The 544,950-nt window shown below is 40.7% G+C and overlaps 3 protein-coding genes, 1 long non-coding RNA gene and 1 pseudogene across 7 annotated transcripts; 2 read left to right on the forward strand and 3 right to left on the reverse strand.

Annotated features, from left to right (window-relative positions):
* Positions 1–81,575: 81,575 nt before the first annotated feature.
* Positions 81,576–88,904, reverse strand: LOC144340853 (uncharacterized). The gene is made up of 2 exons (XR_013417327.1): positions 87,286–88,904; positions 81,576–81,773 (listed from the first exon to the last, which is right to left on the reverse strand). It is a non-coding gene; the product is annotated as an uncharacterized LOC144340853 (long non-coding RNA).
* A 96-nt stretch (positions 88,905–89,000) lies between these two features.
* Positions 89,001–354,000, forward strand: FHIP1A (FHF complex subunit HOOK interacting protein 1A). Of its 3 annotated transcripts, XM_078002365.1 has the most exons (14): positions 89,001–89,403; positions 171,037–171,161; positions 255,322–255,374; positions 255,465–255,547; positions 266,638–267,264; positions 276,048–276,206; positions 278,040–278,126; positions 318,133–318,300; positions 328,311–328,390; positions 335,822–336,012; positions 338,714–339,850; positions 345,492–345,670; positions 345,987–346,125; positions 351,717–354,000. In XM_078002365.1, exons 3-14 carry the CDS (start codon positions 255,338–255,340, stop codon positions 351,968–351,970), a joined length of 3,141 nt encoding a protein of 1,046 aa, XP_077858491.1. In that variant the 5' UTR covers positions 89,001–89,403; positions 171,037–171,161; positions 255,322–255,337; the 3' UTR covers positions 351,971–354,000. The 3 variants fall into 3 exon arrangements, with proteins under 3 accessions (XP_077858491.1, XP_014994829.3, XP_014994833.3); XM_015139343.3 differs by having other exon boundaries at positions 255,322–255,547; XM_015139347.3 differs by lacking the exons at positions 89,001–89,403; positions 171,037–171,161; positions 255,322–255,374; positions 255,465–255,547 and adding an exon at positions 262,521–262,929.
* On the forward strand, positions 238,342–239,463 carry LOC703571 (small ribosomal subunit protein mS22 pseudogene; annotated as a pseudogene).
* LOC144341010 (coatomer subunit beta'-like) lies at positions 240,006–254,030 on the reverse strand. Its single transcript, XM_078002718.1, has 6 exons — positions 253,392–254,030; positions 252,226–252,304; positions 251,068–251,170; positions 240,850–240,922; positions 240,620–240,691; positions 240,006–240,378 (listed from the first exon to the last, which is right to left on the reverse strand). Exons 4-6 carry the CDS (start codon positions 240,916–240,918, stop codon positions 240,283–240,285), a joined length of 237 nt encoding a protein of 78 aa, XP_077858844.1. The 5' UTR covers positions 240,919–240,922; positions 251,068–251,170; positions 252,226–252,304; positions 253,392–254,030; the 3' UTR covers positions 240,006–240,282.
* A 6,117-nt stretch (positions 354,001–360,117) lies between the features above and the next one.
* GATB (glutamyl-tRNA amidotransferase subunit B) lies at positions 360,118–445,100 on the reverse strand. 2 transcript variants are annotated; one of them, XM_001083960.5, is made up of 13 exons: positions 444,900–445,100; positions 442,818–442,968; positions 407,418–407,531; positions 404,884–405,082; positions 404,019–404,141; positions 396,018–396,131; positions 393,221–393,305; positions 392,850–392,894; positions 390,307–390,496; positions 377,777–377,910; positions 369,042–369,120; positions 362,022–362,156; positions 360,118–360,557 (listed from the first exon to the last, which is right to left on the reverse strand). In XM_001083960.5, the coding sequence occupies exons 1-13, from the start codon at positions 445,073–445,075 to the stop codon at positions 360,429–360,431; spliced, it is 1,674 nt and encodes a 557-aa protein (XP_001083960.2). In that variant the 5' UTR covers positions 445,076–445,100; the 3' UTR covers positions 360,118–360,428. The 2 variants fall into 2 exon arrangements, with proteins under 2 accessions (XP_001083960.2, XP_001083846.2); XM_001083846.5 differs by lacking the exon at positions 404,019–404,141.
* Between the last annotated feature and the right edge of the window lie 99,850 nt (positions 445,101–544,950).

The following is a 544,950-nucleotide window of genomic DNA, read 5'->3' on the forward strand; positions in this document are numbered from 1 at the left end:
TGTGGCATTCTGGTGGGGGTGTTGATAATGGGGAAGGCTATGCATGTGTGGGAGCAGGGAGGGTACATGGGAAATCTCCGTACCTTTAGCTCAGCTTTGCTGTGAACCTAAAACTGTTCTTAAAAATAGTCTAATAAGACCGGCGCGGTGGCTCACGCCTGTAATCCCAGCACTTTGGGAGGCCGAGGCGGGCAGATCACGAGGTAAGGAGATAGAGACCATCCTGGCTAACACGGTGAAACCCCGTCTTTACTAAAAATACAAAAAAAAAAATTAGCCAGGCGTGGTGGCGGGTGCCTGTAGTGCCAGCTACTTTGGAGGCTGAGGCAGGAGACTGAAGCTTGCGGTGAGCTGAGATAGTGCCACTGCACTCCAGCCTGGGAGACAGAGCGAGACTCCGTCTCAAAAAAAAAAAAAAAAAAAAAGTCTAATAAAAATGTTTAATAATAAATCAAGCCTCACTGTATTCCAGTTCGTTTAGGGCTAGGATATGGCTACAATTCTCAGAAGAACAGGAAGAAAATGTGTTAAGGAGACCCATATGTGATTATTTGTAGACAGGCAATTAGGAGAAGTGGAGAGAGCACTGGCTCTGGAGTAAGAAACTGTCATTTGAAGCACTTAGCTGTGTGAGCTGCCCCTAAGAAAGTTTTTCAAAGCTGGAAAGAACCGTGTAACAAAAATTGTGTGTACCTGTATAATACACATCTTAGGTTCAGTAGGTACACGTACCTCCTTTCACACAGAGAGGAACAGATTCTGAAATTTCACCAGAAGATACCCAAGTAGCAGGCAGAAATATTACCTGGACATGAAACCTTAGGAAACTCCTGAGTGCGATGAACAGGCCTTTATCTTTGGCGTCTTGCTCTATTTCTGAGACAGTATGACAGCTCCTAATGTTCAGCAGGTAGGAGAGAAAAAGAAAGAGAGAAAAGGGTCACTGAAAATAGAATTGCCTGCCACACCTGAGTGCCGTTTCTTTGCCTTTTCAGTAGTGGCTGTTGCCGCCTGAGAAAATCTTTCCGCTTTTAAGAAGATAAGAACCACAATCGATTCTGTGGAATTGAGGTCAAATCCACAAGTTAAAACTTTATTACTGCATAAGCGATTAAATAAGTAGACACTTAGAGAACTGGAAATTAAGCCAACAACAACAAAACAAAGGTTCTGGACCTTTAGGGTTGTTTTAAGTGTTTGGTAAGTGAAACCTTATTTGTCACTTCCCTTCAGGGATGAATAATTTAGAAGCCCCTACCTTAACCAACGGTACCATTTCATTAAGCCATTGGAGTCAGTTTCTACTATCATTGAGTCTTTTTTTTTTTTGAGACTAGAGCCTCACTCTATTGCCAAGGCTGGAGTGCAGTGGCGGGATCTCGGCTCACTGCAACCTACGTCTCCCGGGTTCAAGGGATTCTTCCGCCTCAGGCTCCTGAGTAGTTGGGTTTACAGGCATGCACCACCATGCCCAGCTAATTTTTCTATTTTTAGTAGAGATGGGGTTTTATCATGTTGGCCAGGCTGTTCTCAAACTCCTGACCTCAAGTGATCCACCCACCTCAGCCTCCCAAAGGGCTGGGATTACAGGCATAAGCCACTGCGCCCGGCCATTGAGTCTTAATTTGGAAAGGCCTGAAAGTTGTTCTGGGTTTCCCAGCCAATTAGAGCTTTGGGAATCCACATTTTTGTGGTGGGTGGGTGGTGCATGCCCAAGCCCACTCTACAATTAACAAACATTTATGGTAACTGTTGTGTGCCAAGCACCATGCTAGGTGCTGTTGGGAGACTCAAAAGAAGGAAAGAAATATCCATTATCAGATCCTACGGTAGGTGCTTTTCACATATGTCTTCTCATTACAAAAGAACAAAACAGATTCCCTGTCCTCCAATGAGAGAGGAAGGTCTATCCAGTTTACCACAAAATGAGACAAAACTTGGTAAGCCCTTCAATAAAGATATAACTTTGGACAGGGTGCCAACATAATTCAACAGGGAAGGAATTGTCTTTACAACTGGATATCCACATGCATACGAATGAATTTGAGCCCCTATCTCATCCCATGTGCAAAAATTAACTCAAAATGGATCATAGACCTAAACATAAGAACTAGAACTATAAAACTCTTCAAAGAAAACATAGGATTAGATCTCTGTGACCATGGTTTAAAAAATAATTTTTTAGATATGATACCAAAATACAAAAATATCAGAGGAAAAAATAAATTGGACTTAGCAAAATTTAAAACTTTCGTGTTTCAAAGGACACGATTAATAAAGTGAAAAGACAGAAGGGGAGAACATATTTTCAAATCATATATCTAATAAGGACCTTATATTCAGAACATATAAAAAACAACTCAACAATAGTTGTTTAAAAACCCAATTAGGCCAGGTGCAGTGGCTCACATCTGTAATTCTAGCACTTTGGGAGGATGAGGTGGGTGGATCACCTGAGGTCAGGAGTTCCAGACCAGCCTGGCCAACCATGGCCAACATGGTGAAATCCCATCTCTATAGTGAAAATACAAAAATTAACCAGGCACGGTGACACATGCCTGTAATCCCAGCTACTCGAGAGACTGAGGTACGAGAATCACTTGAACCCAGGAGGCGGAGGTTGCAATGAGCTGAGATCCCACCATTGCACTCCAGCCTGGGCAACAAGAGTGAAACTCTGTCTCAAAAAAAAAAAAAAAAAAAAAAAAAAAAGGATGAACTTTGAAAACATTATGCCAAGTTAAAGAAGCCAGAGACAAAAGATTCCTATGATCTTGTTTATGTGAAATGTCCAGAATAGGCTAATCCATAGAGACAAAATGTAGGTTGGTGGTTGCAGGGGAGGGGAGAATGGGGAGTGATGGCCAATGGGTATAAGGTTTCTTTTTGAGGTGATCAGAATATCCTAAAATCAGAAGTGGTGGTGGTTGCACAATTTTGTAAATATACTAAGGGATACATTTTGGGTGCATGAATTATATCTAAATAAAGCTGTTTTTTAAAAAGATATAACTAGTTCCCTGCAAAAGCACAGAAAACAAACCAGGGAGAGGACTGCACTCTGAAGTCATCATACTGAGGAAGAGAAACCAGATAGAAGTTACAAGCCAGAACAATGTAATCATATGAAATCAAACTAAAGGTGTGGCCAACTAGTAACTAAATAAACATGCTCAAACATCCTACCCACCCAACTGACACAACAAGAGCCAAACCCATAGAAGGAAAGTGATAAGAAACTTGGAAAGAAAATTTACATCCTAAGAGTAAAACAAGATTCACCCTCAAAGCTTGAAGGTATAAGAATTTTTTTGTAAGAGATATTGAAAAAGGGCCCCCATTTTAAAGGGCAATGTTCTTGGTTTCTCACTTTAGATATATAATCTTACCTGAAGCAAAATGGTCTGCAAATAGAACACTATAAAAAATAAGAATATACTATATAAATATATGTGTGGTACAGTGTTTAGCATATAGAAGCACAATAAATATTTGTTTAATGACTGAATGAACATAATTCCAATTTTTTCTTGCTGAATCACCAGAAAGCATGAGTCTCAAGGCTTTTAACTTAAAAAGTAACTATCTGGAGTTAAAAGTTTACAGTTGCAGACTTCAATGGAGAAAAAAGAAGGAAGGCCAGGGATATACAATGGATTTTAAAACTACAGCATGTCCAAAGTTTTAGCTCTTCACGTGACAGAATTTTAAGATTAAAGTAGGAGAGTGAGTCCATGAGTGGTTATTATATTATTCTCCATATTTTCTATTTGCCTTTAATTTTTCATTAAAAAAAATAAAAGCAGGTTGGGTTCCATGGCTCACACCTGTAATCCCGATGCTTTGGGAGGACAAGGTGGAAGGATTGCTTAAGGGCAGGAGTTCAAGGCCAGACTGGGCAATATAGTGAGATGCCATCTCTATTTAAAAAAGAAAAAATTAGTTGGGCCTGATGACATGTGCTTGTAGTCCCAACTACTCAGGAGGCTGAGTTGGGAGACTGACTGACTGAGCCCAGAAGTTGGAGGCTGCAGTGAGCTATAATTTTGCCACTGCACTCCAGCCTGAGTGACACAGGGAGAACCCATATTAAAAATAAAAATAAAAATAAATGAAAAGCTAAAAGTACAGTATAATAGATTGAGATAGCTATAGTTTGTTTGTCCAGTGCTGTTTGTCCATAATTTCTGTTTGTCCACTATAATTCTGTTTGTCCACTTTAGCAAATTCTCCCTGTGGCAGATTATTGCAAAACTGTTCCAAAATCTTTATGCCCCCCTTTATTCATACATTTCTAATGTACATTTGCATCTTCTTCATCAAGAAGTGGTTCCAAATTCCAGCTACTCAGGAGGCTGAGGCAAGAGGATCACTTGAGCCCAGGAGTTTGAGGCTGCAGTGAGCTATGATTGTACCACTGCACTCTAGCCTAGGTAGCTGAGTGAAACCCTGACTCTAAAAAGTAAACACAAAAAAAATGGGGTTCCCTGTCTCCACGAAGCTGAGCTGGCCCTTAGATTTGCTTTGGCCAAATAGAATATGGCAGAAAAGACAGTATGTGAATTCCAAGTCTAGACCTGAAGAGGCCTTGTTTGCTTCAGTTTGTTCTCTTGGATGATGTATTAGTCTGTTCTCTCACATTGCTATAAGGAACTACTGAGACTGGATAATTTATAAGAAAAGAGGTTTAATTGACTCACAGTTCTGCAGGCTGTACAGGAAGCATGGCTGGGGAGGCCCCAGGAAACTTAAAATCATGGCAGAAGGTGAAGGGGAAGTAAGTATATCTTCACATGGCCAGCAGGAGAGGGAGAGGGAGAGCGAGAGGGAGAGGGGGAGACAGAGAGAGAGAGAGAGAGAGAGAGATGGATGAAGGGGGAAGTGCTCACACTTTCAAACAACCAAATCTCATGAGAACTCACTATCATAAGAACAGCAAGGGGGAAATCTGCCCCCATGATCCAATCACCTCCCACCAGGTCCTTCCCCCAACATTGGGAATTACAATGTAACACGAGATTTGGGTGGGACACAGAGCCAAACCGTATCAGATGCCTTCCACCACCATGTGATCAAGCCAACGTGAGCCAGCTAAAGAATGCAACACTATGTGAAGGAAAGGTCAGCTGTCCCAGTTGAGGCTTTTTAGACCAGCATGTAGCCAACCAACTCCCACACATGTGAAAGAACCCAAATTTAAGTTAAGATCAACACAAATGCTTATCTAACCAACAAATGACCACAGACACCTGAGTGATCCAGCTAAGACTCAAACCACTGCCGCCTGGCCTGTAAACGCGTATGTGGTAAGAAGTGCTTACTGTTTTATGTCAGTGAGGCTTTGTGATTGTTTGCTATGCAGCATGTGCTGGTTTGGGATTCTCCAGGAACCAGTGGGCTGAAAGAGAGTTCTAGTACAAAAGTTTAGAGGGTAACACCTGTGAAAGGAGCAAGGGAGACAGAAAGATTGGTCAAGGGGAACTGTCATACCCCTATGCAGACCTGACAAAGCCTCTGCTAGTCCAACAGGAAGCTCTAGAATAAAGATCAGAATTCCACTTTTAATGTAAATAGGTGGACCCTTGAATCACCACCTTGCTCAGTCATTGATTTTGACTGCATGAAAGCTGAGGCAGACACTGTTGGAGACATAAAGAGATGTACCACTCAAATCTCCCTCCAACAAAGCCTTGCTGCCCAGGTATGCTGAATATGGTATGCTATATCAGTATGCTGACAGTTCCTAGCTTCAGTGTCTGCCTCAGCTTTCATGCAGATCTATTCCTTGTATCATGCAAATCTTCTTTCCCATACATGTTCAGGGAATAGCTCAGGTTACCCTCCATCACTGCAGTTGGTCTCAGGGCCTCCAGTATAGTCTCCCTTCTCCACCCTCCATCTAAATTCCTCTTGCTCCCAGCCACCACCTCTGCTGGTCTTGGCGGCTTATCTAGTGGTATGACTCAAACCTTCATTATTGAGTTTTCTTAGCCCCTAGTGATCATATCCTTCTCAGGTGGGAGTTGCTTCACTTACCTGTTCACAGTTATGATCTATCAAGGGAGAACCAACAACCAAGAAGCACCCAAATGGGTCATCTTGAGTTCCATGCATATGTCTCCTCTTCCCATTGTGTAAGATCAGTCTTACCTCCCACTGTTGATCAGAGTTATTATTTTTGCCAAGATGGTTAGTCTTCTTACCTGCTGGCCCCAGTCACAAGAAACTCAGTGCCCAGATGGCATCCATAGTTTGTAATCAATGGGACCTTTGCTGCGTCCTCTGGTGAGCATGCGCCCCTGCTGGCAACAGGACCTCTAACCCTATGGAGCCCCGGAAGCAAAACGTCCCCAGTAGGCCACTGGGAGTGATTGTAACTGCAGCCAATCCTGGGTCCACCCCTCAGATCCCAGATTTACAGATTCTGACTGGAGATACAGCACCATGTAAAGGTCTCTGATACAATGTGTATACTGCATTCTGGAAGATTAAACTCCATATTCTCAGGGTATTGCCTCTGATTTTGCACTTCATTTATGCCTTCAGCAGGAATACACATATATAAACTAGAGGTAAGAAGTATAACAAATAAAACATTTTTTTTTTTTTGAGATGGAATCTCGCTCTGTTGCCCAGGCTGGAGTACAGTGGCACGATCTTGGCTCACTGCAACCTCCGCTTCCCAGGTTCAAGCGATTCTCCTGCCTCAGCCTCCTGAGTAGCTGGGACTACAGGCACATGCCACCACACCCTGCTGTTTTTTGTATTTTTAGTAGAGACGGAGTTTCACCATGTTGGCCAGGCTGCTCTTGAACTCCTGACCTCATGATCCACCTGCCTTGGCTTCCCAAAGAGCTGGGATTACAGGCATGAGCCACCACACCCAGCCAAAACTTTTTAAAGTGTTATTTCACCCATCAAAAACAAATCTATAAAGCATGTGAACATAAATTCTAAACTTCTCAAAGTTACATTCATAAAACATGTTGTTATTAGTCCTTTCTCTCAAATAAAAATGAAGCCTATATTGCAAAATCAAGACCAGGGCTCTTAAGAGCTGTAGCTTCAGGTTTGAAATATAATAAAACACCTGCAAGTGTCAAAAACGAGGGAGCATTTCCTTACTCCTTCATTTCGAAGAGTTCTTCAGACTCATCTAAAAAGAAAAATGTTAGTGACACATCTGAAAAAGAAAATGTTAATGGTTTATATAGTGACCTAGAGCTTCTAATGTTCTTAGAAGGTCGTGGCAGGTCAAGTTTTAATCCTTTTCCTTCACTATTTTTCTTTCTTTCTTTCTCTTGATTCCTGTCCATCTTTTAAGTTTTTTAAGTTTTTCCCCTTTCTTCTTCCCTTCTCTCTGTCAGTTTGCCTTTATCACTGTCTCTTGATGCCTCCTTGGCACTCTTTGGTTTTCTTAACTGCTGTGTGCCTCAATTTCTTCAACTGTAAAATGAGGATAATAATAGCTATCTCACAAGAAAGCTGTAAAGATTAAAATGAGTTAATATGTTGCATTGGTTTGCTGAGGCTGCCGTAACAAAGTACCACTAATTGAGTGGCTTAAACAACTGATATTTATTTTCTCATAGTTCTGGAGACTACACGTCCAAGATCAATGTGCTGGGAGGGTCCTGTTCCCTCTGAAGGCTCTGGGGAAGGATCTGGTCCAGGCTTCTCTTCTAGCTTCTGGTAGGTCCTTTGCTTTTAACTCAAATCTTTTTAATCTTGGCTTTTTAACTCAAATCTTCACATGACATTCTCCCTGCATGCTTGTCTCTGCGTCCAAATTTCCCCTGTTTATATAGACACCAGTCATATGGGACTAGGGCCCCACCCTATTTCAGTATGACTTTATACTAAACAGTCACATTGGCAGCAACCCTATACTAAATAGGGTCACCTTCTGAGGTACTGGCACATTAACATAGGAATGTTGGGGGAACAAAATTCAACTCATGATATATACATAAAACCCTTAGAACAGCTCCTGGCATATAGAAGCACCACATATTTGCTATTTATTGAATACATCCTGTACGTGCAGCCCTGTGTGAGATACTAAAGATATGACAGTGAATAGACACAGATTTCTCCTTAAGGAGCTCATGGTGTGATACGATCCATGGTAGAGGTGATGCAGGGTGGCCAATCATCCCAGTTTGCCCAGGAGTGATGTGTGTTTGGGAGGTTTTGAGACACAAGACTTTCAGTGCTAACTCCATAAAAGCCCCAGGTAAACCAGGCCAAGTCATTCACCCCAGAGGTGAACAAGATAGGGAGGATACACACTCTTAGAGGGAACATAGAAGAGGCATTGTGGCAAAAAGTGCTCGTTTCCCCCAATATCTGTTATCTCCTTGGCATTTGGTGGGTGGTCAAGAATAGAGACGACATTCTCCAGTGTCCCATGGCGTTACGCACGGCCATGTGATTATGTTCTGGCCGTAGGAAATGGTACGAATGACTTTACAGGAATGTATTAAAGGGAAGAGGCATTTCTTCTTTAGCCCTTTCCTCTGTTGACTAGAATTTGGATGTAATAGCTGGAACTAGAACAGTTATCTTGGATCACAAGAAGGCCAAATTTTGAGAAACTGAAAAAAGACTGGACTCTTGGGAGAAGGCATATCTGCTATGGGCCTCATACTTCTAGACTTCATTTATGGGGGAAAAAAAGAAACTTCTACTTTTTAAAGATATGCTTATTTTGGGTTTTCTGTTACATACTTAATATATTTCAAACTAATACAGACATTAAATTGTGCCTTAAACAGTCATGAAGGGAGCTAAGAGGGAAAGAAAGTGTATCAAACAATAGAAACTGTGTATGTCATGCTTGCAACAAAAAGAGAATCTGGGCCGGGCAGGGTGGCTCATGCCTGTAATCCCAGTACTTTGGGAGGACAACGCGGGCAGATCACGAGGTCAGGAGATCGAGACCATCCTGGCCAACCTGGTGAAACCCCATCTCTACTAAAATACAAAAAATTAGCCAGGAATGGTGGCGTGCACCTGTAGTCCCAGCTACATGGGAGACTGAGGCAGGAGAATCGCTTGAACCTAGGAGGCGGAGGTTGCAGTGAGACGAGATCGCGCCACTGCTCTCCAGCCTGGCGACAGAGCAAGACTCCGTCTAAAAAAAGAGTCTGGAATAACTTTTGATCTTATAGAGTGGACTAAATTATTACAAAATATCTCTAATGAATTGAGGGAAATCTCCAAGGGCCAAAAATAAATAAGGAGCTAAACCAGAGTGTCAATAATAGTTGGCACACATATGATGCCATTCTAAGTGTTTTACATAGCTCAACTCACTTAATCCTAACACAAACTCCATGAGGTAGATAGTGTTTGTATCGTCATCTTACAGAAAAGGAAACTGACATAAGAGTTATAGAGATATAATGATAAGGTACAATGACTGTCCAACCAGAATTCTAGAACGGAAAAGAGAAAAGAACTGAGGAAAGGCAACATTTGAAAAGATAATGACTGAAAATTGTCCAGAAATAATAAATGTCATGAATCTGCAGATAAATGAAGTGTGATGAATCCCAATTTGGTCTCTAAAATAATACTAATACAAAACACAATAGCTAAATTTATTCAATACTTAAGAGTTAGGTAGGCCGGGCGCGGTGGCTCAAGCCTGTAATCCCAGCACTTTGGGAGGCCGAGACGGGCGGATCACGAGGTCAGGAGTTCGAGACCATCCTGGCTAACACGGTGAAACCCCGTCTCTACTAAAAAAATACGAAAAACTAGCCGGGCGAGGTGGCGGGCGCCTGTAGTCCCGGCTGCTCGGGAGGCTGAGGCAGGAGAATGGCGTAAAAACCCGGGGGGCGGAGCTTGCAGTGAGCTGAGATCCGGCCACTGCACTCCAGCCTGGGCGACACAGCGAGACTCCGTCTCAAAAAAAAAAAAAAAAAAAAAAAAGAGTTAGGTACTATTTTAAGTACATTATATAAATTATATCATTTAATCTTCACAACAACTTTAAGAGATAGTTCCTGTGATTATTCCCACTTTGCAGAAAAGGAAACTGAGGTGCAGAAAAGGAAACTGAGGCACAGATAAATAACCCTCCTAAGATCACAGAGCCTGCAAACAATAGAGTTGGATTCAAACTCAGACAATTTGATCCCAAAGAAGGCACTTTTCACATCACTTGTTTGCAAAATCTCCTCTGGGGGAGAGCAATGAGTTTAGGATATTTAAGTGGAGCAGACCAAATGGCAATTAAAGGTATAGGTCTTTTCATGGTCCAATAGAACTTCCTGTGATGATGGCAATGCTCTATATCTGTGTTTTCTAATGTGGCAGCAAGGAGCACATTGACTATTGGACACTTGAAATGTGGCTAGTGCAGCTGAAGTACTAAATTTTAAATTTTATTTATTTTTAATTAATTAAAATTTAAATTTAAATTTAAATCCCTACATGTGACTGATTGGACAGCACAGGTTCAGAGTTAATGCAGAAATCCAATGCGAAGGCAAGGTTAATTCACTACTCCTCTTGATTTCATACTGAAATAGCTGGGTGCCTCCCAATTTTAGATGAGAAAAACTGATAAAGCGAAGTTTCTTCTTACGCAAGGAATAGTCAAAAAATTACCTTTGAATAGCTTTTTATTTATTTTTTGAGATAGAGTCTTGCTCTGTTTCCCAGGCCGGAGTGCACTGGTGCTATCTTGGCTCACTGCAACCTCCACCTCCTGGGTTCAAGGGATTCTCCTGCCTCAGCCTCCTGAGTAGCTGGGATTATAGGTGTGTGCTACTACGCCTGGCTAATTTTTGGATTTTTAGTAGAGACGGGGTTTCATCATGTTGACCAGGCTGTGATCTCAAATTCTGGACCTCAAGTGGTCTGTCCGCCTCAGCCTCTCAAGGTTCTGAGATTACAGGCATGAGCCACTGAACCTGGTTCCTTGGATAGTTTTCAATTGCCTATAAAGAACTGTATATATACATTGTTTATGCCACCACGTCAGGTAATGTGTATGTGTAGTGTATGTAGGAATGTTTAGAATTAGGAAAGATAAAGAGAAATCTGCAAAGGCGTGAAAAGAAGTGTCCAGTGAGGTGGGAGGAGAACCAAAAAAGGAGGCTTTTCATTAGGCGATGTGAAGAATGTGTTACAAGAAGAGAGTGCGTTCTGTCTGATATTGCTGATAGCTTATAGAATGGGATAATTGAGGTAGGGTTATTGTTCATGTTGTTTAAATTATTGTTCTCTCCTTTCTTTTTCTCTAGTACATATAGTAGAATACAGACAAGTTAAATGCACATACCATGTGAATACATGATAAATACATATGTATACATGTGTACATATACACTGTAAGCTTCCTTGAGGTATAAAGCATTATATTAGTTTTCTATTGCCTTATACAAAATTACTACAAATTTAGCAGCTTAATACAGCATCCACTCATTAGCTCACAGTTCTGCCTAGCCTGGGTCAAATAGGTTTCTGGTTAGAGTCTCACAAAGCCAAAATCAAGGTGTGGCCTAAGGCAGGCTCTTATCTGGACTAGAATAATCTGTTTCCACGCTCATTCAAGTGGCTGGCAGAATTCACTTCCTCATGGTTGTGGGACTGAAGTTACCATTTTCTTGCTGGCTCTCGGCTCCCAGCAGCCACTCTCGGGTTCTTTCTACGTGGCACCTCCATCTTCAAGTCAGTAATGGTACACTGAATCCTTCTTGTGCTTTGAATCCCGGCTTCATCTTCTGCAACCATCTAGAGAAAATTCTCTGCTTTTAAAGGGTTCATATGTCTATGTTAGGCCCATCCCAAATAATCTTCACACAACATAGCATAATTGTAGTAGTGCTGTCTCATTATATTCTCAGGTTCCACCCACAGTCAGAAGGATGAGGATTGTTGGGGATCATTTTAGAAATCCATCTACCACAAACATTATCTCATCTACCTTCAAAATTTGTCAGTTGAGAAAGTTCTTCAACCTAACACATTTCCTAAACAGAGTGCTTTTCTGAATTCATAATGTCTTAAAAATCAGTGAAATACAATTATACAAAATCTGTATTTAAAAGCCAGCTGAGATTTGTTGAACTCCTGTTATGAATTAGGTACTATCTGAGGCATTGAGGATACGGAAGTGAATAAGGCAGACATAGCTCCTAATGGCTCCTCCTTACTACTCTATCTTTGACTCCTTGTTTGTTTTGTCCCCCATTTGAATCAGACTGCAACCTCAAATGCCTTCAAGGATCAAGATAATATAACTGAGCAAGACAATGAGGAGCTGGGAAGATCAGGTGAATGGGAGAGCCAACGCCCATTTGAGAGGGGCAGCAGCAAGTCAGTTGCTGTAGGAATGTGGAACCAGTCTTTTCTTTTCAATTTTCTTTCTTTCTTTCTCTTTCTTTCTTTCTTTCCTTTCTTTCTTTCTTTCTTTCTTTCTTTCTTTCTTTCTTTCTTTCTTTCTTTCTTTCTTTCTTTCTTTCTTTCTTTCTTTCCCTTCCTTCCTTCCTTCCTTTCTTTCTTTCTTTCTTTTTCTTTCTTTTCTTTCTTTTCTTTCTCTTCTTTCTTTCTTTCTTTCTTTCTTTCTTTCTTTCTTTCTTCTCTTTCTCTCTTTCTCTCTTTCTCTCTTTCTTTCTTGAGACAGGGTCTTGCTTTGTTGCTCAGGTTGGAGGGCAGTGGCATGATCACAGCTCACTGCAGACTTGACCTCCTGGGCTCAAGTGATCCTCCTACCTCTGTCTCCCAAGGTATTGGGATTACAGGTGTCAGCCACCACACCTGGCCTGGGACCAGTCTTGACAGGTATTCTGGTGATGACAGCAGAACTCAACAGAGTACCCAAAGCAACAGGTCACAAAAGGATTCTTGGGGCCAATGCAAATAAATCTATTTGCAGATATACTGCCCCAAAAGTGCCATGACAGAGAAAAAGAGAAAAGCGCTGTACTGGGAAATAATAGGGGCCCGCAGGTATCAGACAGTAGCCAGAGGAGCTGGAACACAGAGATGCCTGAACTGGACACCACACAGAGCACTGAGCAATAAAGCAAGGTATTGCGTGTTACGTATTCAGAGAAAATGAGGGGTCTTTGGGTCCATGCGTAGGAATGCTGAGGTTGGCCTTGCTGGGGGTTCTCTATTTTATGGCCTTATCTTTCCTGCTTCCCTGAATGGAAGAGCTGCCAAACAGGACCACTAGCTGGTCTCTATGCTGACCTACAAAAACTCCAACACCAGCGGGGCGCGGTGGCTTACGCCTGTAATCCTAGCACTTTGGGAGGCCAAGGCAGGCAGATCATGAGGTCAGGAGATCAAGACCATCCTGGCCAACATAGTGAAACCCTGTCTCTACTAAAAATACAAAAATTAACTGGGCATGGTGGCACACGCCTGTAATCCCAGCTACTCAGAAGGCTGAGGCAGGAGAATCGCTTGAACCCAGGAGGCAGAGGTTGCAGTGAGCCAAGATCTTGCCACTGCACTCTAGCCTGGTGACAGAGTGAGACTCCATCTCAAAAAGCAAAAAACAACAACAAAAAAAACCCCAAAAAATAAAAACAAACAAAACCAAAAAACACCAACACCAATGCTCAGCCCTCAGCCTGCAACACTATCCTGCTCTGCTCCACTGGTAAACATCCTCCACATCTTCCTGGCTCAACTAGAGACTCTGCCTTCCTTAGGAAGCATCTCCCGAACCCCCTCCTCTCCCCAACCTAACTCCTGTTTCTCCTCTCTTTAGCCCCTATGCCACTTTCTACCTCCCCTTGTGAACATTTCACACTTGTCTGGTGTAATTGTCCATAGATGCATGTCATTCACCAAAATATTACCAAGTGCTCTATACCTCCAGAAAAGAAAAATTACTAATCTTACTCTATGCCTTACATCTTAGTATTACTTCTTACCATCTTTCATATTAATATTGTATGCCCTTGCTACAAAATGTGGTCCATGGACCAGCAGCGTCAGCATTACCTAGCAGCTTATTTAAACACAGAATATCAGCTCCACCCCAGACCCATTGCATCAGACTCTACATTTTAATAAGATCCCCAGGTGATTCACATGCACAGTAAACTTTGAGAGGCAGTGTTCTATGCACTCACCAGTGCAAACCTATTGCAACGTAATAATAAAAACGTCTAACTTGAACCCTTTGGTATAATTTTCTGCTATTACCAGACTGTAAACTCCACCAGTGCAGGGACTGTGTTTGCCTTTATCATGACTGCATTCTTCGTGCCTGACACCAAACTAGGCACAGAGTAGGTCCTCAATAAAAACTGGTTAAGTAAGTAAATAATATTGGCAGAAAATATGTAAGTTTTTATTATGGGAACAAGAAGATATGCTATTAAAATGACCTGGGCACGGTGACTCATGCCTGTAATCCCAGCACTTTGAGAGGCCGAGGCGGGTGGATCACTTGAGGTCAGGAGTTCGAGACTAGCCTTGCCAACATGGTGAAACTCTGTCTCTACTAAAAATGCAAAAATTAGCCGGGCGTGGTGGTGTGCACCTGTATTCCCAGCTACTCAGGAGCCTGAGGCAGGAGAATGGCTTGAACCCAGGAGTCGGAGGTTGCAGTGAGCCAAGATCCTGTCACTGCAATCCAACCTGGGTGACAGAGCAAGACTCTGTCTAAAAAAAAAAAAAAAAAAGGCCTCTTTTGGTTTGCTTTAATCAAAGTTATACTTTAAAATATATCAGATTAAATAGGTATTGATAATGTTCTTGAATTGTTCTTAATTGAAACTCAATGCTAATGCATTTTCTGTTATATTAAAATCAATACCAAATGTATTATTTAAAAAGCTAGCTGGAAATAATATTCTTCTTCCCCGAGTAGAGTACAAATAGCATACTGCTCCTTCACTTTAAATCATATGATGTTTTCAAGGGTGTAATAGAGATCAAAGATAAACGTTCTATTTATTTATATTTCTCAAAATAAAGAGGCCATAGGATGATGAAAGGAAATGTCCTCATTTGTAAGCAGTCCAACAATCTGGGGGAAAAGAGTGAGTGGGTCTTCTTTAAGGACTTGTTCAATTTCAACATTATTTTCTGAACCTTCTGTTTGAATTGGTGTTTATTCACAAAACTTATTATGTATGGAATCTTGATTACTGTGCTTCCCTCTAATTTTGCTTCTGAAAGACAAACATTTTTGCTTACCTCTGCTTATGTAGTGTCTCCATAGTAATTGTCAGAACTCTTCCTCAGCAACAAACCCACCACATTGACCTTAGCAAGACCAAAAATGTCTTACACAGAACTTGTCTTATTCTGTGCATTCCAAAGGGAATGTTCAGCTTCAGCAATTCTTAGAGCTAAATATCATGAGCAAATTAGTGGGACTGACACATTTTACGAATGTTAGTACTTGCAGGCCCCTCATAGCCTGGCCATGACCAGCATCCACTGCCCACTGGTCCCCTCCCCACCCTCTGCTGGTCACTGTCCTCAACACAGCCTTCTCTTTAATGTCTCCACCTGGGCTAAGATAGCAGGAATGAAGAGAAAAGATGGACTTTGGACAAACTCAGGTTCACTTCCTCATCCTGTGATTTTTCAATAAGTTAATTAACTGCTCTGAACTGTTTATTGATCAGTAAAGTAAGAGATAGCAATATCCAGGCCAGGCGTGGTGGCTCACACCTGTAATCCCAGCACTTTGTGAGGCTGAGGTGGACAGATCACCTGAGGTCAGGAGTTTGAGACTAACCTGGCTAACATGGTGAAACCCTGTTTCTACTAAAAATACAAAAAATTAGCCAGGTGTGGTGGCGTGCGCCTGTAATCCCAGCTACTCCGGAGGCTGACGCGGAGAATCACTTGAATCCAGGAGGCAGAGGTGGCAGTGAGCTGAGATCGCGCCATTGCACTCCAGCCTGGGCAAAAAGAGAGAACCTCAGTCTCAGAAAAAAAAAAAAAAAAGATTGCAACATCTAGCATTCAGAGCTGTTGTAAGGACTAAGTGAAGTAATAATGGTTAGCATTTAATGGGCACTTACTATATTCGATGATTGTACCAAATGCCCAATATTTGGAATTCTTTTTTTTGAAATGGAGTCTGGCTCTGTTGCCCAGGCTGGAGTGCAATGGTGCCATCTTGGCTCACTGCAACCTCCACCTCCCAGGTTCAAGCCATTCTCCTGGCTTAGCCCCACAAGCAGCTGGGACTGTAGGCATACACCACCATGCCCAACTAATTTTTATATTTCAGTAGAGAAAGGGTTTCACCATGTTGGCCAGGCTGGTCTCGAACTCTTGACCTCAAGTGATCCACCCGCCTTGGCCTCCCAAGTGCTGGGATTACAGGAGCGAGCCACCACGCCCTGCTGGAAATTATCTTATTACTGATCTTTAAACCAGGCAAACACTATGCCTGACACCAAGGAGGGGCCCAATAAATGCTTATTTAATGGATTGATAGTATAACATTGCTGATAGTTTGGCCACCTCTACACTGTCACTTCCCTTCACCAAATCTCAGGTATTCCTTTAGTAAAAATACTTACCTTGCATAGTTATTTTGAAGATTTAAAATAATAGTGTGGGCCAGGCTCAGTGGCTCATGCTTGTAATCCCAACACTTTGGGAGGCCAAGGTGGGCAGATCACATGAAATCAGGAGTTCAAGACCAGCCTGGCCAACATGGCAAAACCCGCTCTCTACTAAAACTATAAATATTAGCCGGGCATCATGGGGATGCTTGTAATCCCAGCTACTCGGAAGGCGAAGGCAGGAGAATCACTTGAACCTGGGAGGTGGAGGCTGCAGTAAGTTGAGATTGTGCCACTGCACTCCAGCCTGAGTGGCAGAGCTAGACGCCATCTCTAAATAAATAAATAAATAAATAAATAAATAAAATAAAATTAAATTAAAATAAAGTAATACTGTGACACAAAGATACATGGAGAACATGTAAATGCATATTGCTAAGTGAAAGAAGTCAGTCTGATAAGGCTACATACTGTACGATTCCAACTATATGACATTCTGAAAAAGGCAAAATTAGGGGTATAGTAAAAAGATCAGTGGTTTCCAGGGGTTGGGGGTGCAGGAGGGGGAGTACAGTGGAGTTTTAGGGCACTATTCTGTGTGATACAAAGGTAACTATTTGTTAAAATCCACAGAATGTACAATACAAAAGGTGAACCCTACAGTAAACTGTGGACTTTAGCTATTAATAATATGAGTATTGGCTGATCAGTTGTAACAAATTTACTACATTAATGCATGGTGTTGGTAATAAAGGAAACTATGGGGGCAAAGTCAGCAGGTGTATGGGAACTTTGAACTTTCTGCTCACTTTTACTAAAATTGCTCTAAAAAATAAAGTCCACTTGATGTGATGGCTTATACCTGTAACTCCAGCACTTTGGGAGGCCAAGGCAGTAGGATCGCTTGAGTCCAGGAGTTTGAGGCCAGCCTGGGCAACATGGCGAGACCTTGTCTCTACAGTATAAAAGAAAATTTTTTTTGAGACAGAGTTTTGCTCTGTTGCCCAGGCTGGGGTGCAATGGTGTGATCTCGGCTCACTCCAACCTCTGCCTCCTGGTTCAAACAATTCTCCTGCTTCAGCCTCCCGAGTAGTTGGGATTATAGGCGCATGCCACCACGACCAGCTATTTTTTGTATTTTTAGTAGAGACAGGGTTTCACCATGTTGGCCAGGCTGGTCTTGAACTCCTGACCTTGTGATCCACCTGCCTCGGCCTCCCAAAGTGTTGGGATTACAGGTGTGAGCCACCATGCCTGGCTCAAAATAAAAAAATTTTACAAATTAACTGGGCACAGCATTGCATGCCTGTGATCCCAGCTAACTGGGAGGCTGAGTCAGGAGGATCACTTGAGCCCAGGAGGTCAAAGCTGCAGTGAGCCATGTTGGTGCCACTGCACTTCAGCCTGGGCAACAGAGCAAGACCCTGTCTCAGAAATATAAATAAATAAATAAATAAATAAATAAAGAATACATAAAGCCTATACATTATTTTTAAATAAAAAATTAGAATAATATAAACATAATAGCTTTAGAGTAGATGACAGGCTCTATAATAATTACATTCAGCAAATATTTATTGACTATCTGTTCTGTGCTAGGCTTGGTGCCAGGTACTGGATTCATGTAAATGGAAGACCTGGTCTTTTCAGGGGATTTAAGTCTTACGCGAAACAGAGATAAAGAGAGAATTTCCAGCACAGTGTGACAGGCTCAGGTATGCACAGAGGAAGCACATCTAATCCAGGCTGAGAAGGAGTTGTGGGTAGGGCAGGGAATTCTTGCTGGAGGAGGTTCTGCCTGAACTGAGTCTTAAAAACAAGCAGGCATTAACCAGGCAAAGAAGAGAGGAGGGTCTAAGAAGAGATTTCTAGCCATGATCAAAATAGAGAGTTATGAACACAGTATTCAGAGACTTACAAATAGTGGAATGTTGCTGTGGCCAAGAGAAAAGGATTGTATGGGCAACAGGTGAAGCTGGTGAGATAAGCAGGTGTGAAATTATGAAGATCCTGTGTGAGTACCACGCTGAGAGACCCATTGATGCAGCATAGAGATCCATGGAAGGGTTTTTCGGGGGTTTTTGTTGTTGTTGTTGTTTTGGTTTTTTTGAGACACAGTCTTGCTCTGTGGCCTAGGCTGGAGTGCCGTGGTGCAGTCTTGGCTCACTGCAACCTCTGCCTCCTGGGTTCAAGAGATTCTCCTGCTTCAGCCTCCTGAGTAGCTGAGATTATAGGTACTTGCCACGACGCCCGGCTAATTTTTGTATTTGTAGTAGAGACGAGGTTTCACCATGTTGGTCAGGCTGGTCTCAAACTTGTGACCTTGTGATCCGCCCACCTCAGCCTCCCAAAGTGCTGGGATTACAGGTGTGAGCCACCATGCCCGGCTTTCCATGGAAGGGTTTTAAGCAGCAGAGTCAACGGGTAGCCAGGAAGAGCAATGAGAAAGGCTAGTACTTTTTTGTTTGTTTTGTTTTGTTTTGTTTTCTTGAGACAGTCTCACTCTGTCACCCAGGCTGGAGTGCAGTGGTGCAATCTTAGCTCACTGCAACCTCCACCTCCCAGGTTCAAGCAATATTTGTGCCTCAGCCTCCGGAGTAGCTGGTACTACAGGCACTCGCCACCACACCTTGTTAATTTTTGCATTTTTTAGTAGAGACGGGGTTTCGCAATGGTTGGCCAGGCTGTGGACTCAAGTGACCCACCCGCCTCGGCCTCCTAAAGTGCTGGGGTTACAGGCGTGAGCCACTGCGCCTGGCCAAGGCCAGTATTTTGAATTCATCTTTCTCTCTTTATCAAACCCCCATGTCTGGCAGCATTGCTGCTATCACTTGGTCATTTATTTCCTTGGAAAATGTCTAGGAGCTGGCAGTCTATGAAAATTTGGATTGGAGATTTTGGCAGCCAAATGGGGATGGAGTTGGGCATGAAATAGAGGCAGAGAATATGGATGCTTTCTCTGGCTGCTCATGGCCCATAGAGGCTGCTTTTCTACAACACAGACTCTTTCCATGTCAATCCACGACTCATTGGCTCAACCCTGAGGATGCCATCTCCACAGTTCCAGGAGAGGACATAACTGAAATATGTAAGGAATATCACCATAAATTATTCTTTTCTTCTCAAATATTTTATCAGCCACTGTATGTGGTTATTAATATAGAAACTGAACAGCAAGCACAAAGCCAGATGCATACAAAAAAGACATGAAAGTACTATTAAGCAAGATCTTGTAGAAGATAAATGGAATAGAACTTCTGGGCCATAAACTGTCTTCAACTTCCATGAAAGTGTGTAAGAGCCACTTCTGGGGAAATCAGTGGGCAAGGTCATGGGTGAGATCTGGGAAACAGAACTTAACGAAGGTTGGAGCAATGGGAAGGCGGCCTGGGTGCAGGACATCTGGCAAGACTATGGTCAGGGAGAGGGTTGCTGTATATTTTCTGCTTCTAAGTTCACCAAAGCCCATCTCCGGTTCTGGAGTAGAGCAAAGAAGACAACTTCTGTGGGGTTTAATGAGTGTCCTCAGCTTATCCAGGCAGTAGGTCATAGTCGGGGACAGATGGGTAGGCGAACAGAAACGCCATCAAAACATGAATAAGGCAAATCAAATACAAACAGCAACCTGGATTAGGCTCATCCAGGCATTCGATCTGCAGGTTTTAAAAAGTACTAAAATGGCGGTTGACATCTTAGTAATAGCCTCTGCCGGTGCATCTTCTTTTTGGCATTGCATTGTTCTAATTTGGAGTTGTTGCTCTCTACATCTGATATACAGCTAGTAGACCATCATCCTCAGGACTGCCTTCTATTTCCTTAGCGGGATCTTCTGTTTTCCTGTAGTGCATACCTTCTTTCTTCTTTTCTCTGTCTTTTTAATTTAGCACATCCTACCTTAGCTTCTTAAGAAAGGAAAAGATTCTTGAGAATTTATGTATATTTTACCTTTATTCTTTTTTAAAAAACTTTTTTTTAGAGACAGGGTCTTTCTCTATTGTCCAGGCTGAAGCACAGTTGTGCAGTCATAGCTCAGTGCAGCCTTGAATGCCTGGACTCTGCCTTGAATTTATGTATATTTTACCTTTATTCTTTTTTAAAAACCTTTTTTTAACATACAGGGTCTTGCTCTATTGCCCACGCTGAAGCACAGTTATGCAGCCATAGCTCACTGAGCCTTGAATTCCTCCTCAGCCTCCCAAGTGGCTAGGACAGCTGCTGCGTGCCAGCATGCCTGGCTTCTACCTTTATTCTTGATGAACCATTTGGCTGGGTGTAGAATTCTATCCTGAAAATAATTTTCCTTTAGAAATTTGGAGGCGTTGCTCCACTGTCTCTAGCTTCAGGGTTGTTGTTGAGAAGCCTGATGCCATCTGAATGTCTACTTCTTTGTGCTTTTCCTTTTCAGAAGTTTTGGCTGTTTTGTCTTTGTGCCTGGCATTCTAAAGTTTCAGGATAACATGCTTTGCACGGGTCTGCTTCCCATCACTGAGCTGAGCACTTAGTGGGTCCTTTCAATCTGGCAATTTAGGTCTTTCTGTTGTCTTTCATGTTAGAGGATTTCCTAAGGTGTTTGGGAATCCTGATTGTCTGCTTGTATTCAAGGGTGAGACAGCAAAAAGCTTCATAGTAGAAGCCCTGTGCTTTGGGGAAGACCTGTTGGCCAGGAACTTTATTGTAAGATAAAATGGGTAGGCTCTTTGTTGGGGAATTCTACCCACACCCTATCCTACTTCATATTACCCCTTATCACTATCTTTGGGGATTTTTTTTTTTTTCCGTTTGGGCTGGTCATATTCCTTTAAGAAGGCTTTTCCAATTTTCCGCTTGGAAGGTAAGGCTTGACTTCCAGCATTTTAGGAAGTGGAGAGGATCTGAGCATTTAGCATGCCTGCGTTAATTAATTAATCCCAGTTTTCTCTCTAGAGTCCCTAGCCGCTTCAGCTATGGCTAAAAAGTGGACAAACCTCTGCATCTGTTAGGATGGAGGAGGGGCGATCACCCAGTAGAAAGGAGTAGAGAGCGCGAATATAAGAAGTACTGCTACTTTTAAAGTAGTTTCCAGCCTCCAACTAGTTCCCTTATTTTATTCCTTCTTCATCTTCACTCTGTATCCTGATGATTTGGCAATGCCTCTAACTTAGCATTTGGTTTTCTCAGGTCTGCTAAGTCCTTTATCACTATTCTCTGGCCTACAAAATTCAGTTGCTATTGCTTCATCTCACTCTCTTCTCGTTCTTGAGGGTTTTAGTGGGGTTCTGGAGGGAATCAAATTAGATGCAGTTGTTTAATCCATCATCTCTACCTGGAATCAACTGTCAAACATTCCAAAAAAACTGAGATTTATTTATCTACTACATACTGAGTGTCTGTGATGTTTCTGGCACTTTGATAAATGCAGGAGATGAACTATGATTTATCTTCATAGTGATAACTGATGCTCTAACATAGTGTTTTGAAAAGAAAAATATGCCTTTCCTTGCTACCACCCTGAAATTCTATTTTGTGAAGATTGGTAAATGCTGGGGTTGTTTTGGGCTAGGGCTGCTTCATAACTGATACTGATTTTAAACAACATCTAGAAGATTTGGATCATTTCTGATATCACCCACCCACTCGTCCACCCTGGATGTATTTCTGAGTGTCAGTGAGTGCACTGGCCTAATACCTAATTCCAATAGCATATGCCAACTTATCTTAAAGGCCATTCATTCTGAACACTGCATAAGCAAGATCAAACACTTCAAGCTCTGACTGAAGGGTGAGTATGCAGCTGTCTTAACAAAATTTTTATATACTCTCGATTGTGTCTCTGTTCCTGGTGACAATTTATTCTAGATCTTGTCTTCAAAGTTTGGCAATCACAATGATAACAGGAGGGAGGTTTAACATTTATTGAGTGCCAACTATGTGTCAAGCAGTGGCCTTGATACTTCATAATTAGTAACTCATTTAACACTATCCCTTAATAAATTCATAAGCATAGCAAAACTCTCCTGGAACAAAGCCAATAGTTCAAGCATTTGTCACTTTCTTTTCAATGTTCTCCTCACTCAGAATTCAAACTCCAATTCTACGTTTTTGTATTCTATTGTATAAAATCTCTTGATGCCAAACAGACATATTACCCCTTATCACTATCTTTGGGGATTTTTTTTTCCTTTTGGGTTGTATATTTATACAAATCACATGCATATGAGGGTGTGCCCTCAGACATGTTGACAACCCTACTCTACCCTGTTTTTATATTTCCAACAGATAAACCGCATACACCTAGCAGCATGGCCCAGTTGCTCTGGTGGCAGGTTTGGTGCACCCATGGAACAGAAAGATGCCAGGCAGGCTCCCATCAGGACCAACCTCCATGAGCTACAGTGGCTGCCATCTTTTGCCTGAAACACCAGTGTCCACGGTGATAAGGTTTTACTTTGAGAAAACGTTCTTTTGGCCTTCAGACTTTGTCCTGATATTGAGAGGATGCACAGTTTTGTTTTGTTTTTTAATGGATTGTGTCATTTTAAATTTCTGGCCTTGACTATTGATCAGAGTCTATGATGAATTGGCAAAGAGAAAATTATCTCTTGTTACTGGTATCTTACATTGGCAAAGAACTGAAAGATCTCTGGAGTTCTTCCTCTTTTACCTGAGTCAGGAAAATCACACATTTGGAGCAACTATCAGTAATAATGACATTAATAATTACATTTTATTTTTGTGAAGGTTACAAAGCAATATTTTCAAACTAGTCCCTATCAATATCCTTGAACTTGGTATTCTTTGATTTATAACTGTGTGAGTCAAAGATTATATGTAAAATCATTAAAGACTAACACAGTGAATATCAACTAATGATTTTCCAGTCTCAATTTAACGGTATGGTTTATGTGGGAAATTCCGCACCCCCGTAATAGAACCCCCTCAAAAATCATTAGAACAAGGAATTGTAGCAAATAAGCTGTTTGAGCCTTAGAAGCAGTACCTTAAGACAGAAACATAAAATCTCAGTGACGGAAGAAACGCTGGAGGTCAAACCTCTACCTAAATCCTGTTCTACATTCAAATATTCCTCCCCAGGGGAAGGCTCTGAACGCTCCTAAAAGCATTTTGCGTTTCCTAGATAGTGGATTGTCCCTCTAAGCCAGTGGGTTCACAGGAGTAGGAAGGAGAATTGGGGGCAGTGGATAATAAGGAATTAGAAAAGGAGAAGAGGATGGGAAAGAAATGGGAACTGCCTTAGGGAGAGAAAAGTGGAAAGTTTAGAGGCACACTTGTTTTATTGAGCTTTTCTTTATTGCACTTCGCAGATACTATATTTTTTTACAAATGGAAGGTTGGAGAAAGTCTATCCATGCCATTTCCCCAACAGCACATACTCACTTTGTGTCTCTGTGTCACGTTTTGCTATTCTCGCAATATTTCAAACTTGTTCCCGGTTTGTGTATCTGTTAGGATGATCTGTGGTCAGCAATCTTTGTTGCTACTCCATAAACCATGCCCACATAAGATGGCGAACTTAATTCATAAATATTGTGTGTGTTCTGGCTGCTCCACCGAGCAGCCATTCCCACATCTCTTTCCCTCGTCTCAGTCCTCCCTGTTCCCCAAGACACAACGATATTGAAATTAGACCAATGAATAACCCGACAATAATATAGGGCGACATAGTGAGACCCTGTCTCTAGAAAACATTTAAAAATATTAACTGGGCTAGGTCGGGCACGATGGCTCATGCCTGTAATCCCAGTACTTTGGGAGGCTGAGGTGGGCAGATCACCTGAGGTCAGGAGTTTGAGATAAGCCTGGCCAATATAGTGAAACCTTGTCTCTACTAAAAATACAAAACTTAGCTGGGCGTGGTGGTGGGTACCTGCAATTCCAGCTACTCAGAAGGCTGAGGCAAGAGAATCGCTTGAACCCAGGAGGCAAGAGAATCGCTTGCAGTGAGCTGAGATTGCACCACTGCACTCCAGTGTGGGCAACAAGAGCGAAACTCCATCTGAAAAAAAAGAAAATGGGCTGGGCTTTGTGGTGAGCAGCTGTAGTCCCAGCTACTTGGGAAGCTGAGGTGGAAGGATCACTCGAGCTGAGGAGGTCAAGGTCGCAGTGAGCCATGTTCACACCACTGCACTCCAGCCTGGCTGACAAAGTGAGACCCTGTCCCCGAAACAAACAAACAACAACAACAACAACAAACCCCTACAATGGTCTCTAAGTGTTCAAGTGAAAGGAAAAGTTGCATGTCTCTCACTTTATTTATTTATTTATTTGCTTGTTTATTTTTGTAGAGATGGGGGTCTATTATGCTGTCCCGGCTGATCTAAAACTCCTGGTCTTAAGCAACCCTCCCACCTTGACCTCCCAAAGTACAGGGATTATGTCTCTCACTTTAAATAAAAAGCTATAAATGATTATGCTTATTAAGGAAAGCATGTCAAAAGATAGGCTGGGCGCGGTTGCTCATGCCTATAATCCCAGCACTTCGGGAGGGAGCAAGGCTGGAGGATCACTTGAAGACAGGAGTTCACGACAAGACTGGGCAATATAGTGAGACCCTGTCTCTAAAAAAAAAAATGTTTTTTAATTAGCCAGGCATGGTGGTATGTGCCTGTTACCTGTGGTTCCAGCTACATGGGAGGCTGAGGTGGGAGGATTACTTGGGCCAGGGGGTTGGGGTTGCAAGGTGCTGTGACTGCGCTACTGCACTCCAGCCAGGGTGACAGAGTGAAACTCTATCTCAAAAAAAAAAAAAAAAAAAAAAGCTAAGATACGCCAAAAGCTAGGCTTCTTGCACCAGTCAAGTTGTGAATTTAAAGGAAAAGTTCTTGAAGGAAATTAAATGTGCTACTCCAGTGAACACACAAAGGATAAAGAAAGTGAAACAGCCGTATTACTGACTTGGAGAGAGTCTGATAGAAGATCAAACCAGTCACAACATTCCTTTAAGCCAAAGCCTAATCCAGAGCAAGGTCCTATCTGTCTTTAATTCTGTGAAGGCTGAGAGAGGTAAGGAAGCTGCAGGAAAAAAGTAGGAAGCTAGCAGAGGTTGGTTCATGAGATTTAAGGAAAGACGCCATCTCTGTAATATAGAAGTGCAAAGCAAACCAAGTGCTAACGGAAAAGCTGCAGCAAGTTATCCAGAAGATCCACCTAAGATAAAATGAAGCTGGCTACACTAAACAACAGATTTTCTTTCTTTCTTTCTTTCTTTCTTTCTTTCTTTCTTTCTTTCTTTCTTTCTTTCTTTCTTTCTTTCTTTCTTTCTTTCTTTCTTTCTTTCTTTCTTTCTGTCTCTCTCTCTCTCTTTCTTTCTTTCTCTTTCTTTCTTTCTTTCTTTCTTTCTTTCTTTCTTTCTTTCTTTCTTTCTTTCTTTCTGTCTCTCTCTCTCTCTCTCTCTCTCTCTCTCTCTCTCTCTCTTTCTTTCTTTCTTTCTTGAGACGGAGTCTCGTGCTCTCGCCAGGTTGGAGTGCAGTGGCAGGATTTCGGCTCATTGCAACCTCCGCCTCCCAGGTTGAAGACATTCTCCTGCTTCAGCCTCCTGAGTAGCTGGTATTACAGGCGCCCGCCACCATGCCCAGCTAATTTTTGTATTTTTAGTAGAGACGGGGTTTCACCAAGTTGGCCAGGATGGTCTCTATCTCTTGACCTTGTGATCCGCCCACCTTGGCCTCCCAAAGTGCTGGGATTACAGGCGTGAGCCACTGCGCCCAGGCAACAGATTTTCATTGTAGATAAGACAGTCTTATATTGGAAGAAGATGCCATCTAGGACTTTACTAGCTAGAAAGAAGTCAATATCTGGCTCCAAAGGACAGGCTGACTGCCTTGTAAGGGGCTAAAGCAGCTGGTAACTTTAAGTTGAAACCAATAATCATTTACCATTTCTAGAATTCTAGGCCCCTTAGGAATTATGCAGCTGAGCACAGTGGCTCACATCTGTAATCCCAGCACGTTGGGAGGCCGAGGCAAGTGGATCGCGCAACATTGCAAAACCCTGTCTTCACAAAAATAAAACTAAAAATAAATTAGCTGGGCATGGTGGCATGCACCTGTAGTCCAAGCTACTCGGGAGGCTGAGGTGGGAGAATTGATTGAGCCTGGGGCTGCGATTGCACCACTGCACTGCAGCCTGGGCAACAGAGTGAGACTCAAACAAACAAAAAAAAAAAAAAAAAAAGAAAGAAAGAAAGAAAGAATTATGCTAAATCTGCTTGGCCTGTGCTCTGTCAATGGAACAATAAAGCCTGGATGATAGCATATCTGTTTACTGTATGGTTTACTGAATATTTTAACTCTACTATTAAAATGTACTGCTCAGAAAAAAAGATTCCTTTCAAAATATTACTGCTCATTTACAATGCACCTAGTCACCCAAGAGCTCTGATGGAGACATACAAGGAGATTCATGCTGTTTTCATGCCCGCTAACACAACATCCATTCTGCAGCCCATGGATCAAAGGGTCATTTCGACTTTCAAGTCTTATTACCTGAGAAATACATTTTGTAAGGCTATTACTGCCATAGATAGTGATTCCTCTGACAAATCTGGGCAAAGTAAATGGAAAACCTTCTGGAAATGATTTGCCATTCTAGATGCCATTAAGAATATTCATGATTCAAAGGATGAGGTCACCGTATCAACACTGAGTTTGGAAGAATTTGATTCCAACCCTCATGGATGACTTTGAGGGGTTCAAGACTTCAGTGAAGTAAGTCATTGCAAATACGGTGGAAATAGTAAGAAGATTAGAATAAGTGGCATCCAAAGATGTGACTGAATTACTGGAATCTCAGGATAAAACTTGAATGGATGAGGAATTGTTTCTTCTGCATAAGCGAAGAAAGTGGTTTTTTGAGATGAAATTTACTCCTGGTAAAAATAACGTGAATATTGTTGAAATGATAACAAAGTATTGAGAATATTACATAAATTCAGTTGATAAAGCAGTGGCAGAGTTTGATAGGATGACTCCAATTCTGAAAGAAGTTCTACTGTGGGGAAGATGCTACCAAACAGCGTTGTATACTACAGAGAATTCTTTTGTGAAAGAGTCAGTCGATGTGGCAAACTTTGTGGTTATCTTAAGTAATCGCCACAGCCACCCAAACCTTCTGCAATCATCATCCTGACCTGTCAACAGCCATCAATCTAAAGGCAAGACCTTACACCTGTGAAAAGAGTATGTCTCACTGAAGTATCAGGTGATCATTAGCATATTTTAACAATAAAGTATTTTAAAATTAAGGTATGTAGATTTTTTCAGCCATAATGTTATTGCACAGTTAGTAGACTACAATGTGCTATAAACATGACTTTTTTTTTTTTTTTTTGAGACAGAGTCTCGCTCTGTTGCCCAGGCTGGAGTGCAGTGGTGCTATCTCAGCTCACTGCAAGCTCCGCCTCCTGGGTTTACGCTATTCTCCTGCCTCAGCCTCCCAAGTAGCTGGGATTACAGGCGCCTGCCACCACCCCCCGCTAGTTTTTTGTATTTTTTAGCAGAGACGGGGTTTCACCATGTTAGCCAGGATGGTCTCGATCTCCTGACCTGGTGATCCGCCCATCTCGGCCGCCCAAAGTGCTGGGATTACAGGCTTGAGCCACTGCGCCCAGCCTAAACATGACTTTTATATGTGCTGAGAAGCCCAAAAAATTGTGTGACATGCTTTATTGTGGTGATCTGGAACTAAACCCACAATCTCTGAGGTATGCTGTTTTTCAGGAGACACTGACCCCCCTCACCATGGACCAAGCAGAGTTGGTGATGTGGACATATACAGAGTAAGAAAATAGACTCAGCATTCAGGGAGTTTACAGTTTAGTGCAGAGGGAAGAACCTCTTGCATGAAGCAGTTAAACTTAGAAAGTGCCAGTGAGTCACTGGTAAACTCTGAGAACTGGACTAGTAAAATAAAGGCAAATCAGATTATACTGGATACAGATACTGTCAGATACAGGTACTTTAAAGGGACCAAACAACTCTCAGGCCAAACACTGATTTGTTCAGAGCAGAATTGGGAGATGTTAACTTATCTACATGAAGAGTTTGGGCCAGGTGCGTGACTCACACTTGTAATACCAGCATTTTGGGAGGCCAAGGCAGACAGATCCCTTGAGGCCAGGAGTTCGAGACCAGCCTGCCCAACATGGTGAAACCCCATCTCTATTAAGAACACAAAAATTAGCCACCTGTGGTGGCACCCACCTGTAGTCCCAGCTACTCGGTAGGCCGAGGCAGAATTGCTTGAACCCAGGAGGCGGAGGTCACAGTGAGCCGAGATCTCACCACTACTCCAGCCTGGTGACAGAGCAAGGGTCCGTCTCACACAGAAAAAAAGTTTGGTCACCAGTTGGGGGGGACCAACTAGTTGCAAGTTAGGACCAAAAAGCAAGTCTGAGGGTCTCTTGGATTCCTCATCCCATTCTGAGGAAAGACCTAAACACTGGCTTCAGAGAAGTTTCCCAGTTGTGGAGATGGCCTCACAGGGGCCTGCAGGTGCCACAGTCAGGACTGCCTGCCATCCTCTGCTGTGAGCCCACTCTTAGTAACAACCTTCTGCGTGATCTGGTGTTGCAGGTAACATCTCTGCGAAGTTTTCCTGGGTAGCATTTCCACCTCCTGGGTAGCATTAACCACTCCCTTCTCTGTCTCCACATTTATTGTGCACATACCTCTCTTATGGATCAACCATACTGTGTCCGGAATTGGTTCCTTCCGGTGGGTTCTTGGTCTGGCTGACTTCAAGAATGAAGCCACAGACCCTCACGGTGAGTGTTACTGTTCTTGTAGATGGTGTGTCTGGAGTTTGTTCCTTCAGATGTTCAGATGTGTCCAAAGTTTCTTCCTTCTGGTGGGTTTGTGGTCTCATTTGACTTCAGGAGTGAAGCCCCAGACCTTCCCAGTGAGTGTTACAGCTCTTAAAGGTAGTGCGTCTGGAGTTGTTTGTTCCTCCCAGTGGGTTCATGGTCTCTCTGGCTTCAGGAGTGAAGCTGCAGACCTTTGCAGTAAGTGTTACAGCTCATAAAGTTAGTGTAGACCCAAAGAGTGAGCAGCAGCAAGATTTATTGTGAAGAGCAAAAGAACAAAGCTTCCACAGCATGGAAGGGGACAACAGCTGGTTGCCACTGCTGGTTCGGGTGGCCAAGGGGTTTATTCCCTTATTTGGCTCTGCCCACATCCTGCTGATTGGTCCATTTTACGGAGTGCTGATTGGTCCGTTTTTACAGAGTGCTGATTGGTGCGTTTACAAACCTTTAGCTAGACACAGAGTGCTGATTGGTGCATTTTTACAGAGTACTGATTGGTGCATTTACAAACTTTTAGCTAGACACAGAGTGTTGATTGGTGTGTTTACAATCCTTTAGCTAGACAGAAAAGTTCTCCAAGTCCCTACCTGACCCAGAAGCCCAGCCAGCTTCACCTCTCAATGGCACACAGTATTTGTAATGCTTGGTTTACACATCTGTCTCTCCTACCATATTGGAAGACAAGGAGCAAATCCTAGACATTTTTGTGTTCTTGGTGCCCCTGCACAGTGCTTGGCACTCAGCAGATGCTCAGTCAATATTTGAATGACTGGATGAGTGAGTGAATGAGTGAATAAATGAATGAACGATAAATGATCAAATAAATAAAAGGGTACATGGAAAATTAATGTGAGCAAAGAGTTCAAGTCAACACTGTACCCAGGAACAATGCTAACAATGACCTGCACGAAGCCTGTGTGAAAAGAATCAAAAGATAGTGGATTAATAGAGTTTAGGCCAGGTAATGAAACGCCTTGAGTGCCAATAAACGTTCCTTTGTTTATTCATTCATTCTCCCAAAATATGCTGTTAACTTTTTTAGGTTGTGCCTCTATCCTTAGGGAGTACGGAACTGAGGAGGAGAGGATGCCCTCACTACAGCTACATTCAAAGGCAGATGGTGGCAAGGGTAGTCAGAGAGGCACAACTAAGGGGCCATGGAGGTTCAGGGATCAATAAGTCACTTTTGGTTGTGCTGACAGAGAAGCATTGGAGCTGGACTTCAAGGGTAAGAGGACCAGCAGAAGGCATGGCATCAGCAGGGTAGCAGAGGTGGGATTGTGCAAGGAATATAGGGAGGCTGAGAATGGCGCCCCATGGCTAAAGCAATTCAGGAATCAGAGGGGCAAGATAGAAGATAAAGAAGATAAAAATGTAAGGAGAAGTGGTTCATGCCTGTAATACCAATACGTTTTTTTTTTTTTTTACTTTAAGTTCTGGGATACATGTGCTGACTGTGCAGGTTTGTTACATAGGTATACACATGCCAAGGTGGTTTGCTGCACCTCTCAACCTGTCATCTAGGTTTTAAGCCCCGCTTGCATTAGGTATTTGTCCTAATGCTCTCCCTTCCCTTGCCCCCCATCCCCGACAGGCCCTGGTGTGTGATATTCCCCTCCCTGTGTCCATGTGTTCTTACTGTTCAGCTCCCACTTATAAGTGAGAACATGTGGTGTTTGGTTTTCTGTGCCTGTGTTAGTTTGCTGAGGATGATGGTTTCCAGCTTCATCCATGTCCCTGCGAAGGATATAAACTAATATTTTTTTCATGGCTGCATAGTATTCCACAGTGTGTATGTGCCACATTTTCTTTATCCAGTCTATCCAATCCCAATACTTTTGAGGCCAAGGCAAGAGGATTGCTTGAGCCCAGAAGTAGGAGACCAGCCTGGACAACATAGTGAGATTCTGTCTCTACAAAAATGTTTCAAAAATTAGCTGGTTATGGTGGTGCATGCCTGTAGTCCCACTACTGATGAGGCTGAGGTGGGAGGATCACTTGAGCCCAGGAATTGGAGGCTGCAGTGAGCCGTGATCATGTCACTGCATTCCAGCAGTGACAGAGCTGAGACAGAGCAAGACCCTGTCTCAAAACAAACAAATAAACAAACAAAGAAAAAAGATGTAACAGGAGGTTAGGTGAGCCTTGCAGGGTGTTTGCCAGGCTGAGCTGAGTGCACTTCTTCCAGGAGGAGCTGGGGAGCATGTGGTGACTTGCTGCAGGTTTGGGTAGGGCTAATTACTATAGGCATTGATTGCTGTCAGCCCAGCCCTGGGTACAAAGGCGAGGTAAATCTTTTTGACAGGCTTACCTAAGGTTTTGAATTTTTTTCACTGTATAATTAAGTGTCAAATGCTGAGGTAGTTTCTGAGGTTTTTATATAAAAACTCATTCTTCTCAGGTTGCCCTTTCATGGCACCAGATACTGTCATTATCATTGCATAGTGTTTGAAGGCAGACCTCAGCTGAGACAGATAACCATAGACCTAGAACATGGTAGGTTCTCCCCCGCCTAATTATGACACCCTTGATCATGGGGTCAGTGAAGCCTCTAGGAAATGTACTATGAAAACTTTCAGTTTCTCAGTACTTGGCACATATTAAACCTCTGTTACTGTTAGCCCAGATATGACTGTACTTACATATGGGAAAAACATTTCATGTCCTGTAGTCTTAGAACAGAATACAAGTGTATTTTTCAGGATTCCATTGGTTGTAAGTGACAGCCAAAACCACTTATTCCTAGAATTAGATTTATTGGAGAGATACTGAAGTAGCTCACAGAACTGAAAGAAAAGCCAGAAGTAGGCAGCTCTGGGGGCTTGGAGATGATAGCTGGGCCAAGGCTGCCCAGATTGTCTATTTACCATTCCCTCTGCTAGTGGGGAGCAGGACTTCTGGCAGCCCCAGATTCACATCCTTCCTGCATCATGACCTAAGAGGCAAGAATGAGCCTCCTCTCTATAGCTCCAGTAGACAATTCTGGATAAAGGCTTGGAATTCCTTTGTTTGATCTGTGTGCCTCCTGCCCTCACACTGAAGTGGGGTGGGTGGGGTGATGGGGACAGAGCACCACGATCGACTCAGCATGGATTATATGCCCTCCCCTGTGGTTAGGGAGTCTGGGACTCTGTCAGAGAAGTGGGGGAAGAAAGCAGGTACACAAAGACAACAATTACTATACAAAGGCAAGAAGTCCCATGTAGGTGCTCAGCTGACTTCGGCTGGAACTCCAAGGATTTCCTGATTCAAGTTCTAAAGACTTAAAAATTTATGACTGGGCTCCACTCAACCGAGTATGAATCAATGATGTCCCCATACTTCAGTGTATGTCTTAATTACTTCAGAGTCACTGACACATGGCTTAAGTCCTTCAAATTGTTTAATTTAAAAGATTTTTTTTTTTTTGAGACGGACCTTCAATCTCTATCTTGAAAGACATCTTTTAATTTTCTTAGCTTAGACATGGAATTTTCTATGTCTAAAAGCCAAGTGTATGCATTAAAAGACACTCATAGTAGCTTTTGTGAGTTGTGTCCCCTAGGGACCAGGCAGTGACCTGGTCATGATTCACCAGCTGCTAATCTGTAATAACCCTTCCAGTGTCTGAACCTGCAGTGGGAGCACTGGTGCTGTGCCTGCTGGGTCAAAGCTGAAGAGGGAAGGGAAGAGAGGGACTCAGCAAAACAGCCAAAGGAATCGCTTACTCTTTTTTATTTTATGTTTCATAGAGACAGAATCTTGCTAGGTTGCCCAGGCTGGTCTCAAACTTCTGGCCTCAAGCAATCCTCCCACCTCAGCCTCCCAAAGTGCTGAGATTACAGGAGTCAGCTATGGTACCCAGTCCTTACATTTTTTTTTTTTTTTTTTTTGTAGATGAAGTCTCACTCTGTCACCCAGGCTCGGGTGCAGTGGCGTGATCTCAGCTCACTGCAACCTCTGCCTTCCAGGTACAAGCGATTCTCCTGTCTCAGCCTCCCAAATAGCTGGGACAGGTGCACGCCACCACGCCTGGCTAATTTTTGTATTTTTAGTAGAGACGGAGTTTCACCATATTGGTCAGGCTGGTCTTGAACTCCTGACCTCAGGTGTTAAATACTCAGTTAAAGTATTAAAAATTGCCTCGGCCTGCCTTGGCCTCCCAAAGTGCTGGGATTACAGGCATGAGCCACTGTGCCCAGCCCTTAAAATAAGCATTTAGCACAGGATCTGAGAATATAGTAAACGCTTGTAGTAGGGCAGAATAGGAGAGGTGGCAATCCACAGAAACAGTTTTCTTCCTCATTCAGATGTCTTGAATAAAAGCCTGGTATACTAAATATCCTGATTAAGAAGGACAAGTTAGCCAGGCACCATGGCTCATGCCTATCATACCAGCACTTTTGAAGGCTGAGGCTGTAGAATCACTTGAGCCCAGGAGTTCAAGACAAGGCAAGGCAACATGGCAAAACCCCATTTCTACAAAAAATACAAAAATTAGCATGGTGGTGTGTGCCTGCAGTCCCACCCACTCAGGGAGCTGAGGTGGGAGAATCACTTGAGTCCAGGAGGTAGAGGCTACAGTGAGCCATGATTGCACCACCACACTCCAGCCCGGGCAGGGTGAGACTCTGTCTCAGAAAAAAAAAAAAAAAAAAAAGAAAGAAAGACAAGTTGCATCAAATCTAAGGGTATAGTCAATTTTTAATACTCTAATTACATTATATTTGATATTTCTTGAAATAAAATGACTTTCAGTTGGAAATATTTTTGTTCTAGTGAATTTTTATACAGTTGTACTTTATAGTGGATTATGCCTATGTATATATAGTCAGTCAAGACCTGAATTCAAATAATTTGCCCAAAATGACTCTATATCACTGGTTCTCAACCAGGAATGATTTCTCCCCCTTGAATACATTTGTCAACGTCTGGAGACATTTTTGCTTGTCATGATAGGACAGCCCCTTACACTCTTACAACAAAGAGTTATCCAGCCCCAAATGTTAAGAATGCTGAGGCTGAGAAAGACTGTGAAGGACTATTCTCTCTCTCTCTCTCTCTCTCTCTCTCCATATATATATGTATATGCAAAAGCATAGCCATAAAAGAAACAGACTGAAAGTGATCTACAGTAAAAACAGGACTTTTCCAAGGAAAATGTGAATGGGCAAGGGAGGTACTGAGGTGAACGGCATGTCCGAAGAGTCTGTCTGTGGAGACGAGATGATCAGGATGTCAGGTTTCTAAACAAGTCAGCCAACTTTCCATCCATCTGTCAAGAGCTCAGCCCAATTCTGCCTCAGCCAAGTGACCCATCTGTGAGCCTTGGCTACTGGAGACAAAAGTGCTGCTATCTCTTCGTAGAACTGGGCACAACTGCAGAGTAATGCACACTAGCATTCTTGTTAGGAGTTGGCAAGTTCACAATTAGCGCAATTGTTTCTGAAAGTGTGCGAGTGCACTATTGCTTCACGTTATTAATGTCTGCAGTGTGCTAGGAATAAAAGGATGGCTGGGGGGAGGGGATACATACATTTTAATTATTCAAATACATGCAGAATTTTACAGCCTTGAAGACTCTATTTCTGAGGCTCCTTCCTGCATCGACACAATGTGTTAGATTCTACCAAGAACTCAAAATACCTCCCTTGCTTTGAGTTGGGAATTTAAAAGACACCCATTAATTCTTTTGGGGTACCAGGTGAACATTTGATCATTCCTGTTGTGGGGGGAAAAAAAGAAAAAAAATCAGAAATGACACAGCCTGGACTAGTAAATGTCCCTCGGTCCACCCTACCACCTCCTTATTTATGTGGCAGCAACTCAGAGGCAGCCTTTCAACATAAGTCCCATATTTTATTCAGTTCTGTTCATCAACTGCTGTTCTTGTTGCTTTTCCATCTAATCTTGTTTTTAGCTAAAAGAAATATTTGGGGTTCTATGACGTCAGTATCAAAAGACACTTGCTCTTTGACAAGTTAAGTTCTCGTATCTCCAAAGAAAGATATGCACCATGTCAGACCACCAAGATACTATTTTATGTTGGTCTTAGAGGTCATGGAGTGATTCAAAGTAAAATGCTACTCAGTCTTATATTATATATTATATAATATATGTTTTTATATATTATATATTAATCAGCAAATATTTAATGAGTGATCACTGTTACTCAGGACCACCAGCGTTAGGTTCAATGAGACATGTAAATACATGCTATTGATCTATAAATTTAAAAGCAAATATAAATATAGAAAGAAAACATATCAAATGTTTTTACTGAGTCAGAGACAGTATTTGTGGTGAAGGAGTGTTTTGATAGGGAGTAAATCAAAAGATTACTCTATGGCAGCCGGTTAATAGAGTTTCAGGCTTCAAGGATATCACAATCTAGTTAGGAAGACAAATTACATTGATAGTAGAGAATTAATGAGTGTTAAATAGTTTGGTCTTCATTATCAGTGTAATGTTAGTTTATAAAAGGAAAAACCAGATTGGCTTGAATAAATGGTTTACTCTGTAAAGTAGTCAGAAATAAGATGGGATGAATAATTCATATCATGGAGCCAGTCAAGCTAGAAAGTCTGAAATTGATCACACACACACACACACAAACACACACACACAGAAGCAACTCTCTCAAATAAGGGAATGACAGCCATTCAAGGGCCATAATATGTGCTGGGCACTGTGCCAGTTGCTAAGGGCACCAAGATGACCAGTGTACGGTTCTTGCTCTTATGGAGCTCACAAAGAGGCATTTTAGGAAATCGATTTGGCTGAAGTCCACAGGATAGACAGGAATGGGGTGAGTTGAGAGCTAAAGAGACCAGCTATGAGGATGGCCAGTGAGAAAATGACAGCCTGGGCTAATGTAGAGGTCTTGTGAGAGCAGAGAAGAGTGAACCTGTAGGTACCGAAGTGCTTGCAGCCTGCAAAAGGAGGGTTGGAAGAGAGGGAAGCAATAAGGAGGGCAGGAAGGTGGAAACAGTAGGGCTGCCACCAACTGAAATAGGGCACTTGTAAAGGCAGCCAAACTACAGTAGCAGAGATTATGAATTTTTTAAAAGATACTGAAAGTGAGCTCATGGCAGGACATACACACTGAAATAAATACTAGGAAGATGGAACTATGGACTGATGCAGGATAGATGAGGCTGGATGAATTCTCCAGGAGCTGAATAGGGAGAGAAATCAGAGCCTTAGCGGGGGCACCCAGAGAGTTAGGAGCTGGGAGAGGAAGGGAGTCAAAAGTAGCTGAAAGGTCAAGAAGAAGGAGAATGTAGTGTTACTGAATCTAAGGGAGGAAGGAATTTCAAGGAGTGGGTTGTCAGGGTGGTTAAATGCCACAGAGAGGCTGAAGAGAATGAAAACCAAGAGAAAGCCATTCATTGTATAAAACTGCACTCTATAAGGGAGTCTGTGGGTTTTTTGTTTTAAAAATAAATAAAAAGTATATGATACTAATAGACTCTGAAATAAAACATATATATGCAAATGAACATCAAAGATTCAGTGACCTGCAGGACTGGGATTAGAGTGCCTTACAGTCATACAGCACTTTGGTTTTTAAAGTACCTTAGAATACATTATTTCAACAGATCTTTTATTACATTCCTGGGATGATTATGATCTAAAAGGAATCACATTTCTTGTTTTGATCATTTAGTTCCTCAATTACAGTTTTGCATTTGTACAACTATCAATACTAACAATAAATAACTACCTAGGAACTTTGTGACAGAAAATGAAAGGTGATGACAATTATGATGATACCCATAGTAATAATACGGAACATTTATATAGCATGAAATGATTTCACATATGTTATTTCATTTTACCTTCAACAGCTCAGGGAAGTAAGTCTCATTATCTCCATTTTATATGTGTGGGCAGCTTTTAAAAATCTATGCTCCAAACAGATACATTAAACAGGGCTAAACTAGACCAAATAAATGGGCTTTTATGTTTAATAAACTTAAAGCCCTGCTAAGAACAATGAAGGAAATTTTTATTATAGAACAAGAAACAAAATATTAGGACACATCAATTAATCTATCCCCTTTCTCTAAAAAGACAGAATATGGAGTTGCTTATCCCATTTGAAAGTCTCATAAATTTCCTCTAGTTAGAAATGTTTTGGTTGCAAATGGCAAGACCCACTTCAAACTCATTTAGGAAAAATAGTGGTGGGGGATTGATTGCTCAATAATTGAACAGACTAAGAGTGGAAGTTCAGTCTAAAGGTTCAGATGTGACTGAATTCAAGCACAATTCTAGTTGGAAAAGAGCAAATGCAGAGTTCAGATGGGCTGAGAGTGTGTGTGTGCGTGTGTGAGAGTGTGTGTGTGTTGGGGGTGGGAGCGGGGGAGATGAGACAAAGCCCTACCTCAATTTCAAGAACTTAAAGGGGGGAAGAAATGGTCTTCAGACAGAAAATTAAGGTGCTTCCAGTAGAAGAAAGAAGAATGGATGCTGGGCAGGCAAAACCCTAGATATCTAAAATTACTATCCTCAAACAGTGTTCACCAACTTACCTGAAATTCTCACTGTCAGAACTATTTCTTTAAGACTTTGGGTCTCAGGAGTTTCCTACAGTAAATTGGCTACTCTGGGGCAAATGTTCTCAATGTTGGCTGTATATTAGAGTCACGTGGGTAGCCAGAAAAGGTTTCAAAAATATACGGATGACTGAGCCTAACCTCTCAAGTGGGGTCCAGTGGACACCCCAAACTTTGTCGATGCAGTGCATTTTGAAAGGAACAACAATTTGAAAGGAACAACAAATTGTGCAAAATTAGTAGCAGAGTTATCAGTTTTTCATCCCATATCTTCTCTTTCCTCTCTTTTCACCTCCAACGCTATCAGTGAGGACTGTCACGGAGTAGGCATCCCATAAATATTGGCAGAACTGAGTATAACGGAACTGAGATGAGAGAATATACTATATTTTCCGTGTTCCTGTGTTTTCCTCCTTTGAACATACTAGATTCCTACTTTCGGTTTGGGACTTACTGTCGACAAAGTGAGAAAAGTGATGGACAAAGTGAGGAGCCATGTGCTCAAGGACCCTCCGATCCAGCGGGGGAAAAGAGGTGAGTTTCCCGGAATGACTGGAATTTGGTGAGCACATGGAAGGCACAGCTAACCCCATCTTAAAGAATCCAAAGTCGTCGAAGTCTTAAGTGAGATTTAGAAGTCAGGGCGGGGCGCGGTGGCTCACGCCTGTAATACCAGCACTTTGGGAGGTCAAAGCGGGCGGATCACGAGGTCAGGAGATCGAGACCAGCCTGTCTAACACGGTGAAACCCCGTCTCTACTAAAAAATACAAAAAACTAGCCGGGCGAAGTGGCGGGCGCCTGTAGTCCCAGCTACTCTGGAGGCTGAGGCAGGAGAATGGCCTAAACCCCGGAGGCGGAGCTTGCAGTGAGCTGAGATCCGGCCACTGCACTCCAGCCTGGGCGACAGAGCGAGACTCTGTCTCAAAAAAAAAAAAAAAAAAAAAAAAAAAAAAAAAAAAAAAAAGTCAGGCAGAGAGAGGGTGTATTGGGTGTGCTGAGCATGGTTAAAGTACAGTAAGCAAGAAAGCCGGCCCATGTGAAGACTTGCTTCAGTTATTGCTAGAGGACAGTGCCTAACGGCGAGGTGAGCAGGGCTGAAGCTGGGGAAAGAGCCCAGGACTTAAGTGGTATGTTTATCTTTATTTAAATGCTCAGGGCTTTAAAGGAGTGTTTATTCCAGACAGAAATCTCACACATTCTGTCATTTTTGAACATGTACATTTCTATTTGTGGACTGAAGAAAAATATTACAGTTTTAAGTTGGGTTTAAAAAAATCAGTAAAGAACCCAAATGGCTTCCATCAGGCCACTATGATTTGGCGTTCTTGGGCTGCACTGCCACCACTCGGCCACAGGGGAGCAGTGCAGCTCAGCCGACAGTGGGTAGCGGAAAGTAGAATAGTTGAGGGGCGGGGTTCCAGGGAATCCCTCCCCAAAGCAGCAAATACAGCTGTCCTTGAACTAGGTGGAACACATTAGCCCCATTTCTACGCCTCCACACTTCCTTCCTCTATCATCCATCCCCACATCTATCAAGTCTAACATAAATTCATGCGGAGTACAAACACATTTGTAAAACAATGAACCCTACAGGACTTGCTACATGCCCCCCCCCCATCTCAGTAAACAGTGGGCTTTCTTTGTAAAAAAAAAAAAAAAAAAAAAAAAAAAAATGGAAATAATGAAAAGCTCCAATGATCAGAGGCTGACTATGACTAAATGACTTGTGGTATGTTTATACAAAGAAATACAATGCCTCCATTAAAAAATATCTGTTCTGCAGATTATTTAAAGATAGAGAAAATGATAAAGAGAAAAAAGTGGAAAAAAAAAAGCATAATCCGAACAATATGCAGTGAGATCCCAGACTGCTTGCTTGCTTGCTTGCTTGAGACAGGGTCTCTCTATGTTGCCCAAGCTGGTCTCGAACTCCTGGGCTCAAATGATTCTCCCGTCTCAGCCTCCCAAGTATCTAGGACTAGGGGCGACCACCACCACAACTCGCTAATTATTTTTAGTTTTACTTTTATAGAGATGAGAGTCTTGCTTTGCTTCCCTGGCTGGTCTCTAATTCCTGGCCTCAAGTGGTCCTCTTGCTTCCGCAGAACAGATATTTGTAACAAAATAGAAACCTATTGTTTTCTGACTTGCTAAATTCACATAACTATATATCCTGAACTTTTCCCATGTCACTAAGTACATGACGTTTTATGACTGGGCTGAATACTTATTTTAATATAAGTGTGAACTATAACTTATTCAGCCAATCTCCTATTGTTAAATATCTCTTTTATTGCCTAGTTTTTAGCTGGTAAGAATGAGGTTAATATCCGTTTGCTTTTGCGTCTCTTTGATATTTTCTTAGTATTAATTGTTAGAACTGAATTTTTGGATCAAACACATTTCATCCATTTGCCAAGTGAAAGGGTGCTGCAATTTACACTCTCCTCAGTAGTATCTTTTGGAATATCATAGCATTATGATAAGTTTTGAAACACGGTAGGGTTAGTCATTCAACTTTGTTCTTATTTTCCAAAGTTGTTTTGGCTATTCTAGGTCTTTTATATTTCCATATGACTTTTAGAATCACCTTCAGTTTCTACAAAAAAATGTGTGAAATTTTAGCCGGGTGCCATTGTGTGCACCTGTAGTCCCAGCTACTTGGGAGGTTGAGGCAGGAGGATCTCTTGGGCTCAGGAGTTTGAGGCCAGCCTGTTTCTAAGAAAATACAAAAACAAAACTAAATTTGGACTGGGATATCAATGAAACTAGAAATCAATTTGGGGAGAATTGATTTATTCTTAAAAATTGGCCAGGCACAGTGGCTCATGCCTGTAATCTCAGCAGTTTGGGAGGCTGAGGCTGGTGGATCACTTGAGGTCAGGAGTTCAAGACCAGCCTGGCCAACATGGTGAAACTCTGTCTCTACTAAAAATATAAAAATTAGCCAGGCACGGTGGTATGCACCTGTAATCCCAGCTACTTGGGAGGCTGAGGCAGGAAAATCGCTTTAACCTGGGAGGCGGAGGTTTCAGTGAGCCGAGATTGCGCCACTATACTCCAGCCTGGGCAACAGAGTGAGACTCTGTCTCAAAAAAAAAAAAAAAAAAAAAAAATACAGGTTTTAATTTAGAGCAGTGTTAGGTTGGCAGAAAAACTGATCAGAAAGTACAGAGTTCCCACATAGGCTCGTCACCTCTCAGTTTTCCCTGTTATTTAAATCTTGAATTATTGCAGTATATTTGTTATACCAATATTCATGGCTCATCTTTGTGTTGTACATTCTGTGGGGTTTGACAAATGATGTAATGTCATATGTCCACCATTACAATATCATAGGTTAGGTTCTTATTATTTATTTTTGTATATTGATCTCATATCCTACAACCTTGCGAAACTCAGTTGTTGGAGTGGCTTTTTGCAGGTTCCATTTGATTTTCGACATAGATGGTCATATTGTCCACAAATAAGAACAGTTTTACTTCTTTCTTTCCAGAGCTTTCAGTACAAAGTTGAAAAGAAGTATTGAGAGAGGAAAGACATCCGCGACTTGCTCCTGATTTTAGGGGTAACCCATTAAATCTTTCACAATTAAGTATTAGGTGTAGGTTTTTATGGATGCCCTTTATCACATTGATGAATTCCTTAGCTTGTTGAGAAAACGGATTTGGATTTTGTCAAATGCCTTTTCTCCATCTACTGAGATGATCTTGTGCTTTTCTTTTTCAGTTTGTTAAGATGATGAATTATATTGATTTACTATATACATACACATATACATGCACACACAAAAATACACATATATTTTAATTTCAATAGCTTTTGGAGTACAAGTGGCTTTTGGTTACAAAGATGAAGTGTATAGTGTTGAAGTTTGAGATTTCAGCATACCAGTCCCAAGTAGTGTACATTGGACTCAATATGTAGCTTTTCATCACCGATCCCTTCCCACCCTCCCCCATTCTGAGTCTGCAATATTCGTTATACCACTCTGTGTGACTTTGCACATCCATAGCTTAGCTCCCACTTAGAAGTGAAAATATGCAGTATTTGATTTACTGCACTAGAACAATGGCTTCCAGGCTGGACGCGGTGGCTCATGCCTGTAATCCCAGCACTTTGGGAGGCCGAGGTGGGTGGATCACTTGAGGTCCAGAGTTTGAGACCAGCCTGGCTGAAACCCCATCTCTACTAAAAATACAAAAATGAGCTGGGCATGGTGGTGCACACCTGTAATCCCAGCTACTCAGGAGGCTGAGGTGAGAGAATCACTTGAACCCAGGAGGTGGAGGTTGAAGTGAACTGAGATTGCACCATTGCACTCCAGCCTGGGTGACAGAGAGAAACTCCATCTCAATAATAATAATAATAATAATAATTATTATTATTATTATAATGGCTTCCAGCTCCATATTGATTCGTTTTCTAATTTTAAGCCAACTTTTCATTCCTGGGATAAATTCCACTTGGTCATGATGTATTATCCTTTCTATATATGGGAGATTTTCTTTAGAATTTTGGATCTATGTTAATGGATGATAATTAGTCTATGGAATTTTGGATCTATGTTAATTGATGATAATTAGTCTATATATTAGTCCATAATTGGTTTTGATGTCAGGAAAATGCTTGCCTTGAGTGAACTGAAAAGTATTGCTCCCTTTGAATTTTTAGGAAAATTTGTTGATAATTTGTACAATTTTTTTCTCAAATGTTTGCTGGAATTCACCAGTAAAGCCATCTGGCCCTGGAGTTTTCTTTGTGGGAAGGTTTTTAACTACACATTTAATTTTGTTAATAGTAATAAGGCTCCCCTCGCTTGTGTCCTATCTTCCAGACCTCATTCTTCTACATTGCCTGATGTCTGTTGCCTTGAAAACTATGGTTTCTTATGTTTGGTCTTTTTCCTTTTTTGGCTGCTTCAGAAAGGACAATAAATCTGGTTTTTGTTATTCCATGTTGTGTGGAAACAGAAGTGCTTTACATGTTTCCATATTTTCAGAGTAAAATTTTTCTTTTTATCAGTTCAAAAATTATACATTTGGAAAATGCTACATAGCTTTGAAGAGCAAAGAATTTAGTAATTACTTTGAGAATTTCTGACAAGTCCTCATTATTTACTCTGAAAACACTAAACTGTAAAGCTCTATGCAATTATTAAATATTATTTTTGTTGTGTTTTCCATGTTGTACAAAAGCTTTATATATACTTTAGGCTTACAATGTGTTCCTACTTTCACATAATATTTAGAAGAGGCTGACTAATGAAAGTTGGAGAAACAGTATATGAAATGCTTAATTTTGGTTTATCAATTATATTCAATAAGTTAAAATGTCTAGTTTAATGAGTCGTTAAATACAAATAACCTGGATAGGGCTATTTTAAAAGTTTATATTAGAGAAGGCTTTCTCTCAACATCTTGACTTTATCTAGAACTTTAGGAAATGTTTAGGTGAAAGGAAAAGTGGCAAAAATTTAGTAATTAATGAATATTAAGGACGAAAGTTAAAATACCCACTCAAAGCTGCAAATGTTAAACTGTATCTCTTATCATGGTTTGACTTGAATATGCTCTACTGCACACTGAAATATATCAAGTTCAATGATTTTATAAATGATAAGACAATTGTAAGTTTTCAAAAAAAGATGGTGGGAATTGCAGTAAGTGCTTTTAGAGCATTGAATTCTGTTCAGATGATTTTTAAAAATAATTGGTAATAACTTAGTAAATAGTTTAGTAAGCTATGTCTTAAATATTTTTTCATCCATGATAGATATAATAATGTAGCATATAAATAGGAAGAAGAGTAAACATAAGACAGTCTGAAGGGATGGGAACAATTTCTTTTTCCAGAGATATGGATTTCCTCATTCTGCACCGTATGGCAGAGTAACAACCAACCAACCAATCAGACAAACAAAACAAAACATCCAACCATTTTTTTTTTTTTTCTTTGAGATGGAGTCTTGCTCTGTCACCCAGGCTGGATTGCAGTGGCGTGATCTTGGCTCACAGCAATCTCTGCCCCCGAGGTTCAAATGATTCTCCTGCCTCAGCCTTCTGAGTAACTGGGATTACAGGCACGTGCCACCATGCCTGGCTGACTTTTTTGTATTTTTAGTAGAGATGAGGTTTCACCATGTTGGCCAGGCTGGTCTCGAACTGCCGACCTCAAGCGATCCACCCACCTCAGCCACGCAAAGTGCTGGGATTACAGGCGTGAGCCACTTCATCCAGCCACAACCAATTCTTTCAAGACCACCTCATTAGTATTCACAGTGCTGTGTCTCCAAGGCTCTAGAGATAAATGAAATAACTGAATCCTTACTTGAGAAAATTCTATTTTCTTAATGATGAAAGAGGAAATAAAACTGGTTTTCTGATGAGTGCAAATTTAATACATATTTTAAAAGGGTAAGGTTGTCACTTGTCACAAGCAAAATCAATCAAATAGAGTAAGGGAGCTCAGATTCTGAATGAAACCCTATTCTGTAATTTGAGCCATTCCGTTTTGAATCATACAGTTACCATGTCCTATCAAATACAGAAACCAGTGAGCAGGATAAATTGGACACCCAACAGCTTTCTAGTTAAGCAATTTTTACAGCTACCTTCACTGAAACTATTAGGAAATTTCTCCTTGACTTGAACAGAACTATCAGACTGAGTTTCTTGTAAGAAAAAATGATTACTTACTATTGTATCAATTTGGATACCCTTGGTTTCAATGAAAACACGCAAGGTATATTCCCCTATGGGAAACGCATTACCTGAGATGTGGAATTCCTCTGCTTCTTTCATACAAATACATCCTACTGTAAATATGAGGCTGCAGGCCACTGTGAATTTTTTTTTTTTTAGGAGGGAAAAGTCAATTCTTTCCTTATTAAAAAACAATCATAATAGCTCTGCCACATGCTACAACATAGCATCTTCATAGGTGAACCTTGAAGACACTATGCTAAATGAAGTAAACGAGCCACAAAAGGACAAAAATTGTATATTCCATTTATACGAGGTTCCTAGAATAGTCATATTCATAGAGACAGAAAATTGCATGGTGTTTGCCAGGGCCTGAGGGGAAAGAGGAAAAGGGAGTTGGGGCTTCACTGGTATAAAATTTCCACTGGGGAAGTTGAAGAAGTTCTAGAGATGGAGGTGGTGATAGTTGTACAACAATGTGAATGTACTTAATACCACAGAACTGTACAATAAGAAATGGTTAAAATTGTAAATTTTATCTTATATATACTTTAGCACCTTAAAGAACAAAAAACAAAAACTTATTATAGCACTTATTATTCCTTTAATTATAAAATTATAAAATTTCTTATTATAAAATTATAAAGTACATGTCCATTATAGAAAATACAGTACAGATAATAAAAAAGAAATAAAAATTCTACATAGTTAGCCATTGCTAGTTTTACTTTATAATTTTCAAAGTTATTTTGTTGCATACAAATGTATGTTTGTGTGTGTGAGAGATAATTTATTTTATAACATGGCCTCTTTTTGCGACTGTGAAGCTGGAGAGAGAATGTTGGTGATTAGTTTGACATTTCTTTTTCTTTCTTTTTTTTTTTTTTGAGACAGAGTCTCACTTTGTCACCCATGCTGGAGTGCAGTGCAGTGGTGTAATCTCAGCTCACTGTAGCCTCTGCCTCCTGGGTGCAAGTGATTTTTGTGCCTCAGCCTCCCAAGTGGCTGGGATTACAAGCGTGTGCCACTACACCTGGCTAGTTTTTGTATTTTTAGTTGAAATGGGGTTTTGCTATGTTGGCGAGGCTGGTCTTGAACTCCTGGCCTCAAGTGATCCACCTGCCTTGGCCTCCCAAAGTATCGGGATTACAGGCATGAGCCACCGTGTGTGGCCTAGTTTGACATTTCTTATGCTACTTTATTTAAGAGGAGAAGGTAATTGCCCTTAGAAAGAAACTGCAGGCTATATTAGAAAAGATTATCAGAATGTATTAAGAAAGCTATATTTTTCACTTGAGCCAAGAGGGCAATGGTGCCCAAATTATCTGGTCAGAGTAGTTAGTGGCCAGTGGCTTGACCTAGAAATTTCAGAATGTTGGCTGTGGGAATTGGACAATAAGGTTTAGGCAGAAGCATACATACAAAACCAAAATAAAGACAATATTCAAGACAAAGTTCTAAAGAAAACACTTTCAACAGAAACATGAATAACATAAATAGTAATGTGGGTAGTTCCTTTACTCATTAAATATTTGTATGTGTGGTTTTTTTTACTTTGGAAAAAATACTCTGAATATGGAAAAATACAGAGGATAGTATAATAAACATCCACATACCCATCACTCAGAATTAACAAAGATTATCATGTAGTCAATGAGCCCAAATATTTAAGTAATAAAACACTACACTGAAACATGACAGATAAGAGTGCCCTGCCCCAGGCCCATTGCCCTTCTTCTTTTCCAACCTCTTTCACATTCATGATTGTGCTGTGTGTCCTTTCAGTCCACATTTTTGATAATTTTAATACATACATATTATTCATAAAAAGTACATTGTTTTGTGTGTTTCTAAAATTTACATTAACGGATGTATGCTGTCTGTATCTCTTTTTTTGTAGCTTGCTTTTTAAAAAAGCTATATTGTGTGTGTGTGTGTGTCTGTGTGTGTGTGTGTGTGTGTGTCTGTGTGTAAGATAGGGTCTTACTCTATCACCCAGGCTGGAGTGCAGTGGCACAATCACGGCTCTCTGCAGCCTTGATCTCCTGGGCTCAAGCAATCCTCCCACCTCAACCTTCCTAGTAGCTGGGACTACAGGCACACACTACTATGCCCAGCTGATTTTTAAAATGTTTACTAGAGATGATATCTTGCTATATTGCCCAGACTAGTCTAGAACTCCTGAGCTCAAGCAATCCTCCTGCCTCATCCTCCCAAATTTGGGGATTACATGCATGAGCCACTGCACCTGGCCTAAAACTATACTTTTAAAGATTGATTCATGTTACTAGTTCATTCCTCTAAGCCAGTGTCTCTTGACAGTTTTTTTCTTTTTTTTTGAAACGGAGTCTTGCTCTGTCACCCAGGCTGGAGTGCAGTGGCACAATCTTGGCTCACTGCAACCTCCACCTCCTAGGTTCAAGTGATTCTCCTGCCTCAGCCTCCTGAGTAGCTGGGATTATAGCACCTGTCACTATGCCTGGCTAATTTTGTATTTTTAGTAGAGAGAGACAGATTTCACCATGTTAGCCAGGCTTGTCTTGAACTCCTGACCTCAGGTGATCCACCTGCCTCAACCTCCCAAAGTGCTGGATTATAGGCATGAGCCACCGTGCTGGCCAACAGTTTTGCCTCCTCAGTGGACCTCTGGCAATATCTGGAGATATTTTTGGTTGTCACAATGGGTGGTGGGGAGGGAGGTGCTATTGGCATCTAGTGGGTAGAGAGGCCAGTGATAACATCCTACAATGCAGAGGATAGCTCCCTGCAACAAAGAACGGTCTGGTCCAAAATGTCAGTAACGCCAAAGTTGAGAAACCCTGATCTAAACAAGTGACTCTCAAAATGTGGTCCTGGCCAGCAGCATCAGCATCCCCTCAGAACTTGTTAGAATGCAAATTCTTTGGCTCTGTCCCTCACCCAATGAATCAGAGTTTACGGGGGAGAGCACAGAAATCTAAGGTCTACAAACCCTCCAGGTGATTCTGGTGCACACTAAAGTGAGAACCACTGAGCTAAACTATGGAATTGTTTTCAATTGTATGGAAACACTGCACTGCATTTGTCTTATTGACGATTTCACATGTATCATGTAAGAAGATGTTCTTTATACTATGACGCTCCTTTGTCCTCCTACACTACACCGTACAACATACCCCTTAAAACATTAAAATGGACGTTTTAGCAATAATAAACATCTGTTGGAATGCTTACTATTTCCCTGGCATTATTCTAGGTTTTTCATCTATTAATTACCCGTAACAACCCCAGGAAGTAGATGCCAGTACTATCCAATTTCACAGATGAGAAACTAAGTAGTAAAGTAATTTGTTCAATGTTACACAACTAATAAGTGTCTGACTGAGCCAAGATCTGAACCCAGACTGTTTGGGACTAGAGCCTGTTTCTTTAACATTACACAAACTCCCAGAAACACAGACCGTACCATATTGGCTTAATGTTCAGAACCTAGTATAATGGATTATGCATCCAAATGTCTAACAAAAAAATGATGTGGAGGCTGGGCATGGTGGCTCACGCCTGTAATCCCAGCACTTTGGGAGGCTGAGACAGGTGGATCACTTGAGGTCAGGAGTTCAAGACCAGCCTGGCCAACATGGTGAAACCCTACCTCTAAAAATACAAAAATTAGCCAGGTGTGGTGGTGTGTGCCTGTAATCCCAGCTACTCAGGAGGCTGAGGCAGGAGAATCACTTGAACCCAGGAGGCAGAGGTTGCAGCGAGCCAAGATTGCGCCACTGCACTCCAGCCTAGGTGACAGAGCCTAAGACTCTGTCTCAAAAAAAAAAAAAAAAGTGGAAATGAGAGAAAGAGAGAAAGGGTGCAGAAGTTGGAGTCCAATCTAAATTTGGCATGCTTCTACCAAGCGCAGAATTCACATTTTCTCTAAAACGCCTCAAAGCACCTGTTCCAGTCATATACACAGGCACTTATATTTATATCACCAAGACATGAAACTTTACATGAAATTTGGAGAAAGAATCTGGCTACTCAACACTATATATATTTTTAAAAAGATTAAATACAGGATTTGGAATCAGGTTAAGTTTTCATTTAAGCACATGAAAAATAGATGCTAAAACTTTAATGGTATTAAAAAAACAAAAAATAAAAAAACTTAATGGCCTTTAAACATTTACTGTGGTTTTAATTTTTCTTGAGTGTCACTTTATATTTTCATGTGGTATGAAAGCTTTAGTGACTTCCATCCAGAGATATTTTCTGATCACTTTCTAGAAATCTACAACGTTGTTAGGAGGATAAAGCATACACATGCAAAGCAGTTAAATAGCAATACAAGTCCAGGTAACCTTAAGAGGTCAAGTTAAAATGTAGCAGATACCAAGCTTAACCTTAAGGGGTTAAGCTTAAAATGTAGCAGATACAAAGAGAGCAAAGGCTATAGAAACTCAGAGGAGAGAGAAAATATCCAAATTGACTGGAAATTTTTGTGAAAGAGGTCAATTTGCATTAAGTGAGAAGAATGGATAGTACTATGAAAGAAGGAAGGTACTTTATGTAAGTTTGAATTTTTTTTTTTTTTTTTGGAGATGGAATCTCACTCTGTCGCCCAGGCTGGAGTGCAATGATGCGATCTTGGCTCACTGCCAACCTCTGCCACCTGGGTTCAAGTGATTCTCATGCCTCAGCCTCCAGAGTAAGCTGGGAATACAGGTGCGTACCACAAGCCGGGCTAATTTTTTTTTGTATTTTTAGTAAAGATGGGGTTTTGCCATGTTGGCCAGGCTGTTCTCAAACTCCTGACCTCAGGTGATCCACCCGCCTCAGCCTCCCAAATTGCTGGGATTACAGGCATGAGCCACCGCTCCTGGACAAGTAACACTGAAGTTTTAAAAACTAACAGTACTCTCAGTGATGGGCAAAACAATTGGCAGCTTCAGATTTTCATTCTTCCAACCTAGTAGTCCCAGGAGAAAGATTCATGTCTGCTTCTAGCATCCTTATGGCAATCCAGGGACGTATTCTGATTTTTCCTGTTCAGGACATGTGACTGTCCCTGGCCTAATCACTTTTACCAAAAAGATAAGCTGCTATGATAGGCCAGGTATAGATCTTGTACTTACTTCAGTGACCACATGGAATAGAGAACATGCAGTTCCTCAAGGAAAATAGGGGTCATAGACACTCAAAAATGACAGCAATCTACTTTACCTTAATATCAATGTTATTTCTGAGTTACTCCATTTTGCACTGCTATAAAGGAATACCCGAGACTGAGTAATTTATAAAGAAAAGAGGTTTATTTGGCTCACGGTTCTGTGGGCTGTACAAGTATGGCACAGCATCTGTTTGGCTTCTGGTGAGGTCTCAGGAAGCTTTCACTCATGGGGGAAGGTGAAGGGAGGGCAGGTATGTCACATGGTGAGAGAGGAAGCAAGAAATAGGGGAACAGGTGCCAGGTTCCTTTTTAACAACCACCTCTTGTGTGAACTAAGAGAGCGATAACTCACTCATTTCCACCAGGACAGCACTAAGTCATTTACAAGGGATCTGCCCATCCACCAAGACCCAAACACTTCCCACTAGGCCTAGCTCCAAACATTGGGGATCACATTTCAACATGAGATTTGGAGGGTCAAATTTCCAAACCCTATCAGTCTCCGACTTCTCCCTAATATGAAGCCCTCCATGAATATCTTGCCCAAGTCAGTCTCTTCATTGTTTCCTGATCATGCCATGTTTGTCCCAGACTTCAAGACTAAGCCTTTGCTCATGTTGTCTGTCTCCACTAGGATATTATTTCTTTTCCTTTCCTTTTTTCTAAATATTATCCATTACTCAAGTTTAAGTCAACCTCCTTCTTGAGGAATTTCCATCCAGTCCTGATACTTCCTTCTCTTGCTTCTCTACATTCCTGTAGCCCTATATTAAAAGAACCTCCATATTATCTTCACCCAGATGCTCTCTTTGCTCTATCACCCATTTTCTCCATTATATATGTATGTATGTATGTGTGTGTGTTTAGGTATACATACCCATTATCATTAGTTTATATTTTTATGAACCATTTGAGAGCAAAGCATGGACATAAAACCCCATCATTTCTAAACTCTCCAGTATATGTTTCTTTAAAACATAACCATTCTCTAATTCTCCAGGTCAGGATATCAATATTGATTTTATACTACCATCCATTCTCCAAACCGCATTCAAATTTCACCAACTATCCATAAAATATCTCATTTTACTTTCTGGTCCAGAATCTCATCCAAAAACATGCATTGCATTTAGTCATGTCTCTTTTGTCTCCTATAATCTGCAATAGTTCTTCAGTCTTTCCCTCCCTTTCATGTCCTCGACAGTTTTAAAAAGTACAGACCTCACATTCCATAGATGATCCTCAACCTGTGTCCAGTGTTTCCTCATGCATGATGAGTATCAGGTCATGTTTTCTTGGCAGAAATACCGTAAAACTGATGCTGTTCTCTTTACAGTGTATCACCTCAGGAGGCACATAATGTCAACCCATTGTGTTAACCTTGATGACCTACTCATGTTGGTGTCTGCTAGGTTTCTCACCTGTAACATCATCATTTTCTCCTTTCTAATTGATTAGTATTTTATGGGTAGATATTCTGAGATTATGTCAATACCTTATTCTTTATCAAACCTCTACCCACCAGCATTAGCATCTTTTAACAACTCTTACCTGAATCAACTACCACTGTGATGGTTGCCAAATAGTGATTTTACATCTCCACCATTCCTTGTATATTTATCATTTAGCATTCTATTGTAAGGAAGAGCTTTCCACCTATTTATTTATGATATGTATGGACTCACTTGTTTCCATTTTTAAAAATGTATTTGTTCCTTATCTTGTTTTTGTCTTTGATATTCAAACTGTACCAAATTTACTGAGTGGGAACACCTTCAAGCTGGCTCCTGTGTCTTCTTGATATATTCCAATTATTTTTTGAGCACAAGATATTCTAGGCTCATCCTGTGCCTTTCCTGCCCCAGCCTAGAATCATCCATTTCTCCAGGAAGCCCTAAGTTTCTTTCAGTGAAAGATGGTATTTAGAAACCAAGAACTGGGTCTTGGTGTGCTCATTGCCACTGGGAGATGGAGAGGGGCCTTGCTTTTAGGCCTTCTTAGTGGACAAAGCTAGTAAATATATGTATGTGTACGCACACACAAACACACATATACACACACACCTATAACTATTTCTAAATCTTTCTATATACATGTAAAAACATGAGTTTATATGATCCCTGCAGTTTTAATCTAATAGGCTTCTTTCTAGGGTTCCCTCTTTCCATGTTTTTAAGTACTTTCTCCAACTTTTTCAATGTATTTACTTATTCACTTAATTGATTTACTCATTTGCTCAATATAACCAATCACCAACACACTGGCTGTCCTCTCTGCCCGCCAACTCCGCTCTCTGCTTCTCCAGTCTCTTGTGTTCTTGCTGATGTGCCTCTGGATAGCTACTTCCTTTTTACTTCTCAGTGCCCTCACATTTTTGGATGCCACTAGGAATAATGGTAGTATCTCTTAAGAAATAAGCTATTGGTATTTTTGGGTGGTACAATTCTTCATTATGTAGAACTTTCCAGCACACTGTGGGAAGTTTAACAGCTAGGCTCTTTACCACTGGTTGCCAGGAGTGTTCCCTGACATTGTAACAATGAAAAAATCCTCCCACAAATTTTAACATGCGCTACTTTCTTTTCTTTTCTTTCTTTCTTTCTTTTTTTTTTTTTTTGTAAGATGGTCTCACTCTGTCACCCAGGCTGGAGTGCAGTGGCATGGTCTCGGCTCAGTGCAACCTCTGCCTCCTGGGTTCAAGCGATTCTCATGCTTCAGCCTCTGGAGTAGAAGGGATTACAGGTGCACACCACCACACCTAGCTAATTTTGTTATTTTTAGTAGAGACAAGGTTTCACCATGTTGGCCAACCATGTTGGCTGGTCCCAAACTTCTGGCCTCCAGTTACCCACCCCCTTTGGCCTCTCAAAGTGCTGGGATGACAGGCATGAGCCATCGCCCCCAGTCTTAAGGTGCCCTAATGTCTTGATATTCAAAATGTGGTCCTTGGACCAGCAGCATCAGTGTCACCTGGGAGCTTGTTAGAAATGTAAAAGGTAGGCTGGGTGTGGTGGCTCACACCTGGAATCCCAGCACTTAGGGAGGCTCAGGCTTGTGGGTCACTTGAGCTCAGGAGTTGGAGAGCAGCCTGGGAAACATGGCAAAACCTTATCTCTACAAAAAATGAAAAAAAAAATTAGCCAGTCATGGTGGTGACCTATAGGCCCAGCTACTGGGGGAGCTGAGGTGGGAGGATCACTTGAGCCTGGAAGGCTGAGGCTGCAGTGAGTTGTGATCGCTCCACTGCACAACAGGATGAGACCCTGTCTCAAAGGGGAAATAAAAGGAAATATAAAAGGTAGGTCCCCACCCCAGACCTAGAGAATCAGAAACTGCATTTTAACAAAATCTCAGGTGATTTGAAAACATATTAAAGTTTGAGAAGCAGGGTGGGGCCACTTGGTTGAAAACTATTTCCCTAGGGAAACTCTTCCATATATACATCATAAGGCATGCACAATAATGATCAGACTAGAGATGCTAAGCATTTTGTAATGCAGTTCCAATTGTGATTAAAATCACATTTGATTCTCCCATTTGATTCTTCATCTCATTGAATGTCAGCTTCATTTTGCAGAAATGTGCTCCATTTAAAAGACACAGACTGGTAGAATGGCTTAGAAAACATGATTGAACTATATGCTGCTTACAAAACACTCGCCTTCCCTCTAAAGACACATTTAGAATGAAAGTAAAAGAGCGGAAAAAGATATCTTATACAAATGGAAACCAAAAGCAAGCAGGAGTAGCTATACTTATATCAGATAAAACAGATGTTAAATCAAAAACAGTTAAAAAAAAAAAGGTCATTATACAAAGATAAAGGGATCAATTCAACAAGAGGATATAACAATCTTAAATATATATGCATGCAAAATCAGAGTACCCAGATTTATAAAACAAATATTACTAGATCTAAAAAAGAGACAGGCAGCAATACAATAAAAGTTGGAGACATCAACACCCCACTCACAGCAAAAGACAGATCATGAGACAGGAAATCAACAAAGAAACATTTAACTTAAATTATACTCTACACCAAATGGACCTAAGTGACATTTACAGAACATTTTATCCAACAACTACAGAATATACATTCTCGTCATCAGCACATGGGATATTCTCCAAGATAAACCATATATTAGGCCACAATACAAGTCTCAACAAATTTTAAAAAATTGAAATAATATCATGTATCTTTTCAGATCACAGGTGAATAAAACTAGAAATCCATACCAAGAGGAACTTCAGCAACTATAAAAATATGTGGAAATTAAACCACATGCTTCTGAACAATCACTGAGTCAGTGAAGAAATTAAGATGGAAAAAAAGAAATAAATTAAGACAGAAATTTTTTAAGTTTTTGAAATGAATGAAAATGAAACAACATACCAAAACCTTTGAGAAACAGCAAGAGCAGTGCTAAGAGAGTAGTTTGTAGAATTAAATACCTATATCAAACCATCCACAGATCACAAATTAACAATCTAACATTACACCTCAAGAACTAGAAAAAATAAGAACAAATCAAACCCAAAGTTAGCAGAAGAAAAGAAATAACAAAGATCAGAGTAGAACTAAGTGAAATAGAGACCCCCAAACAATACAAAGTATCAATAAAACAAAAAGTTGGCTTTTTGAAAAGATAAGCAAAATTGATAAACCACTAGCTAGACTAACCAGAAAAAGAAGAGAGAAGATTCAAATAAACAAAATCAGAAATGAAAAAGGAGATATTACGACTGACACCACAGAAATACAAAAGATCATCAGAGACTATTAAGAACCATACACTCATGCCCTAGAAAACCTAGAGGAAATTGATAAATTCCTGGAAACAACCTACCAAGATTGAACCAGGAAGAAACAGTAATCCTAACAGACTAATGATGAGTAGAAAAATTGAATCAGTAATAAAAAATCTCCCAAGAAAAAAAAATCCAGGACCAAATGAATTCATAGTCAAATTCTACCAAATGTACAAAGAAGAACTGGTACCAATCTTTCTGAAACTGTTCCAAAATCTGAGGAGGAGGGAATTATCCCCAATTCATTCTACAAAGCCAGTATCACCCTGATACCAAAACCAGACAAGGACACAACACAAAATACTACAGCTCAATTACCCTGATGTACATAGATACAAAAATCCTCAACAAAATACTAGAAAACCAAATCCAATAGCACAACAAGAAGGTAATACACCATGATCAAGTGGGTTTTATACCTGGGATGCAAGGATGGGTCAACATACACAAATAAACAATTTTGATTTATCATATAAATGGAATGAATGGCTAAACGCATATGATCACCTCAGTATATGCAGAAAAATAATTTTATAAAAGCCAACATTCCTTCATGATAAAAACAGTCAACCAACTAGGCATGGAAGAAACATACCTCAAAATAGAAAAGGCTATGTACAATGAACGCACAGCCAACAACATGCTCAACAAAGAAAAGTTGAAAGCATTATCTCTAAGACTGGAACAAGACAAGGATGCCTGCTTTTACCACTCCTACTCAACACAGTACTGGAAGTCCCAGCCACAGCAATCAGTCAAAAGAAATAAATAAGAGGTATAAAGATTGGAAAAGAGGAAGTTGAATTATCTCTGTTCACTGATGATATGATCGAGAAAACCCTGAAGACATCACCAAAAAACTGGTAGATTTGATAAATGGATTCAATAAAGTTTCAAGATACAAAATCAGTGCACCAAAATCAATAGCATTTCTATACACCAATAATGTTCAAGCCGAGAGCCAAATCCAAAAGGCAATCCCATTTACAATAACTACAAAAAGTACCTAGAAATATATTTAAGGAGGCGAAATACCTCCACAAAGAAAACTATAAAACACTGGTAAAATTGTAGGTGACACAAACAAATGAAAAAACATCCCATGCTCATGGATCAGAAGAATTAATATCATTAAAATGACCCACTGCCCAGAACAATCTACAGATTCTGTGCAGTCTCCATAAAAAACCAATGTCATTTTTTTCACAGAATTAGAAAAAAAAAAAAATCCTAAAATTCACATGGCACCAAAAAAGAGCCCAAATAACTGAAGCAATCCTAAGTAAAAAGAACAAAGCTGGAGGTAGGCCAGGCATGGTGGCTCACACCTGTAATCCTAGCACTTTGGGAGGCCAAGGCGGGTGGATCACCTGAGGTCAGGAGTTCGATATCAGCCTAGCCAACATGGTGAAACCCCATCTCTGCTAAATACACAAAAAATTATCCTGATGTGGTGGCAGGTGCCTGTAATCCCAGCTACTCGGGAGACTGAGGCAGGAGAATCGCTTGCATCCAAGAGGCGGAGGTTGCAGTGAGCAGAGATCATGCCATTGCACTCCAGCCTCGGCAAGAAGAACAAAACTCTGAAGAGCAAAAAAAAAAAAAAAAAAAAAAAGCTGGAGGTATCACATTACCTGACTTCAAATTATACTACAAGGGTATAGTAACTCAAACAGCATGGCATTGGTACAAAAATAGATCAATAGAAGAGAATAGAGAACCCAGAAATCAAGCTACATATCTACAATTGATCTTTGACAAAGTTGACAAGAAGATACACTGGCAAAAGACACCTTTTTCAATATATGATGCTGGGAAAATTGGATTGCCATATGCAGAAGAATGAAACTGGATCCCTATCTTTCACCATATACAAAAATCAACTCAAGGTAGATTAAAAACTTAAATGTAAGACCTGAAACTATAAAAATACTAGAGAAAATTCTGTATATTGGCCTAGGCAAAAAATTCATGACTAAGACCTAAAAAGCACAAGCAACAAAACAAAAAATAGATAAATGGGACTTAATTAAACTAAAAAGTTTCTGCATGGCAAAAGAAATAATCAACAGAATGAACAGAGAGCCTGTGGAATGGGAGAAAGTATTTACAAACTATCCATTTGACAGGGGTCTAATATCCAGAATTTATAAGGAACTCAAACAACTCAATGAAAATCTCAAATAACTCCATTAAAAAGTGAACAAAAGACATGAATAGACATTTTTCCAAAGAAGGCATACAAATGGTCAACAAGCATATAAAAAATGCTTAATATCACTAATCAGCAGAAAAGTGCAAATTAAAATCACAATGAGATATATCATCTTACACCAGTCAGAATGGCTGTTACTAAAAAGACAAAAAATAACAGATGTTGGCAAGGATGCAGAGAAAAGGCAGCACTTATACACTGTTGGTGGGAATGTAAGTTAGTACAGCCTCTATGGAAAACAGTATGGAGGTGTCTCAAAGAACTACAAATAGAACTACCATTTAACCCAGAAATCACACTACTGGGTATCTACCCCAAGGAAAAGAAATCATTATACAAAAAAGATACCTGTACTGATATGTTTATCGCAACACTATTCACAATAGAAAAGATATGGAATCAACCTAAGTGTCCATCAACAGATGACTGGATACAGAAAATGTGGTATGTATACACAATGGAATACTACTCAGCCACACAAAGGAAGTAGGCTGGATGCAGTGGCTCACACCTATAATCCCAGTACTTTGGGAGGCTGACACAGGAAGATTGCTTGAGTCCAGGAGTTACAGATGAGCCTGGGCAACAAACCCCATCTATACAAAAAATATTAAAAAGCTGGGCATGATGGCACCCACCTGTAGTTCTAGCTTCTTGGGAGGCCGAGGTGAGTGGATTGCTTAAGCCAGGAGGTCAAGACTGCAGTGAGCTGTGATTATGCCACTGTACTCCAGCCTGGGGGCCAGAGCAAGACCTTGCCAAAAAGAAAAAAAAAAAAAAGAAGAAAGAAAAGGAATGAAATCGTGTCTTTTGCAGCAACATGGGTAGAACTGGAGGCCATTATCTTAGGTGAAACAACTCAAACAAAAATAAATCGACATTGGAGACTCAGAAGGGTATAGGGGTTTGAGCGTTGTGGATAATGAAAAATAACTTAATGGGTACAATGTATATTATTCACCTGATGGATACACTAAAAGCCCAGATTTTAACACTATGCAAATATATCCATGTAACAAAAACTGCGCTTAAATTTATAAAAATAATAATTAAAAAACAACAACTCTTCATTCCCTCTCTCCCCAGCACTTGCCAACCACTATTCTACTTTCTGTCTCTATGAATTCGACCTCGTATACATGGAATCATATAGCATTTGTCTATTTGTGACCAGTTTATTTCACTTAGAATAATGCTTTGAAGGTTCATCCATGTCATAACATGTGTCAGAGTTTTGTTCCTTTTTAAGGCTGAATAATATTCCATTGTATGTCTGTATACATTTTGTTCATCCATTCATCTGTTGATGGACACTTGGATTCCTTTCACCTTTTGGCTACTGTGAATAATGTTGCTGTAAACATCAGCATATAAATATCTCTTTGAGGTACTGCTATTAATTTTTGGGGGTATATACCCAGAGTTAGAACTGCTGGATCATATGCTAATTCTATTTTTAATTTTTTAAGAAACCACCATATTGTTTTCCATAGTATCTACACCATTTTACATACGCCCGAACAGTGCATAAGGGTACCAATTTCTCTATATCCTTGCCAATATTTGTTATTTTCTGTTTTTTTGATAGTAGCCATCCTAATGGGTGTGAAGTGCTATCTCATTGTAGTTTTGACTTGCATTTCGCTGATATTACTGGAGTTAAGCATTTTTTCATGTGCTTATTGACCATTTATATATATTCTTTGGAGAATGCCTAATCAAGTCTTTTGCCTATTTTGTAATCAGTTTGTTGTTGTTGAGTTGTAAGAATTCTTTTTATATTTTGGGTATTAATCTCTTATCAGATATGTAGTTTATACTATTTTCATCAATAGGTTGTTTTTTCACTCTATAGATTGTGTCCTTTGATGCAGAGTTTTTAATTTTTATAGAGTCCAATTTATCTATTTTTACTTTTATTGAGTATGCTTTCAGTGTCACAGCCAAGAAATTAATACCAAATCCAGTGTTATGAAGCTTTTGTCCTATGTTTTTTTCTAAGAGTTTTATTGTTTTAGCTTTTATGGTTAAGTCTTTGATCCATTTTGAGTTCTTTTCTTTTCTTTCTTTCTTTTTTTTTTTGAGACAGAGTCTCGCTCTGTCGCCCAGGCTGGAGTGCAGTGGCGCAATCTTGGCTCACTGCAAGCTCTGCCTCCCACGTTCGTGCCATTCTCCTGCCTCAGCCTCCCGAGTAGCTGGGACTACAGGCACCCACCACCATGCCCGGCTAATTTTTTTGTATTTTTAGTGGAGACGGGGTTTCACTGTGTTAGTCAGCATTGTCTCGATCTCCTGACCTCGTGATCCGCCGGCCTCAGCCTCCCAAAGTGCTGGGATAACATGCGTGAGCCACCACGCTTGGTTCCATTTTGAGTTATTTTCTATAACCACTGACATTTTTGAGTAAATGAAGTGACATAAAATGATTGTGAGCTAAGGATGTAGTTGCCAATAATAATCATTAGATGCTTCATTCACATCCTCGGATTCTATATGTTAACTGCATTAAATATAATCCTTTCTGTGAAAGAGCTGTGATCCACTTGAGCACTGGTTCTCAACTTTGGCTGCCCTCGCATTCCTGGGGAAGCTTTAAAAGATACTGATATCTAGTTTTTGCCCCCAGAGGTTTTCATTTAATTGTTTTGGGGTACTGCCTGAGCACTGGTGCTTTTACAGGCTCTCTGGGTGATTCTAATATGCAACCAAGGATGAGATTCATTGTACTAGAGAGACTCCCACCATTACAAAATTAAGCAAGAGTTTACTGTGTAATGATCACAGATGTTGCTTTTTATTTGCTTTACTTATTGTTGTAAAGGCAGTTTGTAGATTTAAGAGCAGAAAAAGCATGCATTCCAATATGTTTCTATGTATTGCCTTCTCCAATATTTCAAAATATTAGAGGGAATCTGACTTCAAGAACTTATATATTTTTGAAGAACTCTTAAATTATATACTGCCTATGGTATGATTTTTATAACTATATCACATTCCCCTTTGATATATAATGGCAAGTGTTTGTTTGTTTTTTAATTAAAACACTTTTATTTTCAGCCAGGCACAGTGGTTCATGCCTGTAATCCCAGCACTTTGGGAGGCTGAGGCAGGTGGATCACCTCAGGTCGGGAGTGTGGGACCAGCCTGGCCAACGTGGTGAAACTCAGTCTTTACTAAAAATACAACAATTAGCTGGGTGTGGTGGTGCATGCCTGTAGTCCCAGCTACTCAGGAGGCTGAGGCAGAAGAATCGCTTGAACCCAGGAGGTGGAGGTTGCAGTGAGCCAAAATTGCACCACTGCACTCCAGCCTGGGTGACAGAGCAAGACTCTCTCTCAGAAAAACAAAACAAAACAAAACAAAACAAAAACCAACCAACAAACAAAAAACCTTTGATTTTAGATCCAGGGGGCACATGTACAGGTTTGTTACATGGATATATTGTGTGATGCTGAGGTTTGGGGTGTGAGTGATGCCATCACCCATGTACTGAGCATACTATCCAATAGTTAGTTTTTCAACCCTATGGCAAGTGTTTTATCTTAATGGTATCTTCTTCTGACTCCATGAAACATTCAAAAGTAAAATGTATTGGCAAAAGAAACATATTAAAGAAATGTAAACACATTTAGAATTTAAAAAAATGTAACTCTTTATATTTCAGAACTGATTATCCAGGCCATACATAAGTTTCCCTATTTCTTTCTTAAACTACTTAGATTTTGAAATATCACTGTTCAACAATTACAATTTCATGAATTCTGGGCAGTAAAACAATTAGAGACTGAAATTCACTGTCAAAGACTGTAGACACAGAGAAACCTGTCGAGGGGGTAAGAGGATTAAGAGAGGAATAAGAAGAGCTGCTTGTTTATGTTATAGAACTAAGCCCTGATGACTGAGATATAGAGCAGCCAACCTGATATGTTTAGTTCAGGAATTATTTTGATAACAGGACACCATGCTTGCTTTTTTGTGGCAGATCTTATAGTTTTCACTTTACAAGGTCATAGATAAGCTATGGGTAGCCAAATCCCATGGCTATTTAGATTTAGAGGAATACAGTTTGGATATGATAAAGAGGTGCCCTTTAAATATTTTTTCCCCTGGATTTTACACCAGCGGTTCCCAAACTTTACTGTGTATGAGAGTCACCTGACTTGTTAAAACATTCATTGCTGGGTCCTACCCTCGAAGTTTCTAATTGGTCGGTCTAGGACAGGGCCCAAGAACTCCCATTTCTAGCAAGTTCACAGATGATAGTATGCTGCTATGGGTAGAGAGGACAATGCACACTTTGTGAACCACTCTTTTATACTATCTTTTAAACACTGACTCCCGCCAATCACAGGTGTTTCCTATTATTCCTTACTCTTGAATTGTCAGCACACTTTCAAACTGATTTTTGATTTGATAGGACTTTTGTTTTGTTTTGTTTTCCTTTTAACATGGTTTCAATCTGGTGTCTGTTTTTATTTTTTAATTGAATAAAATGTCCTACTGAAAGATTCCCAGCATGCACATATTTGGATATGTGGATGTGTTTTTATGTGAGTTCCCATAATCCTGCATATGGATACATTTGATTTATAAACAGTATTTCCTTTTCTATCTACAACAGTGAATTTTATAATTCTCCCACATTTTTAAATTTTGGATGATCAGAGTTATGAATTTTGGTGATGGGAATGGTTGGTAGGAAATATGGGCTGGTGGCATAGAGGGAAGCAGATTTTATTAGGATAACTTATAGATTTTAATTATTCATACAGTTTTATCCTGTGAGTAATAAATGATTCACTGTGGCTATAATTTTCTGTTGAAAATCTCCTTTTTAAAAGCACATAGCAGCTTAATTATAATCTCTCACTGCCTACTCAGAGAAACCTCTTGAAACTGGCTGTAGATTTCTTAAGTATCTGAGTTTAATGTGTCATTTTGTAGCTGAGGACTGAAAATAAAGCATCCAGTACGAAATGTATGTAGTAAGGCACAGAGAGGATGCAATATGCGAGAAACCTAAAAAGATAACTGACAAGCATTCTTTAGATCAGTGGGCCCCAACCTTTTTGGCACCAGGGACTGGTTTTGTGAAAGACAATTGTTCCACGGACTGGGGTGGAGGTAGGGGATGGTTTCAGGATGATTCAAGTGCATTACATTTATTGTGCACTTTATTTCTATTATTAATACATTGTAGTACATAATGAAATAAGTATACAACTCACCATAATGTAGAATCCGTGAAAGCCCTGAGCTGGTTTTCCTGCAACTAGACTGTCCTATCTGGGAGTGATGGGAGACAGTGACACCTGAAGTGTGTTGCTTATGTCGAGTCTACTCTGCAATCTCATTTTGATTGCTGTCACGGCAGAAAACCCTGCTCCACAAAGATAGGATGTTAGAAATAGAAGCAGGCTTTCTAGTGCGTTTGTGGCAATCTCAGTATATTCTGCTTTCACTTTAATCCAGAACGTATGGAGATTTGAAGTAATCTCAAACATACTTTTGAGGCCACCAACATTTGCGATCTCAAGGAGTTGATCCTCTTCCAGCAAAGACAAAGTCGATTTACCTGGCTTATTCATAAATGGGTCATGGATCTATTCTTTCCCAGTTAGAGGGTCTTTTGTGGTTGGAAAGTAATGCTCAAACTCTTTTAAAAGTTGAGATAGGTGATCATGCACCAGCTGGAAAAAAGAAGGCCCTGGCTCACTCTCCTTCAGAATCTCTGCTAATGTTTAAAACATATTGAAAGCCCAATGTTCACTCATCGCTCTTATAATTCCAGTTTGACTTTGAATGCAGCCACTTTATCTGTCGACTTTAACAAAGTCTGCGTTCTCCCCGATATGACAGATTGAGTTAGTTGAGCAGGTTAAATATGTCTTACAAATAAGCAAGTTTTGTGACCCATTCTCTGTCGCTGGAATGTGCTGCCAGTGGTGACTGTTTTTCAAAAAGAAATCTCTGGAGTGGCTCCCAAAACTCAAAAACTCTGGGCAGTGATCTACCTTTAGAAAGCCATCTCACTTCTGTTACAAGAGAATATGTGTGTGCTCTTCGTCCATCTCCTCACAGAGCTGTGTGAATGGACATGAACTAAGGGCATATACTTTAATGTGGTTGATAATTTTAATCACAGCCTGCAAAATGTTATTAAATTCAGGTGACACTTTTCAGCTAGCCAGCATTTTTCTATGGATGACACGGTGCATAGACACATTCAGAAGCGACCTGTTTGACCTGAATAGTGAAACCAGAAAGTCATCCACCCATGGCAGTTGCTCCATCCATGCATATGTGGACATAAAATGACCAATTCAGTTTTCCTGATATGTAGTCATTCAAACATTTGAATGGTTCTGCAGTTGTGCTGTTTGTTGGCAACAAAAGTGCACATAACATATCCTCATGCACATCCTACTGAAAAATATATGGCACAAAAACAAGCATTTTTGCCTTGTCGACATTGGTAGACTCGTCAACCTGGATTGTGTGCCATGGTGACTCATTAATGCTTTCTAACAATTGTGCCTCAATATCCTCTGCCATTTAGTCAATTCATCTGGTTATGGTGCTAGCCAAAAGAGGAACACATGCCACCTTTTGAACTGAAGCCTCTCCTACAAGTTCATGACAAATATCCTTAGCAGCAGATAGGATCAACTCTTCACCAATAGTAACGGGGTTCTCAGCTTTAGCAACGTAGTCACTAAGAATGATGCTTTCAGTGCAGACACATTTGATGAAGCAGTGGCCTTCAATAATTGCTCCAGTTCTTCGTGTTCACGTTTTTTTCTTTTGAAAAACTCCAAAGGCTTGTCTTTTAATGCAGGGTGCATGATCTCCATGTGGCAAAGCAGTTTTGAAGGTTTAATGGCTTTGGTCACATATTATACAAAGTGGGCTTGGAGAATGTGAATCACCTGTTAAATGAACCTGTAATTTAAGTAGGACTCTTGATACTCTCTTTCAAATGCAGCTTTCTTTTTGTTGGTAGTCTTAGAGTCTTCTGCTGTCTTATGATTGGGTTTTTCCCCTTTTCAAAGAAGTTCTGCAATGATGTTTGTTTTTACTCATTTTTGGCTAGGGTTAGCTTGTGGGCTTACTAAAACTGTGACTGAGACAAGTGCACAGTGTGGAAGTGGTAAACAAAATAATAACAAATAAAATAATAGATGGAAGTGGTAAATAAAATGGGCAGGCCACACACAGACTAAAATAAGTGTTGGATTCTGACTTAAAGCTTGCCACCAGATGCAGCTGTACAATTGAAGCACATCAACTCAGTTGCCTCTGTAAAGCTTGCCATCAGATGCAGCTTAATTGTCACTTGCCACTCACTAACAGGGTTTTGATATGAGTCTGCAAGCAATTGATTTATTGTGATCTTTGTGCAGTCAAATCTTTCTGCCAATGTTAATCTGTATTTGCAGCCACTTCTCAGTGCTGAGATCACTGCCTCACCTCCACCTCCGATCATCAGGCATTAGATTCTCATAAGGAGTGTGCAACCTAGATCCTTTGCATGTGCAGTTCAAAACAGGGTTTACACTCCTATGAGAAACTAATGCCACCACTACCAGTCCATGGCCCATGGGTTGGGGACCATTGCTTTAGACTATAACAACAGACAAAATAAAGAACAAAAGGAAGGGTAGATGATTTGGAAAATGCTAGAGTTTTTCATGACTATTTTAAAGAAAAAGTTTATCACCAATTGGTTAGAGTAGGTGCCTTCCATGAAAAGAATAAAAAATAACCTCAGATGTCATGAAAGCTTGAATAATATGTTAAAGTAAAAACTGGACCATATCAGGAAAGGCTAAGAGCAGGGAACCTTTAAAAAATGGGACTACATGACAGCAGATCCACCAACAGCACCAATAACAATAGGATAAAAGCGTTCCTAGGGAAGAGCAAATATAACATCCATCTTTTTTAAAGGAGGGGGAGAGAATTTGCCTTGTGACTTTAGGGTAATATATTAAAAGCTTAGAAAGATAATTTAATTAGCCTGAATAATTGCTCAATCACCAAGAAATGTGCAAGGCACTGGGAAACAGTGTACTTATTGGCTTAACTTTCTACAGAGAAAATTGGGTAGGACTAACTTTTTCTATAATAATAACGGGATGATTAGAGAAAGGGAACATCTAAATATCCATTTTAGGGTATTTGAATTTTTCCATTTTAACAGAGATCATATCTTCCCAGCCAGTTGGATAAAGAGTCTTAAAGATATCATCTGGGATAATGAACCAAATACTCATGGATGTTTCAATGAGAAAGAGGTCATAGGGTTTTGTGGCTATCATGTAAGAACTGTGACCATAAAACAATGAGGTACTCTATGAATTAAACATAAAAACCAATCTTACCAATTTAGAGCTTTACATATATCCAGCCAAGGACAATAGAGACAATACCATATATGTATCCGGGTACTCCTAATTTATACTAACTCTTGCAAATCTATTTGTTTACTACTTTTTAGTCCAATTGGATTCTATTTTCCATTCCCTGAATATGCCTTTTAGCTTCATGTCACTGTTGATATTTCTATTATTATTATTATATTAAAGTCCCTTCTAAGGTACATGTGCACAATATGCAGGTTTGTTAACATATGTATACATGTGCCATTTTGGTGTGCTGCACCCATCAACTCGTCAGCACCCATCCACTCGTCCTTTACATCAGTATAACTCCCAATGCCATCCCTCCCCCCTCCCCCTTCCCCATAATAGGCCCCAGTGTGTGATGTTCCTTTTCCCATGTCCAAGTGATCTCATTGTTCAATTCCCACCCATGAGTGAGAACATGCGGTGTTTGGTTTTCTGTTCTTGCGAAAGTTTGCTGAGAATGATGGTTTCCAGCTGCACCCATGTCCCTACAAAGGACATGAACTCATCCTTTTTTATGGCTGCATAGTATTCCATGGTGTATATATGCCACATTTTCTTAATCCAGTCGGTCACTGATGGACATTTGGGTTGATTCTGAGTCTTTGCTATTGTGAATAGTGCCACAATAAACATACGTGTGCATGTGTCTTTATAGCAGCATGATTTATAATCCTTTGGGTATACACCCAGTAATGAGACGGCTGGGTCATATGGTATTTCTAGTTCTAGATCCTTGAGGAATCGCCATACTGTTTTCCACAATGGTTGAACTAGTTTACAATCCCACCAACAGTGTAAAAGTGTTCCTATTTCTCCACAGCCTCTCCAGCACCTGTTGTTTCCTGACTTTTTAATGATTGCCATTCTAACTGGTGTGAGATGGTATCTCATTGTGGTTTTGATTTGCATTTCTCTGATGGCCAGTGATGACGAGCATTTTTTCATGAGTCTGTTGGCTGTATGAATGTCTTCTTTTGAGAAATGTCTGTTCATATCCTTTGCCCACTTTTTGATGGGGTTGTTTGTTTTTTTTCTTGTAAATTTGTTTGAGTTCTTTGTAGGTTCTGGATATTAGCCTTTTGTCAGATGAGTAGATTGCAAAAATTTTCTCCCATTCTGTAGGTTGCCTGTTCACTCTGATGGTAGTTTCTTTTGCTGTGCAGAAACTCTTTAGTTCAATTAGATCCCATTTGTCAATTTTGGCTTTTGTTGTCATTGCTTTTGGTGTTTTAGACATGAAGTCCTTACCCATGCCTATGTCCTGAATGGTATTACCTAGGTTTTCTTCTAGGGTTTTTATGGTATTAGGTCTAACATTTAAGTCTCTAATCCATCTTGAATTAATTTTTGTATAAGGAGTAAGGAAAGGATCCAGTTTCGACTTTCTACATATGGCTAGCCAATTTTCCCACCACCATTTATTAAATAGGGAATCCTTTCCCCCTTTCTTGTTTTTGTCAGGTTTGTCAAAGATCAGATGGCTGTAGATGTGTGGTATTATTTCTGAGGGCTCTGTTCTGTTCCATTGGTCTATATCTCTGTTTTGGTACCAGTACCATGCTGTTTTGGTTACTGTAGCCTTGTAGTATAGTTTGAAGTCAGGTAGTGTGATGCCTCCAGTTTTGTTCTTTTGACTTAGGATTATCTTGGCAATAGGGGCTCTTTTTTGGTTCCATATGAACTTTAAAGTAGTTTTTTTCCAATTCTGTGAATAAAGTCATTGGTAGCTTGATGGGGATGGCATTGAATCTATAAATTACCTTGGGCAGTATGGCCATTTTCATGATATTGATTCTTCCTATCCATGAGAATGGTATGTTCTTCCATTTGTTTGTGTCCTCTTTTATTTCACTGAGCAGTGGTTTGTAGTTCTCCTTGAAGAGGTCCTTTACATCCCTTGTAAGTTGGATTCCTAGGTATTTTATTCTCTTTGAAGCAATTGTGAATGGAAGTTCATTCATGATTTGGCTCTCTGTTTGTCTGTTACTGGTGTATAAGAATGCTTGTGATTTTTGCACATTGATTTTGTATCCTGATACTTTGCTGAAGTTGATTATCAGCTTAAGGAGATTTTGGGCTGAGACGATGGGGTTTTCTAAATATACAATTATGTCATCTGCAAACAGGGACAATTTGACTTCTTTTCCTAACTGAATACCCTTTATTTCTTTCTCTTGCCTGATTGCCCTAGCCAGAACTTCCAACACTATGTTGAATAGGAGTGGTGAGAGAGGGCATCCCTGTCTTGTGCCAGTTTCAAAGAATATCTTTATTTCTGCCTTCATTTCATTATGTACCCAGTAGTCACTCAGGAGCAGGTTGTTCAGTTTCCATGTAGTTGAGCAGTTTTGATTGAGTTTCTTAGTCCTGAGTTCTAGTTTGATTGCACTGTGGTCTGAGAGACAGTTTGTTATAATTTCTGTTCTTGTACATTTGCTGAGGAGTGCTTTACTTCCAACTATGTGGTCAACTTTAGAATAAGTGGGATGTGGTGCTGAGAAGAATGTGTATTCTGTTGATTTGGGGTGGAGAGTTCTGTAGATGTCTATTAGGTCCACTTGGTGCAGAGTTGAGTTCAATTCCTGGATATCCTTGTTGACTTTCTGTCTCGTTGATCTGTCTAATGTTGACAGTGGGGTGTTGAAGTCTCCCATTATTATTGTATGGGAGTCTAAGTCTCTTTATAAGTCTCTGAGGACTTGCTTTATGAATCTGGGTGCTCCTGTATTGGGTGCATATATATTTAGGATAGTTAGCTCTTCCTGTTGAATTGATCCCTTTACCATTGTGTAATGGCCTTCTTTGTCTCTTTTGATCTTTGATGTTTTAAAGTCTGTTTTATCAGAGACTAGGATTGCAACCCCTGCTTTTTTTTGTTCTCCATTTGCTTGGTAGATCTTCCTCCATCCCTTTATTTTGAGCCTATGTGTGTTTCTGCACGTGAGATGGGTCTCCTGAATACAGCAAACTGATGGGTCTTGACTCTTTATCCAATGTGCCAGTCTGTCTCTTTTAATTGGACCATTTAGTCCATTTACATTTAAGGTTAATATTGTTATGTGTGAACTTGATCCTGTCATTGTGATATTAGCTGGTTATTTTGCTTGTTAGTTGATGCAGTTTTTTCCTAGCATCGATGGTCTTTACATTTTGGCATGTTTTTGCAGTGGTTGGTACCGGTTGTTCCTTTCCATGTTTAGTGCTTCCTTCAGGGTCTCTTGTAGGGCAGGCCTGGTGTTGACAAAATCTCTAAGCATTTGCTTGTCTGTAAAGGATTTTATTTCTCCTTCACTTATGAAACTTAGTTTGGCTGGATATGAAATTCTGGGTTGAAAATTCTTTTCTTTAAGAACGTTGAATATTGGCCCCCACTCTCTTCTGGCTTGGAGACTTTCTGCCATGAGATCTGCTGTTAGTCTGATGGGCTTCCCTTTGTGGGTAACCCGACCTTTCTCTCTGGCTGCCCTTAATATTTTTTTCCTTCATTTCAACTTTGATAAATCTGACAATTATGTGTCTTGGAGTTGCTCTTCTCAAGGAGTATCTTTGTGGCATTCTCTGTATTTCCTGAATTTGAATGTGGCCTGCCTTATTAGGTTGGGGAAGTTCTCTTGGATGATATCCTGCAGAGTGTTTTCCAACTTGGTTCCATTTTCCCACTCACTTTCAGGCACACCAATCAGACATAGATTTGGTCTTTTCACATAATCCCATATTTCTTGGAGGCTTTGTTCATTTCTTTTTCCTCTTTTTTATCTACATTTCTCTTCTCACTTCGTTTCATTCATTTGATCTTCAATCATTGATACTCTTTCTTCCAGTTGATCGAGTTGGTTACTGAAGCTTGTGCATTTGTCACGTATTTCTTATATCAGGATTTTTATCTCTGTCAGTTCGTTTATGGCCTTCTCTGCATTGATTATTCTAGTTATCTATTCTTCCATTCTTTTTTCAAGATTTTTAGTTTCTTTGCACTGGTTACATAGTTCCTCCTTTAGCTCTGAGAAGTTTGATTGACTGAAGCCTTTTTCTCTCAACTCGTCAAAGTCATTCTCCATCCAGCTTTGATTTGTTTCTGGTGATGAGCTGCATTCCTTTGGAGGGGGAGATGCAGTCTGATTTTTTGAATTTCCAGCTTTTCTGCCCTGCTTTTTTCCCATCTTTGTGGTTTTATCTGTCTTTGGTCTTTGATGACGGTGACAAACTGATGGGATTTTGGTGTGGGTGTCCTTTCTGTTTGTTAGTTTCCTTCTAACAGTCAGGACTCTCAGCTGTAGGTCTGTTGGAGATTGCTTGAGGTCCACTCCAGACCCTGTTTGCCTGGGTATCAGCAGCAGAGGCTGCAGAAGATAGAATATTGCTGAACAGCGAGCGTTGCTGTCTGATTCTTGCTCTGGAAGCTTCATCTCAGGGGTGTACCCCACCATGTGAGGTGTGAGGTGTTGGTTTGCACCTAGTGGGGGATGTCTCCGAGTTAGGCTACTCAGGGGTCAGGGACCCACTTGAGCAGGCAGTCTGTCCGTTCTCAGATCTCAATCTCTGTGCTGGGAGATCCACTGCTCTCTTCAAAGCTGTCAGACAGGGTCATTTACCTCTGCGGAGGTTTTTTCTGCTTTTTGTTTAGCTATGCCCTGTCCCCAGAGATGGAGTCTACAGAGACAGGCAGGCCCCCTTGAGCTGCAGTGGGCTCCACCCAGTTTGAGCTTCCCGGCAGCTTTGTTTACCTACTTAAGCTTCAGCAATGGCGGGCACCCCTCCCCCAGCCTCATTGCTGCCTTGCAGTTAGATCTCAGACTGCTGTGCTAGCAACGAGGGAGGCTCTGTGGGCATGGGGCCCTCCCATCCAGGTGTGGGATATAATCTCCTGGTGTGCCGTTTGCTAAGACCCTTGGTAAAGCACAGTATTAGGGTGGGAGTTACCTGATTTTCCAGGTGTTGTGTGTCTCAGTTTCCCTTGGCTAGGAAAAGGGATTCCCTTCCCCCTTGCACTTCCCAGGTGAGGCGATGGCTCGCCCTGCTTCAGCTCTCGCTGGTTGGGCTGTACCAGCTGACCAGTACCGATTGTCCGGCACTCCCCAGTGAGATGAACCCGGTACCTCAGTTGAAAATGCAGAAATCACCCGTCCTCTCTGTCGCTCGTGCTGGGAGCTGGAGGCTGGAGCTGCTCCTATTCGGCCATCTTGCTCTGGGATCTTGATATTTCTTTTAAACAGGAAACACTTTCTTTTCCAATCTTGACCTGTTGAAAATCTATAAAGTCCATCAGATTTTGGTCAAATACTATTCTATTAGGTCTTCCCAGTCTTAGCCCCAGACAAATTGCTCCCTTTTAAAAAATTGCTTATAACTCTAATTCATATTATTCCTTGTGTATAGTGATTAGACAGTTTATTTTCCTTACTGGATTATGATGGTAAAGATAATATTGTGTTCATTTTTATGGCTCTCTTAAGGCCTAATGCAATGTTTGGAAGAAAAGGGAGCAAAGAAGAAAGGAAGGAAGAAAATAAATAAATAAAAAAATAAATAATAAACAAATGGTTGGGCGCAATGGCTCATGCCTGTAATCCCAGCACTTTGGTAGCCAAGGCAGGTGGATCGCTTGAGCTCAGGAGCTTGAGGCCAGCCTGGGCAACATGGTGAAATCCCATCTCTACCAAAAATACAAAAAATTAGCTGGGTGTGGTGGCACGCACCTGGGGTCCCAGTTATTAGGGAGGCCGAGGTGGGAGGATTGCTCGAGTCTGGGAGGTGGAGATGAGCCAAAATTGCACCACTGTACTCCAGCCTGGGTGACAGAGTGAGACTCCATCTCAAAAAAAAAAAAAAAAAAAAAAAAAGAAAAAGAAAAAGAAAATAAATATGTATGTATACATATACATATATATATACTATATATGTATATACATACACATCACACATGCACACACAAATATATGGCATACCACTTATTCTTGAGGCATGTATTCATAATTATGTAAACGTCTTTGCATGAATGTTTTATGCATTACACCAGAGACTTCTGGTTTCAAGTAAGATGGTGAAATAAGCATGGCTCTGGCTCCTGCTCATGCACAAAAAATTTTGGAGATGTCAGAAAGGACTGGCATCTGAAACAAAAACAACCTGGAATTAGCTGATAAATGAATTCAGTAAAGATGCGGGATACCAAATCGACAAAAATCAGTAGCATTTATCTACATCAACAGTGAACAATCTAAAAAAGAAATCAAGAAAGCAATCCTATTTACAATAGCTACAAAAAAAATATGCAGGAATAAATTTAACCAAAGAAGTGAAAGATCTCTACAAGGCAAACTATAAAACACTGATGAAAAACATTAAAGAGGACACACACACACAAAGGAAAGATATCTAATGCTTATGGATTGGAAGTACTAATATTGTTAAAATGTCCATACTACCCAAAGCAACCTACAGATTCAATGAAATCCCTATCAAAATACCAATGACATTTTTCACAGAAATAGAAAGGCAATTCTAAAATTTGTATGAAACCATAAAAGACCCCGAGCAAAAAGAAACAAAGTTGTTCCTGAGCAAAAAGGAACAAAGTTGGAGGTATCACACTACCAAACTTCAAAATATACTAAAAAGCTACAGAAACAAAAAAAGCATGGTACTGGCATAAAAACAGACACATAGAGCAATGGAACAGAATAGAGAACTCAGAAATAAATCTGTGCATTAATAGCCAACTCGTTTTTGAGAAAGATGCCAAAAATACACATTGAGGAAAGGATACTCTTTTCAGTAAATTGTGCTTGGAAAACTGAACATCCATATGCAGAAGAATGAATTAGACCCCTATGTTTTAACATATACAAAAATCAAATAAAGATCGATTAAAGACTTAAATGTAAGGCCTGAAACTATGAAATTACTAGAAGAAAACATTGGAGAAATCCTTCAGGATATTGGTCTGCACAAAGATTGTTTGGGTAAGACATCAAAACTATAGGCAACAAAAGCTAAAATAGACAAATAAGATTATATCAAGTTAAAATGCTTCTGCACAACAAAGGAAATAATCAACACAGTGAAGAGACAATCTGCAGAATAAGAGAAAATACTTATAAATACATATAAAATACTATATATGTATATACATATGACAGGAGATTAAGAACCAGAATATGTAAGGAGCTATTCATCTGACAGGAGATTAAGAACCAGAATATGTAAAGAGCTCAAACAACTCAATAACAAATAATAATAACAATAACAATAATAATAATTTGATTTAAAAATAATCAAATTATATGAATAGATATTTTTACAAAAGAGGACATAAAATGGCCAACAGGTATATTAAAAAATGCTCAACATCACTAATGATCAGGGAAATGCAAATCAAAACCACAGTGAGATATTATCTCACCCCAGTTAAAATAACTATTATCAAAAAGACACAATGAAAAAAAAAAATTCATGCCAATATCCCTAATGAACACAGACACAAAAATGTTCAACAAAATACGACAAATCCAGCAGCATATGAAAAAGTTAATTCACTATGATCAAGTAGGCTTCATTCCTGGGATGCAAGGTGAGTTCAACATATGCAAATCAGTAAGTTTCACCACATGAAACAGAATTAAAAACAAAAACCATGTGATCATCTCAATAGGTGTGGGAAAAAGTCTATGATAAAATCCAACATCCCTTCATGATAAAAACCCTCAACAAACTAGGAATCAAAGAAACATACCTCAAAATGATATGACAAACCCACAGCCAACATTATACTGAATGGGCAAAAACTGGAAGCATTCCCCTTGAGACCTGGATCAAGACAAGGATGCCCATTTTCACCACTCCTATTCAACATAGGAGTAAGTCCTAGCCAGAGCAACCAGGCAAAAGAAAAAAAGAAAAAAATATTCAAATACAACAAAAAGAAATCAAACTTTTTGTCTTCAGTGATGTTATGATTCTGTACCTAGAAAACCCTAAAGACTCCACTAAAAGGCTCCTGGAATTGATTTACAAAATGACTTCAGCAAAGTTTCAGTACACAAAATCAATCTATAAAAACCAGTAGCATTTCCATACACCAATAATGTTCAAGCTGAGAGCCAAATCAAGAATGCAATCCCATTTACAATAGCCACACAAAAAATAAAGTACCTAGGAATACAATGAACAAAGGAGATGAAAGATCTCTATAAGGAGAACTACAAAACACTGTCAAAAAAAAAAATAATAGATTACACAAGCAAATGGAAAAAACATATCATTCTCATGGATTGGAAGAATCAATATTATTAAAATGGCTATGCTGCCCAAAGCAGTCTACAGATTCAACATGATCCCTACCATGTTGACATTACGAATGTCACTTTTCACAGAACTAGGAAAAACTATTCTACAATTCATATGGAACCAAAAAGGAGCCTGAATAGCAAATCAATTCTAAGCAAAAAGAACCAAGCTTGAGGCATCACATTACCCAACTTCAAACTATACTATAAGGCTACAGTAACCTAAACAGCATAGTACTCATAGTAAAACAGACACATAGGCCAATAAAATGGAACTGAGAACCCAGAAATCAAGCCACACACCTACAGCCTTCTGGTCTTTGACAATGTTGACAAAAATAAGCAATAGGGGCCAGGTGTGGTGGCTGTCATCTGTAATCTCAGTACTTTGGGACACTGAGGCAGAAGGTTGGCTTGACATCAGGAGTTCAAGACCAGCCTGGGCAATGGCAATGTAGTGAGTGAGACCTTTTCTCTACAAAAAAAAAAAAAAAAAAAAAAAAAAAAAAAAAAAAAAAAGCCAGGTGTAGTGGCACTTGCCTAGGGTCCCAGCTAGTTGAAAGGCTGAGGTTGATAGATTGCTTGAGCCCAGGAGGCTGAGGCATACTGAGCCCAGTGTGCTGTGATCATGCCACTGCATTCCTGTCTGGGTGACAGAGTGAGATCCTGTCTCAAAAGAAAAAAACAACGGAGAAAAGGCTCTCTATTCAATAAATGGTGCTGGGTTAGGTGGTAGCCATGTGCAGAAGAATGAAACTGGACCCCTAACTTTCACCACATACAAAAATTAACTCAAGATGGATTAAAGATTTAAATGTAAGATGTCAAACTATAGGCTGGGCGTGGTGGCTCACGCCTGTAATCCTAGCACTTTGGGAGGCTGAGGCCGGTGGATCCCGAGGTCAGGAGATCGAGACCATCCTGGCTAACATGGTGAAACCCCGTCTGTACTAAAAAATACAAAAAAAAAAAAAATTAGCCAGGCATGGTGGTGGGCGCCTGTAGTCCCAGTTACTCGGGTGGCTGAAGCAGGAGAATGGCAGGAACCCGGGAGGCAGAGCTTGCAGTGAGCTGAGATCGCACCACTGCACTCCAGCCTGGGCGACAGAGCGAGACTACATCTCAAAAAAAAAAAAAAAAAAAAGAAAAAAAAAGATGTCAAACTATAAGAATTCTAGAAGAAAACCTAGGAAACACCATTCTGGACAGCAACCTTGTGAAATAATTTATGACTAAGTCCCCAAAAGCAATTGCAACAAAAGCAAAAATTGACAAGTTAGAACAAAACTAAAAAGCTTCTGTTCAGCAAAATAAATTATCAATACAGTAAACAACCTCCAGAATGAGAGAAAATATTCACAAACATACATCTGACAAAGATCTAATATCTAGACTCTATAAGGAACTTAAATAATTCAACAAGAAACAACCCCATTAAAAAGTGGGCAAAAGACATGAACAGACACTTCTCAAAAGAAGACATAAAAGTGGCCAAACAACATGAAAAAATGCTCAAAGTAACTAATCATAAGAGAAATGCAAATCAAAACCACAATGAGATACCATCTCACACCAGTCATAATGGCAATTATTAAAAAGTCAAAAAACGACAGATGTTGGCAAGGCTGCAGAGAAAAGGGAATGCTTATACACTGTTGGTGGGAATGTAAATTAGTTCAGCTACCGTGGAAAGCAGTTTGGAGAGTCCTCAAAGAACTTAAAATAGAACTACCATTTGATCCAGCAATCCCATTACTGGGTATATATCCAAAAGAAAATAAACGATTTTTCCAAAAAGACACATGCACCCATATGTTCCACTACAGCACTATTCACAATAGCAAAGACATGGAATCAACCATGGTGCTCATTAGTGGTGGACTGGATAAAGGAAATGTGGCACATATACACCATGGAATACTATGCAGTCATAAAAAGAATAAAATTATGTCCTTTGTGGCAACATGGATGGAGCTGGAGGCCACATCGTAAGCAAATTAATCCAAGAACAGAAAACCAAACACAGCATGTTCTCACTTGTAAGTCGAAGCAAAACATTGGGTACTCATGGACATAAAGATGGCAACAATAGACACCGGGGACTTCTAGAGGAAGGAGGGGGAAGGGTTCAAACACTAACTATTGGTTACCATACTCGCTACCTGAGTGATGGGAACATTCACACCCCAAACCTCAACATCATACAATATACCCAAGTAACAAACCTGCACATGTGCTCCCTGAATCTAAATCTAATCTAATCCTGAATAAAAATGGAAATTATATTTATTGAAAAACCAAATGCTTCTGGGCGTGGTGGCTCATGCCTGAGCCACCAGGACCTTGGGAGGCCAAGGCAGGTGGATCCCTTGAGGTCAGGAGTTCGAGACCAGCCTGGCCAATAAGGTGAAACCTCGTTTCTAGTAAAATTACAAAAATAAGCTGGGTGTGGTGGCGCATGCCTGTAATTCCAGCTACTTGGGAGGCTGAGGCACAAGAATGGCTTGAGCCCAGGAGGCAGAGCTTGCAGTGGGCTGAGATTGTGCCACTGCACTCCAGCCTGGGCGACAGGGTGAGACTGTCTCAAAAACAAAACAACACAGAACAAACAAACAAACAAAAAAACATGCTGATGAGGTTATGGAGAAAGGGGAACACCAGTACATTGTTGGTGGGAATGTAAACTAGTATGGCCACTATGAAACACAGTATGGAGGTGCCTCAAAAAACTAAAAATCGGCCTACCATATGACCCAGCAATTCTACTTCTGGGTATATATTCCAAAGAAAGAAAATCAATATATCAAAGAGATATCTGCACTACATGGTTATTGCAACACTATTCACAATAGCCAAGATATGAAAGCAACCTAAGCACCCATCAGTAGTTGAATGAATAAGGAAAATGTGGTTTATATACACAATAGACTATGACCCAGCAATAAAAAAGAATAAATTATGTGATTTGCTTCAACATGGATAGAACCAGAGGACATTACATTAAGTGAAATAAGCCAGGCACAAAAAGAAATACTGCATGTTTTCACTTACATGTGGGAGCTAACAATGTTGATCCCATGAAGGTAGAAAGTAGAATGACCATTACCAGAGGCTATGAGGGAAATGGGGTATGGGGGATGAAGAGAGATTAGTTAATGGGTACAAAAATACAGTTAGATATAAGGAATAAGTTCTAGCGTTCAATATCGTAGTAGGGTGACTATAGCTAACAATAACTTATTATATATTTCAAAATAGCTAGAAGATTTGAAATGTTCTCAACACAAATAAATGATAAATATTTGAGGTGACAGATATCCTAATTATTCTGATTTGATCATTACGCATTGTATGCATGTATCAAAACATCACATGCATCCCACAAATATGTGTAATTATTATGTAACACTAAAAAATAAAATTGAAAAATCCCCACTGACGGTGGAAGATGAAGTATGAATAGAGAATCTAGAGAGAGGTAAGAGTTGCTAAACTTTAGACATTGATAAGGAAAAATAAGTGTAAATATGATCCTCGGTGAGTTAGGGCCAGATGTGGTGGCTCACACCTGTAATCCCAGCACTACACTTTGGGAGGCTGAGGCGAGAGGTTCACTTGAGCCCAGGAGTTTGAGATCAGCCTGGGCTACTGCCCCATCTCTACAAAAAACTTCAAAAAATTTAGCTGGGTATGGTGGCACATGTCTGTAGTCCCAGCTACTAAGGAGACTGAGGTGGGAGGATTGCTTGAGCCTGGGAGTTTGAGGCTGCAGTGAGTGATGATTGTGCCACTACACTCCAGCCTGGGTGACAGGGTGACACCTTGTCTCAAAAAAAAAAAAAAAAAAAAAAAAGTTAGGGATTGCTACCTGAAGAATAGAAACAAAACACATAAATTTTAAACAAGCAGAAGAAAATCTGATCTATCAAATGTAGGCAAAAAAGAAAGTATAGCAAAAATAAAACTTGAAAAAGATGGCAAATGGAGTGCCGATATATCAGAAATTAGAATATATAGAGTAGATTAAACTTTTGCATCATAACCTGAAAATCTCAGAATGTATTTCTAAAAATTAGATGTAGCAATATGTCATTTACAGAGGATAGACATAAAATAAACAGTTCAAGAAAGGCAAAAAATAAGTATAGAAAATGCAAACCAGCAAAATATGAACCAGAAGAGAACTGGGGTAATAATTGTAATATACAGTTTGAATTTAAGGCAAAAAACAAGTTACAAGGGATGTGATAGTTAATTTTATGTTTCAACTTGGAGGGTATTTGGATGAGATGAACATTTAGATTGGTAAACTTTGGGTGGGGCAGATTGCCCTCCATAACGTGGGTGAACGTCATCTAATCAGTTGCAGGTCTGGATAGAACAAAAAGACCAGCCTTTCCAAGCAAGAGGAAATTCTCTGCCTGCTGGACTTTATCTGCTCCCCTAGCTATAGACTTCTGGCCTATACAGTAGATTTGGACTTGACAGTGTCCATAATCGCATGAGCTAATTCCTTATAATACATCTCTTTCTATGTATACGCACATCCAGTTGGTTCTGTTTTCATGGAGAGCACTAATACAAAGAATAAAGTGGGTTACTGCATATTGGGGGAAAAAAAAAAAGGTCAGCCAGGCGCGGTGGCTCACACCTGTAATCCCAACACTTTGGAAGGCTGAGGGGGGCGGATCACGAGGTCAGAAGATCGAGACCATCCTGGCTAACACGGTGAAACCTCATCTCTACTAAAAATACAAAAAATTAGCCAGGCATGGTGGCAGGCGCCTATAGTCCCAGCTGCTTGGGAGGCTGAGGCAGGAGAATGGCGTGAACCTGGGAGGCGGAGCTTGCAGTGAGCCAAGATCGCTGCCACTACACTCCAGCCTGGGCGGCAGAGCGAGACTCCGTCTCGGGGAAAAAAAAAAAAAAGTCAATATATCATAAACACTAATGATGGAATAAATATGCACTAAACAATATTGTATTAGTCCAATTGTGTTGCTATAAAGAAATACCTGAGGCTGGGTAATTTATAAAGAAAAGAGCTTTAATTAGCTTGTGGTTCTTCAGGCTGTACATAAAGCATAGTGCTAGCATTTGCTTTTGGTGAGGGCCTCAGGAAGCTTACAATCATGGCAGAAGGTGAAGGGGAACCAGCGTGTTACATGGTGAGAGAAGGAGCAAGTGAGAGAGGGAGGAAGTGCCAGGCTGTTTTAAACAATCAGATCTCATGTGAACTCATAGAGTGAGAACTCATTCATTACTGCGAGGACAGCACCAAACCATTAATGAGGGATTTACCCCCATAACCCAAACACCTCCCACCAGGCTCCACTTCCAACATCGGGGATTACATTTCAGCATGAGATGTAGAAGGGACAAACATCCAAATTATATCAAATATACATTCAAAGTACAGGGAGCAAGGACCAGTAGACTACTGGGGAAAATTTTTAAAAATCAACAATAATACATGGTAATATCTAACAAGACACCTTTAAAATTTTTTGATAAGGCAGATACAAAATAAGCACACAAAATGTACAAGACTAATATATTTCATCTTCTATTGTTCTATGTGTTTAACTTTGCACACCCAAAAAGCTAATAATCTTTCTTTTTTTTTTTTTTTTAAAGAGAGAGTATCTTGCTCTGTGACCCAGGCTGGAGTGCAGTGGCACAGTCACAGTGTACAGCCTCAATTTCCTGGGCTCAAGCAATCCTCCCACCTCAGCCTCCTAAGTAGCTAGGACTACAGGTGTGCACCACCATGCCCAGAAAATTTTTGTATTTTTTTTTTTGTCGAAATGGGGTTTTACCATGTTGTCTAGGCTGGTCTTAAACTCCTGGGCTCAAGTGATTCAACCACCTTGGCCTCCCAAAGTGCTGAGATTACAGGTGTAATAGCACTGTGCTCACATCTGTAATCAATAAGTATAAATGCATAATCAATTAATAAAAATGCATACTATAAATCCATAATATAAATGCATAATCGATTAAAATAAATGTTCCATGGGTGCTTTAAAAAATATCAATTTTAAAAACATATAAATAAAAAATATCTATTTTTTAAATATCAATTTTTAAAAATATCTATTTTTAAAAAAATTTAAAATATCAATTTCTAAAAAATATCTATTAAAAAAAATCTATTTTTAAAGCACCCATGGAACATTTATATTAATTGATTATGGACTAGGTTACAAAAGAAGCCTCTATAAACTCCAAATAATTAGCATCACATAGAGTATGTTCTCTGACAACAAAACACTAGAATAAGTAATTAATAACAAAAAGGTAGATTTAAACAGCTCTGTCAATAAAAAATTCCTAAAACAGCCAGGATTAAACTGAAATCCAAAGGAAAAGTATAATATTCAATTTCTTTGCATACTTATCTGTGGCAACACTTTGAAGACTGGATTTAAAATGCATTCCTCAACAAGATTTGTGTTTGTTGTGCCGACTGGGCATCTAGAGGTACAACCAATCCAGGACCCATCTGATCTAAACTTTTGGAGTATTTTTGGACCACATAGATAATATTAATTTTGGCTCCAAATTAGGTGTGGGGTTAGTGATTTTCAGGGGAAACTTTTTTAAAAAAATCATTCCACCCAGAGCCAAGGCTCAAAAAAGCACATATCTTCACTGTCTTCCTCCATGGATTCCATTGCCACCCCCCTTCTCCTAGTGTCTTCCTCGAAAGGTTTGTCTCCTGTCCCTTCATTTATAACCCATTGTAACCCAGGTTGTAGGCCACCAGGGATCAGTGGATAATTTCCAGACAAGTGCCAGCTCTGGCACTCTTTTATTCTACTTTCCTTTAAAAAAAAGGGACAGATATTTCATATACTGTAAAAGTCATCTTTTTAAAAGTATGCATTGAGAGGTTTTAGTATATTTACATGTAGAACCATCAATACTATCTAATTCCAGAGCATTTTCATGACACCAGAAAGAAATCTGTATCCATTAGCAGTCATGCCCCATTCCCCTCTCTAACTCCCCAAGCCTCTTTCTGCCTGTACGAATTTGTCTATTTTGATTCTGGACGTTTCATATAAATGGAACCATACAATAATATCTTCCATACCTGGCTTCTTCTATGTAACATACTATTTTCAAGCTTCATCAATATTGCAGTGTATATCCTATTAATATTTCATTTTTTTTTTTGAAATGGAGTCTTGCTCTGTCAACCAAGATGGAGTATAGCGATGCGATCTTGGCTCACTGCAACCTTTGCTTCCCGGGTTTAAGCAATTCTCCTGCCTCAGTCTCCCAAATAGCTGGGATTACAGGGACCCACCACAACACCTGGCTAATTTTTGTATTTTTAGTAGAGATGTCATTTCACCATGTTGGCCAGGATGGTTGTGAACTCCTGACCTCAAGTGATCCACCTGCCTTGGCCTCCCAAAGTGCTAGATTACAGGTGTGAGCCACGGCACCTGGCCACTTCATTCCTTTTTATGGCCAAATAATATTCCATTATATGGATATACCACATTTTGTTTAATCATTCATCAGTTGTTGGACATCTGGATTATTTTCACCCTTTAGATATTATGGCTAATGCTGCTATGAATATTTATGTGCAAGTTTTTGTGTGGACATATGTTTTGTCTTGCATATATGCCTATGAGTGCAATTGCTGGGTCATATAGTAACTCTATGTTTAATCATTTCAGGAACTATTAGACAGTTTTCCAAAGTAGCTATACCATTTTAATTTCCCACTTCTTATTGTTTTTTAGTACTTAAGTAATTCTACTTTCTTGCCATGCATTTTAAAAGATTAAAAAAAAAACCCCTTCTCTCTGTCACCAAACAACCATCAATTACATGGGTCTATTCAGCTTATGAAAATAAGCTGAGCTGTACACTTATAAGTAGTAATGGATAACTAATTCATGGAATATTTACCCAATGAAATATTATATGCAGCAATAATAAACTAGCAATAAGCATATCAACAATATGGATGAATCTAACAAACAAGCACCAGAGAGACGGATACAAAAGAGTATCTATTCTATTATTCTAGTTATATAAAGTACTAAAATAGACAAAACAAATCTATGCAGTTAGAAGTCAGGATTAACCTTGAGGGGAAATAGTGATTGGAAGCGGACACAAGAAAGCTTCCAGATTCCATTTTCTGGGTGCTGGTTACATGAGTTTATTCAGTTTGTGGAAATAAACTGAACTATATACTTACAATATGTGTACTTGTCTTTATGTGCATTAAAAGTTTCAAACAGTTAGAAGAAAAATGTATTCAACTTTGGGTATGTAGTATCCAGAGTTTTCCCCGCATCTTATTGCTTGATGATTCCTATGATACAAATTGCTCTAGAAAAATAGAAAAAATAGGTAAAGTGTTCAACATAATTTATAAGGCCAATATAATGTTGATACCTAGTCACATAAAGAAAAAAGGCCTATTTTACTTATGAACATAGATGCAAAATAATTCCAAGTAAAATGTTAGGTAACAGAGTCTAATACCCTACTAAAAATATATTATACTTAAATAAGGTTAATACAAACAATGTAAATTTGGTTCAACGTAGGAAGATCTACAATAAAAATCATCACATCAAGGGATATAAATAGGAAAAATAATCACATGATCATCTCAGACACAGAAAAATAATTTTATAAAGTTTAATACTAGTTCATGATTTAAAAATCTCTTAGAAATTTCACAGGAAAATAAAGGAAGGTTTTCAATCTAACAGAGGACATCAACTAAAAATCTACAGCAAACATTATATTTAACAGAAACTTTAGTGTGGTGCTCTCCTGTAATCTCAGCTACCTTGGAAGCTGAGGTGGGAGGATTGCTTGAGGCCAGTTAGAGGCTGTAGTGAGCTATGATTGCACCTAAGAAGAATAGCCACTACACCTAGCCTGGGCAACACAGCCAGAATCCGTCCCTAAAAAAAAATTTAAAAACAAAACCAAAAACTTCAGATGCTGTATTATTTGAATGTGTTTGCTATACTTAAAAGAAACTGAAATAACAGTAGTATAAACACATAAGGATTTTTTTTTTTTAATCTCAGAGCAGGAAGTTTAGAGGTGGGCAGTACAGCTATGTTCTGGAGGCCCCTTCTGGCTTTCTGCACCATCATCCTGTACATTTAACTTGTGCTTTAATCATCTCAAGATGGCTTCTGCTTCTCCAGGTAACCAATGTCCAGGCAGGAAGAAGTGAATGGAAAGAAGGGCAAAGATTCATGGAACCAAGCCAGCTGGGCTTTCTGACAGTACATGCAAGAACATTCTCTTAAATTCCATTGGCTTGGACTGTGTCATATAACTACCTGCAGTTGCAAAGGTGGTTGCATTTTGCTGCTATAAAAAAGGAGGGGGGGTGGCGTTCTGGTAGAAAGATAAAAATAGAGACTTGAAATTGAATAGGTAACTAGTAGTGTCTGCCTTGTATTCCCTTTAGGTTTGATAACAACACAATGATCCCCACTGACATGGTTTGGCTCTGTGTCCTCACCCAAATCTCATCTCGAATTGTAGTCCCCATGTATCAAAGGAGGGACCTGGTGGGAGGTGACTGGATCACGGGGGTGGTTTCACCCATGCTATTTTCCTGGTAGTGAGTGAGTTCTCACATTATCTGATGGTTTAAAAATGTTTGGCAGCTCCCTGCTCACACTCTCATTCTCCTGCTGCCTTGTGAAGAAGGTGCTTGCTTCCCCTTCACCTTCTACCATGATTGTAAGTTTCCTGAAGCTTCCTCAGCCATGTGGAACTGCAAGTCAGTTAAACGTCTTTCCTTTATAAATCACCCAGTCTCAGGTAGTATCTTTATAGCAGTGTGAGAACGGACTAATACACCCACTACGACCACCACCTTGCAAAATAGTACTTGATGTCTTCGCCATTGAAAACAGACAAAAATAAATGTAACATATAGCTCTGTCAAGAGTTCTGCTACAAACTGCGGAAAACATATGCAGCTGATTCAAAAGAAAATAACTTATTATAATATTAAGTAGCTTATATAAAGTTGTTCACAGAGGTTATGTAAACTTGACGGCCCTATAACTGGGAACAACACCCAATCATATTACAGATCTACTCCAGTGGACATGCCATTATTACCACTATTTGGCAAAAACACTGCAGCATGTACTGCCAATTCCACCAGACTGAGCACTGGGTACTATTGTGGGAATCTCTGCCACTACCCTCTCTGGTAATGTATTTTTATTAATTGTACTTGTTAGAAAAAAGAATTTCTTGACAGCATGATTACTATTATAACAGAATACACACTGTTCACTTTTGAGCTCTTTTCTAAAGAGGAACAACTACAGAAGATAATTTAAATTTAGATTTAATCTGACTACAAATGATAATGTCTTCATGTACTTTTCATTTTCAATTCCAACGTATCTGGGACAACTTCCCTATGTTGCATTTTAGCTTCTGTTTTTCTTAAATACAGATGATGCACTTTGTCTACTTTCTCATAGGAGTGTTAAGATCTATAGTCCTATGAACTCTGTGAAATAAGAATTTGTGTATGTATGCATGTGTGTGTGAATGATGAAATACTTCTCTCCTTTGTTCATGTAATCCTGAATATCTAGTATTTAACATGTTTAACAATTTGAGAAATATGTAATTTCAAATATAATTACATTTTAAAGTGGAAATAAAGGTGGTAAGGAAAAGAGGGAGGAGCCTTTTCTGGCTTCTACAATAAAGAAATATAATTTCATTGCTTTAAAGTACTATAATAACAGAACTGAAGAGTATAAAAAATGAATAAAGTGGGGCCAGGTATGGTGGCTCATGCCTGTAATCCCAGCACTTTGGGAGGCTGAGGCAGGCGGATCACAAGGTCAGCAGTTTAAGACCATCCTGGTCAACGTGGTGAAACCCCATCTCAACTAAAAATACAAAAATTAGCTGGGCATGATGGCGGATGCCTGCAATCCCAGCTACTCAGGAGGCTGAGGCAGGAGAATCGCTTGAAACTGGAAGGTGGAAGTTGTGGTGAGCTGAGATCGCACCACTGCACTCTAGCCTGAGCGAAAGAGTGAAACTTCATCTCAAACAAAACAAAACAAAAGAGAAAGAATAAAATGAAATAAATTTAAAAAAAACCACGATTTAGAAAAGGTTATCATGTTGCTAATATATGCATTTACAACCAATATGCTTATTTTTAACTTTTGCTTAATTAATTATTGTAACTTCTAAAGCAGTAGGTTCAAATCAATTGCTGTTTAACTGGATGACGCTGTTAAAAAACGCATTGCTCCAAATCGGAATTCTTACATGTTGTCAGTGGGAGCATAAATTGGTATAACCACTTTGGAAAACCGTTTGGCAGTATCAACTAAATCTCATTGTATATACAACCTATCATCCAACAATTCCACTCCTAAGAGAAAGTGATACCTTCCTATGGTAGAAAACTTGGAAGTAGAGAAAAGCACAGAGAATAAAAATAAACTGTCATCCTAGTATTGAGGTAATCATCATTATTATTATTATGATTTTTTTTGAGATGGAGTTTCACTCTTATTGCCCAGGCTGGAGTACAATGGTGCGATCTTGGCTCACTGCGACCTCCGCCTCCCGGGTTCAAGTGATTCTCTTGCTTCAGACTCCCAAGTAGCTGGGATTACAGGTGCCCGCCACGAAGCCTAATTGTACTTTTAGTAGAGATGGGGTTTCACCATGTTGGTCAGGCTGGTCTCGAACTCCTGATCTCAGATGATCCACCCGCCTCAGCCTCCCAAAGTGCTGGGATTACAGGTGTGAGCTACCATGCCTGGCTGATATAATCATTATTAATGTTTGTGAAGAGAATCTTACTTTACACACTTACTTTTATACTAGGCTCACTTTATACAATAATATATTATAATTTCCATGTAATAGATATTTTTCAACTTCTTTTTTCTTTTTAGAAGAGACAGGGTCTCACTCTGTTGCTCAGGTTGGTGTGCAGTGGCACTCAAAGCTCACTGCAACCTCGACCTCCTGGGCTCAACTGATCCTTCTGCCTTGGCCTCTTAAGCAGTTGAGACTATAGGCCCGTACCAGCACGTTTGGTTATCCTTTGTTTTTATTTATTTTAATTTATAAAGAAAAGAGTTTTAATTGGCTTACAGTTCTGCAAGCTGTACAAGCATGGCTCCAGCATCTGCTTCTGGGTGAGGGTCTCGGGAAGCTTCCACGTGAGCTACCATGCCCGTCTTCACGGTGGAAGACAAAGAGAGAGCAGGCAGTGTCACATGGCAAGAGTGGGAGAAAGAGACAGCCCCTTTACCTTTAGTAAGACTTATTTCCTCAAAAGAATGAGTCTGTTTCACTCCCAGAGGACATAATGGATATGAATGAAATTCATATTTGTAGAGAGGGAACTAACATTCTTAAGTGCCTATCATGTATTAGGCATTGTGTTAGACACTTCGCTATGCTAATTTATATCATCCTATAACGACCTTAACAAAGTAGGTATTATTTTCTTCATTTTATAAGTTGAAGAAATTGAAGATCATTCAAATTATGTGCCTTTCCTTTCCTGCCTTGATTTTACTTTAACCTGCTCCTTTTGAAGTCTTCTCCAACTTTGTTATAGCAGCTCCATCCTTACACTGCCCAGGTCAAAAGCCTCAGAGTCCTCCTTATCTCCTTTCCTTCATACCCCACATTCAATTTGAGGAAACCATCAGCTTATCATCTCCACTACTATTTCTCTGGTCCACATCTCTATCTTCTTGCCCCTCGATTATTATTATCTTTTTTTGAGATGGAGTCTTGTTCTGTTGCCCTGGAGTGCAGTGGTGCGATCTTGGCTCACTGCAGCCTCCACTCACTGTAACCTCCGTCTCCCGAGTTCAAGCCATTCTCCTGCCTTAGCCTCCTGAGTAGCTGGAACTACAGGCGCGTGCCACCACACCCAGCTACTTTTTTGTATTTTTAGTAGAGACGGGGTTTCACCATGTTAGCCAGGATGATCTTGATCTCCTTACCTCATGATCTGCCCATCTCGGCCTCCCAAAGTGCTGGAATTACAGGCATGAGCGACCGCACCCTGCTGACCCTAGATTACTTTAGTAGCCTCTTAACCAGTCTCTGTGCTTCTACCCTTACATCCTACTGTGTATTCTTAACCCAGCAGTCAAAGTGATCCAATCACAATGTCAGAAAATGTCACTTTTCTACACAAAATCCTCCAATGGCTCCAACCAACTCACTCAGAGTAAAAGCCGTACCTGATCTGCATCACCCCCACCTTTCACTTCTCTGACTTCATCTTCTCCATTCTTTCATGGCACCTTCTGGCCTGCCTCAGGGCCTTTGCATTTGCTATGCTTTCTGCCTGGGAAGTTGTTTGCTCAGATATCCCTATCTTCCCTCAAGTCTTTCCTCAAATGTTACCTCCTCCAGAAGCTTTCCTTGATCACCACCCACCTCTGAACATAGCACCCCTCATACTTTTTATGTACCTTCTCTGCTTAATTTTTATCCACAGCATTTCTTTCTTTCTTTCTTTCTTTCAAGACAGGGTCTCACTCTGTCGCCCAGGCCAGAGTGCAGTGGACTCAAGCAATCCTCCCACCTCAGCCTCCTGGATAGCTAGGACTACAAGTGCATGCCACCACGCCTGGCTAATTTTTAAACTTTTTGTAGATAGGGGGTCTTGCTATGTTGCCCAGGCTGGGTCTCCAACTTCTGGCCTCAACAGATCCTCCTCCTTTGGCCTCCCAAGCTGCTGGGATTACAGGCATGAGACAACACTCCTGGCCTCTCCATAACATTTCTAGTAATACAGCAGTCCATATATTGTCCTTATACATTTACCATCTGTCTTTCCCACCTGGAAGAGGTAAGCTCCACGAGGGCTGGAATTGTTGTTTGTGCTCTCTGCAGTGTCCTTAACCCCTAAATGCGTGCCTAGCACGCAAAAGGCACTCAGTATATATTTGTTGAGTAAATGAATGCTTCCCCCACATTCCAACTGTTACAGCAGGCCAAGGGGACCTGTTGTGCAGAACCTCACAGCTTTCAACTCTGAGCTCTGTCTTCCTTGTTCTTTCCCAGCTTTTACTTAGGAGCCACTTCTTGACGGCGCTTGTCACAGGTGAAAGGCTGGTGAATCTGGAGAGATACTTGTGGCAAGTACCTGGCGTTCCTGCTGTCATCCACAAGCGCAGTAGTGGTGGTAGACAGCTAGAGAAGAAAGTGTAAAGTTTGCATCCTCCAATTATCACGGTTGCAAGACAGAACTTGAAACTAGATACACCTGATTCTGGTTATCTCTGGATGCCATTCACCGAGAATGAAGGGAAGAAGATACTTCCTCCAACGTAGAATCTCATGAGGCGCCAGCAGGCTGCTGCTGCGGTGGAAAACTGCCACATCCGCCTTTGCAAACTGGTGTGGCCCCAGCTGCTTGGACTGAGGCTCACCGCAGGTTTCAGCCACTTCAACCGCAGGGCTATGAACATGCCAAGAGACCCATTAACCAAGTTTCTCATTCCTCCTCCGGGATTTAAAGTCCTGAAAGCAGAACCTTCACTTCGCCACCCAGGCATGCAAGAGGCGTGGGAGACGGAGAAATGGGGAAGCGAGGTGGCGCTGCCCAGCTTGGCAATGGCACAGCTGTGGTCTCTGATGCAAAGGCAGGCGGCCGCGCAGGGCCAGGCCCGGGTGGGAAAACTGGGCTCTGGGAAGGATGTCGGGGCATCCGGCAGTGCCCAAAGCCACCATCTCAAGCGTGGTAGTGGAGAAATGGATGCTGCACCTGCTCTCTCATCTTGCGGGGAATCGTGATTTGGGGAAGTTTCACCTTTGTTGTAGAACTACCCACATTAGAGCCTTCACTTCTTGGGAAGGGGTTGGCGGGAGTTGCCAGTGAACGTGTGACACACACACGCACCACATACTCCCCAAATCCACAAACGACTCCAGTAACGCTATAGTTACCCTTAAAAAGCAAAACAGAACAAATCAGCAGGCCCCCTCCCTCCATCCTGGCACTTCATTAACGTCGGCCAAGGCCACATTTCCCCTGTCCACTGCAGGGGGTCTGTCAGGAGAACAACCGGCGAACGTTTGCCTCACTTCACTCAGCTCTCTTGGGACGGTGTCAGCATTTTAGAGTTCACACCTCAAGGAAGGAGTCAGCAAAGAAAAGCAGAGCTGGGCCGGGGCGCCGGTGGCCGCCGTCAAACCTTTGGGAAGCGAGGAATCGGAAACGCCCGTGACGTGCGGCGTTGTCCGACTCCTTCCACTCGGCAGAGCCGGAGAGACAAGCCTTTGGCGGGACGGTGAACAACTGTGCTGTGTACGGCGGTGTGCGTGCGCGAGTAAAGGGTGTGTAGCCCCGGCCAAACGCTAGCCCCCAAGGGCGCGAGTGCTCCACTGCGCCCAGCTCAAGTTTCGGTGGAAACTTTCTCTCAGAGGCTCCTCCTCCTTCACCTTGGAAACCGGCGAAGGCCGTGCGGCGCGGCGCTGCCTGAGTCCCCGGCGCACCTGGCGGCGGCGTGGCCCAGCGGCAGGGGCGGGGCCGGCGGCGGCGGGGGCGGGGCCGGGGCTCTCTCCCCAAGGCCTCCCGGCAGGTTGGGCCCCACCCCGGCCCCTGCACCGCCCCGGCCCCCGCCCCCGCCCCTCCCGCGCTCACTAGGGAGAGGCGTTGGGGAGCTCATGACCCACGCGGCTCAGCCAGTGGCTGACGCACCCTCGAAAAGTTGCGCTCCGACCTTCTCACGACCTACATTCTTCCCGGGCACTCTTGAGTTTGAGCTGGGCCCAGAGGACGTGGGCCAAGACTTTCCTGCGGCGGCCGCCCCCGGGGCGAGGAGCCGGCCCCGCTTTCCTCACGGGGTCCAGCGCAGGCGTCCCCGGGACCGCAGCGCAAACTTTCTGGACTGTCTGAGGACACTTGTCCAGCGAGCGCCACTGCTCGGGGAGGAGGAGCCACGGTCGGGGACAGGTAGGTGCTGTGATGGCCGGAGATTTGCGCTTGAGGGATTCTTTTATTTTAGGGGGTTAAAGGAGGAGGGAGACTCGAAATGTCCCTTCTCTGCATCCGCCAGCTGGGCAGGGGGAGCAGGCATTGGGCTGGGGGGAGGCTGGGGACGTTCCAAACGGGGTCGCTGCGTCGGGCCGGGGCGCCAGGGGGAGGAGGTGACTCCCAGGGTTTCGGGCTCCGGGACGGGGCGTTACGCGGTGACTGACCCTCGGATAGAGAGAGCCTGCTTGTTTTGACGAAGGAAGATGTCATCAGGGCCCTCCATCCCATTCATTGGTCCCTGGGTCCTCTGGGAGGTACAGGCAAAGGCAAAGAGATGTGCAGTTCAGGTTTCCCTTGTAAATCACCTTGCTTGCATAGGAGACAGAGGCGGTGCCCCTCTGAGGGTTGCAGCCCTTTCCTGGTGTAAGGACTTACTTGTTGGGTAGCTGTTGCTCAATTTCGTAAATTCTCTGATGAAACTCCGTTCAAGTCGTGGTTGTTATTGATAGTGTGTGTGTGTTTGTGTTTCCTCTGGCTCAACAAAGGTCCCTTGTTAACTCCACTTCTGCTAGGGAATGGGAGGAACTACCTGCTGTCTTATTTCAGGCCTGGTTAGAGCGAGGTGTTGGTGCAGGGGGCGGTAACCTTGTTGGCTTGGGACTTTGGGAATCATATGAGCAGGTCTGGTGAATTAGCCCAGTTCTGTCCCAGCCTCCTGGACCCACCCGTTCACAGCAGATCCAGCTTCCGCTGTTCAGCAGATGCTACAGCCCCAGCCATCCAGGGACAGGGAAACCCTCCTGAAGGGAAAGAGCCAAATATTGAGAAGGTGAGACAGCTCTCAGGAGGAGGAGGAGTAAACAGTGCCTACTAGTTGTTGCTTCCCTATAGATAGGGCTCGCTCCCTTGGCTTCTCTGGAAGGGCTGTGCTATCAGATTCATCTCATTAGGAAGTCAGCTGCTCCCTGCTAATAGCCATAGCAGCCCTGATGAAATTATATAGGTCATTGAAAAATAATTCCTGGTTAATCACCTTTATCCTGTTGATTAATGAGAGGAAAGATTTCCTCTCCTTAATGTACCATGCCTGCTTGTCAGGGTCACCTGCCTGACCTCAAGTTCACTTGTACACCTGGCACTAGGCAGGATGCTGTCCCCGAAGCTGTCCACATGTAGTGAACCACAGCTGAAGTCCACATTTGGAGAACTTCAAAGGTCTTCTTTGGACAGAAATCGAACAGGAGATTTAGTCCACAAATTCACTCTGTAATGCAGCATACTTGTTGGCTTTAGGTAACTTTTCTCATAATTAAAGGTTGATACCTTTTTAGCTTCAGTTAATCCCTTTCCGCAGAGCTCATAGAATTATGTCCTTGCCTGTCTTGAAATAAATTAAGTTTAGAGTCCTATTTATCATTTGTCCTCTAGGACAAGGAACAGGATTAAACTGTGTGGGGTGGCTGGAAAGGGTCAGAGAAACTGGACATCACTGAAGTGGATTCAGAGAGTGATTGAGAGTGGTCTAAAAATTTAGGTCCAACTGCCCAGCTACCTTTTTTCTTGGCTCTCATGTAGAGACTTTATGTAGAACTTTTAATGGAGGACTTGAAGACTAGAAATAAAAGGAGTGTTTTATTTTTACAGAGTCAGAGTAATGCATTGCTGGACAGTTCTGTACTCTGCCTCCCAAGATTGGGTCAAAATACTTTCTTTGCTAAGTTCTTTCTTTAATAGGAACTTGATAGATAATGAGTGCAAACAAGAAGCAGATGTACAAATATGTTGTGTAGAGATATGGAGGTAAAATGAGAAAAAACAAGAATTGCTTCTGAGGAGTGAAATTTTCTTTCTTTCTTTCTTTCTTTCTTTCTTTCTTTCTTTCTTTCTTTCTTTCTTTCTTTCTTTCTTTCCTTCTTTCCTTCTTTCCTTCTTTCCTTCTTTCCTTCTTTCTTTCCTTCTTTCCTTCTTTCCTTCTTTCCTTCTTTCCTTCTTTCCTTCTTTTCTTTCTTTCTTTCTTTCTTTCTTTCTTTCTTTCTTTCTTTCTTTCTTCCTTTCTTCCTTTCTTCCTTTCTTCCTTTCTTCCTTTCTTCCTTTCTTCCTTTCTTGTTAGGGTCTCTCTCTGGCCCAGGCTAGAGTTCAGTGGCATGGTCTCGGCTCCCTGCAGCCTCGATATCCTGGGCTCAAGCAATCCTCCCACCGTAGCCTCCTGAGTAGCTGGGACCACAGGTTCATGCCACCACACTCTGTTAACTTTTTGTATTTTTCATACAGACAGGGTTTACCATGTTGCCCAGGCTGCCCTTGAGCTCCTGGACTCAAGCAATCCACCTGCCTTGGTCTCCCAAAGTGCTGGGATTACAGGTGTGAGCCACCACGCCTGGCCTCTTGTATTACTTTCATAAAGAAAATTTAATAAGAAACCTCATTTCTCCCTGCAAATATAAAGCAAAATTGCCTTATTTAATCTGTTTAGACACTTGATCTTTATTCTGTGTACATTTGTCTCCTAGGATGATACATAGGCCCATTGAAGATCTGGATCAGATTCTGCCGTTGAAACACAATTTAGATCTACTTCATCCTTATTTTTAGCAACTTCCAACCCTTGATTTTTAGCCCAGGTAGGGCAACAGTGCTCAATAGTGACAAGAAACTCCGGGGACTTCATTTATAGGGATCTCTTAATGAAGACGATTACAGAAGCGAACAGTTCTGTAGTGCTTTATGTTTCACAAAGTGCTTTCATGTACCATGTTTGTGCCTTGTGATTTAACCATTTTGTAGTAGATGCCATTGTATTTAGATTACATGGTAGGAAAGCAGATGAGGCTCAGAGATAATAAGGGACTTTTTTGAGATGGAGTTTCGCTCTTGTTGCCCAGGCTGGAGTGCAATGGCGTGATCTCAGCTCATTGCAACCTCTGCCTCCCAGTTCAAGTGATTCTCCTACCTCAGTCTCCTGAGTAGCTGATATTACAGGTACCCACCACCATGCCCAGCTAATTTTTGTATTTTTTTTAGTAGAGATGGGATTTCACCATGTTGGCCAGGCTGGTCTCGAACTTCTGACTTTCGGTGATCCGCCTGCCTCGGCCTCCCAAAGTGTTGGGGTTACAGGCATGAGCCACTGCGTCTGGCCTCTATCTAGTTTTTACAGTGTTTGAACAGGTTACTGGACTATAGATTCAAAAGTATTTTTATCTAATTCCTTAAATTTCAATTTTGAAAATGTTTCAAATGGTTTTAGAGTCTGCAGAATCTGTACCTTTTTGTTGTTAATTCTGTAATTACTTTTACTTAGAAATAGAGATGTGCGGTTTGCCTGCAACTGTTTAGAAGCTGGCATACTTGCCCAGTTGACTTTGATAAATACTGGAATTTGGGCTCAAGTTTTATTCTCAGAAGACATTACTAAGAAGAGATGCTAAGGGGAGTTTTCCGGTATCTATGTGTTTTGCTTAATTTTGAAGTTCTGAGAGTGAGGATACTATTGCCTTCTAAAAGAGAGGTAGAGACAAATGGTATTTTAGGGCTGTTATCGAAAGTTAACACATTTAAGTTTATCGTTTTCTTTATAAATATGATTTTCTCCTACTTCCTTTCCAATTATATCACTAACTTAAATGAGACTTAATTTTCTTATTACATACATATTATTCAAATTCTAAACAATATGGAAATATATAATGTTAAAAGTTAAAGTACACTGTAATCTTATATTCTGGAGAAACTGCTGTAAATAGATATATTTCCCTTCATTTTTTCCTCTATTTAAAAATACATTTATTATTAACATGGTTGTTTGTAACTACTAGGGTAATCCTATGCAACTTTCAACTTGGTTTTTATTTTTAACTTGATAATATACCTTGAAAATGTTTTTATGACTATACATGCAGATCATTCTTCCTTTTTTTTTTCTTTTTTTTTTTCTTTTTTCTTTTTTTTTTTACTGGCTGTATAGTAATGCATTGAATAGATATAACATAGTTTTTTTGTGTTTTTTTTTTTTTGAGATGGAGTCTTGCTCTGTCACCCAGGCTGGAGTGCAGTGGCGCAATGTCAGCTGACTGCAACCTCTGCCTCCCAGGTTCAAGTGATTCTCCTCCCTCAGCCTCCTGAGTAGCTGGGACTACAGGTGTGCATCACCATGCTTGGTATATTTTTAGGAGAGCCAGGGTTTGGCCAGGTTGGTCTCAAACTTCTGACCTCAGGTGATCCACCTGCCTTGGCCTCCCAAAGTTCTGGGATTACAGGCGTGAGCCACCACACCTGGCCCTGTAACATGGTTTATTTAAACAATTTCCCTCTGTTGGGAATTTGGGTTGTTTTCCATTTTTCTATATTAAGAACAGTGCTTCAGAGAACATCCTTGAGAGTGTATCATTGTACGCTTGTGTTTTCTGTAGGAAAGGTTTATGAGTCACTGTTATGAAAATGTTAAATTTCTTTAATTTACACTTCCCCTAGCAGTGTCCCTTCATTTTTAGTTATATGAACACACTCTTTCTTTCTGAATGCACGAGACTGAAGAGAGAAATTATTAATAGATGACCAGCCACTGAAATAAGAGGTCATAACTGCAAAAGGTGCTGAGCTTTTAGGTAGGGTTCACCTAATTTCCTCACATTTCAGGTTCTTTTGATATTAATGTTTTCCCCAAGAGAAGATAGTAATTGGTAACAGCTATAAAAATACTCTGCAGCTGTTGGTTGAGCTGCTAATTAGTTTTTATGGAGCATAGTGTTTTTTTTTTTTTTTTTTTTTAACATTTTCCTAAGAACATTATTCTAGGACATGCCATTAAGGAGTTCAGAAAATCCACTAGGTTTTGCAGAATGCAGGGTGTATTTTAGCTCTTCTCTTTAAATTGTTAAAGTTTACCTACGTTGAAATATTGGTCATGGGTCCATTTTGGGATCTTTTGACTTGTAGAAAGTGCTAGGAACTGATTTCCCTCTGTGTGTGGAAAATGTGAAATAAGATACTTTGGCTAAATTTCATGATTCAGGCTCATTGAGGTGGGAACATTTCAGGAATTCCTGTGGCAAAGTTTTTACTGACTAAAAGAGTTGATTAATATTTTTATTTAGTCCAAGCTTTTTTTCATAACCATTTCATTAGAGGAGTGTGTCTTATTCCTCAAAATGAGTATCTTCTATTTTGTTTGTGTTCGTGGAACTTTTATTTGGATTCCATTCATTTTGGGTTGATTTTCTTTATAATGTACTAGAATGAGTATAGAAAAATATGTTTGCAAATATAATTTCTATACACACATACACACATACCCCCTATATTTATATATGTATGTATATATTCTACACATTTGTATATTTATGTCTAAGTATATAGTGATATAAGGAATGTTTTAAAAGTATGATCTTCATCAGGTCATTTAATAGAAAACTTTGTACATCCTCAAAATAAGGATGATGTCTCCATATTTATTTTTTAGAAAAAATGTTTCTTGATTTTCTTGGTATAAAAATTTTTCTTAATAAAATAAGAATTTCTTAGGACATGGGAAACTTATAGTTTGTATATATTCATATTTTGATCTTTTCTGTGGGAAAATACGTGTCTAATGTATTATCCTTTTTTTTTTTTTGAAACAGGGTCTCACTCTGTCACCCAGGCTGGAGTGCACTAGTACAGTTTGGGCTCACTGCAGCCTCAACTTCCTAGGCTCCAGCGAATCTCCCACCTCAGCCTCCTGAGTATCTGGGACTACAGGTGCATGCCACCATGCCTGGCTATTTTTTGTATTTTTTTTTTGTAGAGACAAGGTTTTGGCATGTTGCTCAGGCTGGTTTTAAACTCCCAAGCCCAAGAGATCCCCATATCTTGGCCTCCCAAAGTGCTAGTGTTACCAGCGGAGGGTGTCCAGGTTCTTGGTGCTTTGAATAAAGAATTGGACTAAATGCACAAACAAAGCAAGGAAACAATCAAGCAACAAAAGCAGAGATTTATTGAAAACGAAAGCACACTTCACAGGGTGGAGCAGGCCGGAGCAAGCAGCTCACGGGCCTGGTTTCAGAATTTTCTGGGGTTTCAGTGCCTTCTAGAGGATTCCCATTGGTTACTTGGTGTACACCCTATGTAAATGAAGTAGGGGCCCACGATCTGTCTGATTGGTTGCAGAAAGCGACCAAGCACCAAGCAGAGGCTAAAGAGAAGTCACAAAGTTACACCCTATGCAAACATCTGATTGGTTGTGGAAAGTGACCAATCAGGGGCTGAAGTTACAAAATTGTATTTCTATGCAAATGAAGACTTGGCTTGTGACGAGCCTCATTGGTTTCCAGAGGGGACCAATCGGAGGTACTTTCAGATTTTTATCTGCCATGCCGAACAAGGAGATGGGGGTTGCAAAGGGAATAGCCTCTGGTCCTTTTGTTACTTGGGTGTGGAAAGTTGGGGTTTTCCTTTTGATTTAGTTCTAGGAAGTCAGCGTGAATCAGCCTTAGGTTCCCTGCCTCCAGACCCTGTTGTTCTGCCTCAGTAGGATTACAGGTATGAACCACCACACCTGACCATGTATTAGTCTTGATTATTGCTTATTTTCTAACACTAAGTCACTATTTGGTAAGTTGAAGTTTTAAATCTTTCTAATTTGTAGATACTACAAAACACTTGTACTTTTGGCTTATTTTAAGCAAGATGTAGTAGTTTAACTGCTTGTATAAAAATCTGCCAGGCCCAATGGCTCATGCCTGTAATCCTGGGCATTTTGGGAGGCAAAGGTAGGAAGATTGCTTGAGGCCAGAAATTTGACACCAGCCTGGGCAACAAGCGAGACCGGTCTTAACAACAACAACAACAAAAAATTAGGCGGCATGGTGTTGCACCCCAGGAGTCCCAGCAACTTGGGAGGCTGAAGCGGGAGGATTGCTTCAGCTCAGGAGTTTGAGGCTGCAGTGACATAGGATGATGTCACTGCATTCCAGCCTCGGTGACAGAGTAGGAACCTGTCTCTAAAAAAAAAAAAAAAAAAAAAAAAAAAAAAAAAAAAAGAGAAAACTCTGACAACAGGATATTCGTTGACTTTGATCTGTTTCAGGAAACACCAACTGACTTGATATTTACCTAGTGATTGTATTAAAAACTTAATGGTTAATGTTCATTTCTTATCAGCTTGATTAAGTTTGACCTCTGAATTTTCTCCTTATACTTCTGCACTGTGTTTAGGACCTTGCATGTCCTATTTGAAAAACACACCCTGGAGTTGCTATAGGTAGTAACAACCAGCTTGCAACAGTTGGAGACTTTTTTTTTGTTGTTGTCATTAAAGTAATTCTACCTCTTGATTATGTCTTAGGATTGGTTTCACAGAGAAGTGGTCATTCCTTCACAGTGAATCACAAAATGAGTAGGTTTGACAGGATTTCCTGACTCAGTCTGGCTAATTCAACCTCCTGTTCTGAGTTTCTGTCAACATCGGCATGCCAGGAGCAAACTCTTGACTTGGCCGTCTTGGCTATACAGATAATTCCTAAATCCATACCCTCATTGCTGACCTTTGGATCCTAGGCTTGCTTCTAACCAATTCCTGCTAGATAGGTCTATGTTTAGATCCTGACATCAAAGTAAACTATAGGGAGATGAGAGTAACTCTGCATCTTAATCGCCTACCAGAGCACCTTATACTGAATAGAATCCTATAAATGTTTGTTATTAATGATCTGCCTCTTATTATTATATGGCCAATTATAATATTTTTCATTTTGTTTCTGTTTCCAGTTTTTCTTGCTCTAATCTATTTTCATTCCATAGCCAATTGATTTTTCAAACTATAGCTGTGCTCATGTCACCTATCATGGTCCCTGTTGCCTGCTGGGTAATGATTCAACTCAAGGCATGATGGTTAATTAATTTTATGTATCAACTTGCCTGGGCCACAGGGTGTCCAGGTATTAGTTAAACATTCTGGGTATGTCTGTGAGAGGATTTCTGAATGAGATTAGCATTAGGATTGGTAGACTCAGTAAAGCAGACTGCCGTCCCCAATGTGGATGGACCTTATTCAGTCTATTGAAGGCTTCAATAGTACAAAAAGACTGAGTAAGGGAGAATTTTCTCTCCTGTCTCTCTCTCTCTGTTTGACTGTTTTCAACCTGGGACATCAGTCTCCTTCTGCCTTCAGATTCAGACTCAAACTATAACTTATGTTATTGTCTCTCCTGGGTCTCCAGCTTGCTGGCTGCAGATCTTGAGACTTCTTGGTCTCTATAAGTGCATAAACCACTTCCTTATAATAAGTCTCTTTATAACACACACATACATCTCCTACTGGTTCTGTTTCTCTGGAGAACCCTTGACTGATTCTCAGGGCATTTATGATCTGGTGCTCAGATCCTTTGCTTTGACTGCCATGCTGGTCTGTTCCTCATTCTTGAACATACCCTACCTCTTCCTTTTCCCCCATCTTTGTTGAGACCATTCCTTCCTCTTTCCAGTTATTTTAGTGATGTACATTCTTCCAAGCCTAGTTCAGAGCTGTGACCTCCATTAAATCATTCTTGGCGGTCTTTTCCTGTATCAGTTTCCTGGCACCTGAATCTCCATACTGAAATTTTACGAATTTAGTCATTTGCTGCCATCCAGTGTTATCCTTTATACATTTGTCATTCTTCCCAATTAGATCCTAAACTCCTTTAGGACTGGAACCTAACTCTGTATTTCCACATCCCTCCACTGTTCATGGTGTTGCCTTTCTTTCACTTAGTAGGCTGCCAGTGAGTGGTTACTAATATTTTAAAGCACTAAGATCAACCTAGGGAAGGAAAGGCAGATGAGGGGCTTGCATGCCTGCAGTGCCCCATCTTGAGCCCATGGCAGAAACGTCTAATTAATTCCCCACAGGACCCAGAGCTCTCTCAATGCAGTGCTCCAGTGAGGCCTTGCCAGTTGTTTGAGGTTGTTACTAGAAATGAAACTTTTATATCATCCTTGATCTAGAGACAACTTTTCTAAGAAAAAAATTGAGTCGTATTTAAAGTCCTTTTGAATTTGTCCTTTCCTGAGGGACTGATTTGCAACGATTTTTGCTGTCATCTGTTTTGCTTTGTCCCTTGTAGTTCCCTTTGTTCTGCCTCTGGCTAAGTCATTTTATATCTTTTTATATATTCTGTATAGCACATTTGGGTCAATAATTTTGAACAATGGTGAAGGAGATCAATATGGAAAATGAGATGTATGTTCCTAGGAAATTTGGATTTGTCAAGTTTTACACAAATTTCATATAAGCACAATGTGATTCTTCTTATTTTTCCTGCAATTGAATGTAATTTTTGAGGGACACCATTTGAAATCTGACCTCATTCTCCTCTTTGACTAGTCTTCTAAGCTCAAAGGATTGCAAACCCTCTGTAGTTTTCATCCCCCTTACTCTGCTCTCCTGCACTTGTCTTTTAACATATTTTAGTTTAGTTATGTCTTTTTAAAATTAAAAAAATTTTTTTCAATGGTTCCCTGGTTGGTTAGTGTCTTTTGTTTATTAACTCGTTCCCCACACAAGAATGTAAAGCTTTGTGATATTTGATAGTCTTGGCTATATATCCCAATACATAGACCAGTGCATGACATTCAATAAATATTTGCTGAATTGAGTTGGGGTTTGCTAACCTGGAACCTTTTCCTCCCCTGAATCTCTTTGCTAATTGAGGCTTCCTGTTGCATCCTCTGGGACCTCTCTTACTTTTTTTCTTATTGTTGCTGAAGACCCCTCTATCTAGACCTAGCTAGTTCCTTCAACCCATACAGCTATCTCCTTCCTAGGTCTGTGCCTTTGTAATAGCCACCAATAACAGAAGTGGCAGTTTCCTTGGCAGTTCATGGTTTGCAAAGCACTTTCACATATATGACCTCATCTGAGGTATTCTTGAATCTTGACAGTGATGGTACACTTTAGGGCTTGCCTTTTACCAAAGTACGCAAGTTAGCAAAATCTTGTTCTACTAGGGGATGCAACCATTTTTAACAGTGTTCCAGGCCTATTTTTTTCCTTGGCTGCACTGTTGTCAAATTATGTATGAGGGGTATGCTGCTTTGACAAAGTCTTCTGGCCCACTAGGAACATTCATTATATTCCTCAAAGAGTGCCTGTATGGTAATAAGATCCTCAACTAAGGTGACAAAAATGGGAAAGAAAAAAAAAAAGAAGCAGATGACCATTAACAAATACTTATGAGACATTAAAATATATGTATATATAGAGAGAGATAGAGTCTTGCTCCGTCGTCCAGGCTGGGGTGCAGTGGTGCAATCTCAGCCCACTACAGCCTCCGTCTCCTGGGTTCACAGGATTCTTGTGCCTCAGCCTCCTGAGTGGCTGGGACTACAGGCACAAGCCACCATGCCCAGCTAATTTTAATATTTCTTTTTAGTAGAGACGGGGTTTTGCCATGTTGGCCAGGCTGGTCTCAAACTCCTGGCCTCAAGTGATTCACCTGCCTCAGCCTCCCAAAGTGTTGGGATTACAGGCGTGAGCCACTGCGCCTGGCCTGAGACACTTTTCAATGGAGGTACTTCACTAGATCCTGAAAAACCTGTTGCCCTAAAGTTAATTTGATAGCAGAAGCTCCATGTAGACCTGCCCAGCTGGAATTGGAGATACAAGCATGGAATTGAGAAGGCTGATCTGAATGATGCTAATCGTGTAGAGATCAGAGCTGGTGGCTTTTAGGTTCTCTGCCAGTGAATCGCCATCACTGTCTTTCTAGCCCCTCTCTTTCTAAGCTATTAATATGAAGAGGGAATCATTTTCTTCCTAAAGGCCTTCTGTTCTTGCCTTCTAGCCATGGGAGTGATCAATAACTATTAGTGTCTAATGATGACACAAGAATATTCCTCTGAGCAATTGGAGAGCTGTAGGCGTGTCACCCATTGACAGGTGTTCACAAATCTCTTTTTGCTGTTTTGAAATATCACTGCCAGGGGAGTTGTATACAACTTGTTCTGACAGAGTGGTCTTAAATATTCATTCCTTTTACCCATTGCTTGAAGAGAAATGCCAGCATTTAGTCTTCAGGCTGCCAGTAGTAATTTTGGAGAAATTGTATTATAACTTTGTCAAGATACTGATTTTTGTATAGCTCATTTATTTATATATTAATATATTAATTTTACCATTTTTAATTATGGAAGAACACACACTTTGAGGTTAGTGGAAATTTAGGGGTTACATGGAAGTCTTTGATCAATTATGCTCTCAAGTTAAATTAGCAAGTGTTTAACATTGTGTGAGGCTATATGTGCCTACTGGAAAGAGAATGCAATTTGGGTGCAAATATGTTTCAAATTTCTGACCACCAATTGGTAAATATGTGACCTTGCACAAATTACTTTTCTTTGATGAACCTTAGCTTCCTCATCTATAAATAGAGATAATAATACCCATACAGGAAATTTCTATGAGGGTTAAATAAGATAACACATGCAAAATACTTAACATGGAAGTATTAATCAGTACATGGTAATTGCTACCTATGCACTGAGGCTGTATTAGCACTTTCTAGGGATTGTAGTGGAGGTTCAAAAGGTGTGCAACATGTGTGTCTGCAAAGCCATAGAAGACAGTGACAAATGTGTACCTGACACACAGAAAATCAGGACAGTATATAATAAAGTGTTAATTGTACAGAAAGGAAGTTCAAGAAACTGAAAAGGTAGAAGTCACTGTGGTCAAAGTCTTCAAGAACCATTATGGGAGTTGTATTACAATTCCTTTGGTCACACATTGTATAAATCTAAACTGTATAAAAGGAGGATTTATTGGCTTACATGGCTGAAATGTGGGAGAAGTGAGGTAGTTCTCAGGGAAGCCAGAACTGGGAACTCCACACCACCTACACTTTCTGTCTTATATCTCTGTGCCTCTTTTTTTGTGTCAGTTTTCTCCACGTCTTGAGGTATGGCTGCAGCAAGGCAGAGATCACCCAGAAAGAATGTCTGACCTTCTTCCCTTCATTTAAATTCCCAAAATCCCAGGAATGGTTCTGGTTGGCCTAGCTTGTGAGATGTCCCCATTGTTTTGGCCAGGGACACAGATTACCAGGTAACTGGCAGCCCCATCTAGAGTTACATAGTTGGGCTGGAGAAGAGGAACATTTTCTTTTGAAAAGGATTCTACCATTCTTAGAGAAAAGGAGGGGTGCTGGATGGCAAGAGCAGGAGGTGTTGTTTACTCCTGAGGGGGGAAGCAGGAGGGCTTGAGCTGGCTGTAGGGAGAAAGGCAGGACCTTTGAGCACTGAACCAAAGGCGTGGAATCTAGAAGAGAAGATGGTTTGTGTTAGTGAAATAGCATAAAGTAGACTCAGAGTGTATGCTTTGAAGTAGTTGGTTTAGGAGTTTGGACCCATCTGATAGGGCATAAACCCTAAGGACTAACATCAGATCGATATAGTCATATCGGATCTTTTAAAAATAGGTTTCATATTGTATGCCAAGTATTTAAATTGGTAACTTGAGAACTAACTTGAGTGCAGTTGAGAAGTTATACTCATTGATTGTAGACGAGGTGATCTTTGTAGTCAAGAGGCAGATACCCATCCTGGTACTATCTTAAAAACTAGATGCTATCAAGCATTTGTCTTATCTTTCCTGTAACAAACAAACAAACAAACACACACCAAAAAATCTTGTATTTCAGAATAACCAAATTGATGATTTGGATAAAATCTTGCTTTTAGAAGAATTCCAGTTAATAAACGCAAAATGAATGCTACAAATAAAATACTACAATTTTGTTACCTCCAATGAAATAATAGATTCAGGGAATGGTCATCAGTAGCTGCTAAAACTATTAAGTCAAAGGTTGATGGGGAACTTTATAGCTCATGGATTGGGCTAATAACCCCTGAACCTACTGGTCAATCCTATCATTACAAAAGAGAAAGAGGTAGATGTTACATGCCTCTTAATTGGATGCAATAGGTTCTGTATAGGAAATACACAGAACCATCTGTGAGGTTTCTTGCCAGAAAGCTGAACATGATTCTGATCAAGACTTTAGATCTCACTACTCGTTTATAAGAAGCACAGGAAAAGGAGGGCTATGTCAAACCATACCATAAAGATGTAATCAGCCAAATTCAGAGTGTAGAAATTTCAGTTTTTTCAATAAATAAATGACAAGAAGAAGAGGGAAGGGGAGCTATAAACACCTCATGTTCTCACTCATAGGTGGGAACTGAACAATGAGATCACTTGGACTCGGGAAGGGGAACATCACACACTGGGGCCTATCATGGGCGGGGGGGAGGGATTGCATTGGGAGTTGTACCTGATGTAAATGACAGTTGATGGGTGCTGACGACTTGATGGGTGCAGCACACCAACATGGCACAAGTATACATATGTAACAAACCTGCACGTTATGCACATGTACCCTAGAACTTAAAGTATAAAAAAAAAAAAAAAAAGAGACATATTAACCATGTTCGGATCTTGATGTAGATAAATGAACCCTAAAGTTATATATTATAAATATACAATCATGAATAATATGAGAAATTTAAACTCTGGATGGTAGATAAATTAAGGGACTATTTTTTGTTAAGGAAATAATAATGGTATTATTTTAAAATGAGTTCTTATTTCTTAAAGATTCATATAGATTTTTTTTCAGATTATATGATACTGTATTAGTTTCTTACGCCTGCTATAACAAATCACACAAATTATGTGGATTAGAAAAAGAGTAATTTATTCTGTCATAGTTTTGGAGGCCAGAAGTCTAAAATCAAGGTATAGGCAGACCCCATTTCCTCCAAAGACTCTAGGGGAGAATCCTTGCCTTTTCCATCTTCTGGTGGTTGTCCTTGGCTTGTGGCTGCATCTCTCTGCTCTGTCTTTGCATCATTCTCCTCTACATGTGTCTCTGTCTAATTTCTTTCTGCCTTGCTCTTACAAGGATACATGTGTGCTCACTTCAGCAGCAATATACTAAAATCGGAAGGACATGTTATTGCATTTAGGCCTGCCTGGATAATCCAAGATAAACTCCTCCCCAGAATCCTTAGTTTAGTCACATCTTTTGCCATACAAGGTAATAGTCACAGGTTCTGGGGATTAGGAAGTGACTATCTCTTTGGGAGGTCATTTTTTTTTTTTCTGCCTGTCTTCAATATGATACATGAGATTTGCTTTTAAAAAAACAAGCAGTGGCAAAGAGAGGAAATGAAAGATTATAGCTGGCTGAATCAAAATTGGCAATCCATTCATTGTTAACTCTGAGCTGGGTCATGGCAGTTCATTGTATGAGTCTCTCTACTTTGTATATGTTTGAAATTTTCCATAACAAAAAAACAAACAAAAAAAGTAAACTCTCACACCAAGATTCTTTAGTAATTATTTCCTCTCAGAACCTAGCAAATACCATATTAACATTGATAAATACAACGCTTAATTTTTTTTCTGTTCCTAAAAATTAGGTATGATACTTTGGATATCCTGGCTAATCCTTCCATTTCTTACCAACATTTCAGACATACTTCTTTGTGCTTCTCACAAAAAGTAAAGGGTGAATGAAAATCTCTTCACTTGAAATTCAGAAATTATAAAATGACCCGAGGCTAAAACAGGATAATCAGTTTTTCTTCTTACTGAACTATTGGTCAATGAATGAAGTGGCGTGGTTGTATTTGAAGACTCACTGGCAAAGTAACTTATCATGATATCTTGCCAGGCAGATGAAATCAATTTTTATTATAGGGAGGGCCTCATCTTTCAGCTGTTTTAATGTGATCATAAAATGTCCAAGTGAGCTGCAACTTGGCATACAGAGAGCACTTCCTGGCATAGGTTGGTGGTAATATATTCCTGTGAATTTTCTTTAGGTAGCCTTACGGTGTTATAAGGCTTAAGATTTTAATTCCTAAACTAAATTATTGTATTTTTCTTTAAAAACCAAAAATAATGAGTTTTTGGATTTTCCCCTCCTCACCCCTGTGCTGGAAAGGTTTCAAGGTACATTTAAAATATAATCACAGAAAGCAGAGCACAGCATTTTTTAAAGAGCTATCGTGGTATATCAGAAATGTAATATTTCTTAAAACACATATGCCCCAATTCATGCTTCAGCATGTGTGTTATAAATGATGGTGACTATTAAGATCCTGTTATAGGCTATTCAAGTTACTTCACATAAACTTTAGTACCTTAATGATTTTTTTTTTAAGGAAAGAGAACAAAATTCATATGCAGGATCTCTGTTTAAATAATGCTTAGGTTGTGACTTAGATCACCAAAAGCAACATGTTTAAAAGTGCACTTACCTAGCATTTAGAAGTCAGTTTAATGACTTATTATGGTTTTATATTTTTTCATCAGTGATTTTTTTATATTGAATTTGTTTCTTTCCAAATGAAAAGCTTCATTTTGTAGGAGTGGTATAAACTGTAGTTGCGACAGCTTAAAATTAGACTGTCTTTTTTTAGCTCATGGAATTAGAATTTAGATGGTACATTTGTTGTTGATATATGAGACTAGTAAAATCCAGCTCCTTCTTTATGTTTGCACTGAGCTGTGGTACAGATTGTTCTCTATAAGTCCGACACAAAAACATGTGGGCAAGTCAGTATAAAATTAAACTTTTTGTGGTATATGTGTTCATACAGTCTGTAAGGCTGACTACATTTTGTACTTTAAAATTTTAATTTTAATTTGATTTTTTTTGCCCTCTCAACCCCATTTTCCTAATTCTGAGAAGGACCAGGAAGAGAACATTTTGAACTTATTACATTGCCATGACATTGTAATGAAGACTTATGGGTAAACTATGTTTTCTGGAGGACGTGAACTAGAGATAGCATATCATGGTAATACAGATATAAAATGACTTTTCCATGTGAGTAAAATCACTGGCGAAGGAATAGATCTAAATCATTGTAGGCCTCTTGGGCATTCTAGTTGCTACTAAATGGTTTATTATGAAACTCGATGGTGATTATTAAATTTCTGAACCATGCCATCCTTTTAGAGTTATAAAATCACCCAATTTATGTACCCTATAATAAAGGAGAAATGATGTATGGAAATAATCAAGATAGTGGTTTGTATTTCATTTGATATAGTATCATGATAATCTGTTTTGCATTTTATAGTATATGCTTTTGTGCAAAGAAGTAATGTTTATTCAGGAACACACATTTTTACATGAAATGAGATACGTCTTGAGTTTAATTTTTCTCTTTGCTGCTTTTTCTTCTTTATCTAAAATATGCTATACAAATACCATAAATATGATGCAGAAGGCTGATTGGAAAAGAACCCTAACATTTGTATGATGGTTTTCAGTTTGCAAATAATTAACGAACTCTTTGGCAAAAACAAAGCATTAGCTCTAAGTAAATAATGAAACTGATTTTATATCCTTAATATTGCTCAAATTCATTAATTTCCCTCCATCTTTACTAATACTACCTTCTCTTCTGTGTTATTACATTTGTCTCTTAACTGGTCTTCCTGCTTCTCCCCAGGCCACTCCCTTCTACCTCACCCTTAGTAATATTTAAACAATATAGATTTCATCATGTCATTCTCCCTCCACCACCCTCCTTCCCATTTTAAAATCCTTTTGGGGCTTTTGTTTTTTAATCACTCTAAGGGTAAATAAAGATCCTTAATATGTGCAAGGCTCCCCAACTATCTTTCCAGCCTCATCTCATGATACTCTCTCACTAACTCTCAGTACTTGAGGACCGCTGTCATTCTTTCAGTTCTTTTTTTTTTTTTTTTTTTTTTTTTGATAACGGAGTCTCGCTCCATCGCCCAGGCTGGAGTGCAGTGGCGCAATCTCGGCTCACAGCAAGCTCCGCCTCCTGGGTTCACACCATTCTCCTGCCTCAGCCTCCTGAGTAGCTGGGACTACAGGAGCCCGCCACTGCGCCCGGCTAATTTTTTGTATTTTTTAATAGAGACGGGTTTTCACCGTGGTCTCGATCTCCTGACCTTGTGATCCGCCCGCCTCGGCCTCCCAAAGTGCTGGGATTACAGGCGTGAGCCACCGCGCCCGGCTCTTTCAGTTCTTTTAATGCATTGTTCTCTTTTAAAAAGCCACAGAGCCTTTGCACACACTGTTTACCGTATTTGGAACACCATTCCTCGCCCTCCCACACCATCTTGATACATCTCTACCTCAGCCACCTTGGCTTAGTTAACTCCTATTTATCTTTAGCTCAGGCTCCATTTCCTTAGGGAAATCTTTACCCTAGTTGGGTCTCACTATTATAGGCATTTACATCACTATGTATCTTTTTTTTTCCATTGGACTTACTGGTTATAATTCATATGCTTACATAAATTGTTTTCCCACCTGGCTGTACACTTCATGAGGGCAGGCAGTTCGCCTGTTTTTGCTCACCATTGTATCCCCAATACTTAGCTCAGTACCTAGTACAGATTAGGTACATCATAAGTATTTGTTGAATGAATGAAAAACATGAAAGAATGGAATTAGATATGGCCATCATCTAGTTAATTAAGCACATACCCAGTACCAAAACCAAAGACATTGTAGAAAGTGAAACGTGCCCTTCAAAGAAATCATCTAGAGAGGTTACCTCCTTATTTCATAGCTGCTGTTGTTAGAAAGGAATTTTAGAGCAACTCTAAAGAATTGTCTTTAGAAGTAGTTTACAAGCCACATAAAGGATGAAAGCACTTATCCTTTTGATTAAAAATAGTATCCAGGGTGACTCATGCCGGTAATCCCGACACTTTGGGAGGCCAAGGTGGGTGGATCACTTGGGGCCAGGAGTTCGAGAGCACCCTGGCCAACATGGTGAAACCGTGTCTCTACTAAAAATACAAAAATTAGCCGGATGTAGTGGCATGTGGCTGTGGTCCCAGCTATTCAGGAGTCTGAGGCGAGAGAATTGCTTGAACACAGGAGGCGGAGGTTGCAGTGAGCTGAGATTGCACCACTGCACTCCAGCCCGGGTGACAGAGTGAGACTCCCTCTCAAAAAAAAATCCAGCTTGATGATTCTTTTCATTTTCTAAATGTACTTTTCAACTTACAGATATCAAATTCCACTTTCAAATAACCAAATTTGCCACAGTTGAAAATTTCAAAGGAATGTTATATGCATGAAGGCAGTCCTAAAAGAGTTGTTCCTAAAATGTTTTGAGCATTGGCGGGCATTTTTGTAATAAGTGTGTTGTCTTTGAATAGGCTAATGCTCCTTTGGATGTGTGGGTTTTGCTGTTCCTGTTAAAATCTTTCACAAAGCCTCACTTCATGAAGTAAGGATGTTTCAATTTTGCTTCTGGTTATGAGGTGGAGGGATGTGTTTCAGCTTTTTAAGTCATTCGCTTCATCTTTGTGCTTTTCGTCCTCCATGGTCAAAATAAATCTTGCAGAATTTGCTTTTTACTAGAAAGGAATGTAATAGGGAGTTGAGTTAACACTTACAAAGTGCCTTACATTCCCAGGTGTTGAGTTCTATGCTTAAGAACAGTCCCTGTTAGTGTGAAAGATCACAGAACTGGGACCACATTCTTTCGTTGAAAAGCATCAGGGATTCTTGCCAGATTCTACTATTCAAGATTATTTATTCAGTATTTTCATTGACTTAGCTGCCAGCACTTATCCTTTTTTGTACTAGGTACTGCCCTTTTACTTTCTGATTTTGGAAGAAATTTACTGTGTGTTATACCTTTCTCCAGTAGCTTAAATTGGCATTGATTTTAAGCAGGAGTAATTGAGTCCAAAATAACACATACATGTCTTTGCCTTTAATCTGTGTGAACACTTTTGGATATATTGAACTGATAACAGCAGCTATTGAAGATTACCTTCCAGCAGTATATTTGTTACAGCTCCATTCAGCTTACCACCAAGACTATACTTTTCACTTGCTTACCTTTGAGAAAATGCACTCAAATCAACATGATATAGATGCTTTCAGAATAGTAGATGGCTCTGTAAGCCTAACATTTTGGTAGGAAGCCTTAGTTACATGGGTAGTAACAAAAGTTCTATTGACCTTTTATTCTAGTATTCTTGTTTGCACCTGAGCAACAGAGGTTTAGCTTTCATTTGCTTTTTGTTTCATTGACTACTTGCCAATAAAAGCTTACATTTTCATACTGCTTCAGTGCAGACTGTATTTACTTATGCAAATACATTTTTTTGTGCCTAGCAATAATAACAAGATTTGTGAGAGAATGATCTTTTGAATTTGATCTTTTAAAGACTGCTTCTAGGATAAATATCTTCTTTAACAGGCCACTGCTTTTTTGGTAAATAAGCCTGGTGGAAAGGCCTTTCAGTGTTTGTGCAGGAGGCTCACTATATTCTCCACCCATCTGTGTGAATCTCAGTCAATCCTGACTGTGTTTGAGTCACAAGCTCTAACCTGAATTGGTGACATTAATCCTTGTGAGCCCTGGCCAACCACTCCCTACCTCCAAATGCAGTTGTCCCCCAGAGGGATTTGAATGATGTCAAATGCATTTTGACTGAGATGATGCGCTTACATTTGCATTAAGCCCTTCATTATTTTTTATTTTTATTGTTTTTTAAATCATTCCTAAGCTGGAGTCATGTTAGTTTGTAATATATTTAATAGGTACAGTTCGTGTTCTTATCACTTACCAGATTGTCATGCCATTTCCTGTGTCGAGTGTTAAGAGAAAGAGAATTACTTTTCTGTATGAGATAGTGCGACTTTGGGACATTATTTTGCTGTGGCTTCAGGAAGTCTTAGGCATGAGGGCAATAATGTTCTAAAGTCACTTGTGTTCACTGGATGAACACTGCAATGCTGTAAGGTCATGAAAAGTTAACGAGAATTAATACTTTCTGAGCATAGTCCCCTACTATTTTAAATAATGACCCATTCAAGTCCGAGCAAAATATATTTAAATATTCTGACATGAGTTGAACAATTTAAAACTGGTTAAAGAAAGGGTAATAAAGGATTTAGGATGGATCATTTAGCTCTGAAGGAAATTGGCTGCTTTGTATGACAGGTTTACTAATCTTTTAAGGAGGGAGCTGAAGTGAAGAGAGATTAAATAGTTGCCCAGAGTCATGTGGGTAATCAGTGACAGAGCTGGGTTCTGAATCCAGATCTCTAAAGCAAAGCTGGTGACCTTATCTATTCTGTAGTACAGCGTTTCCTCTGGGAGAGAGGCATTATGTGTCATAAGAAATAATGCAAACTTCTCTTTATTGAAAATTGAAACAAATTCAGATTTAGAAGATAAGTTAGTAAATTACTTGAGCCTTTATTGAACTAGCAATCCAATTTAATAGAAATTTATCAAGGGCCTAGTATGTGTAAAGCATTATGTTAGGTGCCAGAGAGGTTATCAAGATCACCAATTCTCAGAGCTTTTAAAATATGTGTGAAAATAACTTTCATATAATACAAGATTCATTCATCGAGCAAATATTTACTTGGCACCTATGTTGTGCCAGGACTTGGGTAGACACTGAGAATCATTCATCTAGTCATGAATTAATAAATTCATCCTGAACTTTTGATGATCTGCTGTGTGCCAGGCACTGTTATAGGTGCTGGGAATATAGTTGAGGACAAAGCAAGCAAGGTTCCTATTCTCATTGGGTGAGTGAGGAAGAGACAGACAATAAATATGTAAGCAGGAAAAGACCTGCTCTGCAGAGAATTAAAGTCAGGTGGTCTGCAGAGAGTGACTGAGTGGCTATATGAGATTGCAAAAATTAATTAAGACCTGGTCTTTACTCTGGAGGAGATGGACTTGTAACTTTAGTGTGATTTCATTTCTGCAGTGATCAATGTATGAATAAAGTGTGCTGGGTAAATCCAACTGTGGAGAGCCTTGCATATCCTCATGAGGAAACTGAGAGATGACTAGGCACTCTGCTGACAGCATCAGAGGTGTGTTTTGGGTAGTAAGGTTGAAGCAGTCAGAAGTCTAGGCTGGACAGGAGAGAGATTGATAAGATGTGATGATTACTGTCTGGAATTACAGCCCTAGTCAAGTGCAGGGGGAGGGAGAGAGGAGGAAGTGCTTACTTTTTGCTGAGAGAACTAGAAAGGGCTTCCTGGGTGAGGTACCATTTAAACCTGGTCTTTTAGCATGCAGAGATGAAGGGAAGGGTATTGTATGGTTGTATTACTCATGAGCAAAAGTGGAAAGATACAGCCTATTTTGGGAGTAGTTAGACTTATTGGCAAGTTCAAGCGTGTGTATGAGGGAGAAAGCCATTTTGGTTAGGCCTGAAATACCAGGTTGCTTCAGGTGAGCAGAGGGAATGCGTTGAAGTTTTTTGACTAAACCGATACAGTCACAGCCTTAGGAATATTATTCTTACAGCAGTGTATAAGGTAAGTTGGAATGGGGAGAGAGGTGGCTGAGAGAGAATCGAGGAGGCTATTGTGAAGGCCTGTGGGTAATGGAGGTCTGATCTAGGATGGTGACCCTGGGGCTAGAGAAAATGGGATGGGTCCCGGTGGAGGTAGGAATAGTTAGGCAGTCTACTGATTGGATGTGGGAAGTTAGGGAGAAGAAAGGGAAGAATGTGACTCAAAGAATGTAAGCCCAGATGACTGGGAAGATGGGATTTCTGTGACAAAGTTGGGATGGCAGAAGTAAGTCTGTTTAGGAGGACAGATTAGTTTGAATCTTGAGGAGTTAATGGCGCTGGTGAGACACTGAAGTATGAGTGTCAGATAAGTAAATGAAAATGGGATTTTAGCTCTGAGTTAGAAGAGGTGTTAACTAAGGGCATGGGAGTGGAGGCTGTGAGATAGATGACAGTGGCCAGGGACTTGCTCAAAGAGAGAAGGGAGGTGAGGTGGAAACTTAGAAACATCACGGTTTTGGCTATTTTTATTTTTGTTTTTGTACTTTACTGCTCATAATCTCTGAATCAAACTACACTATTAGGCTTGTAGCCCTTTAGAATCTCTTGCTCAATCTACTATGTCTCTTGAAAAATTGCACGCCTGGGCCATATTATCTTGATTCTATTGTAAAGTTGAGTTTTAATTAGGGAACAGCTCTATGTCCTCATTTGCTGTAGGGATGCTATTGGGAAATTTTTCCATCATATCTTTCAGTGTTTCCTATAGCAACTTTTTCATAGTAAGTGATAGGAAAGAACTTTGCTTCCCTGAAAAAGTGCAAATGTTTGTTCCTGATGGAAAATTATATAACTAATCATGTTTACATTTTCACCTTTGCTGCTATAAAGCACAAAATCAAATTCTCTGTTGAACTGTAGTTACTGTGTAAGAGTTCATGGTCTCCATTTTGAATTCTATTCCATTTTCTTTTATCTTGGCCACATTCTTCATTTACTACCCTATTTTATACTCCTTGGCCATAAGTTCTAGTTTTCTTCTTTAACATATGCATTTCTCATAAGCTACATCAAATTCGTTGCAGGATTAGATGGGAATTCATAAATAAGGTCACTATGCTACTTACTATATGAATGAGATATTCTTAGAATGTTATAGATCAATATATAAATATAAGGACTCAACATATTTTAAATTTTCATATTTTTTTCTTTTCTATGAAACTTTGATAGCTTTAGACAAGTAGTACATATAATCACAGACTGTAAAACTATGTGAAAAATGATATAACAGGGAGTCAAATTCAGGAGCAAATATTTGCACATTGACTCCAGTTTACTCTGCCTCTTGGTTAATTATTCATTCCCAGGTGTATGAATCATTGCAGTAAGAATTGGATTTTTTTCCCCAGTCATTCATAAATGTTACCAGTTGGCTCATTTGGAAACTTGGAGTTTATATTATTAGTGACATGTGACTAATCATTGGAATTTGAGCTAATCTGATCTGGTAATGATTTTATTTCCAATCAATTTATGCAGATCTTCCCTCAGAACACTGTGTAGTGTTAGTTGGTTGTTTACTATTGAGTAATGAGTAGGTCACTGGTTAGGTAAAAAGAATTGACCTCCTACTGCCAATCATTCCTTGGTTCTGTTGTCTAAGAAAATATCTTGTCTTTTTCACTCTATGCAAGGAAACCCTTGCTTTTGGTGGCCAGATGAGGAATTGGACTCCTTTATGACACACATCTTTTACAAAAATTAATACATAATAGTTTTACGTGTTTTGGGGTACATGTGATATTTTGATACAGGCATACAATGTGTAATGATTAAATTGAGTAATTGGGATATTTATCACCTCAAACATTTATCTTTTCTTTATATTGGGAACATTCCAATTCTTCTAGTCTTGCTATTTTGAGCTATACAATATGTTGTTGCTAACTGTAGTCACCTTATTGTGCTGTGGAACACTGGAACTTAATCCTTTTATCTGACTGTTTTCCTACTCATTAACCAACTTCTCTTCATTCTCTCCTCCCTCCACCTTTCTCAGCCTCTGGTAACTACCAATCAACTCACTATCTCATGAGATTCACTTTTTAAGCTCCCACCTGAGTGAGAACATGTGGTAAATAAATCTTATGAAAATCTTTTATAAGATTAAAATTGTCAAATAATTAAAGGGGTATCTGTGATGACTGGATTTGCCCTATTTAACCTCCAGTAAAAAATTTTTCTAAACCTGTGTTAGTATAAATCTAAATGGGTTTGGGTGGTTCATGCCTGTAATCCCAGCACTTTGGGAGGCTGAGGCAGGTGGATCACCTGAGGTCAGGAGTTCGGGACCAGCCTGGCCAACATGGGGAAACCCCATCTCTACTAAAATACAAAAATTAGCCAGGTATGGTGGCACATGCCTATAATCCCAGCTACTTGGGAGGCTGAGGCAGGAGAATCACTTGAACCCAGGAGGCTAAGGTTGCAGTGAGCCGAGATTGTGCCACTGTACTCCAGCCTGGGTGACAGACTGAAACTCTGTGTCCAAAAAACAAAACAAAACAAAAAACCACAAAAACTAAATAGTATAAAAAATCTTTGTAGAATCATATGAATATCAAATAAGATTTTTTGGAATTTTGTTTTAAAAATAGTAATTCCTAGCTGTAAGTCAGTTTTGTTTGTTTCAGACTGATGACCTATTTTCCATTTTTATGGAATATCAAAATGATGACATCACAATGTTTTGTGATTTAATTTGTATAAGAAAAAAGTGAGTTCAGTTAAGTGACACACTGATGTTTACTTATTTAGATCCTATCTGCATTTTATTCCCCCAAAAGAAATACAGCTGTCTTAAATATGGCAGTGATATTCAGTGTCTTCTCTGGAAGCTGCAGGTATGGACTTGACTGACATGGTTGAGCCAATCCCTGCTCCTCTGCCTGGTGTTCATGTTATATTTCTTGGTTTTCATTAGAGTTTCTCAGCCCCACTCAACCTTAGCACAGTTCATTGTAAAACAAACAAACAAAAACTTAAGGGTTTTTATTACATTAAACAGAATCTTTTATCAGGAACCACAGGATAAATTTCTTTCTGACTCAGTATGAAAAATAGTTCTCTGAGCAACTGGTTTATTTTTACCCTGTGGACACTGAATCTTAAAACAGATCATGTTTCTCTCTGCGTGTTGGCTGCAGCAAAGCTTAGAGTCCCTCTAAGCTGAAAAGCTACAGCTCTTCTCTTCTGGCTCTCATTCTATCTTGTGGCTACAGTTACTGGTACACATATCTTACCCTACTCGTTTAAAAGTTGCTTGAAGACAAGGATTCTACTGTGGTCATCCCTCGGTATCTGTGAGGAACTGGTTCCAGGACTTTTCCAGTTTTAAACTTGACAAAGTGTCATCTTTGTCTCAAATCACCCTCTCAGTTCTCATTAAGTGGAAGAATGTAAACCTGTGCTGGTCTAAATCTAAAAGGTGTAAGAAATCTTTGTAGAATCATATGAATATCAAATAAGATTCTTTTTGGAAGTTTGTTTTAAAAATAGTAATTCTAACATCCAGTAGAAATACCAGTATCCAACAGTAATACCAACATCCGTGGGATGTTCAAGCCCCTGATATAAAATGACATAGTATTTGCATATAACCTACACCTGTCTTCCTATATATTCTGAATCATTTCCAGATTACTTATAATACCTAATACAATGTAAATACTATGCAAATAGTTGTTATACTGTCTTGTTTAGGGAATAATGGCAAGTAAAAAAGTCTGCGTATGTTCAGTACAAACATGAATATTTTGAATATTTTCTATCTTGATTAATTGAATCCATGGATGTGGAACTCATGGATATGGATATGGAGGGCTGAGTGTAGTACTCTTTATACTCTTTACAGTGCTATAATATTGGCCTACATATGTTTTGCATGCAAAATAATGGCTGAATTGAGTATTAGGAAGCCATTCAAAACCGTGGTGATCATGTTAAGGAGAACGATATATGTGTATAGTATGCCAGTGAAGCTTTTGAAATACGCTGGGGGTTCTAGGGGTTGTGTGTTTGAAAATATAGCTTAATGAAATGAGATTCTCCCAAGGATGACCAAAAATATTGAATATAAGAGCCAACATAGGCTACTTTCCTCTGTATCATATCTGAATGTACTGTTTTATTGAAGTAGGGAACCTGCCATCTCCCACCTTTGCTCCAGGAAGAAAAATCACCTCTCCTCTTTCATAGAAAAAAGATAAAGGGCTTGTTTGGAGTTGAACAAGTTAATCCATGAGGGTTTCGAAGTTGCTTTGATGTCTGCGCATATAAATGGTATAGACCATTCCTACTGTGTAAAGCAGGTTACATTACCTCTAACATGGTAATAAAATGCCATAGTTGATGATCCATGTGTTCAACTATTATTCCATGTGATTAAATTCCAGTACAACTGGACAGACCCATGGGTGGACACACCTATAGAGTGAATTGTAATGGCATGTGACACATAGTCAAACCTTCTAATAATACTAAGAAAGGCTATTGAAATGAAGATGAACCTCGTTAACTAAAGGCAAAGATCATCAACTTTAGACACACAGTTGGTAACTTTTTATAATGCATTCTACAAAGTCTATGTTCAGTTGTATAGAAAAGGGAAACTTCATTTTTTTAGTTTAAAAATATATTATATCTTTTATCGGCATGTGTTGTATGTTATTCATGTCATGATTCTGATAGTAAAATCTTAAATATCACATGCTTAGAAAAATATTAACTGTAAAGAGAAAACCTTGGGACTGTATTGTCCCCAGCCCCCAGCCCCCCAAACTGGGAAAGTGCTGAGAGACCAAAGAATGATGCAGACAAATCCAGCTTGATTAGTAGATGAGTTTATTAAGATTTACATATGGGGTACTCCTGGGTGGCAGCAGAACAACCCTAGAGATCTGTGCTGCCTCCCATCTCTAAGGTGCTTTTAAGCTAGTTTTCTGACTTTTTGCCTACTATTTGTGTGTATTGGGACTATTTTCCTTGGTAGGTTCTTAGATACTCTCCGAGATGTTTGGGTTCTCAGGAATACCTGTTCCTGGGTTGGGCACCATGGCCTTGGCTCACTGCCTAGCCTGCGTGATTCAGGCAGTGAACATACTGGTAACCTAGTGGGGGATCTGTCACACTACACTAACCAGAAAAAGAATTTAATTCTTTTCATTGTATTTCTCTCTCCCTTTCCCTCATCTGAAAACCAAAGTATAGGATTTGTTTAACTAAAAAACAAAACAAAACAAAACAAAAAAATCTACCTTACCAGAATTATTTATTTATTTATATTAGATTGGTGCAAAAGTAATTGCGTTTTTTGCCATTTTTGTTTTTTTAAGGCAAAAATTGCAATTACTTTTCACCAACCTAATAGACAAGAATCTGGCCCTGTTGCCCAGGCTGGAGTGCAGTGGCATGATCATAGCTCATTGCAGCCTCCAATTTCTGGGCTCAAGTGATCCTCTCACCTCAGCCTTCCTAGTAGCTGTGATTACAAGTACACACCACCACACCTGGCTAGTTTTTAAAATTCTTTGTAGAGAACGGGGTCTTGCTGTATTGCTCAGGCTGGGTTGAGCTTCTGTCCTCAAGTGATACTCTCACCTTAGCCTCCGGAATTTTATTTAAAAAAGAAAGGTTACATTAGGTTCTTGAAAGTGTCTTTTGAAGTAGTATGTAGTTGAAAACATATCTTTAAGGACACTTTATTGAATTAATGAAATACCAGTGTACTCAGCATAATACTGATTATATTATATAGTTTCAAGTTTTCTTTTCTTTTAAAGCGTATTTTCTTCAAATGAAGCTTAAACGGTTGTATTTTCCATGTACAAATATGTTTCAGTTCTGGTAGACTCAAATAAAAAATCTAGAACCTAGTTTCCTAATTAACGATAAAGATTGTGCTGTATGAAGTTATGCATAAATATTTAGAAGAGGAAGGCTTGGCATTAAAAGGACTGACTCCAGAGTCTTCCTTGGGGAAGAGTTGTTGTGGGGACTAAAGGAGTTTATTATTTATGACAAGGATTTAGAATAGTGTCTGGCACAAAGTAAGTGCTGTATGTGTTTGCTGTTTTTATTATTGCTATTATGTGGCTTAAGCCATTTATTTGTATAATTTTTAAAAGTTTTTTTTTTCATTGCCTTACCCCTAAAAGGATTTGAGCCTCTTCCAAAGCAACTGAAAGGGCTTCTGCTTTTAGTAGAAGTTAATGAAAAGCTAGAGTTTTGGAACTCCCCCTTTTGCCCCTAGCCGTCTTTTGTTCTAAGATGAAGTTTCTTAAATTTGGTGGTTCTACATTTCCTCCTCTGTAACACGATGGTCTAAGATGACATCTGTAAGATGACAGTTCCACGTTCTGATATCTTTTCAAGTCACAACAATTCTGTGACTCTTTGATTTTACCTTCTGCTTCAGCAAGAATGTTAGGGTTATTCCTTTAGAATTTTAGAACCGGAAAAGCATTAACCAAACACTTCTCTCTGGGGAACTCCTCCCTTCTCCTGGCTTCATTTAGTGTTTGTTGTTGTTGTTTTCTTATAAATTACTAGCAATCTTTGTTTTTCCTTTTATATATTTTTTCTAAAGCACTTTTTACATGCTATATAATGTATTTAGTTATTATGTTTATTGTCTCTGTCTCCCTGTTGAATGTATTAGTCCGTTCGCACATTGCTATGAAGATATACCCAAGACTGGGTCACTTACAAATAAAAGAGGTTTAATTGACTCACAGTTCTGCATGGCTGGGGAGGCTTCAGGAAATTTACAGTCATGGCAGAAGGTATGTCTTCACAGGGCAGCAGGAGAGAGAATGAGTGCCAGCAGGGGAAGTGTCAGACACTTGTAAAACCATGATATCTTGTGAGAACTCACTCACTATCATGAGAACAGCACAGGGAACTGCCCCCATGATTCTATTACCTCCCACTGGGTTCCTCTCATGACACATGGGGATTATAAGTGTTACAATCCAAGATGAGATTTGGGTGAGGACACAGCCAAACCATATCAGTAAGCTTCATGAAAGCAGGGATCTTTGTCTTTTTTGTTCAGGTGGCTGATACATAGTAGGTGCCAAGTAGGGGCTCAAAAACATTGTTGGATGAACAAACAAATAGATTTTCAATTGTCTACTGGACGATTTCTAATAATCATCTCCAGTTCTTTTCTGAAGCAACTATCTTTCATGATTTTTCTTATCTCCACCAGTGACACTACCTCCATGTTGTCAAGAGCAAACTCCTAGAGAAGTTGGCAGCCACACCTAGAACAGAAAAATTCAGTGATTTTCAAGGGGATTTAGGATAGTCACCACCATCGTGGCCCTGGGTACAGAAACAGTAGCAGTACAGTCTCACACAAGGTAGATGGGGCTGAATCTTCTCAAACAGAGAACTGGGGATAACTGGCCAACTGCCCAGGAAATTGCTTCAAGTTACCAAAATTTATTACAAAATCATAGCTTCTGTTGGGTATGCCTGATATGCTTCCTCTGTCATGTTAGTTCCATTGGAGATTCCTTATTGCTTCCAATAAGGAAAGCAAATTCCCAATTTTTGTGGTTTGGCATCCAGTTCCAAGTACCCCTTGTCAGTTGTCTGCTCAGCTGAGGCCTCCTCCTTAGGGTCTCCGAATGCAGTCCTGCTTCTGCTTTAAAGCCCCTCTGTTCACTGTGCTGTTGTTCTTCACCCATTCAAATCCAACTTTTCTGATTGAATACAGCAGCTTCTCAGCCCTCACTTGCATGAAGCCATCTGTATCATGTTTCCGGGCTCCCAAACACTGTGTTATTCTTAAATATTTCATTGCTTATCTCCTGCTTTCCTCACTTGTGATAACCTTTTGAGGACAGAGAGTAGTGGAATAATAGAGGTAGGGATTCGTGAATGAATCATAAATTCTAGCTAAAGCAAAACCCACAAAACCATTAACGTAATTAACTTAACATAAGTGCATTTACTGGCCTGTGATGAAGTTTTCAAGGGGTTTAGAAAATTCTGAGATCAAGTCCTTTCTACTTTTGTTTTTTTGTATTAAGATGACCTTTAAAAAAAAACTGGATGATAGTGATAATACTTAGTAATAGTAATGGCTTCAAATGAATTATCTGTACTTGCAAAAATAGAACATTGGCAATTGATTGCGTGTGTGTATACATATGTACATACATATTATATATTTTTAGAAGTAATTTTATGGATCTCTGATATCAGAGAGTCTGGGAAAGATGGTTGCTAATCACACAAGCATACATACATACTCTATCTCTTTACATTGTTGGCTGTTCTCTCCTCTGCTCAGGCTCAAAATATTCATTCTTCAGGGTCTCAGACATTGGCTTAAGATTCTCATGTTGTGGTTTGATTCTGGTTGTCCAGCTAGGAGATGTGTGAAAGTTACTTTCCATGTATGTAAAAACACCCTCCTTCCATTTCTTGAACTTCAAAGAATATTTTTTCTTGTTCTGTGCAGATTAATCTAGACAATGGCATTCCATTCCCTTTTTAAGTAAATCAGCTTTGTTAAGGTCATCAAAAAAGAAATTTTACATGGCTTTCTAATTTTTCAGGCTGATGAAAGCACTCAGGATACAAAAGACATTAATTTGTTCATTTTCTTTCCAAATCTTGTACTATTTGTTCTCTTGTTCTATATTGTAAGGCAAGTTAACATTTGCTTCCTTTTTGTAATTGTTCCATAATCTCAAGTTTTCATTGAATGTTTCATTGAATTCACTATATGTTTACTCTTGGATTTTGACATTTTAATTATTAGGAACATTTGATCACATATAATCTTAATAATGTTCAACAATACCACACTGCTCACATTTATGTGGAATGCTGACAGAATGACAGGCAGTGGGAGCCAAGATTATGTGCCACACGGCTGATTGGTGCAGGGGAAGGCGGGGTGTTCCCATGTTACAACGCAGTGTCTCTTGGTTACTGTGCAGTTCCAGACAATAGATACCTGCTGTTTTAGTCAGAGTTTGTTGGATGCAAAGAACAGAAGCCCACTCAAATTAACTACAAAAAAAAAAAAAAAAAGCAAAAAACCCAAACCTTAAAAATGTAGAATCTCGTAGCCAATCTATGTGGCACCGGTAGACCCATTAGGGACTATGGCATGGGCTGGAAATAGAAAGTCAAGAATCATGGTCATTGCCTCCTCTCTTGTTCTTCCTTTCTCTGCTCTCTATCCTCTCTCACCTGGGTCAACATATTTATGCATGCCAGCATTGACATGACCTTTTGGTTTTAGGCCCATATTAGACCCTGCATTTTTCATAAGTCATATTCCCAAAAGAGACCATTCGATTGGCTTCATTTAGCCTGTGGAGTCATTCCTGCTGGATCAGGTTGCTACCCTGGGTTCAGTGTTCTTCAGGGTTTAGAGTAGGGGAGGATTTACATGGTACAAATTGGGAAGCTACTAGTTGGATATTGTGTCTCCTGCATTGGCCCTTTGTTTCTAATCTGTTCTTCCATATGTTCTATCATTTTGTCTTTTTGTTATACACTTTGAGAGATTTCCTTACTGTTATGGTAATTTTATTAAATTTCTATTTTGGCAATCACATTTTCAGAAATATTTTAAAAGTTTTTTATTGTTCTCTATAATCACTTTATTTTCATTGTGTCTTATTCTTTAATGATTATAGTTGAGTGGGTGTGGGGTGCAGTGTGTGGCTATTGCCCTGGCACTTTGGGAGGGCAAGGTGGGAGTTCAAGTTCAGCTCCTGCTTGAGGCCAGGAGTTTAAGACCAGCCTAGATAACATAGCGAGACCCTGTTTCTACAAAAAAAATTATTTTAAAAATTAGTCAGGCGTGGTGGAGCAAATCAGTTGGGCGTGGTGGTGTGCTTCTGTAGTCCCAGCTATGCAGGAGGCTGAGATAGGAGGATCGCTTGAGCCCAGGAGTTCGAGGTTGCTGTGAGCTGTGATTGCACCACTGCACTCTAGCCTGGGTGACAGAGCAAGACTGTCTTAAAAAATATATATTTAAGAAGATACTAAAACCATTTTTTGAGTATTGGTCTCACTCTGTCACCCAGGCTGGATTGCAATGGTGTGATCGTAGCTCACTGCTGTCTAGAACTCCTGGATTTAAGGGATCCTCCAGCCTCAGGCCACTCTTTGAAGTACAGTACTCTTTTGTTTCCCAAATTAACACTTTGCTTTCAGGGTCAGTTTTCCCCTCCTGTTACTGGTCTTCCTTGTAGACTTGGTTCCCTATTCGTAATAAGGAATAAAGGACTGGGAAAAGTTTCCTCTACTCTTTTAAAAAGATCTATATGTAGAGCCTTTTTTTTTCTTCTTTTTCCTCAGCTGTCCCTGTTCTCTGAGTGAGAATTCTAAATGAAGCGCTGTGTGCGTGCGTGCGTGTGTGTGTGTGTGTGTGTGTGTGTGTGTAGTACTGGGTTGTCTGTTGGCCAGCTTTTCTTCACCCCCAAAATGCTGTAAGGAAGTATTTACTCTGAGGTATCAAAATTCACATCAGAAGCCTTCACAAGCCATCTCTTACTCCCTGCTGCCACAGTTGGTTCAGTTTCTTTAGAGATGAACCCTGAGATGTGTTGTCTGTCATCACACTTGGCCAGGCTGTGCGAAGGCTGTGCTAGAGGCAGGGGAGAGATGGGAGTGCTAACTGTCATCACTTCATCCCCCTATTTCCTGCCGCAGATCCTCTCCCCACTCTGTGATACCTGTTGACTCGGAGCCCAGAGCCTCCCCAGGCTCTGTTGAACAGATTGCCTCCTTGGTGGCCTTGGAGAGCAGCTTTCCCCTCTGTTTCATCTGTGAGCGCATACTCCTTACCCGTTCTGTGTTCCAGGAATTTGTTGAAATCTCTTACCCATTTAAAGTTTCCTTTCAGTGAGCTCTTTTCAATAGTATGGAATTCTTCCATTTTGTTCTTTGATGCTTTTCCTTGCAATTGGACTCAGGAGGGACATCCAGGCTGTCAGGCACCTTGAAATGGAAGCCACATCAGGTTGTTCTTTTAAAAAATAGCATTTGATTATTGGCTTTTATTTTGCTTTTTAAAATGAGACATATACATATAAAAGAATATATATAAGTACATGTATAATTTAAAGAAAATTAATAAAATGAACTTGGCTACCTATTATATAGCTTAAGAAACTGAATGTCGTATGAGTAGTACCTTAGAAACCCGTTTGTCCTCCCTTCATTGTATCCCTTTTGTCCCCCACCCACCCCCCACATTTCTCCTATGGTGACCATTATCCTTCATTTCTTAGTCACTCCTTTGCTTTTTTAAAAAATGCATTTGTCTTTTATATATTTATATCTAGACAATATATTATTTAATATTAGCTGCTTTTGCTCTTTCTACAAGTGGAATTCCATGACATGTACACTTCTGTACCTTGTTCTTTTACTCAAGCTTATGTTTTTGAGATTTATCCATGTTTATTCATGAAGCCATATTTTATTTATTTTTACTACAGTGTAGCACTGCATTGTAAGATATACTACAATTTAATTATCTTTTTAAAAGAGGATTAAAAATTTTTTACTGTATACTCATAGAACACTTCTGATACCAAATGTGTGTGGGTATTTCCCACACCAACCAATTCTTTAATTCTTGGCAGACAGTGACTACTTATCCTACAATTTAATTCTGACACTAACTGCCTGGAGTTAGCAGAAAGCCCACAGGTTAAGGGCTCGGTCCAAGATTGCCCCCTACCTCAGATGCCAATAAGAAGTAGGGAGTCCCCAGGTTTCCTACAACTTCTATCTGACTTGGCTACAAATTGGAGGTTCTCATGACCCATTCCTCAGGTTCGATAATTTGCTACAAAGGCTTGTAGGACCCAAGGAAAGTTTACTTACTGTTACTAATTTACTACAAAGTATATATTAAAGGATACAAATGAACAACCAGGTGAAGAGATAAATAGGATGAGGTCTAGAAGGGTTCGAGCATAGGAACCTGTGTCTTGGTGAGCTTTGGGATATGCCACTCTGTCGACATATGAATGTGTTCTTGTACATCAACTAGGAAGCTCTCTGAACCCCGCAGTTTAGGGATTTTATGAAGGTTCCATTTATGTAGTAGGCATGATTGATTAAATCATTGGCCATTGGTGATTGAACTCAATTTGCAGCCCCAGCAAAGTGGGGTGGGGGAGTGGAGGAGTGGGGATGAAAATTCCAACCCTTTAATTAAATGATTGGCTCTGATGACAACCAGCCCCTTTCCTCCAAGAGTCACCTCATTAACATAAATCCAGGTGTGTTTGAAAGGGCTTATTATGAATAATAAAAGACGTCCCTCTTATCCCATCACTCAGGAAATGTTAAGGGCTTTAGAAACCCTGTGCCAGGAATCAGGGGACAAAGACTAAATGTATATATAGGTCCTCTATAATATGAAATACATGAGCATTTTTAGTTCCAGCTATTCAGGAGGCTAAGGCGGAGGATTGCTTGAGTCCAGGGGTTTGAGGCTGCAGTGACCTATGATCACACCTCTGCACGCCAGCCTGAGAGACCTCATCTCTTAAAAAATATATATGTATTTCATATGATATGTTATTATATTGCAGTATCAGACTTTCTGATGCTGGTGAACATTTGTGTTTGTGTAACCATATAATCATGAGAAAGATTGCTATGAAGGTAGCGCTGTTGCACAAGAGTTTCCCTAGGATATAAACCTAGGACTGGAATTGCTGCTTCCTAGAGTATATGTGTGTTTAGTTTTACTAGGTGATGACAACTGTTTGCCTGAGTGGTTGTACCAGGATACAGTATATCAGTGTATGAAATTGTCTGTGGCTCCCCATCTTGGACAGCACTTGGTATGATCAGATTTTTAAAATCTTTTGCCTGTAGATATGGAATCATTTCTTACTGCGTGTTTTTAAAATTGAGATGTGATTTATATGTACTAAAATTTACCTTATTGTGGCCTTAACTTTCTTTTTTTTTTTTTTTTTTTGAGACGGAGTCTGGCTCTGTCGCCCGGGCTGGAGTGCAGTGGCCGGATCTCAGCTCACTGCAAGCTCCGCCCCCCGGGTTTATGCCATTCTCCTGCCTCAGCCTCCCGAGTAGCTGGGACTACAGGCGCCCGCCGCCTCGCCCTGCTAGTTTTTTTGTATTTTTTAGTAGAGACGGGGTTTCACCGTGTTTGCCAGGATGGTCTCGATCTCCTGACCTCGTGATCCCCCCCGTCTCGGCCTCCCAAAGTGCTGGGATTACAGGCTTGAGCCACCGCGCCCGGCCTTAACTTTCATTTTTAAGGATTTATTTCCATATGGCTACTAACCTTTCATGCTTTCTCTTCTATAAATTTTTGCCATATCTTTCCAATTAGTTCCTCTTTTAGACTGGTGGATGTGCCTTATATATTCTGGATATACTGTACATATACACACATAATGTCATGGGATTTCTTTCTTTCTTTCCTTTTCTTTTCCTTTTTTTTTTTTTGTTTGTTTGCAGGATTCATTTTACCAGGAGAAAAAGGCAGTGCTTATGTCCAGTAGTCAGTTTTCTGTAAATATGAATGTGTTGTTCTTTTTCTTTTCTTTTCTTTTTTTTTTTTTGGTCGTGGTTTAATCTTTGACAAAATTGGGAAGTTTCAGTACTTTAAAAAGTTTAGAGTCTTTGTTTCCTTCACCTCCTAATCTGTTACCTCTGTTGTGAAACATTGTGATTGAGAATGTATCCTTGACATTCAGTAACTCAGAATGTTTTCCTTAGAGTGCACACTATTAAAGTTGGAGTCTGATGCTTCAGATGCTTGTGGTGCTTGGTGCTTGTGAGGCTGGCTCTGCTGATAGATCTAGCTGTTTTGGAGGTATCAGTCCACAGTCTGGCCAGCACTTGAGGAGATGGGCTGTAAATGCTGATCCAGACTTATGAGAACTCTAGTGTTTTTCTTGATTCTGTAGTTAACACATTTATGAAATTTGATGGAAAAGTAAGTTGGCTTTAATAAAATTGTAACATTAATTAGTAACCATTCTTTTTTCCATTTAATGATTTACCCTGAAGTTAACTTAAGGGATATTTTCTGTTAAGTGGTGATATTTCTATGGATAAAAACTTAGTAAAATGGCAAATCTTTGCATATTTAACCACATTAGTAATTTATTTTAAAAGATACTTTTTGGAAGACTTCTTAGGACTGTAACAAAAGTGCAAAAATGAACTCTGAAATAGTTTTTTTGTTTTTGAATGCAGAGAGGTCTTCCAAAAGTTCATTCAAAGTATTGATGTATGGTAACTAGCAATACATCTTTTACGTAAGCTGCTTGGTCCTTCTCATGACTGTTCTTTTTGGAAGGCTTACATGTTCTTAGAGTTTTCGTAAACATTTGGAATGTTTTTCAAGGAATGCATTTTCATTTCCCTTCTGCTCAAAGTATTAGCTATCACTTCCCCTGTGCTGCAGCCACATGGGTGGTCTTCTTTCATTTCCTCGAACCACCATGCTTTTCCTGACTTAGAACCTTCCCATATGTTGATCCTCACCCTCTGCCCACTCCTATTTATATTATTTATTTTTAAAAAATTGTAGTGAAATATACATTTTATGGGCTGAATTGTGCCCACTCAAAATTCATATGTTGAAGGCCTAACCCCCAATACCTCAGAATATGATTGTATTTCAAGATGGGGGTTATTTGAAGAGGTAATTAAGTTAAAAGGAGGTCATAAGGGTGGCCCTTCATTTGATACAACTGGTGTCCTTTTAAGAAGAGGAAATACAGACACGGACAAGTACAAAGGAAGACCGTGTGAAGTTACAGTGAGAAGGCAGCCATCTGCAAGCCAAGGAGAGAAACCTCAGGAGAAACCAACCTTGCCTGCACCTTGATCTTGGACTTCTAGCTTCCAGAATTTTGTTTGATTGTTTGTTTTTGAGACAGAGTCTTGCTCTGTAGCCCAGGCTGGAGTGCAGTGGCGCAATCTCAGCTCACTGCAACCTCCACCTCCCAGGTTCAAGCAATTCTCATACTTCAGCCTCCGGAGCAGCTGGGACTATAGGCGTACACCACCACACCTGGCTAATTTTTTTGGTATTTTTTTTTTTTTAGTAGAGATGGCCTTTCACCATGTTGGCCAAGCTGCTCTTGAGCTCCTGGCCTCAAGTGACCCTCCCATCTTAGCCTCCAAAAGTGCTGGGATTACAGGTGTGAACCTCTGCACCTGGCCTAGCCTCTAGAATTTTGAGAAAATAAATTTCTGCTGTTTAAGCCACCCAGTCTATGTTTTTTGTTATGGCAACCTGGGAAACTAATATAATATATAACACAAATTAGCATTTTAACGATTTTTAAGCATACAGTTCAGTGGCATAAAGTAGTTCACATTGTTGTACAACCATTACCACCATCCTTCTCCAGAACTGTTTTCATCTTGCTAATCTGAAACTCTACCCATTAAACAGTAATTCCCCATTATCCACCTTGGCCTCCAGCTCCTGGCAACCACAATTCTACTTCTCCATGAATTAGACTACTCTAGGTACCTCTAGACTGGAATCATACAGTATTTGTCCTTTTGAGACTGGCTTATTTCACTTAGTGTAACATCCTCAAAGGTCATCCATGGTTTAACATGTGTCAGAATTTTCTTCCTTCTTGATGCTGAATGCTCCAGTGTATGTGCATATTCCACATTTTATTTATCTACTCATCCATCGATGGGCACTTGGGTGTCTTCCAGTTTTTGGGTGTTGTGAATGTTATGAACATGGGTGCACAAATACCTTTTTGAGTCCTTACTTTCACTTCTTTTGGGTATATATATTTAATACCTAGGAGTTCAGAATTGCTGGATCATATGGAAGTTCTATCTTTAATTTTTTGAGGGACTGCCGTACTATTTTCCTTACCAGCTGTACTATTTTACATTCCTTTCAACAGTGCACAGGAGTTCCAGTTTCTCAGTTTTTTAGTTAGGTCTTTCTGATTAGTCTGTCTCATGGTACCCCGTTATATTCTTTCATAACATTTACTGCAGTTTCTAATGATGCATTTTGTATGTTTTTAGTGTCTACTTTTTCAACTAGACTGTACACTTGAGCAGGGATGATGGTAGTTTTTTTAGTATCGCCATAGCATTCTAGTATGATGCCTGATACATAGCAAGCTCAAAAATAATGATTATGTAACTAACTGAATGAATGAATACATGATGTGCTTATTTTGTGCCTGGTACAATATTGAGCATATTTTATATGTTAATTTTATTTTCACTTCAATCCTTTGAGGCAGGCAGTATTTGTAACCTCACTTACATATGAGGGAACTGAGGTATGGAGAAGTGAAGTAGCTTGCTCAGAATTAAGCAAGTTAGTGAGTGTTGGAGGTGGCATCTTAAAATGAAAAATTTTTTAATTGACACATTATAATTATACATATATATGGGGTACAACTTGATATTTCAATACATGTATATATTGTATAATGTTCAAATTAGGGTAGTTAGCATATTCATCACCTCATGCATTTATCATTTCTTTGTGGTGAGAACATTCAAAAACCTCTCTCCTAACTATTTTGTAATATGAAATACCTTACTGTTAACCATAGTCACCCCACTGTGCAATAGAACATGGAACTTATTCCTCCTGTCTAACTGTAACTTTTTTCCCCTCTACCAACTTTTCCCCATCCTCCCCTCTCCCATCCTTTCCCCAAGGAGGTGGTATCTTAGTACTTGTCTGTCTATACAAAGTTTATGCTTCTAATCATTCTTAACTCTAGAGGTAGCATGTGTCCTGCGGCGTGTTGGGATGGTGTTAAATAATGCCACAAACTCGTATTTTGCTTTTGATGAAATGACAGTCTGTGAAGGTTTACAATATATATATTTTTAAACTTGAGTTTTTCTGTGATGATTTTTTAAATAATACATTTGCATGTTCCTTTTTTCTCTGAGTTTAGAAATCTTAAGTTTTATCAGTTCTAAATATTGAGTACTTTGACATCTTTACTCAAAAATTCCCTCAAATTTAAAATTTTACAAATAAGATGTACTTTGATGGTGTTGATAGGGATTATCATGAGCACACACTTCATAAAAGTTTAAAATGTACGTTTGTTGATTGGTGATGTGGAATCCTAGAAATATCATTTGAAAAAACTTATTTTAATAAAAGCAATGCTTATACATTGCAAAAAGGTCAAACGTAAAGAAATGTATAAAATAAAAAGTAAAAATAAAATGTCTAGCCTCAGCCTAATAGTTTTTTTATACATTCTTATTTGTACTGTTTCATTTTACTCAAATAAGATCATAATATAATGTTGTTTCCATTTAATAATATCTTTTGGATATTTTTTCTTAGCACATACACACTATAGACTAAAAAGTATACACCATATACTTTTTAAGGGGTGAATTGTGTTCTATTGTGTGGATATACCATTATTTATTTAATCTGTCCTCTTCTAATATAAATTTGGATTGTGTATTTGTTTATTTGACTTATGTAAACCATGCTGCAGTGAACATTCTTGTCCATATATCTTGGTATGCTTACATGACTATATATATAGCATAAATTACTATCAGTGATATTGCTGAATAATACCACTGATAGGCCAATACTCTGATAGGCCAATTTGCCCTCCAATATTGTTGCATCAAATTTCTATAAGATTTTTCTCTTTACGCACACCTTCAACAGCTTTTAATATTTGTACATATGAATGACAAATGTTTCAATGGTGTTTTGATCTTTGTTAATTTCTTTTTTCTTTTTCTCTTTTTTTTTTTTTTTTTTTTTTGAGACAGAGTTTCGCTCTGTCCCCCAGGCTGGAGTGCAGTGGTGCAATCTCAGCTCACTGCAACCTCCGCCTCCCGGGTTCAAGTGATCCTCCCACCTCAGCTTCCGAAGTAGTTGGAATTACAAGTGTGTGCCACCATGCTTGGCTAATTTTTGTATTTTTAGTAGAGATGGTGTTGCATCCTCTTGGCTACCAAGAGATCTTCCCACCTCAGCCTCCCAAGTTGCTGGGACCACACATGCATCACCATGCTCAGCTAATTTTTGAAAATTTTTTGTAGAGACATGGTCTCCTTATGCTGCCTAGGCTGGTCTTGAACTCGAGCTCAAGCAATCCTCTTGCCTTGGCCTCCCAAAGTGCTAGAATTATAGGCGTGAGCCACCACGCCTGGCTGCAACTGGATGTATTTTTCAAGTTAAACCTCAACAAAGATTCTGTTATTAGTAAGCTTTCTGAAAATCAGTAGATTAGACTCGTTAACATGGTTCTCAAAGGAGATTTTATTAAATGTAAAACTTGAAGATGTTACCTCTGTCAATGCTCATTTGAAAAATGCTTTGGTTTTTAATGCTGTGTATTCTGGCAGATAAAAATGTGTTTGCTTGGAAACCATGGACACCTTAGTGAAAGGAGATATGAACATTTTACCTCCAGAGTTTAATTAAACATTTAGTTTTTTACATGTAAATTTTTCTGGTTGTAAAAGTGATACATCAGGCTGACGCGGTGGTTCACACCTGTAATCCCGCACTTTGGGAGACTGAGGTGGCTGGATCACTTGAGGCCAAAAGTATGAGAGCAGCCTGGCCAAGATGGTGAAACCTTGTCTCTACTAAAATAAATAAATAAATAAATAAATAAATAAATAAATTTATATTATATTATCTATTATATGTAAATATATTTATATATTTATAAATAAATAAATATATAAAGATATATTATATATATATATGTATAAACTAGCTGGGTGTGGTGGCTCATGCCTGTAGTCCCAGCTACTTGGAGGATGAGGCACGAGAATTGCTTGACCCCAGGAGGCGGAGGTTGCAGTGAGCAGAGATTAGCACCACTGTACTCCAGCCTGTAGAACGAGACTCTGTCTCAAAAAAATATGATATATTTATATTCTAGAACATCTTAGATATGTAGAAAGCATATATTAAAAAAACTGTAATGCCATCATCTAGAGATAGCCACCATTAAATTTTGTCATATTTATTTCTAGTATTACCTTTTCCTATGTCTGTAGACATTGAAACATATATGTATATACAAACATACATTGATATTTTATAAAATTAGGCCTATACTGGACATAGTTTTTTTTTTTTTTGAGATGGAGTCTTGCTCTGTCACCCAGGCTGGAGTACAGTGGCACGATCTCGGCTCACTGCAACCTTCACCTCCTGGGTTCAAGCGATTCTTTTGCCTCAGCCTCCTGAGTAGCTGGATTACAAGTGCTTCCCACTATGCCTCTCTAATTTTTATATTTTTGGTAGAGAGAGTTTCATCATGTTGGCTGATCTTGATCTCCTGACCTCAAGTGATCCGTCCGCCTTGGCCTCCCAAAATGCTGGGATTATAAGCGTGAGCCACTGCACCTGGCCCATAGTTTTAATTTTTCATTTACTATTATGATATAGGCATTTTTCCATACCATTAAATATTCTACAAGGTCTGCCATTTAGCTGTGCAATCTCGGACAAGTCATTCAACCTCTCAGTGCCTTATTTTGTCATCTGCAATAGGGATAATAATGGAGATAATGATATACTCACTATACAAGTTTATTGTATGCATTAAATTCATGTAACGCATACAACAAACTTACTAATGCATGTAAAATATTCAGAACAGGCCTGAGATGTTATAATTGCTAAGTTGATATTATTCTTATTTTAAAAACATGATTTCAGATCACCTGAGGTTGGGAGTTCAAGACCAGCCTGACCAATGTGGAGAAACCCTGTCTCTACTGAAAATACACAAATTTGCTGGGTGTGGTCATGCATGCCTGTAATCCCAGCTACTTGGCAGGAGAATCGCTTTAACTGGGAGATGGAGGTTGCGGTGAGCCGAGACAGCACCATTGCACTCCAGCCAGGGCAACAAGAGCGAAACTCCATCTAAAAATAAATAAATAAATAAATAAAAAACAAACACCACCAAAAACCATGATTTATAATTTTTCATAGTATTTCATCCTATGAATATATAATAATATATTTAGCCACTTCCTTATGGGACACTTTTAAAAAACCAAATATTCATTATTACAGGTAATGCTGTGATGAATAAATATTTTTGTACATAATGTTTTCCCATGGAAACATACATAATATACATTTCCTGAAAGTGATGTTATTGGGCGTCACAGCTTTCAGGTATAATACAGTGTCCTTTTGATTTTATTATGGAAAAGTGGTGTTAAAATATGGGTTTTTGATTATCACTGGGTTAAGACAGAGAGTTGATTCTTAAAGGGTTGTGATGTGGCATTCTTCTGCCTATTGATTTAGGCATATCCCATTGGAGGCACATCAGGAGCCACTGGAGTTATAGGTGTGAAAGGCAGCCATTTCTTTTCCTACCTGTTTGGGCCAACTATTCCTACAGGTAACTTTGGGTCTACTTGTATGACACAGAACAAGCTATGCCAAAATGCAGACATTTTCCACTACAGAGACTCTGAAATAGCTCTTTTGCAGAACTAAAGAGGCTAGTAAGTTTGTTACCTTTTTCCCTCAATGTAAAAATTTTATATTCCTAAGTGTTTAGAGCTGTGTTTGTTTAAAACACGCATGTCCCTAAAAATTCCAGTCCAATGAATGAAAATTCCTCAGAGCAAGGTTGAGGCAAGTTAGGCCTTAGAAATCCGAAGCAGAGACTATAGTAAAACACAAAAAGTCTGGGAGATGCACAGGTGTTTTTCTGAAGGACATTTTTTTTTTTTTTTCCAGGTGATACACTTGGGCGTTGAAGGACATTTTTTGAAATCATGAGAACCGAATGTTTGACTATGAATGTTTCGTTATAACTGCCTGGAAGGTTAGAGTCAAAGAAGTTGAAGTAGGAATATTTATAAATACATTCCTTAACTTTTAGCTTGTGTGTGAAAATGGAGAAGATTATGTGGCTTATTGTTAATTTTCCTTGGCCCCTTATGTGGATTTCCCCATACCCCAGTTGCAATTCTTGGTGGCTTACACTGGCAAAACAAAAAATCATTCTTCACTATGGTTTGGGACAGAGCTACCAGATCTTATTGGGAAGGTAAATCCCAGGAACCCTTCCCCATATTTTGCCATTCTGAACTCTGATTTGTATAGATGATAATTTGACTCTGAAGCTGCTCCATTGAACAATTACAAGTTCACAATGTTAAGGACCAACGGTAGCATCACGAGGCTTAGTAAAATTAATTTTACACACACAACTTGTATTTTTCTTCATGCAATTTGTACACTTACTGGGTTGAGAATTCACAGAAAATATAATTAAGGCTATCGAAGCCAGAGAATATAAGGATGTTTTCCCACTCTTCAGTGTCACTGTAATAATAGCACCTTGTGTAAGAACTCTAAAAACCTTGCCAATCCTTTATAAACTGAGATAACCACTGCTGTCATTAAAGGAGGGCAGGTCATTCCCCAGCAGGGATCAGCTACTCCTGCCTCCTACTGTTTGCTGATTTAATTCTCTTTGTAATAGTGAAGCTGGATTAGGAGTCTAGAGTTAGCACTGCATGCCTTTCCAAAGGAACCAGGGAAAGACTAGGAGTCAATTTCATTACTTTCTTGAGGTACGCCCCCCCAGCCTCTGAGGTCTTTTCCTTGTATTTTGGAAGTTCAGAGCTGGTTCAGGGAGATGCCACTTCTTCCTTCAGTGCTGCAGGTATTTTCTGAAAGCCTTCCATCAGTGGTCCTGATCTTGGTCAGTGGGACCACATTTCAGTCTCTGTTATTACACAGAATACAGCTCTGCTTCTAAAGGCAAAGAGGCAGAGAGCTGAGTTTACTTTACTGTTAATTAATTGATGAGTTGTTTCGTTTATGTTTAACAAATAGGTATCAGGAGTCTGCTGTTTATTGAGAGCTGCATTAAGCTCTGTGGAAATATATAAAACATATAAAACACAGTTCCTGTTGAAAGCAGTCTGGAGTATAAGATAGAAGCACTGAGCACTAGAGAACAGAATAGAAAAATTTAATATTTTCCTGTTCTAACTTGGCCCACACAGGTTTTCCGTTAATGATAAAAGGACGTAACTGATAATTCAGAAACACATACCTTCTTAACATACATCATCTATGGAAAAAAAAAGCCATTAAGGCACCAAAAAAACCTACTGTAGGACTGTAAAGATATTTACCTATTACAGAGATTTATTGATATGATAAAATTAAACAACCATAACTCTCTAATTTGTTAGAAAATCTCCGTCCCCTTCTGTCATTCCCAAAAGTCCATCCATTGAAAAATGTTCTCTTTAAAATAACATCATCAGCTTTCAATACTCTAAAATAAAAACAAATGGGCTTTTTTTCAAGGTTTACAAACATTTTTCAAAATAAATGCAAAGTAAAAGGTAAACAGGGCCAGCTGGTGGTGGAAAGGACTAAGGATTTCCTTGTGTGGTACAGAGCTGGAGTGCTATGGAACTCAAGTGAAGAGAGTTGGGCATTAAACCTCTCGGAAGATGAAATGAAGGGAAAGCAAATGAGGAAAACAGGTAGAGAGTTACTTTCTGCACCTTTGCTTCTGACTCCTTATGGGACTCCTTAAGGGCAATTTGGAAATGTACCCTGATCCACCAATCATGGTTACATACAGTATTGTTAAAATATATAAACATTTAAAATCTCATAATGAAAGTAATAACTTTTATAGAGCAGAAGACTCAGAAAACATACACATAACACACAAAAGAAAAATAAATCATCTATAATCTGGCCACCTAGAAATAACTATTGTTATGCCCTGACTTTTTTCCAATGTAAATGATTTTACATTGGGTTTCCAGATCAGAGGGTAAACAGATTCCATAAAAATAATGAGTTAGATTCATATAAGATTGTTGTATTCGTTATTGTGACAATAATTTTGACCCTATCTACCTTTTACTTTGCAGTTATTTTGAAAAATTTTTGTATTCCTTGAAAAAAACCTATTTGTTTTTATTTTACAGTTTTATTGTGATTATTTTAGAGTATTTGAAAGCTAATGACATTATTTTAAAGAGGACCTTTTCAATGGATAGATTTCTGGGAATGACAGAAGGAGATTTTTCTAATAAATTAGAGAGTTATAGTTGTTTAATTTTCTCATATCAATAAATCTCTGTAATAGGTAAATGTCTTTATGGTCTTACAGTGGGGCTTTTTTGGGTACTTTTAACAGTTTTTTTTTTTCCCCGTAGATGATGTATGTTAAGAAGGTATGTGTTTCTGAATTGTTAGTTATGTCCTTTTGTCATTAATGGAAAACCTGTGTGGGCTAAGTAAGAATAGAAAAATGTGAAATGTCAGACAACTTAAAGTTTCTGATATGTGTGAAGCTATTAGGTGAACTTAAGCCCTTGACCACCGACAGGTGCATTTGGAACAGGAAACTGCCTGAGCAGTGGCCTTCTGCATGTAGGGAAGAGCCCTGGCCCTGGAAGTGTGCTTTCTGAATCTGAAATTATTCTATTTGGTCTATCCGTTTTGTACCCTACCAGGAAAGGGAGCAGACGGGTTTTGTGTTTTAGAAGAACCTTACAAATTCTCCATGTTCCAGAAGTTCTTACTCACCATGAAACTGCAAAGTAGAGTTTATTCCTTTTCCCTCCACCTGTCGCATGTGTGTCTTTTGACTGATTGAGAAATCTTAACTTTTTTGGAAATTAGTGGCTCCTTGCTGTGATTTTTAAAAAGATGTTTTTAAGTATACTGTCTGGCTGCCTTAGTTCTATAATGTCTTTGATTAACTCCCCTCCCACCCCTTTTTTAGGTATCTCTGAGACCTTTTTTGGAGGCGTGGGGATTATAAACTCAGAGGCCATGCAGGTAGTATAATATGAATATAAGTTTCTAGGGAGGAATGGTAAGAACTATGACAGACTGGAGAATACTTCTCTCTCCAACGGTGATTCAAATAAAACAGAAACAGAAATACATTTTGATGGCCAACAGGAAATCCAAATTTGGCTTGAAGCCTTCCAGTTTATGGTTCCTGTAGTAATAATGGTAGTAGAGTAGTCATGTGATGATAATGATTGTAAAAATAGCTAACATTTATTGAGCACTTACTATGTGCCAGACACATGTCTATCTCATTCTGTTTTCATGGTAAAGGTAAATGTTATTATTATCCCCACCTTAGAGATGAAACTGAGGCTTAGAGAGGTTCTTTGTCCATGTCGCAGAGATCATAAGTAGCAGAGTCAAAGCCAGGTTTGTCTAACTCAGAATCTTGAGCTCTGTGATGTGTTTTGACTTTAGGCCAGAGAACTTTGAATTGGACTTGGAAGAAAATAGTCAGTGGTTAAGCTACTCAGAGTGTTGGCACCAGCCAGTTTTGTGGCCTTGGGGGAAGAAGCCAGGCCTGGAAAAAGGGGCAGTGTTCTTGGTCCTATAAGGAGGAGGAAACAGCCTAGCCAGGTCAGCTGTGGTGTGAACAGGCTCTAGGAAAGTCTTCACCAGGTACTTTGGGAAGTGATGGCTTTGGTGGAGGGTAAAGAAAGTAGTAGTTCCTGTGAGGTGCAGAAGATGTGTGTGGGTTTGTGGGTGGGGGTGTCTGTGCAGCATATAGGAGGGGAAAATCAGACTAAATGGAAGTTTAGTAGGAGCTTGTAATGTAGGTTTTGGCAGATTTGAGTAAGGTCTACTGGAATATTTTGTACCCTGGCTCTCCTTAACTGTGTATGTGGGAATATCCAGAGCTGTAGAATAAATAACTAAAATGTATGGGGTTGAGATTTAATCCAGGGATTCTTGTTGCAGTACACTTTAAAACTGAATGAGGTTTTAGTCTGGGCGCAAGGGACTGTCTTTTGTTTGGCTTATCTTGGTCGGCTTCTACTTACACACCACAGAGTCGCTTTTCTTGGGCATAGTGGATCTCTATCAGGATCACTGGCATTTCCCGTGATATTTAGCAGAAAAGGGGTCATAGAGAAATTATCTTCACAAACCTTTGGTTGTTGAACCAACCAGCACCACCAAAATACTCGCTGTTAACATAGCACCTTTAAGCAAACAAGTGACTTGCTGTACCTTGTAGTTCTCAAACCTTCTCTAAGTGACTTTAACACAAGGAAATGAAAAGTAAAACCAATCTGTTCGTATAACCGGCTGCATGTGAACATAAACCCTAGGAAACACAGCGGCCTCTGTGAAAGGTCTGCTTGCATAAACCTCACAGAGCCCTAAAGAGAAGTTTTTTAAAAAAGTATATATATACACACACATGCACAAAAGGAATTACAGGAGTATATCTTGACTTTTGTTCCTGAAAAAAAGTGGATATACTACAAAAATTTATAAGAAGTTAAGATTGATTGATGGAGTTTACTTTCTGCCGCCTAAAGACTTTTAAATAGATACTGAAGGAGAAGGAAGCACATTTAGTTACAAGAAACCTAATATGTCTCAAAGTGAGTAGGGGTGGGACCAAAAGTCCAGCAAGAGTGGGTCTAGGGAAGCCCTTCTGTTAACTGTTTCATTGGTTTAAAATGATCACTTTCCTAGAAGGAACAAGAAAAACTGGTCCAGTTTGTTTTCAAAGTTGGAAGTAAATACTTATGTAAGCAGCTCCTGACTTTGCAGCGTTTCCATGTGGAATATCATTCAAGAATTTGGCCAGATCTCAAGTGATTTATGTTTAGCAAACAAGATTATCTTCAGCTTCCTATTGTGGAGGAGCAAATGGTTTGGAGTTTGGTTGCTGCTTTTCAGCCTCTTTTTAATTGCTTCTACCAGGTAGTACTGCATTAATCTTTGTTATTTATCTTCAGTGTTGGTTTGCGACAGAAGCAAGAAACCAGAACAGTGACTGAAGCTAGAATGGCTTAAAGTGTTAATACCCTTGTTGTAGAGCTACCAGAAACAACAACTATTTATTAAGGTTGATGGGAGAGAGAGCGAGAATGAGAAAGACCTTTTGCATACACTTGGAATTCAGCTTTATATATATATATAATCATATGACAGATGCTCTTAATTTTGTGGACAAATGAAATTAGATTGCTATTTTGAATGCTTATGATTGTTTATCTTTTTAAGAGTTTAATTTTCTTCCAATGTAGGAAAACATTTATTTTTGAAATTGTGGCTACCTATTGAAAAATGACACTTCTTTTTGGTATTTGAGGATACATTATTATGATAATATGAATACCAACATATTGTTTATTTAAAATGTAGCTAAATTTTTAATATGTTCTACATTTAATTTAGCTTTTAGAGGCCCTGTGTTAAAGGTCTTCCTGTTATTAGGTTTAAATTTGTGTGAGAGAAGTAAACATTTTAGCAAATAAGTGATTATTTTATTTCCCATGGCTGGACAAAAAAACGAATGAAGTGTTTCAGAGCATAACATTTGGGAAAACTATGTATTACATATTTCATGTTCCCTGCAGATAAAAATAACTACTCACATCTAGTTAGTGGGTTTCTGCTGTTATACCTACCACCACCACCACCACCACCTTTTTCTGAGTCTTGACTTGATGGTCTCTTCCTTAACTGCTGTCTTAATGTTTTAAGTTTCATAGCTTGCACACAGCGCAAACCAAGCAAAGATTAAATATATAGAGAAGGTCACTCTGTCTTTCAGATTGTATCAGCTATTTTGAGTCTAATTCTTAAACTGCTCCTGATACCTTGGCAGCAGGCCATGTAGTTGTCATTAGAGTTAAGTCTAGTCCTGTCAAGAACAGATTTACTAGTCTTTTTTAATTGCCTGCTTAAAATTTTTCATTTCCAAAATCAGCTGAAGAATTTAAGATTGTGAAAAGTATGGACTGAGGTCAAGTAAAAGTTCTGAGCAGATTAGGAATTCACTGAAGGAAGGAAATGAAGAGACGAATGATTTTAAGGCTGTTATGGAAGAGTGGAGGATTTCTGAAGCATTTGTATTTAGGAAAATCGAATAGGGCTTAAATTGTGTAGTTGTATGGCAATGGATATGAAGTTTACTTGATTGGTATAAATTATTTTCTTTTGTGCCTTTTTTGCATTTAAGTATGTCATCTATTCTTCTAGGGAACTAGAGGCTAAGCATTAGATAATTGGAAGGTTGAAGAAAACCAGATGAAGATAAGGTGGAATCTGGAGAGGATAAAGAGGAAAGTGTGCCCAGCTGGCTGAAAATAATGGTAGCATGATGGAGAACAAATAAGAGTTAGACATGCAGCCTCCCCATGGGCAAAGCCAGTAGAATCTACGTTCTGCCATATAAAGGAAAGAGGACTGAATAAAAGGGAGGTGAAGAGATGTTTAGGAAGAAGCAGGATTTTTTTTTTTTTTGAGACGGAGTCTCGCTCTGTCGCCCAGGCTGGAGTGCAGTGGCTGGATCTCAGCTCACAAAGCAGGATGTTTTTTGAGAAAACTTGTTGGATGAAATAATGCATATATGCATCTCTGGGAATAGGAGAGGGCCAGGTTTCCCAGCAAATGGCCAGGCTTATTTTGTTGATGCTGCCTATCTAAGTGTGAGGTATGCTGGGCATGGCACTCATTCTTGTGACAATACCATGGTAGGATGATTATAGTTAGTAATAATATATAGTTTCAAATAGCTAGAAGGTGGATATTGAATGTTCCCAGCACAAAGAAATGATAAATGTTTGAGATGATGGATATGCTAATTACACTGATCTGATCACTATACATTATATGGATCAAAATATCGCTAGGTAGCCCATGGATAATTATCATATGCCAATTAAAAATAAAATTTAAAAATTTTAAAAATGGAAAAGAATGTACGGGCTATACTGGCCTCGAGGGAAATGTGGAGCCACAGCAGTTATGTGTGACCCTGAAGGAAGTGGAAGACTGTAGCAGTTGGGACTATGTAAGTGATTGGATAGCCTAATTGAGTCAGAGCAGAGTAACCTAACAGGCTCATTTCTTTTTCTTGAATTATCCCTGACCTGCAGGACTTTGGGCATGGGATTGACTCCGTAATATATTGAGGGTAGGTGAGGCACAGAGTGGCTCATGCCTGTAATCCCACACTTTTGGAGGCTGATGCGGGAGGATTGTTTGAGGCCAGGAGTTCGAGACCAGTCTGGGCAACAAGGGATACTCTGTCCCTACAAAACATTAAAAAATTAGCCAGGCATGGTGGTGCATTCCAATAGTCCCAGCCACTTGGGAGGCTGAGTTGGTAGGACCCCTTGAGCTGAGAAGTTGAGGTTGCCATGAGCTATGATCATATCACTGTACTCCAGCCTGGGCAACAGAGTGAGACCCTGTCTCTAACAAATAAAATAAAATAAATATATTTTGAGAGTAAGACTGACCATATTCTAATATGTATCATTAAGGTCCTCATTTTGCTCCCTCTAAGCCTCTTTCTGAGAGGCACCATGGGTTCACATTGTTCCCTGACAGGCCCCGGTGTGCTGGGAATGTACTTCATGTTCTGTATCTTGGTTTTCTTTCTACGTGCCAATACTGGCTTGTTCACTGTCTGAACAGTTTCTTCAGATAGTTTCACTAGATTCTTCAGATAACTGGAGCTAATTGGTAAAATCATTCATTCTCTTGTGTAGGGTTAATTTATAACCCTTTCTCTGTTATCTATTTACGTTCAAAAGAAGGATTCAAAGTATGTTACATAACTCGAAGAAATGGTGAAATTTTTGGCATGCCTTTGAGTAAATATTAAGATGTTGATATTACAGTGGAGTCATATATATGCATATTTCACTCATGGGAATTCAACTAATGCACCTGGCCAAAAGAAAAAAGAAGGGCAAAATAGTAATTGAAATATGATGAGCATAGTCCTGGAGTGAGCATAAAATGGGAGATGTGAGCCTGCTGTTTATAGGGGAGATTTAATTTCCTCTCAGAGTGAGAGCATTTTGGTCTGAACAGCATGACCCATAAAATGCAAGCCAGTTACTTTCTCTGATGTTTACCTGAACAGACAATAGTGTTTTCTGGATGGCTCATTGTGAACTTAGTGAGAGATGGCTTAGTATTGTATTTTATGAGGAATTACAGGGAGTTTTCAAGGGTAGTTTTACTATTTGTAATTGCTGCCTTGGTTTGACTTCAGACTCTAATCCAGTTCCCTGCATTATTAGGTATGACATCACAGTGTTGGCCAGTTGAGGGTAGATCTTTCAGAGCTCCCGTGAACTCCTTGAGATTTTGGACTTGTGTTATTTTTGTTGAATGAAATAATTTTCATGGCATGGGCACATTCTAGATGTTTTGGTTTAGAAGAGATGGGCTTTGCTGAGTGATTTAGGCTGTCTGTTGGAACTGGATTGCAAGTCATAGACTTGTTGAGACCATCTTTCCTTCTTACCTCTGGTGCTGCCCTAGCCAAAGAAGGTGGCAGTGGGGATGGTTGAAAGTAGAATGATGGTATGTCAGAGATCCCAGTGGCTTTGAAGTGGTTCTTATTATCCTTTCTGTTTTACACTGAATCCATATATTCTGTGTCATGACAGGGCACCTTGATCGTCACAGACAGTTTTGGCATTCCAGGAATGGATGACCTTCCAATTAGAAGATTACACTTCTTCCTTTGCCCCTTGCAGATGGCTTTGAACTCTGGAATTATGGGTGACATACATTAAAGCTGCTCATAAAAGATATGCCCCCAGCCTTCTGTTCTTTCCTTTTAAATGTGGTCCAGTTGTGCTCTACAGTAATGATCCTAGTATTTTATGCACAACTTGCCCAGTAGCTTACAATTATGTGTCACAAAGAAAAGTTTTAACTGTTTGGTAGGTGGCCTTGTCTGATGACAATACTGAGCATGTGGCATTTTGTTCTGTGTCTCACAGTATCACCATGACACTGACTGAAAATACCCTGATTTCTGCAAGGTGTCTGCTAGACCAGGCAAGATTAAGTAAAGATAATTACCACTGAGTTTTTCTATTTTTTACATTCCATTTAGAGAGGTTTGGTTACTGCCCTTGGTGAATTTGGAAGCTTCTATATATGACATCCAGATCTTCCTACCAGATGTGAATATGATCTGACTGCTAACCTCTCATTCTGATACAGCCTTCTGTCAGCCTCCTTGGCCAGTTTGATATTTTTATTAATTATTTACTTATTTTTTTACCCTTTTTTCAAGAAATAGGGTCTCACAGTGTTGCCCAGGCTGGACTAGAACTCCCACTCCTGGGCTCAAGCAGTCCTCCTGCCTCACCTTTCCAGGTGGCTGGGGCTGTAAGTGCACACCACCATGCCCAGCAATATTTTTATTTCTGTAATGTGTCATTTATCCAGTGATCGTTTTATTATTATAGAATCACAGAAATGGAGGGACTCCTAGAAGTAATCAAATTCGGTGGTTTTTAAGCCTTTTATTCCCTCTAAAGGGATATTAAAACCATTAAAAATATAATTTATCCCAATATGTAAATCAGAGAAAGCTGAACTTCTGGTTCAGAGAGGAACACAGATGAAGGGCCAAACACCATTTCTCCACTCTCCTCCCAACCCAGCCTTCGAGGTATCTGGGGGCTCCGTGGATCTCACTTTGAAACCCATAGTTCTGGAGTAACGGAAGGACTACTATATTAAGTAAATCCTTCTAGCACCAGTTAGCACCAATTTGCTTGTATATTGCTTTCTGAGGGTAAAATTTTAAAACAAAACTGCTCCAAGTTCTTCCTCTGCATTTGTCTGTAGTGTGAATTACCTGCAGACACTCAACAGTCATCAAGAAACTTATTATGTATCTTGAATGTTTAGCCCAACCAGCATGCACTGTAGGTACCACAGGTGAGAGGCTGACCTGAGTGACAGAGTGGTACTCACTATTTTATTTGATGATGAGTATGGCATCTGGATAGCACTTAAGAGATTGGGATGTACTAGATGAGATAGGCTCTAATTGTATAGATCAGTGATTTTCAAAGTGTGGTCCCCTGACTAGCAGCATAGGCATCTTCCAAAACTTGTTAGAATACAGATTCTTGGGAGTTGGATGCCATGGCTCACAACTGTAATCCCAGTACTTTGGGAGGCTAAGGTGAGGCTCATTTGAGGCCAGGAATTTGAGACAATCCTGGGCAACATAGTGAGACTCTGTCTCTACAAAATGTTTTAAAAACTAGCCAGGCATGGTGGTGCACACCTGTAGTCTTAGCTACTAGAGAGGATCCCTTGAGTCCAGAAGTCTGAGGCTGCAATGAGCTGTTATCGCACCGCTGCACTGCAGCCTGGGTGACAAAGTGAGGCCCTGTCTCTTTAAAAAACAAAAAACAAAAACAAAAACACAAACTACTGTGTCTGGTAGGTTCTTGGTCTCGCTGACTTCAAGAATGAAGGCGCGGACCCTCGTGGTGAGTGTTACAGTTCTTAAAGATGGTGAGTCTGGAGTTTGTTCCTTCAGATGTTCAGATGTGTCCAGAGTTTCTTCCTTCTGATGGGTTCGTGGTCTCACTAACTTCAGGAGTGAAGCTGCAGACCCTCGTGATGAGTGTTATAGCTCTTAAAGGTGATGCGTCTGGAGTTGTTCGTTCCTTCAGGAGTGAAGCTGCAGTCCTTTGTGGTGAGTGTCACAGCTAATAAAGGTGGTGCACACCCAAAGAGTGAGCGGCAGCAAGATTTATTGTGAAGAGTGAAAAAACAAAACTTCTGCAGAGTGGAAGGGGACCCGAGTCGGTTGCCACTGCTGGCTCGGGCAGCCTGCTTTTATTCCCTTATCTGGCCCCATCCACATCCTGCTGATTAGTCCATTTTACAGAGAGCTGATTGGTCCATTTTGAGAGGGTGCTGATTGGTGTGTTTACAAACCTTGAGCTAGACAGAGTGCTCATTGATGCATTTAGAATCCTGTAGCTAGACACAATAGTTCTCCAAGTCCCCACTAGATTAGCTAGACACATAGCACTGATTGGTGCATTTACAAACCTTGAGCTAGACACAAGGTGCTGATTGGTACATTTACAAACCTTGAGCTAGACACAGAGTGCTGATTGGTGCATTTACAATCCTCCAACTAGACATAAAAGTTCTCCAAGTCCCCACCCGACTCAGGAGCCCAGCTGGCTGCATCTAGTGGATCCTGCGCTGGGGCCATGGGTGGAGCTGCTCACCAGTCCTGTGCTGTGCGCCTGCACTCCTCAGCCCTTAGGCAGTCGATGGGACTGGGCACCGCGGAGCAGGGGGCGGCACCCATCGGGGAGTCTTGGGCCGCCTGAGAGCTCATGGGAGGGGCTGGATTTGGGCCTAGCGGGCTGCAGGTCCTGAGCCCTGCCCCGTGGGGAGGCGACTGAGGCATGGCGAGAATTTGAGCATGGCGAGGGCAGGCCGGCAGTGCTGGGGGACCTGGTGCACCCTCCGCAGCTGCTGGCCCAGGTGCTAAGCCCCTTACTGCCTGGGACCGGTGGCGCTGGCTGGCTGCTCCGAGCGCGGGGCCCACCAAGCTTGCGCCTACCTGGAGTTTGTGCTGGCCCATGAGCTCTCTGCACAGCCCCAGTTCCCACCTGCGCCTCTCCCTCCACACCTCCCCGCAATAGAGGGAGCCGGCTTTGGCCACGGCCAGCCCAGAGAGGGGCTCCCACAGTGCAGTGGTGGGCTGAAGGGCTCCTCAGGCGTGGCCAGAGTGGATGCCGAGGCCGAGGAGGCTCCAGCGAGGGCTGCCAGCATGCTGTCGCATCTCAATCCCTCCTCTAAACAGGACAGCCCAACTGCTGTTGGTAATTTGGCCGGTGACCGCTGTAGCTACTTCCTGCTGGATAGGGGCAATGAAGGGGCCCTGCAGTTGTAGTGTCCTCCGGAGGAGAGCTCTCTAGGCCAGTGGAAGGGCCAGTAGGTCGGTCCAGAGGTCCTCGGTAGAAGTTGTTGGTTGAACTCATTTGGGGTTCCATTTGTAAGACCATCTGTAGCTTGATGGCCTTGATTCTAGAGGAAACAAATTTGACAAGCAGGTTCAAAAGACAGGGTCCAAAGGCGAGTAACAGCAAGACGGCTGCCATGGGACCTAGAAAGGGGAGAAGCCATGTTGCCCAGCCCCAGAGGTTGGTATAAGAATTTGAAAGGCATTGCCTGATTTCAGAAACCTTTTCCTGTAAATGCCGGATGGCATCTCGTACTATCCCCGACTGGTTAGTGTAAAAACAGCACTCTTCCCCTAAGAAGGTGCAGAGTCCTCCTTTCTCAGCAGTGAGGAGGTCTAGGCCTCAGTGGTTTTGGAGAGTCACTGCTGCCAAAGCGTCTATTTGGGATTGTAGAGCAAGGATAGATTTCATTCTCTCTTGCAAACTGAGAAATCCTTTGAGAATGTATAGTAGTAGGATAATGAAGTAGATAAACAGGTTATTCCAGTTCCGGTAGCAGTAGCCATTCCTGACCCTATAAGTAGGGGTATTACTTGTATGGCTCTGTGCTGATGGACTTGAACTTTGAGGGGTACTGACAAGGTCTGATTTCCTGGGGCAATGTTAATGTTGGGAGTTAGAAAGACTAGGGTGCAGGTGCCTGTCCAGTTAGTGGGGAGGCAGACATAGGTCAACGTTCCACATAAGAAGAATATACCTTGGCTGGGTAGACAGAACTGGTTATGTGTGTTAAAAAGGTGTGTGAGTTTGTTGTTTCCATTTTCCCATACTTCTAGAGTACTTACCAAGGTAGCTCCAGTGAGTGACTGGAAAGGGGTGTTGGGAGCAAACTGAGTGGCTCCCTGTGTTCTGTTTTCCCATTAGAGAAAAAAACATTTTGTATCCACTAGGAACCATTTGAGAGAGTGATTGGAAAAGGGGATGAGAAGGCATTCACTCGTGGTGGGGGTGCTGCTACAGGGGGTCCAGGGGTGAATGGTGATGCAGGGAGTATGTTTGTCATTACAAAACCTGGACTGTTTGTTAAGCAGGGAGGAGGAGGTGATTTTTGGGCCCCTGAGAAGCAGACAAGCCATGTCAATGGAGCTGTTTGGGTGACTTGGAAGTTACTATGATCAGTTGGGGCTTGAAGTTGTAAGGTGTAATTACATTGATGCGGCAGTAGGTGTCCCAGGGGCAGGCCTGATAACAGGTTGCATTGGATGCATAAAGGGGCTTGGAAAGTTAAGATGGTATTCGTAGTTATAGGGCCATGTATGGGCTTTTCATTGCCTGTGTAATAGGTGAGGTTGGAAATGTAAGAATGTAAAAGTTGGATTGCACATCCTGTTAGGGTATTCTTGGTCCTATCAGAGATGGGAAAGTTGGCTAATGATTGCATATTTAGAAGTCGGAAAGGATCTTTTCCTTCATAGTGAGGGTGGTAGGTTAAGTTGGGAATGTTTTTTGCGGGAATGGGAGTGGCCACATAAGCAGAGGTTGATAGAGAGATACAAAGCCAACAGTCATTTGCCAGGGAAGGATTGGACTGGTTTAACAGAGTGAGTTAAGTTGAGAGTCTTGTAGAGGTAATTAGGAGCTAGTGGAAAGGGAGGGGCAATTGTATGAGGTATCCAAGGAAGCAGGAGGGGTAGATAGGCAAAGAGTAAATAGGAAGGTAAAGAGGGTGCTCTGAAGACGAGATCATTTTGTCTAGCCTGAGTTAAAGGTAGGAGTAAATTGCTGTCAGAAAGAAGGAAGATAGAAAGAAGGTTGATGTGATTAGGATTTTCATCCCAGCAGAAGCTACAGTATATAGTCCTATTGCAAAGAGTATGGTTAGTATGCTGCTTAATAATATAATGAAATAGTAAAAGGATTCCATTAAAGGGGTAAGGAGAGCTGTTAAAGATAAAGATTATGTAGTTTTTCACTTATCTTTTTATGGAGGAAGGGGTTTTTCCTCGAGATCAGTGGTGGGAGCCTTTTTAGTCTGGGATGTTTCCTTCCTAAATAGGAGATGCAAGTCCAACAGTTTGCAGGTATATTGAGGCTGGTCTGGCTGATCTTGGGACTCCTGAGCTGATGGTCCCGCAGGTTCCTCAGGGGATGTCCAGAGTTTAACTCGGGTGAGTGAATCCAAGATTCCACTCCTGCCACCTTAACTGCAGTGGTGGGGGTAGTGAGGATTACCGAGTATGGTCCTTCCCACAAAGAGTCCATAGATGGGGAGGTAGGGGGGAGAGGTTTGACCAACACTAGATCTCCTGGTTGAAACAACTCTGTTCCCTTTTCTCTGTGACATCCTTCAGGTAGGTTTTTAAGGTTTTGTTGATATTTTGCCACAGAAGTTATATCTTTGACCAAGTTGGCCGTTTCTTGATCAAGTAGGAGGTCATTTGTGAGAAAACATTGTCCATACAGCATTTCATTTGGACTGAGCTCCATTTTGTGAGGAGAATTTTGGATTCTCAACAAGACCATGGGCAAAAGAGTAGGCCATGGGAGATGAATTTTTTGTGTTAGTTTCCTTAATTGCCTCTTGAGTGTTTCATTTGCCTTCCTGACCTTCCCTGAGAATTATGGCCTCCAGGAGCAGTGAAGGTGATATTGTATCCCTAGCACCCTGGAAATTCCCTGAGTTATCGTGGCTTTAAAAGCTGGACCATTGTTGCTCTGTAAGCTTTGGGGAAGCCCAAATCTAGGAATTATTTCATGAATTAGGACTTTAATCACTTCCTGAGCCTTCTCTGTCTTGCAGGGGAAAGCTTCTATCCAATTTATAAAGGTATCAACACAGACCAACAAGTATTGAAATTCCTTTGACTTAGGCATATGGGTGAAGTCTAACTGTCAGTCCTCTGCAGGATAGTAACCTATTTTTTGTTCCCCCAAAGGGGCCTTATGATGAACCAAGGGATTATTCTTTTGGCACACCTCACAGGCTTTGACTACCTGTCAGATGGTCTGGAGGAAATCTGGCCCTGTAAATAGGGATTTGGCCATTTGATGAGTGTTTTCAATACCCATATGAAAAGTTTGGTGGAGGGTTTTAAGTATTTTCCACTGGCTGGCTTCGGGTATAAGTACCTTTTCTTCTTCTGTCGCCAACCACCCCAAGGGGAGAAAACTATGCCCCTGTGAAAGTCCCCATTCTGTTTCAGTCGGGGAATACTGGAGCTTAATCTCTTGGAGGGGGTTGTTCCATATCAAGGGTCCTTCCGTAGGTATTTCTAATGGGAGGTTCTGCCTGGCAGCAATTTTGGCCTCAGCATCTGCCCGATGGTTTCCTTCTGACTTTTCTCCTTCACCTTTCTGATGGCTTTGGCAGTGTAAGACTGCCACCTCCTTGGGTTTTTGCACTGCGTGCAATAACTCCATAATTTCCTTGTGGTATTTAATGGGGGTTCCTTCAGAGGTTAGGAATTCCCTTTCTTTCCATATTGCAGCATGGGCACATAGGATTAGATAAAGATGCTTGCTATCTGTATACACATTTATTCTTTTTCCCTTTTCCAGTTCTAAGGCTCGGGTAAGTGCCACTAGTTCTGCTAACTGGGCACTGGTCCCCGGGGGAAGAGGCTTACTTTTAAGTACGGTTATATCACTATGGCATAACCCGCCCTTTGTATCCCATTCTCCACAAAAGAACATTAGTATATAGATTAAGGTCAGGATTAGCTAAGGGGACTTCTAAGAGATCATCTCGGGCGGCATTAAGTCTGGACTATAATTTGTTGGTAGTCATGTTTGATTGGTTCCCCATCCTCTGGGAGAAAAGTGGCAGGGTTGAGGGCCACGCACGTATGTGTTTGAAGCACTGGTCCCTCAAGGAGTAGTGCTTGGTATCTAAGTAGGTGGTTGTCCGATAGCCATAAACTTCCTTTGGCACCTAGTATGCCATTTACATCATGAGTAGTCCAGACAGTGAGATCCTTTCCTTGTGTTACTTTGATAGCCTCTGACACTAAGACAGTCACTGCTGCAACTACCCGTAAAGAGTGAGGCCAGCCTTTTGCTACAACATCAGTTTCCTCACTTAGGTATGCCACTGGTTGTGGGATTGTCCCACGAGTCTGAGTAAGGACTCCAAGAGCTATCCCTGTTCTCTCTGTGACATATAAAGATAAGTTTTCTCCTGTGGGAAGGCTTAAAGCTGGAACTTGTACTAGGGCCTGCTTTAAGATTTTGAAGGCTGTTTCTGCCCCTGGTTCCCATTTTACTAGATGAGTATTTGCCCTCTGGGTCTCCTTGATTAGAGTATAGAGGGACCTGGCTATATCGCTGTTTCCGGGGATCCATAGTTGGCAAAAGCCAGTGATTCCAAGGAATCTTCGCAACTGTTTTAATGTCTTAGGGTGAGCATAAGCCAGTATAGGCTGTATTCGTTCCTTGCTGAGGGCCCTGGTTCCTCTGGCTAAGATTAGGCCTAGATGTTTGACTTGCTGTAGGCAGAGCTGGGCCTTCAACCTAGACATCTTGAACCCTTGATTAGCTAGAAAGTTCAAGGGATCTAGAGTAGCCTGCTGGCACAAGGCTTCCAAACTGGTAGCCAAAAGTAAATCATCCATATACTGAAGGACCAGTGTGCCTGGACTTGAGAAGTGGCCGAGATCTTGGGCCAGTGTCTGACCAAACAGGTGAGGGCTATCCCTAAACCCTTGGGGCAAGACCATCCATGTAAGTTGGAATGTGTGGGGGTCTGTGGGATCCTCAAAGGCGAAGAGAAACTGGGAGTCAGAGTGCAGGGGAATACAGAAGAAGGCATCCTTGAGGTCCAGAACCGTGAACCATTCTACTTCCTCTGGTATTTGAGAGAACAGGTCATAGGGCTTGGGTACAACTGGATATAGCAGAATTACTGCTACATTGATGAGTCTAAGATCTTGCTCTAGTCTCCACTGACCATTCGGTTTTTGTACTCCTAGAACTGGGGTGTTGCAGGGCATTTCCTTGCTAAACCTTGAGCTTTTACATGGTTAACAGTATCCTGTAATCCTTTATGAGCTTCAGGTCTTAAGGGATATTGCCTTTGATTAGGAAAAGTGGTGGGGTCTTTTAGCCTGATTTGGGGACTGGGCAGGCATTTTTTGCTCTTCCAAATTGTCCTTCCACTGCCCAGACTTCAGGGTTGAATCCCTCCTTAAGTAGGGGATAACAAATGGATAACTTGTTCCCCATATTCATGTAGATAATCGCTCTAGCCTTGGCTAATATATCCCTCCCTAATAAGGGTGTGGGACTTTCAGGCATAACAAGAAAGGCATATGAAAAGAGCAAAGTCTCCCAATTACAACTGAGGAGGTGGGAGAAATACCTGGTTACAGGCTGTCCCAGGATTCCTCGGATGGTAATGGACCTTGAGGACAGTCGTCCAGGACAGGAGATTAATACTGAGAAGGCCACGCCAGTGTCCAGGAGGAAGTCAATATCCTGGTCCTCAATGGTTAAACATACCCGGGGCTCAGTGAGGGTGATGACAAGAGCTGGCGCTTGCCCCAGGCACCCTCAGTCCTGTTGCTGGATCATCTGGTTGGGGGCTTCTGACCCAGAGAACCTTTGTCCTCTGGGGCAGCGCACCTTCCAGTGATTGCCTTGGCAAAGTGAACATGGACGAGGGGGCAGCTTGTTTCTCATTGGACAATCTTTTTTAAAGTGTCTTTGCAAACCATACTGATAACAAGCCGTACTGCTGATTGGCCTGCTCCATTTTCTGTCCTCTCTGAACCACCAAGGTTTGTTTGTCTGAGGGTCATGACTAAGGCTGTGGCCTTTCTCTGATTTTGCTTTTCCTTTTGGGCCTATTCCTCTTGGTCCCCATTATAGAACACCGAGGTTGCCAGGTTTAATAATGCCTCCAAATTTTGTTCAGGGTCCAGGGCTTGCTTTTGGAGCTTTCTCCTGATATCCGTGGCTGATTGGGTAATAAACTTATCTTTTAGAATCAATTGACCCTTGAGTGATTCAGGTGATAGAGGAGTATATTTTCTTAAGGCCTCCCATAGCTGCTCGAGGAAGGCAGAAGGATTTTCTTCCTTTCCCTGAGTTATGGTGGACATCATTGAATAATTCATGGGCTTTTTCCTAATTGTCCTTAGTCCTTCTAGAACACAAGTCAACAGATGTTTACGACTCCAAGCCCCATGATCTGAGTCAGGGTCCCAGTGGGAATCCATACTGGGGATGGCTTGCTGACTGGTAGGGAATTTGTCCCTTTCTTTGACTGTCATTTTATCATTTACTTGACTAACATACCAAGTATCCCCAAACTCTTGGGCTGTAGCTAAAGCCGCATTCATTTCATTAAAGGCTGGGGTTTGATCTAACAATAGCATGACATCTCTCCAAGTGAGATCGAAGGTTTGCCCTAGACCTTGTAGGACATCTATGTACCTATCAGGATCGTCTGAAAACTTCCCCAGGTCTGCCTTGATCTGCTTTAAATCACAGAGGGAGAAAGGGACATGTACCCGGGTTGGGCCAAATTCCCCTCCCCCTACAGCTTGAAGGGAACATAACTGATAGCCTGGGGGAGTTTGTGGTCCTTTGGAGATTTCTTTGCTTATTTCCTTCTGTTCAGGGGAGATTAGAGGAGGATTATCATTAATAGGAAGGGCAGCTATAGGGAGGCTAGGATGTGGGGATAAGCTGAGAGGTCCTCCTGTGGGATGTAAATTGCAATCTTTGCATAGTTGTGTATTCTCCTTCAGTGAAAAGAAAGCTTGGACATACGGTATTTCACTCCATTTGCCTTACCTCTTACAGAAAAGGTCAAGCTGCAGGATAGTACTGTAATTTGTACTTCCCTCAGGTGGCCATTTTTCCCCATCAGAGAGAGAATATTGGGGCCAGGCCATAGTGCAGAAAAAAAAGAGCCACCTCTTTTTCAGGGTTTGCAGGTCAAATGGGTCCCAACGGCTTAGGATGCATTTCAAGGGTGAGCCTGTTGATGCCTGAGTGTTTCCCATCTGAAAGACAAAACTGCCCACGATTTTGGTTTGTTTTGTTTCTCCCCCTGCCCAAGAACCCGCAATGGTCCCTGGACCCTGCTGATCGGATTGGTTGCAGTCACCGACACAGCAGCAGAAACAACCCCTGCCCAAAAACCCGCAATGGTTCTTGGACCCTGCTGATTGAAATAGTTGCGCTCACTGACGTAGCAGCAAAAACACTAGTTTTCCTCCCAGACCACAAAGAGGACTGAGGAAGGTCAGATTTAGTGGCCCTTACTGATGCATTCTTGAAAACCTGTACTCTTGCAATGTCCTCCTAGACCACAGGGAAGACCGAGAAAAATCGGATTTAGTGGTCCTTACTGACACATTCTTGAAAACCTGTTAGATTCCTAAGCATTCTCCTGTTAATATTGGGACTTTACACATGTCCTATAAAGATGTTATGCCCCAAAAATGAAGTGGAAGGCCATACCCTGAGGGAGGGAAGGCATCTCCAGGATTGGAAGAATGACACCTTTTGTTCTCACTTATATGAATAGGAAGGATATAATTCTGAGGCTCCCCATATCCTAGCTTCAGGAAGAGCTTTTGTTAGGTCTGTTAGTCTGAAGAGGGATCCTAAAATTCCAGATAGTCCCCCTTACCATGGGGCTTTCTGATTGGTGAGGCCAGGTGCCTAAAGGAGGTAACAGAGTCCTGGAGTTTATACTAGAAATCATTCTTATAGGAGAAACTAGAAAAGCACCAGAGACAGGAAGTGATTTTTAAAAGCAGGACTAGCCTTGGAGAAGAGAGGTGAGAGGAAGTTTGTCTGGCAGGCATTAGGACCCAGGGGGCAAAGGTCAGGATAGATAGGATAGATGAGTGAGTCTCACTTGGGCGACATCCCTTTGAGAGTTCCGCTCATGACTAGGGTCAACCAACTTGTCAGGACCCTGGAGCTGAATGGCCTTCCTCTCTGTCAACCCTCAGCTCAGCCCAGAAGTACAGGAAAAGCGGAAGCTGGTTCCAGGCAAACCAATGCTCCCAAACCCCCGGGGGTTGTTAGAGAGCCCTTTCCCAGAAAGCCTGACACCCATGTCTTTAGTTTGGCAGCCATGCTAGTCGTTTTTAACTGGCTGACAGGTGCCTGGTATTTAGCCCCCAAATTCTAAGGAAAAATAGGACAGGATAGCAAGTGAAAGAGGTCCGATGGTACTCACTGCCTGGCGATTGGTGATAGTCTCACTGGTTGGCGATAGGTGATGGTCTCACTGGTTGGCGATAGGTGATGGTCTCACTACTTGGCGATAGTCTCACTGCTTGGTGATAGGTGATAGTCCCATCTGGGTCACCAAAATGTGTCCAGAATTGGTGGGTTCTTGGTCTCGCTGACTTCAAGAATGAAGCCACGGACCCTTGTGGTGAGTGTTACAGTTCTTAAAGATGGTGAGTCTGGAGTTTGTTCCTTCAGATGTTCAGATGTGTCCAGTGTTTCTTCCTTCTGGTGGGTTCATGGTCTCGCTGACTTCAGGAGTGAAGCCATGGATCCTTGCGGTGAGTGTTACAGCTCTTAAAGGCGGGGCGTCTGGAGTTGTTCATTCCTTCCAGTAGGTTCATGGTCTCGCTGGCTTCAGGAGTGAAGCTGCAGACCTTCGTGGTGAGTGTTACAGCTACTAAAGGCAGCGGGGACCCAAAGAGTGAGCAGCAGCAAGATTTATTATGAAGAGTGAAAGAACAAAGCTTCCACAGTGTGGAAGGGGACCCAAGTGGGTTGCCACTGCTGGCTGGGGCAGCCTGCTTTTGTTCCCTTATCTGGCCCCACCCACATCCTGCTGATTGGTCCATTTTACAGAGAGCTGATTGGTCCATATTACAGAGAGTTGATTGGTCCGTTTTACAGAGAGCTGATTGGTCCGTTTTGACAGGGTGCTGATTGGTGCGTTTACAAACCTTGAGCTAGACACAGTGCTGATTGGTGCATTTACAATCCTGTAGCTAGACACAAAAGTTCTCCAAGTCTCCACTAGATTAGCTAGACACATAGCACTGATTGGTGCATTTACAAACATTGAACTAGACACAGGGTGCTGACTGGTGCATTTACAAACCTTGACCTAGACACGTAGTGCTGATTGGTGTGTTTACAATCCTCCAACTAGACATAAAAGTTCTCCAAGTCCCCACCCAACTCAGGAACCCAGCTGGCTTCGCCTACTGGATCCCGCGCTGGGGTTGTGGGCGGAGCTGCCCACCCGTCTCCTGCTGTGTGCCTGCACTTCTCAGCCCTTGGGTAGTTGATGGGACTGGGCACTGAGGAGCAGGTGGTGGCACCCATCGGGGAGGCTCGGGCCACGTGGGAGCCCACAGAGGGGGTGGGGCTTGGGCATGGCAGGCTGCAGGTCCCGAGCCCTGCCCCGCGGGGAGACGGCTGAGGCCCAGTGAGAAATCAAGCGTGGCATGGGCGGGCTGGCAGTGCTGGGGGACCCGGTGGACCCTTTGCAGCTGTTGGCCCGGGTGCTAAGCCCTTCACTGCCCGGGGCCAGCAGTGCTGGCCAGCTGCTCATTGAGTGCAGGGCTCACGAAGCCTGCGCCCACCCGGAGCTCATGCTGGCCCGTAAGCGCTGTGCGCAGCCCTGGTTCCCGCCCGTTCCTCTCCCTCCACACCTCCCTGCAAGCAGAGGGAGCCGGCTTCGGCCTCGGCCAGCCCAGAGAGGGGCTCCCACAGTGCAGCGGTGGGCTGAAGGGCTCCTTAAGCACAGCCAGAGTGGGCGCTGAGGCCGAGGAGTCACTGAGAGCAAGCAAGGGCTGCCAGCACGCTGTCACCTCTCACTACCATCAGAGAGTGCTATAAACACCCCTACGCAAATAAACTAGAAAATCTACAAGAAATGGATAAATTCCTGAACACATACACCGTCCCAAGACTAAACCAGTGAGATCGAATCCCTGAATAGACTGATAACAAGTTCTGAAATTGAATCGGTAATTAATGTCCTACCAACCAAAAAAAGTCCAGGATCAGACAGATTCATAGCTGAATTCTACCAGAGGTACAAAGAGAAGCTGATACCATTCCTTCTGAAACTATTCCAAACAATTGATAAAGGAGGGACTCTTCCATAACTCATTTTATGAGGCCAGCATGATCCTGATACCAAAACCTGGCAGAGACACAATAAAAAGAGAAAACTTCAGATTAATATCACTGATCAATATCCATGCAAAAATCCTCAATAAAATACTGGCACACCAAATCCATCAGCACATCAAAAAGCTTATCCACCACAATCAAGTAGGCTTCATCCTTGGGATGCAAAGCTGGATCAACAAACACAAATCAATAAAAGTAACCCATCACATAAACAGAACCAATGACGAAAACCACATGATTATCACAATAGATGCAGAAAATCCTTTGATAAAATTCAACATCCCTTCATGTTAAAAACTCTCAATAAACTAAGTATTGATGGAACATATCTCAAAATAATAAGAGCTATCTATGACAAACCCATCCAATATTATACTGAATGGGCAAAAGCTGGAAGCATTCCCTTTGAAAACTGGCTCAAGACAAGGATGGCCTTTCCCGCTACTCCTATTCAACATTGTATTGGAAGTTCTGGCCATGGCAATTAGGTAAGAGAAAGAAATAAAGGGTCTTCACATAGGGAGAGAGGAAGTCAAATTGCCTCTGTTTGCAGATCTATATTTAGAAGATCCCATCGTCTCAGCCCAAAAACTCCTTAAGCTGATAAGCAACTTCAGCAAAGTTTCAGGATACAAAATCAATATGCAAAAATCACAAGCATTTGTAGACACCAAAAATAGACAAGAAGAGAGCCAAATCATGAGTGAACTCCCATTCACAATTGCTACAAAGAGAATAAAATACCTAGGAATACAACTTACAAGGGACGTGAAGGAACTCTTCAAGGAGAACGACAAACCACTGCTCAAGGAAATAAGAGAGGACAGAAACAAATGGAAAAACGTTCCGTGCTCATGGATAGGAAGAATCAATATTGTGAAAATGACCATACTGCCCAAAGTAATTTATAGATTCAGTGCTATTCCCATCAAACTACCCTTGACTTTCCTCACAGATTTAGAAAAAACTGCTTTAAATTTCATATGGAACCAAGAGCAACCTCATATAGCCAAGACAGTTCTAAGCAAAAAGAACAAACCTGGAGGCATCACACTACCTGACCTCAAAGTAAACTACAAGGCTACAGTAACCAAAACAGCATGGTACTGGTACCAAAACAGACATATAGACCAATGGAACAGAACAGAGACCTCAGAAATAACGCCACACATCTACAACCATCTGATCTTTGACAAACCTGACTAAAACAAGAAATGGGGAAAAGATTCCCTATTTAATAAATGGTGCTGGGAAAACTGGCTAGCCATATGCAGAAAACTGAAATTGGACGCCTTCCTTATGCTTTATAAAAATAATTAACTCAAAATGGATTATAGACTTAAATGTAAAACCCAAAACCATAAAAACCCTAGAAGAAAAACTAGGCAATACCATTCAGGACATAGGCCTGGGCAGACTTCACGATGAGAACACCAAAAGCAATTGCAACAAAAGCCAAAATTGAGAAATGGAATGTAATTAAAGAGCTTCTGCAAAGCAAAAGAAACTAGCATCAGAATGAACAGGCAGCCTACAGAATGGGAGAAAATTTTTGCAGTCTACCCATCTGACAAAGGTCTAATATTCAGAATCTAAAGGGAACTTAAACAAATTTACAAGAAAAAACAACCCTATAAAAAAGTGGGCAAAGGATATGAACAGAAACTTCTCAAAAGAAGACATTTATGTGGCCAAGAAGCATACGAAGAAAGCTCAACATCACTGATCGTTAGAGAAATGCAAATCAAAACCACAATGAGATACCATCTATTCATGCCAGTCAGAATGGTGATTATTAAAAAGTCAAGAAACAACAGTTGCTGGTGAGTCTGTGGAGAAATAGGAACACTTTTACACTGTTAATGGGAATGTAAATTAGTTCAACCATTGTGGAAGACAGTGTGGCATTTCTTCAAGGATCTAGAACCAGAAATACCATTTGACCCAGCAATCCCATTACTGGGTATGTACTCAAAGGATTATAAATCACTCTACTATAAAGATACATGCACATGTATGTTTACTGTAGCACTGTTAAAAATAGCAAAGACATGGAAGCAACCCAAATGCCCATCAATGATGGACTAGATAAAGAAAAGAAAATGTAGTACATATACACCATGGAATACTATGCAACCGTAAAAAAGAATGAGATCATGTCCTTTGCAGGGACATGGATGAAGCTGGAAGCCATCATCCTCAGCAAGCTAACAAAGGAACAGAAAATCAAACACCACATGTTCTCACTCATAAGTGGGAGTTGAACAATGAGAACATATGGACACAGGGAGGGGAACAACACACACCCAGGACCTGTCAGGGGGTGGAGGGCAAGGGGAGGGAGAGCACTAGGACAGATAACTAATGCATGTGGGGCTTCAAACCAGGATGATGGGTTGATAGGTGCAGCAAACCACCATGGCACATGTATACCTATGTAACAAACCCTCACATTCTACACATGTATCCCGGAATGTTAAAAAAAAAAAAAAAAAAAAAAAAAAAGAGGCTGGGCACAGTGGCTCACGCCTGTAATCCCAGCACTTTGGGAGGCCAGGGTGGGCAGATCGCAAGGTCAGGAGATCGAGACCATCCTGGCTAACACGGTGAAACTCCGTCTGTGCTAACAATACAAAAAAAATTAGCTTGATGTGGTGGCGGGTGCCTGTAGTCCCAGCTACTCAGGAGTCTGAGGCAGGAGAATGGCGTGAACCCGGGAAGCAGAGCTTTCAGTGAGCTGAGATCGTGCCCCTGCACTCCAGCCTGAGTGACAGAGCAAGACTCCGTCTCAAAAAAAAGAATACAAATTTGTGACTAGATTTCCTGAATCAGAAATTTTGAGGGTGGAGCCCAAGCAATTTATATTTAGTAAACCCTTTGGGTGATTCTGTTGCATGTTACAGTTTGAGAACCACTGGTGTCAGTGAATCCAGTGGCAATGCCAAAGGCTGGCCTGGGGTGCCTTAACCCTGCATCCCCTTTCTATTAGCATTCTTCTTGCTTTGCTATGGAAACTCAGTATTTTTTTCACTCTTACGTGAACTCTCAGGCAACTTTAGCTTCAAAACTAATACCCTAGGTTGGACTTCCAATTAGATTGCCACCCCACTCATCGTTTCTGTAGAAATTCTAAAGTAGCCACTGGATGTGTATGTACACTAATTTTTAGATGTTACCTTAGTTGGAGGCCTGGTCATTTATCAAAGGAAGTGATTTTCTGCTTAACTTACCAGGTCCTCGTTTGTCTGAATACTGCTAAGGTAACTTGGGAATTGTAGACCTTTCAGCTGCATGTCTACTGTGAAGGTCTGATGGAGGGTTTCCTAAGGGCAGCACCTATGTAATCATGATCATCTTATCTGGGGTACTTTGTTATCACTATAAACCTGTTTCTGTTCTCTGTGTCTTTGTGATTCACTAGACAGTTATTCAGTATCCTGCAGTAAGGGATTCCTAGCTTGGGATCCCAAGAATCACCCCTGAGAGCAGAAAAATAAGCTTTGGTTGAATATGTGGTTATACTGTAAGTGGAAGGTCAATAGTCTTCATGAGATTCTGAAAAGGCTCTATTGCCTTTCACTCTCTTCCCTCAAAAAAGCTGATTTACCATTGCTTTAGTTGCTTTTGGATAATAGCTTTAAGAAGTGTTCACAAGATTTGCAGCCATTTGAACTGGAAATTTAACCTTTTGGCTTAAATTTCACAATCCTATTTTAGCCTATCTTGTCTACTCAGGCGTTACTGTGTACATTAAGTCGAGTAAGACTGGTTCTATACTTGTGCAATCTTGTTTTCTGTTTTTGGTGTTTGAGAACAGTGCATGCTTGTCACGGTCAGCAATAGTAATGCATTTGGATAGTGCTTTCCATCTTATCCAGTAATTTCAGGTATAGCTTCTTTTTAAAATTTGATATTGTGAGATATATAGAGCAGGAGGATATTAGCCCTATTTTTACAGGTGATGACACTGAGGCTTACAGGTGATGACATCACTAAAAACTAGGTTTACCCATCACGTAAAAGCTTTGGACACTCCCACTATGCTCATGCTCTGATTGCTTCCAAATATGCTTGAATGATGCCTAGAAAAGTCTCAAAAGTTCATTATGTCTAAAAGACTGTTTACTGGCACATTAAATCATTATTGTCTCTAAAGGAAATGGATCATTTTAAAATTGTGGATTTCTTTTTTGCTTTTCCTTAATTTTTTTTAAAACAAAAGTTAGATACAGGTATAATTTCCCCATTTCACAGTCAAATAAAACCCCTCTTCTTTTGTCTTCCACAGATATCTTTCAAAATCCTGTTCAATCATGTATTTCAGGATGTCGGGTCAGGAGACGGCAAATCATTGCCAGCTGGTGGCATCACCTCATTTTCATTAGATTGTTCTTTGGGTTTCAAAGACTAGTGCCCTTGTAACTTACACTACACAGCCTTAAAATTGCACATAAAAGTTTGCTGTGGAAGAGTAGCAAATGTAAGATAAATTGAGAAGGTTAAGGGGAAAACTGTGCTAAGAGCTTCTCATAAATGAATTCTCATCATAAAAGCACAGTGATTTTTCCAAGTGACAAATTAACTCAAGATTTGTGCTCTGCATTTTTAAACAACGTGTGGTAGAGCAATAGGGTAATTCCGTTTGTCTTTAAGCCAGAGGTTAGTGCCTCAGCATATTGCACTTGTGCTTTTTGATTAATAGTGTAGAAAAGAAAGCTGTGTGTATAGATATTTAATTTATTTTTACTTTGCAAATGTGTTATATCTATGATTTAGTCGATAAACAGATGCTGTGTGTTAAGACAGGCTGTCATAGGAAAGACGTTTGTGTTGAGGCTTGGGGCCAGAGCATTTTCCAAAAGGAATATTTGTGCTTAGAAAACTTCTTATAAATATTCTTGTTCAGACTTGAATTCCTCTTTTACTTCAGTGGGGTCACTGAATAGATGTCGGTCATTTATTTCAGTTCCCTGCTATCGGGTCAGTAAAAAAGGTATTAGTGGAGTGTGGGTGATTTTTCTTTCTGCTGCCAAGTTAGAGGATTGATTGTGACAATGAACTCTGAACAAATGACTTCATCTTTTTATGAGGAATATGCATATTAATGTCATTCAGACAGTTTCTTGGGGACATACAAAATATCGATATTAATTTTAGGGTTTGTGTAATACAATAAGAATAAAGAAAAGAGGGTTCCTGCCCTGACATCCTGCAGTCTACCTAGTGAAATCTGACAGATCATGTGAAAGCTCTGTATTCTTCTAGTCATTGATGTCAGTATTATGAGTTTAGACTGGGTAATCAATAATAATATCTTTGCCCTTTGCATCCTTCTACTGAAGTTTTCATTTTCCTTTCTTTGGCCTGTGGCCTTATTGTATTTTTGCTCCAGGATTTTAATTTGTGGGGCAGAGACAGTAGGCGTGATGTTAGCTAATTGCCTACAATACTGGCTGGCGTGGACTTGACCTTTCAAAATTGGGGCACAATACCAAAGATCACATTTTTACTTCAATGAGGTTCTTTGCTGTTTCAATCTGAGGGAATCTTATCTGGGGATTCCTTATCTGGGGATCAACAAATGCATATAAATGAGGGACAAGTGCTTGGTTCAGGAACTCCAGAGCCATTTACCAATCAGTCCTCCAACCTGTGTGGTGGTCTTTACATTTCTTGGAAGCATAATAGATTCAAGATACGAGGAGAGGAGGGAGCCTGAAGCAAAGCAGTTCCCTAGATTTCCTCAAAGTTCCTTTTAACTCTGGAACTCTCTTGGAATTGTTCCTCTTTTTTTTTTTTTTTTTTTTTTAAACTTTACCGTATTTTTTCCAATAAGAAAAAAAAAAACCCACCAAAGCAGCACTCTGAATCTCTTCTTCCTATGGTGGAACCTAGTATTATGGAATCTGTTTACACCTAAATGAGGAAGGTAAATTATAATTTCAACAGCATGCCAATCAGCAGACCTAGAAGCCATAACTTTTAAAAGAAAATTTATATTCTAATTTTTATTTGTTGCCTATGTTTTGTAATTTTTTATCTAAGATCTTTTTAGAAACGTTTATTAGCCCAAATGAGTGCTTACACAATATGGTAAACACATGGGAGATTTCTTTTTTTTTTTTTTTTAATTTCTGTACGTTATTGGGGAACAGGTGGTGTTTGGTTACATGAGTACGTTCTTTAGTGGTGATTTGTGAGATTTTGGTGCATCCATCACCTGAACAGTATACACTGCACCCAATTTGTAGTCTTTTATCCCTTACCCTCTTCCCACCCATTCCCCTCTAGTCCCCAAAGTCCACTGTATCATTCTTATGCCTTTGCATCCTCATAGTTTAGCTCCTACTTGTGATTGAGAACATACAATGTTTGTTTTTCCATTCCTGGGTTACTTCACTTAGAATAATATTCTCCAGTCTCATCCAGATTGCTGTGAATGCCATTCATTCATTCCTTTTTAAGGCTGTGTAGTATTCCATGGTATATATACCACAGTTTCTTTATCTTCTCCTTGATGGATGGGCATTTGGGTTGGTTCCACATTTTTGCAATTGCAAATTGTGAGAAGCCATAACTTGAGGGTATTTTGCAGTTGTATACTCCTTTGTCTGGACGGACACTGGACATATGTAGGGTTAAGAAATACATATGTGATTAGAGGGCTTATTGTTTATTGAAAAACATATTACCATTAAATTAGAGTCTGGTTACTTATGATCTGATTTCAAAATAGCTTTGCCCTAATAATGTAAAACAGCTCTTTTCCTGTTAGTTGGCTTTTAACATGTATTCAGACCATGATTTTTTTTTTTTTTGGTACTTTAAAAAAGTGTGAGATAAAATTCACATAATACAAACACTATGAGTATTTTTGGTCAAGAGAATTTAAGAAAAGTTTATTGACTCAACACTTGGCCCATTTTTTTGACTTTGATGGCTGATAGGCTGGGTGCTATAAAGCCAAGTCCTTGCCTTCAAGGAGATCACAGCCTCCTGTGGGGATAAAAACATGTAAACAAATATTAATAGAAACATGTTGCAAGGTGCCCTGTGATTGCCAAGGATGTTTATTACACTTTCCTCTCTGAGCCTGCCTCTGAAAATAGTGGAATCTTTTCCTCTTGCCTTGCTTTTTTTTTTTTGTAGCAACTACTTCATTGTCTTAATGTTTACTCTGTTAGGGATATCATATGAAAGTTAGAATTTTGTCAGCCACTCTGTTCTTGCTTCCAACATTCAAAAGGCAGAAATGTAAGTGGTGATTCCTGAAGTTAGTGTATTTGTTGGGATTATAAAACATGTAGCACATTTAGGACTTGGTATAAAAAAGCTATTTTTGAATGTTGAAATGTAGACTGGGTTTATACCAAGCTATTTTTTCCTGCAAGTCTGTGGCAAGACCATTGCACAATAAACTCCAAATCTGCTTGCTTACTTAAGCCAGTCTTAATATTGCACATATTTGTTTTTATTGTACATTTCACCTTTCTCCCTTCCAAAAAACCCATGCCAGGAAAGGGTCTACTTACTGTCTTATTTGCTTTGAAGTTTCCTGAAATTTTATCTCCCTCTCTCTGTTTTTTGTTGTTGTTGTTGCTGTTATCTCTTGCATGTTTGTAAATGTAATAGCAGTCAATGTCTTTTCCTTTTATACTGGTAAATGAAGGATTAGCTGGATAATGTTCATAAAGATCTCTAGAATCCTTAGAGAAAGGACTAAATAAAATGAAATGGTATTATGCAAGATGAATAAACTACTTTCCCTTATTAAGCTGAGTTTTATTAAGGTGAGTTTTTTCTCAATGCTAATCTTTTTTAAAAAATTTATTTTAGGACTCTAGCTTTATTAATAGTTAATGCTGCTTCATTTCCCTACTCTAAGGCATTTCTGAACTGGTGCAATTGTCATTTTTCCTCTTAACTTTATAAAGTATAGTATCTTTAAAATGTTACTTAAACATTCTTTGATGTCTCTCCTTGGACCATGAAATGTAAAAATTGATTTTAATAATCTTATTTTATTAAAATCTTGCAATATTTTGTCTAGTGCTAGAATATAATTTTCATAGCTAAATTTTAAAACTTAGACTTGAGTTTTATTTTACCTCTCTGTGTGAAAAGCTTAAAGGGCAAACGTATCTGGTTATACTTTACAGTTTCACAGAAAGATTCTTTTCCTCCTTTCACCATCTTGACAGTTGAGAAAGTCAAGGGAACAATCAACAGACTGGTTTAAGAGAGTAGAAGTCTTTCCAGTGTCCTGGAATTTGCTTCCTCCCTGGTATGAAAGCTTGTATTTGCAGCATACAAAGTGATGTTGTGTAAAAATGTGAAGGACAGGTGTTTACTCTGGCCTTGACCAAGGTGAGAATTTGAGATGGAAGAGTCAGGCTCTGTGTAGGGGATGTTTTGGAACTTGACCAGTCTGTCAGTTTTGTTACCTACCAATGAAACTGAAAGGTAAGTGAAGGCAATGCAGTTTCACAACTCATAATACAGCTTTAAAATCTTTTTTTTTTGGTTGATGTATTTTAAGCAGTTGAATATATTTTCCATAAATTTTACTGCTTTCCATTTACCTTTGAATAGAAGCCAATGAGGAGAAGTATTTAGAAGGTTATGAGCAATAACAGAATGAACTGTTGGAAAAGTCCTTTTGTGGCTTCCCTCAAGTGTGTACTGGTGGAAAAATTACTATAATTTGATAGTAAAATGTTGGAAAATGATTTTATTTACTATTTAGAAATAACACAAATGGGCCTTGCTTTTGAAATTCACAGGTTCAAAACATTTAATTATGCCTCACTACCTCAATCTTTGCTCATTATGCTTTACATTGATGGAATTAAATGTGACACATTGCAATGTTGGATCAACCCCACAGTTCTAAAATTTAGGGTTTGATTAAATTCTAAAAAAAAAAAAAAAAGATACTGTACTGTTTAGTGTGAGAAATGGAGACTTGTGAAATTTTGTTTTTAGCCTGACGTTGTCTGAAGGAAAGAAAGTATCCCAGTGATAGAGGAGGAAAAGAACATTAACAATACCTGATTGTAACTTGCCTGTTGAAATCACAGAAGATTCTTCGGCTTTGGAAGAGCAAATGGTGTTTTCAAAGCTAAATCCTTAGTGTCTGTACCCATCATAATATGGCTAGTCCCCTGGGAAATGGTACTTTTAGTATGTGTGTCTGCCCATGCCAGTAATAAACACGTGTTTATCGGCCATTCGGCCCCAAAGCGTCCAGTTTTATCTTTTGGATATACAAGGGCATGTGCGGATGAAGGTCACAGCTTCATGATGCTTGCTGTGAGGCTCATGGGTGTCAGTAGGAAAGCTAACAATGTAATTCCTATAATGTCCAAGGAATTCTTTGGAGGCCATCCTCTGATTCTTTTGCTTACCTTGTACAGGGGCTGTCTATACAAGTTTCCTCAGGCTTTCAACAATGGTGTCATTAACTTGTACTTTAGAATTTGTAAGATTATATGAGCATTTTCAGTGGGCTAAAGTCACCTGTCATTTGTTTTAATGGTTAAGGGTCAGGAATTGAAAGTTAGACTTGGGTTTTAGTCTCAGCTATGCTTCTGTGTGATTTTAGTTACTTAATTTCTGTAAGCTTCAGTTTTCTTACGTATAAAATAAGTATCCATTCATTCATTTGTTCATCCATTCAATAAACAGTAAGTACTTCCCACGTGCCAGGCCCACTCTTGGTGCTGGGAAGCAAGCAATGGGCAAAGAAGAGAATAATCTCCGCTGTCATGGAGCTTCAATTCATGGGGAAATGGAATGTAAATTAAAAGAAATTAAACATTTCGTGTATTTTCCACATGTGAATATATATGAGATGATGACAGTTGCTACAGACAAAATGAAACAGCATCAGGGGTAGAGGTAAGATTGGAAAGCGGTTTCTGTTTCATGTGGGGTAGACAGGAAAGGCTTCCATAAATAGGTCATATGTAAGCAGAGACACAAATGAAGAGGAGGATGATGTATGAGGATATCTGGGGTTAGAGGCTCCAGGGAATAGCAAGTCTGGCAGGAGTTGCACATTCCTGAGGTGAGAACAAGCTTGGTGTGTCAGAGGGGCAGTGAGGAGAGGCCAGTGTAGCTGAAGTGGCTGAAGTAGGGTGAAGGAGGGGCAGAGCAGGATGGTAATAGTGCCCAGCTTGTAGGACTGCTTAGGAAATAACATGCTTAACATGTACTTTATACATATTAAAAGAATAAAACACTGTAACAGTTGAGGTTTATTTTGGGCATGCAAGAAAGGTTCATCATATTACTAAATATAAATAGAAAAAAGTCATCTGATTATTTTTTATAGAAAAGGCATTTGGTAAAATTCAATCTCTATTATTGATTTTTTTTTTTTTTTTTTGAGACAGAGTCTCGCTTTGTCACCAGGCTGGAGTGCAATGGCACAGTCTTGGCTCACTGCAACCTCCGCTTCCTGGTTCAAGCAATTCTCCTGCCTCAGCCTCCCAAGTAGCTGGGACTACAGGTGCCCACCATCACGCCTGGCTAATTTTTGTATTTTTAGTAGAAACGGGGTTTCACCATGTTGGCCAGGATGGTCTCGATCTTTTGACCTCGTGATTCACCTGCCTTGGCCTCCCAAAGTACTGGGATGACAGGCGTGAGCCACCGTGTCTGGCCGTTTTTTTTTTTTTTTTTTTTGAGACAGGGTCTCACTCTTTTGCCCAGGCTGGAGCACAGTGGCATGATCATGGCTCACTGCAGCCTCAAACTCCTGGGCTCAAACAATCCTCCCACCTCAGCCTCCTGAGTAACTGGGAAGCTGACATTACAGGTGTGCACCACCATGCCTGGCTAATTCTTTTATTTCATTTTTTTGGTAGAGACAAAGTCTTGCTATGTTGCCCAGGCTGGTCTTGAACTACTGGCCTTAAGAAATCTTCTCACCTCAGCCTCCAAAAGAGCTGGGATTACAGTTGGAGCCATTGCACCTGGCCCTATTATTGATTTTATAAAAACCCTTCAAAATATAATAGGAAAATACCCTTAGCAAAGCAAAGTATGTTCATCTCAACCCAAAACCATCTGAGCCTAAATAGGAAATTTGAGAGCATTTCCATAAACATCAGAACCCAAAATAAGAATACTGTTTTCACTAATTGTTAATGGTATTTGGAATCATAAACCAGTGCTGCTGGATGAGAGAAAAAAATGAAGTTATCAAGGTATAAAAATCAGAAAGGAGGTAAATGAATGTTGTTTGCAAATAATGGGAATATGTGACCTGAATATCCAAGAGAATAAAATGAAAAACTAATTATGAAGAATATGATAATCTATAAATGTGCCTGGATGCCAAAGTAATGTGTCAACATTCATAACCTCCCATATATGCTAACAACCAGTTAGAAGATATATTGGGAAAAAGGCCATTAGCATAAAAAGGATGAAACACCTAAGAATAAACTTAAGAAAATAATATGTGAAGGCATTTAAAAATGCTCCTGAAGTGTGAAAAAAAGATATGAAAACATGGAAAGGTCCCATCATATTTTTGGATGCGAAGATGCCAATTCTCTGTGAATCTGTATTTTAAGGTAATTCCTGTAAAAATAACAACAGATTTTTTGGGGGCCCTAAGCAACTTGGTTCTATGGTCATTTGGAAAAGTAAACAACCACAAATAGGACAATTCTGAAAAAGAGAATAAAATCTAGCTTAGTAAGTCTACAATAATTGAAACATTGGTATTGCCAGATACCATATTTAGCATATGATAAAGGTGGTATTTCAAATTAGTTGGGTAAAGTTGCTCAGTTCCATAACTGAGGAATAACCAGGTAGCTGTCTGGGGGAAAAGGTACTATTTGCAGCAGTATCTCAAATATTAAGCCAAAAATCAATCTATGATAAACAAATTTCAAGTATAGACTAGATTGTAAAATAACATGGGAAAATTATTTTATAATCTTGGAGTACGTACATATGGCCCTTCTAAGTAAGACAGAAAACTGAGAAGCCATAAAAGAAGAGATTGATATATTTGATTACATTTTTTAAAAAACCTGAATAGCTTCTGCATACTTCAAGGAACAAGAAAATTGGGGAAAATATTTGCTTCTCAAATCTTGAAGGGACTAATTTTCTTAATAAAAAGCTCCTAAAGCCGGGCCCGGTGGCTCAAGCCTGTAATCCCAGCACTTTGGGAGGCCGAGACGGGCGGATCACGAGGTCAGGAGATCGAGACCATCCTGGCTAACACAGTGAAACTCCGTCTCTACTAAAAATACAAAAACTTAGCCGGGCAAGGTGGCAGGCGCCTGTAGTCCCAGCTACTTGGGAGGCTGAGGCAGGAGAATGGCGTGAACCCGGGAGGCGGAGCTTGCAGTGAGCTGAGATCCGGCCACTGCACTCCAGCCTGGGTGACAGAGCGAGACTCCGTCTCAAAAAAAAAAAAAAAAAAAAAAAAAAAGCTCCTAAAAATCCATAAGAAAAAGTCCAACAACCCAGAAGAAAAGTGGACTAAGGATACAAATAGTCTAAAGGAAGGGAAATAACAGTGGCTTTTAAATATATGGAAAGATGCTTAACTTCACCCATTATCATAGATATGCACATTACAACTACACCACGGTACCATTTATCACTGTTAGATGGACAAAGATTACAGTCTTATAACCTGTTCTGTAGAGCGTATAGGTGCAAAACATTAGTCTATTTAGTGGGCAATTGGCAAAATCTATAATATGAAAAATTTCATATTGCTTTGTCCAGGAATTTCAATTTTAGAAAATTATCCTAGATATAAAAACACAGTCCTAGACATACAAACATTCATACAAACTATGAATGTATTCTGCATATACTGTATATACTTATTACATGCATGAGAAAATTATGTACAAAGGTACTCATTGTAGTAGTGTTTATAATGGCTAAAGGTTGGGAACACCCTAATGCTCATAATGGGATACTGAATCAATACATTATGTTACTGCTGTACACTTGAAAATGTGCGGTCATAAAAATTCACACCAGTGAATTCTCTTTATGTACCAATTTGGAAACATTGCCAATGTATAAAATAGTGTAATATGTTTATTTGTGTAAAAATGGTTTATACAAGATGTTTTGTTTATCTATGAAAAGGTGCAATTTCTGGGAAAGCTAACTTGGTGGCTGAAGACATGCCTAGCCTCATTTCAAAAAAAATCTGCACGTAGCACATGCCTTGCTCTTAGCACTTATTACATGCTAGTGGTGGTGGCGATTTTCATTGTAAAAACAAAGTTCCTTTGCCTCACAAGTTGATTTTTAACAGCTGAGTCTGGAAGAGGGAGGTCATCTCATTATAAATACTGCTTAATGAGTGTCAGACTTGGGTTTTTCACCAAGAATGCTGTATATACTTCCTGAAGTATATTTCTTGGAGGTTGTCAATACTAGCTCTGCAAACCAAAGATGTCAAATAATATTGGGCTGAACAAAACTAAGCAAACTTATTTTCTACAAGGCCTTCTTAGAGCCTTAATACACATACTGTGCTTTGTAAATATTCAAGAAGAACATTTAGAATGTGGCATTTTCCCAAATTTATTTAACTACAGAACCTTAAACAATGACTACTTAAAAAAACCACCTTATGAGTAGTTGTCACATCGGGAAACATCGCTTTAATACTAGAATTTGGTTTCATTCACCTTCATTATTCATTTTAATAAGTCAGTATTCTTGGTGTATTTCTAAGATACTTGTGGTCTCTGCCTGCTTTTTTTCCTTGCCTCGTGGTGTGCACCAATTCATGAATTTGTTTTGTAGTTGAGACCCTCCCAAAGTCACCCAAATTACACTGAGTTTCTTGGGTAAAAATGAATTGTATGTAATTAATGTGAAATCTTAGGGATTGATTGAATGGAAATTGAAGATTGAAGCTTCATTTGGTTCAACTTTTCCTAAAGCTTTAGAAGGTTTACTGTTGAGAGGAGGAATGAAATCAACTTAATGGATACATTGTTGAGGAATTGTGAGCTTAATGTGGAGAAGACAGTATTACTGTGAGGCTTAGAAGACATGGCTTCTACCTCTGTCTTCATCTTTTACCACAACTTAATTTTGAACAGGTCACTCATCATCTCTGTGCTTCAGTTTTATCCTCTGTAAAACTCAGGGATTGCATTTAAGTGATCAGTATGGGTTCATTCATTTTAAGACTTTAAGTTATTATTAGCGTGCTTAATGGAATCAGTGAAGTTTGTAGACCTGTGTAGAATATTTTGTTCTACTATGGGAGTTTCCACATGTGAATGTAATGTATTACCTGTCCCAGTTCAATCCTTTTTGAGAATGAAATTATTCAATAATTAGCTCATAGTCAGCTTCATGTATTTGAAAACTTGTTGAATTGTTTGAAACTTCTCTCTTCATTGGTTGGTTGGTTAATTATCCTCCAGGAAAGCGTTTGATTATATTACAGATCAATTAATACAATGCTATGGATAATCCACACCTCCTGTATAAATGTGCACCCCACCCCCATTTGTTTCTCTAGTGTATGGAGAAATCCATGATGTGGATATTAATTCTTTCTCACCACCCCAACAAAGTGTTCATTTGGTGGTTTTGCTGTGCTTTTGTGTACTCTCTGCCTATTAGCATATTTCTGAACTTGACATAGTAGAGGTCTAAATTCACTGAATTTATGCCATTTGGAAATGAGCTTTAAAATTTGTTCCTCTGTTGAAATTAGGGATGTGATATAGCTATTACACAGAAGGACTGTGAGCCTGAATTTGATTTTATTATGTGGAGGTAGAATGTTTTGTTAGAAGGAAAGCATTTGCCTGGGGAGAGATTTGAATATGACTGAATTGTTAACTGCCAACTTCTCCCCTTTTTAGCAGGAGACATATTTTGTTTTTAAATGAGATGACAACCAAGAGAATTATCAAGAACCGTGAATTTTAAGAGAGTTCTTTCAATTTACTTGAGTTCCATTTAACCTTGCTTTCGATGTCATTCTGTGCATTACTGTCAAAGGACTTGGCTTCCTTTGAAGTCATGAAGCGTTGCTGCTGGCGGAATCATGATGGTAAAATATAAGAGTGGTTCTTAGTAAAGCCCTTAACTGATACCCAGCAATGCCTTATTACCTAAGTAAAAGCATATGTGTGCGAGTGCCTAAAATTGTAGAGTGTAAGGGGAGGATATATGATAATGGACACTGAGATGGGAGAAGTATTTCTCATGAATTAGGGATGCCCTTTCATAATTCACAAGTTGCAAGATGAAAAAGCCTTGAAATCACCTGAAGAGCATCTGGCAGCAATCTGTAATTCTTAAGAGGAGGTAAAAGAGCCTGTATCTCTCCAGCACGTGATGATAAAACTGTTCATGTGGGGTATGGAAAAAGGAGAATTCTGTTACTTGTAAAACCCCTTGCGATTAAATGGCCTGAGATTTTGTTATGAGGAACTAGTAGTTCCCAGGTGGTTAATAAATGATTAATTGATTAGAGCGAAGAAGGCTGATTTGAGGGTATTGAGGAAATTTGAATGTGAAGAATTTGTTTTTTGCATGCAGAACGTTATCCTTTACTTTTCATACTCCACTCTTCTCATGCCTGGCCACTGTTACTCCTGTGTCTAGTTTTGAAGATTTAGGTCACATTGTGTCCCCCTACCCCCATTTTTTTCTTTTCACAAAATATTTGTTATAAGAAAAGGTACATTCTAAGCCTTTGACACACATACACACATAGGTTAAACACACATACACAACACCTTTTGTAAAGACTTCTAGGGCCATCTTTTATTATATTGGACTATTACAGAAAAATTATGTGAATGAGTGGCTTACCCTTTGGGGCTTGAGAAATCATGGCTGTATAGAGATTTCAAAAAGACGTATTTGTTGTACAGGGCTCTGACTTTAATTGCTCCCCTCAACCCATCTAAAGATAGGAACTATTTTACCTATTATTTGTAAGTATATCAGAAGAGATTGCATCTTATTTTTTTCTTTTGCATAAGTAGTTGTGATCATATGTAATTACAACATTGTACTCTGCTTTTTCTTTCCACTTTGTATTATAAACTACATTTTCCCATTTTATTATAACTCATAACATATTTCTTTTTTATTTAAAAATTACTTTAAAAAATTGACCTAAAATTGTATGTATTATGTACAGCTTGATGTTTTGAAGTATATTTATATATACATATTATGGAATAAAAAGTTTTTAATGGCCGACAGAATTGTGATTAAGTAAATTATGTGGTTGTGGCAAATGTACAGTTTGTGACAAACTGACTTCCTCAGTTATTGGCATTTAAATTGTTTCCATGTTTATTTTTTATTTTTTTAAAACCCTAAGAGAGGCTTCTTTTACCTACGCAAGAAAAAATTGGGGGCAAATCCATAGAGTAAAGTGAAGGCAAGTTTATTAGGAAAGTAAAGGAATAAAAGAATGGCTACTCCGTAGGCATAGCAGCCTGTTTCTGTGTTTTAAATTTAAGTATAGTATTTATGATTTCCTTAAAAAATGTACTCTCTTGGACATTTTCTCTGGCTTCCACTTATTGTGATGCCGAATAGTGGCTTTGTGGTTTTGTTTAGTATTTATGTTAGATTCTGGCTAACTGCTAAGGGTTAGACTCTCTAGATGTTCTTATTGCTCTCTTGGACACCTCTAGGTTTTGTTCTGTGTTTCTCCTAGGTAGGATAATTTCCCAGCTTACTTCTCTTCAAGCTCATGTTTTTCTGGTTGTAGGATAGGCATTAAGTGACACATCTGATCTTGCCAGTTAGACCTGATAATAGGAGATGTGTGTCTAAGACCAAAGTAGACTTTGCCCATTGGGTGGCACAAACCTGAACTTTGAATTGTCAGTATCTAGAGAGGTCAGAGTGTCAGTATCTAGAGAGGTCAGAGTTACTCGGAAATATTTGGGAATATTGTACATTTTTTGAAATTGTTTATAAAAAGTTTTTTGTGCTCCTTTCTTTGCTATTTTATATTATGCTATCATTATTATCTTAATATGATGCTGTTGACCCATGGATGTGGATTTACTTTCACACTTTTTTTCACTCCTAAAAGAAGCACATAATTGTTTGACATATCTTATAAGATGGAAGAATCCTTTTCTATTTTCTGTTACCCAGCAGGAGTTTCTCATTTTTGGCTAGCATTCAGATTTCTAAATAAAGATTTGCTTTTTGCTTATTTATTTATTTTTTTATGGTGAAGACAAATGCACACTGGGAGAACCCACTCAGTGTACAACATGTAGTGGTAAACGGGAGCAGAGAAAAAGTAGAGATACTCAGATGGGATTTTGCAGTTTATTAATTATTATTTTTATTCCTCTTCACAGATTTTTAAAGTCTTCTTCTAGGGGTTTCCAGCAGAGCTAAATGTTAGAGAAATCTTTCCGCTCCTCTGAAGAGTGAAGTGAGCAAATACAACCCAGCAGTAGGTTATTGAAGACAGCAGCCCCAGGTAATGTCTTCTTTTCTCATTATTATTGACATGTGTTCAGTAGTGCTCAGTAATATGTTATACTTTTTTTTTTTTTTTTAAAGCAAGTCTACTTGAACTTACACATCCAAGTGAACATTGTCTTGTTTAAAATGTCTTAGGGAGAGGCTATACTCTATCCTCTATGCAAAGCATTAAAAAAATCTTTTCTTAAGAACTGCATCTTGACCCTCTGGTAGCATTCTTCTAAGCATCTTGTTTTCTCTAGTGGCAGATATCAACCTTGTAAGGATATACTTAGAAAATAGTCTAAACTCATTTAGAGCTTGGGTGATGATCATACCTGGGGTTCTCTAATTTTGATCAAAACCAAGAAGGAGCAATAACATAAGGAAACCAATTTTCCTTTTTGTAATTTGTAATTTGAAGACTCATACACTGTATTGAAAATAAATTTTAAGAAGTGACTCTGAGTTTCAAGTAATGGTAGTATTGTTAAAATAATTGATCAGGCTTCATAATTTACAGAGGCATATACGATTTATTTGACTGTATAAATGTTGATATTCTTTCTTATTAAAATCAGTAAGTCAATCTGTTAGTATCGTAGAAGAGTTCCTATGTTAATCAGAAACTTCCTTACTAGATATACCTCTAAGGCTTTATAATTTGCCTCTTATAAATGATCTTCTTGTGGGGGTGGGGGGGGTGTTTTGCAATACTTCCCAAAGTGTTACTAGAGTGCTTGTTTAAAATGCACATTAAAAATTTCATATTAGTAGGCCTGAAACTAGTGTGTCAAAATCAGAATCAGAATGGTAGGGGCAGGACTTGGGAATCTGCATATTGCAAGTGAATGTCAACAGAGATTGACATTCTGGTCCAGTAAAATCAGACCCCTACCTAGGATCATTGTATTTTAAAAAATTTAGTGCAAGTTGTTGTGTAGACACAAAACAGCTATTTATGATTGTGTGCTTTTCTGGGAAGAGTGTGGGGAAGGGAGGCTTAGGGAAAGATTTGTTAACAGATCCAAAATTAGAGCTAGATAAGAGGAATAAGTTATCCTGTTCTAGACCATGGTAGAATGACTAGTTAACTATCTAGCTATAGTTTTGTGTCCTTTAAGAAATCTCTCCCTAACCTTCCCTTCCCCCTACTCTTCCAAGTCTATCATTTTAGAGACAGTTTAAGATAAGGAAAAGAAAAGCTGATAATCATAAATAGCTATTTTATGTCCATGTAGGAATTCTCATGAAGTTCTGTTTCTAATTAAGATATTTCAGGAACAAAGTGGTATTGCATAAATTTGGAGCTCATTTTAGACTAAGATTTAATAATTGTTAATAGGCATTGAGCCTATGTTTAAGTTTTATGTTAGTCATTCATTGGGTAATGACTTTTTAAATTTGGGATTTGACTCTGATGAACTCTGAGTTTTGGTCTTAAGGTCGGAATGTGTGTGTGTATCCCCTGTTACAGGGCTTTTTCCCAGTTAACTCCAACCAATGAGAGATCCTCTGATGTTTAAGGGAGCTTTAATTTCAAGGTCCTAAGCAGAATCAACAGTCTTATGATAAAAAATTAGCCACTCATGAATCCTGGGAATAATTTACAACCATTCACCTGTCTGTACAGCAGAAGTTGTTTGGAACATGTTCTTGCCTCTTCTAGAAAGCAGCATGAGTGATAGAATGATATTTATACTGGTTTGGAAAAGGTCAGAAACCAAATATTGTTGCCTTAGATGTGAGGTTATTTTGAGTTGTGCAGGAGACTTTGGGAGTGGGATGTGAAGAGTACAAAAGCAAATATATGTAAACGGGAAGACCTGGCAAGGATACTAAGAAGGTAGAGGGAGTAGCTTAGGTGGTTGTAGGACTGACTTGGATAATGAAAGGATCTAACAGTTGGGTGTATTGATTTCTTCCGAGGAAATGATGCTGGATACTAAAGGTAGCATAACAAGAACCACCCAAGTGGAAGATGTGTTTGAAGATGGACTCTGGAAGCTTGAAGACAGTATGATGCAAAATGTGTATGATAGTCCTGAGGAGAGGCTGTCAGTAGAATTCATCTGATATGAAATTTGGATGTGTTCTCAGAACAGTGAGACAAATAGCAGGTGGATAGAGGGAATTACAGATATTCTGAGCTGTTGAGAGAATTGTATATTTGAATATGCTATTTCAGGGTTAAAAGTTGTCTACATGAGAAAAGAATAGCAGTTATGGCAGCATTAGAAGGCTGTCCTTTCTAATTTAATGCCGAGAATGTCTGAGTCATGCAGAATTGGGATGGTGAGTGAGGAATGTTTCTCTGTGGCTTCCCTGGCTTTGTGTGGGGAGCCAGTGGGAAACCATTTTCAAAAGTGGCTTTGAATAAAAATCTAGCCCCAAAACTGTTTTAGTAAATAACATAAAAAGATACCCCAAAAGTGACGTGTTTGGGTCAAATAATCAAACCACCTGCATAACGCTGTAAATCTGAAATTTGTTCATTTTGCACATATCTTTTCATAATTTTATCAATTTTTAGATTATAATCTATCTCTGCCTTCTTTTGTAAATTTAGTCTTTTTAATTAATTCATCCATTTTGGTCTCTTCACATATTCTATGACCCTTATAATTTCTTTCTAGCATAGTTTGGATCTTTTCCAGCTTTTTTTTTTTTTTTCCTGTTCTAATTGACCAGAATGGCTTAAAATAAATATGTATAATTTATGTTTGGTCATGTTTTCCGTTTCATTTTTAACATCCTTTCTGAAATACCCTTGTCTTGGTCTTTAAGTATGTAGTGCCACACTGAACTGATGTACTCAGAGAAAAGTCTAACAACTCTAGTCTAGACTAGAGGTTCTCAAAGTGTGGTCCCCAGATGAACAGTGCAAACTTCACCTGGGAACTTGTTGGAAATGTAAATTCTTGGACTGAATCAGAAGCTCAGAGGGTGGAGCTCAGAGTTTTGTTTTTTGGTTTTTGGTTTTTGTTTTTTTGAGACAGTGCCTCACTCTGGTTGCCCAGACTAGAGTGCAGTGGCACGTTCTTGGCTCACTGAAGCCACGTTCTTGGCTGCTCGGGCTCAATCGATCCTCCCACCTCAGCTTCCTGAGTAGCTGGGATGACAGGCACCTGCCACCATGCCTGGCTAATTTTTGCATTTTTTGTAGAAATGGGTTTCACCATGTTGCCCCACCTTCTTGAACTCCTGGGTTCAAGCAATCTGCCTGCCTTAGCCTCCCAAAATGTTGGGATTACAGGCGTGGGCCACTGTGCCTGGCTGAAATTTATATTTAACAAGCCCTCTAGGTCAGCAGTCTCCAACCTTTTGGCACCAGGGACTGGTTTTGTGAAAGACAATTTTTCCATGAATGATGGGGAGGGGTGGCTTGAGAATGAAACTGTTCCACCTCAGATCATCAGGTGTTAGTTAGATTCTCATAAGGAACGTGCAACCTAGATCCCTCACATGTTCATTTCACGATAAGGTTTGCGCTCCTATGAGAATCTAATGCCACTGCTAATCTAACAGGAGGTGGAGCTCAGGAAGTAATGCTCAGCCACTGCTCACCTCCTGCTTGGAGGCTTGGTACTTAACAGGCCACAGACTGGTACCAGTCTGAGTCTCGGAGGTTGGGGACCCCTGCTCTAGGTGATTCTGATATGTGCTATTGTGCAAGCCATTTATTTTTTCTTGTCGTTGGTCTCCTGAGCAGATACATTAGGAGTTCTCAAACTGTGCGCACACGAATCATCTGGTAACCTTGTTTTAGACATTTCAAGAAGCAGAGAATTTTTCCTGACTGCATACCAAGAGATTTTGATTCAGTAGGTCTTGGATAACTCAGTTTATGTGCATTTTAACAAACTCTCCAAAGTAGTTCTCGTATCTATGATCTGGATTAAATGGATGTCTGTCACTTTCTTTAAGCCCAAAATTGATGTGATTTAAAATGGCTCTTTGGGTTTAGTTACTGAAAACTTGGGGCCAGAAATTTATTTGCAAAATGCATTCTGGATTATTTTTGGCTGAAGCCAGATTATGTTCTGATTTCTTTCCTTGAAAAATATTTTCTTGCCGGTTGCGGTGGCTCACGTCTGTAATCCCAGCACTTTGGGAGACCGAGGCAGGTGGATCACTTTAGGTCAGGAGTTTGAGACCACCCTGACCAACATGGTGAAACCCCATCTTTACTAAAAACACAAACATTAGCCGGGCGTGGTGTCGGGCACCTGTAATTTACACCAAGCTACTCGGGAGGCTGAGACAGGAGAATCACTTGAACCTGGGAGGTAGAGGTTGCAGTGAGCCGAGACCGTGCCACTGCACTCCAGCCTAGGCAACAAGAACGAAACTCCATTTAAAAAAAAAAAAAAAGAAAGAAAAATATTTTCTTGCCTACTATATAACAATTTTCTGAGGCTTCTCCTTCTTGATAAGGAAAAGAGCCTTTGGCCCTTATAAACGTGGGGATTTCATTATGCAGTTCTTCTAGGTAATTCTTTCAAATAGTAAACTTTAAAACACTATTCTAGGGAATGCCACTTTTTATTGAGATGTATCTTTTGTTTCTGCCCTTTATTTCTTATCTCTAAGCCTGTTCCCTATGGATGATGGTATATTTTCCTCATCTCAATGTCATTCATATTTTTGTTTTTTTCTTTAGTTTTTATGGTACTTTATTAGAAGAATCGTTCGTGAGTCTTCCTCTTCTTTTCAGTCTTTTTTTCCCCGCTCATCCCTTGGATTTAGGAAATTTCCAAGCTTTTTCTTCTTTCCACATCTCACTCACATGTTCTTCCCTCAGGGCCTGCTTTTTCATGTTGGCTAGGAACTTGCTCAGACATCACCTTAGCATCCACCTTATCAAGTAGCATCCGACTCCCACAACTCTCTCCTAAGCTTTAGCCCCATAGCAGCTGCCTCCTGGATGTCCCACAGTCAGGTCAGGTTACCATGTCTGGGATTGAACTCATTGTTCTTCACACCTGAAATCCATGCCTTCTTTCATATTCCCTGTATTGGTGAATGGCATCACCATCGACCATCAACCAAATGCAGCTAACATTTATCATGTGTTTCCTGTGTGCCAGGCACTATTCTAAGATCTTCCATGTAATTCCTTACAAAATCCTTTGAGATACATTCTATTGTTTTTCTCATCGTATAGATAAGGAAACCGAACCACATAGAGTTTAAGAAATTATCTCAAGGTCACAAAAGTATTAATTAGTGGAGATGGAATTCAAACCAGGCTGTCTGTTTCTAGAGCGTGTAGTCCTAATTACTGTGCTTTGCTGCCTTTCTTTTTCAGTAGCTCAAGCCAGAAATCTAGGATTATCCTTTACTTCATTCTCTTCCCTCTGCATATCTGCTTGGGACTCTTGAGTTCACCTACTAAATCTCTCTTAAAACCACACTTCCACTTCTCCACGTTCCATTGTAAGGGTTCTGGTCCAGGCCTTCATCATCTCTCTTCTCAACCACTATAATTGGTGTTTTCTTTCCATTCATTTCTTTATATTATGGCCAGTGTATTCTGATCATGACACTCCTCTGCATTCACCAGTGTAGCTCCTCCACAATCAGTCATTCATTGTGGACAATGCTTCTCTTTTATCCATATGTACAGGTTTGTTATATGGGTATATTGTGTGATGCTAAGGTTTGGAGTATAAATGGTCCTGTCACCTATGTAGTGAGCATAGTACCCAATAGGTAATTTTTCAGCTCTTTCCCCCCTCCCTCTCTCTCCACTCTAATAGTCTCCAGTGTCTGTTGTTCCCATCTTTTTGTCCCTGTGTACACAATATTTAGCTCCCACTTATAAATGAGAACATGTGGTATTTGGTTTTCTGTTCCTGCATTAATTCTCTTAGGATAATGACCTCCAGCTGCATCCATGTTGTTGCAAAGGATGTGATTTCATTCTTTCCTAGTGGCTGCATAATATTCCATCGTGTACATGTACTACATTTTCTTTATCCAGTCTACTGTTGATGAGCACCTAGGGTGACTCTATGTCTTTACTATTGTGAATAGTGCTGTGATTAGCATGTGAGTGCATGTGTCTTTTTGGCAGAACAACTTATTCCTTTGGGTATATACCCAGTAATGGGATTGCAAATGCTGCCATAGTATTCCATTATTTTCCTTTCATCTGACTCATCAAACTGTTTTAGTTGTTTGTTCAGTTACCTCTTTTAGACCATGAGCTGCATCTTATTTATTTCTGTGTGTCTATCACCCAACATAAGTATTGAATATTGATTATATGAAAGAACAATGAATATTTAAATGAGCCAACTGACTTCTACCAATTCTACATGCTTCCTACCTTTGTAAAATAACTCTAGCTGGTGGAGAGAGAGTGGGAAAATGCCAGATAGGAGACAGGATTAACAGGCAGCTCCCACTGAGACACACAGAACAGCATATGGAGACTCACATTGTCAACTTTTGCTCCAAGAACCACCACAGGAACACATCAGGAAAACTGAAAGAATTCACAGACCCTTTGAAAGAAGCAGCTTACCGCTGCAAACGCTACGTGAGTTCCCACCATGTGAGAGGAGGAAAAGTCTGCCTCTGCACCCACATCCCACTGGGAACCTGAAAATCCTGAAAATCCAGGTCATAGGAGATTTAACGTTACCTAGAGCTGAGATGGATTTAGGGAGCTGAGTGAAATATAAAAGTAGAAGAAGTAGTGGGAAGAGCCTTGTAGGCACTCCAGGTCCTCAGCTAGAGTCCAGGGAAGCCATTCCTGGCCTTATCTCACAGGTGTCTTTGGGGAAGTGAAGGCAGCCAGCGGAATTGGGGAGGGGCCACAGAGTAAAGGAAACTCCTAGCTGAACTTTGTAATAATTTTGACTAAGCACGAATTTTCCTGATTAGAATCTAGGGTTGGGGAGTGAACAGGAAGTGCAGATACGAGTGCGGAAGCTGTAGCCAAAGGTGCAGGCAGGTGGGGAGGGGCAAGGCCTGAGAGCCCTGCTGGCTTTCTCAGCAGGGAGGCTTGTAGCCTGGGGCAAGATCTCAGCCCTGCTTGCCAGCTGCTGGATATAAACTCAGTGCTGTTATCCAGGCATGGCAGGAGCGAGACTGGCCTTGCTGGGAGCTGGATACCTGTCATTGCTGACTTTCCCTGCCTCCCTGATGACCTGTATGGTGCAGCAGAGGCAGGCATAATCTCCCTGGGAACATAGCTCTATTGGCCTGAAAACTACCTTCCATCCCCCTCAGTGGCTGCAGCAAATCCTACCCAAGGAGAGTCTGAGTTCAGACCCACCTAACCCTGTCTCCACCTGGTGTTTTTCCTCTACCCATCCTAGTAGCCAAAGACAAAAGACATAAACTCTTGGGAGTTCTATGGCCCTGCCCATCGCCTGAGAAAGCAGAGCACTTATCCTTGCCTATGTAGGGCAAGGTTATATCCCCCTTCTACTACTGTAGCAAGTGCTCTCTTGAAAGCACCACCTCCTGGCAGGAGACCAACCACCTCAAGTGATTATAGCAACTCATAACAGAACCCTACTCGAAAGAAGGAGAAAACAACAGCTAATTCCACCACCTGCAATACCCTGACTAACCAGAGGTCCTGAGTCTGTCTATGTGACAGCTTCACAGCTAGCATAACCAACATTTGAGAAAAACAGTGCACTAAACAAAACTAAAACCAAGGACTCCCACAGAGTCCACTTTACTCCCCTCCCACTTCTACCAGAATAGGTGCCGGTGTCCATGCCTAGGATACCTGAAGACGGATCACATCACAGGACTCTTTGCAGACATTCCTCAGCACCAGCCAGAGCCTAATAGGCCTACTGGGTGGCTATACCCAGAAAGGCAATAACAATCACTGCAATCTGTCTCTTAGGAAGCCCCAAATCTAGGGGAAGGGGGAGAGCACCATGTCAAGGGACCACCCTGTGGAACCAAAAAAAATCTGAACAGCAGCTCTTGAGTTCCAGATCTTTCCACTGAAGCAGTCTCCCAAAATAATAAGGAACCAGAAAAGGAATTCTGGTAATATGACAGAATGTGATCCCCAAAAGATCACAAGCTACCCAGCAATGAATCCAAACCAAGAAAAAATCTCTGAATTGCTAGATAAAGAATTCAGAAGGTTGATTATTAAGCTACTCAAGGAGGCACCAGAGAAAGATGAAAACCAACTTAAAGAAATTAAAAAAACAATGCAGGATATGGATGAAAAAGTCTCCAGAGAAATAGATATTGTAAACAAAAGATAATCACAACTTCTGGAAATGAAAGACACACTTAGAGAAATGCAAAATATACTGGAAAGTTTCAACAATAGAATTGAACAAGTAGAAAGAACCAGAACTTGAAGACAAGGCTTTGAATTAACCATCTGACAAAGACTAAGAAAAAAAGAATTAAAAAAATGAACAAAGCCTCCAAGAAATTTGAGATTATGTTAAACGACCAAACATAATAATTGGTATTCCTAAGGAAGAAGAAAAATCTAAAACTTTGGAAAACTTATTTGAGGGAATAATCAAGGAAAACTTCCCTAGTCTTGCTAGAGATCTAGACATCCAAATATAAGAAGCTCAAAGAACATCTGGGAAATTCATTGCAAAAAGATCATGACCTAGGCACATAGTCATCAGGTTATCTAAAGTCAAGACAAAGGGAAGAATCTTAAGAGCTGTGACGCAAAAACATCAGGTGACCTATAAAGGAAAACCTATCAGATTAATGACAGATTTCTCAGCAGAAACCCTACAAGCCAGAAGGGATTGGGGTCCTGTCTTTAGTTTCCTTAAACAGAATAATCATCATCCAAGAATTTTGTATCCAATGAAACTAAGCTTCATAAATGAAGGATAAACTCTTTTTCAGAGAAATGCTGAGAGAACTTGCCACTACCAAGCCAGTACTACAAGAAATGCTAAGAGGAGTTCTGAATCTTGACGCAAAACCTCAACATACACCAAAATAGAACCTCCTTAAAGCATAAATCTTACAGGGCCTATAAAACAATAACACAATGAAAAAAACACAAGGTATTGAAGCAACAACTAGCATGATGAATAGAGCAGTACCTCATATCTCAATACTAGCATTGAATGTAAATGGCCTAAATGCTCCACTTAAAAGATACAGAATGGCAGAATGGATAAAAATCCACCAACCAAGTATCTGCTGTCTTCAAGAGACTCACCTAACACATAGGACTCACATAAACTTAAGGTAAAGAGGTAGAAAAAGATATTCCATGCAAATGGAAACATAGAAATCAAAAGCAAGCAGGAGTAGCTATTCTTATATCAGCCAAAACCGACTTTAAAGCAACAACAGTTAAAAAGGACAAAGAGGAACATTATATTATGATAGAAGAATTAGTCCAGCAGGAAAATATCACAATTCTAAATATATATGCACCTAACACTGGAGCTCCTAAATGTACAATTACTACTAGACCTAAGAAATGAGATAGATGGCACCACAATAATAGTGAGGGACTTCAGTACTCCACTGATAGCACTAGACAGGTCGTCAAGACAGAAAGTCAACGGAAAACCAGTGGTCTTAAACTATACCCTAGAACGAATGGACTTAACAGATATTTACAGAACATTCCACCCAACAACTGCAGAATATACATTCTTTTCATCAACCCATGGAACATTCTCCAAGATAGACTATAAGATAGGCCACAAAATAAGTCTCAATAAATTTAAGAAAATTGAGCTGGGCACGGTTGCATTATCCCAGCCACTTTGGAATTAGATTCCTATAATCCCAGCACTTTGGGAGGCCAAGGCGGGTAGATCACCTGAGGTCAGGAGTTCAATAACAGCCCGATCAATATGGTGAAACCCCGTCTGTACTAAAAATACAAAAATTAGCTGGGTGTTGTGGTGTGTGCCTGTAGTCCCAGCTACTTGGGAGGTTGAGACAGGAGAATTGCTTGAACCTGGGTGGCAGAGGTTGCAGTGAGTTGAGATCATGCCATTGCACTCCAGTCTGGGTAACAGAGCAAGATTCCATCTCAAAAAAAAAAAAAAAAAAAGAAAATTTAAATTATATCAAGTACCTCTCTCTCAGACCACAGTGGAATAAAATTGGAAATTAATTCCAACAGGACCCCTCAACATGGAAATGAAATAATCTGCTCCTGAATGATCTTTGGGTCAACAATGAAATCAACATAGACATTAACAAATTCTTTGAACTGAATGATAATATAGTGATAACTGATCAAAACCTCTGGGATACAGCAAAAGCGATGCTAAGAGGAAAGTTCATAGCAACTAAATGTCTACATCAAAAAGTGTGAAAGAGCACAAATAAGCAGTCTAAGGTCACTTCAAGGAACTGGAGAAACAAGAACAAACCAAACCCAAACCCAGCAGAAGAAATGAAATAAAGATTGGAGTAGAACTAAATGAAACTGAAACAAACATGAAAAGGCAAAAGATAAATGAAACAAAACTTGGTTCTTTAAAAAGGTAAACAAAATTGATAGATTAGTTTAACCAAAAAAAAAGAAGAGAGAAGATCCAAATAAGCTTAATCTGAAATGAAATGGGAGATATTACAACTGATACTACAGATATACAAGAGATTATTCAAGGCTACTATGAACACCCTTATGGCTACAGACTAGAAAACCTAGGGGAAATGGATAAATTCCTGGATATATACAACCTCCTATGTTAAACCAGGAAGAAATAGAAACTCTGAACAGACCAATAACAATTAGTGAGATTGAAACAGTAATTAAAAAATTGCCAACAAAAGAAGTCCAGGAACAGATGGATTTACAGCTGAATTCTATTAGACGTTCAAAGAAGAATTGCTACCAATCCTACTGAAATGATTCCAACAGAGAAAGAGGGAATCCTCCCTAAATCATTCTGGGAAGCCAGTATTCTCTAATACCAAAACCAGGAAAGGACAACAACAACAAAAAAGAAAACTACAGACCAATATTCCTGATTAACATAGATGCAAAAATCCTTAACAAAATACTAGCTAACTGAATCCAATAGCATATCAAAAAGATAAATGCACCATGATCAAGTGGATTTCATACCAGGGATGCAGGATTGGTTTAACATATGCAAATCAATAAATGATCTTTGGGTCAACAAGGAAATCAACATAGACATTAACAAAGGTCTGTAGTTTTCTTTTTTATATACCACATAAACAATTGAAAACAAAAATTGTATGATCATCTCAATAGATGCAGAAAATGCATTTGACAAAATTCAGCATCACTTTATGATTAAAACCCTTAGCAAAATCAACATTGAAGGGACATACCTTAAGGTAATAAAAGCCATCTATAGCAAACCCACAGTCAACATTATACTGAATGGGGAAAAGTTGAAAGCATTCCCCCTGAGAACCGAAACAAGACAAGGAAGCCCACTTTCATCACTTCTATTCAACATAGTACTGGAAGTCTTAACCAGAGCAATCAGACAAGACAAAGAAATAAAGGGCATCCAAATTGGTAAAGAGGAAGTCAAATTGTCACTGTTTACTGATGACAGAATCGAATACTTAGAAAACCCTAAAAACTCATCCAAAAAGCTCCTTATAGAGTCCAGATATTAGATCTTTGTTCGAAGCATAGTTTGCGAAAATATTTTCTTCCATTCTGTAGCTTGTCTATTTACTCTGTTGATAGTTTCTTTTGATGTGCAGTTTGCAATCGCTTTTGGTGCCTTTGTCATGAAATCTTTGCCAGGGCATACATCCAGAATGGTATTTCCTGGGTTATCTTCCAGGGTTTTTATAGTTTTAGGTTTTACATTTAGGTCTTTAATTCACCTTGAGATGATGTTTGTATATGGTGTAAAGAAGAAGTCCAGCTTCAATCTTGTGCATATGGCTAGCCAGTTATGCCAGCACCATTTATTGAATAGGGAGTCCTTTCCTCATTGCTTGTTTTTGTCAACTTTGTTGAAGATCAGATGGTTGTAGATGTATGACTTTATTTCTAGGCTCTCTATTCTGTTCCATTGGTCTATGGTCTGTTTTTGTACTAGTACCTTGCTGTTTTGGTTATTATAGCCTTGTAGTATAAAGTCTGGTAACATGATGCTCCAACTTTGTTCTTTTTGCTTAGAATTTCCTTGGCCATTTGGGCTTTTTTGGGGGTTCATATGAGTTTTGAAATACTGTTTTCTAATGTTGTGAAGAATGTCATTGGTAGTTTGACAGAAATAGCATTGAATCTGTAAATTGCTTTGGACAGTATGACCATTTTAACAATATTTGTTCTTCCTCTCCATGAGCATGGAATGTTTTTCCATTTGTTTGTGTCATCTCTGATTTCTCTGAGAAATTTACAATGATGATTTTGGACTTCTCATTGTAGAGATCTTTCACCTCCCTGGTTAGTTGTATTCCTAGGTATTTTTCTTTTTATGGCTATTGTGCATGGCATTGTATTCTTGCTTTGGCTTTCAGCTTGGATGTTGTTGGTGTGTGGAAATGGTACTTTTTTTTGTACATTAATTTTGTATCCTGAAACTTTGCTGAAGTTGTTTATCAGATTTAGGAGCTTTTGGGCAGAGACTATGGGATTCCTTAGGTATAGAATCATATTGTGTGCAAACAGAGATAGTTTGACTTCCTCTCTCCTTGGATTATGCTCCTGATTTTATAAAATTGATCAAATTATTAGAAAGTATAGAAAAAAGACTGGAAAGGGACTAAGTGCAGTGGCTCATGCCTGTAATCCCAGAACTTTGGGAGGCGAAGGCGGGCAGATCATCTGAGGTTAGGAGTTTGAGACCGGCCTGGCCAACATGGCGAAACCCCATCTGTACTAAAAATAAAAAATTAGCTGGATGTGGCAGCATGCACCTGTAGTCCCAGCTGCTCGGGAGGCTGAGGCACAAGAATTGCTTGAACTTGGGAGGCAGAGGTTGCAGTGAGCCAAGATTGCACCACTGCACTCCAGCCTGGGCGACAGAGTGAGACTCTGTTTCGAAAAAAATAAAAAAAAATAAAGAAAAGACAAAAAACTGGAAAGAAAAATATTAAAGTTTTAAAAATGGTTTGTCTCTCATGTTGGTGGTATGAGTGATTTTTATTATCTTTTTTTTTGCTATATATTCTTTTTTTTTGAGATGGAGTTTCTCTCTTGTTACCCATGCTGGAGTGCAGTGGTGTGATCTTGGCTTACTGCAACCTCCACCTCCCGGCTTCCAGTGATTATCCTGCTTCAGCTTGCCAAGTACCAGGGATTACGGGCATGTGCCACCATGCCTGACTAATTTTTGTATTTTTAGTAGAGACAGGGTTTTGCCATGTTGGCCAGGCTGGTGTTGAACTCTTGCCCTCAGGTGATCCACCTGCGTTGGCCACCCAAAGTGCTGGGATTACAGGCATGAGCCACTGTGCCTGGCCTATATATTCTTTTCTTACAATGATTATATATTGTTTTATGATTTAAAAATAAATTCTGCTAAAAATAAAGAATATATTTACTGTTTTGATGATCAGCTGCTGCTTTGCTATTTAGGGTCTGAACATCAAAGCTGAAATTTTAATATTGATGTTTTAATCAAGGAAGAATAAGCCCATGGCAGATGTATCCTATAGGATTTGGGATTTACATATTGGACATGTTTTCCTGCATTTGTTTAGAGACATTTCCTCCTTTTTATTCTAGTAATTTAGATCTCACCTAATGGAATCTAGTAAATTAAATAAGCAAAAGATTATATATATTTTATATATATATTTTTCTTTCTTTCTGTGGCATTTGTTGTAGCTGTTAAAAACAAAAGCACCACAAAGCTTAAAAACTTAAATACTCATATTTGGTAGCTGGATTGTGGTATACCCTTTGTAGTCCTGTGGCTGTTTTTAGCATCACCATTTCCAGGGCAATCCTGATATGAATATATATTTGTTTTTGAAGGGAAAAGCTGAGAAGATTGTGGCACATTGTGCACAAATTCTCTCATGTAGTTGACCCTTAACAAAGATAAAGTGTCCCACTGCCCTATTTCATATTCACAGACCCTATATCAGGAATAGATTAATTTTATTTATTTATTTATTTATTTGAGATAGCATCTCATTCTATCACTCAGGCTAGGGTGCAGTGGCACAATCTCAGCTCACTGCATTCTCCGTTCCCCAGGCTCAAGTGATTGATTTTCCCATCTCAGTCACCCTAGTAGCTGGGACCACAGGAGCATACCACCACATCCAGCTTTTTTTTTTTTTTTTTTTTGTATTTTTGGTAGAGATGAAGTCTCACCATGTTGTCCAGTCTGGTTTTGAACTCCTGAGCTTAAGCTGTCTGCCCACTTTGGCCTCCCTGGGATTACAGGCATGAACCACTGCACTTGGCCAGGAATAGATTAATTATAGGGCTGTATTCCAGAATGCTAGATAAAGAGAGGAAGTATGAAAAACATGTTCAACATAAACCAAAATAGTGTCAGTTAAAAAAGAAACAATAAAAACAAACCCTGAAAGCAACAATATATAGCTGGGAATGTTGGGACCTGGGGATGGGAATGCAAGGTTTAGATTGTGTTTAGCGGGAGAAAGGCAGATTCGTGTAAACATTTTAGAGTGGTTTTCCTTAGTCTGTTTGAGAATGAGCAAGCCTTTAGAATGTAAAAACATACTTTGGAATGCTACAGGATTCTGCCTCTAATTCTGTTATCTCTTAACTGAGAAAATAATATTGATAGAAAGTTACTTAAACTCTAATCATACTTTTAAATAAATTCATATTTCACTAACTATGACATTATCTATATGCCATCTATATCTATTTGAAGAGTGGGAATTAGTCTAATGTAGATTTCCCCAAACTATGGCTTGTGAACCAAATCTGGCCAGTCACCTGTTTTTTATGGACCACTAGCTAAGAATAGTTTTTACATTTTTAAATAGTTGGGAAGAAAAGACCAAGAATAGGCATATTGAATGTATGTATCTTGCAAAGCTTAAAATATTTACTCTGTGGCCACTGTACTCCAGCCTGGGTGACAGAGCGAGACTCTGTCTCAAAAAAGAAAAAAAAAAGAAATACAGTTGATTCTCTGTCTAGGGGGATTTCATCATCAACCACCCTTCCTCCTCATTGTTTTTCTGCCTGTTGGTATCTTCATTAAAAGATGAAGCCTTGCAGTCTTCAATTTAAGGTAAAATACAGAAAGGCAAATGTATGAGCTTGTTAAAACAGATTTAAACAGTTATTAAGCAATGAATAGAAGTGATTATATCTGCCCTGGTTCTCATTTACAGGTGTGGTTGAAGAGAACAAGAGAGCACATTGGGTCTAAAAATGTGTATCTGTATTTTGGGCTAGAAATTTGGGAGGTTAGAGATCTTCATTAGTGGGTGAGAGTCAAGAGAAAGCTAAAGACAAAGGAAAAATTTCAAAGCTGTGACTTGATTCACCCTTCTTATATACCTGAGTCCCAGAACTTCTTTTTTTGCCTACTTATTTCCTAAGAATTGGAGCCCTGAAGCCTATTCTGTCTATGTGGCTTTGAAATTAACTAAGCTTTCTTCTCTGGGCAAAAAAGTGGATTCTGTGGCCTACCTATTGGTCTTAATTTCTCTTATTTTTATGTGAATCTAGATCTGCCTAGTACAAATTCAGCCTGGTTATCTGAACCACTGTACCTGATGATTCCAGTTGTTGTACATCTTGAACTTTTCTTGACCATGTTATTCCTGACCAGGTTCTGAAATATGATTTCGTGAAGTAAGCATAGTTACACACTGGTCACAAAGTCCTTGTGCATGCCAGTTGAACTCATGTCTGCATCCCTGTATTAGTCCATTCTCATGCTGCTAATAAAGGCATACCAGAGGCTGGGTAATTTTTAAAGGAAAGAGGTTTAATTAACTTACAGTTCAGCATGGCTGGGGAGGCCTCAGGAAACTTACAATTGTCATGGAAGGGGAAACAAACACATCCTTTTTCACATGATGGCAGGAAGGAGGAGTGCAAAAGGGGGAAAAGCCTTTTATAAAGCCATCAGATCTCACGAAAACTCACTCACTATCATGAGAACAGCATGAGGGTAACCACCTCCCGTGATGAAATTACCTTTCACCCGGTCCCTCCCATGACGCATGGAGATTATGGGAACTACAATTCAAGAAAAGATTTGGGTGGTGACAGAACCAAATCATATGAGTCCCCCTCCATTCTCCACATAGATTCTACTTTTTTCTCATTTGCTTTTGGAAGTCTTTCATTTTAATAATTGGAAGTCATTAGAGCAGACCCTGCTACTGTTTATAGGTCTTTGACTATTGTCAAGTAGAATATTTGTGTATGGATATTATGGCCACTATCAGGCCTTTATTAGAGACTGTTTTGATGACATGTAATTGGCAACACAGAAAATGTTCAGAGGACATGCGGAAATTTTAAACTTTGGGCAGAGAAAGGAAGGAGATTTGTACTTAGCAGAATAGGGGACTTTATGGCCACTCTTTAATTTTCTGGGCCTCAAAAACACCATTTAGGTATCCTGGCAACTCAATAAAAGAAGGCAACTGTCTCTTAAGTAGCTAGGTAGAATCTACTAATTTATTGTTTGTTATTAAGTTCATAAAGAGAATTATCTTTTTTATTCTTGGATTGTATTGAGGTCAACCATTCTCAAAACAAAAAACAAACAAACAAAAAAGGACTTTGGACAGCCTGCCTGGGTTTGAATCCTGACCCCTGCCCCTTGTCACTTGGGGCAAGTTACTTATCTTCTCCCTGCCTCAGTTTCTTCAGTGATAAAGTAGGGAAAGTAATAGTATACATACCTCATAGGGTTGTTGTGAGGACTATATTTATTTATATGTCAAGTAATTTAAGCAGCGCAGGCCACATTGTAACTGCTATTGAAGCCTAAGGTACTATTAATAGTATTCATTGTGGTCTTAGAGTTAAGGCCCTAATCTAGCCATAGGTATTTTTAGATCATTCCAGGAAATATGTTCAGACATTTCCAGGAAAAAAGCCTAATCCTAATTCTTTGAAATACCTTAAATCAGAAAGATAAATGAAATTGTTGGAGGTGTTAAATTATATATTTTTCAGATAGGTTACTCACCACGGACACACCAGCATATACTTTTATGTTTAAAGTATTTTTAGCTGACAAAAATTGCCGATGCACTGAAAAGTACTGCTGTGTTGGTTAAAATGGCACTCGTTTAAATTCAGGTTTCACTGTACGAATATTGATTTGCTGAAAAGCATAGGAGTGAAGCTCCCTGTGGGATTTAGATTGGGCATAGATAACAAAATACTCTGTTTGAATTTTGGTGATATCAGCAGTAGTAAAGGCAATATAAATACCCACATTTAGGTTATTTTATAAAATAAGCTTGCCATATATGGAGGGGGCAATTTTCCATCACTTTGTTAGGTAGACATGAGTTCAGAAGATTAGACATTTTAAATAAACATACTTATACTATTTGGATGTATAGAAACAGACATACAGAACTCTCAAATGAAATTTGCTTTCCTAAAATACCAACAGAAATTCCTAAAACTCTATCTTCACATTTATCTTCAAAATGACCTATTTTTTTTTATGTATGTTTATAATCAAGTGCATCTGTGTTAATATGTTTGTGTTCATATGTAAAAGAAATTAATTGAGGTAGTAAATGAAGTTAGGAAAGAGATTATGGATTTCTTTTTTCTTTTTTAAATAAAAATACAGCTCCGTTCTCTAAAAATGTTTTTCTTTAAACACACCAGAAAATGTGAGCAGCATTCTGCCTGTTGATTTTATTAAAGGATGAAACAGATGCTCCATTGATCCTTGATATGGTTATTTCTGTGGCTAGTTTTCTATATGAGGGGAAACCGTTTGATTAATTACCATTAACTGTGACATATCCTGTGGGTAGTGAAATTTTGTGTGTGTATTTTCTCTTTTTTGAATAAATTAGTAGCTGTGTAAACAGGTTCCAGTAAAGTTGTATGCCAGAACGCTTAGTGGAAAATAAATGCATTTTCTATAAAAGCATAGGATGGCAGTGTTGTCAAGTACTTAGGTGGTACTCAGAGATGTAGTGGCCTGCCACTGTCTGTAGGATCTGAATCTTTGTCTTTTGTGGGGAGCTTGTGTTAGGTCCCGGTAGTGCCTGTACATCATCAAGGTGTTTACTTAGGCTAAGACCTCCACTCTGTTGCCACTAATACTAGTGTGAATATGAAGCCATTCCAAGATTATATTGCTTTGATTTTGGTAACCCCTGCTCTTGGCTGTCTGGTCACTCAGGGCATCATTGTTGCTGTTTATTAGATTAGTGCTTCCTAAATTGGGGTAAGAATATAACTTGATGCGCTTGTGCACACTTTTTTCTTACTTGATTTTTAAAAAATGCTATACGTGGCCAGGCGCAGTGGCTCACGCCGGTAATCTCAGTACTTTAGGAGACTGAGGCAGGTGGATTGCCTGAGGTCAGAAGTTCAACACCAGGAATTAAGCATTGGCTGTTGAGTTATTCTTACATTCTTTGGTTAACTTTGCTTATTTTCAAAATAGATTTGAAGCTGACAATAAAACACAAAAATACAATTAAACTATTATTACAAGGACAAAATTATATGTTAAGATGGAGAAAACAGTTGTATTAGAAGGCTAGTCCTGTCAAGTATTAATAATTCCCCTGGTCGGAAGAAGTTGAATCCCTGAATAGACCAATAACAGGCTCTGAAATTGAGGCAATAATTAATAGCCTACCAACTAAAAAAAGTCCAGGACCAGATGGATTCACAGCTGAATTCTACCAGAGGTACAAGGAGGAGCTGGACCATTCCTTCTGAAACTATTCCAATCAATAGAAAAAGAGGGAATCTTCCCTAACTCATTTTATGAGGCCAACATCATCCTGATACCAAAGCCTGGCAGAGACACAACAAAAAAAGAGAATTTTAGACCAATATCCCTGATGAACATCGATGCAAAAATCCTCAATAAAATACTGGCAAACCGGATCCAGCAGCACATCAAAAAGCTTATCCACCATGATCAAGTTGGCTTCATCCCTGGGATGCAAGGCTGGTTCAACATATGCAAATCAGTAAACGTAATCCAGCATATAAGCAGAACCAAAGACAAAAACCATATGATTGCCTCAATAGATGCAGAAAAGGCCTTTGACAAAATTCAACAGCCCTTCATGCTAAAAACTCTCAATAAATTTGGTATTGATGGAACGTATCTCAAAATCATAAGAGCCATTTTTGACAAACCCACAGCCAATATCATACTGAATGGGCAAAAACTGGAAAAATTCCCTTTGAAAACTGGCACAAGACAGGGATGCCCTCTCTCACCACTCCTATTCAACATAGTGTTGGAAGTTCTGGCTAGGGTAATCAGGCAAGAGAAAGAAATCAAGGGTATTCAGTTAGGATAAGAAGAAGTCAAATTGTCCCTGTTTGCAGATGACATGATTGTATATTTAGAAAACCCCATCGTCTCAGCCCAAAATCTCCTTAAGCTGATAAGCAACTTCAGCAAAGTCTCAGAATACAAAATTAATGTGCAAAAATTACAAGCATTCTTATACACCAGTAACAGACAAACAGAGAGCCAAATCAGGAATGAACTTCCATTCACAATTGCTTCAAAGAGAATAAAATACCTAGGAATCCAACTTACAAGGGATGTAAAGGACCTCTTCAAGGAGAACTACAAACCACTGCTCAGTGAAATAAAAGAGGACACAAACAAATGGAAGAACATACCATGCTCATGGATAGGAAGAATCAATATCATGAAAATGGCCATACTGCCCAAGGTAATTTATAGATTCAATGCCATCCCCATCAAGCTACCAATGACTTTCTTCACGGAATTGGAAAATACTGCTTTAAAGTTCATATGGAACCAAAAAAGAGCCCGCATCTCCAAGACAATCCTAAGTCAAAAGAACAAAGCTGGAGGCATCACGCTACCTGATTTCAAACTATACCACAAGGCTACAGTAACCAAAACAGCATGGTACTGGTACCAAAACAGACATATAGACCAATGGAACAGAACAGAGTCCTCAGAAATAATACCACACATCTACAGCCATCTGATCTTTGATAAACCTGAGAAAAACAAGAAATGGGGAAAGGATTCCCTATTTAATAAATGGTGCTGGGAAATTTGGCTAGCCATAAATAGAAAGCTGAAACTGGATCCTTTCCTTACTCCTTATACAAAAATTAATTCAAGATGTATTAAAGACTGAAATGTTAGACCTAATACCATAAAAACCCTAGAAGAAAACCTAGGTAATACCATTCAGGACATAGGCATGGGCAAGGACTTCATGTCTAAAACACCAAAAGCAATGGCAACAAAAGCCAAAATTGACAAATGGGATCTAATTAAACTAAAGAGCTTCTGCACAGCAAAAGAAACTACCATCAGAGTGAACAGGCAACCTACAGAATGGGAGAAAATTTTTGCAATCTACTCATCAGACAAAGGGCTAATATCCAGAACCTACAAAGAACTCAAAGAAATTTACAAGGAAAAAAACAAACAACCCCATCAAAAAGTGGGCAAAGGATATGAACAGACATTTCTCAAAAGAGGACATTCATACAGCCAACAGACACATGAAAAAATGCTCATCATCACTGGCCATCAGAGAAATGCAAATCAAAACCACAATGAGATACCATCTCACACGAGTTAGAATGGCAATCATTAAAAAGTCAGGAAACAACAGGTACTGGAGAGGCTGTGGAGAAATAGGAACACTTTTACACTGTTGGTGGGATTGTAAACTAGTTCAACCATTATGGAAAACAGTATGGCGATTCCTCAAGGATCTAGAACTAGAAGTACCATATGACCCAGCCATCTCATTACTGGGTGTATACCCAAAGGATTATAAATCATGCTGCTATAAAGACACATGCACACGTTTGTTTATTGCAGCGCTATTCACAATAGCAAAGACTTGGAATCAACCCAAATGTCCATCAGTGACAGACTGGATTAAGAAAATGTGGCACATATACACCATGGAATACTATGCGGCCATAAAAAAGGATGAGTTCGTGTCCTTTGTAGGGACATGGATGCAGCTGGAAACCATCATTCTCAGCAAACTATCACAAGAACAGAAAACCAAACACTGCGTGTTCTCACTCATAGGTGGGAACTGAACAATAAGATCACTTGGACTCAGGAAGGGGAACATCACACACCGGGGCCTATCACGGGGAGGGGGGAAGGGGAGGGGGGAGGGATTGCATTGGGAGTTATACCTGATGTAAATGACAAGTTGATGGGTGCTGACGAGTTGATGGGTGCAGCACACCAACATGGCACAAGTATACATATGTAACAAACCTTCATGTTATGCACATGTACCCTAGAACTTAAAGTATAATAAAAAAAAAAGAAAAAAAAAATTCCCTTGGTCTAAGAAAGGAACTGGATAGTATATCATTTTAGATTAAGAATTCTGATAAGTGCCATAATTTAATATCGTTGATTGAAAGCAAGCTGCTACTATATAAGGAAAGTTAAAGAATTTATGTTAAGTATTATTACCCTAATGGTGGATTATCTCACCATTGCACAGAGGTGGGCTGCTGTTACATCTATAGGCAGGTTGCTTACTCCCATATAGATTGGTAATATGACATTCACTTTTAGTTTCCTGCTATTTATATTCCATCTTGTCCTCCCTCAAAATTGAGGTAGTGAAGAGAAAGGTAAGATAAGAAAGATAAAACTGTCAAGGTGAAAATAAGGGAATATAATAAGCTAAAACCCATGGAAATGCTTTAACAAGGTCTGCCCTGTTTCTGGCTATGGATCATAAATTTGTATCTAAGCTTTGTAGGAACAGCTGGATCAAATAAAGGGAGACACAAATTGAAACCTCACATCGATGTAACAGCAGGTATCCTGAGGGGGCTAAGCCTCACTGAGGTTGAAGTTAGATTCTGAGTTTATATATAATAATTTGTTTATCCATTCATCTGTTGATGGACATTTGGATCAACAACTTTTTGGTTGTCAATCATGCTGTTATGAACGTTCACAAACAAGTATTTGCTTCAGTACCTGTCCAGTTCTTTCAGATATATAGCTAGGACTGGAATTGCTAGGTTATGTGGTAATACTGTATTTAGCTTTTTGAGGAACCACCAAACTTTTTCATGATGGCTACACTATTTTAATATTTAATACATTATTTAATAGAAACGCCAATGTACAAGTGTTTCTATTTCTCCATATCCTCACTAACACTTGTTATTTTCTGTTTTCTTAAATTTAAAATTTTAATTTTTAAATTATGGCCATTGTAGTGGGTATAAAGTGTTATGGTTTTCATTTGTATTTCTTTGATAATCAAAAATTTTGAACACTTTTTCATGTTTTTTTACATTGGTCATTTGTATATCTGCTGTGGGGAAATGTCTATTCAAGGTCCTTTGCTTATTTTTGAATTGAATTGTTGGTCATTTTGTTGTTAAGTTGTAAGAGTTTTTTTTTTTTTTTTTAAATATATTCTGGATACTAAACCTTTATTAGAAAACCTGGTTCTCAACAAAAACTATAAAGCCTACAAAGAAACACAAAAGTATGGCCATTCATAGGAAAACCAGAAATGGATAGAAACCATCTATGAGAAAGTCCAAATATTAGACTTATTAGGCGAAGACTTTAAATTGTGTATGATGAGAGAGCTGAAAGAAACCATGGATAAAGAACTAAAGGGGACAGGCACAATGGCTCATGCCTGTAATCCCAGCACTTTGGTAGGTCAATGTGGGAGGATCACTTGAGCCCAGGAATTTGAGACCAGTCTGCGCAACATAGGGAAAATTTGTCTTTACAAAAAAAAAAAAAAAATTAGCTAGGTAGTCTCAACTACTGGGGAGGCTGAGGTGGGAGGATTGTTTGAGCCTAGAAGATCAAGCCTGTAGTGAGCTGTGATCGTGCCACTGTGCTCTAGCCTGAGTGATAGAACAAGACCCCATCTCAAACAAACAAACCAACAAAAAACAAAGCAAAACAAAAAAAGAACTAAAGGAAATCAGGAGAACAATGCATGACCAAATAGGTAATATCAGTAAAAAAATAGAAATTATAAAGTGCAACCACAGAAATTCAGAAACTGAAAGATATAAGAGCTGAAGTGAAAAATTCAGTAGAGGGATTCAAAAGAAGATTTGAGCAGGTGGAAGAAAGAATTAGGAAACTTTCAGATAGGGCAACAGGAACCACTCAGTCTGAGGAGTAGAAAGCAACAAGAATGAAGAAAAATGAGCAGAGCCTAAGGGACCTATGGGATACCATCAAACCTAAAACATGCATTATGGGAATCCTAAAAGGAGAAGAGAAGGAGAAAGGGGCAATGTGCTAGACATTGAGTACAGAAGGAGAGTTTCATCTGTGGCCATTCAGTTTATTATTAATGTTCTTGAACAATAGACAATTTTGTGTTCAATTCATAGCAGGCGAGGACAACTAAAAACACACTGTTGGGTGCAGACCAGAGAGTGCTAGAGAGGTGTCATTTGTCTGTCTTCGTGTGGTCCTTACATGGTTGATGTTGGCCCATATTTTCAATACAGGTAAAGAAATGTAATGACTGTTAAATACTGAAACATCTGGTTTACTACATTAACTTCATATTCTTCTTCTGAAATTGGAATGGGCCCATTGTGTTTCTCCACATTTGCGCCTTATTTGTCTTTGAGGAAACAAATAAAAGTTTCACTGAAATTTTGTAACCAAATTACAGGTTCAGTTGCTCATCACTTGCAGAGTCTAATTAACAAGAGTGAGGTCTAGTATCAAGAAAGTGACTTTTTATTCCAAAGGTAGGTTAGGGGAAGAAGTACAGGCTCCTGCCTTATGGATACTGCTTTGCTTTTGGAGCAGAAAGCAGGGGCTTTTAAAGGGGGAACTTGGCATGAATGGCATACAGGGGAGGGAGTGAACAGGTGAGGGTCTGTGTGACTCACTTTGATACCTTATCTACCAGATGGTTGAGCTGGCACCATCATGGGCAGAACTAGTTTTTAAAGTGGTCTTTGTCTCAGGATATTCTCCAGGTAGGAATGAGTTGTGTAGTGGGCATACTTTAGGTTGTAAATTGACTGTCATCTCTTGAGGCTGTCTCCTGGTGGGAGAGGTTTCTGGCTCTGGAGCTTCCAAGCACACAGTTAGATAAGCTTGCTCTGTAGAAAGTATCTGGTGAAGGGAAGATAGAGGTTCTCATTGCATTTCTAAAGAGCCAAGTAGGAAGTAGGGAACAGGGGGAAAGACGGAAAGAGAAAAGAAGAGAAAAAATTTTTAAAAAGCCCCAACTCATTCTCTTTCTCTTAGAAAAATGGGGATACTTGGTTACAATCCCACAAATGAAAAAAGTACTGAATTCTTCTGGCATGCTTATTCCTTTCAGGTTCCATTTAGTTCATTGCTTCTCCCCAAGTGTATTAGGACATACTAGGTTCCAAAGGCCTACTTTATTGTAATAACACCAGACTTTCTCTATAGCATAGACTGCCTGTGGGCAGATCTTAACCTCAAATTCTTTGTTCTTAGATCCTCCATCAACTCTGTTCCCATCCTTAGGAATCAGAATTCCACTCAGATTACTTTGAATGCAGAACAATAGGAATGTCCCCTGGGTGCGTGAATCCTAACTGTACAAAACCTAAAGATAAATGTTCTCCAACTCGTTATATGGTCATATTTGTACAAACAATAACCCAAAGAGAAAACTTCCTTACCAAATTAGCCTTACCAACAGTAACTTGAGATCAACTGTTCTAAACCTATTCCCTTTAGTCTAATGATTCTCCTCAATTACATTTTAAAGTATATATCTCCCTACATTTAATGGGAATAGCATCTCTCAGGGAAAATGTTTGCAACTGACTTATCCTCAAACATTTATCAGGAACAAGCTACAATGCCTGTACAGTTGGCTACTGATCACTTCCACACTGTGATTTTTTTTCCCCTGGCCATGATTTAGTAATACCAGCTTTGGAAAAATTCTGGGTTAGACTTAACATGAGTATCCCCTTCAGCATGGAACACTGGGCTCTCAGTGGTTTATTAAGCCAGGTATTTAAGTGAATAGAAAAGAAAATTAGGACTGTATCCCTGGATACTTCCTCAGACAGTATATTAATCAGGATGTTTGACATTATACATGATAGAAACCTAACTCAAACCTGTTTAAGCAAAACAAGATATTTATTAGCTCATCTAGCTGGGAAAAAAATTTATTTTATTTTGAGACAGAGCCTCACTCTGTTACCTAGGCAGGAGTGCAGTGGTGCGATCTTGGCTCACTGCAACCTCTGCCTCCTGGATTCCAGTGATTCTCTTGCCTCAGCCTCCTGGGTAGCTGGGATTACAGGCGTGTGTCACCACACCTAATTTTTGTATTTTTAGGAGAAATGGGGTTTCACCCTGTTGGTCAGGCTGGTCTCAAACTCCTGACCGCAGGTAATCCACTCGCCTCGTCCTCCCAGCGTGCTAGGATTATAGGCAGGAGTCACTGTGCCCAGCCTGGGAAGAAATTTTAACTCATAAAATAGAAGAAAACTGTCAGGACTCTCCTATCAGAAAAATTCATTTGCTCTTGCCCATTACCCACCCATGCAGTCTCTATTTGTCTCTGTGTCTCCTTGCTTCTCTTTCTTCTACTGTATGTATGTACTCCATGTGACACAGGAAAAAAGCTCCAGGCTATCAATTGTCCTGTACTTCTATCCTAAAAATGTAAATGTCTTACCCACTAGACTGTATCACAAAAGTTCTAGGGAGGGGTCTTACTTGTCTAATGAGATCATTTGCTTCTCCCTGAACACATCACTGTAGCCTGGAAAATGGGGGTCTCTGATTAGCTAGGCGTGGGTCACATTACCTACCTTTGTGATGAGGAATGGAAGATAGGAATTGGGGAGGCTATAGATAAACATGATTATTATCCTTACAAAACTGCATGAAATAAGAAAGGAGTCCCCAAATGGAAGGGGCTGCTATTACCAAATGGCAATGAGAGAAAAACATTCAGGACACCCATAATCGTTACCTATTAAAGTCTACCATTGACTCCTTCCATGCAAAGGTGAAGTGGCCATTTATTCCGCTGTCATTGCTAGACTTCTTAAAATTTTTCAGAAGGGGACAGCAATCTGCCACTCAGATGACTACTGTGAAGCATATGAATATATTCTTGATTGGTAATTTTGAATAATTGAATCTTGAATGTTCACAGAGAAAAATCTTTAATTATCTGCTGTTGAGTCTTTATCAAAAGCTTAGTTTTAATAAATAACATTCAAGTGGGCATGGTGTGAGCCTATAGTCTCACCTACTCAGGAGACTGAGAAGAAAGGATCACTTGAGACCAGGAGTTCAAGACCAGCCTTGGCAACATAGTGAAAATTTTTTTAAAATTCGAGGAAGATTACACAAAAGATTTGCTGTCCATCTATAACTACTGGTTACATTCCAACAGCCAGTTTACCCTTCTTTTTTTTGTTGTTGAATGATGTTGTGGGAAATGGGATAATGGAATTTTTTTTTCTTGAGATAGGGTCTCGCTCTGTTGCCCAAGCTGGAGTACAGTGGCATGATCAAGGCTCACTGGAGCTTCGAACTCCTGAGCTCAAGTAATCCTCTCACCTCAGCCACCTGAGTAGCTGGGTCTACAGCACATACCACCATGCATGGCTAATTTTTTCGTTTTTGTAGAGGTGGGTGTCTCACTGCATTGCCCAGGCTGGCCTCTAACATTCCCCCTGTCTTGGCCTCTCAAAGTGCTAGTATTACAGGTGTGAGCCACTGTGCCTGGCCTAAATCGGGGAAAGAAATTGACTTCGGTGGTGAGTAGGTAGAGAAGGACTGTTTTTGGAACAAGATAGTTAATAAAATATTTACAATGACTGCAAGGCTACACTGAGTTTTCTATGAACTTTGTTAAGGAAGTATTTTCACTAAATAAAAAAAAAAGTATATTGCAGTATACTGTCTTAGTCTATTTATGTTGCTATAAAGAAATACCTGAGGCTGGGTTATTTATAAAGAAATGAGGTTGATTTGGCTCATGGTTCTGTAGGCTGTAGAAGAAGCATGGCACCAGCATCTGCTTCTGATGAGGGCCTTGGGAAACCTCTACTCATTGTGAAAGGTGAAGGAAAGCTGGTATATGTGGAGGTCACATGGTAAGAGAGCAGAAGCAAGAGAGAGAGGGGAGGGAGTACCAGGCTCTTTTTAACGATCAGCTCTTGTGGGAACTAAGAGTGAGAAGTTATTCACTCCTAAGAAAATGGCACTAAGCCCTTCATCAGGGATCCACCCTCATGATCTGAGCACCTCCCACCAGGCCCCACCTCCAATATTGGGAATCAAATTTCAGCATGAGACGGAGGGGACACATATCTAAACTATATCACATACCTTCAAAGAGTGCTGAATTAACATAAAAATATGAAACCACTTATGTAATATGGGAAGAGATTTAGAATTGTAATTATTTTAAAAATGTATTTACAAACAACGTTGCTTCCTGTGACAGAGGACAGATCTTCCCATTTCAACAAAAAATAAATCAAATATGACATTCCATTAGCACGTAAGGCAAAAATGAGACTTCCATGATCTTGAACACGAGGTACTTGTTTCTAGTTGAGATTTCCTACCCAGAATAGCACTGCTTCATTAAGTGATTCATTCCACTACCTCTATTTATGCTGTGAAAGCCTTTTCTCTGCCCCCCTACGTTTTTTTTTGAGACAGGATCTCACTCTGTCACCCAGGTCGGAGTGCAGTGGCATGACCACAGCTCACTGTAGCCTTGATCTCCCGGGCTCAAGTGATCCTCCCAGCTCAGCCTCCCAAGTATCAGGGACCACAGGCTTGCACCACCACACCTGGCTAATTTTTAAATTTTCTGTAGTGATGGGGTCTCGCTGTGTTGCCCAGGCTAGTCTCAAACCCCTGGGCTCAAGCAATCCTCCTGCCTTGGCCTCCCAAAGTGCTAGGATTACAATAAGGAATGAGTGAGGAAAAAATGAGAAAATAAGAAAAAAATGTAAAAAGTTAGAATATGTTATCTATTATTTTTAACCTAGATTATTTTTTTCCCTCCTTCCATTTAATATGTGTATTTATTAGTATTTGATAGTTAAGGATTATCTAGTGGATTTTAATTTTCATATCATTATACATTGTCAAGTAGTGTGGCAGGTGATCTTAGATGCATATTGTATGTTGTAGGATATGCTTTCTTGGCTATTAAGTGAACAACGGCGTCTATGCTGTTGTCCATATTTATTTTCAAAATTGTAATGACCCATAGAAAAACCCCCACTGCTCTCCTCATCCCCCACCTCCTCTTGATTTAAACACGCTGAGAACCACAGTTCTGTCCTCTGAGAGAGAGATGGAGATATTTACAGAGATAGAAGGGATCATGAACTGAAAAGAATGGTAAAGGCTAGTGCTTACCAGCGAGATTGTGTGATATATTATTTAAACAGGGGAGGTAAATGTTGCTGATCCTGGAAGCAGGAGTAATACTGAACTTAGAGTCTCTTTCCTGAGGCGTTTTGAATCTGAAGGATTCTGAGGAAGATGGAATATAGAATGGAAACTGAAGAGGATATTTTGAGGTAAAGACTGGAGGAGGTGGTACAGGAAGACCAAGAAATCAGGCAGGCCTTACCCAGGAGGTTTATGAAAGGTTTGGAAGAGGCACAGAGATGGAACTAAGTAGATAAAGTAGGACTTATTGTAACAGGATTGCAGAATTTTACATGGCTCTGTGCTTTTGAATAACTCGATTTTTATTTAATCTTAGAATATCTCAGAGAGATGCAATATTTACACATGGAAAACAACCTCTTTTGGAACTTAAGATCTGGAAAAGAACAAAGCAGGCGCAATAATTTGGGGAGAAAGATTCGTGGGACCTGCCTTCGTGTGCAGCCTAGTAACGTTGGGTGTACTGAGATCTGACCACTGGCCAGGGTTGTCTCCTTTGGTTGCTGGTTCTGGAATTGTTGGTTCTGGAATTGTTAGTGTCTCTGGCCCATATACAAGTTTCCCGTCAGAGCACAGGAGCTAGGAATACGTGGCTGTAGGTGGCCGCAGGCTGAAGCTATAGGTAAATGATGACTGGTGAGAAAGAACAGGCTGCCTTCTTCTCGCCCTGTAGGTGAACAGTAGCACACCCTCCATCCCTAACCATTGTTTAAACCAAAAAATTCAGCAGTATACTTGCATAGAAAGGCTCTCAGAATCAAGGTTTGACACTTTTACTCTTGGAAGGCTTAGAATCACAGGCTTACCAAAAACAGGTAACTTGGATTTGGAACCCACTGAATCCTGGAACCAGGTAATGCTGGTTTCTTGGGATTGGCTTGACCCTGTTAGAGACAGAGCAGAGCAAACAGCCTGCTCAAAGATTGGAAAAGGCCATTTCCCTGCCAGTCAGCTCTTACATACTCTCTTTCTCGCCAGCCAACGCTCCCTAAAAAATACCCACCATGTTGAAAGAACACTCCTCTTAAAACTTCTGTCCCCCCCTAAAAAAATCTAGGAAACCTTAAAACAACAGTTTTTCCTCCTTTTGGGTTTGGATGAAATTCCTCTCTTTGAGCAGGTGTTAGACATTCTTAAGGAAGAATATAAATAGCACTACAGCGCTAGGATGGGGCTTCCCATGTACAAATGAATACTAAATAAATATTGCTCGAGGAGAGTAAATGAGCTGGGAAGCAAACTGACTCAGTCACTGGCATCACTGGAAGCATTTATTAAGTGTTTTTTTTGTTTGTTTGTTTTTGTTTGTTTTTGTTTTTTTCTGAGACGGAATCTCTCTCTGTTGCCCAGGTTTGAGTGCACTGGCGCAATCTCGGCTCACTGCAACCTCCACCTTCCGGGTTCACGCCATTCTCCTGCCTAAGCCTCCCAAGTAGCTGGGACTACAGGCACCTGCCACCACGCCTGGTTAATTTTTTTTTTTTTTGTATTTTTAGTAGAGACGGGTTTCATCACATTAGCCAGGATGGTCTCGATCTCCTGACCTCGTGATCCGCCTGCCTTGGCCTCCCAAAATGCTGGGATTACAGGCGTGAGTCACCTCGCCTGGCCAAGTTCTTTACCTTCATGGGTCAGTGAGCCAGGGATGGTACAGACTACATTAGCAGATATGACTTCTGCCCTTGGAGACTGAGGGCACCATTTGTGAGCTCGTTTTTGTGTGAAATGTACCTCTGTTGTCATTCTCAGCTGACACACAAGTAAATAGTGGTTGCGGCAGGGAATAATGATGGCCAGTAGAAGGCTAGCATTCAGGTACACTGCACCTCAGGCACCTCTTTTGTTCATTCCACATTCCTTTCCCATTGAACTGCTGGAAGTACGTTAAAAATACCGTCCCTATATTTGTGTGTGTGTGTGTGTGTGTGTGTGTGTGTGCGCATATGCATGTGTGTGTAGGTATATATACATTTAAAGAAATTAATTTTCCCCCACTATATATCTCTCTGGAATTTTATGATCTGGATTGGAAACATCAGCTTGGTCAAGGAATGATTTATCTTTCTTTGTTGGGCAGGAACATTTTGGGAGGCCCAATAATTTTCCTGTAATCTAAAGTGTCTTTAAAACATGGCAGGTCCTGGACAGCGTTGGAAACTGGAAGGAGAGATTGCTGTCCCTACTCTGGCCTTTCCTTTTCCATGTGCCTGCAAACTTTCTGCTGCTTTCAGCTCTCTCGCTTTACATATGGCCTGGGACCCTCCCTGCCAGCATTTTTTTTTTTTTTTTCTTTTTTTGGAGTCATGGTCTCACTCTGTCATCCAGGCTGGAGTGCAGTGTTGCAATCATGGCTCACTGCAGCCTCGAGCTCCTAGGCTCAGGTGATCCTTCCACCTCAGCTTCCTGAGTAGCTGGTACCACAGGTGCATGCCACTGTGCCCACTAATTTTTTTTTTTAAATTTTTTGTAGAGATGGGGGTCTTACTATGTTGCCCAGGCTGGTCTCAAACTCCTGGCCTCAAGCTGTCCTCCCACCGTGGCCTCCCAAAGTGCTGGAATTTATAAGCATGAGCCACCATGCCTGGCCCTATCAGCATTTTAAAAGAGATTTTTTTATTTTGAAATAATTTTATATTTACAGAAAAGTTGCAAAAATAGTATGGAGAGTTCTTGTAGACCTTTCACCGAGCTTCCCTTAATGTTAACCTCTTACTTAACCTGTTATCAGTTTGATGTGTGATTTCTACTGAGTGCATTTTTTGAACCTCATTTGTCCTAGGGATCTTACTGTAGTCAGGATTCAACATTGACATGGTTGCTTTCCCTTGCCTTCAAGGACCTAGCAATCTAGCAGTGGGTTTTAGTGACCTAATGTTTTATCTTCTCACTTTCACATTTAAAAATGTTTTTCTGGTAACAGCAGTAAGGAATCTAAAGGTAACAGTTTCTAGGATCAAATGTCAGCTATAGTAGAATCTGGATGGAGGAGACATTTTTGAATTGAGAGTCTTTGCTGGGACTCTTGAAAAGACTTTTTTTTTTTAAATTGATTTTTGTATTCATTTAGCATTTATTGACTGTCCCATATGTGACAGATACCATACTTATCTCTAGAGATACTAAGTTGAATTTCAAGATGTAGCTCTTGCCTTTAAAGACTTTATGATCTTTTGGGGAAATATACAATTGCAAAACAATATGGAAATGCTGTGGTAGAGGTACTTACAGGCTGCTCTGGAAAAACATGGAAGGAGACCCTGACACCTAGCCTGATATGACAAATCCCCATTAGGCTGCTCCAACTGGACAGAGAGCTCTTTGGAGACTGTGAAATAATATGTGTTATTCAATCTAAAATTGTAATTAAGATGGCCTAGGTAAATTCAGGGGACTATCAGTCCTTTGGTATTTTACAAATGGGTAATATATTATTCCTCCATAGGGTAGAGTTCAAATATTCATTAAATGCACCAATATGGTGATTTTGGTTGTCTTCCCAGCACTTTTTTGTGCATATTTTTACCTTTATAAAACTTAAATGTGATTATTTTGTAGATGCTGTTTTATATCCTGCCATATATATATTCATGCACTGCATAATGATGCCTTGGTCAATGATAGACGGAATGTAGAACTGTGGTCCCCTAAGATTATAATGGATCTGAAAAATTCCTACCTTCTAGTGATGTTCTGATGATTCTGACCATGTGAAGGCCTAGGCTAATGTGTGTGTTTGTGTCTTAGCTTTTAACAAAAAAGTTTTAAAACTAAAATAAATAAAAAAATTAAAAATCCAAAAAAGCTTATAGAATAAGGATATAAATAAAGAAAATATTTTTGTACATCTGTACAATCTGTGTTTTAAGTGAGGTGTTAATACAGAGAGTCAAAAAGTTAAAAAAATTAAAGTTTATACAGTGAAAATGTTATAGTAAGCTAAGGTTAATTTATTATTGAAGAAAGAAAATATTTTAAGAATACATTTAGTATACCCTAGGTGTACAGTGTTTATAAAGTCTACAGCAGTGTATAGTCATGTCCTAGGCCTTCACATTCACTTACTACTCACTGACTCACCCAGAGCAACTTCAGTCCTGCAAGCTCCATTCATGATAAGTGCCCTAAGCAAGTGTACCATTTTTTATTTTTTATACTGTGATTGTACCTTTTCCACGTTTAGATAGATTTAGATACACAAATATTTACCATTTTGTTACAGTTGCCTGCAGTATTCATTACTACCATGCTGTCCAGGTTTGTAGCCTAGGAGCAATAGGCTCTCCCACATAGCCTAGGTGTGTAGCGTGCTGTACTATCTAGGTTTATGAAAGTATACTCTATGATGTTTTCACAATGACAAAATCATTTAAGGATGCATGTCTCAGAATGTATCCCATTGTTAAGCAACATATGACTGTATATGTTTTCATATACTCTTTAGTTTTCAGCAGATATTCTTCTCATACTATGTTTTTCAATATTTTATCATGAAAAATTTCAAACATAGAGCAAAGTTGAAGGAATTTTATAGTAAAGAAAGACCTAACCCATCATCCAAATTCTACCATTAACATTGTTCTATACTTGCTTTATCACATAACTATCCATTTCCCTCCCTCCCTCCCTCCCTCCCTCCCTCCCTCCCTCCCTCCCTCCCTCCCTCCCTCCCTTCCTTCCTTCCTTCCTTCCTTCCTTCCTTCCTTCCTTCCTTCCTTCCTTCCTTCCTTCCTTCCTTCCTTCCTTCCCTCCCTCTCCTCCTCTTCCCTCTTCTCCCCTCCCCTCCCTTTCCCTCCTATCACCTCTCCTCCCCTCTCCTCCCCTCTCCTCCCCTCTCCTCCCCTCTCCTCCCCTCTCCTCCCCTCTCCTTCCCTCCCCTCCCCTCTCCTCCCTTCCCCTCCCCTCTCCTCTCTTCTCCTCCTTTTCTCGCCCCTCCCCTCTCCTCCCCTTCCCTCCTCTGCCCTGTCTTCCCCTCCCCTCCCTTCCCCTTTCTTTTGTTTGAATGCAGTGGTGCAATCATGGCTCACTGCCACCTTGAACTCCTGAGCTCAAGTGATCCTCCTACCTTAGCCTCCCGAATACCTGGGACTACAGGCATAAGCCACCATGCCCAGCTAATTTTTTAAAACTTTTTTTATTATGACAAAAAATTGGCAATCTGCAAAACATCAATATATTGTCCAGGCTGGTCTCTAGGTCTCGAACTCCTGGCCTCCAGTTCTCCCACTTTATCCTCCCAAAGGCTTGAGCCACTGCACCTAGCTGCATCTTAATTTTTTGATACCTTTCAAAGTAAGTTGCAGATTTCAGCAAATATCCTCTAAGTGCTTCAGCATAGGTGTCATTAATATTAACTCAATATTTATTTAGTTTTTCTTTTGATACCAAATTTGTACTCAAATGAAATGCATACATCTTAATTATATATTTGCTGAATTTTAGTAAACACATACACCTGTGTAACCCAAAGTCTGTCATAATATAGAGTATATAACATCATCATCACCCTGGAAGTTTCCCTTCTGACCCTTCCCAGTCAATCCCTGCCTCCCACCCTTCCAAAGACAACCGCTGTTCTAATTTTTTCCATCATAGGTTAGTTTTGCTTGTTCTATGATTTTATGTAATTGAAATCATACAATATGTACTTCTTTATGTTGTGGTTCTTTCACTCATCATAATGTTTTTGAGATTCATTCAGGTTGTTATGTTTTAGTAGCTTGTTTTTTATTGCTGAGTAGTATTTCATTGTATGAATCAGTTTCCTTATTTTATTGTTAGACATCTGAGTCTTTTAGCTATTAAGAAAAAAGCTGCTATGAACATTTTTCTACAAGTCTTTTGTGGATATATGTGTGTGTGTATAGTAAGTGTATGTGTGAATATATGTGTATATATACACATCCACATTAATATATGTGTGTTTTTATTTCTATATATGTTTCTTTTGGGTAAATGCCCAGGAGTGGAATGGCTTGATCATAGAGGAGATTTATATTTACCTTTGTAAGAAACTGGCAGGCCTGTTTTCAAAGTGGTTGTTTTATTTTACATTCCCACTCATAATGTACGAGAATTCTGTTGCTCCATATCCTCGGGTTGTCAGTTTTTAAACTTTGGTCATTCTGGTTGGTGGGTAGTGTACCACTACCACCAATAATAATATTGAGCCTATTTCCAGCACTTAGTGGTCATTTGTATATCTTCTTTTGTGAAGTGTCTAGTTAAATCTTTTTTCTATTTATTAAATTGGGTTGAGCTGTTAGAGTTCTAAATTCAGATACCAGTTCTTTGTCAGAGGTATGTTTTGCGGATCTTTATTCCCATTTTGTGACTTGCCTACTTTCTTTCCCAACCATGTCTTTAATGAGAAGTTTTTAATTTTGATAAAGTAAACTTTACTATTTTTCATATATTATTGCTTTCTGTGGCCTCTTCCCACATGTCAAGATGATATTCTCTTGTGTTTTCCTCTGAGAGCATTATGGTTTTAGCTTTTACGTTTTTATCTATATTATATCTCAAGTCAGTTTTTTTGAGTGATGTTAGCCAGAATTCAAGATTAATATCACTCCATATGGATATCCAGTTATTCCAGCTCCATTTGTTGAGAAGATTTTTCTTTCCTCATTGTGTTGTGTTGGTGCCTTTATTGAAAATCCTGATTGTATATGTGGGAGTCTGTTTCTGTGACTCTTTCTGTTCTTTTGATCTCCTTTGATTACTTTGGTCTTGTACCATTTTTAGTAGTGGTATATTGTATAAATGTTCCATAAATCATATGGATCACTTTGCCATTGTTGGACATTTTTAAGTTTATAATTTTCTGTTATTAAAAACTGTACTGTGATGTATATTACTTCTGTTGTTTAATCTTTACTTGAGTGCAAGTGGTAGAAATAATTTATAAACAAAATTCAAGACAAATATGTACAAGTATAAGATTACTTTTAGTTTTACATAATATATTCCAATTTTTAGTTCATTGACAAATGAGGGTGCCTACTATTGACAAGAAGGTAGAGTGAGTGCTGTGACCAGCAGCTGTGAAGTCCTTGTCAGCTGGCAGAAGAAAATTCACTTTGTTTCTAAATGTCATTCATGGATTGTTGCTATTATACTGGCAACTAAAATTATTAGAGTAGAGAAGTATAAAGAACAAAAACTTCAAAAAGACTTTCTTAGAACTTAGTGTTCTCCATGGATTCCATAATATATTGTAAACATGTATTTGCATGCATGTCGCATGATTGAAAATGGGAGTCAGATATTTGGCCAATTGTTTAAAGGTACTCACTCAATTATGGAAATAGAACAGTGGTCATAACTCATGTCCTATGTATTGTCAGATGTTAGAGGTTATCTGTCTTGAGCTTTATTGTGTGGTAATCAGAAAGACATTTAGTTGTGTAAATGATCCCTGAGGTGCAGGTTTTTATTTTATGTGTGTATAGATAAAATTATACCAACGCAGGAAGTGTTTGTAAATGCTTAGCTTTTTTATGTGATGATTTATCCACTTAGAGGAGCAATTTGTGATATATAGGCCACCCTAGATTTTATTTTAAGTATTTGTGATTCTTTTCTTGGGGAAGATGGATTTTAAGGGAGAAACAGTCATTTTGGATGAATATTTAATAATTTTTTTCATATTCTTGTCCATATGAACAGTGAAATAATTGTATATCATTACCTTTTAAGAGATTTTCTTGCATTTACCATAATAACAATTAATATCTGTAATGAAAGGACTACTGTACTGGAAAACTACACTTTTCATAAATTATTTAGTCATCTTTGTGATCTAGTCAGCGTCTGATAGCTGTAGCTTGTGGGAAGCTAGATTGTGGTAGAGCACAAAGACCAAGGACTATACCTAGAACAGTGTCATAGGAACCTTGTATAAGAATGGGTTATTCAGACTTTTATATCTGCCTTCTAATTTGTCAGTAAATTAGAGGCTTCCTTTCTGGCCATGTCAGTTTGTATGTATGTATGTATGTGTGTATTTATTTATTTATTTGAGACAGGGTCTTGCTCTGTCACACAGACTGGAGTGCAGTGGCATGACCACAGCTCACTGCAGCCTTGGCCTCCCAGGTTCAAGTGATCCTCCCACCTCAGCCTCCCAAGTAGCTGGGACCATACACATGTGCCACTACACCCGGCTAATTTTTAAAATTTTTTGTGGAGATGGGGTCTCCCCATGTTGCCCAGGGTGGTCTCAAACTCCTAGGCTCAAGTGACCCTCCCACTTCGACCTCCCAAAGTGCTGGGATTACAGGTGTGAGCTACCATGCCTGGCTGATGTTGGTTATTTTTAGCAAAATAAAAACACTTATCTGTCTGAAACTTTCACTATCACACTATGATCTATTATAAATCAATGAGAATCTTTAGGCGGGCTGTCTCCATTTTCTCTCTTTCCTCCATGAAAGAACACAATGAAGTGAGTAAAAAAGCCATTTATTTGCCTTTCCTTCTAGCCCCAGTGCTGATTCCAGCCTTCAGTGCTGATCCAGTTTCTGGATCACTGTGAATACAGGGTATAGGGGCCATTCTAACACACTTTAATCCCTACCTGGATTCAGCTCGTTAAATTGTTTGAAATAGAATTGTTTGTTTTAGTTGTATTGGTTTTAAAGTTTTGTGTGGTAAATTGCCAGAGTCCTGGACTGAACTCAGTCTTTGGTTAATTCTTGATGAAATGATCTCTCCTTTCTCACAGAACCAAATGGACATCCTCAGTTGTTCTCTGTTCAGGAATCTCCCTGTGGAAAGTCGGTGGAGGTTTAACCAGGTTGGGAGAGAGGACAGTCACTGCTGGCTGCTGCCTACTGTAAATTCCCTTCGGTATCCAATTTTTCACTTCCCAGCCTATTCTTCTAATGAGAAATAACCCAGAAGTGGAACAGAAGAAAAACAAAACCCAAAACCATCAAACAAGCTTAAGACAAATTTTGTCCTTTGGCTCTCCAATCTTCTTATCTAATCATATTATTTTCAGCAACTTTTGATAATGTGTGTTACTTGTATAAAATCAATTTGTGTGTCTTTTTTCTTTCATTCTTTCTTCCTTTTTTCACAATAAGAGCTTAGGAGAGTGAATGCTAATGCAGTTCTAAAGTGGAAGCTTAAAACTAAGAACAGTTTGTTCTCCTTCCATCCCTTTACGCTGTGATCTTTAACATCACCGTCAAGGAGAGTGTGTTTGGTTTTGTGATCAATTTAACTGTCAGGGGTTTGTGATTTTCTGAGAGCTGACTCTTGCTGCTAATGAACATGATCATTTATACAGTGTCACTGTAGTATAGGCATGTTAAATAATTGATCAGGCCCTGGCAGGTAGAGAACGGCAAATGCAGTCCCTTTGTTGCTATGGTAATACATTTGGTTAGGGGGGCTGTTTGTCATTTGGACCACATGGATCTGGCACATGTGACATAATTGCCTGTGGTTGAGGCGGTTGCAGGAGAAAATCAACTTAAGAAGAGGTGGCATTTTCAAGTAAATTAATATATATTTCAGGGTTTTTTTTTGGGCTTACCATTGTGGAGTGACTTATTCTTTTCTATTAAAAGGCTCATTCTCAGCTAATGGTAAGCACAGAGAATGAGTCAAGTGACAGATTTGTTTACTTGCCGACACAGTGGGGTTTGTTCATTTATTGTATAAAATGGTTATTGTGTGAAGTTTACATTCCTCCCTGTATTATCCCCTGGAGGGCTCCCCATAAGTGAAATTGATGCTGTGTTTATTAGGGATCCAGAAGGGAAGGGACAACATATTCTCTTTTGTTCTCTGTTTTTTCTTCTTCTCCTTTTTTTTTTTTTAAATAACAATCATAGATTTTTAAAGGTAGGAGCCATGTTTTTGTATTCTTTCAACTAATTTGTTGCCAGGTGCTCTTAGGGGTTGGGAGCACAGTGTGAGCAAAGCAGATATGGTCCTTGCCCTCAGAGGCTAGACTGCCGTGGATTATGTCCATTTGTCTTTCAGTTTCTCCTTTAGCCCTATCCTTAGCCTTATCAAGAACCTTCTCGGTATGTGTTTGGTAAGTGTTTAGAACAGTTTCTTCCTTTCCAGTCCAGTCTCTTAATATATGTTTCTTCCAATGATTTATTAATACTATTTGTGAACAACCAGCACAAAAGTAAATGAAAGCTTAATTGACATAAGCACAGCCCTTCCATTGATCCATGTCCTTCTTATCCTTCATAGTTTAGCCAAGTTTTACCTCTGCTGTGATGCCATCAAAGCCAACAGCAATGTCTTTCTGGCTGTTTTTTTACTCAGTTGATGTGACATATTTTGTTCTGTTTTTAAAAAAGGTTATTATTGGCCAGGCATGGTGGCTCATGCCTGTAATCCCAGCACTTTGGGAGGCTGAGGCAGGCAGATCACAAGGTCAGGAGATCGAGACCATCCTGGCTGGCACAGTGAAACCCCGTCTCTACTAAAAATACAAAAAATTAGCTGGGCATGGTGGCGCACACCTGTAATCCCAGCTACTCAAGAGGCTGAGGAAGGAGAATCACTTGAACCTGGGAGGTGGAGGTTGCAGTGAGCCAAGATCGTGCCATTGCACTCCATCCTGGGTGACAGAGTGAGACTGTCTCAAAAAAGAAAAAAGTTGTTACTTAATGTGTCCTTGCCATCCCTTTTAGATGATTTGGGGCAGCAAAAAAGCTGAAATCCAGTGGTCAAACCTCAGCATCTTCATTTTATAGAGAAGTCAGGCCTGTAGAAATTAAATGATGACAGGTTAATAAAAGAATCAGGACTGGTATCCAAGTGTCTAGACTCCAAGATTCCTCACTTTTACTCTTGATGGGCCATTTCTGAGAGGAGGCATCAGCAGCTGCCATGCTCTCAACTTAAAGTGGGAATCTTGTAGCCATGGATGGTGAACAAGAGGGCTGATGCTAGGACTGACTTAGGCATAATGGGTTACAACAGTGGTTAGACAATGCGGAACTAAAGGGTGCAGCACTTTATCAGGAGTTTTAATTTGACACATCAAGCTGTTGGAAACCATTGTAGGCTTCTGAGAAGAAGCTAAACATGAGCAAATTAACAGTTGAGGGAAGATGCAAGAGACACTTGCTGAGTATCAGTATGGTTGGGGGCAGGGAGGACAGCAGGAAATGCCTTTGGAAGGGAAGTGTTGCCTATTCGACATGTAGAAACTTGAGGCTCTTTGGTTTTGAACTAAGATACTATAATAAATACATGACAGAAATAGGAATCAAATTCTCAAATGGTGTGTCAGCTCCATCTCTTTTGATCAAAGGGCTTTCTGGCTCTGAATTTTGATGATTATCTTATTTTATTTTCACTTGCAGAAAGATCGTTCTAGCATTGCTTACCTCTCATCCCCTGCGTATGTGACTGCGGCCCTGTTTAAAATAGATTGAAATTAAGAGAAATCTTCTAAATTAAACAAAAAGGGAAATTTACTGAAAGAATTCTGATAGGTTATGGAACTCAGGCTCAACTGGGCCTAAGGAAGGACTCACATCGGGAATTAGAATGCCAGCTCAGCACTCTATTCTGTTTTCTTTCTTTCTCTCACTAAACTGGCTTTCACTCCACATGGCTGAAGCAGGCTGCACTATAGCTTCTGAGTTTATGTCTCAGTTATTGAAGCAACTGGAGAAACACATTTAGCATTTTCCGATTGTATTTTCAATTCCTGGGAGCAAAAATCGGATTGGCTCAGCCCAATTTTTGCCCAGCAAAGGTGGGAGGTGGAGCAGCCAGGCTCATCTAATACCAAAATGGCAGTGCCAGATCTCATCCTTGAATTGGAAGTATTGGGGGGCAGAGAAGTGGGTCTTGGCAGATGCCCCCAACAAATTGAAAATCCTCACTTCAAGTTACCCAGATTTCTAAAGAAGTGTTTGCATTTGTTGAATAACTTTGAAATTTCATTGTGGCATAATGGGGAATTACATTTATTCTTTCCATTTAATCAATTTCATCATATTAGAAACAATTTAGATGTGTAGTGTTTTCCTGAAGCTAATGTTTTGCCGCTTACCTCTGTACTTTTTAACTGCTGGAAAATTGACTTTATTATTATTATTATTGGTAACACAGGGGCTGAGAAGTTAAAGGTCTGCAATGCTTTAGTATAATGCTCTGATAATTAAAAGTTGAATTTTTGTGCAAGAAGAAATTCTGTGAATCATAAACCATATTTCTTTTGATTATGTTTATACTCTTTCCAGAGAGGTTCAGAAGTGAATAACCTTGAGATATTCAGACCTCACAATGTTTACTAGCTTCAGAGATTCTGATTTTATTTATAGGCTGCAAAAAACCACTCAATGAAGTTGGTTGTGATTCACTGCTTATCACCTTGGGCTATTGCCACTCAACACCAGGAAGATATTGAATTTTGTACAGTGAGAGAGTAGAATAAAAACCGTGTAGCTCTAAACAGAAGCCCAAGCGTTAGCTCAGGTATTTCTCATAGCTTATTGAATGGACCCAGGCCAGTGGCTTCAGATCTGATTTTTTCTGCTTCTTCCCACCTCTGTGAGAAATGAATACTTTGTCAATACAGCAACTACTTGTTCTTTTGGTGACTGAAGGAAAAGCTAATAGGAACAATAATTTTCATGCCCCGTTGAGTAGTGGTCTGACGAAAAATAAATCTGGATAAATTATGCCTTGGCCTGTTAGAGTACCCCCGTTTCTCTCCCAGCTTTGATTTATGCAGTAGTGCTCCTCTACTGCCTCTTTAAAATCTATGGTAAACAAATTTTCTGTTATATGCAAATTTGAGAAAGGCACTGAAGTAGATAGCTTGAAATGTACATCAAGGGTATCTGCTGAAACCCATTGTCCATTCTGTTGAAATATAGAACTCATATATTTAAACCAGAAAACACGAAGTGGAACAAATTTTAATTGGAAGCTAGGTAATAAAATAAATGATACATGGAAAGGGACCCCACAGGTGCTCCAGAAAAGCTGGCGTAGGATTGGAGGCCAGGCCAGGAGGAGGTGCCACTGGGTAAGGCTTCACGTAATGGCTCCTGCAGGGTTGATACCGCTTGTTATTTTGACTATCATTTTTTAAATTACGTATTTGGATGGGGGAGCAGAGGGAAACTTTGCTTTTAGGTTTTTTCACTGTTGTCGTTTGGTTTTTGTTTGGAGGGTGTTGAATAGTCTTTGTTTTTTCATTCCTCAACGAAACCTTATCTCAAGGAGAAAACCAGCAACATTTGGCTTTGTTTCAGTCTTAAGTGTTAGAGTAATGCTCCCCCAACCCCCTCAGCTGAGGCCACAAATTGTGCAAAAGTATGAGAGCTTCTGGACTTTATTTGGTGTTTGACTTCATGGAACTTCTTGAAGTTATCCTATACTTATCGTAACTGGAGTGTTCTACCCTCCACCTGCCCTCTGGCTGCTTCCTCTGGTAGCCTGCCTCTGTGAGAGGCATCTTGAGCCCTCCTCAGTTAGATGGGTCATGCCATTTCTCCCTCCCAATCTGTTCAGTGAAGTCCAACAGCGCAGCTTGGTGAATGGTTTTCTGCCTCCTTGTGGCCTCTTTCACAGGTGGGTGTAGGCTCCCCACCTGCTTTATCTCTGGTTGCAAAGAATACAGATACCCTCCTGTGACCTCAGGTAGTAGGAAGCTTACTGTTAGATCCTAGGGAAAAGGAATAGCCAGGCTTCAGGAAGGGCAAGGGCTAAGGAGAGCTAGTCACCTAAGAGGCTGGAATCAAAAGGCTGAGGGATTGTGGACTGTCATTCTGGGAGTCCGCTGTTTCTGTAGCCCGCTACTCTCTAAGTTGCCCTTGTGTCACAGGATTTACCCGCTTTGCTGCCTGCTGCCATCTAGCTTTACCTCCTACTTCAAATCCCCAGGATAATTTGAAAGGCTGAACTAATTGATGATTATCTCTGACATTAGAGCACATCATAGGTTAAAGGCCAGCCTAGGGATTGGTTGCTTCTAAATCAGATTCCCATCCCTCGTTCTGTCAGCTTCTATGCCCTGTGACTAGCAGGTCGATGGTGTGTGTATATTTTGGTACAGAAAATCATTGTCTAAGGCTGCCCCCAAGCAGTGCTTGGCAATATAACCAGTGCCCTTTGTGGGGGCTGTGGGCAGGGAATGCATCACAGCTGGGGTGAAGAGTACACTCATGCCCATAAGATGCCAGGAGGATGGAGGTTATCCCCATTTTGAAACTGAGGAAATTAGAGCCAAAAGAGGTTAAGTACTTTGCTTAAACGCGGTGGCTCAAGCCTGTAATCCCAGCACTTTGGGAGGCCGAGATGGGCGGATCATGAGGTCAGGAGATCGAGATCATCCTGGCTAACACGTTGAAACCCCGTCTCTACTAAAAAAAAAAAAATACAAAAAACTAGCCAGGCGACGTGGCGGGCGCCTGTAGTCCTAGCTACTCCGGAGGCTGAGGTAGGAGAATGGTGTAAGCTCGGGAGGCGGAGCTTGCAGTGAGCTGAGATCCGGCCACTGCACTCCAGCCTGGGTGACAGAGCCAGACTCTGTCTCAAAAAAAAAAAAAAAAAAAAAAAAAAAAAAGTTACAGACTTGGTAGGTAGCGGAACTGGGATTTGAAAATTTATTTGACTCCACTAGGCCATGACATGTGAGTCTTTCAAAGATGAGGTGGGGCCATATTGAAACTTCACGAACAGTGCTGGCCCTTTCTTATTCTTGGAGAGACTGTAAGATTTCAGAACTGTTTTCCCTAGTGTCACACAACCAGAGTAGCTTCCTGTTTTCATCTTTAGGAAAATGCCTTCTAAGAAAGATTCTGAGTTTTCATTTATTGAAAATAAGTCGTTAGAACTCAGTGCTTTGGAGTCAATACTGTTCTCACTATAGTACAGCTAAATTCGGGATTGGAGTGGGGGTGGTTCTTCAACTGAGAAGTCTCCTCCCAAGTTGGAGAACACTGGAACCGAGCATTCCTGAAGTATATCCTGTCAGTCCTGCTCATTTCCCCTTCACAGGTTCTGTGCACAGGATCTTTTCCTCCTTTAGGGTTTTATGGTTACCCTTTAGCACATGGAAGCCCGAGACCAGGGAAGTAGGTGGGCCCCTGGCACACGGTAGGCATACAATACATATTGGTTGGGTAACTGGATGAAAGTGGGTACCCATGTGGCTCCACTGCCTCTCCTCAGATAGGTACCTTCCTGATGAATCACTCTTTCCTTGTGCTACAGACTTACCATTTCTCTTTGTTCAAATTTTTTTTTTTTTTTTTTTTTTTGAGACGGAGTCTTGCTGTGTCTCCCAGGCTGGAGTACAGTGGCCCTATCTCAGCTCACTGCAAGCTCCGCCCCCTGAGTTCACGCCATTCTCCTGCCTCAGCCTCCCGAGTAGCTGGGACTACAGGAGCCCGCCACCTCGCCCGGCTAATTTTTGTTTTTTTTGTATTTTTAGTAGAGACTGAGTTTCACCATGTTAGCCAGGATGGCCTCGATTCATGATCTCATGACCTTGTGATCCGCCCACCTCGGCTTCCCAAAGTGCTGGGATTGCAGGTGTGAGCCACCACACCCAGCCTCTTTGTTCAAATTTTACCAGTCTTGGAACAGAAGGCAAGTTTTCTGGTACCCTGTTTAGGGAATCTTTGGAATTCTGTTTGGGCTTCTCTAGTGGTTCAACATTCAACTTCTGTGGTTTTGACCATTTTTAATCTTGTAAATGAACTCTGGGAAAACGTTTGCAATTGTCGGCTCCATCTCCTTTCTGCCTCCTCCCCTCTTTTGACATTGCCTCTTTGGTGGCGTTGTAGTGACTAACAAACAGTATAGATTTTGGAGCAGCCAGACAGACTTGAATTTAATTCTCTGCGCTGAAACATTCTGGCTGGGTGACCTTTGGCAAATTACTCAGTCTCTCTGAGCTTGGGGCATGTACAAAAACACTTAGCATAGTGCATGGCATATGGTAATATCTCAAGAAAGGTTATGTGGTGCTATTATTATTATAATAATAATCAAGATAATTGCTGCATTTCTTTCTCAGGGCTGTCAACGCTTCTTATTCCCAAAGGGGGGAGCTGTTAACTTTTGTTTGCAGCAACATAGTAATGGACAGGAGCCTTAATGCATGGTCTTTTTGTTTATATTCTGTTGTCAGCCTAGGATTTGAAGCATTTCAAGTGTTTTAAAGCAAATTTTGTATGAAGATAATTATCATGCTTCTAATGTATTTGGGAGCTGAGGTATTTTAATTAATGATGTGCCAGCAACCCTTTCAAATAGGGTGAAGTGTGATTTTTAAGGCCTTCATCTGCTTGGTCATAATTAGGGACATTTGGAACGCTCAGGCATAATATCTGCTGATTTGCACACTTTCATTAAGCAATCAGGACTGAATGACCCAGTGACCACACTTTCATTGGATCAGGTTCCAGTTGTTGAGGCGGCGAGGCCTTCTGTGGTTTCTCCTCTTCTCCCCTGCCCAGTTTTTCCTATAACGTTTGCTCACATTCTGTGTTCATCTAAAACTACAGTACTGTGCATATTTTTTCAAGGCCTTGATTTTTGTAGAATCCCTCTATTGCATTTTCTTTCCCTCCCTCCCTCCCTCCCTTCCTCCCTTCCTCCCTCCCTTCCTCCCTCCCTCCCTCCCTCTCTTTTTCCTTCCTTCCTTCCTTCCTTCCTTCCTTCCTTCCTTCCTTCCTTCCTTCCTTCCTTCCTTCCTTCCTTCCTTCCTTCCTTCCTTCCTTCCTTCCTTCCTTCTCTCTGTCTCTCTCTCTCTCTCTTTCTTTTGCCTTATGAACCAGTCTGGCTGAATCTCTCTTAGAAAGTAGCATTTCATATGAGACAGACTGTTATGGGAGTGTTAAAAGTGATTAATAATGGAAATGAAATAGATGAAGTTCATTCCATGAGGGAGGGAGAAGAAGAGTTCTTTGAGAACTGAAAGAGACTGTTGATTTCATATCTAAGCTCTATAAAGAGAGGAACCATGTTTGACTTGTTCACCATTGTCTTCCTTGTATCCAGCACTGGTTCTGGTACAGAGTAGAATTTATTGAATAAATTGATGTGCAATGCATGCCCACTGGTACTTATGTAAATTATATTGGCATCTACAAGGACAGAGCCTAGGTCAGAATCTGGATCTCCAGGGCCCAAAAAGAAGTATGTGAAGAAGAAAATGAGGTAAAGAAGGCAAGAATTTAAAAAAATCAATACAGGAATATATAAGGAATGTAAAAGAAAGTTACAAAATAAAAAAGGTAAATTTTGCTCACTAGCATTTTATATGGAAGAAATGTAGAGGATGTGGATATGTGGCATCGTATATTTCAATGCTGCTATTTGATGATTTTTTAAAAGCAGAAGTTGAGTAGCTACATGACAACTCTGCTATTGTTTGGTCTATATCTTTTTTTTGGTTTTGTCATTGCTAAACTGGGATGATTTTCAAGCTCAGAGTCTTCATTATTTTTTCCCCTTTCCACCTTAGGTTTATAGTTGCTGTGTTGAATTTCATAAATCTTTTTCTTGCTATTAATATAGATTATGTAATTTCTAATCTATTTTCATTTGTCAGATCCTTTGTACATTAAGTGGGTCAAAAGCTAGTACCTCAAGTATCTTCATTCAACAGGATTTTGAGTTTTAAGCCAGTCCTCCAAACACACACTCGTTGTGCAGTTTTCATGGACAAGATACTCTTTCTTTTTCTACCCTCATGGCCACTCTCATTACAGACACCCAGAGGTGCCACAAGAGCCTCCTGGAGGAAGATTAGTATATGCTCCTTTAGTACTGGGGCACTTTCAGGCAACACAGTGAGTGCCATCCTTATGTCCTAAAGCTGGGTAAGGATTCTAACTCCTGAATCAGATCAAAGAGGAACCTGGTGTGGGAGGGGGGTGTGCTTTCTGGGATGGCGGTGGAGTCAGGGAGAGGACAGACATTTCCTGAGGAATAGGAGAACACAGATAATAGGAGAACAGATAATAGGAGAAGACATACCGAGACTGTGAAGAAAAAGAGGTTTAATTGGACTTAGAGTTCCACATGGCTGGGGAGGCCTCAGAATCGTGGCGGGAGGCGAAAGGGAATTCTTACATGGCAGCAGCAAGAGAAAATGAAGAAGCAAAAGTGGAAACCCCTGATAAACCCACCAGATATTGTGAGACTTATTCACTGTCACGAGAATAGCATGGGAAAGCCTGGCCCCCATGATTCATTTACCTCCCCCAGGTCCCTCCCACAACACATGGGAATTCTGGGAGATACAATTCAAGTTGAAGTTTGGGGGCACAGCCAAACCATATCAACCTTGTTGGTGTTTTTGCAGGTGAGTGCAACACTTGACTGTCAGATAATAATTGTAGCCCTTTAGGAGTGGAGAGAGATCTGTACTAGCTACCCACTCTAGGGCTGGAGCATGTATATAAAGGAGTAAGTTTAAGGAGTGTTTTTGGTGGTATATAGGATTTATTTCCCCAGCCTGGTTGACGTGGCAAGACCCTGTCTTTACAAAAATTTTAAAAAATTAACTGGGCATGGTGGTGCATGCCTGTGGTCCCAGCTACTGGGGTGGTGGTGGGGGTTGGGGAGCGCCTAGGCAGGAGGATTGCTTGAGTCCAGGAGGTTGAGGCTGCAGTGAGTTGTGATCATGCCACTGCACTCCAGCCTAGGAAGCAGAGCGAGGCCCTGTCTCAAACAAACAAACAAACACGATATATTTCCTTTGGCTCATTGTAACACATAATTGTGACTTCCAATTATGTAGGCATCTAGAAAAATTAGTTTTGAAAATTTGTAGAGTATGCCTGTAGATCTGTTTACCAATCCATCTGTAATTATTTATTGATCACATAACATGTGACCAGGCCTAGCCAGCCCCTACTCAGATAGAATAGTAAAATTTGGTCTAGGGTTTTTTAACTGTCATTCTGTTTGTGATTTAGGTTATTAGGGAAAGCCCACTTACCCTGAAATCAAGACAGATAGCCTCTGGGAGTTCTGAGTGGAAATTCATCTGTTTCCTCTGTCATTTTAGAGAAGGTGCTGCACTGGTACTTTCAGCAGTGGATTATGCACAATCAACGGTGATGAATATATGAACATTTTTAATTAGTCTTCAGGCCCTGTATCTAATGCAATCAGAAACCCTGTATCAGAGTAGAGATTTGTAATCAATCATTCATCATCTTCTAAGGCAGATATAAACCCATTTACTTTTAGCCTGCAACTTAAAATATCTGCTTTAGAGAATTATTATTAACCAGGCGGATATCTGTAAACGAAGTATATTTTGAGCATGTAGACTTAAATCTCAAATTGCAGATTGCTCTGATTAAGTGTAATTGTGAGAATTAAGGTGTCTCTAGCTTTCAGTCTGTCCATAGAACACCTACCAAAAGACAAAATAATGTTAGATAAAGAGTATCAGACTGGCATTAAGGAAACCTGAATTCTAGGCCCACCTTTGCAAACTCCAGTTTTCTCATCTGTAAAATGAAAAGAGGATTGAAATAGCTGCTATTTAAGTTCTCACTATGTTATGTTAAAGGTTTGTTACTTATAATAGAAACACTAATAGTAAACAACATCTGGGAACCATTTAATATGTCCATGGAGGCACATGGAGCTTCTATTGTGTCACCTTTCCCCATATTGCTCCTATGAGGTAGTTACTATAAAAAGGCCACCTCTGTCCTTAGCTTGGGAGTTCTTGTTGGGGAGGCTGATCTCTGTAAGCTAATGATTTAGAGATGTCAGATATGAATCCACAACGATTATCTAAGTAAAGATCATTGAATTAAATATAGAGTTCTACAGAGATGATTTTTTGTTTATCTTCAGGGGTCTGTCAAAATTCTGCAATGAAAGTAAAATTGACAAATTATATTTTCAAATTTAACTGACAACCAAGTAATTATAGTGTATTTATCTGCTGTTAAAATAATTTTTCCCCCAAAAGGGAAAGTCTAGAGAATCCAAGAACAAGTTAATCCTCATTGTTGATTAGCAGCATGAGTGAGCCTGGAGAAAATGGATCACTAGTTATTGGAGTATAAAGCATACAACTTACGAGGAGCCTGTTCACATCAAAAGCCTTCAGATATTCATACTCTTTGAGCTGATGTTTCCACTTCTGGGATTCTAATTGAAGGACAAAATCATGGCTATGTTCAAATGCATAGTTAAGAGAATGTTCCTAGGCTGGACGTAGTGGCTCACACCTGTAATTCTAGCACTTTGGGAGGCTGAGGCAGGAGGATCACTTGAGCCCAGGAGTTCAAGACCAGCCTGGGCAAAGTAAGGAGACGATATCTCTACAAAAAGTAAAAAAATAGCTGGGTGTGGCGGTGCACACCTGTAGTCCCAGCTATGGGGAAGGCTCAGGTGGAGAGGATTGCTTGAGCCCCAGAAGTCAAGGCTGCAGTGACTGTGATTTCGCCACTGTACTCCAGCCTGGGCAACAGAGCAAGATCCTGTCTCAAAGAAAAAAAAAGAAGTTCCTTGCACAGTGTTTATGACACTGAAAACCTAAAAGGAAACTAAATATCCAGCCATGAGCAGATTGGTTAAATAAACCTATTTAATGCCAAATATGTCATAAAATGGCACTCTCTGGGGACCAGCCTTTTTTCCTCCAATAATTAAAAAAAATCTAATTATACTTATTAATTATAGAAATTTAGAATATACAGATAAGCAAAACTAAACACACACAATCCCACCTTTCAGGAGGAAACATTATTGACATTTCCAGTTATGTCCTTCTGGAATTTACACTGTATGTACATATCTATGTGTATATGTATGTTCATATGTATATGTGTCCATATTTATGTGTGTATTTGTAGCTACACGCACAGAAATATGTGTTTAATCCTTTCTCACCTTTTTACTTACTAACAGTCATTCAGACTGTACAGTTCAATGAAACATTGGGATCATACCTTATTTGGCATTTGTTAAAGTTCCTAGTGCAAGAACAGTGCCTGGTCTGTAGAAGGAATTGAATAAGTATTTGTGGAAAAACTGAATATATCTTGACCATCATTCCAGGTTCACTGTTTAATTCCAAAAGATTATTTTGATGACTAGGTAGAACTTTGTAGGGTGTATGTACCACATTTAGTTGTTTCTAGTCTTTAAGTATAAAAGCCATTACTGAAATAAATGCTTTTGTCCCTTAATTTTCAACATATTATAATTTATTCATAACAATTAGTACCCTAAAAATGGAATTGTTGGATAAAAGGTTATGTGAGTTTCTCACTTTTGGTAGCATTGCGAAATGCTTTCTGGAAAGAGTGGGCCATTGTATATTCCCAGTGAAAGAATGCACTGTCTGAGTTCACACTTAAGAACATGAATTTTTTTCCCCTAATAAAAATTTTTATTGAGATAATTGTAGATTCACGTGCTGTTGTAATAATTATACAGAGAGATCCTTCCTACACTTTGCCCAGTTTCCCCCAATGGTAACATTTTACAAAACTATAGTATAGTATCATAACCAGGCTATTGACATTGATACAGTTCACACATCTTCCTTAGTTTTACTTGTACTCTTTGTGTGTGCCCGCATTACATTCTATAAAGTTTGCCATCTGTGTAGGTTTGTGTATCTACCACCAAAGTCAACATACTGAATAGTTCCAGCACCATGTGGATCCCTTCTGTTGCCCTCTTACAATCACACCACTTCCCTCCTGCCCTCACCCCCGCATCTTCCCATACATCATCCCTAGCAACCACAAATCTATCCTCCATTTCTAAAATTTTCTCGTTAAAAAATGTTATATAGGTGGAATCATACAGCATGAAACTATTTGAGATTGGCTTTTTTCACTTAGCATAATTTCCTGGAGAGTCATTCAAGCTGTTGTTGGTATCAATAGTTCATTACTCTTTATTGCTGAGTGATATTTCATGGTATGGATGTAACCAGTTACCTATTAAAGAACATCTGAGCTGATTCTGGTTTTTGGCTCTTAGAAATAAAACTACTATGAACATTTGTGTATGGGTTTTTGTGTTAACGTAAGTTTTCATTTCTCTGGGGTTAATGCCCAGCAGGTCAGTTGCTGGGTTGAACAGTAGTTACATGTTTGCTTTTTTATTTTTTTGTTGTTTTTTGACAGTGTCTTACTCTGTCACCCAGGCTGGAGTACAGTGGCATGAACACGGCTCACTGCAGCTTTGACTTCCCAGTCTGAAGTGATCCTCCCACTTCAGCCTCCTGAATAGCTGGGACTACAGGTGGTCACCATTATACCCAGCTAATTATTTTTATTTTTATTTTTTTGGTAGAGAAAGAGTTTCACCATTTTGCCCAGGCTGGCCTTGAACTCCTGGGCTTATGTGATCTTCCCTCCTCAGCCTCCCAAAGTGCTGGGATCATAGGTGTGAGCCATTGTCCCCGGCCCATGTTTGGTTAAGAAACTGCCAGATGTTTTCCAGAGTGACTATACCATTTTATATTCTTACCAGCAAGTGATCTAGTATCTCTGCATCTTTTCTGATGTTTACTATTTTCACTATTTTTAATTTAAGCCATTCTGATAGATATGCAGTAATATATCTTTGTGGTTTTAATTTGCATTTCCCTAATAGCTAGTAATGTTGAACATTTTTCATGTACTTATTTGCCTTCTGTATTTCCTCAGAATAATGTCTGTTCATGTCTTTTGCCCCTTTTCTATTTTTTTACTGTTGAGTTTTGAGAGTTTAATATTTTAGACACTAGTCCTTTTTCAAGTATATGGTTTGCAGATATTTTCTGCCAGTCTGTAGTTTACCTTTTCATCTTCTTCACTTGCGCTTTCATAGAGCAAAAGTTTTAAATTTTGATGATTTTCATCAGTTTTTCCTTTTACGGGTTGTGCTTTTGGTGTCAAGTCTAAGAACTCTTTTCCTAGCTGGTATGAACTTTTGACTCATCCCTTAGAGACCCTCTAACATTGGTCATAATTTTGCAGCTTGAGGTAACTGTGTTAGGAATTGGGTTGGAATATCCTTTGCTTTGTTAACAACTAGACTATTGTTTTTTCCTTTCTCATATCTTTAGTTGGAGAATGGCATAGCTCTCTTTTCTTTCAGGCTGTCAGAGCTTTTCTGAAATGTTGCAATCCTGCTTCAGAATGGGGGCATCTGAGTCTTGGCATTCATCCCAGTCAGAGCCTCTTTTGCCAATTCTTCCACAATTTCTGTAATTGTAACATGTAAAAGAACTCTTCATCCTGACCAGGAAGGATGGTGGTGAATGTGACAGTGGGGATTCATGGGTGAAGGATAAATGGCTTTGACTGAGTCTGAAGCAGCAAACTTTGAGGGGTTTGTATTTCATGTTGAGCACATTCCCTTCGACCGTAGTAGTAGTGGAGTATAAAGAGATGGTTGAGGGTGAACTCTTTGACCTGATGGCCTGGTTTTTCATCCTGGCTCTTCCCCTTACTAGTTGTATAAGCACAGGCATGTTTCTTAATCTCTTCTTTCATCAGCTTCTTCAGTTGTAAAATGAAGATAATAATAGTAGTAGCTATCTCATAGCGTTGTTCCAGGATTAAGTTGTTACATGTAAAGGGCTTGGTATAGGGCCTGGTAACTGCTCATAGCTGTTAACATTTTTATTATTTCACCTCTTGCATTTATCCTGTCACCTGAAGTGCTTTTTAAAATGCAGATTCCTGGATTTCCATTCCCAGACCTTCCGAATCAGAATCTGAAGGGATAGGGCCCTAGGAATTGCATTTCAGAAAGATTCCCACATGGTTCTTAGGAATGCTAAAGTTTTTGAATAGTTACCTTGAGCCATTACTGTTTCTCCATGGTAAGTGAGCTCTCTAGTCTTTCTTTAGAGATGTGGTGGGTACTTCTACCAAAGCGCATACCTCCTCTCTAAGAACACTTCTGGTGTTGCCGGAAGCTAACCAAACTTTCTATGCAGAGTCAAGTTATGGCGGAACTGTGTATCTGGCTGGCTCAGTGGCATGCACACTGGGGTCAGGCGGATGTGAGACCATAGAATATGACAGGTTCTATGACGAACTAGAGCATGAATGTTATATTCAAAGGTCTCCAAATGAAATAAAACATAAACCTCTGGGCTGGATTCAGTATTCTGGCTGCCAATTTGTAATGGTTTTACATAGGTATGGAGCAGTGTCTTTAGGTGAGGTTGGAAGGGAGAATATAAATTTGCAAATCTCTTTGTCAATTTTCTTGTAAGTGCGCTGCTCAAGGCCAATATTTTTTCTACCAGCCTATTAGGGATTATTGTCCAGTGTAAACATTGCAAATTAAACTCTGGGGATGACCTTAGGCTATATAGATAGCAGTATATGCTTCCTTTTTCAAAAACAATGACTCTGTAGCACTTCTCCCACAAAGGATATGGCAGAAAGCCACAGATATTCCCTCTCTGAGAGACTTAACTGATACTTTCTTTAAGCAAGAATAACCTTGATTAAAGTTACTGTTTTAAGTTAGAGGCTAGCTTTTGAGAATACAACTGACTTCTTTTTATAGTACGGTAGATGTGGCCAGGTGCAGTGGCTCACGCCTGTAATCCCAGCACTTTGGGAGGCCAAGGTGGGTGGATTATCTGAGGTCGGGAGTTCAAGACTGGCCTGGCCAACATGGTGAAAATAAAAAATTAGCCGGGCATGATGGTGGGTGCCTGTAATCCCAGCTACTAGGAAGGCTGGGGTGGGAGAAAAGGTTGAACCTGGGAGGTGGAGGTTGCAGTGAGCTGAGATCGCACCATTGCACTCCAGCCTGGGCAACAGAGGGAGACTCTGTCTCAAAAAAAAAAAAAAAAAAATACACTGGACGTTCTCTTAACCAATCTATGTGATTCCCCGGTTTACTAGTGCTTTCCATTCTCTCTGGAAAGTATATTGACTCATGCCTACTCCCTGCTGAGTGCCCTTTCTGGTAGGCTATTTCTGGTGTGTGCTCAAGGTTCCAAACTTTTCCTCCCAGTGTTGAGTTGTGTGCATTTTTATGGTAATTATATAGTTTCATTAAATAACATGTATACTGATGAAATATGTGTGTGAAAAGGAAATTGTTTATTTTGATGAAGTTGAATTCTTTGGAAAGACTAAAGGCAAATTGCCATAAGATATTGGTGTCAAATTGGATGTGGAAGAGAGAACTCTAAATGATTGGGAAAGATGTTTAAAATATGGAAAGATTCTACGCTGAGTTGATTCATACTGACGTTTTTCTCAACTTCAAGTAACCTAAATGGGAAGTTAGGTTTATGTAAGAAAGACAACTTTGAACTTCAATCACTAGACCTGTACTTAAAGAAATAGCCTTGGCCTATGTGAAAATGTTGGCAAATAAATTTGCTTTTTTAAGTTTCATAATTAAATATTTAAAGTAGGAACATATGTGTCATTTTAAAAAACTCATTATGTACCTTAAATGGTATTTTCTCTTAAGCTACAAGCCATCATCCCAATTTCAATAGGATTTCTGTAGTTCCATCCCACAGAGCTGTATTGCTAATAAAATAGAGTAGCTGACCAAGACTAGCCTGCAGCCAACTTAGGAAGAGGATCTCTTGTTAGAGAAAACAGTGCTTTCAAAAGCAGAGTATCCAGAAATACCTTAAAAATTTTTTTTAAGTTTGATCCTTTCATTTTATACCTTAGTTCTACCTAGTTTTAGCTTTTCAAATACTTAAATATAAGTAAGTATACATCTCATAGAATGGTAAAATCGACATTTTATCTTCCTGTGAAAAATTTCTCATTAAATGGTGCTTATTCAATATAAAGTGATTCGGTTTTAGGCCCAGAGGTGTTCAGAATACTCTACAGCAGTAAAATTGGGTGTAATAAACTATCCTGACTTCAGACATGTCAGACATGAACGGATAGTTTTTTTATATAAGATCCTAGCGGTAAAAATAAGTTTAGAAAATAAAAAATATTAACAGTCAGCTTATGTGGCCAAATCTTTGCTCTGCTCCCGTTGTATTTTCTGGGTGTGTTTTGCTTTCCTGAGTCAGGCAGGCCGCTTTGCTGCTTAGGTTATTCCCAGACTTCTCAGGGCTCCAGAAGCATGAACGTCTTTGGCTTCCCGGCCCAATGTTCCCCCCAGGCAGTGATGTTGAAGGTAGAACAGACAAGACAATTTGGATAAACAACTACATAAAAATTTTCCTTATCTTGACTTTGGCTCCAGTCCATGAGTGAGACACAGTAGAATAATATTCTTGTGCTTTTTAAGTATGTACGTACCCACTAAAGCTAACCAGTGAGTCATCAGCAGACTACTTGATGAAGCTAGAGTTGTTACTTTTCTCTAGGGTGTTCATCTCTTCCCACTGAGGATTTTTTTAAGATATGCTACACTGGTTTTTAGATCCTCTCTCGCATTAGTAACAAAAAGACTAGTTAGAGATCATTATTTGTTACCTGTGATGGTAAGTACCCAGGAATATTTGTTGAATGAATGAGTTGGTTTGCCAATCTCAACAGACTTATATTTGCTAATAACCCTGAGTGAAGAGGGACATTATTAGTTAGGTTAATAAAGCATTAAGTTGAGAGTGGGAATGTTAATGCAGGCATAACGTAGTAAAATTGCCTGGCCTAAGCTGGTAATTGGAGTTTAGCCACTGCATATACATTTTTACAGTCCTTTATGTTTCTTTCTTTTCCATCAAAAGAGCTCATTCTTTTGAGACTCATGTCTGTGTCATCAACATCCAATAATATTCATTAAGCTCCTGCATGCTGAGTACTGCTGGGTTTCATCCCTTTTAATGAGTGTGAACGTTTAGGTTGAAGGATAGGCTTTTATGCAATACTGCTTTGTCCTGGAAGGAGAAATCTGTGAGTACACATAATTTTGGCACACTGTTTTCCTCAGTTCAGTGAGCTAATTAGATCAATCACATATTTTTGTTGGCAAGCTCTGGCTGCCTCTCTAAAACAAGGGGTAAATCAGCTTGCCTTTATGCTGGGAGATGTTATCAGACCTGGGCTCTGTTGGTAGTAGCCATCAGTGGGTTCTTTTATCTTGATTTTGTAAAAAGTTGCTCCTTTACACAGTAGATGTTTATGCTCCATGATTCCTTGCTGATTACTTTTGTCACTTACTAGCGTATGCCTTTTCAGTCACCAAGCATTGCTTATACAGAGTACAATTGAGACAGCCAAGTAAAAAGGTATCCCCGGAGAATCTCTGACTGGCCTGTGCACTGGAAGGATGGGGTGGAGCCTTGGGAAGTTCACACCATTTGCATTTGGTCGGTGGGGGGGGGTGGGGGGGTGGGGTGGGGGGAAGCCTGGCCTCTCCTTTCCTGTGAAAAGGAACCTATCTCACTTTGTTGAGAGGTTTTCTTTTTTTTCTTTTTTGCCCAATAAATTCTGTTCTCCTTCACCCTTCAAAGTATATGTGTGGCTAACTTTTCCTGGTTGTGTGACAAGAACCCAGTTTTTTCTACAACACAGTATTGTGTGTGTGGTGCTTTGTTTTGTGCTGCTCTTGGTTAGGTTTTTAAACAATGCTTTAAAAATAAGTAATTGCACAAAACAACATTTAAGGAAATCAAAATACAAGGAAACATGTTTTTGTTCAGTCCTTGGTGAGATGTGACTTGTCCCCTCCACATCCCCCCTCTTTTTTTATTCCCAGTTTTAAGTATTTGTAAGCTCTCTTAATTTTCCTTTCAAAGTGGTTTTGATTTGTCCAGCTCTTTGCTATCACCTGGCTTAGTCCCTCATCACCGTACTACCTGCTTTGCCTGCAGTATTTTCTCTCTCTCTCAACGGCCTCTTTTGCCTCATGCCAACTTATCCCATGTTTATCTGCCAGACTGATTTCCTTACATCCCTCTTTTGTTCTATAGTGACTTTGCTCAGAATTCTTTATGAGCTCCCATTTGCCTCATGAACTAGGCCCTGACTCCCTTGCCTGGCTGTCATTACTCGATTCCATGCACTCTGTCAGTGGCAGTTCCTGCTCCTCAAAAGGCAGTTGTCTGCCCAGGGGCAGTATTGTTTTCCGCTCCCTACAGCATGGCACCATGGTTAAGAGCATGGGCACTGGAGCAGATTTGCTTGCGATCAAATGCTAGTTCAGCCACTTATCTTAGGAAGCCAACCTCTCTGTGCCTTAGATTTCTCATCTATAAATTGGGCATAATGCTAGTCCATCCTTCATATACTTCTGAGGTGTGAGTTGTGTAATGTATCTGACACATACTAAGAATTTAGCAGAAGGGTGAACTACTGTTGTTATTATGTTGCCTAAAATGCCCTTCTAATAATTATGCTAGCACTTATGTATTGCTACTATGTGTCAGATAGGCACTGTCCTGAAACTCTTTCCTATATGAATTTGTTTAGCTCTTACAGTAACTCCATGAGGAAAGAACTGGTACCCCATTTTTTTTTTTTTTTTTTGAGATGGAGTCTCGCTGTGTCACCCAGGCTGGAGTGCAGTGGCCGGATCTCTGCTCACTGCAAGCTCTGCCTCCCGGGTTTACACCATTCTCCTGCCTCAGCCTCCCGAGTAGCTGGGACTACAGGCGCCCACCACCTCGCCTGGCTAGTTTTTTGTATTTTTTAGTAGAGACGGGGTTTCACCATGTTAGCCAGGATGGTCTCGATCTCCTGACCTCGTGATCCGCCCATCTCAGCCTCCCAAAGTGCTGGGATTACAGGCTTGAGCCACCGCGCCCGGCCAAGTTACCCCAATTTATAGATGAGAAAACTGAGGCACAGAGTTGGAGTGACTTGCCTAACCTCATCCAGCAGGTGTGGCAGCGCTAAGATTTGAACCTAGGAAATCCAGCTCTAGAGTCTGTGCTCTTAAGCACTGTACTATAAACCTAAATTCTCCTTGTGTGATAAACATCCTGTCAAGTGAACCCCCTCCAAAACTCTATGCTTAGCTCCCCCTCAGCCCATAGTGATGGCTCCCTGAACTCCTAATGCATTTAATAGGCATAAAAAAGCTAAAGCCTTCATTGTTTTGTATCCTGCAGTCCTGTATATATATGAAAAAATTCTTTAATTATAATTATTGCATGCTATAATAGAGAATTTGGAATATGGAGACACCAAAGAATAAAATACAATACACCTGGAGATAACTACTATTCACAGATTATCTGTGTTCCTAAACTTATTTGTAAATATCATACATATATCTTTCATAATATAGGGCATTATACATATACACACTATATATAATTATGGTCATGCCATGTATATAATTTTGCATCTTGCATTTTTTGCATAATATTATAGTGTGAGCATTTGCCTGTTGTTAAATATTCTAAGTCACCATTATAATGAATACAAACAATTTAATTTGTTATTTAGTCTGTAGTGGACATATTGTTTCCTTCCAATTTTTTATAACTACAAACATTTCTACAACTAAATGGATCAAAGATTGTGGCTTCAAAAAGACTTCTGGTATGTTTGCAAAATTGCCTTTCAACAGATTGTATCTATTTATTACTTCTTCGGTAGTGGAAAACTCTAGGGTGTTTCAAGGCACCCATTGTGAAAATTTTGATGCGTCTTTACTAATGTGATAGATGATCTAGGGCAAGTGTCATGGCTCAAATTGCACTGAACCAAAGTGCTTAGGTAATAAGCACATGGTACTCCATGAGTACTCATTTAGTTAATTTCCAATAGTGATGTGGTGGGATTTGTAGAATTCTAAGATTTAGAAACTGGAGGAGATGGGACAAAATCATTTACTAAAGCTCCATATTTTGAAGATAAAGTGAGACACGGAGTGGTGAAGTAACTGTCCAAGTTTGTATAGCTGGTTGGGAGCAGAGTAAGTATTATGTTTCTAGTTTTCAAGCTCTGATTGTTTTCACTATGCCACATTGTTTTTCACTTACCTTAACCCATTCACCCCGGTCTGGCCTCACTTACAGTGAGACATAGCTGCCCAAACTGGAGGTGCAGCTTATGACCATATATCAAAAAAATCAATGTTTTCAACACTTTGGGTCTAAGATACAGGGATTCTGATTAACCTCACCAAACAGTCCAACTTTGTCATTATTTAATTTCTCCTTTTCCTGCTTAGAGCTTCCCAGGTGCCAGTGTTTAAGATCAAATGGAGGGAATGTGAAGATGGGGACCTGAAATATGGCCTGTCCCTCACAGACTGAGACCTTAGACCCTGTGATGCTGTTTAGTGCTTTGTACTTGGAAATAGGATTCTTAGGGCTTATGGGTTTAAGTGGTAGTTGCAATGCCTGGCTGTGTGGCCTTTCCCCTCTACTACCATGGTATTGAGAAAAGGAAATCAATGGAAGCTGGCTCAGCTTGACTTAATCTTGCACCTGGAACCAGTTCTCTGAGCTGTCATCTTAATACAGCCCTGCTCTGCAGGTTCAGAGGTGTGGAAGTTGGGAGGTTGAGTCCAGGAGTTTGAGACCAGCCTGGGTAACATAGGGAGATGCCGTATCTATAAAAAATACAAAATTAGCCAGGTGTGGTAGTGTGCAACTGTAAAGCTACTTGGAGAGGCTGAGGTGGGAGGACCACTTGAGCCCTGGAGGGCAAAGCTGCAGTGAGCTGTGATCGTGCCACTGCACTCCAGCCTGGCCAACACAGTTGGACTCTGTCTAAAAACAAGAAGTGTGGAAATCCTCACTGCCCTCACTATTTTTGCTTTTCCCCAAAGACCAGTTGGTTTCCCAGAAAGGTCTGGGTAGCATGCATTAATATTTCTATGTATTGATAATGTGGAATGAAAAGTAAAGGCAATGACTTTTTACAGTTTAATCTTTTTTTGATATTGTGGTAATTAAGCCATAGAAAGGTTAGTAGTTTTGAGGCAGAACATACAAGTTAAATTCATACCCACCCACATTGCTAATAAGATTTACTAACATTTCCAAGGCAAGATATTTCCTTATCCTTCTTAGTTTTCAGAATAACCTACCTATATCGCTCCTCCTGCCCTTAACAAAGAACAGAGGATGTAACTAGTTGATTATAAGAATTATTTTGAATTAAAATTTCCCTATTAAAAAAATTGAAAAAGAAACCTGCTTTGAAAAATGTCTCACCTTCAGGGAAAGGTGAATGCCTGAATGCTGTTATGCTGTTTATTATGCTTTTGGATGAGAAACTTTATTCACTCAACAAATATTTCTTAAGGGCCTAAGTGATGGTTAATTATAAGTGTCAACTTGACTGGATTAAGAGATATCTAGATAGTTAGTGAAGTGTCACTTCTGGGTGTGTCTGTGCGGTGTTCCCAGAGATCAGTGTGTGGGTAGGTGGACAGACCAGTGGGGTAGATCCGCCCTGAGTGTGGATATGGAACATCCAATCTGCCTGGAGGCCCAGATAGACAGAAAAGGCAGAGAAAAGGTGATTTCCTCTCTCTCTCTCTCTCTCTCTCCTCTCTCTCCCTCTCTCCTGAAGCTGAGACACTCTTCTTTTCCTGCCCTTTGGCATCAAACTCCAGGCTCTCCAGCCTTTGGACTCCAGTATTTATACCAGCAGCCCCCACTACCCCACTCTCAGGTTCTCAGGCCTTTGGCCTTAGACTAAGAATTAACATGGGCTTTCCTGGTTGTGAGGCTTTCGGACTTGGACTGAGCCACACTACTGGCATCCAGTGTCTCCAGTTTGCAGATGGGTTCCTGTGGGACTTCTTGGCCTCCATAATTGCGTGAGCTAGTTCCCCTAGTACGTACGCTCTTGTCTATCTGTCTGTCTGGAGAACTCTGACTGATACAGACTATTATGTGATACTTATTGTGTAAGGCATTGGGGATGTAGCAGTGAACAAAATGTAGACCTTGCTTTCATGGAGTTTGTAGTCTTGAGGAACAAAAAGGCAAGTTCTTCTGGGAATTCTTCCTAGAAGTGGAGACATCTAGGCTGAGACCTGAGGAGTGAGAAATCTCAGTTACCCAGGACTGAAGAATATGCCTACCGTGATTGGATCTGGAAATGGGAAAGTGGGGATTCAGTATTTGACTTGACTGTTAATGTGGATGTACACATGCAACATGTTAAAGAAGGAGAACCATGAGAATATTTAGGTTTAATAACAGAGTCTTTATCTCAAAAAATGTTTTCTGCTACTTTAGAGCCTAAATTTTGTTTCTTCAGTTGGGCTGGCCTAACAGGTAGGGATAGATTGAAGTTCTCAAGTTCCAATCACAAAGACATTCTCTTTGGTCCCCACTTCATCAGTTCCAGCAGCACCCGCCACCCCCTGCCTTGCTACTTGTTCCTTAGTTTGAAAACTGCACGGCAGTTTTTTCTCTAGGTTAGCAGTTCTGATTAGAGTGGATTACTGCTACTCGGAAACCAGGAGAGAATAGTGTGACATGCTTTTGTGCAGTGGTACCCTTGATTGGCTGTATCTTGTCCCCTGAAGAGTTGTCATAAAGGACTGTAGGCCATCAATTGTTACTGTATGTGTGAGCAGTGGCAGAAGTACCTGCAGATACAGTGCTGGTGATATGTTAGAAAGAAGGTATGTCTGAAACAGTCAAGACACACTTCTCTATTTTAGTGTGTAAATGGTTGCTGCAAGAGAAAAGCCACCCTGCAGAGAGGCCATAGGCTCACAGAAAGGTAAGGCTTAAGCTATAAGATCATCTAGTCTAATGTTCTTAGAAGTTTCTTTTTTTTTTTTTAATCTTAAATCCCATAATCTCAATTATAACCTGTTGTACTCCTCCCCAAAGAACAATAACAGCTTGAAAGGCATGTTGAAAAGTTGTAATGGGTAAGGGAAGAACTTTCTTAAACACTCTTTTCTTCCCCCCAACAAAACCTTCTGTAGAAATTCAGAATATAAATTTGATAAAACGCAGTGAATTGACACCTTAGAGAGTTTTAATATTCACCATTTAAAAAAATATGTGAAGCACCGCTCCTCTCCAAAGCTCTTGGATTCTGGTAGGCACAGATGGAAAAATAGCTCATAGTAATGGCTCACTTTTATCAGTACTTGCAGTGAGAAAGGCTCAGTGCTGGGCTGGGCGCAGTGGCTCATGCATGTAATCTCAGCACTTTTGGAGGCTGAGGCGGGTGGATCACCTGAGTTCAGGAGTTCGAGACCAGCCTGGCCAACATGGTGAAACCCCGTCTCTACTAAAAACATAAAAATTAGCCGGGCATGGTGGCGGGTGCTTGTAATCCCAGCTACTCAGGAGGCTTAGGCAGGAGAATCACTTGAACCTGGAAGGTAGAGGTTGCCGTGAGCCTAAATCACACCAATGCACTCCAGCTTGGGCCACAGAGCGAGACTCCCTCTCAAAAGAAAAAAAAAAAAAAAAAAGATTGTACTGAGCACTTACCCACAGTGTCACATTTAATCTCCCCTGCAGTCCCATGAGGTAGGCACCATTATCATCACCTCTATTTTACAGATGAGGCATTAAGCTTAGAGTGGTTTAATGTCCTGCTGAAGGTTACATGGCTAGTAAGTGCTAGAACTTGTGCTTGAATCTGGGTCTCCATAACTAACCATTCAATGCCTTTAATTAATAATCTAGTGGACTCTTATAACTAGATGCCACAAGTTCATGCCAGCACCAGCACTGGGACCCAGGAATTCATACCCCTGGTCTAGTGTTCTTTGTGCTACACCAAAATAGATAACTGCTTTGGAAATATCAGAGTAATATTTAATAAGTGAGCTAGTTCCATGGAAACAGTTTTATCAGAGGCCTTTGAACCAGAGTGACTCCATTTTGAATAGGGGCTGGGTAAAATAAGGCTGAGACCTGCTGGGCTGCATTTCTAGTAAGTTAGGCATTGTAAGTCACAGGATAAGATAGGAGGTCAGCACAAGTTATAGGTTATAAAGACCTTGCTGATAAAACAGTTTGAGGTGAAAAAGCCAGCTAAAACCCACCAAAACCAAGATGGCAATGAAAGTGACCTCTGATTGTCCTCACTGCTACAGTCCCATCAGCACCATGACAGTTTACAAATGACATGGCAATGTCAGAAAGTTACCCTATATGGACGGGCACAGTGGCTCATGCCTGTAATCTGAGCACTTTGGGAGGCTGAGCCAGATAGATCACCTGAGGTCTGGAGTTCGAGACCAGCCTGGCCAACATGGCACCACCCTGTCTCTACTAAAAATGCAAAAATTAGCCAGGTGTGGTGGTGCATACCCGTAATCCCAACTACTTGGTATTAGAAATGCAAAGTGCTTGTTCCCCAGTGCCATAAAGAAATAGCACTCGAACATAAATTTAATTTTCTCAGCAGGGCAACTTTTACTTTCTGCAGAAAGGGTGCCCCTCACAGATGGAACAATGGTGAGAGCACACCTGGACAGGGGAGGGGCAGGAGTTCTTATTCCTGATGCAGGTATTCCATACTGCTGTGTCGTTCCCCTATTGGCTAGGGTTGGACTGCACAGTCTAAAGTAATTATGATTGGCTATTTTAAAGAGGGCAGGGGCATGAGCCAGAGTGGTGGGGTGAATAGTTTGGCAGGAAGGACGGTTAGGAACAGGTAACTAAAGGTGACTTAGGTCCGAGCAGGTGATCAGGATGAGTTAGGACAGAGCAGGTGACCAGGGGAACAGATGTGAACTACTGATTTGGACTGGTGGGAAAGTATTTACTGAAACTAGAAGGAAGTGGGCGAGAGAACCAGGAAGCTAAACTTTAAAATGGAGAATCAAAGAATAAGAGAGCTGAACATACTGACATACTGATTCTTTGAAGAGAAACTTGGGGTTCACTATATTTAACATTGGGAGGCTGAGGCTGGAGAATTGCTTGAACTTGGGAGGTGGAGATTGCAGTGAGCCAAGATCATACCACTGTACTCCAGCTTGGGTGACAGAGCGAGACTCTGTCTCAAAAAGAAAAAAAAAAAAAAAAAAGTTACCCTATATGGTCTGAAAAGGGGAGGAACCCTCAGCTCTGGGAATTGCCTATGCCTTTCCCAGGAAACTCATGAATAATCCACCTTTTGTTTAGTATATAATCAAAAAATAAGCATAAAAATGGTCAATCAGCCACCCTCAGGGCTGCTCTGCCTATGGAGTAGCCATTCTTTATTCCTTTACTTTTTTAATAAACTTACTTTCACTTTACTCTATGGACTCACCTTGAATTCTTGCACGAGATCCAAGAGCCCTCTTTTGGGGTCTGGATCGGGATCCCTTTCTGGTAAGTTTCCTTAAAAAAAAATGTAGTATGGGACACATGTTCTTTTTTTAATGTGGCTTAAAAAAGACTAGCCTGTAGTCTTTGAAAGAGAGATGAGTATGTGTTAAAGTAAAGGGGAAAATCTCTCCTTCCTTCTCTTTTCTCCCTTACTCTCTACTTTTGGAATCAGAAGATTTAGACTTGAAAAATCTTTAAATAGGGTTTGTTTTTGAAAGAACAAGTGAGTGACAGGATTATTTTTCTTGTTCTCCAGGTTGTTGGTATTTATTTGTTTGCCTGTTTATATTTTTAAGTTTTTTATTTTTAATTTTTGTGGGTACATAGTAGGTGTATGCATTTATGGGACACATGAGCTGTTTTGATACAGGCATGCAATATAAAATAATCACATAATAGATATTGGGGTATCCATCCCTCAAGCATTCATCCTTCATGTTACAAACAATCCAATTGTACTCTGATTTTAAAATGCATAATTAAGTTATTATTGACTGTAATCACCCTGCTATGCTATCGAAGAGTAGGTCTTATTCATTCTTTCTATTTTTTGTACCCATTAGCCATCCCCACCTCCCCCTGAAAACCTATGTGTGTATTTTTAAATTAGCCAAATTATCTAGTAGCCTCACATGAAGGGTAAATAGTTTTAAAATGGTAATGTAAGTACGTAGAGTAAAAGCTAGTTTTTGTGTTCATTCTTAAGATTGGTTTCGGGTCATTTAGAACTATTAAAGGTGGAATATTAGAAAATATTGATTGAACTTACTGAAGCAGCTTTGGTGTGTTTTCATTAGTTTGTCTAGCAAAGTAATATTCTTTACTGGTTTTTGAAGGCTTGTACCATTTACAAGATTTCTGAATTTAAAAAACTAATATTTTCCCTCTCTCTAAGTGTCTTTAATAACCTTAGATATGTAGTTTCTTAGTTGATGGATACTGATGGTTCTAGTTGCTTGACATCCTGGGATGCAGAGACTCTGAGGTGGAGATTTACGTGCAGGAGTTTGTTAGGATACATTCTCTGAATCAGCACCTGTGGGGGAGAGAAGCAGGACTGTGCAGAGGATGATGATGGACTGCCATCAAGTCCTTTCTAAGGCCTAGGCTGACCCTACAGGAAACTCTGAAGCTGGGTTGACCCCCTCAGGATTGTCCTGAGTTGGGGTTGGGGGCAACATCCTCCTTTAGTCATGGATATGAACTGCCCTTAAGGGGGAGGGCTCAATCATGGGCAAAGCAGCCCTCTTTGGCAGAGGGAAACTTCTGGAGAGGGCTGACAGCCAACAGCACTCTTAGCAGCTGGGAGAATAAATTTTTTGGTCCTGGAGGGATTTAGGGGGACCTGAGAGCATCCATTACAGTGCTATTAATGCTTGAAATTTAGTAAAAGGGTAGGGGAAGTGGACAAAAGGTCATCAGATAATCTCTGTGTGATGAACATAGTGTTAAGGTAGATAGGTAATTGTGCAAGTATAACTAAGATTCAATGCCATCCCCATCAAGATACCAATGACTTTCTTCACAGAATAGGAAAAAACTACTTTAAAGTTCATATGGAACCAAAAAAGAGCCTGCATTGCCAAGACTATCCTAAGCAAAAAGAACAAAGCTGGAGGCATCATGCTACGTGACTTCAAACTATACTACAAGGCTACAGTAACCAAAACAGCATGGGACTGGTACCAAAACAGACATATAGACCAATGGAACAGAACAGAGGCCTCAGAAATAACACCATACATCTACAACCATCTGATCTTTGACAAAGCTGACAAACACAAGAAATGGGAAAGGATTCCCTATTTAATAAATGGTGCTGGGAAAACTGGCTAGCCATATGTAGAAAGCTGAAACTGGATCCCTTCGTTACGCCTTATACAAAAATTAATTCAAGATGGATTAAAGACTGAAATGTTAGACCTAAAACCATAAAAACCCTAGAAGAAAACCTAGGCAATACCATTTAGGACATAGGCATGGGCAAGGACTTCATGGCTAAAACGCCAAAAGCAATGGCAACAAAAGCCAAAATAGACAAATGGGATCTAATTAAACTAAAGAGCTTCTGCACAGCAAAAGAAACTACCATCAGCGTGAACAGGCAACCTACAGAATGGAAGAAAATTTTTGCAATCTACTCATCTGACAAAGGGCTAATATCCAGAATCTACAAAGAACTTAAACAAATTTACAAGAAAAAATCAAACAACCCCATCAAAAAGTGGGCAAAGGATATGAACAGATACTTTTCAAAAGAAGACATTTATGCAGCCAACAGACACATGAAAAAGTACTCATCATCACTGGTCATCAGAAATGGAAATCAAAACCACAGTGAGATACCATCTCACACTAGTTAGAATGGCAATCATTAAAAAGTCAGGAAACAACAGATGCTGGAGAGGATGTGGAGTAATAGGAATGCTTTTATTTTTTTATTTTTTTAAGTTTTTATTATTATTATACTTTTAAGTTCTAGGGTACATGTGCATAATGTGCAGGTTTGTTACATATGTATACTTGTGCCATGTTGGTGTGCTGCACCCATCAACTCGTCAGCACCCATCAACTCATCATTTACATCAGGTATAACTCCCAGTGCAATCCCTCTCCACTCCCCCCTCCCCATGATAGGCCCTGGTGTGTGATGTTCCCCTTCCTGAGTCCAAGTGATCTCATTGTTCAGTTCCCACTTATGAGTGAGAACATGCGGTGTTTGGTTTTCTGTTCTTGTGATAGTTTGCTGAGAATGATGGTTTCCAGCTGTATCCATGTCCCTACAAAGGACACAAACTCATCCTTTTTTATGGCTGCATAGTATTCCATGGTGTATATGTGCCACCTTTTCTTAATCCAGTCTGTCACTGATGGACATTTGGGTTGATTCCAAGTCTTTGCTATTGTGAATAGTGCCGCAATAAACATACGTGTGCATGTGTCTTTATAGCAGCATGATTTATAATCCTTTGGGTATACACCCAGTAATGGGATGGCTGGGTCATATGGTACATCTACTTCTAGATCCTTGAGGAATCGTCATACTGTTTTCCATAATGGTTGAACTAGTTTACAATCCCACCAACAGTGTAAAAGTGTTCCTATTTCTCCACATCCTCTCCAGCACCTGTTGTTTCCTGACTTTTTAATGATCGCCATTCTAACTGGTGTGAGATGGTATCTCATTGTGGTTTTGATTTGCATTTCTCTGATGGCCAGTGATGATGAGCATTTTTTCATGTGTCTGTTGGCTGTATGAATGCTTTTACACCGTTGGTGGGAGTGTACACTGGTTCAACCATTGTGAAAGACAGTGTGGCGATTCCTCAAGTATCTAGAACTAGAAGTACCATTTGACCCAGCGATCCCATTACTGGCTATATACCCAAAGGATTATAAATCATGCTACTATAAAGACACATGCACCCGTATGTTTATTGTGGCACTATTCGCAAGAGCAAAGACTTGGAACCAACCCAAATGTCCATCAATGATAGACTGGATTAAGAAAATGTGGCACTGATAATCATGGCGCCCCTCAGAACCACTGTGTCGCTGTGGAGCCTCCTGAGGGGTTCTGCAGGTGTGGAAAGGGTCTGTTTCTGGGCTTGAATCCAGCCCTGGCATGGTGGCCTGCTCCAACCGCTACCTTGCTCTTTCGAGGTGGGGCTGCCACGCTGCCGGTCAGCTCCGAGGCCACAGAATCTGGTAGCCCAGAGACCAAGAAACCTACATTTATGGATGAAGAAGTTCAAAGCATACTCATGAAAATGACAGGCTTGAACTTGCAGAAGACTTTTAAACCAGCTGTACAAGAACTGAAGCCACCAACCTATAAGCTAATAACTCAGGCACAATTGGAAGAGGCTACAAAACAGGTAGTTGAGGCAGCTAAAGTACGATTAAAAATGCCACCGGTTCTAGAAGAGCGAGTACCAATAAATGATGTGTTAGCTGGAGATACGATTTTGGAAGGAACAGAAACAACCAAATATATGTTTACTGATATATCATATAGCATACCACACCGGGAGCGTTTTATTGTCATTAGAGAACCAAGTGGCACACTACGCAAAGCCTCTTGGGAAGAACGGGACTGGATGATGCAAGTTTATTTCCCAAAAGAAGGTCGTAAAATTTTGACACCAATTATTTTCAAGGAAGAAAATCTTAGGACCATGTATAGCAAGGACAGGCATGCTGATGTCCTCAATCTCTGCTTTGCCCAGTTTGAGCCAGATTCCGCTGAGTATATCCAGGTTCATCACAAGACCTATGGAAGATACAGATAAACACGGAAAATATGACCTTTTACGTTCAACAAGATACTTTGGTGGAATGGTGTGGTATTTTGTAAATAATAAAAAGATTGATGGTTTGCTGATTGACCAGATTCAGAGAGATTTAATCGATGACGCAACCAGCTTGGTCCAGCTGTATCACATACTCCATCCAGACGGCCTGTCGGCTTGAGAGGACAAGGATCAGGCTGCTGAGGGAATAAATTTAATCAAGGTCTTTGCAAAAACAGAAGCACAGAAGGGAGCCTATGTAGAACTAACACTGCAAACTTATCAAGAAGCACTCAGTCGCCATTCTGCAGCTTCCTAAAAATATTTTCAAAATACATTTATTTTACTAAATACTGACTACATTTCTCTGTTAATATTGAGCTAAACGTTAAAAAATGACCAGATTAAAAGGTATCAATTTATAGTTCTCCCTACAAAGCAAAAATTGTTACCCTATTCACTTTTCTAGGCTACAAGGATATTTGAGTGCCTGGTTATGAATTTCTTGAATCATGTTAGATGAGCGTAGAGTTAAAAAGTATGGTTTTTTTGTGTGTGTTACCAAATAAGGTAAACGGTAATTTAGACAGACCCCAGCTTAATGAGGTCAGAGGAACAGAGGTTTCACATCCTGACTCCAGAAATGGGTAGCTGCTAGATAAAATTGGAGCAAGACCTGTGGAATGATGCAATGAGGTCAAGAAAAAGAGTTTAGAGAATTACAGCATGGATGTTCAGCTCTAAGAAAAATGTGATTGACAGCATTTGAAAATGCAGATTTAGTTATGCAAAGAAAAGAGAGTGGGGCTGATCCCTAGGCAAGGTGTAGTTTCGGCTCAGCCTTCTAAAACTAGAAGCCTATTTTCATTGTTGAGAAAGGAAACAGAAGTATCTTCCATTAATTCAGAAGGTTTTAGGAGATACGGTCTAATAGTATGAAAAAAATCAAAGCCCATGTCTGTTTTAGTTAACAAGGAAAACACAGTGATTTAAATGCTGCACATAAACTCTTCTTAAGATGATATGGGCATTATGTTCCCAGTGGTCCACAGTATTTACATATAAAAATCTAAGAAATTTCTCATAGTCCAAAGCGCTGTGGTCAGGGTAGCAATCAATACCTATATATAATAATGATCTGTTTAGTCAGGTAAATGGAAAGCATTACAGTCAATCATCCAAAATATCTTCATCCAGATTGATATCTGTTATGTCAATATCTTCTAATTCCAAATTATCCAAATCTACTTCTAGTTCGAGTAAACTCTGCAAACAAAAGAGGGTAATTAAGTTTTACAGTACTGTTAAAGGGAAGTTATCTGTGGGTTCATGATCCAAAGTGAGAACTAAAATTTTCTTAATAGTCAAGAAAAACATCTTCCCATTTCAAAGCCGCTGCTCTGAAACTTGATTCTGTCTCTTAAACCACAGAGGCCTATGTATTCTCCAAATATTGATGGGGAGGAGGATGGGGTAGAGGGAGGTTTGAGTATGATGTCTGACCTACCTTTTCTTCTTTGTTGGCTGTGTGGGAGGCCACAATAACTGGAGTAGGAGAAGCAGGTTTCCCATCAAGTTCCTGAAACCCCAAGTGAAGATATTTATGAAGACAAGGAAATTTACTCAGGAATTTAAAGTTTTCCCCCAAGAGAAGGATGATCAGAATTAGGAAGTGGGAGATGATGTTTAAAAGTGAACCATCTCAGCCAAATTTATCACATGAAGTACTCGGCTGACCTGTTGAGCTGTAGAGCTTGAGGGCTGAAAGCCTTTTTTTTGCCTCTTCCATGACGTTTCTCTCTTCATTTGGCTATTGGAGAATAAAGCAATGATGAAATGAGATATTTTGAAATCATAACTTACCTATGAACTTGGCCTAAATCCCATATATCAGCTCTTAATTTAAAAAAAAAAGTATTTACTGCAGTTCAAAATCTGAAGTCATGAATGTACTTCCACCCTGTAGTTACAATAAATGAAGCTTGATATCCTGGCCACTCACTGTGAGAAAAAAGAAAATGTGGCACATATATACCATGGAATACTATGCAGCCATAAAAAAGGATGAGTTCATGTCCTTTGCAGGGACATAGATGAAGCTGGAAACCATCATTCTGAGCAAACTGTCACAAGGACAGAAAACCAAACACTGCATGTTCTCACTCATAGGTGGGAATTGAACAATGAGAACACTTGGACACAGGGTGGCGAACATCACACACTGGGGCCTGTCATGGGGTGGAGGGGTGGGGGAGGGATAGCATTAGGAGAAATAGCTAATGTAAATGATGAGTTAATGGGTGCAGCAAAGCATCACGGCGCATGTATACATATGTAACAGACCTGCACGTTGTGCACATGTGCCCTAGAACTTAAAGTATAATTAAAAAAATCAAAAACAAAAAACGAAAACAAAAACAAAAAGATGTAATCCATTAACAGATCCATTTCTCCCGGGTGTATGTGTGTTTATGTTAAGGAGGTTTGGTACATAACTCTGTAAAAATAGAACCACCTTTCTTACACAATTTATTTGATTCATGGTGTGATTTGTTCTAGTGTTAAATTCCAAACCTGGCTAAGCCACAGATCTTTAAATTGCACATACAGGAATGTGCTTTGTATTATAATTATTTGAGGAAAAATCTGGGACTATGTGACATGGAGAAGATGAATATGATCTGCAGAAATTTTATAAAACCAGGAGTCAAATTGCAGAATCTGATCCACAGTGGGAGATTTAATATGAAGATCAATGTGATGAATGACTTGAATTTTTATTTATAATATCACATGGTTTTGTATTTCATAAACAATTACAAGAAAATCACATATAATTACATCTTAATTTGCTAATTTAAATTGTATTAAAACAGGGAATATATACAGCTGAATTTATGGGCTATTCCTCGTATTATTGATCAGTATCTGCCATGTGAAAGGGAAGAAACAAACATTTTTTAGTCCACATTTTGGGTAGTTTATCTCTCAATACAGTTAACGTATCCTTTCCTTTAGAATAAAGTAATTAATTGAGATACTTTAAGTGATTAATATTTAGTGCTTTTTTCTTTTTCCTGGTAGGATAATCAGTTTTGTTTATATTTCTAACATGTATTAGAATTACTAACCAGTTGGACTCGATTTGTGTAGCTAGACTTGACTTAACCAGGGAAATGGAATATCTGTAGTGGCTGAAATGCCAAGTTTCTAGACTGAGTGATACATTGTGGTGGTAGCAATGACTAGTAAACCAGTTGTTACACCTTCTTCAAGTCATTGTTTTGCCTATTTGCAATCTTTTAATATCTCTAAAAGTTGGATTTGTGATAGGTGAAAGTTTCAAGACACTGTTCTGTTGACCTTATGGCCAAGCAAACAAACAAACAAAAAACAAATGTAGAGCTTTCATTAGAGACTGAATTGGAGGAAATCACATCATGTTTTTATCAGCACTCTTGTTATTTGCTTAAGTGAATTGCTTCCTTGTATCACCCTCGGATCTATTCCTATGCAAACAAGGTATTTATGCAGGAGTTCCTTCCTGGTAAAGCCATTCCTAAGCCCCTCTTCTGATCACAGCTGACCATTGACTCCTGGCTCCCATCCAGTCCTCCCAGTGCTCTGACTTTGCTTCTTACTACCCATGTGACCAGTCACTTTTCTCTAGGCTTCAGTTTCTTCATCTGTAAATGGGGATGACGCCCTACCTCAGTGGGTGGTTGTAAGAATTGAACAGACAATTTAGTGTGGTGCCTGGCACAGAGTAAGTGCCCAATAAGCAGTGGCTTTTCTCACTGGTGGCTGTTACTGTTACCTGCTGATGCAAACACCTCTCCATAGTAAGCTGCTTATCCGTGACGCCTGGGACTAGATTTTATTCATATCCCCACACTGCACATCTTGGGCTCTTGGATTAAATGCTTACTAAATCAATACATGAATAACATAAAAATGTGATCCCTACCTTCAAGGAGACCAGACTGATTCTGAAATAATCACAGCACAAAGCAGAAACTACATAACCATAGGGAGATGTAGTTAAAATAAAAGGTTTAGAGGAGAAAGATATTAATAGGCAGGTTTAAGGCAGGTACTTAGTAGGCACTTTGTTCAGCGTAGTGTTTTTGATGTTGGTAGCCAAAGGTTTTGGGATGCTGAAAATTTCTGGACATGTTCTATTTCTACTGTGAAATTTTACACCCTTCAGTTTTAATGACAACTTGTTCTTTTACTTGCACATGTGACAGGGATGGACGAGTGCTCCCTTTTAGCCCACGCAGGTGGAATTAAATCTGAGGGCATCTGTTAAAAGCATCCAGTTTCTTTTTATACTTTTGCAACCATTTACTAAATATGTTTTCATTTCTTCTGGTTTGCTATTAGACTAAATATAATAATTTCATATGCCTTGTTGTAGTTAGTGTGTGTAGATAATTCAAACATTTTTGCTTTTTTAAAACTTCCATTATATAGTTATTCCACTTAATGACTTTGAAAAGATTCTTTCTCCAGAGAGAGAGAGTCAAACTGGAATTAATTATTTTTTAATCACTTTTTTGGGACAGCATGTTCTGCTTTGTGGTTCTCCTCCCCAATCACATAAGCTAGATTTACTTGAGAAATCATAGGGGGCTCTGTTCAGGCAGTTACTTGTTTGATTCCCCCAGAGGCACTGGCTCTTTGATCTTCTACTAGTGTAACTCCTCTGATCTTTTATTCTGTAAGGTGTTTGTGTCTCTGTATGATGGATGTTTCACTGACCCAAGTAAATGGAAGAAAATTTTCTCTAGCCTTTAAATGTATTGCTTTCCTTGTTCTTTCAAAAAACATACTTTTCTTGAGTAAGAACATTTAGAGGCATCTGGCATCAAATCAACAGAATTGTGGCCTTTAATGGAATTTGAGGCACTGTGAAGTGGTTTGATTGGTAAGAATCCATTTTTGTCTCTTTCTCCTTGACTGTGCCCCCGCTTACACAATAACAAAAACAACTCTTCTCCTCCTCCTCTTATTTTTTGAAACAAGAGTATCTGATTTCATTGAATTCTGTACTTTTTTATTTTACTTTTTTGAAATAAAAAAGTTCTTAAAAGGTTTTTATTGTCACTTTCATTTTCTTCCTTGAAGGGGAGGAAAAACTCTCAACTGTGTACAGAGTAAATTAAATTACGAGAAAAATAACCTATGGAGTTAAACAAGATGAACTGAGGTTTTGGAACAAATCTAAGAATTGCCTTGATGTTGTAGATAGTTTAATCCATGATTCAGAGATATATTAGTCACTTTGATAGACTGTTGATTTGACTAATTACCCCGAAGGCTGACTGGCTGACTGAATTGCTCAAGTCAGCTAGTAATTTTGATCAAATCAGCGAGTAATTATGGTTTTGTGCAAGCAACAAATATAGAATACTGATTATGTTAGACTAAAGAAGATGTCATTGTGATATAATCATATAAAATATTTAATTCAAGCACCATAGCGTTCTTTTTATTTTTTCTTACTCTAAGGTTTACATTCTCAGAACAAATAATAGAAAAGGTTGTGGCAACTTTTTGGAGAGAATAATTTTATTCTCTCAATAAACAATGCATAAATGTGAACGATTCTCTGGTGCTAAGGTAAATACTCTTATATTTTAAGTGTACTTTAATTATAATATGCATATTTTGGGAGCCTTCAGAACTAAATATGGTCAGATTTTTAAAGCTGAAAGTTCTCTTTACATTTCTCATAGAAAGAAGCTAGAAAGGAGCAACTTATATGGGAAAGCTGGAAGTTACTGCTGCTAATTTCCTTACCAGTTCATTCTATAATTATTAATATTAGTATGATCAGGTCCACTAAAATCCAGATGCTTGTATTTGTTTGGTTTCTATTCTGTCATCATCCTTTCCCTCACTTTTGAAAATTCTTTCTACAGAGGATGATGTTTATTATTGAATTCTAATTAGCAGTGTTTGTATGCTATATTTGTGGGTTTTCAAAACATTTTAGAAACACAGACATGTTTACTTAATGGAAAAAATCTGTCTTTAATTTTACTTGAGTTGTTGGATGGCTTACCTGTATTACATTCCTTTTCTATGAAAGCAGGAAATATAATTTACTTGGAACTCTGTGTAGATTTCAGTGTATAATTAGTAACGTTTGTGAAGCCCCTCCAGGGTTCTCCAGTTTTGTGTAGTCATTTCATTTATTGTATATGTTCTTGGCATTATCTGCCACTTAAAACCAGAGATTGAAAGGGAGAGGTGGAGAGAGGGAGGACAATCACTTACAAGGTTAGGATAATTTTGAGTTTATTCTTCAGGAATTATAGATGTATACCTGCTCTTTCCACCAGCCTCTCATAGTGTGGGTGTCTCTCTGTGCTGAAAGTAGTTCTTGCATTTGAAGACATACATTATTTTTTGAACAACCTGACCCCAAATGCCTACTGCATTGTTGGATATTCAGCTGATTCTCCAACTTAATGAGAAAAAAAAATGTGTTGGTTTCCAACAGATGCCTTACTAAGGGATGTTTGGTGGTAATTTTTGGTATTTTAATATTTTGCCATATTCAGTAACATCAGAACCTAGTCCTCAGATATTGCAATTTCACTCTAATAGTATTGAGTCAGATAATCAATTTTTGGTAATTCCCTAATGCAGAAAATGGAAGTGAATTATTGTGAATATATGTGTTAATAACATAAAATTATTTTTACAAAAAAGGAACTACCTAGGTTCCTCTTTTGCTACCTAGTTGCTCTTCACAACTCCTTTGATTTTAGAAGTCAATTAACTCCAAAGTGCAGGATGCTTTCAAGGGGGAAGTAGGGACCTTGTCTATTCTTGCTCATTGTTTTCTACCTGAAGCACCAACTCTAGGGAGAAGTAGTGCCAAATGCAAAATCTATCTGAAGCAAAACTTAATTTAGAATAGCCTTTGATTTTTCTTTTCTTGCTTTTACTTTCTCTTTTTTCTCCCTGTACAAAAGACATTGATATACACATGCTAATTTAGTGGAGAAGACTTTTAATTAAAGAAGCATAGTTAGCCTGAAACCATTCAAGTGTATGCCAGTCACTCTAGAGGCAAGTGTAGATGAATTGAAGCAGAATATGGGAGAGTTGTGATCTACCCACTTGCTTCTGGAGGCTTATGGATAAATTAATGCATTCTTCTCCATAGAGACAGCCTCTCTGCTTGGAGGGGTGGCGGCCATCTAGTCAATAAGCCATCTTTGCTGTGGCAGAGGAGTTGCTCAGTATAAGTTGTTTCAGCTTTTACTTTTATTTCTTGGAAGTACAGCATGGTAAGCCTAAATTCTGGACCTCCAAGCAGATATTAGAGCCTCCATTACCCTTTGCTAATTGAAGGTGACACGGGGCTTTTTCTACTGTAGGGTCTCTGAAAAGGCAACAGCTATTGCTTATTATTTACATCTGTATGCTGAACTAGACTTACACGTGTATGTGTGTGTGTGCTACAGTGTATGTTGCTCTAGGTACAAGGGAGAGACATTGAGAATGTACTCTTTGTTGAGTGAGATACAGTACTGCTTTATTCAGGGGTAAACAATCTCATCAAAATTTCACCAAATGATGCTTGGGACAAAACGAAAGCTTCAAAGCAGTTAGATCTGCCGTTAGTGAGTGCAATATTTTAAAGAGGAAGTTTAAGAAACTTGTTTACAGGTGCGTAACGATATTTAGTTTTCAGAATAAATCTTAATCTGAGAGAATAGGTTTTTTACGAGTAGAAGAACAATCTCATAAGAAAAGCCAATTTAAGAGTTGTGGTGTAGTCAGGCGCAGTGGCACATGCCTGTAATCTGAGCACTTTGGGAGGCTGAGGTGGAAAGATCACTAGAGCTTACGAGTTCGAGACCAGCTTGGCCAACATAGTGAAACCGTGTTGCTGCTAAACGTACAAAAATCAGCCAAGTGTGGTGGTGCACGCCTGTATTCCCAGCTACTCAGGAGGCTGAGGCATGAGAATCGCTTGAACCCAGGAGGTGGGAGTTGCCGTGAACCAAGATCGTGTCACTGTACTCCAGCCTGATGACAGGGCGAGACTCTGTCAAAAAAAAAAAAAAAAAAAGAAAAAAAAAAAAGAAAAAAAGTTGTGGTGAATAGTGGTCAAACTGCTCAAGTGAAGTTACAGTAAGCTGAATGCAGGAAGCTTTTCTGGATATGAGAAACTTTGTAGTGAGCTACATTTAGTTTGACCGATTTTGTTGTTCCTTAAAAAGAGGTCCTAGAAAAAATTGTTGAGAACCACTGAGGCTCCCTGAAAGGGTTTTGGGGAACCCCAGGGTCCCTCAGACCACATTTGGGGAACCACTGATCTAGACTGACAAAAACTTGGGCAGAAGATTAATTTTACAAATTCCTAGAGTTAGGAATCTCTTAGACTGAAGGTAAATTGCATACATTTAATTCACTGAGTATCGTGCAACAATAATATTAAGACAACCACTTAAAAAGTGCTTCTAAAAATAAGACTACAACTCTTCTGAATTATTTACATTTTCCTGATATGTTATTTTTGTATATATTTATTCCATTGGAAGTTAGCAAGTCTTCTAGGTACAGATGTAGTTGGTTTTCTTTTATGTGTTTTCTGTTAAATCTCTTTCAGACATTTGGTAGTCATTATGATGGAGTCAAATAGCATATTATATTAAGCTACTCTTTTATCCCTACTCATACCCATCAGGCTATACTCATTTTGCAGGTACTTTCCTTTCATATTGAGACTCAGAAGAGTCTTCAAATCTGTTGTCATTGCTATGCTTATGATAGAGCAAGTACTTTTCCTTTTATTTAAGTTGTTCTTTTGCTTTTATTTTGTTAAATAAAAAATGTTTTTGCTAAGTAGTAGATAAATATGGTACAAAATTCAAAAGTCAAAGAAGGTACAGTTTGAAAAGTGAGTCTCTCTCCTTCAGCTGTCCCCTAGCCCCCAGTGCCCTGTGCTGACTCAGCCACCTTAGAGTTCTTGTGTATCTTTTCAGAAATTTTCTATGCTTTTACAATCAGATGGGCTAATACATTGCTTTTCTTCTTACACAAATGGTGGCATACTGTATTTGCTGTTCTGTTTACATTTTGGCAACCTTCTCCTATCAGTACATTAAAAGCTGTGTCTTTTTTGTTAATTGTAACATAGTATTCCATTACACAGAAGTACCATCGTTTATATAACCAAACCAGTATTGATGGATATGTAGGGTCTTTTCAGTCATTTACCATTTAAACAATGCTGCAAGGTACTAGTGTAATTAGTAGCTATAGTTAGAGAGGTACTGGTGGCTAAGAGAATGTGTCTGGGTCTGACTTGATAGTCTGAGTCAGACTCCATGATATCTGTGTGACTTTCATGAGATGAGTTCTTTTTATTTCTGCTCTATTCATAGCAGAACTTTTTGTTATCACAGAAGTCACAAAATTCCACAACTACATCTTCAGTAATACCATTAGAATGTGAACTGACTATTAGCGTGTTTTGGGACTCGATTCTCAATGGTTTTACCATGAATGCATCTTTAAAGTGGGTTTTAAACTTTTTTGAAGTGGGGCACCTCATGGACCCTTTTTAGAATTGGCTGAAAACTACGGCTACCTCTCTTCAGAAAAATATGCCCACAGTTTATAAGATTCATGGATGTATATGGAATTTTACTGTTATTTCACTAATTACACTTAGTACTTTTATGTCATGTGTGGATGAAGAACCTTTTTGAAAGGATGTTTTTCATGTTTCAAAAGGTAAGCATCACATCATCTGGTAACACTACAGGTTGCAAAGCTGCACATGTTCACATGAAGGGATTTAAAGCACTGGGTGGGGAACTAATTCTGATTGATAAAACTGTAGATACAGGTATTAGACTGAACAGCATCACTCGTCAAAGGTACCTGCTTTTCCAGAGAACATGACCAAGACAAAAACTTACATTTCTTTTTTTTTTCCAGGAACATTTTTGGAAAGAACTTTATGAAGTGAGAGGGTTCTTCTTAGAAAGATTCAGAGCATCTACTTCAAGTCTCTCCTTTAAGTTCTACCCTATAGAAGTTGTCAGATCATTTTTTTCTGCATTTACCTTAGTCAACTTTTGGGGTTTTGTGGCAGAAATCTTAAACAAGGTGTTTTTTAGTAGCTTTCAACAAAATAGTGATGTAAAAGCATGGTTTATACTATCAAGTGTACAGTGATCAGTTGGGTTGTTGGGGAGACTTTCCCCAAGAATGATCCAATTTTTAGGTTCCAACAAATCACCCTACGTTTATAAGAAACTTTTCTGTTCAATCACCAATGAGCTGATGTCTCAATACTTGCTATCAATTTCAAAATACATAATTTTTACATTCTAAATCCTTTCCTGTAGGGGTTTAATTTCTTCTTTAAAAATTTTTTTTAAAGTTTTGATCTTTATCGAGGTATAATTGATCTACTTAGTTTCTTAAATAGCTTTAAAATTAAGTCCAAAAACAAATTTCAGATAGGAATTTGAATATTAATTTTAATTTTTCTTTTCACATTTATTCTGCTCATCAGTCAGTTGCATGGCACATGGGTATGACATAGTTGGTAGCCTGTTCTTGTGAAACTAAGGTGTAAAATGAGGTAGGATTGTTTCATGGGATTATTAAGTTTTAGGCATCTTGTTACTATTTTGAAGCATGTATTTTCCAAAGCTGGAAACCATTTGGAATGTGTGTATTGAGAGAATTTTCTTTGCGTGCATTTTGTGTGTTAACTGGTGACCTAGAAGCTGGTGGAATGAAATAAGATTCTGATTTACTGAAATGATGGACGTTGTACAGTGAATGAACTAGAGTTAAACTATGGCAAGTTGAGGGAGGGTTAAGCACAAGGTCCAGAAGAATAGGGGGCTATTAGATGCTTGCTTTATTTTTCACAGTCCAGCATTGCCCTGTGATATTGCGGTGAGAGAGAAAAGAGAACTGGGCCAGAAGATTAGAGCACAGGAGGATTTAGGTTTAATAGGATTTTATGAGCCTCTAAGAAGAGGTTGTCTGAGGTAGTTTGACCCAAAATGAAACACCCTCCTCAATACTGCTATTAGTTATAATTGAGGGCACAAGGTTCACCTCTCTTAAGGTGTTCCCAATATTTGATGAGTCTTCATCCTTAGATGGAATTTTATATGATAAGCACATTTACAGTAATAGACTTTTTATATATTTTTTATGTATTTAGTAGCAGCCAATTCAGAGCATTCCAAAGTACATTCTCAAACAATGAATTTTTCTATTGGCAGTTGCTCAGGAAATAAACAAACAAAACCTCAACCATGGAATTATATTTACTGTGGCTGCTTCCTGTGCTGTAAGTTCCTTAAGTGAAACATGCCTTAATGGTAAAAAAGAATACAGATAGAATCCCATCTGCAACTAGAATTCTTATGAAGATTTTTGTACAAAGGCCATCATCCTTCTTTAATGATTATCTGATTACCCCTCTCCAGTTGGTATAACAGTTGTGATAAAGTACATAAAATAATGACTCAAACTGTAAGAGACCTAAGAAATCTTACTTTAGTTCTAACTGCTTACCTAAGTGACATTCCAAAAGAAGAGTCCCATTTTTCACTCAAGGTTTCACAGCTGGTTAGAGCTAGAACTAGAGTTTTGGGAACCTACCTCCTAGCTCGAAGCTCAGATTCCCAGGTTGGGACTTTAAATTTTTAGACTTTCAGGCTTGGACTGAGTCAACAACTCTTAGCCATTATCCTTTGTTCCCTACTTTAAATCTACCTAAATTCTCTAGCCATTTCCACAAACCCATCAGAGTGATATCAGAAGGGATGAAGAAGGAGGGGTAGAAAGGGAGCCAGCTGTGCTTTCCATCAAGTATAAGGTAGTGGTTTTGGTTTGGAAACTCACCACGAAAGACTTGGCTTTGCCTCCCTTTTATCTCTAGCACTCTCCTACCTGTGTTCTTGATCTCATCTTTCTTCTGCTCCTTTTGCTCCATCAAAATTCTTTTCCTTATATCTTCAAATTATGCGTGTTCATTGGTTCATTCCCATTAGGCCTGCAAATATAATCACTTTTCCTTGAATAAAAATGTTCCTTTGGCTCTGTCTCCCCTTAAGGTGGCTATCCTATTTATTTCCCTTAAGAATTTTTAAAAATTCATCATTAGAGGATATTTATTTAAATAGATAAAAGAATTGAAGGATGGTATGAGATAATATTTAAATGCCAAAATATTTATAGTTTAAGTTTAGTCTGATAGTAAGAAAGGGATATATCAAAATATAGTTATTGATAGTTCAGGAAAAAATGCGATTTTGACATATTTTTAGCTTTTCTAATTATTGTAGCTTTCCAAAGTGTCTGAAGTTGGGTAAGATGTCTGGGAATGAAATTTTTACATTGGAAAAGAGATGTGACTTAGATGGCTAGAATCTGAGCTTTTATAATTATATATTTTATTATTCTGTAAGGTGGAAGCATATGTTTTGCTTTTTTCATAGTCAAATAAAAATATATATTTTTGAAAAACAGCAAATAAAATTGATACAATTCTTTGGCCAGTTATCCCTGTCTCTAACAATATTTAATAGAATTTTTCTTTCCTTATTGATGGAAAGTATTTTTATATATAATATTAATGAGATATAAATATGGCCACTCAATAATGTCTATAGTCAGTTCTGTCTTTGCAGTGTAGAATTTATGCTGAAATATCAAGCTGTTGTATATATATTTTGACATCTCATCTCTTTCTTGCCCATTCCCCCAACCAAAAAACTCAACCACACCACACACCTACACGCACCCACTTTGAGTATTTTTTTTGTGTTGGTGGTTTTTTTGAAGAAAGATAAAAAAAAATCACTCCTTGGCATCTAAATGGTTTGTAGAGCTCTCTCTCAGGCATGAAACTTGAGTCAATGTGCACGTGTGACTTTACGGGAAGAACAGACTGCATGTGTGCCAAGAGTGGCAAGGTTTGCTTCAAACATTTTCGGCATCACGTAGCTTAGACTGAAGAGTGTAGAGGGAAAGAAAGGAGAAACGTCTGATGATGCCATATTCCTGACAGACTCACATTTAGTAACTGCAGCCCCTTTACCTACTTACCTTGGCTTCGTTCTGTCCTTTGTTCTTCTCTTGGGAGGTTTAGCTGTGATTTGAGAGTTTAATAAAAAGCTTAGAGTGGCTGCAAAAAAGGAAAAAAACACCAGTAACAGGAAAATGCAGTGTGTTGAACACCTTAGTGCTTGAGGAAATATGTCCTTATGCATCTCTCATAAATATGGAGCCATCTCTTTCTGTTTTATTAATGTATTGCCCTGGTGACATGCCAGTGTTTTAGTACTCTAATATGGAATAAGACAGAGAGAGAGAGAGAATGAAAATATCCAACTTTTTGTTGTTCTCTGGGCGTGCTAGGTAGTATTTTTCATTTGTAGGATCTTCTGGCATACTTGTTTCCTTCTCAAACTTAGCTTGTTTGACTTGCCTCATTCCTTCTTTCTCTCCCAAGTTTTCTTTATATTGTAGTTTCTTCATTCATGATACATTTTAATTCTTTAGGCATCTGTTTCAAAAGTATAGTTGGATAAGAATAAATGAAATGAGATGCACTTTTCTTAGAAATGTTACAAGTTCCCTTAGAGAATAGGGCCAGCGATTATAGCCCTTAGAAAGGAGAATATAGTTTCCTAGAAAGAGCACTGGACTGGGAATACAGAGATTTATATTCTGTTTCTATCAAAATTAACTTGTGCTGGGCATGGTGGCCCATGCCTATAATCCTAGCCCTTTGGGAAGCCAAAACGGGAGAATTGCTTGAGCTCAGGAGTTCGAGACCAGCCTGGGCAACATAGGGAGACCCTGTCTGTACAAAAAATGAAAAAAAATTGGACGGGTGTGGTGGCACATGCCTGTAGTCCCAGCTATTCAGGAGGCTGAGGTGGGAGGATTGCTTGTGCCCAGGAGTTCAAGGCTGCAGTGAGATATGATGGCTTCTACACTCCAGGCTGGGTGATGAATTGAGACTCTGTCTCTAATAAAACAACAACAACAACCACCACCACCACCACCACCACCAACCACCACCACCAACAACAGCAAACTAACTAGTAAGCTCATAGCATTGGCTATTTGTCCCGTCTCTACTGCATTCTCGCCATTTCTGAGAAGATTGCATGTAAATTCCTTCTGAAAACTAACTTGAAGGATCTTAGCATATGTTTCTGTTTTTGACTTAGAAGCAATTGGCATGATGTATGTTCCTTTCATACCTCTGAAGAAGAATCTTTGAATTCTGGAGCTGGAATGACTTGAGTCTTGTAGTTTTTCGATCTCTGGGATAAATCAAAACTTTGATTTTCTTCATTATTATCACTATGTAACCTAAATAAAAGGCCTTGACATTTTCACAGAAATGTAATGTGTAGAATAATGAGGAAGTTGATTCAGAATCTTGTTTTATCTCTTATCATTTAAAACAAGGCTGTAAATGTAAATGTTTATAAGGGCTAGTGAGGTAACCTGAATGAGGTGAAGGTTCTGGCAGTAAGATCACAGGGAGTGGCAGGCACTGTGGGGACGGGAGAATGCATTCCCTGCATATATGGGGTAGCCACTCCTGATTTTTGAAACACTAGATCGACCCAATAGTAGCAAAGAGCCATGGTTGGCGGTGGACAATGTCCATTGAAAACAAGTTTGTATTATTTGGAATTTTAGTTTGGGGAATTCAATTTTAATAAAATAAAGCTATAGAAGAAACACACAGGCAGTTTTCCTTGAGTATATGATTTGTGTACTTCTTTTAACAGGCCGTCCTTTCTGTATACCTTAACTCTCCTCCATTCTTTTTCAAAAATGTTTCTTTCCTCAGAACTATGCTTGCAAGTGTTCTGTTCTTATGTCCTAAAAATTCTTTCTAAGACCTTGTCATGATGAATAGTTGCCCTCCTATTAACAGAAGTGCTCGTTTTAAATACTTCTTAACTATTTTCCAGTGTTTAATTCTATTCCCCACAAGGAACTTAACCCCTAAGTCTCCTCTGAAGCCTACTTTCTCCCATCTTACTGTTTACAGGGAGGAACAGCTGATTGGTGTTCTCCTTGTAATACCTTTCATATTACTCTGTTGAAAATGGCTACCCCCTGTTTTCTTTTGGCATTACGAGTCTACAAACTTTTATTACAGTTTTTGTTTTCCAGGGTTCTGGTAATTGTAATTACTTTTTTCTGAACTCTTCCCAATCTGTACACTAAAAAAATAGTATTTTCAATTATACCTAGTCCTTTTATGGACTGATCAAACTGGTGAGACAATACCACTGTCTTACTGCTTTTGTCAGTGCCACACAAATGGATCATATTCACCATACACTCTATGACCTCAATTTCTTTTTTCCCCTACTTACTCTCTTGTAGTCAGGATTTCTTTGTATTTTTTTCCGTGTTTCACTTTTCATTTGTAAGTGTGCTGCCTTGCACTCACACCTAATAAACACTATCTTGTTTTTGATGGATCATTTCTATCTCTGATTTGTCAAGGTTACTTGGAATTCTATTATTTTTCAGAAAAGCTAGAAACTTTAACCTAGTTTATAGCCACAAAATGATTGAGAATCCTTTCAATTCTGGCAGCCATTGATTTAAAAAAATATTCAATCAAATTAGACCCAGGAATCTGGGTGCTGTTTTATAATACCTCCCCCAAGTTGCATCAAGCCATTTATTTCTCTTGCTATTAACTCATGGTTTTCCTGTTACTGGGTGTTTTTAAGCTCTGCAAACATTGGTATCATAATAGGTTGGTGCAAAAATAATCACGATTTTTGCCCTTGAAAGTAATGGCAAAAACTAATTACTTTTGTACCAACCTAATAGTTTCTTGCTTGATTCTAGAAACTAGACTTGAACTTGAGTGATTTAGAATAGTAATTTTGGGGGGTTGTGGCTGGTTGTAGTGGAGAGAAGAAACCCAATAATTGTTTCATTTATTCATGTAGCTTAGGTAGCATTATTATTTTGTATTTTTAGTAGCAAAGTAGGAGAAAATAGGAGAGCCTTTAGATTGAGTGTATCTGTTTTGTAGATTTTTTTCTGTGTTGGACTTTAAGAATGTCTAAGCTTTGATTTAAATTTTATAGTCAGTGTCCTATTTAATTTATGAACATAATAAAATTCATTTTTTTGTTATTGTCATTACAGGTTTTGGAAGGTGACAATGAAATGTGAAGAAGTTCCATTTCTCAAACCTGAAAGTTAGTGACTGCTACCAAATTTTAATGAAAATTAAATATGACTTAGAAGTATTGATTTATGAAGTCTTATGATGTCATCGGTTTCGACAGGAAGCAAACTCCAGCAGGCTGTGAGCCTACAGGGAGTTGACCCAGAAACATGCATGATTGTATTTAAAAACCACTGGGCACAGGTAATGTATGAATTCCACTTTTTTTGCTGGTCTCAGTAACCCCAGGGGCCTCCATCACATTGAATCAGGTGATAGGTACCTCTGTGATAGGTAACTAGATTTCTAGAAACATAGGGAGGGAAACTCTTTCAGGTAGGAAGAAAAGTAACTTTTTCATCTTGCTTTCCTAGAATAGGTATCTGGTCAAAAACCGAGGTTTTCACAAAAGCAATTAGGGTACATGCATGTTCCTTGGATATTTTTAGAAGAACAGCAGTTGTTCCTTAAAGTGACTTTTATATCGCTTTGCAATATACTTGACCATAATTACATCCTCTCTCTTTCTCTCTTCCCTGCTGATTTCCATCCAGTTCTTAAGCTCTAATAATACTAAAATACACATTTATTAAACATTTACCAAGTACTCTGTTGAGTACTTCAAATGCATTATGTCATTTAATCTTCTCTACAAACCTGTAAGGTAGCTAATGTTAGCTTCCTCATTTTACAGAAGAGGGAACAGAAAATTACCGAGGTTAAATAACTTGTTTGAGGTTATGCAGCTAGTAAGTTACTAAGCCCGTTACTTAGGCTTTGGTCTCTTGACTCCAAAGCTCATGTGTTTGATCTCTGTGCTCTACTGTTTTGCGGCTGGTGGTCCCTGTGTAACTTAATGAAAAATCCCTGAGTATACCTGAATATATGTCTTCATTACAAAGTGATTACAAATTTTTTTTTTATTATTTACTTTGACTTCTCTGATCTGCTGTGTGGATAATTAAGGGTTGAATGTTCAGAAAATTTACTATCCTGCCCCTTAGGGAGTTTATAAGTAGTAAAATAAATAAAATTGGCATTCTTTACTACTTGCCCAACATTGCACTCCCCAGGTGAGCTGGTAAGTGGCTATTTATGTGACAGTTTTTAAATGACTACCCAGTTCCTTCCTGTGGCTGGAAACAGCACACGGGTCAAAGCACTGAGCCTGTAAATCGCAACAATTATAGGGGACACAGTTTAGATCAAAAACGAGCAAAATCAATTCTGTTTCTGAGCCGTTTATACTTTGTAGCTTCTTGTTACTATCTAGTATAAACCTTCTCCGATTTTTTGTGCATTCTCTGACTTTTTGCCGTTAGAATTTTAATGAATTTGCTATGGACATTAGGGCACATATGCTTTAGTTAAGGGAAGAAAGTAATTTAGGAGTTTTCGAGATAATTAGAGTAATAACCTTTGGCTTTGCACTTTTATAAATATTTTAAAGCAGTATCTTCAAAGCGAGGTGGTGAATCCTAAGGAATGAGCCCAGTAGTCCATTGGGTGTAGGAAGAATATTTTAGAAGGTCGGTCTGTTTCTATCTTTACCTTTTACAAATTTCTGTTTTGTGTTTAAAATGTACATTATATATTTGTATATTAGTACCTGTATGATTACTAATTTATTTAGTTACTTGTGCTCATTTAAAAAATCTATTAGTGCACAATCATATGTTTTTAATTGAGAACATTTTCAGCTCCAGTCATTTCATTAGGCTGAAGAAGTCTATCCTACTACGTAGTCTTCACTCCCAGCCCCATTTTGTTTATTTGTTTGTGTATAATACCTTGGGTTATAATCATTTCTCCTGGGGTAACTGTGATATGATCCGTTTAGTATTCTGTGCCACTTTCCAAAGACATGATACATCATCAGCTTCTTGATCATATGTAGGTGGGTCATCTGCCCTGTCAGATTCTGTCCCCGGCAGGCTTTCTCCAAATGTGAGGAATGTGTCAGTACAATGTGTCACATTATTGAAAGACTATTGGTCCCAGAATCATATTATTCATTTCCATAACAATACAAATGACTTCATTATTTTCGGACATTTTGGGTTCTCTGAAGCACAGTACAGATACATAGTACTCTCAGTGCAGACAAGTCTTGAGTTGAAGGTAAGGATAACTTTGTCAAAGGGGATGCTGTTTAGTTGTTAAATATTTTCTTTTATAAAGTTGGGACACTCATGGTCTTATTGTTGACTCAGCCATTTCTTTACCTTTGGGCAGGTGTTTTTAACCTTTTTTAGGCTTAACGTTTCCTTTTAAATAAATTCGGAAAATGCTCTCAGTTGCTGCCTATAGAGGCCCTTGAGGGCCTTTCTGTTATCTTTGTGAATGAAAATACTGGTTGAAGAAATTTACGTGAGTGTCAAAGTGTTATTGTTCAATGGAGATTTACTGAGCCCACACTCCAGGCATGTCACTGTAGGCATCACAGGTGGGACTTGAGAATGTATAAGCCTTGGTCTGGGCTTTAAAAAATGTATAAGCTGATTCAGATGACAATGCAAGATACATTATTATAAAATAGATAATCATTATTACATGAATTAAGTCAAGAGAAGGGGCTATTATGGCTGGAAATGACCTAGGAATGGAGAAAGTGAGATTTTGCTAGGTTGGCTATGGAAAAGGAAGGTTTTGATGACAGATAGGAAAAGAATATTTCAGAGAATGGATACTGGGAACAAATGCTCAATTTTAGCTTTTTTGGATGGTAAATATAAAGGAGGGGAAGGCAAAAAAATCATAGCCAGGCAGAGGTATGGGACGAAGAGTAAGATAAGGAATGAGATCTTCAGTTGGTGGGAATGAATGATACTTACATATTGTTTTAGAGTTTCATGCATTAGCTCTTGGCTGTGAGTTGTTGGGCTGGGGTGGGTGAAGAGCAGTTGCAGAGGATTGGGAAAAGAGCTCAAGTCTGATATAAGCTCCTAGGCCTACTGTGACTACAGCCCCTGGGTTCCCCTGAGGCGACGCAAGAAAAATCTGTAAGGCTGGTAGGGAATGAGACATAGACAAAGCTGGAAAGCATTTTATTTGCCCAGATGCCCCATTACCTGCCCAGTGTAATGCTTTTTTAAATGTCAAATTAAGAAAAAGTGTTGGCCGGGTGCTGTGGCTCACATCTGTGTTCCCAGCACTTTGGGAGGCTGAGGCGGGCAGATCACGAGGTCAGGAGTTTGAGACCAACCTGGCCAACATGGTGAAACCCCATCTCTACTAAAAATAAAAAACTTAGCCGGGCGTGGTGGTGCGTGCCTGTAATCCCAGCTACTCGGGAGTCTAAGGCAGGAGAATCACTTGAACCCAGGAGGTGGAGGTTGCAGTGAGCTGAAATTGCGCCACTGAACTCCAGCCTGGGCGACAGAGCAAGACGTCTTAAAAAAATAAAAATAAATAAAAAAAGAAGAAAGGAAAAAATGAAGGCAACAAAAGCCTGTGGTATCCCGAGTTCTATTCGTTAGGAGACTTAAGTACAAATTCAACATAATTAACTTGTATTTGACAGGTTCTGTTCTGCTATTTGTTAATAGCTTCTATTCCAGAGCTTGAGTTAAAGAGCAAACACTGATGGAGGAGATCTGCTTGCCCACTTACACCTTAGAGCCTGTCAGAGGCAGCTAGTTATACAACCAGCCGTCATCCAATCAGTCTGTGATTCAGGGGAGTTGCCAGCGGAGAGACCTTAAATGGCCCAGTGGTGCACTTGAGGTTCCAAACTGTTTCTGGGTCCAGTGATCTCATGGCATCCCAGAATCATTCTAGAGTATACTTTCAGGAATGGTTGCATTCCTAATAGTGACACTGAAGAGTCTGGGCTATAGAAAGTAGCCCCTGACTTCCTCTCACCTTCTGAGATGCCATCTTGTCCCATAAGTTGCCAGAGTGATGAATCTCAAATCCAGATCTGTCTGGTTCATTCCTCTAGTTGAACCTTTCAGTGGCATCTGGCCACCTACAGGCCAGGATGGCACACATAATTTGTTATGTCCTGGCTTCTGTTACTCTCTGCCTTTCATTTAATCACCAAAAATGCAAAGTTGCTTGGGGTTCCTAGGCACCCCGTCTCCTGGCAGTATCCATCATGCTATTTCATCCCTCTGTGCCTTAGGCACTCATTCTTCTTTCTGCCTGAAATATTCCTCCCACTGGTTAAATGCCTGTCCTTCTACAGGCCTCATTTGAGGCATCATTTGCTCTAGGAAACCTTCCCTGCCCTCTTTCATGCTCCCACCCCATGTTCAAGCATTAACCTGAGTATTCTATCACTCTTACACCAATCACCTTATAATTTAATTATTTATATTTTTAGAGAGAGAGTCTAGCTATGTTGCACTGGAGTGCAGTGGCTATTCACAGGTGCAATCATGGCATGCTACAGCCTTGAACTCCTGGCTCAAGAGATCCTGCTTCCTCACTCTCCCAAATAGCTGGGACTGCAGATATGTGCCACTGCATGTAGCCCAACCACTTTTTATTAAAATTGCATATACACTATCTTCTTCACAAACTCATTACAAGCTCCTCAAGATCAGAGGCCATTTGTAACTGATATTCCCATTGCCCAGAACAGACTGTGACATATAGTAGATGTTTAATAAACGATTGAACTGAAAGGCAGTCAGAATAAAATACAAGTTTAAAAGACCTAGGCAACTTAGGAAACAGCTTTCAATGTACACTAATTTTAAAACATTGTATAATTTGCCACCAGCAAGATCTTTGGACTTGCGTTAAATGATCTGGAAGAGTGTGTGTATGTGTTTTATAGTAGTCTGTAAGAACAGTTTATAATCTAGTAGACTGTTGTTTTTATCTCTTGCCTTTGTGTCTTTGTTTTTATCTGAATGGAAGAGAAGACAGAAACAGTAAGAAGCATTATTAGCCCACCAGGCAATAAACTATTCAACTAGACTGCCATGTGAATTAAATTCCCTACACTAGTTATTTTTGATGGCACAGTTGTACTTTCTGAAGCTTCATGGACCTTGTTCTATTCCTTTTCTCTCTGCTCCTTTCAAGCATTGAATTTCAAAAGGTCTCTGCTCTTAGAGCCAGAGCAGAGGAGGTGGGTTAAAAAAAATCAATTGGAAATGCACATTTCTGTCTTTGCCTCTAGTTAATTAATAGCCCAGAATGACTTCTGTCTACCTTCAGCCTCTAAAAATAAGCTGTTTAAAAAATGTTTAGGCTAAGAAAATGTCAGAGCTCAAATAGAGTAATAGTGATGGATGAGGAAAATTCAGTGGGTTTAGTAACATTTTTCATCTTGGAGAGGGGTAGGGATGGGAAAACACAGAACCATCTAGATTGGTTAATTAAGTCAAATGTCTTCCCACAATAGTCAAAAATAGATAATATACTTGAGGTATGGTATCTTGTGTAGAGCTCCAAGTAGCCCAAATCTAAAGTCTAGAGCATCCATGCATGGATTTGACACGTGTACTGTATTTGAGTCTCATTCCCTTGCTCTGCTTATCTCCATTCTTTCGCTCTGTGCCTTGTAGTAGACTAAATGACAGAGAAAAATTAAGTAAAGCTTTTGAGAGATGAACAGTTGGGAAGTATTAGAGAACTTTGATTAATTTTCTAAATATCTTAGTAAATTGATGTTTGTTAACATTTCAAAAAGCTCTGTCTCCCTTCCAAGGCTTACAGGTAGCTCTAGCCTTGATGGTAGAAGGTAAAGTGAACCAAAGGTATACTTCTTAAGTTAGAGGACTGAGGCATTAACTTGCACTTCTGTCAGACTCTAAAGTGGTTGAACATGGCTGGGTGCGGTGGCTCATGCCTGTAGTCCCAGCACTTTGGGAAGCCGAGGTGGGCAGGAGTCTGAGACCAGCCTGGCCAACACGGTGAAACACTATCTCTACTAAAATACAAAAGTTAGCCAGGTGTGGTGGCACATGCCTGTAATCCCAGCTACTTGGGAGGCTGAGGCAGGAGACTTGCTTGAACCCAGGAGGCGGAGGTTGCAGTGAGCTGAGATTGCACCATTGCACTCCAACCTGGGTGACTGAGAGAGACTCCATCTCAAAAAATAAAAATAAAAATAAAATAAAAATAAAATGATTGAGCATGTTGAAATGTCAGCAACTCTCCTACTGTGTGCTTGGTGGTAAGTTTGATTTTTGCTGTGGTTGAAATTAGTGTTCTTTGAAATATCATTATTTAGATCATTACTCATAAGGCTTTTCCATAACTGTTTTATCCAAGATTTAGGCAAGCTTCTGGAGCTCAGGACTGGAGCTGACATTAAAAACCTGGTGTTAAGTGAATACGTATTATAAAGCTGTTATCTTAATGTAAAAAGAAGTGACTTGGTAGAGGTCTCCCTGTGGAAATAGATGCATAAGGAACACTTAATACTGAAAGACACAGCTGTTAAGTCATGAACAAGGGCTGCATGGAAACTTTTGTGTCGTTATTTGATACGTTATTTGATTAAGTGGAATTTGGCTTTAGACAGCTAAATCTTGCCCTTCAGTGTGTTGGAAAATATTGCATAGTAACTTGGTTTTTTCCACAATGCCACCTTATTTTAGCATTCCAAAGGATTTGGAAGTGTGGGTTTTACACATAAGACTTTCTTAAAATAACTGGGCTCTAACTTTGGTAGCATAAATAATCACTTACTGATACATGCATGTATGTAAGACAGAGAACAATATTAACTGGAATCAAAGCTAGTCTCCTGAGAGAGAAACACTTGTGTTTATCCTGAAGGGTAATCATTTGTAGCTGAGGTACAATTATGTGATTTATGTAGAGCTTTCATTTTGAAAGCATTTGCACTTGCTGTTTAGAATTTGTGCCCGTTTGAAATTCAGGCCAATTATCACTGGCTCACAGGGGCCATCATAAGGGATAAGGATAGGAGTATCTGATACTACTTAATGAAAGAAACATGCTATTTATTAATCTTATTTAGCCCCAGTAATTCTCACATTTATAAGTCAAATGGCTTTGAAATTAGGTTAAATTTAGCTCTATGAATTTGATATTTTTACCAGCATTGTTCATACTGTTGATTTTTATGTGTTTCTTTCTTTTTGGAATTGTGATACTTTACATTTAGGATCTGTATGTGATGAAGGCTAATGGTGCACCCACACACATACACATACACACGGGCACACACGTCTGTGTTTCTTAAAGTTTGTAGATTAACAAACATCTAGCTATGATCCGCAAAACATTTAAGTTGCTATTTCTGATCTCAGCTGGTTTACTTAATTAATGAGTGTGGGCTTTATAAGGTGTTGATTAGTTTTTTAAAATGGTATTTTCAGCCTAACAAAGTAAATTTGTTTTATAATTTGGGAATATTTGCAAAGTATATTTTGCTTGCTTTCATTCTTTTACCTACTGAGATCCCTCCGGCCCCATTAATTGTGTTTTTTCTTCCTCTGAGCTGAATCCTTGAGACTGAGTCTAGAGAGCTGAGAAGAAGCCAGGTGTGGGAAATGAGGCAAGGTCGGGAGTATAAGACAGCTGGTAATCAGGAGTAGACCAGGCCTGGGGGAGCCACTGTGAGCAGCGTGAAATCGTGGCATCCATAGCACCGGAAGGTAAAAGTTGGTGTGTGGGTGGAACTGGCAGCAAGCAGAAATCAGGGACACAGAAATATTGGAGTTTGATGGGAGTGATACGAAAAGAGGGCACAAAAGGAAAAAATAAGGAAAAGTCCAGGTCTTATCAGAGATCAGTTTATAGAAACTGAAAGAACTATGACACCATTGGAGTGAGAAAGTTGGGACTTGGGATAGAAGTTCTTTGGCATTTCAGTACAAATTGTGCTCTAGTCAAGAAGCTTCTTAGGCATTCCCTGCCAATATAGGAACCGGTCCCAAGATTGGGCCACCAGAGCCCGCTAGTAAAAGCAGGTCATGGGTGTGTCTGCCTGGAAAGGAAAAGGAGGTACCCTGGGAAGGTCCTAAGGAGAGAGGTTAAGGACATGTGGCAACACAAGCATAATCAGCACTTTGCTGAGCATTGTGTGTTTCATGACTCACATATGTTGGTTACAACACACCCATCTTCCAGGCAGTAAAACCAGTGGGTTAGGTCTGGGTCTTCAATGTATCTGCTCCATCTGAAAACAGTATAAGGGAACTACTTTAAGAGAGTAAAGATGCTTCAGTTTAAAAGCTGCTAAACAGTTTGCATTCTGTATAAAAATCTTAGTTCTCTTTTTAAGGTTTTTCATAGCAAAAAAAGGAGGTCTGTAAAGGAATGAATTGGAATAAATAATATAAATGAAGGTTAATTAATGAGAAAAATACAATTTATGGTTATGTACATAAAGACTTTTGCTGTGTCTTACATATTTGCATGCACATATATAGTTTATATAAAATATACATATGCATATGTATAAATTTATATTGCTTAGAAATTGCTGAGACTTAAGAGATCTCTAATTGTTAATTGTTTTTAACTCAATGGTTTGGTCTTTTTTGGACATTAGTACATGATTACTTTGTCTACCTTTGTTTTTATTTGTATTATGAAATTAGATAAACTTACAGGAAAGAATAAATAACCTTAAAATCTCATTTATATCTTTTTAGACTCACTTTTAATCATGTATCTACTTGGCAATGTATTTGCTTTTTAGCTTACATTTTAATGATAGAAAATGAATTTACTTAGTGTTTTTTTTTTGATGGCTCATACAATTTTTTTATATTGTATGGTGATATAATATATTTTGATTGTAATTCTCTTATTCTTGACCATTTGAGTCAATAGTATTTTTTTCATTATAGGAAAGTTGAACATGTTTTAAAAGATTATTTTTGGGTTGTTTCCTTGGGGCATTTTCCCCAAAGTCAGATTAACAAGTTAAAAAGGCAGGAACAATTTTATAGCTTCTATTACATATTGCCAGATTGTTTTCCAGAAAGATTGAGCTAATTTGCTACTCCACTATCAATGTATAAAGCACAGCCCCAGTTTTAGATAGTTTAGACAGTCTGGGCACACATGAAAAGTGTAATTACATTTTTATCCTGAGGTCTAGCTGTAAAGATAATTCTCATAAGTAAACTCAATATATGGACTTTGAAATTATAGAACTGATAAGGCATGTCTTTTGTTCTTCAGAATGTGGAGGCTTGAAGTTAGGGACTTTTGGGGCTGGACAATGTGTGGTGTGGAGGTAGAGGGTCCCTTTGGACCAGTGTGGTACTGTGATTGCATTCTATTGAGTTGTTGGCAGGGCCCAGAACAAAGGGATGGGGGAGAGCCAGGTCCCGGTGTTTCTGCTGCTACGACGGTGACCAGGTGCAAGGAATCCTGAAGGGCTTGGTGGAGGTTGTAGGATAGTGGGTGTACTTTGGAGTCAGGCATGCAGCAAAGGAGAAGAGGATGTCTAGTGGCTGTCCTGTGGCCACTAGTCAGTGGGCCAGGTACTCCCTGGGTAGGGGCTAGCCAAAGGCCTTCCTTTTTTTTATTAAAAATGTCAACTCAAGGGTGTTGGAGTGATTTTTTGCCTTTGTGACACAGCATTATCAACTTTATAATGGAAGTCAATGGAGATTATAGATTCTGTGGAAATTCTTTTATTCTGTAAGGGTGGACTTGCCTGGTCTATAAAGATTTTTTTTCCATTTCTGACAAGGGAGAGACAGACATTTCCCTGAGAAATAAATTTCCTTCATTGCTTATGCATGCTGACATAGCATTATGCCTTTGCCAGCTTCCCCAATGACTTGCAAAAATTCCATAACCTAAGTACTCATACAGAACATGTAACAGCACATCATAGAACTGGACCCGGAGGGTACTGCAAAAGACACATAGATTCCATGCAATTCAGAAAGGCAAAAAGGGACAAAGATAAAGTCATTGATAAATGTTTGGATGTTTAAAAATTATCGTATGTGTATATTTTCAAAGGAGTAAATGGAATGAGTATTATACCAGAAATTCTAAGTCATAAAGTTAAATGGAAGTTGAGATAAAAAATTGTTTTAGTTTCCAGGATGCAAAGTGGAAGTATCTGTTGGCACAGAAAGTGAGAAACCTTCAAATGCTAGCAGTGGGAAAGGAGAGAAGCTGACCGGGGCTGTGAGGTGACCTGTTTAGGGATTTTTATTTAAATTGTTAATTGAGTTTTTTGTGGTAAAGTATATATAACAAAATAGGCCACCTTAACCCATTTTGATTTTTGTTTTGTTTGAGGCTGGAGTGCAATGGCGTGATCAAGGCTTACTGCAGCCTCAATCTCCTGGGGCTCAAAAGATCCTTCTACCTCAGAGTCTCAAGGCATGCACCACCACACCCAGCTAATTTTTACAGTTATTTTGTAGAGACAGGGTCTCACTATTTTGCCCAGCCTGGTCTTGAAGTCCTAGGCTCCAGTGATCCTCCTATCTTGACCTCCCAAAGTGCTTAATTATCAGCTCTATTTCCAAAACTTTTTAATCACTCCAAACTTTAGGGGTTTATTTTGTAATTGGTTGTCTCAGAATTTTTAAGCTTAAAGAAACACAACATTCAAGCCCTTCATTTTTCAGTTTCAGTATATGCCACATGTTAGGGTTGATTCTACTAGTTGTATGTCGCTCGTTTATCAGTTTCCTTTAATCTTTTCTGTTGCTGCATGTTTGGTTGAAGAGGGCATCCATCCAAGTAGGGAAGGGAGGATATTGTTCTGCCAAGGGCATATGAGTAGCTGTGTTCCTCTGCTGAGATCTCCAGAGCAATTCTGTTTGTAGGAGAACATGGGTAGCATGGTTTCCTTGTGCTTATTTAATGTATTTTAAAATTAAAAAGCAATGTTATACATTTACAATCTAGAAAAAAATTTAAGAATTTGTCATGACTTTGAACATAAAAATGAGTCTTTTTGCATATTTTTCACATACATCTTTGACATAATTGATTATTATGCATCTAACATCTATAAATAGCTTGCTTTTTTCATCTAACATATCACTTACAATTTCTCATTTTCCTCAATTATGTTCATAATAAATAATCCAAAGAATGCATGTAGTTTAATTGATGTAACCATAGTATTTTCTTTGATATTTAGATTGTTGAAATTTATAACTGTGGAAGTAAACATCTTCAGACATCTTCTTTCTATAGTTTAACTCCTTCATTTTAGTGTTTGAGAGGAAGACACACACACACACAATGCTCACACATATCTTGTTGTGGGCAGTGGCTCCTGCACTTTTGGTGAAGATTTGGTAAAATCAGTGGTGATGTGTTTTTGTAATTATGATAAACATCAGATAGATGACAAATGTTTGACTTGGTTACAGGTTGTGAAAATCTTGGAGAAGCACGACCCCTTGAAGAACACCCAGGCAAAATATGGGTCTATCCCTCCAGATGAGGCCAGTGCTGTGCAGAATTATGTAGAACACATGCTCTTCTTGTTGATTGAAGAGCAAGCCAAGGATGCTGCAATGGGGCCGATTCTGGAATTTGTGGTCTCTGAGAACATCATGGAGAAACTTTTCCTTTGGAGCTTGAGAAGGGAATTTACTGATGAGACTAAAATTGAGCAGCTAAAGATGTATGAGATGTTGGTCACCCAGTCGCACCAGCCTCTGCTGCACCACAAACCCATTCTGAAGCCTCTGATGATGTTGTTGAGCTCTTGTTCAGGAACAACCACCCCCACTGTGGAGGAGAAGCTGGTTGTCCTACTCAATCAGCTCTGTTCCATTCTTGCCAAAGATCCATCCATTTTAGAACTCTTCTTCCACACTAGTGAAGACCAAGGCGCTGCCAACTTCCTCATCTTCTCCCTTCTGATTCCCTTCATTCACCGAGAGGGGGCAGTGGGCCAGCAAGCTCGGGATGCATTGTTATTCATCATGTCTCTCTCTGCTGAGAACAGCATGGTGGCCCATCACATCGTGGAGAACACCTACTTTTGTCCAGTAAGTCTCTCTCCTTGGCACGTTTTCCACTCACTCCCTTTTTTCTCTTTTGTTGCTAATGATGAATACTATCTTACTCCCTTTTTTCTCCCAGTAAGTTGTAGTTGGCACCTCCTATGGAAAGATGTTTAGAGGAAATCTTTTGGAGGGAGCAGAGGAGTCTAAGTTGAGATGCTATTTGTCTGAGCAGCATCAGCTCATCATAAGCCAACAGAGGAAGCTAGATGTGTTACCGTTTTTGGTTAATTTTTTACTGCATTAAGAATGATTTTAATTGTTTTAGGAGCATAGGAGCATATCCTGAGAAATTGGTAAAACCTGTGCTTTCTCATTCCTTAGCTTTTCAGGTTGATTTTGCTCCAAGGAATCATGGCATGTGATAAGACCTCCACTGCTGGTTTCACAAATTAATTTGTTTCTCAGCAAGAAAATGACCGCTAGTTTTAGTGTATTTTGTTGTCATAGGAACATGGGGTGGTGGAGTGGGAGTTCAACAGTCAGTTAGTGTGTAGGGGTCACGCTGACAACACCAAATGCTGGCAAGATGTGGAGGAGTAGAAACTCTCATTCATTGCTGATGGGAATGCACAATGGTACAGCTACTTTGGAAGACAGTTTGGCAGTTTCTTACAAAACTAAACATACTCTTGCTGTGTGGTCCATCTATTGCACTCCTTGATATTTACCTAAAGGAGTTGAAAACTTATGTCCACCCAAAAACCTGCACATGAATGTTTATAGAAGCCTTATTTATAATTTGCAAAAACTTGGAAGCAAACAAGATGTCTTTTAGCAGGTGAATAGATAAATAAAGTGGGGGTATATGCAGATAATGGAATATTTTTCAGCTAAAAAGAAATGAGCTGGTAAGCCATGGATAGATATGGAAGAACCTGAAATGCTTATTACTAAGTGAAAGAAGCCAATCTGAAAAGGGTGCCTACTGTATGATTCCAACTATGTGACATTCTGGAAAAGGCAAAACTATGGAGACAATAAAAAGACTATTTTCTTCCCCTGAGCATTGGGGCAGGGTGAGGGATGAATAATCAAAGCACACAGGACTTTTATGGCAGTGAAATTACTTTGTATGATACTAGAATGGTGGGTACATGTCAATATACATTTGTCCAAACCCATAGAATGTAAAACACTGAGTGAGCGCTTATGTAAACTATGGTTTTGGGGGTGACTCTACTATGTCACTGTGAGTTCATCAGTTGTAACAAATGTAGCCCTCTGGTAGAGGATATTGATAATCAGGGAGGCTGTGCATGTGTTGGGGCAGCGTGTATGTGGGATATCTCTGTACCTTCCTCTCAGTTTTGTTGTGAACCTTAAACTGCTCTAAAGAAAACCTCTTAATAGCAGTTTTGAGAGGGAGCTATACGAGGTTTGGGTTTTAGCTTATTTGAATTGTTTAATTCAGTTGTGTAATTCTGCTGTTAAAGGAGAGCAGATATTGTAACAAATCAAAATATTCAGGTGGTTCACTTGATCAATATGCAAAAGGCAATTTAGAAAATACCATTTACAAGAGCAACATAATCATAAGGTATCTTGAAATAAATCTAACAAATACATGAAAGGCCTTTGTGGAGAAAATTATAAAGGGCATAAAAGATCTAAATAAATGGAAAGCTCTACAGCCTGTAGATACTGTACAGATGAGACATTCCTGCAAATTAATCTATAAAGTTGATGCAATTTATGTTTTAAAAACTTTTTATTGTAAGAAAAAGTAAAATACAGAAAATTTAAAACACTAAGATGAACAGTGTATGCACACCACCTAGATTCAAAGTTGTTAATATTTTGCCATTCTTTGGTATTTTATGCTTTTATTTGTTTTTGTTGTACCATTTGAAATTAAGTTACAGATGTTAGATACTTTAGTCTGTATTTCCTATGAATGGGGACATTCTCCCACATAACCACAATACTGTTATTATACCTAAGAACATTATACAATAATTCCTTAATACGATCTAGTATCCAGTTCTCCCATTATGCCCCAAATTACTTTCATAGCTTTTTTCTCCCCCTTTGTAGAGTCCAATAAAAGATATACATCTAGCTATCAGGTCTCTTTAGTCTCCATTAATATAATAACAACCTGCCACTTTTCTTCCCCATGACATTGACTTTTTAAGAGACCAAGCCATTGTCTTATAAAACATCCCCACATTCTGAGTTTGATTGTTTCTTGTGTAGTTTGACTTGTCCCTAACCCTGCATTTTCTACAAATTGGACTTACATCTACACGCCCAGTTAAATTTAGGTTAAATATTTTTGGCAAGGATACTTTACAAGTGATGCTATATACTTTTTGCATTACAGCAAGGGGCCTATGTTAAGTTATTCCACTATTGGTGATGCAATGAGACCCCAGTTAATACTTATCAGAGTAGTAAGTGTTAAGTGGTAACTGTGTTGTCAAGAGTGTGAAAACAAACAAAAAAAAAGAACTTTTGAGAATATAAATTGGCATGGTAACTCAGGAAAGCAGTATGGCAATGTTTGGTAAACCTGAATATTTGCATACCGTGTGATCCTGCAAATTCCCTTCTAGATATCTGGCCTGGAGAAATCTGGCACTTATTTACAAGGATACATATACAAAGATGTTCAATAAAACAGTGATTTGAACAACAGAAAAATAGAAGTACGTGAAGTGAAAGATAAACTGGTTTATTCATACATCAGTGGAATACTTTTCAGCATTCAAAGTGTATGAATAGTGTACTGTCATGTAACTATGTGTATGAACAGCAGTAAATCAAAAAACATATTGAGTTATTTATTTATTTATTGAAACAGAGTCTCGCTCTGTCACCCAGGCTGGAGTGTGGTGGCGTGATCTCGGCTCACTGCAACCCTGCCTCCCGGGTTCAAGTGATTCTCATGCCTCAGCCTCCCGAATAGCTGGGACTACAGGCGTGTGCCACCATGCCTGGGTAATTTTTTGTATTTTTAGTAGAGACAGAGTTTCACCGTGTTGACCAGGCTGGTCTCAAACTCCTGACCTCAAGTGATCTGCCCGCCCGGCCTCCCAAAATGCTGGGATTACAGGCATGAGCCACTGTGCCGCCTAGAGTTTACATAAAATTTTAAAACGCAGAATCTTAGTGTATGCTGTTTTTTGGATACATGTGTATACAGTAAAAGTACAAAACAACCGCAAGGATAATAATATATGCGAAGTTCAAGACTGTGACTTTCTGGGGGTGAAGGAAGGAGAAGGGATGGTAATGAGATTGGAGTGGGGTGTAGTTCTATTTCTAATTTTTATTGTTTGAAAAAATCAGAGTGTTCTGAAGAAATTTTTGCAGAATATTAAAATCTGTTAAGTCTTGGTGATGGGTTTCTATTATGCTTTGTGTATTTTTGATATTTCATAATTAAAAAATGTAAATATATTATGACAAGAATGGACCATTTTTAATGTTTAGATTTCTATTTAACTGTGTCATAAGCAGATTTTAGTTGAGTGTTGCTTTTATAAAAATGTATTTTAAAACACTGTACAGATCATTAAAGTTGGAGTGAAAACAACATCTCCAGCTGACCTTGTTTGCTAGAATGGAACACGAGCTTCATTGTGTTAAGTTGCCCCTTAGGATAGATCCCATAATCTCATTTGTACCCAGTTTTCTATAATTACATCTGACAACGTAATTAAAAAAAAAAGGCCTCTTTATGTTGAAGATAAAAGCATACTCTATTAACCATCCAGCTAAGGACCACAGTTGACAAAAAGATTTCTCTAATTAGTATGATTGTCAAAGCGTGTTAGCATCAGGCTGTTGGAAAAGTAATGACTCTTTCAGGAAATTGGACCCCTTTTGTAAACCTTTACTGTTATAGTTGATAGGAAGAGCTTGCTGGTTCTGCTGCCTCATAACTCAAGACGTGCTTTCCCAGGAAAAGAAGGAGAATGAAGATACTCTAGGGAACAATTTGGTGCCAACAAAAGGGGACTAAATGACCCTGTCACTTTTTAAAAAAAAAAAACAAATATTGACTGTTAAGCCCATGCCACTGTTATATACTGGCAAATGTAGAAAACGGTGTATACGTAAATCAAGTAATGCAAATTAAAGCAAGCGACCTTTAGGTACACAGCCGCAGGTAGAATGTTATTTATCCCATATCCAAAATTTATGAGGCTTTTTATTTTGGCAAGTTGTATCAAATAGTCCCCACCAGGTGTTATGCTGCGAGCTTCAGACTAAAGCCATCTGCCAAAAATCTTTGTGTTTGCTAAAATTAACCAGATATCATTAGATGTTTAAAGTTAAACATTACTTGTTCACTGCTCTGTACATGTCTTCTTCCTTTTTTTCTTTTTTTTTGTATGTCATCTTTCTTTCCTTCATTGGAAACATTTCTATGTGTAAAACATTATGCAAATCTTGGTACATGCATTATTTTCTTTAATCCTGGCAACAACTCAGTGAAGAAACGGAAATTTAGAGAACTTTAATAACTGCCTGTCAGTGGCAGACTCTGGTTCAAAACCACGTTTGTCTGATACTAAAATCCTTGGTCTCAGCAACTGCGTTGCTATACTGCTGCCAGGGAAGTTGTTTGCTTTTTTGTCTATTGTTATCCTTGTGGTTTTACATGTGATTTGTTTCTTTTAAAGAGATTCTTGAGGGAAAATAAGTGAAAAATAAGTGCACATAAGTGAAAAATAAGTGAAAAATGGGTTAATGCTTAATGTGTTGGGAATAAATAGAATATTTTGCAATTTGTGTGTGTGTGTGTGAATGGGAATCCAAGGATCAATAAAAGTCTAAAATACTGGATGGGAATTTTATTTTTAATGAGCTGTTGAATACATCTATGTTTAAACTTTTGTAATTTAATTCTAAGTTAAAAAATGAAATTTAAAAGTAAATAGAATGTTCTATTCATCTCTTAACCTAGAAAAGTTAGCTACAGACCTGTTGGTATCTTTCCTTTTCCTTGTCCTGTTCCCACAGCACTCTATATCCCCTTAGGTAGTAATTATCTTTCTTGCATTTATTGGTTTATCAGCCATATTCTCCATCTCTCCCGGTCTGCCTTGTTCACTAATCTTTCCCCAGGACCAATCTTGCGTATGTCTGGCCCACAGACTGTGTTCTAGAAATATGTGCAGTCTGGATGAATGAATCTGAACTCTGAGCACAGCCTAGGAAGGGAGGATATAAATACCATAAAGATTTAGAATCTTTTCCTAAGACTGTATAATACTCTTTATTCTGCAGAATATTTTCTCCTCTGTTTCTTTGCCATTCTGAAGGAGATAGCAGAGAAACTTTTTGTAGTGGCAGGAACATGACAGGACTTCCTGTTCAGCTGTCACTTCTGTACGGACAACGTCTTTCTGTCTTCTGGGAGTATCCTTGTGCATACAGAGTATCCTTCTGTACAGGGACTATCCTTCTGTACAGGGACTATCCTTCTGTACAGGGACTATCCTTCTGGATGGGCAGGCTTCTGTTCACATCTCAGCCATGCCCTTTCAGAATACTCATTTTAAAAAGTGAATATTACATATGTGTTATTTTTAATTACTGTCACTGAGGTATGTAATTTGAAAATTAATGTTGCTGTAATTATATTGATATACTGAATAGTTACTCCCAGCTTTTTAGTCAGACAAATTAAGCCTGTCTTTATGAATTCATCTTCAGAGCCTCAAAGTGGTTAAGAAATCAGGAGTATGCAGAATTAAAGCCTTTGTTCTGTGGTTAATTTAGCAGGAGTTAGCAAATGTAATTGATTTAAAAAAATGTGGCATCAAGATTAGATTTCTCTTCGAGGAGAACTTTTGGTCTCTGTTCTCTTTTGCCGGAGATTTCTGATTTCTAAGAAGCAACTCATTTGGGTCACATTCAAAACTGGAATGAAAGTGTTTGTATGGGTATGTTCACTTTGAATAGGGGACATTCTCCTTTGGGACCACAGATGCCCTGATTTTTTAAAAAGAGGTAAATGTACTGTCTTGTTTACGGTTGTATTTTCTTAATGTAGTACCTGGCCTGAAGTAAGTGTTTGGTATTTCTTTTTTTAAGGAGTGAGTAAATGAATGAGTGATTAAAGGTTGCCAGGGACCAGGAAATGGAACAGAGAAATGTATATAATTTTTTGATTTCTCTAGTACTGAAATGGTTCATCTATTTGTCTCCCTGTCCTTTATACTCTACTGGGGGCTCCTATACCATCTCCCCCACCCCTCCTAGATCCTCCCATGACTTCATATGGTCTCTCCATGTTAAGACCTCCCCGACCTGTACTCTGTTGTTGAGTTGCGTATGTTATTCATGGGAAGGACTCCTAGCATCTGAAACTCAACATACCTGACTGGACAAATCATCCATACCTCCAGTGTGGACTGGAATGAACAAGTCTTGTTCTCCAGAACAAGTCAGGAGAGGTGGAGAGGTAGGCAATACACTAATACATGCAAGAAAGATGATTGCTACACAAAGGCATACAGAGAGTGCTGTGAGAACAGGACAAGGGGAAAAGGGAGGCAACAATAGGTCTACAGATAATTTTTTTCTAAGTTTAACATACCTAAGCCCACCCCTCCTCCTGACTTCCTGTTTGTGATGCCAGGCACTGTGGATTATTTTGTCATATCTCATCTGTCTAAATCTCCCTTTCCTTCTCTCTCTGGTTCATATGGCTTGAGGTCCTATCTACATGTTGACGGCTCCATCTCTAGCCCAGAGCTCTCTTTTAAGCATCGGCCCTACGTATCTGAATACTGGGCTCTCCATTTGGATGCCTCACACGCTCCTCATGTTGTCCTATAAAACCCTGCAGGATCTGATTCCCGTTCACCTTGCCAGCCTCTTTCTACCTGTAATTCTGCACTCTAACAATACTGCGCTTCTCTTAGTTCCTGGAGAATACCATCTTTGCTTTCTCCTTTGAGCTTTTGTATATGCTGTTTTCTCTGCTTGGAATATTCTTCCCCCTACTCTTTTTCTGGCTAACTTCTACTTACTCTTCATCAGCTTAGACATCACTTCTTCTGAGAATATTTCCTGCTGCCAACCCTCCAAATCTGAGTTAAGTCTTTTGTACACCCACAGCACTATATATTTTCTATTATGTATTCTGAGCATTTCTAACACTGTTTTAATTGCCTGTTAATCTCTCATTAGACAGTGAGATCAATGAGTATGTCACTATTTCTTTTCTGGGCCTGCCTCATTATATTTTCTTGAATGTTTCCATCTCATTTGAGGCCATTGTCACCTCAGGGTTTGTGCTAGAGCAAAGACTTTTGTAGCTGGCCTTTTTTTTTTTTTTTCTTTTTCTTTTAAGGCACTCCAGCTCTGTCGGCCAGGCTGGAGTACAGTGGGCCAGGCTGGAGTACAGTGGTCCAGTCTCAGCTCACTGCAACCTCCGCCTCCCAGGCACAAGTGATTCTCTCTTACCTCAGTCTCCTGAGTAGCTGAGATTACAGACTCATGCCACCATGCCCAGCTAATTTTGTATTTTTAGTAAAAACTGGGTTTCGCCTTGTTGGTCGGACTGGTCTCAAACTCCTGGTTCAAGTGATCCACCCACCTCAGCCCTGCAAAGTGCTGGGATTACAGGCATGAGCCACCACCCCTGGCCCCATAGCTGACTCCTTTGCATTCATTCTGTGCCATCCCTGGCCATCCTATACGTATCTAGCAAGTCAGGATCTCCAAGTTGCTGCTTAATTCAGTATCACTTCCCAGCTGGGAGGCCTCCAGTACTATGAAATTCATTGCTTCCCTGGTTTGATATTCCACAAAGTAAAATCAACAAGCACTCAGCATTAAGTGTGTTATCTTCTTACATTTCTGTGTCTATTAAAGGCATCACCATTTTCTTGGTGACCAAGTTGGGTAAGTTGACAGTTTTGAGGTATCCCACTTACCAAGCCCAAAGGCTGTCAGTTTAAATTAAGGAACAGAACAGTAAGGGAGGAAGCAAGCCCTAAGAGTATTGGATTAATGCCAGACTGATAGATGTCATGATTAGATCACCCTCATATCCACCTTCCATGTGATACTCAAATTTTATTTCCTCCTCTCTTTTCCTAGTGCTGATGCCTCCATGTAGACTCACTTTATCTCTGCTTGAATCTTGTCATTACATCTAACTAGCTGATTGCTGTCCCCCAATTCTTTCTCCTTGCTATTGTTTGTGAAGATCAAATGAGAAAATATATGTGGAAGTGCTTTCTAAACTACAAACGTGCAGCTGTCAGTCATGACCTCAAGCATGCAAGGAATTGCATGGAATCTTTCTCATAAAGCTCATGGTTCCAATGTATGTGACTTTCTGTCCTGGACCACCTCAAAACAGGGGATTCTCTAGGCTGGGGTATGTGCCTTCTCTGTATTTGCCCTTGATGTATTGTACTATAGGATGTTGTTTATGAATTTGTTCCTCTCCTGAATTTCTTGAGGCTAGAATAATGTTTCATTCATCTTTGTGTGTACTTCCCCTGCACCAAGGCCAGCATAGTGCCTGGCACATGAGAGATGAGCAACCCATACCAACTGTGTATATATTAGCCAGATAGTTCTGGTATTGCTGTCCTTCTGCCAGAGTTGTTCTTCCCTACTATCTCCACCTGTTTGCATCGTTTTTAGCTGGCTGATGGGCTCTTATACCTTTAATACCTTGCTACTTAAAGATATAGTTTTGGAAACAGCAGCATTGGCATCACCTGTGAGCTGTTAATTGCAGGTTGAGAACTTTGGAAAAGCATTTATTTTGTTTTTATTTCTGAATACAGGTACTTGCAACTGGGCTCAGTGGTCTCTACTCTTCCCTGCCTACAAAGCTAGAAGAGAAAGGCGAGGAATGGCACTGCCTTCTGAAAGATGACTGGCTTCTACTTCCTTCTCTTGTCCAGTTCATGAACTCCCTGGAGTTTTGCAATGCAGTCATACAGGTACCAGAGCACGATGAAGGATCCCTTTGCTATAGCTTCATTCAGAGCACAAGCATTGCAAAGGATTAATTTAAAAGCATTCACTTTTTAAAATGTTAATAAATGTTTATGGAATATTGGTGCTTTACTTTAAGCCAAGTGAATGTCCTTGAATGAGTGAAAATGTTAGTTTGTAGGTTTCTGTAAGTTTTAACTGAGAAAAAGAAATGAGTAGATTTTCTTTATCTTCTTTATAAAAAGTGTTAATTCTGTTTTGATTATCTACTTAGCCATCAAAAAATAAGTTCAATGCCTGACTCATTAAATAGATATTTTTAGGTTTCTAAGTACTCCAGATTATACCACTTCTACTTCAAGGTCTTCTTGGGAATTTATAAAGGAGAACACTTTATTTTGCTTAATGGTGCATACTACATAAAGAATATTGTTATCCCAATTGAATTTAGAAGAAGTTAAGCATTTTCATTGAAACACAAATTAAATTTGCTTTGAAATTGGCCTGTTTGGGGGGGAAAAAAAAACAACCACTGAACTCTTGTGTATTTGGCTTCTTGATTAGATTTTTACCTTTAGATTTCTTGTTACTGTTTTCAATAAAAATCAGATTTTATATATATTTAAAGATGTGGTAAGTTTTCATAAAAATGTTTTGTTCCATATAGCATAAATATTACCTTAATGTTAGATTTATTAAGAAATCAAGTTTTCTTTATAGTGATTGTAGGATGAAAAATGTTAGTTATAATCTGTTTATTTACCAAATAAAGAAATAGCCTCTGGAAGAAAATACAAGTAAATTATTTTAGTTCCATCTCATTTTTATTGCTAAGTCAAAGGAAGTTTTATTTATATATAAGAAAAATGGATTACATCTTATTTTTTCCTTTAATATTGAGTCTATCAACATTTTCTTGCAGTTTGTGGAAATAAAAAAGATGGAACTACTATTAGTTCTTCCCCAAAAATATATACACACAGAGAGATTATCAGTAATTTAAAGATCTAGCCTCACTTTCCTAGAAATTGCTTTTTACTTTGTTGTTTGACTTTCTTCCTCTTTTTCATTGTCATCTTTTTTAAGAAAGAGAAATAAAGCTAATAGGCATGGTAAGAACAGGGAAATTATATATTTCATACTGTATTTTGACATTGAAACCAGATACTTTTAAGATTTTTTGTTTGGGGAAGACTACTGAAAAGGTTACTTATAAAAGATATTAGTAGAGGGTTATCCACACTAAATATATTTTGGAAATCAAATATGAGAAGTATTGTACCTCTGATAATGTTTTCTGCTTTTGAATATTATCTATTTTTCTGAAAATATTTTTAAATGCCTTTCTCTTTAATATAAGTGACTATCAGGAAATACATATTTAAAATGAGAAAATGTTTTCTGCCCGCAAAATAAATGTATTTAATTGTTCGCTTTGACAGTTATGCTTAGTTTTTAAAATTAGTTACAGGTTGAGATGTGATTTAGAAGAAAGTAAGGGGCAAAAATTAAACTTTCCAGTTTGTTAACTTTAATTTATGAATCCTTATACGTACTCAGTCTGTTTATTGTGTTTTTTCCAAACACACAGTTTAAAATTACCAATATTATGTTTGAAAGTTCAACTTCTGTGAATTTTAACCAAGCTGTTTATGCTGGAATAAGCTATTTGAAGGGCTTACATGACAGTATGAGGTCTGATTTGTTCTTTAATCACAGAATAAATGTCCAAAATTTGGATTTCCTTTTTGAGTTCAGGATGTACACAGAATTGTTTTGTTTTAAGAACTGAAGATTGAACTCTTTGCCTTTTTCTTGACTATCTGCATCTCTCTTAGGTGGCTCACCCCTCGATTCGAAATCAGCTTGTCAATTACATTTACAATGGATTTTTGGTACCAGTCTTGGCTCCTGCTCTCCATAAGGTCAGTGATTGGCTCATGTAATCTTCTGTCTCTATAATACAAGTGATGGACACTGAGGAGGGTAAACACAGTGTAACTGATTTGATGGTGACTTTAGCCTTATTTTTCTTCTATCTCTATTTCTTAACAATATCAAACACAGGTCTTAAAATGGCCACAGCTTAAACTGATGGGTTCTATCTGGTGTCATAGAACACAGTATTGTGAGTGTCAAGTAGGATAGTCAGCCCAAAGGAACGTTGGCAGATAGACTCCGACTCTGTGCCTGCTTCGCTTTGTGGGTGGTGGCTACTTGGAACTGTCAAGCTGTCCTCCAAGGCTGAGTCTGTCATAGAAAATGCAAGGTATGCCGTGGGCATGGAGAGGAGCAGTAGTAGCACAAGTGCCATAGATTTGCTGTCTACTTAATAGAACATAATTTTTTATTGTAACAGTTTTGTGACAGCAAAAATTAAAGTGAAGCTGTCATTTTTCCTTCACTAAATAAAGTTAAGGTTCCATCAAAGGTTGGCTGTCTCATTAGCACCACTCTGATTTTCTTATGACTCTCTGATTTTGTATGATAAATCAACTGATATATTTTCCATTGTGAGCTGTCAGGCAACACCCCTGGGCCTAGAATTCTGATTTTTCATTTTTCCTTCACTAAATACAGAGACTTGTGCAGTATTTAGTTCAGGGAATCTTTGTCAAGATTTTGGAATCACACCTCTGGCAGGGACAGAAGCAAAGAGCAACTTGATCATATGTTGTTTTGATGGAATGCCCACCATTCTGCATCCTGAAGTTCAATTTCTACAGGCTTTTATTTTACAGAAGCCAAAAATACTTGATTATGGCAATGTTGAAACCTTGCCATCCAAGCTGATGGGGTTTCTGGTTTAGAGCAGATCTTGACAGAAGATGTTCATCTCTTACTATTTAGTGCCTCTCCAGCATAGTGGCCATGTTTTCCAAGCCAAACAGAGTACTTGGTTTGACTTAGATTTTTGTGTTATTTCTAGGTTCGAGAGGTCATCTTTGATGTGGTTTAAACATAAAAATACTGAGGTTTCCATGTTATTTTAGTAGTTTATGGCCGCAAAAGAACCAAGTCTGTGAAATTAGATCTCTCTTGGAAAATAAGGGATTAACTTTGGAAAATACAGAACTTGTATTTGTTTCTAGGTTAACTTTGTGTTTGTCAGTATTTCATTGTTCCAGGGATGGAATGGGTATCTTGCATTGAAGATCTCTAAACCTCTGCATGGAAGAATTTTCCTCTTTGGAGGAACACAAGAGTGCTATAGAAATTCTCTGGCAGTAATTATCCATATATACTCTCACACATTTAGACTTTTTTCTTCATTTGTTTCCATCCTTTTCCTCATTGACCTATTGACATAAAATAATTTCCTGTCATTATTATAATAGTGATAATTATTATAATTACTATTTGTTCAGGAAATTTTATGTTATTATAATTAGCACACTTTAGTGTTACAAACATTAGTGATAGCTCTTTATCCATAATTGAGGATGAAAACCACCTCAGAGAGCTGTTACGAGGATCTTACTGGTCAGCCCACACTTCTTCTTCATAGCACTTAGCACAAGTGGAGTTAAATCATTACGTGTGCTATTACTTGCTTAATGTCTTCTCCACAGTGGTATGTACACTTTTATGTATGGCATATTATCACATGTGTTTTGTTCACTGGGATATCTCCAGTGCTGAACACGGTACCTTAGACTTAGGAGGCTGAAGAAACAACACACCAATGGAACGCATGTTAAAGTACCTTCCCAGATAGTGGTTTGTAAGAGAATAATAGCTAACATTTGATCTAGCACTTTATATGTATTATGTAATATCCTCAGTTGTGCCCATAATTAAAATATGAGAGTTTTAAAACCATAAAGTTAATACATGTTTATTGTAAAAATAAAAAAGTCAATGCTGAATATGTAAAATGAAAAGCGAATGTTACTGTATTAGGTTTGAATTTCCAACCCCTAATTCCGATTTCTTAACTTGTATCCATTGCAGACAATTTCTCTCAGGGCTATATAGCAACTAGGGAAACAAAGATGGATTTTTTCCTTCTTAATTAATTTTTCTCCCTGTTCTCCATCTGTTTTTTGTTTGTTTGCTTTTTTATCATTTAGAATGAACAGGGTTAGGGAGGGAGCAGGCCAGGGAAGGTGAACAGCCTCTCCTGTGGCTCTTGGCTCCCTATGTGGTTGATGAAGAAAGGAGCCATTTCACGAGTGGCAGGGCAGGAAATCAGAAGCACATGAACAAAGAAGTCTAGAACTGGATGTTTCTTGAGGGGTTCCCAGTGAGAGCAGTCATATCCTATATCCTATGTTTCCCCCTTTAATATGGGGAATGATGCCAAGAAGTCTGGGCTCAGGTCTACTGGAAGGGACTCCTGTCTGTGTTTTCTATACTCCATGTCCACTGCCTTGACATGAGCATTATTTTTTTTTAATTGTGTATTTATTTTTATTATACTTTAAGTTCTGGGATACACATGCAGAACGTGCAGGTTTGTTACATATGTATACACATGCCATGTGGTTTGCTGCACCCGTCAACTCGTCATCTACATTGGGTATTTCTCCTAATGCTATCCCTCCCCTAGGCCCCCACCCCCTGACAGGCCCCGGTGTGTGATGTTCCCCTTTCTGTGTCCATGTGTTCTTGTTGTTCAACTCCCACTTATGAGTGAGAACATGCGGTGTTTGGTTTTCAGTTCCTGTGTTAGTTTGCTGAGAATGATGGTTTCCAGCTTCATCCATGTCTCCGCAAAGAACATGAACTCATTCTTTTTTATGGCTGCATATTCCATGGTGTATTCCATGGTGTATATGTGCCACATTTTCTTTATCTAGTCCATCATTGATGGGCATTTGGGTTGGTACCAAGTCTTTGCTATTGTTAGTAGTGCTGAAATATATATAATATATATTGTTAGTGTGCATGTGTCTTTATAGTAGAATGATTTATAATCTTTTGGGTATATACCCAGTAATGGTATTGCTGTGTCAAATGGTATTTCTGGTTCTAGATCCTTGAGGAATTGCTGCACCATCTTCCACAGTGGTTGAACTAATTTACACTCCCGCCAACAGTGTAAAAGTGCTACTATTTCTCCACATCCTCTCCAGCATCTGTTGTTTCCTGACTTTTTAATGATTGCCATTCTAACTGGCATGAGATGGTATCTCATTGTGGTTTGGATTTGCATTTATCTAATGACCAGTGATGATGAGCTTTTTAAAATATGTTTGTTGGCTGCATAAATGTCTTCTTTTGAGAAGTGTCTGTTCATATCCTTTGCTCATTTTTTGATGGGGTTTTTTCTTGTAAATTTGTTTAAGTTCCTTGTAGATTCTGGATATTAGCCCTTTGTCAGTTGGATAGATTGCAAAAGTTTTCTCCCATTCTGTAGGTTGTGTGTTCACTTTGATGCTAGTTTCTTTTGCTGTGCAGAAGCTCTTTAGTTTAATTAGATCCCATTTGTCAATTTTGGCTTTTGTTGCCATTGCTTTTGATGTTTTAGTCATGAAGTCTTTGCCCATGCCTATGTCCTGAATGGTATTGACTAGGTTTTCTTCTAGGGTTTTTATGGTTTTAGGTCTTACATTTAAGTCTTTAATCCATCTTGAGTTAATTTTTGTATAAGGTGAAGGAAGGGGTCCAGTTTCAGTTTTCTGCATATGGCTAGCCAGTTTTCTCAGCACCATTTATTACATAGGAAATCCTTTCCCCATTGCTTGTTTTAGTCAGGTTTGTTGAAGATCAGATGGTTGTAGATGTGTAGCATTATTTCTGAGGTCTCTGTTATGTTCCACTGGTCTATATATCTGTTTTGGTACCAGTACCGTGCTGTTTTTGTTACTATAGCCTTGTAGTATAGTTTGAAGTCAGGTAGTGTGATGCCTCCAGCTTTGTTCTTTTTGCTTAGGATTGTCTTGGCTATACAAGCTCTTTTTTGGTTCCATATGAAATTTAAAGTAGTTTTTTTCTAATTCTGTGAAGAAAATCAATGGTAGCTTGATGGGGATAGCATTGAATCTATAAATTACTTTGGGCAGTACGGCCATTTTCACGATATTGAGTCTTCCTATCCATGAGCATAGAATGTTTTTCCATTTGTTTGTGTCCTCTCTTATTTCCTTGAGCAGTGGTTTATAGTTCTCCTTGAAGAGGTCCTTCACATCCCTTGTAACTTATATTCCTAGGTATTTTATTTTCTTTGTAGCAGTTGTGAGTGGGAGTTCACTCATGATTTGGCTCTCTATTATTGATGTGTAGGAATGCTTGTGATTTTGCACATTAATTTTGTATCCTGAGACTTTGCTGAAGTTGTTTTCAGTTTAAGGAGATTTTTGGCTGAGACGAGGGAGTTTTCTAAATATACAATCATGTCATCTGCAAACAGACACAATTTGACTTCTTCTCTTCCTGTTTGAATACCCTTTATTTCCTTCTCTTGCCTGGTTGCCCTGGCCAGAACTTCCACTATTATGTTGAATAGAAGTGGTGAGAGAGGGCATCCCTATCTTGTGCCAGTTTTCAAATAGAATGCTTTCAGCTTTTGCCTATTCAGTATGATATTGGTTGTGGGTTTGTCATAAGTAGCTCTTATTATTTTTAGATACATTCCATCAGTACTTAGTTTATTGAGAGTTTTTAGCGTGAAGGGGTGTTGAATTTTATCGAAGGCCTTTTCTGCATCTATTGAGATAATCATGTGGTTTTTGTCATTGGTTCTGTTTATGCGATGGATTAGGTTTATTGATTTGCATATGTTGAACCAGCCTTGCATCACAGGGATGAAGCTGACTTGATTGTCGTGGATAAACTTTGATATGCTGCTAGATTCAGTTTGCCAGTATTTTCTTGAGGATTTTCACATCGATGTTCATCAGGGACATTGGCCTGAAATTTTCTTTTTTTGTTGTGTCTCTGCCAAGTTTTGGTATCAGGATGATGCTGGCTTCATAAAATTAGTTAGGGAGGAGTCCCTCTTTTTCTATTGTTTGGAATAGTTTCAGAAGGAATGGTACCAGCTCATCTTTGTACCTCTGGTAGAATTTGGCTGTTAATCTGTCTGGTCCTGGGCCTTTTTTTGGTTGGTAGGCATTAGTTAACTTCTTATTGGTCTGTTCAGGGATTCCACTTCTTCCTGGTTTGTCTTGGGAGGGTGTATGTGTCCAGGAATTTATCCCTTTCTTTTAGATTTTCTAGTTTATTTGCGTAGAGGTGTTTATAGTATTCTCTGATGGTAGTTTGTATTTCTGTGGGATCAGTGGTGATATCCCCTTTGTCATTTTTTGTTGTGTCTATTTGATTCTTCTCTCTTTTCTTCTTTGTTAGTCTGGCTAACAGTCTATCTATTTTGTTAACCTTTTCAAAAAACGAGCTCTTGGATTCATTGATTTTTTGAAGAGTTTTTCATGTCTCTATCTTCTTCAGTTCTGTTCTGGTCTTAGGTGTTTCTCGTCTTCCGCTAGCTTTTGAATTTGTTTGCTCTTGCTTCTCTAGTTCTTTTAATTGTGATGTTAGGGTGTCAATTTTAGATCTTTCCCACCTTCTCCTGTGGGCATTTAGTACTATAAATTTCCCTTTAAAAACTGCTTTAGCGGTGTCCCAGAGATTCTGGTATGTTGTGTCTTTGTTCCCATTGGTTTCAAAGTATTTATTTCTGCCTTAATTTCATTATTTACCCAGTAGTCATTCAGGAGCAGGTTGTTCAGTTTCCATGTAGTTGTGTGGTTTTGAGTGAGTTTCTTAATCGTGAGTTCTAATTTGATTGCACTGTGGTTGATCTGAGGGACTGTTTGTTATGATTTCCATTCTTTTGCATTTGCTGAGGAGTGTTTTACTTCCAATTATGTGGTCAATTTTAGAATAAGTGTGGTGCTGAGAAGAATGTATATTCTGTTGATTTGGGGTGGAGAGTTCTGTAGATGTCTATTAGGTGCTTGGTCCAGAGCTGAGTTGAAGTCCTGAATATCCTAGTTAATTTTCTGTTTCATTGATCTGTCTAATATTGACAGTGGGATGTTAACGTCTCCCACTATTATTGTGTGGGAGTCTAAGTCTCTTTGTAGGTGTATAAGACCTTGTTTTGTGAATCTGGGTGCTCCTGTATTGGGTGCATATATATTTAGGATAGTTAGCTCTTCTTGTTGCATTGATCCCTTTACCATTATGTAAGGCCCTTCTTTGTCTCTTTTGATCTTTGTTGGTTTAAAGTATGTTTTATCAGAGACTAAGACTGCAACCCTCCTTTTTTTTGCTTCCATTTGCTTGGTAAATATTCCTCCATCCCTTTATTTTGAGCCTATGTGTGTCTTTGTACATGAGATGGATCTCCTGAATACAGTACACTGGTAAGTCTTAATTCTTTATCCAATTTGCAAGTCTGTGTCTTTTAATTGGGGGCATTTAGCCTGTTTACATTTAAGGTTAATATATGTTATGTGTGAATTTGATCCTGTCATTATGATGCTAGCTGGTTATTTTGCCCATCAGTTGATGCAGTTTCTTCATCGTGTCGATGGTCTTTACAATTTGGTATGTTTTTGCAGTGGCTGGTTTTGGTTTTTCTTTTTCATATCTAGTGCTTCCTTCAGGAGCTCTTGTAAGGCAGGCCTGGTGGTGACAAAATCTCTCAGCATTTGCTTGTCTGTAAAGGATTTTATTTCTCCTTCGCTTAGGAAACTTAGTTTGGCTGCATATGAAATTCTGGCTTGAAAATTCTCTTCTTTAAGAATGTTGAATGTTGGCACCCACTCTCTTGTGGCTTGTAAGGTTTCTGCAGAGCTATCCACTGTTAGTCTGATGGGCTTCCCTTTGTGGGTAGCTTGACCTTTCTCTCTGGCTGCCCTTAACATTTTTTCCTTCATTTCAACCTTGGTGAGTCTGACGATTATGTGTCTTGGGGTTGCTCTTCTTGAGGTGTATCTTTGTGGTGTTCTCTGTATTTTCTGAATTTGAATGTTGGCCTGTCTTGCTAGGCTGGGGATGTTCACCTGGATAATATCCTGAAGAGTGTTTTCCAACTTGGTTTCATTCTCCCCATCACTTCCAGGTATACCAATTAAACATAGGTTTGGTCTTTTCACATAGTCCTATATTTCTTGGAGGCTTTGTTTTTTCCTTTTCATTCTTTTTTTTCTCTAATCTTGTCTTCACACTTTATTTCATTAAGTTGATCTTCACTCTCTGATCTCCTTTCTTCCACTTGATTGATGCGGCTGTTGATACTTGTGTATGCTTCACAAAGTGCTTGTGCTGTGTTTTTCAACTCCATCAGGTCATTTACATTCTTTTCTAAACTGGTTATTCTAGGTAGCAATTCCTCTAACTTTTTTTCAAGGTTCTTACCTTGCTTGCATTGGGTTAGAACACACTTCTTTAGCTCAGAGGAGTTTGTTATTACCCGCCTTCTGAAGCCTACTTCTGTCAATTTGTCAAACTCATTCTCCGTCCAGTTTTGTTCCCTTGCTGGCGAGGAGTTGTGATCCTTTGGAGGAGAAGAGGTGTTCTGGTTTTTGGATTTTCAGCCTTTTTGTGCTGATTTTTCTTCATCTTTGTGGTTTTACCTACCTTTGGTCTTTGATGTTGGTGACCTTCGGATGGGGTTTTTGAGTGGACGTCCTTTTTGTTAATGTTGTTGCCATTCCTTTCTGTTTGTTAGTTTTCCTTCTAACAGTCAGGCCCTTCTGCTGCAGGTCTGCTGGAGTTTGCTGGAGGTCCACTCCAGACCCTGTTTGCCTGGGTGTCACTAGTGGAGGCTGCAGAACGGCAAAGGAACAGCTGCCATTCCTTCCTCTGGAAGCTTCATCCCGAGGGTCACCCACCAAATGCCAGCTGGAGCTCTCCTATATGAGGTGTCTGTCGACCCCTGCTGGGAGGTGTCTCCCTGTCAGGAGGCACAGGGGTCAGGGACTCACTTGAGGAGGCAGTCTGTCCCTTGGCAGAGCTCGAGCACTGTGCTGGGAGATCTGCTGCTGTCTTCAGAGCTGGCAGAAAGGAACATTTAAGTCTGCTGAGGCTGTGCCCATAGCCGCCCCTTCCGCCAGGTGTTTTGTCCCAGGGAGATGGGAGTTTTATCTCTAAGCCTTTGACTGGAGCTGCTGCCTTTCTTTCAGAGATGTCCTGCCCAGAGAGGTGGAATCTAGAGAGGCAGTCTGGCTACAGCGGCTTGCTGAGCTGCAGTGGGCTCCACCCAGTTTGAACTTCCAGGTGACTTTGTTTATACTGTGAGGGGAAAACTGCCTACTTAAACCTCAATAATGGCAGATGCCCCTCCCCTCACCAAGCTCGTGTATCCCAGGTGGACTTCAGACTGCTGTGCTGGCAGTGAGAATTTCAAGCCAGTGGATCTTAGCTTGCTGGCCTGTGTGGGGGTGGGATCTACTGAGCTAGATCACTTGGCTCCCTGGCTTCAGCTCCCCTTTTAGGGGAGTGAACAGTTCTGTCTTACTGGCCTTCCAGGCACCACTGGGGTATGAAAAAAAAAAAAAACAAACAACAACAACTTCTGCAGCTAGCTCTGTGTCTGCCCAAATGGCCGGCCAGTTTTGTGCTAGAAATCCAGGGCCTTGGTAGTGTAGTCACCTGAGGGAATCTCCTGGTCTGCGGGTTGTGGACTGTGGGAAATGTGTAGTATCTGGGCTGGAATACACCATTCCTCACAGCACAGTCCCTCACGGTTTCCCTTGGCTAGGGGAGGGAGTCAATGCCCCACCCTGCTTTGGCTCACCCTCGGTAGGCTGCACTCACTGTCTAACCAGCCCCAGTGAGATGAACTGGGTATCTCAATGGGAAGTGCAGAAATCACCTGCCTTCTGCTTGATCTTGCTGGGTGCTGCAGACCGGAGCAGTTCCTATTTGGCCATCTTGCCAGCCACCTCTATTTATTCTATGAGGCTTATTTAGTATCCTAAATAAATTTTCTTTGTGCACTCTCTCAGCCACCAACTTATGCGTAACATTTTAGTTACCTGCCATCAGCGTAGGCAGTTTACAGAGGTGAACCTATTCTCTCTGTCTCATAAATAATATAAATAATTTCATGCTTAAACAATATTTCTACCGCATTTCTGAACCAGAGATGAAGTCATCACCAAGTGTTCTGGGTAACAAAAGGTGAGGAGTGGAAATCCTTGACAAGTGAAGATTGTCTCCGCTTTCCTCTTCCCACTCTATGTAAGGATAATACGATACTTAGCCTTTGCAAGTTGTTCTCATAAGTTGTTGTGTTACGTGCTTTCCTCATCCAGATGGGCATTTATTTTTCTGTGTTAGTAAAATGGCATTTCTGATTTTTTTAAAGGGCTGCATAGTTTTCTATAGTGTGAATAGGTTCACAGTTCCTTATTCACAAACTTCAAAAGCTCTGGAAACTCAGTTTTCTTATAATTCACTTGATTCACAACCTAACCTTTGATGAACTCATTTGGTATTGAACCCTACTTGAACCACCTCGAGGCTATTTACTTTTAACTCACTTGTGTTAATTTTTGTATGTTTTGTAGAAAAAGCAGTAATATATTTGATTATAAGGTACTGTCCTCCTCCCCCCTGGGGGATGTTCTGTCGAATATGGCAGATGTACATTACTTTTCTTAAAGTTTTGCATTCCAAAATACACATCATCTCCAGGGTTTGGGATAAGGGATTGGAAACCTATTTTGGACATATGGGAAAGGATAAATTTTTAATTTAAGGTTAAAATCATACTTTGTAAAAGTCATATTAAATAAAATGATACTATGTTAACATAGGTAATATAGGAGTTAGATCCAGCTATAGATACGGATATCATTTTGTACAAAACTGGTTATTTATACTTCAGATTAATGGGACAGCCCTTATTCAACAAGAGCTGGTTTTGTTCTCTCTGTATGTTTAATTCGTCAAAGCTAAATTTTCAAGGCTGAATATTCATTGGTATAGTTCTACTAGTCTGGGTTCTCAGAGAAGCAGATGCCAAGATAGGATTAAATGTGCCAGGATTTTATTTGGGGGAAATGCCTGTGTGAGAGAAAATAGGAGCAAGATGGGGGAAGGCTGGGAGAGTTTTCAGATTGCAACACCAATCTGACCCCAAGTGATGAGAGAGGCAGAGAAGACTGGCTGGAAGTGTCCTAGACTGTTGAACAGTCTGAGAAAGGCTATTAGAGGCCTGCATCTCTCAGGAACAGGCCTGCCTTAGTATGTTTACTATACTCTAGTGCTCTCAGTCACTGGCTGGGAATAACCTGCAGGAAGTGTAGCCTCAGACAAATGTGGAGAACATTCCAGAGTTTAGCAGCAGGGGCCCCAGCTCAGTAATGCTTCCTGTAGTTGGAAGTCTGCGAGGTGCATTTCCCAGGCCACTACAACGGTTGATGGATTTCCATGGTTTTTCTGGTTATAGATGTGTACAAGATGGTTGTATATATTTGCTTAATTTAGAGACCTCTTTCCTGGTGTACAGAATATTCAGGAGTTCAAATGGACCCCTAAAGCATGGGGGCATTTCGGTCAGGATTAGCTTGACAGAGGAGCTTATAGTAGCAGTCATGATGATTATGCTGTAGTCACAGACAACACTGAAGTCTCAGGGGCTGAAATAACAAATATTTGTCTCTTGTTCACCCTGCATCTTTGCATTGCATCATCACTGCATCTTTGATTGTGGGATGAGTAATTTGTAGCTAGCTTTTCTCCATGTTATCCTCACTCAGGGATCCAATTTGATGGAGCCTCCACTATCCAGAACTGATATCACTGGTCTCAAGTTGATGTCAGGGAGAAGAGAACCTTGTGAATGACCCACTGGCTCTTGAAGATTTATCTGGAAGTAACACATATCGTTTCTATTGACATTTCATTGTCTAAAGCAAAGCAAGTCACCAGGCCACATCTGACCTCAGGAGGAAGTGCAGTTCTGCCATTTCTTCAGAAGAAGTCTAGAATATGATTATTAGCCCTAATGTTTGTCATATGTCACGCATTTAGTCAAGGCCCCAAAAGGAGTAGATGGCATTCAGACTGGGTAGTGAGGGGAACTTAATAAGTGGACTAGTTACAACAGTGTGGTGTTTCAGTGATCTAGCTCTGTGTAATAAACTATTCTCAAACTTAGTGACTTAAAACAGCTGTTGGTTGTTAGTATAAATCACGATTCTCTGGTTCAGGAGTGCAGTCAGGATGTGGTGGGGACAGTTCATCACTGCTCTGTGGTGTCTGGGGCCCGAACAGCTTGGGGCTGACTAGATCTCACTCTCTCTTCTTCCCTCCTTCCACACAGCCTCTCCACAGGGCTGCTTGGGCATCTTCACAGCATGGCAGCCTCTGGTAGTTGGATTCCTGTACTGGTTGAACTCCAAGGGCTCCAAGAGTAAGTGTGCCAAAGAGGCAAGAGATAGAAGCTGCTAGTCTCCTAAGGCTGGGGTTTGGAACCTGGAAGAGTATCACTTATGCCATATTTCATTGTTCATAGTCGCACAGAGACCACCCGCTTTTAAGGGGAGAGGACATAGACCCTACCTCTTTATAGTAGCAGTATTAAATAATGTGTGGCCATATTCTGGGCAGGTTTACCACAGTTGCCACCCTTAAGTCTGAATGTGCTGTAAAGGGTCAAAGAAACGTATGTGGAGAGGCCCACCTGATAAGAGCCATGAACTTCAGTCATGGGTTACAACCTGCCTGAGACAACCCTTCAGAGGGGAGTCAGGGGAATAAATAGCCAAGCTTCCTTCTCCTTCTTCCTTCCAGTCTCCTGCTAAAACCCCATTGGGTGAACCCAAGTAGAAAGCATATGGAAGGGAACCATGGGAGAAAGGTCTATACAGGTCTACTGGGGCACAGGGCAAGGTGGAAAAGGTGGAGAGTAGATTTAGAGGGGCCGTTGGAAGCAATCAGCATGCTCATTTACCAGTATCAGCATCTTAGAGCAGTAATTGGCAGGTGGAAATGGTTCCTGTAGAGTGTGTTTGGGTTTAATGCATAAGTAAATTACAGCTTAAAATTTTCTAGAAACACATTAGTGAAACCACTTTTTATAGCTTATAGTCACTGCCTCATTCTGTTTATTGAACCTTGTCCTCTGGAACCTAAAATCAGTTGGACTCCAGGGTGACAGGTAGAAATGCTAACAACATACTAGATATGAATAAATGAAGGAATATCTGAAGCACAGGTAGCCATCACCAAATCAGGCTTATTATTACACGTATTTAAGCAGAGTCAAGGTGTGCAGTGGAAGAGCACTAGACTGTGACTCAGAGGTCTGGGTTCTAGTCCTGGCTCTTTTATTTACTACTGCTGTGTGAACTTGTGCAAAGCTTCCAACATCCTTGAGTCACATTTTGTATTAGTCCATTTTCATGCTGCTGATAAAGACATACCTGAGACTGGGAAGAAAAAGAAGTTTAATGGGCTTACAATTTTACATGGGTGGGGAGGCCTCACAATCATGGTGGAAGGCAAGGAGGAGCAAGTTACATCTTACATGGACGGCGGCAGGCATAGAGAGAGAGCTTGTGCAGGCAAACTCCTGTTTATAAAACCATCAGATCTCATGAGACTTATTCAGTGTCACCAGAACAGCATGGGAAAGACCCGCCCCCATGATTCATTTGCCTCCCACTGGGTCCTTCCCACAACACGTGAGAATTGTGGGAGCTACAATTCCAGATGAGATTTGGGCAAACCATATCACATTTCCTCAGCTCTACAACGAGGACAGTAGTACTCCTCTTTCCTCCGTATAGGGTATGAAAATCAAATATAAGTGCATTCTGAAAAATCATATACTGTTATATGCGAAGGTATTATAACTATTGCAGGACAGATTCTGCCATCTCATTGGCAGTAAAAGGATAATATTGTTTGTTCAAAGACCATTTAGTCAGTGTGCACCAGGTGCAAAGTATTCTGCCAGACTCCATGGAGAAATGAAGGTGGCTGAAAAACACTGTCATTTCCATGGAGTTTATAATCTGGGACCCAGGAGACTGACATGTTCATTTAAGCAAGAAAAACTAAGTGCCGTGACAGAGAAAGTAGCCAGGGTGGGTGGGGGAGGGAGAGAGTGACATTGTGCTGAACCTTGAAGGTAAGCAGGTAGGGAGGGCGTGGAGGAGTGTGTTTGGATGAAAGTACACCAGGAGAGCTGTGATGTCCAAAAGAAGTCAGGCACCATAGGACTGAGAAAAGACCCTAATGTGATTTGTAAGGCAGGTGAACATTGATATCCATAGTAAGCAGTGTAGAGGGAGTCAGATAAGGGTCTCAAGAACCATCTGGTGGTGACAAAATAAGGCCACTAGTGTGGACTGGCATTCTGGGTAGTGTGGTGATGAACAGAAGAAAACAGTAAGGCAGGGGATTCAAGAGAAGGGAAAGGGGTGGAGAAAAAGACAGACATAGGCGATTCAAGATTTAAGAGAGAAGGGATTGTCTTGGTCCCTAGCTATAAAACCTTTCCACACTACCTAAAGGAGACGACTGCTTCTCCCTTAAGGACTGCGCCCAGCTTTTTCCTCACCAGGCTAATAAATGCACTTAGCATTTGCTTAAAAATATTGGGATTGTGGCTGGGTGCAGTGGCTCACGCCTGTAATTCCAGCACTTTGGGAGGCTGAGGTGGGCAGATCACAAGGTCAGGAGTTAGAGACCAGCCTGGCCAATATGGTGAAACCTTGTTTCTACTGAAAAATACAAAAAATTAGCCAGGTGTGGTGGCAGACACCTATAGTCCCAGCTACTCAGAAGGCTTGTTTGAACCTGGGAGGCAGGAGAATTGTTTGAACCTGGGAGGCAGAGGTTGCAGAGAGCCGAAATCGCGCCACTGCACTCCAGCCTGGGTGACAGAGCGAGACTCCGTCTCAAAACAAAAACAAAAACAAAAACAAAACAAAAACACAAAGGGATTGTAAAGAATTGCTTTATTAACAACCCCTGGGGCTTCTGACTCCCTGGAACTCTGAACTCTCTTGGTTCTCCTTAGGAGAACTCAGTCTGCTCTGCTGACTGGATGTTGTCTTTTCCTAAATGTGGGCATGCCTCAGGGACTGTTTTTCCACTGATTGACCCTCATGATTGCTATCTTCACTCTGCACAGATGGCCTAAAAAGCTGCTGGGGCTGAGTATTCTGACCACTGGCTAGATCTCTTCATCTCAATGACCTGTTACTTCCTCAAAGTTAAAATGTCAGGAGGCAAACTCATAATGTCTTTCTCCCGAGACTAGCTTAATTCATCCTCTGCATACCTTCTTTTTGTGAATAATACCATTTTTCCCTCTTACCTGGCATAGAAGCCTTAATCATCCTTGAATTTTTTCTCTTAATCTTCCCAAATATAGTGCCAACCTTTTCCTGCAAGGTTCTTGAGTCTGTTTTTTTTGTTTCTTCTCCCAGTAGTGTCACTGTGGGTCTTCATCTCCGCATATCTTGACTGGGGTTAGTTTTCACTTACGGTCTCTTTACTGCAACTTCTTTCTTCAGATTATCTCACACATAACTGCTGGATTAAATTTTCTAAACACATCATCCTTCCTCTAAAACCTTGAGTGGCTCCACTTCCTACAATGTTCTTAGTCTATGCATTGTGTCACAGCCCTGACTCCGTGCCATCCTCATTCTTGGTTCAAGGCCTCTCTCGTATACTTAGTCCGTTTTCTCTGCTTGGAACATTCTCTTCCTTCCTCCTCTGTGGTGGAGTCTTACTTGCTTCAAGGACTAGCCTAAATCCCTGACGTTGGAGGTTCTAGGCTTCTCTGTTCCCTAGAGTTGGCAGCTCTCAATGCCCCTGTTATTCCGAGCACGTGCTCCTTTCTATTGTTAGGTGATTTTGCATTTGACCCTGCTTCCCTGCTCTTTCCGGAAACCCCTGGAAGGGCCTGCATCTGTCATTCCCAGAGAGTGCACCAAGGAGCCCTGGGGCTTTTCAAATAACTCACAGGGGTGCTAGGAGATATTTTCAGTGTATGAGGGAAACACAGTGACATCTGTTGGACACCACATGAACTACCAGCTCAAAATAGCAGTTTTGTCATGAACTCATATTCATTACTTTCAATTTGGCTTTACCAATTTAAAAATGAGTTTTTGGGCCGGGCGTGGTGGCTCACGCCTGTAAACACTTTGGGAGGCCGAGGAGGGCACATCACCTGAGGTCAGGAGTTGGAGACCAGCTTGGCCAACACAGTGAAACCCCGTCTCTACTAAAGATACAAAAATTAGCTGGGCATGGTGGTGGGCACCTGTGGACCCAGCTACTCAGGAGGCTGAGGCAGGAGAATTGCTTGAACCCAGGAGGCGAAGGTTGCGGTGAGCCAAGATCATGCCACTGTACTCCAACCTGGGTGACAGAGCGAGACTCCATCTCAAAATAATAATAATAATAAATAAAAATGAGTTTTTGGTGGGTTCTGTGTTTAGGAGCAAGTATCATATAAAAACTGATGTGGAACAGGAAATGAGGTTTGTAGCAGACAAAAACAAGTGAAGCAGTCTAATTGGTTTTGGCATTAGCTTGGGAAAATCTCCATCCAGATGTGTGGTTTCAGGGTCCTGGGCTGGTGGGAGACCCATAGAAAGTTGGCAGTTGCAGCCAAAGATGGCTTCAGTGCTTGTCCTGGATCTGGCAGGATTAGAAATAGGGGACTGGTAGGTTGCTTGGATGGGAAAAGGTTGTATAAGTAGCACCTCAGGCTCAGTCATATTATTTCTGTCAAATGTCTTGTGAACTAGGGTAGGGTAGTCTTTTGTTTAGTGGGTTGTTTTGCTCCTTTTTGAAAAGAGATTGTTAGGAAATTATGGCAAAAGTTTGGGACTATCTCTGGTGGATAGAGGTAGAGACCTTGAGGTGAATGTGCTGAAGTAAGAGGTGGATGGAAGGGAAGATAATTACATACCATCCTTTCTGCGGGCAGCTCACAGGCATTAGCAGTGATAACTGTGACCTCAAGGAAAGCCTGCACCTTTGGTTTTTGCCAGGAGCAGCCAGCTGTGTTTCATTCTACAGATTATTCCATACAAGTGCACTTGGAAAGACAGAAGCAAAAAATCTACCAGAAAAACTGATTTTTCCACCATCTCTTGTGTGCTGAAACCATGCTCGAACAATATACTTGGGTAGAATAATTTCAGCCATTTCCTTAAAGGCATGTGTACTGGGTTCATATAAGCCGCGGTGGAGCCCATTTGTTTTACAATCTTGTCTTCCAAACACGCACATACATATTCATGATCTGCATCCTGCAAGCTCAATAATTCATGGCTTATTGACTTAGGTTGATGGATGGAAGTTTTTTGGGGACTAGAGAAGTAAAGATGGAAATTTTGAGAGGCTGAGAACAGCCACACTTGTGAGTTGCCCACTTGCTATTAGTGTGTGTGTGGGTGGGCATGCTGGAACTCCGGTGGATCCCAATTTGGCTCTTACTGGCTAGGCATATTTTGGACTTTTATGCCCAGTGAAAATAGTGACTGACGATTTTAAGAGCAATTAAGTACCATCTTCAAATTATTATCACCATTATAAAATATTAATGGGCTATAATTTGGTGCTGAGTTTGCAGGAGGAATACACTGATCGCTTATGTCATAGTGAGGAGTTGGCAGGACAGCCTGCCATTCAACCATGATTTAGCTTCATTTCTCCTGTCCGTTCTTCCTCATGCCTCTCTAGTCTGGGAGACAGTAGTGGGGGTTCTGGAGTAGGAGAAGGGTAGACACAAGTCCTCTTGTTCTCTGGCAGACTTCCTGTTGGATTTTTGGTTGCTTCAGCAGTCTGTGCTCTTTGTCACTTGTCATCTGTGCCACTTCCTGAGGAAAAACATCTTGAAGTTTTATGCCTGGTTTCCTAGAATGCTGTGGAATTTCACTGATCATGTCATTCCTTTCAGTGGGAAATGGGAAGAAGGAATCAAAAGCACGGAATGTAAGATGCCACCTTGGCTTTGGAATTTTGAAATTCTGTTTTTTAAATTTGGTGGTGCTTTGTTAAATCTTTTGTAGCTTCCCTTGACTTAGTTGAGCCCCAAACGAGGCAACATCTCTGGGGTGAACCATACTAAAAGATATAGAGGAATACTTTTTTTGATCTCTGCATTTCATATTTCTACTTATATATTTCAATAATTTGCAGAAAACCCCACAAAACATTGTCAACCTTATTGACCCATGGTTTTTAATCACTGAAGGCTCCTGAACATTGTCTTGTTCTATTTTTGCTAGCTGCTTATTCCTCTTCCTGTAATAATCTTGAGCTATATTTGTTCATGTGGAACTTTGCCTGTTTCTTACCATGCCTGGAGTAAACGAGTGACTTAGATTCTGTTCTCCACTGCGGTGAAAGCATACCTGTGTGCCCACCTCAGCCCACAGATTGCTGGTCTGGTATAACGTTAGGGGGAGTCCAACAATGTCCTGCAGAAATGAGGTGGCTCTTCGTAGAAGTTGCTGCTGTTGTCTCCACAGCTTTACAGGCAGGCTCCAGCTGGTTCTGGGACAGACAGGTATTCCCTTTAGAGCCACCCAGCAATTGGGGAAGCTGGGGATTCTTCAACTTGGCAGGAAAGCTCAATGCCCCTGGTGCCATCTCACACTTACATTATCAGATGCTGTCTGAGATCCAGTTGTAACCAAAGGAGCCATAATTAAGGAGCCTGGCTCAGCTGGGATGGGAGTGGTGGAGCCCAAGCAATCATTCTGTCTACTCAGTTCCCCTGGACTTAAACAGGAGAGTACCGTGGAAGCAGAGGGCCAGATGTAAACATCAGGATAATCAGTCAGTAAATGCAGTTGAATGAGGTAATTAAAAGGCCCAGTCCTGTTGTGGGCCTGCAACTAGGTAACATGGAATGATGGTAGCACTATTAAATCTGGATTGAAAAAATCATATTAAGCAGACCAGTTTTAGACAGATTAAATTAATAATTTCTCTATCCAGTAAGAGCCAGCTATTAAGTAGATCTAGAAAATGTTAGCAACAAGTGTAAGAGGCTTTGACTTGGAAATTCTTGATGAATTGAAAACTAAAAGTTAGTGTGTACCATCTAATATATTCAATTAATGCATTACATTCAACTGATACAATTTTGGGAAGCTGCCTAGCTTGGCAGTTCAAGAAATGGGTTTTGAGGTTAGCAAGACCTTGGTTTGAGTCTAGTTCTTTGCTACTTTATGTGCCTGTGGCAGGTATTCTCATCTGTGTATATGTATAATCTATAGATAATAATACCTACCTTATTGGGCTTTTGTGAAAACTAAGTAAGATTATGAATTTAAAGTGCTTATCATTGTCTCTGGCACTTAGTGCTAAATACATACTACCTATTATTACTTATTTATGTAACCAGCTGAATCTCTAAAATGAGACATCCTTCACATGACACTGTGTGTTACTAGCCAATAAATTTTATACCAGTTTTGGTCATTATAGTGTTTTGATTTTAGATAATATGCTTGTTGCTCCTTAACATACTTTTATATTATTTCACAGCCAGCATCACTTTTGATTTTTCCTTTTTTTTTTTGAGACCGTGTCCCACTCTGTCACCCAGGCTGTAGCGCAGTGGCACGATCTCGGCTCACTGCAACCTCTGCCTCCCAGATTCAAGTGATTCTCCTGCCTCAGCCTCCTGAGTAGCTGGCATTACAAGCATGTGCCACGGTGCTCAGTTAATTTTTGTATTTTTAGTGAAGACGGAGTTTCACCATGTTGGCCAGGCTGGTCCCAAACTCCTGACCTCAGGTGATCCACCCACCTCGGCCTCCTAAAGTGCTGGGATTACAGGCATGAGCCACCATGCCTGACCCCTAACTTTTGATTTTCTCTTCTTTTATTTCTCTCAGAATGTGGTGTCAACTCAGTTGCTTATATAATTGTTTTCCTATTCATTATAATTCTCAGTGTCACATGTTCTCAAACTTGAACGTGCAGATAGTTACTGGAGAACTTCTTCATTGCAAACTCCTGGGTTTCGGAGATTCTGCTTTAATAGGTAGGGTTGAGGCCCAGGAATTTGCATATGAGCTGGCGCCCAGGTGCTCCGGTGATCACACTTGGAGGAGCACTGATCTATGCCCTTGTGCCGGCACTTTTGCTATTTATGCTGTTTCGCTGGACTAGGATTCAGAAGACAGGGGTTCTAGTTATGTGTGCTCTCAAGGGTCTTAACCCAGTTAAGGATTCAGTTTTGTCTTCTATGGTAATCCCCACCCTGTCAGCCTCCCAAGACTGTAGTGAACATCAGATGAGAAGGTAGATAAAAGCACTTTGGTGAAGACTTTTCCAAATGAGCAAGGTATTAAAGTGGAGATAAGGAACCTCAAAATATTTCATATAACTTAAGACTTAGTAGTAGTATCTAAAGGCAAGTAGTGAAAGGAAATTGTTGGGTTCTTAAGTATTACGTGTTCCAAGAATGTGTTTCGGTCTCTAATGTGTGAGTAGTGTTTGATTGAGCGAGGTACCTCCCGTTGTTCGGGATGCTGGCCAAGTGGCATTATTTATTACTATGAAATCAACCCTGCTCTGCTGTGTGGTGCTATTAAGATATGTGGACAGTGATTTCAATACCATAAAAGTTTTTTCGAATGGAAATGTTATCAGCTTGGGATGGCAATACTGGCCACTCACTGGTGTCATGTATATCACAGAATACTATAAGATATCACTGTTCTGCCTCCGACCCAGTCCTGCCAGATGCCTTGGTGCTGTGGGCAGGAGGGGAAAGAGTGTTCCTTATAATTTGAAGTTACGTAATAAAGATGTGACGGGAAGATTTTCTTCAGCTGAGTATAACCATTATTACTTTTTTTCACTTCCCATTTTCTAGGTTATTAAGTGGAAATATGATGTACCCAGACATTTAGATCCGTATACAAATATGCTTTCTCTTCATCTACATATAGAAAAGCCTGCAAGAATCCATTATTTATCCCAGAGCTATACTGTGGAGCAACTGTGTAACGTAAAGAAATGACAAATGTTTATGGTGGAAAGCCTCTGAGAATATGGAAATATAATAGAAGCAATTGGAATATTTGCTTCTTCTTTTTTTTTTTTTTAAAGAATATCTGTAATTACTATCTGAAGTCTTGTGCTGAGTTTCCAGCGTAGTTAAGCACTGTGTCTTTGAATGTTTTGTAGACAAGGAGACTTCCTGTAAGGCACGTGGCATGTGTTCAGCTGATACCTGGGCATATTGTTATGTGAATGGAAGCCCAGATCTTTCCTCTCATTTTGCATAATCGCACAACAAGTAGTGAACTAATTGGCCATAGGATCTATATCACCTTGGCCAATAGCCAACTTGATAGCGTCTTGAGGCATCCCATCACTTTAATGCTGTATCTAATGCTGTGCCAAAAAAACACACAAAAAAACCCCCAAAACTAAAATAAATAAAAATCCTGGCTTAAGTAAGTAAACTTAAAATAGAGAGGAAAGAGGAAGGCACATTTATTCATTGACATCAACCTAGATGTAGTGGTATCTACTGAATAAGTTCTTTGTGAAGGATTTAATATGATGTGGATTTTGGAGTCAGACTACCCGGATTGGTTTCCCAGCTCTGCCACTTGCTAGCTCTGTGCCTTTGGGAGAACACTTAATCTTTCTGAGCCTTCTTCTTCATTTTTAAAATAGGGGCGATAATAATAATGCTTTACCTTACAGGATTGGTGAAGCGTAAATGAGTTGATACTTTAAAATGGTGCCTGGAACAATGTGTATGAGTTAACTCTTTTTACTGTTTTTGTTTTTGTTGTTATATACTTGTTGAGAAAATAATAGATTTAGATGACTAAACAGCTCTTTTATTCCCACTGCATGCCACCCCACAATGCCACCATCTAATGGATCTAAGAAGAGGCTCTGTGTGTATCATCTTTCCACTGTAATTTATCAAGTTTGCCATATTGCCAGGAGGAAATAGGTAGAGAATTGTAGAAATCAGGTTTATTAGGAGAAATAACTCAGAGATGTAGACTTGGTGGAACCCAACCATTTGAATCTTTTCCTAGGCTAATCCCAAAGCTCCTTCTACCTCCTTCTCTATAGACTCACTTCTCCAGCTATTCTGGGCCATTTGCTATACTCTGAGTGTGATTCCAGCCTTCTAGTTAAATGTCCATGCTTATGCCTTTCCTCCACTTGAGATGCCAACTGTATTTATCTCTCTTCCAATTATATTTATCCAAATCTTCTCATCCTCCAATGTCCAGATTGCATGCCACCTCCCAGATTCTTCCTGATCAGTCCAGGCATAGGCAGTAACCCTTCACTTCTCTAGAGTTTGCTGGCATCACCCAAGTGGCACTTGAAGATTACCTTGTATGATCATTATAGATTTGTTGTGTTGTATCTCTCATACCAGGTGGTAAACACCATAAGAGTAGGGAACCATACATGTTTGTTTATTCATTCGTTCATTGAACAAATGTTATAGCAGCATTTATAGTACATTGCCAAGTATGTAATAGGTATTTTGACATCTCTTGAATAAATGAACATGTGAATGTAGATATGGTAAGTAGGTAGGAGCCTGTGTGTGTGTGTGTATGTAGCAAACGTGAGGGAATGAGAGAGAAAGCTAATGAGAACTGTAGTGGTCAGGTTAGGTTAATGAACTGATGTTTAGCTAGCATTATGGGGTGGCATGGAATGGGAAAAAAATGAGGCACTTGCACACGGGGTGGGTGGTGGTGTTTAGGATTGGCTAGAGATGGCTGTTGCTTGGTACCCAGTAGGTGCTCTATGTAAGCAACTCCTAAATGTTGTGGAAGTCCAAAAGAGAACCAGAGTTGAGACAGATACTGCTGAAAAAATGTAAAGGAAGATATAGGTATTCTATGAAAAATGAACCAAAAAATATTTCTGAAGAATGAGTCATGGCTCCAAGAATCATGTTTGAAATGTGCTCTCTACATGTAGAAATGAAATTGTATCATTGCGTCAGACTTTTCTATACTGTTTTTCATTTGAGTTGCCTATGAGATATCAAGGTACAATAATTGGCAATATATCGTTGCTATGGTTATTTATCAAGACATCAAACTTTCTGACTAAGCATGTGTAATATTTGTATTTATGTTAAATGCTTTAATACAACGAGTAGATTTTAACCATCCAGTTTTTTCTTTGAAGATAGCATGTTGTTTGTCTGCAATTAGAATCCATTTCAATTTCATGCAGGAGCAAAGGTGAGGCACTCATCTGTCTCTGTGTCCTTTTTGCCTGACACAGTGTTAGCCCAATGCTTGGCACCAGTAGGTGCTCTATGTATAAGTGTTTTTCAGTAAATGAATTAATAATGTATTGGTTTTTCTCGAAATGAATTAATAACATCTCAGTTTTAAAAACTTCACAGATTGGATGGATTGACTTCATGAAACATGTCCTTTGTGTTTAAGGTTCTTGCCAAATGTAAGTGGAGAGATTAAATTGGAGATAGAAAAATGATTGTTATATACGTTTGTAGAACTTTAGTACTAGACATAATTCCAGAGATTATTTAGTTCCAGCTCCTCATTTTTCAGACAAAGGCATTGAGGACCGAGAGGTTAAGTGACTTGCTCATGCTCACATTATGTCAAGCTTGGACCTAGCCCAGATCTCCAGATCTCTAGGCTTCGGTATCATCTCTTTCCATTAGGCCCCTTGGAAGTAAATCTTGGTTTCATGATTCCTTTCATGGACTAAGTTTAACTCCTGAGCTCCCAAAGAAGAATTTAGGAAAAATTTTATTATGTTTTTGTTAATTGCAAAATAGAAAGATTTCTGAGACAGCAACTCCTCTTCCTCTCAAGGATCCTGTGCAGTGCATGGGCTACTTGGGGGCACCCATATGTTTTTGTTTTTGTTTTTGTTTTGAGATGAAGTCTTGCTCTGTTGCTCAGGATGGAGTGCAGTGGCACAATCTTGGCTCACTGCAACCTCCGCCTCCCGGGTTCATGCAATTCTCCTGCCTCAGCCTCCCAAGTAGCTAAGATTACAAGCGTGCACTACCACATCCAGCTAACTTTTTGTGTTTTTAGTAGAAATGAGGTTTTACCATGTTGGCCAGACTGGTCTTGAACTCCTCACCTCAAATGATATACCCGCCTTGGCCTCACAAAGTGTTGCGTTTACAGGCATGAGCCACCACACTCAGCCTCCCATATTAATTTTTTAATGTCCTTTCCTCCTGGTAAGACTGCTGGAAAAAGAGAGCTTGCACCATCTAGTGGATCTAAGAAGAGACTCTTAGGCTTAAATTTTGGGTGACCTTACTTTAAAAAGAAGGAACAATATTTTTATTTAATGAACCTGCACATTCTCACATGGAATCCTTTTTATCATGAGAGTGGCAGTAGCAGCATAGAATGAAGTTAGGGTCACTTTGTACTTCATAGTGCTAGAGATGCGACACCTTACTGACCGTGCTTCTTTTTAGTGGTGGAAGGCAGGCCACAAAGTGGGTAACTGGATTTAACTGATTTAACTGGATCAGGAAAGGCATGAGCATGGGTATTTTTAGATAACTCTCCAGGTGATTCTAACATAGAACCAGGGCTGAGAACCACTGCTGTATTACAACCTTGGTTTTTCAACAGTGCTTGGATTCTTGTACTCATTAATTGAAAACACTGGCTCTTCTGTAATGGGTCTTTCCGTCCTAGTTGGGAATTAGTCAAATCCTATTATTCCTGGGAAACCCGCTAGTGCTCATTTGGACAATTAACTTATTCAAGAATGTACAGCATTCTATCCAATGGATAATGAAGTTTTAGAAGCGTTCAAATTATTCCTTTGTTTTCCTTCAATGGAGATTTTAAATCTTTTTACATGCTCTGGAAAATATTTGTCTCATGTGGCAGGTGGTAGAAGACAGTATCTGTCAAGCGGGATAACTTGATGATCGAATGGGCAGTGCAGGCCAGGGGCCTCACCACTGACACTGTCCTGTGATCTGAAATGCCTGTTAACCTCCTGGGCTTGAGTTTTCTTTGAAGAGTGTGATTGGTCATCTTTGTATGTACAAAGTACTGCTCAGCAAAAAACTAGGTTACAAAAAAAAGCTTTTGTTACTCCATCACTGAAATATCTTAAGTGGCACCTTAGCACCTGTGTTGTGTAGTTGTGCTTGATGGTCATAATGACCAGGAGACTTTGTGATAGTGGTCCATAGCCTGGTGCACATCAGAAGCAACAAGGGATGCCTGGCAGTAGACCTGGAGATAATTAACTGGATCAGGATAGGGCATGAGCATGGGTATTTTTAGCTAACTCACCAGGTGATTCTGACATGGAACCCGGGTTGAAAACCACTGCCACAAGATATTCTTAAAAATGTTTTGCAGGCTGGGTGCAGTGGCTCATGCTTGTAATCCCAGCACTTTGGGAGGCTGAGGTGGGTGGATCACCTGAGGTCAGGAGTTCGAGACCAGCCTGGCCAATATGGTGAAACCCTGTCCCTACTAAAAATATGAAAATTAGCCAGGCATGGTGGCACACGCCTGTAGTCAAAACTACTCGGGAGGATGAGGCATGAGAATCACTTGAACCCAGGAGGCAGAGTTTGCAGTGAGCTGAGATTGTGCCATTGCACTTTAGCCTGGGTGACAGAGCAAGACTCCATCTCAAAAAAAAAATTTTTGTAAGGTAAGGCACGCTGGCTTATGCCTGTAATCCCAGCACTTTAGGAGGCCGAGGCAGGAGGATTGCTTGAGCTGAGGAGTTTAAGACCATCCTGGGCAACATGATGAAACCCTGTCTCTACAAAAGATACAAAAATCACCCAGGTGTAGTGGCATGCACCTGTAGTCCCAGCTACTTGGGAGGCTGACGTGAGAGAATTGCTTGAGCCTGGGACGTCGAGCCTACAGTAAGTGGTGATCACGCCACTGTACTCCAGCCTGAGCCACAGTGTGAGACCCTGTCTCAAAAACAAAACAAACAAAACAAAACAAAAACAAAACAAACAAAAAAAAGTTTTGTGAACCTTGAATTTCAAATCAAGTTTGGCAGTCTGATGTATATTTTCTGGCTTTTAAATTATTTGAGTATTGGAGATCCGTATTTGATAACCAGTATTCTCCTGGGGCCCAGGGAGCAGGAACTGCACTGTTTTGTGATTAGAGTAATGAAGTTATTATTGTGTCTAAATGACTCCATTTTTACATCTCTCAGAGGTGCTGATGGAGTCAGTCATGACTCCTGGGTCAGTGCATGACCCAGGTTTGAGGAATGTGAGTACTTTCAGGGATTGCCAGGAGCAGTGAGGACCAGAAGTTAATGCTTCTGTGAGTGGCAGCTTAATGTATTGTCGTAATTGTACACATCTGAGGGCATTGATTCTGTATTGTTGGCCCTTGTCCCAGTGACAGTAGGAAAGTGGGTGCCTTTCACATAAAGCTTTTTTCCCCCTCTTATCATTTTAATAATGAATTTCACTTCTTTCTGTGGTATCCAGGAGTAGGGTGCCCTGTGAGTTCTCTGCAGAAGCTGTTTTCTGCAGTAAAGTCCTGATCTGTCACTGGGAGCAGCTTTCTTCTGACAAATGTAGCTGAACTGGTTGGCAGAAGGATGGCAGGGAGGTAAAAGGGCAGGGAGTGGTTATAAATCCTCTAAAACGTCATCAATTGAACTCTTACAAGGGGAGACAGTGTCTTTGACAACGTGTTCCAAATGGTTGATACAGATATTCAATTTCAAAGGATTTCTTCTGTGTTTTCAGAGGGCAGGGGACAAGAATGCCAGGAAATTGTTTGAATTCTTGCCTTGATGCCTTCTCCTCAAAATAGTGTAAAAAACATGAAATTTATTATCAGGTAGACTTAGGTTTGAATGTGGCTTCTGCCACTTGCCGTGTGCTTCTAGGGCAAAATTTTGAGCCTCACTTTTCTTAGCTGTAAGATGAGAATCCTAATACCTACCTACCATTTTACTCTATCAAGATGAATTAACATAATACATGTAAAACATCTAACACAATGTTTGGCACAGAGCTAGTACTTCATAAATGGTGGCTATTTCTGGAACTACTGTTAATAGTGGTAGTAATGAATGATAATGATAATAATAAACAAATTCCCCCTCACCTTTGGAAATGGCCTGTATGTCCCCTTAGCCTTTGGTGGGGATGGCAAGGGGGTGTTGACAGAGACCCATCCGGGAAGGGTGTACTCAGAATTTTCATCCTCACATAGTCAACATGTTATAATTTAGAGTCTCATCACATATTAATCCTTTAAAATGCAGTGACTCTCTAGAAGAGTTCATTTTACTGATTACTCATTTTGTGTACATCCTGCTATTTAATTCAGAGGGCCTATAATACAGATTTTTATGTACACAGTGTGGACAGGGGGTTAGTAGAGGAGAGGGGAAAATATAATTTGGGGATTACTTTGGCCATAAGTCACACCTGGTGTCATGGTTTGGTGTGGGGTTTGGACACCCAGGAAAGGTTAGATTATTGGGAAGTTGAGAAGAGGAGATGCCAGAATGGGTGACAGGAGGGTGGTGGGAACCCAACTACAATTTCCAATTTCCTGTGTAGGGTTCTCTGTTAGGATTGCCTGTGTGTTGCCATGAGTTTGTCTTGGTGTCCCTTCTGTCATTTGCCATCAGGTGACAGTGTCTGGAGTACACTTCCATTTCATTGAAGCACTCGGTCTAGAGTATAAAGCATTTATGTGAATCAGTGGAAACTGAATTTGTACAGCTGAGGATCTGTACTGCAGTTTCAGAAAAGTCAGTATAGTTTAATTGAGGTATAAAGGGCTCTCCTCCCCATTTGAGTTGTGACAAGTTGAGAAATACAAAAAATGAGGCAGATGGAAGAAGATTAAAACACCATCTTTATTACCACTAAAACTGATGCCAGAGAATAGGGTTTACTCTTGTAGGCAAACATTCCCAATATTTAACCTGAGAATTAGACAGACAGACTCACCTAGACGCATTATAGAACGTGTGGTGGGGAAGAGCAGAGACGAATATGTGCTTTCTTTTTGTGAGACAGAGTCTCACTCCGTCGCCCAGACTGGAGTGCAGTGGCACAATCTTGGCTCACTACAACCTCCATCTCCTGGGTTCCAGTGATCATTCTGCTTCAGCCTCCCTAGTAGCTGGGACTATAGGCACAGGCCACCACACCCAGCTAATTTTTGTATTTTTAGTAGGGATGGAGTTTCACCATGTAGGCCAGGCTAGCCTTGAACTCCTGACCTCAAGTGCTCTGCCTGCCTCAGCCTCCCAAAGTGCTGGGATTACAGGCGTGAGCCTCTGTGCCCTCTCCCAAATATGTACTTTCTGCTGGAAGCCTGGCTCCCAGGAGAAGAGAGGAAGGGACAGGCTCAATCCCAAGCTCAACAAAATGACAAGTTACTCCTCCTCTCCTGGAGAAGAATTACGGGGGCAGTCAGAGAGAGGCCAGAAGTATGCTGCTAGGAGATCCTGCATGTGGGAGGACACATGAGAACTGGAGACTTCATTTTACTCCATCATGTCTGCATAAATTCAACCTAAGTTCTAGCAAATTTGGAAGTAGTAACTCATGCTTAAAAAAAACAAATGGGAGTGGTTTAAATGTCACTCCCATCACCAAGAACATATCATGGTCCCCGGGCCCTGCAGAAGATAATCCAGAGTCCTTAACCCGGTTTTGAAAACCTCTCCTGATGTGGCCCCATCCTGCCTATAAGCCTTCCTTCCCTTCATGATGTTCAAATGCAGACCTAAAGTCTGATTAGTGCCCTCATCATCCTCTGAACAGTTCGTTCTTGCTCCCGTGTTCCTACTGGATTATCCTTTCCGCTTCTTGCCTGTTCATCCGAAGTGTACTCATCTGGGCCAGGCGCGGTGGCTCATGCCTGTAATCCCAGCACTTTGGGAGGCTGAGGTGGGGGGATCACTTGGGGTCAGGAGTTCGAGACCAGCCTGGTCTACATGGTGAAACCCCATCTCTACTGAAAATACAAAAATTAGCCAGGTATGGTGGCTTGTGCCTGTAATCCCAGCTACTCGGGAGGCTGAGGTACAAGAATCATTTGAACCCGGGTGGCAGAGGTTGCAGTGAGCTGGGATCGTGCCACTGCACTCTAGCCTGGGTGACAGAGTGAGACTCTGTCTTAAAAAACAAAAACAAAAACAAAAAAACAAAAAAACCATACACAAAAACAAAACAAAACAAAAAAAATGTGCATTCATCTGTTAGGTCTCAATACAAGCACCACTGTGGGCAGAAGTCTTACACTGAAGCGTATGCTGACTTCTCTCATCTCCAAATTGCCAATGAACTTTCACATAGGACTGCACTGCTTAGTACTTGTTCATCAAATGAGCTTTGTCTGCCAATTGTTGTAAGTTTTTTGAGGGAGAAATGTTTCTTATGCTTCTTTTGTGTATCCTCAGCTGCTAGTATATTGTACACCTGGAAAACACTCAATATATATGCAGTTGGTTAAATAGATGTGTCAAAAGAAAGTGGCTAGCACTCTTACCACTGTATTAGAAGAGATGTGTTGGTTATGCTGGAAAATGAAATACCAAGACAAAGAATTGAGATTAGCACTTAGTTTTATGTCACTGATGTGGAATCAAAGAATGCTTTGGAACAGACTTGTAACAGAGAAGGTGGATCATCATCATTTTACAGCAGAGAATACAAAGGCTCATGATTTGGAAAGAAATGTTCAGAGTCTGTGAGCTTAATATTTGTGAGAGGAATAGAGGATATGAAGCAGATGATCTTTCAATTCTTTAACATTTGATTGTGTTTACAAGGTTTATGTGGTAGCTTTATGTTTGCGTTAGAAGGTCCTCTAAGTGTTCCAAAGTGCTTTTCTATTATCCTGTCGATCCTCACTTCTTTATGTGCTCGCCAAAATCTGTGGAGGAAGGCACTTTTCACAGAAGCCTTCACATCTCATCGTTAACCTTCTTCATTGACACATGTCAGCTCACTGTGGTAGATTACATAGTATGCAGGCCTGAGACATCAGGCTTGTTTTCCATTTGTAAGCAGTTGGGACACCAGAATATTACTTCGCTTGCCCATGGTCACCAGATGCTAAGAATTAAAATGCAAGTGTCTTATGTTCATTCCCATTGCAGACCATTTTCTACTACTCCATGATGTTTTTCTCTTCTTTAAGATCTTCTGGAGACCCGGAGAGAATCCTGGCTGAGAAGGGAAGCACATTTGTGAATCCCTGATCAGCAAAGAGATCGGTTAGTGCAAGTACCTGAAGCACCCAGGGTAGAAGGTTATGAACCCCAGGTTGGAGAAAGGATGGCTTTGATGAGTGCTGAGAGAGGACGCTGCCCTGTGCCAGAGTGGAACAGGAAGCGGGAGCTGATACCTGAGAAGGACAGGTCAGCTAACCAGCCCTCAGTGAGGGGTTTCTAGGACAGCCTCGTTACTTGCTTTGTTGTAGGCTTCTCAAGACATCCGTGATCATATTTAACTGTTGTACAAAAATAGCAAACAAAATAAAAGTAGCAAACAAAATAAAAGTGGTCATTTGTGCCACTGTTTCTTTCCTGTAAAATTAAAAAAAATTTTTAGTTTTTAACTTAAAAAATTAAATGTTAGTGTTGTCTCTTATTGGTTAGTTAACAGAAAAGCTAATAGAGAAGTTAGTCTGTCTAGTGTATATTTTTAAACAGATTTCAAACACTGAGTTGTCATATAAGTAAGTCATGAAGTCAATTTGGTAGGTCACAATTAGCTCTTAAAGTAGAATAAAATAGAAAATACCAGAGTGCATTGCACTTAGTAATGGGAGTATTAGATATTATTATAAAATATTTTTATTATGATGAATCATGGTATTAAAAAGTTTGAAAACACTGAATGGGAGAATGTTACTAGATTACTTGTTACTTGATGTTACATTTCTGCTTTATCATGGGCTGCAAATAAATGTTAGTTGGTATTCTTTTGGTCTAAAACATTCATTAGTTAATTATTTCATTCAACATATGTATTTTAAGCACCCAATATATGCCAGGTACTGTTCTAAGTGTTTGCTGGGGTTGAGATATCTATAGCAATTTACTTACAAAGCATATCTTATTTCTCTTACTCAGAGAAAACACTGTATTGGTGTGCCTAAGGTTTAGCTGTGGATACAGAAAAATCCCTTTATATTACAGAAAACTCGCTTTAATGATCCTTTCGTATTCCGCACACCACTTCTATTTACAATTCACTAGCCAGGACACACATAGTAACATCTAGATGCAAAATGTGTGTTTTTTTTTTTTAAATAAAGTCAGGGTTTATTCCCAAGGAAGAGAGGGAGAATAAATATTGGGGAGATATTTAGTAGTGCCTGCCATAAACCTCAAAGCTTCTTACAGATAAACAAAATTTCATTTCCATTGATAGGAAACTGGAAATTTCTATTATTATAATTATTGGAAAGGCACGGGGTTGGCAGTGCCACTGCATAGAGTTGGGCAGGTTGTCTACTGCACAAGGGCAGCCTGCTGAGGGTGCAGATAGGAGAGATGGTGTTCATGTTCTGTTTGCCAGACTTTGTTTCCTGGCATGGGGCTGTGTCCACCCACGGGAAGAGGCACCCTTATCTAATTGGCAGAAGACACCTTCTTCTCTGGCCAAGCCATCTGCTTACCGAACTGTGGGCCTGGGGGGCTACTTTGCCCAAAGAAATGTATTTCTAATTTGCAGAAATGCCCTATATGGGCTGGTTGTGGCTCAGAGGCCAGTCTCAACTAGCCTAGAGGTCGTCTTAAGCATTTGACCCTGACATACCTGATTCTGCCCCTTCTTCTAGTATAGCTCTTCTTGCCTGGTTTTATATTTTTAAAATAATAGAAGTTAGCTGACAAAACTTTATGCATTGTCTTATCACAAATAGGCACAGAGCAAATTTTCAGAGGCTGAGCAGGTCTACCGGTCCTGCAGAGTCTCCTCATCCCTGACGTCTTCGTAGCCCCTCACGTCACTTCTCTTCCATTGTAGGAAAGGAAATTCATGTTATAAATTAAGCTTACATCGATCTCTGATTTGAAAAGGAAAATTAGATATCTTTTGTTTTTAACTTCAACAAGTGCATGAGGGAGATAATGGTCCCAAATGATTGGGTTCTTGAGCATCAGAATTATGAAAAGAGAAACGGTCCCACTCTCCCTATACACAGAGGAATAATGGTTAAAACACACACACACACACACAAAACCCCACCTTATCTAAGGCAGCCAAGTGGTATTCATCTTGGAAACAAATGCAGAGAGTGGAGGGAAGATCTGGTCTGAAAGTTGGTGTGAATCTTTTATTCTTTCCCTGCACTCTCCTAAGAGAACATTAAAAATTTATCAGCAGCAAAGGCCCTGCAAGCTTTTCTTCAAGTAAGAAAACCAAAAAGCAAGGAAAACAGAGAAGGAGTTTAGTCTGTTTATCTTCTGACTATAATTTTCTCTCGCCCCACACTAACTTTTTTTGAGGGCTTGCTGTCCCGTCATTTTTGTGTCTGACTTGCATTTCGGGTGAGGTAAAGTGGAGTCATTCTGCTGGGATGCTCCTCTGGATTATCCAGTGGCAGATGATGTGCAGGTTTGGGACAACAGAGAGGAACAACCAGAATGACTGCAATTATTGAATTTGTTTGGGCAGATGCATGTGTGTTTTCTGCCTTCCCATTGTATTGAGGTCTTTCCAGTGCTCGTGGAAAATAAGCGAGGAGTGAAATCTGTCTTTTATCATCAGAGCTTGCTTTGTTACAGTTTTAGTGTCTAGGAAAATGGGTCTACATTTAAATTCCTCTCCCGAATGATACATTTAACCCATCAGGGAGATTGAGCTGTGTGCATGTGGTGGCGGGGCGGAGGGATGGGGGAGGAGTTGAGGCGGTTGCGTGGAATGGCAGGCATTAGATGCTGCCTTCTTGCAGTGGTTCTCAGATGCTTCATTCTAGAGAAGCTGCCGGTTGGGGTTCTGGCCCATGGACCATTTCCCCTCCACTGTGGGTTTTAAAGTCAGTCTCATCAGCATTCAGTAGTATTGTCTTATTAATCAGGAAGATAAATAGGGAGAAGCCTGAGGAAGCATTTCTTTTTTTTTTCCAGCGGATCACTTTTCGAGGTTGCCATAATTCAAGAGCATGGCATGAGTTACACTCTGTATTTTCAATGAAATGTTACTCACTATAAGTGGAAAATTTCCCCTGCTGTTCCGGCATTGTAAAATTAATATAACTACCCTGCTAAGGAAGGCATCCCCAACATGGGCTGTGAAAATCCAGTGTTTCTATTAGTAACAGGGCTGCTGATTTCCGTCTTGACACATTTATTGATTACTCTGAGTACCTGGCGGTGCATCAGGTCCTTTGAGAGTTCACATTGCAGGTCAGATGTAGTCATTTCTGCAGTAAGTTTGCGATCTTAAAGGATGAATGTGTGTATTATGAAAACTGAGAAAGGGAACTGACAGCCTAGAAAAGGGAAGTCTGAGAGGTTTAATAAGAATTCCGGAATAGGAAAGTTGAGTTTTGCGGGGACAGCATTTCTCCGTCACCACTTATTAAGATGAGGGCAGAGTAAGGTACAATTTAAATTACAGCAGGTGGAATCTCCCTTTATAATGAGGAGTACTTTGTTCTGATTCAAAAATTATGAGCCTCGACTAAGCTGTGTTGCCCAAAGAAGCTGTGTAATCTGTTTGAGTTTGAAAGAAGGGTGTCGTGGGTGTTTGTGTTTTGGCAGCCCAGCACCAGACCTCTTTTTCTTTCTAAGCCTGTCTCTCCAGCCTTCTGGTGATTCTGTGAGCCACCCCTTCAGTAAGTATCTTTTTTGCTTGGACCATCTGGAGTTAGTTCTCATAAGATTGTTGGGACTCAAATAACCGAAACAATATGCTTAGAATAGTCCTTAGTTACCTACTAGGTGCTCAATAACTGGTCAGTGATGTTGTTTTCATTGTTTCTCAAATTGTCACTGAGAAGTTTGAATAAAAAAGGGACCCTTTCTGGAACAATTAGTAAATAGGAAAGAGAAGAACCAAGTGGTCTTTGGAATACCCCTCAGATCTTTGTTTCTGAGCCAAAATGCCCCCATATTTCCTTGTTAATACCTCAGGACCATGCTATGAATTACCTTTCTTATGGAGTATTTGGGTATTCAATAGTTAAACTTTGTTAGGTGAGGTTCAAGTATAATGGATCATATACTGCATTATACTCTAATAAATTATATCATAATGAAGCTATAGGGTACAAATTATGCACACATAGTATAGACATAGCCAAATGACTATAGACATAGGCATTTGCTGAAACCTCCAAGGAGAGAGGTTTATGATAAGCAAGCGAAAATAACTTTTGATGTGAAAAAAGCAGTAACCCTTCAACTTGGCCAACCCTAGTTGCAGCATTGGCCCATTGGACATAGGACCATTTTTATTGGCAATGACAGCTTTATTCTTGTTCTGTCAGTATTGGTCAGCTCGTCCTGTGGGATTAAAATGAGGTTTAGATTGGCTAGCATTGGCAAATACAGATGAAAATATGTTTTAGGGAATTTCTGTGTCCCCTTTAACTACAGCCTGTTCTAGGACACACTGAATCTTTGGGGCTGATGTAGCCCATCCCTTGTGACCACCTCAAAAATCTTCTGATTCTACAAAATGCCTGGGAGGGAATGGGGAGGGAGTGGAAATGGATGAGGTGTTCATTTTCTATAACGGGTGGTTGTACTTTCCCCCCACAACTCCCAAAAACATGTACAGACAGGCAAATTTTGTTCTTTTGCCACCAACATTCCCACCGACTTCCTGGTCCTTCTTTTTTTTTTTTTTTTTGCCTCCATTTGGCTTATTTTAAACTGAGTACCCAAGTCAGGAAATAATAGCCATCCTTTACTGAGTCCCTTCTATGTGTTGAGATTTATGTGTATTCTCTTTAATCCTCTTAATACTTTCAAACATATTGGATTATCCCCATTTTGCAGAGGAGGAAACAGGCTTAGAGAGATCAAATAACACAATCAAGGTTATACAGGTAATAAATGTTAGGATTTGAACTCTAGTTTGTGTAGCTCCAAAGCCTCTCCTTTTCTGAAAACCACTCTCTGTTATCTTGCTCTCACTGTTTTCCTGAAAACCTCATTTTCTACTCAGGGCTGGCAACCATATTCCCTGCAAGGCTAACATAACTCCTGGCATAGACCTCACATAGGTTCAGGTTTTAAGTAGAATTTCCTAATGCATTTGGCTTCTGCTTACAACAGCAAAGCACTCAGAATTGTGTTTTGTTCATCTTTCTGTCCCCAGGACCCAGTGCAGAGCTTTCACACCTGCATAAATGTTTGCTGAATAGGGCCATTCCTGATATGTTCCCATTGCGAGGAGGTGTAGGAAAAGTTAGGAACCCCAAAGGTGCAGCATCCAGAGCAGTTGACAATATTCATGACAAGGTAATCTGAACACTGAGAACAAAATGGAAAATGCAGAAAAACAATCAACCAAATCCCAGATAATAAAGTTTGTACTTCGGGGACAGGTAGTCAGTGTTTATTCAAGTACCTCAAATTTGGGCCAGTTAAATGCATTGAGATCTGCTCCAGGGAAGCAGGGCTCAGTGAGAAAGCCACATGGCCTTGGGAGCACCACCACTCCCTGTGGTTTGAGTGGCACTGCCTCCCATGTTGTGTCACTGGTGCCTGATTTTCCCCAGGCAGACAAATCCCAGCTCCTACTTCCACTGGGGAGATGAGCGGTGTTTCACTATTCAGGGCCTGGGAGGACCCTGAAAAGCCATTTGTTCACTGCTTCCCTTTTCTCCCAGAAGATATAAATTTATTATACTGATATATTTAATGTATTACAGATCCATTGAAGAAATGCTGGGAGAAAAGGGGCAGAGACTGGCTTTTATTTTAATACACTTTCCTTAAAATATGTTACTGAAATCCTCATTGTAGCCACTCTGTTTCCTCCTTCCTCAAATATTTTAGGAATAAATCAGTAAACTTGCTGACTTTGGCTGTCACCTCCATTCACCTCCCCAGCTGGCCTCTGGTGGTGCTAGCAGTATAGCGTGTGGCCTAGAGGTCGGGGAGCAGAAGGGAGGCATAGGGGAGCCGACGGGAGGGAGCCAGAATCATCAACTGTAGACTATTTTCAGATCTGGAGTCATTGAACACTTTCTGTCCTGAATTTTTGGCTGAAACAGTAGAGCTGCTTGCTGAGAACCAGGGCGTCTGTCTTCCCTTTTGTACTTGAATGTTCTTAGCGCTTCATGTCCTTGGAGGGGAGAAGATGGCTGCAAGGAGCCCATCCAGCTGCTGCCCTTGGCTGCAGGTGGGTGGATGTGCCTCCCGCCTGTCCGTTGGCTTGGCTCTCTCTGGCAGCAGCAGGTGGGCTCGTAGCCTGTGTTCCCTGTTAAGACCCTTTCACTCCTGTTTTGTGTGATCCAGCCTTGTCATTCTTTTCCCCTCTGCTGATTTCAGTGGGAGCTTTACTCTGGTTGGACCCACTGGGGCTGATGACTCACTAATGACCCAGGTGAACCAGCAGTTAGCTAGTTTTTTCCTCTGTTATCAAAAGAAAAGCCAAGGAAGGGTGGCTTCTAACTTGGAGAGGGTGCCACAGTCACCTGACCCCACTGCCTGCCACCTGCCTGAGTGACAGAAGGTAGGATCCATCTGTTTGTTCCAATGTGACTAGATCACAAAAAAACAATTAGCAGGTTGGAAATGTATTTTTCAGGACACACATAAACCTGCCATTACAGGGAGGATTCTGGTGCTAATTTAGATGCAAATGGAATGGCCCAACTAGAGCTGATTACAGAAAGGTCAGAATGTCTATATGCTCAATTTCACTCCTATGCTGTGCAATAAGTTAATGTGCTGCTGCAGTTGTGGGCATGATAGCTGGCTTCGGTTCTGGCTTTAATTCTTTTTAGAGAGCTTTGGTTTTATAGAAGTAGAATGTGATGCGTGGTGTCACCTCCTCCCTTCCCACCCACCTCCTTTTTAAAAGAAAACACACTGTCCATTTTGCCTATTTCTGAGAAGCTTGAAATTCTAATAAAAAATAAAAACACACTTTTGGAGCTCTTAGTGTAAGACTAAAAAGAGTAGATTGATTGTAAATTCAGTTGCCATCCTGTTCAGAAAACTGATCTCACCTATGTGTGCACTTCTTCCAGGCCAGACCATGCTGGGTTATAGCCTGGAGCATAGGGAACTGGTGATGAGAACTGGTGGGTGAAAGGATGGCGTAGATGATGGTTAACTGTGCTCCTGTGGTGTTTTTTAGATGTTTTTAGCTGCAGCTCACAGTCAGAAATAATATTTTGCATGTTTGCATATATATGTATATTCACTGAATTTGCAGGCAAAGCCCATATATTTAATATATTGCATTATGTATATTTTCAACAAAATATGTATACACAAGTTTGACAAAACAGGACTTGCCCTTACTACGTGCAGGGTACTCTAATATTTTCTATTGGAATCTGGTCTAAACCATTAATGGACTAATAAACTGAATTAACTACCCACTCTTGATCTCAAACTGTAGTTTCAAAAACACCGGCTTGAGGGATTGGTGAAGATTCTTGGCATGAAGAAGGACCCAGACAAGGGCTATAGGAATGTACAGAAGACGGACAGAAAAAGATTTATTTCCAAGGATGGACTAAACGGGACTCAATAGCCGTAAAGTCAAGTACCTGAGTCAGGCCTCTATTCTGGAACTTGGGTTGAAAAGTAATCACATAATAGCACCTAAGCAGATATGTTCTTTAGAGTAACAACTGTTCTTATCTTGTCAAGGATAATTATTCGTTTGTGGACACTGAGTTTTCTTTAGGTGATTTCAGTCATTGTGGCCCACCTTTAGTATGAAATAACATTCTTAAGCTTTAGTATCCCTAAACTTTATTATTGTGTATGATATGGCAGTAAGGTAGAACATCATTTACTGTTTCTGTTAGCATTTCTATGTAAATTCGTAGCTACCTGCAATTCTTTATAGAACAAGTTAAATAAATATTGATAGTCATCTCTAAGACAGAGATCTTACTTATATTAACAGTGGATTGTCCTTCATAATGGGTGCATGAAGAAGACGCTACTTTACAGTCTTGCTAACACTTCTTTGGGGCATTAGCAGAAGATTTTGTTTTACATTCTGCACAGCAGAGCATCTTTTCCCTTGTGGTTTATTGTTAGCTTTCCAGTGATCACACTTAGGCTCTGGTCTCATCCTCGTTAAGGAGGTTGCCTATTTGGGGGGATTAGAGGAAGTTTCTGAAAGTAAGATAATGGAACAGGAAAAGATTTTCTGGTATAAAAATCTCCTAAAGGCTCTGAGGATATGGTGGAAGGAAAAGATGGAAGGAGAAGGGAGCCAGATTTTCCTGATTTGGGTATTAGTTTAATGTGAGTATGATCTCAGTTCATAAAAATATGCAACTTAATGCTTAATGGACTTGGGTTTTTAATATTTATAGCATGTTATATAAATATTATCCCTCCAAGTGCTTCTTAAATCCTCTTAGCTTATAAATGACAGCTTTGATTTCTAAAAAGAAATGAAATCTTTTCATTTATCCAGCCTAACAGTAGTAAACAATAGATACTTAATGCCCTCCTTTCATGTTAGGCCACAGAGACTGAGACTATAGTCTAAGGAGTTGATTGCTGTGCTTTCGAGCTTACTAAGGTCATATGTAACTTAAGAGGGGAAAAGCTGATGCTACATTATTGGTACAAAGGCTGGAATTCTGTATGACACGTCAGTTCAGCAGTGTTCCGTAGATAAGTTGAAAATACTGTATTACAGAAACTACATACATAGCCTGTTTGGAATGATTATGCAACTTTTTTCTAGTGATCAAGGTTGTTGGGGAATTAGATTTTCACCTAAATCATTTAGGATTAAGTTTCTGCTAAAGGATCCCAAGTTTGCAGTAGTGAAGTGGATGTGGGCTAATGTAGGGTTGTTGTGAGTCATTTCCCCCTTAGCCATGATTGGTGACATCAGTTATTACAGAGATCTTTATAAAAAATGTCTTTACTCTCTGTGGCCTTCAGGACACATGTGGAGGATAAAGAATAATCAAAAGTTAAACTAAACTCTGGCAAATATAAATCACTAGATCTTTGGGGCTGTCATTCACTCAGGAAGAAGTATGTTCTGTGTGCCAGGCTTTGTACATTGCATTGGGGTAATAAAGGAAAAGACACAGTGTGCATCCCAGGACAGCATTAGGAGTGCTCCATACATGAGACTAGAAAACATCAGGAAACACAAAGACGGAAGTAGTTTGTTTCAGAATCAGGGGCAGACCATGAAAAGCACTCTTCCCAGTGCAATTTATTTGTTAAATGGTTGATGGTTACCTGTTTCTATTGCTATATTTGGGCCACAGAGAGCTCTTTACAGTTGATCAGATGACATAGTGGTGTATTGAATGTCTGAGAGCTTGCATTGTTGGCACTAAGCTGGGGGAAGGGAATTTGCGCTACGATATGTACTCAGACCACTGTGGAATGACTTCTCATTAGATTCTAATGCACTGGATAAGCATGCCTTGCTTAGGATAAAGAAAACAGACACACTGACTTGGTAATATTTTATCCACCTGGGCTCATCTATCCAGAAGATAGCTGAGCACCAGAACTTTTTAAAAGTAATTTAAGCAGCCAAAATAGATAGCTCCAAGCCTTTATGCACAGATGCATCCACTCAGGGCTCATCTACACTTATGTAGCAGATCTGGACATCTGGTTTCTAAACTAATCTGTGGATTTTGAAAGCTGAAAATTAAAAGGGGAAGAGGAATGGAATATAAAAGGAATGGCCCAGTAACCGTAAGATAATGTGACAACTAATGCTTTTAAAGGAAGAGAAAGAAAGAAGATTTTAAAAAATGGAAAAGGGAAAATAAAAATCACTCAAATTATATTGCCATCTGTTTTGTTTAGAATCGAGTGCATTTGACTCATGGTGGAGGGATTGCTAAGATTTCTAGGGTGTGTGGTATTAGAATCTGAAAGTTTGAACTATTTCTCTGGTGATTTTCATGGTTTCAGGTATGGCTGTTTCTTTATGCTTCTGCGGGGCAGTTGATGACCCTGGGAATGACCTCTATTCATCAAGAGATGATATATTCTCATCTTAGGAGGACAAAGATGTATATGCTAGCTCTTAAAATACTCATAATAAAAAATGTTTACGGTTAGAATTTTGATACTTGAAGCATCAAATCCTCAGCTTCTTGAAAAACTTGGCTCTTCAGAGTCTTATTCACTGAAAAATTGACATTTTACTACATGAGAAAATTACACCAGGTAGCAAATATTAATTTGTATTATAAAAAAGTCACAGTTACTTTATAAGCAGTGAGTTCTTATAGTACTTTATAAATAACATTTTATGTGTATTATTCAGTTATAAAAAATTTGACTTGCATCTCTCCAGAAACACATCTGAACATCTGTAGTACTTTGTGTCTGTACTGTTCCTTTGCAATTTATTTTATCATTTTGCTTGTTATAGCTCATCTTCCTGGACATAAAGAGTGTTCTTATGTTTTCAGCTCCTTGTACATAATAGGTCCCAATAAATGTTTATTGAATGACTAATAATGAAACAAGTTACTCCGAGCTTTCTAATTAATCCTTTACAATCCATGTAAATACTTTCCATTATCTTTTTTCTTCATTTCTGATTATACTCTAAAATCTTTATGGTATTTGAACTGCATTTGATGATTAGAATTGTCAGAACACTTGAATTGATTCTTTATGCCTTTCTTTTTCCTTATTGAATTAAAGGGTGGAAACAGCATGAGGTATTGTGGAATGTGAATAGGTTATGGGTTTCAATAAAGCTCTGAAGTGTGTTTTCGTGGGCAGTCGTGTTCTTGCCTTGATGGGGTCACTGTGGTGAGGCTGGGGCCACGGGAGAGGCGTGTATCACAGCATCAAGAGGATGCTCACCTGCACTCACTCTGTTGTTGGTTCTAGGTGACTGTGGAGGAGGTCATGACCACAACTGCATATCTGGACCTTTTCCTGCGTAGCATCTCTGAGCCAGCACTACTTGAGATCTTCCTCCGTTTTATCCTATTGCACCAGCACGAGAATGTCCACATCCTAGACACTCTCACGAGTCGAATCAACACCCCGTTTCGGGTAAGGAAAGTGCCAGAGGAAGGGAACTTGCAACTAAGAACAGATTTCAGGAGAGTTTGTTTTGGGAATGTAATTATGAATATTCTCTTTTGCTCTCTCACTCTCTGTTTTTTGTTTTTTTTTTTTTTTTTTGGTGGTTGTTGTTCTGTGGCCATTACCTTCTTTCTCTTTGGTTAGAGATGAATGGGATAATGTGTTTTGCTCTCAAGGATCCTTCTGTCAAAGAGGTGACACTTACTGCCTTTCATAGGACATCTTTTGTGATTTCTCTGTTTTAGTACTTTCTTCTGTAGAACTAGCAGAATGTACTTTTGTGGGGGCAAGATGCAGGGGAACACGTGGACCTAAGCGCAGATAAAGCCAAGGAACCAGAGTGCATCAGGTCTGGGTATTAGAGATCATATTCCTGTCCATGAGTTTTCCTGAAATGGAAGTTTGGAAAGTTGTGAATTTGGGTGGTCATTCTTCATTTTGAAGCTGTGATTAACTTGAAAAATACTCCTCCCCAAAGGCTGTCCCTATTTAATTGCAATTCTTGTTTTAAGAGCAAAAGAATGAGAATGTGTATATCATTCAGTTTGTAACATATATAGAGATAACATGTATAACAATAATTGCACAAAGGGGGAAAGAGGGAATAGACTTATATAGGAGTAATATTTCTATATTTCACTAGAGCTAATTTAATATAAATCTGAAGTAAATTCTGGTAAGTTAAAATGTATACTGGAAGCACTAGAGCAACCACTAAGAAAATAATTTAAAAATATAGTGGAAAAATCATTTAAAGGAATTAAAATGTTATACTAAGAAAATATTCAATTAGCACTACACTTAAGAGCAACATAATACACATTCTCCTCCAATGTACATGGAATATTCTCTAAGACAGACCATATGCTAGGCCATATAACAAACCTCAGTGAATTTAAGAGGATTGAAATCATGCAAAGTGTGTTCTCTGATCATAATGGATGGAAATTAAAAAAATATTGACAAACAAATTTGGGAAATTCACAAGTATATGGAAATTAACACACTTCTAATCAGTGGGTCAAAGAAGAAATCACAAGGGAAATGAGAATTTACTTTGAGATAAATGAGAATGAAGACAAAATATACCCAGACTTATGAGATATAGTGAAAGCATTGTTTAAAGGGAAATATATAGTTGTGAACACATATGTTAAAAAAAGAAGAAAGAGCTCAAAGCAGTAACCTAAGCATCTATCATAATACACTGGAAAAAGAAGATCAAACAAAGCAGGCAAAGAGAAAACAATAAGGATTAGAGAGAAATTAATGAAATAGCAAATTTAAACAATGGAGAAAATAGGTGAAATAAAAAGTTGGTTCTTTGACAAGATTGACAAACCGTTGGCTAGGCTGATAAAAAAAGAGGGAAGTCTCAAATTACTAAAATGAGAAATGAAAGAGGAGGATATTACTATCAACCTTACAGAAATAAAAACAATAAGTGAATACTATGAGCAACTATATGCCAAAGGATGACTTAGATGAAATAGAAAAATTCTAGAAAGACACAAACTTGTGAAATGGAAAATCTAAATAAATTTATATCAAAATAAGATTAAAATAGAAATTAAACAAACTACTCATAAAGGAAAGCCCAGACCCAGATGGCCTCACTGGTGAATTCTTTCAAACATTTAGGCACTAGTTAAAAAGTAAGGTCAGCAAAATGGTGGAATAGGAAGACTCAGGCCCTTATTCCCTCACAGAGAAACCCACTTAACAAAAATGTATGGACCAAATTGCCTTTGTGAGAACTTCAGAAACTTTGTAAGAACACCAGTTAAGAGGTTGTAGCACAAAGCCAAGAAGAGACATATTGAAGTGTGCAGGAAAATAGGTGGCATTATTACCTGCTCTAGCCATGCACCCTCCCCAACACAGTGTGGCAAGATCCAGAGAAAACTTCCAACTGCTGACTTTTACCTTGTGAGGGAAAGAGAAGAGTGAATTGCTGGCTTCACATTGCTGCTTATGTTCTGTCTGTTTTTTGGGAAAAGAGGAATAAAATAGCTGTAAGACACACAGAAAACAACAAAATGGAAATAGTAAGTCCTTCCACCTCAGTAATTATTTCAAATGTAGATGGATTACACACTCCAATCGAAAGATATAAACTGGCTAAATAGATTAAAAAACATGATCCAAGCATATACTGTCTAAAAGACACTCACTTTTGATCTAAGAACATGTATAAGCTGAAAGTCAAAAGATGGAAAAATATATCCCATGCAAATGGTAACTAAAAGAAAGCAGAGATGGTTGTACTTATATTTAAAAAATTAGATATTAAGGTAAAGAGACAAAAAAAGACACAAGAGATAAGGAATGACATTATGTAGTGATAAAAGGGTCAATTCACTAGTAAGATATAATATTATATATAACATCAGAGTTCTCAAATATATGAAGCAAACATTGACAGAATTACAGGGAGAAACAGACAGCTGCACATTAATAGGAGACTTCAATGCCCTACTTAAATAGTGGATAAAAATATCAGACAGAAGATAAAGAAGGAAACAGGATTTGAACAACACTATAAACCAGTTGGACCTAACAGACATATACCAAATACTCCACCCAGCAATGGCAGGATATACATTCTCCTCAAGTGCACATGGAACATTCTCCAAAATAGACCACTTGTGAGGTCACAAAACAAAGTTTAACACGTTTACAAAAATTGAAAGCACACAAATAATTTTTTTCTGACTGCAATGGAATGAAACTAGAAATAAATAGTAGAAGAAACAGTGGAAAAAATTATGAATACATACAAATTAAACAACACATTCTTGGGCCAAAGAAGAAATCACAAGGGAATTTAGAAAATATCTGGAGACAAGTGAAAATGAAAGCACAATATCCCCAAACTTATGAGATGCAGTGAAATAGTACTAAGAGGGAATTTTATAGCTGTAAACACTTAGGTTAAAAAAAAGAAAATCTTGAAGCAGCAACCTAACTATACATCTCCAGGAACTAGACAAAGAAGAACGAACTAAAGGGAAAGTTAGCAGAAGGAAGGAAATGATAAAGATCAGAGCAAAAATCAGTGAAATGAAGAATAGAAAAACCAATGAAACCAAGACTTGGTTTTTTGAAACAACAACAATATTGATTGACCCTTAGCTGTATTAACTAAGAAAAGAGAGATGACTCAAATAACTAAAATCAGAAATGAGAGAGGGGACATTACAACTTATGCCACAGAAATTAAAAAGAACATACCACAAACAATTATACACCAACAAACTGGATGATCTAGAAGACCTAGATACATTCTTAGAAGCATAGAACCTATCAAAAACGAATCATGAAGAAATAAAAAAAAAGTCTGAACAGACTTACCTCTAGTAAGGAGATCAAAGTTGTAATAATAATTTAAAAATCTTAAAGAAAAACCCAGGACCAGATGGCTTCACTGGAGTAGTCTACCAAACATGTAAAGAAGAATTAACATCAGTCCTCCTTGAATTCCTAAAAACTTGAAGATCCAGGAACATTTTCAGACTAATTTTATGAGGCCAGTATAGTCCTGATACCAAAGCTAGACAAAGGTACTTCAAGAAAACTAGAGACCAGTATCCCTGATGACTATTGATGCAAAAATCTTTAACAAAATACTAGCAAAAAGCATTAAACAGCACATGATAAGGATTGTACAACATGACCAAGTGTAATTTATTCCTAGAATACAATGATGCTTCACCGTATGAAAGTCAATCAGTGTAATATACCATGTTAATAGAATGAAGGACAAAACCCACAGGGTCATCTCAATTGATAGAAAAAGCACTTGACAAGATGGATTAGAGACTTAAATCTTAGACCTAATACCATAAAAACCCTAGAAGAAAACCGAGGTAGTACCATTCAGGACATAGGCATGGGCAAAGACTTCATGTCTAAAACACCAAAAGCAATGGCAGCAAAAGCCAAAATTGACAAATGGGATCTCATTAAACTAAAGAGCTTCTGCACAGCAAAAGAAACTACCATCACAGTGAACAGGCAACCTACAGAATGGGAGAAAATTTTTGCAATCTACTCATCTGACAAAGGGCTAATATCCAGAACCTACAAAGAACTCAAACAAATTTACAAGAAAAAAACAAACAACCCCATCAAAAAGTGGGCAAAGGATATGAACAGACATTTCTCAAAAGAAGACATTCATACAGCCAACAGACACATGAAAAAATGCTCATCATCACTGGCCATCAGAGAAATGCAAATCAAAACCACAATGAGATACCATCTCACACCAGTTAGAATGGCAATCATTAAAAAGTCAGGAAACAACAGGTGCTGGAGAGGATGTGGAGAAATAGGAACACTTTTACACTGTTGGTGGGATTGTAAACTAGTTCAACCATTATGGAAAACAGTATGGCGATTCCTCAAGGATCTAGAACTAGATGTACCATATGACCCAGCCATCCCATTACTGGGTATATACCCAAAGGATTATAAATCATGCTGCTATAAAGACACATGCACACGTATGTTTATTGCGGCACTATTCACAATAGCAAAGACTTGGAATCAACCCAAATGTCCATCAGTGACAGACTGGATTAAGAAAAGGTGGCACATATACACCATGGAATACTATGCAGCCATCAAAAAGGATGAGTTTGTGTCCTTTGTAGGGACATGGATGCAGCTGGAAACCATCATTCTCAGCAAACTATCACAAGAACAGAAAACCAAACACCGCATGTTCTCACTCATAGGTGGGAACTGAACAATGAGATCACTTGGACTCGGGAAGGGGAACATCACACACCGGGGCCTATCATGGGGAGGGGGGAAGGGGGAGGGATTGCATTGGGAGTTATACCTGATGTAAATTACGAGTTGATGGGTGCTGACAAGTTGATGGGCGCAGCACAGCAACATGGCACAAGTATACATATGTAACAAACCTGCCCATTATGCACATGTACCCTAGAACTTAAAGTATAATAATAATAATAAATAAATAAATAATAAAAAAATAAAAAAAAGAAAAAGAAAAAGCACTTGACAGATTCAACACCCTTTCATGATAAAAGCACTCAACAAACTAGAAATATAAAGAAACAACTTCAACATATTAAAGCCCTTATATGAAAAGCCCACAGCTAACATCTTACTCAATGGTGAAAGACTAAAAGCTTTTTCTCCGAAATCAGGAACAAGGCAAGGATGCCCAGTTAGAGGTCCTAGCCAGGGCAATTAGGCAAGAGAAAGAAATAAAGGCATTTAAACTGGATAGAAAGAAGTTAAATTGTGTGTGTTTGTAGACAGCATGATCATATATATAGAAAATCCTAAAGATGTCACTCAAAAACTGTTAGAACTAACAAGTGAGTTCAGTAAAGTTGCAGGATACAAAGTCAACACACATAAATAATTTGTATATATTAACTATGAACAATTCGAAAAGGAAATTTAAAAAGCTCTTTATAATAGCATCAAAAAGGATAAAATACTTAGGAATAAACTTAACTGAGGAGGTGAAGGACTTGTGCACTGAAAACTACAAAACATTATTGAAAGAAATGAAAAAAGAACAAATAAATGGAAAGACATTCCATGTTCATGGATTGAAAAACTTATTTTCATTAAAATGGCCATATTACTCAAAGCAATCTACAGATTCCATGCAATTTGTAACAAAATCCCAGTGACATTTTTTGGGCAGAAATAGAAAAAAATCCTAAAATTTATATGAAATCTCAAGAGACCCTGAATAGCTAAAATAATATTGAAAAAGAAGGCAAAAGTTGGAGAGCTCACATTTCCTTATTTTAAAACATATTACAAAGCTATAGTAATACAAAACAGTGTGGTACTAGTATAAAGACCAATGAAACAGAATAGGAAGCAGAATGAAATAGAAATGAACCCTTGTATTATGGTCAAATGATCTTTGACAAGGATGCCAAGACTACACAATAGGAAAGGACGATTTCATCAACAAATGGCAATGGTAAAATTGGATTTCCACATGCAAAAGAATGAAGTTGAACCCTTACTTTACACCATATAAAAAATTAACTGAAAATGGATAAAAGACCTAAACATAAGATCTGAAACTACAAAACTCCTAGAAGAAAACATGGAGGAAAACTTCATAGCAATTGATTTTGTAATAATTTATTGGATATGACACCAGAAGCGTAGGGGAAAATAGACAGATGGGAGTACATCAAACTTAACAACTTAAGCATATCAAATGAACTAATCAACAAGATGAAAGGGCAACCTACAGAATGGGAGAAAATATTTATGAGTCATATATCTGATAAGGGGTAGTATCCAGAATATATAAAAAGTTCTGTAACTCACCACCAACCAAAAATCCAAATAATCTAACTTAAAAATAAACAAAGTACTTGAATATTTCTGTGAAGAAGACATACAAAGGACCACAAAACATATGAAAAGATTAGAGAAGTGCAAATCAAAACCACAATGAGATATTATCTCATATCCATTAGGGTGGCTACTATCCAAAAAACTGAAAAAGTAAGTGTTGTTGAGAATGTGGAAATACTGGAACCTTTGTGCCTTGTTTATGGGAATGTAAAGTGGTGCAACCATTATGGAAAACAGCATGGAGGTTTCTCAAGAAATAACACATAGGATTAGTACATTATCCAGCAATCCCACTTCTGGGAATATATCTAAAAGAATTGAAAGCACTATCTTGAACAGATATTTGTATACCCATGTTTATTGCAGCATCATTCACACTAGCCAAGAGGTTGAAGCAACCTAGATTGTCCATTGATGGATGAATAGATAAAAGAGTATGTTGTTATGTGTACAATGGAATGGAATGTTAATCAACCTTAAAAAAAGAAGGAAATCTTGTTACATGCTACAACATGGATGCTCTTTGAGGGTATTATGTGAAGTGAAGTAAGCCAGTCAGAAAAAGACGAACTGTAGGATTCCACTCATGTGAGGGATCTAAAATAGTCAAACTTAAAGAAACAGAGGGTAAAATGATGGTTTCCAGGAGCTGGGTGGTGGGGAAAATGGGGAGTTGTTTGGTGGTTACTGAGTTTCAGTTTTGCAAAATGTAATGTTTGAGAGATCTGTTGCACAACACTGTGAATATAGTTGCCACTAGTAATTTGTATGCTTAAAAATCAGTAATATGTTAACTTTTATGTTGTGTGTTCTTTATCAATTTAAAAAATGAATAATTAATACAAATTCTTCACAGACTCTTTAAAAAATTAGAAGAGGAGGAAATACATCTCAACTCATTCTGTGAAGCCAGTGTTAATTCTGATTCCAAAACTAAACAAAGATACCACAGGAAAACTATACACTAACTATGAATATGGGCTCCCCATATTCTCCATAAAACACTAGCAAATGAAATCTAGAATAAATAGAAGGGATTATACACTATGATCAAATGGGATTTATCAAACTAGGATTGTAAAGCTGGTTTAAAGTCTGAAAATCAATGAATGTAATACATCATATCAAGATAAAGGAAAACACGATTATCAACAGCATACTCAACAAACTAGAAATAGAGGGGAACTTCCTAGCAATCTGATAATGGGCATCTATGAAAAAGTCAGAGCTAACATTATACTTAATAGTGAAGAATGGTTTTTCACTAAGATAAGGAATAAGATATCTTCTCTCTTCAATTCTATTCAAGATGGTACTTGAAGTTCTAGCCAGGGCAATTAAATAAGAAAATGAAATAATGAAATAAACACATTTATATTAAAAGTAAAATAATCAGTATTTGTAGATGACATGCTCTTGTATGTAAAAACTAAGGAATGCACTAAAATTGTTAGAATGAATGAGTCTAGTAAGGTTGCAGATACAAGATTAATGTACAAAAATCAATTTACAATAACATCAAAAGAAAATATGAATAAATTTTACAAAAGAAGTGCAAAACTTATGCTGCAAAAAGTATAAAACTTTGTTTAAATTAAAGAAGACCTAAATAAAAGGAAAACATCCCATGTTCATAGACCAGAAGACTTAATATTGTTAATATAGGAATACTCCACAAATCGATCTACCGTTTCAGTGTTTTTCTATAAAACTCCTATCTGGCCTATTTGTTGAAATAGATAAGCTGACTCTAAAATTCATATGGAAATGCAGTGGACCCAGAATAGTCAAAACAAACTTGAAGAAATGAGTTGGAGAACTCAGCGTACCTGGTTTCAAAACTTTCTACAAAGCTACAGTAATCAAAGCAGTGTGGTGCAGGATAGACATACAGATCAGTGGAACAGAATTGAAAATCCGGAAATAAGCTCATATATCCATGGTCAATTAGTTTTCAAGGAAATTTCAAGACCACTCAGTGGGAGAAAGAATAGTCTTTTTAACAAATGGTGCTAAGACAATTGGATATCCACGTGCAAAATAATAGGGCTGAATCCACACCTCATGCCATATACAGAAATTAACTCAAAATGGACCAGAGACCTAAATGTAAGAGCTAAAACTATAAAACTCTTAGAAGAAATCATAAGAGTAAATCCTTGTAGCCTTGGCCGTGTTTTCTTAGATATGACACCAAAAGCATGAATGACAACAAATGAAAAAATTGATAAATTGGAAATTATCAAAATTAAAAACTTTTGCCTTCAAGGGACAACAACAGGAACTTGAAAAGACAATTCACAGAATGGTAGGAAATTTTTGCAAATCATATATCTGATAAGGTATTTGTACACAGAATAAACAACTCCTACAACTCAATAATAAAAAGACAAACACCCTGCGGCTCACCCTTAACAGTGAGGAGTCCGGGTTACTATGAAGTCTGATAAATTAACAGTGATTTGCAGGGGTTACTGTGGCAATGGATAAGAAGGAAACCTAACTGGGTTGGGGAAAGGAGGTGTTGGATGGTAATATTGTGAGACAGAACAGAAAGATTTCTTAAGGGAGGTGAGGCCTAAGCTAAGACTTTGAGAATAGATAGGAGTTAGCCTGTTGGAGGAGTCAGGAAAAGCCATTGCATTTAATGGAACCACAAGTGCAAAGACTTGGAATGGTAACAGGGTATGTTGCTTCTAGCTAACTACATGTATATGACCTGTCCTGAATATAAGAGATGTTTTGGGTTAGGCTAAGTACAGCTCTTTCTTTACAGCATTGTTGTGGATTTCATTGGCCAGATTTTAAGCCCAACTTGCCTAGAAAACAGACTAGCATTTACTCTACAAAGAGTGAGAGCTTAAAATTACTTAAATGGGCCAGTAGATTGATAAAAGCTTACTCTCAAAAGGGTGCAAAGATTTTACAATACACCTTTGGGCATCTCCCCTATTTGGCAGTTTACCTTTTCTTTTTGGAAATCAGCATTGATAGAATTCTTGTTTTTTTAAAGAACTTTTTAGAAAAGAACATTATCTCACCCTCAGCACAATGGGAAATGGAACCAAGGAAAATGTTTGCCCCAAAGCCAAGAGAGGAGCTGAGCTTGAGGCTAAGAACTCTGAAGGGAGACTTGGCTAGGTTATATACAATTTTCCCTGAGCCCTGTCTTGTAAATAACTAATGTTTGAAAAATAACTCAGGAAAACAAATTACCTAAATAGGAGATTGTGTGTGTGTGTGTGTGTGTGTGTGTGTGTGAGAGAGAGAGAGAGAGAGAGAGAGAATTGGAGAATTGTAGGGAGAATGTTTATCTGTCTGGATTTTTAAAAGTTGGAAATACGAGCCCAGGCATTTTTGTAGGAAGATAATTCTGCACAGTGGCATAATTCCAGACACTGGCTTTCTAATCAAATCCTATGGGAGAATTGATATCCTGAATACACATTCTCTCTGGCAGCAGCATGCTTTTTATCAAAACTGCTAAAAAAAAAAAAAAAAAAAAAGGCCCATTTTACTTTGTAATTCTGATTTATTTACCATCTGTGGGGAGTGGAGTTATCGTTCCAGCATCTGAACTAGAATGTGTGTCTCTTGTTTCCCAGCTTTGTGTGGTGTCCCTGGCATTATTCAGAACTCTCATTGGTTTACATTGTGAAGATGTGATGTTACAGCTAGTTCTAAGGTGAGTTGCCTTTTTTGTTTCCTTTAAAGAAAAATTCACTTTATACTTTATATTACTTTCTATTCATATACTTTATATTACTTTGGTCATATAAGCTAAATAGGGGCCATGCATCTAAGGAAGAAAATTATCAAGAACATTAATTTGTGTTTTGCATTGTTTCCCAAGGTTAATTTTATTTGTACTATTAAAAGTTTGTCGAGGGCCATATGCATTATATTGTAAATATGCTCCTGGAAATTATAGATAGAATGCTTGAAAATGTTCAGAAGTATTATAAAAGCTATTCTGGTCTGTGGCTGAACGTCTTTCTCCTGAAGTACATTTATAGGGGACTTTTGCTATTAAAAGGAAGTTTTCCAAATATAAAATGCTTTTGATATATAATTTCTTTGATTTATGCTTTGATAATGGTACACACACAGTGTTTACTCTCTGATCTGTGAGTGTATTTCAGTTAAATTCAGTAAAAATTTGATGAGTATTTGCTGTGAACTGAGGACTTACATACAAGGTAGCAAAGGTTTGTCCTTTGGACAGAAGTACAGGTGGGAAAGGTTTTATGAAGTGGCTGGGATTTGAAGATGAGTATTAGGAGTCAAAGTGCACAGCTATTAAGAAGACAGTCATTTGGCAATTTAATAGGGAACTCAGGTACACCAAATCTTGTTTTGGCCCAGCAATACCTCTTCTTCTTCAGAACCTGTGAGAAGCATCTGTTTTTGTGAAGGAAAGCAGTGATGCTTCCTTATTAGCTCATGATTTAGCTCTGAATCTCTGCACAGAACTCTAGAAACCCCTGGTTAGACCATGGTGCACGTCTTTCCTTCTTTTTGGTAAACCCAGATCCTGAACCTTGGAGTTGACTACTCTGGTGAAACCCTACCCCAGCACTGCAAGAAGTGGACCCAGAGAGAATGTGGTCCCAAAGCTGAGAGAGGAGCGAAGGGCTAGGGCTGAGAGGAGCTCTGAGTTGCGAGGGTTTGTGCTCTTACATGCTCTTCTGGTGGTGTGGAAGCAAAAACGAAAAAGTGGGACTACCCGGGTTCTCTGGCATGTACTCCCTGCTCCTCCTTCCTTAGTGGACTTCCTGACCCTTCATTGGAGCAGTCCTGGGGAATAAGAGTGGGTGCTAACTTTGAGACCACTTTGCTTGAGGAGTGGTGCCGTGCAGGCATAACATCTTGCAAAAGAGAATGATTACAAAACGACTCTGAAAAAGCTGGTGGTGGCCTATTGTGGAGGGCCTTACAGAATTGTCGGGAGAGTATCACCTATTAGATTTTTAAGTTTAAAAGAGCTTTTGAACTTTTTAGGGTTTTAGATTAGGTCATCAGTAACTAATCTTAAGGATTAGCAGAAAACAAATCCAATCTTAAAGAAACACCCTGGATAGTCTGGGTAGAGCATTAGTTATCTGCCCTAAAAGGATTATGTTAGCTCCTCATCAAGCCTCTACTGATATATGACAGAATGCAAGGCCTGAATGAAATCCGGAACAACTTGGCAAAGCCGTTTTTACTGCCCAAAAAACCAGGCTTTTACTCCAAAGTGGGTAAAACCTGATGGTATTTAAATGTTAAATTCTTAAATACTGCTTCTTTGATGGTAGGAAAACCAGCTGTCTTTTTTCAGTGTACTTGGAAGCCTGGCCTTGGTCTGGAGGCGCAGAGCTTCCCAGCTGTGGGTCACCAGGTCAGATTTAGTCCAGATGATGGAAGCTCTTGCTTGCTGGCTATTCAGTGACCTTTACAAGGTGAGCACTAATCACCCTTTTACTGCTCATATAGTGGTGGTGGTTGTGTTAAAAAAGTATCCTCAGAGATGGCATCAGTAATGGCTTCTCTGGATACCCAGACTTGTACCTTATAAAGATGAAGAGATCAGCTCATGGTTGAAATACATAAATGTTCAAGTCAGGGCTAGTCATTTCTAGCGTGGGTGAGGACAAATATCCCAGGGAAGTGCCTGAATGTTATGTTATCACAAGTTCTGAATGGAATAATGAAAAAAAAACCAGTGCCAGACCTGAGGTTAGGACATGGGCTTGACTGCCTGGTCCTAGGCTCTCTGGGCCTAAGTTTCTTTAATGAGGATGATAGTGACAATAATAATAATATAGTTACTCTTAATTGAATACTTCCTCTGTTTCTAATTCTGCGGTGCTGCTTGAGGGGTTCCACCAGGAGAGAAACTGAGAGGACATACACAGAAGTCGATTGGGCACATAATAGGCATGGAAGAAACCACTGGCTCCTGGTCTCCTTCTTCTGCACTGCTGATGTGACTCAGCCTGTTTTGGTTTTGGAATATGCTACCTCATAAGGTTATTGGGAGGATCAACTGTGGTATGTCTGTGAAAATGTTTTGAAATGCTGTAAAGCAAGGTTCTGTAACCTTTGGCCTGCGGGCCGCATGTATGGGGCCCAACACAAATTTGTAAACATTCTTAAAACATTATGAGATTTTTTTTTGCAATTCTTTTTTTCTTTTAGCTATCATTAGTGCTAGCGTATTTTATATGTGGCCCAAGACAATTCTTCTTCTTCCATTGTGGCCCAGGGAAATCAAAAAATTAGACACCCCTGCTGTAAAGTATAACACACATTTAAGGGAGAGAATTTTCTAGAAAGGACATTTTAAACTAATGAAAATAATTTTTTCCCGATTTAGAATCTGTGCAAAAAGCAAAGCCAATAAAAAAATATTTATTCTTCAAGTCATTTGAACATTATTTTAAGAGACATAAAAAATGGATTTATAATCTGTCCTTTTTGTTTGCTGCTGCCACTGCAGTCATTTGAATATACATGATAAACTTGCAGATCTGAGAGGCAGTAGAGCAATGAAGATTATGTGACTGCGTTTAATGAAGGTATTTGTTATGTGATAAATAAATAATAACTATATGTCAATTTTTGTTACAACCCAAATACTCATAAATACCAACATTTCAAAATGATGATCCATTTGTAACAGATACTAGTTTCTTCATTTGACAAAATATCAGAAAAGTGAGTTGAAATAAGGTATCCCCAAAGACAGGATATTTTAGTGAGCAGAAAACCAAGGAGAAATTGTCCACCTCCACGGATATGACATATGATAGGCCAAAGGCAGGCAGGAAATGCTGACAAGCAGTGAGGTAACAAATATCTGCCATGCTCCTGGAACCTCCCAGTTGAGACAAAATTTAATTGCTTAATACATTGAATGCTATATCTGAATATTCTGGTTAGAGAGTTTTTTTCAGAAGTACTGGTCCATTGTCAGGTTTATGAACTGCCTTGCCTGTTGTGTTCAGATAGAGGTTGTTTTGCCTGAAGAGAAGCTGTATGTATACTTCAGGAACATTTTCATTTTGCATAGGAGTTAGGGGTCTGGAGGAAAGGGAAAAAAAAACCCCAAAAACCCATAAAGCCTGCCAGCCTAGGGGAAAATGAATAGTAGAAATATGGCCAGAACTTCTTTGAATCACAAATGATCTTTTTGAATTCACTAACATTGCTTTGTAGATTTTGGTCTATGGGTGCATTGTTGGAGTTATCATCTCAGAAGAAGTGCTTCACTTAGCTCATTGTACTTCCCTGCCTTGTTTTGCTTGTGTTTATGGTCAGTGTAGCATAGGGCAATATGTGTGCTTTGTTATCAGCTGATTGTCACTGAATATTTTAGAAGTGATGATGGTTTAATTTAATGACCAATATCCAAGAAAATAAGAAATAGGCCCAGGATTATAGAGGGTTGGGGAAATAGTGAAAATCAGGGAGGACAATATGTATGATATATATATGATACATATTTTATGTATATATTAGATATATTTTTTCTTTTTTTCCTTCTGTGTTGGGGCATGGCTTTGCAAAATCTGGACCTCTGAAGTCAGATATTTATTAGTCTCTGATTATTTTTATAGTTTCATGAATTTAAATTCTCAAATAAAATATAGTATAAATGAAAAGATAGTTTGAGGATAAATACCTATACTAAATTCATAAGTGATTTTTCCGCTATTGGCAGCCAATTCATCTTGATATTTGACATTTGGGGATATTCTGGCATTTATTCTATTTCTAATCTTTTCCTGTGAGTGATGAAAAGACAGACAGAGGGGCACGGTCTTTTTTTTCTATTCTTTCTTCTGGGATGATCCTTCATTTTAAAGATACAGCAGAACCACTGCTTTTTTTCTTTTCTTTTGAAAATTGATGTATAATAGTTGCACATATTTTTGGGGTACACATGATATTTTGATGCATGTGTGCACTGTGTAATAATCAAATCGGTATCATTAGGGTATCTATCATGTCAAACATTTATCTTTGCTTTGCGTTGGGAACATTACAATTATTTTCTTCTATCTATTTTGAAATATACAATAAATTATTGTCAACTGTAACTTCTCTACTGTACTATTAAATACTAGCACTCTGTGTAGCTGTATTTTTGTACCCCTTAACTAACTTCTTCCGCCTTCCCTTCCCAGCCTCTGTAACCACCATTCTGCTCCCTACTTCTGTGAGATTCAGTTTTGTAGCTCCCACGTATGAGTGAGAACATGCGATATTTGTCTTTGTGTGCCTGGCTTATTGAACTTAATATAATGACCTCTGAGAACCACCATTCAGAATACCCTGGGCTATTCATTTGAATACACTCCCCATTTCCTGTTTCGTAGACTCTTTCTTTCAACCAATAGGGGATCTCTGTTGATTTGATCTATTCAGAAGAAAATTTTTAGTTTCTACTGAAAGCATGTATTTGTAAAGTTGCAATTCCCCAATAAGTCTTTGTTCTAATATAGTTTCAAGCCACCCACTGGTGATATTTGATAAATAGCTTTATTAGCTTTGATCCAGTGTTCCATTTTTAATACTTCAAAGAATAAAAATCTATGAATATCAACTTAAATCATAAAATATGCTTAGTTTGAGCCATAAGCAGTCATTGCTGTTCCAGCAGTATATAAAAGCATCGAAGCAGTTTATTTCTTAAATAATTAATGACCAAAATAAGGATACAATAAATCCTGTGTAATCGGAATTTCTCTAGGCCTCACCAGCCTATGGGAAGAGTTCACATCAATGGCTACAGGACAGGTTTTTCCAGCTCTGACCCCAGCCACCTCATAGAAAACCTTGGACCCGCCCCTAAACCCCCAACCTAACACAAAAGTATCACCCATCACTTCTAGGGATCACCAAGTGAGAAATCTTTTTTGTTTCTCTGTTTTTGTTTTTTAGAGACAGGATCTCACTCTGTCCCCCAGGCTGGAGTGCAGTGGTGTAGTCATTGCACACTGCAGCCTCTACATCCTGGGCTCAAGTGATCCTCCCACCTCAGCCTCCCGACTAGCTGGGACTACAGGTGCACACCACTACACTCGGCTAACTCTTCTATGTTTTATAGAAACAGGATCTTGCTGTGTTGCTCAGGCTGGTTTTGAACTCTTGGCCTCAAGCAGTCCTCCCACCTTAGCTTCCCAAAATGCTGGGATTGCCGGTATGAGGCATTGTACCCCACCCCCAAATGAGGAGTCTTACATATATGCATGAACAAATCTCCCACCATGGTTGCCACAGCAGCATCAGCCATGGTCCCCTCTCCTGCTCCGATCCCTTTCGTTGCTGCTACCTTCCCTTCCCACCCCCCAACCCGCTGCCCCTGTTCCTGCTGTGCACCCCGGCACCTTCCTGTGGTGCTAGAGCAGCATCGCCTTCTCTGGGTGCCCACTGGGTTCCAGCTGTGCTTTGTTCACAGCTGGCAGGTTCACACAGAGGTGGGAGAATGCTTCTCTCTCCTGTGTTATTTCTGGTTACCAGAGCGTCTCTACTCACAGATATCCTTGTGGAAAAGAGCTCCTTTATTTTCTGCCTGCAACATCCATTTTTCCTCATTGCTAAATTCCCCAAAACTAAACCAAGAATCAGAACAGGCTTGCCTCCTGTTCCGTACTTTCCTTTTTGTTCTTGTAACCTTCTACTTTCATGAAACTGCACTTATGAAAACAGATGCCACCACATCAGACCTGCAGGGTGTGTCTGGTTCTTACTGATAGCAGGTTTACAATATATATCTGCCCATGGGGACAGTGGGAGGAGGGGATGAGGACCGCCTTACCTAGATGGTTTGCCTTTTCTGAGAACTGAAGGTTAAGTGGCAAGTTTGCCATATCATACCTGGAAAGTATTATTAAAACCTTCAGTATCAAGTAGCACAAAGAGAACGGAATCTTTCTTCCCTCTCTGACTCTGGTTCTTGCGGTGGATTAGTTGTGAATATCAACTTAGGTTTTCCTCATTTGGATCAGCAGGAGGTGTGGGAGATGGTTGAATGTTTACAGGCCTGAAGACATGTCCTGAAAGTCGTACTTTTTATCTTTTTTTAATGAAAAGCTTAATCTTATCTTGTTTTTCTCTGCACTGCTTCTTTCTCAAATGCCGAATACCGAAGTAAAAACATGCTGGCTGATTGAAGGGTTGTGATTGTTCGCATAAGGGCTTGGGCTCATCTGTAATTGGCTCCTGCACACGTATGTGATGCTGGGCTCTGGCTATAAGTTCTTTATCCCATTTGCTCCATTTTGTTTAAATAAGCAGTATGTTTTTTTGCCCTGTTAAGAAAAGAAGTCATTTAAACACACTTTATTCTAGCCATGAAGCCCACTGATGTGCTCCAGGTGTGTCAGAAATGGTTGCTCAGGTTTTCTTGTCCCCAGGTTCATAATGATACTAAGATGCTTTTGATCACCAACCAAAAGTGTTTTGTGTGAAATGGGGCCCAGTGATCCTCAATGAGTCATTTTCCATTATATTTTCTCCTGGTCACCCGTGAGAATGTAAAGAAAATGTTTACACTATGGAGTGGTTGTTTGCTGTTGCCATTCAGTGCCTGCGATGAGCCAGAGTTTCTGGGATTATAAGAGAAATGATCGAAGCAACTCCTTGCTGTGGTAGCACATTATATTGAGGAGGTAGACACTGAAGTAATCGTGATACAAGGTAATAGTGCTTAATAGAGGCCCATGAGCATAGTGGAGGGAGGGATTAGCTCCCTCTCAAAGAAGGTGACACTGAAGCTGGACTTTGTAGAATGAAAGGCATTGGTCAGGCAGAGAAAAGGGGAAATCTCAGGCCAGGTAAAGGTGACAGTGGGCACAAAGGCATGGAAGTGAAGAGGGATCATTTAAGAGATGCAGAAGTTCCTGGAGACTAAATTGTAGAGAACATTAAGTACTTTGTAAAGAGGATGTTCTTTCAGAAGAAATTAAGCTAGGGAGTAAACCCTGGTGGCTGATGAGATGATCAGTTGAGAGCTGGGAGAGGATGAGTCTGCCCCTGGCCACAAGGAGTCCCTGTTATGGTTTAGTTAGTCCCAGTAATGGTTCAAGACATTGCAGAGACCAAACGCTGGTTCTTTTTGTCATTCTAGGTATCTGATCCCCTGCAATCACATGATGCTGAGTCAGAGGTGGGCTGTGAAGGAGAGAGACTGTTACTCTGTTTCTGCGGCCAAGCTGCTTGCCTTGACTCCTGTCTGCTGCTCCAGCGGGATCACTCTGACGCTGGGGAACCAAGAGAGGGATTATATTCTCTGGTCGAAGTGTATGCATGACACTTCAGGTAGGAACTCGCTAGTGATGATCTTTAAACCAAAGGATGCCATTTCATCTCGCCTTGGGATGTGTGTCCCTTTGGGTGGACAGGGAATTATGTAGTGGGTCCCATTTCTTTTATGAATGACTAGTTGGGATCCTTTTCTGCTTTGTAAGGAGTTATGGACACGTTGTAATCAGTGTTCATTGACGTGCCCAGACATTACGTAGTGTTGCCAGATCTTTATTTTATGTGGACTTTCTAGTGGGATCCTCAGAGTCAAAATGTGAAAACGTGTGCTAGCTTGTCTTCGGAAACAAGACAGGGGTGAGAGGTGTGGAGATGGCTATTACTGAGACAGAATCAGCCCTTATTTTAATTTCTAAAATGAGCCACTTATAGAAATCTGTCATAAGGATTTACGTATTATTGTATATGACTATAAAACTTGAAATTTGTGATATAACAGCGGAATCGCATGCATTTGATTGACCTAATGAGGAAGGCTGCCATAAACACTTTACAGGGGTTATGATGCTCGGTGCTATTTGCCAGCTATGGTTCCCCTCATACAAGCAAAATTGAAATGGCCATCTCTGTCAACCTTGGCTCTCTGGCAGGCAGCTGGAGCAAGGGGGCATTTGTGTATCTTTGATGGTCATATGGCTGTTTCAATTCAGGAACTTTCTGCATGTCCTGTGACCACTAGGAAATCCCCAGTCCTGGTGTTGAGTCAAGCGTTTCCAGTTTGTATTCTGATATCCGTGCCAACAATGTCATTCTGTCCACCCAGCTATAATTTTCTTAGATAAAGTGTATTTAAAAGCTGGGTTACTTGACTAAGAAAATGTCAGTATGTTTGATATTAATGTAATTTGTAGAAATTAAGGTTGTCTTACTGATTCTTTGTCTTTATATAAAGATGCATGGAAATTAGCAATTTATGTAATTTAATTGTATTTTCCTATTAGGCAGGTTAGTATGGATATTTTGTATTTTCATACCTAAAAATTGTTTTAAAAACATATTTAAAAATTGATGTCTTTTCTAAATTTACTATGAAAGTTTTTTCAAGAATGATTCTGTGGCTAGCCTTGCCTCAGAATTCAAAATTCAAGTTAAACCTATGATTCTCCATAACCTGCCAACTTCTTTCTCTGTGTGATCACTTTTAATGCTTTGAAGAAGGTAGTATTCCCATTTTACAGATGAATAAACAAACTCAGAGAGGAATTGACTTGTTCATGGTTATACAGCTAAGTAGGTTCTCTGGTTCCAGATTCCATGTTCTTTCTACTCTCCTGCCCCTGGAATTGCCTTACAGCAGATAAATGCCCTAATGGATGTGTGGTGACATAGCTAGCTAGCTAGCCAGAGTAATTACTGTACAGGGGCAGATAATTTTCCCAAGAAAGTAGCAGGGCCAAGATTCAGGTTCTGCATCTTGGTTCTGTGTCTTGGTTCTACTACTTTCTTGGGCAAATTACTTAAGTTTTCTAATTTTTTTTTCTTATCTGTAAAATAGTACCTACTTCAAAGGGTTATTCTCAGGAAAGCAAGTGAAGACATGTAAAGCTCTTAGAAGATTGCCTGGCATGTAGTAAGTGCACAATAAATATTGCTAGTAGTAGTATTTGATGTATTTTTACATAACATAGATAAGAGATAAACACTAACGTTTTAGCAGTAGAGCTGTAAAATGTGAATTATGTCTACCCTAATGCCCTGGAAATGGGTATTCTTAAAGGCTCAATTCTGACCCAGTCTGGTAGAGATTTAGAGCATGAAGAGACGTGAGGCTTGCAAAGATGTGGCACTGAAGTAAGAATGGAGGTCGGTGTGAAATTGCCTGTGCTTGAATTGTGGCTCTTCCACAATTTGGGTTGGGCATTCTTTCATCTCTGAGCCTCAATTTCTTTATCTGAAAATGGAGAAAATAATATCTACCATACAGGATCATTGGGAGAATTAACTTAGATAGCATTGATAAAGCACCTGCATCATACTAGATGTTTAAGAAATGATAGACTATATATTTTTCCCTCAGTCTTTTTCTTTTGAGGGAAAATGTAAACTTATAGGAAGATATTTTCACAGCTATTTCAGTAGTGAAGTTGGAACTTTTAACATCAAAGGCAGTCATAGTAACATGAGCAGCATTCTTAGGTTAAAATGACTTTTGTAGTGAATATGATTTTACTTTAAGAGACCATTTGATAATATCAGCATCCTCGATAGTCCCCAGGAAGGCAGAATGAGTTAATAGGCTTTTCTAAAAACCCAGGATTTTTCTACAAAAAGTCTGGTTCTCAAATTCATGGATTATCAGCCTTCCACTTTAGATTCAAAGTAAAAAACTTTAAGGTTATTACTCTGTGGCAGGTACTATATCAGGTGTATTACCTAATTTAATCCTCTCAACAACCTGAGAGATTGCTATCATCAGCTCTTCTTTCTCTAATGACTCGTACCAGATAATAGATTTCCATTGGCTATAGCCACTATTGATTGGCTACATTGGTTTTCTATCTTCTGTGAGGGTAGAGTTTCTATTATTAATCTTTCCTTCTTACAGTCTAACCATATTATTCAGAGGTTGTTTAATCAGATATAATTAGACCCAAAGTAGCTGGCAAGACACAGTCTTAGCCTAAATGGATCACACCCCCATCCACTACCTTTGTCCCCACACCTCCCTTGTTCTAATGGACCTCTGCCTCCTGTGCAGGACCTGTGGAGTGGCCATTCCCTGAAGCGTTCTCCCAGTCAGCCTGCATTGTGGAGTATGGGAAAGCCTTGGACATCAGCTACCTGCAGTACCTGTGGGAGGCCCACACCAACATCCTCCGCTGCATGAGGGACTGCCGTGTCTGGTCCGCCCTGTATGATGGCGACTCCCCCGACCCTGAGACGTTTCTCCAGGGTCTGACGGAGGAGGGCAGTGTGAGCTCGGCCTGCCCTGTGTTCGGGCTCCCGCAACAACTCCCCAGGAAGACGGGAGCTCAGCTAGCTCCCAGAAAGGACAAGAGCCAGACAGAGCTGGAATGGGATGACAGCTATGACACTGGAATCTCCTCAGGGGCTGACATGGGCTCCCCTGGGCCTTATGATGATCTGGAGGTTTCACGCCCCCCAGCACCCATTGATCCCCCAAAACACATCCAGGAGATGAAGAAGAATGCCATCCTGCTCTTCAAAGGGTCCTACATAGAAGAGTCAGACTTTCAGGATGATGTGATGGTATACAGGCTGTGTGCTGAGAAGGACTCTGAGGACGTGAAGGATTCTCAGGAGGAAGCTGCTAGACCACCAGCTGAAGCCCAGGCTGAAATTCAGAGTGTTTCCATCAACAACGGCTCCCTCCTCAGCACCCAGCCAGCAACAGATTCAGAGGAGGAGTGCAATAGGGACAATTCAGACCCATTTCACAGTGAGCCCATGGAGCCAAAGCAAGAGAGGGAACCTGAAGCAGCCACAGAATCCAACTCAGAGTTAGCATCCCCTGCCCCTGAGGCAGAGGACAGCTCTAACCTGACAGCCGCCAACCCGGAGAGCGAGGATCTCATTGCCCAGTATGACCAAATCATTAAAGAGCTGGATTCCAGCGCCGAGGGCTTGATGGAACAGAATTTCCCCACACCTGATCCCTTGCTTCTCACTAAGGAGGAAGAAGGGAAGGAAGAAGAGAGCAAAGGAGAAAAGGAGGAGGAGGGGAAGAAGGAGCTAGAAGAGGAGGAGGATGACTTTGACTCTTTTATAGCGGAGACACCTGCTGTAGAGACTGTGCTTTCCCCGTTTGTGGGGAGAGAGGAGGCTGCCTTTGCCAGTCGCCATCCCGTGAGGACTCAAAGCACCCCATTCACAGGTGACCATCTTACATTGTTTTGTGGTTTCTGCTTTTGAAAGTACTTGTATGTATTGGAACAGGAAAGTAAGGTAGGCAAAGGTAAGGAATATGATCGGTTTGTCTAACAGAGGGCTGAAAATATTTTTGTCAAGAGCAAAGAGGGGTGACTTTATTTTTATTTTGCCGTTCTTGCAATGATTATCTTATTTATTTCTCAAGCTAGGGGTTAGATTTTATTACTTAGTAACTTCTTTTGATATGTCAGTGTTAAAATAGTAGGACTGATTAAACCACACAAGAATCCAGACTTCTTATTTAATGACTTCATTTATTCTAGTGTAACTAACTTATTTTTCTCCTTAGCACTTATTTACATTTATTTTTAACAAATGACTGTCTCCCCGAGTAGAATGCATGCTCTGTGAGGGTGGAGCTCTATCTCTAGCACTGGAAGAGTGAACAGAGCACAGAATAGATGCTCAGAGTCCTTGTTGGGTGACAGTAGCTGTGCACACATCAGAGGCATCGGGGTTAGCTGTGCCTTTGCCTGGGAGCTCATTTCAGAGAATCACAAAATCTTTATCCAAAAATAAGTGGAGTGGACCCACATCAACTAAGAGCGCTTTGAAAGAGTGTGTGTGTTCAATGATACACCACCAGCCACAGGTAGAAATCTTGCAAGAGGTAAAGGGATAGGGTAGGATTTACAGATAGGCAGGTTGGGGTGAAGACCTATGATAGAAAACATCATTAAATATTAGCCAACAAAATCTGCATTTACAAATCATGGTGCAATGGGAATCGCCATAGATGAGATGGCATACTAAGCCCAGGGAGGGCCAGGGTGGGACCACTGGATGGTGTTTAGGTAGCAAGGAGAGGGGCTGGAAGATAGTAGCAACGGAGGGCGACAGTGGTCTTGGAGCCAGGCCAGGGGTTGAGTCCTGGCTCTAGCATTTAGCAGCATGTGGCCTTAGCATCCCAGGCCTTCCATTTGCTCCTGTGAGGACTGAATGAGATACTGGGAGGTCATTATTCATTTTATGACTCCTTTATGACTCCTGGAGAAGCTTGGTGAGGAGGGACTGTGCTCCTACCTCTTGGAGTAACCCAAAATAGATGATAACAGATTGCCTTCTGGTCCAGCCAGCCAAGTAGGCTTATGTGATTTCAAGGAGCTTTTCCAGCCTCCTCCTCCAATATTCATCTATTTACTGATGCCTGAAGATTTGTATATACAGGAAGAAAGCTTTTAATTCCACAATTAAGGGCTTGCGGTTCTAGTTGAGATAACGTTTCAGTGTGAATGAGTTTTAATTAAAATTCAATCAGTCAGTCAATCATAAGTAAAATGGATTAGATAATCTCACTTTTCCCAGTTGATAAGGGGGACAGGGAAGGGGGAGCTGGAAGAGTTCACTTGGAGGGAAAGGGCAGCAGTAACTTGGCATGTCACAGCTTGCCTTCTCGTAGGACATCCGGACTACCCATGGCCATGAAGATTATTCTTTAGAATTCCAGCTTTCTTACAGAGGAGCTTCATTCCTGGGAAATGTGCAAATAGAGGAAAGAAAGTATAGCTCAGGGCAAGGTAAAAAAAAAAAAAAAAAAAAAAAAAAGCAAATCCAACAACCAATTAAATAACATCAATATTTTACATATAATACACCTGAGAACTGACAAAACATACTGCAAGCTCTTTGATACATACAGGTAATTGTCACTAAAACCTTCCTTTTTCCTCTTTAGAACCCTGTACACAGCTTTAGGAAACATCTCTCTTCCCATGTATGTCTGCTTTATAGTTTCTGAACTTCTGAGTGTGTTCTGTAGCATTAGGCTTAACTTCTTCTCTCCAGGGCATCTGATTTCCACTGGAATGAGTTCACTTCCCAGCAAAATCAAAGCATTCCATTTGTCTAATTTTATTTATTCATGTGTTCAGCAATCTTTTATTGATCCCCTGATATTTGGCAGGTGCTATGCTAGGAAATAAGGACACAACATTAGAGGAATTCACAGACTTTCAGAGGAGACTCCAACAAAGAAGTGTACTCTCTTAGTGGGAAATGCATGATTAGTTGTCATATGCCAATCCAGTGGGAACCCAGTGAGGGGAGTGGGACTGGCCTCACAGAGGAGCAGGATGGACAGTGCAAGGAAGTCCCCAGGTGAAAGCAGGTGAGAATGATAGTCCAGACAGAGGAGACAGCAGGAGGAGACTGAAGAGCCTGCCAGCCTGTGGGGTGTGACCGCATGGTTTATGTGGGGTGGGGAGGTGGGAGAGAAAGGCAGAAAGCTTGGTTGGTGCCAGCTTATGGAGGGCCTTTGGGCCAAGCTGAGGGATGGAAACCTTGTGCCCTGTCACTGAAGAAGCCCCTGGAGTATAAAGTTGAGGAATGATGTGACTGGATCTGAAAAGGCCAGCTTTGGTAGGAGTGTGTGCTGAGCACTGGAGTGGGGAGAAGTTGGTGCCAGGAAAAACAAGTGAGACACCCTTATTGCCGTGTCAGAATTCAGAATGTGCCAGTGCCTTTATCTAGTAATTCTGTTTCTAGGAATGTCCTCAGAGCTGTATTCACACTGTATGCTGAGGTGTACATACAAGGATGTTCATTGCAGCATTGTTTGGAATAGAAGAAGACTGGAAACAACCCAAATACCCACCGGTGGGAGACTGACTTGCTTGTGCAACACCCTGGCAATCTAATGTTTTGTGGTCCTGAGATGAGCTCTGTATGTGTTGATACGAGGTGTGGTCTCCAGGGTGTATTGTTAAAAATGCTAGGTCTCTCTCTGTCTCTCTCTTTCTGCCTCTCTCTCTCTCTCTCTCTCTCTCTCTCCTTGGCAGGCAAGATAATGTGTTGGGTAAGAGCACTGGAACAGGTGGTGCGAATTAAAATTCTATTATTCAAAGGTGGGTTCACTTAGCATTCTGCCTCCTCTTTAAATGGGGATAAATAATAAATATACTTCCTAGGGTTGTTTTGAATCTTGAGTGAGTTGATACATGAAAAGTGCTCAGCACACTGCCTGGCAGATAGGATGTGCTTAATAACTGTTTTCAATAATAATTAAATTAAATCTCTATTAACATAGAAATACTGTTGCTGGAGTCCAGACCAGAAATGAGACTGACCTCAGGCAGCGGAGCAGGGGAGGTGGAGCTTCAGGTCCACATCAGGAGATATGTCCAGGGTAGAATTTGCTGAGTGGAGGCACAGAATCGACGGCTGCTCCATTCTTGGACAGGGGAAGTGCAGGAAGAGGGTGCAGGTTCGATGGAGGCAGGGGAACAGGGGAGAGCGGTGAGTGGATGACAGGAGGCACAGTGGAAATAGTCTCAGTGACTTTGAAGAATGTAATACTTTGTGAGGCGGGGAGTCTATGTGTGCTCCTAGGAGATGTGGGAAGAAAATAAAACCGCTGTCTTCCAGACATACCTGCAGCTTCCTGAATTGTGCTGAGTCTTTCGATTTTCGGCTGCTTACCAGATCCCCCTACGCACTTTTTGTTAAGCAGGGATTTTTTTTTTTTTTGGTAGTGCTAGAAACTAAGAATAAAGTAGGAATTTGAAAGTTTTAACACATTTTTTATTGCACACACCCAAGTGATGAGTCATTTAATTAGCGGACACTAATTATAATGTCAAAGTGGACTCCATTTGTATCATTACAGTCTACTGGCCTTGACCTAATAATAGTCTGTCATTCACATAGGTCAATGATGACATCATCTTCCTCTCCACAGGGCATGGGATTCAAGCTTGTGGGAACCCTCCCACTTCACCTCACCCCTTATAGTAGTGATGTCCTGTGGATGGTCTCCCCTGGTCACTGCATGGTCAGCAGTTTAGAGTTTGTAGGATGGCTGGATGTGGCCAGGCACAGTCTGGGACTGGGGAAGAGAAGTTGAGGGATCATTTTAGGGTCATATGTTTTACAGAAGACTCTGGCCACCTAAGTATGTCTTAATTCACCTGCTTTTGCTCCATCTGGAAGGAAATAGATGCTGAGCCAGGGACTGTAGGGGAGCAAGAGAGAGGAAGCTGAAGACAGCAGCCTTCCCCCTCTAGATCTACCTGGAAAGCCAGAATTGTGTTGCGATGCCTTGAGAGTTACCATTGACATTTCTGGGGTTCTTTATGGGAAAACCATTCATTGCTTTCAAACTGGGGTCCCTATCCAGAGTTTCCAAATGTGTTTGGCAAAGTCTCCCAGTTGTTTGTAAGCATCTCCAAAGAGTCTCTATCTGAAGAGTTCATTGACCTCTTATGTCATGGAAAGTGACTAAAGACCTCTGCCTCCCATCCCAAGGATGGGGAAGTTGAGGCTAAATGCCACACGTGAGGGGATGGTGCCTCTTGTGTTGAGATCCCTTAGAGACATCCTCGGTGTTCCTGGAGACAGAGATATTGCAGTTACCCTCTTCCTCCCCTGTGTGGTAAAGGTTTCGGTTTGGTGTTCCCATTCTACACACAGAGCTTCTGTTCCTTGCAAAGGGTTTTACTCTCTTATGCTACCAGGGCTTCTGAATGAAGCATCTTGTGATAAAGTATGTTTTTGTTAATGTTGGTGACATCTTCATGAGGCATGGCTTATTTATCAAGGGATGTGTGCTTTTGTTATAAACATGTCATGGTTTAGTAGCATCATCAGTAGCTCCACCAAGGGAAATGCAAAATTCTCATTGTGTTTAACAGAACACTTTTATGGTAAAAATTTAAAGTATCTTCAAGTAAGTTTATTAATGCCAGATTTATTTTTGGTGTTCCCTGCCCTCAGTGAACTCAAAGCATATTAATTTTCTAGTGACCCAAAGTAGCAGAAACTTCTTTTTGCCTATTTTTTTTTAATGGACTGCTTTTGTACGACTAATTTTTTTAACTGCTTTTTTTCAATGACTGCTTTTGTAGTCATACGGATTTTCTTTTTTAAGAAATCTGTGACACGGCGAACTATATCTCCCCAAACTGACACCCTTTTCTCTCTCCTCTGAAAATTCAGGTGTGGTTACTGAGTTGCTAAGGTTATAACCAGGCACTCCTCCACCTCTCACCCATTTTTTTTTTTATTGTTCCACATTACGACACTTGACAAAACCAAATTTTTCTCAGTGTGCTTGTTCAGGATAGACAACCCCTGTTCTCAGTGTTGCTATTTGGTAAACATAGTTTGTGCATTTTTGGTGTTCTTTACACAGATGTTTCGTTACTAGGACTTTCAATGGCCTCTGGTGCTTACATGAAATGCTACAGTCCATACAGTCTGTGCATCATGAGATGATGGCTGTCATGTGTTAAGCACTGGCAGCCCCAAGAAATACAGGAACAATGTAGAAAAGCATATTTTAATTTTAAAAAGTTAAATTATTTGTTTTTTTTTTTTTTTAGGTCTGTGATAATTTTAATAAGTATCAAAACTGCTCATGGAGTCAAAATGTCAGTAGCCATGCCTATTTTTCTGTTTTCTTTTTGCCGTGGTGGTTTGTTTTCTGTTTTGGTCTCAAGGCAGGAGAAAACTTGGCCGTATTTGCTGTCTGGCTTGCACCTGCAGGCCCGTGGTGGTTTGGGAGCTGTGGCACCAGTGGTTCTGCCGTTGTCAGGGAAAGGCATCCGTGTGAGCCCAGCCAGCCCTGAAGCCTTATGTTCTTCCTGCAGGCCCATTCATCAGCGTGGTCCTGTCAAAGCTGGAGAACATGCTGGAGAACTCTTTACATGTTAATTTGCTGCTTATTGGGATCATTACTCAGCTAGCCAGCTACCCCCAGCCACTCCTGCGCTCCTTTCTGCTCAACACCAACATGGTCTTCCAGCCAAGCGTCCGCTCTCTCTATCAGGTATGTTAGCTGAGCCTACATCCATACCTGTTGATTTTGTGGGTGCTAGTTTGTAGGGCATCTCTGCTCTAATTCATTTGCTTTCCTTCCCTGTCCTATTAAGCTCACTGTGTAGTTTATTCTAAACAAACTGTAGAGCTTCATTTAGTTCGATGTTTTGAGGGTGCCCTACGCAGAACACCCAGGCGGTTAAAAATGAGCCAATGTCTAACATCATAATAGTTTCCATAATGAGGGTTGTACCTGCAAGATATATTGATAACTGAGAGTGGAATTTCATGGTGAGGCATTAACATCAGTAATGCTGTTTTGACAGGTCCTTGCATCTGTGAAAAACAAGATTGAACAGTTTGCCTCTGTAGAGAGAGACTTCCCAGGACTCCTCATACAAGCCCAGCAATACCTGCTCTTCCGTGTGGACATGTCTGATATGACCCCTGCGGCACTAACCAAAGGTAAGCCAGGTTTCTCCACAGTGCCCCTCCTTAAATTCCTCCTCCACGTCCCTAGCCTACTGGCCTCAGTTCACAGACGCTGCACTGGCTTCTGGATCCTAGAAGCATTCAGATATTTTCATTTTTATGCAACAGGGAGGAACCACCTCTTCACATTCTTAATCCTAAAGAAAGGTCTCCCCTGCTCACACCTGGCCTGTTTCCTCTGTGGAGGGTCTAGAGGGGATTTGGTCTTTTAACTGAGAGTGGTGCCTGGAAGGAGCTAACGTGTAGGGTATTATCAGGCTAGAATAAATCACACAGCACACATGGGCCAGAAAGAGGCATTATGTGCACTCTCCGAGCCATTTTTTTGGGCAGCCCCTTCCTGAGGAGGGCATGTGTTCTCTTTATTATGTTTTCAGAGGCTCTTGGGCCAAAAATAAGTGTGCTTTAGGGCCCTAGGAGGTAAAACAAAAAACAAAACAAAAAAACGGTTTGGACTGTGAGAAGTAAAGTTTATGCTCAGCCTAAAACCTCTCAGAGTGCCTTTTTATGACCTCTAGAGGAGGCGTTAGGCCAGGGCCCTGGCAGAGTGAGGGGTGGGGGCAGGGGATGGGTCGGTGCTAGTAGGAGCACTGAGAATGGCTGGCCAGGCCCGGGAGCACCACTGCTGCTTTACCTTATCTAAGCTCTGGTTGGACCGATTTGCTGACCATTGTCCCCTGAGCTGTGACTTAGCCCTTGGTAGGAGCAAAGTAGGAATGCCACATATTGCACTGGCTTTTACTTTTCCACACACAGACCAATCAGGCTTCTTTGTGGCAGATGAACAATGGAGAGAGTAAGGCTCTTGGTCCTGGGCCAAAGGCAAGTGATCAGAAACAAGACTGGCAGTGAGTGGCGGAAATGAAACTCAGGGCGATTGTTCCACCTTTCAAAGAAGCTGAAAAGAACCCAGAACTCTGAAGGCCTGACGCTGCCCCTGTGCAGCTATTTGATCTTGTTCGCTTTACCTCACAGGCCCAATGTCCCTTGACTTTTCAATGAAGGATTTGTTCTCCATCTCTTAGGTGCTTTCTAGCTGAAGCCAGAACTTGGGTTGTGATGAGCCCTTAGGGTACTGCAAGGTAGGGTTTGAAAGAAAGGTAGGCCATGTGCCACTGGTAAAGTGAGGAGTTGGGCTTCAGGCTGTTGGACTTTGAGAAGAGCAGGCAAAGGCGTTCATGGAGGGAGAGGCCCTGGCACCTCTGTGGGAAGGTGGACTTCAGGTGCCACGTGGCCTCCTTAGACACACGGGTGGTCAGTGTGTGAGCTGTGTTCCTCCTGAACAGGGCGCATGTTGCTGCCACCCACCCCGCGAGAGAAGGTGCACCAGTTGCCAGTATAATAAACCACTGCAAAAACCCATTGGCTTAGCACAAGGCCATTTATGATTGCTTATGAATCTGTGTGGTCATCTGGGTGTTTTGCTGATCTGGGCCAGGGTGATTTTGCCTGGACTCGCTTGTGTGGCTGCCATCAGTGGGTGGCTGGATGTCTAGGATGGCCTCACTCACATCCGTGGCTGTTGGCTGGAGTGATGAGGGTGATGGGGGTGTTCCTAACCATCCGGCAGAGTAGCCCAGGCTAGTCCATGTCACAGTTAATAGGGTTCCAAGAGTGAGAGCAGAAGCATAGGAATCTTTAGAGGCTCAGACTCAGAGCTTATGTAAGGTCCATTCTGCAGCATTCTGTTGGCCAAAGCAAGACACAGGGCCAGCGCAGATTGAAGAATGGAGCAAAAACCCTACCGCTTGATGGGAAGAGCTGCAGCAAGTTGTGGGCATTCTGTAGCCTCCTAGACAAGGCCTAGTCTTCATTGTATTTTACAGTTTATAAGGTGCTTTCTCAGGTGGTCAATTTTCATTATCAAATAGCACTCTGAAAAGGGCAAAAAAGGTACCATTAGCTTCATTTTCATCAAGGAAGCCAAAATTAGAGGTCCAGGGTATTCAGCCAGGATCGTGAAACTCAAGTGCCTGAGCCCATCTTAGCTAATTCAGAGACGAGTGTACACACTGACCAACCTAGATACACTGAGGTACACTAGATACTCAGGGTACACTGAGCCTTAACCCCCACATTCAGGGAAAGGGTGAGGGTCACTCACACCTTGGGCTTGTCCTGGTTTCAGAGTATCTGGAGGCCATGATTGCAAAATATATGCCTGGGGAACTTGTTCTCACTGCCTAAGGTTGTCAAATTAGTTAGCTGGGTTCCATGCTCCTTAAGCAAGGTCTGTGACACTCCAGGGCTTTGACCTGTAAGAATCTTCTCTCTGGATATAACACTTTTCTTTCACTTGAGTTTTTTTAGATTAACTTTCTAACTTTTCCAGGTTAGCCAAGTCATACTCTTTCCCCACTTAAAGCATCTTTAACTGACAGAATGAGAGTTTCCTGTCCCCTTATACAAAGCTGACTTCTGAAGCATTTACTGTGACGTGATTTCCCATAAATGATTCAAATCTGGGAGGCCTGTTCTCACTGGGATGCAGAGCAGTTTACAATGAAGAATTATGGTAATGGGCCAAATATTTGGTGGTCCAAGTGTCTGCGTGCTCTGCCCTTTGCCTAATACTGCTGCCGGGGAGATGAACACATAACGTATCTCTCTCCTCACTTCTGAAATCTTCCCAGTATTAGTCTTGAAAACCTTCCGTTGCAGCTTTTCAGACCCAGAGCAACATTTCAGAAGCCATTCCTAATTCTGACATTTATTTATACTTCCCTCCGCCCTGCCTTTTTCTTCAGGTGCTCGTGCATGCTTGTTGGACCCTTTTATGAGGGGCGTAACTCAGGCGCCTGCAGCCAGAGCTGCTCCATCATGCAGGCCCTGCATTCCCTTCGCCTCCTGGCAGCCCCGTGAAAAACGAGCCTTCTCACTAATGCTTCCAACAGCAGTAAAAGTCTGTGTGGCCGCTGCTGCAGAGCAAGCGGATGTCCTGTTCCCAGTTCCACATTATTATTCTTGAGGCTGTTGGTCTCTGAGATTCAGCCATTTGCCAGGCCTTTCTCTTTCTACTCAAATACTTTCCAAACCACAGAGTAACAGTTCACTGTATTTACTTATGTTCAGAGCTCTTTTACTGGGCACTAATTCTAGAAGGGAGATCAGGTAGGTAATGTCCCCAGTTTACAGAGATGGAAACTGAGACATTCTGTGATGAGCTGGTGGCCAGGTAGGGACCATAACTCGGGTCTGCTTGCTTTTGAATGGAGAATTTGATGGTGCTTGGTGACACACTGAAAGGCCAAGACCTCGGAGGGGAGCCCGGGTCAACATGCTGCAGCCGCTGATGGAATTGTGCTATGGATCTCCTGGCCAGCCCCTGGTCTCCCTCACTGGGTATTCTCCTGTCTTCGTTAGTGAAGACAGTTCTGATTCTTAGATTCATACTGAGTAAATGAGCCTTAGCAATGACACTTTTTATTCATAGCTCAAGCTAGATAAATGAATCACAAAACCCCTTTTTAGGGGAGAAGAGAATGAATGAATTTGAAGGAGAATGGGGAGATGAGGAATATGAGCAGCTGTAGGGAGCATCAGGAGTAGGGAAGACTGATGAGATCAGTTCTTTCACTCATTCATTCAGCAAATATTTATTAGCTCCTACTATGAATATAGTTAGTGTGTTAGGGGTTGCTAAAGACATGTTAGCGATAGGGCTCAGCCCTGAGAAAGGTTGGAGTCTAGTAGAGGAGATAAAACATAAACAATGTGAGGCTGAAGGGCAGTGCAGGCCTTAGTTGGTCAATAACATGGGGAGGAGGCTAGAATGAGACTGTTTGGGTAGAGGGCAGAGGAAGGCATAAAGACTATAGGAATGAATTCTGGGGGCAGGAAACTGGAAATTCATTGTGAACTTGGTGGCAACTGTACTAATGAGGATGATGTGGTAGCTGATACCCATTCAGAGATCCCTGTGTACTTTATACCTATTGACTCATTTAATCCTTATAACAACTCTATGAGCTTTTGGCAGGTGAGGAAATCGAAGTACAGAGAGGTAAAGCAACTTGCCTGAAGTCAGCCAGCAAGTGGCAGACTCTGTGGTCTTAACCACTATACTAATAATGCCTCTAAGGCTAGTAAGATTTAGGTGAGCAGAGAAATGGGGCAGGGAATTCCAGGTGGAGGAACCAGCATGAGCAGTGCAGGTCTCGGTCTGGGAGTAGTGTCCACAGTGTCCCATTCACCACTGGAATGCAGGCCAGCTTCCTTTGTGAGCTTTGCTGGGTGCTTTGGAGAGTGACAGGGCCTGAGCTATGGTTGGGGATGAGAAGGAGTGCTCTCCAAGGTTGACATGTACCTCAGTGATATCAACACTTTTGTGCTCACTCTGTTGCCGGGGCATGAATTTCTGCTGAAAGGTAGCAGAAGACAGATTCTCAGCAACTTTTCCAGTTCTTTATGGCATTAAAGCTGTGATAAGTCTTAATCTAAAAGGATATTTAAAGCAGGAAAGTGGAAGTTTTTTTTTTTTTTAGCACTAAAGACTATAGTAGTGAGATGTGGAAAGTATTATAAATGTCAAGAATTTTTAGTACTGTAGTTAAGCAACACTCTGAGAAGAGTGTTGAAAAATGGTACTGAATTCTAAGAAGCAGCCAAAATAATGAAGAACTTGAATGTAATGATTTATAAGGAGTAATGAGATTGTTTGGGTAGGGGGCAGAGGAAGGCATAAATAATTCCTACAAATATATGAGGGCTGGTGATGTTCAGGAATCAAATAGGGAAGTTGAACCATTTTAATTAGTAAAAAGTAGTTTGATAAGAAAATGCAAATCACTTGGATATGTTAAAGTTTGAACTCATCTTAGGCCTATGTTATTGAAATTGAGATGGAAACCCTTGGCAACCCTCCTTCAATGTAGGCTTCTAAGCCATTTGATACTATTAATTCCCCATGGTTGCAGGAAGTTCTTACTCTGGTCTTACCAGCACCCAACTTCCCTTCCATTATTTCTGCTGATCTCAAGGAATCTTCTGCTCTCCTTTTATGTAAAACGTTGGCGGTCCCAGCCAGAAGAAGACTGGAGGTCACTGGGGAGCCTGAGAGGCTGGAGCACCCGCTGCAGAGAGCTTGGAGTGACCCAGCTCACCCAGCCTCCCTGCTGGAGCTATGCTGTGCTGTCAGGGCTTCACCGGCAAAGGGAGAACAGTCATCCCAGCATTGGAGGCTGGGAGAGCAGGTGGGGCTACTCATCGCCCCTTAATAAGCCAGTGACAGGAGATGCCTTTGTCAGTTTTCCCCATTTCCATATTCTGGCATGGAGGGTTCTTGACAAACCTATATTCTTTCCATGATTTCTGCGTGAAGTTCTTAGAAGGAATTTTGGGTGAAAGTCTCATATCACATGCTATATGCTGGAGGATATCTGTTGGGCAAATATGTGTGTCTTGGAGTGCACAAGGGCTGCATCTTCAGGATTTAGTCCAGTATAGGAACTGCACTCATGACTAGATACTCTCCAGCAACTCTGCCCCCAAACACATGCTCCACTGAAGAGGGTGGATGGGAAGGCTATGGAGGGACGCCATCATGGTCTTCTTTCTGCTTTCAGATCCCATTCAGGAGGCTTCCAGGACAGGAAGTGGCAAGAACCTTTTGGATGGACCTCCAAGAGTGCTTCAGCCCTTCCTGACCCACCGAACCAAGGTGGCTGAGGCACCCCCTAACCTGCCCCTGCCGGTGAGGAACCCCATGCTGGCTGCTGCCCTCTTCCCAGAGTTCCTGAAGGAGTTGGCAGCCTTGGCCCAGGAACACTCCATTCTGTGCTACAAGATACTGGGTGACTTTGAGGACTCCTGTTGTTAGCTTTTTTTTTTTTTTAAAAAAAATAGAGGTTCTTGTTTTGTAAGGTTTAATGTCTTGTCTGAATGTTAAATGCAAAGCTGCTTACAAAGATTTCTACTTTAATGTTTCCTGACAATACTTGATTTGTGGGGAGGGGAATTTTCTGTATCTTTCCTCTCTCTCTCTAGCCGGGCCTTTCCACCTTATGTTATATATAGAATGTAAGTCTCATTAGCTGGTTGCTCCCATGGCAGTTTTCTTTGCTCCGTTTTTTCCTCCTTATATTTTTTGGGTGTCATTCTCCTATCCCTTTGAGTGATTCATCTTGCAGCTCAGATCACACCAAGCAATATTGGGGTTCAGTGATGTCCGGAAGTGCCCCATGTCAGAATCCCAGCTGTTCAGCAGCAGCACCGCAGGAAGACTGTACACCTGCAACTGCGCGGATGGTCCTGTTGCCTCCTGCATTTTGGCCTCTGTTTTATAAAGGAAGAATAAAGACGGAGCCCCTCCTGCCTCCATCACGAAAGCACATATCATCTGTCCCTTTGGATTTTACTTCCAGGACGTGTGTTGCCTTATGGTGCCAGCAGAGCCACTGGTCTCAGCTCTCTGCCTGGGAAGTCGGATGTCCTTGGAGAGAATTTGGAATGCAGAGAATTTTTCTTATTTCTTGAGGGCTTACTTTAATCAGCATGACACTATCTAAACACTAAAGATGGCCTTATTTTAGTAAGATTTGCACAAAATTAAGTATACCTATGCAAACTGTTACTTTGGTTTTTAGTTTTATCAGATGAAGAAAGTATGGTCTCACATATGTATGTAAGAAGACAGCCATCATTATTTTTATAAGTGTTTTATAAAAACAAACTGATTAACTTGTGAAGCCATTTCATAGTGGGTTTTTTCAGGGAGGGTAAGCTGGGTGGGATGGGGAGATAAACTAAATGTAGCCTGTAAAAACACTGGTCATTATTTAAAATTCTATTCGCTTTTGCTAATAAGCTGCACTTTGTAGAGAAACAGGAACTGTACAACCCACTTCGGGATCTTGGATGTAAATGCAAACAGGTCACCTGGAGCCCTGCAAAGCCAAGTGCCTGCTGGTGACTCACTCTGCATGGAAATGCTGCCTTCTGAGTAATGGGGTTCATTAGAAGGCCCCACCATGTTGTATGAGTAACCCTCTGCTGCTCTGCAGCCTGCTCCAAGAGGCAGGATTATACTTAGAGCCCAGCCATGTTAAACCACCACCAAGAGCGGAAAACACAGAATAATTGTGAGCTGAAAATGAGACCATAAACAACTGATTTTTATGGATATCAAATTCCACTCCCCTCTATTTTGGGCCCAGTTCTGCAGGTGAGAAGCAAGTAACGGACGTGAGCCTGCCGGTGTGGAGGGAAATTGGAAGCCTCGGCTCTCTCTGTGCTTTGTGGGCGTCTCTGTGGAGCCCCGAGGGCAGCCACAGGTCTGTTGGTTGTGCCTCCGGAGCACTGGTTCAGTCTTCATCAGGCCCCTCATGCACAGGCAGGGCAGTGGAGGAAGGAACCACACCTGTGATGCTGTGGAGCAGTGGAGGCCCTTTTGTGCTTCAGGAATCTTGAAACAGCTTTGTATTGAGCAAATGAGAAATTGAGAGCTGGCCTGTGAAATGACAACAGGAGACCTGACCTGGGCAGGGTGAGCTGTTGGGAGCCAGCCTTGCTTTCGTGTTTCATAGTCCAAGCAAGACACCAAAGATTCCTACTCACCGTACATTTCTGTTTGTCTTGACAAATGGTTTGCTCAGCTGTGGTGCAGCAGCCAGAAGGGATGAGGCACAGCAGACTGACCTGCTCCTGGCTTCCTGATGTCTGTTTGTATTTGCACAGCCCACAAGTCTCCATTAGAAAAGAAGGTAGCTTAAGATAGAGAAAGAGGAATAGTTGAAGATGGAAGTGCGGCTGTAATTTGTTATACTCTAACTTTGTTTTTGCACAAGTATTTATCTTCTTGTTTGGACTTACAAAGTCATAAAATCTTAACGCCACATCTGGAAATGGAATTCTTTAGCTTCGTGGTTTGATTTACACCTCTCTCCATTATCTGGTGGTGGTGTTGATTCGTCTTGAATCCATATTTCTGCATTGGTAGAATACCATGGTCCCCTTTGTGGAAGGTTTCCTTTGGGAAAAGATTGATTTTGTGCGTCTTACTGTTTTTTTCAATAGGTACTGAAATAAACTTAATGATTTTGTTTTTTTGAGACAGGGTCTTGCGCTGCCTGGGCTAGAGTGGAGTGGTGTGATCACAGCTCACTGTATCCTCCACCTCCTGGGCTCAAGTGATCCTCCCACCTCAGCCTCCTGAGTAGCTGGGAATAAAGGAACGTGCCACCACACCCAGCTAACTTTTTGCTATAGTTTGTAGAGATGGGGTTTCACCATGTTGCCCAGGCTGGTCTTAAAGTCCTGGGCTCAAGCGATCATCCCGCCTTGGCCTCCCGAAGTGCTGGGATTACAGGTGTGAGCCACTGGGCCCAGCCTGAAGTAGACTTACTTTAAATGACGACAGAGATGACTGGTGTATGCAGTGACAGGCAGGAGAATTTAACTTCCCATGCTGGGGTGCTGGCAGCAAACTCACACAATAACGCTAACTTCCTATTTGGATGTGGAAACCGGCTCATGTTTCTGAATCCATCACCGTCCTCAGAGGTTTGTGTCCATAGTTTTGCAAAATGAAGTCAGAAAATGGAGCTGGACATAGAGAGAATGGGAAAACCCATGTGGCTGAGTGAAATAACTAGAAGTGGGTTTTTTAGGGAGCGACTAGACATACCAAAAGAAAAACAGCAGAGAACTGAGTCTACCCACAGGAGAAGAGCCAATCCTGCATGGTTCAGGGAGGTGAACATTGATCTAGGTGGATATGAAGAAACCAGGGAGTGGGTGGGTGAGAGTGGGAACTCGTTGTCGGGAAAAAAAATCATTGGCAATGAGGTAGAATATTCCGGTCCTAAAGTAAATTGGCAAGCCCTTAGAAATATCTTTTTTTTGCAATGAGTTGGGGGGAAAATCTTAAATATGTTTGGCATGCTTAAAAATATGGTCCGAGAGTGCGGACACGTCTGTGTGTGACAGGCTCCCACACCAGTCGCTGTGCCCCTTCCTGGAAGAACGTAGGGGAAGAGAAACCGTGGGTACTGCCCCCTGACGCAGCCCCTGAGCTGGGGTCACTGCGTCTGGCCTGGGCGGGAAAGGTGAGATAGCCAAGGGTTCCTAGAGTATCACAACATTAACCTCAATTCATAATTCAGGGCCTGACTTAAAGGTCCAGACTGAGTGACTTCTGTGGTTCAAATTGTATGAGAGCACTGAGATATTTAAAATTGATTTTTTGGAAATGGCCAAGTAAATGTTTTTAAAATTTTACACAAAGAAATTCCAGGTTAGATTCACCCTAAAACATAATTTCATGGCTGGTAAAATACAATTTCCCAACCATGAAATGGGAGTGCTGGAATAGCCAGTTAGAGATGTGATTTTTCTTTACCATTAAATACCTCCTTTCCCTGGTAGTTAGAGGAATTGTGAAGTCGTCCCCATTTTGTTGAGTATTATTTTGGAAAACACTTTGATGTGCTTGGGTTGGAGTGGATGTCTGTCAGGTGTTAGGATGCATTCAGTATTTTTCTAGGTCATCAGGAGTACCCTTTCCTTAGCAGGTAGCTTTTATTTAGGTCAGATATAGTTGGTTTCTGTCCAGGATAAAACATCATGGAGCCAGGGTCTTGTCAGGAAAGCATCCTCTTATGAACAGAATCTAGAACACGCTCCACGAATATTGAGGTTGCCTGTTTAATTTGGGCAGCCAGTGGGTACTCCGGGTTGAAAGTTGTTTCCAGTGTCTCTGAATCAGCTTGGCTGTCCTGTCATGTGGACTGATTCCCAGGTCTGTTGGAGGTTTAGGGTTGCGGATGGCCGTCATGTGGACCGATTCCCAGGTCTGGTGGAGGTTTAGGGTTGTGGATGGGCTGATCTTCTGAATCTGGATCAGCGTGTCTAGGTTGTCTTCAGGAGGGAAGCACAGCCACAGCAGCCTGGACAAATCCAGGGCTTTAACAATGGCATCGTCCTCTGGGAATAATCAGCCCTTAAGACGGTCACGTGACATCATAGTTCTGGTGAACTATCTTTATTTGGCTGCACCCCCTTTTAAGTAAGCCCTTCATTTTAAATGGTCCCGGTGTGGTGTTCAGTATCTACATATGCCCCAGTTCTCATTTAAGGGCAGTTCAATGTAATTGCTAATTACCAGCCCTGTATTTACTGAAATGGCTGTCTGTCATGCTTGCCATTTTTATGAAACACTTTACTGCAGGTCAGCTATTATTGCATGTGCTACTTCAAGTCACTGGCTCAGGCTGGTGTCATGTGTGGTTTGCTGCAAACGGCAGCCTGTTTTGCAGTGTGAGCTCTTCCTGGAAACAGCAGTCTCTTGTAGCTGATGCCACATCAGCTTTAGGTCATTAAGAAGATATTCTAGGCCCCTTGTTGCTTCAGCCATCAGTCTATAAATCACCCAACACTAATTCTCCATCAAGTCACTGCTTAAAACAGAACACTGTCAAACCAGTTCATGTTCCACCCTTAAATCACATCGTTGAGGAAACATTGTAAGAGAATGAAGTTGACTCTTTCCCCTCCCCTTCTTTTTGAATGACCATCGTAAACCTAATGCTTTAGAAAGAGCTCTCAGAAGACTGAGAATGGTTTTTAGGATAATTTTGCCTCAGTAAATCCTCTCTATGTTCAGGCACTTACTAGGCCATTACTTGTTTTGGGACTACAGATTATCCTGGCAGCTCATTAACTGGATAAACAGGACTATAGTGAAAGATTTTCAGAGGTTCTTTAGGGAAAAGGAGCAGGACAGGATGGGTGGAAGCCTTCAGTTCTTTGACCTCTTGCACCTAGAATCCTAAAATCGATCAAGATTTTAGCTAGGACTGACCTTTCGTAGCTTGTAGGGTCACTGTGAATTTTGTTCCTGTCTTAAAAGGTTTAAGTAACCTAGTTCACTATTACCTACACAAGTAACAAGACGGCCAGTAGGACCTGTCAGCATGACTTCAACATGCACTCAGGCATCTTTCGGGGAGTTTAGATTTACTGTATCATTTCAGAACACAACAAAGATGATGGAGGCTCTTAGGCCAGATTAAATTTCGTGGAGCGGAGGCTGCAGAAGCCTCTGCTGCTTAGTGTGTCAGCTGACTTTTTACTGGGACAAGTCTATGAAGGGCCCACCTGTAACAAGGCCCCTTTTAGCCCTGTGGATATTTTGAAAGAGGGAATTTGGTGTTGACAATCTTACTTACACAACTCTTGCTAAGCTATTTGACTAAGGGTTTCAATCAGATGCTTCCCACCCCACAGGCAGGGGTCAGCTCTGTTTGCAAATAATCCATGAATATGTTTGTCTAAAACCTGCTGAAGAGGCACAGCAGCCACTTCCACGCTGCTTTTGGTAATGGGTAAAGAACACAGCCTTTCAGATAGATGTGGTGGCTTTTCCCCAATAGTTACTATGTAGAAACTATGCAACTAAATTCAATGGAAATGAAAGACACAATATGAAATAGCGGGGCATGGCCGTAAGCTGTCCTGAACTATCCAACTCAAAGCTGAAGGAGGGTGTGTGCTTTTCGAGCCGTAAGCTGTGTCCTGAACTATCCAACTCAAAGCTGAAGGAGGGCGTGTACTTTCCAAAACTTCGAGGCCTTCTTAGTAATTATTTTAGCAATAATTACTAAAATGTTAGTGGGGTGGGGGAGCTCAGCTAAAATATCCTTATCTTGGTGCAATAATGATCTAGGTTCTTTTTCCTAGGCCTGGGCCTACACCTTGAAAGACAGGAACAGAAGTTCACTTTGATGTGTAACCCCGGACAGAGATTAAACAACTCTTTTCTAGACCCAGAATGTAGAAGCCTAGTAGTTGGTATCACCAGTCTCTTCAAAAGGGCCCCACAAAAGCTTGTCCATTAATTTGCTTCATACAGTAAGCGAGCTTTTACTGAATACTGCCTCTGTTAGATAGCATGCAGAGTGCTAGGGCTGACACATTCCTGCCTTCCCACCAGAACCCTCCAACCTCCTCCCCAGGCAACAGAACACAGGGTTTGGGCCTGACCAGGCAGAGCTGGTTCAAGCCAGCCTGGGGCAGAGCCAGTTTTCCAGCACACTCCAACTTCTAGTCAGAGCCTCAGCATTACACACCCAGCCTACAGGTGTGTGGATTCCTGAGCCAGATGGCAATGGCATGACCTGTGGCGCCAATTCATACATTTTAATGAGATTTCTCCCTGAAGAGTGAACCAGTAGACCAGACTAAATGCACACTCATGCAAGAATATAAAATTGTATTTCAGAGGCCCCTTTACAAGCAGAGCCATCTTAGCGAATTTCTTGGGGTGTTAATGTAAACATATCTTCAGAATATCTCATCGGGTTTCAGTCAGAGCCATGCTTTGGTTTTTTCCTAGTTGCAGTGATATCAACTTACAAGGTTTGGCTTTCAGGATTTCAGAAGCTGGCATTCAAGACAACAGGCAATTGTCAGAGCTGAATGAGAATCAGCCTGAGCAAATCAAGGGCTTTAACAACGGCATCTTCCTCTTTGCGGTTTTCACTTGACATAATAGTTTTGCTGAAGTGTCTGTATCTGGCTGCACCCTCTTTTAAGTAAGCCCTTAATTTTAAATGGTCTGGAAAGATCTTTGATACTTTCTGTAAGGTTTAGTCACCAAGAAGCCGGAACTTTTGGTGAAAATGGAATTTATAAAACGAAACTGAACCTTATCCTTTCTTACAAAATAAAGATCCTGTCAGACCCTAGTCTCAGACCACCTTTGCCCATTTGTAATTCAGAGACTTGCAGAGCGAGGAGAGAACTGATTCAGCCTTACTCTCTTGTAGAGAGGTGTAGTGAAAATCATGTTACTTTAGACCCAGTAGTTTTCTGGACCGCAACAGGATGCGGGGCACCTGGCTTCCAGGGTAAGGTCACATAGTCTCTTAAAATTCTGTCACTAATTCTTTTAAAAGATTTTTTTTTTTTAAGTCACCTCCTCATGCCTGTCCAAAATGAACCACACAACTGGTTACCTTTCTCTGCCTACCTTTTGGGCTGGGGAAGAGGGGCCCCGTTCTCATCACTCTCAGGGAAGTCCTGAGCAACTGTACAAGCCAGGAAGCATGAGTCGCTGAATTGGTGATGGAGGGGTGTCCACTTTTTTCTAGTTCCTCAGCTGCTTCTGGAGCAGCGTTCAAAACGGGAATATTTGTACTGTCCTTGGTAGGCTACAGGTTCACAGCTTCAAATCAAGGCCTCCAAGGATTTTCTTCTCTTACATCACGGTTTTGACAAGTACGCTTTTAAAAAACAACATTTGCAAAACTGGTCTTTAAGGACGTGAGTCAGAGGTAACAAAGGCATATACCGAATGAAGGTGTGCTCCGGTGCAGTGGAGAGAACAGTATGTGTCACAAGCACAGGGGTGCAGACAGTCCCACCTTCATTGTCATGCCTGCAGCGCACCACCATTATCGTGAAAGGTCAAGATTGTGATTTACTAATTTATAATCTTATTTCCAAGCAAAACAAGTCAATTTCATGTTACAACTTTTTTCTTGTTTCTTTTTATCTTGTTTGGCCTGAGGGTTGGGGGAGTTGGGGAGAGTTGTCAACTGCACAATCTTTGAAGTGTAAGTTAATTTTTATGTGATATTTCAGTATATATTTTATTGATTAAATTTATTTGAAAATTTACTTTTTAAAATTCATTTATTCTCAGACCTGCGCCTTCTGGGATGGGTAGGGAGTTGAACAGGCAGTATCACTTCTATTCAGTCAATAGGTTGATTAATTCTAATAATATCCTCCTTTCCCACCCTCTTGAGACATCCTTAAACAAATGTGTGTTTATACCGTGCCAGTTTATTTGGTTGTGTTTTCATCTTTGTTAACCTGTGTTTAGGTCTGAAAACAGTATATCCAAATTACAGTCTCTCTTGACCACTGCTAATGCCCACCACCTACGACAATGGCTGGCCCTTAGGAGTTGCTCAAAAATATTTGTTGAAGGAACTGCAGAATGAAAAGTTTTCTTAGAATGGGTAACAGTATCTCTAACATAACATTTTATTTAGTTTAAAATTCCTTAATACAAGAAGGTGTTACTCCTTAACCACTGCTACAGCCATCACCGGACCCTCCTGATGTGGATGAAGCAGGCGGGGGTGGCTGCCGGTTGGCTGTGGAGGCACCTCCAGGCACAGGGCCCAGAGGGTGAGAACACTGGTGATATATAACGCCACAGCTGTGGCTCGGGACAGGGACTGACAGGGCACATGGGCGTCAGCTTTCACAGGATCCTGCTGCCAGTCAGGCTGCACTGTTCTCCCTTGGGCATGGGGACCCCAAACATCTCACGAAGACAGCTTCTTCTCCAGGATCTCCTTTATCATGGCTGGATCTGCTCGGCTTTGGGTCGCTTTCCGGACCAACCCAATCAGTTTATTTATAGCTCTGGGGTTTCCCTTCTTCAAATCCATTACCTAGAAAGACAGAAATTACTTAAGAGGAGAAAATGAAGAGACTCATGCCCCCAAATCCCAAACTAAGGCTTACGTTTACTGAAAATTAAATTCCGCTTATTTCCACTAGTATTAGATATAAAAATGAAGAACAGAAAAAGGGGAGGGGCCTAACTTCTGAGTAGGTTTCTAGGCTCCTGTCAAAGGAGATTTTTGCTACTCTGCTTTCTGATTAAAATGAGCAAGAAGTGATTGCTGAAAGCCAGAGAAGCTGGCACGTGGGAGGCAGGGCCCTCTCCTCTGGGATGCCACAATGACCGGAGGATACTGAGTCTGGGGAGGGATAATCTCTCTGAGATGAATCACTGCATCTAATCAGTGAGGAGACCTGTCTGATTCTCAGTGACGTTCAGCTGAAATGTGCGGCTTTCCTTCTCCCCGTGCTCCCCACCACGAAGATCCCTTTATCAGAAAGCAGATCTACACACTGGCTAAGTCTTCCGGAGCACTGGGTCGGGGGAGTGTGCTGTGTGGGTGGGGGGAGTGAGGAAGCCAGGAGGCACTGAATTCTTATCAAATAGCCACTGACTGTTAGGGCCACCGCACGACCTCCTGCTCTGCAGCATCTCCAAGGGCAATGACATGAGGATCTGCACTCAAGTCCCGCAGAACAAGCCTGAAACTACTAGCACGTCTTTATCAGTCACCACAGATGAGGCAGGAAGACGAGGCTGCTGAGGCCCGGTGCAGGCTCACTTTCCTTATCGAGGGCTCTCTACAGAGCTGTAAGTGTCCCCGGGAAGCTGATGGGTGGGTGGGTATTATTCTGAGAAAGTGGCTCACAATTTTTTTCCCCACTGAAAAGTATCTCTAGACAATACGATAAGACTTGGGGAGGAAGGGATGCCACTTGTTTTAGCTTTTCTGTCTTGTGCTGTGCTAAGAACACAAAATGACCTGGTTTTCAGCCATGCTCCTGTCAGGGATTTTCTCCACAATTTATAAATACTTTTCCCTTCTGCCTTTCTTCCCACTTCTTAGAAGCATGAAGCCGAAGTTCCTGTACTCTCCTTGATCTGCAGGCACACCTGCTGGTTCCTTACTGGGAGGTCCTTAGGAAGTAGCGCTAACCACACCAGATTCGAAATGCCGACCCTGGGAGAGGGCGACACACCTGGGAGGTCACAGCTTGGATTTCGTGAGCTTGCTGACACCCTTTTAAATTACACCTCCATGGAGAGTAAACTCCAGGGGTGGTATCCTCCTTATAGGAAAAGAAGTTGTGTTTTTCCAATATCTACCTATTTCATCTCTTCTGACCTTAAATAAAAAGATGACAATGAGGGAATTGTAGATGAAACTGGGCCAGTCATTCTTAGGAAGAGCCTCTGGGCTGCCACAGAGAGTGATGGCGAGGCTCTTGGGCGTGTCCTGGGGCTGGCTCTGCAGGTGGCTCTGACCCTCTCCCCCGCCCGAGATAGTCACCACTTGAGGATGGGCCTCCATCATGGAGTGGCAGAGCTGCTCCAGTGCCCCCCGGTCCTCCATCAGTTCAAGCTGCTTTTCTGAAACAATCTGCCCTGGAGTCTTGCCTTCCCTCTTCCACAGTTCCTCAAACACCTACGGGCCAGAGAAGGGAGAGGAAAGAGAAATGAGAAGTCAGCTCTTCTGCCAGCTCCATTTGCACTGCCGTGCTGTGTAGAACTAGGGTGGGAATGAGCAGATTCAATTAAGACCCCGCTGCCTAGGCCTGGCCCGAAGGGAAAGGGCGCCTGGCTGCCCTGCCAGGGCCTTGGCTCTCCTGAGGCATCCCTGAGAGCAGGGCTGGGGAACAAGGCCAGCTAGGTGGAATGAACGCGCCTGGGGTCTCCTCCTGAGGCTGACGTCTCCCTCAGCACAGGGTATGAGAGGACTCGGGCCAGCCAGGTGCCCCCGTGCCCAGACGGATGGTGAGTCCTGCCCAGCTGACTTCACACGGGAGGGGGGCCGCGGGAGGCGCGGAGATGCCCATCACTCATGGGCGCCTGCTGACGGGAATCGGAGGGCCAGTGATGGATCTGTCTCATGGCCACTGAATTAATTGAGGTGACATTTTGGTGAAGGATGGGGCCACACAGCCTGCAGGAGGTAACCACAGTACTAAATAAAGTCCAGAAACAGCCTGCTGGGAAAGATGACTTTAGAGGGGCAGGAAAGTAGCCCCATAATGAAGATACAAAATGGCAAACAACTGAAAACATAAATTAGAATCCACAGGGGCCTCCTGGCCTACCACATTCATCTCCTACAGGTAGAGCCGGATCCAAATCAGACTAGGATAATGAACGCTAATGGTCGGTATATTTTTCTACTTAAAAAATGACAACAACAAATCCCCAAACTCATCAAACCCGAGAAAAAGGAAACCATTTTCAAGGAAGGCATTTCCCAGGGTAGCTGTTTTCCTCATTCCTCTTGTCTTCTAGCGAAAGCCAGAACTGGGGGCAGGGAGGAGGGCTTCCTCTGTTGGTCTCCTGCCGGTGCCACCTCCATCCAGCCCACAGTCATGACTGAACACTGAACATTCCCTGTTATCTTGGTGGCTGAGATTGGGCCAACCAGGAGCCATTCCTTCTGGAAAAACAACTCTTCCATAATTAGCACGAACAGCAAAGCAAATAAAAGAGAGATGCTGAGTCTCAGCAGGGCTCAAAGTCTTCCCCAATCTGAATCAAAACAAACCACAAATACTTATCACCGCTGGGACAGGCGCTGCACCTCCAGCCTGGTGCCTCGGAACGTGTGCCCTGACGGTGGCCAAGGAGGTGTGCTTGGCAGGTCCTGGGTAAGCTCCCCACAGGGCACCCCTCTGCCGCTGCCCGACTGCTCAGGAAAAGCCTGGCCCTACTCTTAGAAAAATATAGAACGCACACGCCTCCAACTCAATTCAGCAGATACGTACGTGGCCTGACAATGAGGAAACCATCGGGAGAAGGGGGCACAGAAGCAGGAAGAAACTTCCTCAGTCTCAACATGCGTATCAGTGGAGTGTTGGCAGCAGAAGCACTGGGGACCTGGATGGCATTCCATGGAGCTGCCCTGTAAGTCTGAGGAGTCTGTCTGCCCCCTTTCTCTGACACGTTTAGTTTTTGAACTAGGACTTAAATTTTAAAATGCATTTTCTAATGATAAAAGTTAATACACATCCACTGCAGAAAATATAAGGAAATACAGGAGAGATCAAAAGAGATCACTGGAATTCCCCTTTCTTCAAGAAAACCAATGTTAGTATTTTGGTGTTTTTCCTTCCCATCTTTTTCTTTCTGTTTTGTAACATACTTGTGATCATAACATATATTCAGTTTGTGTCCTGCTTTTTTGCATTTATCACAGAAGTACTTTCTTAATAAAAAGATCTAGTATCCATCAGATGTATTTATCATAATTTAATTAATTATCCCCTTCTCATAGATATCTAGACTTTGACCAGTGTTGATTTTGTTCATCTGCACAGACTCCCAAAAAAGCTCCTAGCTGAAAACCTGGCTCAAAACAGAAACCGCCTGTAAGGACTTGCTCATGAAAAGTCTGTGCAGCAGCTTCCTCCAGGAAAACCAGGTGGACTGACGAGCAGCCTGTGCCTGGAAGTGGGCGGGGCCACTCCTGGGTCTGCCTCTGCAGACACAGCGCAGGCGATTTCTCTGCGCCTGTGGTAGCTGCTGAAGCACACAGCAGACCCTGAGCATGCCGGCCAGCGAGCCAGCCTCTGCCTGACGGGACCCAAAGATGGCTGGATTTGCCTGGGCCAAAATAAGCACAAGAGTGGCGGGGTGCTTGGGGATCACTTCCAATCACACCATTCAGAAGGAGAAGCAGTGCACCGCTAGGACAGATGCCTTCAAACACAGAGGCTGGCTGCTCCCCGAGAAGGAGGGCCAGGCGGGGTGGGGGTACCAAGCAGTGACGCTAGAGAAACATCATTCAGCAGCCTCCTGGAACCATGGGAGCCCGGTGGCTGAAATGTTCTTCCCTCCCAGAGTTAGAACACATAATGTTAGTTAACTCCACAAATTAGTGCAGTGGCCAGTCGAGGCTCCCAGTCCCCAGCCCCTTGGGCTTATACAACAGACGCTGGTTGTCCCATCCTCTGCTCAATCCTATTTAAGACAAGGATTGTGCACTCCTGGCTGGAGTCCAGGAGGGTGGGAGCCTCTGGGCGATAGTGGCGGGACCCTGTCTCCAGGCCAGACTCTCCTGCTCCTGGCCCTCTTGACACTCACAGAGTGGCCTCTATGGCAGCCGAGCCCTGTGCTGCAGCATAAATCCTCAGCTTTTGTCAGTGTTTAATCACACCCTGAGAAGTGATATCCAAGTGCAACTGTTTCTAGCCAGGAGCACAGCTCCCAGGCCCTGCTGCTGCCTACCCAAGACAGATAGACGTAACAAGGAATTTCTAGCACAGTGCTGGTCCTCTGTGTTAATAAATGGCCAACCAGGAGTACTGGGTAACGCAAGCTGGGAACTCCCCATCACACACAGACGCTGAAGCCAGCTCTGACACATGGGGCAGAGACTCAGCCTTTGGTTCCCTGAAGACTGACTTTACACACCCTCTTAACTGCCACCCAACTGTTTCTAGCTAAAGCTATTTTTGAAGTATCCTGAAAAGGCAAGCACACAAGCCTCTAGCCTCTCCCTGCCTGTCCTGGGTTTCCAAGGTCAGGATACGGAGGAAAGACGCGTTCAAGGGACATGGCAGGGAAGGAGCTGTGACAGTTCCAGAGAAAGGAGTCCCCTTTTTGGTCAAAGGCAAGTATTATGAAAGGTTACTTTTCTAGAAAGGCACAAACATCAACCCAAGCCCCTAAGAAAGTGGGGCCCAATAAACTGTGCAGATAACGAAAGCACTAAAAGAGAGGAAAAGACATCTAGTCATCTGTAATGCAGCTTTGGTGCGTGATATATAACGTTTTGTACATTGAAAGGTTTTTGGCGATTTCTCTTTAAAGCAGACCCCAAAGTAGACGAGAGATTGGTTACTATGGAACGCTTGTGTGATAAATGTGATTTCCATCTCTGTGGCACCCAATTCAGCTGGGTCTTGCCAGAAACGTTAACTGGACGATCCTCAGGGCATGCTGGATCATCTGCATCTGTTTCAGACGTGCACGAAGGAGATGCACCTACACCCCATACAATTTCCCTTGAACCATGACTGACCAGCCTTCTGGACAACATCCAGGGCGAGTCACAAGAGGCTTGGGAATCCTGGGAGGCTGTTTTCAGGTTAGCTGTGACTCTGACAGTTTGGGAGTCTGATGTGTCCAAGCTGACCCCGTCTTTAGTGAGGGGAGGAGACAGGGTGCCACCTGCCACTTCAATACGCAGCCTGGGTCTTGTGAGGGGCACACGGGATGCTTTTGTCTACAGTTACCAGGAGATAACTGCTTGTGATTATATATAATTTCCCAGCTTCTATTTCTGATTCTGAAGAACAGGGCTGCTTCGTGGCAGCAACCTCTTAACTCCCCTGGCTCTGGGGTGCTGAAGGGATGAGGTTTGTAAATCTCGGGAGCATTGGCAGGACACGGGAGGAGGGTGCCGTGAAAAGCAGACGGAATGAAGATAATGCCCAAGGAAGAGGGTAAGAGACAGGCAGAGAAAGGCAGATTCATAACCAATTAGAGCACAAAGTGGGAAGTTCTTTGGAATTCAGAATTCTGCTCTCAGAAGAATCAGGATTCTTCTTTCTGCGTGTCTGTCATCCCTAGGAGTCAGTCACTCAGTCACCTTTCTTCCTTATCCCCTGGTCATCTAATCACTTAAAGGAGCCTCTTCCAGTTCTGCCAGAGGAACACCAATAACCAGTAGGATCAGAGAGTCTCTGTTCTCGCTCACAGCTTTCTAAAACCCAAGCCATGCTTGGATTCTTCTTTTAAATTTGGAAAAACAATAACTGCAACATATTTTTTCTTTTTTAAAAAAGTACACTATAAAAATAAGAGACAAAAATATTCTCAACAGATTATGGGGATGCAAATCAAATCCACAGTGAGATACGACTTCACACCCACTAGGATGGCTAGAGAATCAAAAAGATGGACAACAACAAGTGCTGGTGAGGACATGGAGCAACTGGAACCCTCGCACACTGCAGGAGAGGCTGCAAGACGGTGCGGCCATTTTAGAATATAGTCTGGCATGTCCTCATAATGTGAATGAAACAGCATTAGCATATGACCCAGAAATTCCATTCCTATAGGTATACACCCAGCCTACGTGCAAAAACTTGTACATGAATGTTCAAGGCTGCATTATTCCTAATAGCCAAAATATGGAAACAACTCAGATGTCCATCAGCTGACGAACAGACAGACAAAATGGAGCGTGTGTCCATACAATGGTGGAGGGGCTCAGCAGACAAGTGGCCCCATTTAGCCCTAAAAAGGGGTGAAAGACTGATGCGTGCCGCAACACAGATGGACTTTTCATAAAATGTCCAGATAAAATAAAAATAAATAAATACTACAAAATCAATAAATACATAAAATATCCAGATAAAATGTTCAGGACACTATATAATTAATAATAAGAAATAAAAAAGTACACTATAATTTCAGTTTTTGAAAGTCTTTATTGCTATCCTTCGTTCCTCCCTCCTACCTTCTTCCTTCATGATGTTCATCTAATATTAAAGGTAGTTATTTCAAGGTGGTAGAACCTCAGAATCTTGGTTTTTCTGCATTACTTATATTTTTTATAATCAAATATACTACTTTCCCCCAGAAAATCAGTAATTTCCTAAAAAGAGAAAACAAAAGGTAGAAAACCAAACAAACCCCAAGGCAATGATACATAAGGAGGACCCCCTTGAGCAACACACACTAGACGCCCTTCTCGCCAGACTTGTGTTTTCACTTGACTGCCCCACAGAAGCCACCTCCTTTAAACATGCTGGAAGCTGACAAAATCTGAAAGCGTCCCTACATCTGAACCCAGCTGTCAGCGTCTTCCAACATTTTCCATTTCTTCTTACTGGAACTATCTTAATTCACCGCACTAGGTGTTTTGTTTTGTTGTGCTTTGGGGCAGGATGGGTAGGAAAAGGGGAAGGTTTTTTCCTTCTTTCATTTCACATGCAATAATTCATGTGTTCTTCTATATATATATATATCATGTGTGTATATATATAGTGATATATACATAGAGAGAGAGTTTTCTGCCCTCAGGCCATCTAATCTTCCTGCAGCTGCTGTGCATTGTCATAAACGTTTGTATTCCCCTGACATCCAGACAAGCAAGAGCCTTTCCTAAACGCGGTGAGGTCCCTGTAGTTGACAGCCTCACTCGAGGTGGGTAAACAGAGCCTTTATTAGTCCTGTCTCCAGTTCCACAGCACCCAGCCCGGTGTGTGCGCCATGGTACCTCATAATTATCCCAAAGCAGCCACCTTCCCCAAGCCTCCCTTTGTAACCTGCCACTACTGTCGGTGCAGATAAACGTTACATGCAAAAGGCACCATTAAAATAACATTAAACTCCTCGCTGAAGCATTGACAGCTGCAATCTCTGAAGCTGAGATGAGGCAGCCGCCTCGGTGTTCTTTATCTTTCTGGTTATGTTTTGTTTTCTTTGGTTTTTTGAGACGGAGTCTCGCTCTGTCACCCAGGCTGGAGTGCAGTGGTGTGATCTCGGCTCACTGCAACCTCCACCTCCCCAGTTGAAGCGATTCTCCTGTATCAGCCTCCCAAGTAGCTGGGATTACAGGTACCTGCCACTACACCCAGCTAATTTTTGTATTTTTAGTAGAGACGGGGTTTTGTCATGTTGACCAGGCTGGTCTCGAACTCCTGACCTCGTGATCCACCTGCCTCAGCCTCCCAAAGTGCTGGGATTACAGACGTGAGCCACCGTGCCCGGCCCTTTGGGTATGTATTTGTAAGAATTTTCTGAATTCCACGCGTCTTTCGCCCTCCCAGCACTTAGGCAGAGGGACAGACAGACAAAAGGCTGCTTAGGATGATGCTATTTTTCTGAGTTTTCACACACTGGGCATGTCCGTAACATTTTATCTACAAAGTGCAGTCTGACTTCACCCTCCTTGCTGAGGACAGACTCTCCGAGGGCAACCATGCAGGAGGGACAAGGCAGGCCCTGGGACTGGCTGGGAGGCAGTGGGGGGCGGGACAAGAGCCCCAGGCAGGCTGAGAGCTGAGCTGAGGCTGCCTTGGGCATGAGGGAAAGTGCTCAGGTGTAAAAGGGCTAGGGGAGACATGTCAGGGGGAGATGTTCAGGGCAAGATTATTTCCCCAGGTTAGCAATGATGACGAGAAGCAAACTGCCTGCATTGCACATATTGGCTTCATATCCTTGCTAAATGAAATGTTTCTACCGTTCAGCATTAAACATCACTACAAGCATTTAATACGTCCATGATGAAAGTCACTCAGTGATGGCATTTGGGTGTCACAGAAAACATTTCTCGGGACAGTGGCGCAGTCAGAAGCTGTAGGGAACGTGGACATACCTGTTTAGCTGCTGCTGAAGAAATCGTTCTGCTGTCCAGCAGATCAAGAAGCTCAGCGAGTGCAGAGGGTGTGACAGGACTGGCGGCCCCCAAAAAAGAAAACACATTTACATCGCACACTGTCAGGGCATCCATGAACGGCTGTTCAGAATCAGAACACTTGCTCTCTTGGGTGTAAATATCAGACCCACACCTAGGGGTGAAAGCAGCAGGCCAGCTGGGCTCCCTTTTATTTTACTTATTTGTTTTATATCTTAGGATGTAACAAATTTTTGTGACTAGTGTTCTTTCTTTAACCACTCAACAATAACAGCTGTTTGGCAGAAGTTGTAGCAACAGACAACTGCTCAGTGCAATTAGTCAAGAAAAGGAGGTGGCTGCAAAATTCATGAACCACAACAGGAAAGGGAAAACAAACTCCAGTAATTAAATATTTTCAACTGAAAGATCACCTAAAAATTATTTTAAAAAAACCACAAAAAACAGCTAACAAAGTCACGTTTCTGAGTGTTTCTGTGCAAATATAAATTCCTTTAAATTGTAAGAGATTTTCTGCAAGGGAACACAGTGACTACCAGCCACATCCTCATCCGTCCTCGGGAACCTGATACATACTCTCTTCTCCAGGCTCACACAGCTTTCTGGACGCAGAAGGGCCTAGAATCCACTATACCTATATTTCTAGGATGTGACTTATTGGCCAATATCCTATGGTATAAAAGGTCAGGGGCAACCAAGCATAGTGAAACAGTGAAGTATCATTAATTCACTTTAAGGTGAATTAATGGTAGGGGTGAGTGCCTAAATTATGGGAAAGACAACAGTGAATTACAAACTATTTCTTTTAAAATGTATGGTTTTCTGACTTCTAAATACAGGTTGAGTATACCTCATCTGAAATGCTTGGGACCAGAAGCGTTTCCAATTTTGGATATTTTTGGATTTGGGAATATCTGCATTATACTTGCCAGTTTAGCATCCCTAATCTGAAAGTCTAAAATCTGAAATGCTCCAATGAGCATTTCCTTGGCGCATCATCATCAATGCTCAAAAAGTTTTAGATTTTAAAGCAGTTTGGATTTCCAGGTTAGGGATACTCAACCTATATACACAGCAACTAGGCTCATGAAATGCTGTCTGAGATCATCTGGGGAATGGTTTTAAAAACGTAGGAATGACATCAATAGCACATTAGTGTTACACTGTGTAAATGAGGGCTTCTGAAATGCTTCATGCCACTTGAAAACACCTTCTATTTAAGTCTGGGTTCCCATCATGCACAATTAGTTTCTTTGGATGCGCTTAGAAAATACAAAGGAAACTACAGCTTAGTCCCTGTGCCGATTTCCCGGACTCCAAACCAATGGAGTGCGTGTGAACCAGGTGACGTACTGTACTCTAACTCAAGGGCAGTGAAACCCTACTGGGGCTGTCCACTTAAAACGGCTGATGTACTGAGGCGGCCCATCGTCCTTTAAGTGTCTATTGATCCCAAAGTATGACTAAAAGGCAATTCCAAGTGAAACTTAGGTTTGGAGAATATCTGGTGTTACTAAACTGGTATTCAGAACATCTGTGAACCACCCTGATTAAACCGCAAAAGGAGGAGGGGCAGAGGCTGCTAAACACACTCATAAACCTCCTACCTCTACTGACAAGTAAAAGGAAGGCCGGTTTTTCTAAAAGCATGGGTTGCTTGGATGTTCTGCAATCCTAGAAAATACCATGGCCCATTATCTTAGAATGCAGACTGTGTGTAGAACCCATGATAAGCACTGAGGTGGAACTGGATTTCTTCAACGTGCAAAGGTAAGGTCCCTAGCCCTATACGAGTTGATTGCCTTGGTCTGTCTGGGCTGCTCTAACAGGTCAGTACCAGAGACGGCGTGGCTTATAAACCATGGGAACTGTATTTCTGCTCTGGAGGCTGTGAAGTCCAAGATGAAGGCGCCAGAAGAGTCCATGTCTAGTGAGGGTCCACTTTCTCACAGGTGGCACCTTCTTGCTGTGTCCCCACGTGGTGGAAGGAGTGAGGGAGCTCTCAGAAGTTTCTCTGATGAGGCAGCTAATCCCATTCATAAAGGCCCCTCCCTCATGACCTAATCGTCCACCGAAGGTTCCCTTTCCTCATACCGTCACCTTAGGGGTCGGGATTAGGAATTTGGGGGAGGATCCGAACATTCAGACCACAGCAATGACGTAAAAGACCTGGGGGTGGGAGAGGGACGGAAGAGGAACACAAAATAACCAAAAATAATGTCACCTTTGAGAAGTTCATCTAAGGACCTTAATTCATCAGTTGGGTCATAAATTTAGACTACAGAATCTCTCCACTGACGTAATCACACTTGGGATCTCTCCATCACCTTTCTGTCCCTACAATGCCTGTCACACAGTAGGTCATCATGTTTGTGTCACAGGCTTCCTCACACCCACAGGGTGTCTGGCAGACTGCACACGCTAATTCCACATATGCCAGGGCTAAACTTGAGTCACATGATGACAAAGATCAGTACCTGTCACACCGACCCTGAAAGACCCCAACATCAGCTAAATAAATAAACCCTCAGACTCGACACGCAATGGCAGCAGCAGCACAGGCTACTAATTTGCTGCTGTCAGGTAATACTGGTTTCCGGACAGTGAATGCGTCTCCACTGAAGAAGAAACTGACACTGTGGCCTTCAGCTCTGCGTGCTGCTCTCTTCCCTCCCATTCTCTGAGGCCGCGGATTGACAGAGGAGGGGAAAGGGGCTCTTTCAAAGCTCCACAATTTGTCCAGTCCCTCAGAGCTCATTCAGGAATCACAGCTCCGTCTACAGCTTGGACGATGAGAGCAGACACGCTGATGCTTCTACAACCACCCCCGACACCCCATGAACCGTGCTGCCTGTCCCAATCCCCAAGCTTATCTCAGGCCCAAAGTCCACCTTCTCTGCTTCTGTTAAAATACGATGCAAGAAGGAAGACACTGGGACTTGGGCCTCTAGGAGGTACTTGCTGCGCATAAGGATTCTGTGTTCACCTCGAGGATTTCACGGTGCCCCTAGCTGGTGCCCCACCAAGCACCCGTTCCATGCAGCCCCCTTCCTGCTCCCCTCCTCTGCACATGCCCTCACCTCCCATTTCACAAGGACATCAGCTGAGCCACAGCTGAGTATTTTCTAGGGCACTCTCCTCCTCTTCTTCCATCAGACAACCCCTCCACCCCCGCTCAGAACCCCACACTTGCCACTCCTCCGAACCAAAGATGCTGGTTTCCTGTGTCCTGTGGCTTGAATCTCACAGCTTCACAAATGCTCCCATCTTCCCTATCTTGACAATGCCTTTGGCTGACCTTGCAGTCACTTGCGTCTGCCCAGTTTCTTGCCTTATTTTAACAATAAGGATCTAGCACCAGTGGCTACTAGCTACCCTGAGGAAGCACATGCCATCTGGATTCTGTGCCCACCCCTCTACAGAAGCTCTTCTCTTAAAAATCACCCCCGTCGCTTGTGGCCAAACGTTCAGCTTCTCCTCATCCGCTGTGCCCTGACTCCTGGGGCTGCACCGAAAGTTCCTGGTGAAACCCCCTTCTTGGGCCTCTGGAATCTCCTCCTCTTCCTTGCCTGTCCCTCTGCTGCTCCTTGCAGTTCATGCCCAGGTGGCTCCGGTGCCCTCTTGCTGGGTCCTCTGACTTGACCCCTAGTCGTGAGGAGGATGCCCAGGGCTGCTGCTGCTGCCTCAGGTCCTGTTTCTCTCCCTGGCTGACTTCAACCACCTCCTGAGAGGCCCGTTCACACCCAGACAATGTGCTCTAAACCAGGACGGCAAACTTCTGGAAAGAGCTAGAGTGTGCATATTTGAGGCTTGGTGAGTGCCCTCTGTCACATATGCTTCTTTGTCTTAACAAGGGTAAAAGCAATTCTTAGTCACACGCTCTACAGAAACAGGCCAGAGGCTGACATGCTATAGTTTCCCAATCCTTTTTCTAAACCAAACTTGTCTTCCTCACAGACCAGCTCCTCTGCATTTCCCAACACCCACCTTCTGTCTCGAATGGTGACAGCACCATGCTTCTAGGTACCAGAGTGCAGATTATCATGTTATCTTTGCTTTATTCATTACCTACTCCCTGAAAAATCTAGTACCTTCTTACCAGATCCTAGTGATCCTTCCAAACATTAATCACAGCCATCCTGCCCTCTGCACTCCCAGCACCACCACTTCTGACTTGCTGTGGGTCTGGCCACAGTGAGCTCAACAGGTTTCCAATGCCTGCAGCCCATCGTTGGATGCTAGCCTACATTTCATGCTGTGGGACACATCTTCCTCTCGCCTCCAGTCCCTTCTTGGTTTAAAATCCTTCCCTGCTCCAGTGCTCAGGAATTGTTGCCCGCAGCTCACCTGAAACACTGGGGCACTCAGCTGGCTTGGACAACTGGAGAGCTGTACCTGCCTAATCTGACCACAAAATACTTGGTCAGGAAATCTACAATGTCCACTTCCTTAACTAAACCAAATCTGTTACTCATAATTCAGAAATTGTAAACCATCCTTTCAAAGCAATATACTCAATTAAAAAGCCAAGTTCAACAAGAGGTTGGACCCTTCAAACATCAGCCTTCTGAGAGGCCTTTAAAGATGAATGCTAATTCACATAATCATTCTCTACCAATTCGATCTCCAGAGTGTTCCCTGCCTGGGTGTCACTATGAGACTCTAGCTAGTTTTGCAGCTACTGTCCTTTTAAGCTCTGGGAACATTAGCCCTAGTAGCTGAGGCTGTTCAGTAATGTTTGCTCTATGGGTAGCCTAGTATATCAGTCCAGCTAAACATTCTTTGAACTGTGTAGGAAAAGAGCTGCTATGGTTTGGTTTTGGCTTCTCAGTCCCTGTTCCATTTAAACTGTAAAACAGAACTGTTGCCTGCTTCCTCTACTTGATTTTGGAACAACCAAGCTTACTTTTATTTAGAATTGGGTACCCTTCAGGTTCTTAAAACTTTAGTGCTTATGAACTGCTTGGGTAAATACCAGGGGCTCCAGGTTCACTCAACAGGCTAATTTATCTCTCAGCTCCTTTAGAGGCCACCAAAATGGTTGTTAAACTCCTAATTTCACAGACCTACATATAAAGTTGTTGATCACAAGCCAGGCAACTTGGCTTCCAGTTTTTGTGGCTGTGCCATCTGAGGCAAGTCACCTCATCTCCTAGGGCCTCCGTTTGCTCATCTGCTAAATGAAAAAGCTGAAGATCCCTAAGGTCTCTTCCAAGACTAAAGTTCAGCAATTCCATACATTTTAACCAACAACATAGAAAAACTGTAAGTTTAAAGCTAAGGCATTTCTATTTCCTCCAGAAGCACAAACACCTCATCTTCTTGGAGCTTTCCTGGAATCTTCTGGCTAGTGTGAATCTCCCTCCTCTCTGTTCCCACTGCACTGTGTTTACTTCTAACACTGAAAGCATCCCATCCCGCCTTGAATTAAAATTATGCACAAGTTGTGGTCTTCCCCAGGAGGCTGACAGCACCTGTGGGGCTAGAACCGGGTCCTGGTCATCCCCACACACCGCAGGGCGGGGCTCTGCACCTGATGAGTTCACGGCTGAATTCCCCTGGTTCTCCAGAGGCTTCCGGCTCAGCTCTGGCTCTGCACACAGCCACAGCTCTTGGCCGCTTTCCACCCTCTGCTCCTGCCAGCTACGCTCCTCTCCTTCCCAGTCATGCCAGTTCTTTGCCGTTCCTGCACCTGGGCTCCAGGTAGGCACTGCCCTCTACCTCACCAAATCCCGTCCAGCCTTGAAGGCTCTGGTAGAGCTGTATCCCGTCCATAAACTCCTGCCTCCACAGAATGGCCACAGTATTTTCAATATAAACAGCAGAATTTCTGAAAGGAGAGGCCAAGCCCGGGAGGACAGGGATGAAAGACCAAGAGGCAGGACGGGTGCAGTGGCTCACACCAGCACTTTGGGAGGCCAAGGCGGACGGATCACTTGAGGTCAGGAGTTCGAGACCAGCCTGGCCAACATGGTGAAACCCTGTCTCTACTAAAAAAATATAAAAATTAGCTGGGTGTGGTGGCGGGCGCTTGTAATCTCAGCTACTCAGTAGGCTGACTCGAGAATTGCTTGAAACTGGGAGTCAGAGGTTGTAGTGAGCAGAGATTGTGCCACTGCACTCTAGCCTGGGTGACAGGGTGAGACGCTGTCTAAAAAACAAAACAAAACAAAACAAAAAGACAAAGAGGCAGCAGATGCCACAGGACTTCAGGACAGTGGCAGGTGCTTTGGCATTTAGCACACCCTGGCAAAGAGAAGGTGGCTGACACTGAGGCCCACATGTGCCTGTACTGTGAATTTTCCCCTGAAAAGCTCTCTGAGGCCGGTCCTGCCATTTTAATTTTACAGTGAGGAAACTGAAGGTCAGAGCAGCTGCGTCGGGAAGGGAACTCGCACCCGGGCCACCCTAACACAGGGATGTGTGCCTTCCTAGCCAGCGGCTGAACATGGAGTTGACACCATCTAAAGTTAACCTTTTTGAGCAAACAGCTGTTGGGAGTTATTTGTCAATATCTGTCTGTCTTCACTCCCCGGGATGCTGCTGAGACAATGACACACCCACCCCGCCTGGACTCCCCCTGCCCCAGGGAGCTTGCAAGGGCCCTGCTACCTGCCTGCCTATGTGCCCCTGGGAACTCTCTTCCTGATGCCCCACAGTGACACCTACTGCCCATTCTTTCCTTCTTCAAACTTGCTTTTCCCTTGGCTTCTGTGTCACCAGTCCCCGCCCGGTTTCCTGGTTTTCCTTCTACTTCTGTGCCATCGCGCCTCCATTTCCTTCTTCTCTGCCCATGCTTCCCAGTTAAAGGCTAGAGAGCCTCAGGTTTGTTCCCCAGCCACCCTGGCACGTTGCACTCTCCCTGAAAGTTCTCATCTGTCCAACAGCTTCAAGTACAGACGCTGCTAAGTCCATGTTCCACTTACACTGTGCTGTGTCCCTGGATTCCCCAAACTCTCATGCCCAGACTCACCTCAGATTTTTCCACGTGCTGTTCCCCACGTCTGGAACTTTTCCCCGTCAACCTTGGCCTGTCCCTGCTCATCCTTTCCTCAGCTCTTAGCTTAGCTGCTACCTTCTTCCCCTCTCAGAGCACCCCCATCACTGGCTGCAGCCACCAGCTTCAAGGCTGCCTGTCCTTTGATTCAGGGCCAGCATCTGTCCGGGAACTGTGCTTCTCATGCTGGGTACAGGGCTTAGCACACAGCAGAGGCTAAGTGAACACGAGCTGAATAATGAACCAATGAGAACTCTCAACTGCAAACCTCTCCAAGATCTTATCAGCTGCAGATTCATAGATCTTGCCTACTGGTTAGCCTCGTGAGGGGAATGTCTGGCCCGCAGGCAGCTCGAAGTCAGCACGTCTGAAATGGAATATGGCATCTTCCCTCACCCCCGGCCTATGAAGTTTATTCCTCTTCCTTTAGCTCCTCCTGCACTGAAAAAGCCTGCCCTCTGTTTCACCTCTGCCCAAGCAAGAAATCTGGAAGCTGTGCCAGTTGAGATAATTGCTCTCAACTTGGCCTAGCTCACTTCAGCCCAGCCGCAGCCACCTTGGCTCAGGCCTGGGGCATTTCTCATCCGCATTCCTGAAGGAGGTTCCCAAATGCAATTCCTGCTTCCAGTCTGCTCTCAGACACTGAATATTTGTGTCCCACCCCAAATTCCTATACTGAAGCGCGATGGTTTTAGGGGATGGGGCCCCGGAGGAGTAATGAGGTCTAGAAGAGGTCACGAGGGTATGGTCCCCATGGTGGGAATGGGGCTCCTGTAAGAAGGGACTGGAGGGCCTCCTCTCCCTCCCCCCTTCCTGTCTCACCCCTCCACTTCTGCCTGCCATGTGAGGACATCTGTGAGCCAGGCAGCGGGCTTCACCCAGGACTGTGTCAGCTGGCACCCGGATCCTGGACCTTCCCCACCTCCAAAATCATGGAAAGACATGTTGCTGAAGCCACTCAGTCTGTGGAATGCTGGTATAGTGGCCTGAGCTGAGTGAGCCACACTGCACTTCCTCAGTGTGAAACTGGCATGAGCTTGTAGTCTATGGCTACAAGAGCTGGTGATAAAGGCAGACACAGTTCTCCAGGCGGCCCTTGGTCATCTCTGCAGCTCTGTCCCTACCATTCCCACCTGCCTGCCTCAGGCCCCTGCAGCTTCTGGCATTCCTGAGCCTGCTCTGCCTGCTGGTCTCTGAGCTGCACACCACTCTGCTTTGTCTGCACGATCTGTCCCTCCCACTGTGGGGCGATTCTCCCTAGTCTTCAGGGCATGGCTCAAACACGCCCTCCCGAGGGGAACCCTGGTTGGTTCCCCAGCGTCCGTTCAGCCCCCCTTTCTGTGCATTCCCAGCACCCCGTGCGTGCCTCTGGAGTGACAGGATCACCCAGGGGTGGCTGCCTCCTCACAGATCCGTATCCTCCATGAGTTTGTAAATGTTTGTCTCGTTCATCTTCGTGCCCCCAGCCTCCCACACAGTGTGAAGGACACAGTGGACAGTCACAGATCTGAAGGAATAAACATATTTTTACATGGGCTAGAGAACATATTTAGCATGTGGAATCCACAGGGGATGTTTGTGTCATGTCAGGATATCCTAAGGGAGAACAGGGGGAGCCAGAAAATGGACCTGCCCTATTTCCAGTGCTTCTGGACAGGGCACATCACAAAGGAAGAAAGAAATCCCAGACCTCACTCACCTCTCACTGACAGCGAGGTTCTGTTGCTTTAAATAGCCCAGAAAAGTGTTGAGGACCCAACTAGTCACCTTTTTTGGCTCTGCCCTAGTTTCTTTTATCACATTTTGGAAGAACTCCAGTAGGCCGACTTCGTTCTGTTAGAAAAAAAAAGAAAATTACATAAAGCCTTCCCAAAAATGAAAGATCAGCATTCTGAAGGCAAATCTGAAACTGTCACCCTTTGCCTCCTCTGAGACAGCCACTTTTTCTTTGCTAAACCCTGAGATGTCACCAGAAAATTCTGATCACTTTCAGCTAATGACAACTATTCTACTACTGTCACTGTGCATTTACATAGCATTTTCTCAAAAGGATAAACGCATTTTAGAGAGCCCCGACTTTGCAGGCCAGAGGGATGGTAAAACTCCACATCCTCCAAACTCACTTGCTTTCTCTGTGTCTGCTGTGTGTAACCCACAGTCTCCATCCCTGAGCTGTAAACTAGGCCTAAAATGTTTGGCCTGACTTTAATGCCCCTTCTCTTTCCAGGCCTGTCCTCTGCTGAAGTCCTAGTAATTGCTAGAAAAGAGGGTAACAAACAAAACAAAATAAAGAAAGAACAAACAGAATATTCTACCTGTGAAAAATCAAAAGTGGATCATACTTGTACTGATCTTCACATCATGACAAGAAGTAGACAGGAATGGTTCTGAAATGTTTTCAAAATGAGGGAGAACAGGGACACATGTCACCCACTTAGGCCACTTAATAACAGGTAGATGGGGCAGCAGCCTCCCAGCCTTCTGAGCTGAGCCAGGTACAACAGGCCCTGCCTCTCATCGTGTTCTGGGAAAATGATCAGCTGGAGACTTGTTCCATCAAGACTGTACCACTTCTCCCCCTCTGGACTGTCAGCCCCACTAGTCAGGGCTGTGCTCTCCTTTTTAAAGGAATAGCTACAGCTAAGTCCATGTGGGCCACGGCAGATGCTCGGTGTTAGGCTGGTGCAAAAGTAATTTTGCACCAACCTAACATCAGCAGACGGCATTGGGGTCTCCCGTCAGCATGTACGTGTGTTGGAAATCACACACGAGCACGCATTCTTATCATACCATGTTCACCTTTAAATACTACAACTACGCATATGATCAGCCCTGAGGCACCTACCACATTCTATACTACAGCTTGCTGCCAGCTCAGATAGATTTGACACAATCAAGAAATTTAGCTAAGTCCTACTATTTCAATAAGAAAAATAAAAACTGTGCTGCTCAGAAAGGGAAGGCTGAAATTTCCAAATTCAGAGGATATACATTTTAAGTAGCAGATTTCCCTTACCCACAGAAATTCAAATCAAACTACACTTTTTTTGAAATGTTCCTTTTAAGTTCACACTGCACCTAAGGCTCCTACCCATGCGCCTTTCAGAGACCCTTCCTTAACCAAAAGAACCTTCTGGAAAAAATGAGATACTGGGAAGAAGCAAGATATACTACCAAAAGTGCTCTCCGAGTGTAGCTATTGTAGCTGCTGGAACATACACACAGGCACAGCAGAAATTCCGTAACAAAAAACCCTACATGTTCTTTGTAACAGATAAATTCTCTGGTGACAAGCCTACTGAATAATCCTGTAATCATCTCTTGAATCTCTTTTCAAGCCAGTGCTATTATTCTGCTCATGCTAAACCAGGGCAGAGGCCACCTCGGCAGCCCAGGCTTGACTACAGATAAAGGCAGAGCCAGGCAGCATGAAGAGGAAGTTGTGCTTAACTTATGGAAAAGTATTCAAACTTCCACAAGAGTACACAAATCACTGGGGAAGCAGAAAACTGCTATCTGGCCCAAATCAGACGGGCAGAATTCCCTTTGTTCTAACCCAGACAGGCTGGCCCACTGGTAAAACGAGCTGTCAGGAGAACTCTTTGCTTTGCCAGGGAAAGAGTTTTCTAAATCCACCTAGAAATATTGCACTTAAACTCACAGACTCACAGGCTTGGCTGAGTTGCTGGGACGTGATGAATATCTATTCCTCTACCCTTGGGTGGTTTTTTTATTGGATGGATAACACGGCAAGTCAGATTTCTGTTTGTCTTTTCATGTCAGTGCTGTGATAAAGCCTCTCTGAGCTGGAACTGTACTTCACTAGGGGATACATGGTTTCAGTCCACAATTTAAAGCAGACAGGAAAATCTGTGGTGGTGATAGGGTGAGCTATAGGGAGCGGGGCTGAAGGAGGCTGAGCCGCAGCCACCCAGGGAATGATGGATCAATAAAAGCTGCACATGGGCTGCCCGCTCTGCTTTTCATAGCAGAAGCCGCTTCTCAGGGAAGAAACACACACATCTAGTTTCCTCGTCTTCTTAGTTTTTCCATGAGATTGGCAAATGCTAATAAGCCTGGCACGAATCTCGGAAGTCTCTGGTGAACATGTCAGTGCAGCCATCTGGTTTTCTCAGAAAAACAGTGAGCCGGTAATTCCCTTACATAAAAATCATATGAAGAGCAATGCAGAAAGGCCACGGCAGTAGCGGACCTTTAACGTCCTCCTCAAAAGCCACAAGCAAGCACTCGCCTCGGGATCAATCTACCCTACATGCGACAGAACTGCAACTTCGGCGACACAGACAGCCCAGTCCCCTGGCTGACTGCGACTCTAACTGTTCCTTCAGATGGCTAAAGCAGCAGGCATGACTGGTCCTGTCTTTTGTATAATACCTGACAATCTACACAGCTCTATGACTGGGAAACATCTTTTTCACGTTTTAATCAAATTTCCCAAAGCACTGACTTACACCCAGAGCCACGGCCAGCTCCGCCTCTCAGACGTTAACAGGAATCCTTGATTACTAATGATTAGTCAGGTGATCAATGCTGGTGTGAGGCAAAGCAGAGGGACCTGCTCACCGCCACTGCCTGCTCAGGGAAGGAACCTTTCTACCCTGCACTAGGCCCTGGGAGCAACCTGCCTTGAAGCCGTCTTCCGTATCCCACCTTCAGAGATGATCAAATGCAAATGCTGGAAGACGTTCCAGTTGGAATACAATGAAGGCTGATTTCTCAACTGCATTTCTTGTTCTAAGTCACACACCCTGTGAAGCTGATGATAGGCCAGAAATGAGGTGGACTATATTTATTTACGAGAAGGAAACCTGATAGAGCCAGCTGCCCAGTGGCAGACTCGGAGAAGAAAAAGCAGCCCAGAAGAATGCAATCAAGTTGAGGAACAGCTGGTTATGTGACAGGGAGTGTTCCGACAGCTACAAGGGACCCCAGATGAACCATTCTGGGCTAGTCAGAGGTGCTCAAGAGTATCTACTGAATATGTGCTAGACACAGAGCTCAGCACCGGGCCCTGTGGGTGGCTGCGTGAGGCCGCCGCTGCTGCTGAGGACAGTGATAACCAGAGTTACAGCAGCAGCGGTGACGGGCGCCAGGCACCGTCTACACACTCTCCACATTACCTCAGTTCATCCCAGCACCAACCGTCTGAGCTCAGCACTCTCAGGACTTTTACAGATGAGGACACGAGGCACTAACTTGCTTGAGGTCCCACAGCAAGAGAGCACCAGAACTAGGACCAACCTCTGCAGTTTTGCTTTTAACCTCTGCGTGGCTCTGCCTTTGAGGAAGGAAAGGGCATGGTCTTTGCCTGCCTGGGGACTGAAACCAGCACCTAGGAGTGCCAGGCACAATGGGAGGCAGCCAGCTCATCTGAAGAAAGCGCTGTCCCACACTTCCATTATTCTATTTGAGAGCTGCCAGCTGTTCAAAGGTTCTTAACGTATTAAAAATGTTGCAAGGAAATTAACTTTGAAATCAGAAGGAGAAAATGGCAGGTTTACTTTCTGCCTTTGCCAGTGTACACCTAGGCTACGTGGCACTCAGCTGTGGCACGACACACACCCGTTCCCAGACCAGGAAGGAAGACAGCTGCACGCCCACCGCACAGACCATGCTGGGCCCTGGGGACGGAGGGCGGCCAGAGCTCCTCTGCCCCTCTCCCGCCCCCTGCCTTGCCTCTGCATCCCCTCCCCACGCTACTGCTGCCCCAGAAGAGGTCCTGTGAGCACACCCAGACCTGGACACTGCACAATCCTGATCAGGACAAATCCTGTTATTTCTCATACTGGTTTGGTATTAAGCATATTGTATTTTATTTATTATTGCATTCTAATTCCTCTAATAGAGTAACTCCTACCTAACTGGGCAGGTCATGCCTGTGATGGGAGCTGCTGACTACACAGAGGCTCTGCATCTGCAGATGGAACCACAGGGGTTTCCACTGGACAAGGCTCTCCCATGTCACAAGGTGTCATTTTGCAGAGGCACACACTGGAATTGCATCCGTCCCCTGTGCAGCGGGGTGCTGGGGTGAGCAGCTGCTGAGCATGTGTGCAGACGCTGGAGGAGGCTCATCACCTGCGAATCAACGCAGGCCCTGCTGTGTCATTATTCCTGTGGATTTGGTCATTCCTACAAAGTGAGAACAACAAAACTCAAATACAACAGCTATGTAAAAAAATGGCCCTGAAAATAAGACCAAATGCTAGTGCTGGGGATGGCAATGAAGCAAAGAGGCCCAGGACAGTGATGGCTCTCAGCCAGAAAGCAGGCGTCAGGACAAGGCTAAGGACTAGAATGTTCAGTGGGGCGGTGGCTTGGGTGGGTGATGTGAATTGGTGCCCCTTCCGCTTTTCACAGAAACAAGAAGCCTCTGCAAAAATCTTTCCGCGAGTGCTCCTGTGAACAGAAAAATTACTCATTTAGAGAGGCCTCGTCAGTGGAGAAAACAAAAGGAAGTTAATTGGTGGTGTGAGGCTGGCACAGGAAACACGACCACCCCTTCGAGAGTGTCAGGAGAAAGCTAGAACAATGCAGGACCTCCACTGCTGCTGGCAAGAATACAGGGATCTGCAGAGGCTCTGAAATGGACCCACAAACACCACGGGTGTGTTCTCCCAAGCAACATACAACTAGGGGTCCAGGGCCCTGTTCTGGTCCCCACGATTGTTATTCCTGGGTCATTTCCCCAGCAGGGCTTGGGAGCCGCTACAATCTGAGCAAACCTTTGGTCCCAACCATTTCACTTGTGCTATGTTCACAGCAAAGCCGGAAAGTAGACAGATTGTGAGTTCAACTCAGGCACCAGTTCCATTCAGGGGATATTCAGACTAACGTGAAAATGACCTTACATCCTCTGAGATGCAGTAACTCGAGGGGAGATGCTGAAGGAAACCAATTTGGGAATAACAACTTCCCCCGAATAATCAAAATCCAAATTCAGGTACTACAAGCTGACAGCAGACCGGCACAGCTAAAAGGCTGTATCTGCACGAATGGGACACAGGCAGTGTGTTGTCAAGAAATCAATTCCAATTGTAGTCACATTCCAGTGCGCCAAACACCACCACTGCCAAATTGTCCCCATGTGGAAGGAACCTGAGTTGCTCAATAGGAGCTTTCTGGCTGGAGCTTAGAAACAGTAACAGAGGCAGTGAGGATTTGCTCCCTTCCTCCAAGATCTGCCTGAAACCTGAAATAATATGTATTTATCCTGAAAAGGAAATTATTCCACAGGAAATTGGGCTTTGGGATGGGTTGGGGACAGAACCCCTGTGGGTCCCCAAGGCTGGCACTCCTCCCTGCACTGTCTCCCTACTGGGCAGGATCCTGAGGGGTCACATGGCTCTGAGCCTAGAGCTTCTTCCCCTCTGAAAGCTCCTCATCCCTTGCATCCAAAAGAAATGAACCGCTGGTTTTACAGAAGTAGAGTTAGATGATACATCTTTTTATTCAACTTTACCAGAACAAAACTTGGTTACTTTTCTAGTGTATAGAGTCACTGTAAAAGCACCCTTAAGCTAGCAAGCTCTGGATGCAATTTTTATAAAATGAAGAGTAAAATCAATTTTGAAAATTGCACGGAGATGAAATATGGTGCCTGACGATGTTGGCCAAATGGATTTTCCTTCAACAGTAGTTAGAAGGTGAGTTACTTTGCACCTCAGTAAGTCTGGCCAGTCTAAAACCAGTCAATATGGTTTTAGATACTATTAGCTTTAAAGTATTACATATGGGATATATAGATATTTATCATGGGAAATTATTTTATAGGCAATTCATCCAGAAAGCAAACCTGGTCATTTCTAGTTTACCAGCCACTTAATGGAAAATTCTTGAAAAACAATCCACTTAACAACCAGTTGTAGTCATATCTTTTCTGTTTCTTTGTCCCTTGGCGACACCTTCACCTTTTCCATGATGTCAGAAACAAAGGATTATGATTTTAAAAGTGGAAGAACCAGCTGGAGAGAATGAAGTTGTAAGTAAGATGACACATCCTGAGGCTGACTATAAAGACAAACACAAGCCTACGGCAGCCCAGGGTGCTGACTCGAGGGCTCGCAAGCACATCTTCTACAGTCTCGCTGGGGCCATGCTGGATTTTTCTACAACCCTGCCTTTCGTGGCTCTCAAAGAACCATTTTAGCGTGTTGCTTGGTGTCAACACTCTTGTCCCTGGTGGCATATTCTTTGGAGTCTGCTTGGCTGTATTTAGGCTTTTTTAGATTCAGTGAAGATGTGGCTGTGTCTGTCATCTTCGGGGTAAGTGAGTCATCACCCCCTCTTTCAGCTGGGGAGGGAAACAGCTCCGGTTACCCTGCAGAGCCCTCCCAGCTCCAAAGTGTCAGAGGTCAGATGTGGAATCAAGGGTGTCTGTCCCCGAGTCAGTGTTTTAACTCCATGCCCTGTAGGGCTGCTCCGGAGAGACGTGGAAAAGCTGAAGCACTGACATTTGGAACTAGCATCTGGCACTGTAGTCAGGGTGGCAGGCCCTCAAAAAAACACTCAACTCGGGATGCTCTGGCTTCCTCCACTGAAATCTCCCACAGATGAGCTTCAGATCTTCCCATCTACTGACTTCATGCACAGCCAGGGCCCTGTGAGCTCATCTCTGCTTCCTACCAAGTGCCCATTACATGCCAGGCTTGAAGGACAGGAGGCACCAGGCAAAATCAAGCCACAAACTCTGCCCTACGTGGAGACACTTTTCAGATTCTTTTTTCTTTTTTTAAATTTTAGAGACAGGGTCTCTCTCTATTGCCCAGGTTGCACTGCAGTGCACGACCACAGCTTGCTACAGCCTCAAATTCCTGGGCTCAAGCAAGCCTCCCACCTCAGCCTCCCAAGTAGCTGGGACTACAGGTGTGTGCCACCATGGCTGGCTAATTAAAAAACATTTTTTTTTTGTAGAGACAGGGGTCTCACTATGTTGTTGCCCAAACTGGTCTCGAAATCCTGGCCAAAAGGGATCCTCTTACCTTGGCCTTCCAAAGTGCTCGGATTACAGGTGTGAGTCACTGTGCCTGGAACTTCCCAATGATTCAGACAGGACTCAAGTACCTCCAGCAGCAGGTTTAAGAAACACAATAAATAAAGCTGCAGAGGACAGCTTATATTACTTGTCTTCTAACTTTATTTTTCCACTTGGAAAATAGACATGATTTCTGCTTTTCATTGGCGTTGACTGATTTTCACTAAATTCAGTGGATGGCGCTTTATGTTTATTTATAGGGCAGTCTGGCATCTTAAAAACCAATAGGAGTGGTAACAACTTTTAAATGAATCTATGTTCTGTGACTGTGCAGAACAAAACGCTAGTGGCATGAACGTTAACAAAAGTAAAAACTCTACTTTCTCCGCTAATGAAACAAAAGTGACCACCAACAGCAATTAACTAAAAACATTATTTCTGTTTGACATTATAGTACATTTCATAAGCAAGTGGGCAGCAGGGCTTAGGAATGAAGAGATTGGGCCTTGAAGTCAGCATGCTCTGAACGTGGCTCCAACATGGGCTTGGGGAAGTTACTGCACCGGGGAGGTTACATTTCCCTACTTGTAAATGGGGAGAGCAGCAGTCCCTGCCTCAGAGGGTTGCTGTAAGGATAGATTAAAAAGTGGTACAATGTGACTTGCAGAGCATGCTAGAAGCAGGCAGCCTTTTCTAGGCTGCTTAGGCAAATGGCTACAATGCTTTTGTGTTCTCTGAGTGAAGTCAAGCACAGGGTTTAGGAAGAGATGCCCCATGGATACCAGCTGGGGAGGATTTTGCTAAGAATAATGCACACGCATATAATTCTGATCATTCTATTATAATAACGACTACTGATATATTGACTCCGAGAAAAACTTGTTATGCTATTAGAATCTCTCGTTTTTCAGAATCCGAATGCCTGGATTTCAGCTTCAACATTTCTATTCTTTAATCTTTACAAATGAGGTCATGTAGAGAAAAGGAAATGCTTATATACTGTTGCTGGGAATGTAAATTAGTACAGCCTCTATGGAAAACAGTATGGAGGTTCCTTAAAGAACTACAAATACTAGTTAAGTTTATGATTATGAAATAAAAACTAAGTAACAAAAACAAACAAACAAAAAGAGAACTACAAATAGAGCTACCATTCAATCCAGCAATCCCACTACTGGGCATCTAGCTAAAGGAAAAGAAATCATCATTTAAAAAAGATACCTGCATGCAAATGTTTATCACAGCACTAGTCACAACAGTAAAGATATGGAATCAACGTAAGTGTCCATCAACGGATGACTGGATAAAGAAGTTGTGGTATATCTACACAATGAAATGTTATTCAGCTATAAAAAAGATGGAATCATGTCTTTTGCAACAACATGGATGGAACTGGAGGCCACTATTTTAAGTGAAACAACACGGAAACAGAAAATCAAATACCACATGTTCTCACTTATAAGTGGGAGCTAAATAATGTGTACCCAGGGACACAGAGTGTGGAATAACAGACACTGAAGACTTGGAAGGGTGGGAAGGGAAAAAGGGATGACAAATACTTACTGGGTACAATGTATATGATTTGGGTGACGGTTACACTGTAAGTCCAGATTTTCCACTATGCAATATATCTATGTATCAAAATTGCACTTGTAGCCCCTAAATTTATATTATAATAAATTTTATAATCATAAATATTTGTGTATAATTTTATAATATATACAAATTTATATATAGAGAAGAGCTAACCTTGCTACTCTAGCTTATGTCAAGTTGCCTTGATATATATATACACGTACACAGGCACAAAATCAAGTTGCCTTGATTTCTCACACAGGAAATTGACTTCATACATATATAAAAGAAATCGATTTCATATATATATATGAAATCAAGGCAACTTGACATAAACTAGAGAAGCAAGGTTAGCTAAATAGGTTGAAGTTTTAGGTGGGGCAAGATACCCCATGATTCTCTGGGTCGTCAAAGCATGGTTTATATATCTGACCTTTGGAAACAGGGATGCTGTTCTCAGGAACGTTGCTTCTCCCAGGATTTTCCTGTGTGCTGTGATAACATCCCATTCACTCACCCATCTGTCCACCCAGTCATGGAGTACCTACTATGTGTCAGGTATTGTGTGTGGTAGACGCTAAAGTACAACATTAGAGTTCTGTAATATGAACAATAATTTGGTGCTCACTGCACGATAAAATGACAAGGTAAATTAAAGACTGGAGTTAAATTCTGAAGTTTGTCATCATTTGTGGGTGAGGTGTGCGTGGGGGTGGGCATGTGCATGATGCTTAATTTAATAAGCAATCCGAAGACACAGAGCTCAGAGTCGCAGCTCTGCAAAGCACACCTTCCACCACTGCTATTTATTTAATGAATACTCCTGGGCGCTCTTTACATTGAAAGATGGTTCATTAGATTTGTGCATCTGCCCTTCTCAGCAATCTGTTGTGTTTCTGATGAAGGCAGGAAAAAACATGAACATATCATTTTCGGGTATGTTATGAGTAACGCAGCTTCCAATGATTACAAAGTCATAAAGGGCTCAGGCTGCCTAATTTCAGGAAAACAATTTGTCTGAATCATTCTCTTTCCATTCCTATCTCATTCTAATCTCACTCACTTATCTTGGAAATTTCAAGTACTAGCCCTTTAAAGGAGAAATACTAATCACCCAATACATTATCTGCAAGCCATAAAAATAAGCATGTTTTTAAGGTATCAAAAAAAGTCCTTTCAAAAATGGCCAAAAAATTCACCCTTTTTTTTCCGACCAAGTTAACCACTACCTCTTGTGGGCCCTGATCCTACATTATTCATCTATCTAGTGTAATCTGTCCTGGGGGCTGGTTATTGTAGTGTGTGTGTGTGTGTGTGTGTGTGTGTGTATGTGTGTGTGTGTGTGTATAAATTCTTGGAAGTCAAAAAAAAAATCTTAAAAAAAAATTTTGTTTCTGTTTCAGAACCTGCTACACAGAAGATACTAATAAAAGTGCTGAACTAGGCCGGGCGTGGTGGCTCACACCTGTAATCCCAGCACTTTGGGAGGCAGAAGCAGGCGGATCACTTGAGGCCAGGAGTTCAACCAGCCTGGCCAACATGGCAAAACCCCATCTCTACCAAAAATACAAAAAATTAGCCAGGAGTGGTGGCTCGTGCCTGGAATCCCAGCTACTTGGGAGGCTGAGGTGGGAGGTGGCTTGAATCCGGGAGGCAGAAAATGCAGTGAGCAGAGATCATGCCACTGCACTCCAGCCTGGGCGAGAGTTGAGATCCTGTATCAAAAAAAAAAAAAAAAAAAAAAAAAAAAATGCTGAACTAAAAATTGAAGGCAGGTTTCCCCATACAGGCCTTTAAACTATTAAAATATAGACTCACTCATTTGCCAGCCCCTAGCAAACACCTATTTAAGGCCTAATAGGTTTGGGCACCATGCAGGACCCATGAATAAAGACAAGGACACAAACACAAACACAAAAATGTTCCTGCCCTCATGGAGCTTATGCTCAGTGAGGTGAGGCAGACGCTGTCCCCATTACCCCTCATCAATGGCCGAGAGTGACAATCCTATGGAAATGCCCTCTGAAGGGGGCACAGATTCTCATACAGTGCCTTGAACAGAAACAGCTGTATTCTTGAGAGGAGATTCTGAAAGCTTCTTTCACTCTCTTATGGAAACAGCTAATATACACACACACAAACTAATGTTATATATAGTGGATTTCTCTATGAAATCACATTTTGAGCAAAGAAACCTTGGCCATTTCTTGGTTCATCATACACTACCTCAAAGGGTAGGCTTGGGCTCCTGCTGAGTGGAGGGAGGTAACTTAAATCTTCGAGGCTGAGTAGCCTTGGTACCTTCCTCCCATCTCCTGTGTAATTTCACAAATAGTAATAAAAGATAGGGCTAGAATTCAGTGTTTATTTCAAGTAGGTTGGAAACTCAAGTGGTCAAGATGGTGGGGAAGACTGAAATATAGTTTTGTTACATCAACCTAGGAAAAATACATGAATTGTAAGAGGCTTTGGGTTAAGAGCTCCCCTGTACGGAATGCTGACTGACTGAGTCGTAGTCAAAGTGTGGCATTAAGCACTGCTGATGATGTGCTCATCTGTGCTGAGTAGCAGAGAAGATGAAGCAGTCCTTGCCTTCAAGATGCTGAACAACATACACTAATAAGCACTTAAAAGACAGTGATACAATTGCCAGAAAGGTAAGAAGAAGATCAAACAGCAGCCCACAGGAGGCAGCGACCAACTCTGCTTCTCCAAGTAGCTGATTTATGGATGATGAAGAGAGAATCATTCATTCAACATGCATCTGACTGCCTATGTTGTACTGTAAATGCTAGGATGTTACTGGAAGTGTATAAATAGACATAAAAACATATATTCCAGCATCCCAATGTAGTTATGATTGGCCATCCAAAAAGCAAAAATCCAGAGTTTCCACAGATTCTGCTGCCCTAAAAGATGAGTGTGGCATATACTGATTCCCTGGAAGAGGCAGCAACAAAACTTCCCACTTCCTAACAGACAAAACGACGACAACTGTGACAAAATGCTGCCCTCACCGATGCTGCATCACTTTAATGCTGCCATGACAAAGAAAACCACAAAGCCCCAGGCAGCTCTGAAAAGGATGGAAAATCCCTAAGCAGATCTCGACAGTGTCAAGTTCTCCACCGGCCCCGTCAGACGCAGCCTCAAGCCTCAAAGGACTGATACTTTTAGTCAGAGTTTTCGGCATTTCGTGTGGAATAAATGTTTTCTTCTGAAATTGGCAACACAACTGGCTGGGTTTTGGGAACGCAACCTCCTGCCAGCCCTGCCACGGCTCGACACCGCTAGACATCCCGAAACCCTATATACTGATTTTCTTTTGTCCTTCAGACACATGGGAAAAGCTCATCCATAACATCTGGACGGTCTTCAAGAAGTCTCCACAGCTGCTGTGGGCAGGCGTTCATTTCTACACAGAAGAAATGACTAACACAAGACTGCGTTTCATCTTCCGGTTGTATGAGGAGCATTTACCATACAGGGCAGTGAGCAAAGGTTACTACATCTTATTCTTCTCAGTAGCATCTATGGTACAACCTAAGAAACATGCCCACCCCACTTAGAGCCCATGGCAGCCTGGGTGTGGCAGGCCTCTGAAGGACACTGCCCCATCTGCTGAGCCAAGATCGTCTTGGCATCCGATCGATACCTACCAGCAAAGTGAAGCTGTGTTCCAGCAGCATCCCATACTGTTGCACGAGCCTCTCTCGGGTCACGCTGGGGAGCTCCGGGAGTGTCTCCCGAATCTGGTCAATATTGATCACTTGCTGTGGGTCTGCACCTGCGGGCAGCGATGTGGCGTCGTAGAGCACCAGGGGAGGCAGGTTGGGTTCTGGCATGAACCTGGGCAGACAGAGGAGAGGAGACAGGACCTGAATCTGGAGTACTTGGATTAATGAGAAAACAAAACCTACCCCAGTAACATGAATGTTTCTGTGTTTAGATGCCATGTTACTTGCAAATATCTTCAAATGTCCTATTACGTCAATTCTGTTTCCCAGTGCATCGGTGGGAAAACCTCCAAACCCACCCAAAACCTCCAAACCCACCCCTCTCCATGCTTATAAATAAGATGAGTGAAAGGACAACACAGGCTTGAAGCCACACTGGGATTTGTAACTGTGGATACATCATTCATTCCACAGTTCATCAGGAGTTGTGTCCACAGTTGTGTGTTGCTTCATGACGGGGATGTGTTTGTAGAGATGTGCTGTTAAGTGATTTTGTCATGGGACCATCACAGAGTGCACTCACATGAACCCGGATGGCACAGCCTAATACACACAGGCCATGTGGAACAGCCTACTGCTCCAAGGCTACCGAGTGTCCCAAATCCTGTAGGCAGCTGTAACACAATAGCATTGGTGCATCTAAGCGTGTCTGAACAAGAAAGGGACAGTACAAATGCCATGTGATAATCTCATGGGACTCCTGCAGCATACATGATCCACTGTTGACAGAAGCATCCGTATGCACGCAGGACTATGTCTTCATAAAGACACAGGCTGGAAAAAACAGGACCGAATGAGAACAATTTGCTTATCAGAAGGAAAGGTGACTTCCCCCCATTTCAACATTTCTACTATTTTTAGCAGCATTTACATAAATTAAAAAATGAAAGGAAAAAAATTTATCCTTGAAAAATAGAAGAAATGAATATATTTTGCCTAAATAAAATATGACAGCTGGAGGAGAGGGAGGGAGGGATGAAGAGGTGGAGCACAGGGCATAGCGAGGCAGTGCAACGTCTTTCTCGGTGCCACACGACAGTGGATGCATGTCATTGTGCATATGTCAAACCCCACGCGATGTGCCACACAAACAGGGAACCCTAGTGTAAACCATGGACTCTAGCCAATACGGAAGTGTGAATATTGGTTTCATCATTGTAACAAATGAGCATCTTGCATTACTGTGTCACATAACAGGAGACTCTGGGGGTAGAGTGGGGAGGGAGAGTACCTGAGAACTTTCCATTCAATTTTACTGTAAAGCTAAAACTGCTCTAAAAAATGAAAGGAATTAATTATTTTAAATGTGAAAGCTGCACCATCGCATGTAATCTTATGAAACAATATGTCCCTCCCTCTGTTCTTGTCCAGCACTCATGGTTTCTCTCTGCCCATTTTTGTCAAACGGCTTATGTAAAAAAAGCAGGGTATTCAGAAGAAGTGGTGGTTCGGAGGGAACGGATTCGAAGCACACACTACCCATCGCCTCACTGCCAGATCTCTTCTGTGAGTTAGTCTGGCTTCTGAAGGCAAGAGGAAATCCATGGGAAGTTCCTGCAGCTCATTATCATTTGAGGCATCACACTGAAGCCACGGGCGGATGGAAAGCCAGACTCCACACTTAGGGGAAGGCACACCAACAGGGTAGGGAGCGACACTCAGGAATAAAGTGGGCTCCTGGGAGAACAGACTCACCCGGGAAGTTCACGGTTAATTAAAATAATTTTGACTCTAGCAGACACACAATGGGAGTTCTTGGGGTGAGGTTCACGGGAAGGGTTTATGAGTTTCTTCTTTCCCACATAAGCATGCTAATTTTGATTCACACTGATAACAACAGCTACACTTGCATCTTTCTGCCCTTCACAAAGGAAAGGTGGCTGATCTCACAACTTTGTTGCTTAAAACTTCAACCTGCTAAACTCAATGAGAAAAAAAATAAAAGTTTCAATTTATCTTATGCCTGTTCTTAGTATCAGCTTTCTTTGTGGGTCTCATATTAAGTAGTTCAACTTAATTTATCATGAAACAGCATCATGTGAGGTTCAAGGGAACCACCATCAACATATGCTATCAACATCTCGTTTCTTGTTTCTTCTCAAGGAGCTTCATTCAGCATAGTACTGAATCGGTTATTGAACACAAGAATAAGAAGAGCCTAGACCCCAACCTCAACTGCCATCCTCTTAGCTCAACTATGACAACTTCGACACAAAAGTGGATGAACAAGTTCTTCCAAAAGCTGAATCAGTCAAACAAGGCACTCTGAGGCTACCAAATCAAGAAACTAGTACTTCTCTCAGTATGCATATCGAAGAGGAAGTCCAGATGTCCCATCATGTAACAACAATGACAAAAAGTGGTTTCTCAAAATTGTTCAGGATCATTACGTTGAACTTTAAATGAACTTGAAATACACTCCAGCCCCCGATATATAGCAGTATTTTGCCATAAGGAGTAACCACCTGTAGTCCTGTTTTCCTTCTTTGTCTCTCATTGACATGGTGCACCTGCAATAGTTAAATAAGAAAACATTAAACATCGCAAGCAGTACTGGCCAGCCTGTATGCAGGGAAGGGCTCCCCTACCAATAAGGGACACAGGCAAAATTGAACTCTGTGGCCTTCCATGGGAAAACCTTAAGTGAATACATTAAAAAAAAAATCATACAGAAAGCAAAATGTACAGAATGATCTTTTTTTTTTTTTTTTTGAGGAAACCTAAGAGTGGAGAAGCTAAGTGCCTCCTTCACGGTCACATGGCTGGCCAGCGGCTGAGCCCAGCCCTCTCGCACCCCGCCTGGCTGTGGTCAGGATGCTCAGCAATGCGAACTCACCCCAGCTGGTAATGAAATGAGCGTGTTTCGTTCAGAATTTCACCTCCATTCTCAAGTTCATTGATTTGCCTCTGAATTTCATAGTCTAGGAAAAACACACCAATTTAGCATCATATTTTGATTATACCTTTCATCTAGTCAAGCAATAATTAGAAACAACCTTTCTCAATCTTTAAGTTAAAAAAAAATCAAGAAGATTGTTTATAATTATCTTTCCCTTACACGCTGTATTTCCCTCTCACTGCCATCACAGAATACTGGTGCTGGAAAGGGCCTTAGGAAGGCAGGCTCCCTCCGTGTTGAGACAATTCAGGTTCAGAGAGATCATTACGCAACCCCATGCAGATGACGTGACTTGGCAGAAGTGGGGCTGGGCCCAATATCTAGGTCTGAGATTGCTGCCTACCAAGGGTTCTTACCCTGGAAGCCTGGGATGGGCTTCAAAGGCTCTGGTACCCCCAAAATTATACACAAAGTGTGGGTTGTGTGCATATGTGCAGGTTTTGGAGAGAGGGTCCAGCATTCGCATTCTTTACAGAGGGACCCACAGCCCCGAATGATTAAGATCCATGGAATGAGGGAGGCTGTGGGGATCTAAAACACAATCACAATTGCTAAGCTGCTGCTGCCTTTTTTTTTTTTTTGAGAGATGGGGGTCTCACTATGTTTTCCAGGTTAGTCTCAATCTCTTGGCCTCAAGCAATCCTCCTGCCTTGGCCTCCCAAAGTGCTGGGATTACAGGCCAGGCATGAGCCACTGAGCCCAGCCTGCTAAGTTTCTTTATGAAAATATCTTGAGCCTCCACCTTAACTCTCCTTCCCACCATGTACTACCTTCCCTTGCCCAAACCTAAACCCTTTATCCGAGCTGCTAAGAGGCAGCAACACCAACACATGTCAGTTTTTGCTGCCCATCTCTCCCCAGCTCCAGTGATCTCTTTGGTTGACACGAGATGATGGCTAAATGGCCTGACACTGGGAGAAAAAGGTGGTGGAAAGAATCACAGACTTGGAGAATTGAACTCATAGTAGTAAAGCTTTGGCTCTTCCACTCTGAGTCAGACCACAGGGAGAATTCCCCCTCAGACTGGTCCTCCAAAGAGTTCTTCATAGGACAGGAGAAGCCTAGGGACAGCCAAAAAGACGCCGGGGTCTCCTTCATAACTTGTGGATGACTCTACCTAAAATCTGGCTGCTTTTTTTAGGTTACTATCACCAACTCTTAAAATAACGGGTCCCAGCCCACTACTACCTGCATTTCCTCCATTTCTTCCATGCTTCCCACCAACTTGGCTTATAAGGGTTTTCCCTGACTCAAACCTTTCCCGGCTTTGGGAACATGGGTTATGTCCCTTTCTGGAGGCAGAACAGTTCACCATCTTTAGTCTGCCTTCATGTGGGAGCCTACCCCTTCCCTCTCTGCTCCCATAAGCTATCCCTTTGACCACTTTAATGCCTTTTTCCTGAAGACTGTCTTCATTGAGGCTGGTTGATTCACTTGAGGTTCAGGACAATAAGGTTTAACACAAGACTAGAATCATCTTTTCTGTACTGTTTCTAATATTTTCTTGACAAGACCAGGGCTCTATTAAACATTCTGGCTACAGCAAAACTTTGGCAACAAACTCAGTTGTCTTGGTCTCTGTGCACTCTTGAAGCGGTGCACTTCAAACTCCATCCCTCCTTCTTCCTCTCTAGAGAGCTTTGGTTTTAAAAAATCTTTTTAGTACTCTGAGGTCCTCCCCTTGAATTCACAGTTACCTATATCTATGGGATTGCCCAGATATTTATCCTGCTAAGCTATTTTAATTATTATACATTTATCATCAATGAAATACCCACAGTGTGGCTCCAGAAAGACTACTCTTTGACTGCATGGGCACATAACCTAGCAGTTAAAAAGAATATAAAAAGCAGGAAAACATAATGACCACTTAGGTCAAGCCACGGTCAATCTAAAATGAACAACCATGCCCTTATAAATCTCAGGCTGGTCAGAAAGAAGGTAGAAAATAGTAAAACATAGCCATGATCTTCTGTGGATCCTCTGATAAACAGGTAGAGTCTAATTTCCCCTCAAGTCTGCTTTGAATTCAATGTAATATTCTTTTTTTTTCTCAGAGACAGAGTCTTGCTCTGTCGCCCAGGCTAGGGTGCTGTGGCGCGATCACAGCTCACTATGACCTCAAACTCCTGGACTCAAGTGATCCTCCCTCCTCAGCCTCCTGAGTAGCTGGGAGTACAGGTGCACACCACCACGCCTGGCTAAATTTTTTACTTTTTGTAGAGATGGGGTTTTGCTATGTTGCCCAGGTGGTCTTGAACTCCTGGCCTCAAGCAATCCACCCACCTTGGCTTCCCAAAGTGCTGGGATTATAGGCATGAGCCACTATGCCTGGCTTCAATCTACTTTGAACAGAATACACTGGAAGTGACACTGTGTGAGTTCTACAGCTTAGGACTCACTTCTGCCTTCATCCTCCTGAAATGCTCCCACTGCCTCATAAGAAAGCCAAGGTCAGGCAAGTGCATAAGAAGAAAGATCACATGGATGGAGAAGCCCAGCAGACATCGGCATCAAGGCCCCAGCGTGTGAGACAGACTACCACGGACCCACTGCTTCAGCTGGCCTCCTGGTTTCCCACAGCCACATGAGTGAGCTGACGCAGGACCAGGAGAACGGACCAGTGAAAACGAAAGTAGTTCTTGCATAAGCCCCTACGTTTCTGGGTTGTTTGTTACCCAGCAGGAGAGAAACAATAGGAAGAAGGACGCTAGGAGCAGCAGCTGGCATTCACCTATGGCTTTGGCCAGGAACCTGATGCTGTTGAGATTCTTCACTTCCGTTCGAACGCCCAAAGGCTCCCCAGGGTGATGCACGGATATATTGGCATCCACTCTCAACTGGCCCTCTGGAAGGAGAGAAAAAAACAACTCCTTAGAAATTCTTGGAGGTGACATGGTCTTTTAAAGGCAGGAAGTGTCAAAGGAAGCAGCATGTAACTCTACCTGCTGTTTAGTTACAGCAGCCTAACTTCAGAGTTAGGCTCTGAAGTACATGGCTGGTACTTCTGGCCCCTCGAGAGGGGTTACAGTCCTGAGGCATCTACGGTGTGCGCCTGTACATGTGAGCACATACAGATGTGTGTGCGCACATACCAAAGAGAAGTTTTAGACACGCCAGCTGGAGAGATCTAATGTTTTTGTGCTAAATAAGAAAAACAAAACTATTAAAATGGAGATTGACTCTGCAGTTTTATACCGAAGTTTTTTTCCAACTGTCAGAGCTGAGTTGGAGGAAAGGCCTCATATATCTGATAACCCTATACTGCTCTCCAATGGAATGTGGATTTCTAACAGTGATTCCAGGAGATTTAGAGGAGAGTCCTTGAGAATTTGCAGCTCAACGGCAAGAACTGAAACCTGGGCTTTTCCCCCTCCTCCTTCCTCCAGGTACCGTAATAATCTCCTCCTTCCACAAACATGACTCCGAATCCTTCCTGACGATTTGCCACAGCAGAAAGGCAGAGCTGTTACGAAGTCGGGAGTCTGTGGTGGGACTCAGAGAGGTGCTGACCCCATGCGGGGAGGACCTTCTTTGACCCTGGAGGCCCCTCAGATTAGGAGCAACAAGCCCTAAAGAAACAGGCAGTGTGTGGGGAGGACTAAAAGGCTCTTGAGAAAGAGAGAGAGAGACAGAGAGAGAGAGAAATTTCAAGACAAATAGATGTAGGTAGGAAAGAATCACATTTGGCACCCTGCAAAGTAAAGCTCAGATTCTCTATTCCCCGTTTCATTTACAACATTTAAAAGAGAACAGAGTGAGAAGACAAAACGCTGGATTTTATTTTCCTAGTTAAGTTTTTAAATTAAAAAGTAATCTGCCAAACCTGAGTGTCTTGATGGGCTGAATAAATTCATTTCCCAAGATTCCAAAGCAAAAGCATATTAAAATAATAAAGTAGTCAAAATGAATTCCATGTCATGAAAAGGAACTGGTTCTCTGTCATTCTCCCAGTGCTGGGCGGTGCAGCCTATACCAAGCTGGAGGTCACCGGCAGCCGGTGGCTGACACCTCGCCACTCATTCTCAGAGAAAGGGAAGGGTTCGCCCAGTTGCCACCCATGCTGACAGGGAAAAGATGCCTCTTAGCTCAGACATTACTCTCTCTCCAGCACTGACTTCTCGACATTTTTACAAGAATTCTGTAGCCCCTTATTTTTAATCCCTTTTTTGACAAGTTGTGTGTATCTGCATCTCAGGCAGTCCCAACTACTCCTGAAATCCTGAGACTCTCGGTCTAGGAACCCTGAGGTCATCTTCTACTTCTCTGTTTTATTTGCCCCTTATATCCAAACTGGCAACTAGCCCCTACCAGTTTGGAAGCTGCCAAATATCCCTCATGTCTGTCACGGCCTTTCCATTTCCGTCGCTACCACCCTTGCCCAAGGTCCCTCGCCTGAGGTCTCCGAGCTTCAGGCTTAGGTTATAAGATCACATCCTGACTCTTAACACAGTTCCCTCCTTGTCCAGGGGCTGGCAATGTGGCTGTGACTTTCATACTGCTACAGTCTGGGTTCATCATTCCTGCTGTTTACTCAACAGCACAGACAGTTCCTACTGGATCACCTGGGCTCCTCTGCTTGGCGTTCCACAGCTCTCCTCTGATTTCGGTCGACACAACCCGTATGTTCCCACTGCTCATTCCGGAAGAAAGATCTCCACCAATCAGGGCAGCCCTCTGCATACACATCCCTGTCCGCTCCACCAGCACGCTCTCTTTATCAGAGCTACTGTCCCTCTCCTCATCCCTCAAGGCTTCACTGGAGTGTTACCGCCTCCTCCTAGAAGGCCTCCTCAGCAAGCTGGCCTGCACTGGTGGGTCCCCTAACTATCAGAATACTCATAATCTATACTACACAATTTAGTATGTGACCATAGTCTACTGTGCACTGGCCTCCATCTTTAAGACCAGAGTGGAAGGCCCCTGAGGCCTGGGCCAGATTTTAACCCCCACTTGCCTTCTCAAGGGCGTCACTCTCAGTTATCCCTTCTCTCCCATACCAGTCATTACTCTTTCTCAGCATTCCATCTGACATATACATATGCAACAGTATTTCTCATTAAATGAACAAACAAGAACCCCAAAACCTATTCCCTTGAACCCAGTTCTCACTCTATCAGTCACTCAGCTATGTTTCTCTGGTTTCCTTTTCAGCAAAGCCTCTTACACAAGTTTTGTTTGTTTGTTGCATATACTGTCTCCACTATTTCACTTCCCATTTATTCCTAAACCCACGTCAGCCTGGCTTCTCTCCCCATCTCTCTAAAAATGCCCTTGTCAGAGTCACCAACAGTCTCCTGGCTGCCACATCCGGTGGACACAGTACACCCTTGTCTTCACCTACTGGACACCTCAGCAGCATGTGACACGCCAACCGATCCTTCCTTCGTGAAGTACTTCCTAGCTCAGCTTCTGTCGCCTTTTGCTCCCAGTTTTCCTCCTCTGGATGCTTTGTTTCCATTTCACTTGCTGATGCCTTCCTTCCCATCCAAACCCAGGACCCCCTTCCTTATCTAGACTCTCCGGGTGGGCGGATACAGTTTTAAATACCACCTCGTGCTGAGGATGCCTACATTTGTCTCTCCAGCCCAGGCCTCTCTGAGCTCCACACTTACAGCTCCGGTATCTATTTGACACCTCCACTTGGAGGCCTCACAGGCAGCTCAGTTTCCAAAAGGAAATCCTGATTTGCCCCTGCACAAAGACGTTCTCGATCTCGCCTTCGTTTCAGTAAACAGCACCACCACCTAGCTCCTCCAACTTCCCTAAAGTCATTTGTGCTTTCTTCCTGTCTCTTACCTTCCACACAGCCTATTTCTAAAAACCATCTTGTACGTCTCCCCGTCTCCCCGTCTCTCCATCTTCATCTTCACTGCCACCAGTGCTGTTCAAAACAGCATCGTCTTCCATCTGAACTATTGCAAAAGCTTCTTAACTGGTCTCCTGGCTTCTACTCTTACTCATCTGAAATCCACTTCCCACAGAGCAGCCAGAGCGGTTTTCTAAAACATTCAGCAGACTATGTCTTTCCCTTGCTTAAAAGCCTTTCAGTGATTACCACTGCACCTGGGTTGAGAGCTAAACTTCCTGCCATTATCTCTGATCTACCCCTTGCCCGCCTTTACAGTGTCACCTGATGCAACTGCTCCTTCTGCTTCTGGCACAGTGGCCTTGTGCTACCTTGCTTACCTCAGGGCCCATCCCCAGCCTCTCACCAGGGCCCTGGCCTCAGCTGCTTTCTGGAATGCTCGTCTCCTGGTTCTATGCTGCCTGAGCCTTGAATCATTCTTCAGGTTTTAAATAAATGTCACCTCCTCTGAGGGGCCTTTAAAAAACGACACTGTCACCTTCCAATGTGACTCTGTAGTATGGCACCCCATTTATTTCCTTGAAGCATTTGTTGCTGTAATTATTTTATTTGTTAATGTATTTGTCACCCTCCTGAACGTAAGATCCATGTGGCAGGAACAATGCCTTCTGCGGAACCTAGGGTTGGGTCTGGCACTTGGTGACTGTTGAATAAATGAAATCTTATTGAGCGACACATGCCAGAACGCTGGCATTTTCCTGAGCAATGAGTAAGCAGACTGGTTTCTGTCTCACAGTAGGTTCCCGGTAAGTTCCACAGTTCCGTCTGAATAGGACTAATCTGCAGTTGGAATCCACTGAAAGGCCCATTAAGCTCAAAGGAAAACTTCCAAAGTGTGCTGAGCTCCATCGAACCAAACTGCAATACTTGGGAGACAACTTTTTCTGAACTCAGGGAACCATGAATTGGACCTCGCCTGCTTTTAAAAATGAAAGCATCTTTCACAATTTAGAATTCTAATTTGGAAGAGGAATAAAAGCATGAGTTTCAGTCTCTCCCAGAGAAGACTACACTCCATAAATACCTGAGAGGAATCATTTAGTATCCTGCAGTGTTGAAAGAGAGTTCGCTATCCTGGATTCAAATGCAGTATCAAACATTAACAAAAGACGTGCTATCTAGTGAAGACAAAATACCTTTTAAACAAATTAAGTTAAATTGCCTCAAGTGCACAAAAGCTTTACTAGTTAGGTTTGCTTCAATGCATTCTGCACCACTGAGGGAGAGCCTTCATTCACACATCATGAGAATGGCATCAGGCTCAATTTCTACCTTCTAGAAGTCGAGATTTATAACAGCAAAACTAAAAAAACTATACCACTGAGCACAGTGATAAAGTGCAGTTTCGTAGTTTTCTCTAAGACACATTCACACAACAGAAATATAACATCAAGATAGAAAACTGTTTCTGCAAATAGCAGGGGCCCAAAGATGTGGTGGGGAAGGTCTGTTAAACTATCTCGTTCTGATCACTGAAAATAAAACAAGGTTTGACCAAAAAAAAAGTGACCAAATTTTATTGAACATATTTTACAAAGCTCATTCATCTAGATGAGTGGTCATTCCATAAAAGTATTACTACTTGTTACTGTTAATAAGAGCACTGAATATGTACCCAGCACAGGCTATTTTCGAGGCCCTGTCTTAAGTTTTCTAGACATTAGTACATTCATTAGTACACATCCTGACATTAGTATATTCATTGTAATACAGCTTTAGAGTTCTCTGTAATACAGCTGTAATACAGCTTCAGAAGTTCCCAACCCGGGGGCCATGCACAGGTCCTGGTCTGTGGCCTGTTAGGAACCAGGAGGCACAGCAGGAGGTCAGGAGGTGAGTGGTGAGCAAGAGAGCCAAGCTTCATCTGTATTGACAGCTGCTCCTTATCCCTCGCATCACCATCTGAGCTCCGCCTCCTGTCAGATCAGCCGTGGCATTACATTCTCATAGGAGCACGACCCCCATTGTGAACTGTGCAGGACAGGGATCTAGGCTTTTGCTCCTATGATAATCTAACGTCTAATAATCTGTCACTGTCTATCACCCCCAGATAAGGGACCATTTAGCTGCAGGTAAACCAGCTCAGCACTCCCAGTGATTCTACATTATGGTGAGTTGTATAATTATTTCATTATATATTACAATGTAATAATAGAAATAAAGTGCACAATCAATGCAATGCACTTGAATCATCCTGAAACCACCCTACCTTCGGCCCCCCAAGTCCATGGAAAAATTGTCTTTCATGAAACCAGTCCCGGGAGCTAAAACGGTTGGGGACTGTTGGTTTTGGTGACAAAGCCACTGAGCTATTCCCGAGGCCTTTCAAACGTAACCTATCCAAACTGGAATTCTACGTTTTCTCCCACAAAGTAATTCCTCTCAGCCAGCTGCCGCAACTCTATCAGATGGCCTTGATGACTTCTTTTCCTCTTTGGTTTCTTCTTTTCCCTTTCTGTACAAAATTATTTGGGGCCATGTTTTTTAAGTGTGGAAAGTGAGGCTCAGAGAAATCAAAGCCTGGGCACCTATAGCTAGAAGTTGTAGGACAGGATTCCAAGCCAGATCCGGGACCTGGCAGCCCTTGGCACCCTGCCTTGCTATCCTGCCTCTCTTAAGTCAGCATCTGTGATGTTGTCACGACACTGCCATGGCTGCCACTAGGGAAATGGTATGATGCTGTGCTTAGAGAAATGGCTCTTGGACCCAGACACACCTGGGCTCAAGTCCCAGCTCCGTTACTTCTTCTGAGCCTTGGGCAAATAACCCCCACCTCTCTCAGCCTCAGTTTCCTCACCTGCAACAGGCAAACACTAGCACCTACTTCTCAGCAATGTCATTAAAATTTAAATGAGATGATAAATTAATTTAAAAATGCCTAGTGAACTGAGGAGCACGTATTAAATGTCCCAACTGGTAGATATTATTATCGTTGAAACACTTAGCATGTCTACTTCTGTAAACATTCAACTTAACAAACTATTAATACTTTGGGCATCTCCTCAACAGGGGCAAAAGGCTGTCCACTGAGAAGGAAATGACTTGGAACCTGGGCTGAGTTGTTCTATGCTCATCAGCAAAACTATCAGGAACTCACTGAACCACAGCCCAGAAGCAATTAGGCTTCATTCCACAGCACCCTGGGTGTCCACCAGTCTTCAGTGTCACTTCTTCAGGGTGGCCCTCAGCTCCTGAGCTGCAGGCTCCAAGGCCAACACACTGGTCCTAAAGGGGTGGCGGGAGGGACGGAAGGATGAGCAAAGGAGAGGGGGCTGATAAAATGCTCACAGCACCAAGGAGTTGGCTCCCTGCAGACTCCAGGCAGACCTCAGCTCCCACAGAACTTTAGAACAACCAAAGCCTCTCGGCTGCTGTGCTAAGAGCTGCTGGATTTGTATTTAAAAGAAACAAAAAGTGTCACAACAAATGAGATTTAATGAACACTCTCAGCTGTCACTGACTGATGAGTTCTTGCCACTACGGTTTATCTCTTGGCAAGGACCCAGATGGGACTATGTCTCAGCTAACAGGTGGCCTATTTATGATCCCATAGGGTTGGTAGGAATCACAGTTACTTTGAAGAAGAATGGGATAATAAAAACTTTCTTAAAGCAATCAACACTTGGAGCATAAATGGATAACCATCCAACTTGCCCATATTTCATTTGTGTTCTATGGATTAAAAAAAAAAGTGGCATGAGCAATAAATCTAAAATTGAGAATTCTCTTACTCTAAAAGAGACCATTGTCTCTGTAAAGAAACTTGTAGGCAGCTAACCTTTATGCCACTCAAACTCATGTGGCTGTGTTTTTCCAGTCTTTAGCTTACAGAAAATAGCAAATAAGCAAGTTCTCTCCTCAGATTCAACATGTACCAGGGCTCTGATGTTAAAATTTGCTCCTTGTTACACATTCTATATGACAAATGTGGCATTACAAATCCAGAAGTTCCCCTGTAATGTGCAAATACATTATGTGACATGCTAAGCTTGGTAAATAGTATTATCAGACAGCACGGAGATGAACATCATCATCAACGGCATTTCCTGGGCACCTGCTGTGACCATTGTACCGTGCTATGGAAAAATGCAATTGTAGATTCAGAACCTATATTTTGTCTCCTCTCCATCAGGGCGTGCTCTGAGGGTGGCAGAAGTTTTAAAAAAGTCCCTAGGAACAGAGTACAGGAGAAAACGATGGCAGAAGCTACCCTTTAGGGACTTATGGGAGAGCAAAGCAGTACCAGGCCAGGGCAAAGGACATCTAGAGTCATGAGGAAATCGAGTGTGACCAAAACCTATGATCTTTATATGCAATTTGCAAATGCTTCAAATGTGCAGTCTGGTCCCGAGGGTGCAAGTGTTTCTTTTATTTGTTTTAGTTTCCTACTGTATTTCCACTGAATTTAATTAAGATTTTATCTCAGGGTAAAGTTTGCATAATCTTGGCTTACAGTCAACATAATTTGGCTTCCGCTGTATATGGATGAAAAATCTATGAAAGAAAAGAAACAGACTCAAAGGAAAAGAGACAACTAATGACAAAGTGCTATCTATACGGAACTCACTAACTAAGAACTGTTCTTGATAAACACAGTGTCTTCTTCCTGAGAAAGACTGAACTGTTCAAAACCATTAGTTCATTAAGGGTTTGGTGTGTCTGCAATGTTGCTGGTCATGCATTTATATTTGGTTGCGGGCTCATCAAAGAATCCAAGGAAAATTCTAAAAAACAGGGTTGCAAAAGGGAAAAAAAATGGCTGCAAACAACCTCAATATAACTGACAGAAAATAAAACTAAAGTCAGAGAGGTTCTAGGAGGCAGGAAGGGAGAGGGAAACAAGAAGGCTGCTTCTGCGGCTTCTACCTGCCATGTTTGCCTGGCTGGTCCCCAGGGCTTGAAGGATCAGCTGCAGCTCCCTGACAGCTGTTGCCGCCTCTTCTCCACAGGACAAGTCGGGCTCCAGGACCACCTCCAGAAGGCCCACGCCTACCAAAGAGGGGCAGAGTCAGCCTCACTGCAGTTCTCCAATTTCACCAACAGAAAAATTAGGCTTCAGTTTCAGGAAAATCCTGCCTTACTGATGGACTCTGAGTGGTTCTAACCTCTCAATCATTTCTCTTCCCTTCCAGCATTTTTTTTTTTTTTTTTTTTGAGACAGAGCCTTGCTCTGTCGCCCAGGTGGAGTGCAGTGGCATGATCATAGCTCACTGTAGCCCTGAACTTCTGGGCTCAAGTGATCCTCCCACCTCAGCCTCCTGAAGATCTGGGACTACAGGTGTATGGCACCACACCTGGCTGTTAATTTTTTGGCGAGTAGGTCTTGCTATGTTGCCCAGCCTGATCTCAAACTCTGTGTCAAGTGATCCTCCCACCTCAGCCTCCTGAGTCGCTAGCATTACAAGTGTAGGCTCCTAGGCCCCACTTTTTAATTTTTAACTGTTTCACTTCTTTTAATGACTGCTTAAAATATCCAGCTGCTGGCTCTGTGACTAGGTGGATAAGTTTGTCTAACTTTAGGGTGAGTTACTAGCAAGCCTAATAATTACAGTTCAAGCCATGTTCGCTAGTCAGCTACGCCAATCCCAATGCTGATATTTTGGTCTCCATCTGTTAGGCTCCTGTGACTGCTTTCTCAATTTGTTTAAGAAAACTCTAACGATGAGAAGAGGGGTCTGCAATCCAAGAACTGAAGTAGGAAGGAGAAGTAATGAAAACACTCCAAGTCTACCTGCCCTGTTCAAATCAATGAGCGTCTGCGACCTCAGGTCGTCGTGGAGGCTTTTGCCACTGTCTTGCTCCAGCTGGATCTGCTTGATCCTCACCGTCTTGGGGATCACCTGACTCTGCTTCTTCCCTGCACAGACGCCGTATGTCAAGCTCCCATTCACAGCAATTGGGAGCCTCTGCTGGGTAATTTGGTAGCCTGCCTGCACACAAACATAGGGTACACACAGTCACTGGTCCACACATAAAAGCTGGGATTCAGTTTACTATCCCTTTTACAATGTCACACAAAGACAGGCCTTCTTAAAGCAAAAACAGTAACAAGAAAAAAAAGGAAAAGGAGAAAAAAATTAGTCGCTGCATTGCAGCCATCATTGAACCTGGTCTCTTCTGCCACTGCCATTACCCCTTCACCCTCCCCAAATCCTCCACTCCCGATAACAACATAATAAACAACACGAATTCAGCCCATCACCCTCACTAAAGTGCTGTACTGGGGAATAACAATAATATCATTGTCAGGGACCCCTAAGAAAAGAATTTATTGTTTCCATCCAGCTCATTAGCCTAAACTCTGCATCTCATTACCAGGCTCCTGGCAAACCCTCCTTATTCGGAATGCTGGCTAAGCATTTTGCCATCTACTCTCCACACGGCCAACAGCAGTTGCTAGTGTGTGTTTAAGCTTGTTTTGTTTCCGCTTTTTAAAGGAATCAATCATGGCAGCTGCCCTCCCTGACCCAACTTCCCTAGCTCCTCCAGCCAGGAAACGCTGTGCCATTCCCCCTCCGTTAACGGAAGGCACATGCTACTAAAGCACTGATGGATCCTGCAAGGATCCCTCACCTGCTTCTAAGTGGAAAGGAAGAATTACTTTCAAATGCACAGAGGCACCAACACGCACTAAAGAGATAGCAGGTCAATGAGGAGAACTGGAGAAGAACAGAGAATAAGAGCAAAGGCATCTGTGGCATTTTCTAGGTCCCAGGCGCTGCTCTCACTGTGTTCCACTCAGTTAATTCCACAACCACCTTTGGAAGGAAGAACAAGGCACGGAGGGATCAGGACCTTGCCCACAGTCACATACAGAGCTAGTGAGCATCAGTGTCAACGTCTGAATTCAGGTGGTCAGGCTCCAAAATCCGTGTCTTTCACCACTTGGCCAGCCAGCAGTTTAAGAACTTTAACTGCATCAGAAATACTACTGTGCTTGTCAAAAGACAGACTGCTTGGCCCGACCGCAAAGGTTTCCAACTCAGTAGGTCGAGGGTGGGGCCTGAAGATTTCTATTTCTTACCGGTTCCCAGGAGATACTGACGTTAGTGCCCTGGGGACCACACTTGGAGAATCCTGCAAAAGGCTAACCCGTTTTCTATGCTGAGGCGAGAAGTCTCAATTTGTAAAACTAAGCTCTGGGTAGGTTGTTGGATAAAATATAAGATACCCAGTTAAATCTGAATTTCAGATAAACAACAAATGCTTTACTATATGAGTATGTCCCATGAAACTCTAGATTATTTGAACGATCTGGGCCAGAAAGACCAGAAAGCCACAGATGACCAAAACATCTCATTTTAGTCATATTATTACTAAATCTCCCACCTCAACCAAACTGTCTGTCACTCTTAAAAGATAAAGAAAGGTGGTTTAATTCTTTCTGCCCTACCAAACAGTAGACTTGCTGAGAGGCTGGAGGCCAGAGGGGAAAAGCAGCAGCCCCTGGAGAATGCAGTCTTACTTGTATTTTTTATTTAATTCTACTCATGCCCTCACCCACTAAAAAACAGCTCCCCCCAATCTTCAGTTCAAAGAGAATGAGGTAAAACAATATCGTCACTGTTGTTTTTCTGAATCAGACCAAATGAAACATTATTTTGGGAAACCCATTCAACATTTCAGTTTTGTTCCAGTTCGATGGTATGAAAAATTGGCTCTCACCCACATGGTGTGGCTTAAAGAAAAAAACTTTTTAATTTTCAGAAAAAAGCAGGTCAGTATGGAGTTTACTGCTCAGCCAATTACTGTTCTTGGTCCAGGTTTCTGGTTCATGTTTCCGCTTACTATTGTCCACTTACTTGCTCCTTGTGAGATGACAGAAATGTCTCCAAAGGAGACAGCCCTATTATTGGGAACTTCAACTTAAAAGTGAGACGCCCTCGCTCTGCCGACAGAGCTACAGTATGCATTTACTGTTGCATCAGCCAGAGGCTTAGCTTTTGTACTAACAGGCAATTAGCACCAAATACAACGGGCAGGCTGAGCCTGCGAACACTGGCTTCTACTCCCTGTGCAATTATGAGCGAGCCACCAGAAGCATGAGGTAAGCAAGAAGTCAGCAATCAGGACAATTGCATCCAATCTAGTAAACATCAGGGGCACCTGCCTGCATCAGGGCTGGGCAGAACTTCCCGCTGGGATGGACACAGTGCTGGCTGAAAACATGAGAGGCACAGCCCCTTTCCCTTGCTCCGACCCCCCACAGCAGGGCTGGCCCAGCTCTGAGAACTTGCAGTGGGGTGGACCACAAAGTGTACTTACAGGGAGGTCTGCATAGAAGTAGTGCTTCCTGTCAAACAAGGACTTCTTGTTTATGTGGCAGTTCAGAGCCAGGCCTGTCATCACTGCCGCTTCTACACACCTCCTGTTGAGAACCTATGGGAACACAATACACAGTTCCTCTCAGAACCGCAGGCTGAACAAATGCTTCTCCCACACACTGACATCCTCGCTGAATATGCAACTTGGCCCTTCAACAGGCATTATCTCTGGTTCTCTGGGTGGGCAGCTCCAGTTCACAAGCCGACTGTTTGCCTGGGAATCAGGGAAATGATATAAAGAAGAAAATGCATGCAGCAGTGGGCCCCACTCGACACTTAATGAACTGCCACATCGGGAACCCTTTCCCCCAGTGCCCGGCATCAAAGCTACAGGAAGAGTCCCAGAAAAGCTTAGCGGAGCAGTTACTACATAGAATAAATCTAATCTCACTCCTTCTACAAACAGAATAAGGGGCCGGTCAGAATACACGAGAGGCACTGATTCCTGAGACGAGTCCTGATGAAGGGTGGCTTCACTTTGACAGAAAAAGAATGAACTTCTGAAAACGACAGGGCCGTAGCCATCTTCTCAAGGGCTAGGAAATGTGGCATAGCTGTTGCCTGGCTTTCTGTCCGTGCCAGGCCAACTCCCTAAAAGTGGAACACCAACAGAGGGCCTGTCCTACACACCAGATGACTCCGTGCTGCTGGTCTCTCTGGGGGCACCCGGCGCCCCAGTTCCCTCTGGGTCCCACCCTGCCCCACTTACAGGGGTGAATGACCAAGAAATGGCTGGCATACTTCCCAGCACCAAAGAATGTGAGCAGCCTTTAAGAACACTGGGGGTCTGGAACTACACAGACAACGAGAGATAATGTAGCCAAGGAGAAAGAGCATTAAATTCTTGAGTCAGGTTCGAATCCCACTTCTGCCCTGACTAGGAGCCTCAGTTTCCTTGTGTCTAAAATTGGGATTTAAGATCTACTTTGCAGAATGGATAAAGTGATAGCTGGAACACCTCCCCTAAGGTAGAGATTCAATAAACACTTCATTTCCCTACTCTACTTTGGGAAAATTTTGAAGGACGTCATGTTTGCAGATGAAATATATTTCTATTTTTATTAGGATATTTATGATGTTCTTTAGTATATTTAATATGCTATTATTGATACAGATAGGGCTTTCTAGTTGAGCATTTCCACACCCACCATTTTATTTCAGCCTCACAGCAACCCTGTAAAATAAGGAATCTGTATTATTCTAATATTTCAGATTAAAAAAACAAAACTAAAACACAAAGAGTCTAAAACATTTGCCCAAATTCACAGAACTGGCAAGTGGTAAAGCGCCTGTAGTCCCAGTTACTTGGGAGGCTGAGGCAGGAGAATCACTTGAACCCGGAAGGTGGAGACTGCAGTGAGCTGAGATCTTGCCACTGCACTCCAGCCTGGGCGACAGAGTGAGACTCCATCTCAAAAAAAAAAAAAAAAAAAAAGAAACCCAAACAAACCTCCCTCCTAGTGACAACATCACATCCTTATTTTTTAGGACTCAGGTTATAAGATGGAGCCATTTCACAGTTTCTATTTGGAGTTCTTCATTCTATGCCTAATAATGTCAGCCCTGCAGCAACAAAGGTTTTCAAGAAAAGATGTGTGGGGAACAGGAGGCTCTAATTATTGATGTTTTCACTTGCCTAATGTTTGGCATTTTACTGAGCGGTTGTTACTAAGATACAAATATAGCTGGGTGGAAAATCCTGCCAAATAAAAGCCTGATGATTCGGGTCCAGGCACACAGAATGTGAAACTGGAGTCCCGACCCTGGCTTTCCTCTTCCTGGGGCCAGAATGCAACCAGCCACGGCTGGCTCATAAACTGCCTGACTCCTGGTCTGTACCAGTTCTGCCTCATCATTCCCTCTGCTTTCCTAACCACTGCTTTCGCTCTCATTTCAAGCCACTTTGCCCCTCGGACCAAGCGCTTCCTCCTTCTAGGCATGAAGAGAACTCAGATTATTTTGTTTGTTTATTTTCGAGCATGCACCATAGCCTCCCCGTGGGTGAAGAGCTGAGGACCAACACAGACTCTCACTGTGTCCGTGTGCACACAAGTACACGGGCACTTCATAAACCACCACTTTCCAGAGAAGAAGGCAGTAAAACACACAAACACTACAGTGATACTGAGAATATGCTTTAATCTTTTTTTGATGATTTAGAAGCCATGAAGTACTTCGAGGTCAGAATTATAAGCATCAATCATCACACACTACAGCTGCACCGAGGGCCTAGTAAACAGACAGTGCCAGTTAAAAGAATGCCAATAAAAAAAGGAATTTCCTAGGATCTTAGTCAAGCTGCTTGTGACAGATGGAGGTCCAGGTCAGCATGTTCTGAGGATAGGATACAGAATGGGAAAATTCAACTTGGGCTGTCTTCACTCCAAAAAAAATTCTTAAATGTCTATAAAGCACTAAACTTTAGGGATACAGAGATGAATAGGACTCTGTCTCTGCCCTCAATGAATCCGCAGTGGTGACATGAACCTGCCAGCGTCTGCAAACCCTTTTCAAGTTTGTCTTTCATACCAGGGTGATCCTGCTAAAATTGTGAATCTGTGGCATTCTGTTACCTGAAGTCCCTCAGTGGCCCCTGATGTTCCCAAAACAAAGGCCAAGCTCTTAATGATCAAGCTCCTGCCTACATCTTCAATTTCATCTACTACCACGTCTCCCCACAACACCTCTGGTGTAGTTCTCCTGTGCAACCCGTGCGGATCTTCTGATTCTCCCCATTCTTATTCCCTTCAAAATCCTAGTGAGATGTCACCACCTCTGTGAAGCCTTCCTTGTTGTCTTTTCTGTGTACCTCTTCTGACCTTCTACACTCCCATTGGGGCCTCTATCACAGTGGATTGAATTTGTTCACATATATTTCCACACAATTGCAAACTTCGTGAGGATGGGAATTGTCTGTCCACCCTTATATCCCTGGAGCCTAATACAGAACCTGAAACATTGTGGTGCTTGATGAATGTGTGTTGAACTCAAAGGAGGAGGGAGGGGATGAGTATCAATGGAAGGTTTCAGAGAGGCAGTGACGCCCCAGTCTCGTCTAAGGTGTCGTTTGTCACAGGCTGGCCTGCAAACTTGTTTCTGGAAGTGCCCTGAAGTGACAACTGATTGTGTGTGATACAATCAAGATGTAACTTAAAAACTAAAAAGACTAACTTGGCTTGAAGAAAGTATGTTCCAGAATTTCTTTGTAATTAAATGACTACAAAGGATCTCAGGGTTAGCCGGAGCAGCTCTTGTTTGGAAAGAAGGCGAGCAATCTTTGGTACTCACGTAGCACACCTTTCTCAGCTGAGCCTTCAGGGGCTTCTTTTTGGCTTCAGCAAGGGTCAGCAGCGAGCATTTATTGCGTCAGGAGGTGTGCCGCACATCACACACACATGCCATTGAATCCTCTCATTCCTAGGGGAGATACTATTATGATCCTCATCTTACAGTGACGGCAAGCATAGAGATGACATAGTTTGGCCAGGGTGACACACGGAAGTGGCAGAGCCAGGAAGTCAGACCCCAGAACCCAGGCTCTCAAACACTATATTCAATCTGAAATCTTACAAGAAAGAAGCATGTTAGTTTTAGCTATCAAGACTACTAACACCAGGCCATAACCCCAGAGCAGCACCTCAACCCAAATCCTACCGAACATCATTTAAGGCAGATGCTATTTCTAATGTGTTTCTCCTTGCCAGTTTCTCCCTCTTTAGATTTGCTTCCAGATGTTGAACTCCCAGAGGGCGAGCATTGTGTTCTCTTAACTACATGAAAGAATTGAGTGTTCTTTCAGCGCAGTCTCTGACACGTGGAGGGCTTGGTGACGGGTGAGCCTACATGTTTTCTCAACGAGCAGAGGATGTTCTATTGCTAGACTTCAGAAACCCTTAGACACAGGTACCCATACAATGATTTATCAAATAAGAGGCTAATTCTTCTATTTAATCAGAAGATGAGAAAGCTGTGATGGGTAGAGGTAGGAGATGAGATAAATACACAGTGGGTGGCCAACAAATTGTATGACTAGTAGAGAGAGATAAGGCACATCATGGCCAGGAAAAAGATCTTGGGGTGGTGGGTGGCGGGAGTAGCAAATGCTTTTTAATAAAGAATTGCTTGTTTGGCTTATTGTAAGACCTGCGTAGTGCTGCAACCATAACTTCTTTGAAACCTAAGATACATCCAGCTCATAAGCAACATAAACAACTCAGTTTGCATGAGACCTCTAAGAGGACACAGTGACCCCAATTTGAGAATAAGGCTTCTAGTTTTAACATTTATTTAGCTAAACCAGACAAACATTCCCTGATCTCTGAGACCATCATTTAACAACAGCTCCTAGCACTTTCAAACAAATCACCAAGTTCTCCACATTCTACTTTCTTAACATATCATGCCTTCAGTTTTAATTCAGGTCTTTGTTTAAACACCACCCACTCCCACCAGGACTTCTGCCACTCACCACCTGGCCAGGAGGTTTCTCTGCCTCCGTTTTCAGCCTTTTAGTCTCTCTTCCACACCTCTCCTAGGGCGACTTTTTTGAAGGATAAATCCGTTCATGTAATTCCTCTGCTTAAAATCCTTTTCACTGCTTCCCAGTCCTAACAGGATAAAGTCCAATTGCCTGGCAGAGGCTTCAGTGCCCTTGGTGGTCTACCCCGACCACCTCTCTAGCTTCCTCTTCCTCCAGTCCCCCTGACCACCATGTTCCCGCAGCCAAACATGAGACACGCTTTCATACAAACTGCTGCTTCCACCATGTTCCCGCAGCCAAACATGAGACACGCTTTCATACAAACTGCTGCTTCTGCTGGGAATGCTCTTCCGCATCTGATTCAGCAAGCTCTTAGCATCCGGCAAGACTTTCGGATGTCACCTCTTTTGTGACATCTTTCCCACCACTACTACAGTCGAGGTCTTTCTTCCATTTAGCTCCCCTGGCACTTGGGGAACACACTGTCTCCCCAAACAGACTGAGTTCCCCGAGGGCAATCAGGTCATTTTGTCTTATTCTTCTTTGCCCCATCACCTAAATATAATACCAAGCTGATTAAATGAGATAATGAATAAGTTAACATTTCCTTCATCAACATCGAAAAGACTATAAGCTGTGACATAAAAGCAAAGTGTTCTACAAAAATATATGAATCAGGAAAAGGAAACCACTCTTTTAACACAGAGACTTTATTACACATGAGAGAACAGCTGAAACGTCAAAGAGGGCACATTTGGGCAAATTAGAGATTCTCAACAGCAGGAGCCCACTCCTACCCCAGGGTACGGAGCCATCAGAGGATGCTGGAAACACGCTAGAAGCTGGAGCCATGGGTAAGACCCACCCTCTATCAGAGATGTTGCTGGAGGCAGAGAGCGAAGGCGAAATACCCTCTTGCTCCTTTCCTCCTACCTCTAGTCTTTTATCAGAGCCTCCTGCTGGCCTAACCCAGCCAGAAGCCAGCCAAGCGGGGGCTCTAGGATCTGTAGCCTGCAGGAGCAGCCTCCCTGCCATTCAGAGTGGAGTAGAGAAGTGGTGTAGCACAGAGCTGAGAACACACAGGCCAAAACTACCACAGCAAATACATACAGTTCTATGTTCATTTCTGTCCTTTTTTCTTTTGATAAATAAACAGCCATTCAATAAAATAATGCCACTCTCTAGTCTGTCCAGTCAACTTAAAACTGAAAATTTTGTGGATACCCTTTTCACATGCGTGGAGCCAAGAATTATGAAATCCAACTAATTTATAAGGAACATTTGTCATAACTCATCTGGATTGAACTGAACTGTAAATCTACATTAAATACCAGGAAAGGGTTTGCTAAGCAAATTAACAGAATAAAGAAGATTATATAACTTACTTAAGTCCATAACATATTCTCTAGAATTTTAGTGCTTTTATGTGAAATTCCACTAATTACAAATAAATCTATTCACAAAAGCCAGTCTCTAGGATCTATTCTGAGAAATATCTTGTTATGTACTTCAAAGGAATAAAATTGAATGTCTTTCAAAATAGTCCACAATTCACACCATTTCTCTCCCCTTCCTACTTTGCCCTCAATTGGTGAGCCCATGATGCTGTAACACCCAAAGTTAGTCCAATAAGTATCTGTACATCCTTAAAAAATTGAGGCGACGTGGCAAGACTAGAGTCTTTACTGAAAATCCAGCTGGCAATTCCTATCAGGCACTAAAACAAAGAATAGAAGGTGATGTTTTCCAAAAAGCCCACATGGCAATTACTCTGTGAAACTGATGCTATACATGACAAATATGATAATTAGGATATAGCATGGTAAATGCTTTAATTTATGGAGAGAAAGCAATTAAGATTTATTAAGTTAAAAGAAGGCAGTAAAACAGGCCTTTATCTTACTGCTAACCATAAATTTGTCTCAAAGCATGAACTCCCTCTGATTCGTATTCAAAGCAAAAGTTACCACATGGATAAATTTTCATTACAGTTGAGAATATTGCTCCCCAGTTTCCGCACCCCTACACCGCTTCTTACCACTGAGCCCTTTTATCATCACCCAAAACAAATACAAAACCTCTTGTGCTATAATAATTAAGCTTGCTGAAGCTGGTCAGTTAATTTTTTAAAGTGGAAATTTACCATCCAAAGGTACTCCTTTTATGCAGATATTAAATATTTATATTAACAGAACCACATAAATATATACGTTCTTTATCCTTAAACACAGGCATTGCCTAGGGACAAGGAGAATGTGAAGGCTACATTTCCTCTTTTGTTTAAATCTCTCTTTCCTGAAGGGGAAAGAAAATCAAATAGCCATTGAATAGGAAGCAACTCTGAGTCCAAAGAAGAGAAGTGTAGTCTGGCAGTTTCAGCTGTCCTCAGCTCATAGTTTTCTCTCTATTCTGAGCTCTCTTATACTAATTCCATTCCCCAGGGGCAGTCAGGAGCAAGGGGAGGAAATTTTCCTTGGTCCAGAGTGTCAAAAGTCCCATTTTTCTCATCTGGGATTTCATCCTCTTCCTGCCTTTGCCTACCTAGCAAGCTCAGGAGGCCACAGTCACCACGAGACAGGCACTTGACGCCAGCATGGTTTTTGGCACTGGGGCTATTTCTGTTTTCTTTTCTTCTTTTTGAGACAAGGTCTTACTCTGACATCCAGGTTGGAGTACAGTGGCCCGATCATAGCTCAAGGGAGCCTAGATCTTCCAGGCTCAGGGGATACTCTTACTTTTGCCTTCTGAATAGCTGGGACCACAGGTGTGAGCCACCACGCCTGGTTAATTTTTGAATTTATATTTTGAAGAGATGAGGTCTTGCTATGTTACCCAGGCTGCTCTTGAACTCCTGGGCTCAAGCGATTTGCCTGCCTCAGCCTCCCAAAGTGCTGAGATTTCAGGCTTGAGCCACCATGCCTGGCCCTCTATTGCTTTTCCACGGACCATTGGAATACTAAGATCTGAGATTTACCTCTGGGATTTTAAAAAAAGGACAGAAAAGTCTTTGGCCTACATCAGTCCTAGGTCTACACCTAACCTGGATGAAAAGAGCTCTGCCATGATACAGTTTGGTTTGCTTGGATTTCACTTTGGGATTGGAGGCCAATGGCCCAATTACTATAGCATACATTTGTGAAGTCTCATACTTGGCCATTTAGCCATGTTAGATAGGGAGGTTACAGTGGTTGGCGGCCAGTAAAAGACAAGATGGGGTGTGTGGGTTAACTGGTCTCTATTCCTTATTCCCACAACATTCTCAACAGTTACTAATCTGGCATTACTCACTGGTGATTAACCTGATCTCTGAGAAGACTCATACTAATTGATGAATTAGGGCAAAACTTAGTCAGAAAGAACAGAATCTGAATCTCAGTCCTCACACTAGCCATGTTATCTCGTACAAATTATCTTACCTCTCTAGGCCTCACTTTCCTTATCTGTTTAGGGAAGAACAGTTACTTGGCAAGATTGACCTATGAATTAAATAAAATAACTTTTCGCACAGCAGACACTTAGTAATACTAGTTTCAGAATGAAAGTGTTATTAAATGCAAAACGCTTACCTCAATTGAATCTTTCATATGTCAACTTTTCCAGGAGGCATGGGAATTTGATGAGAAAAGGGCTAAACAGCTCCACAGATCCATTAGTCTGGATTTATAATCCAAAATAAGGCACAACAGATGCTGAAATTATATATTATGTCAACATAATATTTCCCCTTTAAATGATAACCAACCCCTTTTGTGATAATTACTTGTGTTATCTCCAGTGGAACAGACTATATTTCTTAATGTCTCAGGGAGCTTATATGACTTCATTTTCTCCATTTTATAATGAAGCAAAAATTTCCTGGATAACCTTGTATGCTTTTGCATGACCAAAAAAAGCTCCCATGTGCACTAAAAGAAACAAGCTTCTAACAGGCTGAAGTTACAAACCAGTTAACTGAGCCAGTTTTTACTCCCATCTCACTCTTGCCTGCCACACATCTGTAAGTTCCTGTCTTCTAAGCTAGTAGCTACTTTTGAAATTCAATGAGAATTGATGAAGAAGAGCTGTATAAAGGACATGGGAATCAAGTAAAAACACAAAACCAAACAAACAATCAAAAATATTGCTCTTTTTAAATACAACTTTAGGATATGGCCAGGATCTTTAATGAAGAAAGATTTCTCCTACTTCAACTCTGAATATTTGTCTTTCTCTTGTCTATAATTTTTTTTTAAAAAAGTATATTAATATTTAAAAAGCTAAAACACAAACTCATTCATTTTATATTTGCCCCATACTGAAACTGCCAAGTCTTTTCTAACGTGTCCTAAAATTTATTCATCAGACTCTACACCTGGAGAGATGTGATGTAACGACAAACTATTTCACATCACTGAAACCTCAAGAGGAATCACTGATAGTAACAAGAAACATTAATTTCATGACTGAAAAGCTCTAATGATCAGAATGAGATTTACTTTCTTCTTTATATATATGATTAGTATTAAGTTGAAAGATTTGACTATTGCTAAGAAACAAAATAACTGACTTGAACCAACCAAACTCTAAGTAAGAAATGCAGCTAAGTATTCACTATTGATATGAATACAGAATCAGCTATGAACGAGTCCTATGAATATCAGAAACAAATTCCTAGAGACACCTGCCATTCTGTCAAAAGTGCACCTGCTATATATTCGCCAGCCTCACAAATGTTCTGAGAAGTGAGTCTTTGGAAGAGTCTATCAGGACAGAGACTTTTAGGAACAAAAAGCTACCTTTAATTTCATGCATCCAATAGGAATGAATATAGCATCTTCTTAGAGGCTTCTTAGTAAGTCAGAAAATCATGGAGGTTCATAAGAGAAAGAAAGAAAAAAACTTTAAACTTGCATAAGGCAAACTCCCTATTTCTTTAATTATGTTTGCTTTAGGAGTAGAAAGTAAGATAAAATAACTGGCCTGGACATTTAAAAACTGTCAATGTCATGAAGAAACGAAAGACGGAAGAGAAAGAGGAAAGGAAAGGAAAATAAACAAAAAGAAAAAGGACTAAAGAGACATGACAACTAAATGCAACGGGTGCTCTTTGACTGGATCTTTTATTGGGGGAAAAATAAAGGACAATACTGAGACAACTGTGCAAATCTGACTATGAACTATGTTTTAAATTACAGTATTCCATCAACGTTAGCTTTCCTGACTGTGATAATCATACTGCAATCATAGAAGTGAACATTTTTATTCTTAGGAGATAGATGCTAAGATATTTAGAAAGGAAGTGCCATGACGTCTGCAACTTATTCTTAAATGGCTCATCCAAAGGAGGAAAAAAAAAATCTAGGTGCAGGATGCATTTCATTGTGCTATTCTTTCAACCTTTCTGTAATTTTTAATTTTTTCAAAATAAAAAATGTTGAAGAGAGTGGAAGGGTTAGGTAATTCTTCTATCTAGGTGAGATGATATAAGCCTCCCCCACAAAACTCAAGGAATAACTATGAAGAGAAGAAGGAGAGACCCTAAAGGAGGCAGGAGCTATTGAAACTGATGCTGGTTGGATCATGGCAGATGGGAGGCAGGACTAGATTGCAGCTCCAGACAGAGCAGCATGCGGAGGCTTGCATTGTGAATTTCACCTCCAGATCGACTGCAAGAGCAGGCCAGCAATCCTGAGAAGAGCCACAGATCTTCACAGACTGCTCCTACAGGACCCGGGAGACACCCCAAATACTCTGGGAGGTAGAAAGCCTCGGGCAAGTTTTCAAGCCTGACTGGCCCTCTGCCTGGAAACAGACTCGGGGTGTGTTGGGAGTGAGACCCCTTGGTTTGTGTGGGAGCTGGGTGAAGCCTGAGACTGCCGGCTTTCCCCTACCTCCATGACAACCTGCATGACTCAGCAGAGGCAGCCATAAATCCTCCTAGGTACCCAACTCCAGTAACCTGGGAATCTCATCCCCATTCCCCTACAGCAGCCGCAGCAAGACCCGCCCAAGGAGTGTGTGAGCTCAGACACGCCTAGCCCTGCCCCCACCTGATGGTCCTTCCCTACCCACCCTGGTAGTGGAAGACAAAGGACATACAACCTTGGGAGTTCTGCGGCCCCACCCACCACTGGTCTGTCTCCACGCTACTACAGCTGAGGCTCTCTGGAAAGCGCCACCTCCTGACAGGAGGCCAACCAGCACAAAAATAGAGCATTGAACCACCAAAGCTAAGGACCCCCACGGTGTACACTGCACCCTCTGCCACTTTCACCAGAACAGGCGCTGGTATCTACGGCTGAGAAACCCATGGATGGTTCACATCACAGGACTCTGTGCAGACAACCCCCAGTGCCAGCCCGGAGCCAGGAAGACTCACTGGGTGGCTAGACCCAGAGGAGAGACAACAGTCACTGCAGTTCAGCTCAAAGGAAGCCACATCCACAAGAAAAGGGAGAGAGTATTACATCAAGGGAACACCCCGTGGGACCAGAAGATCTGAACAAGAGCCTTCAGCCCTGGACCTTTCCTCTGACAGAGCCTACCCAATGAGAAGGAACCAGAAAACCAACGCTGGTAATATGACAAAACAAGGCTTTTCAACACCCCAAAAATCACACTAGTTCACCAGCAGTGAATCCAAATCAAGAAGAAATCCCTGATTTACCTGAAAAAGAATTCAGGAGGTCAGCTATTAAGCTAATCAGGGAGGGACCAGAGAAAGGCGAAGCCCAATGCAAGGAAATCCAAAAAATGATACAAGAAGTGAATGGAGAAATATTCAAGGAAATAGATAGCTTAAAGAAAAAACAATAAAGAATTCAGGAAACTTTGGACACACTTTTAGAATTGAATGACAATAATGACACAACCTATCAAAACCTCTGGGATACAGCTAAGACGGTGCTAGGGGGAAAGGTCACAGCCCTAAACACCTACATCTAAAAGTCCGAAAAAGCACAAACAGACAATCTAAGGTCACACATCAAGAAACTAGAGAAATAAGAACAAACCAAACCTGAACCCAGCAGAAGAAAAATAACCAAGATCAGAGCAGAACTAAATGTAATTGAAACAAACAAAAAAATACAAAAGATAAATGAAACAAAAAGCTGGTTCTTTGAAAAGATAAATAACATTGATAGACCATTAGCAAGATTAACCAAGAAAAGAAGAGAGAAAAATCCAAATAACCTCACTGAGAAACGAAACAGGAGAGATTACAACTGACACCACTGACATACAAAGATCATTCAAGGCTACTAAGAATACCTTTAGGCACATAAACTAGAAAACCTAGAAGAGATGAATAGATTCCTGGAAAAATACAACTCTCCTAACTTAAATCAGGAAGAATTAGATACCCGGAACAGAAAAATAACAAGCAGCGAGATTGAAACGGTAATTTAAAAATTGCCAACCAAAAAACGTCCAGGACCAGATGATTCACTGAAGAATTCTACCAGACATTCAAAGAATTGGTATCAATCCTTTTGACACTATTCCACAAGATAAAGAAGGAACCCTCCCTAATTCATTCTATGAAGCCAGCATCACCCTAATACCAAAACCAGGAAAGGACACAACCGAAAAAGAAGATACCCTCGATGAATGATAGATGCTAAAAACCTTACAAAATACTAGCTATCTGAATCCAACAATATATCAAAAAGATAATCCACCATGATCAAGTGCGTTTCATACCAGGGATGCAGGGATGGTTTAACATACCCAAGTCAATAAACGTGATACACCACATAAACAGAATAAAAAACAAAAATGACATGATCATCTCAATAGATGCAGAAAGACCATTCGACAAAATCCAGCAACGCTTTATAATTAAACCCTCAGCAAAATTGGCATACAAGGGACATAACTTAATGTAATAAAAGCCATCTATGACAAACCCACAGCCAACATAATACTGAATGGGGAAAAGCTGAAAGCATTCCCTCTGAGAACTGGAACAAGACAAGGATGACCACTCTCACCACTCCTCTTCAACATAGTACTGGATGTCCTAGCCAGAGCAATCAGACAAGAGAAAGAAATAAAAGGCATCAAACTGTCCCTGTATGCTGACGATGTGATCATTTACCTTGAAAACCCTAAAGAGTCCTCCAGAAAGCTCCTAGAACTGATAAAAAAAATTCAGCAAAGTTTCCAGATACAAATCACAATATACACAATCAGTAGCTCTTCCATATACCAACAGTGACCAAGTGGAGAATCAAATCAAGAACTCAACCGCTTTTAAAACAGCTGCTAAAAAAATAAAATACTTAGGAATACACCTAACAAAGGAGTTGAAGGACCTCTACAAGGAAAACTATAAAACACTGCTGAAAGAAATCACAAACGACACAAAAAGAAACACATCCCATGCTCATGGATGGGTAGAATCAATATTGTGAAAATGACCACAGTGCCAAAAGCAATCTACAAATTCAATACAATCCCCATCAAAATACCACCATCATTCTTCACAGAGTTAGAAAAATTCATATGGAACCAAAAAAGAGCCCACATAACCAAAGCAAGACTAAGCAAAAGGAACAAATCTGGAGGCACCACACTACCTGATTTCAAACTATACTATAAGGCCACAGTCACCAAAACAGCATGGTACTGGTATAAAAATAGGCATAGACTAATGGAACAGAATAGAGAACCCAGAAATAAACCCTAATACTTATAGTCAACTGATCTTCAACAAAGCAAACAAAAACATAAAGTGGGGAAAGGACACCCTTTTCAACAAATGGTGCTGGATAATTGGTTAGCCACATGTAGCAGAATCACACTGGATTCTCATCTCTCACCTTATACAAAAATCAACTCAAGATGGATTAAGGACTTAAACCTAAGACCTGAAAGTATAAAAATTCTAGAAGATAACATTTGAAAAACCCTTCTAGACATTAGCTTAGGCAAGGATTGCATGACCAAAAACCCAAAAGCAAAAGCAATAAAAGCAACGATAAATAGCTAGGACCTAATTAAACTAAAGAACTTTTGCATGGCAAAAGGAACAGTCAGCAGAATAAACAGAAAACCCACAGAGTGGGAGAAAATCTTCAAAATCTAAACATCTGACAAAGGACTAATAACTAGTATCTATAACAAACTCAAACAAATCAGTAAGAAAAAAAAAATCCCATCAAAAAGTGGGCTAAGGACATGAATAGACAATTCTCAAAAGAAGATATACAAATGGCCAACAAACATATGAAAAAATGCTCAACATCACTAATGATCAGGGAAATGCAAATCAAAACCACAACACGATACTACCTTACTCCTGCAAGAATGGCCACAATCAAAAAATCAAAAAACAGTATATGTTGGCCTGGATGCAGCAATCAGGGAACACTTCTACACTGCCGGTGGGAATGTAAACTAGTACAGCCAGTACGGAAAACAGTATGGAGATTCCTTAAAGAACTAAAAGTAGAACTACCATTTGATCCAGCAATACTACTACTGGGTATCTACCCAGAGGTAAAGAAGTCATTATTCGAAAAAAAGATACTTGCACACGCATGTTCACAGCAGCACAATTTACAATTGCAAAATCGTGGAACCAACCCAAATGCCCATCAATCAACAAGTAAAGAAACTGTGGTATGTATGTATGTATGTATGTATGTATGTGTGTGTGTGTGTGTATATATATATATATGATGGAATACTACTCAGCCATAAAAAGAAAAAAAATTAACAGCATTTGCAATGACCTAGATGGGACCGGAGACTATTATTCTAAGTAACTCAGGAATGGAAAGCCAAGCATCATATGTTCTCACTGATATATGGGAGCTAAGCTATGAGGACACAAAGGCATAACAATGATACAATGGACTTTGGGGACTCGTGGGGAAGAGTGGGGGGGGGCAAGGGATAAAAGACAACATATATGGTGCAGTGTATACTGCTTGGGTGATGGGTGCACCAGGATCTCACAAATCACCACTGAAGAACTTATTCATGGAACCAAATACCACTTGTACCCCAATAACTAATGGGAAAAAAAAAAAGAAACTAATGCTGACTTGTAAACCCCACATTCTGCCACTTCCATTCACTGCTGCTGAAAATCAGCTCTAGAAAGGAAGCATTACATATTAAAGCTATCTACTTAAACTTTTCTATGCCATAGATTCAATTAAGCTATGGGATATACTAAGGCCCTTGTGTATGTAATCAAGTATGGTGCAACCAAAATCTGTTAAGAGAATTCCACAGTATCTATAGAAAAGTACACAAACCCTGCAAATAGACACCATATACATGCACAATCAAGAGTATGAAAGGAAGATTTGTTCTTTCAACTGGTAGGAAAATAATTTTCCCCAATTATATCTTTTCTAGCTGAAAATACTTTTAGCTTCTCCCAAAGTTGTATGTGTGTCTTATTTTCTATCAGTGCTTCCATTCTGTTGCCTATGTAAGTATACATGTATATTTATCAATTTGTGCTTCTCTGAAAGACATCTGTGACTGAAAACTTCTCATTTATTGTTACTCATACTGTTGTGAATACACACCATCCTAAGTTATGTCAGGATAGTATGAGGTAAGTGTTTACCACTGCCACTCCCAGCCCAACTCTATTGGCCACTATGAAGGGGAAGTATCTGTGCTGACATTTTAATGATGCAAAGTTAAAAACATGAGTACTGATATGGTTTGGCTGCTCCCCACCCAAATCTCATCTTGAAGTCTCACATGTTGTGGAAGGGACCCGGTGGGAGGCAACTGAATCATGGGGGCAGGTCCTTCCTGCACTGCTCTTGTGATAGAGAATAAGTCTCATGAGATCTGATGATTTTAAAACTGGAAATTTCCTTGCCCAAGCTCTCTTCTCTTGTCTGCCGCCATGTGAGGCATGCCTTTCACCTTCTGCCATGATTGTGAGGCCTCCCCAGCCAGGTGGAACTGCAAGTGCAATAAACCTCTTTCTTTTGTAAATTGCCCAGTCTCAGGTATGTCTTTATCAGCAGTGTAAAAACAGACTAATAGAGTAAACTGGTACAAGGAGTGGGGTGTTGCTGAAAAGATACCTGAAAATGTGGAAGTGACTTTGGATCTGGGTACCAGGCAGAGGCTGGAAGAGTTTGGAGGGCTCAGAAGAAGACAGGAAAATGTGAGAAAGTTTGCAACTTCTTAGAGACTTGTCAAATGACTCTGACCAAAAGCCTGATAGTGATATGGACAATAAGGTCTAGGCTGAGGTGGTCTCAAATGGAGATGGGGAACTTGTTGGGAACCAAAGCAAAGATGATTTTTGTTATGTTTTAGCAAAGAGATTGGTGGCATTTTGCTCCTGCCCTGGAGATCTGTGGAACTTTGAACTTGAGAGAGATGATTTAGGGTATCTGACAGAAGAAGTTTCTAAGCGGCAAAGCATTCAAGAGGTGACTTGGGTGCTGTTAAAGGCACTCAGTTTTATAAAAGAAGCAGAGCATAAAGTTTGGAAAATTTGCAGCCTGACAATGTGATAGAAAAGAAAAACCCATTTTCTGAGGAAAAATTAAAGCTGGCTGCAGAAATCTGCATAAGTAATGAGAAGCAGAATGTTAATCCCCAAGACAGGGGGAAAATGTCTCCAGGGCATATCAGAGGTCTTCACAGTAGCCCCTCCCATCACAAGCCTGGAGGCCTAGGAGAAAATGGTTTTGTGGGCCAGGCCCAGGGTGCCCCTGCTTGTGTGCAGTCTAGGGACTTGGTGCCCTGCATCCCAGCCACTCCAGCATGACTAAAAGGGGCAAAGGTACAGCTTGGACTGTTGCTTCAAAAGGTGAAAGCTGCCAAGCCTTGGCAGCTCCATGTGGTATTGAGCCTGTGGGTGCACATAAGTCAAGAATTGAGGTTTGGGAACCTCCACCTAGATTTCAGAAGATGTATGGAAACACCTGGATGCCCAGGCAAGTCTGCTGCCGGCGGGTTGGGGGGTCCAAACGGAGAACCTCTGCTGCTGGGCAGTGCAGAAGAGAAATGTGGAGTCAGAGCCCCCAGAACCCCCAGACAGAGCCCCTACTGAGGTACCACGCTGTGAGAAGAGGGCCACCTTCCTCCAGACCCCAGAAAGGCAGATCCACTGACAGTCTGCACTGTGGGCCTGGAAAAGCCACAGATACTCAATGCCAGCCCGTGAAAGCAATCAGGAAGGAGACTATACCCTGCAAAGCAACAGGGGTGGAGATGCCCAAGACCATGGGAACCCACCTTTTGCATCAGCCAGCATGACCTGGATGTGAGAAGTGCAGTCAAAGGAGATCATTTTAGAGCTTTAAAATTTAACTGCCATGCTGGATTTTGGACTTGCATGGGACTTGCAGCCCCTTTGTTTTGGCCAATTTCTCCCATTTGGAATGGCTGTATTTATCCAATGCCGTACTCCCGCTGTATCTACGAAGTAACTAACTTGCTTTTGATTTTACAGGCCATAGGTGGAAGGGACTTGCCTTGTCTCAGATGAGACTTGGGACTGTGGACTTTTGAGTTAATGCTGAAATAAGTTAAGACTTTGAAGGATTGTTGGGAAGGCATGGTTGTTTTTGAAATGTGAGGACATGACATTTGGGAGGGGCCAGGGGTGGAATGATATGGTTTGGCTGTGTCCCCACCCAAATCTCATCTTGAATTCCCACATGTTGTGGGAGGGACCTGCTTGGAGGTAATTGAATCATGGGGGCAGGTCTTTCCTGTGCCGGTCTCGTGATAATGAATAAGTCTCACGAGATCTGATGGTTTTAAAGATGGGAATTTCCTTGCACAAGCTGTCTTCTCTTGTCTGCTGCCATGTGAGACATGCCTTTCACCTTCCACCATGATTGTGAGGCCTCCCCAGCCAGGTGGAACGGTAAGTCCAATAAACCTCTTTCTTTTGTAAATTGCCCAGTCTCAGGTATGTCTTTATCAGCAGTGTAAAAATGACTAATACAAGTATTATAATAATACCAAATAAAATTTACATGCCATTTGAGAATCTATGAAGTGCTTTCACATATATTAACTTCTCTGCACAGATGTAAAAGTGAAAAAGAATCAAATATAAGGTAAATAAGATAGCTATCTGGCTGTGATAAGTAAACAGAGGTTATGAGTGACTACAGGCATCTTAAATGTTACAACCAGCTATAAAGGAAAAATTCCCGCTATGTTTTGTCGGAAATGAACAATTAGCAAGTATTGTAGAAGGGAATGTCATCTGGTGCTTATACTAAGAATGGGGACCAGGCAATTCTCACTTCTATTTTTAGCTGGGTTCCTGACTTCTTTGCGTCCTTGGATAAGTCAGTAAGGCCATCAGTTTCCTCTCCTATCAACTGGGGTTGGAGCCCCTGACCTTGCTCATTGGGATGGCTTATGGGTTGGCAAATATCACCGAAAATTCAAAACGCTATTGGTAATCACATATTGCCTGTCTGCATTTCCTAAGAAAGCTGCAAAGCATGACAAAGACCCTTGATTGATTACGCTTCTTGCTTCTATACTTGTAAAAGGAGATTCGTGCATCAAAATTTAGAACAGAATTATTTTAAGGCTCCCGGGAGCACTAATGTATTTTGATTTCCAGTTATTCTCCCTGCCCCAGCTCCAGTCCTTATTATAATGACGCACCCAGTGGTGAAAGGCTGGGGAACACAAAGGCTCACTAGCAAGAACCCTCTGCCACGATGAACAAAATGCTCTTCAGAGGAGCCCAGCCTGACGACCTATCCATGCCAGAATCACCAAGCCTACATTTGTCATCTCTGGTATGCCAATGGCAAAATCACTTCCTAACTTTGCCAAGATTTTTAAAAGAGCTGAGAAAAAAAACTCCCCAAGATGCTGCAGTGTAGAAAATAGCTAACTCTCCCCACAATATTACACGTGAAGCCGAAAACACACATAAATATGGCCAAGTAAGAAAGGCCAAGTCAATGACCTCAGATGACAAGTGCGTCTACTTGCAGTATAAACAAAGAATTCCTCAAGACTCACCCAAAAAGAGCTTCTCACATCTACTCCCAGACATGATGTGACACTGGCTTCATGCTTTTGAAGGCAGAATTTGGGCAACAGTCGTTCGCCTGCCCCTAGGTTTCCATGTGACAGGACTTTGCTTTCTACTCCATATTCTCTTGTCCCCAAAAGAGTGACTTTTCTGACAAGTGACTTTGGGAAATGGAACCACATATGAGTGGGTTGGCCCCGTGGCTGAGCATTCCTATAGAATCTTGCAGTATCAATGATCAGGACAAAGCCTAAATGAGTTCTTTCTAATCAACATGCCCACAATGATGAGATAGTCGGCTCTATTCTGGCCACGTGATAAGCTTTCTGCAGAAGCAAGTTCGTCCTCTACAAGTGAAAAGCCTGCAGTTTTGGAGACCTGAGTTCAACAGAGGCAGCAAGTACTAAAAAGCATGTGGCTAAACATCACGTTGCATTTTTCAATCAAGCTATTATCTGTAAAAAAGCTGGTATGTTCATTTTCATCTGACTGACTTCTGTGCTGATTTCTCAGTCGGTTCTGACTCAAGACGGGAAGGGAGTATTATTTTTATTGACCCACTAAAAAGACACAATATCTTCCTAGAAATTCTTTTCTAGTACAGTCGTGCATCACTTACCAATGGAGATATGTTCTAAGAAATGCCTTGTTAGGAGACCTTGCTGTTGTATGAATATCGTAAGAGTGTGCTCATACAAACCTGGATGGGATAGCCCACTACGCACCTAGGCTACAGGATATAGCCTATCGCTCCTAGGCTACAAACCTGTACAGCATGTTATGTACTGAATACTGTAGGCAACCGTAACACAACAGTAAGCATTTGTGTATCTAAACATATCGTCATGTTTTATGCCATGATGACAAGATGGCTATGACATCATTGGGCCATAGGAATTTTTCAGCTCCACTGTAATTTTATGGGACCACCGTCATATATGCAGTCTGTTGTTACCAAAATGTCATTATGTAGTACATGATGTACTCATAAAAACCATCTAGCAATCCCCACAGCATCACCAATGATGCCAGAAAGCAGAAGAAACCCAACAGGGCAGCTGCCATGGCCAGGCATGTATTTCCTTTGAAGGAAGAGCTTTGCCAGGCCTGCTGTAATTTGTTAAGTTCGGGAACTGTCCATGGAAGAAAAATGAAGGGTACCCAGCTGCATGATTTCAGGCTGCGTTTTTATTATAGGCTTCTAGTATAAATCACCAGAACAAAGCCTGTATGAGCTACTCGAATGGCAGAGACAAAAATAGTGTCACAGAACACTGTCAGGTTTTTTTTGGACTACTACATATTTATATCACCAAAAGACTCCTAAGCTTTTGTACTCCCAGGCATCTTTGGTAATGTGTTCACTTTATTTTCTGCACATTCCTACCTCTCTTTCCAGTACAGGAGTGCCCCCTTATCCATGAGGGATAGGTTCCAAGATCCCTGGGGGATGCCTGAAACCTCAGATGGTACCAAGTCTGACATAGACTATTTTTTTTCCTATCTATAGGTATGTATGATAAAAGTTTAATTTATAAATTATGCACAGCAAGAGATAAACAGTAAAAAAAAAAAAAGAAAATATACTGTAATCAAAGTTATATGAATGTGGTCTCTCTCAAAATATCTTATTCTCCTCTATTGAGGGTAATTGAAACTACAGAAAGTGAAACTACAGATAAGACAGTACTATTGTAATACAGATTTTTGGTTGCAGTAGTGTACAAAATTCATTCTGAACAGTTAATAATTCTAAGTAAACACTATCTTCTCTAATAAGGGCTTATTATTTTGCTCAATATCTCATCCATGTGCATATTTCTGAGGGAAAACAAACCAATAAAAGGATGTGGAAATGGGAGAAAAGCCTTTCCCAAACAATACTGGCAGTTTCTTGCTCGGGAGTGAATCTGTTGGGAGATGAGCAAGCTGCTCATTACTTGGGATTACTAGGAAATCTAGTAAAAGGAAAGGAAAGGAGCATTACTAGGAAAGGAGCACCAAGTTCCTGAGAAACAATGTTGAGTCAGGGAGATGCTCTGCAGACCCAGAAGATTCACCCAGGGGGAGGCCAGACAAGGTCCCTCACGTTCGCCAAGGCTGGGGTGGAGAGGAAAGCGAACTCTCAATTTCCTCATTGATTTCTCCCACTAGAGCCAGCTGCTCCTGTCAACTCCATCATATTGCTTTTTGTTGTTCCTTAAGAGGAATGAGATGGCATCATCATTTCTCCACAAAGGCTAAGGGAGAATCATTTTTTTAAGGATGAAGCTTTTTTTGGGAAACTGATCATCTTTAAAGGCAATAGGTGAGAGAGTGCATCCTTGCACGTCTAGCAGGAATTTGGAAAGAGCTCAGTCACCTGATCCGTGTTTGTGATGAGAGGGCAGGTAAGAGGTACTGGGATGTACACCACTCTTGGCCCTAACTAGTGTGAACTGCAATACACACACAACGACACAGAAGAATTACAATGGGAAGGAAGGGATATCTTAGTGGGACAGGGCAAGGGGGCCAGAGAGAAGTTAAAGGTGCCTTCTCTGCCCCATTCTGAGTCACCCATATTCACAGCCTGTTTCATCCCCTCCCTTCTATAAGGTTTCAGCCTTAGTAAAGTTTCAGCCCAGATTTTAGATTTTGGTGGGTGGCAGTGGGACGGGGGTACAGGAGTCTGCCCTAAGAACTGATAGTCTGCTCTCAGACAGGCCTGGGGTCAGATGTACTAACACTGTGGTCCAGAAGCCCCCAAGCTAAGAGGTAAATATGGAAAATGGCCCTCACTTAGCCTGGAGCATCAGGCAAAAGCCAATGCAAAAGTGCTTTAAAGAGATGGACTCACAACAAGATACCACTAATAAAGCCCTGTCAGATATGACTTCATAATAAAAAAATTACAAAATATACCAGAAAATCATCTACTTCCAGCCAGAATCAGCAGTCAAGCAAAAAGCATAACAAGATCACCCAAGAACTTCAGGTAATGGAATTACTGAACACAGACTGTAAAATAAGTAGCTGTAAAATTATGAAAGAAATAAATAACTGAATACATGAAAAAGGAACAAGATATTTTCAAAAGATTAGAGAGATTTAAAAGAGAAAAACAGAATTTCTGTAATTGAAAGATCTAGTGAACTAAAAACCTCAATGGATATGTAAAAGAGCGACTACTATAAAAAAAATTAGTGAACTAGAAGCCAGTGTAGAGAAAACTGGCCAGAATGAAGCCTGGAGAAAAGATCCTAAAAGAATTTTCCTGTGACCACTATTTGCATGGTGATATGTTCAGCTAAGAGCTGCCCATAGCCAGGCCTGCTTTCTTCATGGTGAGTCTGGGGAAATCTGATGCACAGAGCCCTGAATTGGAGGCTAATTAGGTGAGATTTCCTTTATCCATTTCTTCTTCTGACTCAGCACTCTCGTCTTTGCTCCCTCCCTAGGTTTAGATCTCATACTTAGAGGGCATCATAATACATGGTGCATACAACCATCAACACAGCATCAGTGCTGTGTAGTCAATGCCTCTGTATGTGTATAACCATGTGGACATACATCTATAAACATAGTACATATACATCTGTTAATGAGATTAATGTTTTTGGATGTATACTCATATATACATATCTGTAAAATAACAGCCACTTACATAACTCTGACTTCCAGCAGCTCCAACTATAGTGGAACAGGTTGGGAGCCAATCACTGAACTGGAAGTGAGAAACTTTGGTTCTAATCTGAATGGAATGTTAAGAAACTGTGTGACCATGGACGAGTCCCAACAGCAGTTCTCTCATCTGTAAATTAAAAGGACTGAACTGAATGATTTTCAGGACCTCTTCCTATTCTAGTGTCACATGGTGATGCTAAATAGCTTTCATAGCATCCATGTACTTTATTTTGTAGGAGAGGTTTCTACTCAGAGCTTTGTTCTTATTTATATTTACAAATGTGATACTCTGACTTTCTGAACTAATCAGAAATAATCATTGAGAAGTGAAAAATGAGCAAGTAGGGATTCCTAGAGCCAAATATACTGACAGCAGCTTTAAAAACCTGGTGAGGAACAGGTAACTATAAAAGCAGGGAAAAACACTGTACTATGAAACCTCAAAACAATGGCTATCTTTAGCCATTTACTGTAGGATCAAAAAGCTTTACACATCTCAATAGACCTTGAAGGCACCATTACAACACTGAGCAATAACTGATGTTGTTGATAAGCTTGGGTAATCAAGAAAAGGTTGTCTTATGTTCAGCCAGGACAAGAGACCCATAAAGAAGTTTAAAAAATAGCTAAAGGGTTTTAGACAGGAAAGTCCTTTCATATGGATGCCCCATGTGTGCGTATGTAAGTGTATGCAAGTATATAGGGAAATATTTATTAGGGTTGCTATACACATGTTCTATGCAAGGTACTGTCAAGTGGACCAAGAAAGATACATGAACTGCTCTTTTAGAAGCTTATAATAAAACACAGAAATCCTTATGAACAACATACATAAAACATAAAAAGATGTTCAGTCAACTGTATGAAACAAATATATATTGATAGAAAGTAGAGGCCAGGCATGGTGGCCCATGCCTATAATCCCAGCACCTTGCGAGGCGGAGGCAGGAGGACTGCTTGAGCCCAGGAGTTAAAGAGTAGCCTGAGCAACATGGTGAGACCCAGTCTCTAAAAAAAATAAAAATAAAAAGAGTAGAAGCATTATTATTAATCTGGTTAGGTTTCAGGTGGGGAATATTGCATGCAAAACTGGTAGAGAGGTGGGGAAGTGAAAATGGCTGTGAAGAGAGAGGCTTTCAAGAACCCACTGAAAGTTAGAAAAAGATCCATGGCAGGGAAGGAGTCAAATGCTTCCCACAGGGAGGGAGGTGAGATCATGCTGCCTGCTGAACGTGAAAGTCATCATCGTCATGAGACACTGAGTTCATGGGAGACATTCAGTTAACGAAGTTATACGGCAGGTTTAGACCATCACAAGAGTGAGAGCTGAAAAGGAACCTTCCACATTTGTGGGCATGAGCTCACAGACATATACCTCTTTTAGGGTGACAAGGGTCACTATACAAAACACCTCATCCCTGTAACACCTCACTCTCAAAAGCATGGAGGATAACTATAGAAGTGATTTGGAGAGTGACTGGCAAGAAGCAAGTCTGAGCATACAATGTAATTATAAATCTTTCAGATTACATTAAAGCAAATCATTGAAATGAAAAGAAATTTCATAGAAAATGGTCACATTTTGTCTTCTTAGTTAAATAACTAAACATCATCTATGTGTGAATGGAGAGAGAGATAAATATAGATCTGATTATAAATGTATGTATTTAAAGACTTCTCCCTAATGATGCTATCTTCAATTTCCGTTTCATTTCCACATTTTGAATTAAAAACAACTTTTATAATTATGTTTAGAATTAAGGGTCAGAAAAACATTTCAGAAAGCCTGATGCTCCCTAGACTAGTCAAGTGTTTCTAAATCTAGTAGGTTCTTCAAAACAAAAGTTATCACCAATATCTTCTATGTTCAGAGTCAGAATACTGCAGATTTACCTAGTTGGAATGAAATGTCATAAGGAATCTAAAAAATAAATTCCAAAGTACTTCAGAAAAGCATTCACATCACCATTTCTTTAGGGAGGCAAGACCCGTTCTGCTGCAATCGGCATACATATGTTCCAGAAGGAATCTCCAGCAGAAAGCACAGCATTCTCATTGTTTGTTAGTTCCCAGAGGGCAGACAACACATCATATTTATTCACATCATATTTCTTCCCCTGTTCATTCCCCTTATTCTGGCTCATAATAGTATGCACTCTTGTGAATAAAAGAAAGTTTTGTAAAATATGGTAAACAACATTCCTGTTTTCATTCCATAGCTTCCAGGGGCAATTCTAAATACCTTTGATATGGAAAGCCCTGAATGCTTTTTTAGACAGGCTGATACTGAGAAAAGAGGAGAACGTTCTTGCATATATGTGTGAAAAACAGCTTTTATGGTCTTTTCCCCAGTTCTGGAAACAAGAGGCATTCACAGTTGCTAGGGAGTTCTGTGTTACATACAGATAAGAGTTTTCAGACAGGCAAAACAAGAGCAGAGTTCCTCCTTTCTTATTAATCGAATGTAGTGCAGCCTGATTATCAGGAGTTATCTACTGTGCCACAATGAGCATTCCTACCAGCCAGCTACGGCAGAGCCGACGGTGTCCTCTCCCCTCTCTCCTGCATGGGAACTAACACCAGGAGAGGGCAAGCATTTCTGATCACAAAAAGCGAGTGTGTGTGTGTGTGTGTGTGTGTAAGCATGGGTCTGCACATGCATACATTTCAAACAAGCTTGATTCTTTGCTGAAATCTCACCATTACTGGAAATGTTATTTGGCCAATTATGAAACAAACAGAACTGTAAATCGCATGACATTTTACCAAACAAATAAATTTCTTTCTTATTTTTCTTCCCATTTCACATCCATATACAAAGTATTACAAGTCAAAAAATTGGAACGATATTGTTAAATAGGAAATAACTAACTTTAAGCAAACACCCTAAGATCCTGTCTATAGATCTACAGATGAATAATTCCTTAATCAATTAAGGAAGGCTCTGCACCACAGTAAAGAGATTTCACTAGGTCAAAATAATGAGTGAAGCTGAATCCCTGCTAATAAAAACAAAGAATGCTGTCCTTAGTGTAGCTGTAATCCTGCCTATGAGCAGTGAAATGGGCTGGCTGACCTTTTCATCCTGAAGATTTATGATGGGCTTCCACAAAATTCTAAAACTAAGGGAAAATAAGAAAATAAAAAGATCCTAAAAAAACATTCAGAATAAGGGTCACTAATCAGAACGGGGAGGGGGTCGGTCAAGACAGCAGGTGTGCTCCAGTCATGCTGGGGAATAGGGAGATGGAGACAGGAGAAAGAAATGAAGTATTCTATTTATACACACATACATTTATATATACATATAAATTTACAAATACACAGATGTGTACATGCCCAGAGCCAAGCTCAAAGCAAGCAAGAAAATGCCCTGGGGCCACAGAAGTAAAGGTAGTTTAAAGCCATGTGACAACAGGGGTAATGAGGAGAGACAGGACAGCACATTTTCTACTCACTTTCTAACTGTGATAAGGACAGCAACTGCCTGGTAGGGTTGTTATGAGGTTAAAATAAGTGAATACATATAAAGCACCCAGAACAGTGCCTGCCACATGGTAAGCACTTGGTACATGGCAGTTGATTTTACTACCATTATTATTGTTAACTGGGCTGAGACATCAGATGTCAGTGATTTAAAGCACCTTGGGGGCAGAAGTCAAGGCCATGAGCCCATGTCGTAGGGAGCTGGTATGGCTTCCTGCATAAAGCTGTGAGCCAAAAAATATTAGTCCATTTAGAAAATCTTTTGCCACCAACTGGAGGGGTTGCTATGGAGGAGGCCAGCCGCCTCAGGCCATAGGTGAAAAAGAGTCTTGAGAAATCTGAGCCCTTGACCCTGTTCCTGGCTTGGATGTGTGGAGCTTGATGCTGGCACTATCTAAGCTGTGTGGCAGTTAGGGGGCCAAGAAATTAACATAGAAACCAGTTCATTCAATAAAGCCCAATGGGCCCTGGCAGAGGCCACCAGGAATTCATTCCATAGAGATACCTCCATAGTCCAGGGTACAGTACTTAAGTTAAAAATCACACTGAGCAGAATAAATAAAAACAAATTCACATCTGGACACACCCTGGCTAAAGCTATCAGAGAAACAAAACAGAGTACTGACAAGGGATGCAGACTTCTCATCAGCAATCACAGATGCCGGAGGACGATGGAAAAACGTCTTCAAGTGCCAAGGGGAAATAAATGTCAAGTTGGAATTCTATACTATTATTCCAGAGTGAGGGGGAAACAGAAACAGCTGGAGGCACATACAGACCAAGAGAGTTCATTACCCACAGACCTGGAATGCAAGAGCCACCAACAAAGGAAGAAAACGGTGCCCAAAAGCAGAGTGAGATGTAAGAAGCAATATTTGCTAGAAAATGAAAAAAAATCAGAGGTGTTTCCTCAACCTTTCACAACCAAACCTCAACACTTCCTCGCACCCGGAGGGGAGGGACACACATTCCCCTCGGGTTACAGTGGGAGAGGGCTCCTTCTCCATGGCTCTGGAGACACTGTCTGCTTTCTCAGGAACCTTATTCTATCAATAATTCCCTCCCCCTTATATCTTTATTCCTTTAAACCTAACTTAAGTTTTTTAAACAAAATATCACAGACATGTATTTTTAAATACCTGATCGTGAAAAGCAGCAGTCCCCTGTCCCACCTCTTCCTAGGTCCCGTCCTGTTCCCTGGCAGCAACCCCCTTTGGATCTTTGAGCTGTCTTGTCTGGTATTTATTTTCCTATTTTTAAATAATATGCCTGTGCCAGGGGACCTTTGGAAAATCCATCACCTGTTGGCCAAGGCTCCTGGCCATTTGCCATGTGACAATCCTTCCTTAATCTGGAAAAAAGACAGACCTGATAAACTGTCACAATGACACAGTGTACTTGTTTTAAGAACATGGACTCCCAAGACTTACCCCATTCCATTTCTAAGAGATAACTGATGTAAGTTACAAGGTAAGAGAATAACAATATGAGACATTTTGCAATATTTTTATATCTTACTTTATCACAAGAATTTACCCAAGCTTGCTACATTTATATTTTTTCTTTTCTTTTCTTTTAAAACAGGGTCTCACTTTGTCACCCAGGCTGGAGTGCCGTGGTACACTTCTCAAGCTCAAGTGATCCTCCTGCCTCAACCCCACAAGTAGCAGACTACAGGCATACCCCACCACGCCTGGCTAATTTTTGTATTTTTTTTTTTTTTTTTTTTTGTAGAGACAGGGTTTCACCATGTTGCCCAGGCTAGTCTCCAACTCCTGGGCTCAAGCCATCCATCCACCCGCCTCAGCCTTCCAAAGTGCTGGGATTATACGCATGAGCCACTGTGTCCAGCTGCTAAATTATATTTCTATCCAAAAATAAAATATACCCACTCCCTAAAAATCCTACCATGGTAAGTTGGGTAACATACAAGTCCATAAAGTCAGGCAGAAAAAAGGATGGTAGGTCACGTCTCCCCCAGGGAAGCAGACAGACCCATCACATGCATGAGCTTGAGTATGGATGGATCTAGAATGTGCGTAAGTCTATTTCTCCTAAAACCAGGGTAAGGGTAAGAGTTGTGAGAACAGGGGTGTGGTACGGGCTTCATTATTTGGACTTTGAGAACAAAAAACAAACAAATAAAAACTTTACCAGCAGAAGGCTGAGATGCCAGTACAGGTAATGTTTGATTAGTACCTAATGCTATCTTGTATATAAAATAAAAATAAATCTTGTTTTTAAAAATGCTTTTGACTACTAATCTGTCTTTTGGGAGCTCCAAATCATTTACCCATCACCTAATTAAAAAACAAAACAAAACACAGTAACAATCCCATATCCCACTTCACCGCCAAAGAAAAACACAACAAAATAAAACCTATCTACTAGCTTAAGGCCTGAAAAGGAGAAAGAGGCCTCTAATCAGTGGCCAAAAATGTTCTACAGCCTATACTTAGGTTACCTTTTTCTTGCTTTACCAATTTAGAACATGACTTCCAATTATGGTAGGTAAGAATTTAGTTCTTTTCTTTCCCAATATCCAAGTTATATCACAGTTTTTATTAAATTGGTAGCTGGTGTTTCTATTATTATTTAAATGTTTATCTCCTAAGCTAATAAAATACTATGATTATATTTCCTTTCTTGAACATTTTGTTCTTCCTAGAAAGACTTGCTAAATCCTTCATTTTTTTCATGTGCTTCATTTTTTATGTATCTATTGCTCATTCCTCTAAAGGCTAAATTATATGGAAACCTTTTTCCACACAAATCAGATACCTGCTAATTCCCTATTCTCATTTTTTTCCTGGAATTCTTTATTCTGGAGCCACCTTCCTCCTCTTCTAACAGGTCTCATGGTAGAGCTGGCAACCTGAAACTTCTCTACTATTCCAGCAGGTTCCTGGGATAATGAAAGGCAAACTTTTTGAGAATCTGTCTGAAAATATCATTCTTCTACTGTCATACCTGATTGACACTGTTGGGTACAGAATTCTAGGTTAGAATTATAATTTTTTTCCCCTAAGAATGTTTAAGGCACGGTTCCATTCTCTTACAGGTGTAAGTGCTGCTGTTGAGAAGTCTGATGTCTGACTCCCAATCCTTTGTATGTGGACCTGATTATATTTTTCCTCTCTGTAAGCTTTAGGACTTTAACTTTATTCCCAGTGTTAATAAATTTCTTGACATGCCTTCATGTGAGACTATTTTTATCCCTCATGCTGGGTAGTTGGCAGGCCCTTTCCATTTAGAGATATATGTTCTTCAATTCTGGGAAATTAATCCATGTGAATCCATGTGTTTTGTTTGAGAGTTTCCTCGAGTCTGTTTTCTATTTTTTCACGAGTCTCTTATTAATCAGATGCTGAACTTCCTGGATTGATTCTCTAATTTGCTTATTTTCTTCTTCTATTGTCCAATGTACTGCACATTGGTTTTGATTTCTGGAAGATTTTCTTGACATTATTTTCTAACTTTCCTAGGGGAAGGAGAGGCACCATAATTTTAATTTCTAAGAGCTCGTTTTTATCCTGTTTGTTCATTTTTTAAAAGTAATATTATGTTCCTGTTTCAAAGATGCAGCTACCTTCCCTTATCTCTCTGAGGACATTTATAAAAGCTATTAATTTTTTAAGTATTCTTTTACCCTGTGCATTATTTACAGCCTCCTATTTCCTTTAGCTTTCTTTTTTATTTTGGGCTTTGTCTATCATGTTGGAGAATCTCCTCAAGTGTCTGGTGATTTTTGGCTCTCAATCTATATTTTAAAGTAAGATACTAAAATGCCAATTAAAAGTCCCATGTAAATGCCTGGGGCTTGTTTGTCAGTGGTCTTCACTCTTAAGCAACCAGGTGGCCAGACAGATTTTTTAAAATTGAGAGACCTCCCACCATGTCAATATCTCATGTTCTTCCCACTAGGGTCACACAATCTTCAAAGAAGCTCCTGCAGATTCTTGCTTGCGGGAGGAGGGGAAGAGGAGAGATGGACACACCAGGCCACCTGAGTTCCCACATTGGGGCAGGAAAAGAACTAGGCAGGTCCTGGAGTTCGCTACAGATGCTGTCTGACGTCGCCTTTCGCTCTGACCGGTGGCCTCAGGGAAAGTGTGTCATGAGTTGAATTTCTCCAAAGACTATAAAATCCGGTGGGGGTAGGGCAGCTGCCCAGGGTCAGGTAGAGAAGCTCAGATCTCACTGCTCTGTACTCAGACTCTGACTAACCCCTTTGTTTTCACCTCAGCCAGCCTTCCACAATACTTGACGCCCCCACATCCTGAGCGTTTTTAAGGTTGTGTAGGACACATCATCTCAGGTCTCACTAGAGTCCCTTCCTGCAGGCGCTTAGGTCACAGTGCATCCTGCTCTGCAAAGTGAGGCCCTCCTCCACCTACCATCTCTCTCTCACACACTCTTGTCTCCTCTCCCGTTCTTCTGTAGGCTTATCACATTTGCATTCTTTCACTATCATTTCAGTGGGGTTTCTTTGGGTTACAGAGAGGATGGATTAAAATGCCTGTGTTCAGCTGGCCGTATTAATCAAAAGCCTCTCCTGTCTTTCGCCACCCCTTCTTCACTGGCTCCTTCTCATCAGCATTTTTAAAAAGTTTTGTTTTACTGCAGTAAGAACACTTAACACGCGATCTATCCTCTCAAACACATTTTAAGTGTACATTATCATAGACTATGTAACTCATCAGCATTTAAACATTCCCAAGTCTCTCCAATGTTAAGAAAGACATGACCAATAAATGTTTGCTCTTGATTCCATGTCTCCTCTCACTTGCTGCACTGTTGTCCTTCATAGTAAAACTTTTTGAAACACTTGCCCACACTCTCTTCTTCCTCCATGCCCTGACATTTCTCAATCCACTGCCACCTACCTTCTGTTTCCATCACACTCAAACTGTTCTTGCAAAAGATACCCTTCTTAATAAATCCAATGGGCACTTCCTAGTCCTCACTTTACTTGACCTCTCAGTAGCATCCAATGTTCTTGTATTCCCTCCTCCTCAAAACACTCACTTCCTTGGAGTTTCTGGCCCTGTACTCTCCTTATGTCTTCTTATCTCTTTGTAAATGGGATCCACATCCCTTATCAGGGCTTATACGGTACAGGCTATGCTTTCTGCTCTAGCCTCACCTCTTGCAATGCCCATATTCAAGTTCTATGCTACAACACAGGGAAAATGTTTCAGTTTCTAGAGCAAGCCACGTTGTTTGTCTTCTGGTCTTTGTACATTCTATTCACTTTTTACTCGGCCAGTTTCATCAATTCCTTGTATCTGTGTTGAATACTCTTCCTATGTGCTCCTCAAGCACCTTGTATTTCCATGACTAACATGTTTATTAGAAGGTACTGCAACTGCCTGCTTGCTTGCTCATGCTCCATGTGGGCAACACCCATATCTATCTTCTACCAAGTTCAAAACTGTGTCACGAGAGCTACACAAGGGCTAGCATAACATAGGCATCCAACATATGCCAGCTGAGTACATGAAGACACAACCGACAGAGAAGAATGGAATGTCTACAGAAAGACTACACATTACCACAATTGTTTTAAGTAACAATCCTAATTTTTACTCAATCAAGTGCCAATACCATGTTGGACCACAGAAACACTCCAAATAATTACAGATGGAAAAAAAGCTCATAAGCCTTCTTTTGTGCAATCAAAGTAATTATTTATAATTCAGAAACAATTTTATCCAATATACTAGTTTTTATTGGTTTTTATTATTTACTTAATTCTCTATACATTTCTGAGGTGATGAGAACCCCAGGTTAGTTTTTGTTGGCAGATCACTTAACTAGTGAAATCAAGGTTAAGTGACCAATTGTTATGTATAGCATTTACTTTTGCTCTCACTGGCAACATAACTGTGCACAATAACTCAGGAGAGCCTTTGTAAAGACGAAAGCCACCAATCATTATGGGTATACTAGTAGGTAAGATTTACCTTACCTATTATTAAGAGCTTTTTAATTAATTGCTTGTTATTACTTGTTAATTATCTGTTAATTAATAAGAGCACTTACTACATGCAATTACTGTCTTAAGTGTTTTAAAGGTACTGATTCATTTAATTCTCACACAAATCCAATGAGTCAATTATTCCCATTTTATAAGAAACGGATGCAAAGAAGATTAAGTAATCTACATGAAAATTCTATTCATCTCACTAGAATTTTTATCTTTAGCATTTTCCTGTGCCACTAAAAGTCTATTATAAACATTATCAGTGGCTTCATAATGTTGCACTATACTGATGTATTATAATTTATTCAATGATTCTCCCATCACTGAGAAATTGTGGTTACTTCCAATTTTCTACCTTTAAAAATAGATCTGCTATAGATATCTCTGCATATAAGTCTTTGCCCACATGTTTATTTTCCAAGGACAGATTCCTAAAAGAATTACTAGGTCAATAAATATATGTTGGGTGAATAAAGCAGTCAAATTGCCATCAATTTTGCCTAATTAGCTGTTTTTTCTTGCTTTTATGCCTACAAAGTTTCTCCCCAACCCACGGACAAACAAATATTCTCCTAGATTTTTTTGGATTTAATTTGACATTTAACTTACATTTTATATATATATGAACTTTGTTTTGATGTATGAAATGAGCAATATTTTTTCTCCAAATAGCTAACCAATTCCCAAACCATCAGTTGAATAACTTATCCTTTTCCCACTGATTTTTGCTTCTTCTTATATATATTTTCCCTTTTTGGTTTATTCTTTCGTCAGGAGGCAGTGAAACTTTGGGGAGAAAAGATAACAGGCTTAACACTGTAACTGCTGAATTTAAGGTGTTTATGAATCATTCAGATGGAAATGTATAGTAGGACACAATAGATATAGGTTTCTTGCCTAAAAGAGAGAGGGGAGCTTTATTTGAGGGTAAAAAGATTACTCAGGGGAACACAGGTAACAGAAGAATTGAAATCCAAAGAATAGGGCATGGGAAACCAACATTTCAGGGCTAAGTGGCAGAACACAGCCATGTGAGAAGGCACAATCAGCCAGGTAGAGGACAGGGAAGAAGCAGGAGAGAAGGGAGCAATATAAGCCCTGGGCAGAAAGAGTTTCAAGCACCATCATGAATCACACTTACATTTTTGGTTTACCTGATCAAAACAATAACATAATGTTCTACTAAAATCCTCAGAAGCACAAACATATTCTCAAATTATTGGTTTGTTATAAATGGAGTTCTAAGCAGAGTCTGGCTATTAGAGCATCTTTATACATCTCCATAGGGCTTAGGGAAGGACAACTGTCTAAAGGTTTTAGTATATTTTAAATCTATTTAGAGGTAAATAAAAAGATTTTGAAACGTTTTGAGTGACAATGCTTAATTCTGGGAGTTTAGGCATAATGTTGCTCACGTACTAAATGAGGTCCCTTAAAGGCAGAAACATTTCTGAACAAGAGGTAGATCTGCTGTCTACAGAATAACCTATTTAGGCTACTTAAACCATAAGCATTGTAGTCTCTGAAAAGGAAAACAAATCCTAGCTCATGCAAAACTGTATTTCCAGACTTTGTCTGCCATTTAATTAGTGTAAGCCAAGCTCTCAACACTCAAATGTCTCAAACACCTTCACTGTGTTACTGATATGCTTACCAGTGAACAAGCACCTTCTTTTTTGGTGCATGACAAGTTTTACAAAGCAATTAAAATGTTGGCATTTTAATTATTTTGAATTTTTCTAATTTGTTCTAATTTTTGACCAAATTTAGGTACAACTGGAGAGTCTATTTACAGAAAACATGCTTATCTGCAAATGGATCTGTTTCTAAAGTGAACTATAATAAGTATGGCTTGATAGCCATCACACTCACAGCTGGAGAAACCTAGGAGCAACTCAGAGCTTATGCCTAATCGCTTGATAAGTAACTACCACATGGGAAAAAAAATGTTTTGAATTTGGGAGGGAAAATGTAGAGGTGTTATGACAACTTGCCTTCCATTTTACTTGTCTAAATATTACTGTATTTCTACTATATCTGAATCTCTGCCCCAAAAATATGTCATATATTTATAACCAAAAAAATCACCCTTCTCAAACAAACAAAAAATCTTTCTGTAGATAGATCTCTAAGTCAGAGAAAGAAAAAGAGGGTGCATCTCCACATCTATCTTCTCCCAAAGGGACCCAGCAGCACATCAAAGGTGTTCTTTGATATGGTCTGCAGGGATGGGAGTCCTCCCTGACAGAAAATGCGAGTAAGAGAAAAGTTCCAAGAAAAAGATACTGCCCCAATACAACCAAAGCTGAGTGAGGCAGGCACACTGGAGGCACTGCCCAGAATCTTCCACTTTGGTCAGTGACTGAGAAAAGTACACCTCTGCCTCTGCAAGCCTGCCAGTGCTCAGTTCAACCAGCTTCCAGTCTTTTGTTTGTTTGTTTTTTGAGACAGAGTCTCACTCTGTCGCCCAGGCTGGAGTGCAGTGGCATGATCTTGGCTCACTGCAAGCTCTGCCTTCCGGGTTCACACCATTCTCCTGGCTCAGCCTCCTGAGTAGCTGGGACCACAGGAGCCCACCACCATGCCCCGCTAATTTTTTGTAGTTTTACTACAGACAGGGTTTCACCATGTTAGCCAGGATGGTCTCGATCTCCTTACCTTGTGATCTGCCCGCCTCGGCCTCCCAAAGTGCTGGGATTACAGGCGTGAGCCACCATGCCCGGCCTCAACCAGCTTCCACTCTTATTTAAATGTTTGAGAGCATGGAATTCACCCATGACAATGTCTGCCCCTCCCCACCTTTGTCACCACCATGGATACACATTTCCTCCAAAGATGGCAGGAAACCCCAAACACAGTTGATATTATAGGTCCTGGACAGACCATATGGTATTTATTAGCTAAAACATTTACACTGTTCCCTTCACACTTTTCTTAAAAATCCAATCAATTATCTAAAAATATATGCAAAAGGTCTTGCTGATGGGTATACTGGGCCCAGTCATTCCATAGGATCAAGTAAAAATGAGTGGTTAATAGTTATTACAATAGTTATAATAACAATAGTTAACTCACTGCATATTACGGCTGTTTTCTACATTATTGAGTGTTTCTTAATTTGCAACAACCACAATCATTACTGGCCTTACACTAAAATCATGTGATATATGCTGCTTCCTTTGAGTTGACTCCTCCTCCTCCCTTATTTATCTGCCTAAATTCTACTGGGCTACTCAAATAGCTCAGGCCACCACCTCTTTAGTAACACTTCCATAACCAAAGGTACCCCTACCTCAATTTCTCACAATAGTCCTTTCATTTACTGAATTAGTTGTCCGTTTTCTGGGTTTCAAAACCATCCTCTGCATATTACCTTCAAAGAAGGAATCACATTGCCCTCTATTTGTTTATAAGACACATCTCCCCTACTAGTTTTTGAACTCCTTAAAGGCAAGGCTCATCTTTATGACCCAGCTCATAGCACAGTATCTGATATTAGTAGGCATGCTAAAATGTTTGTGAAGTGATAAATACGTGTATGAATATGTTTAGACTTAGAAACAGCATCACAGAGATGGGTCTTTAGAAAACATTTAATACATCCCACTTCACCCAAAATTCCCTAAAGAAGTATTTCCAAACAGTTGTGTTATTATTAAAATAAGAAAATAATTTTCCATGTTCAATATAAAATAAACATTTTTCTAATGAAAATAGGATTAAATAAAAATCTTACCGGCAAAGTTCCAGGTAGAGATGCATCAAAAAAAGAAACCAAAGAATTTGGAGGTGCTGAAAAGCGAACTTGAGATCCAGAGAAGAGTTTAGAGTTGGAGGAAATCTGGGCATGAATTTCCAAACCTACCACAGCAGCCCATTTGTGTTCACTAAGAAGAAAGAGATAATGGTTAAGATGTAATTATGTTTGTCACCATGAATGAATTTCTGTAAGTCTAAACCACAAATGTTAATTTCCTATATGTGTTTTAAACTTATTACAGTGTTATATCCTTACATTAAAAATGTCATATTTTATCAGTGACTAAATAAAAACCAATTTAGAATAAGCGCCTACACTGAGATTGGCAAACTAAAATTCATTTACAACATGGCATCGGGAGGCTGATGATATAAACACGAAGGCAATAGAGAAAGGAACAATTTGGTGTCTTAAAACAATGTAGAAATGGGTATCAGGTGACAACTGCTTGGCTAACTTCAGTGAAAAGCAGCATTTAACAAATTAACTGTACCTTATCAATTAATCACTCAGTAAATGAAGAAAGCTGATCTTTCCCACATTATTTAGAATTAACATAAATGGCAAGATTCTACTACTAGAGAAATAATGATAAATAGTTCCACATTTCTTATTTAAAAAGGAAATTTGCAACCATGTTTTGAATTCCTTTCACAAAAACGGTTTGCAAGTATAATAACCAGAGAGACACAGATATAATAAATCACCACTAAATGATACTCTTGAAAAAATTTTGCTAAACCCCATCATATTAAACCATCTGATGTGGCATATTTTTGGTCCCCCATATCACTTGCAATTCCTGAGACCTAATTTCAGGTTACTTTGTTCATGCTTATTTGCTATGAAATCTAAGAAGCTATTAAATGCTATAATAATCCCTCTTATCCGGCCAGTCCTACTCTGTTGAGTCTGTACATAGGCCTCTCCAGGTCCTTATAAATGTGCTTATTCCCTGTGAAATCCATGTATGTTCCTATCCTGCTCTTCTCCCAAGCAATTTTGTGTGTATATGTGTATATATATATGTGTGTGTGTGTATATATATACATATATATACAGATTTTACATCATTTTGTTTTGTTTCAATAATTTCAGCACATAAACGTCTATATCTGAAGTACTGTAAGAATAAGTCCTTCTTTTTAAAGTTTGGAAACACAGCCCACAAGGGAGGTGAATTAAAGAAAGAACTCGTTAGAAATTCTGCATGCAGTAAAGCATCATTCAAAGTATTTTTGCAGTTCCATTACATGAGAGAAAAAATGTTCTTTCCATTCACAGGGAAACAATCTAATTCACGAAAAGAATACAAAACTGAATACTTCTTTCAGGACAATTTCCCTCTGTTTCTCCAACTGAAAGTAAAAATAATGCCAACCAGTCTCAAAGAATAAACAAAATATTAGAAACTTGCCATATGTTTCTGTATTTAAAGAGAAACTATTTAATTCTTACATAATGAAGCATAAACAGCTGTTCAGGGGATAATCTGGCCAAATAAGCAAAACTCTCTATATAACCCGAGGGAGTACCTCTTCTTTTGGCTGCGTCCTCCTAGGTCTAAACACACATATTCAACATAAAACGCCTGCACAGCTAGCTAGTGTTTTCTGACTAATGACAATAACCCACCACTTCCAGAGCTTGTAGGTAAAGGCTCCCTTTCTCCCTTTAGAACACTGCCGGCCCATACTAGCGCTAAATAAAATCAGCTAAATATGATCCCGCTTCTCCTGTCACCGTCCCCACTGCCAGTGCTATTAGTAAGATGACCGAATCCACTCTTCTGTCTGTGCAGCCTTCAAGAAAATACTTGCTATTTTACACTCGCGAATTCCCCAACTACGTCTATTTGAAAATAGTGGTTTATATATGGGGGCGGAGCTGATAGAGGGCCTGTTTTGTGCTTTTATTTAGGTTTCGGGGCTCCAGGTTATAACTCAACGCCCTCCCCTCAGCCAAAACGTCTAGAAGCTGGGCTGTAATTGCCATCCTTTCCCCAGTCCTGCAGTTCCACCTCAGTTAGGTGGGCAGAAATGGTATGAAACAGAATACCCTTTCCTCGGCTTCTGGGTCATGCAGAGGGGCTGCTGAGCCACTGAGCTCTGTCCCCTAATCCAGTTGGATGTGGACCCAGTCGGAGCCTCTCTTCGGTGGCAAGAACCGCCGTCAACCCGGGCGAAAGTCCAAAGTCTTCCACGGCCGACCCAGCGCAGCATGGGCGCCGCCATTGTAACGCCAGGGTCTTGGTCAGGTGACTCAGTCACACTGTGCCGCGAGGCTCCCTGGGAAGCGTAGTTCTGGAACTGTATTAAAAACGCTATAGGCTCGGACCGGAAGACTACTACTCCCGGCGAGCGTGGTGATTCGAAGCCTACCGGAACCCGGCGGAGAGGGGAGGGAAGGAGAAATAGAGGAGAGGGTGGGAGGGTTTCAGGGTGGGGAGGTGTGACTCCTCCTAGCGGGGAGTTGGAGAGGCTTGTGGCTCTGAGCGTGTATATATGAGTTTGAGTGTGAGCACTTGGTGCTTGGAGCTAAGAAGCGTTGCCGGGATTTTATAACCCAGTTAACCTTGCAAGGGGAAGTAAATGACCTTGACATCTCAGCAAAGACTTCCTGAGCCCCCAAACCTACTCCGTTATATTCTGTGTCTACTCCTCTACTTTGCTCAGCAATTTGTGCGTTAATGCAACAAATACTTATTTGCATGCCTACCGTAACGCCAGGCTCAGTTCCTAGGCACTGTAGTTACTGCAGAGATCAAGACAGTTAAGGCCCCCATGTTAATGGAGCTTACATTCTAAAGAAGGGAGACATACAGAAGTTAACAAAAATAAGATACTTCCATATAGGTAGTAAGTGCTATGTTTGAGCAGAGGTATTTAGAGAGAAACAGCCCTAGATTGAATGTTTGTGTACATTTTAACCTCCTTTTTATCATTGGCCAGTATCAGAAACACACTCATTGTATGCTAGGAGCAGATACCATCGTCCCAGAGGACTTCCTTCATTTTTCTGCATCAAAACTAATACCCCTTGTTAAAACTGCCACCGATTTTTTGTATTTGAACACAGTCTAGAGTAGTCATTTAGGCACTCTCTATTTCATCATCCTGCTTTGATTGTCCTCATAGTGCTTTTGACTACCTGATGCTTATCTTCTATTTCCACAAATTCCTTGTCTGTCTTACTCACTACAGTACAAAGTAGGTTCCTCAAAAATATTTGTTGAATAAAGTAGGGCAGTGTGGAGAATGCATTTGACAAAGGATGGAGTGGATGCCCTTTGGAGCAGTAATTGTTTAGGGGAGAGATGATTAATTAGGATGGCGGCAGAGGCAAAGAGAAATGGATCTATTTGAGATAGATATGGGAAGTAAAATTGAAGGACTCTGATGGATTGGATATGATGGTGGAAGGCTAGGAGGAACAAGTAACTCCTGGATTTCTGGCTTGCATGACTGGCTGATGAGGTTATCCACCGAGATAAGGAAACCAGAAAAGGAACAGGTTTGCAAAGAAAACATATGAGTTTGGTTGCCTTGGAGACATTCAAGAGGAGGAATCAAGTAGACATCAGTGATGCCTAATTCTGAGTATAGAGCAGGGCAAGGGGAAAAGCTGCGTATTTTGTATACTTCACATTGATAGGTTTTCAGTTATTGATCAATAATCCATTGATTAAATGGCTGTAACCTTTGATCTTTTCCTTTAATACTCTTAAATTGCATATCCATATGGAAGAAGGAAAGTTTAGTTACTCTTGTTAAAATTGTCCACATTTATTTTTTCTATCTTTTCTACTTTTTCACCCACTATCACTAATCTAAATTGCTACACCAGAAGTATCGGTCATTTGACCAAGGATGAAAATGACAAAAATGACAGGGACTGGAAGGGAGTGGTGGAGACTTGTTCCAAAATTTCTCTCTAATTGTTGCACTTTAAGGTTCAGATGATTCTCTAGATCCTTTACTAGAGTCTTCCCTCTGAGTTTCCATGTTTTCCATCTTTACTCTAGGTAAGCTAGTTTTCCCTTTCTTATTTAGCTCCTCAGGTTTTTCTGGCCCAGACTGTGGTCAGGGGAGTTGCCTCTGAGCACAAAATGGCTTCAGTTTTGTTAGAACAACAGAGGAGAATGGAACCTTGTATCTCTAGCTAAAAAGAGAGGGAGACACTTGCTACCTCATCGCTGGTAATCGTCATCTTAGAAGGCAATTCACTCCATCACATGGAAGACTGGGAATGTTTTGAAAACCACCATAAGGGAGAGCAACACATTTAATGAAAATCCTAATCTTATGGGTAAAACGCGCTATAAGGGAAGCTCATCTTTGTTTATGAAGCAGTATTGTGCAGTAATAGGCTATCGCCGCAAAGGCCCCACCCCACCACTAGAGGGAGATAAAAATCCTACGCATGTAAGTGTATTTGCTTCCTTTCACAAATGGAAACCGGCCAGTTTCCTGCATCTTATCTCTAATCATTCCCCTTTCAAAAATCCCATAGAACTAATCGTGGAAATAGAGACTTGTCAATAACCATCTCTTTGGCTCTCCTCTCCCTCAAGATTATTTGTCGTTTCCCGAAATACCTGTAGTTTTCCTTGTGAAAACAGGAGCACTGTTTTCTGAGAGCTCCCCCTGCCTTGCTCCTTAGCTGGTCATACTCCCACCAAACCGCCTTCTGTGGGACCATTTCTAGCCTTCCTGCTGCATGCCAAATCTGATATCTGTCAGAACTATTACTAACGGACAGCTCTCTAGCTGCGAGAGCTATTTTGGTTGCACCAACAAGGTGGCTGTCATCTGGGAGACACAGAGATTTTCATTTTCAAGGAACTCAGAAGGTAGCTGGGCAGAGTTTCTAGCAAAAACAACATTTTTCTTAGGGAGAGCCTCTCGGCTCTTATTTTATCCATAAAATTGATACACAGTACAAATAGATTTAGAACAGGTTTTTAAAAAGCTATGTAAAGCAGAGCAGAATTTCGAGTTGTTACTTACAAATGGCAATAGTTAGATGTGTCTAAAATAACATGCTTGGTTTTATTTAGTGCTCTTCAGTGGGTCTTTGAATGTCAGAGTTGGAATGAACTGGCTCACCTCTGTATTTGACTCAAAACTATGAATAAAAACACGTTGATTTCTGAACACAGATTATTTTTTATCTCAAATCTAAGTTGTGCTTAATTGTAATCATTCCCTTTCACTAGTTCACGATGGGGGAAATAATATGAAAACCCAACATCCTAGGATGGATAGTTTCTTCTGTAAGGTAGGTACAATGTGAGGGGATAATACAGGTGGTTCTAAGTTTCCATTTTTTTAAAAGAAATGAATAGTTTTGATAGAAACATTAAAATTGCAAGTAAAATGAAAAAGAGACAGTTTCCACTATCCTGGCAATGTATCTCGAAATCTATTTGTATACAGCTTTCCAGTTTAAATTGCATTAACTAATGTAGTCTTTGATTAACTACTTTTGTCCTGTGGAAACAAAGGCAATGCTTTAAAAGCGTTTAGCAGGCTGATAAACAAAATGCCCCTTGTAGTCTAACAGAGCTGGAAGCAGATGGTTATCTTAGTATTTCTTAGCACAGTTGTGAGCTTGATCCCTGTCTTGGCTGTGAGTTTCTGTGTGTTCTGTGGCTATGGAACTCAGCCTGCTGTCTTGAAACTTTATGCCACATGGGTAGAGATGGAAGATGGCTAGGTCAGTATATATTATCTTAAAAAAAGAGAAAGAAACCACAGCGGAAACAACAACAAAACCCACGTAAGATGATGTACATATAACAGAAATTAATAGCATCATTTATGTTGCAACTAGAAGAGCTCCTGTTTTTGAGAAAGCATTCTGAAAACACGAAGTTCCTTCATAGAAAAAAATACATTTTAAAATCCAGTTAGGTGTCATTAGGGGAAAAGAGAAAGACTGGGAATACACGTGTGCCAAGCAAATGGGAAAACGGGATTCATTTCCTTTTATTTTACCATTAAAGTCTTGATTCTGATAAAATACTGATGCAGAGGGAACAGTTGCTTTCTCTAAAAGATTGTTTTGCAGCAAAGAAATCTATAACTCCTTTTTCCTTTCCAGTGCAAGGAAATAGAACACCCTGTTCAATGTTCCTGTAGAGATGAAGGGCCATATGGGGAAGATGAGGCCAGCACATTGTTGCTATTATGCCTGGACTATAAACTAGAAGCTCTCTATGGTCTCCCTTCTTCTGTCTAATCTCAGGGGATGGTTTGGATGGTTTGCACTTTCCCAGGTGTTTTCTAGAAATTTTTAGAAATCTGTCTACTCCCTTAGAGCCAACAAGAATGATGTATGAAAAAGAAGCTTCACTTCCATACTTCCTTTGCTTCATGATGTACTTGAAAGAAGATACTCCCGAGTTGTAAGTAATGGGTGGTAGAACACGTTAAACTCCATGTTTCTATAAACTATGTTTTTGCATGTGGTCATATCCCTCTATGTACTAAGAAGTTCTCTCTTTTGTGTTTTGGAATTGGATATTTGGCCTTCAAAGTTAGAGAGCTTGTACACACTACACACAGACACGCGCGCACACACACACACACACACATCACCACACGCACACTTCTAAGCAGTATCTTAATTCAGGAGCTCCAATAATAGGAACTTTTAGGTTTCAGAACAGATGATGTTTTTGTATGTCAGATGGTTCTCCTGATTTTAAGCCTAAAGATGTTGAAAAGTATGGCGTTAAAGAACTCCACCACCAAGACACGTGGACTTTGATGAGACCTTTCAGTGAATGAACTCCTACTTGCTAATTGAAGGGAAGATGTATCAGAGTCCATCAGCGTGGTACAGAAGAGAACTGAAGAGTTTATCTTACACATCCTGCCAGGTAATTGGTGTCATCACCTGTGCGTATCTGAACTGGTATTTCTGTATCTAGGCCACCCTTGAACCAAGAATGGATGGACTGCACAAAGCAATAAAGGCTGAACTCATGTTGGTGGCAGATCCTTCAGGGCTCACCACAGTTTAATGTACAGCCGTTGAGAAGAAATTTAGTGCTCCATGAAGAAGTGCCAGATTGAATTAAAATCAAACAACAATCAGATGAAACAACCACTGAGATAAATGGAGAGAGAGAGAGAGAGAGAGAGAGAATTCCCAAGGATTCATGAATACTAATTAGGGGAAGACCAGCACACACATTATTCATGTCTCTTTGGAGTCTGAGTCGAGATTCTAATTTAACAATATGATTTTGATGACTTGGCCTAGTAGTGATTTCAGTTGGTGTGAATTACACACTTACATCAGCTTGGCTACTAAAAGGCATTTTCATCTGCTCACGTATAGTAAGAATGAAGACAAATGGTGTTAAGAATGGGACTGAGTATTGTGTTTTTCAAAAGACAAAAGAAAGTAAGAATATGTAAAATGCCTCTCTAGCAAAGAGGAGGTTTTCTAGCCCAATATTCACGTTTGTGTTCATTCCCTATAGCTGTTATCTTTCTTTTGCCTGCTGTAGCATGCTGGTATGATGTCTTTGGGAAACATTTTGTAGTACTTAAGAGAATTATGAATTTTAACATTTTACATGAATTTATTAAATAAATGCATTATCTTCTACTTATTGCATTGAAATACACAATCTCATTAAATGTTCTCATCGTTTATGAGGGCAGTTTGACATTTCACAATCTCTTAGAATTTAGTGTCTTCAGCAAATGTCAAAATGAAAAATCTTGAGTTTAGGAAAGAAAACATTTGCCTTGCTTAGTTCTTTAGGCCAGTGGTCCCCAACCTTTTTGGCACCAGGGACCAGTTTCATGGAAGACAATTTTTCTAAGGACTCGGGGGGGCGGTGGAGTAATGATTTTGGGATGATTAAAGTGCATTACATTTATTGTCCACTTTATTTCTATTATTATTATTACATTGTAATATGTAATGAAATAATTCTACAACTCACCATAATGTAGAATCAGTGGAAGCCCTGAGCTTGTTTTTCTATAGCTAGACAATCCCATCTGGGGTTGATGGGAGATGGTGACAGATCATTAGGCATTAGATTCTCATAAGGAGCATGCAACCTAGATCCCCTGCGCGTGCAGTTCACAGTAGGGTTTGTGCTCCTATGAGAATGTAATGCCGCTGCTGGTCTGACAGGAGGCACAGCTCAGGTGGAAATGCGAGTGATGGGGAGTGGCTGTAAATACAGATGAAGCTTCTCTTACTTGCCTGCCGCTCACCTCCTGCTGTATGACCCAGTTCCTAACAGGCCATGGACAAGTATTGGTTGATAGTCCAGGGGTTGGGGACACCTATCCTAGACCAGCCATCATTTTGGGTACCTGAGGCCCTTTTCTTCGAATCTATGACTAAAGGAAATTAGCTGCCGTGTAACCATTCCTCTTATAGCAATTCTGGTTACTACTCCAAGAAAGATCAAGAATATTTTGCAACTGGCCTACGTTGTTTATTAACTCTTTCTAGAAACTTCTACTAGGCTTATTCTTATGCCCTTGTGTTCTCTTTAGCCAACAGACATATAAGGTATCACTTATTTCAAAGTGATAATATCCTTTTGCATTGGTTTTATTGTGCAGTGGATCAGATGAACTGTAGTTCTCACTGTGTAAGTTAATAGAAGTTGTCCATGAACTCGAAAGACAAAATTGAGTATGTGTTTTGGGTTGGAATTCTATGCCGCCATTTAATCAAATGTTGTGTTTACTCTTTCTTCTTTAAAAAAATGCTGTAACTCATTTTCAATTGTCAAGAAATGGCAAGCACAGAAATGGTAATTTTCACTCTGTTTGAAATATAATGTGGCCAGACAGGCCAAATTACAGAAAATCAATTAGTTCCTGTTACAAGAGTCATGTATCTGAGGTCTTATTCTGTCTCTGGTTGCTGTAGCTAATGTCCACTTCTCTCCAAAGGAATTCTTAGGAGAAAATCAACTGAAGACTTTTTTACTAGAGCAAAAACCTATAGGACCTAGACATTTAATCTTTGTCAATTAAGATAGAGACAGAAATAAATTTCTTCCTCGAATCACTTCCTCCCTTCCTGTACTTTTAAACCACATACTCTTGAAAGAGAAGTTATCATTTAGTTTCTGAGGCCTAAACTTTTCAAATACTACTTCTATATTATGCTATCTATGCCTTTTTGTACAAGGTAAAGACCATAATGCTTCTCAAGCATGTGGTTTCACATAAATCTGATCAATGTCATGAACTCTTTTCTTGATCTAAATCAACTAACAAATTCAGTTGAACGAATATATCTAGGCCCAAAGTTTTTATTATTCATGATGTTCCTGTTTCATAGATTTACAGTTGCACATGCCTTCTGGGAAGAAAACACTGCCCCCAGATTTCCTCACTTTTCTCTTTTATATGCTTTTAAAGGAGGGCTTTTGTTTCAAAGATTCATTTTGGTGTCAGATAACTTCTTGAGTTACACCTAGAGAAACCCAAGACATCTAAAAATAGGAGCAACATTTTTTTTTGTAAAGATAAACAACATTAATTACTGATTTCAGAATATTACTGATTCCATTTTCCTCATCATAGAACAAGGCAGCCATAATCAAGAAAATCTTCAATTAACATTAAAGATTGCACTCGTACTAAACCCACACTTAAAGCACAGATGTAGAAGGATTGTTTTAAAGTGTTGTTAAGAAACATAAAACTTGTGGTAAGCCAAGTTATAACTCTTGTGTTATCCAGGGCCTATAATTAATTTTAAAAAAATCAAAACACTTTTAAAAATAGTCTTGTGCATTGAATTCCAGCATGCTGCTGCTTTTATGTAGAGGGATTTCTGTAAAATGCAAGTTTATTTGTAGATTGCAAGTGACTCAACGATGTTACAATATAAAAGAAAATCATACTCTAGAGTTTTTGTTTGGGGATGTTAGGGGCTGTCTTGGAATACTCAGTTCACTCAGAGGATTGCTTTTAATCTGAAGCAAAAGAAATTTCATAAACTGAAATTGTTGGCCAGATGGAATTTCCTGATTAATTTTTTAGTGTTTGGTATTAAACATAATAATGAAAAGGGGAGTTCTGAGAGTAAACCCAATTAACATTTCATAAAATTTATTGCTCTAAATATGGCTTACCGTTTATTTCATATCTTCCTGGATAACCTGCCTATACCTTGAAAAACTTAACTGGTCAACTTCTCTCCCTCCTTCCCTTGCATTGCTTCCATTTCTTTGTCATTTGACTTTCTTTTCTTTTTTGTACTCTATTCATTGAGTCCTTGCAAGGCTACAGGCACCCTTCCAGTGCCTACGTTGTCCTCTTCTTTATGGACCTTGGTGGAAAGAATATTTGTAACAGTTTGTAATATTAAGTCCTGGTGCTAGAATGCTGTCCCTCTTGTTGTACAAGAGACTCTTAATACCATCTGTAATCATAGACTGGCTTGCACTTGATAAAACTAGTCTTTGTGATGTTGAGAGCAAAGGTGGACATTCTCCCTATATTTTCTTTTCCTATTTATTACTTTTCTATGGTAGGTGGATATTCCCATTCACACACTCTCTCTCTCTATATATATACACACACACACACACACACACACACACATATATATATACACACATATACATATATTCATTGGATATGTGGGGATTGGAGAAATGACTTTTTGAAAATAAAATTTATCCTACCAGATTGAGATTTTTGGAGGGCAAGAACCATATTGTCCATGATTCAGTGTCCTTTCAGTTCTCAGGGCTATACCAGCTGTGCTGGCCATCATCTACCCACCGCTCCTGGGAACTATTTTCCTGTCCCCACTGAAACCCATCCACATGGCTATGTTAAGGACTGCCAAACTGAGCTAGTACTCTATGCCGGGGCTGGCTACATTATTTGTGAAATTCAATGTAAAATTAAAATGCAAGATAATGTGTTCAAAAATTATTAAGAATTTCTAGATGGCAGAAGCATTATGCCAAACATAAGACCTTTCTAAGTTAGGTCGCTGTGCAGCCACACAGGTTTCATGCCCAGCTGTGCTGACCTTCCCACCTCCCACACCAGCCATGGTTTATCGAGTCCTAGGGGAAGAGAATATCTAACGCAGGTAAAACCAGAGACCTTTCTGGTTGGTTTATTTGTACCAGAACTAAGAAAAAAAAAGTCCCAGTTGGATAAAACTGGGGACCTATCAGCTGGCTTGCTTTCAGCCTTGTGATGAATGCCATTGATGGGCTGAACACACATCATTTCATTGTATCTCAGACATGTGCTGGCAATGGTCCAAATATCATCTAAGGTACTAATAGTTTGCTAGTCTCTCTGTTGACCTGCAACTTACCGTCCACTAGCTTTGAGGCCCTGGAAGCTGGAACAGATAACCTCTTGAGCATTTTCCATTTTTGTAGTTCTCTGAGCCTATGACCAGATTCTGCAAAATGAACCTAATCTATAGCCATACATGTGTAAAAATGCAAAAGAGTTCTTGATTTCTCATTTTTCTTGGGTAAGGTTCATGGAACAGTCAATTGCTTAGATCTTGATAGTGTAGTGGCCACTAAGATAAAAACAAAATGAAGCAACAAAACAAAAATAACCTATCCTTTTAAAGCTAACCATCAGTCAAGGCAATTTGTTAGCATTCCAACTGTAAGATGATTCTGAGTGCTTCCTTAGGGGAAAACTGCTTAAGGTCTAAGTAAAGAGGATCTCATACCCCAGGGAACCTCCATCTTCACAGTTTCAGTCTTTTTCTCCTTTTCCCAATAGTACAACTCCCAATAATTTTCTCAAAGAGGATTTACAAAACTCTGTTAAATGAGTAAAGATAGGCTTCTGGCAGACCTCTTGACTGGCATTCATCAGGGAGCTAGCTTTACAGGGCAACTTTGGGGGCAGGACACAGTCAGTGTTCATAGACTAGCACTTGGGCTTTGGTATTTTCTGAATTTTTTCTATTACCCTATTAGACTCTTCAAGGAAAGAAAGAAGGATCAAAGTAGATCGAAGGTCTTAGATGAAATTCAAATTTAACAAGTGATTACTTCCCAAGTTATACACAGAAACTTCGGAGGAAATTAGCTGGATATTGTGTTATGTCAAGTATTTTATAACAAAGATGCGTACAGATGGAAATCTATTCTAGCCAGGTGTGGTGGCTCACGCCTGTAATCCCAACGCTTTGGGAGCCTGAAGCTGGTGGATCACTTGAGCTCAGGAGTTTGAGACTAGCCTGGGCAACATTAGCGAAACCCCGTCTCTACAAAAAAACTAAAAAATTAGCTGGATGTGGCGGCCTGTGGTCTCAGCTACTCCGGAGGTTGAGGTGGGAGAATCACTTGAGCCCATGAGGCAGAGGTTGTGGTGAGTTGAGAACGTGCCACTGCACTCCAGCATAAGCGACAGAGCAAGACCTTGTCTCAAAAAGCAAAATGAAACAAAAAGAAATGTATTCCAATGAGAAATGAATAATTTCTCAAAATATACCTAAAATTTAGGGTCATAGATGCAGAGCACTTGTTGCAGAATAATATTTAGGCAAATCATTGTCCCTGGGAAGATTTTGTTTTTAAAAATATCACCTCTCTGTCAATTTATAGATGAAGATGCTGGATCCCAGCATGGAGAAAATTCATATTTTCCCAGTGTGTATCTAGAGCTATCCAGACCTTTTTGTCTCTAATCCTGACTGGGTTAATATCCAGAGCTCTGCTTTTGTACACTGCCTGAGGTAAGAAATTGATATGTGTCATGATGATGACTTACTCTTACATTAATATATTTTTTGTCCTTTCAGTTGAATACACTTTAGCCTTTTATCTCCTAAGTAAAAACAGGATAAAGCCAAGGTAAGAGCTGTAAGACTGGAAGTGAGAGCAAGCCTGCAAAGACAGTCCCCAAGGGAAGGCTCTTCTACAAATGTCCAGAAGATTATGTCCATATGTCTTTCTGGAACTGTTGCCAAGATAGTCACAGGATCAAAATTACTTCTTTGTGGCCATTATGCAGTGTCACATCTTACAGAGCCAAAGGAATAAATTCCAGATATACAGAACACACGTCCCTTCAGCCTCTCTCTCGGGCAGGCTGTCGACTGCAGCATTAATGCACAAATCAAAAAAGGCAGCCAGAGCCTGAAGACTTTCTGCTAGCCTATTCCTTACTGTCCACCTTCCTAATGCACTGGAGTGAAAAACCTACAGGCAGGCCCTTGTCCTTCACACTGTGTGCTCCCATGCTGGCACTCCCAGGCTAGAAAAAAGAAAAAAAAAAAAAAAGGAGCAAGGGAGGGAAGAGAAAACAGAGGGGAGAGATTTTATCTAGTAAAAAGCCATATTTTCAGGAACACTTTAGTAGAGGACCTACCACAAAAATTTGACTTGTACTCCTGTCCCTTAACTGGCCAGGAAAGCATACTCTAAATACCACTCCTCTTCCTTCTCAGTGTCCCTCTCTTTATCTTCCTCCCTGATGGTCTGTCCTCCACAGCTGAATGTTTCTGAGTGTTTTCACTCTTAGAAACAGTATGATTCCTGTCAAACCACAGCTTAAACTTTACAGAAAAGCTCTTGAGTTTTCATTCCTGTAACCAAGATCAGTGATCTGTCATGTACAGTGGCATTTCCAACTGACTGCTAGAAATCTCCACCTTGATGCCCTGCCAGCACCTTGAAATTGGCACGTCCACAATCTCAGCATCTTCCCTCCTGAAAGAAATATTCCTTCCCTGGACTTTTTTTTTTTTTTTTTTTTTTTTCTGTTAATGACAAATCACTCTCTCAGTCATTCCAGCCTCAAACTTTGAAATTATATCTGATTACTCAATGATATTATCACATGTTTTCAGTGATCACCAGGTTTCTAGAATGGTGGCTAAGTGGAAGTGATGCCACCATGAAAAAATAAGCAGATGTGTGGAAGAGGATATTAATTGCAATTTTGGACATTGGATTTGAGATGTCAGTGAGACGTCTAAGTATGCAGGGCTAGTGGAAAATACCAGTCTGAAAGTCAAGAAGTCTGGACTGAAAACGTAAATTTGAGAGTCATCAGATCAGTGGTAGTGAAGACATGAGAGTGATGGAGTGATAGAGTTACCCATAACAGGGGTGGAGGGCGTAATATGTTTTAAAAGTTTTTAGTAGATATATTTGTTTATTTATTTCTTGGGAGCAAACATGAGGTTTCTGGATCAGAGGCAGAGTTATAACCACGTGGGTTCCCCACATCCCATTCTCCCATTTTAGGGTAATGGGATGACCAGATGTCACTCTACATATGCAAAGAAATTTTTTTCATTATAGAAGAGAAATTCTAAAATTATGGACCTGGGAATCAGTCACAAAGTTTTCTTGCATGTTTTCCCCTAGACATCTTACAGTTTTAGGTTTTACATTTTGGTCTGTAATATACATGAGTTAATTTTTGTATATGGTGTGAGGTATGGATCAATGTTGTTTTAAAAAAATAGATATTCAATTGTTCAGCATCATTTGAAGGAAAGACTATCATGTCTCTACTGAATTGCCTTTGCACCATTGTAAAAAAAAAAAAATCAGTTGTTTGTGTATATGTAGATCTATTTCTGGATTCTCCATTTTATTCCATTGATTTATATGTCTATCTTTCCACCAATACAATACTGTGTTAACTATCATATCTTTATTATAAACCTTGGTACTGGTTAGTGTTCATTCTTTAACTGCGTTCTTCATTTTCAAATTCATTTTGGCTATCCCTTGCTTTTCCATGTATATTTAAGAATCAACTTGCTAATTTCTGCCAAAAAAAACCTTGCTGGGTTTTTCATTGAGATTACATTGAATCTGTAGATTAATTTGGGGAGAACTGATATTTTAACAATTTGAGTCATGTTTAATTTATTGAGCTTTTCATTTAGTTCTCTAATTTCTCTCAGCAATATTTTATAGTTTTGAGTGTATTTGTGTTACACAATTTTGTCAGATTTATCTCTAATTATATTATTTTTGGTGCTATTATAAATGGCATTGCTTTAAAATTTCAATTTCTAATTGTTTATGAGTTCGTAGAAATATAGTTGATTTTTTATATTGAAATGTGTAACCTTGCTGAAAACATTTATTCATTCTTTGAGTTTTTTGGTAGATTCCATCAGATTTTTTGCATGGACAATCATGTTGTCTTCAAGTAAAGTGAGTTTTACTTATTATTTTAAGGTCTAGATGCATTTTTGTCTTGGTTTATTGCACTGACTAGAACCTTCAGGACAAGGTTAAATAGAAATGGTGAGAATGTACATTCCTACTTTTCTCTTAATGTTAAGGGGGAAAGTATGCTTTTGTATACTTACCTCTATAGTTGCCAGTTCTGGCACTCCTTGCTCCCTTGTGTGTATATATACATATATTTTCGTTTGTTATCAGTTGCTTTTTGCCTAAAGAAATTCCTTTAACATTTCTTATATGCAAGTTTGCTGCTGATGAATTATTGTAGCATTTATATGTGTACAAAAGTCTTTATTTTGCTTTCATTATTAAATGCTTTTTGTTTTGGTTGTATGTAGAATTCTAGATTGGCAGCTAGTTTATTTTTATTTCTTTTAAAGACATTGCTCCAATATCTTCTTACTTCCATTGTTTCAGACAAGAAATCAGTTGTAGTCCTTATCATTGTTTTTCTGTATATAATGTCTTTTCTCTCTGGCTGCTTATAGGATCTTCTCTTTATCACTGACTTTAAGCAATTTTGTTTGATGTGCCTTGTGCTTAAGATTTGTTTAGCTCTATATCTATGGATTTATAGGTTTCTCCAAATGTGGAAAATTTTCAGTGATTATTTTATCAAACATTTTTTCTGGCCTCCTCCTCCCTCATGCCCTTCAGGGACTCCAATTTCGTATATATGAGGTTTCTTAAAGTTATCCCACAGCTTAATGAGGGTTTTTAAATTTTTAAAATTTCTGTATGTTTTTATTTGAATAGTTTCTATTGCTGTATCTTCAAGTTCAGTAATCTTTTTTTTTCTGCAATGTTTCATCTGCTGTGAGTACCATACAGTGTATTTTTCATCTCAGATATACCTTTCACAGTGAGGTCTGTGAAGGAAGAAGCACATTCACCAGGTGGACATTCAGGATCCAAATTAACTTTTCCAAAGTGGGTGTTTGGGACTTATTCTCTTTGTGCATTTGCTGACCCTCCCTTTTTTCAATATTAATTTTTATCCATGTTATGTATAGTTTAATAAGTTAGATAGTTTCTTAAGGTATATATGTTAGTTAGAATTCTGTTTCATCTGTATTTAACAGAAACTCCAAATAACGGGGTCTTAAATATATAAAGCTTACTCATTCATAATAAAAGCTGTTGCATGCTAGTCAGTCCTGGGCTTGTTTGGCAGTTCCTGAAGTTATTGGAATCATAGGCTCCTTCTACCTTTCTATTTCTCCATCCTTAGTCAGATAAGCTCCAGTCACTCATGTCTGCATTCCAGGCAGCGGGAAGATGAAAAGAGGGAAAGACAAAGGGGCATGTCTATCTGATAACTTCTGCTTACATCTCATTGGCCAGAATAAAGTCCCATTGCCACATCCAGCTGCAAGAGCACCTGAGAAGCATGGATTTTTATCTGAGCCTACTGTTGTTATGAGTAAAATTGGGGTTTTATTACCAAGAACAAAGGGAAGAAGGCATCATTTCTAAGAAGGACTCCTGAGCCATCTTCCTTCTCACCCTAATTGTACTCCCTACAGGCAACAACTTTTAGCTCTTTTAACTGTTTTTCCTAGGATTTATTTCATATTCAGACAACAACAACATTGTGCTGCTAATTCATTATTTCCTTATTTTAAATAGGATGAAATGAAGATTTTGCCTCTCTTGTACCCTTATTCCCATACCACTTCCACTTCCCTTCACCCATTTTTCCAAAATAATTGTCGTAATTTTATTCACTCAATGTTTATATTTTTATGATCATGTTAATATTATTCAAAGCTGAGTCATGTAGTATACTGTAATTACATATTCTTAAATTTAAAAAAATTTCACTAAATTATTTTTATTTGCTTAGTTTTATATGTCCCTAGTTTATTCCTGAGCTTTTAATTTAAGCATACTTTGCTTCTCAGTACAGTCAAATTTGTTTACCAATTTCATCTTCATTTGAGGGACATGCTTCTGGCTCCCTTTGTTTCTTTTAGTTCTGACCTGGAATATCTGCTCTCTGGTCTTGATATATAACTGTCTTCCTGAGCAGTCTCATCATCCTCACCCTGGGGATTCCCTTCACTCCTTGCATGTGTTGGGTCTCCTATTTCCTTGTTCCCATCTTATGTCTTCTTTTTTTGTTTGTTCTCTTGTTTTGGTAAGGCACATTCTCTAGTAGCTTCCAGAGAACAGACACATTGAAAGTAACTATTTTTGAAATACATATCTGAAAACTTCTTAATTCTAGCCTCATACTTGATTGATAGTTTGGATGGTTTTAGAATTCTAGATTGGAAATAATTTTCCCCAGAATTAAAAACAGATTTTTTTCTCCTAGATGTTTTAAGCCATTAGAGTTTTTCTTCATTAGTGTTCCTTTTGAAAAGTGCTATGTGACTCTGCTTTCCAGACCTTTTATGTCGCCTGGTTTTTTTCTTCTTGGGATGTTTTTAAAATCTTCTTTTTATTCCTAGTGTTCTCAAATTTCATAACAGTGTCAATTTATGTGGATCTTGTTTTCATCTACTGAGCTGGACATTTCGTTGACCAGCTCAACCTGAAAATTTATAACTTTAAGGTCTGGAAAAAATTTTGAATTATTTCCCTGGTAATTCCTTCCTGTCTGTTCTCTTTCCAGAGTTCCTACTATTTGGATGTTGAGCCTCCTAGACTGATCTTTTATCTCAGTATCTTTGATGCTGTGGCTTTATGCTTTGTTTTATGAATTTCTGCCATTTAAACATAATTTCAAGAAGTAACAGTAAATGCATATGTCCAGTCCTCTGCATTTAACTGGAATCCTCTGATCTCTTTTCAGATACTTTACTGCAAGTAAGGAAACTATTGTAGAAATCCATATGCCATGACCGAGATGAGCACCAGGTTTTTTTTTTTTCTGATCTGATTCTCCCACTTATCAAACTCTTCTTTAGGATATTTACACAAAGTAGAAACAAAGGCAAGTAAATGAAAGTAGAGCAGGACCAGGTGCAAGCCCCTTGGGCACATTATCCACCTTCGCTACTGCTAGGTTTACTCATTGCAGAAATGAAGGCCAATAATACCCACTTTTTATAGCTCAGGCTTGTTGTGATGAACAAATGAGGGCATGTAAATGAAGATTTTTGGAAAAATATGTAGTGGCATATAAATGTGAAAGATTATAATTCTCCAAAAGGAACATAGAACTTCCTGATGAATGCTCAATTAGAACATGCTGTTGCTCTTTTTGGCCAAGGGAAAAATTAAGGCAAGAATCCAGTAAGATAGTAGCAAGATCAGTGGAAAGGAAGATCACAGAGGAAGCTCTGGGTAGTGGATGGAGTGGAGGCTTTCAGACAGACAGACAAGATTCACACCCTGATTTCAGGACTTACTGGATCATCCATAAAGTTTCCTTTTCTTCAAAATGAGCAAAATAATACCTACCTTGTAGTGTTGCTTTAAGGAACAGACTTGCAGAGACAAAAATAAATGTAAAGCCCTTGGTACAGCTGGCAACCAATAAATAGTAGCAACTATCAGTGGTTAGGCTCACTGGCTCTGGAGTCAAGCTGTCTGGGTTCTGTCCCATTCTGCCATTTATGAGTCAAGTGATTTGAGGACAAATGACTCAACTTCCCTGTATCTCTTTCCTCATCTGTAAGATGGGACAGTAACATTAGCCACCTCATCTAGTGGTTGTGAATCTTAAATATGTTAGTTAATGGAAAGTATCTATAATAGAGCCCTGGCACCTAAAAATCAGTGCTTAATAAAATTTAGCTATTATGATTGTTGTTAGCTTATAAACATAGTAATTATTTCAACCATGCATTGAGTCATCATTCAGAGTCCAAATGAAGTTGCAATTTAATTTGTGTGCTGTCTTAGTCTGTTTGGGCTGCTACAACAAAATACCTTAGACTGGGCAATTTGTAAACAAAGATTTATTGCTTACAGTTCTGGAGGCTGGGAAGTCTAAGATCAAGGTACCAGCAGATTCAGTGTCTGGTGAGAACCCATTCCTCATGGATGATGGCTTCTATGTGTCCTCACATGGTAGAGGGGTTAAACAAGCTCCTTTCAGCCCCTTTTACAAGGGCACTAATCCCATTCATGAGGGTGGAACTCTCATGACCTAATTGCCTTCCAAAGGCCTAACCTGTTAATACCATCACCTTGGGGGTTAAGTTTCAACACGTGGATTTAGGGGGGATGCAATTATTCAGACAAGCATGTGCTACAGTAAATTTGCACATAATAAATAAATAGAAGTTACTTGTCCTAAGGTCAGGTGGCTCATTATCTAAAAGGCCTCCAGTTCTGTGTTCCTGGTCCCATAGGTCCTTAAACCAGGGCTGGGGTGAGAACATTTGAATATGTTCTGATGTCAGGGCTCTGAGCCAAGTCCTGATACTGATTCTGAAAAGAAAAGGCCCTAAATCGAAAAACAACAAAGGGAAGAAAGATCAACTATCTCCAAATCAGCCTTCTGGATTTCATGGGCATCACCAAATAGCTTCAGACACGATGGCCTTTCCGTTTGATGCAAAAACTGAGATCTTATAGAACCTATTGAATCTTGCCTTCCTGACTTGAGATATCCATATACCAGCTGGCTATTCCACCCAGTGACTGGATGGACTATGGAGATCTCTTAAACCAGGGGTCCCCAACCCCCAGGTGGCAGACTGGTACCAGTCTATGACCCATTAGGAATCAGACTTCACAGCAAGAGGCTAGTGACCATTACCGTCTGAGGTCCGCCTCCTGTCAGATCAGCTGTGGCATTAAGTTCTCGTAGGAACATGAACCCTATTGTGAACTGCGCATGCAAGGGATCTAGGTTGCGTGCTCCTTATGAGACTCTAATGGCTAATGATCTGAGGTGGAACAGTTTCCTCATGAAACCACCCCCTGACACACCTCCAGCCCAGTCCGTGGAAAATTTGTCTTCCACAAAATGGGTCCCTGGTGCCAAAAAAGTTGGGGACTGCTGCTCTAAGCTTCATCAGGCTGCAGAGCTACTCTGTGCCTCCGCACTGGGCTGCCAGCTCTACACCCTGGCATGGTTCCAAATTATCAGGATGGCAGCATTGCCCAAGCACTCAATGACTATTTTGTTGAATGAATAATCAGTGGAGGAGGAGGTAATATACTGAGTATGTATGCGTTCCTAGCATATCATGTATCTGCTATATCAAGGCAATATCTAGCTTATGGTTTTAAAGGTGATATGTAGTGTTTGCTCCCCTACCCTAAGCTCATGGCACTTGCACTGTAGTGGGTGTTGTGTTTGTGCCTGCTTTAAAAAACTGTGAACCCCTCAAAGGCAGGGGACTTATTTGTTATCTGGGTAATTTGAGGAATGGATGAATGAATGAATTTATCATTAGGCAAATATTTGTTGAGCTCCAAGCAATGATCTAGAGATATAACAGTGCTCAAGACAAATGAGGTCTGTGAGCTCATGGAGCTTACATTTTAGAGAGGGGGACAAGCTGTAAATGAATAAATAAACAAGGTAATTTCAGATAGTGAAAGCCAAGAAAACCCCTCATAAATTCTATCAGTGCAAACTTTTTGGCATTTTGTTATAAGGAAAACATAGTATGTAATTTGGCCCTGAGTGCCTTCTCTGTGCAACAGATCTCTACAGAGGAAAGAAGGATAGACTACAAGGATTTATCTAAATTACTAAACTGTAATGATCTAGTTCTCCAAAATGAGACAAGCAGCAGCACTGCTTAAGTGTTTTAACTTGGCCTGCAATTTGCTAATCAGAGGCTGGAGGTGACATGCCATAAAACTGTACAGGCTTTTAACTGATAGGTTTACAGAAGGTTCACAGCAAATCTGTGCCCTGTAATTGAAAGTTTAAAGGCACAAATCTGAGGTCATTTGAATAAAAAAGCTCAATACTCCTATCTTTTCTATCTTCTAAAAACGAAAGGAAAACATATGTCAGAAATAAACTGATATAGGTCCATAACTCCCAGTGAAGAAAAAATTGAGAGCTATTGACAACCAAGTCCTTACTTAGGTACCCACAGCACTTTTAACATGTAGGTGAGGAGAGGAAAAGTTCTTTCTTAAACACATAATAAACATATTTTGAAGATACCATTCTACCTTGTCTACATGATAAAAAGGGAAACAAACTTAATTAGCCTAGACCAAATTTCACCCTGATGCACATAGATAACTCCCAGTGTGATCGTTATGCAAAAGCCAAGGTGATATTTGTATCTCAGAATAATGTGTGTTTTTCCAAGGGCAGAAGTTGATCTTTAACACGTATGCATGTAATAATCTCCACCTGTGGCTTTCACAAAAACTTATGTTTTAGGGATTCCTGTGATGGTGGTGGTGGTGGGAGCTTCTGGTCCTCTGTGATTAGTTAGTAGTCTGTTGGTGGCCAGGAAATGGGACAAACAGCAACTGTGGCCATGAAACAGACACATGGTCAACGAGGGTCTACCCCACCAGTGCTTCCCTCCACTAGCATTGCTTGGTTTTCTTTCTAATCCCTGTTCTGTAGATGCTTGAGCCAAGGAGGGGCCAGAAGAAAAATAAGGAGGTCTTCTACTTTTCCTCCATAGCCATATTCCTCATGTTTAAAATTCAGCTTTAAAATCCCAGAATGAAAATCATTGACATTTGGGGGAAAGGGTGTACCTTTAAGTGTGTATTAAGTCAAATTCCATAAAATGATAAAAATAAATTACATATTTATTCTAGGCATCCATGAAAATAGTGTGACAATAAATTATTCCAAAGTGATTTCTCCTCAGAAAAGAGCTATTATACAATTTCTACCATTTTCCCTAATGTTTCACTTAGATTTATATTCATAATGTTATCAGAACACATTAATCCAAGCAAGACACTGCCCAAGAACTGCAGTTATTATTTCCTTACATACGTACACGTGCATGTATGAAGTTGAAGGAAGAACACGCATGCCAATAAATAGACAAACAGACACACAAACACATGATTCTCCATCTCATAACAGTACAGTCATTCGTGATATGCTAATTTCTACTAGGTGCCCAGTCAATTGGTTTCACAGCTTAGCTATTCATCGTCAGACAGAGTGTCTGTGTTTCCCCCATGCACTTCCAGTTCGCAGAATAGTGCCAGACTGGCATCTTGTCTTGTGACTTGATAACAGATTCCATTAATAGTGTATGCACTGGGACTAACATCCAGTCCCTCTCAGCTGGGAGAAATCTGGCAATTAGTGCCAGCCCGAAGGACTGCAAGGGCTGGGGGCCTCGCATGCCAGGTCATACGTAAGAGGCTGACTGTGAATTAACACCCTGTATATGCACAAGGAATTGCAAAATGGGAGATTTGAAAAAAAAAAAGAAAGAAAGAAAGAAAAGAAATGAGGGAGGATACTGGGTAAAAAGTGTCCTGATATCTGCCTTCCTCCCTTTGTGAAATTGGGGATGAGACAAAATCGTCATTGTTTCATTGACTGCGACCATGCCTAGCTCTGAGCTCCATGTATTTCTCAGCACATTGCTAGTTCTCAATGATTATCATTATCATTATTAAGGATGGTAATAATTGACAGCATGATAAACAACTTGAAAAGAGCTAGTTTCCTGAAGAAAAAATATAAGTCACTCTAATAATGGCTCTTGTACACAGGAACAAATAGAACATTTGTGTCTTGGTATTTTAAATTATGTCTTTGTTTGCTGAGGCTGGAGGGCACAGGGTGCAATTTTAAACTCCAATAAATGAACAAATGAATTAGCATTAGGAAAAAGAGTACATGTTAATCAAAACCAGCCATTTGGACTTGGGGTCCTTAATTACATGTAGATTTTCTGTCTTGCTTCTTTTTTTCTAATATCACTTATTCCTGTATTTGCAGAACTGGCCTTACCCATCATAGGAGGAAAATGTTGCTTACTGGGTGCTGAGGTTTTAGGCCATGGCACATAAAATAGTTCTTCCGAAGGAAATCCCTTTAACAGAGGTAAAGCGTAAAATGCCAATATGCTAAAAGCAAGGACCAAGAAGGACCTGGAGCTCCTGAGCCAACCAGCTTCTCTCTCTGACTTTATTCAGTCACTAGCAGGAAGGAAGACAGATGTAGATATTCAGTCTCTGAAAATTTGAGAGTTAATTAATTTTTTTCCCAGAAGACTTAACAAAGACTGCTCAATAGTCTTATTGAGAAAAATGTGTGTGTTTCCTCCTACCTCTATCTTAAAACATTTTCCTGCACTTACCTGCAAGGAGAACATATTTAACTTGGTCAATCATTTCAATTAAACTGGAACTAGAAAAAATTTAACATTTCCTGCAATATGAAACAATTGCTCCAGCTTTTCGACCCCTACTCTTTCTGTAATTTACAATGACATCTAATATTGGAATAAAAACTCAAATATGATCTATGGAGCTTGACTATTTCTTTTTGAAGTGGTTTGGCATGAATGTATTTGTGCAACTGAACTCATTTGTTTTAAAAGATGGCAGAGTAGATTTTACCTAGGAAATCCCTTAGAATTCTAAATATACATTCTCTGGGGTATGCATTTATTTTCAGAATCTGGTAAAAAAAAAAAAAAAGATAGGAATCCATTTGACTAAGAAAGCTTTTCTTGAAATATCAGCTTGGTAGATAAAGTGTCAACTTGGTGGAAATAATAATAATAAAGATGATAATATCTCTTTGGAAAACAGATTGAGCAACATTTCATCCCCTTTTTTCCATAGAGCACCAGGGGCCAGCTGTACTGAATCTTCATGAATTTACATTGCTCGCCAATGCCTCATTTCCTTGGGCATCTTTACTTAAGGCCCTAAAAGCAACTCACATGCTTGGAGAACCATTGTCCCAGCCCTTGTTTCAAGCTTTATCATTGATTCCTCATCACCTTTAACTATACAATTGGAAAACTTCTTGCCCTGTGCTTAAGGTTGAGTTCCATCTTGGTGCACCTATGTTTGTTTCCTCTTGGAGCCACTAAGCAGTTTCTGAGTATGGAGAAGTCTTTTCTAGATATCCCACATGTTCTGGTTGAGCTAACAACCCACCTGCAACTATACCCTCCAACAACTTCTGCACCTGTGAAGAGACAGAGAACATCCCACTTTCTGTGCAAGGGGCTTTGCTTCCTCTGTGTTCTTCCCTGTCCTGGGCGAATACCCTATTGAAGTGTTTCCTTGCAGAGCATTGCTGTTCATTTCTTCAGGCTACCGTCAAAAATGGCCACAAACTGAGTTGCCTGAAGCAAGAGAAACTTATTCTTGTACAGTTCTGGAGGCCAGAAGTCCAACATCAAGGCGTTGGCAGGGTTGGTTCCTGCTAGAGTTTCCCAGGGAGAATCTATTTCTTTTCTCTGCTGGCTTCTACTGTTTGCTAGCAAGACTTGGCATTCCTTGGCCTGTGGCTGCTTACCTCCCACCTCTGCCTACTTCTTCACGTTGCATCCTCTCCTGTTTGTATCTGTGTCTGTGTCTCTTATCCTCTTCTTATAAGGACAATAGTCATGTTGGATTAGCGCCCCCCCCCCCGACCCCAGTCTGGTATGACTTCATCTTAACTTGATTACATCTGCAAGGACCCTATTTACTGTTGTCCAAAAGACCACCAAGATGGCTAAATGGTAGAAAGGACAGGTTTATTGGTGATATCAGTTTGCAAGCCAGGCAGAGAAAGTCTCCAGTGTAGAATGAAGGTGCTCTCTTTTTGAAGAGGGGAAGGGGAGCAGGTTGGGTTTCATGCCCCTCAGGGTCTGTATTAGACAGTAGAGTCATGTATATTCAGCAGGTTCAGGAGAGAAGCTGTATATATTTATGAGGGTAACTGAGCACATGTGTAATGGGTAAATGCATATGTGACATCCATTCCATGTTCACTTTGGGGAGGGTTTTAGATTAAAATGACATAGAATTTGGCTCTTTATGTCAAAAGGTGAACTATGGGATGCAATGACAGTTTGTGCACAGTGTCTATAAGCTGGTTGAAACTGGTGTAAGGTTTGCAATTGCTTATCAGAAAAGAATGTTTTTAAGGCTGGTCCCTGAGTTGTAGTGGTCTGGGTTATAAATCAGAGCCCATAGCTCCTGTTGTTAGGAAGTTTCGCCATAGGAATTTAGAAATTAGTCATGCGAGCCTGGACCTGAACCCTTGACCATAGATAACTTTGTTTCCTTAATCTTTGGGTCCATCTTGATAAATGGGCATCTATTTTGGTCTCTCAGATCACATTCCATGTAGGTCACATTTACAGGTATTGAGGGTTAGAACTTAAACATATCATTTTGGGGGACACAATTTAATCCATAACAGTATTATAATCTTTGTTTACATTGTTACCTTTTTTACTTTATTTTGTAATAGCCTGATGGATTCATCTTGCCCACTGCCCAGAAAAACAAATGCACTGAGAACGGTAAGTATTGCAGCAAAGAAAGAGTTTAATTATCACAGGACCAGCCAAGTAGAAGAACAGAAGACATTCCTCAAATCTGCCTCACTGAAAGCTTGGAGGCCAGGGTTTTTAAAGTTAATTTGGCAAACAGGGGGCTTTGGAATGGGTGCTGTTAATTGGTTGGGGATGAAATCATAACAGTGTCCAAACTGTCCATGCCCACTGAGTTAGTGCCTGGGTGATGGTCACCAGTTAAATCAATTCCTTGATATGTGTTATGGGTCTGGTGGAGTCAGTCAGGATGCAAAAGTCTGAAAATTATGTCAGAGACTTATCTTGGGTTTTGACAATAATGATGTTATCTATAGGAGCCAATTGGGGACGTCACAAGTCTTGTGACCTCGGCTCCATGACTCAGCACTAAGGGATTTTAGAAAGGCAAGATAGGGAACAATGGCTGGTTATTCTTTAACTATGCTATGTCTTCCAGAATGTAGTCCCCTTCCATAATCATAACCTTGCAGGAGGGCCGCAAAGAGACCATTAGTCTTACAAAGGTGGTTTTGGTCCCTGAGCAAAAAGGGAGTTAGTTTCTGGAAAGGACTGTAATCATCTTTGTTTTAAAGTTAACAAAGACAGCTTGTAAGATTAGAAGCAAGGTGGAGTCAACTATGTCAGATTTCTTTCACTGTCATAATTTTTGCAAAGGCAGTTTCAGTTCTGAGCACTTTGGAACAGTTCTCTATTGACTATATATATCTCAGCATCTGGTACATCATAGTGCTCAGTAAATAATGACTGATTAATGAATAAGCAAACTATGCCTATTCATAATCACTGTGTTGGGGTTTGGGGAAATGTTGACGTTTGATAGAAAGAAGGACCCCAGGATCTTGCCTAGGTGTCTAGAATCTATTATCCTTTGGATGTTAACTGCAGTGGGTACAAACAAACACTACAATGTCACTTCATAAAACTAGTTCCAAAATTTCAATAAACCTGATAGAAATGGTATGTGTATACAGAGAAAGGCTGTACAGGCTAACCAAAATGTCAAGTTTCCTTGCATTTAACTCAGAATTTATATTAATGGGAATTGAGAGTGGCTCAGAAAAGCAAAAGCTCAGTCTTCTCTGCTTGATGGCATTGCAAGGTCAATTTGAAGGAGCCAAGCCCTACACCGGGCGGTCTCTTATGCAGTACTAAGTAGAGGGTGGACTGAGCAGAGGGCAAGTGCTCACATTTGCCCTTGGTGTTGCTCTCACTATCTTCACTTATTTACAACAGATACCCTTCTCTGGTCCAAAGCTGGCCCACTGACTCTCTCCTTTTCTCTTCTTCCTCCTCACTCCCTGACTCTTCCCCAGGCTTTTTTTTTTTTTTTTTTTTCATCCCCTGTCTTACATCCTCCTCTTATGGGGCAACAAACCTTACTGGCTTACCTGTCTTAGGGGAAAGGATAGCTTCTTACCACAGAAGAACTCCATATAGGCCCCTTAATAAAATGGATATTAGAGGAATTTGGAAAATCCTCTCAATACAAATGCCTGGCTTGTAAAGCTATTGTTTTGCTGCATAATCCTATTTTGCATGTCAGAAGTGAATACTATCCTCCCCCTTTTTCTTTGTTACTTCTACAATAAATTCTAGTCTCCCCCAGGCAGATGGATACCTTGGGCCTACTAGTACAAAAACTAACCAAAAAGCTGTTTAAGTAATTTTCAAAATATCTCTTCTAATAAATTAAGTAATTACAAGATACCCAGTGACAAATGCCAAAGAAGAAATCAGTTGAGTGATGAGACAGCCTGAGTAACTTGGTGGGGAGTTTACAGAGGGCTTTCCAGCCCACCGAACAGCCTTGGAGGGAGAAAAACTTAGCAGGAGGGCCCCAAAGAGACCATATTATTCTCTTCATTAAGGCATGGACCACATTTTACCACTGCATTGACCAGCCAACCATTTAATTTTACTCTGCAGTTTTCCCCATTTACTTCAGACCGACAAGCATCTTCTAAGTGATTTAGTCTTGGGTAAAGTTTGTGACATTCTCAGAGACCCTTATCTAGTGATTTGTAAAATGTTCTGAAAACCTATCATTTTCATGTTGGAGCCTAGAGGAGGGAAGAGGAAGAACTAGAATCTTATTTTGACGCCATTGTCAGGACTCAGAACACAATATCCCCAAGTATGGCACCTTGGCATGCTGAGTGGTTTTGAGCTGAAGATGACAGGAACGCCTCAGAAACAAGAAGGTCCCTCTGATCTTCTGACCTCCTATCTCCCACCCTGCTTTCTTCCCCTAAGCAGGTCATATAAACTAGAATTCTTCTCCCCAAATCAAGTTATAAGACCTAGGACATTCTCCTCCCACCTCCCTCCTATGTCCTGCCCCATACCTGGGGTTGTGGGGAAGGCATGTCTTACAGACACACAGCAAACAATCTGAACAAATAGGGCTTTCTGTATTCCCCTAAGTTTATTACTATTAGGTCATCCTTCCTTTTTTTTCTTTTCTTTTCTTCTTCTTTTTCTTTCTTTCTTTTTTTTTTTTTTTTGAGACGGAGTCTCGCTCTGTCCCCAGGCTGGAGTGCAGTGGCGTGATCTTGGCTCACTGCAAACTCCCTCTCTTGGGTTCACGCCATTCTCCTGCCTCAGCCTCCCTAGTAGCTGGGAATACAGGCGCCCACCACCACGCCTGGCTAATGTTTTTGTATTTTTTAGTAGAGACGGGGTTTCACTATGTTAGCCAGGATGGTCTCAATCTCCTGACCTTGTGATCCACCCACCTCCGCCTCCCAAAGTGCTGGGATTACAGGCGCGAGCCACCGCGTCCGGCCCATACTTCCGTTTTTTCCACTCATGTCTCTCCATAACTAGTCACTTCTTTCATCAGATGTGGCATAAAAATACACAGTTTTCCTTAGGTCTTTGGGTCTTCATTTCTGAAAGCTCCTGTGTCACATAAAACTTCGGTTAAATAAATGTGTTATGCTTTTCTCTTGTCAACCTGTCTTTCGTTATAGGGTTGTCAGCCATGACCCTTGTGATGGGTGAGGAAAAGGTATCACTTTTCTCTCCCATACCATGGCAGTGGTTCTTAACCTTGGCTGTACATTAGAATCACTTGGGGCATTTTAAAGGCATATATACATGTCAGTATGCAAGAGTTTATTATTACTTAAGCCCTAGTTTCTGGGAAAGCACTGATCAGGTGCTGAATTCTGGAAGGATTCCTTTTGGATTTCTGTCATCAAACTGAGTCCATGCTAATTCTGTTCCCGGTGTTGGCATTGGCCTGCATGTCAGAGACATTCTTCAGCCTGTGGTCCTCTCCATGCTCTCGTCTCAGCCCTTGGCATCACAGATTTGACTTTAGCCTGAGGATGTGCTGCACCATCAGACAGCTTGGGATAACTGAGTTACCATAAAACCTGCAATGTTGTCTCACCCAGTGTCATGATGTCTGAGCGAGCACTAATGCATTGCCCAAGATCGTATCATGGATATGCTGCCTTCTTATTACAGCAGAAAGGTGGGGTACTGAGGATGAGGGCTCCAGGGAGGGCACATCTCTTTACAAGAGATTAGCACTGTCTAACAAAGACGACTGCTATCTCTGTGGTATTTGGTAACCTAATGCTTATATTTTCATTTTGCCCATGACTGATAGAATTAAGCAGAAGATCATTACTCTTATTTTTTGAAATTCTGCAGCCTCTCTTTATTCAGATTCCTCAAAATGAGTAGACCAGATTCACTTGGGTTCACTCAATTGGTATGGCCTATGAGAGTTTCAAGTCGTGATAACTGGGATTTCAGATTCCTTATTAATGAGTAGGTGAGAAAGAGTCCAACAGGAGCCAAGGAAAGGCACCTAGCGGAAGTCTCCAGGTGAAAAAGAACTTTCTGAAGTATTGGCTTATTCACTCATTATTTTATTGGCTTATTCCTTCATTATTTTCTTTTGTTTCTTGGTCCAGAAAAAAACACATTTATTGTACACCATTGAGTTGGAAAGGGTCTGTGGATGCCTGTCTCACAGTAGGTGCACCTCCAATATTTGTGGAATGAGTAAATAAGAAAGTGATTTCTAGAAGGAACTCATCATTAATTGCCCTGATTTACTTCTTGTTTCCTAGACATTCTTGTCCAGTCACTTCTGTAATAAATATAGACCAAATTCTCCTGCTTACTGGTCTCTGCAGCTGCCTTTCTTCCTGACTATTTGCTGGAATGGACGTTATTTCTGTTTCATTTCTACATTATCTCCACATTATCCTCTGGCTTGTCAGTCATAACATTCACGTGTATAAATCCATTTTTATTGCTTTTTATCTACTAGGAAAAATTGGAGTCAACTTTAATGTTGTTCATAAATAAAATATACTCTACTCTTCTATTTTTTTGTCTTATTTTCTACACACTTTTATTTTGCTTTTTGCTTAGTTTTTGTCCTTTCTCCATTTTTCCCTAGTTGCCATTTTCTTCTTCATACATAGATCAGGATTAAGAATGAGGGAGCTGAAATTAAAAAAAAAAAAAAAAAGAATAAGAGCTAGTGAAAAATTTTATTTTACAGAATAATTGAGATAAAGATATCCTTATTTAGTAAGGGCATTTTTTCCTTTTCATTAACTCTAATTTATGCTCTGCATTTTGCTGAGATGGTAAAAGGAAACAACTGAAGCCAACTCGGTTATTATTAGAGTCCTAGTCAGCTTCTTGGCCTAGTCAGCTACTTTCTCCTGGATGCCTTGTCGAAGGACTGGCACACAGTAGGACCTTGATACATGTTTATTTAATTACTCGAATGGAAACAGAGAGGCTTTTAAATCTCAAATTAGTTCAATAAAAAGATTGAAATGGAAAAGGGGGAAAAGATTGAAATGGAAATGAGGCTTCAGGCTTCTCTGTGGATTTTGTTTCTCATTCCTGCCTGTTCTCCATTAGCATTGATAATTGAAAATTGACTGCATTTAATCTCAAATCTATTAATTGATAAGCCATTTACTTTCCCTGACAACAAAAATCAGTGGTGTTTTTTGACTGTTTGACTACTTATAAATTGATTTATTCAATTAATTTTCAAACTTTTGCCTCATTTTTATCTTGCAAGCTTGTCCTTGACTTCTGAATGGTTCAAATAAATTACCCCTCTAAAATTACAGGAAAGTTGGTTGTAAAGCTTAACGTAACCAAAAGAATCTCAAATTGCAGAACCCAGTTTTCCAGTGATGCAGCCTTTATGAAATGAAAACAACTGTTCGAAGCTGTAGCTTAAAATCTGCCTTCTTCCCAAGGCAATGGCAGAGGCACTTACATTATTGTCTCAGGCAATTCCCCTCAATGAATTGTCCTTTAAACAACTTCGATTACATACATTAGTTGGGAGTTCTGTTTCATCAGCTTGTCCATTTCTTACAGTTCTCCTGTTCTCATACCACCAAATAGGCATGATTAATCTGGGGTTTCCTTCTCTTCTAAAGTTTCCCAACCATCTCGCCCTTTCTTGGTTTCTAAGAACTGCTCAGGTTTTTCTCTGAAGATGAGTCTTTCTCTTCTAGATTTCCCTTTTTAAATTTTCTAGGTTAGGCGTTTGTTGATGTATTTCCTTCGTGGTCAGAAATTTGTTACCCAGTGAAAATGTCAACACCTGCAAGTTTTTTCCTAGCTCTGGCAACATTTCCTGAGAACAACTGGCTGATTTCCTTGCTTATATATTATTTTTAATGGAAGTGCCCTTGACCCTGACCTGTTGTGTAAAAATAAAATTTTGTTTTATTTTCTCTAATTTTTGTGCTGTGTCTTGAGCCCAATTTTATTTGTTTTGAAAGCTGTGTTTTCAGTTTTTTCTTCCCTAACTCATTTCAACAGTTTCTTACTTCGATTGTCCATTATCTTTAGCATGAAAACTGGCATAACAAAGTATAATCAATTGGCTAAGAGATTGCTTTTAGTGATTGTGGATGTTTAACCATACAATCAATGAGTTTAGTTCAGGTCGCATGTCCCAGTGTAATATATTAACTCTGTTGCTTAGAAGCCTGGGATTTGCCCATCGGAATAGCTGAAAGTGATGAAAGGAATGAAGCAAACAATCAGAAGTAGAGACGGAAGTGCCATAGCCAGTTGCCGACTGCCTGAAATAAAAAATCTGTTACAGATCTGACACATGTGTGACTTTTTCTATTAGCAATCACTGAGCTACATCTTAGACAAGATTTTTTGTAAACGTCCCAGTGAAGTTTGAGAACCCCTCTTTCCCCTCCCTTTCCACAACCCAGGAAAGGGGAAGAAAACAACTTAATACAATAGGTTTTCTTCATCTCCTGCTGATGCGGATGCCTTCATTTCTCTGCCTCCACCTGTCAAAATGGTGAAAAATTTGTATGTGATTGAAAATGAACGTCTATGTTGACTGTGAACAAAAGAAAATAAACAGGCACCTTTCGGCCTACAATTTCAATGAGAACATTGGTCTCAGACACCTACATCTACCCTGGCAGTCCCTGGCTGGTCCTAACCACTCCACCTCCCAGATGGAAATCTCAGCCAAGTGCTACAGTTGGCCTAAATTTAATGCAAGGCAGCTCAGAGGACAAAAGACAAGTGAGTGCACCGCACACCATTTTTGTTGTTGTTGTTGTTGTTCCAAAAGTGAAATTTATTTCAAGGAGACCAAACTGCTCCTCCTCAAACCACTGCGACCCACTACAGTTTTCCCTGAGAGTGTCTTACTGGGAATATGCCATAGTTAAAAGACAATGTCACCAGCCAATGAATATGAAACACTGGGTCTGACTGAATAGCTATGAGCCAAATCTAGATCCCAATGAGTGACTTTAGAGTGCTCCTCTTCTCATGTTTAACCTGCTTCTCTTTCCCCACCCTCTTAGTCCCACAGGCCTTTAATGGGTTCTCAATACCTTTCAATACCAATTCAACAACTTAGTGTCTCCAAGAGAAATGTACACATTTATTTATCTGAAAGTGGCCTTTGTATAGGGAAATAGCCTTTTTGAATTTAGTTGTAAGGATGACTCACTTTGCAGAAAGCCAAAGGCACCCTTAGGTGAGAAGGGGTAACAAGTAGGTCATCTTGAGGGGGACCCTTTGCAGGCCAGGATGGCCCCACTACCAGGCAGACTCGAGGTTCTGAGGGGACTTGAGGTTGGGCAAACAAGAATACAGCGCTTGCTGCAGCTAGTCAGAAGGGCCAGTGGATTTGAGTATTTCAGATCAGATTCTGCCTTTGTGACACTGCATCTTTGTAGGGAGAGACATTTCACAGTGTTTCTTTTAATGAAGATTCTAAAGTGATTTATGATAATTCAGAGATACTCATCTGGAATGGTGTTCTCTGCAGATTAATGATGATGGGAAAAAGTAGTGTGCCCACATCTGTTGAGAATTAAATGTTGTTGGAAAATGTTTGTCATAAATTGTTAATGAGGAATTCACAAAATTGTTCATTCAAACACACCACTCCTTTTATGAACAAAAACAAACCAACAAAACACACACATATTGAATTGAGAAAAGATCAGAAAGAAATACATTAAAATATTCACAGTGTTAATCTAAAATGATGGGATCCTATTTTCTTTTTTTGTACCAATATGTATTCTAAATTTTCTACAAAGCATATACAATAACATTATTAAAAATTAAACACCATCATTTGCCTTTTAACACTGCACCTGTTTTTGAGGTCATCCAACAAAACAAAACAAAAATTTCCCAGAGCTCCGGAAAGTTAAGTGGAGCTCAGAAGCATGGAGTCAGGTGGGATGTGATGGCAGTCCAGGCACACGCCTCACCCCTTCCCAGGTGCCCCACTGTGTAGATGGCCATGACAGCTAGCTGCGGCTCAGAAAACAAACCAGAGAGAGAGAGAGAGAGGAGAGAGAGAGAGAGAGAGAGAGAGAGAGGAGAGAGAGGGAGAGAGAGAGAGAGAGAGAGAGAGAGAGAGAGAGAGAGAGAGAGAGAGAGGCTTTTATTTGAATTGTCAGCCTTAGCCTTGAGATACAGTGCAAGTGGTTTTAACAGCCAAATCACATCTTTGCGAACAATGTCACAAAGAGAGAAAAGGAGCATTATATTTTTTATCTCAAAGATGTCCTGAATAAAGTATACTTGGTTCCAATTTCATCTTGATAGTGCCTCACAGATCACAGTGACAGCCTTTCTGGAAGAATCGCTGATACTGGGTTTACCTTGGTTTTTTCCACTCAGGGTAGAGAAGCTCTGCATTTTTATTAGCACACACCCAGCACAGACCCATTATTATTATTTACCATTTTAAACGTCTTCTTGGTTCTGATGGATTTCTTAGCTCAGGTAACAGAATGTCCTGGCCTTTAGAGAATGCAGATGGGACGGGCGAGCTTTAGCAAGGATCCCATCTAACTAAACACACCACAATATCACCTACCATCTGCCGCAGCATATGCTTAAAAGGCACGGTTTACAAACTAAATAGTAAAATTCAGGTTTCCGTGGCCCACATGATCTGCAGTATAAAATCTTAGCTGTATTTTTAAAGCCATCAGGAGCCAAAATAATGACAACTTTTTGCAGATCTCTGGTGCCAAGAGGGTTTGTTCATGAAAAGGTCTAAGCAACCTGGAAGATGGAACCCAGCTGCTGGAAAGGGCATGCCTGACTTCTTCCTCCTCCCTGGTAGGAGCAGGCCCATGGCACGCTGAGCATCTAAGTTAAAGGCCCCAAGGAAGGCCACACTGTCAATAGTCTTGAGTTGATCCTGGAGTTTTTAAGGCCAGGTCCTGTTTGGTTTGGGGCTTCACCTTACCCAGGGGTCAAGAGAAGAAATACAGGAAAGTGTAAGGCAGGGCCGTGCCACTCCTGACGGAGACACTACTGAAACTGATGTCAGACTGCAGACAAGAGCACAGGAAAAACCCCAAGCACAGTCTCCATGGAGGTCAGTCTTGCCAAGAGCCTGAGACAGCATCTTGGTGCCTTGAGCTTCCCAGGGGAATCTGACAGAGGCAGAGGAGGAAAAGCAAAGCAGAGAGGAAGCAGATCAGAAGAAGGAAGGAGGAGGGAGTTTCACAGGCCTCTCCAAAAGTAAACTGGGGATTGTTGAGCACAGTAATAGCGCTCTATGGCTCCACTGCTCACAGCTCCCAGACTCACGGTGGGTCAGCGAGAGGAAGGGTGATTAGAGGAGAGACAGGGTAACAGGCTTCCCCCCAACAACGTGTGCACACTGAGCAGCAGACACATTACACCTCTGTTGACTCAGGAACCCTTTCATTCTAACATGGGTTCTTAATCTTCCCAAAGAACCCACATTTCTGAGCTATCCTTTAAGATTTTCACTGATAGACCAGGCATGGTGACTCATGCCTGTAACCCCAGCCCTTTGGGAAGCTGAGGTGAGAGCATTGCTTGAGCCTAGGAGTTCAAGACTAGTCTGGGCAACAAAGCAAGGTCCCTATATCTACAAAAATATTTTTAAAAAATAAAAAATAGCTGGGCGTGGTGGCAGGTGCCTACTGTTCCAGCTACTTAGGAGGCTGAGGTAAAAGGATTGCTTGAGCCCAATGAGCTAGCCTCATGCCATTGCATTCCAGCCTGGGCAACAGAGCTAGACTCTGTCTCTTAAAAAAAACATTTTCACTGATGCCCATTAAGTTTTGGTGTGTGAATGATGTCGAAAATAACACTGCTCTGGACCTAGTGGGGAGAGGATCATAGCTACCTAAAGTGGCCATATGAATCTTTGGAAGTGTCCTAATCCTGTTGTCCCTGTCCTATTTTGTATACTTGCAAAAGATATCCAGAATCTGGCCATATCATATCAACCACTCACTGGCTACCACCTTGATCCAAGGGTAGCAGCCAAACTTTCCCACCTGCATTCACTCTAAAGCCTTCTAACTGGTCTCCCTGCTTTTACTTTTGCCCCCAGCCCACTCCAACTATTCCAAAGCAGCCAGTAATCCTTTGAAAACATTGGTCATGTCAAGTCACTTGCAGGATATGGCCCCCCAATCTCTCCGACCTCATCCACTGCTTTCCACTCAGTCACAGCCAGGCACATTTCCACCTCAGGATCTTTGCATTTGCAGTTTTCTCTGCTTGGAAAGCTCATCTAGATACTGGCGCCCATCAAGTCTTTGCTTAAATGTCTCCTTTCCAGCAAGGTCTCCCCTAATTCTCTTTACAGTTGCACCCCTGCCCCACCTTCCCTGACTCTTCTCCACTTGATTTTTCCCTAGAGCACCTAGCAGTTCTCACTTGAAAAATATATCATTACTTATTTTGCCTCCTCTCCATGTCCCCCATTTCACTAGAATAGAAGCTTCTTGAAGAGCTTTAAGTCTATGTTGTTCACAATTGTATCCTCAGTACCTAGAAAGGTGCTTCACATCTAGTAGGTGCTCAAAAATATTTGTGAATTGAATTTGCTCATTTCTTCCAGAAGTCTTGTGGGCACCTTTCTTATGTACAGTTTTATATATTTAAAGGTCATGCCTGATTGAAACAAGAAAAACATTGGTAAAATCTTATACACACTGTATGGAGGCTGTTCAGCAGTCTATATATGAAATAGGCTATAAGTGGCAGCCAAGTGTCCTGTAGACAGAAATCCACACAAGGTCACCCACGGTGGCTCACGCCTGTAATCCCAGTGATTTGGGAGGTTGAGGGGAGGATTGCTTGAGGCCAGGAGTTTGAGACCAGCCTGGGCAATATAGCAAGACTATCTCTACAAAAATAAAAAAATATAAAATAATTAGCCAGGCATGGTGGCATGCACCTGTAAACCTAACTACTTAGGAGGCTGAGGTAGAAGGATCACTTGAACCCAGGAGTTTAAACCTGTGGTAGTGAGCTGTGATTGCACCAATACACTCCAATCTGGGTGACAGGAGAGACCCTGTCTCAAGAAGAAAGAGATCTACACAAGAGAACCTTCTAAATCCTTGATGTTCCTTCTTAAATGGAGTTTTAGCTCATTGGGTGAGGAAAGAGTATACATCTTATCATTATCTAGTTTGTGTCTGGTGCTAGAAAAATGTTATTGTCCCTCCAATAATTCTTTCTAACAGACCACTTTTGAGTATCCTAAATTATTTTAAAATGAAATAAAATAAAGAAACATAAAATGTCGATTTGATGCCAGATCTATCCAAGCCCATCTGTATACTTGTTTATTTTTCAAGAGGCGTGTTTCATTAGAAATTTGGACATAAATGATGAAAGCTTATTGGATTGTTTTTGGTTGTGTAGTTGAAAATGGCTGTGGTGGGACAAGAGCTTTAGAGGCCTTTCAAGGGTATTATCCTGTACTTTTTCTGATCTTGCTTACATGTACCAGCCCTATTGGCTAAACAGCCATAATTATTCTCTTGACTTTTCTTTGTGAATTGATATTGCTATTGAAAATAACATCCCTGAAGACAGAGCAAGGTAATATTCATTTTTTTTAAAAGCTATCTTATTATGTTTACCTTGCTGTTAAGTGTATTTCTTATTTAGCCTAGAAGTGCTGTAGTGTGGCAAAATATTGTAACTTACATAATAATTGTAATTTAAAAATGAAAACCACTAGGTATCTTTTCTTCTTTGCTTTGGTTTTGCTGGCTGTATGATTGTTTTGGCTCTATCTGTAAACATACATAAAATGAATAACAGTAAATGAATTACAGAGGTATAATTCCATTGAGGGTTCTGGAAACAGCTTTTAGCCTCAAGAGCCAAGCTCTTACAGTCTGTATCGAATCAGAATTGCAAGACAGAATTATAGCTTTGTTACTCAAGGTTTGCTTGTTGTTAATTTTATTGAGAACATAAAAGCTAATATGAAGCATCTGTTGCATCCTTGACCCCTTCAAGAAACCTGTATCCATGGCAGCTGATACCAGGTAGGAGGAGGAGGCCCTGAATCCTCACAGGGTATTATAAAAGAGAGAGAGAGAGACGCCTTGTTCCTTGAATATCTCTTTGACACTAGATCCCTGTGGTGGGAGGGTTGGGATGAATTTCAATCTGTTCAATCAACTTGTAGTTATTGAGCTCACACTGTTGGCAGGTCCTGTTCTAGATGCTGGGGTCACAGTAGTGAACAAATGAAGCAAAATCCTTCCTGCCCTTTTGGAGTACTTATAACTACAACTAAATCAGTACATGTGACAACCCATTTAACTCAAAACCAGCTAAGGAAAGATAGTTTAGGAAGGCCTTCAGCGCTGGGGTGGGAGTGTGTTCTTTTAAATAGAATGGTTAAGAAGGGCTTCACTGATCAAAAGGTATTTGGGCAGAGACTCCAAGGAAGCATGGGAACAGTATTGATGCAGGTCTCTGGGAGAAGAGCCCCCCAGGCAAAAACCCTGAGACAGAAGGCTTGGCAGAGGGGACAGCAAGGCTAATGTGGCCAAAGTCAAGTGGGCAGAAAGGGAGTGATGGGGCATGAGGTCCCAGAATATTTGGGGGACTGGATCCTAGATGGCTTTCTAAGTCAAGGGAAGGCTTTGGGATCCTCTGAGAAGAATGGGAAGCCATCAGAGAGTTTCAAGCAGAGAAATTACATTTTGAAAGGATCATTGTGGCTGCTTCACAGAAAACACACAATTGGGAGGCAAGGGTTTAAATAGGAGAGTAGTTGGGCTACCGCACAAATCAAGGCAATAGATCAGAGTGGCTTGGAAGAAGGTGGCAGGTGGAGGTGTTAAGGTGGATTCGATTCTACTTTTGGTTATATGCTGAAGGTAAAGTCAACAGAATTTGCTGACAGATTGGATGTGGGATCACTTCACAGTCTCATTTCCCTGGAATTGCTACAAGGTACACAAAGATCTTTGAGATTTCTCCTCCCTTCTGCTTTGGCCTTGATGATAGGTGTTCAAATATTGGTCATATTTCGGGTTTGTGTCTTCCTTTGCTTGTTTTTGCCCTGGGCACATATATAGCATTTGCTAGGGCATAAGAACATGACTCTGCTGCCAATTCTGTTTTCTGAAACTGAACATTGTGCTGCCACTGCAGGGCGTTCCCACTAAAGCTCAGCAGTTCTCCTGGATACAAGAACAACAAACGTCTCCATTCTTCCACACACCATCACCTCTTTGCATTCATTATTCTTCCACCACCATCTCAAATGTCTCTTTCCTTCAGACTCTGCCAAAGCCTGAACTGCTTCATGTTTAGACTGATGCAATCTTCATCCTGGCTTTTTTTTTTTTTTTTTTTTTTCCATGCTTCCAGAAAGCTAGCAGCTAGTAGCAAAAATTATCCTTATTCATCTTTGTTTTTATCATCTCAGATAAGTACAAAATCCCTTTCAGTTTTCTGTCTAGGCTTCCAATTCATTCTCCTTCCATTGTACCTCCCTCCTCCCCACCAAATTTAAGTTGTTTAGCACATATTCTCATCCCTATTATTTTCATCTTCAGCACATATTTATATAATTTTGAATTCACTCTGGCAAACCACTTTGAGAACTGTGAGCACATAAAGCAAGCATAGGGTCTGAACTGGGGAGAGGTTTTTCTTTTTTTTCCATTATCTGGTCAATCCCGCCTAGCACAAGAGAACTGAACACAGTAAGCTTTACTGTAATAGCAAACAGCAATTGCAGTGCAAATCTTCATTTTTTCCTTAGTGCAAAATAATTGTCATGTTAATCATTTATGCAACCTATCAAATATTTCTAGCTCTGTTCCTTCTGATGCACAAAAGAGGATTGTAATTCCTGGCCCCTTTTTGGTTGGATGAAGTCATGTGATGAATTCTGGCCAATGACTTGTGAGTGGAAGTAATATAATTTCTCAGCCACTGCATTTAATTGCCAGAATACAACTGTAGTTCCTTTCCTTTATTGGGGATGATGGTGGTGACTTCTAAGATGGTGATCTGGATCCCTGATGGTGGCCTGGGTTCCTGAGTTACTCTGGGGAGCAGAGTCTTTTGGCAACCTATGGTGGATATCCAAAATGAGTGTGAAATCCTCGTTTTTGCTACTGAGATTTTAGGGTTGTTTATCACTGCAGCATAACCTAGCCTATCCTGGCTGATATATTCAGGTCATCTCATTCTGTGATAATTACTTGAGTTTTTAATCCTGTTAAATTGAGAACAGGACCTCAGACAAATAAGGATTTGGATGGATATAAAGGACTAACAAGTTAGATGCCAGAATTGTCTATTCTGGTCATGGGAGGCCTAAGGATGATGGTACTAGAAAGGGGGAAAGGGTTGCAAATGGAAGAAGTAGAAGGACCCTGAAGCCAAAATGAAAAAATAGCTGGGGTTTATCTAAGATTGGTACTGTGGTCTGATACAACTTCTCCATGGTGACAGAAAAGAGATTTAGTCTTTTCTGTCTAACACTTAGCCTAATCCTAGATGCCTCCCTGCTGGGGGTCGCATTTGGTCAGGAAGGAACTTCCATGGTGACAAGAAGACAAGGCCAGAGGTGCCACTGCCTCTGTTTCATAACCTCCAAAGGGGACAGTTAACATGACTCATTTTCCCAGCTCTATTGTGGTTATTCAAATGAGTGAACGTAGGCAATGTCTGTGAGCAGCTGCTGTGAGGTCAGGAGAACTCACCAAGGCCTGATGCTGTTTCAGTATCACAGCATGTCAAAGGAATGATTTCTAGCTTCCTGTAGATACCATTAGCTAAATTGCAGTATCTGCTTCTCTTATTGTCTTTGCCAGGGTCATTGTTTCTTGCACTGAACCTTGGAGGAAGGATGAGGAGAGAAGTGGGTGCCTTCTGCCTCCCTCTCCTTTGGTGTGAAGTCTGGAAAAGAAGCCTGCTGTTTAGAAAGTTGCTTTGTTCCTAATTGGCATGAGGAGGCTTGAGAGAACCTCTACCTTTTGCTTGTGTTATGATTTTGTGACAGTGGGAAGTCAATCTTAGAGCATTTACAGCTCTCCCGAGCTGTCAGTAACTCAGAGACTTCAACTCCGATTAAAACCTATGACTAAAAAAAATTACCATAATCCAGTGACAGGCATGAAGAGAAAGCCATAATAATACTGATAACAACGTGCCAGTTAAGAGGCTATTGTATTTAGTGCCTTACTTCAGCATAGAGAAACCATCTCAGAGTTGCCATTGATGTAACCAGTGCCTTGTTAACAGATGTGACCTGATCTTTGCAGGTCTCAGATACTTACCTGTATATACCTGTGGGAGGAAGAAGAAAAAAGTGAGGCCACCTAGAATAATTTGTCTGCTGGAAGTGCTGTCGTTGGCAGGAAATGGGAGCTACAAACTAGTGTGGTTATCAGCAGGGAATGGGTTCAAAGTTTCAGTCCAACAAGTCCAACTAATTGCCCAAACCACACTGAAAACCACACTTAAAACTCTCTTCAGGGTCGTCAAAAACACTCTATGTTGTCTCTTTTGTCACCAGAGCTGTCCTTCTCTCCATGGTCATCCAGTAAACTTCTTTGCCACTCTACCTTGACTTTGAACACTGAGTAGTAATACCACATACTCCGATCTCATTTTCTTGGGGCCTCTGTAAGGAACTCCAGCTGTTTGATAAGCTCATTTGAGTTAAGTTGTTAAGGCAGCTAATGTTGTAAGGTTTGCCCTTCTGACTCATCTATTTGCATCTTAACAGGCAACTTTCAGCTTGAAGGCCAAGGTGTTACTACTTAGAATTTAGGGCACAGAAGGCTGGTGTGTGTTGGTAGTGATATTTGGGAGCACGAGTCTGTTTGGGGGACACTTTAGGTCATACCAGGTAAGTGCATATTCCTTTGCCTATAGATGTAGGAGGAGTGATACAGCCTTCTATTTGCATTCTGGGACTCTGTGAATCTCTTCAGTTCTTTAGAATCTGTTAAAATGCCACCTCTTCCAGATACCCTTCCTTTGTGGAAATGGGATGCATTGCTTACTGGCCTTCTCTCCGAACTTACTGTACACAGGTGCAGTACGCATAGTCTGAAGATACTTGGAGGAGTGCACATACAACTGTCGTTGAAGCAATATAGGCAGTCATGTGTCATCGTTCTGTATGACTGAATAACAATAGTTACTCCACTACCAGGTTAGTGAGCCCTTTTGAGAAACCTAGTTTCTCTTTTGGAATAGAGATTTCAAGTCTAAGGGGCCTCTCTATTTGCCAACTATAGATATTAATCAAAGACTACACTCTGTTTGAACTGAGTATGGAAAGGATCCTGTGTGTGTTTCAGTCATACGTGCACACACATGCAAAAATATACACAGAGCAGCCCCTAGTAGGAATTCATATTATGTTAAAAACAAAGGACTCTGGAATAAGTGGAAACAGGTACCACATATTTGGAGAAAAATTTGACAAAACAAGTATCAAAAGCCTTAAAAATGTGCATATCCAGGGCCGGTTGCGACGGCTCACACCTGTAATCCCAGCACTTTGGGAGGCTGAGGTGGGCAGATCACTTGAGGTCAGGAGTTCACGACCAGTCTGGCCAACATGGTGAAACTCCGCCTCTACCAAAAATACAAAAATTAGCCAGATGTGGTGGTGTGTGCCTATAATCCCAGCTACTCGGGAGGCTGAGGCACGAGAATCGCTTGAACCTGGGAGACGGAGGCTGCAGTGAGCCGAGATCGCATCACTGCACTCCAGTCTGGGTAATAGAGTGAGATTCTGTCTCAATTAAAAAAAGAACAACAACAACAACAACAAAAAAAAAAACAAAAGAAACCTCGCATATCCTTTGACTCAGCAATTCGACATTGAAGAATTTATCCTAAAGTTTTAATCAGAGATGCTCACAAAATATTATGTATCAGGACAGATGATGATGTTCATCAAAGCACTTTCAGTAGCAAAATATTAAATAATTCACTTGAAAATAAATGGAGGATGAATAAATGGCTTTTGTATTTATAATATTTATAAATATTTATAAATGTATAAGTAAACTGGGAAACTAAAATTTAGCCATTAAAGTTCCTATCTTAGGAGAACACTTGATGGCATGGTAAAATGCTCCCAATCTGTTGATAGATTTAAAAGTAGGTGATAAGAGATAGTGAGTTTAATCTAAAGTTTGTAAAATCTGTACAATATGCATGGAAGAAAGACTGGAAAGACACACACCAAAATGTTGACAGTGGTTACCTCTGAGTGCTTAAATGAGTGATTTTACATTTCTTCTTTATATTTCATATTGTCAATGAGAATTATTGCTTTTATAATCAGAAAAAGATGATTAAAAATAGAAAACTCATTTGTTCAAAAATTCAAGACAAAAAAGTTACCAAGGTGGCATGTAACAAATAGGAAGGGTTGGCCAACTATGGCAAGCCTAGCAAAGATCCTTGGGACAGCTTAGGAAAAGAGTTACGGTTTTGGATCAGAGGAAAACTGGGTTGGAATCCCAGTTCTGCCACTTGCTAGTGGCATATTATTTAATCTAAGCTTTAATTTTCACTTCTGGATGATTGGGGACAATAAAATCCACCTCCTGGAGTTATCTAGAGGATCAATGGGGAACATTAAAAAATAATAGTCGTTATTTTTAGTGGCACAATGTTCTGGTTCTTCCCAGTCACCTCTGCCTAGACCATTTTAGTTACCTATGAGAGTCACACTGGCTATGGATTTGCCCACTCAATTATACTCAAAGGTTATTGTTTTAAAATGTAGATTCTATTATAATTCAGGAATGACAAGGCTAACAGATGAGGGAACAACTGGTCATTGAAAAGATAGTTTGTTACACTTACAGATCCCAAGGGGAGGGGCACACCACACCATGGAGGAGCACCTGGAGTAGCACTGGGATCAGTCAGGAGGCAGAGGGAGGGGGGAAGATGTGGGCGAGAGCCTTTATTGTGGTTTCTATGAAGGAACAGGCATGCAGGGTAAGCAGGCTTAGGACTAGCTGGTTTGAACCATTTTAGTGGCTCTGGGGCACAGGGGCTGTCTCTAGTTGCTTGGCTCCTGGCCCTGGGGTGATTAGGGCAGGTGGACAGTGACCCAGAGTGTGAGAGCCTAATAAAGGGGGTGTTTGGGGGTATAGGCTCCGGATTGGTTGATCTGCATTTGAAAAGGAAGTTCCCATATTTGCTATCTTTAGGCATGGCTGTCCCTGGGAGGAGCAGTCCCTTCAGGATCAGCAAGGCCCCAAGATATCAAAACATCAAAAATAAGCATAAAAAGATGATTAATACAGTTATAGGTTGGGAGTAAATTAGCTATACCACCTTTTATCATCCCCACAAGGAAAAGGGTCAGACCTTTGACATATAATACAATCCTTGCAACCTCTATTTTATAGAATCATACTTGTCTTTCTTTTTTGGCTATTTTCTGTGTAACAAATCATCCCAAAACTTAGTGACCTAAAACAATAACCAGTCTATTTGCTCATGATTCCGCAATTAGAGCTGAGCTCAACTGGGTGGTTCTTTTGCTGGCCTTGCCAATGGTCACTCATATGACTGCATTTAGCTAGCTGGACAGCTGTGGCCTAGGCTCAGTGCGAGTGCTGGCATGGCTGGACCTCACTCTCGCTCTCTCTCTTTCTCTCTCTCCCTTCTCTTGTCTTGAGAAGTCAGGGGCCTGGCTTTCTCCAAATGATCTCTCCAGCAGAGAGGCTGGACATCTTCTATAGCACCTCAGGGTTTCTAAGAATGCAGAAGTAGAAGTTGCCAGGTCTTATTAAGGCTGAGTCCTGAAACAGGTGCAGCATCACTTCCACTGCACTCTGTTGGTTAAAGCAAGTCACAGCTCCAAGCCAGAGGGGAGTACATGAGGTCCTGACTTCCAGGAGTTGTGTACACCAGGAGGGGTGTTTCACTGGGGGCCATCAATGTAATGAACTGTCATAGCAAGTGAGGCAGAGCATTGATTCTAGCAATTCTTTTAGAGACTCTGAGACCCTTCAAGACAGAACCGTGGAGATCATCTAGCCCAGCTCATTGAGGAAATGGAGGTCCTGATGACTACTGTCCACAGGGGCTGTGTGCATGCTCTGGGTTTTCTCTTAAAAATGTGACAAGTTAAGGAACCATATATATTTTGTAGAGAAAAAGGTCTTGAAATGGTAGTGGCCAATTTTCAATAATCAGGCCACAGAGAATGAGGATATGCTATATTTTCAGACAAAGTATACTAGGTCACCACTGATCACACAATCACTGGAATGACTTGACAAGAGGACCAGAGTGCCACTTACCTGAATTCTCAGTCAGCCAAATGGGAGGATGTTTCTTTTCCTTTATAGGCTTATTGTTAAAAGGTGTTTTGTACCACTAAATAATTTCCCTCTAAAGAAATAAAAGAAATCCTCAGAACCAGTAAGATTCGTGACTTCTGCAAAATCCTAAATTTCCTTCAACAATTTCCCTTTTCTAAAAAGAAAAAAAGTCGCTGGATGACCAAGATGGTTATAAATTCCTGGGTTGGTATTTAGGCTCACGGGGTAGTTTCTTCAGCTGAGGTTTCTGAGCATCTTCTCAGGGAGATGGCGCTGCCTCAGACTTTCCCAGCACAGTGCCCCTAGTGGCAGAAGAGAAGGATGCGTGCTGCTGGGCTCTAGTTCTAAATGTACCTGAAAATACTTTTTCTTGAATTCTCTTAGTCTTTAAAATTTATGTTAACCTTTCATTCTGCTCTGTGATATATTCATAATTGTTTTAAAATAAAATATAATGTTTTTAGATTATTCATCACTTACCCAAGGGATAGTCAAGGCTATCCCTGTCTCCCCCTCCCCTCCCCTTCCCTCCCCTCCTCTCCCCTCCCCTCCCCTCCCCTCCCCTCCCCTCCCCTCCCTCTAATTACTGGACATCTTTGAAACACTTGACAAAACCAATAATTTTTAAAATTTTAGATTATATTATTTTCGGCAAATATTTTAAATCCCTCCCGTTTGACCTCCGTGGGACGAATATACAGTCATATACTCCATAACAATGTTTCTGTCAACAACAGACCACGTACAGAATGGTAGTACCATAAGATTATAATGAAACTAAAACGTTCCCATCACCTAGAGAGGTTGTAACTGTGGGAAAGTCGTCGCACAACGCATTACTCACGTGTTTGTAGTGATGCTGGTGTAAACAAACCTACTGTGCTGCCAGCCACATGAAAGTCTAGCACATGCAATTATATACAGTATGTAATACTTGATCATGATAATAAAGTGTGTTACTGGTTTATATATTTACTACACTATACTTTTAATCGTTATTTTAGGGTGTACTCCTTCTACTTAGAAAAAAGTTAGCTGCAAAATAGCCTCAGGCAGTTATTTCAGGAGCTATTCTAGAAGAAGGCATTGTTAGCATAGGCGATGACAGTTCCATGCTGCCCCGAAGACCTTCCAGTGGGACAAGATGTGGAGGTGGAAGACAGTGAGAGTCATTGTCCTTACTCTGTGTAGGCCTAAGCTAGTCTGTGTTTGTATCTTAGTTTTTAACAAAATAGTTTAAAATGTAAAAAAATACATAATTTTAAAAATAGAAAAATGCTTTAAAAATAGGATATAAAGAAAAAATATTTCTTGCTCATTGGTACAGTGTGTTTGTGTTTTAAGTGTTATTACAAAAGAGTCAAAAAGTTTTTAACAATTTAAAAATGTATAAAGTAAAAAAGTTACAGTAAGCTGAGGTTAATTTATTATTGAAGGCTGTAAGTTAATTTATTATTTTCTAGATAAATGTAATGTAGCTTACACCTACAGAGTTTATAAAGATTAAGGTAGTGTGCAGTGATGTCCCAGGCCTTCACATTCACTCACCACTCACTCACTGACTCACAGAGCAACTTCCAGTCCTGCAAGCTCCATTCATGGTATAAGTGCCCTATAGAGGTGCACTGTTTTTTTTTTTTTTTTTTTTTTTTTTTTGAGATGGAGTCTCGCTGTGTCTCCCAGGCTGGAGTGCAGTGGCGTGATCTGGGTTCACTGCAAGCTCCGCCTCCCGGGTTCACGCCATTCTCCCGCCTCAGCCTCCCAAGTAGCTGGGACTACAGGCGCCCGCCACCACGCCCAGCTAGTTTTTTGTATGTTTAGTAGAGACGGGGTTTCACCATGTTAGCCAGGATAGTCTCGATCTCCTGACCTCGTGATCCACCCGCCTCGGCCTCCCAGAGTGCTGGGATTACAGGCTTGAGCCACCGCGCCCGGCCAGAGGTGCACTGTTTTAAATTTTTTATAGTGTATCCTTACTGTAGCTTTTCCACATTTAGGTATATGTAGACACCCAGTGCTTAGCATGGAGTTGCCACTGCCTACAGTACTCAGTACAGTATCATGCTGTATAGGTTTGAAGCCTAGAGCAATGGGCTATTTCATATAGCCTCGGAGTGTAGTGGGCTATACCATCTAGCTTTGTGTAAGTACACTTGTGCTAGGCAATTCTTGTGTTGCTATAAAGAAATACCTGAGACCGGGTGATTTAATAAGAAAAGAGATTTAATTGCTCATAGTTTTGCAGGCTGTACGGGAAGAATGTGCCGGCATCAGCTCAGATTCTGGGGAGGCCTTGGGGAGCTTTTACTCATCCATTTTTATCACCTGACTGAACACCTCTAAGCAAATACTTGGCAGCACCTCAAAGTTAAGTGTCCAAAACTGAACTCATTATGTTCTCCACAAAATCTGCTTCTCCTCCTGTATTCCCAATCTTAACACAACCATCTTCCCAGTCACCCATGTTAACAACTTTGAAGATATATTTGACCTCTCCTCCTCATTTCCCAAGCCTACTCACCAAAATCCTGCTGAATCTAGTTCTGAAACATACAGAAAAACCTTTTCTCTAGTCCAGGACCATACCATCTCTTGCTTGGGCTTTGCTTAGCTCAGGTCACTATAACAATATACCATAGAATGGGAGCTTTAAATAATAGACATTTATTTCTACAGTTCTGGAGACTGGGCAGTCCAAGACGAAGATGAAGAAAGACTTGGTTCTTGGTAAGGGCCTTCTTCCCGGCTTGCAGACAACTGCTTTCTTCCTGTGTCCTCACATAGAGGAGACGGGATGTTCTGGTACCTCTTCCTCTTCTTATAGGGGTAATAATCCTATCGTGAGTGCCCCATCCACCCTCTTGACCCCTGCTAAACCTAGTTATCTTCCAAAGTTCTGCCTCCTAGTCCCATCACACTGGGGGCTGGGGCTTCAGCATGTGAGTTTGGGGAAGGTACAAACATTCATTCCGTAACAGGCTTTTACACTGATGTCCTAATTTTCCCTCTCACTTTCAATCTTTTCTCCCCTCAACTACACAGCTTTCAGATTTTTTTTCCCTAAAATACAGTAATGGCACATTGCTCCCTTGGGTAACTTTTCAGTAGCTCTCTGTATTATTTAGCCATGACATTTGCAGCAAGGCAGAATCAGGCCCAACCCATCCATTTCATCTCCAGTTATTCCTTCCTCTGCCCCCACCCTCTCTTCTTTGTTTCTCTTGCTAATACTCTTTCCTCTGCCTCTATCTGTTTGGCAAGGCAGACGATACTCATTTTTTTTCTGGCCCACCTCAAACGTGATGGCTTTCGTGAAGTCACCACCGCAGACAGAATTAATCATTCTCTTATCGGTGATTTATGGGTCAGTGGTTCTTAACACTGGTTGCATATTAGAACCACCTGGTGTATTCATTAGAGTTCTCCAGAGAAACAGAATCAACAGAATGTATATATGAGAGAATATATAGGATAGATATTTATAATAAGGAATTGACTCATGTAGTTACAGAGGCTAAAAAATCCCAAATCTGCGGTAGGCAAGCTAGAGACACAATGGAGCGGATGGTGTGGTTCCAACCCAAAGGCCAGAAGGATCAAGACCCAAAGAGAGCCAATGTTTCAATTCAAGTCCAAATGCAGGAAAAAAAAAAGAACAAAACCCAGCATCTCAGCTCGACGATAGTCAGCCAGGAGGAATTCCCTTTTATTCAGGGGAGGATCAGGCTTTTTGTTCTATTCAGGCTTTTCAGTAACTGGAAGAAATCCACTCACATTGGAGAGAGCAATCTGCTTCACTCAGTGTATCGATTTGAGTGTTAATCTCACCCCTAAACACCCACACAGACACACTCAGAATAATATGTGACCAAGTATCTGAGTACCCTGTGGCCCAGTCAAGTTGACATACAATTCATCATTACACCAGGGAAACTGTTAAAATACACGCTGATTCTGCTGGGATCCAGCCCAGGGCTTTTGTGGTTTCATTGGTCTGGGGATTTTTCCTGGAGCCAGGGGAAAACTGCCAACTAAATTTTCATATATATATATAAATAAATAAAATATGAGATAACATTGCATATATTACACTACATATGTAATTACATTACATATATTACATTATGTGTAATATAATTATATGTATATATGTATGTGTGTGTATGTGTGTGTATATACGTACATATCTTTCAATAGAGTGTGGGATCCTTAACAGCAGGGTCTGGACTTAGCCATGGTTGTCTTGACACCGGCCTGCAAATTGAACCACACTGTGGCATAACTGTTACGGTTATGGTTATGTTATGGGTTGAATTATGTCCCCCAAAAGGTTGAAGTCCTAACCCCCAGTGCCTCAGAATGTGACCTTGTTTGGAAATAAGGTTGTTGCAGATATAGTTAGTTAAGGATAACGGATGCAGATAAAAGATGAGATAATGGAGTAGGATAGACTTCTAGTGTCCTTACAAGAGGAGAAGAGACACTGAGACACACAGGGAGAATGCCATGTGACAATGAAGGCAGAGATTGGAGTTGGTAGCTATAAGCCAAGGAAAGCCAAAGGTTGACAGCAAGCCAGCAGAAGCTAGGAATAGGCGAGAGTAGACTCCCCTATGGGTTTCAGAGGGATCATGGCCCTGCTGGCACCTTGACCTAGGACTTCTGACCTCCAGACTATGAGAAAAGAATACACTTCTGGTTTTAAGCCACTGAATCGTAGTACCTTGTTAAGGTAGCCCTAGGAAACCAATCAAATAACCAGGTAGAGTGAAGCTGTGCTTGCAGGAGAGTGGGGTGCACGAAATGTATGGGAAGGTAGAGTGGGATAAACAAGAATTGGTCATTCTTTCACTATGATGTGAGGAAGGAGTGTTTTGAGAATTACTTTCTTGTTTTTCTGTTTGAGCTTTAAGGTTTGGGATCTTCCACGTGCTGGTGATCTTGAGATATCTAATTGAATCCCTTGAGTTGAACACCTTTCCAGAAATGATCACCCAAACTGATAACTGTTTTCGTTTCTCAAGCTACCCATAGATCTACTAGAAATTAACAGGGAGGCCCCTGGCTTATCCGTTTCTTCTTTTTTCACTAAAGCTTGATCAACTCAGGGCTCATTCGTCAGAGCACATTTCTGGATCTGTAAGATTTGGGATGAGTCAGGGGCTCACCAAGGTCATTGGGAGGCACTGCCTGCCCAGCCATCTGCCCCTCACCCTTTGACATCTCTTTAAATTAAACACCACATCCCGTGGTAAAATTGTTCTTGCTCTATTAATAGCCAGCTTGGCTTGTGTTGCACTGAAAATCCACGGAGGAAGGGTGTCAGAGAGAAGAATGAGGCTACAGACCCAAGGGCATATTTCTTGGTCAGATGACTCCAGTCTCTGAGGAATCCCAAGAATTCTCTGTGTAAAATCCCTGGGCCTTCTCCTCCACTTCTCCTGCGAGTTCTTTTTCTAAGATCTCATCCACCAAAGTGAATGTTCCCCTTTTCCTTTCCCAATATTTTCATGCTTGAATTTATGTTTGATCAGGAAATGCTACAAGGTTACTTTAAGAAAAGTATCCAAACCCCTTTCTGTGGACTCATGAGACATTTCTAACTTCATCCCTGTCATTACTGAATTAAAACGGAAACCTTCCACTCCTGATTGTTACTGATGCTTTCTGCAGGCACATCTTTATAACACTGTGATATAATTTTACAACTGATTGGCCTACAATTTTATAGGGCTGTCACAACCTCACATCTGCTCCCCGAGATGGGCCCTGGTAGCTTCCTCACTTCTCTCTGTACTATTTTCTCTAGATTCCCCATCCTGGCCCTGACCGAGTGCTCTTTCCTTCTGCTGGCTGCCACACTCGGGTCACCCCTCACAGCTGTCACCACTCCACAGTCAGGAAGTCCTTGCCAAAGCTTCTCGGGCTATTTTTCCAATGTTTGACCTTTGCCCATTCCTGACGCACCCACTACTCACATTCTTCCTGCCTCCTCTCTCTACACACTGATTTCTTGGCCTTTGTAGTCCCCAGCTTCCTACCCCGGCCCTCCTTACTGGCCGTGTGTCAGCCTTTAAATCCAGTTTCATCATTGTGCCCCGTGGTGTAAAGACAGAGAAGTGTCTCTCTGCCTAGGGACAGGGGTTCTTGGCGCCACTAAAGAGGCTGTCTTCTGGTCCCCACCCTTCCATCTTGGAAAAAGCTCCAACTCCAAGACCTTCACAATGGTGGGGTATGGCTTGCTCTAGAAAAACCCCAGGTGATTTCTCTAAAAGACAGGTGCAAAACACAGAGGGACTGAGGGTGGAGCTATTCCTGGACTCCTTTTTTTCTCTGAAGCTGGTTTTGATCAGCTTTGACGTTAACCCTAGCATCTGCACAATGTCCTGCTTGCTTGGTTCTCTTCACTGGTAGTTCCTAGGGGATAAGAAAAGCAGGCTGGAAAGGCCAGCACATTAGTAATGCCCTGGATGTTTAGAGTTGCTCTCCTGTACCCAACCCAGGCCACCTCCTCCCCTTACTCCCTGGGTCTGTGTCCGGGGCTTGTGCAATGTTGCTTCTCAAAGTGTGGTCTGGGGATGAGCAGCGTCAGCCTCATCAAGGAGCTTGTTAGAAATGCAGAATCCCAGGTGCCATCTGTGACCTCCTGAATCAGAATCTCATTTTAGCACGATCTCCAGGTAGTTCTTACGCACACACATTGCAGCAGGAGCAGCGGTGTTCCACTTGTGTGTGCAGCCGCCCAGGGCAGCAGGAGCCTGCCCAGTGCCCCTGGAGCAGCTGAAGGAACACCCTCAAGAATGCAGCAGGCTAAGTGCATTTAGAGGTTATCAATGTGTCAGCGAGGCAACCTCTTTATGGGGATCGTTTAATTAATGTTAATTGCTCTTGGCCTGTTGTGTGACTCTGGCAGGATTTACGGAAAATCACCATAATCTAACACCCTATAAAAGAGTCATTGCTTTTAGAGGCCTTGTGACTCATGCTGGGAGACACCTTCTGATACTTGATGCATCACACAGATGTATAAATAATGCCTACATCTGCATAATCCTCAGAGGCATCAAGGCACTTCATTTTTGGTGGGGGCAGGCGCGTCCAGGTGAAGAGCAGTGCTCCTCATATGTTATGATCTGGGTGGCAGTTGGTGAGAATTTGCTTTACAAAGAGAAATGATTTATCCAGTTTTATTACCCCATTCTGTGCTTTCATGGATTACATAAATTTTGTTGTTGCCATCAGCCCAGTGGATGTTTAAAATGGTTTCCATATCGCATGACACCCCATCCCTCCTCCTCTTAGCATCTCACAGGTCAGGGAGAGGAAGAGGTAGGCTTGAAATACAAGTAGTGACAGGTGATGGCTCTTGAGGCGCAATCCCAGGAAAGCTCGCAAAGCGTTTTCCAATGGCAGGCGCCTGCGCAAATACAGTGACTAGGTTCGAAAGGGAATTACAGGGCTGGGGCACACCTGTCTGCGCTAACCCCATGTCTGAGGTCACACTCATTTGAAGAAAAGAGCATGTTTACCTTTTTAACATTGATCCTTACCTCCTTGCCCCTTCCCTCTTTTCTTAAGCTCTCTGTTCCCTTCCATTTGAAAGGGATGTAGGTGCATTTTGGACTCATTCACCCTCTGTTTCATTTAATTACCGTCAAGAGTAACTTCTTTTCCATACTTATCCTCCTAAGGGGAGCTGGGCCTCTGAAACTTTCACTCTTCAAGCTTCAAACAACCATTTCTCACAGTTATTTTTTTCCTAATATGAAGGATGTCTTACTTTCAACTTTGAAAACCGTCTCTTTCATGATCCTGAAGGTTTCTTTATCCTCACGCATTCCATCCATTCTCCAAACCCAGACCATCATTGACTTGCTTGAGATGAGACCAAATCCTACTCATCTTCCCTGAGTCATCCTTATTTTGGTTGAGGGCTGACAGTTTTTGGTTTGTTTCTGCACTTGCTGGTTCTCTCAGTCCTCACTAAAATCCTGTAACCTAAAAAGTAAGTATCTCAGTACCCATTTCATAGATAGAGAAACTAAGGTCAGGAAGCCTTTTTCAGGGAGCAGAGTGGGGGCCAGAATGAAGATGTCCAGCTTCCTGTACAGAGCAATTGTGGTCACCCCAGGGCCACATCAGCACACTGGGTTTTCCACAGACTCTAGCTTTCTGGCACCATGATGGCAGCAGCACTGTGCTCACAGGCCAGCCTTGACAAATGTCCTCTGCTGTGCGGAGGGGCTGCCCTCATTTCATCCAGGGAAGGCCATGGCCACAGACCGCACTGGGCGTGGCACTCTCTCTTGAGCTTGGTTTATCATCCTGTGTGGGCACGAGCCACGTGGGTGCTGTCGTAACAGTGCTGGAGTCCCTACAAATCTCCCCTAATTCTTCCCTAACCAGCCTGCAGCACAAATGCTCTGCTCTTCTCACAGGTCTTTTAGGCTATGGTAATTGCTCTGGGAGCAATGACCCATTTTTCCACACCGAACAGCATGTGCCATCTGTGGGCTCTCTCGTCCAAATGATTCAAATTCTCTTAAATCCAGTTTCACTGTCATTTGTCATTTGCTCTGCGTCCCAGTCTTGCATTGTCTGCTAATCTGGAGATCTGAATTTCTGTCATTTTCCTCCTTTCCACCAGTAGACAAGTTGACAGGATTCAGTGATTCCTAAAAAAGAGAGATTAAAAAAATGCTTCATTCACTCACTCATTCATTTGTTATTTGAGCACTTACCTTGCCCAAAGCCCAGTTTGAATACTGGAAGACAGAAAGCTGGTCAAGGCCAGATGATTCCTTCTGGCCAGCCACAAATATGCCAACAACTAACCCCCACAGTGAACCAGAGCCAAATGAGCAAGAAGGGGTAGCATGGAATATTAAACCCCCTCCACATCCCATTAGAATTAAGCTCCTATGGCAAGGATGATAAGCAGTCTTGCTTGCTGACAAATCCCCAGGACCTAGAAGAATGCTTGGCCAGTGTGGTGCTCAGTAAGTATTGAATTGAGTTTAAATTTACATTTTTGACCCAGGTTTTCCACCCTCCCTTATTCACATCTTTGTCGTATGACCAGGCAGCTCCTCTACTGAAGGAGAATACCTCCCCACTGCTCCACTTTGGGATCCCATATGTGGCTTGCTTTGACTAGTGGCATCCAGGGGAAGTACGTGACAAGGTGTTAGTTCCAAGTCTAGGCCCCTAACAGCTGTCACATATTTCCACTCTTTTTTGGCCTCTGTCACTGCCACAAGAAGAGCATGTCTTGACTAGCCCACTGGTCCAAAGTCAAGGATGAGGCAGTAAAGGGGATCCAGACCCACAAACTTGCAGTGTAGAGCCAACTTCCCCAGCCTAGCGCAGCCTGTGTTGACTCCCTCATCCAACCCACAGATGCAGGAGCGAGTCAGCCAAGATCAGCAGAACCTCTTCAGCTGAGCCCAGCTAACCCGCAGATGTATGAACATTGTTATTTTAAGATGTGGAGAATTGGGATGGTTTATTATGCAGCACTGTTGTGAAAATAGCTCATTGATACTATCTCAGTTTGCTACCTGATTTCTTTCAGGGACTGGATCTCTAAGGCATTATTTGCCCTCATGGTTGCTCCAAAACCAAGGGTTGGCAAAGGCTCAGACAGCAAATATTCTAGGTTTTGTGGGCCACATACAGTTTCTGTTGCATTCTCTCTCACTCGTGCTCTCTCTTTTCTCCCCAGGCTTTGGTTTGGATTTGGCTCATGAATTATAATTTATCCACTCCCATTATAAACCACCAGAAACATACTTGTTGGTAAAGGTTTTTATCTAGACTTCAGCTTCAAATCAGAATTCCATCCATTTATTGAGGGCCTACTATAAGCCAGGACTCTTCCAGGCACTTTAAAATTCATTGTCTTATTTTGTTGTGTGAAGATTACTTTCCCATCAAGGAAATAAGCACAAGGGACTTCAATAAAATTATGGCAGACACAAGCTAATTTTTCTCTCCCATCAAAGAACCTATAGCCTGTGCTTCAGTATTGCCTGTGTCTCACTTTTATAGGTGAGATTGACCCTGGAAATCAGAGGCAGATTTGAGGTTCTGTTGACTTTCAATTTAGACTATAAAGCTGGTCACATTATGATTTTTAAGCTGGGATACTCAATAGGGTGCTGGCAGCACTTGAAAAGAAAGGGTAACAGGATGTGCCTTCCTGGGTCACCACTTTTAATGAAAGGTTTTTGGCAAAAAGTTTAATTAACATAAGTGATAAGTTAATTTCAAATGTTTTAAAATATGAAAGGACATTATTAAAAGAATGGGGGAAAATCACATGAAGTTTCCAGATAATATAAGACTTAAAGACATTTTGAATTTTTAGCTTTGGACTCATGCCCAAGCCTCTATTACTATCTCTTCAACCCTTTTTTGTTATTAAGGGACCTTGTCAGGAAATTGTTAGAAAAGTTAGAGAAATATCTCCCTCCCTCCCTCCCTCCCTCCCTTCCTTCCTTCCCTCCTTCCTTCCTTTTTTCTTTCTTTTACTTTTTTTTTTTTTTTTTGCAAGAGCACAGGTGCTAGAGTTTTTTTTAAAGAGCTCAATAATAAATTTTTTATTTGATTACATGTTGAACTAATATTTTAGATATACTGGGTGAAATAAAATGTATTATTAAAGTTAATTTTACTTATTTCTCTTTACTTCTTTTTCATGTGGCCACTAGCAAATTTAAAATTATACGCATGGCTTGCATTTGTGGTGCGTATTATATTTCTGTTGTCCAGTGCTGATCTATAATATAGTATCCAAGTTTATTGTCTACAGAGTTCTTTTTTCATGGAGCCTCTTGAATAAACCTAGCTTGTTTTTCCTTCTTCTTCTTCTTCTTCTTCCCCTTTTTTAAAAATGGAGTCTTGCGCTGTCGCGCAGGCTGGAGTGCAGTGGTACAATCTTGGCGCTCTGCAACCTCTGCCTCCCAGGTTCAAGTGATTCTCCTGCCTCAGTCTCCCGAGTAGCTGGGATTACAGGCACCATGCCAGGCTAATTTTTGTATTTTTAGTAGAGATGGGGTTTTGCCATGTTGGCTCAGCTGGTCTCGAACTCCTGGCCTCAAGTGATCCGCCTGCCTCAGCCTCCTGAAGTGCTGGGATTACAGGCATGAGCCACTGCACAGGTGCTAGAGTTTTATGTAGTCTTTTTGGCCTCCTGTCTTGCTAGCAGCAGTTTCGTTATAAGAAGTGGTACAATCCACAGGGTCCTCTTATTTAGAGAAAACTGTCCCACCAAAGATAATCGCCCAACTGGAGTCCAGTGTCTCTCCTTATAGACCAAGCTCCAAATTCTTGGGCTTTGAGCATCCAGAATTTGTTGTCCCGAACTTCACCTAGTGTGCATATCCCAGCCTTATGAGGTGGCCTGGGGCAGCTCTTTGTACAGGATGGTAATAGGGCGGACAGAGTTTGGACACCCAGGCTGTGGTGTCCACATGCAGGCATGCCAGCTCTCCTGGTGCTGCAGGGAGTGGGAGTAGGAAGAGAAGTGTGTGAGCCATCAGCTGAGGCCTCTGTTCGCACCCTTGCTAGGTCCCACAGATGTTTAGGATGACCCCAGTTCTAAGTGCACGCAGGGAGTGCTACGCTCTGCTGATCTGGAGGTTCTTGGGTATAGAAACAATGATGAATGACAAAATTGAGGAAGTGTCACTGGGCCTGCTTTCATGTGTTCACCTGTTTATTTTCCCTTTTGAAAAATCTTTAGGTTGTGAGGCGATTTTAAAAATGTAAGGCAAAAGTTGTAAAAAGATCAAAATTTCCTCTGTATTTAAGGAGGTTTCTTGTCCATATACCCCTGCACTTATGAAGATGCTCACCTTTTTAGTCCAGGCTGTTATTCTGCTGTTGGTGCAAGCTCCTTTCATCAGCTAGAGGTCATCTGATAAAATATGCTCAGAACCGGCAATTCTTTTAATTTGGAGAATATTAAGCACTGATTTCAGGACCCCTCTAGTCATTTCTTTCAGCATTTAAACATTAAAAATGAATATATTACATAAAAAATAGCTTCATTTAAGTGTTGCAGTAGTCTAAAGGTACAAAATAGTATATGGTGAAAAGTAAGTCACTTGCCCACTCTTGTCCTCTAATTGCCCCCTTGGATGCAACTACTGTTACACATTTCTGATATAGAGGCGTATATGTATATAAAGTTTTCCTTTATAAACACAAAGAAAGGTCTACTGCACACGTGTAACTTGGGAACAATGTCAGTACATTCCCAGCCACATCTTTCTTTTTAATGAGTACACGGCATAAATGGAAGAAATTTGGGCTTGAATTATGGAAGATACGGTAAAGTTTGGAATTCAGTACTGTGGTGTTAATACATATATTATATATTACATATATATCTTCTATCTATCTATCTATCTATCTATCTATCTATCTATCTATCTATCTACTTTTGTCCCTGGTTTCTGGCTCATAACTCCCATAAACCCTGTTACAGGCTTTTGTTATAATGATGGATGTGTTAAGCCTCAGAAGACAGAATCTATCTGAACTTCTCCTGCTCTCCTTTTGCTTTCCCCAAGGCAGGACTCTAATCTTCCCTGCCTTTATGATTGCCAGTTATAACCCCCTCATTCTAGAGAGGGTCCAGCCCTATACCCTGGTGAAGCAATGCTGACATCATGAAGCTTCCATAAAAATCCACGAGGACTGGGTTTGGAGAGCTTCCAGATAGACAAACACATTGAGGTTCCTGGAGGGTGGTGCGCGCAGGGAGGGCACGGAAGCTCCACCCACTTTCCTCATACCTGTCCTGTGCAGCTCTTCATCTGTATCCTTTGTAATATCCCTTTTATAGTACATTGGTAAACGTGTTTCCCTGAGTTCTGTGAGCCCCTCCAGCAAATTAATCTAAGAAGGGGTCATGGGAGCCCGAAGTTGAAGCCAGTGGGTCAGAAGTTCTACTGGTGTCTGAAAGCTGGGGGCCAGTTTTAGTGACTGAGCCTTCAATGTGTGGAATCTGAAGCTATCTCCAGGTAGTGTCAGAGATGACTTGGAGGACACCCAGCTGGTGTCCGCTGCTTGGTGGTGGGGAAAAAAACCCCATGCATTTGGTCACAGAAGTCTTCTGTGTTGATTGGTTTTTGTGGTGTGAGAGCAGAGAAAAAGCACAATTAAGTTTTTCTGAAATAAATGTTATATGCTATTTAGTGAAAACTTTTCAAGAAGCCCATCCCCAGTTCACCTAAAGCAGGGATCAGCAAACTGTCACCCCCGGCTAAATCTGGCCCACTGCCTATTTTTATATGACCCACAGACTATGTCATTCACACCTTAAAAGGCAAAAGAAGAATAGTATATCATGTCATGTAAAACTTAGATGAAATACCAATTTCAGTGTTTATAAATAAAGTTTTATTGGAACACAGTCACACTTGATCACTTGTGTATTCTCATTGGCTGCTTTTGCATGATCATGGCAGAGTTGAGGTGTTGGGACAGAGACTGTATGGCTGCAAAGCTGGAAATATTTACCCTCTGCCTTTTTAGGGGAAAAGTTTGCTGACCCTTGACCTAATTGCAAATATAGTTCAACACTTTGATCACTTAAAGTCTGGTAATGGGAGTATATGGTCAGCATGCATGTGGGGAATTAAAAAATTCCCCAAAGTGTTTGTCTTGCTGGGAGAAATTCTGGAATCTTTTGACTGGGCTAAATCTGGCATAATTTTAAATCAAAAAGAAAACTGATTCTTTTATCTTATTTGAAATCCAAAAGACAAGATGTACTAATTATCAAAAGTTATTTAAAAGTTCAATCAAAAACAGACTTACTAATGGATTGAAGTGAATAACTTCCTAACCCTTTTTGTAAGCATGGTCTTAATTTAGAAATTAGCTGTGCATTAGAAAATAAAATATGAAAGAGAGTTTGTACCAAAGGGAACTGACTTTTGGTCCTTTTCATTCTCGGGGATGAATCAGAGAGGCCAGACAAATGGCCTTTTTCAGATCTGGATCTGAGTAGAATTTTTCAGACACAGTGAACCCTTACTCCTGTGTTATTTAAGGATATATCATGGCTAATGGTTTTTTTCTTTTTTCTCTCTAAACATTTAAAAATAAAAATACTCTATCTATAAGAAATGAAGTTTTTCCTTTTTGGCAATAGAAACAATAATAATATACACACTCACAGTTATTTGCATCCAAGAGACACAAAGTGCTCCCTCAACTTTAAATAAATAATATTAGGATCTTTTAGATGGACAAAAAGAAAGCAAGAAGCGCCTAAGTCATGAGGAAATTGATGTTTCAGATCACATATCTATTCTAACAATAGAGAAAAGCAATAAATTAAGAGGAAAAACGTAACCGCCAAGAAACATAACTGGAAAAGAAAAATTTTTGGCCAGCCTCACTCATCCTTGACTAGCATTTCAGAACTGGACATGAGAGTAGCAGATGGAAATTGGCAACAGTAAAGATTATAGATAAGAGAAGAGAAAGAGTAGTATACCTTCTGGAAAGCTGTCCATCTATGATCTTAAGAGCCATCACCTATGAATTGTTTCATCAAGCACAAAATGATCAATATTTGTTATGTGAAGTTTTGGGGGAGTAAAGGCAATGTAAGTGTTCTTCTTGCTCTAAAGAAAAGGAAATTGAGGATCCGAGAGGTTAGTACTTCATCTGAGTTAGTGCTCAAAGCTGAAACCATTACCAGACATTTTGAAACAGCTAACCAGCAATTCCTTTTTCTTCCTTAATCTTGGATTGAGCACCTCCTATGTTGAAAGCCTTGTACCAGGCATAATAGAAAAAAAATAAAAAGATATGTAAAACAAGCTCCTTGCCTTTGAAACCCACAGTTTAGTGGAGTCGTAGAATCCAAGCCATCAAGCACTCTTGGTAACATTATCCACAATGCTGGTTGAATGATCCTAAGAAAGACTTGTAGAAGTCAAGCATGTGATAAACTATTTTAACATTTTATTTTCAGTAAATAAAAGAGAAGGGTTTCAACTGGAGGTCAGATGCAAAATTAAGTGGGGCCTGTGAATCTGTTTTAAGTGATGAGCTGTAGGCCTCTCCTGTGTTTCCAGAACTGGAAGAGACACCATTGGAAAACACACTGGGCTTAAATTAACATCCTTTCCTGGTGGATCTGGGGGCTGAATTGATGGGCACAGTGGGTCAAGTTATTTTTTACAGATTTACATCTTTGATTAAAAAGTCTCCTTTTAATCTTTGACCTAGTTGGAGTTTATTTTGGTGAATTGTAGATTTTTTTTTGTTCCAAATAACAAATAGTCTCAGCACTGTTTGTTGAATAGTGAATTGTTCCTTTCCCCCGCTGATTTGTGAAAATATCAGTTGTCACCATTTCCTGAATGTCTGTTATGTATCAGGTGCTTTGATATGTTTTGTAATGGAGTTGCGCCTTTTCTAGGTGACCCAGAATCTGAAATTCCATCCTGCATTTGATAAATTATCTATCTTATGCATCTTGCTAGGGAAGGAGAGGTTGCCTTCACTATAAAACTCGAAAATGCCAAGAACTTATTTTCCCAGACTCCTTTGCATTTAGGTTAGGAGCAACCAATCAACAGACCCTCTCTGGAATTTACAACTGGATCTATTGATTCGAAGAGGGTGGACCAAGCCAACGCCATTCTGATGAGTGATCCAGCAACAACTACTGTCTAGGAGCATATGTGGCCATGCCAGCAGTGACATCCAGGATTCCATGGTAGGGCTGGCAGTCCTTACATGTTCTTTGGGGGCCTGAATTTCTGTGGTCCTGGTTGCTGCCTAGTCTTCCTTGTTCTTCCCTTTTCCGAAGACTGTTTCTCTCCCCTTCTCAGAAATTTTGTAAGCAACACAAGAGCCTTGAATAAATTCCTCATCTGCCCACATTAGCCAGAGTATGTCTCTGCCACTTATAACTAAAAACCTTGACTAATACAGGTAGGATATCATTTGATTTTCAAATCCCCACACCTTAAAGATACATATCACCATCCTCATTCCATTTTAGGTAATTAATATTCAGTAAGAGTATTAACTTGCTCAAGAGTGCATAGCTAGGAAGTAATAGGACTGGAATTCAAATCCAGGTTTGAATTTGTCTGATTCTGAAGTTCATACTCTTTCTACTCTATCACACAATTCCAACATTATCATAAACTATCTCTCTCTCTCTCTCTCACACACACACATATGAGTGCTCTTTCTCTCTCAAGGCAGAAACTATGTGTAATTTTTTGGTGTGTGCTTTCATTATGCTCCATTGGTATAGCCTGGTGCTGCCATCACACTGTTTGATTTATTGCACCTTTATAATAAGTTTTAAAGTTGAGTATAGCAAGTTCTCCTTTATTCTTTTAAATCATTTTCTTGCCTCTTCCTGAATGTTTCTTTTTCTAGATGAACAATTGGATAATTTTGCAAAGTTTTCCCCAAATCATGGGGGAACAAATTAGCAGCTTGAATTTGAGGTGCTTAATGTTATTTTCACTTAACAGGGTTACATGAAGTAACCTTCATTGCTCCCACATGTGTATGTGTGCACACATTCATGCACACACTCACAAACATGTACCTATATAAAGACTTTTGGTTCTTTTATAAAGACTCCTTGTTTGTTAGCTTCAGCATATTTTCAAATTCTGTAGAGGCAGAAAGTATGGCAGTATTGGTCCAAGAAACCATTGGACATTGAGGCTGGCCAAAAAATGGAAAGAAGATGCCTTGATAAGAGAGTAGCAGTGGGGAGCAAAATAGTTCTTCGCAGGCTTTATTTTTTATATTGCTTTGCTCCTGCAAAAAGCAGCGTGGTTCACTTTGATTCTTCCATTATTTTTCTCCAAGCATAATTTTTATGCTGTGGGAATTCTCTCCAAGCAACACTCGACAAATAAATCCCAGGAAGATGTCTGATTTGCATGTGCACATAATTTTCCTGGTGTGAATTCTAGGTAATAGAAAGCCTAAATAATGTCCTTGGTCCTGGAAGAATTTCTGTAATTATGGCTTTGTTGAGGCTCTATTAAGAACCAATAACACCCACAATCCTTGCCTGGTCCAATAAACCAAGAGAGTAATTTCCACCTTTTTAAGTGGATGTGGATTTGATACATAGGTGTTCATCACGAATTAATGAAAAGCCCTTACTTTTGATCCAGGAGGACACCAGGCTCTTCCTTCTCTCTTGCAGAAAAACATTCAAGTACAAACATCCTTGTGAGAATCCCCCATAGGAAATTCTATGCATCTGCTCAGATTAAAAAGGCATCAACTTATTTATTTCCTCTAATAGAGAGGGACTTCTCTGAACACTGAGTTCTCTCCTGAAAGGCCAGTGGCTTGGTTCTGGGAATTGAGAGATGCTGGTAATTGGCGTGATGCTCTTCATAGGAGATTCTGAGGGTGTACAAATGCTGATACCCACATGTAAACTGTGCTGTGGAATCCAGCTGTCTTTCTTGCAGCACAGACTCAACAATGCCAGGAAATTTCTGAGACTACACTTTTATTCCAGATCCAGGGTTATTCTTTTCTACCGTAGTCTACACAGGTATTTCTAGTCTGTCTCAGAATTGTGGATAACATCAGAAATGGAATGCAGCTTGTAGCAAGCCAGAGAGCTAACTTCTAAAATTAAATTAAAATTAGACATGGAACCTCATATCTTTGAAGATGTGCTGCATAATAAGGTGGAACTGAATGTTGTGCCCAGGAAATTTATGCCATATTTGCAGCAACACTTATGATAAAAAATTGAATTGATGAGCGGAGAGTTAATCATGTTGTAACAGCATATACAGTAATCTCATGAACCACTCTCCACTAGAGTTAATAATTAACTGTTGCTGTGCACTGAGCTACCCAGTAATGTGGCCTGGCTTGGCTTTCCATCAGCAAAGACCCGGCAACCAGGGGCAATGGCTTCTGAGGAGAGTCAGTCAAAAATTGCATTTGCCTATATAAAATCTATGCTTTTACTTTCTCCTGATTTGGAACAGAGCTGGTTTGCTAGCTAAAGTTGTGGCGATAATGACTAGAAATGAATTTCTCATCTAGGCACGTTCTGAAAGGCCAGTTCTGGGCATCCATAAAGAAGAAAACTCGTAAGGTAACCTAAAAGGGACAAAATGATAGCTGCTGTAATTCAACTGTCTTTAACAGCAGTCTGCCAGCCTGCCCAATTAGGTATTATTGGTCCTTTCGCACATATTGTAGTGAAAAAGAACTTGCTTTATCTTTAGAGAAACTTAGTTTTACTGCTGATTCAAACAAATTAAAAATATAGATTTGGTCTCCTTTCAGTTTTTTGAAATTTCCAATACTGAGTATTTGGTAACCAGTAGTACGCATTTGATTCCTCTAGTGATCATGAGCGCTGATATTACTATGTATACAAAATGCTTTAGAAATCAGCTCGCAGTGCAATTTCCTACTGTGGTTTGAGTGAATGATTCATGACTACAAATTTAAATGGTAGGTGGATACAGAGAAAAGTCATCTGAGTTTTTATATGATGACCCCTTTCCAGGTAAAGTGTCACAAATAATTATTTCTCCTAAGTTTTTCTAGACTCCAGTGAAAATCTACCATGCCATTTTTCTCCCTCCTTAAGGGAACAGTTATCCATTGCTCAAAGACTAATGCGAGAGTCTGAAATCTTAATTGAACAAAACATATTTATCTCCCCCCAAATTTAAATTTAAATCCAAAATTTAAAAAGGTTGACCAACATTGCTTAAAATATTGTTCACCAAAGCTAGGAAAAAGTCCAAGCAACTATGAGTTACTTATGTCATAAGTAAAAAAGCATTTGGTGGCTTCACAATTTTTAATGTAGCCAAGTAGTGTTATAAAATTATGGTTCTTCTGACAAGGCGAAGGTTCCCCAGGGGTCTGTCTCTTGTGGGTGAAAAGGCAAAGTCATTTCATATCAGATGTGTGCTATTTAGAGAACTGTTCTGGGTGCTAAGAAAGTTAACAATCATCCAAATGGTGATAACTTACTAAAATAATGCACACTGGTCAGCCCCAGAATACATGATTCACAAAAGGAACTGATATATACTCATTAATCCTAGAGGCTGAAGATCCAAGAACAATTACTGAAAGTTCTACATAACTTGCCATTTCTGTAATTTCCCAATTTGAGCCTTTTAAAACCTATGGAGTCCCTTAGACCTATGCTGTCTGAAATAGTAGCCACTAAGCGACATGTGACTATTTAAATTTAGGTTAATTAAAACGATATAAAACAAAAAATAATTCAGTTTCTCGGTTGGCAATAGTCCCATTTCAAGTGCTCAATATCCATGTGTGGCTGTTGGCTGCCATACTGTACAGTTCAGACACTGAATATTTTTGTCATTGCAGCAAGTTGTACAGATACACATTGAAGATACTGTGGATTTGGTTCCAAACCACTGTAATAAGGCAAAGATCACAATAAAATGAGTCACACAAATTTTTTGCTTCCCAGTGTATATACGAAATGTATGTACCTTAATTAAAAATACTTTATTGCTCAAATATGTTAATGATCGTCTGTTTTTGCTGATGGAGGGTCTTGCCTCGATGTTGGCGGCTGCTGACTGACTAGGGTGGTGGTTGCTGAAGGTTTGTGTGGCTGTGGTAGTTTCTTAAATTAAGACAACAAGTAAGTTTGCTGCATTGATTGACTCTTTCATTCAGGAAAGATTTCTGTATAGCATGCAATGCTGTTTGATAGCATTTTACCCACTGTAGAAATTCTTACAAAATTGGAGTCAATCCTCTCAAACTTTGTCACTGCTTTATCAATCCAGTTTATGTAATATTCTAAATCCTCTGTTGTCATTTCAGCAATGCTTAGAGCATCTTCACTTTCTTTTTTTTTTTTTTTTTTTTTTTTTTTTGAGACGGAGTCTCACGCTGTTGCCCAGGCTGGAGTGCAGTGGCGCGATCTCGGCTCACTGCAAGCTCCGCCTCCCGGGTTCCCGCCATTCTCCTGCCTCAGCCTCCTGAGTAGCTGGGACTACAGGCGCCCGCCACCGCGCCCGGCTAATTTTTTGTATTTTTAGTAGAGACGGGGTTTCACTGTGGTCTCGATCTCCTGACCTTGTGATCCGCCCGCCTCAGCCTCCCAAAGTGCTGGGATTACAGGCTTGAGCCACCGCGCCCGGCCCATCTTCACTTTCTTTGCTCATCCTGAAGAAGCACCTCCTCATTTGTTCCAGTTTTATTATGAGATTGCAACAATTCAGTTGCATCTTCAGGTTCCACTTCTAAATCTAGTTCTCTTGCTATTTCCATTGCATCTGCAGTTGCTTCCTCCACTGAAGTCTTGAACCCCTCAAAGTCATCCATGAGAGTTGGAATCAACTTTTCCCAACTCCTCTTAACGTTGGTATGTTGATCTCCTCCCGTGAATCATGAATGTTTTTAAAGACATCTACAATGGTGAATCTTTTCCAAAGGCTTTTAATTTACTTTGCCCAGATCCATCAGAGGAATAACTGTCTGTGGTAGCTGCAGCCTTATGAAATATATTTCTTAAATAATAAGACTTGAAAGTGAAAATTACTTCTTGATCCATGGGCTGTAGAATGGATGTCGTGTTAGCAGGCATGAAAACAACATAAACCTCCTTTTACATCTCCATCAGAGCTCTTGGTTGATGAGTTACATTGTCATTGAGCAGCAATATTTTGAAAGATATATATTTTTGTCTGAGCAGTAGGTCTCAACAGTTGCTTAAAATATTCAATAAACCTTGGTGTAAATAGACATGCTCTTGTGTTGTTCTTTTGAGAGAGCACAGGCAGAGTAGATTTAGCATAATTCTTAAGGGCCTTAGGACTTTCAGAATGGTAAGTGAGCACTGTTCTACTTCAAGTCACCAGCTGCATTAGCCCCTAACAAGAGAGTCAACCTGTCCTTTGAAGCTTTGAAATAATACATCGATTTCTCCTCTCTAGCTAGGAAAGTCCTAGATGACATCTTCTTGCAGTAAAAGGCTACTTCCTCTACACTGAAGATCTGTTATTTAGTGTAGCCACCTTCATCAATTATCTTACCTAGATCTTCTGGATAACTTGCTGCAGCTTGTATATCAGCACTTGCTGCTTCACCTTGTACTTTTATGTTATAGAGACAGTTTCTTTTCTTAAACCTCATGAACCAACCTCTGCTAGCTTCCCACTTTTCTTCTGCAGCTTCCTAACCTCTCTCAGCCTTCATAGAGTCAAAGAGAGTTAGGGCCTTGATCTGGATTAGGCTTTGGCTCAAAAGAATGTTGTAAGGTTTGCTCTTCTCTCCAGACCACTGAAACTTTCTCCATATTGGCAATGAGGCTATTTCACCTTCTTATCATTCATGTATTCACTGGAGTAGCACTTTTAATTTCCTTTGCATTCACAACTTGGCTAACTGTTTGGCACAAAAGGCCTAGTTTTGGCCTGTCTCAGCTTTCAATATGTCTTCCTCCCTAAACTTAATCATTTCTAGATTTTGATTTGAGGTGAGAGACATGCAACTGTTCTTTTCACTTGAACACTTAGAGGCTGTTGTAGGGTTGTTAATTGACCTAATTTCAATATTGTTGTGTCTCAGGGAATAGAGAGGCCTGAGGCGAGGGAGTGAGATGAGAAATAGTCAGTTGGAGCAGTCAGAGCCACACATTTATGAATTTTTACCATCTTATATGAGCATGTTTCATGGCACCCCAAGACAATTACAATAGTAACATCAAAGGCTGATCATAGATCATTATAACCAATTGAATAATAATGAAAAAGTTTGAAATATTATGAGAATTACTAAAATGTGACACAGAGACATGAGGAGAGTACACGTTGCTGGAAAAATGCTTGAAAGATGCTTGACGTGGCGTTGCCATAAACATACAATTTGTTTTTAAAAAAGAGCAATATCTGCAACATGCAATAAAGGGAAGTGCAATACAATGAAATATTCCTGTATTGGATAGTGCTGCCTTAATTAAAGAAGAAAATAGCTGGGCGTGGTGGCTCACGCCTGTAATCCCAACACTTTAGGTGGTCGAGACGGGCGGATCATGAGGTCAGGAGATCGAGACCATGCTGGTTAACACGGTGAAACCCCGTCTCTACTAAAATATACAAAAAATTAGCCAAGCGTGGTTGTGGGCGCCTGTAGTACCAGCTACTCAGGAGGCTGAGGCAGGAGAATGGCATGAACCTGGGAGGCGGATCTTGCAGTGAGCCAAGATTGTGCCATTGCACTCCAGCCTGGGCAACAGAGCGAGACTCCGTTTCAAAAAAACAAGAAAAAAAAAAAAAGAAGAAAATAAATATTTATTGAGAAATTACAATGTGACAGACATCATATTTTTCTTTTTCTTATTTCACTGTGAAGAAAAGAGCTTAAGTCACTTGTCCAAGTCATATAACTGATACGGGGCAGAGCTACGACTCAAGCTAGTTTCTTTTGATAAAAGCCCAGTGTCATTTCCAAGCATTCCAAGTGTTGGCTCATCCATTCATCCATCTAACACATACTTACTGAGAGAGTGACTGTATATTTTAATCATGATGTCAGGACAACATGTGAAAACTGTTATTGAACAAACTGGACCCTCTGCTTACTGAGCACCTTGCTAGCAACTGGAGCTGTATGGTTAGAAATGCCAAATGTAATTCTACCTTCATAGAACTTATAGGCTCATGGGGGAGTCAAACTAAATATATAATCCCCAAATTATTTAGCAGCCACAATTGTGAAAGTATCAAACATGAAAGCCCATCCGTTTTGGGAGAGGCTTCCGAATCCCATTAAATAATGACAACAATCATAATTAACAATCAGGATTTAGCTTCCAATGCCTGGGAAGTTCAAATGAGTAAGGTAAATCTATGACACTGGTGGCCTCCTGATTGATGAGTCCACTGTAATCTCTTTTGCCTGGTAAACAGAGAGATCTATTTCCTTCAAGGTCATCCTGGGTTGGCATGACCAACTTCAATTTCATCTGATTCTCCTTGGGTAGAAGTATTTTTGAGACGAAGAGCTGAGATCGGCTAATTTGTCAACATTACAAAGCAGGAGACTTATCCTCGTAACTCTCTTCCCTCATTGAACCTTCCCAGCAGCAGCTGCTGACATATGAACCTCGCAGTTGAAGATGCCATAGCATGGCTATTTCTTGACTGCACTGCTGAGGATAAGATAGTGAGAAAATGTTTTTTCCTAGCAATTTCTTCGTCATTTTTAACAGGGTCAAACTCAAATACTCATAAAGGGAGATTGAGAGCCAATATGCTATACCATCAAATTTAAAAAGCTAAAAAAACAAAGCCATAAACTGTTATCATTTCCGGTATTTTATTCCTTCTAATGCTAGCCCATTAGTTTCAATAAAAGAACAACAGAATGTCCATTTCACCGTAACTTGACATGCTTATTATGCCAATATGATTAGTTTTTGCAAAACACTCATGTACTGGTTATAGTTTGTAGAAAAATTGATTTCACAGAACCAGATAAATTAGAATTGGAAACATTCTATTAGGTCACAAGGGGCATCCCCTGGGGCTAGTATAGAATTAATCCCCAGTTCCCAGTGTATTATCTAATGGAGTTTTCTATCAGGTTTTGATGGGCTTACATATTTATTATAGGCTGGCAATACGTACCACTAAAAATTATACTAATCCATCTGAGAAATAAAATTCTAGAAAAATAAGAGTCTGCTGAGCACTAATTTTACTTTGGTGAATACATTTTTAATATACTGGTGTTTATAGCCTCTCATCTTATAAGAGGCAGGGTAGTAGCACTGGATCATGGGTTGGCATTACAATCAAATAGTGAATTTACATATCTTAAGTTGCAAGAATTTCCCCAGACAAAATTTCCCATCAGATTTACACAAAATGTGGTATGAATTTTTGATTCCCAAGAATGGCTTATTTTGCATAAAGGAAATTGAATCCTGTACCTCAAGCAAGTGGCTGCAATCAAGCACTTGACTAGCCTGACATTTTCATCTTCTTAGGCACTGTGTAGTGAGCTATGACTCCGGGACAGATATTTGCGAGAGGATGGTGCGTGCAGCTCTTAACTAGAGGGCTGGGAGTGCGGTGCGGTGAGGGAGTTGGCTGGTGGTGCCCAAACTCCACATGTCCCGCTTTCTTCCTCAGCATGGCTGCTTCTTGGGCAGTGACTCAGAGAGGGAGAAAAGCAGAGAAGAAGGAGATGGTTTCTCCAAATAAAATTTACATACACTCTTCTACATACAGTCTACCCAAAAACTCCTGAGATCTCCCAGGTCAGGGTAGGATTGCCTCTCTGCTTCCACATGTAGCATTCGAGAATTCTCTTCCCCCATTAAGACCATCCTTGAAGTTCATTGTCACTCGCCTATTGAAGATGTTGGAGAAAAGTACATGATGTGATTTTCCTCAGTCCTACTAGGTGGTTTCTTCACCCTTTGCTCCTTCACAGAGATAACAAGCAGAAAGTTGGATGTGGGCTCAGTTGTGGGGTGTTGGTGGGGAAGGAAGTCAGGTTTTGCTTGTAAAAAAGCAGCGAGGGAGGCACAGAAGTGTAACGTTCAGCCAAATAATGCTTTGTTCCACTTGTTCACGTTCTCATGTCCCTGTGTGAAAGCCTAGATGAAATCCTCGTTGTTCAGGATGCGGCTGATGGGTATTATGTCTGGAGAGCATCCCAGTGAAGGTCTTATACATCTTTTATACACCTGCATGCTAAATGAGCAGGAACATCCAGATGCTGAGGAAGACTTATGAATTTGTTGTGAATTATGCAAAAAGTAATTTTGTATGTCCAGAAAGTAGCACTATCAGTAGTACAGTTTTTCTAAACTCTCCATAATTTAGGAGAATACAAACTGAAAGGCTGTCAAACAGCCACGAGGCCTAACTGCTCAGCAGAGTGTATCAGCTTCAACAGGTGCCAGTCACAGAGAAGGCCTTGCCCACTAGGGATTCTTTTATACCCAAAGCAGAAGCCAGTAAAACTGCTCCAGGAGGTTAAAAAAGGCAGGGACCTTAGCCACGTTAACTCTCAGATGGTGGCAGTAAAGACAGGTTTATCCATGGGCTCTGGCAAAGTGAAGATGGTGAAACGATTCTGAAGAAAGGAAGCCAGGGAGCTGTGCTCTTGGGGTCAGACAGAATTTCAGTAGTGATCAAGGTCCACCTTTGCCACTCAAAGTGTGGCCCATGAACCAGAAGAATCAGCATGACCTGGAAACTTACGCTACCTACAGAATCTTGAGCCCTACCTCAAACTTACTGAATCAGAAATACACATTTTCCGAAACTCCAGGTGATTTGTTTGCACATGAAGATTTGAGAAGCACTGATATACACCATTTCCCTAGTGGTTTTCCCACTAGTAGAAGACTGAACTTACTAAGAAGGGACACAGATTTTCTAGCCCAGTGAAAAGTTGATCTCATTCTAATTTCAGTAAAAGCCAATGAATGACTGACTATGCTTTCCTTCATTACTTATTTTTTATTTTTTGACCACCCCCATTGTTTCCTTTTGGGAACAATTCCTCACTGCATGTGATTCTGGCAAGGCTGTCAGTCATATAGGCTGGGCACTTGATTGAGGTTGGCTAGAAACAATTTGTTTTTCTCCTGGGAATCAATCTAGAGAAGAGTGTCTTTATTCTTCTGAAATCCTAAGGTGCAGGAAAAATATAGGCTTGGGACTGGGACTGGCAGGGATATCTTAGCTACCATATGTAGAGAAAATCTGATTGAGAATGAAGCCAGAGGAGCCAGGCAGAGCAGAAAGGTAGAGAGAGAGAAATCATTTGAGCACCTGAGACCGGTTGTGCCCAAAGGCAGACAACCCTGAGACTTTCGAGTCGAGCGAGCCAATAAATTCAGTTTAGCTTAAAGCAGGTTTAAGTTAGTTTTTTTGTCATTTGTAGCTTTAAAAAAAAGTGGTTCTGACCAATATATTCCTGAAATTGGATCATCAGATCTTCCAAACCAGAAACTTTGACATCTGGAAACCTGGAAATAAATGAAGAGAATAAGTTCATTATAAAGTTCACAACCTGTAATTTGACCACTGTGCGAGTGAGTTTGTGTGAATATCTGTAAGAATAATCTGAGTATAAATGTAGAAGGTTTAAAACTTTTAGGCACTCATGAGCCCTAAATACCAGTTATCTGGATAATTGCATCAGGCTGTGTTTATTTTCTGGATTTAGAGACAATGCCTATTGAAATTAATATTCAAATTTATGCCAACTAATATGCAAATCAGGTTGGCTTTGGTGCTTTAAAAACAAGAGAATAGGATTGCAGCACTGGCATTTCAATGGTGCTGATGCTTTGATGAAAGAAGACAAAGAGGGCTAGAATGCAGATGAAACATGTTTCCTTGGACTACCCAATGCAAATGGGAAATTTATAGCTCTGTAAACTGTTTTAAAACATAAAACAATACCTCAATTTAATATAGCAGCTTAACCATTCATTAATTTACTCAGTGCAAACACTGCAACTTTCAGAAATGACGCTACCCATAAATACAATCTACAACCACAAAAAATTGAAAAAAACACAAAAGAAAAGATGTGCTTTTACTCCTGCCAAATTTCAAAATCTAAATCTACAATTGTTTGTTCCACTTGAAACACTGAAGCCTGCTTCTCTTCTATAATCAATTGATATCCACTCTTGGACATATATTTCACCCTTATGTGTCTAGTTCAATATGATGCATGGTATGTATACATATTTTTAAATTATTCATTAAAATTAGGTTAAGTTATAAGAGAAACTTGAAAAGTAGTAGCTTAAATAAGGTAGAAATACTTTTATTTCTTAATAAAAAAAGTGCATGGAGTTGGACAGCCCCGGGCCAGTAGAGTGCCTCCACGGTTATTGAGAACTAAAGATTCTTCCAGATTCTCAAACAGAGAGTATAGAATGTGGTGCTCATCTTCTATGTTCAAGGCAACTGCTGGGTCACTCTAGCCATAAAATCCAGTTTCCCAGCAGCAGGATGGAAAAAAAGAAGAGTTTGCCACTTTTTTTTTTTTTAGAAAAAACTTGCCGGAGGAAGTTCCAAAAGGTTATACTTTTACAAAGTATATCTGCTTACATCTCATTAATCAGAATTTATTTCTATGCCATGCGTAGCTACGGGAGAAGCTGGAAAATGTGGTCTTTTAGCTGGGAGGCCATGTGCCCTGATAAAAATCATTATTCTGTTAATTTGGGAGAGAAACAGAGAACAAGAATGTCATTCGATAACTCTGCTCCAAATATTAAATATGCATGTGTTTATCAATTTATTTTGTGTTTCTCCCACTGGAAACTAGCTCCACATGGGCAAAGACTTTGTTTTCTTCATGGTTGTAGCCTTAATATTATTTTATATTTCTCTTCTCTGAGTTTTTTCCAGTAGTTTAAGAACGTTGATCAACCAGACTGCTGTGTTGAGAAGAATACAGACACCGCATTCAGATTCAGTGAGAAAAGGTGCTTTGATCAACTAATATTGTCTGCAGTGGACCATCCATGTGTGTCGGGTTTTACTATTCCTGGCTTAAGCATTCTCTGTAACCACGAGCTTGCAACTAAAATGCTTAGAAATGTATAGCTACCGTAAAGCCAGTTTAAATCTATATGCCAAAAGGCCTTATTTACATTTGTTGTGTCCAGTGTTTTACTCTAAGTAAAGATAGTATTCTCTGCAAGTTTGTTTGTTTGTTTGTTTGTTTGTTTCCGTATGTGGAACTCTCTTGTGTAGTTGTAAATTTCACAGGGATCCAGAGTGTTGCTAAAGGAATTATATGCAAATTCCAGGTTACACTTAGTTGGCAAACTCTTACTAGAAAGTTGCTGGGAAAAGAGAGTTTTGCTTTTCTTTAAAAGACAAAATGGAAAAACAGGTCATGAGTCTTATGCTGTCAGAGCAGAGATGCAACTCTATGACACGTGTATCTTCTGATTCATTTAGAAAGCAAGAGGGGGCCTGGAGGAGTGATAAGGACTTTTCAAGTGCAACACAAATGCTGGAAAGAAAAGCTTAGCTTTCTCTTTATTTAGCTCCAACAAGCCAAGCATGGGGACAAAAAGGGCAGAGTTAAATTAAACCACAATTAAAAATAGCTAAGAATATTGAGTAAAGCACCAAATTGCATCTAAAAAATGATGTCTTTAAAAAGCTGTCATTGCAGCAACCTTCTTTTTGTGCCCCACACAACACATTTCATCAGCATTGGTGACAAGACAGTGACTTGGTGAGGCCGTGATTCTTTCAGAGGGAGGGAATTCTGCAACCCCCCACAAAGATAAACTGGAATTTTCAGAGTGTGGTTTGAAAAGGCCCCTTAAAGACTCTTATACACATCCCTTGGGGCACGTGTCCCTCTCTCTGATGACTTACCCACTTGTGAATCAGGAATTACTGCCTTATTGGAATGATCTGCATTGCTATTTAATTTTTGTCTTGTTTAGCTGCATCCATGGAGAATGGCCCATTTGTATATAATATCTGGTAATTCCAGGTCTTAGTTTGGATTCTTTCAAAAACAAAGTTTAAGGGTCTTGGAAGCAGATTGTTTATCTGGTAGGTGGTCTCAGAAGGAGTGAGAAAACAGATTAAGACAGGGAAGGAGGAAAATATATGAGTGTGTTATTGAGGTCACACTATGGGCAACAGGGTCTTCATTATACCAGGACACAGAAAAGTATACAAATACATCCCAGAATTGTCCCTCTGAAGTATGGAAGTTTGGTGCATTTCTGCACTGACACCCTTCCTATTGGTTGCGTGTTGCCCCAGGGGCGTTAACATATAGCAGCCCCCGACTTTGGGGCTATGCACTTGTGTGGACAGAGTACTCCCTGGCATCAGAGAATCTTGCTCATTACTGGCTTGCAGAAAGGCTCATGAGACCTTGATTTGAGATGGACAATGACAGAACAAGGTGAGTCTGGCATTTACCTGGGGCTGTCTGCTGCAGCTACAGCTAAAGTCAGAGGTGGATTGAGGGGGAATGATGGGGAGGGAGAAGGTGGGTACCAGAGGTGTCTGCTGCAGTCTCTGTCTGTGAACTGGAACTCAGTTAATGCTCAGCAGTTTGATTTAGGCCTCATGGCTATCATCAATGCATTTTTTTTTTTGAGATGGGGTCTCGCTCTGTTGCCAGGCAGGAGTGCAGTGGCACGATCTCAGCTCATTGAAACCTCCACCTCCCAGGTTCAAGCGATTCTCCTGCCTCAGCCTCCTAAGTAGCTGGGACTATAGGCCTTTATTAGAGATGGGGTTTCACCATGTTGGCCAGGATAGTCTCAATCTCTTGACCTCATGATCCGCCCACCTCGGCCTCCCAAAGTGCTGGGATTACAGGCATAAGCCACTGTGCCCCGCCCATCAATGCATTTGATTATACATTTTTAACTAAGGAGACAATTTAAAATTGGTGCTAACCTAAAGTTAACAAAGTGAGGACTAACATCACAGTAGCCATCTTACATCTTATACAGATGTAATTTAAATCCTACTGTCACTTGTTAGAAACTCTTTTAAAAGTCCTTATGGAATAGGAAGCTGAGATTGTTGGCCAAAATGAGATTTGGGGATTACATGCAATTTGAATTTCTCCATGCTATTCAATTTCTATAGTTAATTGGGACATGACTCATAAGTCTAAATAATTGGCATAGAACGCCAAAAAGAAAGATGCATGAACTGCTTATTATTGATGCATCTGCATTTCCTGTGTGTGGTGGCCATGGTGGGCAAAGGATGCAGGGGAAGCAGAGCCTGGTGGAGCCTGCAAGGCTTTGGGTCTGAGCCTGCCCTTGGCTAGCCATGAGACACAGGGCAAGATAACCAGCCTCACTGAGCCTCTGTTTCCTCAGCTATAAAACAGAAGCAGTAATAGCTTCCTTGCAGGGTTATTGAGAGGATTAAGTATAATTATGCAAAATGTCTGGCATATTGAAACTGTAGTGTTAACAAGCCAATGGATAAATAAATGAAAAATCTCATTTCTATTTTGTATCCTACTTTGACTTAGTTTCTGGGTAAAGTTTTCATTTACTGAAACCAACTGCTTTGACTCATTTTGACTTAGTCATTGAATGTAAAATTAGCAAGTCCCTTGGGTTGATATTGAGCTGAAAATACAGATGCCAGGAGGTCAGCACTTTCCCCATTTTACCCATTCCAAGAAGATGGAGCCATCTCAGTGAACAGAACGACTGCTCCTAAACCCAGAGTATCCAGCAGTAACTGGTCCCACAGCGGTCCCCCTCCTGTGGCCACTGCTCGTGTTCTGGACATGGTGAGAAGAAAGGCAGGTCCAGAGCAGGATGGATGGGGGCAACCTTTGGTGGTTCCTCATCATCCCAAGCTGTCTGGATCTATTGTAGGGGAGGATTTTGGCTCAGTCTGCAGCCCAAGGTAGACCACTGTGGAAAGCAACAGGGCCCTGGGCTTCAAATCTGGAGGTCCATGAAGACTTTCCAAGAGATACACAGGCGTGCTTAGATTTAAGGGACTCTATTTCCAGTTCATCAACTTTCATATGTACTCCTTCTAAACTGAGTAGAGGTGACCTGAAAACAAGACTGTTTCTCTCTTCCATATTCCCTTTAATAGTCTCCCTTCTACTTCACTAGAGAAAAGCAAGTGTCTCTCACCTATCTCAAAGCATACCACAGTACATGCCCAGGATGTCAAAAAGTCTGTGACTCCAAACAAAGGGACAAGTAGAAATACACTACTCTTTGTTTGTTTGTTTGTTTTGACAGGGTCTTACTCTGTTGCTCAGGCTGGAGTGCAGTGGTGCGATCTCAGCTCACAGCAGCCTCAATCTCTCAGGCTCAAGTAATTCTCCCACCTCAGCCTCCTGAGTAGCTGGGATTACAGGTGTGCACCACCATGCCTGGCTAAATTTTGTATTTTTTTGTAGAGATGGGGTTTCTCCATGTTGCCCAGACTGGTCTCTAACTCCAGGGCTCACGTGATCTGTCCGCCTCAGCCGGGCCTCTTTTTTTTTTTTTTTTTTTTTTTTTTTTAACTTTTAAGTTCGGGGACATGTACAGGTTTGTTACATGGGTTAACTCATGTCATAGGGGCTTGTTGTACAGATTATTTCATCACCCAGGTACTAAGCCTAGTACCCATTAGTTATTTTTTTCTGATCCTCTGCCTCCTCCTGTGAAAAGCCCCAGTGTCTGTTGTTCCCCTCTTTGTGTCCATGTGTTCTCATCATTAGCTCCCACTTATAAGTGAGAACAGGCAGTGTTTGGTTTTCTGTTCCTGCATTAGTTTGCTAAGGGTAATGGCCTCCAGTTCCATCCATGCCCCTGTAAAGCACATAATCTCATTCCTTTTTTTATGGCTGCATAGAGTACACTATTTTTTTCAAAAAGACCTTGAATTTTCCATAATCCACATATTGCTGAAGAAACATTTCCTGCTGAGGGAGATCCCTGTGACTCCGAAAAGGAATAACGGGGGCAGGATGTTTTTCAATGGTAAGGCTGGGAGTGTTACCTGTCTATCTGTAGAGGTGACTGTTACAGAGGTATGTCTCAACACATTTATTTGGGTTAATAAACGAAGCCAGATATGTGTGACAAAAAGTAAGCCTGATTTGGCCGACTGATTTGACAATGAGGACCTTTTATATGGCAGACATTTTCCATTAATCAATGAGGTAAACGTGTATCTCGTAAATTGAATTAAAAATATTTAAAACATGTGATAATACTAAGGCATTTAATAAGAAATATAAATATTAGAAAAGGCCTAGTGAAATAAGCAATAATTTGGTTTTCCCAATCCTTTGAGTGTGTATCAGGTTAAACAAAGTACCCCTCAGTGAATGACTAGACTGCACAGATGACAGTCATTTCATACATGTGGCAAACGATCATATGAATAAAAGCTCAATGTCACTGATCATTAGAGAAATGGAAGTCAAAATGACAATGAGATACCATCTCACACCAGTGAGAATGACTGTTATGAAAAAGTCAAAAAATAACAGGTGCTGGTGAGGTTGTGGAGAAAAAGGAATGCTTATACACTGTTGGTGGGAATGTAAATTAGTTCAACCATTGTGGAAGTCAGTGTGGAGATTCCTGAAAGACCTAAAGACAGAAATACCATTTGACCCAGCAATCCCATTACTGGGTATATACCCAAATGAATACAAATCGTTCTATTATAAAGACTCATGCACACGTGTGTTCATTGCAGCACTGTTAACAATAGCAAAATCCTGGAATCAACCTAATGATAGATTCCATCAATGATAGACTGGATAAAGAAACTGCGGTACATATACACCACAGAATACTATGCAATCATAAAAGAGAATGAGATCATGTCCTTTGCAGGGACATGAATGAGCTGGAGGCCATTATCCATAGCAAACTAATGCAGGAACAGAAAACCAAATACCCCATGTTCTCACTTATAAGTGGGAGCTAAATGATGGGACCACATGGACACAAAGAGGGGAACGTACTATGTCTCATAAGTGAGAACACACTGAGGCTTATCAGAGGGTAGAGGGTAGGAGGAGGGAGAGGATTGAAAAAAATAACTAATGGGCACTGGGCTTAACACCTGGGTGACAAAATAATCTGTACAACAAACTCCCGTGACACACGTTTACCTATGTAACAGACCTGCACATGTACTTCTGAACTTGAAATAAAAGCTTTAAAAAGTGCACAGATTACAAGCATACAGCGCAATGAATTCCCACAACCTGAACACACCTGTGTAACAATACCCAGGTCAGAAAACAGAACAAGGTCAACAATTCTGAAGCCTTTCTGGTGATACCTTCTAATCACTACCCACCCTCCAAGGTGAACCACCATCCTCATCAGTACCAGTACGGATTAGTTCTCTCTTCTTTTTTGTTATTTATGTAAATGGAATTATACAGTTTTAAAAAAAGATAGTAATTTGATAAATTTTGGTAGAAACTTTCAAGTGTATGTCTCAGCATTTAAGAAAGCAGATGATTCTAGTAAGTGGGTACCAAATTCTTTGATTAGTTGGGTGGGTTTCAATTCTTTGCTTTCAATAACATTAAAGGAGGATTTAATGGAGTTGTCAGCTCTCAGACATTAAAATAATTTATGATGAAAGAATAACTTTGTTATTTGTGGAATGAAAATCAGAAAGAGTTTAAAGAATTGAGTAGTATCTCTAAAACATGCATATTTGCCTTCTATACATACCTTCCATAAATATATAAATATCTATATTTATGTGAGGAAAGTATCTCAGCAATTATATTTTAAAACACAGTAAGTAGAAGTAAAATTGTTTCTGAAACTGTCTTATTCTAGCAAAAAGTAATGTTAATCCATAGATTCATCAATAATTAAAAAAGAAGCCTCATTTATCTCATTGCAAGCTGTATTATGGAAAAAATTTGCCTCTTAACAATTACTTATCAAGATTTATAACATATTGATATTTTATTGCCAAGAAGTTTATACTAGTATAAAATTCTGTGGGGAAAATATAATAAAAATACGAGTTCAAAGAGAAATAAGAATGATGTAAAACTTGGAACTGTAAGGGAAGATCACATCTATATGCTTTAAAGAATGATGGGCACCAAAATAGTATTTTAGTTCAATTAGATAAATGTAAGAGTGATGTGATTTTTTAAGTCAGCATTTAAAGTAATAATACAAAAAATTACATCCTTTGCAAATATTTGAACTTCTAAATGAAGAATTTAAATACTAAGTTATAAATGTGCTGCAGGGTGTTATGGTCTGAATGTGCCCCCACAATTCATGTGTTGGAAACTTACTCCTCAGTGCAGCAGTGTTGGGAGGTGTTGCCTTTTGGGAGATGTTCAGGTCCTGAGGGCTCTGACTTCATAGATAGATTATGGCTTCTATAAAAAAAGCTTTTGGGAAGCGTTTGCTCTCTTTCACTCTTCTGCCATGTGAGGACACAACATTCATCCTTCTATTCATCAGATGTTAGTGCCTTGATCTCGGGCTTCCCAGCCTCCAGAGCTGTGAGAGAATACATTTCTGTTCCCATAAATTACCCAGTCTAGGGTATTCTGTTACAGCAGCACAGAGTGAACTAAGATAAGGGATATATTAGTTTTTCAAAATTCTATTAGAGGATATTTGAGAACAAAAGAAGAAAACCACTGCAATAGGGCAGGGGAACCCAACCCCATGGACTAGTACTGGTCCATGGCCTGTTAGGAACCAGGCTGCACAGCAGTAGGTGAGCAGCGGGCAAACAAGCGAAGCTTTATCTGTATTTATAGCCACTCCCCATTGCTCGCATTACTGCCTGAGCTCTGCCTCCTGTCAGATTGGTGGTGGCATTAGATTTTCATAGGAGCATGAATCCTATTGTGAACTGCACATGCGAGGGATCTAGGTTGCACACTCCTTATGAGAATCTAATGCCTGATGATCTGTCACTATCTCCCATCACCCCCAGATGGGACTGTCTAGTTGTAGGAAAACAAGTTCAGGTTCCCACTGATTCTACATTATGGCAAATTGTACAATTATTTCTATTACAAATGTAATATTATATCTATTACCATGTAATAATAATAGAAATAATGTGCACAATAAATGTAATATGCTTGAATCATCCCTAAACCATCCTCCCCATTCCCAGTCTGTGGAAAAATTGTCTTCCAGGAAACTGGAACACAACTAGTCACATGAGAGGACAATAGAAAAAAACAAGGGCCCAAACAGGAGTCATGTCAGGGAGCTCAGATTTCATTTTAGATGCCATGGAAGTCCATGGAAAGATCTGTATGTACTAACTAATGTACAACAGGAGGCCATATTGTAGTTCAAATAAGAGATAATGGTGGCTTTGACGGAGATGATATCAGTAAAGACAGACAGAAATGGACAGATTTGAAGGGGTTTTGTTTTGCTTTTTTTGTTTGTTTGTTTGTTTTTGGCTACTTTTGGGATGTTCACAATTCGATGGGGATGACTGAACAAAAATCCCTCATATCCAATCCATCATCACGTCATCACGTCATATCTCCAGGGCCAAATATAAAAGTGTTTACTGCATAAATGAGTGGGATCCCACAAATCTAGACTTTGCCTCTTGGATACATATATGGCTGGGATTTCCCACAAATGGGCTGAATGTGTTACATTAAGGAAATGGAGAAGATTAAAATAAAACACTTTTTTAACCCATAAGAGACCCTCGCTCGTCAGGTTTTCTGCAGGATTGTGAGGGGAATGGATTTGAGAAATCCTTCTCTCTGCCAAGGAGCGGCACCAGTAGCGGGAATGATCTGACTCAGGGAGAACCTGGCTGTCCTGTGTCATTCCGCTTAGTTTTCTCTTAGGTTTTAAATTTCTTCCATTTCCTTGACCGTTTCAGATCTCTTTACACCCCAGGATAGAATGTAAGAGTGGGAATCTGCCATAACACCTTTGGAGAAAATAGATTCTAGATATAGCCAATAAATCCAGCCCAGAAAGTAACTCCCTTTAACAAACAGAATGGCTGATAGAGGGGGAAGAATCATGTAGAAAACAAACCACCAAAACCACCCCGAGGAAGTCAGCGCGCTTTGCTCCTGACAGCCCGTGGGAAGGCCTGCCCCTTCCCCTCAGCTCCTCCTCCAGCTCCAGCCCCAGTGGGATGCTGGGTGAGGAAAATGACCTGCCGTTTCTGTAACAAGCTGGGTACAGACACAGCAAGTGGGCTTCTGGAGGATAAGGCAGATGGCCTCAGGTCCTCCTCCTTGCTCTGCATGCGGCCATGTTCAGAGAGTTCCGCGTGGCCGCACTGCCTCCCGGGATTGCCGACGGTTCCCTCTCCAGTCAAAGCGGATCTCCTAGAGGGGGTCTATGTTACAAGGGAGGAAGGGGAGGGGGCAGATTCAGCTTTAAAAGCAGCTCAGGAGACCCCCTCCTCCTTTTGGGTTTATCTTTGATTATCCACTTACCATCTGGGCCGGTGGGCAAGGGTAGGGGATGAGTGGAGTTTATTGATCACCATTTCCATCGTCTTTCTTTCTCCTGCCACAGCCTCCTGCGCAGCATCCCTGTGTCACTCCCTCTCCGCACTGCAGCCCGACATGAGCAAGGAGCCAGGTTTGCAGTGGCCAGGGCAGAAGGCAAACATACTCCTACACTCCTCTCAGAGGGAACCAGTGGTGGAGAATGTCTGGGAAAGAAAAGGGGGCAAAGGTCCCACAAGGACACCTGCCCTCCAAGCCCTCCGCCAGTCACTGCAATCCAGGTTCAGCCTCAGAGCGTAAAGAGCCTGGGCTTCATTCCCAGTTTTTCAAGCCCACTTTGCAGATGAACCAGTACAGGCTTATGTGCAGAGAAGGAGGATCTGTCTCTGTGGTTTGATTTAAGGTATGGCAGCTCCAATCTGAAAGTAATTTCTCTTTGGCCCGTCTCTGGAGACTGAAATGTCACTGATTTTGGTTTATTCCTCAGAGGTAAGTGGTGCCCTTCTTCCTGGGTCTCTTTTCAAATGTAAATCTTCCTCAGATGAAGAACATCTCAAATCACCCAAACCTCCCAGGAAGTGACTGAGTCCTCCAGCAAAAGCCTCACCCGTGGGGCAGAAAAAGAAGAGAATGAAAAGAGAATCATGGGTATCTGAGGGCGGAGGGGGACCCGAAACAAGGGGAAAAAAAGAAGAGAGAGGGAAGTTAACAGTCTTGGGTGATAGTAACAGGTAGAGGATTAATCAGACCTACAGTGGAGCTTTACATCGTAGACCAGAGAGCTGCCTCTTCCTGGTCCCCAAGGAGCAGAAAGGAACCAGGCCCTAGAAGTGAGGACTGAAAGCGTTTCTCAACAAACATACCAGCAAGCTTCAGATGTACCCTGTGTCAGTTTCTCAAATCCACTGAATCCCTGACCTTCATGGGTAATTCTAGCACAGATCCCAGGAATGGATTTTAGCAAGAAAAGTCTAGTACCAGGAGCCAGCAGTGCTGTCCATCTACCTGGGAAATCGGAACGTGGGAAAGATGAGAGTAGGTGAGGCAGCAGCCAGGGCTCCCAGCAAGGGCCATGGCAGGCAACTCTTCCGCTCAGTAGGTTCTCACTCCCCAAAGCACATCCAGGTCCCCATTTGCCAGCCATCATAAGGTTCAGAGCCAAGAGAGCCATGTGCCTCAAAACTCAGCCTGTCTCACCTGCCATCTGCTTCTCTGAATGGGCAAATCTCACAGGGAGGTCTGTTGGCCAGATGTGGCTGAAACTAGTGCCCAATTGTCCCTCTGCAGCTGTGGAGCGGGTGCAGAGGGCGCTGGTGTTGTCCATGAATCATGTTCTGGGGCAGCTGATGTCCTCTGCTCATTCTAGGCAGGCACAGATAGTGCCAAGGAGGCCACAACCCAGCCACCCCCAGCTTGCTGAGAGGCCCTAAGCTTGCTGCCAGGTGCATGACCAATTGGGTCTGATGGTTAGTGCTGCCACCCCTGAGTGAAGCCCACTGCTTTAGGTAGAGGAAATTATAATGAGATGCTTTTCTATATTCAGATGGTCAGTTTAAAATCAGTATTCTGATTTAAAAACAAACAAAACCTGATTCCAGAATAATCCCCTGCCCCTTACCGTCAATATTATAGCTTAATTATTTGTGATACATCAAAAAGGGGTGGGAATCAACTTACATGCCAATCAACAACTCCTTCCATCATTATCAGACCTAGGGGGACAGCAGCTACTATTATTCTGTAATATCTACATAGCTACTCAGTACCCCAAGCCAATAAATGCAAAACCTCTGCTCCTTCTCCTCTCTCAAGCACAGTGTTCAATGCATAACAAGTACTGAATTAATGAGCTTGTCACTGGGGGCAACTCTGAGCTGGGATGACTTCTCAACAACAGTCCCAGGAAAAGCAAGGAGTTGTCCACTCACTGACCTCAGATAAACATTTGATAAACTGTTGATTCCGTTGGTTATTTATGAGTTATAACATGCATATAAATGAATATGTATTAGTTGGTACAAATTTTAAACTTTATGTAAAACATACATTTCATTCTACAGGCAGCTGACTTGGGTTAAAAATGAGGGTCTGGAATGCTATTAGAATTTGTGCTCCTGAATGCATATCTGCCCTCCACAGGGTGCTCCTTAGAATCACAGGATCTGGCATTGCAGAGTTAATCAAACCCATTTCCTTTCCTTTCATAAGTGAAGAAATAGAGGCCCAGAATGGCAAAGCAACCCCTGAACCAATTACTCAGCATGAGATGACAGAAGCAGAATTAGAATCCAGCATCCAGTGCTCCTTCTCTTTGCCATGCTCCATAGGATCAGAGTTCTGTAGGATCAGAGCCTTCCATGCCAGGGAATTCGACTCTTTGTCACTGTTTAAGGCATGCTGTAACAAATAATCTGCAGTGACCCACTCTTCTCTGTAATTCCATACGGTGATTATAAGCCATTCCATGATCCATTCTTCTCTATAATTCCACATGGTGATTACAAGCCATTCCAAGATCCACTCTTCTCTATAATTCCACGTGGTGATTATAAGCCATTCTATGTTACTCTGTAGTTGCAGCATGGTAGCTTCTTCTTATATTGAAATGTTTCCTTTAAATGCATTGGAGTCATATAGTATTTATTTTAAATAGAGGGAAACTAGCCTTTAGGAGATGAGGTAGTTCCTGGATTAGGTAGTCAGGCATTTTAAATTGGGACAAAAGACCCTAGGTAAAACTGCAAAGTAGGCCAGGAAGCTTGTTGTGCCCATGAGGGAACTTACTGCAAGGTGTCAATGGATTCACGTGTACACTAAGCACTGATTATAGACTAAACAAATAACACATCTTACTCATATACCTCCTACAGGTCCACAAGTATTTATTTCAAACCTTGGGGACCAAATGTGTTTTGGAAGTCAGACAGTTCAAGTTTTAGAAAGGTAATAGGATATATATATATATATATATACACACACACACACACATATATATACACACACACACACACCATATATTATATATACCATATATTAATAACATTCCCAGCAGAGTCTGAGCAGTACCCTATAATCCAACACATGACTAGTTCTGCAGTTAAATATGGGAATGTTCACTACTAATGGAATAAAGAAAGACTATAAATAGCTTCATGTTAGTTCAGGTCAGGTTTTGTCCCAAAAAATTAGTCTGTGACAAAGTTACCAAAAAAAAAATCCTGTTTTCAGTGCTTTGCAAAGTTTGAGATTGTGGATAAGAGATTGTAGACCTATCTTGTCTTATTTTAAAAGTATGAATATGCTGATCAATGGGAGATACATTAATAAATGAGTGTCAACATTTAATGTGCCTTTTTGCCAGTATGTATTTTCTCAATCAATGGCTAGACATAAAGACAACAAATATGTCAGAATTCACAAACATTTAAGGGCTCCTGGCTGTCCTTGGTGGGAGCCCCAAGCCTAGCTGGGCTCTGGAGCCTAGCTCATGGGACCACCTCCCTCACTGGTGCACAGCCACAGCTGAGGGAGTGGGCGGGCCAGCCGGGACCTAAGGCGGGAGCCTGATTAGGAAAGACTCCACCCTGTGGGACAAGGGTTATTAGGTAGAGGACCTTTTTTCAGTTGCACAGGCTCTGGAGCTAGATTGCTGGGTTAAAATTCTCACTCTGCTATCGACCAGTTGTGGGGCCTCACACAAGTCATTTTACCTCTTTGTACTTCAGTGTCCTCCTCAGTTATGAATCCAAGTAGTAATAGTTTCTATTTCATAGAAATATTGTAGGGACTAAATGAGTTAATTCAGGAAAAACTTTTAGAGGGGCATCAGGCATACAGTAATCTTTTAATAAATGTCAGCTGTTTTTATTGTTAATATTTGCTTACATGTCTATGGTAGGCAGAATAATGCCCCACAAGGATGTACACACCCTAGTCCCTAATTGCTGGAACCTGTCATAGAATATTCTGAAACAAACTCCAGAATGTATTAGCATACATGGCAAAAGGGACTTTTTTTAAAGCTATACTTTAAGATCTGGGATACATGTGCAGAATGTGCAGGTTTGTTACATGGGTATACACATGTCATGGTGGTTTGCTGCACCCATCAACCCATCATCTGCATTAGATATTTCTTCTAATGCTATCCCTCCCCTATCCTCCCACCCCATAACAGGCCCCAGTGTGTGATATTCCCTTTCCTGTGTCCATGTGTTCTCATTGTTCAACTCCCACTTATGAGTGAGAATATGCGGTATTTGGTTTTCTGTTCCTGTGCTAGTTTGCTGAGAATGGTGGTTTCCAGCTTCATCCATGTCCCTGCAAAGGACATGAACTCATCCTTTTTTATGGCTGCATAGTATTCCATGGTGTATATGTGCCACATTTGCTGATGGGCATTTGGGTTGGTTCCAAGTCTTTGCTATTGTGAACAGAGCTGCAATAAACATACTTGTGTATGTTTCTTTATAGTAGGATGATTTATAATCCTTTGGTTATATACTCAGTACTGGAATTGCTGGGTCAAATGGTATTTCTGGTTCTAGATTCTTAAGGAATTGCCACACTGTCTTCCACAATGGTTGAGCTAATTTACACTCCCACCAACAGTGTAAAAGTGTTCCTATTTCTACACATCCTCTCTAGCATCTGTTGTTTCCTGACTTTTTAATGATCACCATTCTAACTGGTGTAAGATGGTATCTCATTGTGGTTTTGATTTGCATTTATCTAATGACCAGTGATGATGAGCTTGTTTTCCATGTGTTTGTTGGCCACATAAATGTCTTCCTTTGAGAAGTGTCTGTTCATATCCTTTGCCCGCTTTTTGATGGGGTTGTTTTTTTCTTGTAAATTTGTTTAAGTTCTTTGTAGATTCTGGATATTAGTCCTTTGTCAGATGGATAGATTGCAAAGATTTTCTCCCATTCTGTAGGCTGCCTGTTCACTCTGATGATAGTTTCTTTTACTGTGCACAAGCTTGTTAGTTTAATTAGATCTCATTTGTCAATGTTGGCTTTTGTTGCCATTGCTTTTGGTGTTTTAGTCATGAAGTCTTTGCCCATGCCTATGTCCTGAATGGTATTGCCTAGGTTTTCCTTCTAGGGTTTTTACGGTTTTAGGTCTTACATTTAAGTCTTTAATCCATCTTGGGTTAATTTTTGTATAAGGTATAAGGAAGGAGTCCAGTTTCAGTTTTCTGCATATGGCTAGCCAGTTTTCCCAACACTATTTATTGAATAGGGAATCCAGCAAAAGGGATTTTTAAAGGCCTTTAAAAGGGGAGAGTATCCCAGATTTTCCAGATAGTCTTAACCTAATCACATGAATCCTGGAAAGGGGAGAACTTTCCTTAGCTGTGGTAAGGGAAAGAGACATGACTTTGAAAAAGACATGCTGACTTTGCAGGTGAAGAAAGGGCCCATGAGTCGAGGGAAGTAGGCAACCTCTGGAAGCCGGAAAAGCCAGGGAAACAGATTCTTTCCCAAGGTGTCTGGAAAGGAAAACAGCCCTGCCGACATGCTGATTTTTAGCCCCTTGAGACCTGTGTTGGACTTCTAATCTAGAGAACTTCAAGATAATACATTTGTGTTGTTTTAAGTCACTAGGTTTGTGGTAATTTGTTATGGCAGTGACAGGAAACTAATAAATGTCTGTCTTTTCTGTTCTCTAATGAGCAACTTGAAGGTGACCCTGCATCCCTCACTCCTTATCCCCAGTGTCTAGTCAGAATCTGGCATGCAGTAGGTACTCAATAAATATTTAGTGATTTAGTCAACAAATGTCTGTGCAAGGCATGACAAATGGCTTTGCTTAGGCTAACCAAGGGACCAATATGGGAAATACTGAGGTAAATAGGGGATCAAGGTTTGATAAATCCTTACCAGGATGTTAGTCTAATAATATTAAAAACAAAATTATTAAAAAGTGTGCTGGATAATATAATAATAATATAATATAATAATATAATATTTATTATATATAATAATATAATATTTATTATATATAATAATATAATATAATAATAAAGGAAAATAACAAATGCTGACAAAGATGTAGAGAAATTGGATCCCTTGTACATTACTGGTAGAAATGTAAAATGGTGCCAATGCCATGGAAAAATACTTGGTAGTTTCTCAAAAAGTTAAACAGAGAATTACCACATGCAATTTTGTATACCCACTAATTCCACTCCTGGGTATATATCCAAAAGAACTGAAAACAAGTATTCAAACAAAAAGTTGTACACGCATGTTTATAGCAGCACTGTTCAAAATAACCAAGAGATGAAAACAATACAAATGTCCATCAGTGGATGTCTAAATAAACAAAATGTGTTATATTCATATAATTAGTTTTTATTGTTGGGCCACAGAAAGAATGAAGTTTTGAGACATGCTACAATATTGACAACCTTGAAAACATTATGCTAAACAGAAGAAGCCAGACCAAAAAAAAAAAGGTCACATACTGCATGGTTCCATTTGTATGAAATAGCCAGAATAGTCAAATCAATAGAAATGGGAAGCAGATTTGTGGGGAGGCAGGGAATGGGGAGTGACTGCTCAGTGAGGTACAGGGCTTTCTCTCGGTTGATGAAACCACTTTGGAACTAGATAGAGGTGATGGTCACACAACAATGTGAATGTACTAAATGCCGCCAGATGGACACTTGAAAATGGTTAAAATGATGACTACTATGTGAATTTTACCCCACTTTTAAGAAATAAAGCAAACTGGGCAGAAAATTTCTTCTGTTTCAAAAATCCGAACAAGGATGACAAAATGTAGTAGTATCATAGAATCTCTTTTCCCTACCATCTAATAAAATGCTCAGAAAGTAGCATGAGTGAGTGAGAGATTAATTGATTGATTCCCCAGCACCAAACAAACAAGGAAGGAGGAACGACTTTATGCCGTAAGTGTCAAGAAGTAGCAGCCGCAAAAAGAAACAGAAGATGCTGTTGAAGCTGAACAGGGCTCCTGACCTCACAGCCCCCTTCCCTCCCTTTCCCCAAAGCCAAGCCCTTTAGAGGAAGGAAGGCCAGTTAATGGAACCCAGATGACTCTCACCAATGCTCTCCAGCTTCAAGAGAAACACATTGAAGGAGTGAGTAAAGAATTCTGGGAAAATTCCAGGAGAAGTCCTTGAGAAAAGAGCTCTCCGTGATTGACCCTGGGGGATTTGTTGGAGGCAGGAAGGGCTATCAGGTCAATATGTTGAGCTGCAGGAACAAGCTGAGACCTAGAGGCGTGGACTGTACGCTCAGCTAGATCAATTGGGCACCAGTAAAAAGTTAGATTCATCTCAAAAAGGAGTGGAACTGGGCTCTAAGCGAGGACTGTACTCAGGCCCAGCTGAACTATTCTTGTTTATGCCCACCTTTTCAGGCTACAGAGAAGAGGATTGAAAATAAGACCCAATAGAAATGGAAAGCAGGTTGGTGGGGAGGCAGGGAATGGGGAGTGACTACTCAGTGGGTACAGGGCTTTCTCTTGGTTGATGAAAACACTTTGGAACTGAATAGAGGTGATGGTCACACAACAATGTGAATGTACTAAATGCTGCCAGATGGACACTTGAAAAGGGAGTCAGGGTGGGGAAGATAAAGGTCTATATAAGGCAGGGGGATGACAAGGGAAATTCACCCACACGGTATTCCATCGAAGCGATACACAGTCACTCAGAATTGTCCATATTAGACATAAGTAAGATGAAAATAAATCACACAATCTCAATAAAATATTCTAAGAAAATAACGTATGTTAAAAACATACGAAAAATCCTGTCTGGGAGGAACCCAAAACCAAAACAGCAAAAAGATTCCTTGTAAGTGCATTGTGCTATATAAGAACTTAATGAGAACACAAGTTAAATAAAACAAAAGATCAACATAAGACGATAAAACAACAAAATGAGATGGAACAGGATACCAAACAACTAAAGGAACAAAATAAAATTCTGAGTAACTTAGAAAAAGAGATAGTAGACACAACTAAAAATCATATTAATTACAGCACTTGGGATCACAGCAAATACAGGGGAAAAAAGAATTAACTACTAGTTAAGAAGCTCAAAGACAATTCAGTATAAGAGTATTTGATATTCATTTTAAGAATCCAACAAATAAAACAGTAAACATATTGAAACACATAATACAGGAAACTTTTCCTGAAGCGATGGCAGGACTGAATCACCACTTCGATATGGTTTGGATCTGTGTCCCCGCCAAAATCTCATATTGAAATGTAATCTCCAATGCTGGAGGTGGGGCCTGGTGGGAGGTGATTGGATCACAGAGGAGGTTTCTAATGGTTTAGCACCATCCCCTAGTGCTGTTCTCATGAGAAGTGATAGAGTTCTCATGAGATTTGGTTGTTTAAAAGTGTGTAGCACCTTCCCTCTCTCTTTCTCCTGCTCTGGCCTTGTAAGAGGTACCTGCTTCCCCTTTGCCTTCTGCCATGATTGTAAGTTTCCTGAGGCTGCCCCAGCCATGCTTCCTGTACAGCCTGCAGAACCGTGAGCCAATGAAACCTCTTTTCTTTACAAATTATAAATTACCTAGTCTCAGATAGTTCTTTATAGCAATGCAAGAACAGACTAATACACACTTGAAAGATGAAACTGTATCCTAGGCACAATTGATGCAGAATGAACAACATTGAGCCATATAGTGATTAAGCTAGTCAGCCTCTAAGATAAAGAGTTCTTTGGCCATCCAACAGAAAAAGCAAAAGGGGAAAAATATTAAGGGGGCTGCAAATTCCTCCCTATCACCTCCCAGTGCCAGAGAACACTAGGGAAATAGCTAACACAGGAAAAGAACCGTGACCTGGAATATTTTTATTTGGTCAAATTTTTATCCATGTGTAAAGGCAACAAGGAGAGCATTTGCAAATGTAACAGTGCTCAGGGAATATAGAACCCAAGAACCTTCTTGAAGAAAGCCTTTAAAGCCACAGGCTCTAAAGTCAGGCTGCCTGAATTTGAATCCTGCCTTTGCCACTTACTAGCTCTGTAATTTAAGCAAGTTACTTAAGTAACCTTTTTTGTGCCTCAGTCTCCTCATCTGTAAAATGGGGATAATAATAGTCAATATTTCATTGGGGTTTTTTTTGTGTGTGTGGATTCAATGAATTAATATGAATTAATTCTATGAATTTTAGCATTTCCTTTATTTTCATTTTAGTTTCTTTCGTCTCCTAATAAGTTTATGCAAAACTAAATTTAGTATTTTTATTTTGAAGAGAAATATAACATGATGACATTCTTATAAAATTATTTTTGTCCATTCATCCGTTCCTTCACCCAACTACAGACAGAAAGATGTCTGAATTGGTGCTCATCATATATTAACACTAGTAATTGTAGGTAGTGGGGTTTGAGTAATGCATTGCTTTTTTGTATATATCTTGAGTTTTTATAATATGTATGCAAAAAAAATAAAGTTGTTATTTTAAAACTAACCAATTAAATAACTATCTAAATATATATATAAATCATTTCACAGTCCTGTAAGGAATGATTCATGCTTGCTCAAGTACATTTTGTTCTTAAGAGATTGTATGTATAATCAAAATCAACCTTTTCATATTCTGTCAACTATTTTCCACTCTATTACTTAAGCATTAGGGAACAGTTTTGTCTTGTCAACACCCAGCTGGAAATAATAGCTCATATGTGATGAAAAATAGTGGCTGTGGGGTGTGGAGTGATTCACAGGAACATGATTTCCCATGTCAGGGAGAAATGATCTCCACCAAGTAGGCTGTAATTTTCCATAATGTTGAGCAAAGAGGTAGGGCTTACAGGAGCAACAGGCAACTCTTTCTTCCCCTGCCACTCAAATAACTATGCTCAGGATGCTCTCCTTTGACTACAAAGTAACCCTACTGACCTGCCATGGATCTGAGTCTGGAGCTTTGTGTTCAGTAGTTGGCTGATCCTCTGAGGTGCCTCAGGCAAGTTGGGTGTTCCTTTCCTTCAGTCCTATCACATCTTGATCACTCTCTACTCACACTTCACTATGATAGTTGGCCTATCTCCCCCTTAGCCTGTGAGCTTCTTGAGGGCAGAAATATACCTTGTTCATCACTCTAACCCCTGTGCCTTGTGCAGAGCCTGTCTTAGAATAGAGTGAATATTTGTTGAATGAGTGAATGAGTTATTGAATACTGAATAAGTTATCCATCCTTCTCTCCTGGTCCCTTTTGTCATCAGATAAATACATGTGGTGAGAACAAATGCCTGAGATAAATGGATCTGCCTCCTTCTCACAAGCTCTTGTGAGATGGAAAACTTTGGCATAATCAGCTGTGTTACACAGCTCATCACAGATGTAGACATGCCTCCCCTATGACCTAACCACATTCAGGTTTTCTGTTTTAGAGGCAACAAAGGAGAGCTGATTAAGGAGCAATTGTTCTGGAGTCACCCAAAAAGAAGACTTTATGAGCCAGTAGAGTGATATTGCTCAAGGATCAACGTGGGGTACTCTTCATGCTGTTCTGCATCTTAGAATCCCCAAGATAATCCTCATCTTCCCTCACAATGTTATTCTTAGACAGCCGTTAGGAAATAACATAAAGGTTAATTATTTGCAGAGCTACCCTGGCAAAGAGCAACAGGTCTATCAGTAAATAAAGTATTTTTATTTTTATTTTTCTGTATGTTAATTGTAGATTTAATCCTTTCAAAAAAAGTAGGGCCCTTAATTCCTGGTGCCTCTGATCACAAAGACCCTCTTGTATTGAATGTGATTCATTTCATTGGACAAGGACAGTTCAACCGAGATCTGGAAGAGAAAACTCCTTGTTCCTCATTAGTTAGAAGCAAGAGACCAGCAAACAGGGATCAAGGTTGAGGAGATACACAGAAACTGGGGGTGCACAGGCGTGCTAGTTTGAAATGGCCTCAGACAGCATTTGCTTCCTAATATTTAGACCATGGTGCACATTTTTTGATGAATGGAAATAAAGAAAAAAATAAGGAAGGAAAGAAGAAAAAGGAACTCCACAAAATGCCAGAATTATTGTGCTTCCTGACTGGTACCCAAATGTAAGTCAGGAGGTCTCCTGGCACTTTGCCTTTCGATAAGGAACAGTCAGGGGTACTTTGTAACCTATTATGCACTTAAAAGTTTTACACTGATCTTTTGGAGGGGGATTCACTTTTACTCAGTCCTCAGCCTTGTTTCTCTTATTGATAAGAATTTGCTGATCTAGTATAAACCTTGAAATTTGCTAAGGAGAAAGTAGTTTTGAATTTAAAAAATTTCCAAAATGTTAGGAAATTTTGACAGTACATTCAGATCTGGGGTGGGCTCCTGGCTGTTTGGACACATTTTCTAGGGAGGAGAGCATCTTTTCTTGGGAATGTGAGGATGGTTAGCGCTCCAACCAGCAACCAGGGACTAGGGCCTGGGGGACCTCCTCCAGCCATCAGAAGATAATCCTCACCAGCTAAAAGCACCATGCCCCGCCCCTGCCCCCACTTCTCTGATTCTGTCTTTAGAAAAAAATCACTAATTAATTAAAAACCCCATTGCATATAGTGCAGAAGTCCTCAAGCTTTCCCACGTGATACTCGCCCACAGTGTTTGTCAAATGGCAGAGTCCTGGATCCCACATTCTTGAGACCCGGGTCGGGAGCCCGGATTCTGCAGTCTCACAAGCCTAACAGATGTCAGAGCTGTGAGCACCACGATCAGACAGACTCAGCTATAGATGTGAGTGCAACATCCCTCTGAGACAAGGACTCATGGGCATTATTAATATGCAACAGAAAATTTTAAGAAACGCAGAGATGCAGATCTTTAAGATTTTCTGAAAGTCTGATGTATTGTGCTATTTCAACTGTGTTCTCAACTATAAATATGATTTATTTGAGATGCTACTTTGTGCTGGGCCTAGTATCAGGTCTTCACGTGATATCTCATTTAATCCTCACACTAATCCTATTTCACAGAATAGGAAGCAGAAATCCACACAAATTATGAAATTTTCCCCAGGACTTGCAAGTGCTAGGAGTTAGAGTCAGAGTGCAAGTCCCGGTGCCTGCAACCTCAAAACCAAGCATATTCCTGAGCTGCAAGAGAATCAACAGATGTTTCAAAAAAAGCAAGGCCAGACAGGACTTCCTCTTTCTTTTACCTGCATTTCAGGCCTCCAACATCTCTCAGAGCCAATGGCATTAACTTCAAAAGTGTTTCCTATTCTATCCCATCGGAAGTCACAGGGAGATTTACTCCTGATTTTAATTAGGCTATTTAGATCTGATAAGCTTCTATAAATGTTAAAATAAAAAGTCTTGGAGGGGTCTATCTAGAAAGAGATTAAGCCACCTTTACAGAATGTCTTCTCTGGAACAGCTATTTCCATGTGGTCCAGGGAACTCATGGGCGATGATGCTCCTGGCTACTAAGAAAGCTCCAGACCCTGGTACAGGCGTCAGAGCACTGTTGCCAAGGAACCTTTCTTGAGAGGCAGAATTGTGATGCAAGCATATATCACTGATGGACACATAAAGTAAACCATCAATGAAATGAAAAGCAAGAAAGCCATTTGTCCATTGACAGCCTAGGGACAATATACACATCATCTTTTTCCTTCTCAAAGGAAGAGACTTAAGGAGGTGTGGGCAGAGTTAGGGAAACCAGCAAAAAACACTGAGAACTCAGAGACTAGTGACAGGTGTGCTCTTACTCATCCCGGACCTGATGGGGCCAGGGGGAGGGGCCGGGGTTCGGGAGCTCAGTGGGGAAGGACACCTGCCCAGTGGTAGCTGCATTAGAGGAGGGGCACAGAGACTGCCTGCAGATCATCTTCAAAGCAGCCCTTGCAGAAGGGGATGAACAATCTATAAATAGTCTTTTATAGCCAAAGATAAGATAGGCTAAAAGTGGCTGATCTGAAACATCCTTTTTTTCTTATGTTCAGTCCATTACAGGCCTTTGGTGTTTGAGGGAAACTGGTTGAATATTTATCAAACCAAACGTTTGAGCACTGCAAGCCCTCTATTCACCAGTCACCTTTCCTTCAATTGTCTGTGCAGTATCCAGGATGCCTTAATTCAGGTCAATCTCTCAATCACCCCTAGTTATAAGCCCGTAGTTTGATGGAACCAGTTGAGGTGGGCCAGCATTTTGAAGAGTTAGCATCTCCCTATCCTTACTTCTTCACTGATTCTGGCTCAAGTTCTCTGCTTACCCAAACAAAACTTGACTTCAGTTATCATAATGAACTTTCTGTATTTCTGTCACGTTCACCCTCCAACTCACAGCCTTGCTCCTGTCTCCATCTATGTTGTTGTTAGGACCAGCCACTTTCCACAGTGTGACTCACTCCCCCACCCATACAGTAGGATGTGAGGCATGGTGGTGGTGGTGGGGGCCAGGGAGGGGGTCATATCACTCAGCTGAGCTAATCAGGGTCTCTTCCCTGGAAAGCTGAAATGTAGATGACTGAATCTCCTCATGGATGGTGTGAATTTAGGAGTTCTCTGTAGCTACATTTTTCTATGAACCAGAAAAACAGAGGATGAAAAGTTGCAGAGAGGAAGAGAAGAATGAAGCAGAAACAAAGAGAGGACCTATGGATAGGAAACGGAGATGGAGAGAGGCTTAGGATGTTCAATCCCTAGTTCATTTGCTTCTAAGGCTCAGCAAAATTTCCCAACTTAGCTAGTCCCAGTGGGTCTCTGTAGCTTGCATGTAAAAGAGTTCTGTATATATGACTCACCTTCTTTTCCTTCAAGCATTAGAGCAGGGGAATTGTCATGATAGATTAGATTCCCCGTGTGGTTTTCCCAGCATTGTTTCAAAGACAGCCATGTGGGGAAAGCCATGGCATTTTCTTATAACATTCTCATTTGCCTTAGAGCTCGTATAACAACAACAATAAATATTTATGAAGTATCTACTTACAACATTGACCTGATTTACTGACGGTAAGACAGGCTTAGTGAGAGGCAAGTGGCCTCAGGTCACACAGCTAGTGGGTAAGTGACTGCACCAGGATTCCAGAACGCTTTCTGATTCTCCTCTGTGCAGATCTAGCCTAATGGAAGGGTCATCCAGCTAGTGGTTTGCAAACTAATTTGGTAACCACAATCACTCAGTTCCCACCTCCAGAACTGCTTAATCAGAGATTTGGAGTGGGGAATGTAATAATGTATGTTTTAAAAAAAAGTTTTTAAGAGTTTAAAAGAAAAAACACTGCCAGGTACTGTGGCTCATGCATGTAATCCCAGCACTTTGCGAGGCTGAGGCAGGTGGATCACCTGAGGTCAGGAGTTCGAGACCAGACTGGCCAACGTGGTGAAACCCTGTCTCTACAAAAAATACAAAAAATTACCTGGGCGTGGTGGCGGGCACCTATAATCCCAGCTACTCCAGAGGCTGAGGCAGGAGAATTGCTTGAACCCGGGAGGTGGAGGTTACATGCAGTGGGCCGAGGTTGTACCATTGCACTCCAGCCTGGGCAACAAGAACTAAACTCTTACTAAGCATTCTTACATCAGAATTAGGTTTCGCTACATATAACAATTAACACTAATCATGTGATTTAAACAGGTAGAGGTTTATTTTTCCATGGGAAAGAAGTCAAGAAGTATACAGCCTAGGCCTGGTATGGTCATGGAAGACTCGTACCCCTCCTAGAATGGCTCCTATTAAGTAAGCTTGCCTCATGGTCACAACTATGGCTGCTGCAGCTCCAGCCATTACATTCATGTTTCAGGCAGTAGGAAGAAGAAAGGAGCAAGGGGGAAAGGGCATACTTTCTTTAAAGAGTAAGCCTCCTTCTAAGTGTTTTCCAAGAAGCTCCACTCCATGTCTTCTGTTTTGACCATTTCTATGGACAAGAGAGGCTGTAGATAGATGTAGTTGTATAGCTGGGCGCAACTGCTGAACCTGACAATACAGGGACTCCATTATTAAGGAAGAAAGGGAGCATAGACGTTAGGTGGGAAAATGGCAGCCTTTGCCACAGCCCACTAGGTGCCAGTCACTGCCCTAGGGATACAGTAATGAAAAGGTGAGGCTGCTGCCCTCTTGGCTTTTATGTTCCAGCAAGGAGACAGACAACAAAGAAGCAAAAAATAAATAATAGAATTTCAGGTGGTGATGGGTAATGGTAGCAATTGTAAATAGGTTGAAAAAGGTGAGGGTCCCTCTGAGCAGGTGACATTTGAGCAGAGACGTGATTGATGCACAGGGTTGGGAACAAGCATTCTAGGAAAAGAGGATGCACCCACCAGGACCTTGGGGCGTAATCATGCAATGTGCACTCTGGTGGAGAACCACTGATTCCAAACCTTTTAAAAGAAAATACTTTTAAGTATTCTGTAGCCTATTCAGATGGGGTGAAAAATAATCTGGGTCACATCGATAAAAGGAACAACATTAGTGACATTCCATTGGTGGTTTTATGTATTTATGAAATAAATTTTCTTATCAATATGGTAGTTATTGATACTTCAGGTTATTACTACGAACCTTGTTGGTGTGGTTATAACTCATAGATACTTCTTGTTCCATAAAAGTGTTGCACAGTATATATTTTTAAAATTAATGCTAATTATTAAAGTACATTAAATATGAGTATAGTATGGATACTTCTAGTTGCATTTCAGTACTTTTCATCTTGTTTATATAATTTTGGATTCTTCCTTCTCTCTAAAAGTATTGTATGAAATATATTTATTTTTCAAGTTCAACTGAATTTAAATTTAAAGGTATCCATTTGTGTGTTTAGCCTATATCATTTCCTGAGAAGCAATGTTTTCCCCAATAATATTTGTCCTTGCTGGGTCTTTCTCTTACCTTAAGTGATGCCCTCCTGTTACTGTATTCTGGGGTCTGGCAAAGATTTTTATTGACCTTATTCATATCATTTATGATTGTATTGATTTCAATAAAATTTCCATTTTAACCTTTGGATTTATGTTGAAGTCATCATTTTTAAAACTTTTCATGTATGCCAGACCTCCTTCCCCCCACGTTATGAATTTTTTCATTGCCCCCTCCAGTTCTGTGATATCTTTCTTGATGAAATAGGAATGCACACAGACCTCAGTACACACACTATGCAACAATCACATTGAACAAGCAAGACTGTGGCATATAACCAAGAACCAACATTTTACCTCCCACTGCCCCTTTAAATCTGCTGTGTGCGCCTAGTTCTTCTCTTGTGTCTGGGTAAAAACTCAGGCAGATTTTTCTAGTCACAGCATTCTCCAATCAATAATTTAAAAATCCAGTCTCATGTAACAGATAATACTTTGGACTTGGTTCAATATTGTTTTCCCTTCCTTTCCTGATCACGACCTGCTGTGCGTAGAGTCTGGCAGCTGGGAGAGGGAATACATCCTCACCTTTTTCCACTTTGTGCTTCCCATCTCCCCCCTCCATCTAATTAACTGTGATTTTTGGTCCCTATTCAGTGGATCGTGGGAAGGGAGAAAAGATAACATCGGCCAGAAAAGTTTTATCTTGCCTGGTACTATTGTGAGCTTGGTGTTGCCCTCTCTGGGCTTGGGAAATGTTTTAAGCTGACTCGTTCTCATCTGTATCCTGTGGGGTTTTAAGACATTCCCATTACCAGAGACCTTCCTCTCACCTGCAGTCCATTGACATGGGCAAGACACTCTTCTCCAGCTCATTGCACACTCTATCCCTGCTTCCTGGCATTTGGCATTATCTCTGTCTTGTCTCTGCTGCTCTCTCTTCATCTCTCAGGCAGCTCTCTTGGATAAGACTATGGTCCACATCTGGCTCGTGGAAAGCAAGTGTATTTATTACACTGACAGACCCTGTGAGAGCAGGCCCCTAACACAGCCCCTTCTCCTTGGCATGTGTGTCAGCAGATGGCCAGACCAACTCTTGCTCTTGAAATTTCTCAGCTAGGGGTTAGGCCCAGTTTAATGTGTCCATCAACTGCAGGGGACACAGACCATGCTTTCAGAGTGTTCCTATTGAGGGCTTTTCACTAATTTTAACACGAGGGACCAGCACTCTATTCCTTACTGCAAGGAGAGAGTCAGAATCATAATATACATAGAGCATTCTCTAAAAATGTTCTCTCAACCTCCACTTTCTCCTTTCTTGACTTCTCTAATCTTTTATATGGGCTAGAGGTGGGTGGTCAGCTTAGGGTTGAAACTGGTTTTTCATCCCCCACCTCTTTTTAAAAAATGTTGTATTTTAACATAATTATGGGCTTATAGGAAGCTGAATTGCAAAGAAACATCGAGGGACATCCCATGCAATTTTCACCTCCAATGTTAACATCTTGCATCACTGTAAAGCAATATCAGAACCAGGAAATTGACATTGGTACAATCCACAGAGCTTATTCACATTCCACAAGTTATACATGCTCTCAATTGTGTGTGGTTTGCAAATCTGTGCAATTATTTCACATGTGTAGTTTCATGGTAACACCACCACATTCAAGATACATAACTGTACCATCACCACAAGGTCCTCACGCTACCTCTTTATAGCGTACTCCCTTCTCTCATCCCTAACCTGGCAAGCACTGATCTGTTCTCCATCTCTATAATTGTTATTTTGTGGAATCATTCAGTATGTATCTTTTTGGGATTGTCAGTCATCTCCTTTTTCCAAGTCCCATAAAAAATAATGGTCTCACTTTGGAAGGTAACATCTATTGTCTTCGTGCGTCAGCCGAAGGGGAGGCAAGAAAAGTTCCATTTTAACATTCTGTTACAAATAGTTTTGTTCAAGTTTGGGACATATTTTCTATTGTATCATTCTGATGCCTCAGTATTTCATTCATTTAACAAATATTTATGGAGTGCCTGGCATTTTATTGTTTTGGATGCTACTGTCCTGTGTTAGGCTTAATGTTCTCAGGAAAGCAAATAATTCCCAGGGTCTTCTCCTGGCATTATAGGTTATTTCTAGGCTATTGTTCTATAACTGCTTATTCTTAAAGTGTTTTAACTTGAACTTGCCCTGAAGTTGAAATTTCTGTACCGTTTTCTGTTTAGCCTCGAAAAGTCTCTCTCCTATTGACTTACCATTTCACTTAGAGTATCTCGGGGTCATCTACCACTCTGAGAGTTTCACTGCGCACCTAGTTCTTCAAATCTCTTAATAAAATTATTCACCAAGATTGGCACCTCTTGACCTCTGAGAGCTCTTACCTTTTACAAAGAAATGAGTCTTTTTTATTACCCAGTTTTCCTTGCTGAAATTTAATTATTTGTCCACTTCGAATAGTCTGTGACTCCTATGGTGATCCATTCATTCTCTACTCACCCATAACCGGGTTTTAGTGTAGACAGTTGTCAAAGACATTTCCAAAGTCTGCCAAATGACTCACTCCCCTTACCCTGTGTACCCCCAAGGAGCTTTGAAAATCAGAGCTGATTCCTTAAAGATAAATTTGTACTTTCTTCCAGCAGCCTGGCTGGTATGGAAGGGAGAAACTAACAGTTGGTGGTTTCCCAGGGTCCCCTCTGGAAACGCAGGCTGAGACTGACATTGGCAATCCGACTGTCCTGCAGAACCACAGCTGTTGCAGCAACTGGTCTCACATCACAGTCGACAGCTCCACAGTTCTGCCCATGAACTCATTTGAAATTCCTAGGTGGATCACATCCTGTCTGGGTGATTTATTGATATCTGTTTTGTCAGAGAAGACTAGAACATTCTGTGCATTTACTATGATTTTATTGAATGCTCCAACCTGCCCATTTCAAGGGCATGCATCTTCCTTGGTAAAGGGCAAGGCAGAGCATTGATGCATTGTCGCTTCTGTCTTTCTTTTCATTCCTTTGTGCATTCCATGAATGCCCTCAGTTTCTTGTTTTTGTTTTTGACATTCTTTGGAGTCTCTTACAAGGTGCCCTTTAATAGATCATAGAATTTCAGAAGTAAAAGAAATGTTAAAAGGTAGTTTGGTCCAAACACCCCATTCTAAAGATGAAAAAAGCTGAAGTTGAAAGAAGTTCTGTGACTTGATCTGACACATTGAATGGCTTCTGTTTCCATTTTGGTTGTGCGTGCTTATTTTTTTTGGTATTTCTGCTAATTTGAAATTTTGAATAACATGGCTTTCCTTTTGGACCTTAAAACGCTGTCCTTCTTTTGTAAGTCTCTGTGGTGCTACAAAGAGGCTATCTCATCAGCGCTGTTGCCTGTCCACCTGGCCACTGACTAGCTTGATTCTACTATCCAGGACACAGAGGAGCCTAAGGTAGCAACCCCCTCTGCTCAACCCTGCCCAGTTCAGGAATCTCTCTGCCTTGATATTTGCTGCAGCTTCGGCTTGTCACCACCCTCTCACAGAGAACTTGTTTACTTCTCCACAGATAAAAATTCCTGGTTACAGTGTGTTCCTTTTATAAAAACGGTCTGCTTTCCAAAAGGCTGCTTTCTCAGAGCATTTCACTTTGCCATCTCTATCGGGAGATCTGAGCCATGACATACGCACGGTTGAAGTGGGATGGGATGAGATGGGAAGCCCTTGCATATCTTCCTGGAGGGTGTGAAGCCAGCCGGCTTCTTTTGACTCACCATCCTGCTGTCTTATTTTTACAGCAAAAGGGAGGTACACGCCATCCTCCTTGTTTTCAGCCTTCGTTTTGAGCACTGCACACCCATGAGTACTGCCAGGGGTCTTTCTGTTCCCATCCAGACCACGTGGCTATTTCCACTCCCATGATGTCCACAGCAGCCTTTATCAGCCACCTCGGCACTGGAGCAGGGGCCTCCTGCTTTCTTGTTCGGTCTCCCATCTAGTCCGTCTGTGCTAGGGCGGCGAGTACCATGGGAATAAAAATTGTACATGCCGTCCCCTTCCTCAAGGCTGTGGTTCCTGGCACCCCCCTAGTTTCATGCAGAGTATCTGAGGCAAGGTCAACATCCTCTTGGCACATAGCAAGACCTCAGTGAGCCTGTGTTCGGTGCTCATCATTGGATGTATTCCAGCAGGGTCTCTGCCTCCACGGTGGCCCCCTGGAATGGGTTTATTGTTCATCCAACAGCCAGAGAGGATGCCAAAAAATGCACATCCAGTCATGCCACTGCTCTGCCCAATGTCTTCCTCCCACACACAATGGCTCCCCCATCATATTACCCTGCAATAGAATGAATTCCTGTCCCCATTTTCATGACACTCGATAACTGGTACTCTGCACAGCCTCACCGTGGCCCTGGTGTATTTCCCGCCCCTTGATTTGACTTAGTCACGTCATGTGCTTTGTCCTTGGGCGGCAGTGGCCCTGACTCCAGCAGGTGCTCGTCATGAGCCTGTGCAGTTGGACTTATGCTCCTCATGTCTGCTATTGCCAGGACAAGAACAAGAGCAGTTGCCCCTGCCTTTTGCAGCTTGGGTCCCAGAATGAAACACGTGGAGGAGGCCTGTCCGGGCTGAGCTGCTGATGTGCAGTGAGACGCTTGCTGCTGTGTGCCACTGAACATCTGTCGTTGCCACGCAGCAAGAGCTGATTGACGCAGAATCCAAAGCCCTACCTTTTGGTCCTGGGTGTCCTCTCTGATGACATTTTCGTACACTCTCGCCCTCATGGATTGCGCTCCAGCAGTGTGTTCCTGCCCCAGGGTTTTGCCCTTGCTGTGTCCTCCACTTATAATTTTATTTTCTTCAACTACCTGATCAGAGCTCTGGTAGTGATAACTGTGGTGAAGCAGGGTAAGGGGCTAGTGAGTCCCAGCAGGGGCAGGAGGAGGCTGTTTTAGATGGAGGGGTCCGAGGAGGGGACATCTGAGCAAAGAACTCAAAGGGTGAGGGAGCGAGGGAGCAAACCACACGTATCAGTGGGGGCAGGGCTCCCAGGCGTGTTCCATGCAAACAGTGTCTTCCAAGTACTCTACGGTTTTCTTCCTGCATTTGTGGCTTTATACAAGCTCCTCTTGGAGCTTGTATATAATGGACCTGGAAAGTCCTTTCCTAACCACATCCTTCTTATTCTGAATTGAAGGATGTGGGTACCTACCCACATCCTTCTCATTCTGAACTGAAGCCAATCCCTTCCAGGTCCCTTGGCTTCCTAGGAGATTGATGTCTGCCCCTGCTGGCCTATGTTCCTAGGGTGCCCTGGCAGCTCTCTGGTTATTTGTTGGGGACAACCATCTTGAGCTCATAGCCAGATAAGAATAAAGAAGTTAGACTGGGAAAAATGATATTTAGGAAGAGTTTTAAAACTTATTCACTCTACCATTTTTCTAAATATTCTGAACCTTCTTCTGGGTGCAACCAGGTTGGTAGGGAGCTGATTACCTGGGTGTCATAGTGGTCTCCAATGTATTGCTGGAGTTGAGTGCCAATGCCCCGTATTATTATTATTC

The sequence above is a fragment of the Macaca mulatta genome, chromosome 5 (assembly GCF_049350105.2).
Source record: "Macaca mulatta isolate MMU2019108-1 chromosome 5, T2T-MMU8v2.0, whole genome shotgun sequence".
Lineage (NCBI taxonomy): Eukaryota > Metazoa > Chordata > Mammalia > Primates > Cercopithecidae > Macaca > Macaca mulatta.

Coding starts and splice junctions, on each gene's coding strand:
- LOC144341010 (XM_078002718.1), bottom strand. CDS start 240,918: ATGAAGAGAGAAACGTCATGGAAGAGGCAAAAAAAAGGCTTTCAGCCC. Junction 240,692..240,849: donor CAAGCTCTACAGCTCAACAG/GTCAGCCGAGTA, acceptor TTGGGGTTTCAG/GAACTTGATGGGAAACCTGC. Junction 240,379..240,619: donor CAGCCAACAAAGAAGAAAAG/GTAGGTCAGACA, acceptor TTTTGTTTGCAG/AGTTTACTCGAACTAGAAGT.
- FHIP1A (XM_078002365.1), top strand. CDS start 255,338: ATGAAATGTGAAGAAGTTCCATTTCTCAAACCTGAAA. Junction 318,301..328,310: donor GAATCAACACCCCGTTTCGG/GTAAGGAAAGTG, acceptor CTTGTTTCCCAG/CTTTGTGTGGTGTCCCTGGC. Junction 345,671..345,986: donor GCGTCCGCTCTCTCTATCAG/GTATGTTAGCTG, acceptor CTGTTTTGACAG/GTCCTTGCATCTGTGAAAAA.
- GATB (XM_001083960.5), bottom strand. CDS start 445,075: ATGGCGGCGCCCATGCTGCGCTGGGTCGGCCGTGGAAGACTTTGGACT. Junction 404,142..404,883: donor CATTGATTTGAACAGGGCAG/GTAGACTTGGAG, acceptor CCTCTTTGGTAG/GCGTGGGCCTTCTGGAGGTG. Junction 392,895..393,220: donor TCATTTCATTACCAGCTGGG/GTGAGTTCGCAT, acceptor TAACTATTGCAG/GTGCACCATGTCAATGAGAG.